Here is a 519,494-nt window from a genome sequence, read left to right on the forward strand (position 1 = left end):
TTTCAGACACACTCCTGCTGCCAAGATGAGAGGTAGACATGGCTCATTCTCTTACCCTGGTGTCTCTGAAAATTCTTTCCCACGTATCTCGGGGCTGCCTGTGCTGACAAGAGGAATAGTATATCATTCTCCGGTGACGAGCCAGCTACCCCTCTGTTAGGGGCCAGGGAATCTCAGAGCACAGAGCATGAAACACGCCAAGGTTCTGTGGTAGAAACCCCAGACAGCTGTTGTCAGAGGGCATTGCATAAGCACACTAATGGGGGCTAACCTGAAATCGCACGCTTATGCGGAGCCCGCCCAACTCTCTGATAACATCAATGCGTGGGTCTTGGCTAATCAATTCTCATTTGGGAGACAATTTTGCTAGAAGATGTTCAGACATGGGGAATCCCAATAGGCCTTTGGTCAACATGATTTTATGGTTTGTTTAAAAATGGTTAAACAGCTATTAAGCTTCTCTTTCTGGCCTGTGTCCCTGCCTTCATATAAGTCATGCATGCATTTTCTCCCTCCCTCTAAAACTCTCAGACACATAAACACACACACTCTCTGTGGTTTGAGTGCTCCGTTATGGGGAAGCAACATCGTGATTTTTCCACCTCTGTTGAATGCTAAGGATTCAGTCCCAACCACGAACATGAGCTCTCAGGCCTCCCGTTACAGGCTCGGTCACTTAAATGAGCCACAGGACCTCTGTCTGCACTGACATGTGGCCAACGTTGGGGGTGGGGAATCCTTTTTGGATCCATTCTTTATTTCAAACAGCTCAATAACATTGATAGAATTAGAAAGCTTTCTTTTCCCGGTGATAGCTCAACCTATTCTGTTTTATTTCTGCTGGGTTGGCAATAACTTGCCAGCCAGGTTGTTAACCAAGTTTATTACTCACAGTCCAGGGAGTGTGAGTAAACACAGCCCCGAGAAGGCACCCCAAGCCCTCAGTGCCTGCTGTCTTGGGACCCTCTGGTTCGGACAGGAAGTCTCTTCCGGGAGCATATTTCAGTAGTTGCCTCCTGGATGGCCATTTTGATCAGGGGCCAGGCCCCGGTTCTCTGCTAATGTCACCCTTGGGGGAGGTTCAGCAGCCATAAAATCTCTCCTGAGACACTGTCATCCAACCGTTACAAAGAACATGGTTTTGCCTGACAAGCCTGAAACAGCACATGGCATTTCTCCCAAATTCTTTATCTATGCATCTCAAGAAGGTCTCGGTTGGGCTAGAGCTATATTTTATGCCATGCAGCATATTGGAAATTCTCTTCTTCTGTAACATGTGATTTAGAATAATAGTACATAAGGACCTGGAGTTAATACAGTAACAAAATTCAGTCTTTGCATGAACTAGGGAGAAAGCAGAGAGACTAGGAGATTTAGACAGCCCACTCTATTGAAACATGCAAACTCCGGGATGCCAGATTTTGACCTTTTGATTCATGGAGCAAATCTTTATTAACTGAACCCATCATACAAAAAGGGTGGTGGTCTCAGCAGTTTAAAAATATAATCTGGAATTCAGAATTCTATTCACTAATTTCTTCACTCGCTGAAACTGGAGGAAAGAAAGGGTTTCATCCACCTCTTGGAGAACATAAAGCTATGTAATTCCTTCTTATTCACATCTATTCATCGTGGAAAAAAAGGATCCATTTCGCCAAGCGTGGGAGATGTCAGTGCTTATCCTGCTGGCAGGACTCCTGCAGGGACTGGCAGGAAAAAAGAGAAAAGAGAGACACAGAAGAGCAGCAGAAGCAAGCGGAAGAAGAAAAGACCTGGAGTCTCCAGGAAGCTACTGGCTAAACACGTTAGTCTCTGCTAGAAAATTCTTCTCACCCTAAGTTTTTGCCCATTTATTCGGAGGACACACCATTCTAAGTGCAAGAGACAGAAACATCTAGAGGTATAAAGGGAATGCCGAAAAGGCAGATCTGCCCCTCCAAAAAAAAGCGCACACAGCTCCCCCACCGAAGCCTGATGATCCAGCGTCACCAATCTGGAGGCTCTACCCCATTTTGGACATGTGCTGTGGCTAGAATCCAGGGAGCGAGGCTGGGAGCATAGGAGGCACTTCTATGGCAGTGGGTAGAGGTACCCCTTTCTCCTGGCACACTCAGCCCCACAGCAGGGCAACCCAACTTGGTGATCAGCTCCCACTTTCCTCCTTAGCCAAGCTCCTTTGTGGGGTGCACAGGTGCACACAGTATACAAAGAGACAGAAGAGAAAAAAACCTTTGGGCCTTTTGGCATTCCCCATTGTCATTATTAGCTGAATCCATGCTCCTAGGAAGTTTCCTTCACTTTGGATCTAAGTATCCCGTGGGCTGTCTTCTATTCTCTAATGGCTGAGAAACTAGGGTACACACTCACTATAACTATCTCAGAATATTCTCTATGCATTTTCTTTCTCTGTACCTGGAATCTCCCATTCTTTCCCATCTCTGTCTCCTAATGGTTTTCCTGTTCCTCTGACATAAATGAGGAACAAGATGGCAGATGGGTTTGTGACATTGCTAGACTATCACCAAAGACACAGCTCATGAGCCCTGACCATTCTAGACCTAGAAAGACTCTTTGCCTACATCTTCAAAACTCTGGCAGTCCCAGAGTCTATTTCACATATAAATCTCTACATCTACTTCCACTCAGCGAGGGCAAAATCAGATATGCCAGGGGAATACACAAGTAGGAAGTGGTAGAACTGGGAATTTGACTCCAGATTCCCAGTGTTCGTGACCCCGATGCCAGTACCACCTTCCAATGAGAATGTGGTGGAGCTACAGGGTCAGGGGAATTCTCCTCCAGGTTTAGATTTTGCCTTGCCGATTTGGCCTCTGATTTCTTGACTCTGAGAAAGTCACTTCAGAGCCGTACACCCCAGTAACCTATCTTCCAAGTGTAGATCATGCCAATGAGCAACCATGGAGGGTCAAAGTAGTAAGATCCTGGGTACAGTAAGAGTAGCCACTGCCATTCAACCAAGACCAAATGTTACTGAACAAATAGGCTTAACTACAGGCAACTGAGTTGGCCAGAGGCTCCTGCAGGACTGGCTTCACACTTCATGGCCAAAAGGATAAGCTCTCAGGATAAGGAGGACACATTTAAGCAGCTTACTGGGTTGCCTTGCTAAGCATGATAACTACAGACTGGGAGAAGGGACAAGGAATGTCGTATACTTTCTCCATTGTCCGTAGGGGCTACCTAGTAAGTATTTTCAGTTGATCAAAGCAATATAAAGTAAGCCTCAAGTCACTGTTGTTATGCTTGGAAATATTGTTCATGGATAAGAAATGCTTGGAAAATTCTTATAGGTTTAAAGAAGTTTCTCCCAAGTCTCAGCAAACTTTTTAAATAAAGAGAAAGAACATTAGAATGACCAATATAATTCACCTCCAAGTCATGGTCTCATATTTGATTTTCCTCTTCTACATCATTAAATGAATACCCCAAATTCTTCTCCTTAGTTTAAATAAAGGATATATTTTCCAGATTAGGTGATACTTTTTATCATATGTATACATTTTGATGTGTATATATGATATATATTTTTATATCTTTGAGCTGAATATTCAGCTCCAATTTATGGAAAATGTCTCCCATGAATGTTTTTCCCATGGAAAAAATCAAACCTTATTTTTTCAAACCAACAAAATCAAACTTACTTAAGTCAGAAAAAGCCTAATTTCACTTCATTAATTCAAGCACATGTGTTAATACAAGTACCCATGACAATTTCCTTTATTCTGAGTTCTAATTCTAAAACAGATGGATTGGTGGGTGGATGGATGGATAGATGGATAGATGGATGGATGGATGGATGGATGGATGGATGGATGGATCAGAGCCTATAAGTTTGTCATTTGGATGAAATAAGATGTCATCTCCTTCAATATTTCTTAAAGAGGCTCTTTTTTGCATTGGTCTCATGGGATCCTGCCCCCAACAACAATGCATTATTAAATTGTCCCTTTTAAGGGTGCCCTCAGAGTATTCTCTCTCTGAGGAAAAGTGCCAGAGTGGAATCCAAGATTGATGAGAGGAATTGTTTTCTTTTGTAGTGTGGGAAAAGGGTGATTAGGAAAGGAAAGTCAAGGAGAACCTGGCAGACAATAGACAGTTTAACACAAGGTACACGTGGAAGTTGAAGCTCCTAAAATCTGTTTCCTTATATCTACTCACGTCCCTGTAAAGTTTTTTCCTGTACTCTCAGAGGCATACATATCACAATTTTAAGACAGCTTATCGTGTCACACAATCCCTGGGACCTTTACAAATTCCACAAATGTTAGATTTCAATCCAGTCTCTGAGAAGCACATTACTATATACACACCCACGTCCTCTGCCCACTTCCTCTGCGCCCCCCCCCACCAAAAAAAAACCAGTAAGTAAAAAGACTGGCCCATGATCAGGTAACAGGTGCAATGAAAAATTAAAATACACTGAACTAGAGGAAATAAATGTATTTGAACCTCCTAGGCCAGGGAAGTGCCCATTCCCTGCTCCTTGCATGTCCTATTAATGATGATGACCACTTAATCACATCCCCAGGTGATGGGAAAAATGTCGTGTTCCCATTCATTTGGTCAAAATAATTTTTTTGTTCACCCAAAGTGCTTGGGACAAGGTTCAGTGCATAAGGTCACTGACAGCACTGCAAATTGAAATTCTATCTGGGCCAGGCGCGGTGGCTCACGCCTATAATCCCAGCACTTCAGGAGCCCGAGGCAGGAGGATCACTTGAGGTCAGGAGTTTGAGACCAGCCTAGCCAACATGGTGAAACCCCATCTCTACTAAAAATACAAAAATTAGCCGGACATGGTGGCATGCACCTGTAATCCCAGCTGCTTGGGAGGGTGAAGTGGGAGGATCACTTGAACCCAGGAGGCAGAAGTTGCAGTGAGCTGGGATCACACCACTGCATTCCAGCCTGGGCAACAGAGTGTGACTGTCTCAAAAAAAAAAAAAAAAAAGAAGAAAGAAAGAAGGAAAGAAATCCCATTTGAAGCATTGCACCTACATAATGGAGATGTGCCACATCATCTCATGCCTCTCATAATGTCTTCTTCTGCTCCTGTCCTGCAGTCTTGTACCTCAGGCACCAGAAATTCTGTTTTCTGAAGGGTTTGGACTACTCAGCCATTGTATGCCACAGTGGAAAATTAAACATTTATTGAATGCATGAATATAGGTGTGCATGAATGAATGGATGGATGAATGAACAAATAAATAAATGAATAAGAACATAGGGTCAAAAAGGGTTTGAGTCTCTGGTCCCAGAAAAGGTCAGAATTCAAAATGAAAATACTCCTCAAACTTTCCCTTTTGTTGAGTGCAGCCATGATTTGGTTGACACTAATTAAGTCAGCAGGAGCTAATGAACTGTTGAATGAAACTAACCAACCTTATATCCTGACCTCAGCAAAGGTCAAATGATTCAATGACTAACTCCACAGCCAGGTAGCAAAGTCCTGAGAGTTTTGACACGATGGCTATGCCACACACCTCCTCTGGGCTTCAGACTCATCTTGGGTCTGAAACTTGGGTTTCTTGCATTCCTGCCTTGTGGATAGACATGCATATCTGTTTTCCAAACCAAATGCTTCATGTGATCCCTAATCAGTTTGATCAATTGAGCCTTCACTGAGGGTCCTTCCACTCTGCTAGTTTCCCTCCCTCTGCTTGAAGAAACACCCAATGTCCCCATACTCTGGCCTCCAAACAATACTCTGATTCACTGATTTTGACAATTAATTACTTCCCTAAAAAGAAAAAGCACTACCCAGACACCAATGAGAAATAAACATGGCAAAACTTTCCATAAATCACTGGGAACCACAACTCTCTTATAGAGAAGAAAGTTTTGTATATTCTACTTCTGTCCCTGAATGTGAAACTGCATCATTTATTACCTTTATCTTGGGATACAACCTAAGTAAGCAAGTCATTTTGGAGTCAATCAACTTTCAGCAGACTTTGAAATGTTGATTGCATCTGGAGATTGCACAAGTTTAGTTATTTTTTAGCACTTTGGCCTGTCATAAAAACATTCTCTCAAATCCCAGTATTTCTCCTCCACTGGCATAAAAACTTGGAAATGTATTATTGCTGAGAGACTCCATTCTCTCTGCCAGCAAGTCCCCAGAGGGAAGCACTAGCAGAAGAAAGAAGTTTTTACAGTCACTTCATAAGAGAAAGTCATTCATCCACTGGACCTAATCAAGTCTTCCAAGACGTGGCCCATAGCTGACACCCAGAGCTCCACTCTTTGTATTTGTGCTCTTTCCTTTAAAAAGAAATGGCAAAAACCTATGCTTTTTCCTCCATAGCAAAACATAATGGGCAAAACAAGGGACCACTATTATGAGAGTGCTAATAGCAATTCTAGCCTGCAAGTAAAGAAGACTTACCAGGACCAGAGGACTAATTAACAGGTCAGCCAGATAATGCATGAACACAGGAGGAAATGTGTATTTAAGAAGCAGGGCTGAGTGTGCACGGCAGGCTGCTGCTGGTTTGCAGCTGCTCTTTTGGCCCCGTGGAAGAGCACAAGTGTGGGGTAGGGAACGGGGGTGACCTCAGTTCCAGCCCCAATTAATGTCTCCCTTTCTCCTCCATGAATCATGGGTTATATATTAAAGTGAGACCTTCAGAGGCCTGCATTTGGAAACAAATGCAGTTTGTTTGACAGTTTGATGAGCAGTTTAATAAGCATATCTGATGCTTGGTAGCAGAGTCCGAGAGACACAGAAGATGATGGTCTTGCCTTCCCACAGCTTCTAGTCCAAGGAAAGGGGCACAATGTCCACCTTCTCTCTGTGTTCATCTCTATGGCATGGGAGGTTGAATCTGTAGCATGCATGTTGATTCATCTGGCAACTCTTCAAACAGAAACCTCTGTGAGCTGGCAGGCTTGCCTAGTGGCTATCAATGTTCTTAATGGGGATCCAGGGACACCTAGGATCTGCCAATGCCTTCTAAATTAGCAAAGAAATATCACCTATGGGGTTGCTTTAGTGTTGTGTATTGTATTAAAGCTTAAAACATCTGAGAACCCACTCATTCTTCAAAGACTTTACTGTGAGCAGGTATGTAAATAACTGATGTCAACATTCTCTGGGATGGCCCTGAGCAAAACAGTCAAAGTATGTGTATTAGTTTTCTTTTACAACTATAACAAATTACCACAAACATAGTGCTTTAAAACAATAAAAATCTATTCTCTTGCACTTCTGGAGATCAGAAGTCTGCAACGGGTCTCACTGGGCTACAACACTAAGGTGTCAGCAGGGCTGCATTCCTTTCTGGAGGCTCTAGGGGAGAACCCATTTTCTCATCTTTTCTAGCTTTTAGAGGCTGCCCACATTCCCTGGCTCCTGCCCCTTCCTCCATCTTCAAAGCCAGTAGTGTTGCATCTGGAAATCTTTCTTACTCTACATGCAGCCTCCTTCTTCCACGTGTAAGGACCTCTGTGATTATTACCCTGTGCTCATCTGATAATCCAGGATACTCCCCCTATTTTACAGTCAACTCATCAGCAACCTCAATTCCATCTGTAACCTTAATTTCCCCTTGCCATGTAACATAATATTTACACAGGTTCCAGGGACTAGGATGCTGACATCTTCAGGGGCCATTATTCTGCCAACCACAGTGTGTCTTTGATGGCCCCTTTCTTCCCCTTATCCCCCACTCAATAGCATTTCCTCCTGCACTCGGCCATCTAAGCAGCAGAAGTCCTTTTATCTGACATGATCAGGATGGCTGATGAATTGAAAATGCAGGTTAAAGTTGCCAAGTTAAAAAATAAAACGTAGGCTGGGCGCAGTGACTTACACCTATAATCCCAGCACTTTGGGAGGCTGAGGCAGGAGGATCGCTTGAGCCCAGAAGTTCAAGACCAGCCTGGGCAACATGGCAAAACCCCATCACTACAAATGAATTCAAAAATTATCTCAGCGTGGTGGTATGTGTCTGTGTTCCCAGCTACTCAAGGGGCTGAGGTGGGAGGATCACTTGAGATCAGGGGCTCAAAGCTGCAGTGAGCCATGATCACACCACTGCACTCCAGCCTGGGTGACAAAGTGAGACTGTCTCAATAAGCAAATACATAAATAAATAAATAAAATAAAACCTAGACCAGGCATAACAGCTCACATCTGTAATCCCAGCACTTTAGGAGGCTGAGGCAGGAGGATAACATGAGCCCAGGATTCGAGACGAGCCTGAGCAACATAGTGAGACGCCATCTCTGCAAAAAGTAATAAAATAAATTAGCTGGGCATGGTGGTGCATGCCTGGGTCCCAGCTACTTGGGAGGCTGAGACAGGCGGCTGAGGCAGGAGGATCCCTTGAGCCTGGGAGGTCAAGGCTGCAGTGAGCTGTGATCATGCCACTCTACCTCAGCCTGAGACTCTGTCTCAAAAACAGAAAATAAAATTAAATAAAATAAAACCTGGGGGAAAGAGGATGAGTAGGCAGAGGACAGAGGGTTTTTAGAGCAGTTAGGCTACTCTGTGTGATACTACATGGTGGATTCATGTCCATTGCATGTTTGTCCAAACCCAGAGAATGTACACCACCGAGAGAGGGCCCTAATGGAAACTAGGGACTTTGGGTGATGATGATGTGTCAATGTAGGGTCATCAGTTGTAACAAATGTACCACTCTCATGGGGGATGTGGATAAGGGAGAGATTAGATGTGTGGGGAAATGGGGGATATATGGGAACTCTCCTGTACTTCTTCTTAATTTTGCTGTGAACCTAAAACTACTCTTTAAAATATACACACACATACACACACACACACATATATATATACACACACACATACACACATACATATATATTTTTAGACAGGGTCTCACTCTGTCACCCAGGCTAGAGTGCAGTTGTATGATCTCGGCTCACTGCAACCTCCACCTCCTGGGCTCAAGCGAACCTCCCACCCCAGCCTCCCAAGTAGCTGGGACTACAGGCGTGCACCACCCTGCTCTGCTAATTTTTGTATTTTTTGCAGAGACGAGGTTTCACCATGTTGCCCAAGCTGGTCTCAAACTCCTGACCTAAAGTGATCTGCCTGCTCCAGCCTCCCAAAGTGCTGGAATTACAGGTGTGACCCACTGCACCTGGCCAAAAAAATGTTTAAAAAAAAGATACCTAAATAGCTTATGCTAGATCTTCTCAAACTTTATTGTACATATGAGTCATGTAGGGAACTAGTTAAAATGCAGATTTGGATTCAGTAGGTCTAGGCTATAGCCAGAGATTCTGTGTTTTCCAAAAAAGCATCCAGGTGAGGCCAATGCCACAGGTACCACATTTTGGGGAGCAAGAACTTAAACAAAGACCTAGCATACATTCATTTGCCATTTTTTTGTAGAGCCTTCTATGGATCCACTGGGGTGAGCCTGTGATATATTTTTTCATAAGCCATGCCCAAAATACATCTTCCATGATTTCCTGCTTTTTTCTAAAATAGATCTGAAACTGAAAGCCACCCATGAAGCAATCTGAGCTCAGAGCCTGCCTAGAGTTTGATTATTTTTTCTAATATAAATCTCTTACAGGTATATCACCCACACTTAAATCAATAGAAATTTTTCAAAAACATTAAACTTGGTTTTTACATAACAAAATGGTTCACTTTTTTGCATGCCTATATAAGTAATATTTATTTAAACCATGTCATTACAATAACAAGTCCAAGTGGTAGAAGATTTGCAACAGACATAAGAGGCCCTTGGTGAAGAGGCAACACAGTTGGAACCAGTGAGGGAGGAAACCAGAGAGCAGAATCCTCACCATGTGCTATGGACATAGTAGATACAGCTCACCAAGGAAATGGATTCTGTTAGGGAGAAGCCAGGAAAGACAGCCTCTATTCCATATTCATACCCTTTCCCTCTACCGGTAACCTCGTAAAACTTGGCTGGGGAAAGACCAGGACTCATTCATACAAAGATACAAACAATCAACAAAGTGTAAAGTGTAAACCCTTCCATGGGAATTTTCATTTTAACTCCTAAAGGAAGCCTCAAGTTATAGGAATGACTCCCTAATATGTAAATTTTAGGCATTGTTCAGTGAAGGAGGTACTATGTCACCCCCTTAAACAACCCTAAAATCACACCAGCAATTCTAAAGGACAAACTTAGAGACATACAATGCATTTTCTTATTAAAGCTTCAATAAAAATTCTTGGCAATAATAAATATTGGTATTTCGTGAATTCAGGACAGGCTTTTTGGGGAAAGTCAACCGAAGACAGATCTGAATTAGGAGAAGGAGTGAATGTGTGCTGGGAATGCAAGGATTCACTCTGTAGATCTGACACAGTCAGTGACCTAGACTGAAATCCAGCCATCATTTCAGACAGTGTGCCCTCATCCACTCCATTGAGGAACACAGCTCCAGGGGCCAGGGGACCTCTCTTTGGAAGGTCCTTTCTGAGTACACAGTTTAGTGCTCCATGGATTCCATGTGATATGATTTGGCTTTGTGTCCCCACCCAAATCTCATTTTGACATAATCTCCACGTGTTGAGGGAGGGAGGTGATTGGATCATGGGGGTGGTTTCGCCCATGCTGTTCTTCTGATAGTGAGTGAGTTCTCATGAGATCTGATGGTTTTATAAGAGGCTCTTCCCACTTTGCTTTCTCTTCTCTCTCCTGCCACCTTGTGAAGAAGGTGCCTGCTTCCCTTTTCGCCTTGATTGTAAGTTTTCTGAGGCCTCCCCAGCCATGCAGAACTGTGAGTTAAACTTCTTTCCTTTATAAATTACCCAGTCTCAGGGAAGTTCTTTATAGCCGTGCGAAAACAGAATAATACACCATGAAAGAAGTCAAAAAGTTAGGAGCAAAAAACGGTCTAAAAAACAGTTAAGCTGAGGGGCTTTTCCTCTCGGAAGTCCCCTCTCTCTCACTAGAGAGAGGGCTCTACTCCTTTCTCTTTCTTCTGCATATTAAACCTCTGCTCCTAAACTCCTCATGTGTGTCCGTGTCCTAAATTTTCTTGGTACGAGACAACGAACCCCAGGTATTTACCCTAGACAACCTAGCTGCTTCATATTGAGAACCTCGTCCAGGATACCAAGGTACAACATTCATCAAAATGGTGAGTAGAGGAGTGGACGCCAACTCTGTCCTTCCATTTCGGGGCCCTCAGCCTCCATTTTAGAACCAAATCAAATCAATAACGGGTATCCTTCAGCCATTAAGAATATGATTAGTGTGGCTGCCGTTCTTAAAAACTTGGATGTGAGGCTTGCTGGGGAGAACATGGAGAATCCCCCAGTACCCACGGGTTGCTGGGCATATTGGCCATGTTTGAACCAGCTTCCTTTCACGGAGGACTTAGCCACCTCATGGGGCTGGAAGAGGTCCTGAAGCAACTGAGGAATTTTGGCTGGGGCTACCCCTGGTGTTATCCAAAGGCTTCTGGACTGACCCCAGCCTCCAACCCTCTGGGTTATCCAAAGGCTTCCGGACTGACACCCAATGGGGTGTCGGCAACAGGATCTTCAACTTTCCTATCGTAATTTCCTCCTTTCCTATCTGCGACAGCCATGTCTCCTATCCTCTCTGTGTATGTAATGCATGGGAAGTTTTACCGTTCAGGAAAGTAATTCCTAGGTAAATCAGACATCGCCTCCTCAAGCCTGACTATAAAATCAGCACATCTGCCGTCAGCCGGGCTTTTCCTCTTGAAAGTCCCTTCTCTCTCACTAGAGAGAGATGGATGTTCTCATTTCTCTTTCTTCTACCTATTAAACCTCAACACCTAAACTCCTAAAGAGAAAGAAAGAAAGAAAGAAAGAAAGAAAGAAAGAAAGAAAGAAAGAAAGGAGAAAGAAAGAAAGTTCAGCTGATAAAATGGATGGTAGAATGAAAAGGCAAACATGTGGTAAATGGAATCTCCACTAAAGACAGAAAGAGGATGACGGAGGAGGCGTCAGGAGCACTGTATGTAACCATCACGTTATAAATCTGTGCTACCCAAATGAGAATCACTAGCACCTCATAAAATAGACAAGGCAGACACCCAGAATAACCTTACCAGGGTGATGGACAGGGGCTACCATTTTGCAAATTGTCACTACCTTTAGCTCCCTCCAACACAACAGTAGACACCCTCACGCATGACAACCAGGCACAGTGGTTAAGAGCTTTGGCAGTCAGACCTATCTGGGTCTAAACCCCAGCTCTAACACTGAGTATGTTATTTAACCCCTCAGTACCTATTTCCTCAACTGAAAAATGGTGATAAAAATCATACCCTCTTCATAGTACATTGTAAGGCTTAAATGATATTGTTGGTATAAAAATCCTAGCACAGTGGCTCATAGCAAGGACTGGAGAGATGTCAGTTCTTTCAATATTATCATTCCAGGGCATTTGAAGGACTCATGGTTACTTTTAATCACAGCAACACAGGTTGGCTAGAGGTAAGGTGAGATAACCTTAACAGCAACTTCTAGATTCATAGACTTAGAAGGCATGAAAAGTCACCTGCCGTGTTCTGAGAATAGCTAGAAGGGGACACACTTAGAAATCACTCACAAACCCCAGTGGCCCCTAACTCACTACCCACGAGTGGTCTCCAAGCTCAGAGCTGTGCCAAAAATCCCAACGAGAACCACTGTCCCTAGATCAATTCACCTCCACGCTTCCCTAAGGCACACTCTTGCTTCTCTGGCAAGAAATATGTAGCATCTTTGATAGTGATAGTGATAGGTGAATGTTGGTGGACAAGTCAGCTCTCAATAATCCTTTTCACAAATCATGGGTCCCCAGACATGTTATCTAAACTGATATTATTTTTACCAATACCAATAATAGCTTTGGGCTGGACTCAACCGGCTACAGGATAATCCATTCAAGTCAAATAGTCCACTTTCATCCAGACCTGGGTCTGCTACAGATACCAGTTTACCTAAGACATGAATCTTCCACAGGAAAGGGTGGTGGCATCTAAAGCCCCTTCTTAAGACATGCCTTCAAAGTGCTTGAAACTCTCACAGCCCCGCTGCCAAAACCCAGCCACCAGGCATCTTGGGAATGCAATTCATGGTGGAGATGTTCGCAAAGACATTATTTTGTTGAGACTAAGGGCATTTTCCTCATCAGTAAACTGGAAACAGCAGCCCTGCCCTGGTGATGGTGGAGATGAAATGTGATGTTGCATGAAACAGCTCAGCACAGAGTCCACACCTGTTGCCACTGCTGCTGTTGTCCAGCCACCATCCAGGAGAAAAGGAGGATGTGACAGAGCTGAGAGAAGAAACAAGCAGCTATTTCTACAGCTTTTCCTTAGTCTTTTAAGTGGAGTGTGCACTAAATACCCACTCTTATGGACATCATCTCATTGAACCTTTCCAACCACCATTTTCACGGACCAGGAACAAGGCCAGGGGACGTTCTGTAACTTGCCGAGGCTGCAAAGGAAGTCAGGGGCAGAGCTAGGGCTCTTGACTCTAACTTCTGAGTTTCTTTCTCCTTGAAGAACATCAGTCCCCTCCCAGAACAGAAATCAGACGCCTCTCTGGGCCTCCCCAGCATTGCCATTTTTATATCAAGTAAATGTTAGTGAGAAGGATCTTTGAAACGTGCAAAGTGCTCTGCTAAGCACAGTACCTGCAATGTCACATGAAATACTCCCAAACACCCAATGAAATGTCAACTGCACATCACAGATGAAGAACTTGATGCCCCGGGAAGTTATTCATCTGTGAAGTTAAGCAAGTGGCTCAAGATCACACAGCCAGTAAAAAGAAGAGTCCTAGGATTCCAACCCAGGTCAGCCCAATTTCAAGTAACCATACATTTAGATCAACTGGGCTGAAGATAAAAAGGAACACCCCTAAGAGTTTGCTTTTGCTACACTCACAAAAATCCAGCATGTAAAGGATTCAGGAAGGCACTCTAAGAAAAGGACTTGAAATTGCAGAAGACCTAAGTGTGGAGGAGAATCAAGGCCAGAGAGGGACTCTAAAGGCTATGATATTTAGACATGAACCAGCACTTGTTCAGGCAATTTAACTTGTGAGGTTTTTGAGACAGGGCCTCACTCTGTTGAGTGAGGCTGGAGTGCAGTGGTGTGATCTTGGCTCACTGCAACCTCTACCTCCCAGGTTCAAGCAATTCTCCCACCTCAACCTCCCTAGTAGCTGGGACTACAGGTGTGTGCCACCATGCTCTGCTAATTTTTCTATTTTTTGGTAGAGAGAGGGTTTCACCATGTTGGCCAGGCTGATCTTGAACTCCTGACCTCAGGTGATCTGCCCACCTCAGCCTCCCAAAGTGCTGGGATTACGGGCATGAGCCACTGCACCTGGCCATAACCTGTTTAATTTTTAAACAGAAAAAAAAAATGAAAAGAGAGAGAGACAGTTAAGGTCTTTTTTTTTCTTTTGAACAGCAAAGTACTCAACCAGGGAATGCTCTCTGCCCCCACATCATCCATCATATGATGCTGCACGTTTTCTGAGACCACCAACTGTGTATGAGTGTGGAATTTTTCCCTCAAGGAAAGTGGCTGAAACTCAGTCACATGAGACTCCTATAACTGTGCTGGACAGAGCTGAGGAAAGATGGAAAGACACTCTGGGGAATGCTCTGCCTGGTGGGAGGGAAGGCGAGATGACCCAAGGGTGCTGAGCTCTTCAAGCCTCACATCTCTGATTCCATACACAGCATCCTGGAAGGGACACATCTCACCCAGCAGGTACACCATGGAAGGCATCCAAGGTCCCATGGGCCTTGGGGACCGGGCACCACTTTAAGGCATGTCTGGCTCCTCACCAGCATGGCGGGCCCTGCTGACTGAGGCATAGGGAGGCCACACGGGCTTCTGCCTGGCACAGCCAGGACCACCCTAGGCACCAGGATGCTCAGAGCCCACCCCTTGGCATGCTGCCCAAGCTGATGGATTGCATCCTGTCAGGATATTGATCCTGATGAACTAGGAGACCCTTGGCTATGATTAAATGAACCTGAGCATAAAAAAAGTCATGAGCTATAGATGATACCCTGCCACTTGGGAGACATTGCCAGAAAATCAACTCCAAACAGCTCTAATGGAATGTGATCGAGACTTTAAGCATCTAGGGAGCGGGGTGAGAGGAAGTTCTTCACAGCCAGAGATGCCTTCCAGAGTCTGGAAGGCCCATTCACTCGGCCTGCAAACCCTGAGTCTGTGTGCCTACGGGCAGTGCTTGAGTCCTTCCAGACCCAAGGCTGAGCCCGAAGAAACGGAAGGGCCCCTCAATAGCTTCCAGCCATGGGAAAGACTTGTGCAGAAGTGGATAGGGAGGTGGATAATGTGGCATGGCTCTTCGGTGGGATCTGAAAACCTGAATGAAGCTGCATCAATGCAGTTTTCAGGATGTGTCTTCACTGAGGGCAGGTTCTGCGTCTAACTCACCTTTCTCTTCCCCACATCAGATATTCCACCCGACAACACGCTTCCATTCTCACTGAACCCAGTGAAGCTAGTGGGCAGAGTCCAGTGCCCTCAGTCACTCAGTGTGCCTCCAGCTGACACCCCTGAGCATGTACTGTGTGCCAGGAAGACCTCGGAGCTCTGCCCTATGGAGCCCCCATGCTGGGAGGAAGAACAGGGAAAACACAGCGAGGCCACGGCTAGGAAAGTTACAATGCAGCGTGATGGACACAACGACAGAAGAGCCCCACTCCACACCCAGGCAGGGAGAGAGGTCAGCTGAGGAAGATTCTTGGGGGCCCAGTTGTGATTCTAGGAGAAGAGAGCGAGCTCCTGGGCCTGGGGGAGCGGGATGACAGCCACAGGGGTTAGAGCTTATAAGACTTGTGATTGGTTTTCTTCACAAAAATCACAACAGGATGAGAAGCAGAGGAGTGACACCATCACATCCACATTTAGCAAGTTCTTTTTTTTTTTTTTTAGATTGAGTCTTGCTCTGTCACCCAGACTGGAGTGCAGTGGTGTGATCTCTTCTCACTGCAACTTCTGCCTCCCAGCTCAAGTGATTCTCCTGCCCCAGCCTCCCGAGTAGCTGGGATTACAGGTGCATGCCACCACACCCAGCTGATTTAGCAAGTTCTTTCTGACTGCATTTGGGGACGGGATGGAAGGATGGCAGAGGGAGGAGCCTGGAGGCAAGGAAAGCAGGTGGGGGGTGCCCACCTGGGGGGCTGTGGGGAGGTGGGGAAGGGGTACAGATGGAAAGCTCTGTATTGACTGTATTCCCTACTGGCTGTGAGGAATAAAGGAGGAGAAGGAGGCAAGGGTGGCGCCCTGGGTCTGCCTTGGAAGCCTGGTAGCAAATGGTATCATGGGTGAGGTAGGAAATTCAGGAGCAGGGCAATGGAGAAGAAAACTGCACCAACTCAGGTCAGAGCATGCTGAGCTTGAAATACTCCCGGGAGGACTCTGTGGAATGGCGCCGTGGGCGGCTGACCTCTGGATCCAGAGCCCTGGACAGAGGCGGGAAGTGGGCCGGGATCTAGGAACCAGCAGGGGAAGCTGACACCTGGTAGTCAATGTTCTCCAGAGAAAGCACACGGGGTTATTTAAAACAAGCACCACAGCAAAAGAATAAATTGGTATGGCTAAAACCCAGGAAACACCCACGTTTAAGAAAAAGTAGAAAGGGAAAAAAAATCCACAAAGGAGACGTTTTAAAAGCCTGAGAAAGAGAATAAAAACCAGGAGAGACTGATGGCATGAAAACAAAGGGGGCCGGGCGCGGTGGCTCACGCCTGTAATCCTAGCACTTTGGGAGCCCGAGGCGAACGGATCGCTTGAGCCCAGGAGTTTGAGATCAGCCTGTGCAACATGATGAAACCCCATCTCTACCAAAAATACAAAAATTTGCTAGTTGGTAGGCCACTTGGGAGGCTGAGGTGGGACGATCGCTGGAGCCCAGGAGGTCAAGGCTGCAGTGAGCCGTGATCACACCACTGCACTCCAGCCTGGGCGGCAGAATGTAAGACCCTGTTGAAAAGAGAGAGAGACCTCAAGGACATTGAGTCTGATTTGATCTTCACAGCAGCGTTATCGTTCCCATTTTACAGAGAAAAGCTGAGGTCCAGAGAGCCAAGGAGATTAAGCAACCTGCACACTCTCTTACTTTAGAAAACAGGCTCACGTCATCTTCCCATAGCTGCCTCCCACGGGCTCTTAAGTAAGTCCCTTCCTTCCCTTCCTTCCTTCCCTTCCTTCCCTTTCTTTCTTTCTTTCATAGAAACCTCCTCTTCGTGGTAAAAATAAGTAACCGGGATAGAGTATTCCACACTAATGTTAAGAAATGAACTGAAGAGATTTCAGGCCTTGGGGGAAGACCAACATTTGTTTAAATCCTTCAGGCCAGCCCCAGCCCATGCCCTCCACAATCCTGGAGGCTCATCCCTGACAGGTCTACAGGGGTGAGAGTCTGAGAGAAGGGTGGAAACACGGTAGCCCGAGAGACACCCAGAGGGCTGTGTGGGCTACGCGACTTCCCGCGTGGGTGGAGGGGTCGGGCAGGGTCCCTCCCGGTCCGGGGCCGCTTCTCGAGACAGCCGGGCATCCTCCCTCCCGTGAGCGAGCCTGGAGCGCCACCTAGTGCCCGCCAGCAACATGAACACACGCCAAGGAGCGCTGCCAGCGACAGGAGCTGGGCTCCCGGTGTTTGCTCCGTGGTGCTTCTGTCCGAGAGACCCTGGAACATTCTCAAGTTGTGCGTCTCTCAAATCTTCAGTCTAGTGTGGCCAGTTCCGATGATCTGAAAGGTTTTCCAAAGAGATCTTCTGTGGCCTGAGCACCGGGAATGAGGACAACAGCGGGGAAAAATAACAACTACAAGAGTGACCAAAACCCTTAAAAGGCTGAGACAGATGGACAGCCCTGGAAGAGAAACCCAGTGTCTCAGGGAGAGCTAATAAAAAACTTAAAGAGAAGCAAACATCAACCTTGAAAGCAGCCGCCTTAAGCATTAATACCAGACATGCTGAGTGATATATCCGATGGACAAAATTATTTTCCCATGAAAAAAGGGAGAAGCGAGAGGAAAGGAAAGGGAAAAGACATATGCATGTCCATGAGGGAGTTTTTAAAGGGTAATAACAATACAGAAAGAGAAAAGTGCATGGTCCTTTGTAGAAATGGGGATGGGGCTGCTTGATTTAGGATTCACCTGATGTGGGAATGATGGAATTTCGCTCTGCACCCGGCATAAGAGTAAATCAGTCCTGAAATGTACCAGAGAAACCAACAAACACAACATTACCTTCTCCTGCATCTCTCATGGAAAGTGTCCCGAAGAGGCTCAGCAGAATGGAATTGAGCTGAGCTGCGATGAGAAGGCATATACACTATAAAGAAACATTCTATATAGAAGCAATCAATCCAAGGTGATTCATGCAATCAGCCAGTCAGAGGTGTAAATCCCACGGGGTGCATGAGGTATGCCACAGCCTGGATGCCTATTTTCTGGGGGCAATGAATGAATGGATTTCTCCCTCCTTCCCAGGCTCCAGTGCTTTTAGCAATTGGCACTGTGGCAGGATTTATACCATGGTTCTTGTAAATTGTACCTTCTCTCTCTCCTTTTCAAAGATTTCTTTCAATAAAATGCAGATGGAATTGTTGGAGAGCTGCTTTTCATGTGTTTATAGGTTACTTCTGCTCGGTTGCTTGTGCAGGTGCGTGTCTCTAGGCCTCTTTGTTTTTTATTTTCTCTGCCTATTAGGGAAATGGAAACATATGGATTCCTTGTTTGGGCCCAGCGGACCTTATAGAATAGGATCCCTGTTGCCTTCCTCACACATCTTCCTGTAATCACATGTCTCTGAATTAGCCTCTTAATCTCCCAGTGGAAAAGCCGTAATACAGGGAAATACAATAAAATGCATATGCATTCTGAATGCCAAAGCATTTACAAAGTAGATGGGAATGTGGTCATTTATACAACTGTGTAAGGACAGTCTTAGCTGGCATTGGTTACAATATGAATAAAGAAGTAGACATTCAAAATGGCAGACATATCTGGTGGTCCAGCAAGCTAATATTTTCAAGTCTAGCTAGGAGAAAAGAAAAAATAGTACTGAAGTGCAAAGAAACTGGAGGCTTGGATTTGGATCTGAAACTCCAACATAATCATTTCCAGGTTACATGAGCAGTTTAATGCAGAGATTTCATGACTTTTCTTCACCTGGAAGATGAAGAATCTAGAAACATATGTGGAGTGTTCTCAGAAATGCATAGAAACAAATGGTGAAGGCCTGCTATAGGTAATATCCCCATGTTTTAATTCCCATTGTAAATAAAGATCCCATTTACTGAAGGCGGCATATGTTTTATTAATATGCCCCACTACGGCCCTTTAGGAAGAGGCAATAAGCAAATGTTCACCCAAGAGGCTGTCCACCATCCCCAGCAGAGTGCTTATTAAGACTAATAGGAACATACAGCATCTATGTTGCGAAAATTTCAGGAAAAGAAAAGCCCTCAGCTAGAGATGGTTGTTTTGCAGTCCTTCTTCCAAATCACTATAAGGACAGCCTGGCCTCATCAGGAAGGTGAGGAGGTAAAGCGCACAGACGACCATCTCCACCATGCCTGGACAAAAAGACAGATGTATCCTGTGAGGTCTCAAGCTGGCAGTGTTATGCGATTGGGAAGCCCCAAATGATGTACAGAGGTTCAGACCAAGATGCGGCTCAGTCCCCCTGTGCTTCTCTGAACCTTTTGGAAACACTGCCAAAGTGGCAGGTGATGAAGTCACACTCTGGAGCCCTGACAACAATGGCCCCTGACCATCTTCCTGATACGATGGGTGGGAAACCTGCTCTTCTTGATGGATAGATGAGACTCGGGTGGGGCAGTGACTTTCAGACCCTCACAACCCCTTCCCTAGACTGAACCTAGGATAGGAAGGTAGGAACCCCTCAGGAAGAATCTGAAGAGATTCATTGTGTGTAATGAATGATATTACTGCATCTGAAGACTGGAGAATCATTGTATGTAATGAATGATATGACTGATGGCACCTTTTTCTCAGACGAACAAAGAGCAAACAGGGAAAAGAACCACCCACAGTGTCTGCATGGAAAACTCTTACAAGTGACCCACATGACTTGAACTTGATTCTTCTCCTCTCCAATTCATGAATCCAATTCTATACTAGCTCCTTCTCTAAAGAGAGTAAACACCATTGTCGAGCAGTGAGGTCCTGACCAATGGATTGACCTGCTCCAGTTGTAGCCCGAGCTCAGCTTTGAATGCATAACCTCAGGCAGATTGTGTGACATTTTGAGCCTGTTTCCAAATCTGCAAAATGAGATGGTTGAGCAAGGTGATTTCTAAAATTGTTTTCAGTCTTAACATGTAGGACTCTACGTATTTTGTTGTTTTGATTTTTTAATTTATATATTTTTTATTTTCACAGACAGGGTCTCACTATGTTGCCCAGGCTGGTCTTGAACTCCAGGACTAAAGTGATCTGCCCACCCTGGCTTCCCAAAGTGCTGGGATTACAGGCGTGAGCCACCGTGCCTAGCCTTGGACTCTACGCATTAACAGTTAAATATTAACATTAACTCTTAGGATGTGCTGCCTGTGCCAGGCAAATAGGATACCCATGACTTAGGTGAGCCCAGAGGTGGTTTCCCGACAGAGCAGGGTTTGTCCCCCCACCCTTGTGTGGATTCCCCTTCTGACCCCTCAGCCCTCATTCAAGAGGTGGCTGGCCAGAAAAAAAAGGATTGCATGTGTTTTGTCGTGGAAGCATTTTCTCATTTGGTCTCTTATTGCCAGTAGGAAGATATAATAAATACTAATTAAAATAACTTGATGCAGCATTTTTCATCTTGACAAATAGCTTGTCCCCCATCTTTACACAAACAAATTAGAAAAAGCATATGAGGATATATGGCTCTAGACAGAGTAAAAGAACAGGAGCTATACCATGCACTTAGTATATGCCACCAGTTGTACAGTGAGCCTGTGACTGCAGCTATTTCAAATGTAATTACCTCAGTCACCCCCCACTGGGCAGGGACTCTTAAGGTCTGCTCAGCTTCTAGTGCATGGCTGGTGCTCAATAAATGACAAATGCAATTATAATAATTAATAATTCATATATTAATAATGCAATCCCTTTCCCGCGCTCAGTAATTGCCGCCAACAAGCCATGCACACACAGGAACTGGCACTGCCAGGCGCCCGGGAATTTCTCCACACTTCCATAAACCTGTGTCCAAAGGTCACCTTGAAGAGGCAATCACAGCCGCCTGTTAGTCTAACAAAGATGGCTGGTTTAAATGCTTCATTTTTTTCCTATCGCCTTCCCGTTTCAAATATTTACAGCTCTCTTCGAGACCCAGCCTTGAGAAATAAATGCCCTGTTGACACAGTTGATAGCAGTTGATAGCTGTGGAAGATCCTCCTTGTACTCCCAGGAGGCACTGCAGTCACCTCCTTTATCCCAAAACTGCAGAAAGTTCAAGGAATTGAAAGGTACACCCAGACTTGAGAGCCTTGAGGTGTAGACAGAGCCACTTATCTGGGGTGAATTGGTGAACTCGATTTGGCACATCCTCATCCCACAGTGAACAGATCGTTCATTTTGGAGACAGTCACAAAAATCAAAAGCTCAAGCAGGTTATTAATACCCTAGCAAGTCTTCCCAGAAGAGGGCTAATGCTGATTTATTTATCTCATCTGTGCTTTCTTTTTTCCTGGCATTCTTTGATTTTTCACAACGCAGGTAATTCTACTCTGATCAGAACTCACTCAAGTTGCCCAATGAATTTCAATTGCCAGTTTTAGTTTTCCAACTGGCCTCTCCTCCCCGGACATCCATGCGATTTCCAAACTGAGATTAAACCTCAGTGTTTCTGACTCCCCACAACCCCATCCCCCAAATCCATCTGCTCTTCCCCCAGTCCTTCCCGTTTTCTGTAGTAATAAGGCCATGGTCAGCAGGAAGGAAAGAGGCTGATGTCATCAGACAATCCTCTAATCCTTCTGGAGCCCAGAAATGACTGACCTTTTGTTATGCATAAAATCCACTCCTACATCCTAACTTAGAGGGACCGGAAGGCAAAGGAGTCCTTTAAACTGATTGTCTTGCTTCTTACAAATCATTTTTTCACATTATTTTGTCAGCTCTACTTTCTTTCAGGTTCCCAGTAAAACCAACTAAAATAACAGCTTCTGACTTCACCTTCAGAGGATAAAGTATATATAAAACCAACTTTCAGACGTAATTTTCTGGGTGTTGATTAGAGCACATTCATCAAGATAATGTTTAATTGGAGAGCTCTGCTAAGCATATCATTGGCACAGAATCGCCCTAAATAGCTGCTGGTAATAAGCTGAGTTCTCAGTTTCCACATGTGCAGGAATATGTCTCCATTCTGTCTTCAGGCCTCCTGGAGGAAGTACTCTGTTTATGTTTTTGGTACATTTTATGCCTCATCGGGAGCTAGAAATGAAACCCTTTGAATATGAGGTTTTCTCTCTCCCATGCTACAAGTTCAGAGCCAGCGTCAAAGGTATCTGTCTCTGTGTTAGCACTCTTTCCAGAACCCTTATAAACATCTTTGCCTTTGGTTCAGTTCTTCGTTTTAATGAATGTGAGATTTCTCGTTAAATACATTGCTCATCTGTAGACAGATGCATAAGAGAAGCTCAATGTAACAAACTCATCTTTCCCTGTAAATTGCTCTTCCTCTCATATGCATTATACTAATTCGGGAATGCCAGCATTCCGCTAGTCCGAGTTGGCCAACTTTTCCTGTAAAGGGCCAGAAAATAAATATTTTGGGCTTTGGGGCCTCTGTCACAGCTACTCATCTGTGCTGTTGTAGTGTTGTTACTGGTGGAGGGTCTCCAGGTTCTTGGCATCTTGAACAAAGAGTTGGACAAAACCCACAAAGCAAGGAAACAATGAAGCAACAAAAGCAGAGATTTCTTGAAAATGAAAGTACACTCCACAGGGTGGGAGCAGGCAGAAGCAAGTGGCTCAAGGGCCCAGTTACAGAATTTTCTAGGGTTTAAATACCCTCTAGAGGTTTTCCATTGGTTACTTGGTGTACAAGTATGTAAATGAAGTAGTGGCCTATGATCAGTCTGATTGGTTGCAGGAAGGAACCAATCAGAGACTGAAGCAAAGTTATAAAGTTACCCCTTATGCAAATGTATGATTGGTTGCAGAAAGTGACCAATCAGAGGCTGAAGTGAAGTTACAAAGTTATACTCCTATGCAAATGAAGACTTGGCCCGCAACCAGCCTTACTGGTTGCAGGAGGGGACCAATCAGAGGTACCTTCAATTTCTCATCTGCCACACAGAAAAAGGTGGGGGCGGGGGTAGGGGAGTGGTTGCGAAGGGAGTAGCCGCTGGTCCTTTTGTTACTTGGGTGTGGAAAATTGGGGTTTTCCTTTTGATTTACTTCTAGGAAGTCAGCGTGAATTGGCCTTAGGTTCCCTGCCTCCAGACCCTATTCTCCTGCCTCAGTGTCAGAGGCGTTCAAACCAGAGCAACTCCACAAGGTATGGGTCATAAAGGCCTTACTGATAAAACAGGGTGCAGTAAAGATGCTGGCCAAATCCCACCAAAACTAAGATGGTGATGAGAGTGATCTCTGGTCATCCTCACTGCTCATTATATGTTAATTATAATAACATTAGCATGCTAAAAGATACTCCCACCAGCGCCATGACAGTTTACAAATGTCATGGCAATGTCCCTATATACTCTAAAAAGGGGAGGAACCCGTGGTTCTGGGAATTGCTTGCCCTTTTGTGGAAAACTCATGAATAATCCATTCCTTGTGTAGCATATAATCAAGAAATAACCATAAAAATAGCCAACCAGCAGCTCTTGAAGCTGCTCTGTCTATGCAGTAGTCATTCTTTTGTTTCGTGGGTTTTTATTTTTATTTTGGGTTTTTGTTTTTGTTTTTTTTTTTGAGACAGGGTCTTACTCTGACTCCCAGGCTAGAGTGCAGTGACAGTGATGTGCTGCAACCTCCACCTCCCAGGCTCAAGCAATCCTCCTGCCTCAGCCTCCCGGAGTAGCTGGGACTACGGGTGTTTGCCACCATGCCCGGCTAAGTTTTGTGTTCTTAGTAGAGACAGAGTTTCCCCTTGTTGCTTAGGCTGGTCTCGAACTCCTGAGCTCAAGTGATCCACCCGCCTCAGCTTCCCAAAGTGCTGGGATTACAGGCATGAGCAAATCTTTAGTTTCTTTACTTCTCTAATAAACTTGCTTTCACTTTACTCTGTGGACTCACCTTGAATTCTTTCTTGGGCAAGATCCAAAAACCCTCTCTTGGGGTTTGGATTGGGACCCCTTTCTGCTAACAGTAGTGTGAAAGCAATGATAGACAATACATAAACGAATGGTGTAGTAGTGATCCAATAAAATTTCATTTACAAAAGCAGGTGTGAGATGGGCTGAATGTTTATGTCCTCCCAAAATTCCTATGTTGAAATCCTAACCCCCAAGGTGAAGGTGTTAGGAGGTAGGGCCTTTGGGGGGTGATTGGGTCATGAGGGTTGGATTAGTGTCCCTATTAAAAGAGATCCCTCATCCCTTCTATCATATGAGGACACAGCAAGAACGCACAGTCTATGAAACAGGAAGCAGGCCTTTACCAGGAACCAAATCTATGGGTGTCTTCATCTCAGACTTCCCAGCATCCAGAACTATGAGAAATAAAGTTCTGTTGTTTATAAACCACCCAGTCTGTGGTCTTTTTTTACAGCAGCCTGAATGGACTAAGATAAGTTAGTTACCCAGAGTTGGCCCTGGGTTTATAGTTTGCCAACCCTTGTGATCGGAAGCCTGGGAGCCATCCATATTTCCTTCCCTCTTTCACCTGACACATCCAATTAATAGATAAGTCTGCCAATCTTACCTCCCAAGTATTTCTGAAATCTGCTCTTGTTTGCCATCTTTAAGTTCTTACTTCACTTTAAAGAAATTGCACGTGCAAATTATAGAAGAAGCAAGAAAGACAAAGGGGAATGCCAACCAGTGTTCAAAGAAAATTGCTCCTGCATCAAAAGATTGGAGAAAAAAATGCTTACCGTATTTCATCAAATCTGAGAAACCATTGATTTTAAAATGTACATTATTTTATGCATGCCACCAAGAAGGAATAACTGCAGCCAAAATGATAATCAAAGATTTCTTATCACTTAAAATTTTTATTTTATACTTCTCGGAAGAATTGTTTTAGACAAAGAAAATATAGATTTTTGTGATAAATCAGTATGTAACATATATATACATACATACATATATGTTACACACTTTCTAAACTTCTCTTGTTTCTTGCCACACCCCTCTTCCCTAGCATAAGGAGGGGCTCTCTCTGGAATGTCCTTATCTGACTGAGGAAACTTCTTTCAGAAGAAATGCAATTGTCTTAAAACCTGTTCCTAGGAATCTCATCAAATAACCAGGAAACAGCAGAGAAGAGAAAAGACTAAAAGTCATCGCCAGGCCCAGATAGACTTTTCCTCTATTCTTCTGAGGGCAGCTCCCAGATATTACCTGTGAAACTCTCTCCATAACAAGACAACCTTTGTTAACAGTGAAGTGTTGCCCCTCACCTTCCCATAATTTGTCACCACCTCCCCCAGAGCTCAGAAGAATTTTGTCTCAGGCCACTGTCTGGGAGCTGAAGATCATTTATTACCAGTCAAAATCGCCTCCATTACCCTATCTCCCACTCCTCTATGAAGAGGGTGCTATTTAGGCTTCAGCTGTTTGGCCTTTCTTTGAGTCTCCTAGTTTTTATGATTCCCATTCCTACACATGTGAATAAATTTGGATACCTTTCCTCCTGTTAATCTATCATCAGCTCATTTCAGCAGGGGAGGGAAAATTCATAGAGGGAGGAAAAATTCTCCCCAACCCTACCATACATCATTTTCCTTCTGGAGTCACAGAGGCCTTTCAACTTGATATCCTCCCCTGAGCCATCGAGGGTGATAGCAATGCAGCATTTCTTCAAAGAGCACTCCACAATTGTTTCTAAGAATTCTCTGTAGCCCCTTGGAAACCCATTCAGCATGTTTTAATGCTGTCATGTTCTTGATCTTGCTGGAAGGTGTCAAGGGAATGTTTTCCAACAACAGTCAGGACTCATATTCCTTCCTCAAAGAGTCCTTTAATGGTTGGAGGCTAAAACATTGAGGAGTTGCAGTTGACCAGTTGTGCCACCAGGAAGAGCTAACTAACAGGTCGAAGGCTGGCAATGACAACCACATCTTGAATTTGTCTGTGATTACAAAACAATGTCAATTTCAGAGATGTTTATATATATATATATATATATTTTTTTTTAAGTGTGTCTTAGCATCCATGAAATTGATATATAGTTTAAGTTACCACAAATGTTTATGGCATGTATGTAATCTTTTTTATGTTTTCCATACTGCAATCAGCTTTTTTGATTAACTAACTGCTAGTCACTCTTATCTATAAAAAAAAAAAAAGAAGCCAGGCACAGTGGTTCACGTCTGTAATCCCAGCACTTTAGGAGGCCGAGGTGGGCAGATCACCTGAGGTCAGGAGTTCGAGACCAGCCTGGCCAATGTGGTGAAATAGTGTCTCCACTAAAAATACAAAAATTAGCCAGGCATGGTGGCGGGCGCCTGTAGTCCCAGCTACTCAGGAGGCTGAGGCAGGAGAATCGCTGGAACCCAGGAGGTGGAGGCTGCGGTGAGCCAAAGTTGTGCCATTGTACTCTAGCCTGGGCGACAAGAGCGAAACTCAATCTCCAAAAATAAAAAAGTAAAAATAAGAGCACTTCCACTGTACTGTATATGCTAATGCCAAACAGGAATTTGATGAGCTCTGTCTCTACCAGAGGTGAGGTTTAGAGCTTAAGGCCTTTCTTTGGATGAGTATGTTACTAGCAGTTAGGCTATCTCACTGTGGCAAATAAAGCGGAAAAAAAAAAAGAAATTTGTTTTTTTCCCAAAACCCCCCCACTGGGCTTGAAAATTCTTGTTCCACTATTGATTTGGTTTTAAAACACACAGCCATGAAGACAGGATGAGCATTAACATTCTTAGGCCCAATTTTTCTAGTCCAAAGATTACACCATTACTTCAAATTAGTGAAGTTTTGAGGGACTCACGAGTCTCAAAAGGGAAGCATTGTCTCCTAGACAAAGCCCTCAGGTCCTATGAGGTTGGAACATTCTTCTAGATACACCCCTAGGAGGGCACCTGCACCCAGGGAGGAAAGCACCTGGGGCACTGAGGCTTATGCAGAACTCAGTTCCCCATCAGAAGCTTGCACTGGTGGCTGGGAGAGGTGGCTCATGCCTGTAATCCCAGCACTTTGGGAGGCCACGGCGGGTGGATAGCTTGAGGCCAGGAGTTCGAGACCAGCCTAGCCAACATGGCAAAACCCCATCCTCTCTACTAAAAATACAAAAATTAGCTGGGTGTGGTGGCACACACCTATAATCCCAGCCACTTGGGAAGCTGAAGCAGGAGAATTGCTTGAACCCGGGAGGCAGAGGTTGCAGTGAGCCAAGATATCACACCACTGCACTCCAGTCTGGGTGACAGAGTAAGACTCTGTCTCAAAAAAAAAAAAAAAAAAAAAAAAAAAAAGAGCTTGCACTGTCTCCAACTTCCTTCTAGAATTAATTGCTAGTTCAGCTACTGAATGCAGACACAGGGCCACTATATAACAGTAAAGCTAGAAGGAACCTCAGAGAGCCAAACCCCAAAAGCTCTAGTTGGGAAGATGGGAGAAAAGTGAATTTGCCTGTGGGATCACTCCTGGTCACAGGTAGAGTGTCCAGTCCCTAAGCTGGTGTCTTACTCCCCACATCTTGTGACTGGTGGTAGCAAAATTCTTTCATTCTTCAGTAAGACAATGTTTTGGCTGTTAAAATAAAAGGCCCCCCCCAAGCCTAAACTCTAGAATAGGAAATAATCTTTTTTTTCCCTTTGAAATGTGGATGAGAGTAGCGCTGCCAAAAATTCTCCAAGACCTCTTCTTTTAAGCTTTAAATGGAATTAATTAAATCACCTGAAAAATAAATACAATCATCTGATTTTCTTGTGTTACTAAAAGATTTTCGAAAGAAAGGCAGCACAGCTAGCCCAGGCAATGGCTGGATGAAGTCACAGAGCTTCCAGTTCTAACGCTCTGCATCGGAACTGCTGCTGATACAATGAAACAAAGTTAATGGTGAGCTCATTCCTGCCTTTTTCACAAGAGCCGAAATAATCCTGAGCTGACTTGTGTGTGCCCAGGCCACTTGCCGATCGGTGTGAAGGGATGCTGGGGGCCGGAGGGAAAGAGGAAGGCGGGGGTCACTTTTCTCTGTCTTACTTCAGCTGTAAATTTTCTGGGCTATACGACCGTGACAACTGATTTATTTTTCATTTAATACAGATTTATTCTGTGAAGCTTTGAACACTCACTGACTCAGAATGGAGAATTTTCAGTTTAACAAAGCAAACACTCAATAAATATTATTGGATATGAAATTTGTTAATCTGCACTTCCCCTGTTTGGAGATAACCATATTTTCTGCTGCCCCATTTGACAGAACTCCAACCTCTAGCATTTCAATGTTAATCTGAAAGGGTAAGTGATCGGAGCTCATAACCTATTTTCTTTTCAGACAAGACTGACGTTAAAAAAAAAAAAATCATATTCTTAAAATCGCCCAAAGAACAAGCCAGGAATGCCTGGGGAATCTAATCAGATCTATTATGCTAACTATAAAGACATCCCTGCCCCCAACTCCTCAAGAAAAGATCTTAAGAAAGTTGAAATCAAATTGCCAAGCCTAATGGATTCCCTGTGTGACTAAATCATTGTATTATTTCTCATGTTTGAAGAGATACACAAATTTCATGGACAGGCTTAGATACTCCTGCTTGAACAGCTGTTGCCCTATCACTGTGTCTAAGGTCAGGTTCATCAATGGTGGGGCCCAGCAGTTCTTACTCAAGTGGACTGAATGCATGAAAGAGTTTTCTGTTGACATTATTCTGATGCTTCTAGGAAACCCCTCCTCACCCTGTCCCAGGGAAGATTCCACCCCTTCATGATGGGCGGTGAAGGGGATTAAAGGAATGGGGTGGATGAAAGCTCTTTCATCTGAGAGTCTGAATAGCACAGAATGGTTTTCAAGGTCATCCAGAAGTACCAAATCTGCCCTGCCCCACCAACATGGCTTCCAACCCTCACCTTTATTTCCAACAATTTGCTGCTTCTTGGTCACCATTTTTTATGCCAACTCCAAAGAGAATACTAAATAAGCAGTCTTAAATCCTTTTGGGGAGAGAGTGGGATAAATACCTTCAACAAATAACACTAACAAGCTTTTGATCTTCCACTTTTCTTTTCTGGTATCTCACATTGACCATCCTCACCTCCCAGCTGCACCCTCAGAAGCAAAACCTCAAGTGGCCCTTAAGTCCCTGGGCATAAGATTAAGTTCCTTTACTCTTTAATTCCACTTACTACATTTTAATGTTTAAAATATATATCATTTAATAAATATTAGATAATGAAACAAATATGATTATACAGTTTCCTAATTGTAAACCTTTATATGTGCCACGTGCATCCGTGTGAAGAGACCACCAAACAGGCTTTGTGTGAGCAACAAGGCTGTTTATTTCACCTGGGTGCAGGCAGGCTGAGTCCGAAAAGAGAGTCAGCAAAGGGTGGTGGGATTATCATTAGTTCTTATAGGTTTTGGGATAGGCGGTGGAGTTAGGAGCAATGTTTTGTGGGCAGGGGGTGGATCTCACAAAGTACATTCTCAAGGGTGGGGAGAATTGCAAAGAACCTTCTTAAGGGTGGGGGAGATTATAAAGAACCTTCTTAAGGGTGGGGGAGATCACAAAGTACATTGATCAGTTAGGGTGGGGCAGAAACAAATCACAATGGTGGAATGTCATCAGTTAAGGCTATTTTCACTTCTTTTGTGGAGCTTCAGTTGCTTCAGGCCATCTGGATGTGTACGTGCAGGTCACAGGGGATATGATGGCTTAGCTTGGGCTCAGAGGCCTGACAATATGTACAATCTTAATAGTACAATATGGAATTCAATTTTTTCACATGGGTTCTAACTAGGGTTAATACACTTCTTGGCTATAGAGGGGACCTCTTTATTGGAACTCAGACAGGGATCAAATCCTCTCTTTCCTTTTTATGAACCCTAAGTAAACACTAATTATAATGTGATGCCCAAAGCTTAAAATTAGCTACTCAGGGAGGCCTTTGTTCTGACCATTTTTACCTGTTTCTATCAAATTATTTCCATTCTCCAACATCAGTTTTAGTTCTATTTAAGTAGGAATTACCCAAAAAATTATATCTACTTATTAGAGAATGAAATCAGAAAGTACCCTGACTACATCTCCAACTCTTCCTTTTTCTATCAGGTTGTCATTTGAAATGGACAAAGGAAAGAAAAGACAGTTCGGAGTTGAAAAGGAGAAGTGCGGCAGCCTGGGAGGGTTTGTTATGCTTGGCAATGAGGAGATGATCAGAAGGTCGGAAGCCTGGCCTCCGTCTGTGCAGAGAGCGCGGGCCCAGCATACAGATGGCAGGTCGGTGTCTGAGAGCCCAGCCTCAGCCTGGAGCCCGTGGGCAAGGAGAGGGCACCAAATGAAGAACTGACGCAGCTCCAATGAGTGGAGGAACACCAGGTTCTTAGTCTCCAGTCGAATTAGATAAAATGACACAGACACACGTGGAGTGGTTTTGAGAGACAGGACTAGCTGGATTTCCTAGGCCGACTAAGAATCCCTAAGCCTAGCTGTGAAGGTGACGGCTTCCACCTTTAAACACGGGGCTTGCAACTTAGCTCACACCCAGCCAATCAGATAGTAAAGACAGCTCACTAAAATGCTAATTAGGCAAAAACAGGAGGTAAAGAAATAGCCAATCATCCATCACCTGAGAGCACAGCGGGAGGGAGAATGATCAGGATATAAACTCAGGCATTCGAGCCAGCAACGGCTACCCTCTTTGGGTCCCCTCCCTTTGTATGGGAGCTCTGTTTTCACTCTATTAAATCTTGCAACTGCACTCTCTTCTGGTCCGTGTTTGCTACAGCTAGAGCTGAGCTTTGGCTCACCGTCCACCACTGCTATTTGCCACCACCGCAGAACCCCGCTGACTTCCATCCCTCCGGATCCAGCAGGGTGTCCGCTGTTCTCCTGATCCAGCGAGGCGCCCATTGCCGCTCCCGATCGCGCTAAAGGCTTGCCATTGTTCCTGCACGGCTAAGTGCCTGGGTTCATCCTAATCGAGCTGAACACTAGTCACTGGGTTCCATGGTTCTCTTCCATGACCCACGGCTTCTAATAGAGCTGTAACACTCATCGCATGGACCAAGATTCCATTCCTTGGCATCCGTGAGGCCAAGAACCCCGGATCAGAGAACATAAGGCTTGCCACCATCTTGGAAGCGCCCACCGCCGTCTTGGGAGCTCTGGGAGCAAGGACCCCCTGGTAACAGCTTTAAGGAGCAGAGAGTTTAATACACAAGAAAGAACAGAGAAGGCAGAAGGAAGCAGCTCCCCGTACAGAGACGAGGGGTGGGGGCCCAAAGCCAAGAGAGGGAACCCCACCTTCCACCTATACCAACCAGGTATATATACAGAGGCTGGAGGAAGCAGTGTCTCAGGGGATTGGTTTGACTAGGCATGTCATTCACGTAGCCCATGAAAAAGCTGGCCCTCCCACCCTAGCCTTTTAATATGCAAATGCAGGGCACTATGATGTTCTACACACGTGGGGATATGGCCATGTTGCCAGGCACATGTGGGGCAATGGCAAAAAGAAGAGGGTGGGAATCGCCATGTTGGGCGGACCCAGTTTCTAATGGCCGGCGCTTGCATAGCTCTAAGAGCTGGGGCTTTACAGGAAACTTTTCCAGAGATGCTTTAAATAATGAAAACTTTGGCCGGGTGCGGTGGCTCACGCCTGTAATCCCAGCACTTTGGGAGGCCGAGGCGGGCAGATCACGAGGTCAGGAGATCGAGACCATCCTGGCTAACACGGTGAAACCCCGTCTCTACTAAAAATACAAAAAATTAGCCGGGCGTCGCGGCGGGCGCCTGTAGTCCCAGCTACTCGGGAGGCTGAGGCAGGAGAATGGCGTGAACCCGGGAGGAGGAGCTTGCAGTGAGCCAAGATTGCGGCACTGCACTCCAGCCTGGGCGACAGAGTGAGACTCCGTCTCAAAAAAAAAAAAGAAAAGAGAAAAAAGAAAACTTCCCAAGGACCCCTTTTCCTCTCTATCTGCCTAAAACAATTTATTAATAAGTTATATCACAGAAATTGGAAGGAAAAGGGAAGAGAGTGGTTTCTGACACTCACACATGCATTTAGAACAAGGTTCGAGGGTGTGCCTAACTAAGTATGGAAAGAGCTTCAGACTCCAGGAAGTTGCCCAGGACCCAGTCTTCCCTCTGCCACCGTGTGAGCTTGCTGTTGCCACCTGTGTTGGTCTGCTCAGCTGCCGTCACAAAACACCACAGGCTAGGGGGCAAAAAACAATAGACATGTATTTTTCACACTTCTGGAGTCTGCACATCCAAGGTGAGCATGGTCAGTTTCTGGTGCAGACCCTCTTCCTGGCTTGCAGACAGCGCTTCCTTCTCCCTGTGTCCTCACATGGCCCCTACTGATGTTAGAGAATGCAAGTAAGAGAGACTGAGCTCTCTGGTGTCTCTTCTTAAAAAGACACTAATCCCCTCAGACCAGGGGGCACTCCCCTCCTGACCTCTTCTAACCCTAATTGTCCCCAAAGGCCCCATCTCCAAATACCATCACATTAGGGGTTAGGACTTTCATATGGTTTGGCTATATCCCCAACCAAATCTCATCTTGAATTCCCACATGTTGTGGAAGGGACCCAATGGGAGGTAATTGAATCATGGGGGCAGGTCTTTCCTGTGCTGTTCTCATGACAGTGAATAATTCTCACGAGATCCGATGGTTTTATAATGGGGAGTTTTTCTGCACAAGCTCTCTTCTCTTGTCTGCCGCCATGTGAGATGTGCCTTTCACCTTCCACCATGATTGTGGGGCCTCCCCAACCACGTGGAACTATGAGTCCATTAAACTTCTTTTATAAATTCCCTAGTGTCAGGTATGTCCTTATCAGCACTGTGAAAATGAACTAGTACAGACTTCACCATATGAATTTTGGGAGGGATACAGCATTTAGTCCATAACACAATCATGTGCCATAAAATAACCAGTCACAAAGCCTCAGTGCCAAATAATAGCAAACTTTTTTTTTTTTTTTTTTTTTTGAGACAGGGTCTCACTCTGTCACCCAGGCTGGAGGACAGTGGTACAACCTTGGCTCACTGCAAACCCTGCCTCCCCGGGCTCAAAGAATCCTCCCACCTCAGCCTCCCAAGCAGCTGGAATTACAGGTTCATGCCACCAGGCTTGGCTAATTTTTTAAATTTTTTGTAGAAATAAGGTCTCACTACATTGCCTAGGCTAACATTCATTTCTCCCATACCTATAAGGTTCACTGATCTCATCTGGACTCCCTTATGCATTTGGGGTCCAACCAGGGCCGAGCTCATCTGGACTGGCTCAGCTGGGGCAGCTTAGCTCTGTGGCCCACACCTCTCTCCTCTGGCCTAGCCTTGTTCTTCTCATGGTGGTGGCAGAGGAGCAAGAGAGAAAGTCCTTTTCAAGTAGCTGGGTGTGTCCCATTTGTTAACATCTTATTGGCCAAAGCCAGTTCATACGTCTGAGCTCAGAATCAGATGGGAGGGCTATAAAGTCACGCATCACACGTGCGACGCAAGTATGAGTGAAGAACTGGAGCCATCCTACTCATCCATGCCAGCCCAGATAGTGCTCAGATGACACCACCTCTCTGTAGCAGCTCTCTGAGGAGCACTGGAAAATCTAATACTCTTGCCAGATTCTGTGATGACTGTCTCAATATAATATTTAATGTATCATTTCATCCTACTGATGAAATAGTTTCAAAGTTTTGACTGGGCACTGTGGCTCACACCTGTAATCTCAGCACTTTGGGAGGCCACGGTGGGTGGATCACAAGGTCAGGAGTTCAAGACCAGACTAGCCAACAATAGTGAAACTCTGTCTCTACTAAAAATACAAAAATTAGCTGGGCATGGTGGCGCACACCTGTAATCCCAGCTACTCAGGAGGCTGAGGCAGGAGAATTGCTTGAACCCAGGACCTGGGAAGCGGAGGTTGCAGCAAGCCGAGATCATGCCACTGCACTCCAGCCTGGGCTAAAGAGCAATACTCCGTCTCCAAAAAAAAAGAGTTTTTTAACCCTAGTTAAATAGTATTTTAAGCAATATTTTTGACACATTTGGGAGGAGGGAGATTTTAAATCTATAGTGTTCAATCAAGTCAAATCAAGACTTTTAAAAAAAGAGCTACCCAGGGCCAAACACAGTGGCTCATGCCTGTAATCCCAGCACTTTGAGAGGCCGAGGCAGGTGGATCACTTAAGGCCAGGAGTTCAAGACCAGCCTGGCCAACATGGTGAAACCCCGTCTCTACTAAAAACACAAAAATTAGTTGGGCGTGGTGGCGCACCTCTGTAATTCCAGCTACTCAGGAGGCTGAGGCAGGAGAATCACTTGAACCCAGGAGGCGGAAGTTGCAGGGAGCTGAGATCGCACCACTGCACTCCAGCCTGGGTGACAGAGTGAGACTCTGTCTCAAAAAAATAAAAATAAAAAGAGCTAGCCAGAAAGTAATGCTCCCTGGGTTTTCCCTTTCCTTTCCACCATTCACTGTATAGTCTTTTCCTCTGAAGAGGGCTGGGGCTTAGGCTTAGGCAAAATGAAGTAACCAACAGAGCCTCTTTGCAGTAAATTCCAGTTCTCATGAGAAAGATAACACCACATCCTGAAAAGTTACAAGGTGCAGGGAAAGAAAAAGACAAAGGGCAATTGTACAGACATCCTGAAGAATTTAAAATGTTTTCAAAACCCTAGATGGAGATTTAAACAGAAAATCTAGGACTATGAGCTCCTGAGTTGTCAGGATAATTGAGAACAGGCAATTTCCTAAATGATAATGAAGTAATGCAGAAGAAACGTACTTTTTCAGGTTGTACCAAAATAACAAATTTAGAGAGGTCCCAGAGAGACGGTTTGACACACTTGACACACGTCATTCTGGGAGTGAAAAACGGCATCCAACCCTGCAAAGGTGAGCACATTGATGCCTTTGAGCTCAGCTTTGCAATCCCATCCCTCGACATCTGGGCTCACCTTACCAGTGACAGGTAAAAGCAGGCAGCAGATACCAGTTGTCAAAACCAGCCAGCCGTTTCTGCAAGAGGAGCTCAGAGTCAGCCCAGAAGTGGCCCTGGGTGGCAAAGGGCAAACAAACCCTTGCCCGAGAATAGCCAAGCATATGCAGTTTTGTTGCTGGGAAAGATGTACTTCATGGCACCATCCCGAGTCCCCACAAGTGTGAGCCTAAGGCAAGCCTAGGCCCTGCGTTAACGATTGGCAAACCCTAGGACCTCAAGAAATACCCTATCTCCATTTCTCCATCTGTAAAACAGTTCTGGTCGGCCAGGCATGGTGGCTCAAACCTGTAATCCCAGCACTTTGGGAGGCCGAGGCAGGTGGATCACTTGAGGCCAGGAGTTCAAGACCAGCCTGGCCAACATGATGAAACCATGTCTCTACTAAAAATACAAAAATTAGCCAGGCATGGTGATGCATGCCTGTAGTCCCAACTGCTCAGGAGGCTGAGGCAGGAGAATCGCTTGAACCTGGGAGGCGGAGGCTGCAGTGAGCTGAGATCACGCCACTGCATTCCAACCTGGGCGACAGAGTGAGACTCTGTCTCAAAACAAAACAAACAAAAAAAACACCACACACACACACACACACACACACACAAACACCACAGAGGGCAGGCTGTTAGGGCCAGAAATCATGGGCTGGCATTTTTGTGCTGCATTCTTCCCCTCTGCCAGGTGCTGGGCTAGCCCCTGTCTACCCACCAGCTTTCGTGACTGCACGTCACATTCTAGGAGAGCGGGTTCCCCAAATGCAGACATGCAAGCTGGGGAGAACTCTCAGGCAGAAGCCCAGCCATGGGAAAGAAGAGAAAATATGGTCAGCAGACTCAGCGCTGGGTGCTTAGGTGTCCTGTGGGTCCTGGTCCTGAAGGTGGGGCAGGGTGACCCGCCCATCCCCAGCCTCATCACATGCTCCTGCCCTCTGTGGCAGGATGAGGCCCATGCCTGGCCTGGCGGGAGTGGATGTGAGGGAGTGGATGTCGCACTCTACATCCAGCCTGCAGAGTGACTCACAGACACCCACAGCCAAGGCTGCCACGCTTGTCACTCACCCTGAGTGACACGGTGAAGCACCTCCCAGCACCCAAGGTAACACAGCTATACCAATAGTAGATAAAGTGCTGGAGAAGAGGAATTTGAGAGACACGAGGAAGCTGGACTGGGAGATGAAGCAACTACTGTGAAATCTCTTCCCGTTGAGACAGCACAGGAAGTTACACTGAAAATAGGCTATGAGCTGACATGCATGCACAATTTGATTCCACACCTGGATTTCTGAATAAAACTAGGAAGAAATGAGGGTTTTATCCAAAAGCACCAAACAAAGCTGTTTTGATGCTGTTAGTTCTGTGCTCTTTTCTTGTCATTTACTTGATCATTAACCCAAGGTGACGCCAAAAAAAAAAAAAATGAAATGTAGGAGACATCCTTCAGCTAGATTAGAAAATCACCCAACCTATAGAAAAACATAAACGCGGCCAGGCATGGTGGCTCATGCCTGTAATCCCAGCACTTTGGGTGGCCAAGGCGGGCAGATCACAAGGTCAAGAGTTCAAGACCAGCCTGACCAATATGGTGAAACCCCATCTCTACTAAAAACACAAAAATTAGATGGGCGTGGTGGCGTGTGCCTATAGTCCCAGCTACTTGGGAGGCTGAGGCAGGAGAATTGCTTGAACCTGGGAAGTGGAGATTGCAGTGAGCCGAGATCGTGCCACTGCACTCCAGCCTGGGTGACAGAGCGAGACTCTGTCTCTAAAGGAAAAAAAAAAAAAAAGAAAGACAAACATAAACACAAAAAGGAAGCAAAGAAGGAAATGAGAGATTTGGGAGTGGCCTTGACTTGGAATGTGATGATGCCACCACCCCCAACCAGCTTGGCCCATTCTCTTCCTACCAGCCTCTGCCTCTCAGCCCCCACTCAGTGTATTCTATCTGCAGATAGGCGTTACACTGAATACTACAAAATAGGCTACTTTTATACTAGAAGGAATTCAATAAAAGTGAAATACATAAAAGCCCAGCGCTTATAGATTTTTATTATGATTCTTTCAACTAAGCTTTTAAAAATTCTCTGATGTTGGGAGAAGTATAACCAAGGTATCTTGCAGGACCAGACAAGGTGTCAGGAAGCAAAGTGGGTATGTCTACACAAAGACAAACGCCGGGGAAAAGAAAAACCCCATCTTTCCCGGGAGCCATGTTCGAGCTCAACACTCACCCCGATGTGCTTTTGGGGACAGCTTGCTTTATGCCAGTCCCCTTGAGGGTGTGGGGTCCCAGTGAGGTGGCTCCCACCAGTTGCATCTTTTTATAATCTTTCATGAAAGCGTTTCTTTTGTCTTAAACAGTGGTAATCTGTTTGATGTTCATAGAGATTGATGAGCGGCCTTGGGTGCCAGCAGAGAATCAGACAGATGGCAATAGTGACAATAAATAATTGTCATGTTTTTCACTTTTGTGGCCTCTACAATTCAAGGGTCTCAAAACACAGCGGAAATTTAGAATGATAGGAAAGGAAAAGACCTTGGGAAAGGGCATCTCGTCCATCCTTCCAACATCTCACCCCAGGGCTCATACTAAACAAGATGCTCTCATGCGCCCTTGGCCCCTGACTGCAGTGGGGATGGCTGTGTTCCCAGTGAGAACACAGGCACAGCCCCTAAGTTACAGGATGTGGCTTCTTCGTTGCCCCCAGGGGGATGGAAACTTGAAGACTCAAGGGCAGACAATACAGTGAACTCCGGGGCCCTCCCAGTGAGATGGGGAAGCTAAAGACAAGCTGAGGGCAGGTTTGGTGCAGGAGGTGGCAGCGGCCCCTCCGAGCACCATCCTGGCAGGGAAGGGCCACTTCTGGGAGCTGGAAGGGGCAGATGCTGGGAACATGCCCCAGACTCAAACCACACTGACACAGACCATCACACCATGGACAGCCCTGGCCGCCCTGTTCTTTCCTAGAATAACATGCTCAGTGGCATGCCTGCTGGAGCCCAAGCCAGGACTTCTTACATGCCGATTCCTCCCCACGGGCTGTTCTTTAGATGTTAAGAGAGGACATGGCAGGAGGTGGTGAACAAGCACTCATCTCACCTTCCAGCCGCTATCACAGAGCACCTAATGAACCGCAGTGTGCTAGAATTTCCACATGTGGGTAGAGAGAAAAAGAGGACAGTCTTCACCCAAATCTCAGTGCTGGGCACAGGGATAGAAGGATGGTGAGAAGAAATGAAGATCTGTTCTTCCTTCATTTGTCTTCCCATTTCCAATCCTCAAGAACCAGTTTGAGGAGAATGTCTGCCAAACCAGCTGCAAACATACTACTATTTAAATTTTCTTCATTTCAAAGGGTTTTAGAGGCCAGGCACAGTGGCTCACGCCTGTAATCCCAGCACTTTGGGAGGCTGGAGTGGGAGGATTGCTTAAGCCCAGGAGTTCCAGACCAGCCTTGGCAACATGGCAAAACCCTATCTCTACAAAAAAATAGAAAAATTAGCTGGGCGTGGTGGTTCACGTCTGTGGTCCCAGCTACTCAGGAGGCTGAGGTGGGAGGATCACCTGAGCCCAGAAGGTTGAGGCTGGGTTGAGCCATGTTCATGCCACTGCACTCCAGCCTGGGTGACAGAGTGCAACCCTACCTCAAAAAAAAGCTTGGGGGGGTGGGGGTCAGGCCTCTTCAGAACTGCGTGCCTCCTCGTAGGTCCATAATAAGAAGTTCCCCAGCCAAACCACCCAGGGGAGATTACTGTTTGCTGTCCTGGCCCCTCTTCCTTCCCTCGGGGCCCTATCTCTCCTGAATCTTACTTGTATCTTCATCCTCACCTCCTTCGCAAAAGAGGATCTTGCCTTGGACTAGAAAAGCAGAAATCATCCCGCATCCATACAGATCTTTAATCACATCCTTGTTCTTGAGATCCGAATTTAAAACATAGAGGTGTTGTCAGGCCCTTTAGGGCTTTGCACAGTGTCAAAGCGAGCAATCTGAATGGAAGGAGTTTTAATTTTTCAAAAATTAGCCAGCAGTGGTGGTGCACGTCTGCAGTCCCAGCTACTTGGGAGGATCATGTTTGAGAACAGGAGGTTGAGATTACAATGAGCTATGATCACGCCACTGCCTGGGCAACAGAATGAGACCCTGTACCCAAACATAAAATCTGACAAATTTCTTCACTTACTCTTTCCAACTAAAAAAAAAAAAAAATTTACTTGTTATGCAATCAGAAAACTGACCTCCAAACAGCAAATGTCAGCAAGTCAGTAGCAGGAGCCGACAACTCATTCAGGAAAAATGAAGCACTTTTTATAAAAGTCCTGTTTCTGGCTCAGTTATACTGTCCTAAGAACTGACATAGTAAGAAATAAGTCCAGGAATCATTAAAACAAGATAGAATCCAATGTCCTACGTGTTCCAAGAACACAGCTGTTGCTCAGAGGCTCAAGGCTTCGGCTACTCCTGTGTCAGCGCGCAACATAAACCCACCACAGAGAAAACCCAAGCACGAAGCACGACCGTGCTCTGCCATCTGGTGGCCAAAAGTGAAATGGCCCTGAAGGCGCAAAAGATTGAAAATAGATGTTTCCTAAACTGTAGTCATCAATAGCGAAACTTTCTCAAGTCGGCTACCAATAAGCAGTGGATGTTAGAATGCTGAAAAAAACAAATCCAATGTTGAAGAACCTCCTTTCTTTGGCCCTCCAGGCATGAATGAAAAGCTCTTAAATTGCTTGCCTAAATGAGCCCATCTGTTTACTAAACAGGGGTACATGAAAACATCAGTTACTAAGTATGCAGACTCTTTTGATCCTATGAAAGCACTGACCATCTATCCATGCTATGCAGATCTCTGTTGGTGATATAATTACAAGATGGGAAAGGGAAGTGTGACCGGGACACTCTGAGAGCCACTTGTAGTCTAAATGAGACACCCCGCAAAAGCAGTCACGTGAGCTTGGAAACTCAAACCCTGCTTTCCTAGCACACTGAAGCCTCAGAAGGCCATGCACACCTGTAATCCCAGCACTTTGGGAGTCCAAAGCAGGTGGATCACTTGAGTCCAGGAGTTTGAGACCAGCCTGGGTAACACAGACAGACGCCCGTCTCTACAAAAAATACAAAAATTAGCTGGCACATGCTTGTAGTCCCAGCGACTCAAGAGGCTGAGGTGGGAGAATCACTTGTGCCTAGGAGGTTGAAGCTGCAATGAGCCATGGTCACGCTGCCCTTGCACTCCAGCCTGAGCAACTAAGCAAGACCCTATCTCAAAAAAAAAAGGCCTCCAAAAAGTCTGAGTAAAAAAAAGTTGTGCTTTGCAGACACTGCTGCCGCCACCAGGAGCCCCATACTACCAGCCATGATCAACCCCATCGTGTGTTTCAACATCATTGTCAACGGCAAGCCCTTGGGCCACATCCCCTTCGAGCTGTTTGCAGACAAGATTCCAAAGACGGCAGAAAACTTTCACTCCTGAGCACTGGAGAGAAAGGATTTGGTTGTAAGGGTTCCTTTTCTCACTGAATTATTCCAGGGTTTATGTGTCAGGGTGGTAACTTCACAAGCCATAATGGCACTGGTGGCAAGTCCATCTATGGGGAGAAATTTGATGAGGAAAACTTCATCCTGAGGCATAGAGTTCCTGGCATCCTGTCCATGGCAAATGCTGGACCCAACAAAAATGGTTCCATTTATCATCTACACTGCCAAGACTGAATGGTTGTATGTGGCCCGGCACGGTGGCTCACGCCTATAATCCCAGCACTTTGGGAGCCCAAGGCGGGAGGATCCTGAGATCACGAGTTCAAGACCAGCCTGGCCAACATGGCGAAACCCCGTCTCTACTAAAAATACGAAAAATTAGCCGGGCATGGTGACGCATGCCTGTAGTCCCAGCTACTCGGGAGGCTGAGGCAGGAGAATCCCCAGACCTCCCCATGGCCTAGGTCAGGAGCCCAGAAGTGCCACATGGCTGAGGGAGCGCCATTTCCTGGGGGGATGGGGGATAAGAAGGTACCCTACAGGAGAAGCCAGGAGGGGCCGCCTGCCCCTGGGGTTGGGGCCTGGCCGAGGCAGGTGTCGGGCCTGAGAGCCTGGCTGGCTGAGCTCGGAGGGCCCCCAGGGAAGCCTGGCCCAGGGAGCAGTCGTGACTCTGCAGGGGAAGCCCAGCGAGGGAGCCCGGGAGGCAGAGGTTGCAGTGAAGTGAGATCACACCACTGCACTCCAGCCTGGTGACAGAGATAGGCTCTTTCTCAAAAAAAAAAAAAAAAAAAAAAAAGAATGAGTGGTTGGATGGCAAGCATGTGGTCTTTGGCAAGGTGAAAGAAGACATGGATATTGTGGAGGCCATGGAGCGCTTTGGGTCCAGGAACGGCGGGACCAGCAAGAAGATCACCACTGCTGACTGTGGACAACTCTAAGTATGACTTCTGTTTTATCTAAACTACCAGACCATTCCTTCTGTAGCTCAGGAGAGCACCCTCCACCCCATTTACTTGCAGTATCCTAGAATCTTTGTGTTCTCGCTGCAGTTCCCTTTGGGTCTATGTTTTCCTTATTCCCTTCCATGCCTAGCTGGATTGCAGAGTTCAGTTTACAATTATGAAATAAAAACAAAGGAAGGAAGGGAGGGAGGGAAAAGGAAAGAAAGAGTTGTTGGCTGGGTGCGGTGGCTCACACCTGTAATCCCAGCACTTTGGGAGTCTGAGGCAGGTGGATCACTTGAGCCCCAGAGTTTGAGACTAGCCTGGGCAATATGGTGAAACCCCATCTCTACTAAAAATACAAAAATTAGCCAGGCGAGGTGGCATGTGCCTCTAGTCCCAGCTACTCAGGAGGCTGAGGTGGGAGGATTGCTTGAATCCAGGAGGCAGACATTGCAGTGATCCAAGATTGTGCCACCACACTCTAGCCGGGGCAACAGAGTGAGACCTCATCTCAAAAAAAAAAAAAAGTAAGTTGTTTAACTTTGCTTAACTTAGCTTCCCAAATTCCTTTGACCTCTGAATAGGTTGTTGTTTTTTAGGTAGTTGTTTTTTAAATTGTTGTTTGTTGGATTGTTTTCTTTTCTGTTTTGTTTTTAGAGATGGGGTCTCCCTATGTTATTCAAGCTGGTCTTGAACTCCTGGGCTCAAGCAATCATTTCCCCTCAGCCTCCCGAGTAGCTGGGATTACAGGCTTGAGCCATCACATAGGGCTCTGTTGGATTTCTTTCAGTATATCCCAAAGAATTTGTAAAACACAAGTTGAAATGCAAATGCAGTCTCAGCTCTGCAGCTAGCTGAGCGATGTTTTGGAAAGTTATCTAACCTCCATGTGCTTTTATTTCTTCCAAAATAAATCAAGAGCAGAAAAAAGGTAAAAAGAGAAAATATTTTACTTCAGCCATTCCTAAGCTCTGCCATCGTTTTCTTATACCAATTTTCAACAACCTTGCACTGTAGATCATCTGGACTACTACTCAAAAATAGCCAACTGGTGACACGCATCTATCCCCTTCCTCTTTTCAAACCCAACTAGGCAGTGAACGGATAATAAAAGGCTATTCACTCATAAGGACAACAAAAAAAGCAGCACCCAGAGATATTGAACTTCAAGAAATGTTTGAAGACAAAGTGGGTGGAGAAATAGCAACCAGCTGAACAGAATAGAGGGTGTTACAATGTGGGGCACATTGTATTTTTCAAAGACATCTGAGATACTTCCTCCCACCTACATTCTTCTGCAATGTGACTTTGCCACTCTTCCATCAAAAAGGACAGTCTGATTCCCCTCCCCTTAAATCTGGGTTAGCCTTAGTGACTCTTCTATAACCCATAGAGGCCTTGTAGTTAGTTCTGTGGAAACCTTGCTCTCAGAACATTCCCTCTTAGATCCCAGCTGCCATGCTGTGAGGAAGCCCAAGCCACATGAGTCCTCCCAGCCCAGGTGGCAGACATGAGAGTAAAGAAGCCTCAGACAGAGACATCTTCTCTGAACACTTTATTGAAAACAACACCTTCTTTCCTGACAGTGGTCAAAAAAAAAAAAAAAAAAAACACTTTCGCCTGCCTAATTTTTATTCATAGCCATAATATAATTCATTTGTTTATTATTTTCCCTAGCTAGACTATAACCTTCATAAAGACAGAGAACCTTATCTTACTATTATATCCTCAACAACTAGAACAATACCTGGCACATAAAAGGAACTCAATAAATATTTGATTGATAAGTAAATGAATAAAGCAATCAGAAAAAAAAGAACAGGGAGAAACACAATCAATGGATGGAACAGATTAAAACTTCTACAAGGTATTAACATATATATGCACACATATATATGTATATATGTATATACACACACACATGTGTGTGTGTGTTTATATAGAGAGACAGATGTGGGAAGCCACTGAGGGAGCAGTTCAGATAAGAACAAACAGGGTAAAAGAAAGAACTCTTACAAAGTAAAAATGTGGCAGCTGAAATTTAAAAATTCAATAGAATGCTTATCAGATAAGGCTGACAAAATCTTCCGGATTATATCTCAAGGAAGAAATGTTAATAAAAAAAAAAATCTTCCAGAAAGTTGTACCAAGAGAAGGTGAGATGGAAAATGTGGGGAGGGGGAGTTAGGGGATCAGTCCAGGAGGTCTCCTGTCTAATGCAAGTTCCAGAAAACAAGAACAGAGAAAAATGGAACATAGATGAACAATGAAGTGAAATCCCAGGAAGCCACATGTGCACCAGCAGAGAACCCCGCCCAGCTGGAGCAGAACACAGGGGTTGGGGCCTGGGCATCTGGGAAGCATGGGACTGAGGCGGTGTGATCTGAGCATTTGGAAAAACCATTACAGGATATTTTGTTGGAAAGATCTGTTGAAGTATTTAGGAACCAAAAAATCCTTGTGTAGTGGTAGATCCATAGAAAACTACAAAAGTTAAAAAAAAAGATATAATTATTGCCTGCAGGAAAAGTAAAATATTGTACAATTTGGCCAGGCAACAGTGAGGCCTGAGTATCCTTTAACCCCCAGCTGTGATATCACCATGTTGGAAGGATGCAGTGGGGAGAGAAGGGCAGAGAGGACAAGGGAGTGGTATGAGGGAGGTGAGCCCTCAAGTACCACAGGAAACCAAAAGATTGCACCCGAGATGGATAACTAAGAACATAATAATATAAGCTTATTATTTAGAAATATGGACAACATACAGAAGAAAGAACCACAGCATCCTAGACTATCGGGGAACCTGCCCTGATAGTCACATAGGTTCTTTTCTATTTTCCCTAAGCGTCGGCCAGTTTGAGAAATAAATGGACAGAGTACAAAAGAGAGAAATTTTAAAGCTGGGCGTCCAGGGGAGACATCACATGTTGGTAGGTTCCGTGATGCCCCACAAGCTGCAAAACCAGCAAGTTTTTATTAGGGACTTTCAAAAGGGGAGGGAGTGTACGAATAGGTGTGGGTCACAGAGATCACGTGCTTCACAGGGTAATAGAATATCACAAGGCAAATGGAGGCAGGGCGAGATCACAGGACCACAGGACCAGGGCAAAATTAAAATTGCTAATGAAGTTTCTGGCACCATTGTCATTGATAACATCTTATCAGGAGACAGGGTTTTGAGAGCAACCAGTCTGACCAAAATTTATTAGGCAGGGAATTTCCTCTTCCTAATAAGCCTGGGAGTGCTATGGGAGACTGGGGTCTATTTCACCCCTACAGTTTCGACCATAGAAGACGGCCACACCCAAGGGGGCTGTCTATAAACCCACCCCCAGGCACGTATTCTCTTTCCCAGGGATGTTCTTTTCTGAGAAAAAGAATTCAGCAATATTTCTCCCATTTGCTTTTGAAAGAAGAGAAATACGGCTCTGTTCCGCCCGGCTCACCTGTGGTCAGAGTTTAAGGTTATCTCTCTTGTTCCCTGAACATTGCTGTTATCCTGCTCTTTTTTCAAGGTGCCCAGATTTCATATTGTTCAAACACACATGCTCTACAATTTGTGCAGTTAATGCAATTATCACAGGGTCCTGAGGCGACATACATCCTCCTCAACTGACAGGATGAAGAGAGTAAAGTAAAGACAGGCACAGGAAATCACAAGGTTATTGATTGGTGAAGTGATAAGTGTCCATGAAGTCTTCACAATTTATGTTCAGAGATTGCAGTAAAGACAGGCATAAGAAATTATAAAAGTATTAATTTGGGGAACTAATAAATGTCCATGAAATCTTCACAATCCACGTTCTTCTGCCATGGCTTCAGCTGGTCCCTCCGTTTGGGGTCCCTGACTTCCCACAACACTAGACAGGGGCCTTCTGGGAAGCAGAATGAAGAATAGAGAGAAATGGGAAAGGGGATTAATGTTTTTATTTATTTATTTGAGATGAAGTCTTGCTCTTGTCGCCCAGGCTAGAGTGCAATGGCATGATCTTGGCTCACTGCAAACTCCGCCTCCCGGGTTCAAGCGATTCTCCTGCCTCAGCCTCCTGAGTAGCTGGGATTACAGGCATACACCACCACACTGGCTAATTTTTGTATTTTTAGTAGAGACGGGGTTTTACCATGTTGGCCAGGCTGGTCTCGAACTCCTGACCTCAGGCGATCCACCCCCTCAGCCTCCCAAAGTGCTGAGATTACAGGCATGAGCCACTGCACTCAGCATCATGTTTGTCTTTATAAGCCTTTTGGTATTCATTGATTTTTCAGCCATGTGCATGTAGGTCTTTGATTTAAAAAAAAAAAAAATTTAAAAAGGAAAGGAAATAGACTAGAATGAAAGAGACACATGAGAAGACACTGTGGCAGTCTTGGGTAGTGAGGTCCTGGGCTTTGTTTTGCCTGACTTTTCCTTTTTTGTGTTTTCCAAATTTTCTGTAATAAGGATGTAATATATTTGTACTAGAAAAGTTCAAAATAAACATTTTTAACAAACATGCTTACAAATACTTAAACCAAGAGAAGGTGATATGGAAAATGTGGCGAGGGGGAGTTAGGGGATCAGTCCAGGAGGTCTCCTGTCTAATGCAAGTTCCAGAAAACAAGAACAGAAAAAATGGAACATAGATGAGCAGTGAAGTGAAATCCCAGGAAGCCACGTGTGCACCAGCAGAGAACCCTACCCAGCTGGGGCAGAACACAGGGGGCGGGGCCTGGGAGTCTCAGGGAAGCCCCACTGTAAGTTTCCTGCAGTTGAAGCCATGGGCCCAAAGTGTTGATATGCATAAGAATCACCCGGTTCCTTTGTTAGCTCGTTTATGGGGGGAAGAAAGGAATCACATGGTGACCAGCACAGTAGCTCATGCCTGTAACCCCAGGACTTTGGGAGACTGAGGTACAAGCATCGTCTGAGTCCAGGAGTTCAAGACCAACTGGGTGACATTGTGAGACCCCTGTCTCTACAAAAAAATTTTTTAATTAGCCAGGCATGGTGGTACCAGCCTGTAGTCCAAGCTACACAGGAGGCTGAGGCAGGAGGATTGCTTGAAGCCAGGAGTTCAAGACCAGCCTGGGCAACATAGCGAAACCTCATCTCTATTAAAAATTAAAAAAAAAAATTAGTCAGTCTTGGTGGCGCATGCCTGTAGTCCTAGCTACTTAAGAGGCTAAGGTGGGAGAATGACTTGAGCCCAGGGGGTTGAGGGTGCAGTGAGCCTGCAGTGAGCCTGCAGTGGAGCTATGATTGTGCCACTGCACTCCAGCCTGGGCAACAGTTGAGAATAGGTCTCAAAAAAAAAAAAAAAAGAAAGAAAGAAATCAACTGGGGAGTTACTGAAAATGCAGAACCCCAGGCCCGCCTCAGAGATGTGGACCTTTCTAGAGGCCCTACTATATGCTATAGTATTCTCATATAATTCAAAATGTAAAGCAATACCAAACCAGGAAATTATTTTTGATTTTTTATTTTTGAGACAGTCTCTCGCTCTATTGCCCAAGCTGGGGTACAGTGGTGTGATCTCGGCTCACTGCAACCTCTGCTCCCAAGTGATTCTCACGCCTCAGCTTCCCGAGTAGCTGGGATTACAGGTGTGCGTCACCACGCCTGGGTAATTTTTTGTATTTGTGGTCTATGTTGCCCAGGCTGATCTCAAACTCCTGACCTCAAGTGATCTGTCCACCTCAGCCTCCCAAAGTGCTGGGATTACAGGCGTGAGCCACCACACCTGGCCAGGAAATGATTTTTCTAATGTCCTAAGTTATCCAATACATGATACGCATACAGTGGATATGGAGTTTGAATAGCTGTCTTTCCGCAATGGACCATTTTCTAGCGTGTGTGCATAAGCATGCCCACATGTGCCTCTGCACTACTAATGCTTCAAGCAGGTGCCAGGCCTGCCTAGCAGCTCATCCAGCCCTGGTCAGAGCTGGGGGACCGAGATTTGTAACCGCATCCCCAGGTGACAGGGGAAACCTGGCTCCAGGACTCCATCCCACAGGGCAGAGCTCTCCCACTTTAATCCCTGTACCATTCAGTGCCGGCTAGATCCAGTTCTTTCCCCTGCTCACAACTCTGGGGCCACTCCAACCACAGGGGCAAGAGAGATCCTAGGGGCTGCAGCAGCTAGTACTAGCAACTCAACTGCAGAAAAGTTACAATGAAACAAGTTCTCCCAGGCAGAGGGAGTCAGAGCTCCTGCGGAGGTGTCCACACACCGTTCATTAATGCCTCACCCCTACCACCAAGGGACTGCCAGGTAGGGGGCTTTCCACACGCAGGACGTGGCTGGATTGCAAGGTTCCTATGACCCTAGAAATCCTGGTTGCCCAGAAAGATTTTGCCACCACAACCACCACTTCCCCCTCATCCCCCAGGGAGTTTAGCAATGTTTAGGGACATTCTTGTTTTAACGGAGGACTGGAGGAGTGGGGTGCCACTGGCATCTAGTAGGCAGAGGCCGGGCATGCGCTAAAAATCCCACATACGCAAGACAGCTTTCCCATCGCCCAACTCCAATAAAAAATTATCTGACCCAAAATGTTAATGGTGCCAAGCTTGACATGTGCTAGAGCCTGTGATACAATTATTCAAATAAGATAAAAATATTAGCTCTTCACTTCTTTTACCACAATAAAGCTCTATTATCTATAAACACTCGGCTCAATGGAATGAGTTCCCGGCTGTGTACAGAAGCTGGGACCATTTATAGACAGGTGCATTTGCAAGAACACCAGTCAATCCTTCCCAAGTTAAATCAAAATACAGACCATTGCCACCTCTCCTTAGAAGGCACAGATGTAGTCTCATAAAAGATGCTTTGCATATGATTTTTTTTAAGTCTTAGTTCCCACCAGAAGTTGGAGATGGTAAAAAATAAAATCCATATACAAAACTAGTGAGAAAAACAATTTGACAAGTGATATCCAATGCTAAAAATAAAGTGTTAGTTTCCTAGTATTCAGGAAAATATAAGCTACTGTAAGGCAAGTTCCAGATATCAGCACAGGGCACTGGGCTTCTGGCCTCTGTGCTCCACCACCTGGCAAGCAGCAGGAGACAAAACACCTTAAGGTCCCCAGCCCAGCCCTGCAGGTGTGTGTGTGTGGGGAGGAGTGGGGGGGCCTGGGGACAGCCATTGACCATGGAGTGGGTATCCCAGTGGGGTCCCCTGAAGGGCAGCAGGCACAGAAGAGCAGCTTGAGGCTGTCCCAGGGCGGTGGCTGTGTGAGTCTAGTTTTTGCTTTACCAAGTGTACAGAAATCACAATTACTTTTCTCTGATGCTCCCTTGAAGTCATAGAATTTAGGAGCTTTTTTAAAAAGGAAAAGAAAAACACAACCCCAAAAATAAAAGATATCAGCACAACATTTGTTGGGATGAATGAATGTACAATTGTGACGTCACACCAGCAATCAAAGCTCTGGCAGTGTGTGAGGGCGAGGTGTCTTATTAACTTTTGTTGTTTGGGTGTGGTAAGGCCACCAGATCAGGAGAGGGTTGTCATTGAAAAGAGAGTTGGTTATTCACAGCCCCAAGAGGAGGGGGCGAGCTACACTATAAAAGGGCCATGCGGGGAAGCCCAGGGTGGTTTAAGAGGCCGTGAGAGAGGGAAAAGTGGGGGCAAGGGAGAGAACACAGTCTTGGGACTGGTGAGTTGGAATAATTTGGGTGGGTTCTGGGACATACGGGCTGTCCCTCATCGTCTGGTACCTGACTCTAGGATGATTAGGGCAGGTAGACCGTAGCCTACAGTGTGAGACCGCAGCCTAGAGTGTGAGACCACAGCCTAGAGTGAGAGCCTTCAAAGGAAGTGGTGGAGTCGTGGGCTCTGGGTTGGTTGGTTTGCATTTGAAAAGCACACTGGAGAGCCAGCTGTCTACTGCTTCTAGGAACTGGCTAACCTACCAGAGGGTCAGCAAGGCCCAGACATCAAAGCGTTAAAATACAGAAAAAAAAGATGTGACTGGGCACAGTGCTCACACCTGTAATCCCAGCACTTTGGGAGGCTGAGGCGGGTGGATCACCTGAGGTCAGGAGTTTGAGACCAGCCTGACCAACATGGAGGGACCCCGTCTCTACTAAAAATAAAAAATTAGCCGGGCATGGTAGTGCATGCCTGTAATCCCAGCTACTCGGGAGGCTGAGGCAGGAGAATTGCTTGAACCTAGGAGGCGGAGGTCGCGGTGATGAGATCACGCCATTGTACTCCAGCCTGGGCAACAAGAGTAAAGCTCCATCTCAAAAAAAAAAAAAGAGAGAGAGAGATGTGGTTAATACACAAGGGGAATGTCAGAGTCAATAACAAAATATGTGACATAATAAGCTGATGCTTGCTGTGTACGCATAGGTCCATGAAAAGGAGATATATATTCAAGGTGAATGGAGCCTGACTGGGTAGCTTCTTTTTCCCCCTGCAGATTAGATTTTATTTAAATGGCCGGGTCAATTTCAGAGAACGGAAATCTCTAAGGTAAGTCAATCATGGGGGCAGAAAATATTTCTTCACCAAAGAATGTAAGAGAATATAAAGAATTTTCAAATCCCCCCACCCCGTAAAATAACCACACAAATGGCTGGGTCAAAAAAACAGACCAATAAAATCATACATACACCCAAATGTCCCTCAACAGATGAATGAATGAATAAAATGCAGTCTACTCATACAATGGAATATTATTCAGCAGTAAAAAGGAGTGGAGTACTGATGCATGCTACAACATGGATGACCCTTGAAAACATCATGCTATGTGGAAGAAGCCAAACAGTCGTCACATATTGTACGATTCCATTTATGTTAAATGTCCAGAATAGGCAAACCCATAGAGACAAAAAGTAGACTCGTGTTGCCAGGGACCTCATGAGGGGAAGAGGGACTGGGGAGTGACTGCTAATGAGTTTCTTTTGGGGGTGATGAAAATGTTCTAAAATTAGTGGTGGTAGCTGCAAACTATGAATACACTTTTTTTTTTGAGACAGAGTCTCACTCTGTCACCCAGGCTGGAGTACAGTGGCACAATCTCAGCTCACTACAACCTCTACCTCCCAGGTTCAAGCAATTCTCCTGCCTCAGCCTCCCAAGTAGCTGGAATTACAGGCACACACCACCATGCCTGGCTAATTTTTTATATTTTTAGTAGAAACAGGGTTTTGCCACATTGATCGGGCTGGTCTTGAATTCCTGACCTCAGTGGTCTGCCCACCTTGGCCTCCCAAAGTGCTGGAATTACAGGCATGAGCCACCGCGCCCGGCCTGAATATACTTTTTAAAGATGTACTGAATTGTGTACTTTAAAAGAGTGAACTTTATGGTATGTGAATTATATCACAATAAAGCTGTTATTTAAAAAAAACAAAAATACTTAAACCATAGCAATAATCAAGTGTTCCCTATTAACACGCAAATACTCCTGAGAGAGTTATAAAATAGTCATCTCTCCTGGTTGTGGAAATCTCGCAGGAGAAGAAGCTGCTGGCCCTATGCGTTCAAATATTAGTGCAGTTCTTGTAAAAGCCACTGTGAGACTCAGCACAGCCTTCAGCCTTGCGTGCATGTGTGCACGTGAGATGCCAGCTGGGAGCTGGCGAAAGATGGAGGACAGGAGGGAGGGGAGGGATGTGAAAGTAGGGAATGAATAGGGCTCATCTGCAAGGCACTGGAGGCAAAAATAGAGAGTGGCAGAGACAAGCCTACACACCTCGCCCTGAGGTCCCCAGGCTCTCTTCTTCATGCTGCACTCCCTGATGTGACAGTGCAGCCACCCGCGTCAGGATAGGACCAGCACACAGATCGGGAAAAGACCCGTGAAGTTTAAGGTGAAAATAGGGCAGGACATGATGTGAAAGAAACTGGCAGGCATGCATCACAGGCCAAGAGGCAAGTGAGGGCCCAGGTGGTCCACACACCCCACAGGGAGAGGACACTAAGGACCAGGGAGGTGGTACCAGGAAAAAAGCGATGAGCTGAGTCTCTCTTCACCTTGGTTTTACACAAACTGAACATAAAGGATGTAAATACCATGGCCAGCCCTCACTTTCCTCAGTAGATGGAGTTTGCACTAAGCCACATGTTCGCAATCCATGAATTGCCATTCCTTTGTATCAACAAACATTACTGAGTGGCCAGACATGGTGGCTCATGCCTGTAATTTCAGCACTTTGGTAGGCCAAGGTGGGCAGATCACTTGAGCTCAGAAGTCTGAGACCAGCCTAAGCAACATGGTGAAACCCTGTCTCTACAAAAAATACAAAAATTAGCCGGTCATGGTGGAACACGTCTGTAGTCTCAGCTACTCAGGAGGCTGAGGTAGGAGGATCACCTGAGCCTGGGGAGCTTGAGGCTGCAGTGAGCCAAGATCACACCACTGCACTCTATCTAGCCTGGGCGACAGAATAAGACCTGACACAGGCCCTATACTGAACACTGAGCTTGTGAGGAAATTAAGATTTGGTCCCTGAATGATATGGGGGGGATAATTACATCCAGAATCAGAAAGAAAGCAGGAGACGCTCATCCTCAGGAGGCTCTAGGTCCCTGCCGAGAGAGACATTCTCCTTTTAGACTCAATTGAGCAGCGTTAATTCAGAGACAGCCAGGAGCCTGGGAGGCCAGGGCATAAACAGCATAAATGTTGTCACCCACCCCTATTTTGTGAGAAGATATATCGGGCAGCCCTGGGGAAATGGGATGCAGGATAGGAGAAGAAAGGCATGTCTGGGGAAGCTGCTGTATGGAAAAGTAGGAAAGTCATCCTATACCAGCAGTTCTCAAACTTGAGCACACAGCAGAATCACCGAGGGACCTCTTAAAACACACATTGGTGGGCCCACCAGCAGTGCCACTCAGTCAGCGAGTCAGGGTGGAATCTGGTACCTGCCCTAGTTCTAACGAGCTCCCAGGCAATATGCATGCAGACGCTGCCAGTCAGGCAGCCAGATTTTTAGAACGCTTACCAAAACTATTTCACCTGTTTTCCCAGGTCACCTGCGCAGATGGGTCCCGTGAAGGATACACACAGAAAAAGGGCCGAAAGGAAGGGCTCAGGATCGAGCAGAGAATCCTGCCTAGGAGAGAAACATGGAAAGAGATTCCACAGGAAAACACAGGTAGTAGAAGAACAGCAGCCAGCATTTATGGATTGAGCACTTACTATGTGCAGAGCCCCCTCTAAGTGCTTCATGATTGATTTCATTTAAGCCACACAATACACCTATGGAGTTAGGACTATTAGCCTCCCCAGCTCATATCAGTAGGGAAACAGCAGCACAGGGAAGATAAGTAACTAGATGGTGCCAAGATGCAAGTCTAGCTCAAGTGCCCACCATTAACTGCTGTGCCCTGCTGCTGGCAGAGGAAGCCAAACTGGAAACAAAGAAACGAGAACTTTCTTCCCCTCATGAATCCTCCTGCCAGGCCTTCAGATAAGCACCTCCATTTTGCAAGCTAGTCTGTTTGGGAAAGAAGGAGATGAAAGGGAAGTGTGTAGTGCGTTAGTTTGCTAGGGCTGGCATAATCAAGTACCACAAACTGATTGGCTTACACAACAAATTATTTCGCAGTTCTGGAGGCCAGAAGTCCAAGAACAAGGTACCTGCATGGTTCATTCCTCCTGCACGGTTCATTCATCGGCTGGGAAGGAGAATCTGCTCCATGCCTCTCCAAGCTTCTGGTGGTTTGCTGGCTAACTTTGGTGTTCCTTGGCTTGGGGACACATTGCCCCAATCTCTCCCTTCCTGTTCACGGGGTGTTCTCTGACGAACACAAAGTTTGCTTGGCCAAACTTTAGACAGGCCCCTGATCCTTCTCCTAGGCCCGTCTGTGCACTTTCGTGTAAGATTCAGCTTCAGCAATGAACACGACTAAGCTAGTTTAGCAAGAACCCCCCTCAACATCTGATCACCGTAGATATCTGATTGGGCTCCTCCTTCTCCACCGACCCCCAGGTGTGTCCCATCACCCTGGCCTGTTTTGAGCAAGAATCCTATTAGGTCAGTTTAACCAGAATCTCCTCACCCGTGATGTTTCCTCTTAGTAATTTTCCATCCACTGACTGGCCACCCTGCTCCTGGGCTATAAATTCCCACCTGCCCCTGCTGCTTTCGGAGTTGAACCCAGTCTCTCTGACTGCACGACCTGGTTGCAGTGGTCCCTGTACCTATCACGATGGTGCTGAATATAGTCTTCCTTACCATGCCTTACCAAGTGTCATTGAATAATATTTTTCTGTTTTTGAGACAGAATCTTGTACTGTTGCCCAGGCGGGAGTGCAGTGGCGTGATTTCGGCTCACTGCAACCACTGCCTCCATGGTTCCAGCGATTCTCATGCCTCAGCCTCCTGAGTAGCCAGCACCACAGTTGCACGCCACCACACCTGGCTAATTTTTGTAGTTTTGGTAGAGACAGATTTCACCATGGTGGCCAGGCTGGTCTTGAACTTCTTGGCCTCAAATGATCCGCCCACCTCGGCCTCCCAGAGTGCTGGGATTCCAGGCATGAGCCACCACACCCAGCCTAATAAATTTTTTTAACATCTCTCGTGTGTATGTCTGCTCTGTATCCAAGTCTCCCCTTTTTACAGGGACATCAGTCTATTGGATTAGGGGACCACTCTAGTTCAGTATGACTTCATCTTAACTAATTACATCTTCAATGACCCTATATCCAGCTAGGGTCACATTCTGAGGCACTGGGGGTTAGGACTTCAACATATGAATTTGGTGGGTATTAGGTGGGGAGGTGGGGCAAAGGAGACACAATGCAACCCTTAACAGGAAGAAAAAAATGTTCTTGGAACAAACTTCAAAAGCTTAGATGCTAAAGACATTAGACATACTTCCCTGTGTATGGTGGTGCATGCCTGTAGTCCTAGGTACTTGTAAGGCTAAGGCAGAAGGATTGCTTGAGCCCAGGAGTTCAAGGCTGCACTGAGCTATCATCGCGCCACTGCACTCAACCTGGACGACAGAGCAAGACCCGTCTCTAAAAAAATAAAATAAAAAACAAAAATACTTCCCTGAGCAGGGCCAACCCACCATATTGTATACACTAAGTAAGAAGCTCCATTTTCATTTACGATTTTAGACGCCATCACCTAGGATGTTGAATCAATTATGGACAAGTCGGAATACGTTAAGGAAGTTGTTATAATGAGAATTCTTTTCCCTAAGACTTCACTTCAACTTTAATGTTTCTCTTTCAGATTTATCTACCATCCAATTATAAAACAGAAGTGCAGCAAGTCGGGTGGAAATGGTCTTGGTACCTGACACTAGCCAGCGTGTGAACTTCTCCCCTCTGAATAGCATTTGAATAAAAGCTGTGCTCATTTTTGGAGCGCAAGGTCAAATTAGAGAAGATGGATGTGAAGATTTCTCTGAACAAAGGTCTAAGAAGTAAAGGGAGCCAGTGTTCTGTATCAAAGTTCCTGGGAAAGACATTCTACTGATTTCGTTACTACAGATTCTTCCACTTCTCTCCATCACTCAGCGTGGGATGGGCCAGACATAGAAAGATGCAGTATCTGAATCCTGTAAGAAGTTCCTAGGGATGGGAAGAAGAACCTTTCTTTGGGTATAGAATGCAATGTCCTAATTAGCTCGAGGGAGCAGTGAGGACATCCTTGAGAAAGCCAATTCACATCCAACGCAGAATTCAATTTGGTGTAATGGATATCATACTTGTTTAGGAAGGGGATGATAAAGAGACTTGGATTTCGACCTTAGTTATAAATACCTCATTTATTCTTTATTTTATTCACTGTCTACTGGACTCCTATGATGTGACAAGTATCGGGAAAGCCATGAGTCAGGAAGTCAGATTTGCCATGCCCCTCTCTTCATGGAGCTCCGGGGCCTGGAACAAGCGCTCTTCTTTATGTGTTATTTCTCAGTCAGTAATGGGAAAATAGATAACTGAGTTTCCCTGAAGAATCCCATTCAACTCAACCAATGTCTACCCAGCCCTTAGCTTGATGGCAGCCAGTGTGTTTGAGGCTAGATAGCTGGAAAGCAAAAAAGGAATCTAATGGTGAATGAGATGGGACCCCCTACCTTAGAAAAAGTGCAATAAGCCAGGGAAGGCAGACGTGTAAATGACTGAGATCAGCACTCAGCAGAGGCACAGGCCTCAAACAAAGGAGGGATTTCCCTGAGTGCTGTGCAAGAGCAGAAAGAAACCCCAAAGTGTGATGTGCCCCATTTACCCTGGGCCTTGAAGGAAGAATGACTTCTCCAGTAAAGAACCGAGGAAGAACAGTCCAGTCTGAGTGTACAGAGTGAGCAAAGGGCAAAGGTCCAGAGCATGAAAGCGCCAGACCCTTAAAAAGTATAGTCCTCCCCAGTCATACCACTCCCAGCTCATTCTCATTCATCCTAGACGCGGGAACCCAAACACGCAGCTCAGACAGGAGTCAGGAAACAGCTGGACTCGAAGAGCCATCAGAACAATTCAGATAAGTCAACAATTGGAAACAATAATATTGGCATGGGTCAAGGGTGGTGACAAAGAGCACGTCATCTAAAGGGGACAGCACTGTTCAGCTTGGCTTGATTGTTGCCTCCCAGGAAAGTCACAGAAGCCAGATCTTGGAGATTTTTCAGAGAAGCTAGAAATATATATATACATAAATATATATATATGCACACACATACATATATAATATATATATATACACACACACACACACATATCACATATATAATATGTATTAGAGGGAGAGAGAAAGGATAGGTAACTTACACAAGGCCGAGATTTGGTAGAGAGGCGGGGTTTAAATCTTGTTTTTTTGTTTTTGTTTTTTGAGAAAGGGTCTTGCTCTGTCACCCAGGCAGGAGTGCAGTGGCATGATCTCAGCTCCCTGCAGCCTCGACCTCCTGGGCTCAAGTGATCCTCCCACTTCAGTCTCCTGAGTAATTGGAACTACAGGTGCATGCCACAACACCTGGGTAATTTTTATATTTTTTGTAGAGAGAGGGGTCTTGCTATGCCACTCAGGCTGGTCTTTAACTCCTGGGCTCAAGTGATCCTCCTACCCAGGCCTCCCAATGTGCTAGGATTATAGGGATGAGACACTGCACCAAAACTAGGTTCAAATCTTGAACTGTCAGATTCCAAAGTTGAGCTTCTGGAACGGCTGGGTAGGAAACATGGAAATTATTCAGGCCATGGAGGTGGAAGTTCTGGAAGGAAGAGGAACGGAAGCCAGGAAGGCACAAACAGGGAAGGCCAGTAATCTAGGGATAAGACATCCTAGCAGAAGAATCTTTTCTAATGATTAGGAAAGTCAAAACACACACATGCACTCACATCTGAAGAGTGGCAAGAGGAATTAGCAAGATTTAAAAGATTTAAAACACTAAAGCTTTGGCACCAAAAGCAGCCAGAAAATAGAAAAAGGCAAAAATACTTGGAACCACCCCAACTTCCTGCTGATATTAAATTTTAATGGATTAGGACTCAAGAATGGCTTCAAATAATAAAATGAAAATTTGTTACCAATTAAAGGAAAACATCAACCTGACCAAAATAAATCTGAAATGAGACGCTGAATCCTGGACTCCCCAGCCCTTCCTACCAGCCACAATTTCTTTCGATCAATAATTGAAACATCCTCCAGGCATATTAAAGAACCCAGAAGTCACACCCTGCCCTGCAGGGCTCCACAGGTGAACATTTGCATATGTCAAAGGAAAGGGCATTTCCACCAGCCTCCCTTGCTCTCCAGAGAGAACCCCGGGGCCTTGCAAGTCTCGGCAGATTTCCCTGACCTTGCGTGCCAAGGCAGAAGGTGAGATGGCAAACAGATGCGCGCTTCCACTGAGAGCGTGCATGTGTGTGCGTGTATGTGAGTGCGTGCATGTGTGTGCGTGCGTGTATGTGTGTGCGTGCGTGTGAGTGCACATGTGCGTGCAGGTGCCTGTGACCGCTGCTGTGGTGGGGGAACTGTGGGGAGAAGAGAAAGAAAGGGAGTGTTAAGAGAAAGGAAGATGGAGGGATGTTTACATTTAATCGTCACCTTTCGATTACATTTATTTTGGCCAAAGCCATCTAGCTATTGAATGACACAGCTATTCTTGGGTTCCATCTTAAGACTTTTTTTTTTTAATTGAAATGTATATTCTTTTTAAGAATCAAGGGGAAAGCCATTTAGATGCCTGGTATAAAGCCATTAAGGCTAAAGACGCAGCAGGATCCGCCTTACTGGGTATGAATGTGCCCATGAAAACCTTGTCCTTGTCAAGCCTTTATAATAATTATACACACCCTTAGTGATTTCAGTGGAAACGACGCTCTGAGGGGTTCTTGGGGAAGATTCACAAAAGCCACATAGCAAATCTCTTTGACTCAGTCTGGTAAACATCAGGTAGTAAGGGGCTTTCCCGGCTTAATTCATGGGAAATAATATGGAAAATAAATTCATCTTCAGTATTTATGAAAGTCGAGACTGAAAAATCTGCGAAGACTCCACAGGCGACAGTCACACAGGTTTCCCTCCCTTCCACAAATGATCAGCTCCAAACACTGAGCTGTAGGAAATGTAAAAAGCAACAATCCTTCACTCAAAGCAGGTCTCTGGAGGGGAGAGGCTGGAGGGTAAGAAGGAATGGAGCATATTTGACCCAGATGAAAAACCCATGCCCTGGCAGCCCCAAGACCACTATTCCAGAGCTTTCCCAGCTGAGGGCAGGCACACAGATGCCTAGTTCGCCTCTAAGATTTCAAGGGGGTGTTCTTTTGTCTCACTTTCTTGAAACTTTTTTTAAACTGGTATCTGTTTATAAAGCGTTTCTTTCTCTCTTTCTTTCTTCTTTCTTTCTTTCTTTCTTTTCTTTCCTTTTTTTTTTTTTTTTTTTTGAGTTGCTCTGTCATCCAAGCTGAAGTGCAGTGGCGCAATCATGGCTCACTGCAGCCTCAACCTCCTGTGCTCAAGCAATTCTCCCGCCTCAGCCTTCCAAGTAGCTGCTGGGACTACAGGCACACACAACCGTGTCCGGCTAATTTTCAAAATTTTTTGTAGAGACAGAGTCTTGCTATGTTGCTCAGGCTGGTCTCGAACTCCTGAGCTGAAGTGATCCTACCACCTTGATCTCCCAAAGTGCTGGGATTACAGACGTTGAGCCACCAGTCCCAGCTGTTTTTTCTTTTTTCCTATACACTGTGTGCTTGAGTCGAAAAGTTCATTCAGTTCATCTTCCAAACACCTCCGTGATGCACCTGTTTAGTACCTGACACAGGTGCTGGGCATTGGGCTGTGAACCTGCCCAAACATACTTAGCAAAAGTGAGCAGCAAAGATGGCATGGTGAGCAATGGATCCTGAAGGAAAAAGGACCAGCACGTGCAAGGCCAGGGATGTGGAACCTCACAGGACTCCCAGCATCTGCAGTCCAGACACTTGACCCACACTGAGTCAGAGAAGCCTCAGTCTTACTGACCTCGCTTCCCTCTTTTCTTTTTGCCTAGTGGCTTATGAAAGAGACTAAAAGTCCTGTTGAGAAACAACAGAGGGGCAGAACAGGAAATGTTTTCTAGCAAAGAAGAGAATGCACTCACAAATAAAAATGAAATGATCATTTGCATCCATCAAACATGTGTTTCTCGATTGTGTTATGAAGAAATTCAGAGTAGGAGATGAAACAGTGTTAATAGTCACATTGCATTTTCAGTTTGAGGAGCTTGCTGGGCATGCCCGAGTGTGGGTCTGCTACTTCGTTATTCATTTCGCCATTTACATTTCTGGTTTTTATCACATGTATGAGACAAAGTAGCCAATGTAAGAAGCCATGTCTGTTCATGTCTGCTTGCCAGCATAGTTTCACAAAGCCCCTGACTCTGTGATGACATGTAGCTCTCTCCAAAGATGCTTTGAAGACAAAACAGCAAGCCGGGCATAGTGGCTCATGCCTGTAATGCCAGCACTTTGGGAGGCCGAGGCAGGTAGATCACTTGAGGTCAGCAGTTCAAGACCACCCTGACCAACATGGCAAAACCCCATCTCTACTAAAAATACAAAAAAAAAAAAATTAATTGGGTGTGGTGGTGGGTGCCTGTAATCCCAGCTACTCAGGAGGCTGAGGCAGGAGAATCGCTTGAAACTAGGAGGCAGAGGTTGCAGTGAGCCGAAATCATGCCACTACACTCCAGCCTGGGTGACAAGAGCGAAATCTATCTCCAAAAAAAAAAAAAGAATAGTGCACTGGGCACCCCATGTCTCTTGCCTGAATCGCTATATTCCTTGAAAGATAAATGACCCTAGTCCTTTTGCTACAGAGAAGATCATGTCTGGCGGGATTAGTGTTATGCTTCTGGAAACTATAACCAGATGTGCTCTTGTACCCAAACTTACATGTGATTTTGCATGTTCTGAATTTTCACCACCTGTATATATACAGTGAACTGAAATTCTGTGTTGGAGCAGTCCTCAGAATTGTTCCCAGAATATAGGCCGTGATCTATAGTCTTCAGTAAAACTTTAAATAAACCTTCTTTTTTTTTTTTTTTGAGATGGAGTTGCATGATCTCAGCTCACTGCAGCCTCTGCCTCCCGGGTTCAAGCGATTCTCCTGCGTCAGCCTCCCGAGCAGCTGGGACTACAGATGTGCGCCACCACGCCCAGCTAAATTTTGCATTTGCAGTAGAGACAGGGTTTCACCATATTGGCCAGGCTGGTCTCGAACTCCTGACCTCATGATCCACCTGCCTTGGCCTCCTAAAATGCTGGGATTACAGGTGTGAGCCACCGCTCCCAGCCAACTAATCTTAATTCTTAAAATCTTGACTCTTTCTTTAGTTGACATATGCATATTTATTTTCCTTATGAAAATCAGAAATGTTATACACAGCAAAATATCCATGTTTAGTTCTCCTTCAGGTCTCTTAATTCTTTTTTCTGAATATTGAAAAATATATTTATCAGGAAAAATTGAATATATTTGTTTATGTCAACCTAAAAGGAAGAGGCTGAAGCACAAAAAATAATTTAAAGAGTGTACTAGAGCCAAAGTGAGGACAGCTGCTCGGAAAACTGAGACCTAGTAACCTTCAGTATGAGCTCTGGGTGGCCTTTGTTACAAGCAGATTTTTTTTTTTCTTTTAACAGAGTCTTGCTCTGTCACCCAGGCTGGAGAACAGCAGCACGATCACAGCTCACTGCAACCTCTGCTGCCTAGGTTCAAGCAATTCTCATGTCTCAACCTCCAGAGTAGCTGGGATTACAAGCGTGCACCAACACACCTGGCTAATTTTTTTTTTTTTTGAAACAGAGCCTCGCTCTGTTGCCCAGGCTGGAGTGCAGTGGCACGATCTTGGCTCACTGCAACCTCCTCCTCCCGGGTTCAAGAGATTCTCCTGCCTGAGCCTCTCAAGTAGCTGGGATTACAGGTGCCTGCCACTAAGCCCAGCTAATTTTTGTACTTTTAATAGAGACAGGGTTTTTCTATGTTGGCCAGGCTGGTCTCGAACTCCTAACCTCAGGTGATCCACCAGCGTTGGCCTCCCAAAGTGCTGGGATTACAGGCATGAGCCGCCGTGCCCAGCTGGCTATACATTGTTAAACTATAGGGTATGAGCTATAATGTCTGGTGCAGCATTATTAGGTTAATTTGTAGTTACTGTGGCAATAGCAAGCAGTTTCAAGAGATGAGTACATAGCTCAAAAGAGGGGAAGTGAGATGTGACTGCTGTCTCATTGTAATATCTCTCTCAACCTGATAATTTAAAAGGACTCACATTCCTCAGATAAAAGTTCTTTTCTCCATTTATTGGATTAAAAAATCATTTTCCAAGTGCAAAATGAATTATAGTATAAAATAATTATTTGAACAAATAGAATGAGGCCAGGTGCAGTGGCTCATGCCTGTAATCCCAGCTCTTTGGAAGGTTGAGGCGGGAGGATCACTTTAGGCCAGTAGTTTAAGAGCAGCCTGAGCAACATAGCAAGACACCATCTCTACTAAAAAATAAAGTAGCCAGGCATGCTGGCGTGTGCCTATAGTCCTAGCTACTTGGGAAGCTGGCGTAAGATTGCTTGAGCCCAGGAATTTGAGGCTGCAGTGAGCTATAATTGTGCACCCTAGCCTGGGCAATAGAGTGAGACCCTGTCGCTTAACAAGAAAGAAAGAAAACCAGAATGATCAAATCTAGATTTGTGCAATAAAGGAAACCAAAAATATTTCACCTCAAAATATACTTCTTTGAGGTATTTCAAGATGGCTATTCAAAGGCTGGAAACAAAATTGCTCAAAATCTGCCTTGTATGGGCGGGATTTGTATTCATAAAGAAAATCTGCATTGATGAAATAAACAGCCACCCTTTCTCTGCCTCACCCAGACCTTGTCGGGATCGAGGAGACTGGCTCACAGGAGAGACTGAGAGTCTGATGGGGGTCTAACAAAAACTTACTCTTTCTGAGCACCACTACCTGTGAGGTGTCATCTGCATAACAAGACCGTGTTTGCTAGCCAGGCCCGTCCTCTTCTCTCTTTCTCATAACTGGTCTTACCATACTCCAAGCCCCTATACTTTCTGTAACCTCAAGATGATATAAAGCATCAATCAGCAGATCCTTTCTTTGAGAGTTTTCATATTTTGTATGACTCCTGTGCCCATTTGCACATTAATAAGTTTGTATGCTTTTTTTCCCTGTTAATTTGTCTGTTATCAGTTTGGTTTTTGACTCAGCTTATCAAACCTTCTGGGGAAAAATTTAAGCTTTCCTTTCAGTTCGGTATTGTGAGCAGGACAACAAATTGCTCTGTTGGCTCCAGAACTTCAGGATGGGATCTTGGGTCAATTGATGAAAAGCCAGTGAAGAAAGCTAAGAAATTTTTACCAAGTCAGTTCTCCTGGGTCTCTGTGGTGCCCAGTTGAATGAGGAAGAGTCTTTCTTGGTCTTCTTCCATTTCTAAATTTGGATTAACAGGAAAAAATGTGTACGTAAATTAGTTTTGTGTTGGTTTAAATAGCTTTTGAAATAAAACGCTATTTAGTTGGCAACATTTTATTTTATTTTAGTCATTTTTTTAGAGACAAAGTTGTCCAGGCTACAGTATAATGGCACCATCATAGCTCCCTGTAACCTCGAATTCCCAGGCTCAAGCGCCCCTCCTGCCCCAGCCTCCTGGGTAGCTGGGATTACAGGCACATGCCATGCCACCATATTCAGCTATTTTTTTAATTTTTTCTATTTTTTAACAGAGACAGGGTCTCAAACTTCAAGCAATCCTCCTGCCTTGCCCTCACAAAGTGTTGGGATTGCAGGCATGAGCCACTGCACTCAGCCAAAATTTTTGCTTAAAAAAAAAAAAAAGTAAAATTGTGTTGGTCTTTTTGGGGAGCTGCAGACCTCTCCAGACTGGCTCCTCTGGGACTCATTCTTCCTTCAGCTTCTGCCCCGCCTTTTGCCCCCTTTGATATTCCCTCCAGTTGTCTGATATGGTTTATCTCAAGCCCCTTCTCCTCTATTTGGTGGTCAGTGGATGAAAAATTACAGAGAAAAAACATCAGAGTTCTAGTTATCACATAAAGGGATCTAAAAGAAATTTCTATCAACTGCGAGACCCCTTGAAGAACACAGTTAAGGCACCACTGACCCCCCTCTTTTGAGGTCCCCTGTATTCCTCATGGAACCCCAAGAGTTGTGAATGGGTTCCTTTCAGGTCTAAAGCTCTGCTCTCTTTTGTATTAAACTCCCTAATCTCTATGACTTTTGGATACATACATGTGTACATGTGTGTTGTGTGTTGTATCTACATGTATGTATGTGTCTATACATGTATTTGTATGTTGTCTACAGGATACCAAACTGACGTATAAATAAATGAGTACTCATAAATAACTAGCCAAAATGCTTTTCAAGTTCACATGTAATTTTTGGTAAGTAAAGCTAGCTTTAAATTTTTGAGTAAAATAAAAATGTCTTCAAAATTTAATGTAGACATTTTTGCCTGAGTCTACTGATTAAACAAATTTATGCTGTCTCTGCTAGGTGTTTTAAGGTCAAAAAACTTGCTTCTGTGATACTTTTGATACTTGCTTAACTTGTCTTTGAGCTAACACTGCAGGCTGGCTGTGTTCCACCAAAGCCTTGCAAACATCCTGCTGTGGGGTTTATGACTTTGGTTTTAAGCTTTGGATTCTGTAGTCTAGACAGTTGGCCATGGTGAGGCCTGGAGACATATGTATGTCCACAGTACCTGGGCCACCAGCTGCAGGGAAGAACCAAGCCCAATATGGCTCCATTCTCTCTGGCCCAGCTTGCCTCCTAGCCATGCTATGAAGGATCAGATCCTCCAGATACGGTCTTTACAGCTCTCTCCTTGTCCTGGGCTCTGCACCTGGTACATAACAATGAAAATTGCTTATGCCTGTAATCCCAGCACTTTGTGAGGCCGAGGTGGGTGGCTCACTTGAGGCCAGGAGTTTCAGAGGAGCCTGGTCAACACAGCAAGACCCCATCTCTGTGTTTAAAAATATATATATATTTTAAAATTAAAAGAAAAAATAAAATAAAATTGCTTATTTCAGCCAGGTATGGTGGCTCATGCCTGTAAATCCTAGCAATTTGGGAGGCCAAGGTAGGAGGATTGCTTGAGCCCAGGAGTTCAAGACCAGCCTGAGCAACATAGTGAAACCCTGTCTCTACAAATAATTTTTTTTTTTTTTTTGGAATGGAATCTCGCTCTGTTGCCCAGGCTGGAGTACAATGGCGCAATCTCGGCTCACTACAACCTCTGCCTGCCAGCAGTTCAAGTAAGTCTCCTGCCTCAGCCTCCCTAGCAGCCTGGACTAGAAGCACCCACCACCATGCCCAGCTAATTTGTGTATTTTTAGTAGAGACGGGGTTTCACCATGTTGGCCAGGCTGGTCTCAAACTCCTGGCCTCAAGTGATCTGCCCACCTCAGCCTCCCAAAGTTCTGAGATTACAGGCGTGAGCCACTGCGCCTGGCCCTACAAATAATAACTTTAAAAAAATTAGTCAAATGTTGTGTCATGCACCTGTGGTCCCAGCTACTCTGCCTTTAGCCCAGGCAGTCAAGGCTGCAGTGAGCCACGATCACATCACTGCTCCCCAGGCTGGGCAGCAGAGTGAGACCCTATCTCAAAATAAAATAAAACAAGATAGGCTGGGCACAGTGACTCACACCTGTAATCCCAGCAGTTTGGGAGGCTGAGGTGGGCGGATCACCTGAGGCCAGGAGTTTGAGGCCAGCCTGGCTAACATGGTGAAACCCCGTCTCTACTAAAAATACAAAAAAATCAGCTGGGTGTGGTGGCACATGCCTGTAGGTCTAGCTGCTTGGGAGACTGAGGCAGGAGAATCACTTGAATTCAGGAGAGGGAGGTTGCAGTGAGCCGAGATCATGCCACTACACTCCAGCCTGGGCAACAGAGTGAGACTCCGTCTCAAAAATAAAATAAAACAGCTTTTTTTTTTTTTTTTTTTTTTGAGACAGGGTCTCGCTCTGCCACCTAGGCTGGAGTGCAGTGGAACAATCTTGGCTCACCACAACCTCCACCTCCCAGGCTCAAGCAATCCTCCTGCCTCTGCTCCCTGAGTAGCTGGGACTGCTGGTGCATGCCACCACGCTTGGCTAATTTTTAAATATTTTGTAGAGACAAGGTCTCACTATATTGCCCAAGCTGGTCTCAAACTCCAAAGCTCAAGCAATCCTCCCACCTCGGCCTCCCGGAAGTGCTGGAATTACAGGTGTGAGCCACTGTGCCCCACCAAAATTGCTTATTTCTATGTTTTTCATTGAAAATTAAGGTTACTAAGAGTTAAAATTGTAATTAATATATGAAATTAAAACTACTAGATATAAAACGCACAATTCCTGCATACAGAATGTGTAAGAAGGCCAGGCACAGTGGCTCACACCTATAATCCAAGCACTTTGGGAGACTGAGGTGGGAGAATTGCTTGAGCCCAGGAGTTTGAGACCGGACTGGGTAACACAGGGAAACCTTGACTGTAATATATATATATATATATATATATATATATATTTTTTTTTTTTTTTTTTTTTTTAAGTAGCTGGGATGGTAGCACACACCTGTAGTCCTAGCTACTCAGGAGGCTGAGTTGGGAGGAGCACCTTGAGCCCAGGAGTTCCAGACCAGCCTGGGCGAAGGAGCGAGATCACATTTCAAAAAAAAAAAATTGAATGTGATTTTGGTTAAAGAAAAGTTTATAGCCGGGCGCGGTGGCTCACGCCTGTAATCCCAGCACTTTGGGAGGCCGAGGCGGGCAGATCAGGAGATCAGGAGATCGAGACCATCCTGGCTAACACGGTGAAACCCCGTCTCTACTAAAAACACAAAAAATTAGCCGGGCGTGGTCTCAGGCGCCTGTAGTCCCAGCTACTCGGGAGGCTGAGGCAGGAGAATGGTGTGAACCCAGGGGGCGGAGCCTGCAGTGAGCCGAGATCGCGCCACTGCACTCCAGCCTGGGTGACAGAGCGAGACTCCGTCTCAAAAAGAAAAGAAAAGAAAAGAAAAGTTTATAAAGAAGACATAAAGATGTGGTTTCTGCAAAGGAAAAGTAATTTTGTCCAGTTTAGAGGTTATTTAAAGTTTGTTTCAAAATGAAGGTATAAAGGAATAAAATATACACAGCAACACATCTATTACAGTTTACTTCAAAGAGAGATACGGAATGTGGGAGGACATCTCATTAGCTGGAAAATTCTCTGGGAAAATATTTTCTTGCTCTGAAAGAATTTTGAAAAAGGGCATTTCAGTTATGATTGAATCACATTGTAGGTCAAAAACAGTTAAACATCCACAATTTCATATGATTCAATCTGATCCAAGAGGACTGAGAAAAGTGTCATTACTTTTCTACTTGTTTATAATAAAAATTCTGTTATAAATTGTGCACTTAAAATGAGTGAATTTTATGGCATGTAAACTATAGCTCAATAGTGCTATTAAACATTCTACTTGAGTCATTTATTCATTCCCGTTTTCAAAACACAAATTCCTAATTCAGAGGTGGGATATCTCACTGAGGTTTCATGTGGCTAAATGACTTGTTTATTCATCCAGAGCAGAGCAGAAAACCAGACCACAAAGGAAAAGCCCAGACCTTTCCCTACTTGGCTCAGTCCCCTAGTTCACGAGACTTGGGTATAAAATGGCCCAATGTATTCCCAACAGCTGCAATTCTTCAAGACAGGAGGATAATCAAACTAAGTCCACATATTTTTTCAGAAAAAGAACCAGAAACTAAAGTCCACCCTCTCAACCACTTCTTTCTCCAAGGTAAAGTTAAACATTAACTGGAGTGCACAAACAAGGACTTTGTCTTGTTCTCTGTACTTCCTCCTCTCCTGTGACACACCCTGTTTCTCCCCAACCCCATCTCCCAACCCAATGTGTTCAATGTTATCAAACACCAGTCTCTCTCTGGAAGTTCAACTTGACCCAAACAGTCCATACTGGGAGACAGGAAAACAATAACAGTTTCAGCAGCAATATATTGACAGCCTTGTACGTGCTGCTTAGCATGCCACAGTGCAGTAGCCATTCTAGAATGCATTCCTGGTAGCAGATGGATATGCTAAACCTACAGGAAGGCCTCTATGGTGGCAGAGGGAGAGGCACTTCTCATACTTGCATTGCACCTGAAACCCTGGGCATCTGGTTAAAATGCAGATTTTGATCCTTTAGGTCTGGGGTGGGCACTGACACGCTGCATCTCTAACAAGCTGTCAGGAAATGCTGCTGCTATTGCTGCTGCCGCTGCTGGTGGTACAGGGACCACACTTTAAAGTAGCAAGATATTAAGGCATCACTGTTCAACAGAAACATAAAGCAAGGCAAAAATGCAAGCCCCTGTACATAATTTTAACTATTCTGGTAGCTGCACTAAAAAGTTAAGAAACAGGTAAAATTCATTTTAATAATATATTATTTAACTTAATAACTTAAAATGTTATCATTGCAATATGAAACCAATAGAAAATTTTATTTATGAGGTGTTTTACATTCTTTTTTTCATACGAAGTATTCGAAAGCTGGCAGGTATTTACCCTTAAGGAACCTCTTATTCCAGCTAACCAGGCTTCAAGGGCTCAGTAGTCCCATAAGGGCAGTGGCTATGTACAAGACAGCATGGCCCCTGGGGCTCCTCAGTGGTTCTGGACTCCCTAAGCAGCCATGCCGCGAAGCAGCCAACACTACGGGGAATTATTCTACTCTATTGGCTCCTATTGAGAGTCTTCTAAGAGGTCATAGAGACTCAGAAACGGAGTCTCAGAAACGGAGAAGAGAAACATCATGTCTTTTGAGGTCTGCTTATCAAAAACAAGAAGGGCCATGGTTCCAGGAGGGGAAGGAGGGCTTTTGCAGTTCGGAGCCCTCCAACAGAGAATCTAGCAAGCACGTTGCGAAGTAAGGTGGCCAAGACTGGTGGGTGGGAGGCATCCCAAGGGAGAAGCCCTAGAGCTCCTCAACTACTTCCCATGCCTGCTTCCTCACCGCCCTTCCTTGACTGGGTGCTGCTGAGATCCAGGTTCCGGACCCTCAGGCCACAGCCAAGCTCACCAATCCTGTGGCCTGAATTTAGTATCAAAAATGAAGTCATGGGGCGTGGTGGCTCACGCCTGTAATCACAGAACTTCGGGAGGCCGAGGCGGGCGGATCACCTGAGGTCCGGAGTTTGAGACCAGCCTGACCAACATGGAGAAACCCCGTGTCTACTAAAAATACAAAATTATCAGGGCGTGGTGGCGCGTGCCTGTAATCCCAGCTACTCAGGAGGCTGAGGCAGGAGAATCGCTGGAACCCGGGAGGTGGAGGTTGCAGTGAGCTGAGATTGTGCCATTGCACTCCAGCCTGGGCAACAAGGGTGAAACTCCGACTCGGGGAAAAAAAAAAAAAAAAAGAAGTCAAAGAGGGAAAGAGAGAGGTGACAGCATGCTGGCAGCCCTCGCACGCTCTCGGCGCCTCCTCGGCCTTGGCGCTCACTCTGGCCGCGCTTGAGGAGCCCTTCAGTCCACCGCTGCACTGTGGGAGCACCTTTCTGGGCTGGCCAAGGCCGGAGCCGGCTCCCTCAGCTCGCGGGGAGGTGTGGAGGGAGAGGCGCGGGCGGGAACCGGGGCTGCGCGCAGCGCTTGCAGGCCAGCGTGAGTTCCCAGTGGGCATGGGCTCGGCAAGCCCCACACTGGGAGCCGGCAGGCCCGCAAGCCCTGGGCAGTGAGGGGCTTAGCACCTGGGCCAGCAGCTGCTGTGCTCGATTTCTGGCTGGGCCTTAGCTGCCTCCCTGCAGGGCAGGGCTGGGGACCTGCAGCCCACCATGCCTGAGCCTCCCCCGACCTGCTGTGGGCTCCTGTGCAGCCCGAGCCTCCCTGACGAGCACTGCTCCCTGCTCCACGGCGCCCAGTCCCATCCACGGCCCAAGGGCTGAGGAGTGCTGGCGCATGGTGCGGGACTGGCAGGCAGCTTCACCTGCGGCCCCTGTGCGGGATCCACTGGGTGAAGCCAGCTGGGCTCCTGAGTCTGGCGGGGACTTGGAGAACATTTATGTCTAGCTAAGGGATTGTGAATGCACCAATCGGCACTCTATCTAGTTAGTCTGGTGGGGACTTGGAGAATCTTTATGTCTAGCTAAAGGTTTGTAAATGCACCAATCAGCACTCTGTGTCTAGCTCAGGGTTTGTAAATACACCAATCGACACTCTGTATCTAGCTAACCTAGTGGGGACATGGAGAACTTTTGTGTCTCACTCAGGGATTGTAAACGCACCAATCAGCACCCTGTCAAAATGGACCAATCAGCTCTCTGTAAAATGGACCAATTAGCAGGATGTGGGTGGGGCCAGATAAGAGAATAAAAGCAGGCTGCCCGAGCTAGCAGTGGCAACCCACTCGGTCCAGTTACACGCTGTGGAAGCTTTGTTCTTTCGCTCTTTGTGATAAATGTTGCTACTGCTCACTCTGGGTCCACGCTGCCTTTATGAACTGTAACACTCACCGTGACAGTCTGCAGCTTCACACCTGAAGCCAGCGAGACCACAAACCCACCAGGAGGAACGAACAACTCCAGGCAGGTAGCCTTAAGAACTGTAACACTCACTGCGAAGGTCTGCAGCTTCACTCCTGAGCCAGCGAGACCATGAACCCACTAAAAGGAAGAAACTCCGAACACATCCGAACATCAGAAGGAGCAAACAAACTCCGGACACGCCACCTTTAAGAACTGTAACACTCACCGCGAGGGTCTGCGGCTTCGTTCTTGAAGTCAGTGAGACCAAGAACCCACCAATTCCGGACACAAAAGGAAGAAAATAAAGGAGAAAATAAGAAGGAAAAAGGAAAGTAAGTAAATATAAAGAGAAAAAAGGAAAGAGTTCTAAGCTCTTAACCTCTATTTGCCTTCTTGCTTCTTTACTCTTGGTTCCCAGGTTATACACAAGAAGATGAATTCTGGAGTTTAATGTCCCTGCCTTAGCTTAGAGATAGGAGCAGGCTTGAAACCACAGTCTTTACTCAGGTAAAGCCAGCATGAGAGGATCACTTCTGACTTGCCCACAGGATTTGTTTATGGAAGTCATAGATCTATAGGACTTCACCCCGATGATATGGTTTGGCTGTGTCCCCACCCAAATCTCATCTTGAATTCCCATGTGTTGTGGGAGGAACCCAGTGGGAGGCAATCAAATCATGAGGGCAGGTCTTTCCCATGCTGTTCTCATGATAGTGAATAAGTCTGATGAGATCTGATGGTTTTATAAGGGGGAGTTTCCTTACACAAGCTCTTTCTTTTTTTGCCTGCTGCCATCCATGTAAGATGTGACTTGCCCCTCCTTGCCTTCTGCCATGATTGTGAGGCCTCCCCAGCCACATAGAACTGTGAGTCCATTAAACCTCTTTTTCTTCCTAGTCTTGGGTATGTCTTTATCAGCAGCATGAAAACGGACTAATACACCTATCAAAGCAGGAATTCCTCTGAAACAAGGACAGCCAGACTTTCCTTGAAAATTTCCAGAAAGAATTCACTACCCGAATAAGACATCCTCTCCAATTTTTAAGAAATATTACAAAGTTATTGCTATGAAGTTGAAATTTACCTTCATTTAATGTTCAGCCACTAATCCATGTACTATTTTCCAGAACTTCATGAAATACATGTAATCCCTATTCTTTAAATACTTGAAGACAGTTGTCCTGGGTACCTGTCCTAGATCCCTTCCTGTCCAAATCTGCCAACACCTTTCTATCAATATGTATATATATGTTTCAAGTTGATATATATACACACATATGTATATGTGTGTGTGTATATATATACACACTGTGTTATTGGTTTTAGTTTTAAAATGTGAAACATAATAATAGCATGTTTGTATGTAAATGGAAATGATCCTTTAGATAGGGAAACACTTACAATAGAGGAGAGAAGGGAGAATTACTAGAGCAGCATGTCTCAGTCCATTTGGACTATTATAACAAATTCCATAACTGGGGGCTTATAAACAAAAGAAGTTTATTTCTCACAACTCTGGAGGCTAAAAGTCCAAGATCAGGAAGCTGGAAAATCCAGCCTGGGAAGGGCCCACTTTCTGGTTCATAGTTGGGACCTTCTTGCCCTAGCCTTACCTGGTGGAAGGAGTACAGGAGCTCCCTTGCACCTCTTCCATAAGGGCACCTATCCTATCAGGAGGGCTCCACCCTCATGACCTAATCATCTCCCAAAGCCCAACCTCCTGATATCACCACCCTGGGGGTTAGGAGTTCAACATAGGAATTTGGGGAGGACATCGCCATTCAGGCCATAGCAAGGTGTCTTTGATGAATGAAAGGGTGTGGGATCCATGTCCGAGTGGAAGGGCAGGCCCTTGCTAGGAGCACAGACCCATCATCCATGGAAACAAGAAGGCGGAGTGAACAGGAACAGATGTCTCTTCCAGTGTGTAGTGGGAGAATGTAGAACTTTTCTTTGATTTCTTAAATTTTCTGAGTGAAATAGGAAACAACGATATCTGCTAAAGGTGAGGACAAGGTATGAGTTGAGGTCTGAGAAAAGAGGAAAAAGTATGAATGTATCGTCTAGGAGAGGGAGAAGAGTGAAGGGACACTTTCACTTTGCCAGACAGCATTAAGGGTATACTTGAATTTAGTGACCATAAAATCATCTCTCAGACCATATCTCAGACCCTTTATAATTCTTTTTTTTTTTTTTTTTTTTTTGAGACAGGTTCTTGCTCTGTTGCCCAGGCTGGAGTGCAGTGGTACTGTCTCAGGTAACTGCAACCTCTGCCTCCCAAGCTCAAGCAATCCTCCCACCTCAGCCTCCTGAATAGCTGGGACTACAGGGTGCATGTCACCACACCTACTAATTTTTGTACTTTTTGTAGAGATGAGGTTTCGCCATGTTGCCCTGGCTGGCCTCAAACTCAGGCTCAAGCAATCCTCCTGCCTCAGCCTCCCAAAGTGCTGAAATTACAGCCATGAGCCACTGTGTTCAGCCTATAATTCAATTTTTAAGGAATAACCTGAAATCAATAAATGGAAACACTGACTTGACTATACTAAAATCTAAGGACCCTAGACTTTTAGAACTAGAAGATACTGGGCCGGGCACGGTGGCTCACGCCTGTAATGCCAGCACTTTGGGAGGCCAATGCAGGTGGATCACCTGAGGTCAGGAGTTCGAGACCAGCCTGGCCAACATGGTGAAACCCCATCTCTACTAAAAATACAAAAATTAGCCAAGTGTGGTGGCACACACCTGTAATCCCAGCTACTCAGGAGGCTGAGGCAGTAGAATCGCTTGAACCCAGGAGGTGGAGGTTGCAGTGAGCCAAGATCACATCATTGCACTCCAGCCTGGGCGACAACAGTGAAACTCCATCTCAAAAAAAAAAAAAAAAAAAAAACCTACAAGATACTTTAAATACTATTATTCAACTTCTTTCTTTCACAGAGAAAGAAATGGAAGGCCGGAGAAGTTAAAACATTTGTTAAACAAGTCTATGGCAGAACCCAGATCTTTATTGTGGGGAAGAAAAGTAATACTCGATATGTGACCCCCAAATGCAGAATACACACCAATGGCTGGAATTTCTAGATTTCATCTAAGTATAATATGTTCTTAATAGAGATATCCAGTAATGGGATGGGCTACTTGAGAGGGAGTAAAGATAGAAGACTTAGCCAGGTGCAGTGGCTCATGCCTGTAATTCCAGCACTTTGGGAGTCCAAGGCAGGCGGATCACAAGGTCTGGAGTTCGAGACCAGCCTGGCTAATATGGTGAAACCCTGTCTCTACTAAAAATACAAAAATTAGCCGGGTGTGGTGGCACTGGGACTAGTAGCCTGTAGTCCCAGCTACTCAGGAGGCTGAGGCAGGAGAATCGCTTGAACCCGGGTGGTGGAGGTTGCAGTGAGCCGAGATCACACCACTGCACTCTGGCCTGGGTGTCAGAGTGAGACTCCATCTAAAAAAAAAAAAAAAATTAGAAAACTTCACACGTGAAGGATGGTTCTTGCATTACGGGAGTTAGTCTAAATTAACCTTCCAGCTCTGATATTCCACACTTCAAATAGAGATAAACGTTTAAGAATATTGTGCACTGTTTATTAATACCGAGGCAACGTTAGGACTACTAGAATAACTAAATCCCACTAGTTCCTTAAAAAGCCTCCCAGGGGGTGGGGATGTAAAAAAAAAAAAAAAGAAAAAAAAAGATCTTTTAAATAAAAAGCCTCCTACCCCTAAATTATTCAATTACAACTTTTGAAGCATCAGTACTGACTGAAGTTCCTTATTTCCCCTACTCACATGTGCTTATACAGCATAAAATGTCTGTAAGACAAGCAGTCAGTGGAGTAGTTAGGAGAGCAGAGAAGCTAGGGTAATAAACAGAACAGATAATTAGTCCTTGAATAACTGATGAACTTAGGCTCCAAGGTCATTATTCCACAACATTCTTTTTTTTTTTTTTTTTGAGATGGAGTCTCGCTCTGTTGCCCAGGCTGGAGTGCAGTGGCGCAATCTCAGCTCACTGCGAGCTCCGCCTCCCTGGTTCATGCCATTCTCCTGCCTCAGCCTCCTGAGTAGCTGGGACTACAGGCACCCACCACCACGCCCAGCTAATTGTTTTTGTATTTTTAATATAGACGGGGTTTCACCATGTTAGCCAGGATGGTCTCGATCTCCTGACCTCCTGATCCGCCCACCTCGGCCTCCCGAAGTGCTGGGATTACAGGCGTGAGCCACCGCGCCCGGCCCCAAACATTCTTAATGGTACTGAAACTACTCCAAACATTTTCGTGACACCAACCAGTGACTGGGTTACAAGTTTGCTCCAGAGGAAACACTTTTCAGAAAGGATGAGTAAGTTGCTTCCAATAATGAGGAATGGCCACAGCTGAGAAGATGCCTTTAAAATACAATCTGGGAAAGTACTCTCCGATCTAATTTGTTTCATAGCATGTTAGTACTTTTAAAATTTTTCTGCAGCATACTTGGAAAAAAATTGGAAGAGTGGCAGGGACAGATATAACATGTCCACTGATAACTGCCATGTGTCCAGCAAGGCTGGCAGATTTGTCCAGTAGAGAAACAACAAGACTTATACCCTGTTGAACTTAGTTTATTGCTTAGACATCAAACAACAACAGCAACCCCAAAAACAAAAAACAAAGAGGCCAGTTCCTCATGTCCTTTGTCCCATAAGGCAACACTGAAACAAAAGTGGCCAGATGACAGCATGGATGATAGCACACTCTAGCTGAGAAGCCTGTGGCATGCTGCAACTAAGCAATTTTATAGCCTGCAGCTATTCCCTAAGGGTAAAGACAAGGCCTCATACCTCAATCAGAACCCAAGAAACAATGAGAGTGTCCCATGACGGCCTCCATGGAAGATGGGGAGGTGAGTGGGAAATGGCCTTAGGGCATCTCCTCATGTTCTGGGACAATCACAGGGCACTATTCCAAGACTTAGATCAGTTGCGGTTAAGCTTTGCCTATGTGGCCTATGTGGAGACTTGCACAGATGACGAGGACATCATGGTGGAGTCATTACCCTAGGCCATGGTGGAATTAAAGAGTCTCTTGGGAAAGATTATGAAAGAGAGGGAAGAGTGACATGCAGACGTCCGTAAAAATAGTCAAAAGGGCTCTGATTAGCAAGCTGAGTCCCCACAAGGGAAAGAGGTCACATGGGCAGTATTGGTTCATTAAGACGGGAATCTACCATGGGCAAAGGGCTAGTGAAAGCCCATTGGACACAGCATAACAGGACACTTTAGACCATTCCTAACACAGGGATCTGGAAATGCTACTTGACATTGTGAGAAAAAAACTCACCTGTCCACACCCAAAGAATGGACTCAAGAGACCGGGAGAACCGTGAAAGTGAGACTTTTAATGATGGTCTTGCAAGATTGGGTGTCTGATGAATGGGAACACCCAGCACAGTTTCAACAAGCAATTTGTCCCCTAGTGCGCAGGTCCCTTCCCCAGTTCCTCATAGGCTGAGGACGATGGGGTCACAATCTTCCCAGACATCGCCTATGATTGTTGGGTAGGGGATTTAGATGGTTTCTTTAGGGTTGTCTTGCTGCATTTTTTTTTTTGCAGCCCACAATGCATTGCAATCCTAGTTAGCTCAGGGGCTCTTCGGGTATTTGACTTAGGACCTAAGTAGCTGGGCAGGCTGATAAGAATAGACAAAGCGAGCTATCTTGCAGACTAGTAAACTTTCATCTTAGACTAAACTTTGGTTCGGGTAAAGGCAACTAAGGGGGTTGGAGGGGGAGGGGGGAGGCCGACAAGCAGGTGTTGGCTATCCAAGCAGAGGCCTAGTATATGCTGTTTCTTCTGTAGTTTGCTGACCTAAGCTGATTCAAGGCACTTTGTCTTGGAAATAGACCACTGTATATATCATTTCCTTTAACAGCAAAAAAACCACATGGGCCGGGCACAGTGGCTAACGCCTATGATCCCAGCACTTTGGAAGGCCGAGGTGGGTGGATCACTTGAGGTCAGGAGTTCGAGACCAGCCTGGCCAACATGGCAAAACTCCGTCTCTACTAAAAATACAAAAAAATTAGCCGGGCCTGGCGATGCGTGCCTGTAATCCCAGCTACTCAGGAGGCTGAGGCAGGAGAATCGCTTGAACCCGGGAGGCGGAGGTTGTAGTGAGCCGAGATCCTACCACTGCACTCCAGCCTGGGCAACACAGGGACGGACACACTGTCTCAAAAAAAAAAAAAAAAAAGAAAAAGAAAGAAAGAAAAAAGAAACTACTAATCTGGCCTAATTCTCTTAGTTTACAGATGAGGAACCGAAGGTCCAGAAAGGTGAGATGATTTTCCGAGGTTACACTTCTACTTTGGAGAAACAGCTTGAGCTCAACCATTTCCTCACGGTCCAAGGCTGCTTCTAGTGGACTACCCACTTCTAAATTGCGACGCAAGTTTTCGCTTTTACCAAAACAAAACTGCACCAGTTAGAAATTGTTCCAAAGCAAAACTGAAACTTCTACTGAGAATGCTACTATTCTGAAGCTGAAATTATGCCTTTAAAAAAACACTTTTTTTTTTTACCAGACTAGTTCAGTGGCATCAAGAATTGCTAAAATCTTAGTAATTTATTTTTTAAAGCATTGTTTTATCCAGATACTTAAGAAGATGTGATTTTAATACTTCATTATTCCATTGCATTTTAAAGCAAGGTTTTAATTTAGTCTCACAACCAAAACACTTTCCAAAAAAAGCATCTCTAATTTGGTAATTTGTGTCAATAAGAAAATATGACTAATTAATATAAATCAGATTTACTGCCAACTTTTCAGGAATACATTTATTTTGTCAAGTAACCTGTTAATTAAACAGGAGTATGATAAGAGAAACAAGTGATAATAATACAAGTAAACAGAGCTTCAAGCTTATCATTTTCAGAGGGAAATGTAGGTAATATCCACAAGCAGGACATCACATTATACTTTTGATACCAAAATTCAAATACAATTTTGGCACTGCTATTCTATCTGTATATAAAAATTAAATAAAACAAAAAAGGCGCTAGATGCATGTTCTTAATGATTAATATTCTGTGCATACTTTTTTCTGCACACAATTTTTAGGGGAGACAGAACACGGATTAATGAAATGCTGACAATCTAACATATTCTGTGACAAATTGGAGTTATAGAAAAAATTGCCAATTTTGAATACCAAGATATATTTGAAGGTTCCTTATTCTCCCTCACTCAAAAAAAAATCAAATATATTATTTGGCGTCTTCTAGCATCATAATGGGCAACAATTTATCCAGGTTCTGCTATATGCATTGAACCATTATCTCCAGCAATAAGGATTTTTATTTTTATTATTTTTATTTTCTTTGAGACAAGGTCTTGCTCTGTCTCCCAGGCTGGAGTGCAGTGGTGTGATCTCGGCTCACTGCAACCTCCGGAGGGTTATCTGTTAGGAAATGATTGCATGAGTTTGGTCAGCAAGTGAGGAAAACCTGCAACACTGGGAGAAATCAAGATGACTACGGATACTGGTGTGAGTTGGGAGTCTTCATATTTGTTCAAAGAATGAATAATTAAAAGAGCAAGTGAATAAAGGCAAAAGTTCACAGTGAGAGCTGGTCAAAAAGGAAAAGATGTTAACTTTGGATTTAGACAAGCTAAATTTAGAATGATGGCTGGATATCAAGGTGGGAGTCCTCAGGAAGGAGCAGGAGATGTGAGGCCAAAGTTTGAGAGTAATCAGAGCAGTAGGTACAATTTTCAAGTTAATCTCCAGGGAGGTCAATGTTTAAGCCAGGGCATAGAAGGATCCTAAACTGGGAGCTCATGTACAGAGTAAGAACAAAAGAGAAGGCTGAGGAGTGATGATGAAGAATTGGAACTGACAAAGAGCCCAGAAAAAGCATCATATGGGAATAAAGTGGAGAAAAGAAACAATGCAATGTTATCAGTCTTGACTGGTTCAAGAGAGGCTAAATAGAATGACATCAAAGGGCATGGATGGCCTCAGAAAGAATAGTTGCAGGCAAATAACAAGGTGAAAGCTAAACTGCAATGGGTTAAGGAGTGACAGTCAGTGGAAAGAGCAGGTATAATGTTGACCAGTACAAAGAAAGGACTGCAATTAAAGGAATAAGGGGAGGGAAGATTTTAGTCTTCAAGAATAGACATTGGTACTGAGAGTAATAAGCATTGTGGGACAGTATATTTGGCCTCTATGTACTGTGGAGGTGACATATGGTCTAGCTTCTTAGATTTCTACTTTTTATTTATTTAGTGTTTTTTGAGATAGAGTCTCACTCCGTCATCCAGGCTGGAGTGCAGTGGCGCGATGTCGGCTCAGTACAGCTTCCGCCTCCTGGGTTCAAGCGATTCTCATGCCTCAGCCTCCAGAGTAGCTGGAATTACGGCGCCCCCCACCATGCCCAGCTAATTTTTGTAATTTTAGTAGAGATGGGGTTTCACCATGTTGGCCAGGCTGGTCTCAAACTCCTGACCTCAAGTGATCCACCTGCCTCAGCCTCCAGAAGTGCTGGGATTACAGGTGTGAGCCTCTGCGCCCATCCTCTACTTTTTAGTTTAGCAAAAGTATCTTGAATTTGATGGAGCTTATGTTGAAAAATAGTTTATATTTTTTATCATTTTTTATTTATTTTTGAGACACAGTCTCACTCTGTCACCCAGGCTGGAGTGCAGTGGCGCAATCTTGGCTCACTGCAACCTCTGCCTCCCAGGTTCAAGCGATTCTCTTGCCTCAGCCTCCCCAGTAGCTGGGTCTACAGTGGGACATGCACATCTTCTGATAAAGGACCAGAGTCTACTAATTCTTTATACTTATAGTCATATTTTCTTTTCTTTTAGACATGGGGTCTTGCTATGTTTCCCATGTTGGCCTCAAACTCCTGGGCTCAAAGGGTCCTTCTGCTTCTGCCTCTGAGTAGCTGCGAATACAGGTGTGCACCACTGCACCCAGCTCTATATTTTCTTTTCTTTCTTTTTTTCTTGAGACAGAATTGCCCAGGCTGGAGTGGAATGGCACAATCTCGGCTCACTCCAACCTCTGCCTCCTGGGTTCAAGCGATTCTCCTGCTTCTGCCTCCTAAGTAGCTGGGATTACAGGCATGCGCCACCACACCTGGCTAATTTTTTGGATGTAGTAGGGATGGGGTTTCACCATATTGGTTAGAGTGGTCTCGAACTCCTGACCTGAGGTGATCCACCCACCTTGGCCTCCCAAAGTGCTGGGATTACAGGCGTGAGCCACTGCGCCTGGCCTATATTTTATTTTCTTAAGTAGTTTCTATCCCAAAGTATCTTCTTTAAGTCAGGATACCATGATATATTTTCTTCCATTAAATGATGCTTTGTAGTATGTAAGATAAAATGTAGGAGAATTTTTTGAAGTTTCAAAGCAAAGGTAAATTTATATTTTTCTCTTTTTTTTTTTTTTTTTGAGACGGAGTTTTGCTCTTGCCCAAGCTGGAGTGCAGTGGCACAATCTCGGCTCACTGCAACCTCTGCCTCCCGGGTTCAAGTGATTCTCCTGCCTCAGCCTCCTGAGTAGCTGGGATTACAGGTGTGCACCACCACGTCTGGCTAATTTTTGCATTTTTAGTAGAGACAGGGTTTCACGGTGTTAGCTAGGATGGTCTCGATCGCCTGACCTCGTGATCCGCCCACCTCAGCCTCCCAAAGAGCTGGGATTACAGGCATGAGCCACCATGCCCGGCCTTATATTTTCAACTAACAGGATTCCCATAACTGAATGCATCCTCGAATATTTGGAAACTTGGTTGGGTAAGAGTAACCACATATGCTGGTTACCTATATCCTCTTGTATTTAAAAAATCAGCAGCAGACATTCCTTATGATCAGAAATTTCTTCCCAAGCTCTCAGCCTATCTCCATCTTCCTCATTTGCAGCTAACCTCTGTTCTCTTGTTCATTTCCCCAGGACACTTCCTTCTGGAAATAGCCTATGTTGTTTATCTTCAGTCTTTCCTTCTAGTTATAAAAGAAGCCTAACTAAAATTTACTAAGTACTTAGTATATGCCAAGGACTATTCTAAGTGCTTTACATAGGTTCTGTTCTGCAATCCTCTCAATGCAAAAATGCATTTTACAGATGAGGAAACTGAAGGAGAGAGAGGATAAATGACCTGCCTAAGATCACACAGCTTGGAGTCAAGATTAGAACCTAGGAAGTCTGGCTCCCAAAGCCACAGCCTTAACCAACTGCTATACTGCTTCTCACTAGACCCCCTCAGTCTCTTTGGAGTACTAACTTCATTCAGTAATATTTACTATGTGCTGACACTGGGAAGCAGGCTGTGCTAGGGACTGAGCTTTTTGGAATTAAGGAAGTAGATACGGGAGCATACCTTCCAGAAGGGGACACAAACAAGTCATTACAATGAGCATGACGGGGAGGCAAGTGCACATGCTCAGGCCCTCACAACGCCAGGGTTGGGGAAGGGGCTGACTTTCCCCTTCAGAGAGCGTCGGGGAGGAGAGCTAGCCCGATAGCACTGGAATACCAGCTCCATAATTTGCTAGCTGGGAGACTCTGGAAACATGATTTAAGGTCTCTTTTTGGGCCTGTAACTAAAATAAAATAAAATAAATAAAATAAAATAAAATAATAAAATAAAATAAAATAAAATAAAATAAAATAAAATAAAATAAATAAAATAAATAAAATAAAATAAATAAAATAAATAAAATAAATAAAATAAATAAAATAAAATAAAATAAAATAAAATAAAATAAAATAAAAAAATAAAATAAAATAAAATAAAATAAAATAAAATAAAATACAAATAGATAACAGCTGTTCCCCCAAATATGTTCTTAGCTTTCTTCCTTGATCATTTACAGCTGGCTTCAACATTCAATTCTATGCCCACAGCCTCCCCATCTGTACCTCCGGCTTGGGCCTCTCTTCTGAGTGCTAGCGGAAGGGGAGCTGGCCATCTCCCCCTGGCCCCTGATCCCAGCTCAAACTATGTGTACTCAGAACCCACTGGCCCTCTCCAAACTGTAGAGTGTTCACAGCCATGCTGCCCACTTCCGTCACTGGCACCACCACTCTTCCAGAAACCCAGGGGTGAAACATCTTTGGCTCTCTCCTCTCCCCTGCCGCTCACATCTTATCACTCTGTTTCCAAGTTGTTTTGATCTCCCCTTTCCTTCCATTTTTACTTCCACAAGTAAGTGCGACTTCATTATCTAGCCTGACTACTGCAGTAGCCCCCTCCCAAATCATCTCACTGCAATCTTACCTCGATCGAGAGGAAAAATTAGATTTCCTGAGTCCCCGCTGATCATCACTCCCATTCCAGCCTTCCACATTCCTTATGCTCAGTCACCCATTAGCTTCTCTGCTCCTCACCCCTCTCCCTCACGTTAGACTCCAGACAAGCTCAACTGCTCAGTGTCCTTACACAAACTACGAGGTATCCCAACTGCTCATGCTGCTTGCTTCTCCTGGAACACCTTCTCCATTTCTGAATGTCCAAACACCGCCCATCTGTGGATGCTCTGTTCAGATCACTCTACTCAGGGAGGGGCACAGTGGCTCTCGCCTGTAATCCCAGCACTTCGGAGGCTGAGGTGGGTGGATCACTTGACATCAGGAGTTCGAAATTGCTCTCCTCTAGAAAATTTGCTCTATCCTTTGGTTGCAAATTATGTCTTCCTGACTTGAGCTTACACAGCATTTTATCATTCTACTAGGCAGTTGACAGTGTCTTTCTTGTTTGCACAGATGGTTATGCAACACTCTCCTACTAGGTGGCAAAATCCTTTGGGTGTAGAATCCAGTTGTGATTCATTCTCATGTGTCTCACTGTCCCCAACACAAACTGCCCAAAAATATAACTAAATGTATAAAAATGAATGCAAGGTCAGAAAGACAGAAAACTGGAAAGATGGGAGAAACAGCAATAGCATACTACCATGAGGTTGACTGAAACTTCAGGGTGCTAAGTGATGAGCATCATCTTTCCATCACAGGGATTTGAAGTCGGAAAAATAACTGACTATAGTCACAACATGTTAAAGAGGACTTTTCCAAAAGACATTTCTGTGAAAGGAACAAAATAACATCACTGATATGGTCTGATGTGTCTCAAATTCATGTGCTGGAAATGTAATCCCCAGTGCAAATGTTGAGAGGTGGGGCATTTTAAGAGATGTTTAGGTCATGAGGGCTGTGCCCTGATCAATGGATTAATGCCACTGTAGAAGAGTTTGATGAGGAAGTTTGTCTCTCTTTGCCCTTCCGCCCTCTGCCAGGTGAGAACACAGTATTACCCCTCTATGGAGGACACAGTGTCTCAGCAGCAGCCCTCACCAGATGCTGGTGCCTTGATCTTGGTCTTCCCAGCCTCTGTAACTGTCAGAAATAAATTTTGGTTCTTTATAAATTAATCAGTCTCTGGTATTGTGATAGCAGCACAAAACAGGCTAAGAAAATCACCTTAATGTTTAGACCCACATATTGCTGGAAGGTACAAATTAATGCAAATAAGGTCTTTAAACAATACAGGGTTAAAAAAAAAGAGAAACAGGTTTCACTTTGTTGCCCAGGATGGTCTTGAACTCCTGTGCTTAAGCAATTCTCCTGCCTCAGCCTCCCAAATGTGCTAGGATTACAGGTGTGAGCCACCATGCCCAGCCAATACAGGCTTTTTAAAGAACTATTGTTAGGCCAGGCACAGTGGCTCACGCCTGTATTCCCAGCACTTTGGGAGGCCACGGGCAGATCACCTGAGGTCATGAGTTTGAGACCAGCCTGGCCAACATGGCAAAACCCCATCTCTACTAAAAATACAAAAAAATTAGCTGGGCATGGTGGCGCATGCCTGTAGTCCCAGCTACTCGGGAGACTAAGGCAGGAGAATTGCTTGAACCCAGGAGGCAGAGGTTACAGTGAGCTGAGATCATGCCAACTGCACTGCACCCTAGCCTGGGCGACAGAGCAAGACTCTGTCTCAAAAAAAAAAATTATCGTTACCTCTTAATGAGGCAGAAGAAAGAACAAATAGGTGGAGGTATACTAAAGGGGAATTAATAAAAATATATTATCTTCTAAACTCCAATTTTTGCTTCCACTCACAATCCACAGGATCTCAGCACTACCGCTTTAAAGATGTTGCCTCAACTCAAATATTACACTAACAGGCTTGTCTCCTAAGGCTACTATTTTTTTCTTAGTCAAGAACTTAGCCAGCACAATCTCAAAAGTTTGTGCAGAGACTTAGGAAGCAACCTTAAGTAGAAAATAACAGAAGAGCTTAAAATCAGCTACCATATAACCGAAGAAACAGAACAATCCATTTCAAGCATTATCCTCCATACCTTGTCAATCTCCAATGCAGAGAAATGGAAAAAGTTCTGTTATTGTGGCCATTTTACTAGTACTGTGGCCATCTGCTTCTAGCCTCAAAATGTTAACTTCTTTTAGAGAAACAAAGGACAATTTTAGAATGTACCTTAAACATGCCTGGGTTAGAGACCAAGGAAAACAAGTTCAACTGCTCCACAAAAATAAAAAAAAAAATTGGCTGGGCATGGTGGCTCATGCTTGTAATCCCAGAAATTTGGGAGCCCAAGGCAGGCAGATCCCTTGAACCTAGTTGTTTGAGACCAGCCTGGGCAACATGGTGAAACTCTGTCTCTACAAAAAAAATACAAAAACTAGCTGGGGATGGTGGCACATACCTATGGTCCCAGCTACTTGGGAGGCTGAGATGGGAGGATCACCTGAGCCTGGGAGGTCGAGGCTGAAGTGAGCCAAGATGGCACCACTGCACTCACCTAGTGACAGGGCGAGATCCTGTCTCCAAAAAAAAATTTTTTTTAAGCGAAACTCTCTAAAGAACATGTGATCATAAGAATAGCTTGAGCCTGGGAGGTGAAGGTTGCAGTGAGCAGTGATCACACTATTGCACTCCATCCTGGGCTACAGAACGAGACTCTGTCTCAAAAAAAAAAAAAAAGGTTACTAATTTTTGTATGTGAATTTTTGCCTCTATGTGTACAACAAAACCACTTACACTAGAGCTTCCCTCAGCAACAAAAGATAGCATTAGAAAGTTGAAAAACAATTCCAAGTAAATAGTTGTTAGTATCTGCATTAGGCTGTTCTTGCACTGCTATAAAGAAATACCTGAAGCTAGGGGTGGCAGCTCACGCCTATAATCCCAGCACTTTGGGAAGCAGAGGCAGGAGGATTGCTTGAGCCCAGGAGTTCAAGACCAACCTGGGCAACACAGGGAGACTCCGTCTCTACAAAAAACAAACAAAATTAGTCAGGTATGGTGGCATGCGCCTGTAGTCCCAGCTACTCAGGAGGCTGAGATGGGAGGATCGCTTGAGCCCAAGAGATCAAGGCTGCAGTAAGCCAGGATGGTGGCTACTGCACTCCAGCCTGGGCAAGAGAGTAAGACCAGAAGACGGAAGGTAAAGGGGGAGCAGGCACATCACATGGCAGGAGCAAGAGCAAAAGAGAGGGGTGGATGGTGGGGTGGGTGGGGGATGGTTGGGTGTGCCACACACTCTTAAACAGTCAGATCTCATGAGAACTCAACTATCGGTAGGACAGCACCGAGACATGAGGAATCTGCCCCCATGACCCAAACACTTCCCACCAGGTCTCACCTCCAACACTGTGGATTACATTTCAACTTGAGATTTGGGTGAAAATATTCAAACTATATCAATGCCTTAAAGAACAAAAGTGTCCCAGCACTTTGGGAGGCCAAGGTGGGAGGATTGCTTGAGCCCAAGAGTTCAAGACCAGTCTGGGCAACATGGTGAGACCCCCATCTCTACAAAAAAATAGAAAATTAAGGGCTGGGCATGGTGGCTTATGCCTATAATACCTACACTTTGGGAGGCTGAGGCAGGAGGACTGCTTGAGCCCAGGAGTTCAAGACCAGCCTGGGCAACATGGCAAGACCCTATCTCTAAAAAACAAATAATTAAAAAATATATATATCCAGGCGGGGTGGCACATGCCTGTGGTCCCAGCTACTTAGGAGGCTGAGGTGGGAGGACTGCTCAAGCCAGGGAGGTTGAGGCTGCAGTGAGCCGTGATTGTACCACTGCACTCCAGCCTGAGAAACAGAACAAGATGCTGTTTCAAAAAAAAAAAAAGTTTCTTCGAGTTTTGTATTGTTTTTTTAATTTTGGCTATAAAACATGAAGTTGTTCTTATATTTGTGAAACTATGAAAATGAAGACAGAAGAGGCTTCTGATTTAAAGAAACAGAAATTGGCTTGTAAGACTTCCATTATAGCATATAACAATTTCAAATGCAAATTCTAGTTGAACAAAGGCTGGTTACCATATCAAAAATCACTTTGGATAGAATTTGATTGATCCACGGCTATTACAAATATTAATTATTGTTAGTTCAACCATAAAAATCATGAATATATCTGCCTAGAGTTATTGGTGAAACACAAGATATTAAAAAATACTGTATTCAAATAAAGGTAGAAAAATACTTACCCTGGATTAGCAGCTTCCATCAATATCCCAGTATAGAAAATTAAACTAAAAACAAGGCTACTTCACAGCAAGATTTATTAATACATCCAAAAGAAAGAAAGAAAAATGATTTTGTCACACTATATACAGATAATACATACAGTGTTTCATACACATATTACATCAGTTTTTACACAAGAAAAATATACATAAAAATGTAAACTTTTGTATACAAAAACCCTTAAACAAATTAAACAAGGACCAGATAACAAAAGGAGACCAATTCATTATTATTTCATCAAATTTTTAAAACAGTAATACAGTACATTCATTGAGATATATATGGAAAATGTGAGCCATCTCTTCTTGTTTAAAGGGAAATTACAAACCAAAAGTCAATCGCCTCCCAAGACGTGGTCCTCCCAGCAATGCCGCACCCAATGCCACAAGTATGCCTGTCCACCAGAACTGGGGGCTCTTACCAAAACCTGCCCATCTCCTCATCTTGCTCCTACAGTCTGTGCAGAAACAAGTGGCTCCTAACTTTTGTGCATATAATTAAACTCCCAGCCACTATGAACACAAATACAGAGGAGAGATTGTCAGTTTGTAAGTTCCCTTTAAGCGGCTTTTATATTTTTGTATTTATTTTTAATGCATGGCCTGTTAAACATACTTGGGTGCCAAGGTGAATGAGAACACTGAAAAAGAAGGGCTTTGAGAACCGCTAGTCCTTGCTACCGTGCAGTTTCTTTGTTAGAAGAGATTTTAAAACTGTCCAACCTGTCTCATTTGCTGGTTTCAAATAAGCTACCTCACCTTTGATTTCCCACTGCAACTTGGTTTCAACTTACACTTCAGTACTCTAGTTGTTAGTACCATACAATTGCCAAGAGGCTTTTTGTTAAAGGCTACTTCTGATATCAGGTTCCAGCTAAGCTACTCAGTAAAATGGCTCAAACCCCAGCCTCTCTATTTTAGTCTTCAGGAGTACTCTTACTTCACTGTTTTTTGTAACATCTTACAATTTAGGATTGTCCATCTACCTTCCTCTCTCTGCAAGTTCTTGAGATGTAATCTGCTGCCAACTCTTCACAAAATAAAATAATATTTAATCGTTCTTCCTTAATAGTCTTGCATTCAGTGTGTCAAATTGATGTACTAATGAAAAATACCTAAACTGTGGGGAATAAGAATTAAATCTATTTCAAGCACATGCAACTTGGAACTCGCAAAAAAAAAAAAAAAAGAAAGAAAGAAAGAAAGAAAAAAGAGTTTGGGAGGGCCCTTAACTAAAATGTGCTTAAGACAGCTTCATGAGAGAGCTGCCTTCTTTCAAATTTGAATTTTGAACAAGGCAAAATAACAATTAGGTGATATATTTCCCTGCAGCATGGGAGTAGTTAACTTCCCCCAGGCAAAATGATCTCAATAATCATTATTTATTAATGAAAGGAGGAGGCAAATTGGTGAATTAAGTTGATCTAGGAGATGGTGGCTGACATACACTAACGGAAATATTAGGATTGCTTTATAAGTGAAATAAACAGTCTGGTCTGTGGAACATCTCCACTTCAGAGAGAGGAAAAATGCACAAAGCTCCTCAAGTGAATCTCCAGCTCTTTCTTACTCTCATGGGACAGATGGCATTTTTAAAATGACAGTCTCCCTTTCAGTTAAGAAAAACACAACAATAAAAGGAAAAGGAAGATAAATAAATAGTGTGTGGATGTCTTTAGATGAGACTTTAAATGTTCTTTAAATAACTTTTGATAATGTATTTTAAATCATTACATACAACTGCCACTGCAGTGACAATATTCCAGTAGGGGCAGCATTTTGCTAAATGTAAAAGATTGCCATTTAAAACTCATACATATACATGTGTATATACAGTTATATCAACACTATTTATATACATATATATCTGGAGAGCAATATTTCATTGCCTTTGAATATCTATATATCTACTCCCACAATATATACTAGAGACATACTGTGTGAGTACATACGAAAGCATATGTACACATGCTCTGACATGTATATATACACTTTTGTCTGTGTGTGCATAAGAGCTTTAAAGGCACAATATATAGGGATGCAAGTTTTCTAGAGAGCTGCAGCAAAGTTAATACAGAATGTCACAAACTGAGAAAAGTCAAAAGGAAATATAGCAGAATTCATCACACAGGAATTCATCAAAGCAGTTTCATCATGAGAAAAATGAGTTAGTTACAGAATTCAAGAGGCTAACATGTGACCTTGTATGCTTTCCATTAAAATGTAAATGGTGAAGTTATGATTAAACTACAAAGCAAATAAAAATATGTAAATGACAAATTAATGACAGTAAGTGTGGAAATAAACCTAACACTAATATCGATCATAAAATCATAATTATGTTCTTTTGTAATTTAAGTAAAATGTCCCCAAATTATTGAGCTAAAACTTTCAAATTTGTTTTATTTGAAGGTTGGCTTTCTGTTTGTTTTTGAGACAAAGATGAATGCCCAAGTCTCAAAATTCCTATTGATAATATTACCAAAACTTGTATCTTCTGGGAAAATTTCAGAGATAAAGATCTTTAAAAGAAATAACAGAGAAGTTGATGAAATATGCTTAAGCCAGATGCTTCTGGCTAGAAGAGACAGAATTAAGGGGGAAAAAAACCACAATGATGTGTGATTTTTTTTTTTTTTTTAAGTGATGAAAGACTGACCAGTAGAAGGTGGTGAAGATGAAGAATAGTGGAACTGGCAAGTAAGAACTGTTCAGACAAGCATTCATTGTGTAATATCCATAAACAAAACTATAATCCAAAGGACTTCCATTTTAGTATGTTCTGATGATGTACTCTAGACTGTCACCTCCTCTGGCTTACAGAATAATCCAGAACTTTCCATAGACATTAATCTTGCTTAACAAAGGCTGTTTACCTATTATACACACACATTTTTAAGGGAAATATATGTATATAGCTTTATCTATACACACACATATACATACGTGTATATATAGATTTATACAAATGTATAAATAAACATAATACTTTTCAATCTTTCCATTGACAAGGCAAGTTCACATTCAGCAAAGTGCCACCACATCCCATATACACATCTCTGTACAGATATACACATAAGGGTCTGTTTTCACCCTTCAACCGGGAGAATTTTTTCTAGCAAATCCCATTAACCAGCAACTGAAGGGAGAAATGGCACCAGTACAAACTCCCTTCTTTCATTTGCATGCATATGTACAAGAAATATGCAGATCTAAAAAAAAATCCCAAAACAAGAGTGAATGAAACCAGGAGATGCTGCAAAAATACAACTGTAGAAAAGAACAGCATATAGAGCTTTCCTAGATCTTCACTATATCTAAGATGAAGTAAATGATGCTCAAGAGACAACTACAAATTCAGGTATATTATCAGAAGTTGCTTTGACATATTTCAAAGTACATGATTTTTTAAGTATTAAAAATAAATGTCATTGGAACATTTAATACCAACTCTACTTTTGACTATTTCAGACCACCAGATACTCCAGTAATAAATGTATAGCAAAATAACAACTTAAAACTCAAAATAAAGGGATGTATTTTTTTTTAATTCCATATGAATCAGGGGTAGCACAATTTTCCTATAGCTGAAATATGGGGATGGGAGCACTCTTAAGTTAATAAATAACAGCAGAACTGAGTAAAAGTTTTTTGAAAAATTTTGGAAATAAATGAAATCACCCCAGCTTTGAAATATGCACGGTGAAATGATCCCACCAACTCCTTAAACAAAGCAGCCCCTTCCAAAAATTGTTTATGAAAGGCCTATACTTTTTCTTAACTTCACCAAGAAAAGATGATCAACAATATTTTCTTACTCGAATATAAAGAAATCTATAATTAACATAAAAAAGATTCAATAGATCTGTGGTCCCATCACCACAATAGATAAACACAGCTCATGTCTGGGGCTGTCTGTCTCCCTCTCTTATTTTTATGCTCGAAAGTGAGAGGCTGATCTTAGAACCTCCTGTTTCTCATGTCATTTTATGAACATAGCATAATATAAGTTAATCCAAAGGTTAACATAAAATGCACATGATATCAGAGCTAGCCTTTTAACATAAGATAACATAATGATTAATTTGGTGTATTTATACAACAGAGACAATGAGAAAGTAACTCCAATACCCTCAACTAAATAAATCATGTTTCTACAATACATTCGGTTACCTTTATCTATTTTTATATAAGCACACATTCATATCTCTCACACACGTGCCCCCAATGTATATTTTTGCATGTGTGTAAAAAATACAGACATATACATGCACACAAGTAATTTAGTTCTATTTTAAAGTCACAGTGGGAATTCCTTAGTGAGGAGGGATAAAAAGTTCCTGAATAAGACACTGAGAACATCTAGATTTATTATTTTCTCTATTTTACTTCCCAACTTACAGAATAAACTGTAAATTAAAGAATAACTCCATAGGAAATAAAAGAGGTCTTACAAACTTAGTTTACAAATTCCAGCTACAGTAGTTGGAGTTTTACTTGATCTATGTATTTCTATGTACCCTGTAACTAAGCTTCTAGCCATCTTAAGTGTAAACCACAGATCATTTACTAAAGAACATGATTCTCAACAGTTCTAGGAACAGTTATAAATGGTCTAAAGGTGTTCTACATTTTGAGGCCCCAGGATATCCTTTTATTTTATATATCTGCAAGGTAGCAAAGGATAGCTATACACCTTGACACGGCAGAGATCCAGTGTAAAAAGGTGCTTCACTAGTTTGTTTTGTCAAAAAAAAAAAAAAAAAAAAAAGCTCATATATATTTAGCTATTAAACACATAGGCAACATAATTCATTACACTCGATACAGCTTTAGTATAAAACTTATAATTTATGAGGTGATGTTAATAGCATAAATTAATATACCTTTTCTCTTAAAATCTACAATAAGTATTCTGAAAGCTCATTGGGGAAGGAAATTTTTAAATAAAAGTTTTAAAGCTGTGCGTGATGGGAAAGGATTCTGTATTCTGAAGCTGAGATGAGAGCCTGGAGGAGAAAGGAAAAAGTCCTATGCAAGACACTGTGGGCTACAAAACCAAATGTTTCCTCTTTCTTCCGCTCTCTTCAATGATGAGTCACCTTTAGTTTCTTTTAAAACTATTTTCTTATTTTAAAAACTGCCCTAATTTCCACAAGGAATCCCTGAGACATACTCAATACTATACAGTGAAAAGAACTATCACTGTTGAGAGGAACAGATTCAACCCTTCCAAACAGATGAAGACAATGTCAACAAGTGTCAGACTTCCCATCATTTCAGCACTAATCCACTGGAGCCAACTGTACCTTAATGATGCAGGTTGGAGTCATTTTAGGGCAAATCAGTCTATTCCCCCAGGTAGAACCAATGGTGTGGCATTTAGCTGCACTGGAGCCTTCTGCACTGCGTGTTGAAAATTTTTCCAAGGGGAACTTTGGGTGCATACAGAGCTTACTTCAGTGGTCCCCAGCTTAAAAAACAAACAAACAAAAACAAACAAACGAAGAAAAAAGAAACAAGTGAAAGAAGAGGATTCTATGACTCTTCGGGCGGGATGGGTACAGATCATATGTGCGTGTGCATTCTTCGGGACTGTGGTGGGCAGACGCAAGAAGGCGAAAGAGAAGATGGAAAGCTGTGCTGCCCTATGGAGCTCACTGAGAGTTAGATTTTTCTCTTATACGAGTATTGATCTAAACTTTAGATCACTAAAAACTGCTGTTCAAAGTAGCCAAACATCCCCAGTATTGGGGAACATAGGGTAAAAAAGTCATACCCAATTTGCTTGCTCTCTCTCTGAAACGTCACATTTCCTCTTATTAGCTCTGTATCACAGTGCAGAGAAAAACTAACAAAAAAAAATAAGGGCTGAAGTGAAAACAGAATTTTTGCTATTTAGAAATAAGGCTCCCTAAGTTTGACCCACAACTGCAGCATTAATGACACTGTTTATTAGAAGAGACATAACTATTCATTTATGTTTTATGTTTTCTTTCCTAATTCATTAGTCAGGGAAAAATGCTTAACAGATATCCAAACATGTCCTTCACTGGTATTTTATTACAAATTATTGGAAAGGTAGTATTTAAAATGTTACTTTAATCTACTAAACATGATTCTGGTTTCCTCCAGAATATAGGAAAATGTATAAAGATGTTAAGACATTATTAAACTGTTTTAACTTTTCTACAGAATGCCAGTGAAGATTCAGTTAATGTATTGGGCGGGGGGAAACATCTATGTTCTTTCATATATATATATAAAAAACTCTCCACTCCCGAGAAATATATTTTTTGTCAGGAAAAAAATCCTTGGAACAATGTAAATACTGGTAACAAAAGAGATACAAATGAGGACTGTTCAGTATGATGAAATTTTCTTTCAAGGAATCCTCTAAATTGCCTCATTAAACTGGAGAGTTCTGTTGACCATTTAGAAGACCATAATATTAGATTTCTATATATACCAGATTAAGAACAGTATTTTTAAAGAAGTCTGAAAAGAAAGATGAAGAAACTGAAAACTAATTTTTAATGAATTTCAAACCTCTTAATAAGTTTAGTGTTCATATACTCATCTTTTTGCAATACCAACCCATAGCGACCTTCTGAACTAACCTGGAGGAGAGGAGATTGCCTTACACGTGCACTGCTGACCGATGATGCCCACTGACCATCACCAGCACCCCTAGGATGCCAAGGCACGGCAAAGACGGCGGGCAAGCATCAGCGGACTGACCACACGGCATTTACTAGATATGCTCAAATTCTAATCCCACTTTATAAAAACAGAATGGTATAGGTCAACAGAAAGGTCAATTCTTTCATGTAAGAAGAAAACCGTATGGACAGGGCACCTCTGTGCATCCCAAACATGGTTTCCTTCCTAATCAAAGAGTTGTCTTTGCCACTGTGGACTGTGATCACAGATTGAGAACAAGCTCTGATAAGGAAGAGCTTTAGTGTCAGTCACAGAAAATGATGATTCTTAACTGCAGGTGAGAGATTGGGCTTATTTAAAAATAAATCTTATAAATAATTATTTGGCAAAGATAAAGTATCAGCTTTCTTTAGCCTCAAGCCACTAAAGACAGTAACACCAATTTTAAGGAAAAAAAATAATAACCTCACTTTCCAACTTGCTCCCCATGCCTACTATTTGTTTCTGATTAAATTATAGTCTTCTCATAGAGGGGCACTAGACACACCACACTGCCTGCCAACATGAAATTGCTCAGGAAGTCATTTATAAAGCAGTTATATCACACATGGTAGGTCACCAGAGAAAATAATCCTTTGCTGTCTAAGCTATGTGACGATAATTAGAAAATTTTTCCATTGCATAGTCTGTCACTTGGTGGGTTAAGTATAATTGCTACTTACTATTGAGTTGTTTACTAGCTACATAACCTACCCAGATGTGCAAATTGCTAAGCCATTTTTACAGAAGAAAAAACAATGTCTTAAGTACTTTAATTAAAATAATATTAATAATTATGTAGAGAGAGTAAAGGAGAAAAAGCCCATCTTTTCTTCAGATACTACTGATCATAGCCAGTGAATATCACACATTAGAATGGAATTCAGATTCTCAGAGCACAGAATGTATCCATTAACTGCAGCAACTTTGTAAATTAAATCACAGTAACACAATCTAACTGGCCTTTATAAATAGTCCCAAAGAACTGCAGAAACAGAGTGAAACTTCTTTGCCACTATTTCTCCTGGGTTCAACACTAGAATAAAAGCTAGTTTCTACCTATTTAGGACCTTATATAAGATTTGTTTTTCATTCCAGTATTGCCTTGTGATAGCATAAGTGCTATTTTAAAAGATACTAATTTTCATATTTCTGGAGTAAAAGCCACTTCATTCCTTTCTATACATATTAATAGCAAAGTTCCTACTAATAGACGAGAATGGCTCTATTAAGTAAAAGAAAAACACAGATCTCTCTGGGCTTATAGATGTTCTCCTCTCTTCCAAAAAGGGACTCATAAGAAACAGCAAGAGCAAAGCAAATTGCAAACTTTGATATCTGTTTTGAACTAGATAAAATAAGAGGAAAAGTTTGTTGTTGATAATTCCTCAACCACTTTCCTCAGCTTTCATCATGGGCATCCAAACGAAAATGTATTTACTCAAAGTTTTTGGTGTGAAGCTGTAACTAGCAACATTCCTGATAATTTCATGCCTCCTTACTAGAAAGCAGAGAAGGGCTTTTAAATGCACATAAAACAGAAAATTGCAAACAATAAAATGTGCAACTTACTGCAAACTCAGCTTTGTATCATAACTGAAGAATTTCAAGCAGCTAACATGAGGGGACAAGTAGACAGAAAAAGTTCAAATCGACTACCCACGACTTTCCCTTCCTTGTCAAAGGGCTGATGAGGAAGTCAATGTGCTGCTCTGCGACAACCTTTAAATACACAATGGAGACTAAACTGAACTGCTGGGAATGGACAGTTATCTAGTTATGCTTATGATGGTTGTGAAAATAGTTTAACAAACTAAATGACATTTTTGAGCCGAGGTAACTACTCGTGACCACTTCATTACAGTACATTAAAATAAAAAAGCTTACTAATATAGACTCACAGGTGAGAAATATTCAAATTATCTGTTCTCACCATTCAGAATAGAAATTTATGGTGATACCAAATATAATTTTGCTTTATGACATAAGTTATAATTTAGAAATTTTGCACTCTGCAAAAAAGGCAAAGCTATTAAAAATAAATCTTCCAATCAATTACCATGATTTTAAAAAAACTAAATATATTACAAACATATTTTTGGCCCACAAAAAGAAACATCAATAAATACAAAATAGGGCATATAATGATTTCATACAGTCATGTGACATTTCCCCTCCATAACCTCAGGCACGTGGTATCTGCATAATGCCTGCTGATCACCATCATTCCTTTAAAAAGCAGAGAAAGAAAAGCTTTCAAAAGAAGGGACTGGTTAGAACTAGCATGGCATAAAGAGATTACATACAGGAAGTAGGAAAATACATCCAATCACTACCTATTAGAAAGGAATTAAGATCAAATATTCCCTGACAAATGAATTATTGAACCACATCAATAGGTATGTTCTCTCAACTTTTAAAATATATATATATGTGAATTAGACTAGACTCAGGTATAAATAGCCAATGGTATCTCAAGGGACAGTGAAACTACTCAGCAAAAGCAGAGTAGAGATGCCTTTAAAATCTAGTTCCACCCTTCTCTGGGGGGGAAAAAAGGTAGGCAAGAAACCTCACAAATTCATCTCATAGTCACAAACTTCCTAAACTACCCCATATGATCTTTAACCCCTAAAATCCTGGCATTTTAAAAACATTTCCCAAAGCTATTTTCAAATTTACTTAAACCCAAGTACTTGAATTATTTTAAAAGGACCAAAGGGCGAATAAAATTTATATCTAATTTCCATATTCTGCTTTGAAAGAAACTTTAAAATGTGTATCCTTCAGATATTACACATCACTTCACAACTGGTACACTGATTCTACAAGTGTCTTAACATTTTACAAATCTTACCAAAGAATCACTACTGTAAACATGAAAAATTCAAAAGCAAAAGATGGATCAAGGAGTTGACAGATCCCATCTTTTCAAATCTATCTGACCTATCCTGCTTTTTCACATCAAAATATTTTCTTTAATTACATCTTGCAAATGTATTCCATGAGAGAGGGATTTAGAAACAAACAAATGTCTGAAAAGACAAAGTGACCATCAGGCCCCAGAACCCCGGCAGCCTGCAGTCATCCCAGGCAAGCTTTTTAGGACATCCCTACCTCACTGACGGGAATCCAAGCTTTCTATGTTCTGTTTCTTCTTGGGCTAACTTTTAGCAGAAAAAGGTTGTGCTACTCACACGACCAGTCCACCACCCTCCCTATTCAGGAAACTTGAGGAAAAGAAGGACCAACCTTATTAGGACTGTGAGATGTAGGACAGGAGAAAAGTAAGAGTTTTATACTCATTAAGTAGGGGGAAGGGGAGAACAAAAAAAAATCAAACTAATGGGACAGCTGCTTCCTGCACTGCACAAAAACACACGCGTGGGCACACGCATACTCACAGGCAGTCAAAAGACACATTTTTTTCTTTTAGTTAAACATGATCACAATTACGAATGGAATCCTGGCCTCACTGTGGTGTTTAGCAGTTGGTGCTAGGTCAGAATCTTGACCTGCCACACACCATTTGCTGTCTCTTATACAGGAACTCAATTAATAAGATCATTCTATCTAGAACCACCTATGTAAAAACCTGGCAACAGAATGGAAAGCACTGATCTGAATACTAGGAAATAGTAAAGGGCACTGGTATTCTGAGGTATCTTCCACTTCTAGGACTTGCTGCTAAAAATCAATCCTATCCAGTCACTGTGCTGAACCACTAAGGAAACCACTGGGGCGGAGTGGGCCTGCCAGGAGGGAATGAGCACCAGTGCTAAGGAGCACATGTGAACACTGTAGCGAGGTCCACTGCAGGGCCACTCATTGAACTGGGAAGGGGGGTGCCCCTCTGATCCCCATCTGTTATATCTTCTTTAGGAAAAGGGGAGAGGGGTGCTAAAGAGGAAACAAAGATAGAAAACACTGGGTTCCCCACCTGCCTGCAAACACACAGACACCCTCAGTTAGGGGAGGGAAAGGGAGAAGATGCATTATTGGTACTTGTAGCTGTGGCACCTGTTACTGTGAAGCCTGTAGGAGGGGCTATAGAGCTGTGGCTGGGCTGCAGGTCCTTAGGAATGCCACTGTGAGAACTCAGCTGGTGGCCAAAGGCTGCGCTGAACTGAGGGAGTTGCTGCTTGGGAGAGGTGGAGGCCATTAGTTCAGCAGAAGGCCCCATGCCACTGAAGCTGGTCTGTGGTAACCCCGGAAGCACACTGGAGCTGCTGGGGGTCACGGTGGCGAAGGCAGGCTGTGTGGTCTCTGAGTTCGAAGTGGTGGGTGGCGTGGATAGGGAAGTGGAAAGAAGATGTCCATCTGCGCCGAGAAGGTTGCTAAATGGAGAGGGGTCTCCAAGGTTGACAGGGAGATTGCCCCAGTGAGTTCTGGGGTTTACCACGCCTCCAAGTGGCACCTCAAGTTGGGTTGGGAGCAAGTGCTGCGCCATGATGGGCATCTCTGCTGAAAAGGTAGCTGCCATATTATCACCAGAGTACGATGTTGTGTGGGGAGAGGTGATATGGTCACTGTAGGGAGACGGCACATGCTCACTATCATAATGGCTTCCATGGGGTGAGGAGTGTGAGTGATCACTGCTGTATTGCTGTCGTGAGGTGATTAGGTCATCTGCCTTGCTCAGCAGCTGGGCAGGATGTGGCCTCTGGGAGGCATGGCTGCCGTCATGAAGTCCATGAAACTGTCCTGGGAAGGCTCTCTCCCCAAGTGCACTCTGGCTGATCAGAGTGGCAGAAGTAAGGCCAACGTTGGCTGGGGCAGAGAACTGCCCCTGGATCTGCCCTGCCAGGGGTGTAGGTGGGTTTGACAAGGTAGCAGAACGGAGCAGGTTCTCATCCAGCTCTAGACTAGAAAAATTATCATGTACTATACGCCCATTCAATAGCTCCCCTAGGTCTGTGTTCACCTCTCGGCTCAAGGATTGTATTCCTGAAGCTCCAGTACCTGTGGAGAACACCCCTATTCCTCTATCTGACAACTCCTGGACTGGCACACCATCTGACTGGGCAAGGACCCCAATGGTACTCAGGCACTCGAGAGAAGTTACAGCCTGCAAGGCCCGTTCAAGCTCCTCAGCCTCTTCGGTAGTTGGGAGGAGGTCTCCATTCTTCCCTGAGTCAACAAAAGCCATCGACAATCAGTAGAGCTTTTACCAGTTCTACATCACAAAAATCACACATTTGAATTATTTTAAACAATATTCGATTTAAAGAGTCCCTCTTGAAAAGAAAAGTTTCCAAGATTTTGATTGGAGGGAAAAAGTGAAATAATGGTCTGCAGGACAGGGTCTGTAACGTCAGCTACCTAGGAATTTGAATCACCATCTTCAGTTGATTTACTGAATACCATCTCAAAAACCATCTTATCAAAGTACTAAATTCTTAGGAATTCTAAGGATTACAAATTTAAAGCTCATGGTGACTATGTGATTATACGTGTTTTTAACCTAAAATAATATTATCATCATTAACATAGAAAACATATATCAACTTGGATTTGAGAGAAAAGGCTGTGTAGAACAGGTCCACCTTGCCTGTTCTACTCCTGACTCTCCCAGCTGGAGGGCAGCTGTGGAAGGTTAAAACACAGAAATTCATACATCTATTTGAGCACAACACTAAGCTCTCAGTTCATTTCACGGGTTATCTTTCAAAATGCTTTTGCTTTACTCTCTAATCCTTTCCCCTCATCCTCTTCCCATTTCTTACTAATTTTCATAAAATGGAAGCCCATGGACCTACTTTGATTTCATTTCTAATATTTAAAAAATCTATTGTTAGGAACTTGATTAATCACCATGGAAATATTCGATTTTTAATGGTGAAAGAAACATTCTAAAAGTATAAAATATTTCCCCTGAAAGCATGGGGGAATTGGCAGGATTAAGCAAACTTCGTTTTGGAAAAGTGCACTTCAGTTGAAGTACAGGGTGGGGTATAAAACTAGGGCAAGTTCTAAAAGACTTCAAAACTCATGTTCGGCTGGGCGCGGTGGCTCGTGCTTGTAATCCCAGCACGTTGGGAGGCCAAGGCAGGTGGATCACCTGAGGTTGAGAGTTCGAGACCAGCCTGACCAACATGGTGAAACCCCGCCTCTACTAAAAATAGAAAAATTAGCTGGGCATGGTGGCAGACACCTGTAATCCCAGCTACTCGGGAGGCTGAGGCAGGAGAATCGCTGGAACATGGGAGGCAGAGGTTGCAATGAGCCAAAATGGCGCCACTACATTCCAGTCTGAGCGACAGAGCGAGACTCCATCTCAAAAAAAAAAAAAAAAAGTCATATTCGAGATGTCTTTGTTCAAAAATAAAGCAAAAGTATTCACTTTAAAGAAACAACGTTGGGCCAGGTGTGGTGGCTCATGCCTGTAATCCCAGCACTTTGGGAGGCCAAGGCGGGTGGATCACTTGGGGCCAGGAGTTCAAGACCAGCCTGGCCCACACTGCGAAACCCCACCTCTACTAGAAGTACAAAAATTAGCCAGGCGTGGTGGCACATGCCTGAAATCCCAGCTACTCGGGAGGCCGAGGCGAAAGAATCGCTTGAACCCGGAGGCAGAAGCTGCAGTGAGCCAAGATCGTGCCACTGCACTCCAGCCTGGGCGACAGAGTGAGACTCTGTCTCCAAAGAAAAAAGAAACAAGTTATAAACCTAGTCAGCAAATTATGAGATGGTTAAACAAACTGCACATTCCTTATCTTCTGAAAGGGTTAAAATAGCTGCAGTGGCATTATATTTCCTATCTACAGTGAAAGACATTACATGTGAGGAGGAATATGATAAACACATCTCAAAACACTATTTCTTTTCTTATAAACTCATTTTTAAAACCAGTTTCCTTGAGTCAAAATATTGACTATACCTTCAAAAAAATCAAAATCTTGTAAGTCATCAGGTAGCCGTGGCAGGACATCTGAAAAGTCCTCCTGGTTCAATTCCAAGTCATGTGGAATGTCAGTGATCTCATTGGCAATGTCATCCGGCAACTCATCAGCACTCAGCTCTGGCGTGGATGGGCTCCTGGGAAAGAGGACACTGTTGGTCCCATAACTCCCCCATTATCTTCACATCAATACCACCAAGCCAAGTTCATTCAACATGAAAAGAAGCTAACGTCAGGCAGGGCACAGTGGCTCACACCTGTAATCCCAGCACTTTGGGAGGCCAAGGTGAGAGGATCACTTGAGGGCACGAGTTCGAGATCAGCCTGGTCAACATGGCAAAACCTTGTCTCTACTAAGAATACAAAAATTAGCTGGGCATGGTGGTGCACACTTGTAATCCCAGCTACTCAGAAGGCTAAGGCATGAGAATCACTTGAAACTAGGAGGCGGAGGTTGCAGTGAGCTGACATCACACTACTGCACTCCAGCCTGGGCAACAGGTCGAGACTCTGTCTCAAAAAAAAAAACAACCAAAATCAAAAAACAAGCTAATAATGTCTTTTAGGTTTTTTATTTAAAGGTCAGAAAGCCCCGGCAGGTCTTGAACCCAAGCACAGGGATTAGACAGATGGAAAGTAAGGAAGTAACCACCTGAGCTAAAGCCAATCCTAATGTCTTCTAGGTTTTTTTTTTTAGACAGAGTTTCACTCTTGTTGCCCAAGTTGGAGTGCAATGGCGCAATCTCGGCTCACTGCAACCTCCACCTCCTGAGTTCAAGAGATTCTCCTTTCTCAGCCTTCAGAGTAGCTGGGATTACAAGCGCCCACCACTATGCCAAGCTAATTTTTGTTTGTTTTTAGTAGAGACGGGGTTTACCCATGCTGGCCAGGCTGGTCTCGAACTCCTGACCTCAGGTGATCCACCCACCTTGGCCTCCCAAAGTGTTGGGATTACAGGCATGAGCCACCATGCCTTGCTTTTTTTTTTTTTTTTGAGATGGAGTCTTGCTCTGTCGCCCAGGCTAGAGTGCAGTGGCATGATCTCGGCTCACTGCAACCTCCACCTCCCGTGTTCCAGCGATTCTTCTGCCTCAGCCTCCTGAGTAGCTGGGATTACAGGTGCTCGCCACCACACCCGGCTAATTTTTGTATTTTTGGTAGAGATAGGGTTTCACCATCTTGGCCAGGCTGGTCTCGAACTCCTGACATCATGATCCACCCACCTCGGCCTCCCAAAGTGCTGGGATTACAGGCATGAGCCACCGCACCTGGTCCTAGGTTTTTTATATTCAACAGAAACATGAGAAACCCTAACTTACAGTGTCTCCTCCCCTATTTTAAAAGAAGGAAATCTGAAAGTAGAGTCACTGCAAAAATACATGCCTCACCATATGCAGTCATATTTCTGCAACCTTCACCCATGTATTAAGAGGCAACAACAACTACTAGGTAATACTTTTACTTCAAATTTGTACAATGAATCACAATTTGGTGTATCAAGTGTGTCTTAATGCTTTTTAGTAGAATTTCAAATCTGGTTGAAATAATAATTTTAGAAATGAAATTAACAACAGGTAAAATTGAAATGCTTAGCTAAAACAAAAGCTTCATTCTTCTGGTCAAAATGTTTAACCCTGCCAAAATAAATAATGCCTCATATTTCTGATGGAATACTTCTGTTGGAACATATATGGAATTTCTGCAAAAGTTTTAAAAGTTAAGAGACTAGGTATAGTGGTTCATGCCTGTATTCCCAGCACTTTGGGAGGCCGAGGCAGGTGGATCACTTGAGGTCAAGAGTTCCAGACTAGCCTGGCCAACATGGTGAAACCCCGTCTCTACTAAAAATACAAAAATCAGCTGGGCGTGATGGCACATGCCTGTAATCCCAGACTAGGGTGGCTGAGGCAGAAGAATCGCTTGAACCCTGGAGGCAGAGGTTGCAGGGAGCCGAGATTGCGCCACTGCACTTGGCCTGGGAGACAGAGCAAGACTTGGTCTCAAGAAAAAAAAAATGTTTTTTAAGTTGAGAGTATACAATTAAAGTCAGTTTCGCGTCTGTTCTCTTTATTGTAAGCAAAAGCTTAATTTTAGATCAAATACAGCCAGATATAGGTAAAATTTGCACCAAAAACTATTTAAAAAATCTAGGCTGATATACTAAATGGTTTCTGTAGCCTAGTGACAACTTTACAATAACCACATGAAGCTAGATGTTCTGAGAAGAATCCCAAAATGTAAAGAAAAATTAGGTGCCAGTGGCACCACTGACCGGATGTGAGAGGCCTCCACTGGCAGTGAGACGCTGGCGGGCATGCTGAGGTTCCCTTGGGGGACTGCAGGTGGAATGGGTTTTTGGGGTCGACGAGGTCCACGCCTTCTCTTCTTCTTGTGTTTTTTGGTTAGTGCAGGAGGCTTGGTTTTTTTCCTGGGTTTCCTCTGCTGCTGGTGCTGAACTTTACGGGAGTTATCTCCTCTCAAGAAATTATCCTTTGGAATGAATAAATAGGCTTTTAAATTGAGATTATCTGGGATAAACCTGACAGCTACCTAAAAAATACTTACATCCCTTAATATTCTATATAATGCCTAAAACATACTGGATGCCCAAAACTATGTATAACAATAATGAAGACATCAAACTTCATCAATTCCAAGATCTACATTTTAATATCTCTGCAATTGGGAAGCATTTTAAATTGGTGGCATTTTACCATTGCGGTCAGCCTGCTGATGGTCATTATAGTTGACACTGTCTACACACACACACACACACACACACGCACACACACGGTTCCAGTTCTTTGTACTGGCATCGTTTCTGAATTAAGGTTTGTACACTGTTGGTACTACGTGTGGAGGAAAATTTTTTGTGAATGTAGAAAGGCACAAAGAGCAGCAGGGCATAAAATTAATATTAGTGGAGCACATATTCATTACTGAAGAACCGACCACAATTCTTTTTTTTTTTTTTCCCTGTAAGGCAACAACCAAGTGAAAAAGGAAAATAACCACAAAGTAGATGAAGTTGTTCTATTGCTGAAGTACGTAGAAAATACTGCCTTTCACATGTCAAGCAGTACAGCCAAAACCAGGAACAGTATATAAAAATCTATGTCTAAATAAGTCTTTTAAAAGCTCTTTAATAAGTTGAAAACAAAAATTCTAAGTGATAAGAAAGTACCGCATCACTGGCAACATTTTTTTTCTTTCTTATTGGCACATAAAACAGTGGGATTTGCAATTGATGTCACCTTTAATTAATTCCCTAATAACTCTTGTAGCTAAATAAAGATTGTAGACCATAGTATTTTAAGACTAATAACTATCACTAGCATCAAAAAATTGAAAACAAGAAAGAATAAAATTAAAGCATAAATTCAGGAAATCTAAAACAGGTTTAATCCTACTCAAATGCTTGAATGTAAACAATTACAGATTAAGTCACAAATACATAAATTTAAAACAAACCAAAAAAAAGAGGCTACCTCTGGCCAGACGCAGTGGCTCACACCTGTAATCCCAGCACTTTGGGAGCCGAGGTGGGTGGATCACCTGAGGTCAGGAGTTCGAGACCAGCCTGGCCAACATGGCGAAACTCCATCTCTAATAAAAATACAAAAATTAGCCAGGCCTGGTGACACGTGCATGTAATCCTAGCTACTTGGGAGGCTGAGGCAACGGAATTGCTTGAACCCGGGAGGCAGAGGTTGCAGTGAGCTGAGATTATGCCATTGCACTTCAGCCTGGGCAACAAAAGCGAAACTCAGTCTCAAAAAAAAAAAAAAAAAAGGCTACTTCTCAGACTCTGTAGTTCTTTTTGTCTCAACACTTGAGGTCTACTTGTATTATGTCCACTATTTAACTCAACAAATGGTGAATGCGCAAGGGCCAGTACCCGAACATTGTGCTCAGCATCCATTCCAGGCTTTCCCTCCAGCACCAGTGCTGATCTCAGGAGGAAGTTAGGGGGCTCTCACCCAAGAGAAAATAAGTCCTATCTGTAAGGCTCCCAATGATCACCTGGGTCAGATTCCTGCCTGATTCTCCTAAGCTTGTGTGCAGTGGCCTTGTGGCACTCTTGGTACTATGCCAGATACTTCACACAGAACAGCCTGTGACTGATACCTGCCTTGCTCGCCTCCAGAGAGCTAGAGCCCCCACCCCCTGAGGCTTTCCTAATGCCAGCTGTTCTTTTACCTAGCTTCAGTGCACAGTGAAATACTATTCACTCCCAACTTTTGTCTGATTCTACCTCTATGTCAAGGCAATGCACTCACCATCTGTCATAGGATCTTACAAAGGTGGAATCCCATGTTCTGCCTGACAGCCGGGACTTCCTGCAGCTGGAGTCTCTTACCAATGGCTGTCACATCCTAGTTCTGAATCTTAACCCCTTCCATTGGTATGCCTAACCATTAATGTATTCAACAATTACTTACTGAGCATCTCTGTTCTAAGTGCTAGGGATACAGTAGTAACAAAAAAATGGTCCTGCCCTTGTGAGGTTTACATTCTAGTAGGAGAATACAGAAAATAAACAAACTAATGAATAACTGTTAGGCAGACAAATGTTAGGAAGAAAAATGAGGTAGAGTATGAGGATAAAACCTGACAGGGTAACAGGCAGGTGGAAGACTTGTGTGATGAGACAACACATGGTAACAAACCTGAATGAAAGGAAGGAGTGAGCAATGCGGAAACTTGGGAAAAGGCCAAGTGTGGTGGCTCATGCCTATAATCCCAACACTTTGGGAGGCAGTGGCAGGAGGATGTGATGGGAAGCCATTAGCAGGTTTTGATTTTATGGAGCTAATATGATCAGATGTATAGTCTAAAGGGCCTGCTCTAAAGGCTACTTACTACAGAATTCCCTTTCTATGACATTCTGGAAAATACAGAAGTATAGGGGCAGAAAATAGATCAGTGGGGATGGAGTAAAGGGATGACCACAAAGGGAGTAGTGTAAGAGAATCTGGGGAGCAGTTCTGTATCTTGATTTAGGTGGTGGTTATACAACTGTATGCGTCTACAAAACTCCTGAGAGTGTACACTCAAAAGTGAATTCAATTCAAAGAAAGTAGAACATAGACACACCCAGCCTACTCTGGCTGCTATGTAAACAACATACCCCCTATGGCAGGGGGATATGGCAAGAAGGGAGATCAATTAGGAGACTATTACAATAATCCAGGCAAAGATAATGGTAGCCTCAACTAGAATGGTAGCAGTGAAATTTATAAAATGTGTTTGGATTCAGAATATAATATGAAAATAGAGGCTTGGCACAGTGGCTCAGGCCTGTAAGATCCCAGCACTTTGGGAGGCCAAGGTGGGCAGATTACTTGAGGTCAGGAGCTCAAGACCAACCTGGCCAACATGGTAAAACCCCATGTCTACCAAAAAATACAAAAATTAACTGGGCACGGTGGCACACGCCTGCAGTCCCAGCTACTTGGGAGGCTACTGTGGGAGAATTCCTTGAACCTGAGAGACAGAGGTTGCAGTGAGCCGAGATTGCACCACTGCACTCAAACCTGGGTGACAAAGAGAGACTTGTCTCAAAAAAAAAAAAAAAAAAAACCAGAGCCTAGATTTGCACATACTTTTCATCTCCCAGTGTCAGTCTCTCATAGGAGCACTGATGGGGTACAAGTGCTTCTTATAGTCTCTTATGTAATTTTTAACCTAAAACAAAAATAGCTCAAACTACTGCCAGATTCTAACTGTCTTCAGAGAGAAAACCATTTTCAAAAATTTGTATTTTAAATACTTGAAAAAAATTTGATTAGTATAATTTTGATTGTTATATAAAATATATATTATTTTATGACTAATTTACATTATACTAATTCAGTCTTAGGTTTGCCTCATTGAATTTGCCTAAGTAGGAAAGTTTAACTAGCTGAAAAGAATAAAACTGCATTCAATTTCTCTAAAAGCATTCACATAATAATGGTTATAGGAGGCCAGGCGCGGTGGCTTACGCCTGTAATCCCAGCACTTTGGGAGGCCAAGGTGGGCGGATCATGAGGTCAGGAGATCGAGATCTTCCTGGCTAACATGGTGAAACCTCATCTCTACTAAAAATACAAAAATTAGCCAGGCGTGGTGGCAGGCACCTGTAGTCCCAGTTACTTGGGAGGCTGAGACAGAAGAATGGCGTGAACCCGGGAGGTGGAGCTTGCAGTGAGCCGAGATCTCACCACTGCACTCCAGCCTGGGTGATAAAGCAAGACTCCATCTCAAAAAAAAAAAAAAAATTGTTATAGGAACCAAAAATTCATTCATAATAAGTTCCTAAAGCAGACACTGAAGTACAGTTTTTTCTACTTAACAGTATCTTCCTCAGTATCTTAGAAGTATGCCGGAATGGTGGAACTTTAAAATGAAAATATGCAGCTGGGATCATTTATTTCGTGATTTGAAAGCTACAGGGCCCACATTACCATGGGTCTGTGAAATCATCAATGAAGGTCCACAAAAGTGGTTCAAAAAGCATATAGAAATTATTCCTTAGCTATGACAAAGCCTGAGTAAGCTTAAAAAAAAAAAAAAAAAAAGCCTATATTCGCTGGGCATGGTGGCTCATGCCTGTAATCCCAGCACTTTGGGAGACCAAGCCGGGTGGATCACCTGAGGTCAGGAGTTCAAGACCAGCCTGGCCAACATGGAAAAACGCTTTCTCTACTAAAAAAAACAAAAATTAGGCAGCATGGTGGCATGCGCCTGTAATCCAGCTACTCGGGAGGTTGAGGTGCAAGAATCACTTGAACCCAGGAGGCGGAGGTTGCAGTGAGCCAAGATTGCACCACTGCACTCCAGCCTGGGTGACAGAGTAAAACTCCATCTCAAAAAAAAAAAAAAAAACAACCTATATTTTAAATGTTTTTATATTAAAGTGGGAAAATAATTATTCAACATTTGTAATATGTAATTGTAATATGTAGTTTAGTATACAAATTTTTCAAAACATATTGTCTGTAAAAGAAACCTAAAAAATAAAACAAGTTCTTGGTGAAGAAGCCAGTTGATCTGGTTTGGTTCTGTGTCCCCACCCAAATTTCATCTTGTAGCTCCCATAATTCCCACGTGTTGTGGGAGGGAGACAGTGGGAGATGACTGAACTATGGGGGCAGGTCTTTCCCCTGTTGTTCTCGTAATAGTGAATGGGTCTCACAGATCTGATGGCTTTAAAAATGGGAGTTGCCCTGCACGAGCTCTTTTTGCCTGCCACCATCCATGTGAGATGTGACTTGTCCCTCCTTGCCTTCTGCCGTGATTGTGAGGCCTCCCCAGCCACGTGGAACTGTGAATCCAATTAAACCTCTTTTTTTTTTTAAATTGCCCAGTCTCAGGTATGTCTTTATCAGCAGCACAAAAACAGACTAATATAGCAAATTGGTACCAGTAGAGTGGGGTGCTGCTGAAAAGATACCCAAAAATGTGGAACCAACTTTGGAGCTGGGTAACAGGCAGAGGCTGGAACAGTTTGGAGGGCTCAGAAGAAGACAGAAAAATGTGGGAAAGTTTGGAACTCACTGGACACTTGTTGAATGGCTTTGACAAAAATGCTGATAGTGATATGGACAATGAAATCCAGGCTGAGGTGGTCTCAGAAGGAGATGAGGAACTTGTTGAGAACTGGAGCAAAGGTGACTCTTGTTATGTTTTAGCAAAGAGACTGGCAACATTTTGCCCCTGCCCTAAAGACTTATGGAACTTTGAACTTGAGAGAGATGATCTAGGGTATCTGGCAGAAGAAATTTCTAAGCAGCAAAGCATTCAAGAGGTGACTTGGGTGCTATTAGAAGCATTCAGTTTTAAAAGGGAAATATAGAATAAAAGTTTGGAAAATTTGCAGCCTGACAATGCAGTAGAAAAGAAAATCCCACTTTCTGAGCAGAAATTCAATCCAGCTGCAGAAATTTGCATAATTAACAAGGAGCTGAATGTTAATCCCCAAGACAATGGGGAAAATGTCTCCAGGGCACGTCAGATGTCTTCTCGGCAGCCCCTCCCATCATAGGCCTGGAGGCCTAGGAGGAAAAGATGGTTTCATGGGCCAAACCCAGGGCTCCCGTGCTCTGTGCAGCCTAAGGACTTGGTACCCTGCATTCCAACCACTCCAGCCATGGCTAAAAGGGAGCAAGGTAGAGCTCAGGCTGTTGTTTCAGAGGGTGGAAGCCCCAAGCCTTGGCAGCTTCTACATAGTGTTCAGCCTGCAAGTGCACAGAAGTCAAGAATTGAGGCTTGGGAACCTCCGCCTAGAATACAGAAGATGTATAGAAACAGTCTGTCTGGGCATGGTGGCTCACGCCTGTAATCTCAGCACTATGGGAGGCTGAGGCGGGCAGATCACCTGAGGTCAGGAGTTTGAGACCACCCTGGCCAACATGGTGAAACCCTGTCTCTGCTAAAAATACACACAAATTAGCCAAGCGTGGTGGCACACGCCTGTAATCCCAGCTACTTGGGAGGCTGAGGCACAAGAATTGCTTAAACCTTGAAAGCAGAGGTTGCAGTGAGCCAAGATCAAACCACTGCACTGCAGCCTGGGTGACAGAGTGAGACTCTGTCTCCAAAAAAAAAAAATGTATAGAAATGCCTGGATGCCCAGGCAGAAGTTTGCTGTAGGAGTGGGGCCCTCCAGGGGAACCTCTGCTAGAATAGTGCAGAAGGAAAATGTGGGTGGGAGCCTCCACACAGAGTCCCTACTGGGACACCACCTAGTGGAGCTGTGAGAAGAGGGCCACCATCCTCCAGACCCCAGAATGGTAGATCTACTGACAGCTTGCACCATGCACCTGGAAAAGCAGCAGATACTCAATGCCAGCCCATGAAAACAGCCAGGAGAGGGGCTATACCCTGCAAAGTCACAGGGGCAGACCTGCCCAAGATTATGGGAACCTATGTTTTGCATGAGCTTGACCTGGATGTGAGACATGAAGTCAAAGGAGATGATTTTGGAGCTTTTCGATTTGATTGTCCACTGGATTTCAGACTTGCATGGAGCCTGTAGCCCCTTTGTTTTGGCCAATTTCTCCCATTTGGAACAGCTGTATTTACCCAATGGCTGTACCCCCATTGTATCTAGGAAGTAACTAACTTGCTTTTGATTTTACAGGCTCATAGGCAGAAGAGACTTGCCTTGTCTCAGATGAGACTTTGGACTGTGGACTTTTGAGTTAATGCTGAAACTTTTGAGTTAATGCTGAAATGAGCTGAGACTTTGGAGGACTGTTGGGAAGGCATGATTACAATGTGAAGGTATTACAATGTGAAGATATGCTATTTGGGATGTGCCAGGGCAGAATGATACGGTTTGACTCTGTGTCCCCACCCAAATCTCATCTTGTAGCTCCCATAATTCCCACGTGTTGTGGGAGGGACCTGGTGGGAGACGACTGAATTATGGGGCAGGTCTTTCCTGTTGTCTTTCCTGTTGTTCTTGTAATAGTGAATGGGTCTCATGTGATCTGATGGTTTTATAAATGGGAGTCGCCCTACACAAACTCTATTTTTGCCTGCCTCCATCCATGTAAGATATGACTTACTCCTCCTTGCCTTCCACCATGATTTTGAGGCCTCCCCAGCCACATAGAACTGTGAGTCCAATTAAACCTCTTTCTTTTGTAAACTGCCCAGTCTCAGGTATGTCTTTCCCAGAGGCATGAAAACGGACTAATACACCAGTGAATCACACACATTGAGACTGAGGTCCAAAAAGGCTGAATCCTTAGCCCCTAGTTATATACCAAGCTGGTGGCAAAGCCAGGATCACAGGTTCCAACTATTAAGTCCTGGTCTAATACCCATTCCCTCACCCTGAGAATCCCTGAAAACTATAACATGTTTATAGAGGGCAGGAAGTATCTCACTTTCTAGTACATAAGGTACCTAGGAAAGTATCTTGCAGTAACTGCTTGATGGATGAAAACAATAAAAATGAACTTCCTTTAAATGATTATATAATTTAGATATTCCTCAAATTCAAATCTGTCTCTCCTCCAAATTATTCTGAATTAATTAGGATTTATGATAACTAGCATTAACTAAAGCAATAATTACATTCAATAGATTTCTAGAAAGGCTGGGCCTTCGATTGAAGTTTCATCAACTATTCATGACATTTGTAGAATTGTATATAAGAAAGCAAAAACTTAGAGACATAGGAACAAAGAGAGTATTTAGAAATTCTGCTATGTATAAGATACATATCTTAAGGTAATAAAATGTATCTTAAGGGAATAAAAATCCTCTCTCAAAACTTGTTTCAGTGATTTATATACATACATAGTTTGTGCTAAGTTATAAAATACTTCCTACAGTGGATAGCTACAAAAAGTTTGAAAGCCTCTGTTGCAGAACTTACCATTTTTTTGGCATGTTCTTCACACAGAGGTGTCTGATGTGTAATGTCAAAAACTGGCACAGAGCACTGCTGTCCATCTGCAAACTTGGCTGTGCAACTTGAGAAGAGCTGCTGAGAGTGGTTCAAGAGGATATCTGGGTTTTTTTAAGTTAGGAGTAAAATACACTGAAACTCTAATTTTTCAATTTCTATATAAAATTTGCTTGTTCCCTTACATTTCATAAGTACAAGCTTTATTATCCATAATATAAATATTACCCATATCAGTACTAGCTCAACTACTGATATGGGAAAATAATAGAATTTATCAGATGACAACTCTGAAGGACTCTATTTTGCTAATGAGACCCTGGCACCAGTCTCCTTAATGACCATTCTGAACCAAATTGTGTTATTTGGAAAAGCAGGGCCATTTCCTTCTTAACATGTGAACTCCACTTAAAGTTCCACTTCATGTTTTTTTTGTTTTGTTTTTTGTTTTGAGATGAAGTCACTCTGTTGCCCAGGCTGGAGTGCAATGGCACGATCTCAGCTCACTGCCACCTCGGCCTCCCGGGTTCAAGCAAGTGATTCTCCTGTCTCAGCCTCCCGAGTAACTGGGATTACAGGCATCTGTCACCACATCCAGATAATTTATTGTATTTTTAGTAGAGACAGGGTTTCACCATATTGGCCAGGCTGGTCTCGAACTCCTGACCTCAAGTGATCTAGCCGCCTCAGCCTCCCAAAGCGTTGAGATTATAGGCATAAGCCACTGCACCTGGCCAATGGTTTTCTTTTTTTAAACAGCTCTTAAAAGGAAAATTTTCTGCCTATGATACTTACCAAGAATAAAAATTTAAAGATATAGTTATTAGAAACTCATCTTTCCAAATTTGAATATTTTGCTTCACACTTCCAGCAACAAACTCAAACTCACAACCCATGAAAAATTACTTTTAAATCAAAACTTCACTATTGGCCAGGCACAGTGGCTCACACCTATACTCCCAGCACTGTGGGAGGCTAAGGTGGGTTGATTTATTGAGCCTCAGAAGTTCAGGATCAGCCTGGGCAACAAAAAAGTACAAAAATTAGTCAGGCATGGTGGTGCATGCCTGTAGTCCCAGGTACTCAGGAGGCTGTGATGCAAAGATCACCTGAGCCCAGGGAGGTCGAGGCTGCAGTGAGCTGTGATCGTGCCACTGCACTTCAGCCGGGGTGACAGAGTGAGATCCTGCCTCTAAACAAACAAACATGAGCTTTACATCATCAATATTTTTAAGCACTCATACTTTTAGCTACTACATTTCCTTAACACTTACCTTATATCTATTAAGTGCCTTTGTGTTTTTCCTTTATGGTTTTTAGGTAAAACTATAAAGCCTTTATTACATAGAAAGTGCTGCTGAACAAGCTGTTCCAAGAACAGAAAGGAGGGCAACAATTAAATAGATGGTAAAGATAAGTAATTGCTGCTATTTTTACATGCTACCTGATTTTAAATACTCAATAAAAGTCACAGCAATAAGATTTCATCACCAACCTAAAGCTCTTTAACATAGGTTTTCTTCAAGTATACTTTAAAAGAGATCTTCTTTCCTAGGCAGTGATGTTTGTTACCTTTCATTCATTTCAAATCAGCACTGTACTCATTAAAAAGAGTAAACTAATCTTACAGGAAAAAGTTCTGTAAAACTGTGTAACTGTCTTAGAAGACTAAAAACAGATTTTAAATAATGTGATTTGATTTTTTCCATTAATGAGTGTTATAGCTCCTTCTTACAAGCTACTAGGAACCACCTGAGGGACCAGAATTCTATTAACAAAATATAATTAAGTGACAGACACTGGAGGAACCTGCTATTTGCTATCAATTTTGCTTATTTTTTGTGATTTTTGAGTAAAACAAGAAAAATTATTCAGAGGACATCATGAAAATTATGTTCGATAAAATTATTTTAAACATTAAACAGTTATGGTTTCAAAAGTCATTCACTTGAATTAAAAATGAAATATACAGCCCCAAATTAGGTAGTACTTTTTCAATGCACATTCCATTTAGTTGAAAGGATACGTTGGAAACAATGTCTGGTGAATGGAAGGGCTTTGTTAGCGCACTGTTCACCCTTCACGGTTCCACTGCATGCTGCTGGTTCCACCTCCCTCAGCTTGGTCCGGCTTATGCTAAGGAAAGAAAAACAGAGAATTAATTTTTTTTTAATGCTTTAAGAATCCAGGGTAATTTTTCAACATGATGTCACAACTCTGTAACACTCTCATTATAATATATATAACATCTACAGTCACTAAATAAAATGCAAATGTGATTTAAAGAAAGACGGTATTACAATTACCAATTGTGTTATTTCCCTAATCTTCTGACATTCAAAGCTGATAATTACATCAGAATATGTTTCAAGTATGTCTGTTTTTTTTTTTAAGTGATGTTTTATTTCCCTTTTCTTCACAAAGAGACAGTAGAGAAAAGTGATGAAGAACATGAGAGAAGAATCAGATGGACCTGGTTTTGAATCTCAGCTCTCCCTCTTACTAGCTGTGTGACTATGGGCATGTTGCTCAGCCTCATTTAAACCCCAATTTTCTCACCTGTAAAGTAGAGACAATAAGGTACCTTGAGCTGGCAGGGTTGTTGGGAGCATAAAAGGATTAATCACATCTAAACCACTTATATACAGTATATAGTATTACACAGTAAACAGTCAGTGGTTGTTAGTCATGACTATGATTATCGCCACCATTAGGAATTGATTGCCTCATGCTACTAAACCCATAAATCTGCAAAAAAACTCTTCATCTCATACATGGGGAAGAGGATACTGATACGCAGAAATGGCTGAGTGGCTTTTATCCTCCAAAGTGAACTCACTTTAGATCTATTTTTTAAACTTTCTATTATATGTGCAATCCATGTTTCATTATTTAAATTTTTTTTTATCTCCACTTTGTACACTTAATGTTTAAATATTTTAACTCATTTAAAATCTTATGAATAAGCAATGCATTCACATGGATCCATAAAAAAATGAAAGAATGCTAGGCAGTGAAGAATCGACTTCTTGCCCTTGCCCCCTAATTTGCCAGCCCCCACTCCCTCTATAATACGTATTCATTTTATTAGTCTGCAGATCCTTCCAGTTTCTTTACACAAACATATAAAAACACAAATAAATAACATTTAAATTCTTAGAAGTGGGCCAGGTGCAGTGGTTCATGACTGTAATCCCAGCACTTTGGGAGGCAGAGGAGGGCTCCCAAAATCAAAAAGGATCGCTTGAGCCCAGGAGTTTGAGACCAGTCTGGGCAACATAGGGAGATCCCCATCTCTATTGAAAAAAAGAAAAAGAAAAAGAAAAAAGACAATTCTTACAAGTACAAAACCTATCCCATCTACGTGACTCTATAAAGCATCACAAACCATTAGGCCTTTACAAGTCTGAGTATGAGGAAAAAAATCTACTTAACATACTGAGTTCAAGTCAGATATCACAAACAAAAAATCTTTTGAGTTGTTTGTTTCTAGTATCTTTCTCAGGGTTTCAATGGAATTATTGACACTAATTAGGTAAGGCCACACAGAATCTAAATTACATATGAATTTACACAAAATATAAATACTTCTACCGTAGTTATTAATTTCATATAAACTGTAAACACTGTTTATATGTCCATGGTGTTGCCTTAAAACCTGCCTTAACTAAGATGTCTACAAGATTTGTCACGATTATAAGAATAGGGAAGTGGATCATCATAGAACTAAACAGTTTATTCCTAATAGTTTATCCATTGTTTCTTTAAAAAATTGTTTACATTAAATTTAGCCCTATAAAAGGAATATATAATTTCAAATAAATAAACCTTTACTATTCTGGCAGCTAAGCTCAAATTCTCTTGGTCTAGATTTAAATAGAAAGGTCTCCATATTAAAGGGATACTTCTCTTTTTTTATTTTGAGACGGAGTTTTGCTTGTTGCCCAGGCTGGAGTGCAATGGTGCGATCTCGACTCACTGCAACCCTCACCTCCCGGGTTCAGGTGATTCCCCTGCCTCAGCCTCCCAAGTAGCTGGGATTACAGGCACCTGCCACCATGCCTTGTTAATTTTTTATATTTTTAGTAGAGACGTGGTTTCACCATGTTGGCTGGGCTGGTCTTGAACTCCTGACCTCAGGTGATCCACCTGCCTCAGCCTCCCAAAGTGCTGGGATTACTGGCATGAGTCACCACACCCTGCCTGAATGGATAATTTTCATTAAACACTCTAATAAACCGCTCAGCTATCTTCAAAGACTAGTGTACAATACATTCCCTCATTTTCTTTATTCCAAACTTACAAAATAACTATTGGTTTCATTTTTTAAACTTGCCTTGTTTCAATAACCCCATGGACAAATTAAGGTAAAAATGGCCAGACACAGTGGCTCACCCAGTAATCCCAGCACTTTGGGAGGCTGAGGCAGGCGGATCACAAGGTCAGGAGTTCGAGACCAGCCTGGCCAACACAGTGAAACCCCGTCTCTACTAAAAATACAAAAAAAATTAGCTGGGCATGGTGGCGGGCACCTGTAATCCCAGCTACTCGGGAGGCTGAGGTAGGAGAATCACTTGAACCCAGGAGGTGGAGGTTGCAGTGAGCCGAGATCACACCATTGCACTCCAGCCTGGGCAACAGAGCAGAACTCTGTCTCAAAAAATAAAAAATAAAAAAAAATTAATGTGAAAATGCTTGATGTAATGTTAGATATATTTTATTATCCAAATAAGCCCAACAAACAAAGGGAATTACCAAAACTTTTTCATGTTTTTCATATTTAAAAAATCTACTACAGGATTCCCTTTGACATGCCCTATTGCACCCCCCATAAATAATGATGTTTCCATACAAACATTAGTCACTGTATGATTGTGGGCTGCAAGATACTTAATTTGGGTTCACATATTTGAAGCTATTTCAATGGCTTATTCCACTTACTCATCAATAAATACGACAAAGTTATTTGATAGGAAAGACTAACATTATTTAGCTTGTATACAAACTATATTTTATTTTATTGAGAAGGAGTCTCCCTCTGTCACCCAGGCTGGAGTGCAATGGTGCAATCTCAGCTCACTGCAAGTTCTGCCTCCCGGGTTCAAGCAATTCTCCCACAGCAGCCTCCCAAGTAGCTGAGACTACAGGCGCATGCCACCACACCCAGCCACCATGCCTGGCCAACGAACTCTATTTTAAAGGATCCAGGCCGGGCGCAGTGGCTCATGTTTGTAATCCCAGCACTTTGGGAGGCCAAGGCAGGCAGAGTACCTGAGGTCAGGAGTTCGAGACCAGCTTGGCCAACATGGTGAAATCCTGTCTCTACAAAAAATACAAAACAATTAGCCAGACGTGGTAAAGGGTGCCTGTAATCCCAGCTACTTGGGAGGTTGAGGCAGGAGAACCACTTGAATCCGGGAGGCGGAGCTTGCAGGGAGCCAAGACAGCGCCATTGCACTCCAGCCTGGGCAACAAGAGTGACACTCCATCTCAAAAAACTAAAAAATTAATAAAGGGTCCACATTAGAAGGTAGCCATTAAACTTTTAATTTCTAAAATATGTAATGTCAAACTTTTATGTATCTTTTTTTGAAACTAGGACTTTAATACCGAAAATATCAAATAGAGGGCAGCATGCAACTAAAAGTTGACTTTTGTGAACCTAGAATATAATGTAATATAAAAAGCTGCCGGCTGGGCGCAGTGGCTCATGCCTGTAATCCTACCACTTTGGGAGGCCGGGGGAGGCAGATCACGAGGTCAGGAGTTCATGACCAGCCTAGCCAACATAGTGAAACCCCGTCTCCACTAAAAATACAAAAAATTAGCCGGGCATAGTGGCGCATGCCTGTAGTCCCAGCTACTTGGGAGGCTGAGGGAGAAGAATTGCTTGAACCCAGGAGGTGGAGGTTGTGGTGAGCCAAGACTGTGTCACCACACTCCAGCCTGGGCAACAGAGTGAGACTCATCTAAAAAAAAAAAAAAAAAAAAAAGTTGCCAATCACCAAAGAATGATTATGATACATTGTTACATGATTATCAGCGATGCACTGGGCCATAAACTTTTCACTAATCATGGGTGACACAACTGAATATCATCAAATCAATCTGAAAACTATAACAGGGTCCATCTTGCTGTTTGTTTGTTGTGGCAGTTATCATTAATGTTTTTTAAATATCACTGATGTCAGTTAGGAAGATGTTCTGAAAACAACCAGTTAAGAATCATAGATATATACAGTTTTCCACACAAATACCAAATTTTCCCAAACTCATTGTATAGTCTTTTATATCTTTGACAAGATCAGAATAATATATTGGACTCAGCATATACATTTACATACAAATTGGTTCATGCTGGACAATTCTACTAAAAGTATACACTTGAAAGCATTATATCATATAAATGTTAGTTATCATTATTTTATAACCTGTGTCAAACTGAGTAAATTCCTTCAACAAATAGAGAACAGACCTTCATTTATTCAATTTTGTTCACTCGTTCATCAATACTGGAGATTTAGGAACAAACTTTTTCCTGTTCTCATGGAAATTACTGTCTAGCATGAGAGACAAGTTAATATAGGTATAAAATTGTACAATGAAACAGAGTACAGAGCACAGTAGGCATACACAGTAGAGGGAACCTAACATAGTCCAGGGAATCAGGGAATGTATCTCTAAGAACATAAGTCTCTGAGTAAGCTGAGACCTGAAGGATGTTCTAGAACAGATACTAGATCCAGAGGACTGAGAGGTCTAGGAGTCAGGCAAGGTGATTTGGGTGTAAGGGAAGAGTAGGCTGCAGCCATTACATATGGTATATTAGATACTTCAAACAACTCTAACCTGTTCTACTTCTAGAAAACTCTTAAGGGCACAGTGCATCCATGTGAGATATGCAACTGAAAATTAGGTCACTTTATTACAACAAATGAAAAGCAAAATACACAACACTAAAATAAAATATCAAAAAACAGGTATATAAGTAATATGACCAACAGCTACAAAATAAAGGTTATATTTTAACACTTTGTTTTATTTATTTATCTTTTTTTTTGTTTGAGACGGAGTCTCACTCTGTCGCCTAGCCTGGAATGCAGTGGCACAATCTCGGCTCACTGCAACCTCTGCCTCCTGGGTTCAAGCAATTCTCCTGCCTCAGCCTCCCGAGTAGCTGGGACTACAGGTGCCCACCACCACACCCAGCTAATTTTTGTGTTTTTAGTAGAGACAAGGCTTCACTATGTTGGCCAGGCTGGTCTCGAACTCCTGACCTCATGATCCGCCCACCTCGGCCTCCCAAATCATGCTGGGATTACAGGCATGAGCCATCGCACCCGGCCAACACTTTGTTTTAAAACCCTTTTTTTCCCTCAAGTGACTTATGATCATTACATAAAAATGAGACTGTACAAACTAAGAATTTTTTCATTTTATCAATAATCCCACCACCTAGAGATATTCTGGTACATAAATTCCTAAATTTTTTCTCTATATATGTACTAAAAGTTGTCATATGAAAATATAATAACTGGCCACGCATGGTAGCTCACGCCTGTAATCCCAGCACTTTGGGAGGCCGAGGTGGGTGGATCACCTGAGGTCAGGAATTCCAGACCAGGCTGGCCAACATGGCGAAACTCCATTTCTACTAAAAATACAAAAATTAGCCAAGCGTGGTGGCGGGTGCCTGTAGTCCAAGCTACTCAGGAGGCTGAGGCAGGAGAATTGCTTGAACCCGGGAGGCAGAGGTTGTAGTGAGCCGAGATCGCACCATTGCACTCCAGCCTACACAAGAAGAGTGAAACTCCATCTCAAAAAAAAAAAAAAATATATATATATATATATATATATATAAAATAACTAAAAAGTGTGAAATAGGCTGGTCCATATGCAGTGGTTTTACAAGTAATTTATCACAACCAGTTAGTTACAGATTTCTTTGCTCCTTCTCCACTCCCACTGCTTCACTTGACTAGCCTTAAAGGAAAAGAAATTTTTTAAATGTGTGAAATAATAAATAATAAACTCAATAAAGAAGCTGGCCTTCTATCAGGAGGCTGAGGCTGTAGTGACCCGTGATTACGCCACTGAATTCCAGCCTGGGCGACAGACTGAGACCTTGTCTGAACGACAACAAAAAGAATCAGAATTTGAACTCTATTTCCTTAAAGTAAGATAATGTTTTGAAATTTTTTTTTTTGGAAGGCAGTCCCACTCTGTCGCCCAGGCTAGAGCACAATGGTGTGATCTCTGCTCACTGCAACCTCCTACTCCCAGGCTAAAGCCATCCTCCCACCTCAACGTTCCTAGTAGCTAGGACTACAGGTGCACGCCACCACACCTGGCTAATTTTTGTATTTTTTAGTAGAGATGGGGTCTCATCACGTTGTCCAGGCTAATCTCGAATTCGTGACCTCAAGTGATCTACCCACCTCAGCCTACCAAAGTGCTGGGATTACAGGTGTGAGCCACTGCACCCAGCCATGTTTTGAAATTTTAAAATTCAATTTAGTGCTTTAAATGTGTATTTCAGTTAAAAGTAATAACCAGGCAGGGGCAGTGGCTCATGCCTGTGATCCCAGGACTTTGGGAGGCCAAGGTGGGCAGATCACTTGAGGTCAGGAGTTCAAGACCAGCCTGGCCAACATGGTGAAACCCCATCTTTACTAAAAATACAAAAATTGGCTTGGCATGATGGCGGGCACCTGTAATCCCAGCTACTTGGGAGGCTGAGACAGAAGAATTGCTTGAACCAGGGAGGCAGAGGTTGCCATGAGCCAAGATCGTGCCACTTCACTCCAGCCTGGGTGACAGGGCAAGGCTCCGTCTCAAAAAAAAATTAAAAAAAAGAAAAATAGCCATAATTAAAATATATATAAAAAACAAAATTGTGTTAAATATGTATTTATATATACACAACAGATATTATATATATTTTATATATAACAGATATTTTATATTTATATATATAACAGAATTCCATAATCAGTTTAGAAAATATAACTTTGTATTTTTTAAAAATTTTATAGGTATAAACAAAGGTATTACTGTACTAAGGTTTTCACCATTACCACCAAAATGGTAATATGCCAAATTTCTAAAATATCAGATAACTCTACATTTCTGATATACAGATTTTCACGAATGGAATATTATGTAAACATTATAAATCCTGTTTTCAAAAGAATCTTGAAGAACATAGGGAAATGGCTATGGTATACTTTTGAGGGAAAACTAGAAAACTCAAATTATTGTCATGAGAATGTCATTAATTAATAATTAAGAATTAATCTCATGAGAAAGTGGTCATAATTCAGTGATAAAAGGAAAAGAGCATTTACGGAAATAAATGAAAATAATACAGATAACATGATTTCAATTTTGCTTTTTAATATAAACACATGGCTCACTGGAAAATTTACACACGCACGCGCGCACGCGCACACACACACACACACACACAGAGAAAGACTAGAAGGAAACAGAATCAAAATGTTAACAGTGCTCATTCTCTCTCTCATGAATGGTAACAAGAAGATTTTTCCCTTCTCATTTGTGTATTTTTAAAATTTTCCACAATAAACAAGTATTTGCATTATAAACAGAAGGAATTTTTTTCTTAAAAAAAATTCAATGTAATAAAATACTTGCACAAATAATCTGTGAGGTAATGTAAATATTAATAGAAAACACACTGAAAAGGCCAGCTACAGTGGCTAACACCTCTAATCCCAACACTTTGGGAGGTAAAGGTGGGAGGATCGCTTCAGGCCAGGAGTTTGAGACCAGCTTGGGCAATACAGCGAGACCCTCACCTCTACAAAAAAAAATTTTTTTAATTAGCTGGGTATGGTTTCACATGCCTATAGTCCCAGCTACTCAGGAGGCTGAGGTGGGAGGGTCATTTGAGCCCAGGAGTTTGAGGCTGCAGTGATCTATGATCACACCACTGCACTCCAGCCTGGGCGACAGAGCAAGACCCTGTCTCTAAAAACAAAAAAATGAAAACCAACACTGAAAAGAAACTAAAATAACACATGTAAATAAACATAAAATACTACTTTTGTAGTTAAAAATCTATAAATGTTACTTTTAAATAACATGAAATTTCTAAGCATTCTATTTTTTTAAAGCCAGGTAACATTCTCAAATCTTCAATGAATAAATTCTAATCAAACTTCAGCAAAATTTTAGTAATGGTTTAATTTTACTGTTAGCTCATGGCAGTATTATTTTGCCACCTGTAGCACTTTAATAAAGCAAGAAAACCAAAACATAATGCTTAAACGTTTAGGACTTAGTGGTCATCTCCCACTGTGCCTCAACTATCCTCTCACAAAATAAAGAAAGCAAACTGAGATGAGTCCCTTAAGAATAGGTTGCTGTGGCTCTAACCTGGTTCGACTGCATGCAGCTCTCCGCAGTTCTTGTATTAACTGACCAGTGCATTCTGGTTCTTTACTGGCCGCCTGCAGCAAAGCTTTCCTAAACGTATGCCGGCATTTCTTTTGACGAGATTCTGCCCGCTCCAGGCGGCAGAGGTGCTTATATTTCTGCTGAAAGTAAGTGCAAAGTTGAGTCACCCTGGAGCTCCTACTCTCCGCATCATCATCATCTGACCTGGAAAGTGCAGGGAGAGAAAGGAAAAACTGATTACACATTAGGCTCATTTTAGACAGGGTAAACGAGAATTAGGAAATGTAGCTGAATGCACAGGTTTAAAACTTTTGTGGCATGTGAGCACATACTTCACACAATTAGAGTAAGAGAATTCCAACAGAGCTGAACTAAGTACAGTATTTCAACAGTAAGGACAGAGTTAATCCAGTGTTTTCAAAAACAGCCTTCTTAGCATGGCATCAGTAGACACTTAATATACCAGTGTCTTCTAAATTTTAAGTGACTAGAGACCCCTGAGGAAAAAAATTCATTTCTTTACCTTTACTTACTAAAAAGTCTGAGTAAATGACATGACAGTTATGAGGAAACACATAGCATAATTTCATAAAAGATAGGTCATACCAGAAATAGGGCAGCGAATTCTAACAGTTTATTATCTAAGAGCTGCCCTTTTAACCATTCTGGTTTTTAACCACCTTTTTCTTGCTAACCACCTAAAGAAATTTGGTTGTAGGGATCGCATTAATTCTACCATGTATTTTTGTTTTGTTTTTTTGTTTTTTTTTTTTGGAGACAGAGTCTCACTCTGTCGCCCAGGCTGGAGTGCAGTGATGCGATCTCAGCTCACTGCAAGCTCCATCTCCTGGGTTCACGCCATTCTCCTGCCTCAGCCTCATGAGTAGCTGGGACTACAGGTGTCTGCCACCACGCCTGGCTAATTTTTTTGTATTTTTAATAGAGACGGGGTTTCACCATGTTAGCTAGGATGGTCTCGATCTCCTGACCTTGTCATCCACCTGTCTCGGCCTCCCAAAGTGCTGGGATTACAGGCATGAGCCACCGAGCCCGGCCTTCTACCATGTATTTTTTTAACTATGGAAGTATCCTAAACAGCATTTGATAAGTCAGGGATTACATAAAGGATTTTCCATCACATGCTAATAATGTGATTAATTGGTGTCCTGGCTGAAATGCTATGTGGAAGTGATGCTGAAGGAACATCTAAGCTCAACAAGAAAGAGTGCCTTTTTAGCAATGGCTACCACCAGCAAGGTTTAAAAGGCCACTTTTTTATGGAACAAATGTGATCTTACTTTTTACCGTTAGGAATAATGCCCACTGGACTTGAAAACTGACCTGTTATTTTAGCTTCTTTCTCTGCTATCATAAGTAAATACCACACATGACACCATGGACTATATATTCTCTTACTAATCTTCTACTATTCATTGCTGGGTTTCTCTTAAGTGATATTATTCTTCTTTCCTTCAGCATAGTCTATAACAGGCTACTCTATAAACTTCTACTTAGTACCTCTCCTAAGAAGCACATTCTCGTCAGTATACTTTTTACTACAGATCTACAAATTGAAGGACTTTACTTCAATCTTTTCATTTATTCAACATTCAACATTCACTGTGTATCTATTATGCTCAGCACTACAGAAGAGAGACCAACATTTCAAAGAGTTTGCAATGCAATTTGGACAAGATAAACACTTCCCAAAAAGTTAAAACAATTCAAAAAAGAATAAAAACAGTAACAAAAACAGTGGGGCAAAAAGGCCAATGATTCAAATATCTGACCACAAATCAGAAAAATCTGTGAGCACTTAAAAGTTTCAGACTCCTACAAACTACCCCAAATCTACTGAACCAGAATCTCCATGGTATAGGGCCCAGGATTCTTCATTTTGAATTTTTCCCTGACCTCTGACAGCAGGTCTACACTTGGGAGTTCTCGTAGAGCTAGCAAATGTGATAAATATCTTTCACACAAGACAGAAAACAGTAAAGTACCACAACAGAGGTCAGGGTAAGGTGTTACTGAAGTTCACTGGAAAGACAGCTGGAAGGCCTGGGTACGATGGCTCACATCTGTAATCCCTGCAATTTTGGGAGGCCAAGGTGGGCAGATCACCTGAGGTCAAGAGTTTGACCAACAACGCAAAACCCTGTCTCTACTAAAAATACAAAAAGTACTCAGGTGTAGTGGTGTATTCCTGTAATCCCAGTCACTCAGGAGACTGAGGCAGGAGAATCATTTGAACCTGGGAGGTGGAGGTTGCAGGAAACTGAGACCACAGCAGTGCACTCCATCCTGGGTGACAGAGCAAGACTTTGTCTCAAAAAAAAAAAAGACTGCTGGAAGTAAAGAAAGGCTTTGCAGAGGAGGTGACAGCAGAAATGAACCCTGAAGAAAGAGGACCTCACACAAATACAACACGTAAGCCAAGACACACAAGACACAGAGATAGACAGGATGGTGAACAGCAAGAATGTAAGTAGCTTGGTGTGGCTAAGGTAAGGGGTCTGTAAGGGAATAATGATAGGTAAGGTTAGCTTTCTAGACTTAAATGTCAAATTAAAGAGTTTAACCTTTATTCCACAGGTAAAGCAGAAGACTTGTAATTTTTTAAATTTTGCACTCCTAACTGCTAAGCTTTGTAACTGTTAAGAAAATACAGTAACAGAGGTGTGCCATGACAATGATTACAGTCAGCAGCAGATATAAAATAAACAGAAGAAGAGAGAGAAGAAGGCAGTTAAAAAATTACTGTAAATCTCCAGCAAAGAGATAACAAGGATCCATGCTAGGATGGAAGGAGCAGGACTGGAGAGCATGAGGCAATCTGCATGTATAAAGACAAGCTTTGTCAGCTGGCAAGGACCAGAGAAGGGACAATAAGCAGGCAGCAGTTTCCACCAACAAAGAATGGGAAGGACAGTAACATCATGTATAAAACAAGGAACTAAAAATACAAAAAAAATAGCTTGGTATGGTGGTGCATCCCTGTAGTCCCAGCTACTTGGGAGGCTGAGGCAGGAGAATCACTTGAACCCAGGAGGCAGAGGTTGCAGTGAGCCAAGATCACGCCAGTGCACTCCAGCCTGGGTGACAGAGCAAGACTCCATCTCGAAAAAAAAGAAAAAAAAAAAAGACATATAAGGGCCATTATCATAAGTGAACTAACTCACTTTGGTGACTCAATATGAAAGATTAGAAAGTCAATGACTCAATGACTTAGAATATGCATAACTAGGAAAACAGAAGTCTCATTCATAGAAAAAGGAAATGGAGAGGAAAGGCAGATCTTAAAGGGAAGGTAAAGCTTGGGTCGATAATCAGTTGCCAAAACTGTTATTTTAAAAAGATGCACCTGCGCCCCTGCCACCGCTATCACCACCTCAGTGTCCCTTGGCTCCAGTCCCACTCTTAGGACAGCACCGCCACTGCTGCATGGCCCTGCCTGCCTCCTGTGCTGCGCAGCACTTGCGGGTGCCCCAGATGGCACTTTACCCCTAGGACTGGCTTAAAATAGTGGAGTGATCATCATGGCCGATGAGAGGCAGGACTGGATTGCAGCTCCAACTCGGACAGACAGAGCAGAGTGCCGAGGCTTGCATAGTGAATTTTATCTCCAGAACAACTGCAAGAACAAACCAGGAATCCCGAGAGGACCTACAGACCCTCTGAAGGAAGTGGACTGCTCCTGCAGGATCCGGAGACACTCCAAATACCGTGAGTGCCCAAACTGCGGAAGTAGGAAAGGGAGATTCTCCGTTTCGAACACACACCGCTGCTGGGGAAACTGAAGGTCTAGTTTGCAGGAGAAGTTTCCGACCTTACCTGGAGCTGAGTCAATTTAGAGAGCTGAGCAAAATAACAGGGGTAGAGAAAGCAGCAGGAAACGCTCTGGGAGCTCACTGGGTCCCCAAGCAGGTCATTCCTGCCTGGCATCACAGAGATCTTTCGGGAGGGCAGCCAGAGGCATGGGGAAAATGCCACAGGGAGAAGGAAATCTCCAGCTGAACTTTGTAACAATTTGAACCTGGCGAGAAGCCTCCTGGCCAGAATGTGGGGAAGGCCACAAATCGTCTGTGCAGACTCCACAGGTGGGGAAAGAACCAAAGCCCCTCTCTTTTGCAGCTGGGAGGCAGGTAGCCTCGGACAAGTTCTCAAGCCCTGCTCACCCACTGCCTGGAAACAGACTGGGGCTATTAGGTGGGGCATGGTGGGAGTGAAACCAGCCCCTCAGATTGTGTGGGAGCTGGGTGAGGCCTATGACTGCCGGATTTCCCCCACTTCTCTGACAACCTGTGTGATTCAGCAGAGGCAGCCATAATCCTCCTAAATACACAACTCCATTGATCTGGGAGCCTTTGCCTAGACACATTGTCATTAGGTTATCCAAAGTTAAGACGAAGGAAAGAATCTTAAGAGCTGTGAGACAGAAGCACCAGATAACCTATAAAGAAAACCTGTGAGATTAACAGCAGATTTCTCAAGAGAAACCCTACAAGCTAGAAGGGATTGGGGCCCTATCTTCAGCCTCCTTAAACAAAACAATTATCAGCCAAGAATTTTGTATCAAGCAAAACTAAGCATCATATATGAAGGAAAGATACAGTCGTTTTTCAGACAAACAAATGCTGAGAGAATTCACCATGACCAAACCACCACTACAAGAACTGCTAAAAGGAGCTCTAAATCTTGAAACAAATCCAGGAAACACATCAAAACAGAATCTTTTTAAAGCATAAATTATACAGGACCTATAAAACAAAAATACAAGTTAGAAAGTGAAACAAAAAACAAAAGTACACAGGCAACAAAGAGCACAATGAAAGCAACGGTACCTCATATTTCAATACTAACATTGAATGTAAATGACCTAAATGCTCCACTTAAAAGATACAGAACCACAGAATGGATAAGAACCCACCAACCAACTATCTGCTGCCTTCAGGAGACTCACCTAACATATAAGGACTCACATAAACTTAAAGGCACAGAAAAAGGCATTCCATGCAAATGGACACCAAAAGCAAGTAGGGGTAGCTATTCTTATATCAGACAAAACAAACTTTAAAGTAACAGCAGTTAAAACAGACAAAGAGGGATATTATATAATAGTAAAAGGCCTTGTCCAGCAACCACAGAATAAACACTCTATTCAACAGTGCATGGAACTTTCTCCAAGATAGACCATATGCTAGACCACAAAATGAGCCTCAATAAATTTAGGAAAATTGAAATTATATCAAGTATCTCTCAGACTACAGTGGAATAAAACTGGGAATCAACTCCAAAACAAACCTTCAAAACCATCCAAATACATGGAAATTAAATAACCTGCCCCTGAAAGAGCTTTGGGTCAAAAACACAATCAAGATGGAAAATTAAAAATTCTTCAGATTGAATGACAATAATGACACAACCTATGAAAACCTCTTGGATACAGCAAAGGCAGTGCTAAGAGGAAAGTTCATAGCCCTAAACGCCTACATCAAAAAGACTGAAAAAGCACAAACTGACATTCTAAGGTCACACCTCAAGGAAGTAGAGAAACAAGAAGAAACTAAACCCAAACCCAGCAGAAGAAAGGAAATAACCAATATCAGAGTAGAACTAAATGAAATTGAAACAAACAAACAAAAAAATACAAAAGATAAATGAAACAAAAAGCTGGTTCTTTGAAAAGACACATACAATTGATAGGCCATTAGCAAGATTAACCAAGAAAAGAAGAGAGAAAATCCAAATAACCTCAATAAGAAACAAAACAGGAGATGTTACAACTGATACTACTGAAATACAAAAGATCATTCAAGGCTACTATGAACACCTTTATGTACATAAACTGGAAAACCTAGAAGAGATGGATAAATGGATAAATTCCTGGAAAAATATAACCCTCCTAGCTTAAATCAAGAATTAGATAACCTGAACAGACCAACAACAAGCAGCATGATTGAAATGGTAATTTAAAAATTACCAACAAAAATCAGTCCAGGATCAGACTTATTCACAGCAGAATTCTACCAGACATTCAAAGAAGAATTGATACCAATCCTTTTGACACTATTCCACAAGATAGAGAAAGAAGGAATCCTCCCTACTTCATTCTATGAAGCCAGCATCACCCTAATACCAAAACCAGGACATAACCAAAAAAGAAAACCACAGACCGATATCCCTGATGAACATAGATGGTAAAACCCTTAACAAAATATTACCTAACCGAATCCAACAACTTATCAAAAAGATAATTCACCATGATCAAGTGGGTTTCATACCAGGGATGCAGAGATGGTTTAACATAAGCAAGTCAAGAAATGCAATATACCACATAAACAGAATCAAAAATAAAAATCACATGATCATCTCAATAGATGCAGAAAAAGCATTTGACAAAATCCAGCACCTCTTTATGATTAAAACTTTCAGCAAAATTGGCATACAAGGGACATACCTCAATATAATAAAAGCCATCTATAACAAACCCACAGCCAACATAATACTGAATGGGGAAAAGTTGAAAGCATTCCCTCTGAGAACTGGAACAAGACAAGGATGCCCACTCTCACCACTCCTCTTCAACATAGTACTGGAAGTCCTAGCCAGAGCAATTAGATAAGAGAAAGAAATAAAGGGCATCCAAATCAGTAAAGAGGAAGTCAAACTGTCACTGTTTGCTGATGATCTGATCGTTTACCCTTGAAAACCATTAAGACTCCAGAAAGCTCCTAGAACTGATAAAAGAATTCAGTAAAGTGTCCGGATACAAGGTTAATATACACCAATCAGTAGCTCTTCTATACACCAACAGCAACCAAAATCAAGAACTCAATCCCTTTTACAATAGCTGCAAAAGAAAAATAATAATAATAAAATACTTAGGAATATACCTAACAAAGGAGGCGAAAGACCTCTACAAGGAAAACTACAAAACACTGCTGAAAGAAATCATGGATGACACGAACAAATGGAAACACATCCCATGCTCATGGACAGGTAGAATCAATATTGTGAAAATGACCATACTGCCAAAAGTAATCTACAAGTTCAACATAATCCCCATCAAAATACCACCTCATTCTTCACAAAATTAGAAAAAACAATTCTAAAATTCATAAGGAACCAAAAAGCAGCCCACATAGCCAACACAAGACTAAGCAAAAAGAACAAATCTGGAGGCAACACACTACCTGATTTCAAACTATACTATAAGGCCACAGTCACCAAAAAAGCATGGTATTGGTATAAAAATGGGCACACAGACCAACGGGACAGAATAGAGAACCCAGAAATAAACTCAAATACTTACATCCAACTAATCTTTGACAAAGCAAACAAAAACAAAGTGGAAAAAGAACACCCTTTCAACAAATGGTGCTGGGATAATTGGCTAGCCACATGTAGGAGAATGAAACCGGATCCTCTCACCTTATACAAAAATCAACTCAAGGTCAATTAAGGACTTAAATCTAACACCTGAAACTATAAAAATTCTAATACTGGAAAAACCTTCCTAGACATTGGCTTAGGCAAGGAGTTCATGACCAAGAACCCAAAAGCAAATGCAGTAAAAACAAAGATAAATAGCTGGGACGTAATTAAACTAAAGAGCTTTTGCACAGCAAAAGGAACAGTCAGCAGAGTAAACAGACAACCCACAGAGTGGGAGAAACTCTTCACAATCTATTCATCTGACAAACGACTAATATCCAGAATCCACAACGAACCCAGACAAATCAGTAAGAAGAAAACAAACAATCCCAATAAAAAGTGGGCTACGGACATGAATAGACAATTCCCAAAAGAAGATAAACAAATGGGCAACAAACATATGAAAAAATGCTCAACATCACTAATTGCAAATTTGATTTGCAGGGAAATGCAAATCAAAACCACAATGCAATACCATCTTACTCCTGCAAGAATGGCCATAATCAAAAAATCAAAAATCAGTAGATGTTGGCATGGATGTGGTGATCAGGGAACACTTCTACACTGCTGGTGGGAATGTAAACTAGTACAGCCACTATGGAAAACAGTGTGGAGATTCCTTAAAGAACTAAAAGTAGAACTACCATTTGATCCAGCAATCCCACTACCGGGTACCCACCCAGAGGAAAAGAAGTCATTATGCAAAAAAGATACTTGCACACACATTTATAGTAGCACAATTCGCAACTGCAAAATCATGGAACCAACCCAAATGCCCATCAGTCAACGAGTGGATAAAGAAACTGTGGTATATGATGGAATACTACTCAGCCATAAAAAGGAATGAATTAATGGCATTTGCAGTGACCTGGATGAGATTGGAGACTATTATTCTAAGTGAAGTAACTCAGAAATGGAAAACCAAACATCCTATGTTCTCACTGATATGTGGGAGCTAAGCTATGAGGACCCAAAGGCATAAGCAAGATACACTGGACTTTGGGGACTTGGGGGGAAGGGTGGAAGGGGAGCAAGGGATAAAAGACTACAAATAGGGTGCAGTGAATACTGATCTCACAAATCACCACTGAAGAGCTTATTCATGTAACCAAATACCACCTGTACCCCAATAACCTATGGAAAACTGAAAAAATAAAAAAGATGCTATTACTGCAGAATGGAAGGACTAAATCAGTGCTTCTCAAGTTAAGTGTGGAAAGACGCACTTGGATGCTGAGGCACGTTACATGATTATACGATTTTCTAAAGCTTATTCATAATTTCCATACTTATTTTATCACAGACCAGTAACAAGCAGTTTGCAGACTGACACAGGTCCACAGACCATCCCTTGCAAGGACATAATTTAGAACATCTTCAGGATGCTTCCCACTTCTAAGATCAAGGACATTAATATTTCAAACCTGGTTGCTGATGAAGAGTAGAGAATTGAGAAGAGAAAGGCCAGTTTCCCTTCATTTAGCAGTGACAAAACCTGGCACCTAGTGCATTCTCAGTTTGTGTTTGTTTCCTTCCTTCTTTCTTTCCATATCTGTGAAATGAGAGATACACCTGGCCTACCTCCCAAGGTTGTTTACAAAAAAGGAAAGAAATGATACCTGTGAAGTAACAATATAAATACAGATATTGTTATTACTAAGATGCTATTAATAACCCAAATACAGAGCAGCAAATTCTACACTTGATATTCTAAGATTCCAGGCTTGTCCATAATCTCAAGGCATGCCATGAACTTCTCCAAGGGAAATTCATTTTAATTTACTTTATTAAGACAACCAAACAGCAAAATGGTAATACCTCTAATAAAAACAGGAGAATCAGAAAGAGGCATACATATTAAGAAAAATAATGAGTTTAGTTTTAGAAATGCTGAATTTAAGGTATTGACCAAATACGTGATGAGAAATATCCAACGAGCAATTCAAACTCAAAAGAATCATTAGACATGAGTAAAAGATTTGGGAGTCATTCACAAAAAGATAACAAGTAAACCCAGTTAGAATGGCTATCATTAAAAAGACACTGTTGGTGGGAATGTAATTAGTACAGCCTCTATGGAAAACAGTATAAAGATTTCTCAAAGAAGTAAAAATAGAACTATAGAACTTCCATTCAACCCAGCAATCCCATTACCAGGTATCTACTTAAAGGAAAGTAAGTCAATGTATCAAAATGATACCGGCACTCATATGTTGATAACAGCACTATTCAGAATAACAAAGAATGGAATCAACCTAAGTGTCCATCAGTGGACAAATGGATAAAGAAAATGTGTTGTATGTATACATAATGGAATGCTATTTAGCCAAAATAAAAAAAGAATAAAATCATGTCTTTTGCAGCAACATGTATAGAATTAGGGGCTTATTATAAGTGAAACAAGCCAGGCACAGAAAGACAAGTATCACATGTTCTCACTCATAAGTGGGTACTAAAAAACATGTTCACATAGACGTAGAGAATGGAGTGATAGACGATGAAGACTCAGAAGGGTGACGGGGTGGAAGAGCGGAGGATAATGAGAAATTGGTTAACAGGCACAATGTATGTCATTCATGTGATTGGTACCCTAAAAGCCCTGACTTGATCACTACACAATCTATGCATAACAAAACTGCATGTGTACCCCATAAATGTGTACAAATAATATGGAAATAAAATTACTAGTCATCTGTTGTATTCTATTTTGATCTGTGTATTAGAATATTTGTGGTATAAAGATGAATAAATTGTGTTCTTTGACCTTGAGGGTAAAAAGAGGTACCTGATAAAACTTTTAAAAGAAACACTTAACAGCATATGGTAGTTTAGATACTCTAACAGAACTTGTTGCCATTCTAAAGCAACAATATACTAGGTAAAATATATGAATGCATTGTTGGTCCCAATAGGAAGTAGAGGAGATCTCTTCCCCTAACTGCTCATCAAAAAGTAAATAAACAATAAATAGAAAAAACTTGGGCCAGGCACAGTGGCTCACGCTTGTAATCCTAACACTTTGGGAGACCGAGGTGGGAGGATAGCTTAAACCCAGGAGTTCGAAAGTGGCCTGGGCAACATGGTGAAACCCATCTCTACAACAAAATGCAAAAATATAGCCAGGCGTGCTGGTACACGCCTGTAATCCCAGCTACTCGGGAGGCTGAGGTTGCAGGATGGCTTGAGCCTGGAAGGTCATTCCAGCCTGGGTGACAGAGTGAGACCCTGTCTCAGAAAACAAACAAACAAATGAACTCAAAACTGAAGCTAAAGTTAGAAGCAGAGAAAAAAAGAGAGGAGGTAGGCTGATTTCAGAGTACTTGCTGATATAAAGTATCATCCAAACAAGATAATGTAGCTAAATTTGAGTTTCCAGGGTAAGTCCAGAACCTATAAAACCAAAGATTACCATGCAAATGAGTAGGTAAGCCACTTTGTGTGACAAAAAGAAAAAACACATTAAATGATAGACTCATACTTACAAAGACCCCGAAGGTGGGACTTACGACATACAGAATATAAAAGTTGTGTAAGAAAGGTATAAAGGGGCTGGGGGCGGTACCTCACCCCGGTAATCCCAGCACTTTGGGAGGCCAAGGCGGGCAGATCACCTGAGGTCGGGAGTTCAAGACCATCCTGACCAACATGGAAAAACCCCGTCTCTACTAAAAATACGAAATTAGCCAGGCGTGGTGGCGCATGCCTGTAATCCCACCTACTCGGGAGGCTGAGGCAAGAGAATCACTTGAACCCAGGAGGCAGACATTGCGGTGAGCCGAGATTGCGCCATTGTACTCCGGCCTGGGCAACAAAAGCAAAACGAAAGTCCATCTCAAAAACAAAACAAAAAAGAAACATATAAACGATGTTCCTGCTATAGCTTAGGCTCTTGGTTCTGGGCTTAGTGGCATGGTTCCAGAATTTTATTTAATAAATAAACTCTTACAAATAAAAAATTATTTGCTGGGTGCAGTGGCTCACGCCTATAATCGCAGCACTTTGGGAGGCTGAGGTGGGGGATCACCTGAGGTTGGGAGTTCGAGACCAGCCTGACCAACATGTAGAAAGCCCCTCTCTACTAAAAATACAAAATTAGCTGGGCGTGGTGGCGCATGCCTGTAATCCCAGCTACTCGGGAGGCTGAGGCAGAAGAATCACTTGAACCCAGGAGGTGGAGGTTGCAGTGAGCCGAGATTGCACCACTACACTCCAGCCTGGGCAACAGAGTGAGCCTCTGTCTCCAAAAAAAAAAAAAAAAAAGAAAGAAAGAAAGAAAAAATATTATAATGGAATGTTATTTTTAAAAACTGTATGCCAAAAACTTAGATAAAAAATGGACAAGTTCCTAGAGAGGCACAAGCTTCTGAATCTAACTCAAGAAAAAACATGAATAAACATACGACAAAGAGTAATCACAAAACTTCCCACAAAAAAAAGCCCAGGCCCAGGCGCGGTGACTCACACCTGTAATCCCAGCACTTTGGGAGGCCAAGGTAGGCAGATTACTTGAGGTCAGGAGTTGAAGACCAGCCTGGCCAACATGGTAAAACCTCATTTCTACTAAAAATACAAAAATTAGCCGGGCGTAGTGGTGCATGCCTGTAATCCCAGCTACTCAGGAAACTGACACAGGAGAATTGCTTGAACTCAGGAGGTTTAGTGAGCCTAAATCTCACCACTGCACTCCAGCCTGGGTGACAGAGTGCGACTCTGTCTCAAAAAAAAAAAAAAAAAAAGCCCAAGACCAGATGGCTTCACTAGTGAATTATACTAAAACATTTAAAGAATAACTAACATGTTAGACGTAAATGCAATAATAGCCTTCCTTCCTTTTTGTTGTAGCCCTCGGTGGTTGCTGTCAAAATGGGCAAGTGCATGAAACCTGGGAAAGTGGTGCTGGTCCTGGCCAGCAGTATTCTGGCTGAACACAAAGCTGTCATCGTAAAGAACATTAATGATGGCACCTCAGACTGCCCCTACATCCAAGCTCTCGTGGTTGGAATTGATCGCTATCCCTGCAAAGTGACAGCTGCCATGGGCAAAAAGAAGATTACCAGGAGGTCAAAGATCGAGTCTTTTGTGAAGGTTTATAACTACAATCATCTTACGCCTACAGTGCACTCTGTGGATATCCTCTTACACAAAACTGTCATCCACAAGGATGTCTTCAGAGATCCTGCTCTTAAACACAAGTCCCAATGGGAGGCCAAGGTCAAGCTCAAAGAGAGATACAAAACGGGCAAGAACAAGCAGTTCTTCCAGAAGCTACAGTTTTAGATGTTTTGTTTCCATCTTAAAAATTAAATAAATAAATGCAGTAATATAAATAATAACATTAAATTCAAATGGTCTAAACACTCCAAATAAAAAGCAGACACTGTCAGAGTAGATAAATGAAATGAGTAGGAATGAAAGGACACTGTTATACGTTCTTATGCGTGAAGTGGTTTAACACTTGAAGGTAGACTGTGGTAATTAAAGATGTATGATATAAACCCTACAACAGCTACTACAAAAACAAAGCATATGAGTACAGCTAATAAGCTATGAAAAGAGATAAAATACAACCATAATAAAACAGGGAGAAAAGAACAAAGAATAGGTGAGACAAATACAAAAGACAGTAAATTTAAACCCAATAAATATCAATAATCATATTAAATTTAAGTTGTCTAAATACTCCAAATAAAAAGCAGAGATTGTCAGAAGAGATAGAAAAGCAAGACCCAGTAATACATTGCCAGTAAGAAACTCACTTTAAATATAAAGATGCAAATAGGTTAGAAGCAAAAGGACTGAAAAAGATACCAAGCTTTCACTAATCAAAAGAACGATGGAGTGGCTATGTTAATGCCACATAAGGAAAGATCTCAAAGCAAACACTGTTACTGGGATATAGAGGACCATTTTATAATAATAAAAGGCCACTTCATCAAAACAATCTTAAACAATTATGCATCTAATAACAGAAATACAAAGTGTGGGAAATAAACAATGACAGATCCAAAAGGAGAAATAATCAAATTTACAAAGAGATATTTCAAGATCCTTTTCTCAGTAATTGATATAACAAGTTGACAAACATCACCACAGATGTAGAAGACATGAACAACACTATTAACCAACTTGACCTAATTTACATTTATAGAATACTATATTCAAATGTGGTTTGTGATCACAGAATTAAACTAGAAATCAGTATCTGGGAAACCCCAAAATACTCAAAAACTAAGTATCATTTCTAAATAGCCCATAGATCAAACAAGAAATCAAAAGAGATATTACAAAGTATTTTGGGGCTGGGCATGGTGGCTCATGTCTGTAATCATAGCACTTTGGGAGGCCAAGGTGGGAGGATCACTTGAGCCCAGGAGTTTGGGACCCCATCTTTACAAGAAAATAAAAAAATTAAAATTAGCCAGGTGTGGTAGCACACGCCTATGATCTCAGTCACTCAGGAAGCTGACATGGGTGGATCTCTTAAGCCAGGAGGTCAAGGCTGCAGTTGAGCCGTAATCATGCCACTGCACTCCAGCCTGGATGACAGAGTGAAACCTTGTCTCAAAAAAAAGTATTTTTAACTGAATAAAAATGAAAATGTATTAAAATTTGTGGGACACAGCTACAACCAGTGTTTAGAGGGAAGTGTATAACATGAAGAGTCAATATTAGAAAACAATAAAGATCTCAGTCAACTGACTTAAGCTGTCACCTTAAAAACTACAAAAAGACAAGCAAATTGCATTCAAAACAAGCAGAAGGAAATAATGGGAATTAGAACACAAAGCAATGAAATTAAAAACAATAAAGAGAATCAAAGAAACCAAAAGCAATATTAAAAGGTGGCTCACGCCTGTAATCCTAGCACTTTGGGAGGCGGAGGCAGGTGGATCACCTGAGGTCAGGAGTTTGAGACCAGCCTGGCCAACATGGTGAAACCCTGTCTCTACTAAAAATAGAAAAGTTAGCCAGGCGTGGTGGCTGGCGCCTGTAATCCTGCTACTCGGGAGGCTGAGGCTGGAGAATCACTTGAACTCGGGGGGCGGAGGTTGCAGTGAGCCAAAATCGTGCCATTGCACTCCAGCTTGTACGACAGAGCGAGACTTTGTCTCAAAAAAAAAAAAAAGCCTTTAGGGCTGGGTACAGCAGCTCACGCCTGTAATCCCAATACTTCGGAAGGTCAACGCAGGAGGACTCCTTGAAGCAAGGAGTTTGAGACCAGCATTGGCAACATAGTAAGAGCCTATCTCTACAAAAATTTAAAATGGTGGCCTGCACCTGTTGTCCCAGCTACTCAGGAGGCTGAGGCAGGAGGATCACTTGAGCCCAGGAAGTCAAGGCTGCAGTGAACTATGATCTCACCACTGCACTCCCGCCTGGGTGATAGGGTAAGACCCTGACTCAAAACAAACAAACAAACAAATTCCTTATGGCACAATCCTGCATTACCAAAAAATTCACAAAAAGATTCTTTAGGCACAAATTTGGTGGCCAGACAACTGTCAGTTTTCTTTTAAAAACTCAATGAACTTATTGAGGCATTTGGCATGGCAACACCCTCTTGAAGATATAATGAACAGCCTAGGTAGGGCCAATTTTCTTTTCTTTCCTTTTCTTTTTTGAGACAGACTCTCACTCTGTTGCCCAGGCTAGGGTGCAGTGGCACAATCTCGGCTCACTGCAACCTCTGCCTCCCGCGTTCAAGCAATTCTTCTGCCTCAGCCTCCTGAGTAGCTGGGATTACAGGTGTGCACCACCACACCCGATTAATTTTTGTGTTTTTAGTAGAGATGGGGTTTCACCATGTTGGTAAGGCTGGTCTCGAACTCCTGACCTCATGATCCGCCCACTTCGGCCTCCCAAAGTGCTGGGATTACAGGCGTGAACTACCGTGCTCAGCCAGGTAGGGCCAATTTTCATTTCTTTTCCTTTTTTTTGAGATGGAGTCTCGCTCTGTCATCCAGGCTGGAGTGCAGTGGCACGATCTCGGCTCACTGCAAGCTCCGCCTCCCAGGTTCACGCCATTCTCCTGCCTCAGCCTCCCAAGTAGCTGGGACTACAGGCACCCGCCACCAGGCCCAGCTAATTTTTTCTATTTTTAGTAGAGACGGGGTTTCACCGCGTTAGCCAGGATGGTCTCAATCTCCTGACCTTGTGATCCGCCTGCCTCGGCCTCCCAAAGTGCTGGGATTACAGGCGTGACGACTGTGCCTGGCCGAGGTAGGGCCAATTTTCTACAGCTCCCCATTTTCTACTACACTGAAACACAGCAAGGTACAACAAATGACAGGTAGCTGCAACAAGAAATTGGAATAAAGATGGAAGTTTAAAATGCAGGACAGGTCAGGCATGGTCGCTCATGCCTATAATCCTGACACTTTGGGAGGCTAAGGCAGGAAGATCCCTTCAGACCAGGAGTTCCAGACCAGCCTGGGTAAACATAACAGGACCCCATCTCTACAAAAAACTTAAAAATTAGCCAAATGTGGTGGTGCACACCTGTAGTTCCAGCTACTCGGGAGGCTGTGGCAGGAGGATTGTTTGAGCCTGGGAGTTCAAGACTGCAGTGAGCTGTGATCATGCCACTGCACTCTACTGTGGGCAACAGCAAGACTCTCGTCTCAAAGAATTAATTAATTAATTAATTAAAATACAGGACAGAGATTCCTCTTAGAGGGCAGAGTGGCAGATACAAATGTGGAGTTACAGGAATAGATGGGTGGGTAAACCAACATGTTTGCCCAACATTAAAAATATACAGTGCTCCCTGACTGGAGCATAATAGCCCAACAAGAAAGTGCTGAATAAGTAAATGAACAAATGAATGAAAAATGAATGACTGAGTGAAGGAAAAGAATGAAGGGGAAAAGATGGAAACAGCAGCTGGGCAAGAAGTAAGGATAAATACCTGTTAAAAAAAAAAAAAAAAAAAGGAGGAAAACAGAGTAAAGGAAAAGAACCAGGGGAGCAGAGTATCGTAGTAATCAAAGAGGAAGCAAGTTATGAAAGTGGCCAAGAAAGTAACATGCTACAGAGATAAAGAAAAATGAGGATGGCCACAAATCTGAAACAACAAAAGAAGTATTTTGATAACTCTGCAAGAATAGAAGGCAGAATAGAATACACATTGTTCCTAATCAATAGCATATACTCCCTATACTGATGTCAAGGTTACCTTAAGAATTAAATTAAGAATGATAACTACCATTTATTAATAATTTCCCATGTACCAGGTTTTGGCTGGATTTGTAAAATTAACCCAAAATATCACAAGTCAAATTAAGCTGATACGAATTACCATTAGGAAGTATGACTGATGGTATCTATAACTAAAAAGCTTAAGCTCAATTGACTCTATTGTGCTGTATCTGAAAGAACCTGCTAATGGTAAGGTAAGGAAACAGTCTTGAATGACATATAAAATGGAACCTCAGTGTAAGAAAAAAAGGTATAACATTCTCCAATACTATCTAGGGGGTAAGTGAGGAACAACTGGGTGGGAGATAAATCCAAAGAGTGGAATAGATACATCATGCTATTATAATTTAAGACAGTGACCACTAATAAAATCCAACTAACCCTACTTGCTCTAATTCCATGTCCAAATAAGCTTCTGATGATAATTTGCTTCCTGTGTAGTTTTGTTTAGTGACCATTTGTACTATTTGATGATTGTATTTCTCATTATAAGCTGGCATTTTAGTGTACAGATTAGTCTCTAGTGAATCAGTTCCCTAAGCCTAATCACCTCTAGGTATACTAACAAATCACATTTTTAATCCTATAAACTCAAAAACCATCACAGATAGCTGATCTCCCTCTACATTGCTGAATATCTATTCAAACCACAACATTTTAAATAAATGGTTAGCTGAGTAAGTGAGTCATCTTTTGGTAGACAAGGATCTATCTTGGTATTGTCAAACTGTACCAAGTGAATCTGTAGAATGCTAAAAGGAGTCTCCTAAAAAAATTCATTTTCTTACTATCATTGAAGAGGATGTGCATTCAACTTCTACAGATCTTAGACAAACACTTCTTTTCCGAAGACATAACATGGGGAAAAAAACTGAAGAGAGCTGTCAGTATACCCCGACAGCTTTCCAATAAGGAAGGTACAAAGAAAACCCCTCAGGAGATCTAGCCTAAAAAAAAAAAAAATTGTAGCACAGTAGAAATAAAGAATGGATCAATGTTGCAGAAGATAGAGGTGAAGTAAAAAAGCACTATTTCTACTACTGTGGAGATGTACAGCCAAGGAAGATACAGAGAGGCAAGATAGTGGGACTCCACGTAGCCCCCCAAGGGACCACGTGCAAGTTCCTCAACCTATGTGGGCCTTGCTTTCCTCTTCTGTAAAATGAGGAAATTGGATCAATTAATCTCTAAGGTTCTTTTCAATTCTAGGTTCTATTATAATTAATTCCTTTAATGATGAATGGGAAAGGTACAGAAGCAAATTTACCAAGAAAATTTAAGAGTAGCTTTGCTCAAACGATATAGTACATTTACAAACAATATAGTACATTTACTCCCAAGTGGAATCTATTTTACCACCAATTTTTTAGAGTGAAGTCTTTTTTTACCTTTATTTTACAATAAAACTAGATCTAATAACATAAAAGTATCAGCATATATAGTGGGAAATATCAATCTGCTACAGTGGTCATTCAAGAAGGAAACTAGGGCCGGGCGTGGTAGCTCATGCCTGTAATCCTAGCACTTTGGGAGGCCTAGGCGGAGAGATCACTTGAGATCAGGAGTTCAAAACCAGCCTGGCCAACATGGTGAAACCCCATCTCTACTAAAAATACAAAAAAAATTAGTCAGGCTTGGTGGCAGTAAGCTGAGATCACACCACTGCACTCCAGCCTGGGTGACAGAGCGAGACTCCGTCTCAAAAAAAAAAGAATAAAAACAGAACAGAAGACTTACGCATGTCTTTGATATCTGAGGGTTTCCCGGATGGACCATGCAACCTGGTAGGGCGAGGCCTGCTCTGAGTCCTCTGGTTCCTCTCCGCTCTCTTCAGACCAGTCCAAACCTGGGTTAGACAGGAGATATTGCAAATTAGAAAAAGTTTACTTTTATTCAAAATTTAAACTAAAAAGCTACACAAAATAACATAACCCAACATACCTATTGCAAGTACTATCATGGTGTGAATAAATGTCTCCTGATGAATCTCATTTCTATTCTTACAAAGATAATCGGTTTGTTTTTGTTTTTGTTTGACAGAGTCTCACTCTGTCACCCAGGCTGGAGTGCAGTGGCACGATCTTGGCTCACTGCAACCTCTGCCTCCCGGGTTCAGCGATTCTCCTGTCTCGGCCTCCCGAGTAGCCAGGACTACACGCGCCAGCCACCACACCCAGCTAATTTTTGTATTTTTAGTAGAGACAGGGTTTCACCATATTGGCCAGGCTGCTCTTGAACGCCTGACCTCGTGATCCACCCACCTCGGCCTCCCAAAGTGTTGGGATTACAGGCGTGAGCCACCGCCTGGCCACACAATCGGGTTTTTAAAATGACATTACAACAAAAAGGCTAAGCTATATTCCACAGATGAACTTCTTTTGTCAGACACTTCACTAATGGGGTAGAAACAACACAAGTAAAGAGAGATTTCAGGTCACAAAAAGGCAGAATTTCTTTTCTTTTTTTTTGAGACAGGGTCTTGCTCTGTCACCTAGGCTGGAGCACAGTGTGGCATGATCTCGGCTCACTGCAACCTCTGCCTTCCAGGTTCAAGTGATTCTCATGCCTCAGCCTCCCAAGTAGCTGGTATTACAGGTGAGCACCACCACGCCCAGCTAATTTTTGTATTTTTAGTAGAGATGGGGTTTCGCCATGTTGGCCAGGCTGGTCTCAATCTCCTGACCTTAAGTGATCCACCTGCCTCGGCCTCCCAAAGTGCTGGGATTACAGGCGTGAGCCACCACATCTGGCCAGAATTTAAGTATCAAAACTTAATACACTAAAATGATGTCAGAAAAACATAAAATACAAACAAGAGGGTGAGAAAAGAAGCTCGATATATGTTAAGGCAAGAAAAAGGTCAATACCTGCTTCTGAATGGTTTTATGAAAACAACAAAAAAAAAAAATCAAAAAGTGCAGATAGAGTCACTCTACATTTCAACAACGAAGGGCCCTATGATAAAGTGTCAAAGGTAGAAACACTCCATCCCCCTCTCCCAAACCATTCCCTGGCTCTTACCTTCCATGGGAAGATGGAAGGGTAGGATGGTAATGTTCTACTACTAATGAGGTTTCGGATTTCTTTCAATTTTTTTTTTTTGAGACGGAGTCTCGCTCTGTCGCCCAGGCTGGAGTGCAGTGGCGTGATCTCTGCTCATTGCAAGCTCCGCCTCCTGGGTTCACGCCATTCTCCTGCCTCAGCCTCCCGAGTAGCTGGGACTACAGGCACCCGCCACCGCGCCTGGCTAATTTTTTTTTTTGTATTTTTAGTAGAGACGGGGTTTCACCGTGCTAGCCAGGATGGTCTCGATCTCCTGACCTTGTGATCCACCCGCCTTGGCCTCCCAAAGTGCTGGGATTACAGGCGTGAGCCACCGTGCCCAGCCTCTTTCAATTATTTTAAACAAAAAATGTCAGACTTTGTGCTCCATTATCTAAAACAAGGTTAGAAGGAAAAGTGGATACAGTATTTATTAATATTTTGTTAAAGGGTCTCGATCTGTTGCCCAGGTTGGAGTGTAGTGGTGCAATCTCAGCTCACTACAGCCTTGACCTCCCGGGCTCAAGTGATCCTCCCACCTCAGCCTCCAAAGTAGCTGGCACTACAGACAGCACCACCATGCCCAGCTAATCTTTGTACTTTTTGTAGAGACCGGGTTTTGCCATGTTGACCAGGCTGCTCTCGAACTCCTGAGCTCAAATGATCTACCTGCCTTAGCCTCCCAAAGTGCTGCAATTACATGCATGAGCCACTGTGCCCAGCCAAATGCTATAATTTTTAATGACTGAATAATTTTTAGCTCCTGCCATAAAAGTTTTACCCTTTTAAAAGTCTTGTATCTTGGCCAGGTGCACCGGCTCATGCTTGTAATCCCAGCAGTTTGGGACACTGAGCCAAGGGGATCACTTTAGGCAAGAAGTTAGAGACCAGCCTGGGTAACACACCAAGACCCCGACTCTACAACAAACTTAAAAATTAGCCAGGCTGAGTGGTGCATGCCTGCAGTCCCAACTATTCAGGAGACTGAGGCAGGAGGATCGACTGACCCTTGAGCCCAGGAGGTTGAGGCTGCAGTGAGCCATGATCATGTAACTGCATTTCAGCCTGGTGACAGAGCAAGGCCCTGTCTCTAAAAGTTAAGAAAAAAAGTTTTATATCTTGAAGAGGTCTTGATAAAGACTGATGTTGCACAGCCTAAAGTGTAACAGTATGTGGGACTATGTAAGTTTAATATATCCATACCTCTATGAAACTTACTAGACACCTTGATAACTAGTATTTTATTTATGTCTTCCTTCTTGAGAACCTCAAAAATCAAGAGTATCCTCATTAGACAGTTACATTAAAAAGGACTTCATGGATTGCTTCCATAGTTTAAATGAGTTTACATGTGCCAAATAGGGAAATTAAGAAAAGGTTAATTAAAATGCAAATTATGAATGCTTAAGATTAAATAACACATTGCCATTGGCATAAAGAAACTTCAAATCTAATTCTAAGATGACTATCTAAAATGTCAGGTCACCTTTAAAAATGAGTTACTTTCTCAACTGAAATAATTAATAATTTGTAGGGGGAAAAGGTAAAAAAGCAATTAAATGATCACAGCATCAACTTCAGTGTGTTGAAAGGTAAGGTCCTTCAAAGTGACATTTAAGGCACCACTGAAAAACAGAACATGAGTTATCTTTTATTTGTTTCAATAGAATAATTTCTCCTAAGACACCTCTGAGGTGTCTTGACTTTCTCTGAGGAAGTCAAGATCTAAGTCATAAAAACTAAGACGGAAGTGTTTTTCCTGCTGTGAAACTAACTGTCCAATAAAGCAAACCTTTGATCTTGGCTTCATTATCACTAGTTTTAATGTAACTAGCTGACATAACTAGCCCAGACAGGACTATAAAGGCTAATAATAAGACTGAGTTTTTATTTAAATACTCTTTGCTGACATGAATACAGACTACACTCTGTCATAAGATTACAGAGTATATGCATTACTATTTCTGGTTTCCCCAAAGTAACTTTTGCTTTGAAATCTTAGGCCTCTAATATGTTTGCATTTTAAAAAATTTAAAAGGGCGTCCGGGCATGGTGGCTCACGCCTGTAATCCCAGCACTTTGGGAGGCCAAGGCGGGTGGATCACCTGAGGTCAGGAGTTCAAGACCAGCCTGGCCAACGTGGTGAAACCCCATCTCTACTAAAAATACAAAAAATGAGCCAGGCGTGGTGGTATGCACCTGTAATCCTAGCTACTCAGGAGGCTGAGGCAAGAGAATCACTTGAAGCTGGGAGGCAGAGGTTGCAATGAGCTGAGATCACACCACGGCACTCCAGCCTGGGCAACACAGCGAGACTCTATCTCAAAAAAAGAAAAAAAAAATTTAAAAGGCTGAAAACTTTTTCTGTGTGTTTTCATTCTGTTTAAAAATGATTTAAAAATTGCTGGGCACAGTGGCTCATGCCTGTAATCCCAGCACTTTGGGAAGCCGAGGCGGGCAGATCACAAGATTAGGAGTTCAAGACCAGCCTGGCCAATATACTGAAACCCCGTCTCTACTAAAAATGCAAAAAATTAGCTGGATGTGGTAGCATGCGCCTGTAGTCCCAGCTACTCAGGAGGCTGAGGCAGGAGAATCGCTTGAACCCGGGAGGCGGAGGTTGCAGTGAGCCGAGACCTCGCCACTGCATTGCAGCCTGGGTGACAGAGCAGGACTCCGTCTCAAAAGAAAAAAAAAAAAAAAAAAAAAAAAAAAAGATTAAAAAATCAGCCCCTAAGATGACATAATATTTCATCATTTCAAAAGCTAAAAAATTATCAGCATCCAGAAATAAATGAAATTATAAATAAAAATTTAGTAGATGATGCCGGTAAGTGTTGGAATTAGAGGCAAACATTTTTTAAAAATTGTTATATTTCGCCGGGCGCGGTGGCTCACGCCTGTAATCCCAGCACTTTGGGAGGCCGAGGCGGGCGGATCACGAGGTCAGGAGATTGAGACCATCTTGGCTAACACGGTGAAACCCCCGTCTCTACTAAAAACACAAAAAATTAGCTGGGCGTGGTCGCGGGCGCCTGTAGTCCCAACTACTCGGCAGGCTGAAGCAGGAGAATGGCGTGAACCCGGGAGGCGGAGCTTGCAGTGAGCCGAGATCCCGCCACTGCACTACAGCCCGGGTGACAGAGCGAAACTCCGTCTCAACAACAACAACAAAAATTTCTTAGATCTCTGCCTCAAAACTAATGTCTAAATGAGTTCCAGCTAGATAAAATGTAAATAATGAAATGATAAAAGGACTAAAAGAAAATACGGGTGAATATGTTCATATATTCTTGGGATGAAGAGAATCCAAATAAGCAAGCAAACCAAAACCCAGACTCAAAAGAAAGAAATCTTAAAGAAGAGAATACATAAAAATTTTAACTTTTAAATTCCTACAATGGATATTTCTTTTCTTTTCTTTTCTTTTTTTTTTCAGAGACGGGGTCTCAGCTCTGTCGCAGTGGCATGATTATAGCTCACTGCCAGTCATAAGCTCTTGGACTTAAGGGATCCTTCCGCCTCAGCCTCCCAAGTAGCAGAGATTACAAGTTTGCAACTGTGCCTGGCTATAACAGATACCCGGAAGCAAAAAACAAAGGAGAGGAGGGAGAGACTTTCCAACAAATATAATATACATATAAAAAGCTCTTACCAATCAATAGAAAATAAATATATGGATGGAAGAAGTGAAAGGCAAAATAAACAAAATGTCCAAAAATCATATGAACGAATACTCAACTATATTATTAATCCAAAATAGCAGTTCTGAAAGTATGGTCCACAGATCCCCAGAAGTCCTTGAAATATTCTTGGAGTATATAGGTCAACACTATATTCTTTCTAAGAAGTTTTTTTTTTTAATTTAAATTTTAAAAAAGAGAATCTCACTATGTTTCCCAGGCTGGTCCCGAACTCCTGGGCTCACGTGATCCTCCTGTCTTGGCCTCCCAAAGTGGTAAGATTACTGGCATGAGCCACCTCGCCTGGCCTCAAAACTATTTTCAACAAAATAATATTAAAACATTATGTGCCTTTTTCACTGTGTTGACACACTGATGGTATAAAAGCAATGACAGGTAAAACTACAGGCTCCTTAATTACCATGAATCAAGGCAGTGGCATCAGACTTACTAGGAGTCATTGTATTCCTCATGCCATGCCTCGCAGTTGTAAAGGAGTTTTATTTGAGAATATTCTTGTTTGTTAAAGATTATTTATTTTTATTAAATCGATCCCTGAGCACATGTCTTTATACTATTCTGTGTGAGTAAATGTGAATCTGCTGCAAAGGAAGAAAGCATGACAGCTGTCCTGAGGAAGAGGACTTACACAACTGTTTTTATTGCAACCTGACCAAACTGCTTTTTCTCATTCATCATCATTTTTTTGTTTTTGAGATGGAGTCTCACTCTGTAGCCCAGGCTGGAGTCCAGTGGTGCGATCTCGGCTCACTGCAACCTCCGCTTCCCGGGTCCCAGTTCAAGCAATTCTCCTGCCTCAGCCTCCCAAGTTGCTGGGATTACAGGCACGCTCCACCACGCCCAGCTAAGTTTTTGTATTTTTAGTAGAGACGGGGTTTCACCATGTTGGCCAAGCTGGACTTGAACTCCTGATCTCGTGATCCACCCGCCTCAGCCTCCCAAAGTGTTGGGATTACAGGTGTGAGCCACCACACCCAGCCTTCATCATCATTTTTATTTGAAAGAGAATCTGACAGGCCAGGCACAGTGACTTGTGCCTGTAATCCCAGAACTTTGGGAGGCCAAGACAGGAGGATCAGCCTGGGCAACATAGTGAGACCCCATCTCTATCAAAAAATCTGAAAAAAAAATTAGCCAGTTGTGGTAGTGTGTGCCTATGGTCCCAGTGACTTGGGAAGCTGAGGTGGGAGGATCACTTGAGCCCAGCAGGTCAAGGCAGCAGTGAGCCATGATCATGCCACTGCACTCTAGCCTGGGCAACAGAGCAAGAACCTGTCTCAAAAAAAAAAAAAATTATATTTTAAATTTATCAGTTTTAGCTTCTAATACAGTATAAATAGATACAACCCATACATAAGAGCTTTATGGTTTCCTTATTAATTTTTAAGTGTAAAGGATCCTAAAACCAAATATTTGAGAAACACTAATCTAAGATATGTAAATTTAAGCAGATTTTCTATCTAATTTGCAAAGGCAATAATAACAATAATACTACTACCCAGGGCTGATAAAGATTTAGAGAAACTGTTATTTTCACACACTGCTTAAAGAAGATAAGCTGACAAAATAATTCTGAAGGAAAATTTGGCAACATATATCAAAACTTTTTTTTTTTTAAAAGCTAAAGCTTGGAATCGGCAATTCCACTTTTAGTCTGAATTAACAATCTATTTGAAGAAAAAAAGATGTGGCAATAATTGTTTTACTGCAAGGCTATATACATCTACGACAGTTTATAAGGACATAAGCTGGATACAACTTAAATGGAAGACAGAATTCAGCCATGACAAATTACACTGCATATGAAAAATTACCAACTTGAAAATACATTAGTATGAAAAATTTTAAACCAGGTTACAAAACAGCATGTATAGTAAGAGCCCAATTTTATATATTAGAAAGAATATATCAAGGTATTAACAAATGGGTATTAATATGGCTTGGAGTGTTTTAATTTATTATTTTTGTTTATAAATTTTTTAACTTTTGTATTTTAATCACGAAAAGTCACAGATGGTTTAACAACAGGTGAAACAATAAAAAGCTATAAGAAAAGCCACCACTCCCAACTCCTATAAAATATACCCTGTCCAATTCCATCCTCCCTAGGGTAGCTGATGTTAACAGTCTGGAAGTATATATCCTTTTATACTTTTACCTTTGCTCACATCAATCAGGCCAATAGCCATATACTTAATCAATAAATATATTGATATCCCCTGTTTATTTACTTTGTTTATTTTTACCAAAATGGGATAATAATTACCTCTTGATTTCTTTTTTCCACTTTTTAATATACCATGGACACATCCCGGTCAAAAGATACAGAATTTTTTTTTTTTTTGAGATGGAGTTTCGCTCTTGTTGCCCAAGCTGGAGTACAATGGCACAATCTCCGCTCACTGCAACCTCCGCCTCCTGGGTTCAAGCAATTCTCCTGCCTCAGCCTCCCAAGTAGCTGGGATTACAGGCGCACACCACCATGCCTAGCTAATTTTCGTATTTTTAGTAGAGACAGGGTTTTGCCATATTGGCCAGGCTGGTCTCGAACTCCTGACCTCAGGTGATTCACCGGCCTCAGCCTCTCAAAGTGCTGGGATTACAGGCATGAGCCACCACACCTGGCCTCATTCATTCTTTTTAATAGCTATATAATATTTCTTTTCTTTTCTTTTTTTTTTTTTTATACAATAGAGACAAGGTCTTACTGTGTCGCCCAGATTGGTCTTGAACTCCTGAGCTCAAGTGATCCTCCCACCTCGGCCTCCCAAAGTGCTAGGATTATAGGTATGAGCCACTGCACCCAGCCTGCTACATAATATTTCATAAAACTTATATGAACAATAATTTAGTCAAGGTTTCCTATCAGTAATTGTTTCTTTGCAGGTTTTTAATGCTGCAAACAATGTTTCAGTGAACATCCTTGCACATATATCCTTACATTTTGATTTTTTTAATCCACAGGATAGTGTCCCAAAAGTGAGTCTGCTGGCTACAAATATATTTTGTTTGTTTGTCTGAGACAGGGTCTCGCTCTGTCACCCAGGCTGGAGTGCAGTGGCACAATCTCGGCTCACTGCAGCCTCCACCTCCCAGGTTCACGCAATTCTCCCACCTCAGCCTCTCAAATAGCTGGGACTTCAGGTATGCACCACCACACCCGGCTATTTTTTGCATTTTTAGTAGGGACAGGGTTTCACCATGTTGGCCAGGCTAGTCTCCAATTCCTGACCTCAGGTGATCTGCCCACCTCAGCCTCCCAAAGTGCTGGGATTACAGGCGTGAGCTACCACACCCGGCCTATTTTTGTTTTTTTAGAGACAGGATCTCACTATGTTGCCTAAGCTGGTCTCAAACCTCTGGCTTCAAGTGATCCTTCTGCATCAGCCTCTCAAAGTAATGAGATTACAGGCATAAGCCACTAAGCCCAGCCTATACATATATTTTAAATTAGTAGATATTGCTAAATTACTCACCAGCAATGTATGAGATACCATATCCTGACCCTGACCAACAATGGATATCATTTTTCACAATCTGGTAATTCATTGTTGCTTTAATTTGTATTTCCTGCCTGCTGAGAGGATTGAGGTATTCATTTGTTTATTGACTATTCATATCTCTTCACGTTCTATCTTTGCTCATATTTCTATTGCTGTCATATTATGCAAATAATTTTTCCTGAAGTGAAAATCATAGCTCATATTGCATTCGAGAATAAATTTCAACTGAATTAAAGGTTTAAATGATCAAAACCAATCAAACTATTAATAGAAAACATAGAATATCTGTATAAACTTGGAATCGAGGAAGTTTTCTTAAGCAAAACAGGAAATTCAGAAGCAACAAAAGAAAAATAGACATGTGACTACATTAAATTACAAGTTTTCCCTGTATTTTCTCACTCTTAAATCATTAACAGGTATTGCCTTGAGAATTTTTTAAACAGGAAAAAATGTTTTAAAACTGTCAGCAGATATCAACAATGCTATGATCATTCCTAGAATAAGACACACCAAGAACTTCACTAGATGCACAGGTGTTAAACTCATAAAAGCATACAACCAAACACAACTGCCTTTTAATGCTGCTATCACTACAAATAAAAGCTGCGTGTGGAATTCTAAATTCCCAACTCCTATTTCTGTATCCTATTCAGCAAGTGTTACACCCTCCAGTGTTGGCCCTCTGTATCCATGGGATCCACATCTGTGGATTCAGCCAATTGCTGATCAGAAATATTTGAGAAAAAAGATTCCATTTGTACTGAACATATACAGACTTTTTTTCTTGTCATTATTCCCTAAACAATACATTATAACAACTGTTTTCATAGCATTTACATTATATCAGGTATTATACGTAATCTAGAGATGATTTAAAGAATATGGGAGAATGTACATAGGTTATGTGCAAATACTATGCTGTTTTATATCAGGATCTTGAGTATCCTCAAATTTTAGTGCCTGAGGGAAGACCTGGAACCAATCCACCACACATGTAGAGGGACGACTGTGTTTATTTTAAGGTGGTCTACCTAAATACAGAATCTTTCACTGCACCACTCTGCCTCATTGTGATTCCACCCCCATCACATATGGGGTAATTATGAAAGGGAAGCTCCACACAACCGAACACATTTTGTCATATTATGTGTCTATGATACGATAAAATAGATAACTCACCTAAATGGGGAAACAGATCAGTGTCCAACTGATGTTTCTGGGTGCACAGTTTCACCAGTCTCTGCAGTCGGCTTATACATGAGAAGTGTGGAGAGAAGGCTGTGGCTTTCATGAGGATCCGGTCAGTCCTGGGTGGGTCCACAGTGGGAGCCCTACTGGATGGCAGGAGGGGCAGAGGCCTCTTGTGAGACAACTGCCGTGCTTGTGCTATAGTGTGTGTGGTGGGTGCCACTCCCTGCATTGGTAGGCTGGTGTTCTGAGGTTGAGGTGACTTGCAGACTGAACCCTGCGGTGGCGCTGGAGGTTTTAAAGAAGTAGATAAAGGTGACAGGTGGGAGTGCTGCTGCGGAGGCTGCTGCTGTGAAGGTGCAGGAGGGGGACTAAAGTGCTCTTGTCGAACTTTTAAAATCTCTGTCTCTCTCTGGCGCTGCCGATTCTGGGCCAACTTGCTCTGCAACTTCTTTCTCACAGTTGCCCCTTTCTTTAGGTCATCATCTTCCTCATTGAAAGCAAATGGGTCTTCCAATTCGGTTTCCAGGTAGTGGAGAGGGACCCTTGCCCCAGGTGGAGAGAGGGACATTCCATCCAGTCCGTTGGGCATCTTCAAGGCCAACGTGGGCACTGTCAGGCTAAAGGCCATGGTATCCATCTGGTGCCTGACCTTCACCTCATCTATAGGATCATTCTTTTTCTTCCTCTCTTTTTTCGGGATAAAGCCAAGTACCTGCAAGTGGCTGTTGCAGTACCTTTAAAATACACACATACATGGGAAAACAGTCATGATACATATTTTTTAAAAGTAGAACATAAAACTACATGAGAATCCTAATGTTAAAAATTGCGTCACTATAGTGACTCTTGGCAGCCAGCAACTTAACATGCAAACCTCTACTACTTTCAAGCAGTCCTCAAAGTCAGTGTAATTTTGATGAGGCAAATATGTGAACTGTACATGCACAGGGGTGGCCAGACAGAAGCAAGTCATTCAGTTACTGAGTGGCCCTGGATAACTGCTCAGCTACTGCTTCTCACATGGCTTTGTTATTCTCTATTCATAGCATACAAAGTAACTCATCAAGAGTCTAAAAGATCACTTAAAATTCTCTTATGAGAAAAAATATATATATTTTCTAATGCCATTAAAGTATTCGGAGATTCACAAAGCTCTTATGACATAAAACCCTCAAGAATGTCAAGTGTCTACTGTGCTTTAGACACATATACAGAGAGAGACAGAGAAAGAGAGAGAGAATGAAATAAGAAAGTAAAAGATGGTTCGTGGGGTTATAGGTGAAATGCCTTTTTCAATAGCCAGATGTAAGTACATGAATTATCTCCTGTAGTACCTACCTGCAGTAGGCGCTAAAATAATTCCCTTAATGCAGATGAGGAAACTAAGCTTTACAGAAATTGATGAACTTGCCTGAGACTCTTTCCAGCTGGAAAGAGTCAGAGCTAAGACCAACTAAAATCAAAGCTCATGAAGACTCTCATTAGTCTTCAACAATAAGCAAGTATACTGCTTGGGTGATGGTTGCACCAGGATCTCACAAATCACCACTAAAGAACTTGCTCATGTAGCCAAATACCACCTGTACCTCAATAACTTTAAAATAAAATAATAAAAACTAATAATTTTAAAAATGCTTTATAGAATTCACCAGTGATGCCATCTGACATGGACTTTTCCTGTGGAAAGTTTAAAAAAAAAAAAAAAGAGCAAAATTAAATTCAAAACTGCTATTTTGAATTCTCTGTCTGAAAGATCACATATCTCTGTTTTTCCAGAACTGGTCCTTGGTGCCTTATGTATTTCATTTGTTGATGTCATGTTTTCCTGGATGGTCTTGAAGCTTGTGAATTTTCGTCTGTGTGGGCATTGAAAAGTTAGGTATTTATTGTTGTCTTCACACTCTTCATGCTATTTTAAAAACCTATAAAGGCCGGGCACAATGGCTCATGCCTGTAATCCCAGCACTTTGGGAGGCTGAGGCGGCGGACCACAAGGTCAGGAGATCGAGACTATCCTGGCTAATCCGGTGAAACCCCGTCTCTATTAAAAATACAAAAAATTAGCCGGGCGTGGTGGCAGGAGCCTGTAGTCCCAGCTACTCGGGAGGCTGAGGCAGGAGAATGGCGCGAACCCCGGAGGCAGAGCTTGCAGTGAGCCGAGATGGTGCCACTGCACTCCAGCCCAGGTGAGAGTGCCAGACTCTGTCTCAAAAAAAAAAAAAAAAAAAAAAAACCTATAAAAGGGCCGGGCGCAGTGGCTCACGCCTGTAATCCCAGCACTTTGGGAGGCCAAGACAGGTGGATCACCTGAGGCCAGGAGTTCGAGACCAGCTTGGCCAACATGGTGAAACCCCATCTCTACTAAAAATACAAAAATCAGCCAGATATGATGGTAGATGCCTGTAATCCCAGCTACTCAGGAGGCTGAGGTACAAGAATCGCTTGAACCCGGGGGCAGAGGTTGCAGTGAGCTGAGACTGCACCACTGCATTCCAGCCTGAGAGACAGAGCAAGACTCGTCTCAAAAAACAAACAACAAAAAAAAACAGTACTCCATGCTTAAATAAATTTGGAAAATGCTGGCTTAAACAAAATTAAAGAATGATTTTGTTGTTTTTTGTTACTGATGTGCAACTACTCAAAGCACTTTGTGTAACATGCATTATGAAGTTCCAAGAGGAAACTGTACCCATCTGGCAGTGTTTCCCAAAGTTATTTGAAAATGAAACCCAGGGCCAAATGTGGTGGCTCATGTCTGTAATCCCAGCACTTTGGGAGGCTGAGGCAGGAGGATCCCTTGAGGCCAGGAGTTCAAGATCGACCTGAGCAACATAGCAAGACCCTGTCTCAGTTAAAAAAAAAAAAAAAAAAATCAAAGAAAACAGAACCAGCCGGGCAAAGTGGCTCATGCTTGTAATCCCAGCACTTTGGGAGGCCAAGGTGGGTGGATCACCTGAGGTCAGTAGTTTGAGACCAGCCTGGCCAACGTGGTGAAACCCTGTCTCTACTAAAAATACAAAAATTAGCCGGGTGTGGTGGTGTGCGCCTGTAATTCCAGCTACTTGGGAAGCTGAGGCAGCAAAATCCCTTGAACCCATGAGGTAGAGGCTGCAGTGAGCCGAGACTGTGCCACTGCACTCCAGCCTGGGCAACAGAGTGAGACTCAGCCTCAAAAAACAAAAAAAACAAAAAAGAACAGAGAACCTATTTTTACTGTAGCATATAGGTGATAGCTCCAAAAAACATAGTTTGGGAAAAGACCACTGAGGTAAAAAATGTCAATCCTCAAATTCACTGGGCTTCATCATATAAGTGTTTTTCTAGTAATTGCTAAAAATACAGATTCACCAAATAATCAGAAAATCTCAAGCACACACAGAATATGTGTGGGTGTGTTTTGTTGCTTCGTCTTAGAAATAAATCTATCAGAGGCACTCTTTAACGTAGGCCTCTTAAGAAAAAGCTTTCTTTGTCATGTGCAGTCACTGAAAAAGCGAAAAAGGTTTCTAGCCAGCAAAGAGAATCTACACCGTGTGTGTGTGTGTCTGTGTGTCTGTGTGCTTCCCTAGCAGGTTTGAGCTAGGTCCCATATATATCTTAAACAGAACAGATTCACAAAGCAATGGCCAGCAAAGAAAGAGGCGTCTGGGATAACTGCACTAACCAAAAAGTTTCCCAAGAACAAGAAAAAATTTTAATAAAGAATAAATTTGGCCTGGCGTGGTGGCTCATGTCTATAATCCCAACACTTTGGGAGGCCAAGGCAGGGCGATTGCTTGAAGCCTGGAGTTCGAAACAAGCCTGGGCAACCTAGTAAGGATCCATCTCCACAAAAAGTTTTCAAAACTCGGCCAGCCACGTGGCTTGTGCCTGTAGTCCTAGTTACTCGGGAGACTGAGGCAAGAGGATCATTTGAGGCCCAAAGTTCAAGGCTGTAGTGAGCTACGATCATGCCACTGCACTCCAGCCTGGGCAGCAGAATGAGACCCCATCTCAAAGAAAAAAAAGAAAAGAAAGACAAATTTATAACTTAGTACTTATGGCCGGGCGCAGTGGAGCATGCCTGTAATCCCAGCACTTTGGGAGGCAGAGGTAGGAGGATCACTTCAGGTCAGGAGTTCGAGACCAGCCTGGCCAACATGGTGAAACCCCATCTCTACTAAAAATACAAAAATTAGCCGAGCGTGGTAGTGTGCACCTGTAATCCCAGCTACTGGGGAGGCTGGTGCAGGAGAATTGCTTGAATCAGGAGGCAGAGGTTGCAGTGAGCCAAGATCATGCCACTGTACTTCAGCCTAGGCAACAGTTGAGCGAGACTCCGTCAAAAAAAAAAAACAACAACAACAACTTAGTGCTTTTTTTTTTTTTGAGACGGAGTTTCGCTCTTGTTGCCCAGGCTGGAGTGCAATGGCGCGATCTCCGCTCACTGCAACCTCCGCCTCCTGGGTTCAAGCAATTCTCCTGCCTCAGTCTCCCGAGCAGCTGGGATTACAGGCATGTGCCACCACACCCGGCTAATTTTGTATTTTTAGTAGAGACGGGGTTTCTCCATGTTGGTCAGGGTGGTCTCAAACTCTCAACCTCAGGTGATCCACCCACCTCGGCCTCCCAAAGTGCTGGGATTACAGGCGTGAGCCACCGTGCCCGGCAACTTAGTACTTATTAAGCACAGCTTCTCGAGATAGAAACATGAAAGTCCTTTCCCTTATCTTGTTCTCAAAAGAGCAAACTATTTCAAAGACAAAGGTGTATACAGATGCTTCAGAGAATATTTTGAAGAGATTCATAAGGACTCTCACTTGAATTCTTGCCTTTTTTTTTAGATAGGGGGTCTTGTTCAGTTGCCCAAGCTGGAGTATAGTGGCACAATTACTGTTCACTGCAGCCTCGGCCTCCTGGGCTAAATCAATCCTTCCACCTCAGTCCCAATTAGCTGGGACTCTAGGCGTGTACCACTACACCTGGCTAATTTTTGTATTTTTTGTAGAGATGGGGTTTTGTCATGTTGCTCAGGCTGGTCTTGAACTCCTAGGCTCAAGCGATCCACCGCCTTAGCCTCCAAAAGTGCTGGGATTACAGGCGTGAGCCATCACACCCAGTCCTTGCTGCTATTAAGATAATTCTTGCTTTGGCTCAACTGAAAAAAAATCCAACACTGACAACTGTAACCATGATAAGCTAATTTTAAGACAAAATTTTAGAAATGTGTTTACGATGGGGCTTGATGTAAAAAAAAATTAATCCAAGCTCATCCATTCTTCAAGTTAAAAAAAGGCAGGGTAAGAAATTATCATTTTCAGTCTGCTAAAAACTAACTAGACAGATATATTTAGCCTAATACATACATCCCTTTCTCACCTGAGATTAAAATTTTATTCCTTGCCTCACTAAGCAGCTGTTTCTAACTTTCAGGTATTGTAATTTGAAGCCTCAATGCTCATTAGAAATTCTAAGAGAGTATTCCTAAATCCCCATTAAACTATTTGTACTCATTTTGGTGAGATCAGCACCAACACAAATTATTTATTTCATACTGCAAGTGTAAAAAGTATTCATGACACAAAATATCTGATTCCTTTCCAACCAATTTATGCAAGTGACATTTGCTAATGTATAGAAACATGGATGAAGGTTGTGTGTGTGTTTTAAGATAGAAGTGAAAGGTTCAAATTTTCTACCTAGAGATAACAAGTATCTTGAAACTTTTGGAAAACAAGCATGTATCTCTCCATGAAGCCCCACAGTGATCTATATAGTTTCTGGAGAATTGAAGAAAAAGAAGCACAGAGAAGAGATTATATATGAAAGATAGTGTGAATTTTCCTAACAATATGAAAGATGAATAACCAGTATAAGACTCCTTTAAAAACAATTCCACTCTTTTCTAAATTTAGCGAAGCATAAACTCATCATTCTAGTGGCAAAACCGACCCTTAATGTGAAAATAGTGTTTCCAAATTATGGCAAACATACTCTATTTGGAACACTTTTTAACCAAAAAAGGTAAGGTTATAAAACATGCCAAACACTGGTGAGAAGTCTGATAGGAAATAAATCTAACTGATTCAAGTAGTTTTTTAAAATTTTCTTCAGTAAGTATATATCCTTTACTAACTTCTAGGCATAGATTTTAAACTCCAAAATTGCTATCATTAATTATAACACCTAATTAGTTATTTAAATTTCTCTCATTTAGGCAAATGAGAAAACTAGGTAGAAAAGTCAGGAATTACTTTATAAGGCCATAAACCAAACAAATCCGTTTCAAGACTTCAAGCAGCAACTTTGAGGGAAAAAAAATCTTTTAAAAATTCTAGAAGTCCATGAAATCAATTAAATAGAAGACACTCAAACATACTTTAAGTAATTCCCCAAATTTATTACTCTATTTTAAAAAATTGCCATATTTCATCTTTAAAAGTATTCCATAGATTACTTAGATTACCCCCAGAATTCAACATTTATATAGGTGGAGGAAGGGAGGGAGGGAGAAATGAAGGACAGAAGAAAAGAGAAGAAAAAACAAGAAAAGAAAAAATTCCAAGCCTGTTAATGAAATCAAGGATTGATTCTCATGATTAGCCCTTACCTACGATCCTCTGATTTGGGGATGGGGTTGGTGCAGCGTTGGCTGTTATACTTGGCCACATATTCACATTGCTTGAAGGGGGCAGTCTTGTCCTCCAGAACGTGTCTGATACAGAAGGCGTAGCCGTTGAGTCGCCTCTGCTTGCACAGTTTGGGGCTATATGAGCACAAGGGCTTATTGTCAACCTCAGAGAAGTGTATATGTTTCCCTTCATACATCACGTGACTCTATTCCTTGTGAACATCAGCTAAAAGGCCACCACAAAAAAAGAAACCCAAATGATAAATCAGAGAGTATAAGGCAGATTTAAGTTGAGAATTTCACTGAGGGACTTCTGGCCCCACAGCCATACCTGATTTTAAATCTTCTGCACCATAGCAATGTTAAGAGAACCCCCAAGGATACCACAGTTTGGAATGCCGCAGAATCAGGATGAAGCAGATTGTCTATAAAAATATCAAAAGGCCTAGTTAACAAACAGAAATAAGCAAAGCTAGCTCACCCAGGAAGCAAAATACTAAGATATCACCCTTACTAATGCAATGGATTCTTCACTGTAAATCAACATCCCAATAACGAGGTTAAATAAGAAAATAAGAGACATTATAAAACATTAAGTTGGCTGGGCGCCGTGGCTCACGCCTGTAATCCCAGCACCTTGGAGGCGGGTGGATTACTTGAGGTCAGGAGTTTGAGACCAGCCTGGCCAAAATGGCGAAACCCCGTCTCTATTAAAAATACAAAACTGAGCCAGGCATGGTGGCGGGCACCTGTAATCCCAGCCACTTGGGAGGCTGAGGCAGGAGAATCACTTGAACCCGGAAGACAGAGGTTGCAGTGAGCCGAGATCACACCTCTGGACTCCAGCCTGGGTGAGAGTGAAGATCTGTCTCAAAAACAAAACAAAAAAAAAGTAAGTTACCTTATCCCCCCAAATTGAACTAAATAACATTTGCTCTGGTTAAGTTCTATAAATACCTCAAAGCAGCAAAACTCTTCCACCAAATGAATGTCACAGGTAGCAGGTCTCTTTTTCATTACTGATGTTTGCATGCTATACTCATTTTCAGAACCCACATCCCTTTACAATGCCAGCAGAATAAATGGTAGACCTAAAACTTCTCTCAGAAATTCTACTTCTTTTGATATGATGGTAAAATATTTGGCAATTTATAAATTTTTCTATGAAATACAAAATAAATTTTGTATTTAAATTTCTGTCATTAAAAAATGTTCTTTCCCTTATAATATTTCCCCACACCTATCCCATCCAATCACAATAAACTTCTCAGGCCCAAAGACTAGTCAGCTGACCACACTTATATCATTCATTTCAAAGTTCTGCACCACATGGTGCTTCCAGTCACACTAAATAGTAAAATAATCGTGGCTTATGAGTCTTTTCAGAGTCAGTGAGAAAATGGAAGGAGGGAATTACACAATACTCACTACCAATCTACACGCAAAAGGCCCAGTGGTAGGATTTATATATTACAACACCATCTAGTCTATCATGAAACTGAATCTATTTTGCCAAGTCAGGATCTTAGTGAGCTGATGGAGTCTCACCCATCCTCTTCCACACTTCCAGCCATCAAGATGGCTGATGGAACAGCTCAGATATCAGCTACTGAAAAAGTCCAGAAATACTCTCTGTTTTACCAGTAAATGACAAGATACATAAATGCTGGAGGTGTCAGAAGACACGGTTGTTCAAGTCCAAAATCTGCCACTTGCTGTGTTACCTTGAACAAATCATTTAACCTATTTGAATGTCAGTTTTCTCATCTGTAAAACAGGGATAATAATAGTAGCTATGTTATCAGGATACTGGAATGATCAAATGATACAAAGCATCCAACATACTAAGTATCATCCCTAGTATATGGTAAATACTAGAGAAACAAATTACTATTCACAAGTGTTCATTCTTGTAATACAAGACTACATTCCACCTGCCAGTAATGAAAGTAGAGAATTTGTAGTCTTCTCAAGACATACTTCACTTACTGTAGTAGGAAAAAAAAAAACTCAAAATATTAACTTAGTTAATAAAAATCATATTTTCTCTTCTGGAGGGAAAAAAAATCACATTCATTACTAAGTAAATTAATCACACATTAATGTAAAAAATAAGAGCTTTCTCTTTTCACCTTATGAGAATGTAAGAAAAAAAAGTTGGACTAGAAATTTAAATTTAGGTGCTAAGAAACTGGATATCCACATGCAGAAGAATGAAACTAGACCCCCACCTTTCACCCCATACGAAAATCAACTTAAAATGGATCAAAGACCTAATTGTAAGACTTGAAACTATAAAACTATTAGAAGAAAACACAGGGGACACTGATGTGGGGAAAGGGTTTATGAGTTAAGATCTGAAAAGTACAGGGTGGGCACGGTGGCTCATGCCTGTAATCCCAGCACTTTGGGAGGCCGAGGCAGGCGGATCATGAGGTCAGGAGCTCGAGACCAGCCTGACTAACAAGGTGAAACCCTGTCTCTACTAAAAAATACAAAAATCAGCTAGGCATGGTCATGCATGCCTGTAATCCCAGCTACTGGGGAGGCTGAGGCAGGAGAATCACTTGAACCTGGGGGCAGAGGTTGCAGTGAGCCGAGATCACGCCACTGCACTCCAGTCTGGGCAACAGAGTGAGACTCTGTCTCAAAAAAAGAAAAGAAAGAGAGAAAAAAAGATCTGAAAAGTACAGACAATAAGGTAAAAATAAACAAATGGGATTATATTAAACTAAAAAGCTTCTGCACAGCAAAGGAACAACCAACAGCACAAAAAGACAACCTACGGAATGGGAGAAAATATTTGCAAACTATTGAACCAACAAGGGATTAACATCCAGTATATATATAAGAAACAAACATCTCAAAAGAAAAAAATACAACCAATTCAATTTTTAAATGGGCAAATGATTTGAACAGACATTTCTCAAAAGAAGGCATACAAATGGCTAACAAATATTTGGAAAAAATGCTGAACATCACTAATCGTCAGGGAAATACAAATCAAAATTGGGGTAAGGTATCCTCTTACCCCACTTAGGATGGCTATTATCAAACAGACAAAAAATAACAAATGCTGGTGAGGAAGCAGCAAAAAGGGAACTCTTGTACGCTGTTTGGGAATGTGAACCAGTATAGCCACTATAAAGAACAGCATGGGCCGGGCGCAGTGGCTCACGCCTGTAATCCCAGCACTTTGGGAGGCCAGGGCAGGTGGATCACTTGAGGTCAGGAGTTCAGGACCAGCCTGGTCAACATGGCAAAATCCTGTTTCTCCTAAAAATACAAAAATTAGCTGGGCTTGTTGGCATGCGCCTGTAGTCTCAGCTACTCAAGGCTGAGGCAGGAGGATCGCCTGAACCCAGGAGGTCAAGGCTGCAGTGAGCTGAGATCGCAACACTGCACTCCAGCCTGTGATGGAGCGAGACGATGTCTCAAAAAAAAAATAAACAAATAAAATAACAGTATGAAGGTTCCTCAAAGAGCTACAAATAGAACTACCCACTACTAGGCATTTTTCCAAAGAAAAGGAAATAATACATCAAAGAGATATCTGCACTCCCATGTTTATCAAAGCACTATTGATGATACCCAAGATATGGAATCAAACTAGGTGTCCCACAACAGATGAATGGATAAAGAAAATGTGGTATATATACACAATGGAATACTATTCAGCCATTAAAAAGAATGAAATTCTTGGGCACCAGGCGTGGTGGCTCACACCTGTAATCCTAGCACTTTGGGAGGCCAAGGTAGGCAGATTACCTGAGGTCAGGAGTTCAAGACCAACACGGCCAACATGGCAAAACCCTTCTCTACAAAAAATACAAAAATTAGTTCAGTGTGGTGGCACACACCTGTAATCCCAGCTACTCGGGAGGCTGAGGCAGGAGAATCACTTGAAGCCAGGAGGCAGTGGTTGCAGTGAGCCGAGATCGCACTACTGCACTCCAGCCTGGGTGACAGAGCAAGACTCCATCACAAAAAAAAAAAAAAGAAAAAGAAATTCTCTTATTCACAGCAATATGGATAGAACTAGAAGACATTATCTTAAGTGAAATAAATAAGGTATGGAAAATTAAACATACATGTTTTCACTCATGTAGTCACATAAAAAAGTTGATCTCATAGAAGCTAAAAGTAGGCTGGGCGCAGTGGTTCATGCCTATAATCCCAGCACTTTGGGAGGCCAAGGCAGGTGGAACATTTGAGCTTAGGAATTCGAGACCAGCCTGGCCAACATGGTGAAATCCTGTCTCTACTAAAAATACAAAAGTAGCCGGGCATGGTGGTGGGGGCCTGTAATCCCAGCTACTTGGGAGGCTAAGGCAGGAGAATCGCTTCAACCCAGGAGGCGGAGGTTGCAGTGAGCCAAGATCGCACCACTGCACTCCAGCCCGGGCAACAGAGTGCAACCGTCTCCAAAAAAAAAAAAAGAAGTAAAAAGTAGAACAGAGGCTAGAGGCTACAAGACAAAGACTGGGAAAGGTAGGGGAAAGAAGAGAATATGGAGAGATTTGTTAAAGGATACAAAATTATGGCTAGATGGGAGGAATAAGCCCTAGTGTTCTATAGCACTGTAGGATGGCTATAGTTAACAATAATTATTATACAGTTTTGAATAGCTAGAAGGAGGATATTGAATGTTTCCAATACACAAAAAAATGATGCTTGAGATGATGGCTGTTCTAATTACCCTGCTGATTACTATACATTATATGAATCAAAACATCACTATATACCCCACAAATATGTACAATTATTTTGTGTCCATTAAAATTTTTTAATTTGAAAATTATAAAACATAAACATTTAAATTTAGCTGCCCTGGATGTTTGGGACAGGAAATATTTCAAAGCAAATCCATGCCATTTTTCATTTTTCACCATCTTTTCTCTACTCACCCACAAGCCAAACACACACGTATCTTTCACAAATTAGTTCAAAGAAACCTATACGAACATCAAGAAAAAAGAGCAATCTACATGTCTGTAGGTATGAGAGCATTTTACAAATCATAGAAAGAAATCTGAGGGCAGGGATGGAAGGATGTGAAGTTGCAGTGTGCCGAGATCGTGCCACTGCACTCCAGCCTGGGCAACAGAGGGAAACCCTGTTTCAAAAAAAAAATGCAACTCAACTGAGCATTTTGTGATGAATTCAACCTTGTCTTACACAAATATTTGAACTATTGCTTTTTTGGTTTGAATTTATCAATTGAGTCTTTGCCCGTACTTCTGTTCCCAACTTTTGAGGCACTGTGTTGTGTTTTATTTTTATTTATTTTTTATTTTGAGGACAGGGTCTCACTTTGTTGCCAGGCTGGATTGCAGTGGCATGATCATAGCTCACTGCAACCTCAAACTTCTGGGCTCAAAAGATCTTCCTGCCTCAGCCTCCCAAGTAGCTAGGACTACAAGTATGTGCCACCATATCTGGCTAATTTTTTAAATTTTTTGTAGAGACTGGGTCTTGCTGTGCTGCCCAGGCTGGTCTCAAACTCCTGCATTCAAGAGATCCTCCCGCTTTGGCCTTCCAAAGTGCTGGGATTACAGGCATGAGCCACTGTGCCTGGCCACACTACATTTTAGATCTCAGGTCAGCAAACTAAACTATTTCTTACAGGACAAATGTGGCCCACTGTCTGTTTTTGTAAATAAAGTTTTATTGGAACACAGCCATGCTCATTCATTTACATACTGTCCATGCCTACTTTTGTGCTATAATGGTAAAATTTAATAGCTGCAACAGATACTATATGGCCACAAAAATAAAACTATTTACTAACATGTTATTTGTTGATCCCTTTTAGATGCAACTCTTGTTGGGTTTGACTTTTTGCTCCAATCTGAATCATTTTACTTTTGAGCAATTTTTTTTTCTTTTCTTTTTTTTGAGACAGTGTCTCACTCTGTCACCTAGGTTGGAGTGTAGTGGCACAATCACCACTCACTGCACCCTCAACCTCCAGGGCTCAAGCAATCCTCCCACCTCAGCCTCCTGAGTAGCTGCGACTAAAGGCACATACCACTACACAGTGCTAATTTTCTGTATTTTTTGTAGAGACGAGGTTTCACCATGTTGCCTAGGCTGGTCTTGAACTTCCGGTCTCAAGTGATCTCCCTGCCTGGGCCTCCCAAAGTGCTGGGATTACAGGCCTGAGTCACCCTGCCTGGTCCAAGTCATTTTCTTTTAATAAATGAGTTTATCCAATTTATAATTTTGTATTTATGACATATTTCATCTTAATCCTATTATATTTTGTATTGCCTTTAGCCTTTAATTTAATCTTTTCATTATACATTTCACTATATTCAGTACAAAGGTTTGAACTGTGTAGCTCTACTTATACATGGATTTTTTTTCCTCCTCTGCTACCCTGACAGTAAGACCAACCCCTTCTCTTTTTCCTCCATCTATTCAATGTGAAGACTTTTATGATGATCTGCTTCCACTTAATACTAAATATATTTTCCTTATGGTTTTCTTAATAACATTTTCTTTTCTATAGCTTACTGTATTGTAAAAATATAATATATAATACATATACAAAATATGTGTTAATCTGTTCACGTTTTCAGCAAGGCTTCTAGTTAACAGTAGGCTAGTTAACTTTCTTGGGTAGTCAAAAGTTCTAATATGGCCAAGTGTGGTGGCTCATGCCTGTAATCCTAGCACTCTGGGAGGCCAAGGCGAGTGGATCACCTGAGGTCAGGAGTTCTAATGCAGATTCTCAAAAAAAAGTTCTAATGCAGATTCTCAACATGTGGGGTTGGTACCTATACTTTCAAGTTGTTCAAGGGTCAACTGTAGTCTGTTTTCTTAGAAAAACTGTAGTCTGTCTCCTTTAGATAACATTTCTTTACTCCACACTAAGAAAATTAGTATACTTATCAGCATTATTGCAACTGATCCCATGTTATAAACGAGAAAAATTTCCAGACTTACAACTACCTACCCATCCCTAACTCTCAAGGCTTTTTCCTGTTGTTGTTCTTAGTTCTACATTTAAATTTATTCAATGCAAAATGATGCTTTTTTTTAACTTAGTCTTCCATTCACTTCTTGATTCAATAGTTTACAACACAGTCTCCTCTCCTTTCTTTCCCCGAAAAGAGCAGATTTGTGGAAACTATAAGCCACGATTTTTCTATTTGAAAACATACGTTGGCCAGGTATGATGGTGCACGCCTGTAATCCCAGCACTTTGGGAGGCTGAGGCGTGTAGGCTGCTTTGAGCTCAGAAGTTCGAAGCCAGCCTGGGCAACAGAGCGAAACCCTATCTCTACAAAGAATACAAAAATTAGGCCAGGTGCAGTGGCTCACGCCTGTAATCCCAGCACTTTGGGAGGCCGAGGTGAGGTGGGCGGATCACTTGAGGTCAGGAGTTCGAGACCAGCCTGGCCAACATGTTGAAACACCATTTCTACTAAAAACAAAACAACACAAAAATTAGCTGGGTGTGGTGGCATGTGCCTGTAGTCCTGGTTACTTGAGAGGCTGAGGTGAAGGGATTGCTTGAGCCTGAGAGGTCGAGGCTACAGTGTGCCAAAACTGCACCACACCGCACTCCAGCCTGGGCAACAGAATGAGACTCTGTCTCAAAAAAAGAAAAGAGCCAGGCGCGGTGGCTCATGCCTGTAATCCTAGCACTTTGGGAGGCCGAGGTGGGCGGATCATGAGGTCAGGAGATAGAGACCATCCTGACTAACACGGTGAAACCCTGTCTCTACTTAAAATACAAAAAATTAGCCGGGCATGGTGGCATGTGCCTATAGTCCCAGCTACTCAGGAGACTGAGGCAGGAGAATCGCTTGAACCCAGGAGGCAGAGGTTGCAGTTAGGCAAGATCACGCCACTGCACTCCAGGCAACAGAGCAAGACTCCGTCTCAAAAAAAAAGAAAAAAGAAAGAAAAGAAAACATGTCAATTGGTGTTATACTTAAACAACAGCTTGTCTGGAAATAAAATTCTTGGGTTGTGCTTTTTTTTATCTACTGACTTTGTATATATTGTTTCATGCTGAAAAAGCCTGAAGCCAGTCTCTTGATTTTATAGGGGACTTGATTTTTTTTTTTTTTTTTTTGCATGTTGACCTAACAATAAAAGTCTATTTAAAGACTAGAAACTGTTCTAAAATTTTAAATCCTTTTCTTTTCTTTTTCACTCTTGTTGCCCAGGCTGGAGTGCAATGGCACGATCTCAGCTCACTGCAACCTCCACCTCCTGGGTTCAAGCGAATTCTCCTGTCTCAGCCTCCTGAGTAGCGGGGATTACAGGTGCATGCCACCATGCTCAGGTAATTTTAGTATTTTTAGTAGAGATGGGGTTTCATCATATTGGTCAGGCTGGTCTCGAACTTGTGACCTCAGGTGATCCGCCTGCCTCAGCCTCCCAAAGTGCTGGGATTACAGGCATAAGCACCACGCCCGGCCTTTTTTTTTTTTTTTTTTTTTTTTTTTTTTTTTTTTTTTTTTTTTTTTTTTTTTTTTTTTTTAAGAGATGAGGTTGCACTATAATGCCCAAGCTGGATTGAACTCCTGGGCTCAAGCAATCCTCCACCATAGCTGGGACTACAGGTGCATGTCACCACACCTGCCTTCAAATCTTTTATTGTGGGAAACTCTTCCTTAATGTATTGACATTTCTTTCTGCTTGATTTATTCTCCGACAGCTTCAGGGGTATCAATTATTGGCATACTAGATTGACTGTATTCCCTATCTGTCACTCTCTCTCTAGTCTTTCTTCATTTTTATTTGTTCCATTTTGGGTTGCTCAAATTTCTCAAGCTTGCTTCCATTACCCCCAGCTATAGTTGATATTTGCACTTTGAATGTTTCTGCAATGTTACTTTTCTCTTATTTTGTACCCTGATTCCATCAGCTCACTCTTACAATACTTCTGTTGTCTTCTTTTATTTCTCGAGCTTTTATATCTCATCTTTAAACTCTAGTTTCAGAGGAGGTATGTCTCACCCCCACCTTCCACCATAGGAACTATTTTTTCACTTTCCCTTGAGGCTTGACTCCATGCTGGACTATGTTCCCTAACTCACAGGAGCCCACATGGCATAGATTTGGGGGTGGGGTGATAATTTAGGCTTTACTTCTCTTCACATGACCAAGATCAGGAGCTGAAAGGCTGCTTGCTGCCAGTTTCTCCTCCACTCTGAACTTCCTACAAAACTGGTAGGACTGCACAGTTTGCAACTCAGCCCCACCTCTCCTGCCACTCAGGGAGCCCAACATACATATATCCAACTTTGCCATCCATGCATGGGGATTACTGGTTTTGTCCTCGGGGTGTGTCACTTTCTTGAGAGAAAGCTTCTTCCTTTGCTTTGCCTGGTTCTACAGAGGAAATCATCCTCTCTTGGCATCCTCTCTTGCCCTGGTTCAATTTTCACTGCACTTAATAGCACTAATTTATATATTTTGGGTTTTTTGGGAGGGTTTTGTTTGGTTTTTTTTTGAGACAGAGTCTCGCTCTGTCACCCAGGCTGGAGTGAAGTGGTACAATCTCAGCTCAGTGCAACCTCTGCCCCTTGGATCAAGCCATTTTCCTGCCTCAGCCTCCTGAGTAGCTGGGATTATAGGCGCCCGCCACCACGCCCAGCCAATTTTTTTGTATTTTTAGTAGAGACGGGGTTTCAGCATGTTGGCGAGGCTGGTCTCGAATTCCTGTCCTCAGGTGATCCATCCACTTCAGCCTCCCAAAGTGCTAGGATTACAGGCATGAGCCACCGCGCCTGCCGTAATTCATATATTTTGATTACAAGGTTACAGTAATTGTCAAAGTTGCAGTTTAGTTTCTGTTTCTAATTCTCCCTATTTTTAAAGTTGGTTTGGAGAAGGAAGAATAGAGATCTCAGTACTTGCTATCATTAACCACAAATATCTTTTTAAATTTTGAATAAACTATTCCACAATAATATCAAAACCATAAAGCATACTTATTATAGAATTTTTTTACAACAAATGCATTACTTTTGTAATAATTTTATAAAAATCTAACTTTCTTCTCTTTTTTTTTTTTTTAAGAGACAGTCTTGCTCTCTTGTCAAGGCTAGAGTGTACAGTGGCACAATCATAGCAGCCTCAAGCTCCTGGGCTCAATTGATCCTTTTACCTTAGCCTCCCAAGTAGCTGGGACTACAGGCATTAATCACTGTGCCCAACTAATTTTTTAATTTATTGTAGAGATGGAGTCTCACTACATTGCCCAGGCTGGTCTTGAACTCCTAGCCTCAAGTGATCCTCCTGCTTCACCTCCCAAAGTGCTGGGATTACAGGCGTGAGCCACCACAACCAGCCTGAATTTCTTCTAATTGAGTATTATTGTAGTATCAAAATCACTGTTCTGTAAACTGGAAACAGATCAATATCTGGTCTTCTCTACATTAATAAACTTCTCCTTTTTAAATAAAGAAGAAGTTATGACAAACGCACTGAGGCAGTTCTCAGAAAAAATCCTACATATTTTTCACTCTTTACCCCTAGCCTTCCACAGCTGGCGTTTTTTACCCTGATTTTACTAAAGGTGAAGTTCACATCACTTTCACTCTTTGGCATTGAGTGCAAGATATAAATAAGAATGGAAATATACAATATATAAAGCCCACATAATCTTAATCAAATGTCTTTTAGACCCTGATATATAAATACTATCGCATTTTCTTTCTTCCTTTCTTTCCTTTCCCTCTTTTTTCTGAGACAGGGTCTTGCTCTGTGGCCAGGCTGGAGTGCAGTGGTATGATTACGACTTACTGAAGCCTTGACCTCCCCAGCTCAAGTGATCCTTCCACCTCAACCTCCCAAGGAGCTGGGGCCACAAGCACATGCCACCACGCCCAGCTAATTTTTCATATTTTTAGTAGATATGGGGTTTCACCGTGTTGCCCAGGCTGGTCTCGAACCTCTAGGCTCAAGCCATCCACCAGCATCAGCCTCCCAAAGTGCTGGGATTACAGGCCTAAGCCACCATGCTCAGCCTATCACATTTCCTAATCCATGCAAACAAAAGGCTAAAACTAAGCACTATCTTTTTTTGTTTTTGTTTTTGTTTTTAGAAAAGGGGGGTGTCTCACTATGTTGCCCAGCTGGTCTCAAACTCCTAGTCTCAGTGAGCCTCCTGCCTCAGCCTACCAAACTGCTGGGATTACAGGCGTGAACCACCATGCCCAGCCAAACTCTACTTTTTAATACATGATGAATATCACTTTAAAAAGAAAAAAAAACCTTAGCCAAACTAAATTTATTAACAGTTCTAGCAAATACCATCTTCAGCTGTGGAGACAACTTGCTTAGCATATAAACAGACCTATGCTCCCTTAAAGGAGAGAATGCAGGTAATTAAAGCACTTTAGAGCAGCAGCAGAATATACACTGTTATTACCAAAAAATGGAAATAACCATTACTGAGAACAGAAAATACTCAAGTCTCACTTGCTGTAGAAAAAATATTTCAACAGCAAACATAACCATATACTAGAATTCAAGAGTAGGAAATAGCCGGGCACGGAGGGTCACGCCTGTAATCCCAGCACTTTGGGAGGCCAAGACAGGCGGATCACCTGAGGTCAGGAGTTCAAGACCAACCTGGCCAACATGTTGAAACCCCGTCTCTACAAACACACAAAAATTAGCCGGGCATGATTGCGGGTGCCTGTAATCCTAGCTACTCAGGAGGCTGAGGCAGGAGAAACTGCTTGAACCCGGGAGGCGGAGGTTGCAGTGAGCCGAGATCACACCGTTACACTCCAACCTGTCTAAAAACAAAAACAAAAAACAGTAGGAAATATGATTAGGTTTAGGTTTTTAAAAAATCCTCATTGGGGCTGGGCATGGCGGCTCACGCCTGTAATTGCAGCACTCTGGGAGGCTGAGGTGGGAGGATCAACTGAGGTTAGGAGTTCAAGACCAGCCTGACCAACATGGAGAAACCCAGTCTCTACTAAAAATACAAAATTAGCCAGGTGTGGTGGCACATGCCTGTAATCCCAGCTACTCAGGAGGCTGAGGCAGGAGAATCGCTTAAACCCAGGAGGCAGAGGTTGCTGTGAGCCGAGATCGCTCCATTGCACTCCAGCCTGGACGACAAGAGCGAAACTCCATCTCGAGGCAGGAGAATCGCTTAAACCCAGGAGGCAGAGGTTGCTGTGAGCTGAGATCGCTCCACTGCACTCCAGCCTGGATGACAAGAGCGAAACTCCATCTCAAAAAAAAAAAAAAAATTCCTCTTTGATATTATACACCAAGTTTAATAGGAAAATTGAACAATTCATTTCCATTGTTTCTTACTTCTTACAAATACAGAGGAATAAGACATTAGCAAGGAGAAAAGTAAGGAAGATACACTTTTAACAAAAGCAGCCAGCAGCCCTTTCAGTCTTCCAATGATAACCACAAAACAATTTGACAAAAATATGAACATTATTCTCTTTGGGACTACCACTTGATCACCTCCATGTGGAATCTCTATGTCACTGCTGTTCTTTTGATTCTCCTGTTTCAGAAACATGTTCATTTCACTGCCACACCATTTTTCTCTAATTGCCATCTGTAATTTTATATCCTACCACTTTTAAAGAGCCTAGATCTACAACATACCTTATAATTTTTTTTTTTTTTTAAAGACAGAATCTCATTCTGTTGCCCAGGCTGGAGTGCAGTGGCACGATGTTGGCTCACTGCAACCTCTGCTGCCCATTTTCAAGTGATTCTCCTGCCTCAGCTTCCCAAGTGGCTGGATTTACAGGCAAGCACCACCATGCCCCGCTAATTTTTGTATTTTTAGTAGACACGAGGGTTTCACCATGTTGGCCAGGCTGGTCTCAAACTCCTGACATCAAGTGATCCGCCCACCTCGGCCTCCCAAAGTGCTGGGATTACAGGAATGAGCCACCGTGCCCAGTTCATACCTTATAATTTTTTTAAAACTAGCGTGAGATGCCAGGTGCAGTGGCTCATGCCTGTAATCTCAGCACTTTGGGAGGCTGAGGCAGGCGGATCACTTGAGGTCAGGAGTTCGAGACCAGCCCGGCCAATATGGTGAAACCCAGTCTCTACAAAATACAAATATTAGCTGGGCTTGGTGGTGCACACCTGTAATCCCAGGTACTCTGGAGGCTGAGACAGGAAAACTGCTTGTACCCGGGAGGTGGAGGTTGCAGTAAGCCAAGATAGCACCACTGCACTCCAGCCTGGGCAATAGAGTGAGACTCCCTCTCAAAAAAAAAAAAAAAAACCTAGTGTGAGGCTGGGCACAGTGGCTCATACCGTAATACCAGAAGGTTGGGAGGCCACGGCAGAAGGATTACTTGAGCCCAGGAGTTCAACACCAGGCTGGGCAATGTAATGAAACCCTCGACAAAAAATAAAATAAATAAAACTAACATGAGCCTACTAAATTATCAGAATGTTTGTTTTCCAATATACTTAATGCAAATGAAAAGAATATTTACTTATCCCAGAAAGAGTGGATACTGTTAAAATCATATTTAGAGTATCATAAAGTCTTAAAAACGTTTTTCCATGTTATGTACTTTTTAAATGAGTTTTAATTCAACTTGATGAAGCATAAGAATGTAATAAGACACTAAACAGATGACTATATTGATTTTAAGAACCAAACATCTATATTACCTATGTAAAAAATAGTAAAATCAGACTGAGGAATGATGAAAATCTATCAACTGATGTGACTGGAAGAGAAAGAAGCAGTGAGAAAACTGCTTATCACTCGAAAATATAAACAACATTCATTATAATCAAGTTTGAACCAGAATATTTTAAAATAATGCTTATTGAATGTCTAGTATGTGCCATATACTGTACTCAGACAGCACTGTACAAGTAAGTTTGCATTAGGAATTTCAATGAACTTTACACTAGTTCCTTCCCTGCTATATTAGAAAGGTAAGGATAGTTTATGCAGCAGAAAGATCACTCACTGGCTCTGGTAGGTATCAGAGAGGGGGATCAAATCTGGTTTTGCTAATTACTAAGTATAAGACCTTGGGCAAGTTATTTAGGCTTCAGTCTTCTCATCTGTAAAGGGAAGATTGTAATTGTATGTATCTCATTGAGTTGCCTAGGATAATTAAATTAGGTATTTCATGAACTGTAACCCCAGCATATAGTAATCACTTAATATTAACTACCATTAGAAGCCGGGCGCGGTGGCTCACGCCTGTAATCCCAGCACTTTGGGAGGCCAAGGCGGGTGGATCACGAGGTCAGGAGATCGAGACCATCCTGGCTAACATGGTGAAACCCCATCTCTACTAAAAATACAAAAAAAAAATTAGCTGGGCATGGTGGTGGGCGCCTGTAGTCCCAGCTACTCAGGAGGCTGAGGGAGGAGAATGGTGTGAACCCGGGAGTCGGGCGCCTGCAGTCCCAGCTACTCGGGAGGCTGAGGCAGGAAAATGGTGTGAACCCGAAAGGCGGAGCTTGCAGTGAGCCAAGATCGCGCCACTGCACTCCAGCCTGGGCGACACAGCGAGACTCTGTCTCAAAAAAAAAAAAACAAACTACCATTAGAAGCAGTAAGTAGTGGTTTATTTGTATTATCATTTTGATCTAGAATCTGTAGGACTAAAATACATTCTCCAGCTGTTAGTGGTTTTCTGAATAGTTTCCTATAATCATTAAAAATCTAATATCCAAAATATTTCCTACATTCTATAGAGCACTTAAATACTAATGTTCTTGTGATGGAAAACACTAGCAGAATGAGCACTGTTTGACTGATCTGGGTACAGTATTTATTAGTTCCAGTTAATAATCCTTCACAACAAATGCTTTCTAAGTTCCGATCCATGTCACAGTCATTCTCTGTTGTTACAGAAACCCTGCATTACAGGACAAGAGGAAAGAAGAAAAACTAAGTTGTAGCTCTACTCCTCAAAGTTCTTTTGTGCTAAAAATCTGAAACTAATGGCCTCTTTGTTACTGAATTCCACATACACTTTTCCGCCTTCAGCTAACTGGACCTCTCTGCAGCATCTGACACTGCTGACCACTTTCTCTTTCTTGAAAATCTCTCCTTTCTGACCAGTCAGTGAGTTCTTTTCTCTTGACCCCCTTGCTTCCATGCCAATATACTCCAAGGTTCGTTTAATCTTACTTTACAGGGGTGCAAGATGAAATGCCTACATGGGCTGGAAGAGTAGGCCAGGGGCATTCTTTGGCATACTTTGCTCAAATCATTTCCAGCAAGTTGTTGCAATGTTTACAAAAAAAAAAAAAAAAAAAAAAAAAAAGGTTGACCCAGAACTTCCAGCTCTTCCATGTTATTAAAAGAAGATAGGGCCAAGCACAGTGGCTCAGGCCTGTAATCCCAGCACTTTGGGAGACCGAGGCAGGTGCATCACCTGAGGTCAGGAGTTCAAGACCAGCCTGGCCAACATGGCGAAACCCTGTCTCTACTAAAAATACAAAAATTAGCCGGCGTGGTGGCACGCGCCTGTAGTCCCAGCTACTCAGGAGGCTGAGGCAGAAGAATCGCTTGAACCGGGGTGGTGGAGATTGCAGTGAGCTGAGATCGTGCCACTGCACTCCAGCCTGGCAACACAGCGAGACTCCATCTCAAAAAAATAAATAAAAGAAGATAAAAATCCAAATTTCCCCACAAAATACCTTAATTGTTTTCATGTCAGCAGCTCCTTTAAACTTTTGAACATATGAAGGCCGGGGGTGGTGACTCACACCTGTAATTCCAACACTATGGCAGGCTGAGGCAGAAGGATCACTTGAGCCCCTTTGTTTGAGCCCAGCCTGGGGCAACATAGTAAGACCCTGTCTCCATTTAAACAAAAACAACAAAAAAAGAAAAAGACAGCCAGGCGCGGTGGCTCACGCCTGTAATCCCAGCACTTTGGGAGGCCAAGGCAGGTGGATCACGAGATCAGGAGTTCAAGACTAGCCTGGCCAAGATGGTGAAACCCCGTCTCTACTAAAAACACAAAAATTACTGGGTGTGGTGGTGGGCGCCTGTAATCCCAGCTACTCGGGAGGCTGGGGCAGAGAATTGCTTGAACCTGGGAGGCAGAGATTGCAGTGAGCCAATCGCACCACTGCACTCTAGGCTGGGCAACAGAGTGAGACTTTGTCTCAAAAAAGAAAAGAAAAAGACATGTAACCCTAAGTTATTTTATAAATCTGTTTCCTCATGTATGAAAAGGTACTGAAGAAAAATCAGAAACCATCACAAAAAGTGTGGGTCAAACAAAACATTTCTATAGGCTTTATCTTTTTTTTTTTCTGAGTTAAGTTCTCCCTTTGCCACCCAGGCTGAAGTGCAGTGGTGTGATCAAGATTCACTGCAACCTTGACCTCCTGAGTTCAAGCGATCCTCTCACCTCAGCCTCCTGAGTAGCTGGGACTACAAAAATGCACTACCACACCTGGCTAATTTTTGTATTTTTTGTAGAGACAGGGTTTCACCACTTTGCCCAGGCTGGTCTCAAACTCCTGAGCTCAAGTGATCCGCCCACCTTGGCCTCCCAGAGTGCTGGGACTACAGTTGTGAGCCATGGTACCAAGCCTACCCCAGGTTTCAAACCAAATGTATACAACTGCATATGTGGATTTTTCTGGAGAAGTGTCCAAGACTAAGAACCACTGACTAGCCCAAATTTGTCTACTTCTACCATTTCAGCAGCCGTCTGTGAGGATGAGTCCCACATTTACATCCAGTCCACCTATGAGATCGCCTTACCTCCTTAACATGCCTCTGCCACTGCTACCTCCTCTCAATTGCCATTGCCACCACCTTAGTTCAAACCCTCTTCAAATCTCTTGTCAGGAGCTGCCTCACTGGTCTAATTACAGTCTTGTCCTCCTTTTTCCTACTCTGTATAACTCAAATCCTCTAAATCTCAAGTAATTTATGTGGCCAAAGACTTTCAGGGTCTGCTTGTCACGTAAAAGAAATCCAAACTCCTTCCCCTAACACAGAAACTCCTTAGGACCTGGCCAGACTGACCTTTCCCTCTCACTATTTATTCCCCTCCTCCTCCAACTCCTGGGAGGTAACAGAACCACAATTTGCAACACAGGATACTCTTTTGTCCCTAAACTTTGATTCCTACTTACAGGTCACACCTTATGGAATGCCGAACTCCTCCCATTCGCTTAGGACAGAAACTTCCCCTGCAAAGCCCTCACTTTAAAACCTAGCCTGCCCTTTAGGCCAGAATAGAAGAATATTCCTCCAGGCTAAGCTATTACTTAACATTCACATTGGCATTGTAAATGTCAGCTTATTTTTCTTCTCCAATAGACTAAAAACTCCTCAAGGGCAGAGAACGTGTCTCTATTGCAAAGCTCAGAGCTACAACAGAGAAGCTAATCTGTTAAATGAATGAACCAGCAGCTGCTCCTACCAATCAAGTCAGGTAAACATGCCCAGGACTCTAAAGTGAGCCTATCAATTCTACAAACTGCTCAGTGCCTTCAAAACCATGCAACACTACCGTCCACGGGGACTCACAAAAACACTTCAAAACCTGAAAGAGCGGAACGAGGAGTAAAGCAAACCCACCCTGTGCTCCTTTGCCCTCGGTGTACTTACTATACCTTTATATTGGCCAATTCCAAATTCAAACAGCAGAGACTATGCTAACATGAAGCTGCTGAAATGGAATATACTGCACAATTTTTTACTGGCAAAAATATATTTATTTGCCCCATTAAAGTAATTATAATATTCTCTCTGTACTCAAATACTTATTAGTATTATTAATATATACTGAGGCAAGAACTCATTAAAAATTCACATCAAGAATATTAAAAATCTGGCCGGGCGCGGTGGCTCACGCCTGTTATCCCAGCACTTTGGGAGGCCAAGGCGGGCGGATCACGAGGTCAGGAGACCGAGACCATCCTGGCTAACACGGTGAAACCCCGTCTCTACTAAAAATAGAAAAAATTAGCCGGGTGTGCGGGCGCCTGTAGTCCCAGCTACTTGGGAGGCTGAGGCAGGAGAATGGCGTGAACCCGGGAGGTGAAGCTTGCAGTGAGCTGAGATCGTGCCACTGCACTCCAGCCTGGGCGACAGAGTGAGACTCAGTCTCAAAAAAAAAAAAAAAAAAAAAAAAAGAATATTAAAAATCTTTAGAAAAAAATAGAAAAGTTATGCACCAGAAAAAGTTATGCACCAAGAAAATATAAAGGTTATGCTTCAGGAACCATTCTAAAGGCTTTATGTTCAATTCCTCATTTAGTCTTCACAGCAACCCTATGAAGTAGGTACTATTATTACCCCCTTTTACAGACGAAGAAAACTGAGACTTAATCAGATTAAGTAATTGTCATTATCCAAGGTCACACAGTCAGGATGCAAGGCCTATTTGCTCCAGAGCCCAAGCTTTTAACCAATACAAAACGACACAACTACCATTACATGGACAATCCTACCCTTACGTTTTTCCTCTTTGTTTCTGCTGTATGCATACACATAAAGAGAAAAAGCACACGAAAGTGTTAAACAGTGGTTATCCTTTGAGTGGGAAAAACAGGTCTACTCTCCAAATATAGCATAAGCCTACTATAGTATGTATAGTACAGTATTACTTTCAGTTATTTAAAAAAGGAAACAAGAGAAATAGTATTTAGATGTTACTACTAGAAAAGTAAGGTGGAGGCCAGGCCTGGTGGCTCACACCTATAATCCCAGCACTTGGAAAGACTGAGGCAGGCGGATCCCTTGCATCCAGGAGTTTGAGACCAGCCTGGGCAACATGGGGAAACCCTGTCTCTACAAAAAATACAAAAATTAGCCAGGCATGGTGGCAAGCACCTGTAGTCCTGGCTGACTACAGGCACACCTGAGGTGGGAGGATCACTGGAGCCCAGGAGGTTGAGGCTGCAGTGAGCTGTAATCATGCCACTGTACTCCAGGCTCGACAACAGAGTGAGACCCTGTCTCAAAAAAAAAAAAAAAGAAAGAAAGAAAGAAAGAAAGAAAAGTAAAGTGGGCTAGTGGAATTAACATTTAATTAATACTATTATGGGCCAAACACATGGCTATCTCATCTAACCCTTATATCAAAGAATTTTATTCCCATTTTAAGTTAAAGAAACCAAAGACTAAATAACTTGCCCAGCGGAAGGACTGGGATCAGAACTCAAAGCCCAGTCTAAAGGTGTCACTGCAGGAAGTCATGCTACAAATAAAATTTCACCAAAAACTCATCTTTTATTTTTTTTGAGATAGAGTTTTGCTCTGGTTGCCCAGGCTGGAATGCAATGGTGCAATCCTGGCTCACTGCAACCTCCGCCTCCCAGGTTCAAGTGATTCTCCTGCCTCAGCCTCCAGAGTAGCTGGGATTACAGGCATACACCACCACGCCTGGCTAATTTTGTATTTTTAGTAGCGACGGGGTTTCTCCATGTTGGTCAGGCTGGTCTCGAACTCCGGACCTCAGGTGATCCGCCCGCCTCAGCCTCCCAAAGTGCTGGGATTACAGGCGTGAGCCACCACGCCCGGCCTAAAAACTCATCTTAAAAACAAATCACATTCTGTGAAAGGATGAGAACCAAGTAGTCTGTCACCTTACGTGCAAGGAGGGAAAAGAGGGAGGCTTAAGGTTTTAAATTGAGTATTTCCTCAGTATCTCAAACTAGCCAGGAGCATTGTCAAAAATCAGCCTTTACAGTCAGGACTTCTGGGACAAACTCTTGCTTGAAGAAGTGAGGAGACTCTATTGCTGTTTGTTTTGCCTAGCACAGAGCTGCATGTGTAAGTTAAACTGACTTAGCACTGGGGACAATTTGCTGCCTCCAACCCAGTCTCACCTATTCAACCATTGTTTTACCAGTTACCAGGTGTGGGGGAGGGGGAAAGAAAAGTGTCTGAGAATATTGCTCTAACTGTATTCAAATATAAATGACTTTTCATTAGCCATAACCATTGTACCAAACCTGGATAGTGAGAGCTGCTAACCCTCAGAGAACATCTCAGGTATGAATAAATAGTTTAGCATTTTTTTGAAATGTCATTAATTTTGGGTGCTCTCAGAAATGTTTAATTCCTTCTAAACTAAAATTTTTATTTCTCTAAAAATAGTAGCAACATGATTTGCTGAGAAAAAGTTGGAATGGGATATACAAATTTCCTCCTAAAAATCTTCCAGAGGAAAGAAAACTTGATTATTTCAGACTTGTAATTATACTAACCATTTACTTTTTAAACTAACACTTAATAATAAAAAAGCATATTCCCTTAGTAGTTTAAAGTTAATTCAGTATTTGCCCTGAAAATCTTTTATTAATTTCAAATGGAATGTAACTTTTAAAAACATCAAACCTGTCATTCCTTCAGGAAATAAAGTAGCCCATTAGGCGATCAGGTTAGGAAATTAATACATGTTTGAGGTAGGGTGGGAAAAAGTACAAAACTTTTTTGGTATTTGTACACATAGTTTTGGAAAGCTTAGGAATGTGAAGTCAACAATATACCTTTAAAATATCAAATTATAAGGCAATAACAATTTTTTTCAAACCTTAAAATGTTCCAAGAAAAATGACTAAGAATGATTTTTTTCCATCCAGTATATGCTCTAAAAATAAGGACAAACTATAATAGAAGTAACGATTTTTGGTACACATGTTTAAAAAAATGTCCATGTCAATAAACAATTTCAATTAATCAATAAACTTAAAACAACCATTAAATGTAATTTGCATTTTTGTATCAGATCCATACAATCTCAAATATCAAGATTTTCTTAAGCTCAATGCTAAATGACCGGATATCTATCATTGTGGAGAAACAGAGTTTGATCTTAGGCAGACGAAAGGAAAAGAAAGGCACACACCTAGAAGAATCACATGAGTCTCATTTCGAAGCCTCACGGAAGTCAGCACTGAAAGTCGTGGGTGACCCATTGCCCTGCAAGTGGTAGCTTTTCACTAACAACAGTGCTGGGGGTACTGAGTGGGCAGAATGTGGGACATCTCCTGCCAGCAACTCCAGCCTGCTACCAAGCAGGACACCGCACATAAACACAACACTCTGCCCTAAGCTCACCAAAAAAAAAAAAAAAAAGGAAAAAACCAACAATTAAACGATGCAAAATAACCTCTCCAAACACGCCCACACTGGGGACTGGCAGTGGGGGGTGGCAGGGTCTATTAACATTTCAATGTCAACACTCAAGAACAACAAGGAGGTAAGCATAGCCACGGGAAACATCCTGTCCCTGAAAAGCAGAAAATCGAGATTTGGAAATTTATGTTTATCACTTTTTTTTTTTTTAACGTTCAGAGCTCAGGGCACCAAAATATAGCTAAAATTGAATCCATTTAAACAGAAAACATACGTGTGTGTGTATGAATATATATGTGTTTATATATGCATATAAAATATATACATACACATATATTTTTTTTTCGTTTAAATGTTATACATACACACACACACACACACACACACACACACACACCCCAAAACCAAAGTAGTTTTGCTAGGTTCCGAGGGCTCTTCCACAGACCCTTCTGAGTTGTAGCAATAACAAGTTTAGGTTTCCTTAAAATCTCCATTACTCTATTTCTAGGTCGAATACAAGAATGTCACATAAAACTAAACAGTGATTATCAGAATAAATGAACTACTGATCCTTAAACTGTAGACCTTGTTTCGGGAGCTGCCCTGCCCACTTCCTCTCCCTCCTCCCAATCCCGGAGGCTTCCAAGCCATCTGACAACCACGTCTCCCCCTTGGGATCTGTTCCGGTGTTGGTTTTACCGGACAGTGACCAAAAAGGAGGGGAAACTCCTACATCTGGGGACTGCTCCAGAAACCCTGCCTGATCCTGCCCCTCTCACTGACAGTCTCCTCGCTGCTCCCTACATCTTCCTCTCCGCCGGAGCTGTCCAGAAGGGGGATTTTGGACCCAAAGGAATCGGGATGAAAGGGGGTGGGTACTCAAGCTGAAAATAACACCCCCAGTTGGTGGGGTAAGGGCTAAAAAAGGCAATAGGGAAAGATTGTCCGGCAGAAACACCACCTGAGTTTACCTCCTCCTTCCCACCCCAAAAACCCAGTCACTAACTAATAAAGCTAAGAAAAGCCCCTTGCAAACTTTTCCAAACCGGAAGAGAAGGCCCTCTCCCCAACCTGGGGGGCTCTAGGGGGAAGGGGCTGGAGTTAGCAGCCCCGAATGGGCTCGCGGGGAGTTGGGTGGGGCGCGGGCGAGGGGTGCAGGGGCGGAGTACCTTCTTCAATGGACAGGAACTGGCAAAGAGTTTCAAAATAGCCGAGTGCGCTCCCCCACGCCCTGGGGGGTCCCGGGCGCTAGGACCAGGGCTCCCCGGAGAGACAGCGGCCCCCAGTTCGGGCCTAAAAGGAAACTTTCTGGGCCGCGGCTGCACCTGACTCCTCACCGCCCCTCCACCCGACCCCACGCCCGCCAGGCCGCCCGCCCCGCCCCGCCCCGGCCTGGCCGTCCGGAGCGCGGAGGAGGGGGATAAATAAATTCAACTCTTACCGGAATCTGGGGGCCGTCTGCGAGAGACCCGGGGGAAGGGGAGCCGGGCGCCCATTCCCCACTCCCCACTCCTAGGCCCTGACGCCCCTGTCCCGGCAGCCCGGGCCTGCCGCCCCGCGGGAAAGCCTCCGGGCCGGCGCGGGATTCGGCCCAGCAGCGCCGCCGTCCCACCCGGAGACCCCGGGGGACTCGAGGGGGCGCGCGGAGGCCCGGGGTGCGGGGGCAGGGCGCGGCTGCCGTGGGGCCTACCGGCCCGAGGCCTACCGGCGCCCCCCCCTCCCGCCGCACACCCCCACCTGGCCCGCGCAGGCCGCTCCGCTCGCCCCACTCCGGCTCCGGCTGGACCCCTGCCCGCCCGCCGTCGCCGCCCGCGGGCGCCCCGGAGGCCCTCAGGCCCCCGGCCTCCACCACCCGGGCGCCGGCCCCACTCACCCTTTCATTCTCCGCCCGGGGCCTGGCGTGGGCCGGCGAATCCCCGGCCTCACGTAAGCGCGCTCGCCGCCCGCCCAGCCTGCGCGGCCCAGCCCGCCGCCCTACGGGAGCCCGGGGATGTGGGCCGGGCCTGGGGCCGCCTCTGCTTACCTTTCAGCTGCTTTTTTTTTTCTCCTTCCCCCCTGTTCCCTCGGCTGGGCTGACAGATCAGAGTGAGAGGCGCTGGCAATGGACTAGGAAGCTCGGCTGCCGCTGCTACTGCTCCCCCCTGGGCTCCGGCGAGAGCCTTTCCCTGTCAAGCAAGAGGGGTGAGGATCATATTTTTATTTTGGAAACTAAAAAGTGCTCCCAGGGTCGGTGATTATTAAGGGGAAATCCCTGAATATACTCTCCAGCCAAGAAGGCAGGGCTGCCGGGGCTGTACAAGAAGAGGCAGCAGCCTCCTACAGCACCACTACAGGCACTGCGAGGACATAACACCAGAGAGCTGCTCCTCTGCCCTCCGAAACGACAACTTTCCTACCATCTTGGAGGCAGAGCAAAGGGGGGCCAGGGGGAAAAGTGCACCCGCTCCCGATAAAGTACAAATTTTTACTTCTCATCTCTGGAAAAAAGTCCACACCGGCCGTCTACACCCGCGCCTGGGGGAGAAAGCAGGGAAGAAACGGGGGGTGCATGAGAAACGTTTTCATTTGCTCCAGGGGGAAAAATGTTTCTGCATCTTCTGATGGAAAGAAATCTTTACAAGACACAGGTTTTCCGGTGGTTATTGTTTTTTATTTTCTGTTTTTAATTTTTTTCATGTTAGTGACAGTGATATTTTAATATTTTTTTAAGCCAGTAATAATTTTTCTCCATTACAGGGCTAAGTTCTGTGGCTGGTGGTCAGTTTGTAAATTTATACTTAAAGAGACTTAATAGTAACTTCATTTATTTGTCTGGTTATGTTATTGTATATATAAATATTTATGTTTTCATATATTGCATATAAAAATTTGTGTTACATGTTACTCTCAGAACAGATTGCTGTAAGACAATTGTAAAAAAACATGTCTTTCGTCTGTTTCTCAAAGCAATGTAAATAAAACCTATGGACTGTCCAGAAAGGCATGATACAGTGTGTCATTTTCCACAGTGCAGATAAAGGCAGCTATCACTGGGGATTTAAAAACGGCCCCTGTTTCTGGAAATTCTGTTATGCTGCCCATACAGAAAGGATACAGTAAAACTGGAAAGAGATTTTAAAGACAGCCTTAGATTTTTCTTGAGGTAAAATAGCTTATTAAGAATTATATCCGGGCATTTAATTTTTTTATTTATTTAGATTCTTTAAACTCTAGCTAGATCTTTGGTGCATTACACATGTTGCTATCTGCTTTTTGTGTCACAGAATTGAGAAATGTGGCTATTTTTGTTAGTTATGTTAGTTCAGAACTTCCAATGTGCTGCCAGCCTGTATGATAGACTTTTTGTATATTGCAGTGGATGTCATGAATTTACTTTTTTAAATGAGCAAAGCTTACTAGATAAATGGGATCAGAGTTAAACAATGCTGTTAGCACAGAGGTGAGAGGGACAAAGGGTACCCATTTACATCGATTCCAATAGAACGCTTATTGGAGGATAAATTGCAGAGACATTTTTCTATTTTTGTGAAGAAAGAGAAAAATAATAGAAAAAGAACCGACTATCTTTGTATGTTCTACTGGGGATGATGATTTAAATCTTGTATTAAAAGTTATTTTTCTAACACATGTTGACTAACCTGGCAGGAATGAATTTGTTATATTAGTGCCCTGAATCAGTAGAATATTTAATTTCTTTGTAAAATTTATTACACAACATTTAGAAATAACTTCCAAATTTAGAAATTGTCCTGATTTAAAAGTGAGTTCATGTAATGCATATATCGGATATTTATTAGTTTCTAGCTGAACCTTATCTTTATCATATAACTTTGAATATAGTACTTACCTAAATATTCTGGATTTTCTTTTTTTTTTTTTTTTTTTTTTTGAGACGGAGTCTTGCTCTTTCGCCCAGGCTGGAGTGCAGTGGCCCGATCTCAGCTCACTGCAAGCTCCGCCTCCTGGGTTCACGCCATTCTCCTGCCTCAGCCTCCCGAGTAGCTGGGACTACAGGCGCCCGCCACCACGCCCGGCTAATTTTTTCTATTTTTAGTAGAGACGGGGTTTCACTGTGTTAGCTAGGATGGTCTGGATCTCCTGACCTCGTGATCCGCCCGCCTCGGCCTCCCAAAGTGCTGGGATTACAGGTGTGAGCCACCGCGCCCGGCCTATTCTGGATTTTCTTCTGTGGTTTTCTTCCTCTTTGTTTGGTGGAAAAAGTTAAGTAAAATTAACTGATTCTCATCATCTTGGAAACCTCAATTGTGAAGCTATGTTCTATTTACAATATTTTTTTTAAACATTTAGACATCAAACACATTAGTTATCACAAGGAAAATCCCTTAACTAGACCTCTGGCGAAATTGAAAAACATGTTTTCTAACAACTTATTTTTCTTTATATATGACATGACTTTATAGATATGTTTTGAATTTTTCAAGAAATTAAAATGTGATCAGATTCCATGGCTTATGTCTGTGATCCCAGCACTTTGGAAGGCCTAGGTGAGAGTATTGCTTAAGCCCAGGAGTTTGAGACCAGCCTGGGCAACACAGCCAGACCCTTTCTCCAAAAACAAAAATTAAAATAAAATGTGCTTGTTTGCATTAAGCTGGCTGCACCCTTTTTTGCAATGCCCCTTGTGACCAAAGGAACTTGTCTGTCAGTGGATAGGGCTATGCTGCATCAGCTTAGCATTTCAGTGCTTTTCTCTTTATAAAGTTTGACTTCTGCTTAGCTATAGTCTATGATATTTATCCATCAATTGAGCAAAATATTCAAGACTTGAGGCCAGGCACAGTGGCTCACGCCTGTAATCCCAGCACTTTGGGAGGCAGAGGTGGGTGGATCAACTGAGGTCAGGAGTTTGAGACCAGCCTGGCCAACATGGTGAAACCCTGTCTCTACTAAAAATACAAAAATTAGCTGGGTGTGGTGGCAGATGCCTGTAATCCCAGCTACTCTGGAGGCTGAGGCGGGAGAATCACTTCAACTGGAAGGCGGAGGTTGCAGTGAGCTGAGATTGCACCATTGCACTCCAGCCTGGGCGACAAGAGTGAAACGCTGTCGCAAAAAAATTGCTATGTCTGATTCATAGAATCTGCAAATGCTAACAAAACTACTGATATAATTTTTTTTTTTAATTTTTTTTTTGAGACAGAGTGTCACCAGGTTGGCCAGGCTGGTCTTAAACTCCTGACCTCAGGTGATCCGCCTGCGTCTGCCTCCCAAAGTGCTGAGATTACAGGTGTGAGCCACCACACCTGGGCTAAAACTACTGATATAATTTGAGGAAGCTATTTTTTTCCCAATAAAATTTCCACTACTCAAATTTGGCTACATTATTGAGCACTTAATGCATCTTTATGACCTTATTGGATACTTTTCTCTATGTTTTCTTATTTAATTCCTGTAAGAGCTCCAAAAAGTATTACATTTTTCTTTTCTTTTTTAAAAAAAAATAAAGATGGGATAATTGTCTTTCCTGTCAGGGATCATGTACCTTCTCGGCCCAAAAGCTTTCCAATAAGATTCTCAATTCTCCTGGTTTAGAGTGTCCAAGGTGCCTGTCACAATTCTGTGCACTATGCTTGAAGTGCTAGGTTCGTGCTCTATGCTCTTTGCCAAAAACAAACTGAGTAGCCAGCTATTGGAGCCCCCTTCATTCATGGGTGGCAACCAGTGGCTTATTTCACTTTCGTGAAGTCTAGCACCTAATCTATCAGTTGTTTTGAGGAATGCGAATAAATAACAAAAATAAACGCGTTATGATTAACAGAGACTTTGTTCCTGATCCTGAAAATGAGCAGTATATTGTATAAAGCACTAACTTATTCTATTATACCTTCATTTCACAAATAGCTGTTTGGCCGTTAGTTGAAGTAGGAAATGCTTACCTTAATTCTTTTTTTTTTTTAGACAGAGTCTTGCTCTGCCCAGGCTGGAGTGCAGTGGCGCGATCTCGGCTCACTGCAACCTCCGCCTCCTGAGTTCAAGCTATTCTCCTGCCTCAGCCTTCCAAGTAACTGGGATTACAGGTGCCCACCACCACACCCGGCTAATGTTTGTATTTTTAGTAGAGACGGGGTTTCCCCAAGTTGGCCAGGCTGGTCTCAAACTCCTGAGCTTGGCCTCCCAAAGTGTTGGGATTACAGGCGTGAGCCACTGCACTCGGGCAATATTTTTTAAAAATTATTTTTATTATTATTTTTTTTTACATAGAGATGGGGTCTTGCTATTTTGCCCAAGCTAGTCTGAAACTCCTGAGCTCAGGCTATCCTCCTCTCTCTGCCTGCCAAAAGTGCTGAGGTTACAGGCGTGAACCACCTTCCCCAACAACCTTAATAATTTTAGTATCATTAGACTCTTTCATTGATCTACCTTTTGGTATTAATTATTTTAGTTTTCTGTCTTTCTTTTTTTTTTCTGAGACAGAGTCTCACTCTGTTGCCAGGCTGGAGTGCAGTGGTGTGATCGCAGCTCACTGCAACCTATGCATCCCGGGTTCAAGCGATTTTCCTGCCGCACCCTCCTGAGTAGCTGGGACTACAGGCATGCACCACCATGCCCAGCTAAAATTATTAAGAAAATATCAGCCAGGCGCGGTGGCTCATGCCTGTAATCTCAATACTTTGGGAGGCCAAGGCAGGCAGATCACCTGAGGTTAGGAGTTCAAGACCAGCCTGGCCAACATGGTGAAACCCCACCTCTACTAAAAATACAAAAATTAGCCTTTCAGCTACTAGGGAGGCTGAGGCAGAAGAATCACTTAAACCCAGGGGGCGGAGGTTGCAGCGAGCGGAGATCGCGCCACTGCACTCCAGCCTAGGCAACAGACTGGAGTGCAAGACTCTGTCTCAAAAAAATAAAATAAAATAAATAAAATTTAAAAACTCCCAAGGAGGTGAGGGAGTAGAAATAGGGTATGTACATAGCCTGAAAGTTTTCAAAGCCACACTATTATGATGGCCATAGACTCAAATTTTTTTCACTTTAAAGCCTTTCTGTTTTGCAAACATTTGTTGGTAATGTTTCTACCTAAAATAAAGATTTTGGTTTTATTGTGGTTACAAGAAAGTGTTTCTGAGATAAACACTGTATTTGGCAGACAGACATACACATCATAGCTTTAGATTGACTATGAAATTTCTTCAATAAAGATTCAAAGCTGGGCGTGGTGGCTCACACCTGTAATCCCAAAACTTTAGGAGGCTGAGGAGGGAGGATCACTTGAGCCCAGGAGTTGGAGGTCACAGTGATCTGTGATCGCACTACGGCACTCCAGCCTGGGCAACAGAGTGAGAGCCTGTCTCAAAAAAAAAAAAAGGCCGGTATGGTGGCTCACACCTGTAATCCCAACACTTTTAAAGGCCGAGGCGGGTGAATCACGAGGTCAGGAGTTTGAGACCAGCCTGGCCAACATGGTGAAACCGTGTCTGTACTAAAAATACAAAAAATTAGCTGGGCATAGTGGCAGGGGCCTGTAATCCCAGCTACTCTGGAGGCTGAGGGAAGAGAATCGCTTGAACCTGGGACGTGGAGGTTGCAGTGAGCCGAGATCACGCCACTGCACTCTAGCCCGGGCGACAGAGTGAGACTCCATCTCAAAAAAAAAAAAAAAAAAAAAAAAAAAATATATATATATATATATATATATATACACACACACACATATATATGTATATCACATATATGTGTGTATATATATACACATATATATATACACACACACATATATATGTGTATATATAAAAAAATACTATATATATTTATATATTCAGCTGTAGTCAAACATGAGCGTTGATCAGGTAATCTCCCTAATGCTAATATCTAGCCTGGGGCAGTTAGACCTCTGATTTCATACCAGAAACCAAGAAGTGGGTGTTTGGTTTTGTTTTGCCTTTTTTTTTTTTTTTTGAGATGGAGTCTCACTCTGTCACCCAGGCTGGAGTGCAGTGGTGCGATCTCAGCTCACTGCAACCTCCACCTCCCAGGTTCAAGTGATTCTCCTGCCTCAGCCTCCCGAGTAGCTGGGATTGCAGGTGCCTGCCACCACACCCAGCTAATTTGTTGTATTTTTAGTAGAGACGGGTTTTCACTGTGTTGGTCAGGCTGGTCTCAAACTCCTGACTTTGTGATTCGCCTGCCTTGGCCTCACAAAGTGCTGGGATTACAGGTGTGAGTCACCGCGCCTGGCCTGGTTTTGTTTTTAAATCCCCACAAAGGCCAAAAGATACCCTCCAGGAACCAGATGGTCAATTTTGTGCTGCCTTCTCATCATACTAAAGGCAGAAAATGTGACATTCTAGACACTGTATACCATAGGCATTCTTGGGCTATTTTACTGACTCCTAACCTTGGAAAAAGGAAAACAACTCCCCAACTGAAGTCATGTTTTCAGTAATAATTAGTAAAAAGAAACACCCCAAAGCAGTATGAATGATTGGGTGGTGGAATCAGAAGTGATAGTCAGCCTTTTCCATATAATTTTAAAAACTGTCCCAAAAGTGGTGGTTAGCTAAAACATTGAAGTAAGGCGAGAAATCCATTGAGACCTCTGAATAATAGGCAGAGGTTAACACAAAGGTGACAGTGTTCATTTCTGCTGCATTCCTGGCTAAGCAAGCTTTTGTAGACCTGCTGGGAATTTAACCACTATTTCCATGGGAAAACAAATTCCAGGTTCCAAACAACTAATTTACAGTGATGTTCATGGGAACACAGCCCATTAATAAGTTTGGACTTCCTGTGCTATAACATCTTCTCCATGTAGTTGTTATAGACTGCCAGAGTTCGATGATAAGAATGGGAAAATACAGGGAAAATCCTCTCAAACAAAAAAGGAGTAACTATGAAGACAACCTAAATAGCTTGACTTAAACTCAGGTCAAGGGAAAGATTATCAAAGATATTAAATGGTAAAGCCAGTTCTAGTACACCAGGAAGGAAAAAAAGACCTCAATAACTGAAAATTGTACTATTTACTCCATATACATTGAAGTTTGTTGTTGTTGTTTTGAGACAAAGTCTTGCTCTTGTCACCCAGGCTGGAGTGCAATGGCACAATCTCAGCTCACTGCAACCTCCGCCTCCAGGGTTCAAGTGATTCTCCTGCCTCAGCCTCTTGAGTTGCTGAGATTACAGGCGCCTGCCACCACGCGCAGCTAATTTGAAGTTTGTTTATGCATACCTGGGTGCCATATGATAGTATTATAGGTATTTGCATTTTCTTCTATTCTTAAAGAAAAAACAGGTAAGATTCTACTAAAAATTACTAGATCTCATCGTTCTACTAAGTTAATGCTCTTTTGGCACCACACAGCAAGTCATGGCCATTCTTGTTCTCATGCCTCTATTCTTGTTCTGATGCTCTCTGTTTTCAGCTCTGCCAATTAAATCCCACTCTGCTTGATGACTTGCTCACAGTCTTGTCCCTGAAGCCTTCTGAGGCCAAGTTGAGTCTATACTGACCTTATTGTTAATTTAATACCTTGAGTTGTTTTCTAGCTTTTCTTAGTTTTTTGGGTTTTTTTCTACATGTGCAACAGGAGCTGTAGTGATTAATAGCTTCATCTCTGGAGTCAAGGCCATCTGATTTGGAAACTTGGCTCTACCATTTTCCTACTGTGTAACCCTGGGCAAGCTCCTAGTCTAGTCTGTTTTATGCTGCTATAACAGTATGCCATAGACTGAGAAATTTATAAAGAAGAGAAATTTATTTCTTACACTTCTGGAGACAGGAAGTCCAAGAGCATGGCGCTGACATCTGAAGAGGGTCTTTTTGTTGTGTTATCGCATGGCAGAAGGCAGAAGGTCAAGAGAGTACATGTATGAGTGGGGAAAGCGGGGAGGAAGGAAAGGAAGGTGGCAGAACTTATCCTTTTATCAGGAACCCACTCCCACAATAACTAACCTACTTCTGTGATAACAGCATGAATCCATTCAGTAGGGCAGAGCTTTTATGACCTGATCACCTCATAAAGGTCTCACCTCTCAACCTCTTTGCTTTGGGGATTAAGTTTCCAACATATAAACCTTGGGATACACATTCAGACCATAGCACTCCTTACCCTCTCAGTTTCCTCATTTGTAAAACTAGAGATAATAATAGTACCTGCCTCACTGGGGTATTCTGAGGATTAAATGGCATAGTAGATAAAGCACAAGGCTCCAGCACTTTTAGTGGAGATGGGGTTTCACCATGTAAGGATGGTCTCAATCTCCTGACCTCATGATCCGCCTGCCTCAGCCTCCCAAAGTGCTGGGATTACAGGTGTGAGCTGCCGCGCCCAGCCCCAGATATTCTTAAATACCCGGATAATTTTAAGTTTAGCTGAGATTTTGGTGCCCTTCAGAATCAATGAAGGTCTTAAAATATAAAAGGGGGTTCAGAAATAGTACATAGAGAATACACCACAAGCCAGGCACAGTGGCTCATGTTTGCAATCCCAGCACTTTGGGAGGCCGAGGTGGGAGGATCACTTGAGGCCAGGAGTTCGAGACCAGCTTGGCCAACATAGTGAGACCATGTCTCTATAAAAAATTTTAAAAATTAGCCAGCTGGGAGGCCAAAGCAGGCAGATCACCTGAGGTCAGAAGTTCGAGACCAGCCTGGCCAACATGGTGAAACCCCGTCTCTACAAAATAGCCAGGTGTAGTGACGCACGCCTGTGATCCCAGCTGCTCAAGAGGCTGGGGCAGGAGAATCGCTTGAACCTGGGAGGCGGAGGTTGCTGTGGGCGTAGATCACACTACTGCACTCCAGCCTGGGCAATAGAGGAGACTCTACACACACACACACACACACACACACACATATGTATATATGTATGTGTGTATATGTGTATGTGTATATGTGTGTGTGTCTACGTGTGTGTGTGTGTGTGTGTGTGTATATGCCACTTGTGGTGGCATGAGCCTGTAGTCCCAGCTATTTGGGAGGCTGAGGCAGGAGGATCGCTTGAGCTGAAAAGGTTGAAAAAAATTTTTTTAATAATAATAGATACATACATACGTATTCAAGAAGTGTCTATAAATCACTTACAGTGTGCTAGGCACAGGTGGTAAGGATATTGGGGAAACAGCTCCTGCCTGCGAGTGTCTTCAGTCTGGCAAGAGACAAAAGAATTATTGTTTTAGGGTTATTTATTTTTATATAGATCCTCTTGATATGTAAGCTTTTATAAATATAAGCTTTTGAAAATATAAGCTCCACGAAGCCTGGAGATTTTGTCTTTTTTTGTTTTGTTTTTGTCTAGTTTGTTCATTTGGCCTCTTGAACACTGCCTGGGATGAAATATACACCGTAAATATTTGTTGGATTAATGAATATTTGAGATTTTGGATTCTTTACTATTTGATAATTAAGGTATGGCTTTTAGATGGTTAAATGAGAAGGACTCTGAGGAATTGAGCATGGACTTTCTAACCATCTCACTACAAAAGTCCAAGATGATTAGCAAAATATCTGTGTAATTCTAGTTATTTCAGCCACCCTCAAGCATTATATTCCAATTGGCCATACTCTAGTTTAAAAACCTGGGAGTGGTATTAAGTATTCTTTTTCTTTTCTATTGACATATTTCTGTTGTGCATTTCTATTGCCAAAGATACTTAAAACGTGTGCATATCCTAGGTTATTTTAAGATGACTAGCCGTACAGGTCAAAAAATTTAAAAATGGAATATAAGAGAATCACCTGGAGTAAAAAGCAAACATAGAAGATGTAAAAATATATATGGTTGCCATTATAGCCTTTTGTGTGGAAACTCTAGCATATTTGAGCAAACATCTTTGAGTATTCCCTTTTCACATTTTGTAGGACATGATCAGATATACCATCTGCTTCTCTGGGTAACTTGGCAGCTGTTAATTGACTAACATTCCCTGAGTTCTGTTGTCACCATCAGTGGTTCTAGAACATAAGAACAAAAAAAGATTGTAAGAATAGCCTTCATAACCCAAGTTTCCTTTAAATCATAGAGAGAAAAAAAATAAGAACCTATATTGACCAACTGGGAAAAACTAAAGGAATATTTACATAATCATAAGTCATTTTAATTTTCTCTAAGGCTATTACTACAATATATCTAAATATTTTAAATGTATATATAAAGCAAGAGCAATTAAGTAATTTAATACCAACAGAATTTATATTTCAAATGGGGGGAAAATGGATCATCTCATTTTGTGGTAAGATATACAGATGCTTCCTGTTGCCCTGTCCAGAATGATGTTAACATTAACCTCAGAGGAGGCCGTTAAGCCAGCGTTGAGCTAGACAGTAACCATTATGTCTCTCTCTATTGAGGAGGAGGGGAAAAATGATGTTACCTAAATTTATGAGCTGCAAACTGAACACTTCATACAATGATGATCAATGATATGATAAGTTATCATTCAATTTCTACGGTTTGTGTCCTCTCTGAAATGAAGCTAAGAAAAAAAATTGTAGGGAAATAACAGACTGCCGTTTGCATTATTAGAAAGCTCACGTAACTGCACTATGCAGGCCATTTGTCTTTTTTTTTTCCTGTTAGAAGGGAGTTTTTATTTTCTCTGAATCAAACTATTAGAGTAATACATTACTGAGTTCATTTTTGCTTCTATCTCTTTATCTTGACTTGAGTTCAGAAAACTTGGAACATGTGCATTCTTTTAAGCTGTCTGAAAGGATTTTGTGTATTTATGGTTTTACATGCCGAGCTATTTTTCCTCAGAAATTCTGACATCAAATGTGTGAATTTTTTCTCACACCAACCAATTCTCCAACTTTCCGGACACCAACGGGGTATCCTACAATTCAATTCAATTCTAACATTAACGGCCCAGCATTAGCAGCAGACTCCACAGGTTTTAAAGAGTCCTCAATTCCAATGCCATTCGCAAGTATTGGGTCCCCAGGTTACCCACACACACTTCTTGGGTACAAAGTCAGGGAGTTCCCACAACTTTCTCCCCTTCAGCTTGATAATTTGCTACAATGACTCACAGAACTCAGGAGCACTCTTATATTAATATTTACTGGCTCTTTATAAAAGATATAACTTGGGAACAGCCAAACAGAAGAGATGCAGAGAGCAAGATATTGGCAGGGGTGTTGGAAGCCCCGCGCCCTCTCTGGGCACACCACCCTCCTAGCAATTTGATGTGTTCACCAACCCAGAAGCTCACTGAACCTGTCATTAGGGGTTTTTATGGAGGTTTTGTCAAATCAGGATGACCAATTATTAACTCAGTCTTCAGCTCTTCACACTTCCCCACATATTGAGGGGATGGGCTGAAAGTTCCAGGCTTCTCATCAAGGTCTAGTCTTTCTGGTGACCAGGCCCCATCCTGAAGCTATCTAGGGCCCCAGCAAGAAACCTCAGTAGAACAAAAGATGCTTCTATCAACCAGGAAATTCCAAGAGATTAAGGAGCTCTGTGTCGGAAACTGGGGACAGAGACCAAATATTAGAACAAACGACGCTCCTATCATCCCTATCACTCAAGAAATGGCAGTTTTAAGAGCTCTGTGTCAAAAATCAGGGACAAAGTCCAAATAGATAGATAGATAGATACACATATATATACATATCTCTCTCTCTATATATATACACATATATATCTATTTCTTACTATGTCACACATGCTAACTCCTTATTCTGAAATAAAAGCAAAAAGCAAACACCAAACCAATAACAAAAAGCCTCCACAATGTACAGGTGTTATGGGGTCACATCATGATAAACCTATTGCGAATTGGGAATATTCTTAAATAAAAAATGCATTTAATGTACCTAATCCACCAAACATCATAGCTTAGCCTAGCCTACCTTAAATGAGCTTGGAACACTTACAATAGCCTACAACTGGGCAGAATCATTAAACACAAAGTCATTTTACAATGAAGTGTTGGCTGGACGCAGAGGCTCATGCCTATAATCCCATCACTTGGATACTGAGGCAGGAAGATTGGGCCGGGCACGGTGGCTCACGCCTGTAAGCCCAACACTTTTGGGAGACTGAGGCAGGTGGATCACCTGAGGTCAGAAGTTCGACACCAGCCTGGCCAACATGGTGAAACCACGTCTCTACTAAAAATACAAAAATTAGCTGGGCGTGGTGGCAGGCACCTGTAATCTCCTAGCTACTCCGGAGGCTGAACCAGGAGACTTGCTTGAACCCAGGAGGCGGAGGTGGCAGTTAGCCAATATCGTGCCATTGCACTCTAGCCTGGGCGGCAGATCAAGACTGTGTCTCAAAAGAAAAAAAAAAAAAAAAACTGGACGACTTAGTACAGATGGTCCCTGATTTACCATGGTTTGACTTAGGATTTTTCAGCTTTACCATGGTAACCATACAACTATTCTGTCTTTCAGTACAGAACTCAATGAATCGGCCGGGTGCAAGTGCCCGTCTGTAATCCCTGCACTTTGGGAGGCCGAGGCGGACGGATCACGGGGTCAGGAGATCGAGACCATCCTGGCTAACACGGTGAAACCTTGTCTCTACTAAAAGTACAAAAAATTAGCCGCGCGAGGTGGCAGGCGCCTGTAGTCCTAGCTACTCGGGAGGCTGAGGCAGGAGAATGCCGTGAACCTGGGGAGCGGAGCCTGCAGTGAGCCGAGATCGGGCCACTGCACTCCAGCCTGGGAGACAGAGCGAGACTCCGTCTCAAAAAGAAAAAAGAACTCTTTTTTTTTTGACAGAGTCGTGCTCTGTTGTCCAGGCTGGAGTGCAGATCTTGGCTCACTGCAGTCCCGACCTCCCAGGCTCAAGTGATCCTCCCACTTCAGCCTCCTAAGCGGTGAGTAGCTGGGACCACAGGTGCCCCACTATGCATGGCTAATTTTTTTGTTTTTCTTTTTGTAGAGACAGGGTCTCAATACGTTGCCCAGGCTGGTCTCGAGCTCCTGGGCTCAAGCAATCCTGCCAATTAGCTGGGATTATAGACATGTGCCACCATGCCCAGCATATATTTACTTTCATTAATCTATACTACTGCATCAAAATTATTATAATGTTGTGGCATGTTAAGTCTTTTTTTTTTCTAAGACAGAGTTTCACTCTTGTTGCCCAGGCTGGAGCGCAATGGCGCAATCTTGGCTCACCGCAACTTCCGCCTCCTGTGTTCAAGGGATTCTCCTGCCTCAGCCTCCGGAGTAGCTAGGATTACAGGCACGTGCCACCACGCCCGGCTAATTTTGTATTTTTAGTAGAGACGGGGTTTCTTCATGTTGGTCAGGTTGTTCCTGACCTCAAGTGATCCGCCCGCCTCGGCTTCCCAAAGTGCTGGGATTACAGGCGTGAGCCACCTCGCGGACTGCATGTTAAGTCTTTTGAAGCAGGCCGGGCGCGGTGGCTCACGCCTTTAATCCTAGCACTTTGGGAGGCCAAGGTGGCTGGGTTGCCTGAGCTCAGGAGTTCAAGACCAGCCTGGGCAACACGGTGAAATCCCGTCTCTACTAAAATACAAAAAAGTAGCTGGGCGTGGTAGTGTGCGCCTGTAATCCCAGCTACTCGGGAGGCTGAGACAGGAGAAACTCTTGAATCCAGGAGGCGGAGGTTGCAGTGAGCCGAGATTACCCCACTGCACTCCAGCCTGGGCGACAGAGCAAGACTCCGTCAAAAAAAAAAAAAAGGCTCTTGAAGCACACTAACTCTTCCAAAATTAAGCTCCCTTAAAGGAAAATAGAATTATTAAAATGAAAACAGTAAGCAACATAACTGTTACTATTTCAGCTAAGAATCTTAAAGCACATTACAGACACTTTTCATCTTAACAATTGGAAAAAACAAGTACTAGCAAGTGAATTGCTTAAGATTACATAGACTAGCCCAATTCTAGAGAGAAATAATTCAAGTGTATCTTATTGTCATCTTGTTGTTAAGTACAGACATATTCAGATTTCACCAGTTTCCCACTAATGTTCTTTTTCTTTTTTCTTTTCTTTTTTTGAGACAGGTTCTCACTCTGTTGCCAAGCTGGAGTGCAGTGGCACAATCACAGCTCACTGCAGCCTTGAACTCCTAGACACAAGTGATCCTCCTACCTCAGCCTCTCAAGTAATTGGGACTGCTGACTTGAACCACCATGCCTGGCTATTTTTTATTTTTTAGTAGAGATGGAGTCTTGCTGTGTTGCCCAGGCTGCTCTTGAACTCCTTGATTCAAGTGATCCTCTTGCCTCAGCCTCCCAAAGTCCTAGGATTACAGGCATGAGCCACTACATTTGACCTAATGTCCTTTTTCTCTTCCAGAGAGTTAATCTTTCCTTGTCTTTCATGACCTTGACATTTTTGAAGAGTTCTAGTCAGTTACTTGGTATAACTGTCCCTGAGTTTGGGCTTGTCTTATGTTTTCTCATGATTAGATGAGTTAATATATTTTTGGCAAGAATCTCAGACATGATGTCCTATCAGGGAGTACATGATGTCAAAATGTGTTATTACAGACAGTTTATGTAGTTTTGTTTTCTTTCTTTCTTTCTTTCTCCTCTCCTCTTTCTCCTCTTCTCTTTTTCCTTTTTTTTTTTTTTTTTTTTTTTTGAGACTGCGTCTTGTGCTGTTGCCCAGGCTGGAGTGCAGTGGGGCAATGACAGCTCACTGCAACCTCCACCTCCTGGGTTTAAGTGATCCTCCTACCTCAGCCTCTTGAATAGCTGGGACTACAGTCATGCATAACCAACCCTAGCTAATATTTTATTTCTTGTAGAGACAGGTTGCACTATGTTGAACATGCTGAGTTTGAACTCCTGGGCTCAAGCCATCCTGCCGTCTCAGCTTCCCGAGGTGTTGGGATTACAGGTGCGAGCCAGTGGGCCTGGCTACCAGTTGTATAGTTTTATATTGCTGCTGTAACAAATTACCTCAAGCCTAGCAGCTTACAACAACACCCGTTTACTATCTCAAATTAGCATCTTCATAGGTTAGATGCAGATTAATGAGTTTGTTTCCACTTACTGTTCTATCAAGTTACCACATCGAGAGGCTTAAAATAAAACAAATTTTTTTCTTACAATTCAGGATGATAGAAGTCTGAAATGGGTTATAGTGGGTTAAAATTAAGATCTCAAAAGGCCTGCATCCCTTCTGGGGGCTGTGGGAGAATCCATTCCCTTGTTTTTTCCAGCTTCTAGAAGCTACCTGCATTCCTTGGCACATGTTCCCTTTTTCCATCTTTAAAGCCAACAGCATAGAATCTTCTAATCTGCTACCTCTGATCCTCCTGCCTCACTCATACAGATGCTTCTTATTACATTGGGTCCGCACAGATACTCCAGGATCATCTCCCCATTTTAAGATCCTTACTTTAATCACATCTACAGAAATCCGTCTTGCCAGATGAGGTAACATATTCACAGGTTTAGGGAATTAGAACATGGGCACTTTTGGGAGCCATTATTCTGCCTACCACATGAATATATTTAGACTAATAAGACAATCAGTCCATATAAATCAGGCAAAGGTAAAATGTCCTTAAATAACATGTTTCTTTTTACTCTTCCTTCTTATTCCAGTGAGTAGCTTTTTTTTTTTCCAAGACAGAGTCCTCCTATGTCATCTAGGCTGGAGTGCAGTGATGCGATCTCAGCTCACTGCAACCACCGCCAACCAGGTTCAAGCGATTCTCCTGCCTCAGCCTCCCGAGTAGCTGGGATTACAGGCATGAGCCACCGTGCCTGGCTATTTTGTGTGTGTGTATTTTTAGTAGAGATGGGGTTTCACCATGTTGGCCAGGCTAGTCTCGAACTCCAACCTCAGGTGATCTGCCCACCTTGGCCTCCCAAAGTGATAGGATTGCAGGCGTAAGCTACCACGCCTGGCCATGGGTAACTTTTTTTAAATTTGCAATACATTTGCACATTTATCTAGCTCCATAAAAAGTAATGTCATTAATCTTCCATTGGTAGCACATTGGCTTTCATTTGTCCTCCAGCAACAGTGAAGAACTGTTGTTAATCCATCTGTCTGTCAGCTCAGATTTTTACCAGTTATAAAAGCAACGATTATAATTTGCCATGATGCATTACTCTTCTGTCCAGAGAGCTCAGTTTATATGACCTGTATTCAGATCATTGGTTGGAAATTACATTGCCAGACCTAAATGAAAAAAAAAGTAAACATTCTCTTCATATTCTTGGCTATAAGTATGCTTTTACTTTTCATTCATTTATTCATTGAACAAATGTTTATTGAATATCTGTGCAAGGTACTGCAATAGGTATTGGTGCTATAAGGTCATAATTCAAAATATGGGGATATTGCTTTTAGTAGCTTAACCTCAAGTAATAACTCAAGTACTATCTCATATTTATATACTTACTTTCTTTTTTCTTTTTGAGACAGTCTCGCTCTGTTGGCCAGGCTGGAGTGCAGTGGCGTGATCTCAGCTCACTGCAGCCTCCACCTCCTGAGTTCAAGCAATTCTCCTGCTTCAGTCTCCAGAATAGTTGGACACAGGCGTGTGGCACCACACCCAGCTAATTGTTGTATTTTTAGTAGAGATGGGGTGAAACTATGGAGACATAGTTTCACCATGTTGGCCAGGCTGGTCTCAAACTCTTGGCCTCAAGTGATCCACTGGCCTCGGTTTCCCAAAGTGCTGGGATTACAAGTGTGAGCCACCCCAGCCTATATACTTACTTTCTGTCTGGGAGGTAGTTTCTAAAACCAAGGTTTTCTCATTCTTATTACTGTTGACTGACTGGAAATAAAATTTTTGATATAAAGTATTATGTGTAAAAAACAAAATATATTATGTGTAAAAAGTCATTTAATGCTTTATATTTCTAGTACTGAACTATAGATTGGTTGCATACTAATTCACAGGATACTCAGTATTCGCTTTCTTTCTTTCTTTTTTGTTTAGATACAGGGTCTTGCTGCGTTGCCCAGGCTGGTCTCAAAGTGGGCTCAAGTGATCCTCCCGCCTTGGTCTCCCAAAGTGCTGGCATTACAGGTTTAAGGCACTATGTCTGGCCTCATACTTTTTAAAAGATGAAATTCTTAGAAGAATTTTTTTTTTTTAGATGGAGTCTCGCTCTTGTTTCCCAGGCTGAAGTGCAGTAGTGTGATCTCGGCTCACTGCAACCTCCGCCTCCCAGGTTCAGGCGATTCTCTTCCCTTAGCCTCTACAGGTGTGCGCCACCATACCTGGCTAATTTTTGTATTTTTAGTAGAGACGGGGTTTTACCACGTTGGCCGGGCTGGTCTCAAACTCCTGACCTCCGGTGATCTGCCTGCCTCGGCCTCTGAAAGTGCTGGGATTACCAGCATGAGCCACCATGCCTGGCCCAGAAGAATTTTTTTAAGTGTAATACAATAAAAACAATTAACATTTATTAAGCACTTACTCCTGCGCAGAGCTTTACACAGATTATTTAGTCTTTCAAACACCTCTATGAGGTAGGTGTTATTATTATCAACATCCCCATTTCGCAGGTATTAGTAATAGAGATGACGTAGCTGGGGAGTGGTAGAGCCAGAATTTAAATCTGGGGAACTGATCCCATTACTTCCTCCCTTAACGCACACATCAGTGTGTACAGTATCTCATAGTGTTGCCACTCAGTAAATAGTGTAGGATATAATGATTGCTCCAAATCCTGCTCATAGATTGATCATTTTCCCCAATTTTGAAATATCACTGAAAAACTATAACTTCGATGGCTTGTAAAACATGCAGGTATGGAAATTTCAGAAGGAGCCTAAGTGCCACACAGACTTAGTAAATCAAAGTCCTGTTAAACATACATACAATAACTAGCACCCAGGACATTGCTGATTCAAGTTCATCATTGCTGCTGTTGAAATCACCTCTTTAATTTGATGGCATGACTCAGGGAGAATGCAGCTTCAGCACAGTTATTCAGAATAAGGTAACTATATTCTAGTGCCTGTTTTACCATTAGCAATTACTTTCCCATAATTGAGACAGACTGCTGTCAATTTAGTTATTATTTTTCCAGTTCTTAGAAAATTCCTGAAGAAAATACTTAGGTAAATAAATTTTGGCTGCCTAGTGATGATTCTTTTTTTGTTTTTTTTAAGATGGAGTTTCCCTCTTGTCACCCAGGCTGGAGTGCAATGGCATGACCTCAGCTCACTGCAACCTTCGCCTCCCAGATTCAAGCAATTCTCCTGCCTTAGCCTCCCAAGTAGCTGGGATTACAGGTGCCTGCCACCACACCCGGCTAATTTTTTGTATTTTTAGTAGAGACAGGGTGTCACCATGTTGGCCAGGCTGGTCTCAAACACCTGACCTCAGGTGATCCACCCGCCTTGGCCTCCCAAAGTGCTGGGATTACAGGCGTGAGCCACCGTGCCCAGCCACACACTTGGCTAATTTTTAAATTTTTTGTAGAGACAGGGTCTCACTATGTTGCCCAGGCTGGGCTCAAACTCCTAGCCTCAAGTGATCCTCCCACCTTAGCCTCCCAAAGTGTTAGGATTACAGGCGTAAGCCACCATGACTAGTCCTAGATTCTTAAAAGTATATTCAATTCACACCTAATCAGAAAGAATGGTTTTCATGTTTGCTTTATTTCTATATTTGAATACTTAAATATTTCATTCATAGAAACGTGATGTTTTCTAATCCAGGACACTCGAGTTTATAATATTTCCATGATGAAGTTCATGGAGCTTCCCAACCTTACTTAAAAAAAAAAAAAAAAGCCATCCAGGCACAATGGCTTACATCTGTAATCCTAGCACTTTGAGAGGCTGAGGTGGGAGGACTGCTTGCGCTGAGTTCAAGACCAGCCTGGGCAACATGGCAAGATCCTGTCTCTAAAAAAGATACAAAAATTAGCCAAGTGTGGAGGTATGCACCTGTGGTTCCAGCTGCTTGGGAGGCTGAGGTGGGAGAATCACTTGAGCCCAAAATGTTGAGGCTGCAGTGCCCCACTGCACTCCAGCATGGACAACAGAATGAGGCCCTGTCTGTAATAAAAAAGGCTAGCCAGGTGCCGGGGCTCATGCCTATAATCCCAGCACTTTGGGAGGCTTAGGTGGGAGGACTGCTTGAGCCCAGGAGTTCAAGACCAGCCTGGGCAACATAGTGAGACCCTATCTCTATTGTTTTTTTAAAAAGCCAGATAAGTAGGAAAGGAAATTATTTCAATTTACATCCACAATTGTACAAGTGTTTTAAATATGGATACAGTTAACAAGAATGAATATTATTCAAGATAATTAAACATTTTAGAATAAAATAGAAAATAAAATGTAAGAAATGTGAATTATTTAGTCCAGTAAAATACACTGTCTAAAATATATTCAAAATATGTTTATGTTTTTTATAATTTTAAAGTAAGTTTTGTCAGCATATGTATGACTACACGTGACTAATTTCTTTCTTTCTTTTTTGAATCAGAATCTCACTGTGTCATCCAGGCTAGAGTATAGTGGCATGATCTCGGCTCACTGCAACCTCCGCCTCTCAGGTTCAAGTGATTTGCCTGCCTCAGCCTCCAGAGTAGCTGGGATTACAGGCATCCGCCACCATGCCCAGCTGATTTTTGTCTTTTTAGTAGAGATGGGGTTTCAATATGTTGACCAGGCTGGTCTCAGACTCCTGACCTCAGGCGATCCGGCTGCCTCGGCCTCCCAAAGTGCTGAGATTACAGGCATGAGCCACCATGCCCGGCCACATAACTAACTTCTACTGAATTGCTAATCATTTGGAAGAGGTTTTGATAAATTTGGGTCTCCTATCAACAAATTTAAAGAAATAGAAGATAGTGTCCTGAAGAACCAATAAATTGCACAGTATGATAAATGGAAATGGTTACTAGTTGATAACAGAGCAAAAAACCTTATGGGAATCCAAGTGGCTACCAAGCTTACATGAATCACCAGTACTAAGATGGTGAACAAATAGGAATAGTTAATGATTATAGTTGCTTTGCCAGAAGAAGAAAAGTTTAAGGCATGATACAATAATTGCATGTAAGAATATAACTGGACCGAGCACAGTAGCTCACACCTGTAATCCCAGCACTTCGGGAGGCTGAGGCGGGCGGATCACAAGGTCAGGAGTTTGAGACCAGCCTGGCCAACACAGTGAAACCCCGTCTCTACTAAAAATAAAAAAATTACCTGGGCTTGGTGGCTGGTGCCTGTAATCCCAGGTACGCCAGAGGCTGAGACAGGAGAATCGCTTGAACCTGGGAGGTGGAATTTGCAGTGAGCCGAGATCTCACCACTGCACTCCACCCTGCGTGACAGAGCTAGACTCCATCTAAATAAAAAAAAGAATATAGCTGATTATTAATCAAACCTGCTTAGTAAAGGAGTTCTAATTGACAGTGAACTTATCACTTGGATGGGAGAGAAAATGGTGACCAACACCTTTGATGTATTAGTTTGGTGGGAGCGGGGAGTTCAGGGGAAAAAAAGACGCTGAGGGAAAGAACTATGGGCCCAATAGGAAGTTGATATCTGGAATCTTTTTGGTCACTAAATAAGCTAGATTGCATCAGAGACTCTAGCAAAAACAATAATTTCTCAGATGTTTATTGTGTGTGACCATGCTGAGTCAGAGGGTGCGTCAACCCCACTCTGGGAGGAAAGTGCTCACAAGGAGAGAGGAATGATCTCTTCCTGGGTAAGAGGATCTTTTTTTTTTGAGACGGAGTCTTGCTCTGTCGCCCAGGCTGGAGTGCAGTAGTGCGATCTCGGCTCACTGCAAGCTCCGCCTCCTGGGTTCACGCCATTCTCCTGCCTCAGCCTCCCGAGTAGCTGGGACTACAGGCGCCCGCCACCACGCCCGGCTAGTTTTTTGTAAATTTTTTTTTAGTAGAGACGGGCTCTCACCTTGTTAGCCAGGATGGTCTCGATCTCCTGACCTCGTGATCCGCCCGCCTCGGCCTCCCAAAGTGCTGGGATTACAGGCGTGAGCCACCACGCGCCCGGCCTAAGAGGATCTATTTAGTAAAATTCCTTGCCTAGTGCCCTAATCAGTATCTTGATGCCTGGGAAAAATTAACTATTACCCCCAGGAGTGAGCAGTTGACTTCCTTTACTCAACAGTAAGGATGGGGCATAATAATTAGGGTTAACATCAGAAAGTTCACATTTAAGAGCATGTTGAATACTGCCCAGGGTACAATTTCAAGTAGGCACAGTCCTTGCCTAGTAACCTGAATTGTAAAGCTGTGAAGAATTGCAGTCACTGTATTAGAAGCATAAAAGGTTTCTGCCCCTTTTTAGGGTGTTTTTCATTTTCTTTCTGAAAATTGCTATTGTTACACATGTACTTACTGAATTAAACCACAAACATGAATGGAAGAATCAATTCCAACCAAAAAATTAAGTGGAATAAGATGTGGATTCTCAAGACCCACATATATTTTATTTTGTTTTGTTTTGTTTTTTGTGACGGAGTCTTGCTCTGTTGCCCAGGCTGGAATGCAGTGGTGCGATCTCGGCTCACTGCAACCTCCGCCTCCCGGGTTCAAGCAATTCTTCTGCCTCAGCCTCCTGAGTAGCTAGGACTACAGGCGTGTGCCACCACACCCGGCTAATTTTTGTATTTTTTTAGTAGAGATGGGGTTTCACCATGTTGGCTAGGCTGGTCTCGAACTCCTGACCTCAAGCAGTCTGCCTGCCTCAGCCTCCCACAGTGCTGGGATTAGAGGCGTGAGCCACGGTGCCCGGCAAGACCCAAATATATTATTAAAGATAATTTGAAATCTTTTCTGGCACTCAGATTTATATGGGGTACCAATTCTTTACAAGATATTTGTCCTAATACCCCATTTTAATTTTTTAATTTTTTTATTTTTTTTGAGACAGAGTCTCATTCTGTCATCCAGGCTGGAATGCAGTGGCATGATCTCAACTCACTGTAGCTTCCACCTCCTGGGTTCAAGCAATTCTCCTGCCTCATCTTCCTGAGTAGCTGGGATTACAGGTGCCCACCACGACGCCCAGCTAATTTTTGTATTTTTTTTTTTTTTTTAGTAGAGACAGGGTTTTTGCCATGCTGGCCAGGGTGGTCTTGAACCCCTGACCTCAAGTGATCCGCCTGCCTCAGCCTCCCAAAGTGCTGGGGTTACACACGTGAGCCACCATGCCCGGCCTAATATCCTGTTTTTAAATGAGAATTATTTCAGTCTTACCAAAGGGATATATATATATATACATATATATATACACACACATACACACACACACACGTGTGTGTATGTATATATGTGTGTCTGTGTATATATATATATATATATATTTTTTTTTTTTAATTTATTTTTTTTGAGACAGAGTCTCGCTCTTGTTGCCCAGGCTGGAGTGCAATGGTGCGACCTCGGCTCACTGCAACCTCTGTCTCCTGGGTTCAAGTGATTCTCCTGCCTCAGCCTCTCAAGTAGCTGGGATTACAGGCACCTGCCACCATGACCGGCATTTTGTTTTGTTTTGTTTGTATTTTTAGTAGAGATGGGATTTCATCGTGTTGGCCAGGCTGGTCTCAAACTCCTAATGTCAGGTGATTCACCCACCTCAGCCTCCCAAAGTGCTGGGATTGCAGGCATGAGCCACCACGTCTGGCTAGGGCAATATATTTTATAAGTCAAGTCCAAATGAAGGATGTGCAGACAAAGTAAACTTTTAATAGTTGTTTATCACTTCTATAATACACACGATGTCAATGAACCTGTAGAAGATGCACTTCATGTATGACTGGGAATGATGTGAGAGGAAATTATTAGGTAAGCACATTAGAGGAAAACCATCAGAGATATGGGGAGTAAAAGGAGTAAGGAGCCCATCCCATCTCATATGGAACTAAAAGGTTTGAAAAAAGATTGACACATGCACTTGGCTAGGAGAGTGATGGATAAACAAGGAGAGAGTAACGGTCACAGAGGACACACACAGGAGTTACGGAGGAATAACCCCATTTTCCCAAGGGAATGCAGCTGCCCACGCATACACCTTCCCTTACTCCATTTCCCCCAGGTTTGCAGATACAAAATAAGCCCCATCCCATGAAAGGGTGTGGCTGTTTAGTTCCTGCTAAGTACACAATACATTTCCACTTTATGCTTTATGGGAATTGTAGCTGGAGGAGCTACAGAAAGGCATATGTTCTATTATTATTTAACTTTATCCACATAACGATATACCTCAGATCAAGGCTAGGTTGCTCCCAGCCTTTTTTTTTTTTTTTTTGAGGCAGTCTCGATCTGTCACCCAGCCTGGAGTGCAGTGACGCAATCTCGGCTCACTGCAAGCTCTGCCTCCTGGGTTCACACTATTCTCCTGCCTCAGCCTCCCCAGTAGCTGGGACTACAGGTGCCCGCCACCACACCCGGCTAATTGTTTTGTATTTTTAATAGAGACAGGGTTTCACCATGTTGGTCAGGCTGGTGTCTAACTCCTGACCTCGTGATCCACCTGCCTTGGCCTCCCAAAGTGCTGGGATTACAGGCGTGAGCCACCGCGCCTGGCCTTCTCCCAGTCTTAAAAGAAAAAAGAAACAGGCCAGGCATGGTGGCTCATGCCTGTAATCTCAGCACTTTGGGAGGCTGTGGCAGGCAGATCACTTGAGCCCAGGAGTTTGAGACCAGTCTGGGCAACATAATGGGACCCTATCTCTACAAAAAAATACAATAGCCAAGCATGGTGGCATACACCTGTAGTCCCAGCTACTCGGAAGGCTGAGGTAAGAAGGTCACTTGAACTTGGAAGGTTGAAGTTGCAATGAGCTGTGATCGTGCCACTGGACTCCAGCCTGGGTGACAGAGCAAGACCCTGTCTCAAAAAAAAAAAAAAAAATTAAAGATAAAAGAAAAGGTGGGGCACAGTGGCTCATGCCTATAATCCCAGCACTTTGGGAGGCTGAGGCTGGCGGATCACTTAAGGTCAGGAGTTTGAGGCCAGCTTGGCCAACATGGTGAAACTCTGTCTCATTAGTAATAAGAATACAAATATTAGCCAGGCGTGGTGGCCCACGCCTTTAATCCCAGCTGCTCGGGAAGTTAAGGCAGGAGAATTGCCTGAACCTGGGAGGCTGAGGCTGCAGTGAGCTGAGATCGTGCCACTGCACTCCAGCCTGGGCAACAGAGTGAGACTCGAAAGAAGATAGAAAGAAAAGAAAGAAAGAAAAAGAAAGAGAGAAAGAGGGAAGGGTGGGGGAGGGGAGGGGGGAGAGAGAGAGAGAGAGAGAGAGCGAGCAGGCAGGCAGGCAGGCAGGGCGCGGTGGCTCACGCCTGTAATCCCAGCACTTTGGGAGGCCGAGGCAGGCAGATCACGAGGTCAGAAGATCGAGACCATCCTGGCTAACACGGTGAAACCCCGTCTCTACTAAAAATACAAAACAATTAGCCAGGTGTGGTGGCGGGCGCCTGTAGTCCCAGCTACCGGGGAGGCTGAGGCAGGAGAATGGCATGAACCCGGGAGGCGGAGCTTGCAGTGAGCCGAGATTGCACCACCGCACTCCAGCCTGGGCAACAGAGTGAGACTCTGTCTAAAAAAGAAAAGAAAAGAAAAGAAAAGAAAAAAGAAGCCAACAGGCAAACTTGGGAGGGCCTTTATTCTTCTTGGCAGGGAAAATTGAGATTAGTGAAATTCAGTCATGCTTTCTTGTTTCTTTTAGACTTCAACACTATCCCAGGACTTCCCATCAGCAAAGTAGATGCTTTTGTTCTACAACAATGGGGCAAGGTCCCCCTACCCACAGGAACATGAAGAAAATCCCAAAGTCTTGGAAGGGTTTAAAGATCTCAAGAGGCTCAGTTTCTGTCTTAGTTTGCCTTGTGACTTGACACTTTCTTTAATTCAGAAAATAATTTATATTAATAATGTACAGTACATAGTCTGGCAGGGAGGTTACTTATGTTGCTGAAGGATACAGTAAATCTCATAAAGCGGAAATGAAACAGGAGAAACTGTAAAACTAGTTTGGCTTTCACCCCTGTACTCAAACTATAGTACCATTTTACTGAAACTATAATACTAAATATGTTATTTGAGGAATATTACTTCATTTGGGCCTAGTACTTAACTACTCTATAGCAGCAGAGACTGGACAATTATGTGCCAAGGTTCTTGAACTATATTTAAAAGCTTAAAAAGGCCAGGGATGGTGGCTCAGACCTGTAATCCCAGCACTTTGGGAGGCTGAGGTAGGTGTATCACTTGAGCCTAGGAGTTGGAGACCAGTCTGGGTAACATGGTGAAACCCTGTCTCTACAAAAAATACAAAACAGGCTGGAGGCAGTGGCTCACGCCTGTTATCCCAGCACTTTGGGAAGCTGAGGCAGGCAGATCACTTGAGGTCAGGAGTTTGAGACCAGCCTGGCCAACATGGCAAAACCCCATCTCTACTAAAACTATAGAAATTAACTGGGTGTTGTGGTGCACACCTGTAATCCCAGCTACTTGGGAGACTGAGGCAGAAGAATCCCTTGAACCCAGCAGGCGGAGGTTGCAATGAACCAAGATCACACCATTGCACTCCAGCCTGGACAACAGAGTGAGACTCCATCTCAAAAAAAAAAAAAAAGAAAAGAAAAGAAAAAACAAACAACAAATAAACAAACAAAAATATTAGCTGGCCATCATAGTACATGCCTGTAGTCCCAGCCACTTGGGAGGCTGAGGCAGGAGGATCACTTGAGTACAGGAGTTTGAGCCTGCAGTGAGTCATGATCCTGCCACTTCACTCCAGCCTGGGCAGAGCAAGAACCTCACTCAGGAAGATATAATAAAATAAAAGCTTAAATAATTTGAAACGAAGGGAAGGGCCTCAACTCTATCCTAAATACAACAGAAGACTCACCAACTTTATACTGGACACAAGTGCAGTAGAGTTTGGTATGCGGTAAGTGATGAGAAAATAGTTATAGATTGATAAATTACAGAGGTTTCATTTTTAATGTATTATTGTCTGTTTTCTCTTTTTTTTGATGCAAAGTCTCACTGTGTCACTCAGGCTGGAGTGTAGTGGCATCATCAAGGCTCACCACAACCTTGAACTCCCAGGCTCAAACTATCTTCCTGCCTCAGCCTCCCAAGTAGCTGGGACTACAGGCACATGCGACCATGCCTGGCTAATTTTTTAAAAATTTTTTGTAGAGATGAGGTCTCACTACATTGTCCAGACTGGTCTCCAACTCCTGGGCTCAAGCAATCCTCCCACCTTGGCCTCTCAAAATGCTGGGATTACAGGCGTGAGCCATGGTGCCCAGCCTGTTTTCTCTTTTTATGTCCCTCTTTACCACTGTGATACATACTACAGGGCTCTAGCAAGAACTAATATCTATTCTTTCGTTAGGGCAGTTTTAATTCTTTCATACTCCTCTCATCAAGAGGTGAGGTGTATGTTTCCCCCACTTGAATCCTGGTGGGTTCAGAGCCTGGCTTGACCAATAAAATTCAATGGAAGTGATGTCATATAATTTCTGAGGTTAAGTCATAAAAAGTCTCGCAGCTTCCTCTGTGATCTCTAAGAATTACCTTGCCCTTGGAGCCTTGAGCTACCCTATAAGAAGTCCAACTAACCAGAGGCTGACTTGCTGAATAGGCCACAGGAAGATCCTTTCTGGAAGGCAATCCCATCTGATCATGTCATTCCACCATTCCAGCCTAGGAGCTGAACATACGAGTGAAGATGCCATGTGGGAACTGAATCCTCCAGCCAGAACTGTTCAAACTTCTTCAGTCCCTAGTTGTTTGAGTCATCCCTAAATATTCCAGTCATCCAGCTGAGGCCCTGGCCTTGTAGAACAGAGAAGAGTTGCCCCCCTAACTGCTGTGCCCTTTCTGTATTCTGGACCCATGGACTCTCAGGAACCTAACAAAATGGTTGTTTTACATCAGTAAGTTTTGGGGTAGTTTGTTGTGCAGCAATAGGTAAGTGGAACACCTCTCAGAATCTGTGTGTTTTAGTTGGGGAGATAGCTGCCCAGCTAGATACTGCATTTCCCAGCCTCCTCACTTACGGGTGAACGTGGCTGTAAGTCCTGTGTAGGGTATGTGAATGGAAGATGCAATTTCCAAGTCATATCAATAAAATGTTAAGTGCTCATTCTCCGCTTGCATTCCCTCACCGCTTCTTTCTGGCACACCGACCTGGGGTACACAGATATTAAGGACGGCTGTCACAGATTGGATTCCCTAGGAAGCAGACTCAGAGCAGTTTAGCATGCAGAATATTTATTAAGGCGTTCCCTGGGAGTCAACACCTGTGTAAGGGAGGGGACAAAAGCAAGAGCGGGCAAAAGGAAAAGTTGAGCTGCAATGCAGATTCAATGGCAGCCTCAGCCAACCCCACAGAGAGGTCAGGAGCTAAAGTGGTCCTTCAGAATTGTCCCTCATTGGGCTGAGATGGCTAGACCTTTATACCTCCACAGGTATCAGTCATTGGATGGGGGTCATCCTGGCATATGCTTTTGCAAAGTTATAATCAGGATATATTAGTCATCTATTATTGCATAACAAAATAATCCAAAACTTAGTGACTAAAAACATGCATTTATTATCTCACAGTTGCTGTGTGCTAGAAATCCAGAAGCATGAGGTTGGGTGCTTCTGACTGAAGATATTTCAGGTTGCAGTTAAGCTGTCAGCTGGGGCAGCAGTCATCTCAACTCTATTGAGGCCAAAGGATTCAGCTCACTCACGTGGTTGCTGGTAGGCCCCTTCCTTACCACAGGATGCCCCTCTGAGCATGAGAGTATTCCTCAAGACCAAGGAGGAAGCTGCCTATGGGACCTCAGAACATGGAAGGTGGTGATCAAGCGTGGGAGAACCATAGAGAACCCAAAAACGAAACCCAAGAAGAATTAGGTTTTAAAACCTAATCTCAGTAGAATTAGGTTTTAAAACCTAATCTCAGTAGAATTAGGTTTTAAAACCTAATCTCAGTAGCGACATCCTTATTCATTAGAAGTAAGTTCAGCCCACACTCAAGGGTAGCGGATTACCCAAGGTCATCCCAGGAGGCAGGGATCATTGAGGCCATTTTAGAGTCTTCCTACCACACATACCATGCATAAGATTTTGTATACTTATATTTTTACTTTTTTTTTTTTTGAGATAGAGTCTCACTCTGTCATCTAGGCGAGAGTGCAGTGGTGCGATCTTGGCTCACTGCAACCTCCGCCTCCTGGGTTCAAGTGATTCTGCTGTCTCAGCCTCCTGAGTAGCTAGAATTACAGGCGTGTGCCACCATGCTCAGCTAATTTTTGTATTTTTTTGTTTTGTTTTGTTTTGTTTTTTGAGAGAGTCTCACTCTGTCATCCAGGCTGGAGTGCAGTGGTGTGATCTCGGCTCACTGCAACCTCCATCTCCTGGGTTCAAGCAATTCTCCTGCCTCAGCCTCCTGAGTAGTTGGGACTACAGGCGCATGCCACCATGCCCGGCTAATTTTTTGTATTTTTAGTAGAGACAGAGTTTCACCATGTTGGCTATGGCTGGTCTCAAACTCCTGACCTCAGGTGACCCACCTGCCTCGGCCTCCCAAAGTGCTGGGATTACAGGCGTGAGCCACCGTGCCTGGACTACTTTTTATCAACATTTTGTTTTCCTACAGATTCTTCATTTAAACAATTTTTTTTTTGAGATGGAATTTCGCTCTTGTTGCCCAGGCTGGAGTGCAATGGTGTGATCTCAGCTCACCGCAACCTCCACCTCCCAGGTTCAAGCGTTTCTCCTGCCTCAGTCTCCTAAGTAGCTGGGATTACAGGCATGCACCACCACATCTGGCTAATTTTGTATTTTTAGTAGAGATGGGGTTTCTCCATGTTGGTCAGGCTGGTCCCAAACTCTTGACCTCAGGTGATCTGCCCGCCTTGGCCTTTGGGATTACAGGCGTGAGCTACCGCACTTGGCCACAATATGTTGTTTCTAAAAATTATAAAGCAGTATATTGTAAAATTTTTCAAATGTTTGATCAAGGTATAAAATTCATTTCCTTATACTATACCACATGTTAATTGATCCAGGGGTAATCACAATTAAGTTTTTATTGTATCTGCTGAGATACTTTCCATACACACGTAAGCATATACATATATACACACACACACATTATTGTACACTTAATTTATGTCCTTAATACATTCTGAAGCACTTTCCATATCAGCACGTTGAGATCTAGCTCATTGGTTTAAACATCTGCATGTTTCATTTTATGATTATACAAAAAAATTTTTCAGCAGTTCCCTATTGATGGATATTTACATATTTTTGTTTTGTCTGACATGACAAACATTGCAAATGTACATCCTTTGTCTCATGATGAATCATGCCTTGAGTCTCACTCATATCTGATTTAGATGAGACTTTGGACTTTGACTTTAAAGTTGATGCTGGAACAAGTTAAGACTTTTTAGGGGCTATTGGGATGGAATGAATTTATTTTGCATGTGAGGACATGAATCTGGGGAGCCCAAGGTGTGGAATGCTATGTTTTGAATGTGTTGTCTCCACAATTCATGTGTTGGAAACTTAATCCCAATGCAACAGGGTTGGGAGGCGGAGCCTTCTGGGAGATGATTAGGTCACAAGGACTCTGGCCTCATATTTGATTGATGCCATTATAAAAAGGGTTTGCGGGAGCATGTTAGCTCTCCCTTGCCCTTCCATCTTCTGCCATGGGAGGACAGCAAGAAGGCCCTTCCCAGATGCTGGCACCTGATCATGGTCTTCCTGGCCTCCAGAATTGTAAGAAGTAAATTTTTTTTTTTTTTAACGAAGAAGTGAGTATTTTATTATTTTGCTGTACAGCTGTTGCTTCACTATATAAAAACAGCACCAGCAAATGCAGTGTATTGCAAAATTAAGATAGTGTTGTTCTTCATCTGACACTGTACAAGCAACAAAAACTTCTTCACTCCCAGTTATTTCCAATGGAAAGATCATTAAGTATTTCATCCCAAGTCCAGGTATGGACATACACAAGTTACAATATTATATAAGGCTTAAGAATAACAACATTATCTTTGAATTATGTAATTTTTGTAACTAATTTTTACCATGGATAATTTCATGGATAATTTCATGAATACTAGAGCCTAGTCTAAAAATCATAGGATGTTGTGAAAAAGACACATATTATGTTTATCTACAATCATTAGAAAGTTAAAAGGCATCTTCTTTCATTAGCAGTGTTAACAGTAGTTTTTTTTTCCCATGGGTAATGCTAAAAGTTGCTATTCTAAGTCTTCTATCCACCACTAATTTAGGACAACTCTGCTGGGTTGCGTTATTTCATACTAGCTTATTTAGTGGTTCCATTTTCACTCCTCAATAGATTTTATGTATTTCTCATATGCTTCTTCACTCATAAGTTCATCTAGTTATGAAGGGTTACTCAGTGTCATCTTGATCAGCCAACCATCTTCATAACGAGATTTGTTTACAAGTCCTGGATTTTCTGCAAGAGCTTCATTAATTTCGGTTACTTCTCCTGATAAAGGAGAATAGAGTTCACTAGCAGCTTTCACACTCTCCAAAGCACCAAACTCATCTTGTTTGTTCAATTTTGTCCCAACTTCAGGCAGATTACAGTAACCAGACGGCGCCCATCCCAAGCTGCCAGGGCCTCGATAGGCAGGGCGCGGCAGGTGCCAGGACCACGTGCAGGCTGCAGAGCACGGCCCGCACGCTCCGCACCACTCGCAGCGCCATGTTCCCAGGGGTGCGGGGATGGCAGCGCTACGCCTCAGCCACTCGCGCGGGGAGGCGGGGCGGTGTGGGCAGAAGTAAATTTCTTTATAAATTACCCAGTCTGGGCCTGGTGTGTTGGCTCACATGTGTAATTCCAGAACTTTGGGAGGTCAAGGTGGGAGGAGCGCCTGGGCCCAGGGGTTCAAGACGAGCCTGGGCAACATAGTGAGACCTGTCTCTATAAAATATTTTTAAAAATTAGCTGGGCGCGGTGGCTTACGCCTGTAATCCCAGCACTTTGGGAGGCCGAGGTGGGCAGATCATGAGGTCAGGAGTTTGAGACCAGCCTGACCAACATGGTGAAACCCCGTCTCTACTAAAAATACAAAAATTAGCTGGGCATGGTGGCGCACACCTGTAATCCTAGCTAGATCCTAGTAGATTGAGGCAGGAAAACTGAACCCGGGAGGTGGAGGTTGCAGTGAGCTGAGATTGTGCCACTGCACTTCAGCCTGGGCGACAAACTGAGACTCCGTCTCAGAAAAAAAAAATAAATAAATAAAAATTAGTGGGGCATGGTGGCTCACACCTGTAGTTCCAGCTGTTCAGGAGGCTGAGGCAGGAGGATTGCTTGATCCAGGGAGGTTGAGGCTGCAGTGAACTGTGATCATGCCACTGAACCCCAGCCTGGGTGACAGAGTTGCCTCAATCAGTCAATCAATCAACCCATCACCCAGTCTGTGATATTCTGTTTTAACAGCAGAAACAAAGACAACTAGACATGCCCACTGTGTTATGTACTTACCTCTATTAGAATATGTTATGTCATTACTATAATTGATGCCTACATATCTCTTTTAGTATACTGTTAGCTTCTTGAGGACATTAGCTAAATTGTATTTCTCTTTGTAGTCTTGGGTAATGTACTTGACACACAGTAGATACTCTGCAAAAAAATTTTGTTTTTCTTTTTGAGATGGGGTCTCGCTTTGTCGCCCATGCTAGAGCGCAGTGGCGCGATCTGGGATCACTGCAACCTCCGCCTCCCAGGTTTAAGCAATTCTCTGACTCAGCCTCCAGAGTAGCTGGGATTACAGGTGTCTTGCCACCATGCCCGGCTAATTTTTGTATTTTTAGTAGAGATGGGGTTTCACTATCTTGGCCAGGCTGGTCTTGAACTCCTGGCCTTATGAGAGCCACCGCACCCAGCTGATACTCTGCAAATGTTTAATAGATGTTGGAGCTGAATTTCAGGCTTTGTAATGTCACAGAACCAGGCATCAGAAGAGCTGATCCAAACCCAAGATCTGCCCCTAACTTGCCTCTTATTCTTTCTGGCCTCCATTTCCACAATTATAAAATGCAGGTATAATACTAAAATTTTTTTTTGTATAGTCCTTTACAGATCCAAAATTATGATTTTAAGAAGGAAATTAATAAGTTATTCATCTCAGTATCTCTTTAGGTGCCAATACTGTAAATTAATCACCAGTCTCAGATCATATATTTGCCATTTCCAACATATGCTTTTAGTCCAGTCTAATCACCAGTCTCAGACTATACATTGCCATTTTCAACATATGCTTTTAGTGAGTTATTTAAAAATATTAAGATATCAGATGTTTTGAGTATCAGCAATAGGTAAGTCAATCTCTAAACATTTTCAGTAGTGAAAAACACAAAAAACACTTTAAGCAGAGGGTATTTGGTTTTGAGATCCTTGTTCTCTTAAAATCTGTGATCTGAAATCTAGTCAGTTTTCTCATTAACATCCTTGTCCCTTGGGATAAATTAAATCAGCAAACTAAAGTGCTATGTAACTATTAAAATATTTTAAAATATTGGTTATTTAAAACTTATTAGGGGCCGGGTACAGTGGCTCATGCCTGTAATCCCAGCACTTTGGGAGGCTGAGGCAGGTGGATCACTTGAACTCAGGAGTTTAAGACCAGCCTGGGTAACATGGCGAAACCTCGTCTCTACAAAAAATACAAAAATTAGCCAGGTGTGGTGGCGTGTGCCTGTAGTCCCAGCCACTTGGGAGACTGAAGTGGGAGGATGGCTTGAGCCCAGGAGATGGAGGTTGCAGTGTGCTGAGATCATGCCATGCATTGCACTCCAGTCTGGGTAACAGAGCCAGAATCTTATTAGGGAATTCTGACATCTTCATCTTTTTATAAAAGATGGCCAGGCTGGGTGCGCTGGCTCACATCTGGAATCCCAGCACTTTGGGAGGCTGAGGCGGGTGAATCACCTGAGGTCAGGGGTTCAAGACCAGCCTGACCAATATGGTGAAACCTCATCTCTACTAAAAATACAAAAATTGACTGGGCACGGATAGCTCACGCCTGTAATCCCAGCACTCTGGGAGGTTGAGGCGGGTGGATCACCTGAGGTCAGGAGTTTGAGACCATCCTGCCCAACATGGTGAAACCCCGCCTCTACTAAAAACACAAAAATTAGCTGGGCGTGGTGGTGTGCTCCTGTAGTCCCAGCTACTCAGGAGGCTGAGGCAGGAGGATCGCTTGAACCCAGGAGGTGGAGGTTGCAGTGAGCTGAGATTGCGCCACTGCACTCCAGACTGGCAATACAGTGAGACTCAATCTAAGATAAAACAAAGAAACAAAAAGGAATGCACTTCTTAATAAGCTGGAGATTATTTTAGGCATGGCTTTCCCTCATAGTCTATGAAATTTTCCTACAATGATCATCCTCAGTTAGCACATGGGGCATTTAGTATATGTCAGGAAACAGGCCTAAGGTTTTTACAAGCTTTCTGATGTAATCATCAAAACAATTCTATGAGGCTGGAAGTAGGTACAATTTTACAATTTTTATCCTCATTTTACAGATGAAGAAATACTCTTAAAGAAAATGTTAATGTCAACAACAAACAATAAATTGGTACTGGGTATTGTCAAATATATTTTTTAATTTTTACTTTTTTTCAGACAGAGTCTCACTCTGTCACCCAGGCTGGAGTGCAACGGTGCAATCTTGACTCACTGCAACCTCCGTCTCCTGGGTTTAAGTGATTCTCCTGCCTCAGCCTCCTGAGTGAGTAGCTGGGATTACAGGCATATGCCACCATGGCTGGCTAATTTTGTATTTTTAGTAGAGACAGAGTTTCACCATGTCGGACAGGCTGGTCTCGAAAACTCCTGACCTCAGGTGATCCGCCTGCCTCGGCCTCCCAAAGTGCTGGGATTACAGGCTTGAGCTACTGTGCCAGGCCAAGTATATTTTTAATTAATGTATTCATTATAATACAATTTACTACAAATTTGAGGGGGGAGGCTTTCCATATGGAATTCAAGATATTTTTGGATATATATTCAACTTTTTTTTTTAAGAGTTGGGGGTCTTGTTATGTTGCTGATATGGTTTGGATGGCTGTCACTTCCAAATCTCATGTTGAAATGTAACCCCCAATGCTGGAGGTAGGGCCTCGTGGGAGGTATAGAATCATGGGGCAAATCCTTCATGAATGGCTTGGCACCATCACCTTGGTGATGAGTGAGATCTTAGTTCATGTGAAATTTGGTTGTTTAGAGTCTGGGACCTCCTCCTCTCTCTTGCTCCCTCTCTCACCATGTGATATGCTCGCTCCCATTTTGCCTTCTACCATGATTGTAAGCTTCCTGAGGCCCTCATCAGAAGCAGCTGCTGGTGCCATGCTTTGTGTACAGCCTGCAGAAACTGTAAGCCAATTAAATCTCTCTTTTGCAAGAATTACCCAATCTCAGATATTCCTTTACAGTAATGCAAACAGATTAAAACAGATTAGTACTGACAGTGGGGCACTGCTATACATATTGGAAAATGTAGAAACAGCTTTGGAACTGGGTAACAGGCAGAGGTTGGAAGAATCTGGAGGGCTCAGAAGACAGAAAGATGAGGGAAAGTTTGGAACTTAGAGACTAGTTAAGTGGTTGTGACCAAAATGCTGATAGACATATGGTGAAGTCCAGAGTGATGAGGTCTCAGATGGAAATGAGGAAGTTATTGGGAACAGGAATAAAGGTACATCTATGTCATGCTTTAGCAAATAGCTTGGGTGCATTGTGTCCAGGCCCTAGGAATCTGTGGAAGTTTGAACTTAAGAGTGATGACTTAGGGTATCAGGGTATCTGGCAGAAGAAATTTCTAAGCAGCAAAGCATTCAAGATGTGGCCTGGCTGATGCTAGCAGCCTACAATCAGATATGGAAGCAAAGAAATAACTTAAAGTTGGAACATATTTAAAAGGGAAGCAGAGCGTAGAAGTTTGGAAAATTCACAGACTAGTCATGTGGCAGAGAAGGAAAAAGCACTTTGAGGAGAGGAATACAAGCAGGCTGCAGGAATACAGTTGTCCATGCTGGACTCAACTCATTTGCTCAAGCAATCCTTGTGCCTCAGCCTCCCAAGTAGCTGGGGCTATAGCTTGTGCCATCATGCTCAGCTATTCACCTTACATTGCTGTCCAAAATGTTTTCATTTGAGGCAACCTGGGATAGTAAAAGTACTTCTAATTAAACACTCCTGCCATTAGTATCTAGCTGTGTAGCCATAAATAAGTTATTTGATATTTCTTGAGTCTCAATTAATACCTACTATTAGCAGAGATTTTGTGAAGAATAGTCTTAATGTATTTAAAGCTTTAATGGCACTTATTTAGAAGGTCCTCAGGAAATGGTATTATTATTCCAAGGTCTTTCTAGATTGCCTTATTCACCTAAAGAGACTTGATCTTGAGCCTTTGTAGATTTTCTCATTGGTGATTCCTTCACTGCTTAGAATGTCATGATTCCACCAGACAGGTTACTCTCATCTACGTGTATTTTTCTTACATCTTTTTCAGTCTATTTTTCTCTAGCAATTATCTTCAATGTTTATGCTTACAATAACCTTAGTATTTGGCATTACGACACTAATATGTGCCCATGAGACAGACGGAGCACTACTTATCCCAGAGGAGGTATTATTTATTTATTTATTTATTTTTTGAGAGGGAGGCTTGTTTCTTCACCCAGGCTGCAGTGCAATGGTGTGATCTCGGCTTACCGCGACCTCCGCCTTGACTCTCAGTTCAAGCGATTTTCCTGCTTCAGCCTCCCCAGTAGCTGGGATTACAGCCATGTGCCACCATGCCTGGCTAATTTTTGTATTTTTAGTAGAGACAGGGTTTCACCACGTTGGCCAGGCTGGTCTCAAACTCCTGACCTCAATGATCTGCCCGCCTCAGCCTGCCAAAGTGCTGGGATTACAGGTGTGAGCCACCGCGCCCGGTCCAGACAAGGTATTTTTTAGAGATTATGATTGTTCACCACAAGCTGCCTAGCAGGTAGCCCAAGGATCCTGGATCAACTTAGCTATATAGCATCTTTTCTATCTGAATGCAGTATTCTCTTACCCACAACCATATGAAGTCTACACATATTCATTAACAGTATTATATAAAATACAAAATTGGGACTATGTCCCCTCAAGATGAGCACAGTGCTAAGAGGTAAGAGATGGGAAGTTTGTATTAAGTTCAAACACTTTTGGCAAGAATTTATACAATTTCAGGTAACTGGGCATTTTAGGCAAAGCACACAACTTCATGATGTATCACTGAGGAGGATAAGATAAACAGTTCTAAAAGCTGGTACAGGTGACAAATTTTGTGCAATTTTAAGTTTTACATTTTTTTGTACAAATAGGATCTTGCTATGCAGTCCAGGCTGGTCTTGAACTCCTGGCCTCAACTGATCTTCCTGCCTTGAACCCCCAAAATGCTGGGCTTACAGGTGTGAGCCACTGCACCTGCTGTTTTTAAAGATATTGTAACATACTATTATTCTAAAACCTTATCCTTTGTTGTATCAGAAAAACGACATCCTAGACTGGGCGCGGTGGCTCACGCCTGTAATCCCAGCACTTTGGGAGGCCAAGGCAGGTAGATCACCTGAGGTTAGGAGTTCAAGACCAGCCTGGCCAAATTGGTGAAACCCTGTCTCTACTAAAAATACAAAAATTAGCCAGGTGTGGTGGCGTGCGCTTGTAATCCCAGCTACCGGGGAGGCTGAGGCAGGAGAATCGCTTGAATCAGGGAGGTGGTGATTGCAGTGAGCCAAGATCATGCCACTGCATTCCAGCCTTGGGTGACAGAGTAAGACTCCATCTCAAAAAAAAAAAAAAAACAAAGGGAAAAAGGGCATCCTATACTTGGGCTGAGTCTTTAGTGAAAGCAGAAAAGAATAAGGATTACAAAACAAATAAATTGTGAACATAGTTTTGTTTGTTTGTTTGAAACAAAGTCTTGCTCTGTTGCCCAGGCTGGAATGCAGTGGCGCAATCACGGCTCACTGCAGCCTCAACCTCCTGGGTCAGGTGATCCTCCCACCTCAGCCTTCCGAGTAGCTGGGACTATAGGTGTACACCACCACACCCAGCTAATTTTTGTATTTTTTGTAGAGATGGGGTTTCACCATGTTGCCCAGACTGGTCTCCAACTGCCTGGGCTCAAGCGATCCACCCACCTTGGCCCCCCAAGTGTTGGGATTACAGGTGTAAGCCACCACACCCAACCTTAGATTAAAAAAAAAAATTATCTATTTTTAATTATCTCCTAATTGTAAAATTTTTACTTCCTTTTTTATTTTTTTAAATTCTCAGTGATCCTTATTCTGATTCCTTTTGGTTTTGACAATTAAAAATTATGAAAGCTGGTTGTTTTGTCTCCTATTGCTGAAATAATTTAGTTGATTTAACACTACAGATGGTGTTAGGATAATGAATACAGAACATCAATGAGAATCTAAATTATATCTCTTGAGACCTCCCTCATTCCAAGGGAGGTCTCATAAGTATACATGCATACATGTATAACTTATAAAAAAAAAAAAGCCACATAAATCACCATGACATTATAGAAGCAGATTCAAGAGAAAATAGAAAAATGTGTTCACCATTAAACTCAATACTAATTTTTAGAAGTAACAACCTATAGAATCAACATTAATGAGACGAAATAATATGTTGCAGTTAAGAACAACAGGCTTTGGAGTAAATAAGAAGTAGGTTTGAGTTGGTGACTTTTGCTGTGTGGCCTTGGGCAAGCTATTTAATATACCTAGGCTTCAGTCTTCATCAGTAAAATGAGATAATACTACTATCTCACAGGGTTGTAGCAAGAACAAAAGAAGATAATGCATGTAAAACCAGAGTGCTTAGCACATATAATAAAGCTAAATTATCATTAGCCATTGTTACTATGATTATTATTAATTATAATTATCCTAGATACATATCTGAGCATGATTATGTATTTTTCCTATTTACCCAGCTTGACAAGGTGCTTAAATCTTTTCTTTAGCACTAGAAAAAAGTAGGTTTTAATTGAACCTCTTTTCATTTCATCCATTTTACAGACAAATTATTTATGAAGATAAGCCAACAACTCATAATTTAAGGATCTCTTTATGTTCGTCACAAAGGTTATCAATGCTTTTAAGAGCATCTGCATAGTTTTGTTATTTAACCTTTACACACAATACATGTTTTTCAAACTGCAAAGTTGATAACTAATATCATTTTCAAATAGGCATAGTATAACCTTAAATATTACATGATTCAAATTATTATTATTTTTTTTTACAAAGAAATAAACCTGTAAAGGATCACTGCACTACAGTTGTCCATTAATTATCTGCGGCAAAACTGGGATCCTAGTAGAAGCTTCAGCATATGGATGGTTCCTCTACTGCCTGGGCACCCTCTGTGACAGCTTTGACACATTTGGCCATTGTCTGTGAGGCTCTGCTAATTGAATCTGAAAGATATTAAGAAAATGTCATTTTGATAATACAACTTTTTAAAAAGCACATACTAAAACTTTAATGGTGCACATATTCAGGAGGAAAAAAGATTATAAGGCCCTATGCAAGTATATATAATTATATGTAACCAACAGATTCCAACGATAAACCCCTTACTGGCCACATGCTTTCAATAACTATCCCTGGAAACAATCAAATAACTATAGAGCAGCTAGACAGTGCACCAGTATGCAGCCATTAAAAAATTATAGAAAAGTATTAAAAACATAGGAAAGGCCAGGCGCGGTGGCTCACACCTGTAATCCCAGCACTTTGGGAGGCCGAGGCAGGTGGATCACGAGGTCAGGAGATTGAGACCATCCTGGCTAACACAGTGAAACCCCATCTCTACTAAAAATACAAAAAATTAGCCAGGTGTTGTGGCATATGCCTGTAGTCCCAGCTACTCGGGAGTCTGAGGCAGGAGAATCGTGTGAACCTAGGAGGCGGAGCTTGCAGTGAGCCGAGATCACACCACTGCAATCTAGCCTGGGCGACAGAGCAAGACTCTTGTCTCAAAAAAATAAATAAATAAATAAATATAGGAAAAATGTGTACAATACTATTATTGAAAAAGGTTACAAAACAGCATATGTACTAAAATACATTGAATTGTCCACTTCATGAGTAAATTTTAGGGTACATGAATTATATTTCAATAAAGCTATCAACCCCCAAGTGAATAATCTCACTTTTTTTTTTTTAAAGAGACCAGATCTGACTATGTTGCCCAGGCTGGTCTGAAACTCCTGGATTCAAGCCATCTGCCCCCCTCAGCCTCCCAAAATGCTGGAATTACAGGCATGAGCCACTGCACCAGGCCTAATCTCACCTTCTGTTTCACTAAAAAATATATAGGCCAGGGGTGGTGGCTCACATCTGTAGTCCCAGCACTTTGGGAGGCTGAGGTGGGTGGACTGCTTGAGTCCAGGAGTTTGAGATCTGCCTGGGTAACATGGCGAAACCCCATCTCTACAAAAAATACAAAAATTAGCTGGATGTGGTGGTATGCGCCTATAGTCCTAGCTACCGAGGAGGCTGAGGTGGGAGGATCACTTCAGCTCAGGAGGCAGAGGTTGCAGCAAGCCAAGATTGTGCCACTGCACTTCAGCCTGGGTGACAGAGTAAAATCTCATCTCAAAAATTATACACACACACACACACACACACGTACATGTAAACAGTAATAATTACATATAAATAACAATAGTTAATTAATATAATATATATGTGTATAATGCATATGTATGTCCCTGGAGGAAGAGTGACTAAAATGTTAAAAATAATTATAGTTATTTCTTGATAGTGGGAGGGTAGTGATTTTTCTTTTTTTAAAAAAAAAAAAACTTTTAGGTTCAGGGGTACATGTGAAGGCTTTTTACACCAGTAAACTCATGTCACAGGGATTTGTTGTACAGAATACTTCATCACCGAGGAATTAAGCCCAGTACCCAAGACTTATCTTTTCTGCACCTCTCCCTCCTCCCACTCTCCACTCTCAAGTAGACTACAGTGTCTGTTGTTTCCTTCTTTGTGTTCATAAGTTCGCAGATAAATACCATAGAAGTGATTTTTTGTTGTGCTTTTGAGCATAGGTATTATTTTACAATGAAGGTAATCTTTATTATCTAACTAAAATACTTATTTAAAAAATCTTAGATACAAACTATATAAAAAAATTAAGAGTTCTATGTGCTTTTAGATAGAAAATTAGTCAAAATAATCTATCAACTATTAACTACCTCATAACCTAGATGTTGTATCAACTGTTCTAAGAATCTGCAATAAACAAGTTTCAGTTTGTCTGCATTCCTTAAAAACATTCCTAACAATTTACATCAGAAGCACTGTTTAACATGTTTCACATTTAAATGTTTTGATTCTTCCACCTATAATTCTCAGAAAAACCTGCAGTTATTTGCCACTTTGGAAAATTCACCATAAATTGCTACACAGTGACTTTCCTTACAACAGCAAAATTTTATATTTAAAATCTATTAATTGCTTGGATTTTCAAACTTTGCTTACATTTCAGAAACAAAAAAACTAGAGTAGAATCAGAAAATATGCTTACGTTAGTTCCAATGTTTGAAAACCTTCAAAGATTAAGAATTGCAAACACTATCAATCACAAATTGGAATTATAACACCAAATGAGGTGATCTGATTACTTCTTACCTTTCGTATTTGGCAGAGTCATGTTGACAATTACATACCTGTCATGTAGAAGTCTTTTATAGTTAGCTGAGGTGGAACAAGTGGGTCAGCAAGAAGCTGCTGGTTCACTAGCTGCACAAAAAAGAAGAGATCAACAATAATATGGAAAACTAGTACTGTTACACCAGTAGATACAACATTATGAAAACTGCTCATAGGCGAGCTGTTACCTTTGAGAGCTCATTTGCTTGCTGGAAGTAATTAGCCCCTTCAATATCATCATATCGAACAAGATTAGGAGAGACTTCTTCCAATCTGTTCCTTACTTGATCCAGAGTATCATATGGAAGAGTCATTCCAGCAATCTACAACATGTCAGGTCCCCAAAAACAACAAAAAGCTTTAATACTTAAAAATATCAAATAATAGATAATTGTAACTATGGTGAAATAATGCAGCACTACTGAAAAACCTATTGGTGTCCATTAGTAGACATACATTTATGAAGGAAGCAGTTAAGCAGGGAACACAAATATCAAAAATTCTAATTCATTCACAGCTGTCAGTACATTAGTGACTCTATGAAATGAAGAGACAATACTATGCTAAATCCAAATGTTTTTGCTAACCTGTTATTAAAATACATAAAGTTTACAATGTGTTATTATTTTAAAAGTCAGGATGCTTACTTTTACATCAATAAAGAGCTAACAGATGTATTTTCAGGCAAAAGACAAGTCAACAATTTTCAACAATAAAAGCACCAATTTCAGGCCAGGTGCAGTGGCTCACACCTGTAATCCCAGCACTTCGGGAGACCGAGGTGGGAGGACTGCTTGAGGCCCAGGAGTTCAAGACCAGCCTGGCCAACATGGCGAAACCCCATCTCTACTAAAAATATAAAAATTAGCCAGGCTTGGTGGTACATGCGTGTAATCCCAGTTACTCAGGAAGCTTGCGCCCGGGAGGTGGAGGTTGCAGTAAGCTGAGATCACGCCACTGCACTCCAGCCTGGGCAACAGAGAAAAACTCTGTCTCAAAAATAAATAAAATAAAATAAAAGCACCAATTTCAAGTTCCTTTATTTTTTAAGAGACAGGGTCTTGCTCTGTCCCTCAGGCTGGAGTGCAGCGGTGCAATGAGAGCTCACTGTAACCTTGAATTCCTGTTTCTGAATACATGTTTTCTATAGAAATTATTCAAATCATCTCTGCATTTCAGACTGGCATCTTCCTTGACTTTGAAAATCATTCTAACAGGCTAAAATATCAAATATGCCTTTAGTAGCATCACTAAGAAATGACTCAGAAATTATACCTCAGAGAGTGCTCTTATAATTTTCCAGTCTTCTCTTGCCAAGCCAGGAGGTGTCACTGCTACCTTAGTCTGCTGAGCTCTACCCTCAGTGTTGACATATGTAGCAGACTTCTCTGTGTAAGCAGCTCCTGGGAGAATAACATCAGCTATGGGAGCCCCAACATCACCATGATGTCCTGCACAAAGATGGAAAATGGTAAACCAAAATTTTATTAAAAACTGATTTTCTACTGTACATGAAGATAGTATATATCATTTTAAATCCCATTTTGTAAAGTCACAAAAGTTTTTAAAACTAAAATGAAACAGTAGTGAAGTAATAAAAATTAAAGCCCACCTCAACCCTAATTCAACTCCCTTCCCAAAGAAAATTATTATTATTTTTTTGAGATGGAGTCTCGCTCTGTCGCCCAGGCTGGAGTGCAGTGGTGCAATCTTGGCTCACAGCAAGCTCTGCCTCCTGGGTTCATGCCATTCTTCTGTCTCAGCCTCCCAAGTAGCTGGGACTACAGGTGCCTGCCACCACACTCAGCTAATTTTTTGTATTTTTAGTAGAGACAGGGTTTCACCGTGTTTAGCCAGGATGGTCTTGATCTCCTGACCTTGTGATCCACCCGCCTCAGCCTCCCAAAGTGCTGGGATTACAGGCATGAGCCACCGCGCCCGGCCCCAAAGAAAATTATTGTTAAAGCATTTGGGGGCCAGGTGTGGTGGCTCATGCCTGTGATCCCAGCACTTTGGGAGGCCAAGGTGGACAGATGACTTGAGGCCAGGAGTTTGTGTCCAGCCTGGCCAACATGGCAAAACTGCATCTCTACTAAAAATACAAAAAAATTAGCCCAATGTGGTGGTGTGTGCCTGTAATCCCAGCTACTCAAGAGGGCTGAGGCATGAGAATCGTTTGAACCCGTGAGGCTGGGGCTGCAGTGAGCCGAGATCACACCACTGCACTCCAGCCTGGGTGACAGAGTGAGACTCTATCTCAAAAAAAAAAATTTTTTTTTTAAAGAAAAAAAAGTATCTTCTCAGACTATTTTATGCAAATACAAATATGTATAATATAATACACACATATAAAATAGCCAAGTAAGTATACTGATGCTTACAAAGTAGAACTGCTCAGATGTACCAGTTTGTGAAATTTGGTAAAGTAGACTGAAATGGGGGAGGATGCAAAGACAGGAATATGACAGTAATACTGAAAAAGGCATAAACGAAAAACTACAGAAAAATTTGGAAACACTGCCACCCATTAATAACAACTGGCAGAAGAAAAAAGTTATTCAGAAAAGAAGACCTTTAGAAACATCTGAATCAAGTGTAAGAAAATCGTAGAATAATATATAGTTTAATATAATTTGTGCACATTTGTATATGCGTATGAAGATGTTATGAAGTACGCATATCAAAACTCAACAATGATTATTTCTTAAAGGACTAAAAACAGGATTTTAGTTTATTTTGTTTTTAATTTTATTAAAAATAACATTTTTTATTGCTCTGTCACCCAGGCTGGAGTGCAGTGACGTGATCATGGCTCATTGCAGCCTCAAACTCCTGAACTCAAGTGATCCTCCCACCTCAGCCTCCTAAGTAGCTGGGATCACAGACATGCAGCAACACGCCTAGCTAATTTTTAAATTTTTTGTAGAAACAGGGTCTCCCTATGTTGCCCAGACTGGTCTAGAACTCCTAGGCTCAACAAATCCTCCTGCCTCAGCCTCTCAAAGTGGTGGGATTACAGCATGAGCCACGGCACCCAAGGAACAGGATTTAGTTCATATATTTTGGTTTAACTTTTTTTTTTTTTTTGAGAGGGAATGTCACTCTTATTGCCTAGGCTGGAGTACAATGGCATGATCTTGGCTCACTGCAACCTCTGCCTCCCAGGTTCAAGTGATTCTCCTGTCTTAGCCTCCCGAGTAGCTGGGATTACAGGCGCCCGCCACCACGCTCGGCTAATTTTTATGTTTTTAGTACAGACAGGGTTTTACCATGTTGGTCAGGCTGGTCTTGAACTCCTGACCTCAGGTGATCCACCCGCACTGGCCTCCCAAAGTGCTGGGATTACAGGTGTGAGCCACCGCACCCGGCAGGTAATAATTCTTAAAAGCAGTATCAATTATGTAACTAATAACACTTGTGGTTTGTTTAAAAAAAAAGGAGGAGGAGTGGGGGAGGCAAAATTCTCAAATGGAAAACATTCAGTTCACTAAATATATTACTAAATGGTTTCTAACATACATAATGTACTACTCTCTTTTGTTTCTGGTGTCACAGGTGATACTTACCTTGATAAATAATGAAACAATCCTTTGGCAAATCCTGTCGTGTGATACAACCTCCATCTGCTCCCAGGAGAAACAGCACCTTGGGAGGGTTCTTCCGAATTGCTTCCACCCCAGGCTTATAGCCAAGGTCCAAAGCAGCTACTTGACTTGCAATCCTGCAAAGCAATTATGGAATTTTACCATAACTGCAGTATTTTCAATGTAAAAAATTAAATGTGATTTTTGGAATAATTTCCTTTCAACAATGTCAAAAAACCCATTTTATTTTATTTTATTTTTTTCTCGGCGATAGAGTCTCACTTTGTCGCCCAGGCTGGAGCGCAGTGGCGTGATCTCGGCTCACTGTAACCTCTGCCTCCTGGATTCAAGCGATTCTCCTTCTTCAGCCTCCCAAGTAGCTGGGACTACAGGCACATGCCACCACACCCGGCTAATTTTTGTATTTTCAGTAGAGATGGGGTTTCACCATGTTGGCCAGGCTGGTCTTGAACTCTTGACCTCAGGTGATCCACCTGTCTTGGCCTCCCAAAGTGCTGGGATTACGGGTGTGAGCCACCACACCTGGCCAAAAAATCCCATTCTTACCCATTTAAAATAGATGCTAAAACCAGAAACAGCAGTCTTTTACTGTTTTGAGAATGGCAACCAAAGAAATGTCAGATTCTTAGGACGCTCTGTCTCTCCATGACATAGTATTGAATGAAATAATTCTAGAAATTTTATGCCAACTGTAATTGCTTTAAGTCTGATTCTTATTCAATAAAGTAAGACATAAAACATGATAAGTCATATATATTCAAAGAAGAAAAATCAGATTATTTCAAAAATGAAAAGGGAGAAATTGAAAACCACTCATTAAACTGTAATTCAGCAAAAACCATAATGAGAAAACCAAAACCTTATAGAAATTTTTTCTACGAATATATATTACTCTTATAAGCACAAAATAATCTTTTAAAGAAGAGGTCTGGAATAAATATACTTTGAATAGCAGGGTTGTTGTTTTGGTTTAGCTTGGTATTTGTTAACTATCTAGAAATAGTAGCCATTCTGAGGACCTAAAACAAGTTGGAAGCATGCTTCGAAAGGCTCAGAAATGGTTATCCTGTGTGCCCCAATAGTTCTACTTTTAGAAATATATCCTAAGAAGATAATTTCAAGTGCAAAGGTATCTGTGAATCACTGTATTATTTAAGAAGTTAAAAACTACCATCAACATACATGTTAAAAAGAAGAAAATGGCTAAAAAAATTTATAGTATATTCATGATATCAATTAGCCATTAACATTTTTATTTACAAACAATTTCTAGAAAAAAATTTCTGACCATAGTAGGAAATTCTCATTTGGCAATGAAAACCTATTGAAACCAGGACACAAAATTGTATTCACAGTATAATTTCACCTATGTAACTAAAAAATATTACACAGCTGTGAGGTGAAGTGGCTCGTATCTGTAATCCCAGCACTTTGGGAGGCCGAGGGTGGCAGATCACCTGAGGTCAGGAGTTTGAGACCAGCCTGGCGAACATGGTGAAATCCCATCTCTACTAAAAACAAAAAAATTAGGCCGGGCGTGGTGGCTCACACCTGTAATCCCAGCACTTTGGAAGGCTGAGGTGGGCAGATCGCCTGAGGTCAGGAGATCGAGACCATCCTGGCTAACACGGTGAAACCCAGTCTCTACTAAAAATACAAAAAATTAGCCTGGCATAGTGGCACGCGCCTGTAGTCCCAGCTACTCAGGAGGCTGAGGCAGGAGAATTGCTTGAACTTCAGGGATGGAGGTTGCAGTGAGCCGAGATCGTGCCACTGTGCTCCAGCCTGGGTGACAGAGCAATACTTCATCTCAAAAATAATAATAATAATAATAATAAAATAAAAAAATTAGCCAGGTGTGGTGGCACATGCCAATAGTCCCAGCTTACTTGGGAGGCTGAGGCAGGAGGATCGCTTGAACCTGGGAGGGGGAGGCTGCAGTAAGCCAAGATCATGCCACTGTACTTCAGATTGGGCAACAGAGTGAGACTCTGGTCTCAAAAAAATAAAATAAAATATTACGCAGGGTAAAGAAAAAAACTAGAAGAAAATGCATGAAAATAGTAATAATTATCTACACATTGTAGAATAAGGATCAGTTCCATTTCTGCACATATCTGTCTCTTTTCAACTTACCTAAATTAAACCTGCATTATTGATATGGTTTGAAATAAAGGCTAGGTGCAGTGGCTCACGCTTATAATCCCAGCAGTTTGGGAGGCTGAGGCAGAAGTATCGCCTGAGCCCAGGAGTTTGAGATCAACCTGGGCAACATAGTGAGACTTTATCTCTACAAAAACAAAAAATTAGCTGGGCATGTGGCATGCGCCTGTAGCTTCAGCCATTTAATACTTGGGAGGCAGGGGTGGGAGGATCGCTGGAGCTCAGGAAGTCAGGGCTGCAGTGGACTATGATCATGCCACTGTACTGAGACCCTGTCTCAAAACAAAAAGCCAAATAATTAAAAAGAAAAAAAAAGAAAGAAAGAAATCCTTTAGCTGAATTCTCATATTAGCTTACATTTTTATCATTTAATTAAAGAACTTGTTGCAATTTTTGAACCAAGGTGTAACTAATATAACAATTTTTATAGTACTTCACTTTTTTTCTCAACACTCACTGTTATTTCAAATATTTTAAATATTCCTTATCATCTCGGGCTCTTCTCACACAGAGTAAAGGTCTATATTTCACATGTGTAACTGGGATAATGTTGCTAAATGTTGTTTGTAAATTAAATTTAACAGTGTATCAGGAACACATACATATACACAACATTACTTGAATTTATAGTATATAAAGCAATTACTCAACAAACCTATGAAGGATATTCATAACTTTCCAATCACCAGTAACACCACTAGTCATCCGAATCTTTTGTGCAATGCTAGAAACAGCTGCAAGAATTGCTGCTCCATCATTTCTTTGGAGTGCAGAACTGCCTAAAACCACCATTGGTTTTTTAGCTTCCTTTAGGACCTATTTAAAAAAAAAAACAACTTTGATTTTAAAATATTACAAGTAAGCTGAACACCAAACCATATTTGCCTCTATAATATAGGTTGTCCCAAGTCTTAGGTGTAACATGAATGTCTTCAATTTGTTAGCCCAACATACAGACACACATATACAACCAGATTTAGTTTAATCCAAAGCATCTTGCCAATGCTACTGTGAAATATGCCTGAGTATCAGCTAAAACACGTTTTCTAAAAGTAATTATTCAGAATAAAAAGCCTAGCAAATTATCCTGTGGTCAGAATAACTATGGGCAGGTCCCAGAAAAATTGGGGAACTTCTCTCCAGAGATTCAGATGTTAATTAAAGAATAGGAAAAACTATGCTTAAGTATCATGCCTACTATCTTCCATCTACTTACCATGCCACAGATAGGGAGGAGGAGGCAGGGAAAGCAATGATCACCAGATCACAATGTTAAATACCTACAATTTTAAGGCTTTGTTTTAAACCATAGTAACTCTAAATGACAAAAACTAGGAGAATGCATCCCAAGAGTAAAGGAAACTACAAATTTCACAGAAGATGGGCAAATAAGATGTAAAGTTATAGGCTGGGCACGGTGGCTCACGCCTGTAATCCCAACACTTTGGGAGGCTGAGGTGGGTGGATCACTTGAGGACAGGAGTTCGAGACCAGCCTGGCCAACACGGCGAAACCCCGTCTCTACTAAAAATACAAAAAAATTAACCAGGTGCGGTGTTATGTACCTGTAGCCCCAGCTACACAGGAGGCTGAGGCACGAGAATTGCTTGAACCTGGGAGGCGGAGGTTGCAGTGGGCCAAGATTGTGCCACTGCACTCCGTCTGGGCAACAGAGTGAGACTCTGTCTCAAAAACAAAACAAAACAAAACGTGTAAAGTTATAGAATACACGTCTCATTCTCCCACCCATCCTTTGTGTCATTCTTCAATAAATAGCTGGCCACAATCAAAGAATCAGCATGGAAATTATGCTGATATATTATAAAGAGGAATACATTAATCACAAGAGGAATTTGCCAAGGAAATGTGAATAGTTGAGAGAAATAGTTTTTAATAGTCTCAAAGACAATGAAAAATAACACACTCTTTCTCACTTAAAAACTCAAAGAAGCAACACTGTAGAGTATTATATAGTAAGGAGATTTTCATCATTGAATTCAGGATAGAACTGGAAGACAAACAAGTAATAAATACCATTCCAGAAACAATAAAAAACTAAACAGGCCAGGTGCAGTGGCTCAGGCCTGTAATCGCAACACTCTGGGAGGCCGAAGTGGGTGGATGACTTGAGCCCACAGGTTCAAGTACAGCCTGGGCAACGTGGCAAAACCTCGTCTCTACAAAAAATTGGCCAGGCATGGTGGTGTGCACCTGTGGTCCCAGTGGTGGCTGCAGTGAGCCAAGACAGCACCATTGCACTCCAGCATGGGTGACAGAGCCAGACCATCTCAAAAACAAAAAAAAAAGACAGAAAAGAAAGAAAACATGATTAAATACAAGGACAGGAAAGACAGGGTACAGGATACAAAACAAATGGAAAAAGGAAAAAAACACAGATATGAAAAACCAGGCAAGGTTGGCTCATGCTTGTAATCCCAACACTTTAGAAGGCTGAGGTGGGAGAATTGCTTGAGGCCAGGAGTTTGAGGCCAGACTGGGCATCACAATGAGCCCCATCTATACAAAAAAATATAAAAATTAGCTGGGCATGGTGGTGTATGCCTGCAGACCCAGCTACAGGGGAGGCTTAGGTGGGAGGACTGCTTAAGCCCAGGAGTTTGAGGCTACAGTCAGCTACAATTCTGCCATTGCACTGCAGCCTGGGCAACATAGTGAGACCTTAAAAATACATATATAGAAAAGAAGATTCGACAACTGCATTGTCAAGAGTTGTTTTTTTTTCTTTTGAGACAGGGTCTTACTCTGTTGCCCAGGCTGGAGTGCAGTGGCATGATCTCGGCTCACTGTGACCTCCACCTCCCAGGTTCAAGCTATTATCTTGCCTCAGCCTCCCAAGTAGCTGAGATTACTGGCACACGCCACCATGCCAAGCAAATTGGGGTTTTTTTGTATTTTTTAGTAGAGATAGGGTTTCACCATTTTGCCCAGGCTGGTCTTGCTCCTGACCTCAGGTGATTTGCCTGCATTGGCTTCCCAAAGTGCTGGGATTACAGGTGTGAGCCACCACATCAAGAGTTCTTAATGAAGGTAACAGAATTAATGAAAAATGTATTTAAATCTATTATAGAACAAAACGTTCTCAGGCCAGGCACAGTGGCTCACGCCTGTAATCCCAGTACTTTGGGAGGCCGACACGGGCAGATCACGAGGTCAGGAGATTGAGACCATCCTGGCCAACATGGTGAAACCCTGTCTCTACTAAAAATAAAAAAATTAGCTGGGCATGGTGGCGTGCGCCTGTAGTCCCAGGTACTCGGGAGGCTGAGGCAAGAATCGCTTGAACCTGGCAGACTGAGGTTGCAGTGAGCCGAGATCATGCCACCGTACTGCACTCCAGCCTGGGGACACAGCAAGACTCTGTCTCAAAAAAAAAAGAAAAAAGAAAAAAAGAAAAGGAAACGTTCTCTCAAAATAGTAGTCACCTATCACATGGGGATGGGAATTAGAGAGGAGAAAGGAAGACTTTTCACGGAATATTTTTTAATATTTTTGATCTTTTAATCATAATTTTTTTTCTATTCAAAATAAACAAGTTGTGCTTTGCTACTTCATCCTCTTGCACATCACCTTCTTCCCTACACCTGAGACTGTAAGTGAAGCAACCATCTTGGAACCACAAGGAGAAGGACACACACAATCACATGTGAGCAAGCAAATGCACTGACGACAGCAAAGCAGGAAGGCAGGCTCTCTTTGATGATATGCTTGGACAACTGCATCAGCTTTTTTTTTTTTTTCTTTCTTCTTTTTGTTTTTTTGAGATGGAGTCTCACTCTGTCACCCAGGCTGGAGTCCAATGGCGCAATCTCAGCTCACTGCAACCTCTGCCTCCTGGGTTCAAGTGATTCTCTTGCCCCAGCCTCTCAAGTAGCTGGGATTACAGGCCACTACAACCGGCTAATTTTTGTATTTTTTTTTTTTTAAGCAGAAGCGGGGTTTCACCATGGTGGTCAGGCTGGTCTCAAACTCCTGACCTTGTGATCCGCCCGCCTCAGCCTCCCAAAGTACTGGAATTACAGGCATGAGCCACCGCACCCAGCCTGCATCAGCTTTCAATGTGCCTACCTCCAGACCCCCTTGTGTGACAAACAGAAACTCCTTAGTTTTTAGTTGTTGGTTTTTTTTTTGTTTTTTTTTTTTTGAGATGGAGTCTCGCTCTGTCGCCCAGGCTGGAGTGCAGTGGCATGATCTGAGCTCACTGCAACCTCCGTCTTCTGGGTTCAAGCGATTCTCCACCCTCAGGCTCCCGAGTAGCTGGGATTACAGGTGCCCATCACCATACCCAGCTAATTTTTGTATTTTTAGTAGAGACGGGGTTTAACCATGTTGGCCAGGCTGGTCTCGAACTCCTGACCTCAGGTGATCCATACACCTTGGCCTCCCAAAGTGCTGGGATTACAGGTGTGAGCCACTGCACCTGGCCGGAAATTCCTTAGTTTCTTTCTTTTTTTCTTTTTTTTTTGAGACAGGGTTTCACTCCTGTTGCCCAGGCTGGAGTGCAATGGTGCAATCTTGGCTCACCACAACCTCCACCTCTCAGGTTCAAGCGATTCTCCTGCCTCAGCCTCCTGAGTAGCTGGGATTATGCATGCACCACCATGCCCAGCTAATTATGTATTTTTAATAGAGACGGAGTTTCTCCATGTTGGTCAGGCTGGTCTCAAACTCCCGACCTCAGGTGATCCACCCACCTCAGCCTCCCAAAGTGCTGGGATTACAGATGTGAGCCACCATGCCCGGCCAACTCCTTAGTTTTTTAATCACCTCCACCACCACACATATATTCTAAAATAAAGAGAACCTTGTATCTTTAGACTGAAAGTACATTCTGTCCTATAGTCTTATAGTGATGTCTTCACCTTTAAGACATATTTTGGTGAAGTTACTGAATTTCAAGAATGATAATCAGAATCCCAGCACTTTGGGAGGCCAAGGCGAGTGGACCACAAAGTCAGGAGTTGGAGACCAGCCTGGCCAATATGGTGAAACCCCGTCTCTACTAAAAATACAAAAATTAGCCAGGTGTGGTGGTGCGTGCCTGTAGTCCCAGCTACTCGGGAGGCTAAGGCAGGAGAATGAACCCGGGAGGCAGAGGTTGCAATGAGCCAAGATCGTGCCACTGCACTCCAGCCTGGGTGACAGAGCGAGACTTCGTCTCCCCGCCAAGGAAAAAGAAAAAAAAAGATAATCAGGACAGGGTTTGGGGCGGGGCGGAGGAATAAAGTTTACATGCTTCTTCACTAACAAAAGGCAGTGTCTATAAAGCTCAGAAAGGGGGGAAAAAAAAGTCTGACCCTGGAATTTCACATCCTGACAAGCTGTCTCTTCAGGAATAGACATTCTCAAGCAAGCAAGAACTCAAGGAATACAGGCAACCATGAGCCACCTTTGGGGAAAAGCAAAACAATAAAGCCAACAACAAAATGAATTAAAGAAAGAACTCAAATGAAAAAAACATGTACCTCAGAAACAAAAATAGAAGGACTGGTAAAATTTTAAGGAATAACTCCTTTTGTAATAAAGAAAGATTTAAATGAAGTTAAAAGTGCAATTCTTTCAGGTTTACTTTGATTTCTTTTCAGATAATTTCAAGAAAATTAAACTCTGGCAAATAAAAACTGCATGTACAGTATGATCTCATTTTTGTTTGACTATTCATCCATCTTGCTTTGCTCTCTACATAAATGGAGAGATTATGATGTTTTATCAATACCTGTTTTGGGGTGGTGGAATTTTAGGTAATGTTTTACTTTCTTCCTCATGTTCTTTTCTGTATTGGTGTAAGTTTTTTTGGGGGTGGGACAGAGTCTCGCTCTGTTGCCCAGGCTGGAGTGCAGTGGCACAATCTTGGCTCACTGCAACCTCCGCCTCCTGGGTTCAAGCAATTCTCCTGCTTCAGCCTCCCAAGTAGCTGATACTACAGGCGCACGCTAACTTTGGTTTGTATTTTAGTAGAGACAGGGTTTCACCGTGTTGCCCAGTCTGGTCTTGAACTCCTGACCTCAGGTGATCCACCTGCCTCGGACTCCCAAAGTGCTGGGATTACAGGCGTGAGCCACCGCGCCCAACCTGGTGTAAGTTTTAACACTTACATAGGATTATTACAAAAACAGTTAAGTTTAAATAATAATAATTAAAAATCAACAAGAGTAGATACACATAAGTTGAGAGCACCTGGCTAAATGGATGGCTTCCCGAAGCAATGTCTTGAAGAATTTTGGGGGAGTCTCCCAGGTGGTCATATGTGTAAGTGAGGTCCACTGGACTGCCTATAAGGGCCACTTTTAAGTCATTATGCAGCCAGCTGAAATAAAAACAACATTTTAAGAAGTAAATAACTAAGCTAAGCAGTTACTGGTCTCATCAATCCTAAGTGATACATCTATTTACTATTACAAAATGTTAAAAGCACAGACAATACATTTAACAGATATGATTTACTACGTACCTTTCAAAACAGTGTTGCAAAAAGGCATGCCAAGGCAATTCAGTGATTTAATTTGCTGTGTAGAAATGCTATCCAGACCAGGCGCAGTGGCTCACACCTGTAAATCCCAACACTTTAGGAGGCTAAGGCAGGTGGATTAATTGAGGTCAGGAGTTTGAAACCAGCCTGACCAACATGGTGAAACCCCATCTCTTCTAAAAATACAGTATTAGCTGGACATGGTAGCGCATGCCTGTAGTCCCAGCTACTTGGGAGGCTGAGGCAGGAGAATCGCTTGAACCCAGGAGGTAGAGGTTGCAGCGAGCTGAGATCGGGCCACTGCACTCCAGCCTGGGTAACAAGAGCAAAACTCCACCTCAAAATAAAAAATTTAAAAAAAAAAAAAAGAAAGAAATGCTAGTAAGCCAGCTATAAAAGTTATTTATTTATTAATTTATTTATTTTTGAGAGAGAGTCTCACTCTGTCACCCAGGCTGGAGTGCTGTGGCGCAATCTCGACTCACTGCAAGCTCCACCTCCCGGGTTCCAGCAATTTTCCTGCCTCACCCTCCGGAGTAGCTGGGATTACAGGCACCTGCCTCTACGCCCAGCTAATTTTTGTATTTTTAGTAGAAGGCAGGCTTTCACCATGTTGGCCAGACTGGTCTTGAACTCCTGACCTCAGGTGATCCACCCGCCTCAGCCTCCCAGAGTGCTGGGATTATAAGCATGAGCCACTGTGCCCGGCCTAAAAAAATTTTAATTTTAGAATTAATCTGTAATTTTTATTTTGCAGTATTTACATGACAGGGTCAATTATCTCTTAATTATCCATTAAGGATATTTAAACATTTTCATAATTCATGAAAATATACCATGTTATTGACATTTATTCTCCACAGCAGGGAACTATGGCTCCAGTTCCTCCAAAAAGTCATAAGTGCAATGACTATATAGTCTGGTTTGTCTGAGATAATGCTTTTTTTTTTCCCTGTTATCCTGATGTAATTATTAATTCCCTCTTTCACTCCCGTAGTTTAGACAATAAACTATATGGTTACCCTCTTTATAAATCTCTAAGATGTAAATTTAAAAGACAGAAAGCATGCTAGAAAATAACTGGCTTGTGTTCTTAAAAAAAAAAAAAAAAAAAAGTCAAAAAAGGGACCAGAAGAGTCATGAAACTAATTGTAATGTATGACTCCAGAATGGATCCTGAGGAAACAAAAAAATTGCTATAAAAGAAATTATGAAAAAAAAAATCAATGAAATTTAAATATAAACGTAGGCTTATGAAATAATATTGTATCAAAACTAAATTTCTGGCTGGATGCAGTGGCTTATGTCTATTACTCCCAGCACTTTCAGAGGCCAAGGCAGGAGGAACACTTGAGCTCAGGAGTTCAAGACCAGCCTGGGCAACATAGGGAGATCCTGTCTCTACAAAAGGTATTTTAAAAAATTAGCTGGGCATGGTGGTGCATGCCTGCAGTCCCAGCTACTCAGGAGGTTGTGGTGGGAGCATCATTTGAGCCCAGGAGGTCAAGGCTGCAGTGAGGTGTGATCATGCTAATATACCTTAGCCTGTGTGGCAGAGCAAGACCCCTAACACAAAAACTAGCTGGACGTGGTGGCATATGCCTGTATTCCCAGCTACTCAGGCAGCTGAGGCAGGAGAATTGCTTGAACCCAGGAGGCAGAGGATACAGTGACCCGAAACTGAGATCTCAGAAACCAAAAAAACTAAATTTCTTTTTTTTGAGATGGAGTGTTGCTCTTGTTGCCCAGGCTGGAGTACAGTGGCATGATCTTGGCTCACCACAACCTTCGCTTCCCAGGTTCAAGCGATTCTTCTGCCTCAGCCTCCCAAGTAGCTGGGATTACAGGCATGCGCCACCATGCCCGGCTAATTTTGTATTTTTAGTAGAGATGGGTTTCTCCATGTTGGTCAGGCTGGTCTCAAACTCCTGACCTCAGGTGATCCACCTGCCTCAGCCTCCCAAAGTACTGGGACTACAAGCGTGAGCCACCACGCCCAGCCTAAATTTCTTCATTATTTAAGAGAATGCTCCTTGTTCTCAGGAAATCCACGCTGAGAATTTAGGTATAAAAGGGCACCATGTCCACCAGAAACTTCCAAATGATTCAGAAAATTAGATTCACACACACATATATATGTAGTGTGTATATATATATATATATATATACACACACACTGAGAATCATAATACAAATATGGCAAGATGTTAACATCAGTTAATCTATGTGAACAATATACAAAATGGTATACAAAGACCATTTCAAGCATCTTGAATTATTTCAAAATAAAAAGCTAATAAAGTAAATTTAAAAGACTCGCAAGGAGAGGAGAAAACGGACCTATTAGAAATTGTTGCAACTGGGCGTGGCAGTTCATGCCTGTAATCCCAGTACTTTGGGAGGCCAAGGTGGGAGGATGGCCTGAACCCAGGAGCTCGAGACTAGCCTGGCAACATGGCAAGGCTCCATCTCTAAAAAATTAAAAAGGCCGGGCGCGGTGGCTCACACCTGTAATCCCAGCACTTTGGGAGGCTGAGGCGGGCGGATCACAAGGTCAGGAGATCGAGACCACGGTGAAACCCCGTCTCTACTAAAAATACAAAAAATAAGCTGGGTGCAGGGGCGGGCGCCTGTAGTCCCAGCTACTCGGGAGGCTGAGGCAGGAGAATGGCGTGAACCCGGGAGGCGGAGCTTGAAGTGAGCCGAGATCGCACCACTGCAATCCAGCCTGGGCGACAAAGCGAGACTCTGTCTCAAAGACAAAAAAATAAAAAATAAAAATAAAAATAATTTTTTAAAAATCTAAAAAATTAAAAAAATTAAAAAAAAAAAAAGGCTCGGTGCAGTGGCTCACACCTGAAATCCCAGCACTTTGGGAGGCTGAGGCGGGCGGATCACGAGGTCAGGAAATCGAGACCATCCTGGCTAACATGGTGAAACCCCATCTCGAGGCGGAGCTTGCAGAGCCGAGATCCTGCCACTGCACTCCAGCCTGGGTGACAGAGTGAGACTCCGTCCCACCAAAAAAAAAAAAAAAAATTGTCTTCCAGTTATCTTTTGGAGTCTCACTACCACTAACACTATTAGGAAGATGCCATTTTTCACATATAAAACAAAAAAATTACATAAATATTTTTAAACCTTGAATAAATACTATTACCAACCTCTTTCGAATTCTAGCATTAAACAGTGGTGCCTCAAAACGTGGGTTTGTACCAACCAGAAGAACAACATCTGCCTCTTCCACACCAGCAATTGTAGTATTAAGAAGATAATTGGAACGCAAATCTGTGCTAGAAATACAATATATAAAATGCAAATTTACTTTAAAATTAAGACATACAGAGAATCCATGAAATATTCTCCTATCATCAAACCCATTGCCTTCTCAAACAAAAAATTTTATGAAGTATTTCTAAATTAAATGAACATTTCAGATACTTATTTTTTTTCTCAGATAGAGTCTCACTCTGTCTCCCACGCTGGAATGCAGTGGCGTGATCCTGGCTCACTGCAACCTCCACCTCCCAGGTTCAAGCAATTCTCCTGCCTCAGCCTCCCAAGTAGCTGGAATTACAGGCGCACACCACCACGTCTGGCTAATTTTTTTGTATTTTTAGTAGAGACGGGGTTTCGCCATGTTGGCCAGGCTGGTCTCAAACTCCTGCACTTAGGCGATCTGCCTGCCTTGGCCTCCCAGAGTGCTGGGATTACAGGCGTGAGCCACTGTGCCTGAGATACTTAGTGATAAGTGGATTCCTCTATTTCCTACAACTTCTGGTTTGATCTTGGTCTATATATGAAAATAAACTGGGGGATATGTTGGAGAATCCAGGTTGTCACATTTTATACATAACTTGTAACTAAAAAAAGAAAGGAAAGCCTAGATCCTAGCTTCATATTTCTCACCCAGCTCCTGCAGTGGGGAAGACCTCTTCAGTGCATAAGGTGTCAGAGTCCACTCTATTAAGCAAATCTTTGAGAGCTACCAGGGCTTCAGCATCCACCAAGCCACCTGCAATTGCTGCCACATCTTTGCCTTGAAAACTCTGCAACTAGAAACAGATGAAAAGGGCATCACCAAGAAACCTACACGCAGCAAAGACCACAATGAAATGTTCAGAAAATAAAACAGTACTTGTTTTCAAGTACAAAAAAAGTTAACAGACTTCTGATTAAAAGTTTTACAACATGCCCAGGCACACTGGCTCATGCCTGTAATCCCAGTACTTTGGGAGGCAGAAGTGGGCGGATCACCTGCAGTCAGGACTTTAAGACCAGCCTAGCCAACATGGTGAAATCCCATCTCTACTAATAATACAAAAATCAGCTGGGCATGGTGGCATACGCCTGTATCCCCAGCTGCTCGGGAGGATGAGGCAGGAGAACTGCTTGAACCAAGGAGGCAGAGGCTGCAGTGACCCGAGATCGAGATCGCGCCACCGCACTCCAGCCTGGGCGACAACAGCAAAACTCCATCTCAAAAACACAAAAAAAGTTGTACAACAATTATTAATTAATCTAAAAGTGAAAAGCTGCAGAGGTGTTATGTGGGGCCACAGCTAATAACATCAACTTAGAAGGAAGCTGTTTTATATTTAGGAACAAAGGCACTTCAAAATGAGGTCTGGAGAATGAAGTGGAACTATAGTTACCTTAAATGCGACCTCCTCTGAAGTATCTGCCTTTCCCTCTAGTGCTTTATGTTGTCTTTCTCTAACAAGAAAACTATTCCCTCCACTTGTACTCTGGCAAGCTTATATTCATTCTCAGATTCTTCTTTAAGAATCACCTTCTGTAGGAAGGCAGCTTTTTTTTTTTTTGAGATGGAGTCTCGCTGTGTCACCCAGACTGGAGTGCAGTGGTGCGATCTCGGCTCACTGCAACCTCCAAGGAAGGCATCTTGATATGCCTGTCCTAGTTAGGCATTCCTCCTACGTGCTCTCACTCATATTACTCCTTATATAATTACTCATAGCTGCATATAATAATTGCTGAATTGTGCAACTTTCTCTACTACAAGATTGTAGGATGCAGGAATGATGTGTCTCTGGTCTTTATATCCCTTAATAGCATAATATCTAGCATATGTCCTCAGTAGATGTCTGTAAAATGGAAGGAGATTAAATCATAATCTTGGTAAAAGTAAAAAAGGGAAGAAATATACATCCCCCCCTTCATGGCAAAGATGTTTCTTGATAATCACAAACACTATTTAACACTATTTATTTCAAATTTTACCATTCCAGCTACGCGAGAGAGCGCATCCTCCCAAGAAGTATAGGTTAAAAGCCCTTTTTCATTTCTGACCATTGGCTCGGTAAGTCTTTGACGTTTTAGCCCATCATAGGCAAATCTAGAAAACAGAAATTACACCATTGTGGAATCTTGCTAAAGAAGTAACTATAATTTTCAAGTTAAATCAACAAGAAATGTTATTTAAATACAGTACTGGTTAAAGTGTCAAATATCTAAACACCTAGATACAAGTAATTATTCCAGATATTTTTAGAGATGAACTAATAGATTTTATGAACTTCACCTAAAACTAAAATACCATCTGAAAGTTTGATTTCTTCCCTTAAATCATACAAAAAAAAGTTTGATTTCTTATACTTTCAGCTAACTGAACAATCTTAAAATTACAACACAAAAAAATCTGACAGCTAAAAAAGTCAAATCATTTTTATTTACAAAGCATGAGTATCTCTAAATATTTTATCAAAATTATATTGTGCAAACTCTTCTATTCAGCTTCTTTTTCAAGCAATCATCCCACCTCGGCCTTCCAAAGTGCTGGGATTACAGGTGTGAGTCACTGCGCCCAGCCTAGCTTCTTTTCTCTAATGAACAAACTGAAATAAGTTGAGAATGTATCAATCTACTTGAATTTCTCCATGTGGGAGGAAAAAATATCTTTCTCAAAGTAAATACAATATCCAGGGATTGACCTAGGACTATTAAAGTCAGTATTATCACATTATATAAGCAACTCAGATTCCAGTAGTCTATATTCAGTAACTAATTTGCAAATATAAAAGATAATTCTTCAAAATTATTATAAAATTTCCTTTAAATAAACTGTAAAAGTTAAGGAAAACAATATAGCATATACCTGGTTTTATCAGAGATCCACTCTTCATTGATGTCCTCATGCATACGTGGCAAAATCCTCATCACTTCTCCAGTTCTTGTGCTAACCACAATATTACTTCCAACCGCATCCATTACATCAATGGATTCTGTCTTTCTGAGAAACACATACGGTGTTTACTATGGTGCTTTTGGGAATAAAGAAAGTTTCTGTTACCTGGTTTACCAAAAAATTTTTTTTACAATTAATTCCCTTTCTGAATTACTTTAAAAAATGAAGCTTAGAGGAACTGCAATTAAATAAAAGAACCCCCCACCTTTTTTTTTGCCCTGGGGTCTCACTCTGTTGCCCAGGCTACAGTGGCATGATCATAATTCACTGCAGCCTAGAACTCCTGGGCTCAAACTATCCTCTCACCACATTTTAAAAATTTTTTGTAGAGCCGGTGTCTCATTATGCTGACCAGGCTGGTCTTGAACTACTGGTCTCAAGCAATCCTCCCACCTTGGCCTCCTAAAAGCTGGGATTATAGGTGTGAGCCACTGCTCCCGGCACACCCACATTTGAACACATAAATTCCTGGCACAGTAAGGAAGGCTTTAAAACTATTATCTGACACAGAAGCTAGTTTGAAGGGGCTCCAACTAGCCAAATCTGGGACGATTCAACAAGAGGGGCAGGATTTCTGTCTATGGGAGATTAAGGAGCTCAAAAAACCTTCCCACTGAAAAGCAAAAGTAAAGCTGGCCAAAAATGACAAAACCCACCATTTCAGCAGTTTAGAAATCTAAACACATACAATGTGGGAAGCTTTTATGCACTGAAAAACTGGTGGCTGGGCTCAGTGCTCCTCCTATGCTCCTCTCCACCCCCTCAAAATGGAATTTCTTCGAGGCCGGGGCAGGCTGTGAAGATGAGAACTTCTTTGGTACAGATGGAGACAACTCACTTAACTTGGAGCACGAGGCAAACTTGTTTGTGGAGGTGATACTTTGGAGGTCATCGTAGCTGAGGATAGCCAAGATTTTACCAGCCTAAGTTTGTAGTGGTAATTGCGGCAAGCATTCCTAACAGAGGCTGCTACATGTGCAGGTGAAACCAGAGAAAGCTCAACCTATTCATAAACTCCTGGATAACTCTGAGACCCAAAGGGCCCAGTGCAAAGTAATAGCTGGGCAAACTTGAAAACAGCCTCAACTTTGAATATGCTCCTCCATCCACAAACAGATCCATTGGCAAAGAACATAACTCTTATTAGGTCACGGTGTTTGAAGTACAATTATACCTGACTACTAAACTATGCAGACACAGGGGAACTCCTAAGAAGCCTCACTTAAAAATAAAACCAAGAATATTAAAATATGTTGAAAGAACCAAAGAAAATCATATTTAAAAATTGAAGGGGATGTATGACAACCACGAATCAGCAAGTAGAGATTCTCAGTAAGGACACAGAAATTACACAGAAACAAAAAGCCAAATCCCAAGTTGAAAAGTATAAAGTTTAAAATTGGATGATAATTTGTTATGTTTTAAGAACCTTAAAAATAATCACACCTCTTGCATCTATCTACTCCATTTCTTGGTTTAATCAGGAGAATGAGAGATATACACAGAAATGTGTAAACAGCAATATTTTTTACAGATTTGTAATCATAAAGAAATATACAAGCTAAATGTCTATTAGCAGAAACTGGCTAAATGACATTCCTCATAGTTGAAAACTTAATAAACAACAACATGGGAGACTATACATTTAAAATGTCAACACTATTAAACTCTTTGGAAGAACACATGAAAAAAATAATTTTGTGGTTGAGTACTTTAGAATTAATTTCCAAGAAAACTACAGTTAATTTGCACAGGTTCAATCCATTCTAACTACTTACCTTCTATTTAAAGGGTTTTACATAAACAAACAAAGTCAACAGACCAAAACAACTGAAACCCAGGAAGAAAATGAACCTTAATATTTTTTTGAATAGTAATGAATTAAGGACAAAAAAACAAATTGTCATAAAATAAAAGATACCTTGTTTCCCAAGGCCGGGCAGTAAAGGCATAGGGCTTAGAGGTTAGGGCACCTACAGGGCAGATATCAATGATATTCCCAGACAGTTCAGACATGAACATCTTTTCAATGTATGTGCCAACTTGCATATCATTTCCTCTGCCTGTTGTTCCCAAATCATCTACTCCTGCAATCTCACTTGCAAACCTACAAGATAAAAAATGTGTCATCAATGGTCAAGTCCAGCAAAATTATTTCCTTTCTTATTCATGATCACAAAGAGATGATTTTCCAAACACTAAAAAGAAATGAGTATATTTTTAAAGGTGAGCACAGTCCTAGAATAAAAAATAATGAAATGTTTGCATTTAATTGAGGTGTAACACACAGGCAGAAACTTGTACAAATCATATGTGTACAACTCACCAAGTTATGAGTGAAAGCAAATGCTTATAGATTTTAATTTTTAAATCCACCTGAAGTTGGTACTAAATGAAAGTGAACTTATTTTATTCATATATCAGAAACAGCATCCCTCTTCTCCCACCCAAAAAAAGTAGCCATTCTTTCCAATGTTATTATTCATCAAATTGTGACTATTAAGTATACAATTATATTCTATAATAGAAAAAAAAGGAAAAAAAGTTACCTGATGCAGCGAGTACACTGTATACATCTTGTCATGATGGTCTTTACCAATGGCCCAATGTTCTTGTCTTCCACAGCACGCTTCCCCTCTAAAAATCGGCTCCTATCATTTCCAAACATCATGGACTGGTCCTTAAGTAGATTATGAAAGAGTCAATCTCATGCTGCTAATAAAATTAAAATCTGAGACAACCAAAAAGATTGACAGAATTCTACTACATACCTGCAGATCACATTCACCTCCCTGGTCACAAATAGGACAGTCCAATGGGTGATTTGCTAATAAGAACTCCATCACACCTTCCCTGTATGAAAATTGTAACATATAAAATGACTCTCAAATACACACACACTGACATTAACTGCTGGCACTCAAAATGACCTATAGACTTTATTTTTTTTTTTTGAGATGGTGTCTCGCTCTGTTGCTCAGGCTGCAGTGCAGTGGCACAATCTTGGCTCACTGCAGCCTCCTGCCTCCACCTCTCAGGTTCAAGCGATTCTCTTGCCTCAGCCTCCCGAGTATCTAGGATTACAGATGCCCACCACCACACCTGGCTAATTTTTGTATTTTTAGTAGAGGCAGGGTTTCATCATGTTGGTCAGGCTGGTCTCGAACTCCTGACCTCAAGTGATCCTCCCGCCCTGGCGTCCCAAAGTGCTAGAATTACAGGCGTGAGCCACTGTGCCAGGCCCACATATAGGCCATTTAAACAACCTTCATAGATGTATATTTGTTATACAATTAATAGTAATTTTACATTTAATATCAGAAATGCCAATTATCTATCATTGTGGTAATATTTTTTTTAAGAGACGGGGTCTTGCTATGTTGCCCAGGCTGGACTCGAGCTCCTGGGCTCAAGTGATCCTCCCGAGTATCATTCTGGTAGTATTAAACACACAATCTGGAAAATGCTTAGAGGAGCCTAGAATAAAGTATCATTAGAGAACATAGAAAATTATGATTTTTGGTCAGGTTTGGTGGCTCACGTCTGTAATCCCAGAACTATGGGAGGGAGGCTGAGGCAGGATGATCACCTGAGGCCAGGAGTTCAAGCCCAGCCTGGACAACATAGTGAGACCTCGTTTCAAAAAATAAAGAAAATTGTAACTTTTAACAATACCGAATGATCAAAAGTTGCTGAATGGTCCTCAGAAAATATTCACATTAATTCAAAATAAAAACAAACACAATCAATCCCAGTATAGTATAGTAGTAGCTTAGTAAGTCCAGATTCACCCTTCTTCACAAGTTGAGCAAGTTACTAAAGAAGGATTTTTAATGCTGATCCTAAAGCTCAATACCATAAACTCCTGACTTCACCTTCTCTACTATGTAGTACTCACTTCTATTGCTCCTAGAAGCTGAGCACACCAACTTCTTCCGAGTTTGATATTAAATTCTTAATCTATGGGAAGGTCTAAATACCAAAATGTGCAATTTTCTGCTTTATGAAAGGGTACTACATTGAATAACAATAAAGTACCTGGCTTTTTTGGATTTTTCTGAGTTTGTTAGGATATTCCAACCCTTCATTACTGGCATGGCACAAGCAGCTACAACCTGGGATTTCAATGAAAAAAAAAAATGTGTATTTGTATTTATTTGTGATTACAAGCAACTCAATATATAAAAATGTTAAATTATATAAAAACATTAAATTATACATTTGATAACAGGCAAAGAATAGGGTATTTTTTAAAACTGAATTTTGTTAAGTTTTCATATTCATAATACGATGATCTAGTACTTTGCATTTATCTCAGAAATAAAACATCCTGGTTTTTAGGTTTATTCTAATAGTCAATGCAATTTTTTATTCTGCTCTGAAACAGAACACCAAATAACTGCTTTGATTAGCAGGCACTATTGAATAAAAAAATTGCATACACCAAAATGAAATTAAACTACTGAAAGTGAACTTCTTCCCTGCAACCCTTTTCTCTACTAAAAATGGCAGGGCGTCAGCACTTTTAATGTGCTACTTGGCAACTCTACATCCTGGTTATATATTATACAGCCATTTGGAAATACTGACAACTATAAATCACCTTTAATTTCTAGATATGTTACAATTATATGACATGTGTTTGTAAAGCACTTCTATCTATGTGTTTCCAGTTTTGAAATGAAGAGAATCAATTGTACAAAAGAATTAAATTTATAGATAGAAGTAAAGAGGGCTAGGTTCTCCACTACGATATTGATTCTAAATAAAGTTTGCTGCAAGATTTAAAGTTTTCTACCTTCTACAGCATGGTGTAGAATTTTAGGTATCAAGTACCTTAGGGGCTTTCTCAATTTCAACAAGGCACATCCTGCAGTTTCCAGCAACAGACAACCTTTCATGATAACAGAATCGAGGGATCTGCATGCCAACCTTCTCACAAGCCTAGAAGTAAAAAAAAAAAAAAAAAAAAAAAAAGCATTAGAATAACCTGACTTCACTGCTGTTATTGCTGAAACACACACATACAGCATCTTATTACTTCTATCTATCTATCTATCTATCTATCTATCTTAATTCATTCTTATTTCAGTCCCTTTCTTTGCCTTTGATTCTAACCCGTCTCCTCTGAAGCTGCCTCAGAGGATCTCAGGATCCTTGGCGTGACTTCACCTTATGTGGAAGAAACTGGATAAAGTATCCTTCCACTGTGCTGAAGACTTGACTTCCCACATCCATTTTGAACCATTGTCCACAATGTCCCCAGTGGTTTCATACCTGGACTTCTTCTTTGCCTCGCTCCCCTCCTTTGGATTAGAGATTTCACTACACATTATCTAGCTGGCTATCTGTCTTTGGCTCCTATATGCTACCCAGGACTCACCTCCCACTGTGGCTGAAGGTTTTCCCAGTTTCTGTTTGCCCAGTAAGGGGGATTATCCCTGCTCTGCCAATTATCACCTACCCTGCTCTGCAATTTCTTCCTCCTTTTAGTCTATAAACATGTTCAAATTTCCTCTAGAGTTAGTTCCTCATCCTCAGCCTTCATTCTAAAGCAATCTCATCAATTTCCAGTGTTTAAACTATTTAGTTAGCAAAAATGTGTTGAGTCTTTCCTTTGTGCAGGATGCAGGTATAGTAGTGAAAAAGACAGATAGTGTCCCAGCCTTCATCCTAGCTGACATTCCTTATGCTGATTATGTCCAAACCTTAATCTGCAGCCATGTTAGACCTCCACTTCTCCAAGCTTCAGATTTACAGGTATTTGCATGTGTATGTTCCACAGACAGCTTAAATTCAAATGATTTCTCTCCCCTCTATACACTCCAAAATAACCTAACAAATGCAGAAAACCACAAGAATTCCTCCGGTCTCTTTGAGTTCTAAAGAACTATTTGTCTGTGGCTCTACTGAAACTTCTTTTGTGTTTTTTTTTTCTCACTGTTAAAGCAATATTGGGAAGTTCTGTACGACGGGGGAAAAAATCCCTCGGGTCTTCATCATTCCTGAAGGCCTGTCTACATTTCATTCTCCCTTGAATCTACTCTCTTGTTTTCATTCCCATTGACACTATCTATTTTAGGGCTTTTGTAGTATCCTGTCCCAATAATACAAAATGCTTTTTCCTTGTCTCTTATTCCAGTCTTGCTATTCTCCAAATGATCATCCTCTACAGTCGCTGTCACCCTGTTTAAATAGGCAACAAAACTCCTGATGGATCAAAATATAAGCTCTTCTGCATAGCAGATACTGTATTTCATGACTGGACCTTCCCTTCCTCAATAACTTGATTTCCTGTGATCTCATCTTCTACTTATACCTTATGTTTCATCAATATTAAACTATTTGAAGCTTTCAAAATATGACAAGCTATCTGCCTTAACTTTTTCCATAGGAAATGCAAGCATGTCGTTCTTGTTCACAATATGAACACACCTGTTCATCCTTTAACACCTCCTCAGGGATGACCTGAGGCACCCAATACCTCTTTCTACTACCTCCTATCCCTGCCACAACTTTTCACTGTACCTTGAACATACATTTATATCATATTTTGTGCTTTCATGTCTGTGACTGGCAGATAGTCTAGAAATGACTGCTAAAATGAACAAAGAACATTTAGATCTGTGACAACTTACAAATGGAGTGAAGCATGACTTCTCTATGACCAATTTATTATTTCTGGAGGAATATGAAGAAATATTTAGAGCATGAATGTAAGCACATGCTACCCTCCATTTACCTGCTTTGTAGGATATATTCCTATGAATATTACTAACCACAGAAAGGTTATATGAAAATGAAAAGCATTAAGCAGGCCCACAACAAATGGAGGTTATTTTTTCACAAACTTACCTATAGTAACTAATTTAAGTTACTTCAAATTTCTTTTCTTTTTTTTTGAGACAGAGTCTTGCTCTGTTGCCCAGGCTGGAGTGCAGTGGCACAATCTCGGCTCACTGCAACCTCCGCCTCCTGGGTTCAAGCAATTCTCCTGCCTCAGCCTCTCGAGTAGCTGGGATTACAGGTGCGCGCCACGATGCGCAGCTAATTTTTTGTATTTTTAGTAGAGAAGGGGTTTCACAGTGCTGGCCAGGCTGGTCTAGAACTCCTGAATGATCCGCCCGCCTCGGCCTCCCAAAGTGCTGGGATTACAGGCATGAGCCACTGCGCTCGGACTTCAAATTTCTTAATGGGTATTCATTTGGAATGAAAAGTGAAACAAAAGAACTACCATAATTCACTAAAAATGCCACAAACAAATATATGATAGCTCACTTTGAAGTGCCAAGATTTAAAATGAAATAATTTTAATATAACTTTGCTGTGTATAGTTATTTTAAAGAATTATTTACTAATAATCAGTATAAAGGAAATAAATTAGTATTTTTAAAAAAATCAGAACACACACACAAAATAGTTAGAATGTATGCCTACTTGGAGGACGGTCGTTCCCGGTTCCACCATGACAGACTGACCATCAACAAATACTTCAATCAAGTTGCTTGCTGCTGTGGCAGTTGTTCGAACTGACCATCAAAGATATTGAAGCGAAAAACAGATTAACAGTTTATTATAGCAGATGATAATGGATGAATTGACTCTAACTACAAACCTAAAATTTTTCATTCCTTATTATTCCTCTGTATTGCTCTGGATGCAAACTTATGGTTGTCTACTTTTGATAGCAGAGTAGTTTAAACTGAAACTTCTTTCTTCTTCTTTTTTTTTTTTTTTTTTTGAGAGGGAGTCTTGCCCTGTCACCCAGGCTGGAGTGCAGTGGCGCCATCTTGGCTCACTACAACCTCCACCTCCCCGGTTCAAGCGATTCTCCTGCCTCAGCCTTCCGAGTAGCTGGGATTACAGGAACTCACCACCACGCCCGCTAATTTTTGTATTTTTAGTAGAGACAGGGTTTCGCCATATTGGCCAGGATGGTCTCAAACTCCTGACCTCAAGTAATCCTTCTGCCTCGGCCTCCCAAAGTGCTGAGATTACAGGAGTGAGCCACCATACCCAACTTTAAACTGAAACTCTTAATGTCACTGAAAATATGTTCATGGGAAGATCACTTTTCAAAAACAGAATGTGATTTTTCCATTTTGGCATTGATGTGTGTAGTTCCTAATACTTTCTATTCCATGATAATTCCTATAAACTGTTTAAAGTAAAATTATATTTTGAAAATTATTCAACTTAGATCATTTGTTTCTTCTTTTTTTTTTTTTTTCCAAGATGGAGTCTCGATCTATCTCCCAGGCTGGAGTGCAGTGGTACAATCTTGGCTGTATGCAACCTCCACCTCCCGGGTTTAAGCTATTCTTGTGCCTCAGCCTCCTGTGTAGCTGGGATTACAGGTGTGCCCCACCATGCCCAGCTGATTTTTATATTTTTAGTAGTGATGGGGTTTCACTATGATGGCCAGGCTGGTTTTGAATTCCTGGCTTCAAGCAATCCACCTGCCTCAGCCTCTCAAAGTGCTAGGATTACAGGCATGAGCCACCACACCCGGCCGGTTTCTATTTTTATTTTAAAAAATCATGGGTTTAGGGTCTTTGATAAACTATGCCATAGACTTATAAATTTACAAAAATAAGGTCTAATATCCACGAATGCAAATTTAAGAAAATACTCACCACATCCTTTAGGAGACTTAGAAAGGCCTACTAAGGCCTTTCTTACAGGTATCCTTAACATATTGCTAAAAATAAAACAAAGAATTATATTATTGTAGGGAAAAAAACAATCACCAACTGTTTGGTAATGTTTTATGGCTTTAAATTATTTCACATACATTATGTCATTGAACACTCATAGGTTCTGATATTTTCACTTAGTCTGTAGATGAGAATTCTCAGTCTCAGAGATACTGACTTGTACAATGTCAAAGAGCTAAGCAGCAGCAGCTATTGTATACATTTGGACTTTCTAATTCTATGCAGAGAGCAGTTTTGCCATTTAAAAAAAAATGACATAGAAAGGATCAAACTTAAAGCACTACCACACAGTAAAATAAACTGCAAGACTAACAGTGAGCTTATCATTAATGGTTATGTAAAATAAAGTTGTCTTTTCTGCTTTTATTTCCTACCAATACCCATTCTATCATTTCATGTTCTAAGCATAGCTGTCTACTAAATGTTCCTGAGATATTCTGAGATAGCTCACCAGCCCAAGCCTTTGAGGTGTCTTGATTGCTATTTTCTGGTACACTTATCTTACAGATTTCCAATTATGTGTTTATAAGCCCGTTCTGCCCTCACTGCATTAATTCCTTGAATTTTTCTATCTTCAGTACCTATCCACCAGGCTGGCACAGAGTAAGCTCTTAAACAATGGCTCTCAACTGAGGACAATTTTGCTCCCCAGGGAATATTTAGCAATGTCTGAACACACTGTTGTCACAAACAAGGGGAAGTTACTGACATCTAGTGGGTAGAGGACAAGGTGCTGGCTATTCTACAATGTACAGGACAGTCCCCCACAATAAAGATAATTATCCAAAGTGTCAACAGTGCTGAAGTTGAGACACTGCTCTAAAAGGCTTGCTGAATTACTGAAATAAATGGGTGTCGATTATATAAACACCACGACTTAAAGACACACAAAACAGAAAAGTTACCAAAACTTCTTTTTATTTGTTTTTGTTTGTTTGTTTCTGAGATGGAGTCTCGCCCTATCACCCAGACTGGAGTGCACTGGTGCAATCTCGGCTCACTGCAACCTCCACCGCCCGGATTAAAGCAATTCTCCTGCCTCAGCCTCCTGAAGAGCTGGGATTACAGGCACCCGCCACCACACCCGACTAATTTTTTGTATCTTTAGTAGAGACAGGGTTTCACCATGTTGGCCAGGCTGGTCTCGAACTCCTGACTTCATGATCCGCCCACCTTGACCTCCCAAAGTGTTGGGGTTAAGGCGTGAGCCACCGTGCCCGGCCCTTTTTTTTTTTTTTTTTTTTTGAGATAGAGTCTTACTCTGTTGCCCAGGCTGGAGTGAGTGCAGTGGCACGATCTCAGCTCATTGTAACCTCTGCCTCCTGGGTTCAAGCGATTCTCCTGCCTCAGCCTCCAGAGTAGCTGAGACTACAGGCATGCACAACCATGCCAGGCTAATTTTTGTATTTTTATTATTTATTTATTTTATTTATTTATTGAGACGGAGTCCCGCTCTGTTGCCCAGGCTGGAGTGCTGTGGCGCGATCTCAGCTCACTGCAACCTCCGCCTCCCAGGTTCAAGCGATTCTCCTGCCTTGGCTTCCTGAGTAACCGGGACAGGTGTGTACCACCATGCCAGGCTAATTTTTTGTATTTTTAGTAGAGACGGGGTTTCATCGTGTTAGCCATGATGGTCTCCATCTCCTGACCTCATGATCCAGTCAGCTCAGCCTCCCAAAGTGCTGGGATTACAGGAGTGAGCCACTGTGCCCAGCCTATTTATTTATTTTTGAGGCAGGGGTCTTGCTGTCACCCAGTCTCACTCTGTCACCCAGGAGTGCAGTGGCAAGATCTCGGCTCACTGCAACCTCCACCTCCCAGGTTCAAGCAATTCTCAGCCTCCCGAGTAGTTGGGATTACAGGCGCCCATCAACATGCCCGGCAAATTTTTGTATTTTTAGTAGAGACAGGGTTTCGCCACGTTGGCCAAGGTGGTCCTGAAGTCCTGATCTCAGGTGATCCACCTGCCTTGGCCTCCCAAAGTGCTGGGATTACAGGTGTGAGCCAATACGCCTGGCCAATTTTTTTATTTTTTAGTAGAGATGGGGTTTCGCCATGTTGGCCAGGCTGGTCTCAAACTCCGGACCTCAGGTGATCCACCTGCCTTGGCCTCCCAAAGTGCTAGGATTACAGGCGTGAGCCACCACGCCCGGCCAAGTCACCAAAACTTCTAAACTTTTTGAGTTTTTTTTTTTTCCTACTCACTTGATCATATAGGCTAAGCACTGAACTTTCCTTCTATTCACTTGATCATATAGGTTGAGCATCCAAAATCATTTGGAACTTTTAAAGGTATTAAAAATGCCTGTAATCCCAGCACTTTGGGAGGCTGAGGCAGGTGGATCACGAGGTCAAGAGATCGAAACCATCCTGGCCAACATGGTGAAACCCCTTCTCTACTAAAAATACAAAAAAATAGCCGGGCGTGGTGGCAGGCGCCTGTAGTCCCAGCTACTGGGGAGGCTGAGGCAGGAGAATGGCGTGAACCCGGGAGGCGGAGCTTGCAGTGAGCCAAGATCACGCCACTGCACTCCAGCCTGGGCGACAGAGCAACACTCTGTCTCAAAAAAAAAAAAAAAAAAAATGCAAATTGGACAGGAGAGGTGGCTCACGCCTGTAGTCTCAACACTTTGGGAGGCCATCACAGGAAGATGGCTTGGGTCTAACAGTTAGAGGCCAGCCTGGGCAACACAGCATGATCCCATCTCTACCAAAAAAAAAAAAAAATTAGCTGGGTGTGGTGGCATGCGCCTGTGGTCCCAGCTTCACAGGAGGCTGACCTGGGAGCATGGCTTGAGCCCAGGTGTTCAAGGTTACAGTGAGCTACAATCATGCCACTGCACTCCAGCCTGGGTGACAGAATAAGACCCTGTCTCAAAAAAAAAAGAAAAAAGGCAAATTATGTGATTAGAACGTATTAAAAAATTTCAACATTAAAGTTTCAATAGTTGCAATAGTATTATTGAATAATAGTACATATACATAGGTTTTAAGCACAAAATTCTGCATACTTATCATAGATGATGTACAACAGGAAATTTCATTCATAAATTTCATTAATTAAGAATATGTGATACTGAAATTGCAAATATCCAATCTGTTTCCTGCTAGTGAGTAATGTTGGGTAAATGAGTTTCTGGTTCTTTACTTATAGAGCAGGAGGAAAACAATACTTCCTAGACAATGAGCTATTAGTAGGGGCTCAACAAATGCCAGTTAAAGCTGAATTCAACTTAGGCAATACTGGCCACTGACAATCAGTATGTGTGTGTGTTTTGAGACAGAGTCTCACTCTGTCACCCAGGTTGTAGTGCAATGGTGTGATCTTGACTCACTGCAACCTCCGCCTCCCAAGTTCAAGCAATTCTCTTGCCTCCCAAGTAGCTGGGATTACAGGCACCTGTCATCACGCCCGGCTAATTTTTGTATTTTCAGTAGAGAAGGGGTTTCGCCATGTTGGCCAGGCTGGTCTCAAACTCCTGACCTCAGTGATCCACCCGCGTCGACCTCCCAACGTGTTGGGATTACAGACGTGAGTCACCGCGCCTGGCAGACAACCAATTTTAAAGCACTCTTTCTTTGAGCTCTTTTTCTTTAGTACCAGTACACACTGTGTAGATATTTTTGTTTTACTTACTAAACTGTAGGTTAGTAATCAATTTTAGTACCTACCAGACTGTAAGCTCCTTGAGGACAAGGAATTTGGACATTTCCCTTTTTTGAAGACCTAGCACAGGACCCTTATGAAAATAACCACCAAACAGTCTTATCACCAAGTTCTAGAACTAGAGTAGCATCTGTCCTATTAAAAACTACTGATGGCATAAATATAAACCTAAACTTACTCCATTAGAGCACTGACAGATTTGAAATCAACAATCAGTATTTCATACAATTTTAAAACTTTAATACTTTTTTATCTCCAATGCAATATAAAAATAGTACTCACTTTGGATAGGAAATCAACTAGAACTAGACTGTTGACATCCAGCAACAAAGCATAGCCCAACATAAGAAATACAGATTTGCAACACTTCGATATGTGCTTTGAACATTGATATGCCAAGTAGCAATAGAAATAATTATCTCTTTGGATGGAAAATGTTAATGACTAATCATTTCTTAAACTAGACTGGATACTTTTCCATATAGGGACTATGCTATTCCACGTTCTCCAACATGGATCCATCCATTTACTTCTTGCCTTCCAAGGTACCACCCTATCCCAATCCACCATCACTCCTTGCCTGGAGTATTTCAATAGCTTTTTTTTTTTTTTTTTTGAGACAGAGTCTCGCTCTGTCGCCCAGGCTGGAGTGCAGCGGAGCGATCTCGGCTCACTGCAAGCCCCGCCACCCGGGTTCACGCCAGCCTCCTGCCTCAGCCTCCCAAGTAGCTGGACTACAGGCGCCCGCCACCACGCCCAGCTAATTTTTTGTATTTTTAGTAGAGACAGGGTTTCACCGTGTTAGCCAGGATGGTCTCGATCTCCTGGCCTCGTGATCCGCCCGCCTCGGCCTCCCAAAGTGGTGGGATTACAGGAGTGAGCCACCGCCTCCGGCCTTCAATAGCTTAACAGGTCACCAAGCTTCCACACTATTCCCACACAGCCTCTCCCCTCTTGCCACCGGCTGTGACCTCAGACTGAAATGCTCTTCCCTGGCCCCTCCTTATCCTTCAAATCTTGGCTTAAAAGCCTTTTCTCAGTTTCATTGACCAGGCTATCTAACATTTACGATTCCCCCAGCATATCATCCATTTTATTCTTCTTTACGGACTCATTTCTGGCTCGTAGTAAATGTTCAATAACGGTTAAGTGAACTGAATCTCTAATTTCTGGTCGTTAATTTGTAGAGACCACTTTCCCGGATTTAAAAAGTGCAGGTGCTCTGGCAGCCTTAAGTCGGTGAAAACAAGAATATTCCGCAAAACAAAAATAACTTGTTTATTCATCAAAAACAGTTAACGTTACACTTCTATACCGTCAATTCGTGTGTGAACAGAGTTGTGTCTGATCCAAGACCTTACAGTTCAAGCACTGGATCCCAATAACCTGTAAACAACGTTTTGTTATTTGCAATGCAATCCTGGGCTAACTTTTCAAAAGTCGTTTTTCTCAATTTCCCGTTAGTTAAAGGAATAAAAAAATGCTGTCCAACGTGGTCAATGGACCAAACAAACAAGGACAACAAACAGAAGCGTGAGCCATTGCTAACACAACAGCGACCAAACAATCATGCACTGTATCAGGCGTGTAAAAATCTGGGGGGAAAGGCTTAGTCTTAAGGCCTAAGTCATCGGACACTGGTCCTCTCCCGGGGAATAAAACGGCCTCCTCCTCTGAGAGGGAAATGTCCTGAATTTTCCCTGCAGAGGGAAGGTCACCTGCAAGCCTACATTCGTGACAGCGTTCCCGAGGACCCCCTGATCCTCATCTTCTTTTCTGCTTCATCAGACCAGAGACCGTGGCTAAAAGCCCCCCATCTGCCGGCTCTCAGGGGCTTCCGAGGCGGCGGGGCGGGAGGCGGCGCCCAGTCAAGGACAACAGAAGACTACGTCGCGTGGGCCAAAGGAAACAGTCCCGTCAATAAATAAGCCTCTGGCCGACGCACCTCACCCTTCCCATCCATACAAGACCTCACCTTCTCCCCGGAGCCGCGGAGGCTGTTCTGCTAAACTGTCTGGACCACGACGACCCCCTAGGAGGCCGGGTCGCTTATTCAATATGGCGGCCTCGGCTAACTCTGTCAGCCGGGCCTGGAGAACGGAAAGCCCGGAGGGACTAGAATCCTTGCATTCGACAAGTTTGTCGGCAATTTCCGTCAGCCGACCAGAGGGCGGAGCTGAGGTCGGCCCAGCCCGGAGGCGGGAAGGACAACTTGGACCCGCAGTTCCGCCGGAAGTGGCCCCAGCCTCGAGGCCGGGCGTCTTCGGTCATCTCCGGCGCTTCTAGGGCTGGTTCCCGTCATCTTCGGGAGCCGTGGAGGTACGAACTTAAGACATGCCTATTTTATTAATTTACTTCCAAACGCAACGAAAGGTCCATGGACAATTTGTGGGCCATTTAATTCAGGGCCCCCAATTCGTACGTGGAGAAGTGGGAATGCAAAAGTACTTTGACCTTTAACCTTCGGTCCGGCGCGGTGGAGGGAAACGCCTCCGTCTCTATATAAGGAATTTTCCGGTCTCTTCGGGTCCTTTTTCCTCTCTTCAGCGTGGGGCGCCCACAATTTGCGCGCTCTCTTTCTGCTGCTCCCCAGCTCTCGGATACAGCCGACACCATGGGTTTCGGAGACCTGAAAAGCCCTGCCGGCCTCCAGGTGCTCAACGATTACCTGGCGGACAAGAGCTACATCGAGGGGTGAGCGGACGGGCTGAGTCGGGGTGGCGGGGAGGTTTCTCCGCCCGGGGCCGGGGCCACGTGGCGCAGCGTGTCGGCTGCCGCGGGAGGGAGGGAGGCCGGGCCCGGGGCCCTTTCGAGAGGGAGGGGAAAGCGCCCCGTTGCCGTCTCCCAAGGCCCTCGTGTGGGGCGAGCCCGGCCTCCGGGGAGCGGTTCACGAGCAAGGAAAGGTTAAAATGTGCTTTATTTACACTTAATTCAGCCAGGTGTTTCCGCATCGCTGCCCAGTTAATACATGTTAAGCTGTAGATAGAGCAACGCCAGACATTGCAGTATTTGAGGTCTACTTAGTGGCAGACATTTCTCAGGATAGCGCGGTGACCCAAACATATGGTTTGATTTGAAGGAGCTAATAAGAAAAGAAAAGCATTAAAGCAACCCTGCTGGGGTTAGTGCCCACTAATTAATGTGATGCATACGGTATTTATTATTTATTCGCTGGCGTTTGTTTTTCAAAGGTGTGTGTGAATGTTTCTGTGTCCTTGGCAGGTATGTGCCATCACAAGCAGATGTGGCAGTATTTGAAGCCGTGTCCAGCCCACCGCCTGCCGACTTGTGTCATGCCCTACGTTGGTATAATCACATCAAGTCTTACGAAAAGGAAAAGGCCAGGTAAAATCATCTTTGTATAGAGCTGAAGAATAAGACTGCTCTCGAAGTTTATCAGGATGTTCACATGACAAAACTGGACCCAGGCTACTTTAGTTTTGTTGGGATATTGTAAGCTAAATTTTTCTGTAACCTTAGAAGGCCAAGAGACTGAAGCCCTCCATTTTTTCACAGAACAGGTAGAACATGGACAGCAGCAATTCAACTTTTCCCCACACTGCCCTGCCAATGTGCCTCGACCTTGACCTGGGGGGCCCACCTCTGGGGTGAGAGGGTGGCTCATTCATTCAGTCCTTGGCCATTCTTCTGAAACTGCCAACAAGGGTGGAAGTTTGGGGAAGTGGACTCCAGTTCACTAAGAATGGAACTGAGCATACTTAATGAAATCTCAAACAGAAATGTTCATACTGAAAGAGTAAATCATAGTGAGTATTGAAAATAATGTCTCACATGGTACTAATGCTTGTCGGGTGAGGAGTTGAACATATGACAGTGTTTACCTGGGCGCATGTGAAAGGGTAAATTATGATTGCAAAAGGGATCTAGTGATAAGTAGTGATTAAAACAAGTTATTTTGTATTTTCTGGAAAAGGATGTTATACTAGCTCAATAGTGGTTGAATTTAAATGTTTTTCAAGCCTGCCAGGAGTGAAGAAAGCTTTGGGCAAATATGGTCCTGCCGATGTGGAAGACACTACAGGAAGTGGAGCTACAGATAGTAAAGATGATGATGACATTGACCTCTTTGGATCTGATGATGAGGAGGTATGGCGTCTTCTATAAAGAACATATCGGCCAGGCGCAGTGGCTCATGCCTGTAATCCCAGCATGTTGGGAGGCTGAGGCGGGTGGATCACGAGGTCAGGAGTTGAAGACCAGCCTGGCCAAGATGGTGAAACCCTGTCTGTACTAAAAATACAAAAAAATGTGGCAGGCATCTGTAATCCCAGCTACTCAGGCGGCTAAGGCAGAGAATTGCTTGAACCTAGGAAGCGGAGGTTGCAGTGAGCCAAGATCGTGCCACTGCATCCAGCCTGGGCGACAGAGCGAGACTCCGTCCCAAAAAAAAAAAAAAAGAATACATCGATCAGCAATTGTATCAATGTGGTTAAGCCAAATTGCCTGGATTTGAATCCTGGCTTTAATTTATATGCCTTTTTCAAATTCTGACTGGTTGCATGATGAATAAAATCAAATCACCATCTTTCGGCTGAGTTCGTGATGGATTTGCTTTTTTCTGATTAAGCCAGTCTTTTTTGTGATGACCCCACTAGCTTTAAGCAGAGGAACAACCAGCTTTCTGAAGTGGATTAATTTTTTTTCTTTACAGGAAAGTGAAGAAGCAAAGAGGCTAAGGGAAGAACGTCTTGCACAATATGAATCAAAGAAAGCCAAAAGTAGGTCATTTGTTTTTAACTTCATTTCATGTTAATGTAAGTAATCTTTTTCAAAGCTTGACCTTGAAGTAATTTCCTCCACATTCCTTGAATAGGTCAATATTTTAAAACCTGTACAGGTTCTTCCACAGCTACTGGTCTGCAGCTGTTCTTATGGTAGCAGTTGTGGCATTCCTCTGTGGGAAAGAAACTGTTAACACAAACACCTCTTTCTTAGCAAAACAGAAAGTGGGTATATATGTGTGACAGACACAAGATGTATCTGTAGTTTTGTTTGGCTAAGGAGATAGTCTCAAAACAAATTGAGATGGATTTGTTTGTGTCTTGGAGTAGGGTGAAAAAAATACAATTCATTATTTGAATAATGCTGTTTATTGTTTTTAGAACCTGCACTTGTTGCCAAGTCTTCCATCTTACTAGATGTGAAACCTTGGGATGATGAGACAGATATGGCGAAATTAGAGGAGTGCGTCAGAAGCATTCAAGCAGACGGCTTAGTCTGGGGCTCATGTGAGTTTAGGCTTTGCCTTTTTTTTTTTGAAACTAACATCTGGAATTTGCCTACAGTTTCAACCTTTCCTACAAGACTTTTCTAACTAGGATTTTTCTTAATGCTCTTTTTAGCTAAACTAGTTCCAGTGGGATACGGAATTAAGAAACTTCAAATACAGTGTGTAGTTGAAGATGATAAAGTTGGAACAGATATGCTGGAGGAGCAGATCACTGCTTTTGAGGACTATGTGCAGTCCATGGATGTGGCTGCTTTCAACAAGATCTAAAATCCATCCTGGATCATGGCATTTAAATAAAAGATTGAAAGATTACCTTTGGCTCTTGAGTATGTTACATAGGAGGGTGGTGTATATATTCCTTTCATTTTGGGGGAAGGAATTAAATGAATATGTGATTCCTAAATACCCCAAATTTGGTTTGGCATTGTTGTTAGAAAATTGCAGTGCAGGCCAGGTGTGGTGGTTCATGCCTGTAATCCCAGCAGTTTGGGAGGCTGAAGTGGCTGGATCGAGACCAGGAGGCTGATACCAGCCTGGGCAATGGGGAGAGATCCTGTCTCTACAAAAAATATAAAAATTAGCTGGACATGGTAGTGCACCCCTGTATTCCCAGCTATTTGGGAGACTGAGGTGGGAGGATTTCTTGAACCCAGGAGGTTGAAACTGCAGTGAGCCAAGGTTGTGCGACTGCACTCCAGCCTGGGTGCCAGAGCAAGGTCCTGTCAAAAGAAAAAAAATTGTAGTGCAACTTTACCCACTTGTGATGTCCTTAGCAGTGCCTGATGATGTGATTTGTTGTAACCTAGCATCTTTGCACTGGGAACTTGATGTGAGATGTGTGACACTGCTAGAAGACACCTAACCCAGAGGAGGGAGGGCTTCCCAGAATTTGGCATGACTTACAACTACTTAACAGGTTACAAATTTAAAATAATGACTCATGATGTAAAGAAACCATCTTTTAAGTGTTGGGAATGTGATTTGGAGTAGCACTGTGTCCTGGGAGGGGGATTATATAGGTAACTGGTTCCCAGGCTTCCCAGAAAAACTTGACTTTGCTGTGAAGATTCATAGGTGCTGGGTTGTAGAGGCGGAATATTTTACTTGGATTTGGAAATCTGATTGGTTCTCATGCTGCAGGTAAATACTGGGATGAGGGTAGTATGTTGAGTGAAGAGATGGTCAAGTATTGGAAACCGTTTAATCTTAACAGGGAATTTGGGGTCTGGCTAACATTTGATACATTTTTTTAAATAGTAGTTTTACAAAAGCAGTGCTTGGGAATTGCTGATCTCAAATGATCAAAAAATTTTAGGTCAATTTTTTTTTTTTTTTTTTTTTTGAGATGGAGTCTCACTCTGTTGCCTGGGCTAGAGTGCAGTGGTGTGATCTCAGCTCACTGCAACCTCGGCCTCCCAGGTTCAAGCAATTCTCCTGCCTCAGCCCCCTGAGTAGCTGGGATTACAGGCATGCGCCACCATGCCTGGCTAATTTTTCTATTTTTAGTACATACGGGGCTTCACCATTTTGGTCAGGCTGGTCTCGAGCTCCTGACCTCAGGTGATCCACCCACCTTGGCCTCCCAAAGTGCTGGGATTATAGGCATAAGCCACAATGCCCAGCCCCTAGGTCAATTTTTTAATAGAACTATACAGTGCTATTTCTTCTCCATCTGATTTTATGTTGTGACTGCCTTGACTGTGGGAAACTATATTATAAGGAAGATTTATTTAACAGATAGATACATTGAATAATATCTCTAAGCAATGTTTATAATCCAACAGCCTAAAAGTCATGGGAGACATTTTCAGGTTGTCATTATCATAAGAGCCAGCAGAGGGCAGCACTACATTTTCTGGAAAACCAGAGAGTTTGGGAATAATGAAAATGCCAAAAGAAACACAAAAAACAAAAAACCAAAACCATGAATAAACTTCGGTGAATGGTAATAAAAATTTGCAATTATTGACATGGTGAAGGGGTTGAGTTCCAAATAGCTTGGCCAAAATGTTAACTATCAGCAGAAGTTTATGATGAGAAAACTAATGATTAATAATTAGTTTAAAGGTGGTCAAAAATTTAGAATGGTCAATTCAAACCACAGATGTCTTCAGAATCCTACAGTGATGAATGATGAGGCATACCATTTTGAAATCTTGATTCTACACCCTTGAATAAAAAATATTTTGATGGTATCTTTTAACTTCATATTTTAAAAAACACATGGCCGGATGTGGTGTCTCACACCTGTATTCCCAGCACTTTGGGAGGCCGAGGCAGCTGGATCATGAGGTCAGGCGATCTAGACCATCCTGGCTAACACAGTGAAACCCTGTCTCTACTAAAAATACAAAAAATTAGCCAGGTGTGGTGGCATGCGCCTGTAGTCCCAGCTACTTGGGAGGCTGAGGCAGGAGAATTGCTTGAACCCGGGAGGCAGAGGTTGCAGTGAGCTGAGATCACGCCACTGCACTCCAGCCTGGGCGACAAAAGTGAGACTCCATCTCAAAAGAAAAAAAAAAAGATAATATACCAACAGTTCAAAACTCAAGAGTATGTACAATGAAGTCTCTCCTGTCCCCTAGGCCTCCAGTTCCGCTCCATCAAAGCAGTGTTAACAGGTTCTTAGGTCTTTGCAGAGCCACTGTAAGCTTATGCATAGACTAATTGTAACACACCACATAGACTTTTGCACCTTGCATTTTCCTTTTGAAAATGAACACCTTGGGGCCGGGTGTGGTGGCTCACGCCTGTAATCCCAACACTTTGGGAGGCCTAGGTGGGCAGATCACAAGGTCAAGAGATCCAGACAATCCTGGCCAACATGGTGAAACCCTGTGTCTATTAAAAATACAAAAATTAGCTGGCCGTGGTGGCGCACGACTGTAGTCCCAGCCACTTGGGAGGCTGAGGCAGGAGAATCGCCTGAACCCGGGAGGCGGAGATTGCAGTGAGCTGAGATTGTACCACTGCATTCTGTCTCAAAAAAAAAAAAAAAAGAGCCAGGCGCGGTGGCTCATACCTGTAATCCCAGAGGTGGGGGATCACGAGGTCAGGAGTTTGAGACCAGCCTGGCCAACATGGTGAAACCCTGTCTCTACTAAAAATACAAAAAAAAAAAAAAAAAATGAACACCTTGGAGATTATGCCTTGGATATCCCATTATTAGTACATCCTTATTTAATAGATGCATAATTCATGTTCTCATTTCATAATTCATTTTCTCATAGTTCATTTAGACAGTCTCCTGTTGACTGGATTCTTAGGTTGCTTTTAATGTTTTGTTATTATGGGCAGTGCTGCAGTAGAAAACCCTGGTACTCATTTTCTTGAGAGCCAATATATTGAATGAACTGGTTTGTTTTGTTTTGTTTTGTTTTTTTGAGGTGGAGTCTCACTCTGTTGCCTGGGCTGGAGTGCAGTGGTGCGATCTCAGCTCCCTGCAACCTCTGCCTCCCGGGTTCAAGCGATTCTCCTGCCTCAGCCTCCCAAGTAGCTGGGATTACAGGTGCCTGCCGCTATGCCCAGCTAATTTTTTGTATTTTTAGTTTGATGGGGTTTCACCATGTTGGCCAGGCTGGTCTCAAACTCCTGACCTTGTGATACCCCCTCCTCAGCCTCCCAAAGTGCTGGGATTACAGGCGTGAGCTGCTGCGCCTGGCTCATGAACTTGTTTTAAACAAATAGTCTCAGAAGGCACTGGTTTCCAAAGAGATTTTTTTTTTTCCTGTTTCTGGCTTTAGAGTAGAAGGAAGCAAAGATAAAAAAGAGCCCACTTTTTTTTTTTTTGCATGCCCCATAAATGATTATAATGACTATGAAAGTTTTTCTTTTCTTTTTTTTTTTTTTTTTGAGACAGGGTCTCAATCTATCATCCAGGCTGGAGTGCAGTGGCATGATCACGGCTCACTGCAGCCTTGAACTCCTAGGCTTAAGCAATTCTACCTCAGCCTACTGAGTAGCTGGGACTACAGGCATGTGCCACCATACCCAGCTAATTTAAAAAAATTTTTTTAGAGATGGGGTCTTGCTATGATGCCCAGGCTTTGAACTCCTGGACTCAAGTGATCCTTCCACCTTGGCCTTCCAAGGTACTGGGATTACAGGTATGAGCCAACGTGTCCAGCCTGAAACAATATTTTTCATGTTCGGCATCCCTAGCAGAGGGCTGGGCAGTGTGGGAACTCAAAACTGATTCCTTCCGTATCACTTTGTTAGATGAAACAAAAAAACACAGAAGAAGAGAAAATTAGTATAGGGAGGCAATTCAAACATAAAATTGTTAAAAATAAAAGTCATTGGTTTGGGGATTAAGCAAATAATCTAAAAGTTCAGAAGGTCAGAGACGGCTAGAATTGATGACAAGTTTTTTGGAAGAATCAGATATAAAGATTTGGGAAGCAATTAGACAAATTCGTGAGATTTTGCAGTGTGTGTTTGGAATCTTAGATAGGATGGGGCCAGCCTGTAGACATATTTGAATTACAGGCTGGCACATTATATGAGGTTTCCAAACCAGAGAATATTAATGTTAAGACAGCTTTGATCTGGAGGTGATACGAATGAAAGCAAGGAGATCAGATGACTTATAATCCTCACAGATGGAAATGTCTAAATTATGGCATATGTATTCAATGAAATGTTTTATAAACTTTATTTATTTTTTTGAGATGGAGTCTCGCTCTATTGCCCAGGCTGGCGTGCCGTGGTGCGATGTTGGCTCATTGCAACCTCCACCTCCCAGGTTCAAGCGATTCCCCTGCCTCAGCCTCCCAAGTAGCTGGGATTACTTGTGTGCGCCACAATGCCCGGCTAATTTTTGTATTTTTAGTAGAGATGAAGTTTTGCCATGTTGGCCAGGCTGGTCTTGAACTCCTAACCTCAAGTGATCTGCCCATCTCGGCCTCCCAAAGTGCTGGGATTACAGGCGTGAGCCACCACGCCCAGCCTAAACTTTGTTTTTAAAAGTAAGTCTATAGCAACATTGAGAAATGCTTGATATTTCATGGACTATTACTATGAAAAGATATGCTTATTTGTCCATGATTATTCAGTAAATATACTAAGTCACTAGTAAGTGACAGAGGAGGAACACAAGCCAGGGTCTTCATAGGCCAGTTGATGTGTTGGTAACAGAATACGGAAGGTTCTTCATCCCTGCTTTTAGACAGTTTAATCCTATTTCATCAGTGTAATCCTTGCTTCATATTCTCATGAATATGATGAGGTGAGGTGAGGTGATAAGAAAATATGGTGAGGGATAAGAAAATATCACATAAGGGTAAATTTTACCTTGTGTAAATTGAGACTTAAACACTAAAACACTGTTCTAGGCAGAGGTTCTCAAACCTCAATTCTTGATGTCTGTCCACTCACAGGCTCAACACTACATGGAAGCTGCCAAGGCTTGAGGCTTGAACCCTCTGAAGCCATGGCCCAAGCTCTACGCTGGACCCTTTCAACCATGGCTGGAGTGGCTGGGATGCAGTGCACCAAGTCCCTAGGTTGCACACAGCACGGGGACCCTGGGCCCGGCCCATGAAACCACTTTTTCCTCCCAGGCCTTTGGGCCTGTGATAGGAGGGGCTGCTGCAAAGGTTTTTTTGACATGTCCTAGAGACATTTTTCACCATTGTCTTGGTGATTAATATTTGGTTCCTCATTACTTATGCAAATTTCTGCAGCCAGCTTGGATTTCTCCTCAGAAAATGAGATTTTCTTTTCTATTGCATTGTCAGGCTGCAAATTTTCCAAACTGTTATGCGCTGCGTCCTTATAAAACTGAATGCCATTAACAGCACCCAAGTCACCCCTTGCATGCTTTGCTGCTTAGAAATTTCTTCTGCCATGATATGGTTTGGCTGTGTCCCCACCCAAATCTCATCTTGAATTTCCACGTGTTGTGGGGAGGGACCTGGCAGGAGGCAATAGAATCATGGGGGCAGGTCTTTCTTGTGCTGTTCTCGTGATACCCAGTCATGGATATGTTTTACCCATGATTTAGGGTATCTGGTGGGATAAATTTCTAAGCAGCAAAGCATTCAAGAGGTGACTTGGGTGCTGTTAAAGGCGTTCAGTTTTATAAGGGAAGCAGAGCATAAAAGTTTGGAAAATTTGCAGCCTGACAATGCAATAAAAAAGAAAATCTCATTTTCTGAGGAGAAAGTCAAGTCAGCTGTAGAAATTTGCATAAGTAACAGGGAGCCAAATGTTAATCACCAAGACAAGGGGAAAATGTCTCCAGGGTACATCAGAGGTCTTCATGGCAGCCCTTCCCATCACAAGCCTGGAGGCCTAGAAAGAAAAAGTGGTTTCGTGTGCTGGGCCCAGGGTCCCTGTGCTGTGTGCAGCCTAGGAACTTGGTGCCCTGTGTCCCAGCTGCTCCAGCCATGGCTGAAGGGCCAATGTAGAGCTCGGGCCATGGCTTCAGACAGAGGGTGCAAGCCCCAAGCCTTGGCAGCTTCCATGTGGTGTTGAGCCTTCAAGTGCATAGATATCAAGAATTGAAGTTTGGGAACCTCTGCCTAGATTTCAGATGTATGGAAACACCAGAATGCCCAGGCAGAGGGGCAGGTCCTCATGGAGAACCTCTGTCAGGGTAGTGCAGAAGGGAAATGTGGGGTGGGAGCCCCCACACAGAGTTTCTACTGGGGCACTGCCTAGTGGAGCTGTGAGAAGAGAGCCATTGTCCTCCAGACCCCAGAATGGTAGATCCACTGACAGCTTACACCGTTCGCCTAGAAGAGCTTCAGGCACTCAATGTCAGCCTGTGAAGGCAGCCAGAAGGGAAGCTGTACCCTGCAAAGCCACAGGGGCGGAGCTTCCCAAGACTATGGGAACCTACTACCTCTTGATCAGCATGACCTGGATGTGAGACATGGAGTCAAAGGAGATCATTTTGGAGCATGTGCCACCACACCCTGCTAATTTTGTATTTATAGTAGAGACGGGGTTTCTCCATGTTGGTCAGGTTGGTCTCGAACTCCTGACCACAGGTGATCCACCCACCTCGGCCTCCCAAAGTGCTGGGATTATAGGTGTGAGCCACTGCACCCGGCCTGGACTCTGGACTTCTGAGTTAATGCTGAAATGAGACTTTGGAGGACTGTTGGGAAGGCGTGATTGGGTTTGAAATGTGAGGACATGAGATTTGGGAGGGGCTGGGGTGGAATGATATGGTTTGGCTATGTCCCCACCCAAATCTCATCTTGAATTTTCATGTGTTGTGGGAGGGACCCAATAGGAGGTAATTGAACCATGGGGCAGGTCTTTCCTGTGCTATTCTCGTGATAGCGAGTAAGTCTCATAAGATCTGACGGTTTTAAAAAGGGGAGTTTCCCTGTGCAAGCTCTCTTCTCTTGTCTGCCCTATGTGAGACATGCCTTTCGCCTTCCACCATGATTGTGAGGCCTCCCCAGTCAAGTGGAACTGTAAGTCCATTAAACCTCTTTCTTTTGTAAAACGCCCAGTCATGGGTATGTTTATCAGCAGCCTGAAAACGGACTGCTGCAAGTCAGATACCCTAAATCATCTCTCTCAAGTTCAAAGTTCCACAAATCTCTAGGGCAGGGGCAAAATGCCACCAGTCTCTTTGCTAAAACATAACAAGAGTGACCTTTGCTCAAGTTTCCAACAAGTTCCTCATCTCCGAGACCACCTTAGCCTGGACCTTATTGTTCGTATCACTATCAGCATTTTTGTCAAAGCCATTCAACAAGTCTCTAAGAAGTTACAAGCTTTCCCGCATTCTCCTATCTTCTTCTGAGCCCTCCAAATTGTTCCAACCTCTGCCTGTTACCCAGTTCCAATGTCACTTCCACATTTTCAGGTACCTTTTCAACAGTGACCCACTCTACTGGTGCCAATTTGCTGTATTTGTCTGTTTTCGCGCTGCTGATAAAGACATACCTGAGACTGGGCAATTTACAAAAGAAAGAGGTTGAGTTGGACTCACAGTTCCACATAGCTGCGGAGGCCTCACAATCATGGTGGAAGTTAAGGAGGAGCAAGCCACATCTTCTGTGGATGGTGGCAGGCAAAAAGACTGCTCCCTTCATAATTTTCAAAAGAAAATTGAGAAATTATAGAAATGGAAATATGTTTTTAAACTTGTAGTGAGTAGCAGAGTCAGATAAGACAAAGACTCTAGCAGAGACAGGGATAAGAGGCGGATCTTCAGAAGAGACTGGGATAAGGGGTGGATCTTTGGGAAACCCCAAAGACAAAGATACAGATTTCCAGTGTTTCTTCACCTCCACAGTTGGATGGAATCTCTTTCCTCTGAACAATCTGCACTTCTCCTTGGCTCTCTTATGACACTTATTATTTTCTACCTTATTTTAGGATTTTAAAAAAAAAATTTTTTTTTTAATTTTATTTTTTTTTAATTGATCATTCTTGGGTGTTTCTCACAGAGGGGGATTTGGCAGGGTCATAGGACACTAGTGGAGGGAAGGTCAGCAGACAAACAAGTGAACAAAGGTCTCTGGTTTTCCTAGGCAGAGTGTGTGTGTCCCTGGGTACTTGAGATTAGGGAATGGTGATGACTCTTAATGAGCATGCTGCCTTCAAGCATCTGTTTAACAAAGCACATCTTGCACCGCCCTTAATCCATTTAACCCTGAGTGGACACAGCACATGTTTCAGAGAGCACAGGGTTGGGGGTAAGGTCATAGATCAACAGGATCCCAAGGCAGAAGAATTTTTCTTAGTACAGAACAAAATGAAAAGTCTCCCATGTCTACTTCTTTCTACACAGACACGGCAACCATCCGATTTCTCAATCTTTTCCCCACCTTGCCCCCTTTTCTATTCCAGAAAACCGCCGTCGTCATCATGGCCCATTCTCAATGAGCTGTTGGGTACACCTCCCAGACGGGGTGGTGGCCGGGCAGAGGGGCTCCTCACTTCCCAGTAGGGGTGGCCGGGCAGAGGCGCCCCTCAGCTCCCAGACCGGGTGGCTGGCCAGGCGGGGGGCTGACCCCCCCACCTCCCTCCCGGACGGGGCGGCTGGCTGGGCAGAGGGGCTCCTGGCTGGGCAGAGGGGCTCCTCACTTCCCAGTAGGGGCGGCCGGGCAGAGGTGCCCCTCACCTCCCGGATGGGGCGGCTGGCCGGGCGGGGGGCTGACCCCCACCTCCCTCCCGGACGGGGTGGCTGCCGGGCGGAGACGCTCCTCACTTCCCAGACAGGGTGGCAGCCAGGCGGAGGGGCTCCTCACTTCTCAGACAGGGCGGTTGCCAGGAGGAGGGTCTCCTCACTTCTCAGACGGGGCGGCCGGGCAGAGACGCTCCTCACCTCCCAGACGGGGTCGCGGCCGGGCCGAGGCGCTCCTCACATCCCAGACGGGGCGGCAGGGCAGAGGCGCTCCCCACATCTCAGAGGATGGGCTGCGGGGCAGAGACGCTCCTCACTTCCTAGATGGGATGGCGGCCGGGACGAGGCGCTCCTCACTTCCCAGGTGGGATGGCGGCCGGGCAGAGACGCTCCTCACTTTCCAGACTGGCAGCCAGGCAGAGGGGCTCCTCACATCCCAGACGATGGGCAGCCAGGCAGAGAGGCTCCTCACTTCCCAGACGGGGTGGCGGCCGGGCAGAGGCTGCAATCTCCGCACTTTGCAGGGCCAAGGCAGGCGGCTGGGAGGTGGAGGCCGTAGCGAGCCGAGATCACGCCACTGCACTCCAGCCTGGGCACCATTGAGCACTGAGTGAATGAGACTCCGTCTGCAATCCCGGCACCTCGGGAGGCCGAGGCTGGCGGATCACTCGCGGCTAGGAGCTGGAGACCAGTCCGGCCAACACAGCGAAACCCCGTCCCCACCAAAAAAACACGAAAACCAGTCAGGCGTGGCGGCGCGCGCCTGCAATCGCAGGCACTCGGCAGGCTGAGGCAGGAGAATCAGGCAGGGAGGCTGCAGCGAGCCGAGATGGCAGCAGTACAGTCCAGCTTTGGCCCAGCATGAGAGGGAGACTGTGGAAAGGAGAGGGAGAGGGAGACGGGAGAGGGAGAGGGAGACGGGAGAGGGAGAGGGAGACGGGAGAGGGAGAGGGAGACGGGAGAGGGAGAGGGAGACGGGAGAGGGAGAGGGAGACGGGAGAGGGAGAGGGAGACGGGAGAGGGAGAGGGAGAGGGAGAGGGAGAGGGAGACGGGAGAGGGAGAGGGAGAGGGAGAGGGAGAGGGAGACGGGAGAGGGAGAGGGAGAGGGAGACGGGAGAGGGAGAGGGAGACGGGAGAGGGAGAGGGAGAGGGAGACGGGAGAGGGAGAGGGAGAGGGAGACGGGAGAGGGAGAGGGAGAGGGAGACGGGAGAGGGAGAGGGAGAGGGAGACGGGAGAGGGAGAGGGAGAGGGAGACGGGAGAGGGAGAGGGAGACGGGAGAGGGAGAGGGAGACGGGAGAGGGAGACGGGAGAGGGAGAGGGAGACGGGAGAGGGAGACGGGAGAGGGAGAGGGAGACGGGAGAGGGAGAGGGAGACGGGAGAGGGAGAGGGAGACGGGAGAGGGAGAGGGAGACGGGAGAGGGAGAGGGAGAGGGAGACGGGAGAGGGCTATTTTAGGATTTTTAATGCAGGTTTAATCTCACTTTCTAAACCCATTCCATGCTGTGCAGTTTCCTCAACCATCAAAGTCTGAGGAAGCTGAGAGGCTAAAGAGGCTGACATACCCAGTTTCTTGGAAAGAAACATTTGATAGAGACTTACGAACAGAAGCCATATCTGTGTCTTGGACAGTGGTGAGACAAGACGGTGGATCCCCGCACCATTACCTGCAAGACCCAGGGCTTATATACCTTAGGGAAAGAGTGATTTGGAAGGGATGTGTAGTCTAAAATTCAACAGATTTGCACCATGAAGAGGTCACTGACCTAAAGGTATGCTTTATTGATCTTACACTGGTGTCTATATAAATATAGGAATAGAAGGTGGAAATATATCAATATGTCCATGATTTTTCTGAAATCATTCTGAAATTAGACTGGTCTGTTTGCCATCTGAATGTCAGTGTTTTCATATATACCCTTAGTTTATACACGTTTACATAGCCATTTCCTTTTTTTTTAAATTTCAACTTTTATTTTAGTTAGTGGGGGTACATGTGCAGATTCATTACGTGGGAATATTGTGTGATGCTGAGGTTTAAAGTATGAATCCTCTCACCCTGGTAGTGAGCACAGTACCCCAACAGGTGGTTGTTTTTTTTTTTTGAGACCAAGTCTCGCTCTGTTGCCCAGGCTGGAGTGCAGTGGCTCAATCTCAGCTCACTGCAACCTCTACCTCCTGGGTTCAAGTGATTCTTCTGCCTCAGCCTCCTGAGTAGCTGGGATTACAGGCACATGCCACCACGCCCAGCTAATTTTTTGGATTTTTAGTAGAGATGGGGTTTCACCATGTTGGTCAGGCTGGTCTCGAATTCCTGACCTTGTGATCCACCCCTCCTCGGCCTCCCAAAGTGCTGGAATTACAAGTGTGAGCCACTGAACCCAGCCGCCCAGGCTTTTTTTTTTTTTTTTTTTTTTTTTTTTTTTTTTTGAGACAGTCTTACTCTGTTGCCCAGGCTAGAGTGCAGTGGCGCAATCTCGGTTCACTGCAACCTCCGCCTCCCAGGTTCAAGTGATTCTCTTGCCTCAGCCTCCCGAGTAGCTGGGACTACAGGTGCGTGCCACCACACCTGGCTAATTTTTGTATTTTTAGTAGAGACGGGGTTTCACCTTGTTGACCAGGCTGGTCTTGAACTCCTGACTTCAGGTGACCCGCCTATCTTGGCCTCCCAAAGTGCGGGGATTACAGGCATTAGCCACCGAGCCCAGCCTCAGCTCCCACTTACAAGTGAGAACATGCAGTATTTGGTTTTCTGTCCTGCACTAATTTACTTAGGATAATGGCCTCCAGTTCCATCCATGTTGCTGCAAAGGACACGATTTCATTCTTTTTTATGGCTGTGCAGTAGTCCATGATGTATATGTACCACACTTTGTTTATCCAATCTACCATTGATAGGTACCTGATACCCAGAATTTTCTAAAAGCATTTCTGTTTATAATGATACCGTAGAGGATTAAAGATTGGTGCAATTTTTTTTGACATTCTTTCCGTTGAGAGATGGGGATCTGTGTCTCTTCCCCTTGAACATGAGCTGGTCTATGCCTGCTTTGACCAATACAATACAATAGAAGTGATACTGTACCTGTGCCAGTCATAGCCTTTAACAGGACTAGAAATTTCCACCTTGGCCTCTTGGAGCCCTGAGTTGCCACATTAGAAGTCTGGCGACCCTGAAATGCCATGGTGGAATAGCTGTGTTGGGAGGGGAGAGGGAGGGAGGGAAGGGGATGTCTTAGGCAGCTTCCAGCTTCGATTTGCATCATCTCAGTCCAGCTGATGCTCCAGATATTGCAAAGCAGAGAGAGATGAACCTCTTTTCTGACTTCTTTGAATTCCTGACCCTCAGAATTGTGAGAATTATATCAAAAGTATAAACTGTTTTAAGAACTAGGTTTAGGAGGAGTTTATTAAGCATCATTAGTTAACTGGGTTTTTGGAGTGTGGCGACGGTATTTGTGGACACTGTCCCAGGAACATGAGCTGTCATATCCCCTCCTCTTCCACTTCCCATTGCAACCAATAAAGGCTGTTCCTACTATAAAAAACAGAGAGAGTGGGAGAAAGAAGAAAAAATCTCCCAAATCATTAACTAGAACAGATGTTTTAAGATAACCAACAATTACTTTAATTCATAAATGTATATACATAGATTACATAAAGAAATTAAGTACACATGTTGCATTTTAAAAATGTGTCTAGCAGGTTATTGTACAAAATTAAAATGAATTTAAGAATACATTTTAACATTTTTAAAATTAGTTAATCATATATTTATTTATCTATTTTATTTATTTATTTTTGAGACAGAGTTTTACTCTTGTTGCCCAGGCTGGAGTGCAATGGTGTGATGTTGGCTCACCACAACCTCTGCCTCCCAGGTTCAAGTGATTCTCCTGCTTCAGCCTCCCGAGTAGCTGGGTTTGCAGACATGCACCACCATGACCGGCTAATTTTGTATTTTTAGTAGAGACGGGGTTTCTCCATGTTGGTCAGGCTGGTCTCGAATTCCTGACCTCGGGTAATCCCCCCACCTTGGCCTCCCAAAGTGCTGGGATTACAGGTGTCAGCCACCGTGCCTGGCTAATCATATATTTAATATTAAGACTTAAGGCTTTAGAAAAGTTATTATTCAAAAAATAACTGATATTGCTTCAAAAGTGATTAATTCACCATGGTATAATTAACAAGAATGATGCATTTCATTTAAGTTGCAGAAAAAAATTATGCGGATCCTTCCTAAGTATTTTCAGTTTTTTAAAAAAAATTTATTGCCACATCACAAGGAGTCAAGAGGATCCTTCCTAAGTTTCATATCCACACAAAAATGTGATGCCTATATAGTGACCAGAAACAATAACTATGAAAGTGGAGTCGGCTCTCTATCTTGGAAACAATTTTAATCTGAAAGCATCAGTCAGAGGACCCACATAAAAAGCCATATACTGATTTGTGGAAAAGTAATAACTTATTGAGCTGTTTCCAGGAGACACAGATTCTTGGTTTCTGAGTTCCTGAGCTGTTCACTCACTGTGCCAGAACAGCTGACTTCCCACAGTGTGTACTTGAGTATCTCAGCAACTGAGGACCGGAAGCGAGCTTGGAACTTCTTACTAATTAGGACATAAAGGATGGGGTTCAAGCAACTATTGAGGAATGCCAAACCAGTGGAGAGGGGGATTCCAGCCTGCATCACATGGTGGGAATAGCTATTGTGGTGAATGGTGAGCTCCCAAATGCTAAACAGGTGATAAGGAGTCCAGCAAACCACAAAGGCCACAACCACAACCAGAATTGTCCAGAAATGCCTACTGGAGATCAGGATGCTTCGCTTCTTCACCTTGAAGATGAGACACAAGTAGCAAATACTCATTGTTAGCAAAGGGAAGAGATAGCCAATGATAAATTTCACCCAAGTCAGAACATGGTGCCTGATCAAAGTGAGGTCAGGATCATGCTTCTGAAAATTGTTATAGCAAAGAGTATGATTATTGAACTCCACAGTGTCCCGGAAGTACAGGGCAGGACCGCCAATTAGAGAAGCCAAAAGCCAGATGAATATAATGACAATCAGAGAGTTCTTGAGGGTTCGATGCCGATGAGATAAGACAGGATGGATCAAGTGGATATAGTGGTCCAGGCTGATCACTGTCAGGAAAAAAACACTGGCAAACATGTTCAACTGGGCAGTGAAGGAATTGGCTTTGCACAGCCAGATGCCAAAGGGCCAGTGGAAATTCATGGCCACATAGGAGATGTACAGGGGCAGAAAGAGAAGAAAAATGAAATCCGCAATGGCTAGATTGAGGAACCACAGAGTGGTGACTGTCTTCTTCCACTTGAACCCCGTGAACCAAATGACGATGGCATTTCCTGGAATTCCCAGAACAAAAGCCAAACAATATAACACCAGGGAGACCCAGTGAACAACTCCCAGCTGGACTTTCTCCTCCAAATCAGACTCCAGAGAGTAATAGTCTAGGTCATAGGAATAGTTTTCAAATTCTTCAAATAATGTTTCCTCCAAATCTTCCATGACCTTGCTAAATGGAGAATGAAGAAATCTGTAGAAGCAAATTTAAAAAGAAAGAAAAAATTTTAAAAGAAAAATAAAAGTTCAGTGAATGATAAGGAACGTGAAGATAAAAATATTTCAGGTTATGGACCAGACATAGTATTATTTTTTCTTTTTTTTGAGACAGGGTCTCACTCTGTTGCCCAAGCTGGAGTGCAATGGCATGCTTTTGGCTCACTGCAGCCTTGACCTCCTAGGCTCAAGTGCCTCCTACCTCAGCCACCCCAATAACTAGGACCACAGGTGCTCATGACCATGCCCAGCTAATTTTTAAATTTTTTGTAGAGATGAGGTCTCACTATGTTGCCCAGGCTGGTCTTGAACTCCTGGGCTCAAGTGATCCTCCTACCTCAGCCTCCCAAAGTGCTGGGATTATAGGCATGAGCAACTATACCCAGCAAATATAGTATATTTTTTGATAGGACTTGTGGTTATACTCCATATGTTCAAGTCTTGGTGAGCCTCAGTTTCACTCTGATTATCATTCTCCCAGCATGAGAGTTCCTTTCTGTAAAGTATTTAGTACTTGCTAAATTAAAATGAATGACTCTACGGTTATAATTCTTCAGTTCGTAATGCTTGTAGGGCTGACTAGAGAGAATTCAACAAGCATTTATTAGATTCCTACTATGCATTATTATTTTATGGCAGATGCAAAAGAAAACGGATTAATACTTACAGAGTGATAGCTTCAAAATCTGTATTTCAGCCAGACACAGTGGCTCACACCTGTAATCCCAGCACTTTGGGAGGCTGAGACAGGGAGATTGCTTGAGACCAGCCTGGGAAATATAGCAAAAACCTGTCTCTACAAAAAATAAATTTTTAAAATAGCCAGATCTAGTGGCTCATGCTGTAGTCCCAACTACTCAGGAGGCCAAGGCAAGAGGATTGCATGAGCCCAGGAGTTTGAGGCTGCAGCGAGCTATGATCAAGCCACTGCACTCCAGCCTGGGCAACAGAGCAGGACCCCACCTCAAAACAAATTTTTTCCTGAAAAATCTGGATTTGTTGTTGCCCTGACTTCTTAAACTCTAGATAAAGAGTTCCTACTATTTCCTAGACCAATCCATCTGGATGTCACTGGAGATTTTGACCTGAGATTTTGCATCCAAGGATGTTTTGAGTCCATGTTTATGAAAGCAAACATAGTAATCAGAATTATATCAATATGGATGGCTTCTCATCCAAAAGGTAGCTTTTGGATTAAATTTGATTATGACCACTTAATTTCTATATTAATTTCCTACAGAATGCAATTAAGCTTTATTTAAATTTTTATCTTATTGAAATAATTCTTTTCCATAATAATTTATGACAAAGATTAGATTTTTTTTTGAGACAGCCTTCTATTTTTGTTTTGTTTGTTTGTTTGTTTGTTTTTTTGAGACAACCTCCCGTTACAGAGGCTGGAATGCATGGCACGATCTCGGCTCACTGTAGCCTTTGCTTCCTGGGCTCAAGCAATTCTCCTGTTTGAGCCTCCTGAGTAGTTGGGATTACAGATGCTGGCTACCACTCCTGGCTAATTTTTGTATTTTTAGTAGAGACAGGGTTTCACCATGTTGACCAGGCTGGTCTCAAACTCCTGATCTCAAGTGATCCACCCATCTCAGCCTCCCAAAGTGCTGGGATTACAGGTGTAAGCCAGAGTGCCTGGCCAAAGATTGGATTTATTAATCAGTTTTACTTTATTTTTGCCCATACCAAATTTTGTCTCTTATAATTTCTACCAAAGTAAGTTTTATTTTGTGCCCGCTCCCTGTCCCTTTTTTTTTTTTTTTTTTTTTTTTTTTTTTTTTTTTTGAGACAGAATTTTGCTCTTGTTGACCAGGCTGGAGTGCAATGGTGTGATCTTGGCTCACCTCAACCTCACCTCCCGGGTTCAAGCAATTCTCCTGCCTCAGCCTCCCGAGTAGCTGGAATTACAGGCATGTGCCACTACGCCCAGCTAATTTTTGTGTTTTTAGTAGAGACAGGGTTTCTCCATGTTGGTCAGGGTGGTCTCGAACTCCCGACTTCCGGTGATTCGCCCACCTTGGCCTCCCAAAGTGCTGGGATTACAGGCATGAGCCACCGCACCCAGCCTTTTTTTTTTTTTTTTTTTTTTGAGACGGAGTCTTGCTTGTTACCAGGCTGGAGTGCAGTGGCGCCATCTCGGCTCATTGCAACCTCCACCTCCCGGGTTCAAGTGATTCTCCTGCCTCAGCCTCCAGGTATTTTTAGTAGAGACAGGGTTTCACCATGTTGGCCAGGATGGTCTCGATCTCTTGACCTCGTGATCCACCCACCTGGGCCTCCCAAAGTGCTGGGATTACAGGAATAAGCCACCGCGCCCTGCCCCTCTGCCTTTTTTCTTATCAAGACCAGTTTTTCTGGGTTAAGAAGACTTGAATGTCAGTTTTTCAATCAGCACAAAAGTATACTGTGTGTAACTCTGTCTTCTTCCATTTTATTTTGTGCTATTTCTATCTGTAGTATTGAATGAAGATCAAGCAGAAAAAAGATTAATAGTTATATTCATTTCATGGAGTTACAATCATACATGAGGCAAGTATGTAAAATTTTAGATTATAGTAGGGTTAGAATAAAGAGGTCAAAACATCCTGTGTTGCTCACAGGCATCTCAAATTCAATTTGACTATCGCTGAATTCATCATCCTACCTAAAACCTTCTGAGAAATCCGGCAGGGCAAAAAACAGAAGCAATTTATTCCCTTCCTCCCAACCCTAGCCCAGCAACTTTTTTGTTCTTCAATATTCAATTCAAATGCCACCTTTCTTAGAAACATTTTCTGACTTACCTTCCTGCAGATAATTATAATAATTATTATTGTTATTATTAAAACAATTTATAATAAAATGATAGTCAATGTTATTGAGAATTTACTAGATGCCAGACATGTATGATCTAATTTGATCCTCATAAGAATCTTACATACACTTGTAATCCCAGTGCTTTGGGAGGCCAAGGCAGGAGGATTGCTTGAGCCTAAGAGTTTGAGACAAGCCTGGACAACAAAGTGAGAAACTGTCTCTTAAAAAAAAAAAAAAGATCTTACATTGTGGGTAAGTACAGGTGACCCTTGAAAAACATGGGGGGTGCCTAGAGGCGCTGACCCCACACACAGTAAAAAAAATTTACATAAAACTTTTCGTTGTTATTGAGACATAGTCTGCCACTGTCACCCAGGTCAGAACGCAGTGGCACAATCATAGCTCACTGCAGCCTCAAACTCCTAGGCTCAAGTCATTCTCCCACCTCCACCTCCCAAGTAGCTGGGACTACAGAAGTACATCACCATGCCTGGCTGATATTTTTATTTTTGTAGAGATGGGGTCTTGTTATGTTGCCCAGGCTGGTCTTGAACTCTTGGCCTTAAGTGATTCTCTTGCCTCAGCCTCCCAGAGTGCTGGAATTACAGGAGTGAGTAACTGTGCCCAGCCCATTATTATTATTATTATTATTATTATTATTATTATTTTGAGACAGAGTCTTGCCCTGTTGCCCAAGCTGGAGTGCAGTGGTACAATCTCGTCTCACTGTAACCTCCGCCTCCCGGGTTCAAGTGATTCTCCTGCCTCAGCCTCCCTAATAGCTGGGATTACAGGTGTCTGTCACCACGCCTTGCTAATTTTTATATTTATAGTAGAGATGGTGTTTCACTTTGTTGGCCAGGCTGGTCTTGAACTCCTGACGTCAGGTGATCCGCCCACCTTGGCCTCCCAAAGTGTTGTATTGGGATTTTAGGCATAAGCTACCATGCCCGGACTTATTATTATTATTGAGACCAACTCTCTCACTCTGATGCCCAGGCTGGAGTGCAGTGGTGCGATCTCGGCTCACTGCAACCTCTGCCTCCTAGGTTCAAGTGATTCTCCTCCCTCAGCCTCCCAAGTACCTGGGACTACAGGCTTTTGCCACCATGCTGGCTAATTTTTGTATTTTTAGTAGAGACAGAGTTTCACCATGTTGGCCAGGCTGGCTGTCTTGATCTCCTGACCTCAAGTAATCTGCCCATCTCAGTCTCCCAAAGTGCTGGGATTACAGGTGTGAGCCACCATGCCTGGCCCTATTATTTTTTTTTTTAGAAACGAGTATCACTATGTTGCCCAGGCTGGATTCAAATTCCTGAGCTCAAGGATTCCTCCCAACTCAGCCTCCTAAGTAGCTGAGACTACAGGAACATACCACCAAACTTGACTTGCATATAACTTTTGACTCCCCCAAAACTTAACTATTAATAGCCTTCTGTTGATCAAAAGCCTTACTAATGACATAAAGTATCAATTAACACATATTTTGTATGTTTTATGTATTATATACGTATTCTTGCAATAAAGTAAGCCAGTGAAAAGAAAATGTTATTAGGAAATCATAAGGGGCTGAGAGCAGTGGCTCACGCCTATAATCCCAGCACTTCGGGAGGCCGAGGTGGGTGAATCATCTAAGGTCAGGAATTCGAGACCAGCCTGACTGACATGGTGAAACCCTGTCTCTACTAAAAATACAAAATTAGCCGGGTATGGTGGTGCATGCCTGTAATCCCAGCTGCTTGGGAGGCTGAGACAGGAGAATTGCCTGAACTGGGAGGTGGAGGTTTTAGTGAGCCAAGATCATACCACTGCACTCCAGCCTGGGTAACAAGAGCAAAACTCCACCTCAAAAAAAAAAAAAAAAAAAAAAGGAAACCATAAGGAAGAAAACATGTATTTACTAGCCATTAAGTGGAAGTGGACCATCATAAAGGGCTTCATCCTCATCATCTTTACAATAAGTAGGTTGTGGAGGGGGAAGAAGATGGGTGAGTCTTGCTGTCTCGGGGTGGTAGGGGCAGAGGGAGAAAATCTATGCCTAAGTGAATCTGCACAGTTGAAACCCATGTTGTTCAAGGATCAACTGTACTATTATTGGTCTCATTTTTAACAAACAACACTGAAGCTTATAGAAGCTTAGTAACTTACTCAAGATCACACAACCTGCAATTGCAGAGTCAGGATCTAAAGTCAGATCTGTTGGACCCATGGCCTGAGCTCTTAACCACTACAGCATTCCCCCTTCTGTCATACTTGTCTTATCACACTTAACACGTTATGTTGTCATTAATTTATTTTTAATTTCTTCTCTATTAGACTGTGAACTCTTTGAGAATAAGGACTGTCATGGCTGTACCCCCAGTGCCTTGTACACCTTAATATATCACAGGTGATTAACAGATGCTTAAGAAATGATTGGCTCCCATTCCAAACCAAAGATAATTTTAAAACTTCAGGTGAGATTTTGTGAGTTCACCCCTAAGTCAGGGTCACTGCCAGACTCTCTCCAACCTTGACCCACAGTTCCTTTTTTTTTTGGATGGAGTCTCACTTTGTCACCCAGGCTGGAGTGCAGTGGCGTGATCTCGGCTCATGCAACCTTTGTCCCCCGAGTTCAAGTGATTCTCCTGCCTCAGCCTCCAGAATAGTTGGGATTACAACTGCCACCATGCCCCGCTAATTTTTTTTGTATTTTTAGTAGAAACAAGGTTTCACCTTCTTGGCCAGGCTGGTCTTGAACTCCTGACCTCGTGATCCACCCGTCTCAGCCTCCCAAAGTGCTGCGATTACAGGAGTGAGCCACCGCACCTGGCTGACCCACAGTTCTATCATCAGGATCTTGGCTTATTCCTGGACACCAAATCCCTTCCTTCGTGTGTCCTATTCCAGTGAGCAAGAATTGGCTCCTGTCATGCTGCCCCATTCTTTCAGGCCTGGGATCTCACTCTGCCCTCTCACTTACTCCTTCTGGTGGCTGACTCTCCCCAGTGTCAGATCCTTCCCAGCTTAGTCTAAAACTTTGTCTTTTCTGTGTACTAGGACATCCTTACCTTACAGGTGCCTATGATCTGTTCCTTTAGGCTGTTAGCAATTCAGAAGCCATATGGCCCATGGGGTGGTCTGAATCACCTTATAAAACCCTAAACAGAATCTCATTCCCCAAACAAAGAAAAGCCCATGGAAGACCCCTAATAGCTTCTAACCACTATCCTCACCAAAAGTCAGGAGCCTCCCCTTCCAATGTCATTATTGACCCTGCTGGGACAGTGTGATCATCGCAGGGCCTGTTGAAGGCAACCGTCTTCTTCCGCATTCTGTTGGGGCAGGGGATTGGAGGGTGGGATACTGGTATGTTTACGTGTGTGTGTGTATGCCTTGAGGATGAGTGATCTATCTGAATAGAACACCTTCAAACAGAAAGCCCTGCACCAGAGAGGTTCCTAATCTTCCAGGAAGCAGATGAACACATTAGATTTAAGGTGTAGTTCAGCCTTGGAGAAAAAGCTTCAAGAACAGCTGGTTGATGCTCACCTGAATCCTTTATGGGAAATAGGAGCTTAGGAATTCCCCTAAGACTTACAGCAGATGTTTTTGTTTGATGATGATGGTGAGGGGTAGGGATAGAGTGGAGAAAAGAGAAACGGCAGAACTTAGCAACTGTCCTACTGAGTCCTTGAGTAGACACAGTTAACTTTTGAAGACATACTCTTGTTTACCTATTATAACTTGTTTGGCCACTGCTTTACAGTTTTCAGGTACTTCCAGATCTAAGTAAGTTTCCAGACCTCATTTAAACCTTCCCAAATATCTAGAGACTAAATGTATTCATTTCCTAGGGCTGCTGTAACAAAGCAACAGAAACTGGTTGGCCTAAGACAACAGAAATGTATTGTCTCACAGTCTGGAGACTAAGTCTGAAATCAAGGTTGTTTCCTTCTGAGGGCTGTCCTGGAACATCTTTTCCATGGCTCTTGCCTAGCTTCTTGTGGTTTGCTGGCAAACTTTGGCCTTCCTTGGCTTGTACATGTGTTACGCTGATCTCTGCCTACATCTTCACATAGCATTCTCCCTGTGTGACTGTCTAAATTTCCCCTTTATATAAACACACCAGTCATTTTGAATTAGGGCCCACCCTAATACCTCATTCTATTTTCTATTCTATTGCCTCTGTAAAAACCCCATTTCTCTCTCTCTCTCTTTTTTTTTTTTTTAAGACAGGTTTCGCTCTTGTTGCCTAGGCTTGAGTGCAGTGGCATGATCTCGGTTCACTGCAACCTCCGTCTCCCGGTTTCAAGCGATTCTTCTGCCTCAGCCTCCTGAGTAGCTGGGACTACAGATGTGCGCCACCACATACGGCTAATTTTTTTATTTTTAGTAAAGACGGGGTTTCACTATATTGGCCAGGCTGGTCTCAAACTCCTGACCTCGTGATCCAGCCGCCTCGGCCTCCCAAAGTGCTGGGATTACAGGTGTGAGCCACCGTGCCCAACCTAGACCCCATTTCAAATAAGGTCACAGTCTGAGGTAATGGGGGTTAGGACTTCAACATATCTTTTTTTTGGTGGGGGAGGAGGGTTACCATCCAACCCATAAGACTAACTCAGGAGTGGCAACCACCATTTCTGAATCCCGATCACTCATTCATTCAGCCAATATTTGTTAATTGCTCACATTGTTCAGGCACTATTCTAGCTGATTGAGATACTTCACTAAATAAGACAGACAACTATTTCTTCCCTCTTAGATTTTATATTTACCAGGCAGGGATAGATAGTAAAAAAGTAATATTATAAAATTACATTGTATATTAAAAGATGGTAAGTACTACAGAAAGATGAAAAAATTGAAAAGGATAAAGGGAATAGAAGGTGGTTTTTAACTTTCTTTCTTTCTTTCTTTTCTTTAAGACAGTCTTGCTTTGTTGCCTAGGCTGGAGTGCAGTGGCATGATCTCGACTCACTGCAACCTTCACATCCTGGGTTCCAGCGATTCTCCTGCCTCAGCCTCCAAGTAGCTGGGATTACAGGCGTGAGCCACCACAGCCAGCTAATTTTCATATTTTTAGTACAGATGGGGTTTCACCATGTTGGCCAGGCTAGTCTCAAACTTCTGACCTCAAGTGATCTGCCCACCTCAGCATCCCAAATGCTAGGATTACAGGCTTAAGCCACTGCACCCAGCCTGGTTTTAGCTTTCAATAAGGTGGTCTGAGAAAGACTCGTTGAAAAAATAACTGCAAAGGCTTGACAGAGGTGAGGGAATTAGTCGTGGATATTTCCAGCAAGAGTGTTCCAGGCACCACTGCTATGGCAGAAGTATGTCTAACATATTCTAGAAGCAATAAGGATGCCAGTATGTCTAGGGCAGGATGAGAAAACCGAGCAAGAGGAAGAAAAGAAGGAAAAAAATTCAACAAGAATGTAGGAGGTTACATCATATAGATGCTTTTCAGCCTTTGAATGATTTTCGCAAAGGGGAAAAGCAATCTGATTTTTGTTATAGAAAGATCCCTCTTTCTGCTGTGTTGAGAATAGACTGTTAGGTATAATGGTGGGGCAAACAAGTAAGAAATGGGCAGACCAGATAGAAAATTATTGCAATAATCCTGGCCAGAGATGACGGTGGCTTGGATTAGGTGGTAGCAGTGAAGGTGATGGGAAATGATTAGATTCTAGGTATATTTTGTAGACAGAACCAACAGTTTTCTTAATGAAGTCCAATATAACCCCCAGACTTTGGAGCCTTCTGTACCAGAGTCCAAGGCCTTATACATCCCCTTTCCTCCTCTTCTCATGGGCTAGAATATAGATGCAGTGATGAGCCACCTTGCACCAAGTAAATGAAGAAAACATGGTTTTTCACAAAAAGAAGTTTGGACCCCTGGGTGACCTCGTGGAACAGAGCTGCCCTACTTTTCTGGACCACCTCCTTTGGATTACTAAGTGAAAATATTCTCCTGGAATCCTTTTGGGCTATTTTTTTCTCACAAAACCGTGTGGGTCTGTGGAATGGGCTTTTTTTTTTTTTTGATGGAGTCTCACACTGTCACCCAGGCTGGAGTGCAGTGGCGCAATCTTGGCTCACTGCAAGCTCTGTCTCCCAGGTTCATGCCATTCTCTTGCCTCAGCCTCCTGAGTAGCTGGGACTACAGGTGCCCACCACCATGCCTGGCTAATTTTTTGTGTTTTTAGTAGGGATGAGGTTTCACCGTGTTAGCCAGGATGGTCTCGATCTCCTGACCTTGTGATCCGCCTGCCTCGGCCTCTCAAAGTGCTGAGATTACAGGTGTGAGCCACCGCGCCCGGCCGGAATGGGCTTTTGTTAAAGCAGCTGAACATGTATCCTAACTAATATAACTTCTCTAGGCCCTACCTTTGAGCACTGTGGTGGAGCCCTGGCAGTGCTCACCTCCTGTGACAAGATGTTATAAGAAGTCTTTGAGGTAGGAGCTATTTCTCACAATGGTTATGGCTTCAGAAGCTCACTGGAGGAGGGAGAGGGGAGCTTCCCTTAGAGGGGACAGAAAGGGAAAGAAGCTGGCCTTTTGAGGAGGAACTCTTACCCCAGCAATGGTTAGGGAGCTATTTAGGAAATCCCCTTTTTAGCCATGAAGACTTAACATGAAGGAGGTTTTGCAGTTGACTATGGTGGGTTAAAGAGGTGCTGCTGGTAAGACTCTGCTGCCTTTTTTTTTTTTTTTTTTTAAGACAGGGGTTTTGCTCTGTCACCCAGGCTGGAGAGCAGTGGCAGAATCATAGCTCACTAGGCAGTAACCCAGTTACCCTGATTAGATAATGAAGTAGGCCAGGCACAGGGGCCCACACCTGTAATCCCAGCACTTTTGGAGGCTGAGGCGAGGGGACTGCTTGAGCCCAGGAGTTCAAGACCACCCTGGGCAACACAGTGAAGACCCTGCCTCTATGAAAATAAGAATACATTTTTTTCCAAAAAAGAGAATGAAGGCCAGGCCCAGTAGCTCATGCCTGTAATCTCAACATTTTGGGAGGCCAAGACGGGCAGATCACTTGAGGTAAGGAGTTCGAGACCAGCCTGGCCAACATGGGAAAACCCCATCTCTACTAAAAACACAAAAATTAGCCAGGCGCAGTAAGGCGGAGGTTGCAGTGAGCTGAGATCACACCACTGCACTCCAGTCTGGCAACAGAATGAGACTCCATCTCAAAAAATAAAATAAAAAAAAGAATGAAGTAGAAGTGGGTCAGGTGTCTGCTAAGTTATACTTTGAACTAGAAACATGGTTGAGCGCAACTTTGGGGCAGAGCACAGCTTACAGGTAGGAATTGACAGACCCAATCTGTGGAGATTAGATCGTGAAAATGAACTGTGTGATAATGCAATCTCAAAGTAATATCGGTGCTCTCAAAGGAAAAATGTGTTTACAAAGAAAGCTTACTACCTTGAGCATTTCTGCCGACTTAAATTTAAGGGCCTATAGAGATGTTTCTTTAAATTATTAAAAAGTGGTATTACACTGTATAATCAATCATGTTGTGTTGTATTTCTCTGTTTATTTTTGGTGGGATAAGAAAGAAAGGACAAAAAGAGACACAAAAAGAAAATGGGGGAAATTTTTCCTCAACTTAGCCGTGTGAAGATAAACATAGATACATGCACACACATATATACATATGCATATATACAAGTAGTTTTTGAGAGATGATGGGAGGATGTGAATGAAGGATCAGAGGTGAATAGGAGGGATGTCTGGGCAATAGAAAGAAGCTGTGGTGGGCAGTAACCAAAAATGAAGACAGATAGTAGGTGGATATTAGGTCTCTTTTTTTAATTTTTGAGACAGAGTCTCTTTCTGTCATTCAGGCTGGAGTGGAGTGGCGCAATCTTGGGTCACTGCAACCTCCACCTCCCAGATTCAAGCAATTCTCACTCGAGAATCAAGTATGAAAAATCAAGTGCTCTTTGTGCCTCAGCCTCCCAAGTAGCTGGGATTACAGGCGTGTGCCACCACACCTGGCTAATTTTTGTATTTTTAGTAGAGACAAGGTTTTGCCACGTTGGACAGGCTGGCCTTGAACTCCTGACCTCAAGTGCTCCATCCCCTTTGACCTCCCAAAATGCTGGGATTACAGGTGTGAGCCACCACACCCAGCAGCATTAGGTCTTTAAATCCAGGTTTAAAATAAAGAGGATCATTAAACACGCAGGATCAAGTGGTCTTGGATGGCAGTGACTTTCCATTGAGATGTCCATGTAGTTTTCTCAGTTTGGAAGAGCACAATAACAATGCCAGGATAAGGCTTTTCGACTTGACAGAAAAGAAGAAATAGCTACTGTATTTGTCTTAAACCATATGTGCTGCTGAAAGGCAAATAAATAATTCTGACTGAAATGAAGACTAATAAAGGTCTCTATGATCATAAAAAGTTTGTGTAGCCACTTAACCTCCAAGCTGTATTGTGAACAGGGATATATGTAGGGCCACCCAAGTCTCTTAAAAATGTGTGAAAAATGCTTGGTGTGAAGCAAAGTTCAGAGAACCTCTATGAAGTCTCTGGTTTATGTTCCAAAGAAAGTGAAGGGACATATTTACTGCAGGGATTCAGCTGCTTGGAGGACCCACGTTATCACATTCCTGGGTTACTTCCACCTAGATACTCAAATGGCAAATCATGTGGTTGTGGAGCATAGAACTACCTATTGAATTAAACAATCTAGTGTCTGATCTATTCAGGTGTAATAGATGGCAAAGCTGAAACTCTTTTCTGAATAAATAAATTTTACTGCAAGAGTTCTGGCAGAAAGTGTAATAATAAACAGTCTATAAAATCCAGATGATTTTGGGGAAGGACACCTGGTAGAACTGTGTAACATTAAACTTTAAAATGTGGCTTTAGATGAGGTTTGGCTATAGAGGGAAACATTTTGTTCATCTACCTGGACAAAACACAAAGATTCCTTCTGGCAGAACATTTGGCGAATGAAGAGAGGTTTAATTTTGTTCTGTATTGTTGAGTTAGATAGGTTTTTCATGGATCACTGCAAAAATGTACACCTCACAGAATCTTAAGGCAGTTTAGGCTCTAAGCTGATTTGAACAGAGAGAAGGACTTGATATTGTGAACTCTGTCTACGTAGGTTGCCTGTGTAGAGTTCCTCACACACTCTGGTAAAAAGAACTCAAGCTCTGAATGTGTCTCCTGTTAACACCACAGGGGCCCTTGGGGGAACATGTATTTTGCTTCTGACCGGATAACAGGGAGGAATAGAAAAGGCAGGGAGCGGTGGCTCACGCCTATAATCCCAGCACTTTGAGAGGCTGAGGCAGGCAGATCACTTGAGGTCAGGAGTTCAAGACCAGCCTGGCCAACATGGTGAAACCCCATCTCTACTAAAAATAGAAAAATTAGGTGGGTGTGGTTGTGCGTGCCTGTAGTCCCAGCTACTCAGGAGGCTGAGGGAGGAGAATTGCTTGAACTCAGGAGGTGGAGGTTGCAATGAGCAAAGATGGTGCCACTGCACTCCAGCCTGGGCAATAGAGTGAGACTTCATCTAAAAAGAAAAAAAAAAAAGAAAAGAAAAGAATGAATAGAAAGAATTGATGGACACAAGAGAGAAATTCTCCAGTAAAAACCACAGATCCATGACCTAGCAAACATATGGTCAGCAAGCTGTTTTTCAAGGGCTGTCTTCTTAGGGAAGAAAGATTTTTTGAAACATGTATATGTGTGTGTTGCCCCAGGGGGTGGTATTTGGGACATTGCTCAGTATTTTCCACTGTCAAACATAAACTATACTACACCCCAGAATGTACTCAAGATGTTTGGCATCAGTAGAGTATTTTGTTGCCATTCAGATGAACGATCTCTGCTTGGAAGGCGTTGAGGCACAGCAACACGTTAAAAAGAGACCCTGTTTATTCACCCAAGGGAAGCAAAGGGAGGTTAGATGGAAATTGAAGGTTGGGTGGTGATATTGTTGCTGCTGCCAGTTGGGAGGTGGTAGAACAACCCTCACACTCCAACCCCTGGCATAGCTTATCCTGTAATAGAGATGCAGCTTGCCTAGCTGTAGTTCCCATGTCATTTATTACTTAATGCCAGGCATTAAGACAAATGACAATATTCTTTGGTGTATTAGGAAGAATGAAAGTATTCTGATTTGGCTCGAGAAGGGACAACATAAATGGGAGTGTTCTGATGACAAAGGCCTTTGAATGTCATGCTTAAGGGTTTGGATTTTATTCCATTGCTCCCAAAGCATGTAAAAATGTTTGTAGCAAGGAGTGATGTGACAGAATATTTGTTTTTGTAAAGATCATCTGGTAGCAGTTTGCAAGATGGTTTGGAAAAGAATTTGAATGGAAGTAAGACAATCATTCAGGAGCCTGTTACCACAATGGAAGTCGAAGATGGAAGGTCCTTAGACAGTGAGAGAATTGAGATGAGGGAGATGTATTTGAAAGACATTGATTTGAGAAATGAATAGAATCTTTCAGGAAGCTTAGCTGAATTGCATATAATCTTCACAATAACGTTTTTCTTGAGTTGGCATTGAAAACCTTGAACAGAAAAGCGAACTAATTTTAGGGATACAAATGTTTTTATCAGTTTTAAAGGCAGCGAGATTGGGAGAAAGAAAGAAAGTTTTTCCTTTTCAAAGAATAATTGAATCAAATGGAAATTAATGATACCTATTTTCACGATGCTGAGATCGAATTCTTGTCATAAAAGGCATTTGCAGCCTGATCTGCATGTCAGCCCCCATGCTTCACTTTGACAGTTTGAAAAGAGAACACAGCACATGTACCGGAAGTCAACGCCTACTTATGTACCTGTTGTTTTAATGCTCCACCCAGAAATTAGTGTTCTAACTTGTATAATCTGTATGGCTCTGTTGATTGCTGGGGGTGAATGATTATCCTTAGGTTAGGAAGAAACTTTTAGGCTTAATTCCTTTGCAAGACTTTAAGATAATTAACACAGATGTATAATGTAAATATCAGGCAATATCGTGGTCTATGGGTTGTAGAATTAGACTGCCTGCTCTCAAATCCCAGTCCTTCCTGTTTCTGGCTGTGGGATCATGGACAAATTACCTGCTACCAAGAAATCTGTTTCCTTACTTGTTAAAATGGGAATAGTAATAGCACCTAACTCATGGGGTTGCTGTAATGTTCACATGGGGAAATCCTTAAAAAGTGGTTAGCTCAGTGCCTGGCACACAAAGCATGCTCGATAATTGTAGGTATTGATCATTACCTACAAGTTTTAGCTTAGGACTTTTAAAAGCAGTAGAGAATAAAGGGGAAGGCAGAGAGAGAGAGTGGGACTTCTTTGAGTTACTTCATGAGAAGGGTGAGAAGATTTTAAGTAGAGATTCAAAAACATGTTTTGTTTTGTGGACTTTGTTAAAAAAAATACTGAATCTGCATGGAGTTCACACATTATTATATGTCTGCCTTCTGAAGGCATCTGAGTTGGGGACCCCTGTGTCTAGCCCCAAAATGCCATGTTTATCACCATATCTGGTTAAGAGTGGTGAGAAAATATTATACTGTATAGTACTATATTTCTCTTACTTCTCTTTCTTTTTTTTTTTTTTTTTAGACAGGGTCTGGCTGTGTCACCTAGGCTGTAGTGTAGTGGTGTGATGTTGGCTCACTGCAGCCTTGACCTCCCAGGGCTCAAGCAATCCTCTACCTCAGCCACCCGCAGCAGCTGGGACCACAGAGGCATGTGCCACCATGCCCAACTAATTTTTTTTTTTTTTTTTTTTTGATACAGAGTCTCGCTCTGTCACCCAGGCTGGAGTGCAATGGCGCGATCTCGGTTCACTGCAACCTCTGCCTCCCGGGTTCACACTATTCTCCTGCCTCAGCCTCCTGAGTAGCTGGGATTACAGGCGCACACCACCACACCTGGCTAATTTTTTGTATTTTTTTTAGTAGAGATGGAGTTTCACTATGTTGGCCAGGCTGGTCTTGAACTTCTGACCTCGTGATTTTCCCACCTCGGCCTCCCAAAGTGCTGGGATTACAGGCATGAGCCACTGCGCCAGGCCTACTTTTTGTATTTTTTAGTAGAGATGGGGTTTTACCATGTTGCCCAGGCTGGTCTCGAACTCCTGATTTCAAGTGATCTGCCCACCTCAACCTCCCAGTGTACTAGGATTGCAAAAATGAGCTACCGGGACTGGCGTTCTCTTTAAAAAAAAAAATTTATTTATTTTTTTTTTATTTTTTATTTTATTATTTTATTTTATAAAATAAATTTTATTTGAATTTTGATTCAATTATATTTTATTATTTTTTATTTTTATTTTTATTTTTCTGTTTATTTGGTTGGACATGGTGGCTCATGTTTGAAATCCTAGCATTTTGGGAGGCTGAGGTGGGAGGATTGCTTGAGGTCAGGGCTTCAAGACCATAGTGAGAACCCTGTCTCTTAAACAACAACAACAAAACACAACAAAGCAAAACAAAAACTCCTTGTTTACCTTTGCTATAAGGATACAGTCTAGGTCTTTATCTCATGCTCTACCACTTTTTTTTTTTTCTATTTCATAAACTGAAACAAGTGGTAACTTCTTCCCAAACTTTATCTCAAGTCTTGGAAAGAATCACAATGTAACGATGTAATGTAATCAGCAATGTAATGTTTGAAAATCTTGATCATAGTAGAGAGAAATCTCCAAATTAGTACAGTTATCCTTCAGTATCCACAGGACATTGGTTTCAGGACCTCCCACACATACCAAAATCCAAGGATGCTCAAGTCCCTGATATAAAATAGTATAGTATTTGCATATAACCTATGCACATCATTCCATATACTTTAAATCCTCTTTAGAGTAGTTATAACATCTAATACAATGTAAATGCTATAAAAATAGTTGTTGTATTGTTTAGGGGATAACAATAAGAAAAAAAGCCTGGGCATGTTTAGTACAAATACAGCCATTGATTTTTTTTCTTCTGAATATTTTTCGTCTGTGAAACTCAGATATGGAGGGCCAACTGTGTTTTCTTTTTTTTTGAAACCAAGTCTTGCTCTGTCACCCAGGCTGGAATGCAATGGCACGATCTTGGCCCACTGCAACCTCCACCTCCTGGGTTCAAGTGATTCTCTTGCCTCAGCCTCCTGAGTAGCTAGGATTACAGGTATCCGCCACCATGCCCAGTTAGCTTTTGTATTTTTCATAGAGACGGGGTTTCACCATGTTGGCCAGGCTGGCCTTGAAATCCTGACCTCAGGTGATCCACCTGGCTCAGCTTTTCAAGGTGCTGGGATTACATCACACCTGGCCCCAGCTGTGTTTTCTTAAAAAGAGATTTCTGTGTATACAAGTAACTTTTTATCAGGAAGAATATGGGCACTGAATTTGGAAACCTTGATGGCACAGGACTTCTGTAACTTTACATTTGTAGGGCATGTGACTGGACAACTGTTAGAGATCTGAAATGTTTAGTTTATGTTGCAGATATGTTCATCCATATAAAGAGTCAGAACTAAAGCTTGCATCCTCTTTAGTGTCTTCTGGGCAATGTTATGTATCGTAACGTAACAAAGGACTGATTTTGGAAGCAAGCATCATAGCAGGGTACCTACCAGATTATAAAACTTCTCATAAATAGATATTACCCATGGTTTAAATATTTTTTAAAGGCTAAAAATGACTATGTCTGAGACTAGAATATTTAATCATGACCTGAATTCTCTGCAGGCCAAGATAGCCTTCCAAAATTTCCACTGGGGAACATGGTGGAAATTTGTACTCCTGTATCTCTGCTTTCTATTTCATCATTATTTGGCACTGAAGATGTTTTGGTTCTCAATCACTCATTGTCAGTGACATTGATAGAAGTCCAGGGAGAATATCCAGTTTAGGGTGGAAACTGAATTGGTGGTCAATGTATTCTTATTTTAATTTACATCAAGATACTTCCTCTCTTAAAGAAAGAGAAGGCTTTCTCCTAAAGGGGAGGGAACAGTAATCAGGGACCTTGCAGAATATATTGAGATTGCAGCCACTTCACAAAACAATACTGTTCATTATCCGGAGAGGTAATACATGAACTCAATGAAGGGGAGGGAAGGGAAACTTGTTTTTGTAGCAACAGTAATGCTGTTTCAACACAGCAGCAAAAGGAGGGGGAGGAGGACAATTCTAGAACTTCCTTTCATTCGTACAGATTATGCTTGAAAATATTTGTGCCTTTTTTTCTCCTAGGAGGAGATACAAAGGAGTATAGGATAAGATGTAGACATAAAAGATAAAGCACAGGTTAAAAGACTTGCTCGTTGACCACAACTAAACAATGTGGGTGCCAGATTCATTATTATGATGATTTAATGGTTTAAGACATTCGTTATGGGCTTTTTTTTTTTTTTTTTGGTGACAGAATATCGCTCTGTCACCCAGGCTGGAGTGCAGTGGCGTAATATGGCTCACTGCAACCTCTACCTCCCAGGTCCAAGCAGTTCTCATGCCTCAGTCTCCCAAGTAGCCACGCCCGGCTAATTTTTGTATTTTTAGTAGAGACAGGGTTTCACCATGTCGGCCAGGCTGATCTTGAACCCCTGGCCTCAAGTGATCTGTCCGCCTCAGGCTCCCAAAGTGTTGGGATTACAGGCATGAGCCACCACACTGGGCCATCATAGACTTTTTTTTTTTTTTTTTTTTTTTTTTTGAGACGGAGTCTCGCTCTATCGCCCAGGCTGAAGTGCAGTGGCACAATCTCGGCTCACTGCAAGCTCTGCCTCCCAGGTTCACGCCGTTCTCCTGCCTCAGGCTCCCAAGTAGCTGGGACTACAGGCACCAGCCACAAAGCCTGGCTAATTTTTTTTTGTATTTTTAGTAGACACGGAGTTTCACTGTGTTAGCCAAGATGGTCTCGATCTCCTGACCTCGTGATCTGCCCGCCTCAGCCTCCCAAAGTGCTGGGATTACAGGCATGAGCCACCATGCCCGACGCATCATAGACATTTTAAATTATTTTATGGTAATGAAAACAAAGGTAGCAACTGCAACACTATTTTCTCATGGCCAATCTATATTTGGAACAGTTTGTTGAGTTCTGCAAAATGGACATTGGAGAGACCACTGGAAAACAAAAGCAGTGCAAAAGAAAGAACTCTGCAGGGTGATGGAGGGGACTTGAAATTAGTCTTTGTTGGAATGCTTAAGGAACCAGTGAGAAAGGAGGACTTAAGGAGTTTCATGACTATCTTCAGATACTTGAAGATGCTAGGGCAGAAAATGTTGGCATAATAGTCAAGAAAATTTTGACTTAGAAGCAAGACGTTGCATCTGTTTAATATCCAGAAAGTTAAAAGTCTACCAAGAAAGCAAGCAAGCAAGCAGAATGCATTGCATTGGGTGGGCACTAAGGGAGTTTGATCACAGCCTGGATGCTGCTGGCTGGGGATACTCCAGAAGGCACTGACTCATGCACTAAGTGGACTTTTCACATCATCCTTCAAGGGCAAGACTCTATGATAATGGATATCGTTTTTGAGCTCTTATTCTCTATTTACAGATTAGGAAGCTGAAAATCAAGAAAATTAAAGAATTTATAAAAACTCTTCAGAGGCCAGGCGCAGTGGCTCACGCCTGTAATCCCAGCACTTTGGGAGGCCGAGGCAGGCAGATCACCTGAGGTTGGGAGTTCGAGACCAGCCTGACCAACATAGGGAAACTCCATCTCTACTAAAAATACAAAATTAGCTGGGAGCAGTGGCGCATGCCTGTAATCCCAGCTACTCGGGAGGCTGAGGCAGAAGAATCCCTTGAACCTGGGAGGCGGAGGTTGCAGTGAGCCGAGATCACACCATTGCAATACAGCCTGGGGAACAGGAGTGAAACTCCATCTCAAAAACAAACAAACAAACAAAACCCCAAAAACTATTCAGTGGCATGATTAGCATTCTTATCTAAATTGGTAAATGCCTATGTTCTTAACCACCAGGCATTTGGGGCACAAGAATCCTTCTTCAAAAGTGCTTAAACCAGGCCAGGCGTGGTGGCTCATGCCTGTAATCCCAGCACTTTGGGAGGCTGAGGTGGGCAGATCACTTGAGTTCAGGAGTTTGAGACCAGCCTGGCAAACGCAGTGAAACCCTATCTCTACTAAAAATACAAAAATTAGCTGAGCGTGGTGGCACACGCCTGTAATCCGAGCTACTTGGAGGTCGAGGCAGGAGAATCGCTGGAACCCTGGAGGCACAGGTTGCAGTGAGCCAAGATCATACCACTGCATTCCAGCCTAGGCGACAGTGAGACTCTGTCTCAAAAAAATAAATAAAAATAAAAATAAATAAATAAATAAATAGTGTTTAAACCAGGAGAGAGCGATGCTGAATTTAGAGAATAAATCTACATTCCTTTTCTAGAGCTGCACCTGTGGCTGAATGAAAAAACAAAACAAAACACAAAATAAACCATTCTTCCCTGCAGAGGAGGATGACTTGATAGGAGGAAGCCCAGAACGATGCATGGAAAAGAAAGCGACTTTGATTCTTTCTCAGACTCTTCCTCACCACTCCCCTCTTCTCACCTCCACCTCCAGGCCCAGTGGAGCAGCCAGTTTGTAAGAACAGTTTTTAATTTTGAGCTTTTATCATAGCTTTATTTTAGTACTACGTCAGAAGTCCACATTTGCCCAGAGTCTGCTCTGTTCCTCGGGCTGGTTCTGACTCTGTTGTTAAAGTCACTGCAGGATGACTTTACAAGAACCAAATTGCCAGATGTAAACCAACTCTCATCCAGCCTCTGGCAGCTGGATTCTGAGGAATAAATGAAGAGAGGACACTCAGGAAAAGCATATTCTTTTTTTGTTTGTTTTTTAGACCAAGTCTTGCTCTGTTGCCTTGGCTGGAGTGCAGTGGCGTGATCTCGGCGCACTGCAACCTCCACCTCCTGGGTTCAAGTGATTTCTACTGCCTCAGCCTTCCGAGTAGCTGGGACTACAGGTGCGCACCACCACGCCCAGCTAATTTTTGTATTTTTAGTAGAGACGGGGTTTCACCATATTGGCCAGGCTGGTCTCAATCTCTTGACCTCGTGATCTGCCTGCGTCGGCCTCCCAAAGTGCTGGGATTACAGGCGTGAGCCACTGCGCCCGGCCCAAATGCATATTCTTTACTGCTCCAGAGCTGGTTAAGTCCCACATGCCCTTTCAGTCTCTCTTGGTGACCTATAGGACTCCTATGTGAACCTGTAGGACTGCATTTGTCCAAGGGCCTGTCCTTTCTTCTGGGACCCAGTGTGATTGCTTCTAGGTTTTTTTCTTCTGGGTTTTCTAAGGGCAAGGGTACTTTCAAATGGTGCAAATCCAGGTGCTGGTTAACACTTCAGGCACAGGACATGGATGAGAGAGAAGAAAATTAAACAGGGAAAGAAAAATTTTAACCCAGTATCTTGCTGTAATCAAAGCCCTCCAACTAAACCCCTTTGTAGGGTTCTGGGGATTCCATTTTGTGCTCTGCCTAGCAGTGCTCTTGAATGGAATGGGGTTCATTATGGGAGCAGTGCCCTGTAGAGGTTATGACCCACTATCACATCTTGAGTTTCCCCTTTACTCTTCAGCTTCATTTAAAAAATTTCATTGTAATTATAAAATTTTTTTTGTAGAGATGGTGTCTTGCTATGTTGCCCAGGCTGGTCTAGAACTCTTGAGCTCAAGCAATCCTTCCACCTCGGCCTCCCAAAGTGCTGGGATTACAGGTGTGAGCCACCATGCTCAACCCAGTCTCACTTTCTTTTTGTAGTTTTACCCTCAAAACTGCCATCACTTTTTAATTAAAACAAATGACAGCCATTTTCTCTCAATACACTGTTGTGCACAAAGGTTTGTGATCCATCTTCGAACACCTGGACAGCTCACTCTACACATCTAGGGATTCCAGCCAGTGGAATATTTTCCATGTTGGTTTTCCCCCTTGATCCACCCAAAAGTTCAGATTGTATGATGGAGGGTTGACGTTAGGGTGAGACAGGCGAAGCTGGGTTATGGAAGAGCAGCGTAGGACCTTGTCTTTGTTTAAAAATTTGATATTTTGTTAATCATGGATTATTTTCCATTAATTTTAATTACTGAGGCTTTTGGTGCCCTGTTAAATTTTGCCTCAATTGCCTTATCCTAGTTCTGACCTGCCGTAACACTTGATCCTGTTTAAGTCCGTGGATATTTGGCAGTCCTGTGTGCTGAAAAAGCACTGGAACTTAGGAGAGATGGTTCTAAAATGTAGCTCTGAATATCACTAACTATGTAACTTTGGGTGGGTCAGTGGCCCAATTGGGACCCCAGGTGTCTCATGTGGAAAATACAGGTGACATCTAATTCTAAACTTTTATGATTCTGCCCCTGGTGTTTCCTAACTGAGAAGCTCAAAGATGGCAGCACCGTATATTCTAGCTCTTTTATTACTCTCCATGCCTCAAACTAGCACCAAATCCGGTCCCTTGCACAGAGTGGACATTCAAACAATGTCTTCCAGTAAATGGTTTTTTGCACATTGGAACAAAAATATAGATCAAGGTCCAAACCAAAAAGCCTATACAAATTAAAAACATTCTGCAAATGAAAACAAAACCTTCCCAAACAAGAATATTGTACCTCCCTCATTCCTCCCACAGAAAAGAAAAATTATTAGTGTTTCTGATTCGTGAAAGTATGGCAAAGTCTTACTGCTTTCTTTTCCCCCCAGGAAATATTCTATTCAAATATTTCAGGTTTTGAGTGAAGCAGACTTATGTAATCATCCTGCCTTTGGGGATTTCTGTCCATCTAAAGATGCTAGAACCACCCTAATGAGTCACAGTTCATAAAATGTAACATCTGTGAGGGAAGGTTATAAACATCAGCAGTGCCCAGAACAGCTGTAGAATTTTAGAAGAAATAGAATTTCCACTTCCCAACTAGTTCTTCATATTTAAGTTCACATAACTAGAATGTAGGGAGAGAGAGAGCATTTGTGCATATAGCCCAAACCCCCTTTTCTTTTCTCCTCTTTTTTCCTTGAGAGAGAGGGAGGCTGGGTGCAATGGCTCACACCTGTAATCCCAGCACTTTGGGAGGCCCAGGTGGGCAGATTACTTGAGACCAGGAGTTCGAGACCAGCCTGGCCAACATGGTGAAACCCCATCTCCACTAAAAATACAAAAAATTAGCTGGGCGTGGTGGCACATGCCTACTATAATCCCAGCTACTCGGAGGCTGAGGCAAGAGAATTGCTTGAGCCTCGGAGGTGGAGGTTGCAGTGAGCCAAGATCGCACTACTGCACTCCAGCCTGGGCAACAGAGTGAGACTGTCTCATTTAAAGAGAGAGAAAGAAGACAGAGAGAGTGAGCATGAGTGCGAGCACATGCGCAAGAAAGAATGCCGGGAGGGAAAGAGGCAAAGGAGGGAAGGGAAAAGATCCTGGTTCAATGGTAAAATACATGACCTTCAAATAGAAAACATATTTTAAGCACTCTTTTCTTTATTCTTAGCCTATTTTGTATTACGGCATTTTTTTTTTTTTCCCCCGAAATGGAGCCTCTTGCTCTGTCTCCCAGGCTGGAGTGCAGTGGCTCAATCTCAGCTCACTGCAACCTCTGCCTCCTGGGTTCAAGCAATTCTCCTGCCTCACCCTCCCAAGTAGCCAGGATTACAGGCACCCACCACCACACCTGGCTAATTTTTGTATTTTTAGTAGAGATGGGGTTTTGTCATGTTGGCCAGGCTGGTCTCAGGTGATCCACCTGCCTCGCCCTCCCAAAGTGCTGGGATTACAGGCGTGAGACACCGTGCCCGGCCCTATGACATCTTTTCCACATACCTATTCTCTAACCAGTGGTAGAAATGAGAGGGCAAGAACCACTGTAGAGACACTTCTTGACATATTGTAAATTGCTTCTGGACATGAAGAGTATATACCAATAGCTGTATAGTAAGTCATTTTAATTTACTTAATCTTTCTTTCATAGTTGATATTAATCACCCTGTCCCAGAAACAAAGGTCTTGTACTTGAGGGAAATGAAAGTGACCTTCTAAAGGCCATTAAGAATGGTGGGTCGGCCGGACGCAGTGGCTCATGCCTGTAATCCCAGCACTTTGGGAGGCTGAGGCGGGCGGATCACCTGAGGTCAGAAGTTCGAGATCAGCCTGGGCAACACAGTGAAACCCCATCTCTACTAAAAATACAAAATTAGCTGGGCCTGGTGACACATGCCTGTAATCCCAGCTGCTCGGGAGGCTGAGACAGGAGAATCACTTGAACCTGGGAGGCGGAGGATGCGGTGAGCCGAGATGGCGCCATTGCACTCCAGCCTGGGCAACAAGAGTAAATCTCCGTCTCACCAAAGAAAGAAAAAGAATGGTGGGTCATACAAAGGATGGATATAGGCACATATCTGCACTGTCTATGGTCTCAATACTTTAGACAATTCAAAAGCCAAGTACATCTCCAGGTATTCAAATTCAAGAAAACAGTCACAAAATGTCTTGACACTTATACCAGTAATACAATATACCTTCACTGAAACATAACACAAGCACTTTTCCTTTTTATTTATTTTTATAGAGATGGGATCTTGCTATGTTGCCCAGGCTGCACTAGCACTCCTGGCCCCAAGAGATCCTCCCTTTCAGCCTCTGGAGTAGCTGGGATTACAGGCATGTGCCATCGTACCTAATAGGCAGTTTATTTCTGACAAGGAACTTGGAAGGAACACAGTAAAAAACCATCTGATACAAGAAAATTTTGTTTTAAAAATTCTACTTTTAGAATAATTTCTGTATCTTTTGTTCTCATCACAGATTTTCTCTAACAAGGCAAAATCAGACAAAGCATGTTTTTTCCTTTTCTTTCTTCCTTGCGTTTTATTTTTACTGTTATTTTTTAGCGGTAGGGTCTCACTCTTTCTCCCATGTTGGAGTGTAGGGGCACAATCATAGCTAACTGCAACTTCAAACTCCTGGACTCAAGGGATCTTCCCACTGTAGCCTCCTGAGTAACTGAGATTACAGGCACCCACCACCACTCCTGGCTAATTTTTGTATTTTTTGCAGCGATGGGGTTTTACCATGTTGGCCAGTCTGATCTCAAACTTCTGACCTCAAGTAATCCTCCCAGAGTGCTGGGATTATAGGTGTGAGCCACCCTGCCTGGTCAGCATTCACTTGTTAAGCAACACCTGCCCTGAACTTTATGCCAGTTGCCATGCAAAGCAAATAATCTTCTCCAACAGGTTTTCCTAGCAGATAATGTGTCTAGGCAGAAATTGCAGGCCCTGAATTATTTCCTTAAAATGGATTTCATAATTCTACATTAAAGAGATACGTAATATTGACTAATGGCTTATTTAGTGCCTTTTCACCATGAAAAGGAAGTAAATGTAGTGTACCCCAGCGGGGTCCCACACAACCACTTTTCATATACATTTCCTTTGAACCATTCACCAAGGGCATCACAATTAGTGCCCTGTGAAGACCTGGTCTGTGATTTAAACAACCTAAATTTCTGCCCAAACACAACCTTTCTCCTTGACCTTGAGCTCCATGTGAGTCAACAACGGGATGAGACAGCTAAAAAAAAAAAAAAGTAACTTTGCCCTTGGGCTGTCTTAATAGAATTGGGGGAGTGTTTATCCAATTCTACTTGAACTGATCAGACAGCACCTAGGGGTACTGTGTTCTTTTCTGGGAATTACAGTTTAAGAGAAACAATGATAAACTGAAATATGTCCAGAGGAGAGGGAACCGGATGGAGAGAAACTATATCATGTGAGGAGCATTGAGCAAACTGGTGGAAGCTATTTATCCTGGAAAAGAAAGAGCAGGGTAACAATTTTTTCAAATGCCCAAGGGCTGGCATTTGGAAGAGGGAACTATTCAAACTGGCTTCAAAAAATTGAGGGGCGCTAATGTTAGCTCAATGTAAGGCAGAATTTCCTAAAGATTATAGTTGTTAAACATTTAAAAACTAAATTAAATGAATTATTTATTCAGCACCTACTATGTATTCTAGGCCCTGGAGAGAGAGTAGGACACAGAACTTATGGAGATTTCATTCTACTGTAAAGCTATGTCAGAGGGTGGTACATTTCTCATACTTGGAGATGTTTAATGATGCAACCTTAAAGTGAGGGGTTTTAAGCAGGAAATCAGACATTACACGTGATTGGACTTGTTGATGTCTAAAATTCAGTAAGCGCTGAAACCCTAAGGTTCTGTTAGGTTCTACTAAGTTTTTTGAAGGGATGGGGTGACATGGAGGCTATAGAGAGAAGACGGTATGAAATATATTTTTTAAAATAATCTTTAGACTGTTTGAAACGGGGTGGAGTCAGATTGGCTAAAGATCATAGGATCACAGCCTTGGTTTTGTGTGTGTTTTTTCCCTTTGTTTTTAAAAGACAGGTCTGGCTCAGTTGCCCAGACTGGAGTGCAGTGGCGCAATAATGGTTCACTGCAGTTTCAACCTCCTGGGCTCAAGCAATTCTCCTGCTTCAGCCTCTTGAGTAGCTGGGGCTGCAGGCGCGCCACCACGTTCCGCACTAACCTGGTTAAGGCTGGATGGCGTCATAGCTATTCGCCCAGGGCGCCCGCCTCATTCGGGTGGGGATGGGGGAGGTGGGTGGTGGCAGCGGCGGGGGGCTGGGTTTCAAGCCATCCAGGTCAGGCGGCCGGCTTACCTTACTACAAAAGAGGAGAACTCTGCTCCTCTCAGTGTCTCGGTACACGTGGCACTGTGGACCTCAGCTGCTGCCAGCCCCTCAAAGCCTGTCACCCCTCCATCCACTGTACCCACTCCAGCGCGTTTCCTTTCCTATTGCGGACACCTCCCAAACTCACCTTCCACCCTAGTTCTTTCTTGCTACCAGATCGACCTCCTCCCTCCTAGATAACCCTGTTTTGGCCCCCTTTGTAGGCACAAACTTGAACCTTGCTCCGTTTGAAAGAGCCCAGGCCGGGCACGGTGGCTCACACCTGTAATCCCAGCATTTGGGAGGCCGAGGCGGGCAGATCATTTGAGGTCAGGAGTTCAAGACCAGCCTGACCAACATGGTGAAACCCAGTCTCTTCTAAAACTACAAAAAAAAAAAAAAAAATTAGCCGGGCATGGTGGCGCATGCCTGTAATCCCAGCTACTCGGGAGGCTGAGGCAGGAGAACTCCTTGAATCCGGGAGGTGGAGGTTTGCAGTGAGCCAAGATCGCGCCATTGCACTCCAGCCTGGGCGAAAAGCGCGAGACTCTGTCTCAAAAAAAAAAAAAAAAAAAAAAAAAGCAGCCCAACACCGGTGTCTTGCATTCATTACAAATCGTGTCCACAGCCCGCTTCCCAGCTTCCAACTTCCACCTCCAGGGGAGGACTGGGGGCTGGAGATTGCATTAATTTCCAATGGCCAGTGGTTTAATCAATCATGACTAAGTAATGAGCCTCCGTAAAAACCAGAGCTTCCGGTCTGGTGAACACACGGAGGTCCTGGAAATGGTGGCGCGCCCAGAGGGCATGGAAGCTCCGCGCCCCTTCCCACAGACCTTGTCCCGTGCATCGCTTCCATCCGGCTCTTCCTGAGTTCTGGCCCTTGTAGTAAACCTGCAGTCTTGTAAGTACGCCATTTTCCCGAGTTCTCCGATCTGATCTAGCGAACTAATGAATGTGAGGGGCGGTCGTGGGAAGCCTCAGCCTCCCAAGTAGCTGGGACTCCAGGCATGTGCCACCATGCCCAGCTTACTTCCTGTTTTCTTATTTGTAGGTACTGCTTTGCATGTTTTTCTCAGCCCAGCATAGATACTAAATCAAATACATTGATCAAGCTTACCATATAAGTGTTTTGGTACAATCAGCTCCTGTTCCTTCATCGATGATATAGGGAACTGGGGAAGAAACCATGAGTAAACTGTTCTAGGTTTATTGTATGAATGACAAAAGATAATATATGTTAGGGCATAGCTCAGTGTCTGGATCATAGTAAGAGCTCAATAAATGTGCAATATCAGGCCGGGCGCAGTGGCTCACGCCTGTAATCCCAGCACTTTGGGAGTCCGAGGCGGGCGGATCACGAGGTCAGGAGATCGAGACCATCCTGGCTAACATGGTGAAACCCCGTCTTTACTAAAAATACAAAAAATTAGCCGGGCGTGGTGGCGGGCATCTTTGTAGTCCCAGCTACTCGGGAGGCTGAGGCAGGAGAATGGTGTGAACCCGGGAGGCGGAGCTTACAGTGAGCCGAGATCGCACCACTGCACTCCAGCCTGGGCGACAGAGCGAGACTCCATCTCAAAAAAAAAAAAAAAAAAAAAGTGCAATATCATTGTTATGACTTTACTTGATTCTTTCATTACATTGTATTATGAAATATTTCACATGACTTACATGACTTTGCTGAAACATAGCAAATTCTCGGGCTTCTAGCTAATTTAATGATCAATGGCTCTAATCAGAGAGCTCATTTGTGGTTACTGTTTTCCGTTTTTGTTTTTTGTTTTTGTTTTTGTTTTTTTTGAGACAGAGTCTCGCTCTGTCGCCCAGGCCAGAGTGCAGTGGCATGATCTCGGCTCAATGCAACCTCAACCTCCCGGGTTCAAGCAATTCCTCTGCCCTCAGCCTCCTGAGTAGCGGGGATTACAGGCATGAGCCACCGCACCCGGTTTGTGGGTACTTTTGATGGCATTTTGGATCTGGGTTTCATCCTGAGAGAAAACATCAACTGAAAGACTGCTGTGAGCCACAAAATAATGGTTTCCTGCTGTTACAGTAAAGCTACGCTGTGTTCATTCCATCCTTGACAAAGTGGCATATTCTGATCTTGTGATAATGTTCCACCAAAGGAGTTTATTTATTTTGCAGCAAAAGATTTGTGTAGATTAGTTCATTTCTTGTGATGAATATCAGTACAACATAATCAGGCTACTTGCTATGATCTCACTGACCTGCTGTAATCCAACTGGCTAAAGAAGCAATCAGTTGTTTTTCTTAGGAAGAGATACATTTTGTTTACTCTCTTAAGTTTGATGAATATATCATTTACTGATTGCTTGAGAAATAACTAAAAAGAAGTGGTCATAATGTGGGAAATTAGTAAAGAGCATCCAGTGATTCTGAGCAGATTCCACTTACCATACCTAGAAAACAGGTCTCTATTTTCAAAAATCAATCTTTTATTTATTTAAGGCTGAAAGATGTGTGCATATTCTTGTAAATGTTCAAATAACAAGTTAAAATAGCTAAACTTTTTTTTAACTTACTGCATTTTGGGAAATCTAACATATTTCTGAGGAAGTCTCGAAATACGACTTTATTTCTTTCTTTTTTGGAAACAGAGTCTGTCTCCAGGCTAGAGTGCACTAGCACAATCATAGCTCACTGCAGCCTCGAACTCCTGGGTTCAAGTGGTCCTCCCACCTCAGCCTTCCCAGTAGCTGGGACTACAGGTGCTCACCACCACACCCGGCTAATTTTTTTTTTTTTTAAATTTGGGGTAGAGACAGGGTCTTATTATGTTGCTCAGGCTGGTCTTGAACTCCTGGGCTCAAGTGATCTTCTTGCCTTGGCCTCCCAAAGTGGTGGGATTTTAGGTGTGAGGTGAAAATGCCACTTTTACACAGTGTTCGGTGTATTATTATTATTATTATTATTATTTTTGAGATGGAGTTTCGCTCTTGTTGCCCAGGCTGGAGTGCAATGGCGTGATCTCGGCTCCCCGCAACCTCCACCTCCCAGGTTCAAGCGATTCTCCTGCCTCAGCCTCCCTACTAGCTGGGATTACAGGCATATGCCACCATGCCCGGCTAATTTTGTATTTTTAGTAGAGATGGGGTTTCTCCATGTTGGTCAGGCTGGTCTCGAACTCCTGACCTCTGGTGATCTGCCCGCCTCGGCCTCCTAAAGTGCTGGGATTACAGGCATGAGCCACTGCGCCTGGCCTGTTTGGTGTATTATAATCCTTCCTACAAGACAAGCAGTTTTCAGTGTGTGCTGAAATACACCCTTCCCCATTCAACTACCAAAAACCCAAAAGGAAGATCATAGAGAAACACCATATTTATCTGTGAAATACCATTCCAGAACAAGGAGTCTCTCCCAGACAAGAAAGAAACCATTTCATTTTACCATCTAAATTTTTCCCAACTTGTTTGTTGTATGTAAAGAACTGTAATTAAGTATGCATTTGTATGTGTGTGTTAATAGGGATAAAATCATTCTAAAGGTGGATGGTTTTATTTTGAATACAGTTAATAAAATGAGAGTCACATTGGGGGACAATAACAAATGGAAAGGCCATGTTTAATGTTATCAATACAGCTGGGTGATAGAACAAATAATTTATATCAACATGGCATTTTCCATATAGTAACCAAAAATTTATTTGACTAAGCTTTTATCTCCTAAACTTGCTGGTGGTTTTGGAATTAAAGAGAAAATCGCGAGCTCTTCTAAAAGGTAAGCGGTACTTTTAGATGTTACTTCCCTAAATGAACTCTTCCCTGCCTCCAAAAACCTATGCCCTAGCCTAAATCAGGGCCCCTGCTCTAAGCTCCTCACTTAGAGCAACTGTTACTACATATGTGGAGGCTTATTTCAAGAATGTCTGTCTCCGCCACCAACCTGTGGTTTTGCTTACCTTCATACTCCCAGAGCCTAGCACAGTGCCTGGCAAACTGTAGGGCTCAATAGTATTTATTGAAGGAAAGACTATTCAGTAGGTTTTGATAAAGGCATTCACGTGCCCGGGCATCTTGGAAATAACTATTTTGTCTGAGAAGACAAACGTGAACTGGAGAAGAGAATTTGAGTTCTTGATTATCATCAAATCCATTAGTTCCTGTTTCAGTCCCCCTGCCCCTTTTTTTTTTTTTTTTTTAATCAAAAGCATTAAAAGAATGTTGAGGACGTAGAAAAGCCAGCCTCACTCCTGAGAGGTGTGTTCAATCTGTTCAGCCACTTCCTTGGACCAGCACTTCTGACTGACAACAGTTGCCATTTCTAGGAAAAGATGATGAGATTTTTCTCTAAACTGGTATGAGGAGCAAACAAGTTCACTATAAACCATTGTCACTGTCATGTGTTGCTTATAATTTTTTTTTTTTTTTTTGAGACAGAGTCTCTTGCTCTGTTGCCCAGGCTGGAGTGCAGTGGCATGATCTTGGTTCACTGCAACAGGGTTCAAGTGATTCTCCTGCCTCAGCCTCTGGAGTAGCTGGGACAACAAGCATGTGCCACCCCACTTGGCTAATTTTGTATTTTTAGTAGAGACAGGGTTTCGCCATGTTGGCCAGGCTGGTCTCGAACTCCTGACCTTAGGTGATCCACCTGCCTTGGCCTCCCAGAGTGCTGGGATTACAGGTATGAGACACCATGCCTGGCCTGTTGCTTATAATTAAAACCAGTTGACCTAATTCCACTCAAAGGAAGCAAGTACCAACCACATCTAATTATGTAAATAGCACTTAACACATATAGTAATACTCAGCATTTCCTGAGTACTTGTTAAGTATGGTACAATGCTAAGCAACTTCACATGCATTGTCACATTTAACTCTCACAAGAATCCTGGGAGGTACTGTTATTATTCCTACAAGGCTAAGAGAGCTTTGGCACTTAGCAAAAGTGGTGAAGAACAGACTAAACATCTGGGTCTGTCTGACCTCAGGGCCTTTTTTTTTTTTTTTTTTTTTTTTTTTTTTTGAGATGGAGTTTTGCCGTTGTTGCCTGGGCTAGAGTACAATGGCGTGTTCTCGGCTCACCGCAACCTCTGGCTCCTGGGTTCCAGCGATTCTTCTGCCTCAGTATCCCAAGTAGCTGAGATTACAGGCATGTGCCACCATGCTCAGCTAATTTTGTATTTTTAGTAGAGACAGTTTCTCCATGTTGGTCAGGCTGGTCTCGAACTCCTGACCTCAGGTGATCTACTCACTTCGGCCCCTCAAAGTGCTGGGATTACAGACGTAAGCCACCACACCCAGGCAGGGCCTTCCTTCTTAATACCTGCACACACAGTCTCTCTGAGTAATAATCTGTTAAGGTGCTCATCTCCCTTACTAAACTAAGAACATCAAGGGCAAGGAATAACTTTTACTCATCCTTATATCTCAGCAAGGAGCAGAGTGCTCAGTAGGTGCTCAATGAATGTCTCGTGAAAGAAGAAGGAAGTGCTTCCTCAATCAACAAAACTATGTTATGTTTAGGCTGGGTGTGGTGGCTCATGCCTGTAATCCCTGCCTTTTGGGAGGCAGAGATGGGAGGATTGCTTGAGGCCAGGAGTTTGAAACCAGCCTGGGAAACATAATGAGACCTCCGTCTCTACAAAATCGAAAAAGTAGCCAGGCATGGTGGTATATGCCTGAGAGTCCTAGCTACTCAGAAGTGGGAGGATTACTTGGGCCCAGAAGGTCGAGGTTACAGTGAACTGTGATAGTACTACTGCACTCCAGCCTGGGCAACAGAGAGAGCCATGTTTCAAAAATAAACAAACAAATGTTATGCTTACTATGGTTTTAATGTGTAGAAATACACAAAACAAATATTTATATAAAATGAGACAAATATTTACATATATAAATATATGTAACTTTTTTTTTTTTTCCAGGCAGGGTCTCACTCTGTCATTCAGGCTAGAATGCAGTGGCATGATCACATCTCATTGCAGCCTCCACCTTCCAGGCTCCAACAATCCTCCTGCCTCAGCTTCCTAAGTAACTAGGACCTCCTGCCTCAGCTCCCTAAGTAGCTGGGACTACAGGCATGCACTACCATGCCTGGCTAATTCTTAAATTTTTGGTAGAAACAAGGACTCACTACGGTGCCCAGGCTGGTCTCGAACTCTTGGGCTCAAGCAATCCTCCCATCTTGGCCACCCAAAGTGTTGGGACTACAGGTGTGGGCCATTAGGCCCAGCCTTCTATTTTTATTACATTTTGATCCATTTTTATGTCAAAGCATAAGAAACTGCCATTTTGTTAGATCAAAAATGGTCAAGGTCACAGCCAGGCTCGGTGACTCACACCTGTAATCTGAACACTTTGGGAGGCTGACGTGGTTGGATAACTTGAGGCCAGGAGTCGGAGACCAGCCTGGCCAACATGGTGAAACTCCGTTTCTACTAAAAATACAAAAATTAGCCAGGCATGGTGGTACACGCCTGTAATCCCAGCTACTCTAATGGCTGAAGTGTGAGAATCGCTTGAACCTAGGAGGTAGAGGTTGCAGTGAGCTGAGATCGCAGCCACTGCACTTCAGCCTGGGTGACAGAGTAAGACTCTGTCTCCAAAAAAAAAAAAAGCACTTTTTTGTTGTTGTTTGTTTTTTCAACTTTTATTTTAAGTTCTGGGATACAAGTGCAGGATGTACAGGTTTGTTACATAGGTAAATGTGTGTCAGGGTGGTTTGCTGCACGAATCAACCCATCACCTAGGTATTAAGCCCAGCATCCGTTAGCTATTCTTTCTGATGCTCTCTTTCCCCTAGCCCTCCCACATGCCCCCAGTGTGTTGTTACCCCCACGTGTCCATGTGTTCTCATCATTCAGTTCTTACTTATAAGTGAGAACATGCCGTGTTTGGTTTTCTTTTCTTTCTTTTTTTTTTTTTTTTTTTGAGACGGAGTCTTGCTGTGTTGCCCAGGCTGGAGTGCAGTGGCATGATCTCGGCTCACTGCAAGCTCCGCCTCCCGGGTTCACGCCATTCTCCTGCCTCAGCCTCCCGAGTAGCTGGGACTACAGGCGCCCGCCACGATGCCCGGCTAATTTTTTGTATTTTTAGTAGAGACGGAGTTTCACTGTGTTAGCCAGGATGGTCTCGATTTCCTGACCTCATGATCCACCCGCCTCGGCCTCCCAAAGTGCTGGGATTACAGGCGTGAGCCACTGCGCCCGGCCCTTTTCTTTCTTTTCTTTCTTTTTTTTTTTTTCAGAGACAGAGTCTCACTCTGTCACCCAGACTGGAGGGCAGTGGCATAATCTCGGCTCACTGCAACCTCTGCCTCCCAGGTTCAAGCAATTCTCGTGCCTCAGCCTCCCAAGTAGCTGGGACTACAGGTGTGCGCCACCATGACTGGCTAATTTTTGTATTTTTAGTAGAGACGGGGTTTCACCATGTCGGCCAGGCTCAGGTGATCTGCCTGCTCAGCCTCCCAAAGTGCTGGGATTACAGGCCTAAGCCACCATGCCTGGCCCTGTGTTTCGTTTTCTGTTCCTGTATTAGTCTGCTGAGGATAATGGCTTCCAGCTCCATCCATGTCCCTGCAAAGGACATGATCTAATTCCTTTTCATGGCTGCACAGTATTCCATGGTGTATATGAGCCACACTTTCTTTATCCAGTCTATTATTGATGGGCAGTTAGGTTGATTCCAGGTCTTTGCTATTGTGAATAGCAAATAGCATTTTTACTCTTTTTTTTTTTTTTGAGACAGAGTTTCACTCTTATTGCCCAGGCTGGAGTGCAATGGCACAATCTTGGCTTACTGCAACCTCCGCCTTCCAGGTTCAAGCGATTCTCCTGCCTCAGCTTCCCAAGTAGCTGGGGTTACAGGCATGTGCCACCACACTGGGCTAATTTTTTTGTATTGTTAGTAGAGACGGGGTTTCTCCATGTTGGTCAGGCTGGTCTCAAACTCCCGAACTCAGGTGATCAGTCTGCCTCAGCCTCCCAAAATGCTCGGATTACACGCATGAGCCACCGTGCCCGGCCTGCAAATAGCATTTTTATATGGCACAACTGAATAAAGAAAAAGCTCTGTCAACTCTCACTTATACAATTAAGTAAAATGTTTCATTGCCAGATTTTTCCACTCAATTAGAGGTTTATCATTATAAACCGTTAAAGAGAAAGTTTTGTGAAAAATTAAGGATATCATATCTATATGCTATTTTTTTCTAGGTTCAATGATTTAACGTCAATTCAACTTTGTATTTTATTATTTTTCATGCCTAGGGACAATTTGGTCCTAATGAAAATTCAAGCAGGCACATATATATTCCTGCTTGGATTCTCCACCTTTTTCAAGCTGCCAGGTTGTCTACCTCCTTTCAAACTCATTCTCCATGAAGGCTTTTCTTTTCCTTTCTTTTTCAGATTAACTCTGCCTTTATCCCATGCCTGACCCACCCACGAGTGTTCCTCAAGCACTTTCATAATGATGATAGTTTATGTGTTTATAGCGATCACTTTTGGTTGAATATTGGTCTCCACTGTATCCAGTTACGTAAAGCACTTAACATGGAGGAACTATACCCAATTCATTCAGTTATTTTTTGTTTTGTTTTGTGTTTTGAGACGGAGTCTTGCTCTGTCTCCCAGGCTAGAGTGCAGTGGCACGATCTTAGCTCACCGCAGCCTCCGCCTCCCGGGTTCAAGCAATTTTCCTGTCTTAGCCTCCCAAATAGCTGGGACTACAGGCACATGCCACCACTTCTGGCTAATTTTTGTATTTTTAGTAGAGACAGAGTCTCTACTAAAGGCTGGTCTCGAACTCCTGGCCATATCTTATCACCAGAGATGAGAAGTCTCCACACCATGCCTGAACAGTTACTGTCACTAAAACTATCATATCACCAGTCTGTTCTCCTAAGGACCCATTTATGTTTCCAAAAATCACTTGTTTTCCCGTAAGTGCCCTTCTCTTCCATTTCTCCTATTCTCCTATTAAGATGGCATATATAAAACAAAACAAAAAACAAAAAAACACACACATTAAAAAAAGAAAAAGAAAAAAAGATGGCATATAAGCCCTAAATTCTAACTACCCATCTGAGTCACTTTTTTTTTTTTTTTTTTTTAAGCTAGGGTTAGGTTCTGGTTGCCCAGGCTGGAATGCAGTGGCACAATCATAGCTCACTCAGCAACCTCTGAGTCACATTTACTTGGGAACGCCCATATCTACATACATAAAATTAAATTTTGTTTTCTCTTGCTAATCTTTCTTCTGTCAATTTCATTTGCTGGTGCCTGATAACAAATCTAAGAGGGAACAGGAGAAGTTTTTTCTCCCTGACACATCTATAATCTCACCATCAGAGTAACACATCTATTATCAGTTTTGCATATTCAATCTTTTCTACTTCATTTATTTTTTACATGATTATCATTCTGGTTAACATGATCTGTTATTAAATATTTATCTCAGGGACATGACAATTAGCAGTCAAGTAACAGAAAATGTATGACCTTTTATAAACTAAATGACTTAAATCAGATAAAATCATAAAATAGGCCATGAAAAACATAATAATCTAGTGTCTGGAAGATGTACAAATATGATGAGAATTATTCACTAAGAATAATTACTTATAACTTGAGACCCAGGAAAGGTCCCTTGGCCTTTTTTTTTTTAACAAGACAAAATTACCATCGGATTAATTTAACAACAGGTTTGTGGATTCTTGGGTGAATGAGTCTGCCTTAAGTGAAAAAGGCAATTTAAGAGCATTATTGCCAGTGAAAGTCCTGTTATCAAACTTGATTTGGTTTTCATCAGCTTTCTTTTGGAGGAAAAGATAAAAGACAATTGGTGCTCACAGTTTCTGACTAGAAAAGGAATAATTGAATAGCTGAACCCTTGTCTCCCACAGTCTTCCCTGCATTTAGCCATCTACCCCTTGTTGGGAGAGCCCAGATACCAATTATTCTAACAAGAAATTGATAGCGAGATTCAAAAAGGCAACAACAACAAACAAATGGGAAGGCCCAACAAACCACAAGCCTTTCATCGTAAAAATGGGGAGCCAGTGGCGGGGAGCTGCATTACAACTCAATTTATAACTTTTTTCCCACCTTGTAATCTAAAGAGGGCAATATCAGCTTTCATCTCGGAGTACCATTTTTTTCTACTAGTTTCTCAACAGTGAGCCTTCCACAAATGATGTTTGACTATTTCTAGATCACAACTCCTTAAAAGACAGATTTATGAGCTGTAATTATGTAGGTAAAAGCTGAGAAAATTACTGAAAGTTCTTTGTCCGCCCACCCCAGCAACATGCTCATTTTCTCTCTTGCAGTGTTTTAGGATTAATCAGCAGCTGTAGCGAACCCTGTAGGATCGTCCCTAAACACTTTTGCCAAGACCAAAAATATGAATCTGCAGACAGAGCATTTTGTAAACGATCAGGAGTCCTTTTCCTTTTTTGCCAGCTGGTAGTTAGTCAAATGCTGTTTTGTAAATAAATCATCTGCAGGAATCCTCATCAGGTCCACTGTAAATGTGTCAGTTTGAGGAAAACAAACAGGAAAGCACTTACCAGTTAAATTTCTGTGAGGAGAGAAGCTATTGTCATGCCTGGGTGTACCTTCCCGGTTCCAGAATGAAATGGAGGGTGGTGTTCAGAACGGCTGCATTCCTCATTCCACTTTTATCTGGCTTTTGAAATGACAGTGTAGAGAAGAATGATGTTGGGTTTTGAATGTGGTTCTTCCCTTCCCCCACCCCCCTCCATAAAAATTCATCATGCAATCCTGGAGAAAAGTAAGCAATGAACATACTGTACAAATTAATTCTTTCGACCAGCCTATGTTTGTGTAAGAAGTTTGTTTTTTGAATGGAAACCACTGCTACTAGCTGTTCTGCTGCAGACTGAAAATCGGTAATGGATGGGGGTCACCCAGCCCTCCTTTGTCTGGGTAGGCTTTTGCTTATGAAAAGGCAAGTTAAATTAGCAGAGATGGAATGTTCTTCGAATGCATGGTATAAGGCTCATCAGGAGATTTTACTTTCTGTGATTCAGTGTGTCCTGATAGTGAAGAGATGGAATCACATATTGGTTAAGTGTGAATTTTAACGTTTATTTATTTTTATTTATTTTTTTTGAGTCGGAGTCTCGCTCTGTCGCCCAGGCTGGAGTGCAATGGCACAATCTCGGCTCACTGCAACCTCCGCCTCCCAGGTTCAAGTGATTCTCCTGCCTCAGCCTCTGGAGTAGCTGAGACTACAGGCACCTACCACCACGCCCGGTTAATTTTTGTATTTTTAGTAGATACGGGGTTTCACCACGTTGGCCCGGCTAGTCTTGAATTCCTGACCTCAGGTGATCCACCCGCCTCAGTCTCCCAAAGTGCTGGGATTACAGGCATGAACCACCACGCCTGGCCTTAAAGACTTGATTTTTTTTTTTTTTTTTTTTTTTTTTGAGACGGAGTCTCGCTGTTGCCCAGGCTGGAGTGCAGTGGTGTGATCACGGTTCACTGCAACCTCCGCCTCCCGTGTTCAAGGAATTATCCTGCGTCAGCCTCCCAAGTAGCTGGGATTACAGGCATGCGCCACCATGCCCAGCTAATTTTTCTGTATTTTTATTAGAGACGGGGTTTCACCACATTGGCCAGGCTGGTCTCGAATTTCTGACCCACCTCGGTCTCCCAAAGTGCCCGGCCTAAAGGTTTGATTTTTATCCCTGGTCACCATTTGTGGGCCTGGCAGATGTGGGCACATCTGTGTACCTGAGGCAGGACTCAGAATTCATAAATTCAAGGGATGAGAAGCATGGAGCTTGAAGGTAGGCATGCCTTGATGTGGTGAGCTTACCTCTGACGGCTAGCTATCTTTATTTTTTTAATTTTATTTTTTATTATTATTTTTTTTTGAGACGGAGTCTCGCTCTGTTGCCCAGGATGGAGTGCAGTGGCACGATCTCGGCTCACTGCAAGCTCCGCCTTCTGGGTTAACGCCATTCTCCTGCCTTAGCCTCCCGAGTAGCTGGGACTGCAGGCGCCCGCCACCACGCCCGGCTAATTTTTTTTTGTATTTTAGTAGAGACGGGGTTTCACCATGTTAGCCAGGATGGTCTCGATCTCCTGACCTCGTGATCCGCCCGCCTCGGCCTCCCAAAGTGCTGGGATTACAGGTGTGAGCCACCACACCTGGCCGCTATCTTTATTTTTGTATGGTCTAACTTCAGCTCAACCATGTGATACCTGAAATTGCACATTGTTAGGCCATGAAAGGTCAGCTGCCAGAGAAGCACAGGATTTTGTTTTTTTCCGCTGTTAAAGACCAAGTCTAGGAAATCTAAAGCAGGAATTCTCACGGTGGAGGTCGGGGGTAGGGGGTGCACTTTTTCAAACTACAAATATCCCTCTGCCCTATAAGAATGTATAGGCTTCCACACCTACCCGCAATCCCTTGATTCAATCTTGGCATATTTTTCAGTGTTTTGTGAGACCGGATGAATAGATGTCGTCAGTGAAGGGGGTACTTAGTAGAGCTCTGCTAGTTTCCATTCCTTTGCGTTAGCAGTATTAGTATTTACTATAGTCTATACTATGTTCTGTAATCCACAAAATCACAATTTCATCTGTAAAAGCCATTATTGAGGAGAATCTCAGGAAGTTTTGGTTACTTTACATGAGTTTATTTTTGGCTATAGAGCAGGAACCATTGAGTAGCAAAGAATATGAAAAGCGACAAGAGAAATGACATTGATCAAGGATTGTCCTATGTGCCACGCATAGTTTAAGCACAGTACACACTGAAACCCAGGAAAGTGTAAGCATTTTTATGTTTTAGCCACCACCTAAAACAATTAAAACATATGCTTGCTTAGCTTTGAAATTAGTCTAAGAAACAATAAATAAAAGGAATAATAAATAAAATATCTCTGCAAATGTGCCTTATAGTTTGAGGTATGTTTGAAGAGCTTCCCTTTGACACCCTAAGGCATGACTTGCAGTTGATCTGTTATGCAAAAGTAGCTGAAGTGCTCAGGTGTACTAGAGATAAGCCACCTGCCACCTCTGAGCATTAAGGGTATAGTAGATACCAGCCAGGCTGTTTGGTGCATTGGTTAAGCTGGTGGGTCAGTTAATTGGAGATCTATTAAGAGAGCCTTTTGTGTAAGTGGCAGAGTTGGGGTTTGGCTCCAGACGTTCTGACTTCAAATACCATTATCTTAAGAAACTTAACCATTGGGCTATCCATCTCCTTATTGGAAGAGATATTTATAGAATTGAGTGTATGAGGGGAAGGGATAGCAAAACTTCTGCCAGGTAGAAGGATTTCTGGACAGTTTTGCCACTTTCTAAAAAACCATTTGCAAATTTTCTGAAGGCTGTTATGGCTAGTATTTCAAGGGGTTTCTTTTCATATTATTTTTATTTTTAAAAATAGAGACAGGAGCTGGGTGCGGTGGCTCATGCCTGTAATCCTAGCACTTTGGGAGGTGGAGGTGGGTGGATCACCTGAGGTCTGGAGTTCAAGACCAGCCTGACCAATATGGTGAAACCCTGTCTCTACTAAAAATACAAAAATTAGCCAGAAGTGGTGGCGTGCACCTGTAGTCCCCAGCTACTTGGGAGGCTGAGGCAGGAGACCTGCTTGAACCAGGAGGTGGAGGTTGCAGTGAGCCAAGATAGTGCCACTGCACTCCAGTCTGGGCGACAGAGCAAGACTCCATCTCGAAATAAAAATAGAGACAGGGTCTCACTGTATTGCGCAGGCAGGTCTTAAACTCCTGGGCTCAAGTAATCCTCCTGCCTCAGCCTCCCAAAATGCCGGGATTACAGGTATGGGCCACCATGCCTGGTCTCAACAGGTTTTTGACAGAAGAATGTGTGCAAGCAGGTCTATAGGGCCAACTGGGCTCAGAGATGGAAGATACACAATGCCGCTATCATATTATTCTGGGGACTAGGATCTCCCATTTCATACAAATAGCATTTCTCCACTAATGCTTGAACTATCACTATTAGAAAACTGTTCTTTTGAAGATATTACATTGTAAAAGAGAAGATTTATATTAATCTAATGAAGCTTTAATAGTGAGAAAGGTTTGGGCGATTTTAAGTGGGTCATCCCCTCCCCTCCCATCAACCCCATGAGAAAAATTGGGGTTGCCAACTTGGCCTTTCATCTTTTGATATCATTAAGGTTAGCATTATTCTTTCTCTTTCTTGCATGACGTTAAATAGCACATTTCTCCCAAACATCTAAAAACTCTGATGATAGAAATTTTAGAAATAGACATTTGGGAGAATATTATATCATCAAGTCATATTAATTTTTGTCAGTGATCATTCTAATCTTTTTGTTGTTGTTTGAAAAAAAAAATCTATCCGGAACAAAAGCATTGGAAGAGAGATATACAAAAGGACACTTTCTTACAAAGAAGCTGATTTATGAAAAACAAAGACACTTCAATTTTTTTCCTCCTGTCATACAGGGTGATGACTATCTTGTGTAAATGCCTTTCTTAGGGCTGGCTCTTCAGGGTAGTCACATTGGAGATTAGACTTAGGAGGCCCTTACTTGGTTAAACTGTGAGGCTGGAGACACACAAAGCTTTTTCCAGAGACTGAAATGGACTCACATGGCAGGCTCAGTAGCCCTGGGGGTCACAGCGAGGAACCATGGCAACCCAGCCATACAGGGACGTTTTCATCCACTTAAAGCAGAGAATTCTTAAAGGCTTCTAAATGAGGACGAAGCCTTGTCTAGATTCTTGCTTCTAATTCTGTTTTGCCCGATGCAGAAAGTGATTCTTGAGGATACTTAGTGGGAAAGTCTGCGGAGGACTTAGTTCTCCATCTTTTCCACTAAGATTTCCGAAGTTCTAATTACCTGTAGAAATGTGGGGAACAGCTTCTGTTTTATCTCTAATTTGAATAAACCTTCACTTTTAATATGCCAAATACGAATTCAAAAGAGATCCAGATACAAAGCATTTTTAGGTTGGTTTTCTTAACTACAATATACTGGCTCAGACACAAGGCATGCGCGGGGTGTGAAGCTTTGGGGGGCAAAGCAAGCACTCACCTCTCTGAAGTTGCCGGTGCCTGTGGCTGCTGCGGGAAAGTGCGTGGCCAAAGTTTTCAGGGCTCTGGGCTCTGTCTGAATCCTTGTGGTTTAATGATTTCTCTGGGAGGACGGGTCACAGCTGCCCTGAGTCTAGGAAGAAGTATTTCCTCTCTTTGCAACAAAGGGAAATACATAATATTTTAAGTTATTGCCCTGGAAAAGGAAATGTGGTTTGCCAGTGGTTAAGTAAATCTGTTGTACATCAGTTAGTCAACAGCATCTGGGTGACACCATTGTTGGCCCTGATTTAAGAGAAAGGGCTGCTGTGGACATTCAGGTCACTCCCAATTACCTACTCTAATTATGCTACTTTTCTCATTAAACTGCAGATAATTGTGGCTATGATGTAAGTGTATCTGGATTTTTCCAAAATGCCACATTTTAGGAAAGGAAAAGGATCAGATAAGACAGCATATTTTCTCAACCTCTTTAAACTTGTTCAGCTGCTACTTTTGCATTTTTCATTAGGAAATTGGTAGCCTGGGGGCTCACTGCAGCTGTGAATGTGTTTTGTTTGTGAAGCAGTGTTTTCTAGAGTTTGAATTAATTTCCAACATTTAGAAGTCAGAAATCTTAGCCATCTAGATTATCGGCTCCTCATGAAAAAATTAGCAGATCTGGGTACACTGGGCCCATGTCCCAACAGGGATACTGTTCGAGGTGTCTGCGTAGTGGCTTACTCCCAGCACCACCTGCCCGCTTTTGGCAGGGCATTGCATCCCAGCTCCACACCTTTCTCCTCTGTCCTCCTCACTCATGGACACTGTCTGGATCCTCCAGCAATTTACACTTTCAATTTTTGTATCTTTTTCTAATTCTTTTCCTATTGAGTTTCTTCCATTTAGGAAAATTGAATATGCAGAATAAGTCACTGGGTGCTTATTTTTACTGCATAAGGAGCTTTAGATTTGTTCATTAAAAGAAAATGAATCCCCAGTGTTTCCCTAGTAAAACCTGAATGCATTATAAAGCATTATGGAATTAACAAAACCAACCTTGCTGAGCTTAACTATGGAATGGAAGTATGACGAAAGGCCGTGTAGTAGGGAGCAGTCCACCTAGGTATAGGCAATAAAGGGACTACTGTCTGTAGGGAATTTAAAAACGATAATAAAACCAACTAAAGCCCTTCTGCTTTTTGTTGGCACCATGTGCCAGCAATTCTCAAGTCAATGATGAAATACTCCTCCCCTCAAGAGACCTCTTGTTGGTTTTGGTTTCAGTTGTGAACAATTACTGTGATTATAATGAGCTGTAGTTTTATGAATATGTATAATCTACTTTTAAATAGACAATGTATTTTACATAAAAGCTAAGTATTCTTATTTTAATTTTTGTTACTTCTCTTTAATAGACAATGTATTTTACATTGAAGATAACTGAAAAAACTCCCAATTATAAAGATGCCCCGATGCCATGTGTTGATTCAGATATGCTTTCTCTTGAGATTAAGTTGATAATGGCTCCAAAACACTGGCACAGCTTGCATTTTCCCATTGTGATCTACATGTGCCTGCATTCAAACAACAGATTTAAAATACATAATGATAGCACAACCATGGCAAAATAAAGAAGCAGAACTTGTCATTTCAACTTCTTTATTCCATATTCTCTCTTGGAATTTTTAGTTTTTTAAAATTTTAAACAGTGAAACAAAAAGTGCTTCAAGGTGTACTATTTTTTTTTCCTTTGGCAATTGTAAATTTTAGTCCATAGATGAAATTTTTGGCTGAATTTGGATATTTTTTACATTAATTTTTTTTTTTTTTGAGACGGAGTCTCACTCTGTCACCCAGACTGGAGTGCAGTGGCATGCTCTCGGCTCACTGCAACTTCCGCCTCCCGGGTTCAAGTGATTCTCCTGCCTCAGCCTCCCCGGTAGCTGGGATTACAGGGATGCATCACCACGCCCAGCTAATTTTTGTATTTTTAGTAGAGACAGGGTCTTGCCATGTTGGCCAGGCTGGTCTTGAACTCCTGATCTCAGATGATTCACCTGCCTCGGCCTCTCAAAGTGCTAGGATTACAGGCATGAGCCATGATGCCTGGCCTAAAAGTTATTTTAAAAAAATGATCACTTTGGGAGCTGAGGCAGGAGGATCACTTGAGCCCAATAGTTCAAGACCAGACTGGACAACATAGTGAGACTGTCTCTACAAAAAAAAAAAAAAAAATTGCTGGGCATGGTGGCTTGTACCTGTAGTCCCAGCTACTTGGGAAGCTGAGGTGGGAGGATCACTTGACCCCGGGACTTTGAGACTGCAGTGAGGTGTGATTATGCCACTGCACTCCGGAGCCTGGGTGACAGAGCAAGACCTTGTCTCAAAAAAAAAAAAAAAAAAGAGGAAGGAAAAAAATTTTTTAAAGTTTTTTTAATGCTCTGTTTTAAAACTACAAACTGAATCAAGAAGTAAAGGCATTATGGCAATGACGTGATTTACTAGTTGCCTGAATTGTACCTTCTGCAGACATTTCAGTTTTATTAAAATTTAGTTATTAATTGCTGGACAATTATTTGCATAAAATATTATTATGTCATACTGTAACCAAGAGCTCTATGGTCAAATTTGTTAGATATAAAAACTGTGAGGAAATCATTGTCCATTTTTTCTTTTTTTGTACTGTGGATATATATTACTCATTTATTTTTAATTTAGTTTCCTGGCACAATTATATATTATGAGGTTCAATTAAAAAAAAATTCTGTGGTAGCTCATGCCTCAGTGTGGTGACTCACACTTGAAATCCCAGCACTTTGGGAGGCTGAGACAGGAGGATTGCTTGAGTGCAGGAGTCCAAGACCAGCCAGGGTAACATAGTGAGACCCTGTCTGTAAAAATTAGCCAGGTGTGGCAGCACATGCATGTAGTCCAAGCTACTTGGGAGGCTGAGATGTGAGACGGAGCCCAGGACATTGAGGCTGCAGTGAACCACAATCATGCCACTGTACTCCAGTCTGGGCAATAGAAGGAGACTCTAAAACAAACAAACAAACAAAAAACACCTCACCATCTGCAGTTTTTGTTTCATTTCATGATATTACTGAAATTATTCTGGTCATATTGAAAAAGAGAGTACTAAAAATTGATCTACTATAGATGCCAGCATAGATACACCACTGCAATGGTACACAGAGACATCAAAGTAATGTAGGGGAGGAAAAAGTTCCTGTGTACCCTCTTAAATTTGGAAGCTGGGGCTTGCAAACTGAACTGACAAAAGACAGATTAACAGGAGAAAAAAGATTTATTTCACGAGCACACAGAGGCTTCACAGAAAAGAATTAAAAACCCAAAGAAGCAGTTCAGAGCTTGTATACCATTTTAACAAAGGGTGATAAATTGTAGAGAAGTGACTAGACAAAGGAAAGTGAGGTGGTTTGGGCTTCTAGGGGCAGTAAATTGTGGGAAGGTGACTAGGAAATGTATAGTAGACAAGGCTTGTTAAGTAAAGTTTGTTATGCAGGATGTGAGGGCGGTCTGGTTGTGACATCTCTCACCCCATTGATTGCCAGGGTTGATTCAGCTGATCTGGATGTCTAGGCGGGTGTCCCCTTCCTCCCTCACCACTCCATGTGCATCCCTCTCGAAGTGCACACTTGGTGGAAGAGGATGACCATCCCCAATAAAGAAGGACTGGTCTTGGTCAAGGGTATAAGAGTAGCTGTGCTCCCCTTTTAGAACCTCCAAATAAGCTCCCAAGTTTGTTATGCAGACTCAATTCAGTGTCATCTCCAGTGATAAGATAGTCTGGTGGTTAAATTTGTTCTCCTCTCCTGGTACTAGAGAGAAACATATCTTTATAAATGGAAACCTGTGTTACCTGTACAAAGGGAAACTTATGCACTGGTTTTAGGCAGAAAGGAAGACAGCAAAAGTTCTTCCTGTGTCCACTATTTCTTAATTGCCTTCAGCTCAAAATATTCCTTATACCAAAGTGGTATATTTGGGGGTGGCATATTCTGATCCCCTTCACAAACTTATCAATGTATGTCCCGGTTCATTGGGTTTCTTCTGTTCTGTTGGAGCCTCTGTACTGAATTTTTAGAAACTTTTCTTTCTAAAAAAAAACTGTGGTAAAAAACACATAAATCTTACTGTCTTAACCATTTTTTAAAAGAGAGGAGGTCTTGCTATTTTGCCTAGACTGAAGTGCAGTGGTTATTCACAGGTGCTATCATAGTACATTATAGTCTCAAACTTCTGGGCTTATGTGATCCTCTTGCCTTAGCCTTCTGGGTAACTGGGAATACAGATACACACCACTGTGCCTGACTTATCTTGACCACTTTTATTTTTATTTACTTCTTATTATTATTATTTTAGACAGGATCTCAGCCTGTCACCCAGGCTGGAGTGCAGTGGCATGATCATGGCTCACTGCAGCCTTGACCTCCTGGGCTTAAGTGATCCTGTCACATCAGACTCCCAAAGTGCTGGGGTTACAGTTGTAAGGCATGTGTCTGGACCTTAACCATTTTTTTTACGGGGGTGGGGATGGAGTCTCGCTCTGTCGCCCAGGCTGGAGTGCAGTGGCACAATCTCGGCTCACTGCAATCTCCACCTCCTGGGTTCAAGTGATTCTCCTGCCTCAGCCTCCTGAGTAGCTAGGACTACAGGCGCGCGCGACCTCACCCAGCTAATTTTTGTATTTTTAGTAGAGACGGGGTTTCACCATGTTGGCCAGGATGGTCTCGATCTCTTGACCTCGTGATCTGCCCACCTTGGCCTCCCGAAGTGCTGGGATTACAGGCGAGAGCCACCAAGCCTGGCCTGGACCTTAACCATTTTTAAGTGTACAGTTCAGTAATTCACTTTTATATTGTCATGAAACAGACCCCTAGAATGTTTTTACCTTGAAAATCTAAAACTTTATACCTATTAAACAACTACTTCCTTGATATTTTTTTCTTTTCTTTTTTTTTTTTAGAGATAGGGTCTCACTCTGTTGCCCAGGCTGGAATACAGTGGTGTGATTATAGCTCCTGGACTCAAGTGATCCTCCCATCTCGGCCTCCTGAGCAGCTAGGACTACAGGCTTGTCACACCACACCTCACTAATTTTTAAATTTTTTGTAGAAGCAGGGTCTTGCTATGTTGCTCTGGCTGGTCTCAAATTCTTGGCCTCAAGTGATCCTCCTGCCTCGGCCTCCCAAAGTGCTGGGATTACAGACATGAGCCACTGTGCCTGGACTACCTCCCTTTTTTTTTTTGAGATGAAGTCTCGCTCTTGTCCCCCAAGCTGGAGTGTGATGGTGCGATCTCGGCTCACTGCAACCTCCACCTGTCGGGTTCAAGCAATTCTCCCGCCCGAGTAGGTGGGATTACAGGCTCCTGCCACTACGCCTGGCTAGTTTTTGTATTTTTTAGTAGAGACAGGGTTTCACCATGTTGGCCAGGCTGGTCTCGAACTCCTGACCTTAGGTGATCCACCCGCCTCAGCCTCCCAAAGTGCTGGGATTACAGGCGTGAGCCATTGCGCCTGGCCCCCTGAATTTTCAAAAGGAGATCTCAACTGATCTTTTCAGCCATCCTGAAGAAGGGAATCAACCTCACAGTGGCAATGTAAATAGAAAGAACAGTCCAAGCAGGTCCTGACAGGACAGACTAATTTGCCTGGAGTGGCAGAGGTACAGGTGGAGTTCCTGGAAGAAGAAGGATAGAAAAGAGCCCAGACCATTGTCTTTACCATAGGCTTTGGAGATGCTTGGTATCTTTGGCATGAAACCATCCATAGAATAAGATGCTAGCAGCTTGTTTAGGCTTTACTGCATTACAGTCAGGGTCACACTGTAGCACCTGCCACTCACTCATTCAAAGGAACTTTTAAAATAGTAACTTTGGTTGAGTGCAGTGGCTCATGCCTGTAATCTTAGCACTTTGGGAGGCTGAGGCTAGCAAATTACTTGAGTCCAGGAGTTAAAGACCAGCCTGGGCAACATGGCGAAACTCCATCTCTACAAAAAATACAAATAAGTAGCCAGGTGTGGTGGTGCACGGCTGTAGTCCCAGCTTCTCGGGAGGCTGAGGTGGGAGGAGTGCTTGAGTCTGGGAGGTTGAGGATGCAGTGAGTTGTATTCATGCCACTGTACTCCAGCCTGGGTAATAGAGCAATACCTTGTCTCATTAAAAAAAAGAAAAAAAAAAAAGAAAGAAAGAAAGAAAAGAAAACCCCCAAACCCCCTAAAACAAAAAACTTTTTTTCTTTTTCTTTTTTTTTTTTTTTAGACAGAGTTTTGCTCTTGTTGCCCAGGCTGGAGTGGAATGGCACGATCTCGGCTCACTGCAACCTCCGCCTCCTGGGTTCAAGCGATTTTCCTGCCTAAGCCTCCCAAGTAGCTGGGATTACAGGCACCTGCCACCAAGCCTGGCTAATTTTTGTATTTTTAGTAGAGACGGGGTTTCGCCACGTTGGCCAGGCTGGTCTCAAACTCCTGACCACAGGTGATCTGCCCACCTCGGCCTCCCAAAGTGCTAGGATTACAGGCATGAGCACTGTGCCCATCCAAAACCTTTTTTTTTCAATTAAAACAGTTGCAGCGAGGCATGGTGGCTCACGCCTATAATCCCAGCACTTTGGGAGGCCGAGGTGGGAGAATCACTTGAGTCCAGGAGTTCAAGACCAGCCTGGGCAACACAAGGAGACCTCATTTTGAAACTGACAAAAATCATTCTCAACCCTCCCCCCGCCATTTAGAGAAACCAGTCTTGACATTTTGGCATATTTTTAATATTTAAAAAATATCTATGTGAGATTAGGTCATACATGGAGTTTTATAGCCTACCCATTTTACTTACATCATGAGCATTTTTTCGTGTCATTACATATTATTCACAAACATGCTTTTAATAGCTGCATAATATCATACTCTACAGAGTTCTTTAAGGCATTTTAAAAAGTGACAACTAAATTTATTGCCACACACAAAAGTTTCAGTGCTGTCAAACCTGTCTTCCAAGCAATTACTGGTTTATCTTATGCTGAAATAAAGTATTATCAAGTTGTATCCTAAAGGATAAGTACATTTTAAGAAATATTAAAGTAAAAGACAAAACCTTAGCACAGGCTGCAATTTAGGCAAAATAAAAAGAGAATCTGGTGTTATCTGTCAACAATTTAGAAAGCTTTTTCCATAAAATTAAATAATGACGTGATATGTCATTCACTGTACTTGTAGCAGCATAATTACAATAATGAGACTTATTTAATATAATGAGACTATATTTTAAAAATGTTATTCCAAGCATGCTACTTCGTGGTGCTTTGCTATTAAGCTACTTAATATTTTCCATTTAAGTTTTTATGAAATCCAGGAAGCAACGTGAGGAGAAATTTTTGTTGAATTATAAAGCATATTGAAATGGAAAAACAAAAGCCTCTCTTGCATCCTCTAGAGTCAGATAGCAACAGAGTTGGAAGCTTATAGCTTTAGCTACAGCCCACAAGCCCTCTGCAATGAATACAAATTTATAGTGCTTTAAAGCATAATAAAAAGAGCATACTTGATATTTTATTTCCTCTCCTGTCATTGTGGCTATCAAAAAGTTGCAGTTAATGTCACCTTTGGAAATTTGTCTGGAAACAAAACCAAAATTATTATGGCACCAATGCACATAAGGGTGATAAATACAAAGAGCAGGACACTCTTGGCCAGAACAGAAAATGGAAATGGCACTGAAATTACTTGCTGGTAGAAAAAGCAGAGTCAAACTGATTAAGTGCTGTTGCACTTGGAGATAAAGGGCCCAGCCCTGAGAAAGGCACTGACCACGCATTTTCGAGGAGAGGTCTTTCCTCTCTAGAATGAGACTCTTCAACTTTCAGTTTTGTGATTAGTCACTTGTTTCAGAGGGAGAGGAGAGCTCATCAAATACTGATGGCAAGATGGTGCGATGAAGGTCTAGAACTGTATTATAGTATGCTAATGTTTGATTAAGACAAAGTGTGTGCATATGTGTCTATATGTGAATATGTGTGTGTATACACATGCGCTCACACACACATCTGTATATACTTATATTAAAATGGTTATCTATAAATAGGGTAGAATAAAAGGTGAAAAAGATAAGGATGAAAGCTGTCCCTATCTGCAATCCATTCCCTTTGCAACAAAAGGTATCTAAAAAGTAACTTGAGCTGGGCATCGTGGCTCATGCCTGTAATCCCAGCTACTTGGGAAGCTGAGGTGGGAGGATCACTTGAGCCCAGGAGTTTGAGCCTGTAATAAGCTATGACTTTGCCACTGTGCTCCAGCCTGAGTGACAGAGCAAGACCTTGTCCCTACAAAAACCAAAAAACATGTATCTCAATATATAATTCTGTTTTTGTAATCATATTTTTTATTTAATTAAATGAATAAAACAGAATCAAATGAAGACAGCAGTCTTTAAAAATGAAAAACAACCTGAAACTAATGAACCTAACTGTATGTCAAGTTGGTAGCATATTCATACAGAGAAAAAAATCATTTCAAGTGACTTTAAAATACAGTATTTTTCCTGTACATCCTTATGAGATATAATTTAAGAACAAAAGAATGGCAAAGAAACTCAAAACTGCAATCAGTATTTATTGATAGTAGAAATATTGGCATTATCTGAAAATATTCTAGATATATTGAAAAGTAAAGTGAAATTAAAACTTACATAAATATAATTTAGAATGAAGATATTCAGTAATCAGTACAAGAGCAGAGAAATAATGTACAAAAATCAAGGAAGTTTATATTCATGGGTAACAAAACCCAAAAGAAATGTATAAATAAATATGAATAAAATAATTTAAAACAATTTAAAAAAAGAAAGAAAAAATATAAAAAAAGATTTAAAGAATCAAGGAGGTTAAGTTAAAACATTGTAATTTTAAATTTGAATTGGAAGTATAAGAATGAACTCAAAATTATATTTTTCTCTTAAAAATGTAATTTTAGCTCTGTTCTCCAAAACACCTAGAAGTAATAAAAAGCAAGTGACGAGCTCCAGTTGTGCCTAGATTACAGTCTCTAAATATCCATTTTCTTTACAAAGCTGCCAGAAGTCTTTGGAAAAATGATAGGAAATGTACACTACCTATATGAGGTTAGTACCTATATGAGCTGGAAAACAAAGAAGTTATAAATTAAGTCAAAATGATAAAACAGCCATCTATTTTTTTGAGATGGAGTCTCACTCTGTCACCCAGGCTGGAGTGTGGTGGCGTGATCTCGGCTCACTGCAACTTCCGCCTCCCGCGTCCAAGTGATTCTCCTGCTTCAGCCTCCTGAGAAGCTGGGACTACAGGCATGCACCACCACGCCTGGCTAATTTTTGTATTTTTGGTAGAGACAGGGTTTCACCATGTTGGCCAGGCTGGTCTTGAACTCCTGACCTCAGGTGATCCTCCTGCCTCGGCCTCTCAAAGTGCTGGGATTGCAGGTGTGAGCGACTGCACCTGGCCATAAAAGAGCCATCTTGAAGGGCCATTCTCTGGTCTCAGAATAGACATTTTGGGCAGAAATCAAGATAAATAATGACTACAGCTCATCAAATATATTAAAAATCTATGAGTTCATAATGACACTGAAGGAAAAACTAATTGGTCACCATTTGGAGGTCATTAGGACATTATAACTCATTTACTGTCATTACCCTGAAAATAAGGAAAGAATTAAGCATTTTCCTGTGTTTCCTGTATATACTATGCCCAGGATAGCCAAACTATTAATAAAGGAAAGTTTTCCTTTACATAAAAAATCCAGCTTATAACTGTAGGTGGAAAAAAAAATGAAAGGATTAGAAAATCACCATTTTGCAACTCCTAAAAATATAATGGATCTAGGCAATCATCTTCAGTGGATGCTAAAATAAGTAGATTAAAAGTTGATGGAGGAACTTTACAAATGAAGAATTAGGCTACTACCTGAACCCAACTGATTGATCTTAACATCACTAAATGTGGGCCAGCCAGACATTCCGTGCGTCTTGATGTGATACAATAGAAAGTGCACAGCATCACCTATGAAGTATTCTTGCCTAAAGTAAATTGAACCAAATAGAATCAAATCTCTAAATCTAACTACCATTTTGCCAGAAATGCCGGGGATGGAGGAAGAGTTAAATGACATTATGAGAAAGCAACCAGCCACATCTAAAATTTGTAACATTCTAAAGGATAAATGATTCTCCAACAAATTTATTGTACGAGAATGAAAGGAGAGATGAGGGACTAATAAAATAAAAGAGATTTAAGGGACTTTATAACCAGATAAAATGTGTAGACCTTGTTTGAAGGCTGGCTGCCTTTGAGACAATCAGGGAAATTTTAACACACACTGGGTATTAGATGAAGTAAGTAAAGGATCCCTTGTTAATTTTGTCAGGTGTGATAATGGAAAGATGATTATGTTTAAAAAAGTTTGTTAGTTAGCAATACATCCTGAAATGCTTATTAATCATATGATATCTGGGTCTTTAAAATATGCTGGTGTCCTAAAATACTAAACAAAAAGATTTAAAGAAAGGTATGGCCATCAGGCAGAAATGTTTCAGAGATGACTGGTAGAATGGGAAAAGTATTCCTTGGTTTAAGCAGTAGGTGAGTCATTGGTGACTTTACAAGAGCATCTACAGATGGGTGGTCGAGGAGCAAGGCAGACCAAATGATTTGGGGAGAGTTAGAGGAAAGGGGGTGGACAAGTGCAGTCAGTGAGAAATTACTTATTTTTTTCTTTTGAGACAGGGGTCTCACTCTATCGCCCAGGCTGCAGTGCAGTGGCACGATCTCAGCTCACTGTAACCTCCACCTCCCAGGTTTAAGCAATTCTCCTGTCTCAGCCTCCTGAGTAGCTGGGATTACAGGCATGCGCCACCACACCTGGCTAATTTTTTGCATTTTTAATAGAGACGGGGTTTCTCCATGTTGGCCAGGCTGGTCTCAAACTCCTGACATCAGGTGATCTGCCGGCCTGGGCCTCCCAAAGTGTTGGGATTACAGGTGTGAGTCATCGCGCCTGGGTGAGAAATTACTTTTAAAAGGCTGGAAAGGGCTGGGTGCGGTGGCTTACGCCTGTAATCCCAGCACTTTGGGAGACTGAAGTGGGCGGATCACCTGAGGTCAGGAATTCAAGACCAGTCTGACCAACATGGAGAAACCCCATCTCTACTAAAAATACAAAAAATTAGCCGGGTGTGGTGGCACATGCCTGTAATCCTAGCTACTCAGGAGGCTGAGGCAGGAGAATCTCTTGAACCCAGGAGGTGGAGGTTGTGGTGAGCCGAGATCGTGCCATTGCACTCCAGCCTGGGAAACAAGAGTGAAACTTCGTCTCGGGAAAAAAAAAAGGTTGGAAAGATATTAATAAAAATAATAATAGTAATAGTAACTAGAGGGGTTTGAGAAAGGTTTGTTTGCTGACCTTTTTTAATGTGAAGAGATTCTATAGAGAGGGAAGGGGGATAATGCCTGCCTTTTTTTTGAACTTTCAGAATTTGGTCTACAACACCATGTTCTCTCTTTTCCTGTGCCAGAGAGACAGGCAATATTCTCGAGAATGTCTTCTCCTTTTCCCCTGAGTCCCAGAGTGAGTAAACTTGGAACAGAGTTTCCAGCCAAGGTATGATGGATGTGTAGGGAGAGTGAGAATAAACCTCTATTGTTTTAAGCAACTGACATTTTGGAAGTGTTTGTTATTGCAGCATAACTTAGCCCATTTGATTTAGGGATACATTTTAACATAATAAAATACAGAAGATGTCTAATGGATTCTGGAGTAGCGTTCAGTCAGACATACACTTGCAATAACACCTTACCAATGTGGCCAAGGGAGAATTTAATGCCACCAACTGTGTGTTCTCCATCTGGGTCTCATAGTAATGGTACCTACATCTGTTTTCTCTGGTAGGACCACAGAGAAGGTTTCTGTGTTTTCAGAGAAGGTTTTTTTCTTATCTTTTCACAAGAATGGAAGTTAAAAATAGATCCCCCTTTGGCAGCATCATGCTACCCAGCCCTTCCTTCCCTGCCAAAATGGGTTGCACTAGCAGAGGGTGGCCCAGTCTATGGGCCCTAAAATCAGAGCAAGAAGAGCTGGGGCTGGGGCTGGGGCTGGGGGGTGAGGCAGGTTGAGACACTTCAAACTTTAGGAAGTCTGTAGAGGACTTGGTAAGTATTCAAAGAACACTGGTAAGGAAAGTAAAATGGTTGGAAACTTTGACCCAGTCTAGGTCTGCAAACTCTGAGGACCAAGCATGGTGGGATATTGGAACTCCTTCCCCATCTTCAGGCAGGATCTGGGATTTGTTGCCTGCCTGAATCCTGGTGCATTTATTGAGGCACTGCAGTTACCCACTTAGCAGCTCTCCCTGGTTTCCCTCAGTGGAGCCCCACTGGGCAGGAATGTGATTAATCTGCCCATGGCCTAAAATCCTAGCTAATGCTTTGGTGGATCAGGCTTTGTCTTAGAAATATTTTCCAGTGGACAGAAAAACAGCTCTTTCTGGCTCACCACAGGGTCTGTCTCTAAGAGTGCTCTCAGAACTGCTGACATAGTGATATATTTCTATGAGGCAGTAATTAGCCAACTGCCCTGGGGCTGATCCCTTCTACACTTGCAGCAGGTTCACAGCAGGGATCCCTGCTGGATAACCTAAGCCCAGTTCATCTTAGGACTCAGACTTGCTTGGGCATGATCTGGAAGGCTGATGTGTCCCAGGGGGTTGGGTTTTTGAATTAAGAGCCTCATGGAAAGGAACCACATAAAGGGAAAAAAATAATTGAAGTTCACAGGTTGGTTTAAAGATAGCAAGAAGCCAAGTACTGGGGACAAGAGAGGGCAGGGTTGTGAGGGTGCTGTGATGGATGTCTGCCACTCCCATGGCCCTCTGTGTCAGCTTGCTGGGCTGCACTCTTGCGTCCTGGAGGAAGGAGAAGGAGCGGCAATAAACATCAAATAAGAATGGAAAGAGTTGCTCTGCTGGTAACCTCAGTAAGACACAAAGGGGACCAGGACACCTTACTGTGAAGCTTCATCTGAGAGCACCCTGATTTTTCAGTTTCCCGTGGCTATCCCCAGGGTCACCTCTGGCTTCTGCTCCCACTGGCCTCTTCACCCCACCCCTCAGCCGGCTTGGCTTTTCTCTTCTTCAGTTACCCACATTAGGAATTCAGGCACTTTCCCAGGATTATTTCTCTCCCCTTCTTCCTTCCTTCCCTCCCTCCCTCCCTTCCTTCCTCTCTCTCTCTCTCTCTCTCTCTCTCTTTCCTTCTTTCTTTCTTTCTCTTTCTGAGAGTCTCACTGTGTCAAACAGCTGAAGTGCAGTCGCTGGAGTGCAGTGGCACAATCTTGGCTCACTGCAACCTCTGCCTCCCTGGTTCAAGCAATTCTTCTGTCTCAGCCTGCCAAGTAGCTGGGATTACAGGCGTGCACCACCATGCCCAGCTAATTTTTGTATTTTTAGTAGAGACGGGGTTTCACCATATTGGTCAGGCTGGTCTTTTTTTTTTTTTTTTTTGAGACCGAGTCTTGCTCTGTTGCCCAGGCCGGAGTGCAGTGGCGCGATCTCGGCTCACTGCAAGCTCCGCCTCCCGGGTTCACGCCATTCTCCTGCCTCAGCCTCCCGAACAGCTGGGACTACAGGCATGTGCCATGATGCCCGGCTAATTTTTTGTATTTTTAGTAGAGACGGGGTTTCACTGTGTTAGCCAGGATGGCCTCGATCTCCTGACCTTGTGATCCGCCTGCCTCGGCCTCCCAAAGTGCTGGGATTACAGGCATGAGCCACCGCGCCCGGCCCTGGTCAGGCTGGTCTTAAACTCCTAACCTCAGGTGATCCACCCGCCTCGGCCTCCCAAAGTGCTGGGATTATAGGCAGAAGCCACCGCACCCAGCCTTTCCTGCTTTCTTTCAAAGACCCCCTTATGGAAGGTGTTTATACATGTGGCAGATTTTATTTAATATTTAGAGTCCAGAAATGGTATCACATCACTGCACTGCTCAACCTCCCCTGGAGAGTCTATCTCACCACAAAGCAATCTGCCCTCTCTGAGGTCACCTGTCAATTTTGGTGGCTGGTTATCAGGCACACTGACTATTCCTCACTTCAGGGCCTTAAGTGCGTCACTGCTTAAGGGCATTCTGAGACACCGGGCCTGCGACAGGGGGGTTTATGCTCTAATACCAACCCAGAGCTGATGGGGAGCATATGTAGGTAGATAAATACCCCAGCTTCCCAGTCTCACAGTGGGGAGATTGTGTAGCATGTTCTACAGAGCTCTGCGGAGAGTCCCAGCACCAGCAGTGTTCTTATTAACATATGCCACTGTAGGGTGGCTATAATTAACAATAATATATTATGTCATTTCAATAGTGAGAAGGAAGATATTGAATGTTCCCAACACAAAGAAATGATAAATGTTTGAGATGATGGATATGCTAATTATCCCGATCTAATCACTCTACATATGTATTGCAACATCACTATGTACCCCATAAATATATACAATTATTATTTGTCAATTAACAAAATAAAATTTAGTTTACAAAAACACAGAAAAACAAAAATCCTTCATGGCTTCTCTCTTTTTCCTGTCTCTCACTTTACCCACCCCCTCACTTCTGTTTCCTAGCAACACCTCCCGGCAACCTGCCTACACCTAAGCCCTTCCTTAGCAGCTGCTTTTTGTAAAACCTAAACCAATACACCTACTCTCTGTATTTCAGTTGCTACTAGTTTAAATTCTCTGCCCTCTCTTAGTTTTTCAGGCCTTTGGTCTTATAGCTGAAGTCTCATGAATATCTCCGTGAAAACAACATGCCATCTACTCTCTGTATCACGCAGTTTAGCAACATAGAGGAGCTGTGTCTTTGACATTTCAGTCTTCCTTTTCCTCTTGCCTCCACCGGTGTCTGTTTGCAGTAGATGGAAGCAGTGAAGAAATTTCTCTGCCCCTTGATATGAATTGTGCATGGACTATGGTCTCTTGCAAGGCAGAAATGACTGCAGTAAGCTTGCTTTTATGCAGTTTTACTTCCATCCAGTGGCAGGATATGTTTCTCCTTGGATGCAGTTGGAGCGGGTGGTGGACACAGGGATTTACGGAGTAAAAGCAGGGAGAATATCAGGTCTTGCAACATTATGGTCGCTTTAGAGGCTCTGGCACCAGATTTAAGTGCTGAGTGAGGTACATGGAAGGTGGCTTCAAGGGTACATTGGAGGCACCCAATAGAGCTAAGTGGCACCATTTGGGAGGAATTTGATGGATGGTTGGATTTCCTACAGCATAAATGAGAATGAAATCAAGGTTATCCTTTTAGGTGATGTCTATTTTGATTATTTTTAACCTCCAGGCTCATGTGGCCTGGAAATATGCATTACATCAAGTGGCTTAATTTTTTTTTTTTTTTTCAGATGGAGTTTTGCTTTGTTGCCCAGGCTGGAGTGCAATGGCGTGATCTCGGCTCACTGCAACCTCCTCCTCCTGGGTTCAAGTGACTCTCCTGCCTCAGCCTCTGAGTAGCTGGGATTACAGGGGTCCACAACCATGCCCAGCTAATTTTTGTATTTTTAGTAGAGACGGGGTTTCACCATGTTGGCCAGGATGGTCTCGAACTCCTGACTTCAGCTGATCCACTTGACTTCAGGTGATCCACCCGCCTCGGCCTCCCAAAGTGCTGGGATTACAGGCATGAGCCACTGTGCCTGGCTTAAGTTGTTTAATTTAACTGAGTGAATGCGCAGTAATATGTTCATGGACAAACCAGGCACAAAGGGATGTTTTCCCATAAAGCAAACACATGATGGCAGATACTGTGTGAGGCTAGAGGTTCTGTCATATTTGAACTTGGGTGGAACCCTGTGAGAATGACACAGTGGTAAGGGCTTCTGATACCCTGAATAATGCCTAGAATTGGGAATGATTTGAACAGATGAATCTGTTAAGAAAAGTTCACTAGGAAGATTGTGTGAACCAGTTCTTTGGAAGAATGAAATTTGTAGCTGCTTTAAGATCATGCAAACGGCCAAGTGTGGTGGCTCACGCCTGTGATCCCAGCACTTTGGGAGGCTGAGGTGGGTGGATCACTTGAGCCCAGGAGTTCAAGACCAGCCTGGGCACATAGCAAAACCCCGTCTCTACAAAAAATAAAAAAATTAGCCCAGTGTTGTGACACATGCACCTCTGGTCCTAGCTACTTGGGAGGCTGATGTGGGAGGATTGCTTGAGCCAGGAGGTTGAGGCTGCAGTGAGCCGTGATCACGACACTGCACGTCAGCCTGGGCAACAGTGAGATTCTGTCTCAAAAAATAAAAAAGATGATACAAATTATTACAACCTTAGGACTCGGTGAAGCTCAATAACATTTATTGAATGTATTATTTACTTGGGTACATAAACTCCTTAAAATTGAGTGTGAACTTTTTCTGGAGAAAAGATTTGTAGTTTCATCAGATTCTCAGTGGTTGGGTTTGTGATCACCGCCCCCGCCATCCCCAAAGATTAAAAGCCATGAGTATACTTAAAAGATAAATACTCTGGGTCACATAAATCTACCAACATTTAACCTCTGTCCTGTTGCTGTACATGCGTGCATTTGTACTTTAATGGTAACAGAAACAACCCCACCACCACCACCTCCATAATGAGCCTGAGGATCGCATTGCCAAGTTGACATCCATGCTTTTGTGTGTATGGAAATGGGTTTTATACTCAGATGGATATAGGTTCGAGTCCCTGTTCTGCTAGTTAATAATTATATGACGCTGATTCAGGAACTTTATCTCCTGTGTTTTATTTTCTCTCCTCTAAAATGAGAGTCCTACCTCCTATGTTGCTGTGAGGATTAGAAAGAATGTATGTGACCTCCTTAGAATTCCTTCTTTACTCTCATAACTCTGTTACAGGACTTAGGTTGCTGTGTTGATTGGGGTTCACTTTTAGAGAACAGAATCTACTCAAGCTATAGAAAAGTTGATTTTTTTTTGAGTTGGAGTCTCGCTCTGTTGCCCAGGCTGGAGTATAGTGGCACAATCAGGGCTCACTGCAACCTCTGCCTCCTGGGTTCAAGCTGTTCTCCTGCCTCTGCCTCTGCCTCCTGAATATCTGGGGTTACAGGTGCCCACCACCATGCCCGGCTAATTTTTGTATTTTCAGTAGAGACAGGATTTCACCGTGTTGACAAGGCCAGTCTTGAACTCCTGACCTCAAATGATCCATCTGCCTCAAGCCTCTCAGAGTGCTGGGATTACAAGCGTGAACCACCATGCCCGGCCGAAAAGTAGAAATTTGAAGGGCTAAAGAAACAAGATTCTAGGCTGAGTATTCAGAAATGATTCTCAAAGCCACACTGCAGAATCAGAACACCAAGGAAGCTGCTGCATATTCTCTTGTCAGGAAGGCATTTGCTGAATGGGGAAGCTGCTGTAACAGTTGTTGGCCATGAAGTCATACCATCACTGATCCAATCAGGAAGCCGTCATGAGTAGAAACCTGTCTCCACAATGACCAGCTTTAGAATGGAGCTGTACCTGCTGTAGCCTGCTCCTTGACAGAGGAGCTAGTGCCTGAATGCTGCTAATCCTACCCTAGAGAAACCACACACCTCTGTGACCATTTTTTAAAAATTATTATTTTGAGACAGAGTCTTGCTCTTTTACTCAGGCTGGAGTTCAATGGCACAATCACAACTCACTGCAGCCTTGAACTCCAGGCTCCAAATTCAGCCTTCCAAGTAGCTGGGACTACAAGTGTGCACAACCATGCCTGGCTAACTCTTTAATTTTTTGTAGAGACAGGGCTTTGCTATGTTGCCCAGGTTGGTCTTGAACTTCTGGGTTTAAGAGATCCATCTGCCTCAGCCTCCCAAAGGGCTGGAATTATAGGGGTGAGCCACCATGCCCAGCCTCTTTGTGACCATTTTTAAAGTGTAAATGTAGAAACAACAAAAAAGGAGGGCTCTTACCTCATAATCTGATTTAAGAAACCTAAATCACACCCAGAGCCCTAGCTGCAAGGGAGTCTGAAATATGTAGAATTTTTTTTCTTTGATCTTTCATCTTCAATATAAGAGAGCACACTAGAAAGAGATTAGGTAGATACTGAATGTTAATCTGCCGTGTGTATTCTAGTAATTTTTATCCAAGTATTATTAGTAGAGACAGAATTTCACCATGTTGACAAGGCTGGTCTTGAACTCCTGACCTTAAGTGATCCATCCACCTCAAGCCTCCCAGAGTGCTGGGAAAACAGGCGTGAGCCACCATGCCTGGCTGAAAAGTAGAAATTTGAAGGGCTAAAGATTATTATTTATTATTTTGTTCAAGTAGTATTTTTATTATTATTTTTTCTGCTCTGGAAGCTTTTTATTGTTGCTCCAAGTTTAAGAATTTTCAGTGATGGTAGAAAACCAATACTTTTAGACAACCTCCCGCATAGCCCTGCTCAGCTTCTGAATCTTGGTCTTAACAGACATGTCAACATATTTCTCTCAAATGCGCACAATCATTCCACCCATGATTGACGGATCAGTCTTACCCTCCAATTTCAATACTTGGCTTTGACTTAGGAAGCTCTTCAGGACTGTTTTTAATTCAGAGAGTGTGGCTTCCTCTAAAGGAGATGCAGTGGTCCCTGTGCAAGGTACCTCTCCACGGTGGACACTCATCATGATAGAAAAAGAAGAAACGACTCCTTGGGTATTGCTTAAGCAACCATATTGAGCAAGCAAATTGATCAGGGTTGGAGAGAGAATGTCTCTTTGGCTGTGATGTCATTTAGGCTTTTCACTTTAATGGAACACTTCACACAGGGATTCAAAATAGAAGCAGCCACTTTGGGTTCCTTTAGGATTTGTGCTATTCTCAACAGCTCCTTTTCTACTTGCTCCAGCTTATTCTGTTTCGATGCAGCAGAATAAAGAGCCATGGCATAGCGACCTTCCATACTGTGTACCTAAACAGGAGGCCTCACAAGCTTGACAATGGTCTGACCACAGATGTACTGAAGCATCACACCTGCCAGGAGAGCCCAGACACTGCTGGGGGGTGGCCATCACCTCCCGGGCACCCTTTTACTATTTTTTAATTATAGAAGTAATACATAGGCCAGGTGTGGTAGCTCATGCTTGTAATCCCAGCACTTTGGGTGGCAGAGGTGGGAGGATTGCTTGAGCCCAGGGGTTCGAGACCAGCCTGGGCACCATAGCAAGATGCTGTCTCTATAAAAAATACAAAAATTAAGGCCAGGTGTGGTGGCTCACGCCTGTAATCCCAGCACTTTGGGAGGAGGAGGTGGGTGGATCACTTGAGGTCAGGAGTTCAAGACCAGCTTGACCAATATGGTGAAACCCAATTTCTACTAAAAATACAAAAATTAGCCAGGAGTGGTGGCATGCGCCTGTAGTCCCAGCTACTCGGGAGGCTGAGACAGGAGAGTTGCTTGAACCTGGGAGGCAGAGGTTGCAGTGAGCCAAGATCATGCCACTGCACTCCAGCCTGGGCAACAGAGTGAAACTCCATCTCAAACAAAAACAAACAAACAAACAAACAAACAAACAAAATATGAAAATTAGCCAGGCACGGTGGTGCACGTCTGTAGTCCCAACTACTCGGGAGGTTGAGGTAGAAGGATTGCTTGAGCCCAGGAGGTCAACGCTGCAGTGAGCTGTGATCGTGCCATTGCACTCCAGCCTGGGTGACAGAATGAGACCCTGTCTCAAAACAAAAACAACAATAACAAACAAAACAAAAAAGTAATACATGAATATATTCTCTTTGTAGAAGACAAGAACAGAACAAATCTGTAGAGTAAAAAGTAAACATCCCGACCCACTTAGTTCCCACATCGCTTCCTAGTGGGAGTCACTGACAGCAGTTTACTGGCTATTGATTCAATCTTTTGTCTGTGCCTGTATATGTACATAGAGGTACATACACATATCTAAGAATTTTTAAAAACATAAATATGCTAATACTAGTCCATAACTTTGCTTAGAAATCTTTCCATGTCTGGTCATAAAGATCTAACAGGGGTCGGGAAACTTTCTGCAAAGGGCCAGATAGTAAAGATTTTAGGCTTCGTGGACCACATATAGCAGTGGTCCCCAACCTTTTTGGCACCAGGGACTGGTTTTGTGAAAGACAATTTTTCCATGGATGAGGGTATGGGGCAGAAGGTTTCAGGGTGAAACGGTTCCACCTCAGATCATCAGGCATTAGATTCTCATAAGAAGTGCACAACCTAGATCCCTTGTATGTGCAGTTCACAACAGAGTTTGTACTCCTATGAGAATCTAATAGATCTGGCAGGAGACGGAGCTCAGGCGGTAATGCTCTCTCGCCTGCCACTTGCCTCCTGCCATGCAGCCTGGTTCCTAACAGGCCACTGATCTGATATACAGTCTCTGTGACATAGTCTTCTGTTTTTTGTTGCTATTTGTTTTTGTTTTTTTTTAAACAACCATTTAAACATGTCAAAAACATTTTTTTTTTTTTGAGATGGAGTCTCGCTCTGTCACCCAGGCTGGAGTGCAGTAGCACGACCTCGGCTCACTGCAACCTCTGCCTCCCAGGTTCCAGTGATTCTCCTGCCTCAGCCTCCCTAGTAGCTGGGACTCCAGTTGCATGCCACCACGCCTGGCTAATTTTTGTATTTTTAGTAGAGACAGGGTTTCACCATGTTGGCCAGGCTGGCCTCGAACTCCTGTCCTCAGGTGATCCATCCACCCCAGCCTCCCAAAGTGCTGGGATTACAGGCGTGAACCACCGCACCTGGCCCCACATTTTTTTTATTCACTCATCCTTCAATGGATATTTAGTTTGTTTCCATAGTCATCTTGGCTATTGTGAATAATGGTGCAATGAACACAGGGGTACAGATATCTCTTTGGGATCCTGATTTCAATTCTTTTGGATATGTACCCACAAGTGGGATTGCTAGATCACATGGTAGTTCTATTTTTAATTTTTTGAGGAAACTCCAAACTGTTTTCTATAGTGGCTGCATCATTTTGCATTCCTACCAACAGTGTACAGGAGTTCCACATCCTTGTCAACACTTTTTATCTTTTTCTTTTTGATAAGCGGGGCTGCTGGGCCAACTCTCTCTTCCCTGGGAGCTGAGAACTGGACGTTTTTTTAATCCACAAGCTCTGTGTTGTGCAAGGGGAAGGGCCAATGGCACCTATCAGCCAGAGACTCCACCTCCATTCTCCCCTCGGTATCCAAACTGTAACTGATCATGAGACTTCCAGGACTGGCAAAATAAAAGCTAGTGTTTGGGGAAGTCCTCTCACAAGAGTTGGGGTGCTGGACACAAAGACCAACCTCTCCCCTCCTCTGGTGGAAGCTTGGGAGTGAGGGGATCTTCTCATGGTCATACAGCATGGGGTTAGGGGCAGGGTCTCCAGTGAGAGAGTGTCCTTAGTCTCCTTACTGGCTTTAGTGAGTCTGATGTAGCATTTTCTGGGGGTGCAGGAGCCTTTCAGGTAGTTTCTGATCTTTTGCAAAGGGATTTTGTCAATGAATTTTTGCTGAATCAGTATGTGGAGGGGAGGGGGGAAGGATAATTCAGGGTTTTTTATACTGCCAAGTTGCTGACATAACCTCTTATTAACACAACTACTTATTTTTGTGAGTCTAGAAAGTTGTTAATCCTTTTTGAACCTCATTTCTTTTAAAAATAACTATAAATTGGAGGTAGCAACACTGAGACTTTATTAGGTTGCAGTAAGCATTAAATGAGATAATGTATGCATTTTGTGTGGATGTTACTGGCCCCTACTCCCAGTGGAGCAGAAGACTGGATCCATTTCATGGACTCACTAGGGGTGGCTTACATTTCCTTAACACCAAACTGGCTAATTAAAAGATGGCTTTAGCCATTTGCTCCCTTTCCTACTCTGGGCTATATTCTCTGAGAGCCACCATTTCTGCCCAGCACTTTTTTTTTTTTTTTTTTTTGAGACAGGGTCTCACTCTGTCACCCAGGCTGGAGTGCAGTGGTGCCATCTCAGCTTACTGTAACCTCCACCTCCCAGGTTCAAGCAATTCTCCTGCCTCAGCCTCCCGAGTAGCTGGGATTACAGGCCCCCACCACCACGCCCGGCTAATTTTTGTATTTTTAGTAGAGACGGGGTTTCACCATGTTGGCCAGGCTGGTCTCGAACTCCTGGCCTCAAGTGATCCACCTGCCCCAGCCTCTCAAAGTGCTGGGATTACAGGTGTGAGCCACTGTGTCCGGCCTCTGTCCAGCACTTCTAACCCTCCTCCAGCAACTACTTCCTCTTGTTCCTCCATGCCTGGGATATGGGCTCTATTCCAGGCACTACTGCTGGTTCCTCCACTAGGATCTGAACCTTCCTGTCACCCATAAACAGGCCCTTTCCTAGGGTCAGAGCAATGCTTTGGTCTGTGGTCCGTCTTGGGGATTGGGGGACTGCTGCCCTCCCACATCCCTGTTAGAGAGACGATAGGAAAGCTGGGCTGCATGTGTACCAGCATCTTCCAGCATTGATATGTAGCCTTGCCCCTTACTGTTTAAAACCAGTTTCCTCTGCTCCTTCCTTCACTCTGAGGACTTTGTAATTGGACAAATGTCAACGTCCCTACTGTTTTCTCCCTTAGGATCAATTTTCTCTCAGGAGGCTCTTCATTGACTCATGCAAACAGATTTCTGGCGGGAACTGCTCCAAGGCCTTCCAGATGTGCACAGGCATGGATGAATCAGAGCAGAAGTGGACAGATGTAGCTCAAATGGAGGGTTCTGCTATGTAAGTAAAGCATCCAGCCTTCCACGTTGGGAGTCACCACTAGTCCCAAGCTTGAGTTGAGTCATCTTTAATTGAGGTACACAGAGTAGGGCAGCTTTGAAGTCATTTACACCTGAAGCTGGACTCCTACCCAGTGTCTTTCTCTCTTTGTGACCTGGAGTTGGCTACTTAACTTTCTGAGTTTCAATTTACTCACAGTTAAAATAGTAATAATAATTTTCATTTTATGGTTTGTTGTATGCATTACTAAATAATATTTAGAAAATATCTGGCAAGTACTAGGTTTGCTTTTTATTTTTTTTCCATTAAGCATCTCTTTTGTGACTTACTAAGGCTGAGTTTTATTTTATTATATTTCTATCATTCTTCTTTTCATGTAGTCTTTTTCTTTCTCTTTTTTCTTCTCTTTTTCTCTTTCTCCCTGCCTGCCTGCCTGCCTACCTTCCTTCTTTTTTTCTTTGCTGTGTTTTTAAAACAGTAGACAAATATTGGAGAACAGGACCCCATCATTAGAACATTGACAAGTTTTTCTAGCAGAAACAGTATTTTGTTCCAACAGTTGTGTAGGCTTAATATATAAGTAACTTCACAATATCCTTAAGAAATTAAACACAGATCGGAGAGTTCTGAAATTATTTAAAAATTTAAAAATGTTAAAAATCAGCTGGGCGCGGTGGCTCACACCTGTAATCCCAGCACTTTGGGAGGCTGAGGTGGGTGGATCACCTGAGGTCGGGAGTTCGAGACCAGCCTGACCAACATGGAGAAACCCTGTCTCTACTGAAAATACAAAATTAGCCAGATGTGGTGGCACATGCCTGTAATCCCAGCTACTTGGGAGGCTGAGGCAGGAGAATCGCTCGAACCCAGGAGGCAGAGGTTGTGGTGAGCCAAGATCGCGCTATTGCACTCCAGTCTCCAGTTTCACAAGAGTGAAACTGCATCTCAAAAAAAAAAGTTAAAAATCACACATAAGCTCACAACTTACATGAACAAAAGAACTTTTATATTTTATATTACTTACCATAAACCAATAGCAAATATCTATTTCTCAAAGGCACAAATTCTGCATAAAATTTAGCAATGCCTTCCCATACCTGTTACCCAAATACAATTCAACAAAATCAGTGACACCAGGGTATTGTGAAGCTTAAACTACAACTGGATGTAAAGTGAGCTTATCTAAGCTGTTGTTATGGTGTTAACTTTATAAAAAATGGATCTGAGAATGGACTTTCTCTTTCTACCTAATCTAAAAGGTAGGACGCTGGAGATAGTAAATTACCCCAAACCACAAATGGGAAACAGATGGCTTTTCAGCCAGGGACAGAACCAATTATTTATAACCTTCTCCTCGTCATCCTTCTTACAAACTAAACCTGGCAAATGGTTGGGAACATGAGCTCACAAGTCAGTAGGACCACAAAATATGCTGACTATACTGTAGGCTAGTTTCTTCCTGAAAGAAGGCACAGTAATGCAGGACGAAAATAGGGGTGATGAAAACAACTTAAGGTTACTTTTGATTTTTAAAAGTAGTAATTCCGGGCTGGGTGCTGTGGCTCATGCCTGTAATCCCAGCACTTTGGGAGGCCAAGGTGGGTGGATCACCTGAGGTTAGGAGTTTGAGACCAGCCTGGCTAACGTGGTGAAAACCCGTTTCTACTAAAAATACAAAAAAATTAGCCAGATGTGGTGGTGCGTGCCTGTAATCCCAGCTACTTGGGAGGCTGAGGCAGGAGAATCGCTTGAACCCGGGAGGCGGAGGTTGCAGTGAGCTGAGATCGCACCATTGTACTCTGGCTTGGGCAATAAGGGTAAAACTCCGTCTCAAAAAAAAAAAAGTAATTCTGGCTGGGTACAGTGGCTCATGCCTGTAATCCCAGCACTTTGGGAGGCTGAGGTGGGTAGATCACCTGAGGTTAGGTGTTTGAGACCAGCCTGACCAACATAGTGAAACCCCCTCTCTAATAAAAATACAAAAATTAGCTCGGCGTGGTGGCAGGTGCCTGTAATCCCAGCTACTCAGGAGGCTGAGGCAGGAGAATTGCTTGAACCCGGGAGGTGGAGGTTGCAGTGAGCCGAGCCATTGCACTCCAGCCTGGGTGACAGAGCGAGACTCCGCCTCCAGAAAAAAAAAGTAATACCATCACAGCTATTGAATGAAATGTTTCCAAGTGTTCTAATATTAATTCTGAAGTAGTCAACATCATGTTTTTAGAAGGATGTTATTGAATCACAACATATTGTCACTTGAAGTCACCTCTAATCTCAGTTCACAAATAAGAAAGTGTGATATACTTATTGGGCAAACACAGTGGGCAATGGACCAGCCAATGAGGACACCCCAATCCTGAGTTACAATTCTAAATGCTACCTCATTTGTACACACTGGGAACAGGGAAAATGTCAGGTTACAAGCAAAATATATTTGCGTAGACCTTTACATTTTTCACTGTGCTATTCTCAACAACACTGTCGATTACTATCCTCTTTGAAATCCACATCTAACTCAGATCAGCAATGAAGGCTCTTGCTTTAATTCTTAAAACCAGTAATGCCAGCGTTGCTGATCTACGTGTAGGATTTCAGAATTTAACCAGGCCAGATAAATACAACTGTGTTCAACTCAACTAGGACCAGGAAGTTCCCAAGTGGACTTTGCATTGAGTGGAGTTTTAAAATTCCACAGAGGCCCACCAGTGGATTAAGTATGTATTCTTGGAACACCAAAAAACAGGAGGCCTTGTTGGTATCACTGGCAATCCCTAGATGACAAAGTTTCGAGTAAGGTGAAATGAAGACAGGGTCTTGCTCTGCCACCCAGGCTGGAGTGCAGTAGTGTGACCTTGGCTCACTGCAGCTTGAATTCTTGGGCTCAAGCAATCCCCTAGCCTCAGCCTACTGAGTAGCTTGGACTACAGGCACATGCCGCCATGCCCAGCTATGTTTCTATAGAGACAGGGTTTCACTATGTTGCCCAGGCTGGTCTTAAGCTCCTGGCCCAAAGCCATCATCCTGCTTTGGCCTCCCAAAGCACTGGGATTACAGGTATGAGCCACTGTGCCTGGCCCAAGAAAGTAATCTGTTTAAAGTTTAGCGCATAAGGAATTCAATAAGGAGAGGTCATAGTGCTCCCTCAGGTATCGTGTAGAAGCAAAGCAGAGCTCACATGTGTTTAAAATGTCATCCAGGGTCACTCTCTGAAGTGCTAATTTTATGTTTGTTTTTACACAAAAAAAGAAAAACAATTAATCTTCCAACTCAACCAGTCAGTCACCTAGTATAATAACTTAATTAGTTGGGTATAGTTCCTCCATTTCAAATGGTTTACATAATTGGATATAATAGAGAGCAGTATTCAACAAAAGGTGATCACTATAAACATGTGAACTATCATCATTATGAAAGTGCTTGAGGAACACTGCGGGTGGGTTAGGGCATGGGATAAAGGTGGAGTTAATCTAAAAAAGAAAAGACTTCATTGAGAAGGAGTTTGAAAGGAGATAGGCAATCTGGCAGCGAAAAAGATGGAGAATCCAAGCCATGTGTAATATATATGTGCCTGCTTGAATTTTCGTTAGTACCACATTGTCCCTAATGGCATGAAAAATAATAAAACACAAAGTTGGATGAAAGTTAGATTATTCAACCTGGAAGAACGTGTTTATAGATATGATATCCTTAATTTTTTATGAAACTTTCTCTTTAACAGTTTATAATGACAAACCTCTAGTTGAGTGGAAAAATCTGGCACTGGAGAATTTTACTTAATTATATAACTGAGAGTTGACAGAGCTTTTAAAAAAAATTAGCTTGTGCCATGTAAAAGTGCTGGTATTTGATCTTGACCATTTTTGACCTAACAAACTGGCAGTGTTTTATGCTTTGACATAAAACATGGATTAATTTAATAAAAATAGTTATATATACCAGGTGCGATGGCATGCCTGTAAGCCCAGCACTTTGTGAGGCCAAGGCAGGAGGATTGCTCACATCCAGAAGTTCAAGACTAGCCTTGACAATATAGCGAGACCTCGTCTCTCCAAAAAATCAGAACCTATCCAGGTATGGTGGTGTGTGCCTGTAGTCCTAGCTACTTGGGAGGCTAAAGTGGGAGGATCACTTGAGCCCAGGAGGTTGAGGCTACAGTGAGCTGTGATCATGCCACTACACTCAGCCTGGACGACAGAGTGAGACCCTGTCTCAAAAAAATAAAAAAATAACTCAAGAAGAGCTATATATATTTATATATGTAATATTTGACTTATTACATACAATTTGTCTTATTTCATATTTTATTTCTATACATAGTATAGTTCAGTATATTTAACATTAAAACCCTACTAAACATAGCATCATTTTGATGATTGAGAAAGCACTTCCTTCCTCATTCACTAGACATTCACTGAGCACCTATTATGTTTCCAGCACTCTGCTCCTAGCTGAGATACAAGGATGAGTAAAATATATGTCTTGCCCTTGACTTTCTCAGTTTAGTAAGGGAGATGAACACCTTAAAAGATGATTACGCAGAGAGACTGTGTGTACAGGGGTTAAGAAGGAAGGCCCTGAGGTCAGACAAACCCAGATGTTTAGTCTGGTCTTCACCACTTTTGCTAAGGGCCAAAGCTCTTTTAGCCTTGTGGAAATAATAACAGTACCTCCCAGGATTCTTGTGAGAGTTAAATGTGACAATGCACATGAAGTTGCTTAGCATTGTACTGTACTTAACAAGTACTCAGGAAATGCTGAGTATTACTGTATGTGTTAAGTGCTATTTACATAATTAGATGTGGTTGGTACTTGCTTCCTTTGAGTGGAGTTAGGTCAACTGGTTTTAATGATAAGCAACACATGACAGTGACAATGGTTTCTAGTGAACTATAGTGAACTCCTCGTAGTAGTTTAGAGAAAAATCTCATCATCTTTCCCTGGAAATGAGACCTGTTATCAATCAAAAGTGCTGGTCTAAGGAAGTGACTGAACAGATTGAACATACCTCTCAGGAGTGGGGCTGGCTTTTCTAGGTACTCAACATTCTTTTAACGCTTTTGATTAAAAAAAAAAAAAAAAAAAAAAAGGGCTGGGCGCTGTGGCTCAGGCCTGTAATCCGGCTCAGGCCTGTAATCCCAGCATTTTGGGAGGCCGAGGCAGGTGAATCATGAGATCAGGGGATCGAGACCATCCTGGCTAACACAGTGAAACCCCGTCTCTACTAAAAATACAAAAAAATTAGCCAGGCGTGGTGGCGGGCAGTTGGCAGGTGCCTGTACTCCCAGCTACTCGGGAGGCTGAGACAGGAGAATGGCATGAACCCAGGAGGCAGAGCTTGCAGTGAGCCGAGATCGCGCCACTGCACTCCAGCCTGGGTGACAGAGTGAGACTCCATCTCAAAAAAAAAAAAAAAAAAAAGAAAAGAGGAACTGAAACAGGAACTAATAGATTTAACAGATTTGATGATAATTAAGACTTAAATTCTTTTCTCCAGTTCACGTTTGTGTTCTCACACAAAGTAGTTATTGCCAAGATGCCCAGGCACATGAATGCCTTTATCCAAACTTACTGAATAGTCTTTCCTTCAATAAATACTATTGAGCCTTACTGTTTGCCAGGCACTGTGCTAGGCTCTGGGAGTATGAAGGTAAGCAAAACCACAGGCTGGTGGCAGAGACAGACATTCATGAAATAAGCCTCCCCATACATAATAATAGTTGCTCTAAGTGAGAAGTTTAGAGCAGGGGCCCTGATTTAGGCTGGGGCATAGGTTTGTAGAGGCAGGGAAGAGTTCATTTAGGGAAGTAACATCTAAAAATACCACTTACCCTTTAGAAGAGCTGGCGATTTTCTCTCTCTTTTTTTTTTTTTTTTTTTTTTTGAGACAGAGTCTTGCTCTGTTGCCCAGGCTAAAGCTCAATGGTGCAATCTCGGCTCAGTACAACCTCCGCCTCCCGGGTTCAAGCCATTCTCCTGCCTCAGCCTCCCAAGTAGCTGGGATTACAGGCGCCCACCACCACGCCCAGCTAATTTTTGTATTTTTTAGTAGAGACAGGGTTTCACCATCTTGGCCAGGCTGGTCTTGAACTCCTGACCTTGTGATCCACACCCCCACCCTTGGCCTCCCAAAGTGCTGGGATTACAGGAGTGAGCCACCGTGCCCGGCTGATTTTCTCTTTAATTCCAAAGCCGCCAGCAAGTTCAGGAGATAAAAGCTTAGTCAAATAAATTTTTGGTTACCATATGGAAAATGTCATGTTGATATAAATTATTTATTCTATCACCCAACTATATTGATAACATTAAACATGGCCTTTCTATCTGTCATTCTGCCCCAATGAGACTTTCATTTCTTTAACATTATACAAAGTAAAATCATCTACCTCTGGAATGATTTTATCATTATTAACACACATATACATGCATACTTATTTATGGTTCTTTATATGCACTAAAGAAGCTGGGAAAATTTTAGAAGATAGTAAAATGAAATGGTTCTTCCTTTCTTGTCTGGGAGGGGCTCCTTGCTCTGGAATGATACTTCATATATAAATACAGTGTTTCTCCGTGGTCTTCCTTTTGGATTTTTGGAGGTTGGATGGGAAGGGCTGAATTTCGGCACACACTGAAAACAGCTTATCTTGTAGGAGGGATTATAATATCCCAAACATTGTATATAAGTGGCATTTTGAGATTTCCTCAGAAATGTATTAAAAACAGAGAGAAAAAAATGATTGTAGCAAGTATTCAGCCATTTTACCTTTTTATTCAAATATTTAGCAATTTCTTGGGCTTCTAGTAATTTAGTGATCAATGGCTCCAATCAGAGAGTTCATTCACAGGAATATTCACACTCATTTGTTTCAGCCTTAAATAAATAAAGGTTGATTTTTTAAAAGAGGCTGTCTTCTAGGTATTGCAAGTGGAATCTGCTCATATTGATTGGGTTGCTCTTCAGTAATTTCCTACAGCATGCACATCTCTTCCTTTTTATGTTTTTCTCAAGCAATCAGTAAATAACGTATTCATCAAACTTAAGAGAGTGTCCCAACAGAATTTCGTTGGAAAAGCTGGGTTTCTTTCTTGCTGAGGTATACAGTTGATGAGTTCTTTAGCCAGTTGGATTATAGCAGCTCAGTGAGATCATAGAAAGTAACCTGGTTATGTTGTACTGATATTCATCACAGGAAATGAACTCATCTCCACAAATTATTTGCTGCAAAATAAATTAACTCCTTTAATAGAAAATTATCACAGGATCAGCACGTCCCACTTGTCAAGGAAGGAATATGAGCACAGTGTAGCTTTACTGTTACAGCAAGAAACCATTATTTTGTTGCTCACGGTACTCTCAACATAAATCTAAAATAATATCATCAAATGAACTCTCTGATTGGAGCCATTGATCACTAAATTACTAGAAGCCCAAGAAATTGCTAAGTTTCGCCGGGCACGGTGGCTCACGCCTGTAATCGCAGCACTTTGGGAGGGCGAGGCGGGCGGATCACCTGAGGTTGGGAGTTTGAGACCAGCCTGACCAACATGGAGAAACCCCGTCTCTACTAAAAATACAAAATTAGCTGGGAGTGGTGGCGCATGTCTGTAACCCCAGCTACTCAGGAGGCTGAGGCAGGAGAATTGCTTGAACCTGGGAGGTGGAAGTTGCGGTGAGCCGAGATGGTGCCATTGCACTCCGGCCTGGGCAACAAGAGCGAAACTCTGTCTCAAAAAAAAAAAAAAAAAAAAAGAGAAAAAAAAAAGAAAGAAAGAAAAAGAAAAAGAAATTGCTAAGTTTCAACAAAGTCATGTTAGTTGTTTGAAATATTTCATAATACATTCTAATAAAAGGATTAATCATGTAAGGTTATTACAATGATATTGTGCACTTTTACTATTGCATAGCTTTTCCTATGAGCCCGACACTATGCTAGGCACTTACATGCATTATCTTGTGTCCTTTGTACAGCAAACCTAGAATGATTTACTCATGGGTTTCTTCCCCAGATCACAGATAAAGAAATGAGAACTGATTGTGCTAAAAAATTTTTCTCGTGCCTGTGATCAGTGTATTATATTTGGAGTATCTATGTTGGGCTGAGAATAAGAAAATAGAAACTAGAAGGACACTAGAAATAGAGGGAAGATAGGGAATTGGAGGGGACTGGAGCTAGAAAAGGAAATTATAGTAATAGATTACTATATGCCAGAGACTGTGTATATGATGGCACAAACAAACTTTTTTTTTTTTTTTTTTTTTTTTTTTGAGACAGAGCCTTGCTCTGTGGCTCAGGTTGGAGTGCAGTGGTACAATCCGGGCTCCCTGCAAACTCTGCCTCCCTGGTTCAAGCAGTTATTGTGCATCAACCTCCCAAGTAGCTGGGATTATAGATGTGTGCCATCATGCCTGGCTAATGTTTGTATTTGTAGTAGAGACGGGGTTTTGCCATGTTGGCCAGGCTGGTCTCGAACACCTGACCTCAAGTAATCTGCCTGCCTCAGCCTCGAAACGTGTTGGGATTACAGGTGTGAGCCATCGTGCCCGGCCACAAACTTTTTTTCTATACTTTCACGGTATTCTTAATATTTCTGCCACAAGATTCAGTTTTTCCTACAGCAAACAATTTTCCAGGTCTCTATGGACATCAAGTAGTGTCCTACGAATCAACTTAATTCTGACTCTATCTCTATCTGGTGATAGTACAGAAACCACAGGTCAAGGGCTCAGTCAAGACTGCCCCCATTTCAGATGCTGGGTTGTAACCTGTTCTTATAGCCAACAGGAATCCAGGGTTCCTATGACTGCTTCTCACATTCGTTCATTTACTAGGTCAGCTTGGAGAACTCAGGAAAATAGTTAACTCCCTATATTTGCAGTTTATTACAAAGGCTAGAACTCAGAGGCAGCCAGATGGGAGTGATGCATAGGACAAGCCACATAGGAAAGTGCACAGAGGTTCTATGCTGTCTCTAGGTGGGATTTTTTTTTTTTTTTTTTTTGAGATAAGGTCTCACTCTGTCACCCAGGCTGCAGTGCAGTGGTGCAATCACTGCTCACTGAAGCCTCGACCTCCCTGGCTCAAGCAATCCCCTCACCTTAGCCTTCTAAGTAGCTGGGACTACAGGCGCACACTACCATGCCCAGTTAATTTTGGACTTTTTGTAGAGATGAAGTCTTGCCATGTTGCCCAGGTGAGTCTCAAACGCTTGGGTTCAAGTGATCTTCCTGCCTCAGCCTCCCAAATGCTGGGATTACAGGCATGGGCCACCCTGCCCCGCGGGCTTTTCTTTTCTTTTCTTTTCTTTTGAGACAGGGTCACCCAGGCTGGAGTGCAGTGGTGCAATCATAGCTCGCTGTAACCTTGAGCTCTTGGGCTCGAGTGATCGTCCTGCCTCATCCTCGAGTTGCTAGGATTAAAGGCACGCACCACCATGCCTAGCTAATTTCCTTTTTTTTTTTTTTTTTGTAGAGACGGGGTCTCGATTTGTTGCCCATGCTGGTCTCAAAACACCTGGACTTTAGCGATCCTCCCACTCGGCCTCTTGGAAGTGCTGGGATTCCAGGCGGGAGCCGCCGAGCACAGCCTGGGGCCTGGATGTTTATGTGAGACAGTAGGCGGCACTCTAAGCATCTCGGAACTGTTGGTGTTCGCTTTTCGGCACTCTATTGTATGTCATACCTTGTGCTGCACTCTACTCACGTTTGACTCTTTGTAGTACACTATGCCTCACTCCTCATCTTGGAATCATTTGCTATACCATACGCCTCAGTCTTTTCGTCTTGGATCTTTTTTTTTTTTTTTTTGAGACGGAGTTTCGTTCTTGTTGCCCGGGTTGGAGTGCAATGGCGCGATCTCGGCTCACTGCAACTTCCGCCTCCTGGGATCAAGCGACTCTTCAGCCTCAGCCTTCCGCGTAGCTGGGATTACAGGCGCATGCCACCATGCCCGGCTAATTTTTGCATTTTTAGTAGAGACAGGGTTTCATCATATTGGTCAGGCTGGTCTCAAATTCCTGACTTCAGGTGATCCGCCCGCCTCGGCCTCCCAAAGTGCTGGAATTACAGGCGTGAGCCACCGCGCCCGGCCTGTCTTGGGATCTTTAGTGGTGCCGGATGCCCTAGGTTTTCATCTTGGGATTCTTTGGAGGCCATACGCCCGAGTTATTTTGTTTTGGAATCATTTGGGAGACCGTATGCTCCGGGTTTTTTTTGTTTTGTTTTTTTGTTTTTGTTTTTGTTTTTGTTTTTTTTTGAGACGGGGTTTCGCTCTCGCCAGGCTGGAGTGCAGTGGCGCGATCTCGGTTCACCGCAACCTCCGCCTCCCGGGTTCAAGCGATTCTCCTGCCTCAGCTTCCCGAGTAGCTGGGATTACAGGCACGCGCCACTATGCCCGGCTGATTTTTGTATTTTTAGTAGAGATGGGGTTTCACCATGTTGGCCAGGATGGTTTCCATCTCCTGACCTCATGATCCGCCCGCCTCGGCCTCCCAAAGTGCTGGGATTACAGGCGTGAGCCACGGCGCTCGACTGTCCCGGTCTGTTTGTCTTGCAATTGTTTGCAGTAGCGTACTCCCTGATTTTTCGTCTTGAAATTCTCTGGGGAACTGCACTCCCAATCTTTTCATCTTGGAATCCTTTAGCGGACCGTATTGCCCTAGTGCTTTTGTCTTGGCACTGTTTGCAGTGCTGTACACCCCAATCTTTTCGTCTTGAAAACCTTTGGGATACTGTACCCTTGGTCTTTTAGTCCTGGAATTCTTTGCGGGATCGTATGCACCCGTTTTTCATCTTGGAATCTTTTGGGAGACCGTATGCCCCAGTCTTTTTGTTGTGGGATTATTTGGGATACTGTATTCACCAGTCTTTCCATCTTGGAATGTTTTGGGAGATTGTATGCTCCAGTTTTTATGGCTTGGAATCGCTTGCAATGCCCTATGCCCTAGTTATTTCACCTTGGAATATTTTGGGATATCAAATGCCCCAGTCTTTTGTCTTGGAGTCATTTGCAGTGTTGTATGCGCTAGTCTTTTTATCTTGGAATTATTTGGTGGACTGTACACCCCAATGTTTTCATCATGAAATCTTTTGGGAAACGCTATGTTCCAGTCTTTTCATCTTGGAATCTTTTGTAGTGCCATACGACCCAGACTTTTTGTCTTGGAATCTTTAGGGGCAGCTTATGCCCCAGTCTTTTCATTTTGGAATTCTTTGGCGACTGTATTCACCAGTTTTTTCATCTCGGAATCTTTTGTGAGATTGTATATCCCAATCTTTTTGTCTTGGAATCGTTTGCAGTGCCATCTGGCCCAATCTTTTCATTTTGGAACTCTTTGGGGGGACTATACACCCCAGTCTTTTAATCTACGAATCTTTTGGGAGTCCGTATGCCCCAATCTTTTTGTCTTACAATTCTTTGTGACATTGTACACCCCAGTCTTTTCATCTTGGAATCTTTTGGGAGACAGTATGCCCCAGTCTTTCTGTCTTAGAATCATTTGCAGTGTCATACACCCCAGTCTTTTAATTTTGGAATCGTTTGCAGTGCGGTATTTCCTAGTTTTTTTTCTCTTGGAATTATTTGGGGGACTATATACCACAGTCTTTTCATCTTGGAATTTTTCAGGGAACCGTATACTCCAGTCTTTTTATCTTGGAATCATTTGCAGTGTTTTACTCCCTAGTCTTTTTTTTTTTTTTTTTTTTTTTAATGGAGTCTGGCTCTGTCGCCCAGGCTGGAGTGCAGTGGCGTGATCTCGGCTCACTGCAACCTCCGCCTCCCGGGTTCAAGCGATTCTTCTGCCTCAGCCTCCTGAGTAGCTAGAACTACAGGCAACTGCTACCATGCCCGGCTAATTTTGTGTATTTTTAGTAGAGATGGGGTTTCATCGTGTTAGCCAGGATGGTCTCCATCTCCTGACCTCGTGTTCCGCCCGCCTAGGCCTCCCAAAGTCCTGGGATTACAGGCGTGAGCCACTGTGCCTAGCCATTCCCTAGCCTTTTCGTCTTGGAATCATTTGTAGTGTCATACGCCCCAGTTCTTTCATCTTGGAATTCTTTAGGGGACCGTGTGCCCCAGTGTTTCCATCTTGGGATCACTTGCAGGGCTGTACTCTTCAAATCTTTGGGGACACTGTATTATGCCCCAGTCTTTCCCATCTTGGAATCTTTCCAGAGACCCTATGCCCAGTCTTTTTGTCTTGGACTTATTTGCAGGGCTATATGCCCCAGGCTTTTCATCCTGGAATCTTTTGAGAGATCGCATGCCCCAGCCTTTCCATCCTGGGATCATTTGCAGTGCTGGACTCCCTAATCTTTTTGTGTCGTAATCGTTTGCGGTGTCATCTTGGAATTATCTTGTCATCTTGGAAGTGTCTTTTCATCTTGGAATTATTTCAGGGACTGTAAGTCCCAGTCATCTGTCTTGGAATTGTTTTCTGGGATGGATGCCCCAATCGTTTCGTTTTGGGGTCTTTGGGGAATCGTATGCCCCAGTGTTATTGTTTCAGGATTGTTTCAGGATTCTTTGCAGTACCGTGCACCGCAGTCTTTTCATCTTAGAATCCTTTGGGGTACTCCCGGTTCATCTTGGAATTATCTGGAAGACCGTATGCCCCTGTTTTTTTCAAAGTACCACAGTTTTAAACATTTATGTTCACCTCTTGAGAGACATCTTGGTTACTTCCAGTTGCCCCAGTTTTTTTGTCTTGGAATCTTTGGAGGTACTGTATTCTCCCTCTTTTTGTCTTGGAATCATTTGCGGTGCTGTACACCCCAGTCTTCTCGTCTTACAATTCTTTAGGGGTAAAATATGCTCCAGTCTTTTCATCTTGGGATTCTTTCAGTGAACGCAGGTCCCAGTTTTTTTGTCTTGGAATTCTTTATGGGACCACACACCCCGGTCTTCCTGTCTTGGAACCGTTCGCAGCACTCTATTGCATGTAATACCGCCGGCGGCACTCTACACGACTTGGAGCCGCCTGCGCTACCGTATGCAGCACTCTCCACGGTAGCTCCCTGGGGACTCAAACTTTTCCAGTTCCCCATCTTTAGGCTGCAACAGCATGGCAATGCCCAATAGAAAACAACGCAAGCAGTAGCCATCACGCTGCCAACACTGGCGGTGCCCTCTTGGGCAGTGGCCACTGTCTGCTGGGCGCATTACTAAGCCCAGAGCACTCTATGAACTCATCATCTCCATCTGGTGTCCCTGTCCTGCTTGCTGCTCTAGTTGCCCTAAAAATATGCCCCAGTCTTGTTTTGAGCAGGAATAATAAGATGCACAGACACGCAAATGATTGCCAACGAACAAGTCATATTTTATTATACTCACAGTCCCCAAGACACGGGAGGGGGGTCACTCCACACAGGGCCACACAGGGAAGTGACAAAGCAGAATGAGCAGGCGTAGAGAGAGGGAAAGCACTGGCAGACTCTTTATTGTGGATTTCTCAGGAAGGAATGGGCAAAGCAAGGTAAGCAAATGGCACAAATTTAGGATTGGATAGTTTGCATTGTTTCAGCAGATTCTGCGCTATAGGGTGCATCCCCAATTGTATAAAGACTGGTTTTGGAGAGTCTGAGTCTTAGTAAATCATGATTTTTTTTTTTTTTTTTTTTTTTTTTTGAGACGGAGTCTCGCTCTGTCGCCCAGGCTGGAGTGCAGTGGCGGGATCTCGGCTCACTGCAAGCTCCGCCTCCTGGGTTCAGGCCATTCTCCTGCCTCAGCCTCCCGAGTAGCTGGGACTACAGGCACCTGCAACCACGCCCGGCTAATTTTTTGTATTTTTAGTAGAGATGGGGTTTCACAGTGTTAGCCAGGACGGTCTTGATCTCCTGACCTCGTGATCCACCCGCCTTGTCCTCCTAAAGTGCTGGGATTACAGGCGTGAGCCACCGCGCCCGGCTAGTAAATCATGAGTTTTAGGGCCTGATGCTCTCTAAGCAAATTGCTGCTTCTCCAAGATAATGAACTGTAGCTTGGAGCCCACAGAGAAGGCCCTAGAAACCAGTCTGTCCGTTGTTCTCCCTCCTCTTTTCAAGATTTTAAAACTTGTAGCAATAAACACATAACATTAAATTTACCATATTTACCATTTTAAGCGTACAGTAATGTAATGTTAAGTATATTCACATTATTATGCAACAAATCCCTGGAACTTTTTCTTCTTGCAAATCTAAAAGTCTGTAAACAGCAAACACTGATTCTCCTTCCCTCTTTCTGGCCTTTGGTAACCTCTTTCTACTGTTTCTGTGATTTTGACTACCTTATTTAGTCTTTCTTTTCTTTCTCTCTCTCTTTTTCTTTTTTTTTTTTTCAGACAGGGTCTCACTCTATTACCCAGGCTGGAGTGCACATGCAGTATTGTGATCATAGCTCACTGCAGCCTCGAACTCTTGGGCTCAAGTGATCCTCCTACATCAGCTTCCCAAGTAGCTGGGACTACAGGCACTCACCACCACATCCTGCTAATTTTTAAATCTTTTATAGAGACAGAGTTCCCCTATGTTGCCATAGCTGGTCTCAAACTCCTGGCCTCAAGGGATCGTCCCTCATGGCTGGGATTACTGGCATGAGCCACTGTGCCTGGCCGTTTTTGTTTTTGTTTGTTTTAGAGACTGGGTCTCACTCTGTCTCCCAGGTTGGAATGCAGTGGTGGGGGTGGGATCACAGCTCATTATAGGCTCCACCTCCTTGGGCTCAATCAATCCTACCATCTCAGCCTTTCAAATAGCTGGATTACAGGTGTGTGCCACAACACCTGGTGATTTGACTCCTTTAGATCCTCCATAGGAGTCCTCTTGTGACTGGCTCATTTTTTTTAAGGGCCCTACATATTGTTTTCCATAATGGCTGTATTATTTTACATTCCTACCAACAGTGCCCAAGGGTCCCAGCTTCTCCATTTTCTGGCCAACACTTGTTATTTTTGTTTCTTTTTTCTTTAGTAGTGGGCATGTTATGGGCTGTGTTGAGGATCAGTACACAAACATTTGTATTTGAATACAATTCTTAACATACTAGAATGAAAATCTCAAAAGCCATGTTGTTGTGGTCTTTTCTAAAACGATTCCAGTGACTTCCCAGCTTAAAAGCTTGGGGCAAATTTTCCTTAAGAGCTGTTAATTTACAATGTAATATCATATAAATTACCTGCCCAAATTTTCAATCTTCCGCGGCATATTAACAAAGTTATTAGGAAATAACTTTGGTTATGGACTACCATAACCAAAGATATTACAGAGTGCACATAATCCTTTTTTTTTTTTTTTTTTTTGAGACAGAATCTCAATAAGTATCCAGGCTGGAGTGCAGTGGCGCGATCTCGGCTCACTGAAACCTCTGCCTCCCAGGTTCAAGCGATTCTCCTGCCTCAGCCTCTCGAATAGCTGGGATTACAGGTGAGTGACACCATGCCTGGTTAGTTTTTGTATTTTCAGTACAGACGGGGTTTCACTATGTTGGCCAGGCTGGTCTTGAACTCCTGACCTCAAATGATCCTCCTGCCTCAGCCTCCCAAAGTGCTGGGATTACAAGCATGAGCTACCACACCCCGGCCGAGTGCATAGAATTCTGACAGGGAGAGTAAAGATTAAGGAGTGGTTTTCTTTTCTTTCTTTTTCTTTTTCTTTTTTTTAGAGACAGGGTCTTGCTTTGTCAGCCAGACTGGAAAACACTGGTGCAATCATAGCTCACTGCGGCTTTGAACTCCTGGGTTCAAGCGATCCTCCCGCCTCAGCCACCCGAGTAGCTGGGACTACAAGCATGAGCCATCACGCCCACCCGCCCCCCGCACCCCCCCAACCCCTTTTGAAAGTAAAATATTTAGAATGGCTTTTATTTCTAGGCAACTACCATTTTTCCCCCTCTGTCTTTTGATGTTCACCTGACAAGCTCCTGGTGGTAGCCGGTAGCTCTGACAGAGAGCAAAAGAAATAAGGTAAGGTCCCAACCTAGTGATCCCAGGTCTGGGCGGTATTTCACCTTTGGTGGTGCCATTGGTTTCCTGTTGTGAGATTATTCCTCCCACTGGGGTTAGGACACATAGGCCAGGGGTTGGGGGGTTGGGTGGGGGGTGCGGTGTAGTAGGAGGTCAGGGGTGGGAGGGGTGAGGGAAGACTCCCTCCTTTGCTATGGGTGTTACTTTCCTGGTTCACTTTAGCATTTAGCCCCACCTTGGGCGGAGATAGCAATCTTGCAATTGTTCCATGCCCTTCAGCTCTCCTTGGCTTGAGGCAGGGAGGACCTGGTCTTTAATCTGTCTTGTCTTTAACCTTAGTCAATCAGGAGCTGCTATGTGGTCTATTCTTGTTAGACCAGAGGCGCCTGGTCGCATGGCTCTTTTTGGGAGGACTTAGGTTGATAATGGCAACCTCATGCTTTAGGGCGGACACGGTGAACAACAGACAACAGAGGGCTTTATGCAGCCCGCATAGCAGCAGCACACCCCTCCAGCAAGCAGTTCTGCTTCCCCACATGGTGCTAGCCATGGGGGAAGAGCCACAGCAAGCCACACGCAGGTCAAAGGCATTTTGTTGTGCCCCTTGTGGTTGTGACCACACACCCTGCTTGCTGTGCCAGTTGTATTTTTCTCTAATTTGATCTTTCCTCTAATTTGCTCCTGAGACAGACAGTAGCTATGAAGTCTAGCCTGTCCTGAAGGGGCTGCCCTGAAGAGGATGCTTATATTGTGTTTTTCACAGAATACTTCTTTATCCTGACCTAATGCCTGATTGTCCAGCCTGTATCCAGGTGTCCCTCTCACAGGAAGCTTGTTTATATGGGCAGGTGCCCTTGTGGCTCTTGTCTGACCTATGTCCAGGTTATTCCGCTGAAGCCGGAATACTCCCTCTAAGAGCCCTGACCGGCAGGAGGGTTCGCTTCCAGTGTTTAGCTCAGGTGAGACACAGCAGAGGTAACACAACGAAACACGTGAAATAACAACAACAACAAAAGCAGTGTGTCACTGACAGATCCCAGAGAGAAGAGGACAGCACGTCTTGCAGGGCCAGCGAGAAGCGGGGAGCCATCTGGGACATGCACGCTTAGGCAGCGGGCGGGGAGCAAGCAAGAGTGTGCAGGGGAACTGTGGGCCAAGCCTTTAGAAGGGTCCAGGGCGTCACCCAAGCAGGCTTCCTGCGGGGAGTTTTTTTTTGTTTTGTTTTGTTTTAACGGGATTTGGCTTTTGTTGCCCAGGCTGGAGTGCAGGGGCATGATCTCGGCTTACTGCAACCTCTGCCTTCCCAGTTCAAGCGACTCTCCTGCCTCAGCCTCCCGAGTAGCTAAGATTACAGGTGGCCCACCACCACGCCTGGCTAATTTTTTGTATTTTTAGTAGAGGTGGGGTTTCACCATGTTGGCCAGGCTGGTCTCGAACACCTTGACCTCAGGTGATCCACCTACCTCGGTCTTTCAAAGTTCTGGGATTACAGGCGTGAGCCACTGCACCTGGTCCCCGTGGGGGGTTTAGAGCAAGCAGGCATGAGTTCCGTGGGGGCACGCATGCTGTGACTGGGAGGGGGGCACTGTGACATATCTGTGCAGTCTATGCAGGGTGTGGGAGCCAGTGGGTGAGTCTAGTAGGTTGTGCCTAGCTGTCCTCTAGGGAGGTGGTCACCAGGAGATGGTGTATGAAGTAGATTGCTGGATCATCTACCTTGAGAAACTGAGAGGAGGTGGAGAGTTGAGAACTGGAAACAGTGTCAAGGGTGACTAAGCCCTGCTTCTGGTATGAGAAAGTCCAATTTTATATTATATTCAATACGACAAAGTCCAACTTATATTCAAAGTGGATGCCAGGCAACATAAAATTGTAAGAATTCCCTACAGCTTTGTATTACAGGATATAAAACTACCCTCTCCACCTACGGTTTGTTAAGTTGACACCCACAACAGTAAAGTGCTCCCATAATTTATATCCCACTGTTTTCTGGTTGTATAAAAAATAAACAGCATATGATTTTGCCTCTTTTTTAAAAAAAGCACTTAGTTGGGAAGCTGAGGCGGGCAGATCACGAGGTCAGGCGATCAAGACCATCCTCACTAACACGGTGAAACCCCGTCTCTACTAAAAATAAAAAAATTAGCTGGGGAATGGTGGCACACGCCTGTAGTCCCAGAGGCAGGAGAATCACTTGAACCTGGGAGGTGGAGATTCCAGTGATTGTGCCACTGCACTCCAGCCTGGGCGACCGAGTGAGACTCTGTCTCAAAAATAAATAAATAAATAAATAAATAAATAAATAAATAAAGCACTTAGGCCAGGTGCAGTGACTCAAGCCTGTAATCCCAGCATTTTAGGAGGCTGAGGTGGGAGGATTGCTTGAGCCCAGGAGTTCAAGACCAGCCTGAGCAACATGGCAAAGCCTGAGCAAAATGGCAAAAAACCCGTTTCTACAAAAAATAAAAAAAATTAGCCGGGCACAGTGGCGCAGGCCTGTAGTCCCAGCTGTTCAGGACCCTGAGGCAGAAGGATTCCTTGATCCCAGGAGGTCAAGGCTGCAGTGAGCCCTGTTCTTGCCACTGCATTCTAGCCTGGGTGACAGAGCAAAAGCCTGTTTCAAAAACAAACAAAAAAAGCATTTACATTTTAAAAATCATAGTTCTTCCTTCTTAAAAATATTCATAGGCTGGATGCAGTGCCTCATGCCTTTAATCTCAGCACATTGGGAGGCCGAGATGGGGGGACTGCTTGAGGCCAGGAGTTCGAGACCAGCCCAGGCAATGTGTTGAGACCCCCATCTCTTTAAACATCAAAAATAAAAATAAATAAATAGCTGGGCATGGTGATTCGTGCCTGCACTCCCAGCTACTTGGGAGGCTGAGGTGGGAAGAGCGCTTGAGCCCAGGAATTAAGGCTGCAGTGAGCTATAATCATGCCATTGCACCCCAGTCTGGGTGACAGCAAAACCCTGTCTCAAAAAAAAAAAATTACAGAGCTACTTGTGCGTTTACAAAATATAGTATTTGATAAAAATATTTCTCAGAATTGCACAAGAAGGAAGACAGGGACCACTGATAAGACAAGGGTGTAGGATATTAACCAGACTTGGCTTCTTTCTCTCCTGCTTCAGCAGAGGCTGGACTCTCCTTATTTTCAGTTTCTCCATTTTCTGCAGGAAAATCTTTACTTTCTGGGGCAGCTACTTTGGCCTGTTTGTCTTATACTTTTCTTTGCATTTTTTCATTTGTTTGTGTGAAGATTTATCCTTTCCTGCTGCCTGTTTTGGATTTGTTTTCACTTTTGTAGGGGCGGTTTTAGCTGATAACCTCACCAGTCTTCACTTCGGCTCTTCCTTCGCTGCCCCTTCAGCTGCGGGGAACTTGCTCTAGGGCATCTTGGCAGGAGGGAGGGCGTCTGAGGGTACTGGTGCCTGCAGACTTCAAGCACGGAGAGACTTCTTGAAGCGGTGCTGCCTGGCCACTTGGAAAAAGGTAGGGAGAAATCCACATGGAAGAAAGTAGGGAGTAATCAGAAAGTCCAAGGTGGGATGTGAAATTACAGAGCCCTTGAGAGCCTGTTTGGAGGTTCTAACAGGGGAGTGCAGCTACTCATATACCCTCCATCGAAGAGTGATCCTCCTCTATCAGAGTAGGTTGTCCTTTTTGACGGAGCTCACAGCTTCAGGAGGAAGGGGACACCTGGCTAGTCAGACAGATCAAAAACAGAGCTCTTAAGGTTCTCAAAAGCATCTTTGGATAGGGGGTCCTGGGCGACCAGGTGGGCATATGGGGCAAGGCAGTTACAGAGAGATCGTGCAGTTTCTGACCCCAAAATCCTCTCTATTGTCTTTTTGTTTCTGGCAGAGTAAACTGTTGAATAGTAGAAGCCCAGTCTGTGGAGATAGTTTTTCCTGTGGCTGAGATATCATGACCCAGATATTGAATGCAGAACTTTGTCTTTAGCCACCTGGTGGCTCTTTATTGCTAATGCCTTAAGGGTTCAGAAGAGCACTGTCATAACGGGCAGGAGATAGAACATCATCCACATATTGAAATAAAGTGGAGTTTCCTGCATATTTTAAGTCCCTTAAATAGGACCCTCAGTAAATCCTTGGGGCATAACTGTCGAGATATATTGTTGTCCAGATATATTGTTGATTGTGAAGGAAAACAAATACTTGGAATCTTAATGAAAAAGGATGCTGAAAAAATCTGAACGCAAATTGATGACAGGTGAAATATTAGATTTTGGAAGGGATCACAGCCAGCATAGTATTAGGGTTGGGCATCAGGGGAAATCTGGGTTTGACAGTTTTATTGAAAGCTCTCAGATCTTGGACTGGCTGAAAATCCTCTTCCGTTTGGCTTTGTAGTGGCCATAATGGGAGTGTTGCCTAGGCTAGAAGTGGGGATTAGCCTTTTTTTGTCTAATAAATCTTGGGTTATTGGGTGGAGCCCTTCAAGTCCCCATGGTTTTAAATGATTTTGGGCAGTTTGGGGAGGAGCGTGGGAAGATCTGTTTCCACCTTAAGGAATTCTGCGGGCCGTGTACCAGTGGAGTTTGTTGCCCACAAAGGAAGGATTTTGTCTAACAGTCGATGTAAGTCCTTAGCAGAGCATTGCTAGGTTGAAGGGGGAAGAGGAACTCAGAGAAGTCAGACAAAGCCATTAGGGGACAGACATGGCGGGGGAGGGTGGAGTTTGAGAGGGGTCCCTTGTGGGCATAGTGAATTTTGATACTCCAATTCCTGAAAAGATCCCTTCTTAACAGATTTACGAGGGTGAGATAATTGAGAAAAAAGGTTGTACTGAGCTTTAAGAGGCCCCCCAAAACATTAAGAGGTTGAGAAAGGCAAATCGTGAGACACATGATCAAAACCTGCTACTGAAAAAGTCTGGTAATGCTGAGGAAGGAGCACAGGAACCGGGGTGGTGGGTGGTGTTAAGGGTAGATGATTGTGCAGTCCAGGTATTGGTATCAATAAGAAACGTGGACCAGGCGCGGTGGCTCACATCTGTAATCCCAGCACTTTGGGAGGCTGAGGCGGGCGGATCACAAGGTCAGGAGTTCGAGACTGGCCTGGCCAAAATGATGAAACCCCGTCTCTGCTAAAAATACAAAAATTAGCCGGCTGTGGTGGCGCGCAACTGTAGTGCCAGCTACTTGGGAGGCTGAGGCAGGAGAATTGCTTGAACCCAGGAGGTGGAGGTTGCAGTGAGCCGAGATCATGCCACTGCACTCCAGTCTGGGAGACAGAACGAGACTCTGTCTCATAAATAAATAAATAAATAAATAAAACATGGTGAAGTGCCTTTCAACTTTGAGTCTGGTGGCAGTTGAAAGTGCTGGACATTTACTTCCTCGGAGGGGAGTCAGTGATTTTCTAAGAGAAGGGCCCTGAAAGTTTTCCCTCCTCTTGAGAGCTGGGCAATTCTGGACCCAGTGTTCTTTTTCTTTACAGTATTGACAAGCTTCCAGATCACTGGGAACCCATGATTTTGGAGCTTGCCCCATGGGTTAAAATCTTAGGGTTTTTCTAATTGTTGTGATTACATTGATTGCATTGCCACAAACCTTTGTGTTTTCCGATTCTTTGGAAATGCTACCTTTATACTGTTGGACTAATGTCTGAAGCTCATACATGTCTGCATTTTTCTAGTTGATATTATTTTTTCTTTTCTTTTCTTTTCTTTTTTTTTTTTTTTTAAGACAGAGTCTCACTCTGTCACCCACGCTGGAGTGCAATGGCACGATGTTGGCTCACTGCAACCTCCCGCTCCTGGGTTCAAGTGATTCTCCTGCCTCAGCCGCCTGAGTAGCTGGGATTACAGGCGTGCACCACCACGCTCAGCTAATTTTTGTATTTTTAGTAGAGATGGGGTTTCACCATGTTGGTCAGGCTGGTCTTGATCTCCTGACCTCATGATCTGCCCACCTCAGCTTCCCAAAGTGCTGGGATTACAGGCTTGAGCCACCGCGACCAGGCATTGATATTATTTTTTTGTGATGTGTGAACTCCACCCTGAGACCATTTATCATGTTCTAGTGGCCAGAGCAGAGGTTTTTTGGGGAAATCAGTACCCACCCTGAATGCTCCTTCCTTGTTTTCTCCAGTCGATGACGATAGTTTGCCACAGTTTCATCCCTTTGTTGTATACAGTTTTGAGTATATGGCTGATTGGTTTTGGTCAGCTACTCAAAACTGTGAAGAGAAAAGGGGATAGAACTGAGGGATGCCTCCCAGTAGTTTCTCTCTTATTTCTTTCAGTCTTCAGAAGGGGTCAGGGATAGGCTGAGAAAAAAGGTCCCCGGAAATGGTGGTCCATTTGGTTTTTTTTAAACCAAAAGGCGGCATCTCCAGGTTCAACCAAGAGCTGGTTACATTGCTATAAGTCAGGGAGAGTATGACCCCAGGACAATTCTGAATTGTTCAGTAAATTTTCCTTTTCCTTTCCTTTCACGGGTGACGGCATATAAATCAGACCAAGACCGAAGTTTAAATTATGTCTCTTTCCTCAGTCTAGCTTGGGAACAGGGGCCTGCTGTACCCTGGCTTCATCTGTAGGAGATCAGGGCCCAATGAATCTTAAGGTTACAGGGAGTTGAGGGGCATTGAGGTTCAGTTGGCAGAGGACATTCTGGGAGAGAAGGATGCAGGAGAGAGCTGGGAGCAGGATATGGAATTGCTATGGGGTTTTCTGGGTTAAAAACATGTTTCTGAAGGCATGATGTAAAAGCCTCAGTGGTTTGAGTGAGGTATGAATTATTTCACTGTTTTTTGGCGTCTTCCTTAAATAAGCAGACCATCATGCATCTGAGAATTTTGTTCCTTTTTGTTCTGGGTGTCCCTTTAGGTGGATTAATTTGGGGATATCCGAGGAGCCCCAGAGGGCCATTGTAATTCAAGATCTTCAGTAAACTTCTGCCGCGGAGAAAGAACCCGGCCAGTATTGGGACCATCGTGGTGACGCAGGATTGGAGGAACAGGGGTTTCGGTTGACTGAGAAGTTCCTGTGAGAGAAACAGGCTCAAATAGAGAGAATAGAAAGATGTCGTGAGGAGCCAGGAAACAAAATTTTCCAGGGGTCAGGGAATGAATTCTAATCAGAACAAGGAGCCAGCAAGAACTTCCAGCCTAGGAGGTACTTTTCAAAAGAAGCCTGGGACTCTAACCCAGCTTCTGAGAGTATACTCAGAATTGTTAAGAATCAGGCAGGGCGCGGCGGCTCATGCCTGTAATCCCAGCACTTTGGGAGGCTGAGGCGGGTGGATCACTTGAGGTCCGGAGTGTGAGATCAGCCTGACTAACAAGATGAAACCCCATCTCTACTAAAAAAATACAAAATTAGCTGGGCGTCGTAGCGCATGCCTGTAATCCCAGCTACTTGGGAGGCTGAGGCAGGAGAATTGCTTGAACCCAGGAGGTGGAGGTTGCAGTGAGCCAAGATCGCGCCCTTGCACTCCAGCCTGGGCAACAAGAGTGAAACTCTGCCTCGGAGGGAAAAAAAAAAAAAAAGAATTGAAAGAATGAAAACCTGTCCTCAATGTGCCTGAATAAATGCTTGTTCAGACACTGGATGTGAAGTCCGATTCTCCACTGGATACCCAAACTGCAGGAGGTAGGTGGTTCCCATCTGGACCCGAGTTGCCTACCAGACCATTGTCAGAAACACAGCTGGACGTGAGTTAAAGTGGTGAAAAAACAGATTTTATTCAGTAACTACTGAAAGTAGGGAAGGAGCTGAGCTTATTCCGATTTCGGCAGAGGTGATTTGGGTGTTTTAAAGAAAGAATGAGGGAGACGGGAATAAAGGAGCTCCGAAGTGTCGGGGAAGTGAAAAAGTGCAAAGGGGAGCTTCCGGATAGCGAAGCACGTGGAGGTTCCTGGAGGGTGTCCTCCCAGAGAGGACGTGGAACCTTCCCGCTCCCACCGCGCACTTGCCCTGTGTATCTCTTCCCTTTGGCTGTTCATCTACATACGTGGTAGTTTCCTTTATAGTAAACTAATAAACGGAAATTTGCAGCAGCTGTGAAAAACTTCAATTTTCTGAATCCACTTTTGATTTTTAGTGGCGATTGCTTAAATGCCTCAGTTTTAAGTATCATAACGAAAGGAAAGCATACGATTCCTATATTAATGAATCGGAAGTACCTTTTGCAGTTTTTGTTTTGCTTTTTCAGACAAGGTCTTATTCTGTCATCCAGGCTGGAGTGCATTGGTGGGAACACAGCTCACTACCTACTCAGCCTCCTGAGCTCAAGCGATCCTCCCACCTCAGCCTCTCAAGTGGCTAGGACCACAGGCACCCACGCACTACACCGCCTAACTAATGTTTTGTTTTATATTATATTATTTTATTTTATAGAGACAGAGGTCTCACCATGTCGACCAGGCTAGTTTTGAACTCCTGGCCTCAAGCAATCCTCCTCCCACCTCAGCCTCCCAAAGTGCTAAAATGATAGGTGTGAGCCACTGCACCCGGTGATTTTGCAGTTTTTGGAAACCACAAGTTTGATTTCGGTGTGAATATTTTGGAAGAATCTATGAAACAAATGCACTTCATCTGATTTCTCAGTAATGTTGATGATAGATTTACTTCTGAACCTCTTGGACGTGTGTATGTTAGAAGTTCTCCACCCAATTGATACGGAATTAAATAGCTGTGAAATTACTGTAAGAAGAACCGAAGCAACGTTGGAAATTTGGTAACTAATGCCACGTTGGAAGCTATTCATGCCAATGTAGCATTGCTTCATACAGGTACTTCCAGATCTAATTGAATACATCCAGTGGGAAATTTCGCTTTGCGTGATTTTTTGGCTATCCTTCTCATAATGGACCCCAGTTTTAGTTGTCAGAGTAACACAGGCACAGCTGCTTGAAGGTCTTGAAAATGAGGTTAACAAATATTCAGCTTTTGGTGGGAGTTTTTCTCAAGTTGTTGGAATAGAATTTGGACTCAATTCAGATGCGGAACTGGGACACTGAATGATAGATAACAGATACTGTGAAAGTTCAAGGACCATACGAAAAAAATTTACCTTCTTGCTGCTATAAACAATATATTGCACATGGGAAAGATAGTTACGTTATGCCTGATAGTTGTTCTTGAATGTTTGACACAGAAACTGTACAAGTACCTTCCACAGTCATCATGAATCACTTTTAATCGATAAAAATTTTGTAGGGAAGGAAGCAGTGTCTTTCAGGCCATTGAATGAATTTGATTACTACTACGAACAAATCATCATTATTAACAGCCTTCGAGGAAGAATCAGATAAGCCATCAGCAGTAATTGCAGTACCTGGCATAGAAGGGTGAATTTGCCATATTTCTCAGCACATGAAAGAACATTTGTACCAACTTAGAGCCGGAGGGGAACAAGGTTTAAGAACTTTTCCCGTTATTAGTGGTAATGCATCTGAAAATTTTGATTCTGATTGAAATACTATATGGGTAATATATAATCAATGCCCAACTGAATGGAGAAAACCTACACTTTTTGCATTGTTAAGCACAGTAATATAATTTTGGCTCTTTGGCATTGTTCTAGAATTAATTTTAATTCTAGGGATATTGCTCTAAATGTGCTTCTTATCACTTTTGACTCTTCAGTGTGTTATCCAGGAAACAATATATATACACTTGTGAACTGTTGTTTGTGATTTAAGCATATATATTGAATAATGTTTCCAGATTAAATGACTTCCAAGCTCCAAAGAAAAGAGTACAAAGCATTGGTCAATATAAACGTGATTAGGTCAGCTGTGTCTGCTAGCAGGCAGTTATCTGAATTAGGGATCTATCCTCCCACAGAGAGTTGGAGACGGAGGCCTTATCCTTCTTGATGATTATATTTTGAAGGAATGGCTCTCAGATCCTTGAGAGAGATGCTCCTGAGTTACAATTGTGAGGACTTTTTGGTAAGTGCCCTAAGAAAGTGTGGTCAAGGAGCTATCATCAGATGTGTGCTGGCTAGAGCACATAGTAGATTTTCCTGGCAGCACTTAGCTTTCTCAGGCAGGCACTATTTAGGGGCCTGGGATCATTCTAGGGACACAGCCTTATGCTGCCAGAAGCCAGACTTGTTTGATCAGGTCTCAGTGCAGGGATTCGGATGGGGTTTTCATGTGCCAAGGGTTCTGCACTCTTCCTTCTCTGCTGCTTGGCACTGTGCATGGTGATCCGTACGGTAATCTACACAGCGTGGTGCTCCTCACCGCAATCTATGGGACAGCTCAGGGAGAACTCAGCTTTTCCAGCCCCCCAGTTTTAGGTTGAAAAATCATGGTAATACCCATTAAAAAACAACACAAGCAGTAGCCAGCAAGCAGCGAGGTGCCAACATTGGGGTGCCCTCTCAGGCAGTGGCTGCCGTCTGCTGGGGCCAGTTACTAAGAACTCTACAGACTCATTGTCTCCATGTGGTGTACACCACCTAGCTTGCTCGCTGTACTAACTGTTCTAAAAATATACCCTGGCCTTGTTTTTGAGCAGGTATAGTAAGGCACATACACCAGACATGCAAATGATCACCAGAAAGGAATACTGTTTTTTCTTTTTCTTTTCTTTTCTTTTTTTTTTTTTTTTTTTTTTTTTTTTGAGATGGAGTCTCGCTCTGTTGCCCAAGCTGGAGTGCAGTGGTGCAATCTAAGCTCCTAGCAACTTCTGCCTCCCGGATTCAAGCAATTCTCCCTGCCTCAGCCTCCCGAGTAGCTGGGATTACAGGCGCGTGCCGCACTCCCGGCTAATTTTTTAGTTTTAGTAGAGACGGGGTTTTGCCATGTTGGCCAGGCTGGTCTCAAACTCCTGACCTCGTGATCTGCCCGCCTCGGCCTCCCAAAGTGGTGGGATTACAGGCATGAGCTACCATGCCCGGCACATTTTTTATTATACCCACAATTCCCAAGACATGGGAGGCAGGCATACTACACAGGGCCACACAGGAAAGTGACAAATTGGGGTGAGGAAGTGTAGAGAGAGGGGAACTGCTGGCAGAGCCTTTATTATGATATTTTCAGGAAAGAATGGGCAAAACAAAGTAAGCAAGTGGTGCAAATTTAGGATTAGATAGTTTGCATGGTTTCAGCGAATTCTGAGTTATAGGGTGGGTCCCTGGTGGTCTAGTACCTGGCGCTATAGTAAATAGGACAGGGGATAGTGTCCCAGGCTGTAGAGTTCTGATAAAAGGAGATGGCTAGGGGTGGTGGACAGGTGATTCGTTGGTTTGCATAGCAAAGGCGTGCTGGCAGGCAAGCTGTTTGTTATCTCTGGGAATGAGTTAAACCTGAGAGAGGTGGTTTCCCAGGTCCGAAAGGCCCTAATTGCATCAATAATACAGAAAATAAGAACATACAGTTAATCCAATTTGACTTGTAGTGCTCTAGCATAACAACATTTTCTGGAGTCCTTACCATATCCTAATATTTGAACACTACCAATTAATTTTAAAAAATAGTATCTGTGGAATTCACAGCCTCTAAATTCTTCCTTATAGAGTTATTCTATTTGAATATAAATTGCTTTATTGTTGCAAGTTAACTGCTGAAAATGTCTGAGTTTAAATAGAACAGCTCAATAATATAGTTTTCTTTTTTTTTTCTTTTGAGACGGTGTTTTGCTCTTGTTGCCAAGGGTGGAGTGCAGTGGCGCGATCTCGGTTCACAGCAACCTCTGCCTCCCAGGTTCAAGCGATTCTCCTGCCTCAGCCTCTCGAGTAGCTGGGATTACAGGCATGCACCACCACGCCCGGCTAATTTTGTATTTTTAGTAGAGACGGGGTTTCTCCATGTTGGTCAGGCTGGTCTTGAACTCCCGACCTCAGGTGATTCGCCCGCCTCAGCCTCCCAAAGTACTGGGATTACAGGTGTGAGACACTGCGCTCGGCCAGTAATATCGTTTTCATATTGATGACCTCGTTGTCTAAAAGGCAATAGTAATTCTTTCTTTAAAGTTAAATCTCTAGAGGACATAAACTTTGGATGATTTTTGAATTTAAGAAAGAAACAAGTGTGACGTTCATAGCATTTTCAGCCCCAATTATCAACAGATGTTAAAAGCACTCTTTGAGGGCTACCGATTGTGTTTCTATTAGCAGGAAAAGAGAAAGGAGGAGAAAAAAACGTGTGAGTAAAAAACAAAGAGGAGCAATAGAGAAAGAAAAAAGAGAAAGGAGTAGAATATGGCAACAATTGGTAGAGAATTATTGGAAACAAACACCCCAGCTATGCCTGTATGAAGGAGGTGTATTACAAATGTTTCCATACAACGTAAAGTGGAAAAGACTAGAATGAAGGAAGAATACAATGTAAAGACTACAGCTGAGAAGTTAAAAATCACACTATGCATAATTTTAAATTCATGTGGGGGAAAATGTTATCATGATTTTATACTTGTAGTTTCTTACCCCTGCAACTCCTTTGCCCACATTTACTCCTGATAAGCAGAAGCAACTATTTTTAAAATTTTACTTTGAACTGGGTGTGGTGTGGCTCATACCTGTAATCCCAGTGCTTTGGAAGGCCGAGGTGGGAGGATCCTTTGAGGCCACGAGTTTGAGACCAGCCTTAGCCACATAGCAAGACCCCATCTCTAAAGAAAAAAAAAATCGGCCTGATGTGGTGGTGTGCACCTGTAGTCCCAACTACTTGGGAGTCTGAGGCAGGATGATCGCTTGAGCCCAGGTTGTAGGCTGCAGTGAATTACATGCCACTGCATTCCAGCCTGGTGACAGAGTGGGACTCGGTCTCTATTTAAAAAAATTATTTTGTCCTAGGTGGATCATCTGTATGTTTATATTAAAAAAGGCTTATATTGCTATTCAGTGATTTGCTGGCTGTAGACATTATATAATATATTAAATTCCTACATGACAGATGAGGAGTTATTAATAACTCATTTGCACGATTTCCCCTTGTACTCTTCTCCCCACACTTAGTTATACTGCCATTCCGCAACTGCCTACTGTATACTTCTGCAACTTAAAGCCATATACTTTAACATGCATTGTTTCTTTTTCTTTCTTTCTTTCTTTCTTTCTTTTTTTTTTTTTTTTTTTGACGGAGTCTTGCTCTGTCGCTCAGGCTGGAGTGCAGTGGCAAGATCTTGGCTCACTGCAGCCTCCGCCTCCACCTCCTGGGTTCAAGCGATTCTCCTGCCTCAGCCTCCCGAGTAGCTGGGATTACAGGTGCGTGCCACCAAGCCCGGCTAATTTTTTTGTATTTTTTAGTAGAGACGGGGTTTCACCATGTTGGTCAGGCTGGTCCCAAACTCCTGACCTCAAATGATCCGCCTGCCTCAGCCTCCCAAAGTGCTAGGATTACAGGCATGAGCTACCGCGCCCTCCCCTCCCCTCCCCTCCCCTTCCCTTCCTCCTTTCCTTTCTCTCTCTCTTTTTTCTTTCTTTCTTTCTTTCTTTTTTTTTTTTTTGACAGTCTCACTCTGTTGCCCAGGTTGGAGTGCAGTGATGCAATCTCAGATCACTGTAGCCTTGACCTCCTGGGCTCAAGCAATCCTCCCACCTCAGCCTCCTGAGTAACTGGGACTGTAGTCATGAGCGTCTGCACCCAGCCTGCCTTTTTTTTTTTTTCTTGAGACGGATTCTCACTCTGTCTTCAGGCTGGAGTGCAGGAGCACCATCTCGGCTCACTGCAACCTCTGCCTCCCAGGTTCAAGCAATTCTTCTGCCTTAGCCTCCCGAGTAGCTGGGACTACAGGCACACGCCACCACACCCAGCTAATTTTTGTATTTTTAGTAGAGAGGGGGTTTCACCGTGTTAGCCAGGATGGTCTCGATCTCTTGACCTCGTGATCCACCCGCCTTGGCCTCTCAAAGTTCTGGGATTACAGGCGTGAGCTACTGCGCCCGGCCTGCATTTTCTTCAACAACATTTTTGTTCCAACAACCAGGAAGATGAGGACATTTAACACTACCATCTTTCCCTCTACCTTGCAAATGAAACTTTTATCTGTTTTACAGGGAGGAATCAACATGACAAAATGAAGATATTTTCTGACCATTCACAGTAATTTAATTTGATTTTATTATTTATTTATTTTTTGGGATGGAGTCTTCACTCTGTCTTCCAGGTTGGAGTGCAGTGGTGTGATCTCGGCTGCCTGCAACCTCCACCTCCCGGGTTCAAACGATTCTCCTGCCTCAGCCTCCTGAGTAGCTGAGACTACAGGTGCAAGCCGCCATGCCCAGCCAAATTTTTATTTTTAGAAGAGATGGGGTTTCACCATGTTGGTCAAGCTTGTCTTGAACTCCTGAGCTCAAATGATCCGCCCGCCTCAGCCTCCCAACGTGCTGGGATTACAGGTGTGAGCCACGGTGCCCGGCCCACAATTATTTTAAAATAATGATTTGGATGGGGCATGTGCATGAATCCCTTTATGCTTAAAGAAAACATTTTACTTTTTAAAGACCTAACATGCCAGGCTTCGGGGTAAAAGCTTTATAATGACCTCACCTGACTGTAAATAGGTAGAATGAAGCACACAGTAATAGAATTTGGGAAAAGACATAGTCCACACTCTAAATTGGTGAAATCTCAATTCTTTTATGACCCAGCTATGAGATCTTGTTTTTTCCAAATAGCCTTTCCTTAAGACATTAGCCTAATATTAGCTTAAATGGCTTACAAAATGTAGACATTATTGGAGTGCTTTCTAGACACAAAAGAGCAGGTTTTGGTGTTCCTTAAAAGAAGGAAGCATGTGAAATAACACATACTCAGCACTTTTTTCTCCCTGGACCAAATATGTTGGGGGAGGAAATGAAGTACATACAAACCCAATCCTGATCTCTAAGGTCCTTTAAATATGTTTAGATGTGTAATGTGTTTAGATCTGTAATGGGTTAATAAAGAATTGAGGGGGAAATTACAACTTTTGGAGCTTAACCTTATAGATAACTAAGCTCTCCCACAAAACGTGCCCATTGCCAGTAGACGGAAATCTGGTTTGTGCGGACTGCTGATCTGATGCAGAATGGCACTCCCTTTGATGTTTTATGATAGTATCATGTTGGAAGAAAAATTTTGCCAACTAAACTATAACACAATTTCTTGTAATTTAGTGTTTTTCTTTTTTTCTTTTCTTTTTTCTCTTTGAGACAGGGTTTTACACTGTTGTCCAGGCTGGAATGCAGTGGTGCGATCACGGCTCGCTGCAGCCTCTACATCCCGGGCTCAGGTGATTCCCCCGCTTCAGCCTCCTGAGTAGCTGGGACTACAGGCATGCACCACCATGCCTGGCTGATTTTTTTGTAGTTTTTGTAGAGATGAGGTCTCGCTGTTTCCCAAGTTGGTCTTGAACTCCTGGGATCAAGCGATCCTCCCGCCTTAGCCTCCCAAATTGCTGGGACTACAGGTGCGAGCCACCATACCTGGCCTATTTTTATTTCATACTCAGTAAAAGAGCACTCTCAGACTTTGACACATTTATTATGCATTGATCTTGTGAATGCATAAAAAGAGACATATAAGTAAAATTGGTTTAGGTATTTCAGAAACTTCATATTCGGAACTCAACTTTCATTTTATTTATTTTTTTAATTAATTAATTTATTTATTTATTTTGAGACGAAGTCTCACTCTGTTACCCAGGCTGGAGTGCAGTGGCACGGTCTCAGCTCACTGCAACCTCCGCCTCCCAAGTTCAAGTGATTCTCCTGCCTCAGCCTCCCCAGTAGCTGGGATTACAGGCATGTACCACCATGCCTGGCTAATTTTTGTGTTTTTTTTTAGTAGAGATGGAGTTTCGCCATGTTGGCCAGGCTGGTCTCAAACTCCTGACCTCAGGTGATCCGCCCACCTCGCGCTCCCAAAGTGCTGGGATTACAGGCGTGAGCCACCGCGCCAAGCCCAGAGCTCAACTTTTATGAATCACTTTTTGAATCAGTTGTCCATGGCTGTAGCTTTCCACCAAAAGTGTTGGTGATGCATCTAACTTTAAGAATGCTCCAGCTGGGCACAGTTACAGCTCATATCTGTAATCTCAGCACTTTGGGAGGTGAATGTGGGAGGATCCCTTGAAGCCAGGAGTTCGAGACCAGCCTGGGCAAAAAAGTGAGAACCCCCATCTCTACAAAAAGTAAAAAAATTAGCCAGGCATGGTGGCACACGCCTGTGGTCCCAGCCACTTTGGAGACTAAGGCAAGAAGATCGCTTGAGCTTGGGAGGTCAAGGCTGCAGTGAGCCGTGTTTGCGCCACTGAACTCCAGCCTGGGTGACAGAAGGAGACCCTGTCTCAAAACAAAAACAAAAACAAAAACAAAAAACAGAGAGGGAGAGAAAGGAAGGAAGAATGCTGCACTATTGTATGCAGGATTTTCTTCCAAGCAGCTGATCTTATTCTGCAAGTTTTGATGCTGGCACCTTCTTGATCTCACCTGAATATGTCAATTTTGTGTTTTCACGCAAAACATTCAGGACTTGTTTTCCTCCTTCAATGGTGTTATTGAATAAAAGCTGTAGGGGTTGTAACTGACTAATCAGGCTATCAAGAATAATATCGAAGTTATTTCATTTTTGGGGGGTGCAAGTAGGCTTAGTATTTAACTGTTCATATATGGGTTCCCAAAATCCATCAAGAATGAATGTACTTGGTAAGTAACTCAGGGCTCCCAGAAGACTACTAGTTCTTAGCCAGTCCCATCTCTTTCTTTTCTAAATGCTGGGGAAATCTCTTTTTGGTCCTAGGAAAATCTTCTCCAGGCAAATCTTCCCTCTTTCCCTAGGAAAATCTCTCTCCAAGTTTGAGTGACTTTTGTCTGTTAATTCCCTTCCTCCTAGGGTTATGGGTTTTATTAAACAATGCACTTATCTCAGTTGAAATGAGGACAACCTGCACAGCAACATCCACGTTGTAATACGTGGAGGTAATGACAACCAGGTCTGTACTGCCACCCGGTCAACGAGAGTTTATAAGATGCATCTTGATTTCACAGATGTTAAAATGTGGGGAAAAACATGGCTTAGCATCTGTGAAATACATAATGTCATGGTGCTTCGATCAATGTATAGTGGATTTTCTATAATTCCAAAGTTGGGATGTGGAAAAAACTTGCCTTAAAAGAAATCCGTACTTTTTGGTATGTTAAATCTAAGGGAGGTTATAAATCGAACAGTTGCAGGAGCCCAACTTTAAAGTGAGAGAAAGATGTAGTGGGGGAAGAAGGAGCTGAGAAATACAGAAAGAATAAAAACAATGGACGCAAAAGCAATAGGCAAGTTTTTTTGTTGTTGTTCTTTAAAGGGACAAAATCACAAGCTTACTAAAAAGGGTAACGACAATTACAGCTACAGCCAAAGAGCAAAGTAGCTCATTTTAAGATTATTTTTACATTAGACATAAGCTTTGCAACAGGGCCTCTCTCCATTTTAGTAAAATTGGTTTAGGTGTTTCAGAACCTTCTTATCGCAGATTATAATTTCATATTCAGTAGTGTGATTCATTTAGGTTTGTGATCTCCGTTACACTTAAACTGTTTTTGCTCACAACTATATTCGTAATGGGGTAGCGCAGTGAATATAATTGCATGACCTAATGTTGTTTGTTAATATTTGTAACCCTTTAATGTGCAGGATAGATCTTTGAATACCTAACTTCCTTAAGCCTCAGTTTTCTCAATTTGTCAAAGGGGGACAATAATAGGATTCATTCAGAGTTACTCTGAAATGAAATGCAATAATGTATAGAAACCTTAAACGGTGCCTAGCACAGAGCAAGCGCTCATTGAACAGCAGCTTTTGTGAGATGCACCTCACTATGAAATAGGCATGGAAACGGAAACGACTAGCTCTCTTAGCCCCGTTTTCTTTTCTACATTCATACGTTGCTTTGAATTGGCAAGCAGTTTTTATTTGGACCCTCAAACGCTAAAACCTTGGTCTCTACTTCGCGTCCCAACTGTGCTTATGAGTCTAGTCATTTTTGTTGGAACGCGATAGATTTCCCAAGCTCCGGAGTGGGGCCCTGACCAGGGAGGAAGTGTCCGCTTTAAGAGCTTCTGGAGGGGAGGAAGGGGCTCCTCCGCCCGGGTGGGAGAGTGAGTGAGTGGGTGGGCGGGCAGGGGGCGGTCCCGCCGCTCCTGCGTCAGAAGGGGTCTGGTTTTCGCACCTTCCCTGACGTCAAACCTCCATCAGGGTTGCAACGCCACGTTGCCTTGGATGCCTGCGTGAGTGGAGTCGCGACTCGGGGCCCGCGTCCTGAGAGACGCGCTCCCGCGCCGCTTCTCGCCTCCGGACCGCAGGGGCCGAAGTCGCCTATTTCTGGCTCCGCGGGCAGCGGGGCCGTGGCGCTCGGACGGTCTGGGATTCGGGCGCCGCCGCGGAACCGGAATAAGAAGGGAGAGCGCCCGGCTCGGTCCTCGGTCTCCACCGCGGCCCGGAAGGAATCCGGGCAGCCTCCGCGGAGGTGAGTGCCGCGGCGGGGGCGGGGCGCGGCCGGGGCGACGCCCGCGGGCGGGGCCTGCTCGCCGGGCGCCCGGGGCGCCTTCTTCCCGAGGGACGCCAGGACCGCTCGCTGGGCTCCCGCGGCCGCCTCGCAGGTCCTCGGCTTCCCCCCACCCCGCGTCCCTTTCTGCCCCTGCTGCGTGAGAGGTGTCGGCGGCTCCGGGCCGGGATCGAGGTGGCGGGGCGAGGGAAGGAGGTGGGGCGCAGGCTGCATTGCGCTTCTGTCCGGGGCCCTGGGTCAGAGGGGCCGGCGGACGAGGCCTCGGGTCCGGGCTTGGGGAGGGGGCGGTCTGCGGGGTCGGATTGAGGGCCGGGAACCCGCGGAGTCTTGCCCCTGGGCACCTGTGGGGCCGAGATCCCGAGCCACCTGTCCACACACCCCCTTCCCCCAGTGCCCTGCGTTGGGTCCAGCTGGCCCCAGACCTAGGCCTTTCCCAGCCTCGGGCGATTATAGTTTATTTGAAAACGTTTGATTTTTGTGTTAATGATTCTTTTACTACCGCCGTGCAACAGTTGTGTAAATGTGGTCGTGTTACGCCATCGTTTTTACTTGCTCCTAAGAAGGGCCTTACCAGCTCCTGCGATTATCTCACGCGATGATTCTTGGTAGCTCGTGAAAAAAATGCATAACAAGATACTGGTTCTCAAGGGACCAAAACCCCACCCCCACCTAAAGGAAATAGCTTGTTTTTGTTTTTCTTTTTTACAGCAATATGCTACGTGTGGGGAGGGGGAGGGACGATGGAGGCAGCCTGTAGCGATCTCATCCTCGAGAGAATCTGCTAACAATTTGGGGGGTATCTTTCCTTCCTTTTTAATTAATACACAAACATATATACGTGTGTTACATAAGGGGTGTTTATTTGCTTTTTTCACTTAATACGTGGAAGACCTTTTCTCTATCGTTTGAACCTAAAGCCTAGAAGGCAAGAAAGCAACTCGTTAGAGAGTTGATAAAGTATCACTGCAGTGGCCAGTGATTTGGATAGAAATAAGCTGAATTCAGGGTAAGAACTGGTTTCTATAAAATATGGTTTACTCTGCATAATAATTGGAGGCAGTGTTTTTTCAAACTGAGTTTTTTCAGCCGGTTCGTGAATGGTGAAATTAATTTAGTCATGACTAGCATTTAAAAAAAAATAAGATCGCATAAAAAAATCAGAATGCATTATATGTAATGAGAGTATTGTTTTGTGAAAAATATTTTAACTGTGCGCGTGTGCATTGTGAAATTTAGTGGGTCGTGACTAGCATTAAAAAAAGTAAGATCGCATAGAAAATATCAGACTGCATTACATGTAATGAGAGTATTGTTTTGTGAAAAATCTTTTAAGTGTGCGTATGTGCCTGTGCGTGTGTGCTCGGTTGTAATTAAAAATTTATTGGTTCCTGTGTGTCATGTTAAATAATCTTGAGAGTCGCTAATCCAAGGTACTGTCAGCACTCAAATGAGCAAGATGCAATTAAACTAGACATTAGTTTTATTTTTTCTTTGGAATAGTGGTGATGTTGATTGCAGCAAATAAGAGTCCTAATTATTTGTTTTCACCTAATATTAAAACAAGTAGTATTCCTAAAAATACAGAGAGGAAGTGTCTAAGTCGTTAAGAGGTTAAAGCATAAACTACTCAAATTGACCAGTGATCACATCTCAGTTACGCTGGTTATTGGTGTGAGACCTGCAACAAGATACCTCTTTTCTCTCAACCTCAGTTCCCTGATTTGTTAAATGGGAATTAATCATGGCAGCTACCTTATAAAGCTGTTTGTTATTTAGATGAGATAATGCACAGGAAGCTGTTGACAGAGCGCCTGGCTCAGATTAAGTACTAAGTATTAGCTATTATTATTTTATTAAGACTGAATAGAGGTGTCTAGGATAATGCTTGTCACCAGAGGAAAGCCAGCATAGCGTGGATAATCCAGAAAAGGGGAAAATTGAAAATTAGTAGTGTTGTGTGGAGGAACTGACACTGAATTAGTGTGGTCTTTTTATGCATTCGGCCATTGTTTTGTCATTGCTCCTCAATTGTTTCCCTACTGCTGGACGGAAAATTTAGATTGTCTTATTCAGAAAACCAAATGCCTTTCTATTGTCTTTCCTTATTATTATTATTTTTCAAATTAAGTTGATGTCTCTTTTGTCAGGCAGTTGAAAAATATGTTTTATGAGGATTGTGGGTTTTGTTAGTTCTTACCACACTGCCACGCCACACTCAGTTTGAGAAATACACACACGACAACTCCAGACTCATTTCAGAAATATTTTTATCCATGTTTACCTCTGCAGCTGGTGCAGATCTCAGGTGTGCAAGAAATATTTCTTTAAAAAAAAAAAAACCAAAAACAAAATGCTGTTTTATTTGTATTTTAAGACATTTCTGCCTAAGTCATCTGGGTAGCTCAGAAATCTCTGTTCACTGCCTGGGATAGGTTTATGCAATTTTAAATGTTACATAAATGAATGAAATAAGAAGGTGAACATAGTCATTTTTTAAAAATAGCATTATTATTTTTATGAAAAATAAATAGAATGCTTTGGATTCATAAAAAGGCTATATTTGCAAAGTACTTAACTGGGTATGACATTGGGGAAAAATGTTTAACATTGATGATAATTCTGCTCTCAGATTTGAAACTGCCTTCAGATTTTTGTTCTGCTTTAGAGGAACAAAAATGGAAACTCGGGTGAATTACGATGTTGTTTGTGAAAAGACATGTCTCGAAACTCTAGCTAATCTGTCCAAAAAAAAAAAAAAAAGCAACAGTCCCCATACTAAAAATACCAATGAAACAAAAAAGCCCCATTTGATCTTAAACATATATACATTTAGAAGTTTTAAGTTAAATATTAAGGTTATGTGTGCATTTAAAAAATTATCTTACTGATTGACTTTAAGAAGTTAACCCACCAACTACTGGTTCTTGTCTTGACAGGGCTTTTATCTACACTGACAAAATGAAATACTATGCAATCATTAAACATTCTATTTTATTTTACTCTATTTTCTCCTATTTTATGATAGCATTTTATAATGGTATATGAAGGTGCTCATTATATGTGGTTCAGTGAGAGAGGGTGGCTATAGAATAGAATGTACTGTACCTTCCCATTTTTGTAAAAATATGTTTAGAACAAAGACGAATACGATACATGTTAATGGTGGGTAGATTATGGCTGATTTTTATGCTCTTTATTTTTATAATTGTACTATTATAAATGCTTTACTTTTGTAATAAAAATTAATAAAAGTCATTTTTTAAAGAAAAATTAAATGTGTATTTTCTTATTTTGTAAGCATACATGACTATGCTTTAAGGGATACTGACTCTTAACTTGGAGATTTCGGGAATTAAGTAATTCTCCAGTATTTTAGGAAATGGTGCTGAGTAGTTAATAGTTATATCCCTTACGCTTTGAAAAGCTCCTTTGAGTAGGAGAGAATCATTTTTCCAGAATTTTCTTAAAGCACCCTCAAGAATACCTCTTTCCAAAAAAACTTCCACAGTGCCTAAAGATACGGTCTAAATTCTTTAGTATGCTTTTGAATACTACCATGTCAAAATCCAATCTACTTGCCCTGGTTTATTGCCCCTTAAATTCTCAAATGAAACCTTAGATTCAGCTGAATTTATTAATTTACTATCTCCAAATGTACTTTGTATTTTCTTACTTTCGTACCTTTGCTTGTTGTATCATTTCCCAACCTTTGAGTGAGTAAATCCTACCCATTTTCCAGTATCTGGTTAAAAAACCGTATCCACAGTGGCATCCCTCGCCGCTCTAGCTAAAACTGAACTTTGCGTTGAACTCATTAGCATTTATTATTTTTGCTGAGGCATTTCTTAGGCAGCACCTCATTCTTTGGCTTTAATTTCCCAATTTCATTTTAAATTTTTTGAGGGTAAGAAAACTTGTCTCATATTTGTCTCTATCCCTTAAAGTTTCTAGCATGGAACTCTGTGCTGAGTGGGTGCTTAATAGTTATTCTTTGATTATACCGTGGTGTCACTGGCTCTCTTGAGCCTATGTGTTGGAATTTTTTCTTAACCAGTGATCCTGGATAAGGAGCAGCACTTTGCCTACAACAATGCGGAGGAATAAAAAACATGCTTCTGCTTAATAGTGTATTGATATAGATAGGTGTTAAAAGAATTGACAGTATTTTTCATTAAAGCTAACGTGGTACCTGAGCCTCGGGAAGTTTCTCATGAAGCTCATTTTGGGTTTGACAGCATTTTTGCTCTCAACTTTACCAGAGGCACAATTGAGCCTTATAGTCTTTTACAGCTACTGTTCCAGGAACCTAGAGACCTGCAGTGTTTGATGGTGGGTTAGATGGGCCATCACAGTCACTGCGCCAGAACTTTAGGAGGTCATGTGTGAGATTCAGTGAGTCATAGTATGTAAAGTGCTTTGTACTCCAAAGTTAATATTTTTTCTTATATTATTGGAAACATGTCACCGTTCACAATATATCTGGATGTATTTATTTGGTCAATGGTAGACACTTATGGGACCTCTTCTAAAAAATGATTTTATTTTAATTTACAGATACTTGCCAGAACTAATACAGCTGATGAAATACCTGACCTTTTCTGCTCCAGGTAAATAATTTTTTACTTTATAAAAATATCAGGTTCTAGGAGAATTCAGAGTTTGTATAAAAATACCTATTTAGGCATGCAAAGTAATATAAATCCAGACCCTAAAGAAATGATCCCTTTAATAAATAAGTTTTATTAGTTTATAAAAAATAATGACTTATGTTATTGAGTCAACTTACAGCAGAATCACCTTGAGCATTTTATTTTATTCTATTTTATTTTATTTTTTCGAGACAAAGCCTCGCTCTGTCACCCAGGCTGGAGTGCAGTGGTGTGACCTCGGCATGCTGCAGCCTCCACCTCCTGGGTTCAAACGATTCTATTGCCTCAGCCTCCCGAGTAGCTGGGACTATAGGCATCTGCCACCACACCCAGCTAGTTTTTGTATTTTTAGTAGTGACAGGTTTTTGCCATGTTGGCCAGGCTGTTCTCAAACTCCTAACCGCAGGCGATCCACCTGCCTCGGCCTCCCAAAGTGCTGGGATTACAGGCATGAGCCACCATGCCCAGCTGCCTTGAGCATTTTAAATATGCTTTATAACGTATGTCCTGGGTTCCCTTGACCACTGGGATTTTGATTTGCTAAGTTTCTGATGGGGTCCTGGCATGTTAATTTTTAAAAATGCCAACACATGCTTCTGGTTTATTGTAACTCACTGTCATTAAGGCACTAGAGATGACGGAAGTGGCAGGTGATAATGCCACAGGAGTTAAGGGCCATAGGGTTAAAGACCAAAAATATTTAAGTATTTACATTTTGTGTGTATGTGATATTAGATTAATGGTTTACTTTTGTCCTTTATTCAATGAATGTTTTAATTATATTTTCAATCCCCCAAAAGTTTATTTTAGGATTTTTCAAAGTTTACATTTAAGCTCTAGGTTCTCTCAGCTTGAAATTTGCCTTATGTGTAAGTACAATTTAAAATAAAAGTTTGTTCTGTTTTATTGCTGTAGGTTAATAAGTGAAGTAAATTAGTGGAAAAGAGACCAAATTTTAAGTAAGTAATGTCTTACATGTTTTTTGTGTCAGAGGCTGGTTTAATTGATTAATTTTCCTCATAAATGTGAGAAGTCAGAAAATCAATTTCTCATAATAAGAAGTAATAGGTAAGTAAATATTATGCTAGCATTTTGACTTAATGAAGCTTTTTTCCCCTCATCTTATGGTTTTAAGGCTGTGATTTCATTTTTCAGTTATTGATTTTAATGATTAAATTTTTTCCATTGCAGAAATTCTCATAACATGTTATAGAATGATTGTTATATATTTTCCAACAGATAAGAATGCTTAAATTAATTGAAATACAAAATTATTTGTAATTCTGTTTTCGGCTTAACAAAGCAGCAAATAAACTGCATTAAATTTTTTACTTAAAATAATCATAAATTATATGTACATTGTGTCAGTTAATACATTGGTAGGGCATGAAAATTACTGGGGGAATTTTAAAAATTCTGAATCCTAGGCTCACCCTAGCTCTACTAAAATTTTGGGTATTCAGCCTGGTTTGGGAACCATGCAGTATGTAATGTTGAAGGATTATACTTTTAGGTGAGTGGAAACTGGAAAACTATTTATTTGTAGAGAAATCTAAACAGTAATAGGAAAAAAATCCCTCCTATTTATCTGGCTTACATAATTGTCAGAAGAAAAGTGTTTTGTGTTTCAGAGGCTAAATTAGTTGTTCTGATTTTTAGCAACTGTGTTGGATAAATTATTTAAAAACCTGCCTCTCTATGAGCTGAGCAGAAAATGCCATGTGGTGTCTTTACACTCATGATAACAGAGAATGAGACGTTGTCAAATAATCTGGGGTTTGATATGGAAACATGATGGGGAAATTAATGAGCTCCATTAGAGTATAGTAAATATACCATAACAATATCTTAGAAGTAATTGGTCTTCGCAAATTGAATATTGTATTCTTTGTTACTAAATCAATATCTAATATCTCTAATAAGTTATTAGAAAAACTAAATATTCAGTCATCTAGTCTTCAAACATTGGCAACAAACTGCTCTTTCATAAGATACATAGTTCTTGTCTCTGCTCCAGGTTCACTTATTTATTCAGTGGCTCATGGCAGCCTTGTATATTTTCCTAATTATTAGAAGTGAATTTCTGTTTTCTGCTAATTATCATAGCCATTTTCCTCATAAGAGTAAGGAATTATGATTTTTACCATTTTTCTTTTTGTTTTTCAGCTTGAGTATTCAAAGACAGTAGCCATCTGACTTCAGTTATTTATTCAAGATGCAGAAAAGACAAGGATATTGCAGTTATTGCCGTGTGCAGTATAATAACCTGGAACAGGTGAGCGGTTTCTATTAATATGATAATATCTCAAAGGACCTAGTTGTGACTTTCTCTTACATTTTATTAAATTAATTTATTTATTCATTGAACAGATCATATTGGGAATCTATTAGTTGGCAGACACTGTTTAAGGTTCTAGGGATATGACCATGAACAAAAACCAAGCCTCTTTTTTCATGAAGCTTATATTCTAGTATAGTAAGACAGAAGATAAATAATATATAAATTTAGTACATAATGCGTGAGATTGTGATAAATGTTATGAGGAAAACAAAATAGGGAAGGGGTAGGGTGGCCAGGTAAGGCCTTTTTAAGGAAGTGACATTGAGTTGAGATTTGGAGTTTGGGTCTCAGGTTTGCATTTATCTGGGGAAAGATTTTCTAGGTAGAGGGAAGAGACAGAGACCCTGAGGGTACAGAGTGGTTGGCACACTAACGAAGAGCCAGGAGGCCGGTGGCTGCATGGATGTGGGGAGGTGGGTGAGAAGTAATAGGCAAAGAATTCAGACAAATCAATTCTGTATTTTAGATTCAGGGGGTATATGGGCTTGTTTGTTACATGGGTATATTGCATACCTGCTGGGGATTGGGCTTCTAGTATACCCATTACCCAAATCGGAGAAGTCGATTCTTTAAGACATTGTAGGCTAAGGTAAGGACTTTGAATTTTATTTCAAGTGAGATGGGAGAGCATCTCAAAGTTTGAGCATAGGAGTTAAATCGTCTACTTTGTGTTTTAAAAGGTTCATTCTGGCTGCTGAGGGAAAAATAGTTGGTATAGAGATTTAAAAATTTTGTTATTGTGATATAACTCATACACCATAAACTTGACCCTTTAAGGTGTATAATTCAGTGATGTTTTATTATGTTCACAAAGTGGTACAACCATTGTCTAATTCCAGAACATTTTAATCACCCTAAAAGGAAACCCTGTACGCACTGAGCAGTAACTCACTCCTCCCTTCTGTCACCAGCCCCTGGCAACCGCTAGTGTATTTCCTGTCTGTATAGATTTGCTTATTCTGGATATTGCGTGTAAATGGAATCAAACGTTGTGTGGCCTTTTGTGTCTGGCTTCTTTAATGTAGCGTAATATTTTCACGGTTCATCCAGGCTGTAACATGCATCACGACCTCGTTCCTTTTTATGGCTGACAATGTTCCATTGCATGGATATATCACATTTTGTTTATTCATTGAGCAATTTATGGATATTTGGGTTGTTTTTACTTTTTGACTGTTATGAATAGTGCTGCTATGGATATATGTGTACAAGTTTTTGTGTGGACGTATGCTTTCACTTTTCTTAGGTTTACATGTAGAGTGGAATTGTTGGGTCATGTGGTAATTGTGTTTAACTTTTTTGAGAGGGTGCCTCACCGTTTGTCAAAGTGGCTGTACCTTACCACCAGCAATGTATGAGGGTTCCAGTTTCTCCACGTTCTTGTCAGCACTTGTTGTTGTCTGTTTTGTTTTTTGTTGTTGTTGTTGTTGTTGTTATAGCCATCTTTGTGGATGTGAGATGGTATCTCATTTTGGCTTTGATTTGCATTTCCCTAATGACATATAGTGTCTTTTCATTGGGCATTTGTATATCTTGTTTAGAGGAATGCCTCTTCATATCCTTTTCCTATTTTTAATTGTGTTGTCTTTTTATTGTTGAGTTGTAGAAGTCTTTATATATTTTGGATAATTGACCTTTATCAGATGTATGATTTACAAATACTTTCTCCATTCTGTGGGTTGTCTTATTACTTACTCTTTTTTTTTGAGACAGGGTCTTGCATTATTGCCCAGGCTGGAGGGCAGTAGTGCGATCATGGCACACTGTAGCCTCTGCCTCCTGGGCTCAAGCAGTTCTCCTGCCTCAGCCTCCCAAGTACCTGGGACTACTGGTGTGCACCACCGTACCCAGCTAATATTTTATTTTTTGTAGAGATGGGGTCTCACTATATTTCCCAGGCTGGTCTCAAACTCCTGGGCCCAAGTGATTCTCCTGCTTTGGCCCCTGAAAATTTTGGGATTACAGGTGTGAGCCACCACAACTGGCCTTCTTTTTACTTTCATGATGCTATGTTTTGATGCACAAAAGTTTTAAATTTTGCTGTTTTGCTTATGTTTTTTGGTGTCAGAAGGGTTGCCTAATCTCAGGATGGAAGATTTATGCCTATGTTTTCTTCTAAGAGTTTTACAGTTACTCTTACATTTAGGTCTTTTATCTGTTTGAGTTCATTTTTGTATAGGGTGTGAGATAGGGCTATACTTTTTTTTTTGAGTCTGTAAAATTAAATCTGTTTCATAGAAATCATGTTAAAATTCATGCGCATCAGAGCTCTCCCTGTGCTACCCATAGTGGATGTATGTATGTATGTATGTATTTATATTGATTTGTTTACTTTTATTATTTTTATAATTATACATATGTATGGGGTACAGTGTGATATTTTGATACATGTGTATAATGTGTAATAATCAAATTGGTAATTAGCATACTCATCACCTCAAACTTTTATCATTTCTTTGTGTTGGAAACATTTAAAATCCTCTCTTCAACTGTTTGGAAATTTACAATCAATTATTATTAACTATAGTCATCCTACAGTGTTGTATAGGACTTTAGAACAACTAGAACATATTTCTCCTATCTAGCTTTAATTTTGTATTCATTAATTATCCTCTCCCAATTTCTCTTCCCTGACTTCTTCCCAGCTTCTAGTAATCAGCATTCTATTCTCTAGTTTTACGAGCACAACTTTGATGACAAGATTTTCTTCTTTTATGGCTGAATCGTATTCTACTGTGTATATATACCACATTTCCTTTTTGTGTGTGTGTGAGATGGAGTCTTGCTCTGTCACCTAGGCTGGAGTGCAGTGGCATGATCTTGGCTCACTGCAACCTTCGCCTCTTGGGTTCAAGCAATTCTCCTGCCTCAGCTTCCCGAGTAGCTGGGATTACAAGAGTGCACCAACACACCTGGCTGATTTTTGTATTTTTAGTAGAGATGGGGTTTCACCATGTTGGCCAGGCTGGTCTCGAACTCCTGACCTCAGGTGATCCACCTGCCTCAGCCTCCCAAAGTGTTGGGATTACAGGCGTGAGCCACTGCGCCTGGCCCCTTTTTTCTTTTATCTGTTGATGGACACTTAGATTGATTCTATATCTTAGCTATTGTGAACAGTGCTGTAGTAATAAACATGGGGATGCAGATATCTCCTTGATATACTGATTTCCTTTCCTTTGGATAAATACCTAATCAGTAGGATTGCTGGACCATATGGTAGTTATATTTTTAGGTTTTTGAGAACATTTATACTCTTTTCCATAATGACTATAATAATTTGTATTCCCACCAACAGTGTGTAAGAATTCCCTTCTCTGCATCCTTGCCAGTGTGTTATTTTTTGTCTTTTCGATAATAGCTATTCTAATTGAAGTGAGATGATATCTCATTGTGGTTTTGATTTACACTTCCTTGATGATTAGTGATGTTGAACATTTTTTAATATACTTGTTGGCCATTTATATGACTTTTTGAGAGATGTCTTTTCAGCTTATTTGCCCATTTTTAAGTTGGATTATTTCCTTTTGTTGTCATTGAGTTGTTTGAGTATTCCATATTCCAGGTATTAATCATCTTTTGGATGAATGGTTTGCAAATATTTTCTCCCATTCTTCAGTCTGTTGAAGTCTCTCTTCACTCTGTTGATTGTCCTTTGCTGTGCAAAAGCTTCAGTTTGATATTATCCAGTTTGTCTATTTTTGCTTTGTTCCCTGTCCTTTCGAGGTCTTTTCCGTAAAATCTTTGCCCAGACCACTGTCCCAAAGCATTTCCCCTGTGTTTTCGTCTAGTAGTGTCATAGTTTTGGGGCTTACATATATGTCTTTAATACATTTTGAGTTGATTTTTGTGTATGGTGAGAGATAGGGGTCTAGTTTCACTTTTCTGCATATAGATATCCAGTTTTCTCAGCTTCATTTATTAAAGAAGCTGTTCTTTCCCCCAACTTATGGTATTGGTGCCTTTGTCAAAAATCAGTTGGCTGCAAATACATAGATTTATTTCTGGGTTTTCTGTTTTGTTTCATATCTGTACATTTTCAGAAGTTCCTCTTGTTACTGATTTCTAGTTTATGCTATTGTGGTCAGAAAAGATACTTGATATAATTTCAATTCTTTTGTATTTGGAGACCTCTTTGTGGCCTAATATGTGGCCTATCCTGGAAAATGTTGCATGTGCTGATGAAGCAAATGTGTATTCTGTAGCTGTTGGTTGAAATCTTCTGTAAATATCTGGTAGGCCTATTTGGTCTAAAATGCAGTTTAAATCAAGTGTTTCTTTGCTGATTTTCTATCTAGATGATCTGTCCAATTCTGAGAGTGTGATAATCAAGTCCTCAGCCAGTCTAATAGTATTTGCTTTATTTATCTAGGTGCTCTGGTATTGAGTACATATATATTTATAGTTGTTTTATCTTCTTGCTGAGTTGATCCCTTTATCATTATATGATGGCCCTCTTTGTCTCTTTTTACAGTTTTTGACTTAAAGTCTGTTTTATCTATCATAAATGTAGCTACTCCTCCTCACTTTTGGTTTCCAGTGCATGGAATATCTTTTTCCATCCCTTTGCTTTCAGTCTATATGTGTCTTAAAAAAAAAAAAATAAAAGAGATGGAGTCTTACCATGTTGTCCTTGCTGGCCTTGAATTCTGTGCTCAAGATATCCTTCTGCCTCAGCCTCGTTAGTAGCAGGGACTACAGGTGCATGCCATTGTTCCCAGCCATCTATATGTGTCTTTACAGGTGAAGTTAGTTTCTTGTAGGCGGTGTATTGTTAGGTCATGATTTTTAAAATCGATTCAGCCCAACTGTATCTTTTAAGTGGGGAATTTAATCCATTTAAATTCAAAATGATTATTGATATGCGAGGAATTGCTTCTGTTATTTTGTTAATTGCTTTCCGGTTGTTTTATGTGTGCTTTATTTTTTCTTTCTGTCTTATCGTTGCAGTTTGGTGGTTTTCTGTAGTAAGTAGGTAGTAGATCCCTCTTGGTGTTAGGTCTGACATGGCCTATAAGCAGCTTTAGTAGCACTGTGTTCCAGTTGCAGGTGCTTGGAGTGGCTGTGGGACCAGGGTCCTAGGCTCATAGGCTTATGAACCTATTGTTGCACCTGGATCTTGGGGTACAGATTTGCTCTTTGGTGGGGTTGGATGTCTTTTCTCTTTCTCCTTTGCATGTCTGTTCTACCAGTGAGTTTTTATACTTTTGGATGTTTTTGTGAAAGTAACTATTGTCTTTTTTGCTTGCCAGATGTAGGACTCCTTTGAGCATTTCTTGTGAGCCTGGCCTAGCGGTGATGAATTCCTTCAGTTTTTGTTTCTCTGGGAAAGACTTGATTTTTCTCTCATGTCTGAAGGATAGCTTTGCTGGGTATAGTATTGTTTGGCTGTTGGAGTAGTTTTAGCACTTTCAATATATCATCCCATTCTTTGCTGGCCTGTAAAGTTTCTGCAGAGAAAGCTGCTGTTAGTCTAACGATGATTCCCTTATATGTGACTTGATGCTTTTGCTGTTTTTCAGATTCCATCTTTGGTCTTTGACCTTTGACAGTTTATAATGTGCCTCAAGGAGGACCTTTTTGGGTTGAATGTATTTGGGATTCTTTGAGGTTCTCATATCTGGATATCCATAGACTTGGGAAGTTTTTGGCTATTATTTCATTAAATAGGTTTTCTATGCCTTTCTTCTTGTCTTCCCCATCTGGATTCCTATAACACAAATATTTGTTCACTCAGTGGTGTCCCATAAGTCTTGTAGGTTTTTTTCACCTCTTTTTCATTATTTCTTTTTTTCCCTGTGACTGGGTAATTTCAAATGACTGATCTAAAAATTCAGAGATTTCTTTCTTCAATTTTATCAAATCTGCTATTGAATCTCTGTATTGTATTTTTTATTTTGTTCATGGAATTCTTTAGCTGTAGGATTTCTGTTTGGTTCTTTTTTATGATTTTTATCTGTGTTGAATTTTTGTTCATATTGTGAATGGTTTTTCTGATTTTGTTGAATTGTCTATATATATTTTCTTGTCTCTCATTGAGTTTCCTTAAGATCTTTATTTTGAATTCTTTTTCAGAAATTAGTTTATTTTCATTGGGTTATTTTTATGAGGAAGTTATGTTCCTTTGGTGATGTTATATTTCTTTGCTTTTTTATGTTTCTTATGTCCCTGCATTGATGTCTCTGCATCTGGTGGAACAGTTACTTCTTCCATACTTTCTGGAGTGGCTTTCATATTGAATAACTTTTATAACTTTTACCTGCAGTTGGGCTTTAATGTTCTAGTTGGGAGAGTGTGGTTACTCTGTTGCTAGATAGATGCAGTGGTATATAGTCTTCATTCAGTTTCTTCAGCTGTGTTCACCATCAGCAATAACTGTGGGCACTTCAGTGGCCTACACTGTAGAAGTTTGTGGCAGTGGCAGCAGCATAGGCTGTGAATGTCCTTGATGTCAAGGGCTTCTGGGATCCACCTGTTCTTGTTTTCATTACGATGGGGAGACTTAACTGAGTAGATCCCTCTTGGTGTTAGGTGTGACGTGGCCTATAAGCAAGCAGCTTTAGTAGCACTGTGTTCCGGTTGCAGGTGCTTGGAGTGGTTGTGGGACCAGGGTCCTAGGCTCATAGGCTTATGAACCTATTGTTGCACTTGGATCTTGGGGTACAGATTTGCTCTTTGGTGGGGTTGGATGTAGGTTGCCCACAGAGCCAGGACCTGTAACTTTTAGGCACCCCCTAGTAGCTGGGGCCCAGGGCATCAGGTCGTAGCTGAGATTCTACCCCTGAAGGGCAGGGCACAGCACTGACCTGACTCCAGGGAAAAATAGTTGCTCTGGAGGTTTGATCCTGGGGAGCAGGGTGTGGCTGCAGTTCAGAGCTCAGTGGCAACTTAGGTCTCAGGGGATGAGGCATTGTGTAGTAGTGACTCTAGACACTGGGATGGTGGGACTCAGCAGCAGCAGATACACAGCTGTTGTTTAGACCCAGGGTAGGGCAGGGAACAGTACAACAATGACTCCATTCCCCAGGTAAATGAATGTCTCAGCAGCTCAGACTCTAGGGGTCTAGTCTGGTCTAGGAAAGCAGAGTACTAGAGTTGTTTGGCTAGTAGGATGAGGTGTCTAAGCGTAGCCACTGCTCTGTTTCCCTGGGACATGAGGTACTCAGCCCTGGGGTGCACAGCTGCTCAGCTTGGCCAGGACACTATTTCCCCAGGGGGCAATGTGCTGCTTCAGTTCAGGTTTGGGCGGGGTTGGGGGACAGTGGCGTGAGTGTTCCTGGCGGCCATTTCTCTGGGATGCAAGGTGCCACTTCAGCTTAGGTATTGGGGTGTGTGACTACTCTGAATATGTAAGGCAGTTTCCTGCAATTCAGGATGCTACTTCAACCTAGGCACTGGGGACGCATGACTTCTTTGAGCCGCTGAGGTACTATTTTTCTGGGAGGCAGGGTACCACTTCAGCTCCAGCCTGATGGGGTGAGAGGAGAGGTGGGTGAAGTGGCTTCACTTCTTCTTGGTTCTATGAGGAAGGGTTTAACCACTGTTTGTAGCTTGGCCTGGGGATGTGAGGCCACCGGGCTGGGATGATTCAGCAGTGGCTTAGCCTCAGGGACAAAAGGGAGCCATGGCTACTTGCCAATGGAGCAAAACACGTTTCAGCCATAGTTCCACTTGCAAGATGGTGTAGCCACATGGGTCACAGGGGTCAGGGCACAGTATTGGCTTCTTCTCTCAGGGGAACACAGTGGTGTTGACCCCAGACGGCTCCCTCAGCTGGTCTTTGTCCCTGTGGGGACTGCAGGGGTGAGGTCTGTAGGTGTCCAAGGTGTTAATGGGGGTTGGTTGTTGGGATCCTCTTGCTTGCCTCCTTGCTATAGAGAGAAGTTCTTCCTGGTTCCCAGCTGATCCCAGTTGGGAATGGGGTGGTGGAGGCCTGGCATTCCCTTCTGCTCTCTGTGTTGCCATTCTGAGTTCTATGCTCACCCTGGTTTCTGTTTCTCCTCTGATGCACTCCATTGCCCTTCTTCAGTTGTTTTTGTTAAAATATAGTTGTTTGTTCATTGTGCTGGCCATCTTTTTCCAAGTTTATTCTTTTGCATGTGATATACAGTAGTATCAGCACCATTTGTTGAAGACTATCCTTTCCACATTCAATTGCCTTGACATCCTTGTTGAAAATCAGTTGACCATAAATATAAGGTTTACTTCTAGACTTTCAGTTCCATTTTATTTATCTATATATCTTCTCTGATGCCAGCACCACATAGTCTTGATTACTGTAGCTTTGTAGCAAAATTTGGAATCAGGACATTTGAGTCCTCCAACTTTGTTCCTCTTTTTCAAGATTGTTTTGGCTATTCTTGGTTCCTTGTATTTCCATGTGAATTTAAAGATCACTTTGTTAGTTTCTGCAGAAAAGCAGCTGGAATTCTGATAGGGATTGTGTTGAATCTGTAGATACATTCATGGGGAATGTATATCTTAATATTAAGTCTTCCAATCCATGAATAGAGGTATGTATTTCCATTTACGCAGAGCTTTAAAATCTTTCAGTGGTGTTTTGTAATTTTCAATGTGCAAGTTTCACACTTCTTATGCTAAATTTATTCGTAAGCATTTTATTCTTTTTGATGCTATTGTAAATGGAATTGTTTTCTTAAGTTCATTTTGGATTGTTTATTGCAAGTGTATGGAGAGCTTCAATAGATTTTTAAATATTGATCTTGTATCATACAACCTTGCTGACCTTGTTTATTAATGCTAATAATTTTTTTTGTAGATTCCTTAGGATTTTCTATGTACTACATTATGTTCTCTCCAAATAGTTTTACTACTTTTTTCCCCAATCTGGATGCCATTATTTCTTTTTCTTGCCTAATTGCTCTTGCTAGAATTTCTAGTATGATGAGTGTTAAAGTAGTGAGAATGGATATCCTTGGTTTTTTTTGGATCTTGGGAGAAAACTTTCAGTCTTTCATCATTAAGTTTGATGTTAGTTGTGGGTTTTAGCCTAATTTGCTAAGTGTTTAATCATGAAAGGGTATAGGCTTTTGTCAAATGCTTTTCTGCAACTATTAGATGTATGTGTTTTTTTCCTTTAGTCTATTAATGTAATATATTACAGTATTCATCAGCTCAGGCTGCCATAATAAAATACGATAGACTAGGTAGCTTAAATCAGCGGTCCTCAACCTTTTTGGCACCAGGGACTGGTTTCGTGGAAGACAATTTTTCCACAGATGGGGTGGAGGGGTGGTTTTGGGATTTAACTGTTCCACCTCAGATCATCAGGCATTAGATTCTCAAAAGGAGCACGCAACCTAGATCCCTTGCATGCACAGTTCACAATAGAGTTTACGCTCCTATGAGGATCTAATGCCTCCACTGATCTGACAGGAGGTGAAGCTCAGGTGGAAACGCTTGCTTGCCTGCCGCTCACCTCCTGCTCTGTGGCCCAGTTCCTAGCAGGCCACAGACCAATACCTAACAGCCCTTCTCACTGTGTCCTCCTGTAGCAGAGGGAGACGGCGATTTCTCTTCCTATTTTATAAGGCCGCCAATCCTATTGAAGATGTCGCTACTGTTAGGACTTCATTTAACCTAAATTACCTCCTAAAAGCCCTGTCTCCAAATATTAGGGGTTAGAACCTTAACATGTGAATTTTGGGGGGATGTAGTTCAACCTATAGCAGTTAGATTGATTGGTTTTCAGATGTTAAACTTATTTTGCATCTGTGGGATAAATCCCACTTGGTCATGGTGTATAATCCTTTTTATATGTTGCTGGATTTGGTTTGCTATTAATAATATTTTGTTGACAATGTTTGCAGCCTTGTATTTCAAGGCTTTGGAGAACTGTAAAAGCAGTGAAGTAATATGGGGCCCATATCTAGTGAAGTATTTAACAGAAACAATGGAAGCCAAAAGAAAGAAAACAACTGCCACCTAGAATTCTCTACTCAATACGTATATCTTTTAATAAGGAAGGTGAAATAAAACTATTTTCAGGAAATAAAAATTAAGGGAATTTGTCACCAGCAGACTCTCACTAAAGGAAAAACTAAAAAGGAGTTCTTCAGGCAGAAGGAAAATGATTCCCGATGGAAGCTCAGAGATACAGGAAGTAATGAAGAACAGTGGAAAGGTAAATATGTAGGCAATCAATCTAAGTGAATACTGTCTTGTGGGATGAACAACAATGGCATATAAATTGGGAGGGGAGTAAATGATGTTAATTTCTAAGGACTTTGCATTGTTTATAAAGAGAATAAAAGTAACAAGTAATTTTAGGCGTTGACAGTTCAGGGTTGCTCATTGTAATCTCTTACCAAAATAGACTATGAAAAGTCTGTAACTAACTACAGAGTTAACAGAAAAGGAAAAATTGAAATGATGAAACGTAGTCCACAAGAAGACAAGAAAGGAGAGGAAAAGGGATAGTTGTATAGGCAAGAGTAACAGATTGAAAAAGTTAAATACAACTCTATCAGTAATACATTAAGTGAAAATAGGTTTGATGCTTGAATTACAACTGTATTCAATATTTTGTCAGAGGTCCTAGTCAAAGAAATAAGGAAAGAAAAATAAAAATGATAAAGATTGGATAAGAAGAAATAAAACTATTATTTATACACAACATGATGGTGGACATAAAAACTAAAAAGATATCTAGATAAACCATTAGAATCAATAAGTGATTTTAAAAGGTTGTTACACTAATGTAAAAAGAAAGTGTATTTTTATATACAGATACCATGCAGAAAATGAGATAAAAAATCATTTACAATAGCATCAAAGAACATCAAAATCTAGGGAATAAACATAAGAAAATGTAAGATCTTTAAACTAGAAACTATAAACCTTGAAAGAAATTTTCATGTTCATGGATTGAAGAATCAATATTGTAAACATGTCAGTTCTGCCTAGATTGTTATATTTATCCAATGTAATTTCAATCAAAATCTCAGAGAAGTATTTTTTTTTAATGAAAAGCCAATTCCAAAAATAAATGTGGGAAAGTAAAAGGCTCAGAAGAACTAGGATAATCTTAAGAACAAAGTGAATAGATGTCCTCTATCAGATACTAAAACTTATGAAACTTTAGTCTTTAGTCTTTAAAATAGTGCAGTTTTGCTGCAGAGTTAGAAAGACCATGGAAAAAAACCAGGAATTCCAGAAACAGACACATTTATGGATGTCTGATTTGTGACAAAGGTGCTGCACAGCAGTGAGGACAGGACTTTCTTCAATAAATGATACTGGGTCAATTGAATATTCATATGGAGAGGAAAATGAAACTTTATTGCCGAATCACCCTGCATATAAAAATCAGTTAGAAGTAGACTATGATTTGGCTACATGTTGTAGCCAAAATAGTAAAGCTTCTAGAAACAGGAGAAAATCTCTATGACTTTGATGGTAAAGAGAGATTTCTGGCCACAAAAAGCACTGACAAAGAAAAAAAGATAAAACCGGACTGCAATAAAGTTAAACAATGGAAGATGATTAAGAAAGTGAAAAGAAGCTGCAGAGAGGAAGATGGTACTTGAAACACATATAATTGAGCAAAGAACTGGTGTCCTGAATAGGGAATTTCTACAAGTCCATAAGGAAGAGACAGAACATCCATTTGAAAAACAGAGAGACTTGAACAGACCCAATGTAAAAGAGGATATCCAGATGGCTAGTAAATATGAAAAGCTATTGCAAAAATTACAGATTAAGGCCACAGTGATATAACAATAAACATCCTTACAATAGCTAAAATTAAAGAGACTGACAATAGCAAGTGTTGATAAGGAGATAGGAATACTGCTGGTAGGGAATATAAATTTGTACAGCCACTTTGGAAGACTGGTCGGTAGGGAGTACTAAAGCTGAACATATGCAAATTTTATGACCCCGAAGTTTCACTCCTAATAATGCACTCAACAAAAATGCATGCACATTGGCACCAAAAGACACATACAAGAAGGTTCTTCATAGTATTATTAGTAATAGCCAAAAGCTAGAAACAACACAAATGTCCATCAAGAGTAGAATGAATAAATAAGATATGGCATATTCATACAATGAATATGCAGAAAAGAAAATGAACAGATTCAGCCAATATGTATGAATATCACATATATAATATTGAGTAAAATAAGCTGAATGCAATAGCATACATATTATATGACTCCATTTATATACATTTCAGAAAATTTCAAAACTATAGTATTAAAAGTTAGGTAATAGTTACTTTTGGGGAAAAGGGAAGGGATTGGGATGGGGCATTACAGGGATTTCTGGATGCTTGTCAACTTTTTATGGATAGATGGTAAGGATGTGTCTACTTTGTGATAGTTGATTGAGCTGTATGCATATGATTTGTGTACTTTATGTTATACATCAATTCAAAAAATCTAAAGGAACGGATACCTTATAGGATGTAAATGAAGTTTTCTATTCACATTGCTTTTTTCTTTTTGCCTTGGCAGAGAGAGGACAAGGTTGGATTTTAGTATTTATTTTTGTAATTTCAGCTTTTATTTTAGATTCGGGGGGACACATGTCCAGGCTTGTTACGTGGGTATGTTGTGTGATGCTGAGGTTTGGGGTACAAATGATCCCATCACCCAGCTAGTGAGCATAGTACCTGATAGGTAGTTTTTCGAGCCCTTTCCCCCTGCCCTGTCTCTCCTGACCCAGTGTCTCCCAGTGCCTTTTATTCCCATCTTTATGTCCACATGTACCTAATGTTTAGCTCCCACTTAAAAGTGAGAATATGTGGTATTTGGTTTTCTGTTCCTGTGTAAATTTGCTTAGGATGATGGCCTCCAGCTGTATCCATGTTGCTGCAAATGACATGATCTCATTTTTTATGGCTGTGTAGTATTCCATGATGTATATGTACCACATATTCTTTATTCAGTAACGTTGAATTTTAACTGAATATTTATTTGTTTCCTTGTGCATTTGTCCCCTTTAATCACCAGGCAGTCTAACTCTGGTGATGGGTCCTGGACAGTGGAGAGTTTCGTAGCAGGATTTTGAAAGCATCATAATTTAGATTGTTCCTGGGGCTAGGAGCACTAGCATGGACCTCTGAAGTCAACATGGAAGAAAATAATTCCAAGAGTTGTAACACAGTGGTCAGGAGCTAGCAACCTGATTTAAGTTCTTTAACACCTTTACCGTGATATTTTAAAATGTCTTTTCTAAGTATTGTTAAATTAAAATGCACTATTAAATTATAAATAACATGTTAGAAATATGCCATTTGCTATTTGCTAGCATAATACAATGAAAGAGGATAAGCTTCAGAGTTAGATTCAAATCCTGGCCTTGCTGTTTGCTCATTATAAAACTTTGGGCAGTTTACTCTAATTCTTTTTTTTTCTTTTCTTTTCTTTTTTTTTTTTTTTTTTGAGACAGAGCCTCACTCTGTCACCCAGGTTGGAGTGCAGTGATGCAGTCTCGGCTTACTGCAACCTCCGCCTCCAGGGTTCAAGCAATTCTCCTGCCTCAGCCTCCCAAGTAGCTAGGACTACAGGCGCGCAGCACCACCATGCCTGGGTAATTTTTATTTTTTTATTTTTTAGTAGAGACAGGGTTTCGTCTTGTTGGCCAGGCTGGTCTTAAACTCCTGACCTCAGGTGATCTGCCCACTGTAGACTCCCAAAGTGCTGGGATTACAGGCCTGAGCCACTGCGCCCAGCCCAGTTTACTCTAATTTTTTGTGCCTTAGTCTTTTCGTGCTAAATGGGGACGATATTCTTACTCAGTGAAAAGTCAATGAAGATTACTGTGTAAATGGAATAGCACTGTGTTTGGTACATCATAGGTGCCCCATAGGTAGACTTTTTCCCATTCTGCTTGCTACTCCACTAAATAATATTAGTAAAGAAAGAATCTTTCTAACTGTAGAGAGAGTTACAAGACTGAAAAATTTAGTGTATTTATTTTAATTTTGTGTTTAAGTTGGGATTTTTAATTTCTGAAAGAAAATAAAGGTACCTTTTTTGTCAATCTTTGACCTCTTTTAATACAATAATCCAACCCTGTTCTCTCTCTTAACAGATTTTCATTTTAAAAAACATTTACTCATTGAAAAATATAAGAATTTATAAGAAAAATTGAAAAATTACCCATAACTGCACCACACTGATATCTGTACTAGTAAGGTTTGGTGTACACTAGTCCCCCCTTATCTGTGGTTGGTTTCAGTTACAGCCAGATGTGGCTCGAAAATATTAAATGGAAAATTCCAGAAATAAATGGGCAAATAAATTGCATGTTATTCTGAGTAGCTTGATGAAATCCTTCGCTGCCACTCATTGTCCCACTCAGGACATGAATCATCCATTTGTCCAGCGTATTCCTGCTGTCTGCCCATTAGTCACTCAGTAGCTGTCTTGGTTATTAGATCAACTGTTGGATATCACAGTGCTTGTGTTCAAGTAACCCTTATTTTACTTTTATTACAGTATATTGTTATAATTGTTTTATTTCATTATCAGTTATTGTCATTAATCCCTTACTGTGTGTAGTTTATAAATTAATCTTTATCATAGGTATGTAAGGAAAAACATATATAGGTTTGGTACTATCCACCGTTTCAGGCATCCACTGGGGGTCTTGGAACAAATTCCCTGCGGATAATAGGGGACTACTGTAATTTCTTCCATTTACTTGTCTGTATGTTTTTAAACTGTAGTTTGACATGAAACCATACGTGTGGTTTTTGCATTCCTCATTTTTTTCTAAATCCAGCGCCATAGACTGCTCGGCCACACCACACTCATTTTTTCTTAATATGTAACGTTTCCCCATGTTATTAAAAATTTTCTAAATCCAGCACCTTAGACCACTCGGCCACACTACCACACTCATTTTTTCTTAATATGTAACGTTTCCCATGTTACTTAAAATTCTTTGTATTATTTTAGATAGCTGCATAGTATTACATCTTAGAGCCTATTATAATTGAAGTCTTTTACTGTTAGAAACTTAGGAGGTTTCCAGTTTTTTGTTATGCTATGATAATGGCATCTTTTTTGCATGAATCATTTACCTTTAAGACTATTTCCTTAGGCTGTACTTAGGGAAATCTCATTATTTTACCTAAGGGAAAGTAGTTTTATGGTTTTTAGATGCAAATTTCAGAATTGCTTTATAGAAAAGCTTTCAATTCATAATTTTACCAAGAGTATAGAAATGAATCCATTTTGTCGAACTCTCACTACTGAATACTGTCCATTTAAAAATATTCCATTTCTTTTTTCTTTATAGCATTTGTTCAGTGCTCAGCACAGGAGTTTGACCAGACAGAGTAGACGTCAAATATGTACCAGTAGTTTGATGGAACGTTTCTTACAGGATGTACTGCAGCACCACCCATATCATTGTCAAGAGAGCAGGTAAAGTAGTTGATTGGAATAATATTTATACGTAGTTATATGTTACAGTAGGTGTTTGTGTTCATGTCCCAATCAATACTTTAAGTGAATCTTTGAGTCAAGGAATATAAAGTAAAATTTTAGTAACTTTCATTTGCAATTTAAAATTTTTCTTAGCTGAAGTAAGAAATTTCACTACAGAAGATATGGACTACACTATGTTTTTTTCTAAATAAAAGTCTTAGGCTAATAATTATATATCATTAAGATGTTTTATAAGTATGTTATAGGATTAAGCAGGGGGAAAAGGAGGAAGAGATAGTTTTTTTTGTTTGTTTGTTTTTGAGATGGAGTTTCGCTCTTGTTGCCCAGGGTAGAGAGCAATGGCACGATCTCAGCTCACCGCAACCTCCACCACCCAGGTTCAAGCGATTCTCCTGCCTCAGCCTCCCGAGTAGCTGGGATTACAGGCATGTGTCACCACGCCTGGCTAATTTTTTGTATTTTTATTAGAGTTGAGGTTTCGCCATGTTGGTCAGGCTGGTCTCGAATTCCCGACCTCAGGTGATCCACCCGCCTTGGCCTCCCAAAGTGCTGAGATTACAGGCGTGAGCTACCACACCTGGCAAAATGGTTTTTAAAAGGTTAGCAACAGAAAAACTGGTGACAATAGCAGAGTAAGGACAATCAAGTCAAAACTGAGTCAAATCCACATTAATAGAACTCTTTGCTAATTCTGAGGAAAAGAGGTAGCCAAAAGAATTGGGTTTTTAAATCTGTCTGTATTTTGATAGCTTTTCTTGTATCCATTTGTTTTAGTTGTTTTTAATAAAAATAATTATTTTGATAACATTTAAGAGTTAATGCCCTATGTTAAAGAAAAACATTGGTAGAAAATCAGATTAAATATTATAATATGTTTGTAGCTCCCGCTGTACAAGATAAGGTAAAAATCGATCATTAGCACATCTGTGCAGTTAACTGAGATGTGCACCAGTTAGTAGAAAAAGGGATAAACTTCTTTGCCTTGCAAATCACTAACATAGACCTTAGAAATGGCAAAAATATTTTAATGGGGAAAAGTTAGAGGAAAACAAGATGGTTTCTTAGCTGGTGGGAAGATAGAATTAGCCTATCCTGGGGTCAGTATAAATTTCCAGGTTTTTTTTGTTTTTGTTTTTGTTTTTTGAGACGGAGTCTTGCTGTGTCACCCAGGCTGGACTGCAGTGACATGATCTCAACTCACTGCAACCCCCACCTCCCTGGTTCAAGCAATTCTCCCTGCCTTAGCCTCCCAAGTAGCTGGGATTACAGGCACCCGTCACCATGCCTGGCTAATTGTTTTGTATATTTAGTAGAGACTGGGTTTTGCCATGTTGGCCAGGCTGGTCTTGAACTCCTGACCCCAAGTGATCTGCCCACCTTGGCTTCCCAAAGTACTGGGATTACAGGAATGAGTCACCGTGCCCAGCTCCAATGTATAACTCTCATAAGCAGTGCTTCAGCAAACATGTTTTTACATGAATTTTTTTTTTCTTTTTTTTTTGAGACAGAGTCTCGGTCTGTTGGCCAGGCTGTAGTGCTATGGCACAATCTTGGCTCACTGCAACCTCCATCTCCGAGGCTCAAGCAATTCTCCTGCCTCAGCCTCTCGAGTGGCTGGGATTACAGGCATATGCCACCATGCCTGGCTAATTTTTGTATTTTTAGTAGAGACAGGGTTTCACCATGTTGGCCAGGCTGGTCTCGAACTCCCGACCTCAGGTAATCTGCCTGCCTCGCCCTCCCAAAGTGCTGGGATTACAGGCGTGAGCCAACACGCCCGGCCACATGCAACTATTTCTATGGTATAGCTTGCTAGAATTTGAAGTTCTGGGTCAGAGTTTACGGACCTTAAAAATTTTTTATTTTTATTTTTTATCTTTCCTTTCTGGAATAATTTCAGGCTAACAAAAATGTTGTAAAACTGGTACAAGAAATTCTTGGATCACCTTCCCCTGGCTTTCTCAAATATTAAATCCAAAATAACCACAGAGGGCCAGGTGCGGTGGCTCACGCCTGTAATCCCAGCACTTTGGGAGGCCAAGGTGGGCTGATGGCTTGAGGTCAGGAGTTCAAGACCAGCCTGGCCAACATGGTGAAACCCCTGTCTCTACTAAAAATACAAAAATTAGCTAGGCATGTTGGCACACACCCGTAGTCCCAGCTACTCGGGAGGCTGAGGCAGAAGAATTCCTTGAACTGCACTCCAGCCTGGGTGACAGAGCTAGACTCCTTCTTAAAAAAAGATTTTAAAAAACCACAGTACAATGATAAAAACTAGGAAACTACAAATGCAGTAGGAGGATCACTTGACTACAGGAGTTGGAGGCTGCAGTGTACTTTGACCTCCCCCCCGCCCGTGAATAGATGCATCCGGCCTGGGCAACATAGTGAGGCCTGTCTTGGCCTCTAAAAAAAAAAACAAGCCCCAAGCTGGACGCAGTGGCTCACGCCTGTAATCCTACCACTTTGGGAGGCCGAGGCGGGCGGATCACCTGAGGTCGGGAGTTTGAGACCAGCCTGACCAACATGGAGAAACCCTGCCTTTACTAAAAATACAAAAAATTAGCCGGGCATGGTGGTGCATGCCTGTAATCCCAGCTAGTAGGGAGGCTGAGGCAGGAGAATTGCTTGAACCCTGGAGGCGGAGGTTGCGGTGAGCTGAGATTGTGCCATTGCACTCCAGCCTGGGCAACAAGAGCGAAACTTGGTCTCAAAACAAACAAACAAACAAACCCAAAGCAAAAAATTCCCTGAACCCTGCTCAGAGGGAGCCAGTTTTAAAAACACAAAAACCAAAAACCAAGAAATTACATTGATACCATACTAACAGCTAATCTGTAGACCTTGTTTAAATTTTGTTGGTTGTCTTAACTCATGTCCATTTCTTGGACCAGGAACCAGTCCACAATCACACGTTGCATTTCGTTGTCAGCATCTCCTTAGTTTTCCTTTATCTTAAATAGTTCCTCAGTTTGTCTTTGTTTTTAAGACCATGATACTTTATTTATAGAGTACTGGCCAGTTAATTTATAGGATAGCCTTCAATTTGTGTCTGCCTGATATTTTCTTATGATTAAACTTCGGTTATGCATTTTGGGCGTGAATATCTTAGAATCGATGTGCCCTTCTCAGTGTGTAGCATCAGGAGACACATAATGTTGCCGTGTCATTTTGGGTGATGTTAGCTTGAGCCACTTGATTAAGGTACTACTGTCTGCCAAGTTACTCCACTGTGAAGTTACTGTTTTTCCTAATTAATAAGGATCGTATGGGGAAGAACTTTGAGACTATGTAAATACCTTGTTTCTTATCTTACTTTTGCCCACTGATTTTATGCAACCATTAATGATTCTTTGATCAAAATTCTACCATAAAGGAGATCTTCACTTGTTCTTTCACTTATTCAAGTATTTAATACTTATTTATATCATTATAGACTCATGGATATTTCCTTTATTCTATGGGTTTTAATTTGTTACTATTTATTATTTATTTTGTTGCTCAAATTGTGTATGAACATTTGAAGTCCTTGCTAGACACTTCCTAGAAGGCTATACCAATTTATACTCACACCAGCAGCATAAGAGAATGCTCGTTTCCTGTCACTGTTGCTAACACTGGGATTATCAGCTTCTTTTTTCCCTCCCAACCTAATAGGCCAAAAATGTGTAGATATACATACTGATAATCCCATATTATCTATTTTCAGGTAGAACTTTTTTGTATACTGATTGGCCATATTTTATTCTATGATATGTTTGTTAATATACTTTGCCCATTTTTCTATGGAGTTCTTTGTATATTTTGGCTTTGTAAGAAATATTTGAGTATGAGTAATATCCTTTGTATTTTAAATGTGTTACAGATTTTTTTCAGAACCTAATTGTTTGTCTTTTAACTGTATATGTTATTCTTTATTATACAGAAATTAAAATTTTTGATTTAATCAGATGTAAGGAGAATTTTTCTTTATGGCTTCTTTTATGCCTTTTTCTTCATGCCTTTGTTTTTTCTTTTAAATATTTATAACCATCTTGGAGTTTGTTTTTATATGTGGTGTGAGGCAGGACTTCTTGTATCTCTAATTATCCTTGCTGATATAAAATGTCACCACCTGTGTCATAACCCGAGTTCTTGTATTTGTGTATATGTGTGTGTGTATATCTCATTTTGAATACCATTTTGTTTCCTTGATTTAAAAAAAATCCCATGCCAATAGTACATTATTTTATTATGTATGTATAAACTTTCTAACTTATAGGATTTATGATTTTAAAACATTTCCTTTCTGTTTCCCCCTTGTCTAGACATTGTAAATTTTTCTATTTTAGCTCTCCTGAAAATCAGTTCTTGCTTTATTTTTGTTTCATCTTCATTAATTTTTTCCTTTTCTTCATGTATTTCGTCTACCTTTTTATGGGGGCAATTTGGTTGTTATCTTTTTCGTCTTAAATTGGGTGCCCAGTTGTATTTATGAATTCTTTTCTTAATGGAAGTATTTAAAAATATGATGTTTTTATTTTGGCCATATCTCATAGTTTTTATTTCTTTTAGATAATTTAAAAAATGTTTTTTTTTTTTAGCTCAAGAGTTTTTCTTTTTAGCTCAAGAGTTTAGCTGTTTTTTGTTCGTTTGTAGGTCTCACTCTGTGGCCCAGGCTGGAGTGCAGGGTGTGATTATAGCTCACTGTAGTCTCAAAGTCCTGGGCTCAAGTGATCCTCCTGCTTCAGCCTCTTGAGTATCTGGGACTATAGACATGTACCACCATGCCTGGCTTATTTTTTAAATTTTTTGTAGAAACAGGATCTCATTATGTTGCCAAGGCTGGTCTCAAACTCTTGGCCTCAAGTGATCCTCTCACTTGAGTCTTCCAAAGTGGGGGGATTACAGGCATGAACCACCACACCTGGCCAAAAGAGTGGTTTTTAATCTTTAATGGTTAGATTTTTAGAGAGCTTTTTTTGTTGTTGTGTGGTTACAAATGATGAGTTAAATGTGGATTATGATTTAATTGTTAAGCATATTATACACACACAAATACAGATGCAGATCAAAGCATCCAGATGGCAGTTCATGACCTTCTTGGGATTTTACCAGCTGTATGATTTTATGATTATACCTTCTTTTCTTTTTTCCCTTTTCTTTCTTTTCTTAGCTACATATTGCACAATTGGTTTTATTTTGAGAATGTTGTGATAGTCCTTAAGACAAATGAAGATAGTTTAGGGTTCTGAAAAACTAGAGTGAAGTGATTGTTGCACTGCAGTGTCATTGTTGAGAAGTATGAAAAATTAGAATTGTTTTTTGCTGCATCACAATACTTTTGATGCAGGGTTAACTTTATTTTCTAAATTCAAAATTAATATTAAGGTAATAAATTTATATGGGATAGTAATACTTAGGCTAAAATGAAATTGCATATGGCTGACACATGTATGCATGTTCTCTTAGACAAATGACATCTCAAATTGGAAAAATTCAATAAATTTTTAGGTGTTTATTTTTAATTGTTATAGGCTATTTTTATAAACAAACAGTTTTAGATTAATGGAAACAATGAGGAAATAGTACAGAGTGTGCCTATAATACTCTCTCACACAATTTCTCTATTATTAACATTAATGTGATATATTTGTTATAAGTAATGAACTGATATTAGTACAGTCCATGGTTTATTCAGACTTCTTAGTTTCTACTTAAACTAAGTTTTCTTAAACTAAGATTTCCTTAGTTTTACTACTTTTTCTGTTTCAGAATCACATCCAGGATACCACATTACATTAACTTGTAATGTCTCTTTAGGTCCCTCTTGGCTGTGACAGTTTAATCTTTTTTTTTTTTTTTTTAAACAGGTCTAGATGTGATGATACTTATCTCTTTGAATTGTTATTATTTTTTATGTGTCTGCCTTCTGCAGCTACTTGAATGGTCTTTAAAAGGCAGCTTAACTTTTTTTGAATTTGCCTTAGTACCTAGCATAGTGCCTGTAATGCAGTAGTAAGTCCTTAGTAGATGGTTGTTACATGAATGAATGTTTGCCCGACTTTAAGAATTCAGGCCATGGCAATATCATTAGGTCAGTTGGTTTTATGTACATGAAAGAACAGTCCCTGAAATGCTTTGGTCAAACATGTTGTCTTGATACTGGTAGAAGAGATTCATAGACTGATTTTAGATATGAAAGTTTTGGGTCTTTTTAAAAATAATGGAATTTAAATTTTGAATGGGAAATACATATACATAGACATAATTCACAGTGCACGTTCAAAAGTAAGTCTTCTTAAATTGCTGCCATCCTGTAGTCACTTCCCTAGAGGTAACACTTGACACCTCTAGACTTCTACAGTTGTATGTGCCATTCTCCAGATATTCTAAGTGCATTATTTTTTTCCCTTCTATTTTACATAAATGGTAGCTTTCTGTGTACCCTTGCTTTTCACTAACAATGTTTATAGTAATTGGTTTTTATTTGTATATATAGAGCCGCTTTATTATTTTTAAAAACCACATTGTATTCCATTAAATACCATTAATTATTTAACCAGTACCCAGTTACTGAGTATTCAGGTTGATTCTAGTCATTTGCTATTACCCCTCCCTCCGCTCAAAAGTAGCAGTAACTATTCTTGTACGTGTTCATTAAACACATGAGAAAACCAAAAGTGGAATTAGAGGTCAAAGGGTATGTACATTCTTAATTTTAATAGACATTGCCAAATTGCTGTTTGTAGAGGTTACAAATCTACATAGAGGTTAACCAGTAACTGTTAACTGATCTATATTCCTATGAACAATGTATTAAAGTGCCTTTGTCCTTACACCCGCACCAAAACAATGTGTTAAGATAATAATAGCTAACATTTGTGAATGCTTACTGTGTGCCAAGCTGTTTCTTTGTTTTAATGCTCTTTACATGTAACAATTAATTTACTCATCAAAACAATCTCATGAGGGAAAATAGTGTAAGATTCCCTTTTTTTGGAGGCAGAAACTGAAGCATACAAAGTTAAGTAACATATGTCAAACTTTTTGCTATTTACTACTCTGATAACTGAAAAATAATATATGATTTTATTTGTTTAGTTTTTCATGTTTAGGGGCCATTTGTATTTAAGTAGCAATTGGTGGAGCCACCTCCACCTTCTGCAGTAATTCCCCCTCTGTGGTCCATGCAGTGTTCAGCCTGGGGTGACTGCCTGGATTCCTTGTCCTTTAAGGATAGTCCAGAACAGAAAGCAAATAACATTTATTATGCCTCTATTTTAATATTTTAAACAGACATTAGAATATGTTTATGAGTTTCCCCCCTTTCGTTTTAGTTCAACACAAGATGAGACACATGTGAATACTGGGTCATCGTCTGAAGTGGTGCATTTGGATGATGCTTTTTCTGAAGAAGAGGAAGAGGATGAGGATAAGGTTGAGGATGAGGATGCTACCGAAGAGAGACCATCCGAGGTTTCAGAACCTATTGAAGAGTTACATTCCAGACCTCATAAATCTCAGGAAGGCACGCAGGAGGTTTCAGTTCGACCATCAGTTATTCAAAAACTGGAGAAGGGACAGCAGCAGCCCTTGGAGTTTGTTCATAAAATTGGGGCCAGTGTGAGAAAATGTAACCTAGTAGATATTGGTCAGGCTACAAATAATAGAAGCAACTTGGTACGCCCCCCAGTGATTTGTAATGCTCCTGCTAGTTGTTTACCTGAAAGCTCTAACGATAGACCAGTTACAGCTAATACAACTAGTTTACCACCAGCAGCTCATTTGGATTCAGTTAGCAAATGTGACCCAAACAAAGTTGAGAAATATCTTGAACAGCCAGATGGGGCCTCTAGAAATCCTGTGCCATCATCCCATGTAGAAACTACTTCATTTTCGTATCAGAAACATAAAGAATCAAATAGGAAATCTTTACGCATGAATTCAGATAAGTTGGTTTTGTGGAAAGATGTAAAATCTCAGGGTAAAACTTTATCAGCTGGCTTGAAATTCCATGAACGCATGGGTACTAAGGGCTCCTTAAGAGTTAAATCTCCTTCCAAATTAGCAGTAAACCCGAATAAAACTGACATGCCTTCTAATAAAGGAATCTTTGAAGATACTATTGCAAAGAACCATGAGGAATTCTTTTCTAACATGGATTGTACCCAAGAAGAAAAGCATTTGGTTTTTAACAAGACAGCCTTTTGGGAACAGAAGTGCTCAGTGAGTTCTGAAATGAAGTTTGATTGTATCTCTCTTCAGTCAGCATCTGATCAGCCCCAAGAGACTGCACAAGACTTAAGTCTTTGGAAGGAGGAGCAAATTGACCAAGAAGATAACTATGAGTCTAGAGGTTCAGAAATGAGTTTTGATTGCAGTTCCTCTTTTCATTCACTGACTGACCAATCTAAAGTGAGTGCCAAAGAAGTAAACCTTTCCAAGGAAGTACGTACTGATGTACAGTATAAGAATAATAAATCTTATGTTTCTAAAATAAGTTCTGATTGTGATGACATTCTTCACTTGGTTACCAACCAATCCCAAATGATTGTTAAAGAAATAAGTCTTCAGAATGCAAGGCATATTAGCCTGGTTGACCAAAGCTATGAATCTAGTAGTTCTGAAACGAATTTTGATTGTGATGCTTCACCTCAGTCCACTAGTGACTACCCCCAACAATCTGTAACAGAAGTAAACCTTCCTAAGGAAGTGCACATTGGTTTGGTTGATAAGAACTATGGTTCCAGTAGCTCTGAAGTAAGTGCTGATTCTGTTTTCCCACTGCAGTCAGTGGTTGACAGACCCCCAGTGGCTGTCACAGAAACAAAACTTCGGAAGAAGGCTCATACCAGCTTGGTTGATAACTATGGATCGAGTTGTTCTGAAACAAGTTTTGATTGTGATGTTTCTCTTGAGTCAGTAGTTGATCATCCCCAACTGACTGTCAAAGGAAGAAACCTGAAAGGTAGACAAGTCCACCTAAAACATAAGAAGCGTAAACCCAGTAGTGCTAAAGCACATCTTGATTGTGATGTCTCACTTGGGACAGTTGCAGATGAATCCCAGAGGGCTGTTGAAAAGATAAATCTTCTGAAGGAGAAGAATGCTGACCTTATGGATATGAACTGTGAATCCCATGGTCCTGAAATGGGTTTTCAGGCTGATGCTCAATTAGCTGACCAGTCTCAAGTAGCCGAAATAGAGCGTCAGAAAGTGGATGTTGACCTTGAGAATAAGAGTGTTCAGTCTAGCCGTTCTTCTCTGAGTTCTGATTCTCCGGCTTCTCTTTATCATTCAGCTCATGATGAGCCTCAAGAAGCTTTGGATGAAGTAAATCTTAAAGAGTTAAATATTGACATGGAAGTTAGGAGCTATGATTGCTCCAGCTCTGAGTTGACTTTTGATTCTGACCCGCCTCTTCTGTCAGTTACTGAGCAGTCTCATCTGGATGCTGAAGGAAAAGAACGGCACATTGACCTGGAAGATGAGAGCTGTGAGTCAGATAGTTCTGAAATAACTTTTGATTCTGATATTCCTCTTTATTCAGTAATTGACCAACCTGAAGTAGCTGTTTATGAGGAAGAAACTGTTGATCTGGAAAGTAAAAGTAATGAATCTTGTGTCTCTGAAATAACTTTTGATTCTGATATTCCTCTTCATTCAGGAAATGATCACCCTGAAGTAGCTGTTAAAGAAGTAATTCAGAAAGAAGAGTACATTCACTTAGAAAGGAAGAATGATGAACCCAGTGGTTCTGAAATAAGTTCGGATTCCCATGCCCCTCTTCATTCAGTGACTAATTCTCCCGAAGTAGCTGTTAAAAAGCTAAATCCTCAAAAAGAAGAGCAGGTACACTTAGAAAATAAGGAAAATGAACCTATTGATTCTGAAGTAAGTTTGGATTATAATATCATTTTTCATTCAGTGACTGGACGTTCTGAAGATCCCATTAAAGAAATAAGCCTTCACACAAAAGAGCACATGTACTTAGAAAATAAGAGTGTTTTTGAAACAAGTTTGGATTCTGATGTCCCTCTTCAGGCAGCGACTCACAAACCTGAAGTAATTGTCAAAGAAACATGGCTTCAAAGAGAAAAGCACGCTGAATTCCAAGGTAGAAGTACTGAATTCAGTGGTTCAAAAACAAGTTTAGATTCTGGTGTCCCTCATTATTCAGTAACTGAACCTCAAGTAGCTGTTAACAAAATAAACAGAAAGAAGCAATATGTTCTAGAAAACAAGAATGATAAATGTAGTGGTTCTGAAATAATTTTGGATTCTAATGTTCCACCTCAGTCAATGACTGACCAACCTCAACTAGCTTTTTTGAAGGAAAAACATGTTAATCTGAAGGACAAAAACAGTAAATCAGGTGATTCTAAAATAACTTTTGATTCTGAACAACTTCAGGAAGCGGTTAAAAAAATAGACCAATGGAAGGAAGAGGTTATTGGCCTGAAAAATAAGATTAATGAACCTAGTACTTATAAATTAATACATCATCCTGATGTTTCTGTCCAATCTGTGGCTGATCAACCCAAAGTAGCTATTAAACATGTGAACCTTGGGAATGAAAACCATATGTACTTGGAAGTTAAGAACAGCCAATATAGTTGTTCAGAAATGAATTTGGATTCTGGTTTCTTGGGTCAGTCAATAGTCAATCGACCTCAAATAACTATTTTGGAGCAGGAGCACATTGAACTAGAAGGTAAGCACAATCAATGTTGTGGTTCTGAAGTAAGTTTTGATTCTGATGACCCTCTTCAGTCAGTGGCTGACCGGCTGAGAGAAACCGTTAAAGAAATAAGCCTTTGGAAGGATGAAGAAGTTGACACGGAAGATAGGAGAAATGAAGCTAAGGGTTTTGAAATTATGTATGATTCTGATGTTCTTCAGCCAGTGGCTGGCCAACCTGAAGAAGTAGTTAAGGAGGTCAGTCTTTGGAAAGAGCATGTTGACTTGGAAAATAAGATTGTCAAACCTACAGATTCCAGAATAAATTTTGATTCTCATGAACCCCTTCAGTCCGTAACTAATAAAATTCCAGGGGCGAATAAAGAAATAAATCTTTTGAGGGAGGAACATGTTTGTCTGGATGATAAGGGCTATGTGCCCAGTGATTCTGAAATAATTTATGTTTCAAATATCCCTCTTCAGTCAGTGATAAAACAACCACACATTTTGGAAGAGGAGCATGCCAGTCTGGAAGATAAGAGCAGTAATTCTTATAGTCCTGAAGAAAGTTCTGATTCCAATGACTCTTTTCAGGCAGCAGCAGATGAGCTTCAAAAACCTGTCAAAGAAATAAATCTTTGGAAGGAAGACCATATTTACCTGGAAGATAAGAGCTATAAATTAGGTGATTTTGATGTAAGTTATGCTTCTCATATTCCTGTTCAGTTTGTGACTGATCAATCTTCTGTACCTGTCAAAGAAATAAACTTGCAAAAGAAGGATCATAATGATCTAGAAAATAAGAACTGTGAAGTCTGTGGTTCTGAAATAAAATGTCATTCTTGTGTTCATCTTCAGTCAGAAGTTGACCAACCTCAAGTGTCTTACAAAGAGGCAGACCTTCAGAAGGAAGAGCATGTTGTCATGGAAGAAAAGACCGATCAACCTAGTGATTCAGAAATGATGTATGATTCTGATGTTCCTTTTCAAATAGTAGTTAACCAATTTCCAGGATCAGTCAAAGAAACCCACCTTCCAAAGGTGGTACTTGTGGATCTGGTGCCCGGTGATAGTGATTATGAAGTAATTTCAGATGATATTCCCCTTCAGTTAGTGACTGACCCACCTCAGTTGACTGTCAAAGATATCAGCTGTATAAATACAGAATGTATTGATATAGAAGATAAGAGCTGTGACTTTTTTGGTTCTGAAGTCAGATGTAATTGTAAAGCCTCTACTCCCTCAATGACAAACCAATGCAAAGAGACTTTCAAAATAATAAACCGGAAGAAGGACTATATTATTCTGGGAGAGCCAAGTTGTCAATCTTGTGGTTCTGAAATGAATTTTAATGTTGATGCCTCTGATCAGTCCATGACTTACGAGTCACAAGGACCTGATGAGAAAATGGTGAAATATATTGATTCAGAAGATAAGAGCTGTGGATATAATGGTTCTAAAGGAAAATTTAATTTGGAAGACACTTCTCATCGAACGACTCACCGACTGCAGAAAGCTCACAAAGAAGCCAGTCTTCGGAAGGATCCAAGAAATGCTGGCCTAAAAGGTAAGAGCTGTCAGTCTAGTGCTTCTGCAGTGGATTTTGGTGCCTCTTCCAAGTCAGCGCTCCATCGAAGGGCTGATAAAAAAAAACGTTCGAAGCTAAAACATAGAGATCTAGAAGTGAGCTGTGAACCGGATGGTTTTGAGATGAATTTTCAGTGTGCTCCCCCTCTTCCATCTGATACTGATCAGCCTCAAGAAACTGTTAAGAAAAGACACCCTTGTAAGAAGGTATCTTCTGACTTGAAAGAAAAGAACCATGATTCCCAGTCAAGCTCTGTTCTCAAGGTTGATTCTGTAAGGAACCTGAAAAAAGCAAAGGATGTCATAGAGGATAATCCTGATGAACCAGTTCTTGAAGCCTTGCCTCATGTACCTCCTTCATTTGTGGGGAAAACATGGTCTCAGATAATGAGAGAAGATGACATAAAAATTAATGCTCTGGTGAAGGAGTTTAGGGAAGGTCGTTTCCACTGTTACTTTGATGATGACTGTGAGACCAAAAAAGTTTCTTCGAAGGGGAAAAAAAAGGTTACCTGGGCTGACTTGCAAGGTAAGGAGGACACTGCACCAACTCAAGCTGTGTCAGAGAGTGATGATATTGTCTGTGGTATTTCAGATATTGATGACTTGTCAGTGGCCTTAGATAAACCATGCCATCGTCATCCTCCAGCAGAGAGGCCTCCTAAGCAAAAGGGGCGTGTGGCTTCTCAATGCCAGACAGCGAAAATCAGCCATAGTACTCAGACCAGTTGTAAGAATTACCCAGTGATGAAAAGAAAAATAATTAGACAAGAGGAAGACCCACCAAAAAGTAAGTGTTCACGTTTACAGGATGACAGAAAAACCAAAAAGAAAGTCAAAATTGGGACAGTTGAATTTCCTGCATCATGTACTAAAGTTTTGAAGCCTATGCAACCCAAAGCCTTAGTCTGTGTTCTTTCTTCTTTAAATATTAAACTGAAAGAGGGTGAAGGCCTTCCTTTCCCTAAAATGAGGCACCATAGTTGGGATAATGATATTCGGTTTATATGCAAATATAAACGGAATATCTTTGATTATTATGAGCCCTTGATTAAGCAAATTGTAATTAGTCCTCCCCTGAGTGTAATAGTACCAGAGTTTGAGAGGCGTAACTGGGTTAAAATTCATTTTAATAGGAGCAACCAAAACTCCAGTGCAGGAGATAATGATGCTGATGGACAAGGCTCTGCTTCAGCGCCTTTAATGGCAGTGCCGGCAAGATATGGATTTAATTCACATCAGGGAACCAGTGACTCTTCTCTGTTTCTGGAAGAATCAAAGGTTCTGCATGCTCGTGAGCTTCCAAAGAAAAGAAATTTCCAGCTAACATTTTTAAATCATGATGTTGTCAAAATCTCTCCAAAATCAGTTAGAAATAAGCTTTTGGAAAGTCAAAGTAAAAAGAAAATTCATGGAAAGAGGGTGACAACTAGTAGTAATAAGCTAGGTTTTCCCAAAAAGGTTTATAAACCAATTATTCTCCAGCAAAAACCCAGAAAAGCTTCAGAGAAACAGTCAATTTGGATTCGGACCAAACCAAGTGATATCATTAGAAAGTATATTTCGAAATACTCTGTCTTTTTACGTCATAGATATCAGTCCAGGAGCGCTTTTCTTGGAAGGTATCTGAAGAAGAAAAAATCTGTTGTCAGTAGGCTAAAGAAGGCGAAGAGAACAGCTAAAGTGCTTTTGAACTCTTCAGTTCCACCAGCTGGTGCCGAAGAGCTGTCAAGCGCTATGGCAAATCCTCCTCCAAAGCGACCTGTGCGGGCTTCTTGCCGCGTTGCAAGAAGGAGGAAGAAGACTGATGAAAGCTACCATGGCCGACAGAAAGGTCCTTCTACACCTGTGAGAGCATATGATCTGAGAAGCTCATCTTGTTTACAACAACGTGAGAGAATGATGACTCGGCTAGCAAACAAACTGAGAGGTAATGAGGTAAAATAGAAGTTGGTTTTGTGTTCAGGCTAGTTGAGGATTCAGTACTTCAGTTGAAATATATTTGGTACTTTGTGCACACAGCTTTCCCAGCTTTGGTGAGAAAACTAATCTTGAACTATTTTGCTATAAATATTATTTTTCAGAATTTTTATATTCATTTAAAATTAGTGTTTAGAGTCCTTTCATTTTAAGATTCAGAAACAGCCTTTGTCCAACATTTTCTGTAGAAGAACTTCATCTTAATTTATGTCACAAAATAATTTAGCACCGTATATAGAATTTTGTTCCTCAAATCATATCCCTCTTATTTTTTATGATTATCTCTCTCATGCCAGCAAATTTAACATTGTGAGAATGAATATAGCAAACTTATTAAAAAGAAGGAATTATAATGAATTATGTCAACTTTTGAATGGGGTTGACTTAAATGAATACAAACAAAATATAAGTTTTCTTTCTTTTTAAAGCATTCCAGAAAATGAGATTCCATAATCTTTAATACAGTTTTTAAAAACTGGTGATTTTTTTTATGCATAGCACAAACTCCTCCTGCTTCATTTAAATTGGATCTGCAAGTCTCTAACTTTTATCATTTGGACACATGCACACATACAGTCTCTAGGTTTTTTGGGTTAGCCTTATTAGATCTTAAAGGGGAAAATAATTTTGCCCATGTGTTTAGGCATTCCCCCCCTTTTTTTTAACCACCTTTACTCTCTTCTACATGAAGAGTTGGTGGCTTAATATGAAAATCCAGGTTATTTTGTGGCCTTATCCCCTAAAAATATTTTAGGCATTACCATATCAGTTTTTATTTTTATGTTTATTTATTATTATTATTTTTTGAGACAGAGTCTCACTGTCTTGCCCAGGCTGGAGTGCAGTGGCCTGAACTTAGCTCACCGCAACCTCCACCTCCCGGGTTCAAGCAATTCTCCTGCCTAAGCCTCTCGAGTAGCTGGGACTACAGGCGTGCGCCACCATGCCCGGCTAATTTTTGTATTTTTAGTAGAGTTGGGGGTTTCACTATGTTGGCCAGGCTGGTCTCAAACTCCTGACCTTGTGGTCCACCCGCCTCAGCCTCCCAAAGTGCTGGGATTACAGTCATGAGCCACCATGCCCAGCCTACCATATCAGTTTTTAATAACTTGAACTGAAATTATTGGCTTGGTAATATTTGGGCAGGCCATTAATTCTCATTAGAAAATTACTTAATATTTCAAAAAATTGAATAAAACTGGTAATCTTTGTGGAGGCCCATTTTGCAAGTGGAAACCTGTATTTATACATTAGTTTGTCTTTAACTATTTGTTAACAGATTTTAACAGTTCAAATGAAAGATGTTAACGAGATGCAGTTTGAGTCTGGGATACTCAGAATAGATCCAGAACCTTTATTCAGGGACACTGGTTGAGTTGGTACAGATGCATTCAGTTGTCATTCATTCGTGTTAAGCCAAGATCCTGGATCTTCTATCATTAATGTTAAGAGGAAACATGAATTACAACTATATTGTATGACTGCCATATTTTATTGAAACTAAGGTCAATGTTGAACCATATCTTGATTTCAGAATTTAAAATGTGTTACCTTAGAAATAATGAAATATAGTGTAACAGTTGGTTTCTAAATGTGGTTTTATTTCAGGGGCCATTATTTAACCTGTGTGTATGCTATGATGGAGTTCTTTTGTGATTTCTTTACTTCTAAATTTAAATAGTAATTATGTTTAAAAACAAATGTTTTTGTCTTTAGTTGCAAAGCAGCATATATCTCATTTCCTTCAACCTTGCCTCCTCATACACAAATATATTTTCATTTCTTAAAAGATCACTGGGCCAGTAGTTCAAAATAATCCTCCAATTTTAATTTAGGAACAAAGCTTTGTCCTACTGACTAGGAAGTAAACAAACAGCTGATATATAAGATATTTGTGGGTATTGGTGTCTTTTTTCCCTATGGAATAGACACATAGTTCCCTTAAATATTATTAATAGACATTCTACAGTCTTTCAGTGTAAGTTTAAAAGCAAGAGATCAAATGAAAATGTGTACTATGTACCTATGATGTGTCATATCGTGATTACATCATGCAGAGAGAACAGTTCCTGTAATTCAAGTAATTAAAATTTCAAGTTGTAAAAATGTTACCATTTTCACATTGGAAGCCCTTCTAAGTACCATTTTCATTGGGGGCAGGGAGAAGGTTTATATTTAAATTTTATATTACCAGACATAAAAGTACAGTGCAGTACTGATGATTTTGTTTAAAGTTTTTGAAATGTTTTGTTTACTAAGTTCTTGTAATCATTATTTTAGACAAGCTTGAAAACTTGAAATTGTTGAAACTTATAATTTAAATTAAATTGGAAATTACTTTCAGAATTTGGTAGTATACAAGATGTGCCCCTTTGTCTAAATAAATGTTGGCTTAATTTGCAGAATAGATAAAACAATTGATGTTTTTGTGTGTTCAAGAATGCATTAAATTCTTTTAATAGTAAAAAGTCAAATTACGACCATAATGAGTATTTTAATCTTGTTCTTGTTCAGTATTTTGCGTAGATTTTTATTGTAATTGTCCTGAGTTCTACAGTATGTGAACAATATCGTGTGAAGTGTGTTTTTGCATTTGTGCATTTAAATTATTTATGTAACTAGGGCTGTGAGTAACACTTTTTTTTTTTTTTTTTGGTTAAAGAAAAGCTATATTTAAATATTCAAATAATTATATATTTCCATGTAAAACTAATGTGAAGACTAATGTATTTTTTATATTGCAGTGTAAAAGCTAAACTTGTTTTTGATGTTATCAAGATAAAATTTATTAAACCTTGAAATTTGTCTGTTCTCTCTTCATGTTAGAAACTTTTTCTGGGAATACTTGAAGAATAAGAGAATAATGGCCTGAGAGATAATAAATGAGAGAATGTAAATGTTGATGCCAGTGAGAAAGTAGTTTAACCAAAGATATACAGATTATATTCGATGCAGTAGTTATTTCAAAGGATTAAAATTAAACCATTTATTTGTCTGGTGGAGTGGTGGATTAGCAGCTTTTCACTTTGTGTACCTGTATTGAAAGGGCCCGTGAACAAGACTGAGTTCATGAGGCTGTATCTATATCACTGTTTGACACCTACTGGGGAGGGAGAACTTGGGAGCCTCCACTACCACAGCAAGTATTATAAAATACAAGAAAACATGAGAAAGTGTATGTGTGTCAGTGAGGTAGGTGCCTTTGGCACCAGTAGTACTGACTTCCAGAGTTTGTTGGCCTAGATGTTATTGCCAGGATAAACAACATCCTAATCTTTTTTTTTTTTTCCTTTCTTGAGGCAGAGCCTCTCTTTGTCGCCCAGGCTGGAGTGCAGTGGTGCAATCTCAGCTCACTGCAACCTCCGCCTTCCAGGTTCAAGTGATTCTCCTGTCTCAGCCTCCTGAGTAGCTGGGATTACAGGCATGCGCCACCACACCCAGCTAATTTTTGTATTTTTAGTAGAGACGGGGTTTTACCATGTTGGCCAGGCTGGTCTCGAACTCCTGACCTCAGGTGATCCACCCACCTTGGCCTCCCAAAGTGCTGGGATTACAGGCATGAGCCATGACGCCCGGCCCCTAATCTTTATAATAAAAAATCATGGTCGGGCGCAGTGGCTCACGCCTGTAATCCCAGCACTTTGGGAGGCTGAGGCAGGCGGATCACGAGGTCAGGAGATCAAGACCATCCTGGCTAACATGGTGAAACTCCGTCTCTACTAAACAAAATACAAAAAATTAACCGGGCGTGGTGGCAGGTGCCTGTAGTCCCAGCTACTCGGGAGGGTGAGGCAGGAGAATGGTGTGAACCTGGGAGGCGGAGCTTGCAGTGAGCCGAGATCGTGCCACTGCACTCCAGCCTGGGCGACAGAGCGAGACTCTGTCTCAAAAAAAAAACAAAAAAAACAAAAAATTACTACAGTGAAAATGTAAAATGGAAGTCCATTTTCAGCAAAGGGCTTCTATGTAAAGAAAATATAGTTTGTTGTTGAATCTTTAAGTAATATAAACTTAAAATTTTCTGTGTTTATAATTTATTACATGAATGTTGTAATTTATTTCCAGGTTTAATTATTTTAAGGTTAAAAGGTGTGTGTGAGTGAACATCTTGAGCCCTTGCTGAGTGCCAGAGATTGTTCTAAGCTTTTAACCTGTTATCTCATTTGGTCTTCAAAGGACCTTTATGAGTTAGATACTGTAATTTTCGCAATATATTAAATGAGAAAATTGTGGCATATTGTAGTTTATAGTTAATCATCATTCCCACCCCCCAGTTCCAAGCCAGCACTAATCTACTTTCTGTCTTTATAGTATATCCTTTTCTGGATAGTTCATATGAATGGAGTAGTAAAATATGTGGCCTTTTTGTTGGCTTCTTTCATTTACCCCGATGTTTTGTCATTGTGTTGTAGCATGGATCAGTATTTTGTTCCTTTTTATTGCAGAATAATACTTACAGTTCGTTTTTAATGAAAATAATAACACAGACCTGGTCTCCTGGTAGCAAATATGAGAAAACCACTAGGTTTGGGCCTAGCTGTTCCCTTTATGCCTCTCCTATGTGTTATCCTTGGTAACTGCCCAGACCCAAGACCAGACAGGACCATTGCCTTCTAGAGTTCTCTTATTCCATACCTGGATGCTTGTGCTTCCTCCCTTGGACTTTTTGTCCCTTTACTACCCTTCCTGGCATTCTTTTCACTGTTCTGTGAATTCTCATTTTCAGTGTCAACACATTACCCTGTGTTCTCAGTGCTTTCACAGTGGGTTGCTGGCAGGTAATTGGAATCTGAGAATTTTATCCAAGTTGCCCATTATTCTAATCTCCATAAGCCACAGAGCCAGGAACTGCTGATGGTGTACTGGTTGTGGCGAACACTCTTTTTTGAAAATTACTCTCTTACATAACCACAGCACATGCCATCAAAATCAGGAAATCAGCGTTGATCTGATAAAACCATCTACTCCACAGACCTTGTTCGGGTTTGGGGGATTATTCCAGAATGTTCTCTCCTGGTCCAGGATTTGATCCAGGATCTACTGGCATGACTCTAATTTTCTTCAGTATGGAGCAGTTCCTCAGCCTTTCTTTGCATTTCATAGCAAACTTACTGAAGATAACTAGTTTTTTTTTTTTTTTTTTTTTTTTTTGGTGGAAACTCAGTTTAATGTTTCTTTATAATCTGCTTTTGTAGGGGAGGAGCAAAAATTCTGTATTCTTAGTGTTTTGTAACTGGAGCCGTGTGATGTCAATTTGAGTAAATATGATAGAAGATATCCAGTGTTGGTCCTTAGGGAAAAAGGTTTTCATAATCACAGAAGTGGGGGCTCTCACTGAGGTTGAGTTATCAACAAATAGTTACATTTTCTGGCAGCATTGATGGTGAATTTTATCTAATTATCTTTTAACTCATAGATAAGACAATCACTTATTCATACATTTACTACCCCTACTACGTGCTTACCCATGTGTGGGTGCCGGGGATCCAGGCATCAACCAAACAGGCCTCTGGTTGCTCACCCTCATTCACTGATATGTGTGAGAGGGAATTTCAGTAGTGGTAAGTCAGTGGTCTTGCAACGTAATTCTTGTGCTTTCAAAGATCATTCATAGACTCATATAGCTAACACTCACAGGATACTGCTCTTTGGCATTGACCAGTCCCTCCACTTTCTTCCCTGAGACCCATTGCAAGCTGTTTCTGATCATTGTCAGGAAAGATTGTTTTCCTGTGTTTGTGTTATTTTGAAAAGGCTCTCTGTGTTGGTTTGGTGCACCAGGATAGTGTTGTACAGACTCACTTGCCACAGCAAAAAAATGACATCCTAAGGAGAAGTTAGTATATTCATCAGATGTTAAGTTTTTGAGTTGAGATTTTGTCAGCTTTTTTGACCTGGAAAAATAGAAGGTTTATTTATTTATTTTTTTTCAAGAGTTGTCACTGGTCACAGATAATGAAATAAGTAAAGTGAGTGGTGTTTATCATCCATTGAGCTAGACCTATTTTACTAGCTGATTGACTACCTGAAAATCTGAGTTTGAATGTGGTTATTTCACTGTGTCAAATGGTAGCCTAGTAACTGATTATTACTGCTGTTTTAAACAGTGACCTTCTTATGTTTAGGATATATTTAGGTGAGTTAGTGAGGTAGCTTTGATGCCTTAATAGAACCAGAGAAACCACTTGGCCATAATAACTGATAGTTTTCAGGTTTTCATACTGTGCTTACTACTTAACACATCTGTAACCTAGCAGAGCTCCAACGTTCTTCTTTTTGTTCCTACAGAGAAAGGATCTCAAGTCTAACTTAGAATGTGGCATAATAATGTGTGACAGTCTTTTGAGGAACAAATCACAGTAACCCCAAATTGCCCAGGGTAATCAATAGCAACTGCCAGATTGCATTTGGAGCCAGGACATTTCTTTGGCTACACTGGATGACCATGTGAGATCTGAGAGAACATGAGGATGGTTATAAGTGGCTGGATAAAAACAAAACGAAAATATGTGAGTTCCTTTTGAGCTAAAGATGTTGATGAGAATTATTCTGAAGAAAAATGGCCACTACATTTTAAGTGCTAATTTAAGAATGGCTGCTGCTTCTTAGAGATTGTTGAGTATACTGATTCTAAATTATGTAGTTTAAGTTGTGTAAATTTAAATTCTGGAGTAGGTTTTTTTTTATATCATATCCATCATAAAACAGCTGTTTTCACTTGCCATAGGTGAAACTATGGGTAAACATTTCTTTTATGTGCAGGTGTGTTGTAGCAATAGAACTTGTTAACAGTGTAAGTGCTTAAGGAATTTTTAGTGCAGATTCTGTGAGTTAAAATTACAGTATGGAATGGTCATGAAGCCTGATTTCCTTCCTCAGCCCCACTGTCCAGTAGAAAAATGATCCAGATTTAGTCTTCAATATGTAATCTATCTTCTTCTTGGATGTGCAGAAGGGTTTGTATTATATTGTATTTAAGGCTTAACATCTCATGCCAAGTAATTTTTTCTTCTGAATCACAGTAAAACTGTGTGGAAATCAGTTCAAGAAAAATTTGCTTGATGGTAGTGCATGATGGTAAGTGGGGCATTGGGAGTTCATCCTGAGTAAAGGAAGAGAGCCTGTTTCTCAAGCAGAGTCCATTCTGCTAGTGAATTGCCCACTTCTCCAAATGAACATAATGCAGTTAGGTCAGGGAGAATGACACAGGAGGCTCAGCATCATTTCTGTCTCCTCACTTTTCTTGGCACCATATCCTAACACAAAGGTTTATTGAATATTTACCTAAAATTTCTCCCACATTGGTTATTTTCACTTCTGTGGTTTGACACTGTGATACCAGATGGGACAAACAAGAGCCTGGTCAAAACTTGAAAAAAAAATCTGGGGAACAAGCAGTCCACAGGGTCTTTGAAAAGCTCTGATACATTCCTGGGGACCTAAAAGGTTGCATAAATGTGAAAAGCTGTGTGCATGCCTGGGAAAGACCTGAGAGGGCCCTACTCTTTCACCTCTGGCTGATTGGAGTTTCTGTGCAAGTAGGAAGTGAAGGCTAAGGCAGAGTTCTAAGCTGCCTGAATGTTGAGGGCATGTCTTAACACACATGGATACATCTAGAGCTTCTCAGCAAAGAATGGAATATTTATTGATTCACAGAATTTAAGGAAATGTCTGTCGAATCATTAGCTGACCACTAAGTTAACTGAGCAGAGACTTTAGTGGTTGTACAGTACAGGGAATAAAGACTATTGAATTAGTCCTGGAAGGTCACTATGCTAACAAATAGCAGCAGCAGAAACAACAAAACAGCAATTACAACAGACCCTAAGGGTGGGGGATATCTGATTTCCAGAGTTTTTACATTATATTATCTAAAATACTTAGTTTTCAATTAAAAATATTGAAATATGCAAAGAAATAGGAAAGCATGACCTATACACAGGAAAAGAACTGTCAATAGAAACTATCCCTGAGAGGTCTAATTGTTGGTCTTACAAATACTTTAAACCAGCTATTAAATATACGTTATTTATAGGATAAATATAAAAATATTGTAGACTAGGTGCAGTGACTCATGCCTGTAATCCCAGTACTTTGGGAGGCTGAGGTGGGTGGATTGCTTTGAGCCTAGGAGTTCAAGACCAGCCTGGGCAACATGGTGAAACCCCATCATGCATGCCTGTGGTCCCAGGTACTCTGCTGGCTGAGGTGGGAGGATCGTTTGAGCCTAGGAAGTTGAGGCTGCAGTGAGCTGTGATTGCACCACTGCACTCCAACCTGCACAACAGAGTGAGATCCTCTCTCAAAAAAATTATAAATATTAATATATACATAAAAATAAAGTCTAAAGGAAACCAGGTCTAAAGAATTAAAATATGAGAACAATGCTTAACCAAATAGATAATATCAATAAAGAAAAACTGGAAAAAAGACCCCGCATATCTACAACTATCTGATCTTTGACAAACCTGAGAAAAACAAGCAATGGGGAAAGGATTCCCTATTTAATAAATGGTGCTGGGAAAACTGGCTACCCATATGTAGAAAGCTGAAACTGGATCCCTTCCTTACACCTTATACAAAAATCAATTAAAGATGGATTAAAGACTTAAACGTTAGACCTAAAACCATAAAAACCCTAGAAGAAAACCTAGGCATTACCATTCAGGACATAGGCACGGGCAAGGACTTCATGTCTAAAACACCAAAAGCAATGGCAACAAAAGCCAAAATTGACAAATGGGATCTAATTAAACTAAAGAGCTTCTGCACAGCAAAAGAAACTACCATCAGAGTGAACAGGCAACCTACAAAATGGGAGAAAATTTTCGCAACCTACTCATCTGACAAAGGGCTAATATCCAGAATCTACAATGAACTCAAACCGATTTACAAGAAAAAAACAACCCCATCAAAAAGTGGGCGAAGGACATGAACAGACACTTCTCAAAAGAAGACATTTATGCAGCCAAAAAACACATGAAAAAATGCTCACCATCACTGGCCATCAGAGGAATGCAAATCAAAACCACAATGAGATATCATCTCACATCAGTTAGAATGGCAATCATTAAAAAGTCAGGAAACAACAGGTGCTGGAGAGGATGTGGAGAAATAGGAACACTTTTACACTGTTGGTGGGACTGTAAACTAGTTCAACCATTGTGGAAGTTAGTGTGGCGATTCCTCAGGGATCTAGAACTAGAAATACCGTTTGACCCAGCCATCCCATTACTGGGTATATACCCAAAGGACTATAAATCATGCTGCTATAAAGACACATGCACACGTATGTTTATTGTGGCACTATTCACAATAGCAAAGACTTGGAACCAACCCAAATGTCCAACAATGATAGACTGGATTAAGAAAATGTGGCACATATACACCATGGAATACTATGCAGCCATAAAAAATGATGAGTTCATGTCATTTGTAGGGACATGGATGAAATTGGAAATCATCATTCTCAGTAAACTATGGCAAGAACAAAAAAACCAAACACCGCATATTCTCACTCATAGGTGGGAATTGAACAATGAGAACACATGGACACAGGAAGGGGAACATCAGACTCTGGGGACTGTTGTGGGGTGGGGGGAGGGGGGAGGGATAGCATTGGGAGATATACCTAATGCTAGACGACGAGTTAGTGGGTGCAGCGCACCAGCATGTCACATGTATACATATGTAACTAACCTGCACATTGAGCCCATGTACCCTAAAACTTAGAGTATAATAATAAAAAAGAAAAAATAAAATAAAAATTATAAAGTTGAAAAGCTTTTTAAAATATATTTCTTAATAAAAATGTGTAAACCTTGTCCACTAGGTTATGTAGACTCCTTAAAGGTGTTAATAGTTATTGTGTACATTACATTTTTGTGTCTGTCAATATGCCTACTGAAATAAATGGTTTTCCTTCTTTCCACTTAGCATCACTTGTGTATATATATTTATTGTGTGCCTGTCTTCCCTACTAGCATAGAGACTTCATGAGAATGGTGCCTTGTTTACTCACCAATTTCTACCCAGCATGTGTGTATTAGTCCATTTTCACACTGCTGTAAAGACACACTTGAGACTGGGTTGTTTATAAAGAAAAGAGATTTAATTGACTCATAGTTCTTCATGGCTGGGGAGGCCCCAGGAAACTTACAATCATGGTGGAAGGGGAAGCAGGCACATCTTACATAGTGGCAGGTGAGAGAGCATGCAAGAGCAGGGAAAACTGCCTTATAAAACCATCAGATCTCGTAAGAACTCACTATCACAAGAACAGCATGGGGGAAACCACCCCCATGATCCAATCACCTCTCTCCCTCGACACATGGGGATTACAATTTGAGATGAGATTTGGGTGGGGATACAGAGGCAAACCATATCAGTGTGATTCAATATCTGGCTGATAGTAAGTTTTCAAAACATATATGTGGAATCAGTAAACTGCCAACAAAATAAATATGGTATAAAATATTGAAAATATGGTATAAAATATAAAAAATAGTACACCTGTATAGGGCATTTAGCATAAATGGAACTTGCAGTTTAGACATTGCTCTGGGTGAGTGAGTGAGTGATGAGTGAATGTGAAGGCCTATGACATTACTGTTTACTACTGTAGACTTTTATAAACACCCTACATTTAGCTACACTAAATTTATGAAAAAATATTTTTCTTTGATAATAACCTTAGCTTACCGTAATGTTTTTACTTTCTAAGCTTTTCAATTTTTTAACCTTTTTGATGTTATAATCACACTTATTAAATACTTTGTATAGCTGTACAAAAATATTTTCTTTTTTATATTCATACTCTATAAGTTTTTTTCTATTTCCTTTTTTTTTAACTTTTAACTTTTTTTGGTAAAAACTAAGTCACAAACACACACATTAGCCTGGGCCTACACAGGGTCAGGATCTTCAGTATCACTGTCTGCCACCTCCACATCTTGCCCAATGGAAGGTCTTCGGGGCAGTAACAGGCATGGAGCTGTCATCCCTGTGATAAAAATGCCTTCTTCTTAAACACCTTCTAAAGAACTTGTCTGAGGCTGTTTTATAGTTAACCTTTTAACAAATAAAAGGAGCCAGGTGCCGTGGCTCAAGCCTGTAATCCCAGCACTTTGGGAGGCTGAGGCGGGCAGATTGCTTGAGGTCAGGAGTTTGAGACCAGCCTGGCCAACATGGTGAAACCCTGCCTCTACTAAAAACACAAAAATTAGCTGGGTGTGGTGGTGTGCACCCGTAATCCCAGCTACTCAGGAGGCTGAGGCAGGAGAATCTCTTGAACCCAGGAGGCAGAGGTTACAGTGAACCAAGATCACTCCACTGCATTCTAGCCTGGGTGACAGAGTGAGACAACGTCTCGAAAAAAACAAAAACAAAAAAAAACCTAAGTAAAAGGAGTACATTCTATTAAAATAACAATAAAAAGTATAGCACAGTAAATACATAAACCAGTAGCATAGTCGCTTATTACCACTATCAGGTGTTATGTACTGTGCATAATTGTATGTGCTATAGTTTTATGTGACTGGCAGCATGATGAGTTTTACATGAGCATCATCACAAACACAAAATGTAATGTCGCATTACAACATTGAGATGGCTATGACGTCACTAGGTGATAGGAATTTTTCAGCTCCATCATAATCTTATGGGACCACCATCATATATGCAGTCTGTTCTTGACCAAAACATTGTTTTGTGGCACATGACTGTATTATTAGGTGTCATTATTCCTATAGCCCAGGCACTAATTTCCTTGTCTTGGAAGTGGGAAAGAATATTAATTAAACTGGTACTATGTGCAGTTTAACAATCATATGACCTCTAGATCAGGAATTCTTAGCCTCCCTGGCTGTCCCTACTGAGTATGATTGGTTGAACAATCGGTGTCCTCCTGTCCTTTGCAAGAAAGCACACACAGAACTCCAGAAGTTTATTGTCTTTACATGAGATTCCTAATGAGAGGCTCCCTGTGGGGTCACTAGGGGAATGGCTCCAGTATGGCACATTGGGCGACCTTGGATATATCCACATAGGCTCTGCAGGCAAAGGCTGGAACTACAGCTAACCTGAGTCTTGGCAGAAGCACCTTATTCTCCCAGCACATGACAGAAAGCGAGGCCCGTGATTAGTGGCTCCAAGGCCATCTCTTTGGAGTCTTTCATGGCCTCCTGGGTTCTGGTGAGGTATGAAGTAGTCTGCCTTAGATTACAGCTGCAGACTATAAAACTTCCTACCTTAAGTTTAGAATTAGCTTCTCAGCAATGTGATGTCCCACAGCTCACGTGGCAATCATATGGCCCCCTTTGTTTTGGGTCATCCTTTTTGTTGTATGAGACAAGGATCACAGGGAGCTGGAACTTTTGGCTACCTTCTCTCTAGGTAAGAAATACATTGTCTAAGTCTAAAAAGGGCTCGTGTGTCTCCTCTGATTGAATCTGTCCACCAGGCCTTGGTCTTGGCCCTGCTTGCTGCTCTGTGCTTTATGGGGCCCTGATCCCAGTGTGGGAGGCCTCTCAACCCAGACCTGGGGGGGCCACTCTCTCACCTGGCTGGTCTCCCCTCCTCTGTGGGATTAGCCCACAGACTTTTAAGTCCAGATCCTGGTTCTTAGATAGCTTTTAATTTTCCATACTTTGTTGTAGGGTATGAGTTTTGTTTTGTTGCTTTTTCCCCTAATTTTCAAAGTTGGACAGAAGAAGTTCCTGAGATTCACTGAGGGCCATAGACTTGGTGTGGCAGCTTACTTCTTTTTTCTTTATAATTGGCCTTGAAAAAAAAATTATACATAAATAAAATTATGTATATAATTGACATATATTAAAATTCAAATACCTAACACTGAAGGATTCTGGAAGGGTTAATTTCTCTCATGCTACAACATGAATGAACCTTGAAAACATGATGCTAAGTTAAAGAAACCAGACCAAAAAGCAATATTTTGTATGATTGCATTTCTATGAATGGTTCAGAGCAGGCAAATTCAAGACATAGAGCAGTGATTGCTAGGAAACAGGAAAAGGGAGATGGACAGTGACTGCTAATGGGTTTTTTTGGGGGGTTGATAAAAATATTCTGGAATTAGATAGTGGTAATGGTTGTACAACTTGTAACTACATTAAAAATTACTTATACCATTTAAAAGGGTGAATTTTATATGTAAATTATGTCTGAGTTTTTTAAATTACATAAGATAAATTATAAACTTGGTATATTAGTTTCCATGGCTGCTGTAACAACCAACCATCAACTTGGAACTTGTGGTGTAAAACAACAGAAATTTACCCTCTCACAATTCTGAGGCCAAATATCTGAAATCAAGTTGTCGGCGGGCCTCTTCTCCCTCTGGAAGCTCTATGAGAGAGTCTGTTCCTTGCCTGACAGCTTTGGTGGCTGCTGGCATGCCTCGGCCACATTACTCCAATCTCTGCCTCTGTCCTCACATTGCCTTCTCGTGTGTGTGTGCGTGTGTGTGTGTGTGTGTCCTCTCCCTCTGACTCTGTGGTGTCAATTCCCACACAGCTTTTGGCTTCTTATTATGCAGAAGACAGTTTGTTTTTCCTCCTTCATTGAATTTCATTTAAAAATACTCTCTAATAACTTTCCATTTTAGTCATTCTACCGAAAAAAAATGCAACAGAGATTGTACATATGGTTGTTTCTTCTATTTGTTCATAATAAAAAGCTGAGGCTGATGTTTGCACTGTCATACTGTGAAAGGCAAATCCATTGAGGAATAAAAAGCGATATGCATCTTTTCCATCTTTCTGCTGGTCTTTTTTTTTTTTTTTTTTTTTTTTGAGACTGGGTCTCACTCTGTCGCCCAGGCTGAAATCCAGTGGCGCCATCATAGCTCACTGCAGCCTGGATCTCCCAGGCTCAAGCAATCCTCCCACCTCAGCCTCCCGAGTGACTAGCACTAGGGGTACCCACCACCATGCCTGGCTAATTTTTTTTACTTTTTATAGAGAAGGGGTCTCCTTATGTTGCCCAGGCTCTTCCTGAACTCCTGGACGCAAGTGATCTTCCCGCCTCGGCCTCCCAAAGTGCTGGGATTTCAGGCATGAGCTACCGCATTCAGCCTGGTCTATCTTTTTAATTGTCTGTCTGCCTGTGTGTCTCATTAGAATGTAAGTTTCATGAAGAGAAGAACTTTTTTGTGTTTTAGTTCCTGTTGTATTCCCATTGCGTACCAGAGTATCTAGAATAGAGTAGATACTTCATAAATAATTGTTGAATGAATGAATTAGTGACTTTAGGCCTATTGCAGGTATTGTAGCTAACAGTACAAATTGAGATCCTTAATGAGTACTTCATTGTGTGTTGTTATATAGAAGCCCATTGGTGGGGTGATGGTGAAGTAAGAAATATAAGTTAATTTTATTAGATTGGCTGGTAAGAAAAATCGATCACGTGTCAGTTTAGGCCCTCCAGGAAGGAGACACTGGGATGGGTTAGACATGCAAGAGCTGTATTGTGAAAGACACCTGTCAAAACTGCCTGGGAACTAGAAAGAAGGAGGAACGAGAGGAGGCAGAGGAAGTCTTCAGATGCAGTGCAAGTCTGATGCCTATGAAAGGAGATGGGGGAAAGAAAGAGGGTTGTGTGGGAAGAGCCACAGACTATGGTGCCTGTCTGAGAAAGTCTCAGCCAGCCCACCAGAAAGCTCCGGTATAAAGATTTCCCATAGATGAGTTCCATCTCGGGCAGCAATGGCTCAGTCATTAGCTGGGGGCTATCCAGGAGGATCATGGGCTGAGCCCTTATACTTCAAGTTCTTGAAGGGAGATCCACGAGGTGCACTTCGTGGTTACCACAGTCCTCCGATGCCAAGCAGATCCACTTCTCCACACACATATCGGGAGCAGCTTCTTCAGGGTTTGCTACAGTGTTGCCCCTCAGCTTGGGTCTTGGCAGGTCATCTCACCAGCCAGCCAGCTCTAGCAGCCTGGTTGCATTTTGGATGGCATTGTGTCTGGTATGACCAGAGGATCCCATGGTCATGGACCCACTACTCTACTTCCTTTGCTATAAAGTAGGTTGGACGCTATGTTGTGCGTGATTTCATGCCTGCAGATTAGCTTCTGTAAGCCCCCAGATCATGGTGCTGGCAGGAAAGGTGTAGGCAGGAAAGACAAGCCCTTATTTGAAGTAAGTGTTTATTCCTGAGAGAACAAATCAATGGTCCTTCCATGACATAAGAGGTCCAATGTAGTCAGTTTGGCCAGAAATGGCTAGTTGGTCCCCTCGAGGAACAGTGCCATCTCATGGGTTCAATATTGGTGTCTATTGTTGGCAGATTAGACATTCAGTGATAACAGTACCTAGATGAGCGCTGGCGAGTAAATGCTGTTGTCTATGCTGTTGGGTCCATATGTTTCCCCATCTTTGCCAGGGTAACTACTCCATTTGCATGCCAGTCGTTTCAGTTGTATTTTATTTTATTTTTTGAGATGGAGTCTCACTTTGTCACTCAGGCTAGAGTGCAGTGGCCTGATCTTGGCTCACTGCAACCTCCACCTCTGGGTTCAAGTGATTCCCCTGCCTCAGCTTCCTGATGAGCTGGGACTACAGGCATGTGCCACCATGCCTGGCTAATTTTTGTACTTTTAGTAGAGATGGGATTTCACCTTGTTAGTCAGGCTGTTCTCGAACTTCTGACCTCAGGTGATCTGCCTACCTTGGCCTCCCAAAGTGCTGGGATTACAGGCGTGAACCACCGCACCCAGCCCTTTCCAGTTCTTAAGTGATGGATAATGAAGGCTGGCTAATGTCAACTGGCTGAGCCATTTTATCTACTTGGTTGCTTGTTGCCTCTTCTCTGGTACATGCTTTCTGGTGGGCATTAATGTGTGATACAACAATTTACACTTTGTGCTCATCTCCATACGTCCACCCACTTGCCCCTACTCCAGAATTCTTTGCATCAGTCTCTCAGAATTTGCTTTCTAGGCCCTTGACCAGCCTCCTGCGCCATTAATTACTGCCCATGATTCCATATGTATTCTTATGTCAGATCACCTCTCTTTCCACACAAAGTGAATGACCAAGTGTACCTGGTGAAGCTTCTGTCATTGGAAAGATTGTCTCTCCCTACTCTTTTTCAAGGGCAGTCCTGAAGGGGATTGTAAAGCAGCCTCATTTATTTTCAGCTTTTACACACAAACAGAGCCAACACATTTACAAATGAAGCTCAGGCTGTCTCTTCTGACTTCAGCTGGTCATGTGGGACCCTCTGTATGACCAGTAGGTATAAGCTAAAGAAGGAAGTGGGAGCCTGCGCTACCGCCTCAGGCAGGTCACACGTGCTACTTGTTCTGCCTGGGCTGATCCCAGGTGTACCCTTTTCTATCCTTATGGCGGACTTCTGCTGGGCAGTTTTCTACCACCACCTGGCCTGTACTATTTCAGGGACTCATTGTCACCACTGCTATTAGCAAGCTACTCTCTGAGATTGCTTCTCCTTTTGTCAGCCCTGGACTGTGGAAGAGGATCACCACTGAATTCCTTAGTGATGCTGGTACTTCTCTAACCACTGCATTTCTGATGGCCTCTGTGAATGAGGTGTCTTCTAGGTTCTCCTATGAAGCATAATCCTCTGATTGGTCTTCTGGCCCTACATAATACATACATTCCACCATGCCTATTTCCCTGCATTGTCATTATTTCGCCCCTGCTTGTTATAGCAATTCATGCATTGCAAGTCCACTCAGCATGGGCCATCACTTTCTCCAGGTTTTTAAAACCACTCTTAGGCCAGGTGTGATGGCTCACGCCTGTAATCCCAGCACTTTGGGAGGCCAAGGCGGGTGGATCACCTGAGGTCAGGAGTTCGAGACCAGCCTGGCCAATATGGTGAAAATTAGCTGGGCATGGTGGTGCATGCCTGTTATCCCAGATACTCAGGAGGCTGAGGCAGAAGAATCTCTTGAACCCGGGAGGCAGAGATTGCAGTGAGTCGAGATTGCACCATTGCACTCCAGCCTGGGCGACTAAAGTGAAACTCCATCTCAAAAAATAAAATAAAACCACCGTTTCAGTTAGTTTGTCCCATTCCCTTGCTAGGGTGTTAAGTCCCATGTTCTGAGAAAGTGCTCCTAAGTCAATAAACTCTTAAACAAACAGCAGTTGATCAGGCATACTCAAAATCCAATTCAATGGTTTCTGCTAGTATATCCTAGCTAATCCTTGCAGCTCCTTTAGGATGTAATATGTCTTATCATTGCCAGTATGTGCCAGTTGTTTTAGTTGAGATTTAACCCTAGTTATCAATCTGGAAGCCAGGTGAGAAGTGGGGTCAGCTTCTGAAGGGAGATCAGTTGTCTTGCAGGGGAGGGGTCTTTTCACATAGGGGAAATGCTAACTCAAAATAGGGCCTCGTGGAAGAATCACTAACTCTTAATAGGGAGGGGTAGGGAACCTCAGCAGGTTCTGAGAGCCAAAGTCTTTGAGGATTCATTCACATCCCATGATTCAGGGTCCCATAGTTTCTAAACAAAGCCCTGATCTTAGCATAACAGACTTGCCTTGGCTGAGTTTTCATTGTCTTTGAAGTTTGGCTACCCTGAATTTGCTCCACAGCTGTGTCTGTTCTCTCACTGCAGGAGATAAAGGCCTCTTTGTAAGCTGCCAGAGAGGTCCTTTGGCTCTCATACTTAGTTTTTAAATGTTTGTTAACTGCCTTCAATTTCTCATTGTCCTATTGTATGGCATCAATACAAATTAATAACAACCAGCCAATTCCATTGTCCTTGTATGCATCGTCCACCCTCAACTGCCTGAATTATTGCACTGGCCAGAGAAGTTGCCTCCACCGGAATACTGTCCTGAGTCACCATTGGTAAAAGTTTAGCAAACAGACCTCTACCTTCTACCAGAGACTAGTCATGCCACTGGGGCATGGGGTCATCATTTCTAGTGAGGAAGTGAGTTACCTAATCCCCGAGGTCCATCTTGCTATCTGCTGTCTGGGACCACTCTCAGTTATCAATGATTAAGTCTGGTTTCTCTAAGGGAGAAGATGCCAAGTCCAAGTTGGCAATGCAAGAGATTCATGAGAGTAACCTGGTGAAATATAAAAGGGAGAAGAAATAAGAATAGGCAGGTAAGGAGAAGGAGAAGAGAGGTAGATTAAGGAGGAAGAGCTAAATCTCAGCCAAGCCAATGGGGAGCTCTGGCGTAAAGACTGCCAGGAGATGAATTCCATGCTGGGTGAATGACTAGCTTCTCATATATCTGCCAGACTCAGTTACTGGCTTGGGACTGCTTGAGAAGAATGCGGCTTCAGCTCAAATGATGTGGCATATCCTGAAGGTGATATAGCTGGAGGCTGCCATCTAATATACAGCTTCATGCTGATTGGCAAGTTCGTTTTTTGTTTTTGTTGTTTTTTTCCTTTTTTATTTTACTTTAAGTTTTGGGATACGTGTACAGATTGTGCAGGTTTGTAACATAGATACACATGTGCCATGGTGGTTTGTTGCACCTATCAGTCATCTAGGTTTTAAGCTCCGCATGCATTAAGTATTTGTCCTAATGCTCTCCCCTACCTTGCCCCCAACCCCCCGACAAGCCCCAGTATGTGATGTTCCCCTCCCTGTGTCCGTGTGTTCTCATTGTTCAACTCCCACTTGTGAGTGAGAGGCAAGTTATTTCTTGAAGGAAAATCCAAGTGGCACGCATGGATGGCTGCCATACCACATCAGTTATTTATCTCTAAACCCAGGTGTGGTAGGTTGATAATGACTCTCAAAGATATGTCCACCTCAGAATCACTAGAACCTGTGAATATTTGGAAAATGGGTCTTTGCAGATATGATTCAGTTGAGGACCTTGAGATGAGATGATCTTGATGGTCCCTAAATGCTACAAGTGTCTTTACTAGAAAGAGGCAGAGGCGGCCAGGTGCGGTGGCTCATGCCTGTAATCCCAGAACTTCGGGAGGCTGAGGCGGGCGGATCACGAGGTCAGGAGATGGAGACCATCCTGGCTAACACGGTGAAACCCCGTCTCTACTAAAAATACGAAAAATTAGCTGGGCGTGGTGGCGGGCGCCTGTGGTCCCAGCTACTCGGGAGGCTGAGGCAGGAGAATGGCGTGAACCCGGGAGGCGGAGCTTGCAGTGAGCCGAGATCGCGCCACTGCACTCCAGCCTGGGCGACAGAGCAAGACTCCGTCTCAAAAAAAAAAAAAAGAAAAAGAAAAAGAAAGAGGCAGAGACAAAGGGGACACACACACACACACACACACACACGCACGCACGCACGCACGCACGCACAAGAAGGCAATGTGAGGACAGAGGCAGAGATTGGAGTAATGTGACTAAGGAATGCCAGCAGCCACCAAAGCTGTCAGGCAAGGAATAGAATCTCTCATAGAGCTTCCAGAGGGAGTGGAGCTCTGCTGACACCTCGATTTCAGACTTTTGGCCTCAGAACTGTGAGAGAATACATTTCTGTTGTTTTAAGCCACAGGTTACACCTTTATAGTTGTTTGTTACAGCAGCCATGGAAACTAGTACACCGAGTTTATAATTTATTTTATGTAATTTTAAAAGCTCAGACATTATTTACATATTATAAAATTCACCACTTTAAAGTGTATAATTGATTTTTAATGTAGTCACAAGTTGTACAACCATTACCACTATCTAATTCCAGAACATTTTCATCATCCCTAAAAGAAACCCCATCCCCCACAGCAGTCGCTCAGCATCTCCTCTCACTCTGCTTCCTAGCAATCACAAGTCCATGTTAAGTCTCTATGAATTTGCCTGTTCTGACCTTTCATATAAAGGCAATTTGCTGGGTGCGGTGGCTCATGCCTGTAATCCCAGCACTTTGGGAGGCTGAGGCAGGTGGATCACCTGAGGTCAGGAGTTTGAGACCAGCCTGACCAATGTGGTGAAACCCCATCTCTACTAAAAATACAAAAATAGCCAGGTGTGGTGGTGGGCACCTTTAATCCCAGCTACTAGGAAGGCTGAGGCAGGAGAATCACTTGAATCTGGGAGGTGGAGGTTGCAGTGAGCCAAAATTGCACCACTGCACTCCAGCCTGAGCAACAGAGTGAGATTCCATCTCGACAGATAAATAAATAAATAAAAGCAATCATAAAATATGTTGCTCTTTGGCCCAGTTTCTTTCACGTATCATTATGTTCTCAAGGTTCATCCATGAATGTTGTGGCATGAATCAGTACTTCATTCTTTTTCATGGTCAAATAATATTGCAATGTGCAGCTATACCCCCTTTGGTTTGTCCATCAGTGATGGACTTTTGGGTATAATTTCTTGAAATCAAATTTCTATAGGTAAAAAATTTTTATTTGAACAATGTGTTACCCAGATGTCAATTTGAATCATTGTTCCTCTTAATATTTTGAATAGATCTCAATTCTGAATCTGGTAGAAAGTCCAAAATGCCCTCAATATATTTCCAGCAAGTCCAAGTCTGTTCTGCCTGTGAGTAGTAAATCAATCACTGTGACATGAGTTTTACAAAAGAGAAAAGACTTATTTGCAAGGGCACTGATTGAAGAGACAGGAGAACAGCTCTCAAATCCACCTCCCCAAATATAAGGCTTAGGGATGTTTATGCATTAGGGAAGTGGGTGGTCTAAGGTGTGGAGAAAGGTGATTGGTAGTGGGGAAAAATGAAGCAACAGGTTTATTCTGTACAAATGTAGCTGAAGTTCATGGCATTTTGTAGGACATATGTACAGAAAATGGTGGTGTTACCATAATCTAAGGGTGAAGTTTTCGGCCTTCTGATGTCAAAAAACCACCCCTCAGGCACTTGCACAGGCCCAGTTGAGGGGCTGGTGGTCTCCACTAGTTTGAACTGGACAGGAGCTGGCCCAAGTTTCTGAAAAACAGCTGAAGCGGCCATTCCTATGGTGATCTATGAATGTTACCTCTAAAGTAGCCAGTGAAGGTTAAGTTTTGACATTCAGTGGCAAGGCCTCCAGCTTCGTGGAAAAAGAAAACAAAAAACAAACAAAAAAACACCCAAAACACAAAAAGCAAGTGAACACAAGCAAGAAGGGCAGGCAGACCTGATCAAATTGACCTCTTGGTTTCCAGTGTTTTTATAGATCCTTGAGTTGGGAGAGCAAGGAAGGCTTAAATTATCACAATCACCTCTGGTTCCTATATTTTGCGTTCACTGAATTCTTGTTGTTTGTTCTGAATATTGAGGCTGATTCTTTATCTTGGCATTGGAATGTTCCTAAACTTGGAACTCAGCTCCTTTCCTCTTCCCCTATATCAGTTCTGACTTTTGTTGCAAATGGCAAAAAACAGACTCAAACTGGCTTGGGCAAAATAAGTACATTAGCATCTCAAGTAGAAGTTCTCAAGCTTTCTGAGCTCAGGATGTCTCACACTCTTCAAAATTACTAAGGATCCCAAAGAACTTTTGGGTTACATCTATTGATATGTATTGCATTAGAAATTAAAACTAAGAAAGGTTTAACATTTTTACTTATTAATTCAATTAAAAACAGCAACAATAATCCTAGTATATGCTAACACAAATAACACATTTTAAATAAAAGAGAATTATATTTTCCAAAACAAAAAATTAGTGGGAAGAGTGACATTGTTTGACATTAAAAAAAAATTCTAGTGTTCGATTTAATAGAAGACTGTTGGATTCTTATATCTTCCTCTGCATTCAATCTGTTGTAAAATGTGGCTTCTATATAACTATAAAGAAAATTTGGCTTCATAGAGATATAAATTAGAATGAACAAGGAGTATTTTAATAGCTTGTCAGATAATTATTGATCTTGTTCTTTGAAATTTCACCAAAATTTGGTAAGTGGTAGTTTCTTAAAGATTAGTTGCAATGTGGAATGTAAAACCATACCAGTGATCTTTTTTTTTTTTTTTTTTTTTTGAGATGCAGTCTTGCTCTGCTGCCCAGGCTAGAGTGCAGTGGTGTGATCTCGTCTCACTGTAACCTCCACCTTCCAGGTTCAAGCAATTCTCCTGCCTCAGCCTCCCGAGTAGCCAGGATTATGGGTGCTCGCCACCATGCCCAGCTAATTTTTGTCTTTTTAGTAAAGATGGGGTTTCACCATGTTGGCCCGGCTGGTCTCGAACTCCTGACCTCAGGTGATCCACCTGCCTCGGCCTCCCAAAGTGCTGGGATTACAGGCATGAGCCACTGCACCTGGCCCCATGCTAGTGATCTTTTTATACTTTCTTACATTCAAATCCATTGGTCTAATTTGCACTTTGAATGGATCTTTTACCCATGCATGATTTTGTAACATTATGCATTAGTTGTCTGGAAAGTACCCTTTCCCTGAGTTGTGCAGATCTTTCAAATGTTGGCACATTTCATTATACAATATCAAAAAAGCACATTTGTTATATTATTACCAATTTAATCATAAAAGTCTTTAAGTATGGGTAAACTGTTATGTACTTAGTGTCGGATACAAGTTTTCCAAAATCTTAGTGTTTACTTTAAAGCCAGCATTTTATCATTAGTAACAAAATTGTCAGCTGTTTTCCTTGAAGTTGAAGTCTCACTGTGTTCATTTTCAATAAAATGTCTGCCAAATACCCAAATCTGAATTAGCATTGTGCCTGTCAGTTGTTCTTTCTAGTAAAAATAGTGTTATGTGAAAAAGCAGCTAGTTCAGCTCGCGAATCAACTGCACAAATGCTCTTCCTAGAGACAAAACTATTTTATTTTAGCATGCAGTAGAAGTTCCTTCTGCGTATTTTCCATTTCATCTTACAGAATATTTTAAAAGACATGTTCCCAACAGTTCAGATTTAACAAAATTAACAATTTTTTTTTTGCTTTTATCAAGGGCACTATTAAGTGAAACTGACCTTTTCCCCCTCCAGTAAGTACATGTTGGTAAAGAATATGAGGACCACTAGCATAGTTTGGTGCCACTATCTTGAGATGTACTGAGGGGCAGCAGTTTTATTCGCTATTGCTTTGTGATATCAATAGAAGTGTTAACATGGTGGGAGGCGGAAGCAGAACCCCCAAATTATGTCTTAGTAATATTATAAAATTAATTTTTTATCTCATGGACTCCCTGAAAGGGTCTTCCAGATTCCCAACAGTCCACAGGTCATCCTTTGAGAGCTGCTGACTTGCAGCATGTTGTTCTCCTAGGAGCTTAAGCCTTCATCATCTCAGTCAAGGAACCCTGAGGAGGTTGGGAGCTGCAAACATCACAATTTTTCATTGAAATTAGGCTTGGACAAAGAGTATTTGAATTGTTTAATCTACCAATTATCTGTTTATCATGTGGCTTGTTTACTTATTTACTTATATCACTTAGTTCATATGGTTTATCTTACAAGCTAGAGCAACAAATTCATCAGTGGAATTTTATAAATATTTTATAGTTGGTAAGAAATAGGTTGATGAGATAAAACATAATCTTTCAGCTTGAAAAATGAAGTTATTCAGCTTCTATAGAACTGTAGAAGTTCCAAGGATATAAGTCACCTATAAGAACAGAGAAAAAGGCAGAAATCAATTATGGTATTTCATACTGGGAAAGTGCATTTTCACATTCCAAAATTAATCATTATTATATTGGAATCTAAAAGGAGAGCATTTTCAATATGAATTCTGTTTCTATTACTTGCTATTGGAAATGGGTAACATTTATTGATAAGCAACTATATATATATATATATATATAACTATATAATTTTTTTTTTTTTGAGAGGGAGTCTTGCTCTGTTGCCCAGGCTGGAGTGTAGTGGTGTGATCTCATCTCAGTGCAACCTCCGGCTCCCGGGTTCAAGCCATTCTCCTGCCTCAGCCTCCTAAGTAGCTGGGATTACAGGTGCATGCCACCACGCCTGACTAATTTTTAATTTTTAGTAGAGACGGGATTTCACCATGTTGGTCAGGGTGGTCTCGAACTCCTGATCTCGTCATCCACCTGTGTCGGCCTCCCAAAGTGCTGGGATTACAGATGTGAGCCACCGCGCCTGGCGAAGTTCTATATTTTTTAAGGACACATTTTGATTGAGGCCAGTTTCAGTTTAAGCAAGAACAAGATTAAGAAGTTGTTATGTGAGTGGAGAGTTATACTAAAAAGGTTTTTAAAATCGTCATGAGGATATGCAAAAAGAGAATTCCAGTGTGTCTTCAGGTGATAGTGAAGGACTCGCTTTATGTGTTAGTAGTAGCCAGTGAGAAAAAATAGATATCCATAGATACTACTGCTTTGAGGGAACCAAGATATGCAGTTGTCTTGCTGTGAAGAATAATTGGGAAGTTTGATCAAATCTCTGCTAAGAAAAAGTGCTATGATCCTAAGAACTTAAAAGCTTCTTGTCAGGGAAGTTATCTGATGCAGTGACCTTCAACATGGTGACACATCTTGCTTGTTCAGACAACACTTTTTAAAAATAAATTTGAGGGTCTGCTCTATTCAAAGCACAGAATAATTGCTCTGAGAAAAAATTGTAAATACGTGTCAAATCTGTGTGTTGGAATTAACCAAAAGCTTAACAGTAGTTTAGCAACATAGTGATAATGATACAAGAAAATGGAAACATGGCACAAGATTGGATGCACATATATACAGTCCTCCATCCCTTATTCATCTACTTTCATTCTGACCAACTTGCGCTTTATCCTTTCCTAGTCTTTAATCCTCTGAGTGAGTCCCAGGCATTACCCTCCTGCTTCCTTCTCTCTTCATTCATTTATTCAGCAAATATTTATTGATCATTGCTTATGTGCCAGGCTCCCTGCTAAGCACAAAAGATACAGCCACGCACAAGGCACATAGGTCCATTTGACACTTGCAGTCTCGTTGAGAAGACAAAAATTAAACAAATAATGACATAACCAATACTTACAGCGTGATAAGTCCTACCCAGGAAAAATAGAGAGGGCCACGAAAATGTAAAGCAGATCTGACCTAGACTTGTGGGTTTGGACTGAGAGTCAGCCCTGTGTACAGGTCAGATAGCCAGAGTCATAAGGCCAGTAACTAATTTTGTAAGCCCAAGGGACTAGGGGACATATAAAGCTACAGTAGGGTGACCAATCGGACTAGGGGCTTCCAGGGCCATGGGACTATTAGTGCTAAAATTAGGGAGGTCCTGGGTAAACTGATATGAGTTGATCACCTAGGACTATATTCATCCCAGAAAATTTTTTATACAGTGACAGGCTCTAAGCACCTTTGAAACTGATGAATTTTAAAGAGGCACCTGGTAGTGATACAGAATTTCCCCACCTTGCCATATAAAGGGATTGGTTGTGAAATGTATGAACTGGATCACAGGAGGTGATACCCAAGGGCAGGTCTCTGCCACTGCAGAACATTGTTCAGTGTGGCATTGGAGATTCCTGGCGGCCCCAAGCCCATTCATTCAGACTGCTTCATTTACAGAGGGAGCGGTGATTAAGTGGCTTTACTATGGTCAACATCACTAGTTGACAATAGAAGTGATGCAGGTCTGGTTTCCCTGGAAACAGACTCTGAGATGGAGATTCTATTGCAAATGATTTATTAAGGCTTGTTCTTGGGAGTGAGGGAAGCAGGATTGGGCAGAGAAATTGAACTCTGATGCAGCCTTAGCCTGGCAGCTAAAGGTGGAGGAATCTTCAGAGATGTGCAGATAAAGATGAGGGGGCTGAGCCCCCCAGTCATTGCATGCAGGCTGACTCCTGGGAGAGGCATAACCTTTTGGCTGAGGTCCCTTTTATTCAGCTGAGGCCATGAGTACTTAGTCTTGAAGAGAGGACCTGGGTGGCACACAATCTCACACACTAGGTCTTCCAATTTCAGGTCAATGTTTCCATTTTATCGTGTGTCGACATTTACCAAGAATTGCCCAGAGACATCTTTCAGCTCTTGATTTAACATATAGTTAAATAAATGTCCTGGCTTCAGAAAGATACTGATCAATAATGTAAAATCATAAAGCTGTTAATAATGAATTAATCTGTAGATAAAATGGGATATAATTGCTGTATAATGCTTTCACTGAAAAGACACCGATTATTTCAGGTGGAAGCTGACTTACAATATAAACTATGATATGCCTATGACCAAAGAACCAGACATTTCTAGAATGCCAGCATTTGCCAAGATAAAATGTGAGATGACATTTCTCTGATAGCTTAGAAAGTATTTCATGGACCTCTGAGAAGTTTCAACACAAAGTTAACAGAGTTGTTAAAATATATCTAAAAACATAATTTTCAAATATTTACATTAATCAATTATTTTAAAAAACTGTCAGTGAAGCCAAGATTTCAGACCTTGATTTAATAGACTTTGGGCTTTTCCTCAATATTAACATAGTGTCATATAAAAGCATAACCAAAAGTCTATATTTCATCATATAAAATTAGTACTTCTGGGATTGAGTCAGTTATAAACAAAAAATAGATAATCACATTTTTGCCTCTAAATCTGATATGATGAAATTGCAGAATAACAGCCTTCAACGCAGGCTGCATATTAGAATTGCCAAAGGAACATAAGAAAATGCTCAGGCCCCACTCATTCTAGATATTTTGAGTTAGAATATTGATGTGGGTCCCAGAGTTTGGATTTTAGCCAAGCTCCCAAAATAATTCCCAAACAGCTAGCCAGGCACTAGTCTAGTGTCCTCATTTACTTTTGTGAACTGCTGGCATAGAGTACAGCTTCTTTTCCAGGGCCATGCTTTGTTGTAGTTGCCTTTTTTAAAAAAAAAAAGTGGTAAAATATGCATAACATAAAATTTACTGGCCAGGCATGGTGGCTCATGCCTATAATCCCAGCACTTTGGGAGGCCGAGGCAGCAGGACTGCTTGAGCCCAAGGGCTTGAGACCAGCCTGGACAACATGGCAAAACTCTGTTTCTACAGAAAATTAGCTGGGCATGGTGGTGCACGCCTGTGGTCCCAGCTACTCAGGAGGCTGAGGTATGTGGGTTGCTTAAGCCTGGAGGCTGGAGATCAAGGCTGCAATGAGCCGTGATTGTGCCACTGCACTCCAGTCCGGGTGACAGAGCAAGACCCCATCTCACCCCCCAAAAATCTATATATCTATACCATTTGAACCATTTTTAAGTTTACAGTTCAGTAGCATTAAGTACATTCCGTACATAACTACATTGTTGCATAGCCATCACCACTATCCATCACCAAAACTTTATCGTCTTCCCTAACTGAAAATTTGTACCCATTAAACAATCATTCTCCATTCTCTGCCTCTTCCCAGGATCTAGTAATCACCATTCTATTTTCTTTGTGCATTTGACTTTCCAAGTTTCCTTATATAAGTGGTACTATACAGCATTTGTCCCTCTGGGACTGGCTTATTTCACTTAGCATAACATCCTGAAGTTTCGTCTATGTTGTAGCATGTCTCAGAATTTCCTTCCTTGTTAAGGCTGAATACTATGCCTTCTCATCACATTGTAGATGGACACTTTTCTTGCCTCCACCTTTTGGCTATTGTGAATAATACTGTGACAAACATAGGAATATAAATATCTGTTCAAGTCCCTGCTTTCCTCTCTCCTGGGTACATACCAGAAGTGGAGTTGCTTGATCAGATGGTAATTCCATTTTTAATTTTTAAAGAAATTAACACAGCATTTCTCACAGCAGCTCCACCATTTTATCCACCAACAATGCACAGGGTTCCAATTTCTCCATATCCTCACCTATGATAACCATTTTGTTTTTTAAAAAATAGTAGCCATCCTAAACGATATGAGGTATCTCACTGTGGTTTTGATTTACATTTCCCTAATGATTAGTGATGTTGAACATCCTTTTTGTGCTTGTTGGCCATTTGTATATCTTCTTTGGAGAAATATCCATTCAAACCCTTCACTCATTTTAAAAAGCACGGTTTTTTGTTGTTGTTGAGTTGCAGGGGTTCTTCATTTATTATGGATATCAACTCCTTATCAGATATGTCAGTTGCAGATATTTCCTCTTATTCTGTGGTTTGCCTTTTAACTCTGTTAATCATGTCCTTTGATGCACAGAAGTTTTATATGTACAGTCCAACTTAATCTGGTTTTGTTGTTGTTGCCTGAATTTTTGTCATCATATCCAAGAAATCATTTCCAAAATCAATGACACAAAATTTTCTTCTATGAGTTTTATAACTTTAGCTCTTACATTTAAGTCTTTGATCTAGTTTGAGATAATTTTTACATATGGTCTAAAGTAAGAGTCCAACTTCATTTTTTTTTTAATTTTTGCATGTGAATATCTGGTTTTCCCAGCAGCATTTAGTTGAAAAGACTGTCTTTTCCCCATTGAATGATCTTGGCATCCTTGTTGAAAATCATTTGACTATATATGCAAGGGTTTATTTCTGGGATCTCTTTTCTATTCCATTGGTCTATATGTCTATCTTTATGCTAGTACCACACTGCTTTGCTTACTGTAGTTTTGTAGTAAGTTCTGAAATCAGAAAGTGTGAGATCTCAAACTTTGTTTTTCTTTTTAAAGATTTGTTTTGGTTATTTGTGACCTCTTGAGATTCCATGTATGAAATTGACTTAACAATTGCTTCTTTTAAAAATGATTTTAGATGAAATATATTACATATAAAGAAAAGTACAGGCCAGGCTCACACCTGTAGTCCCAGCACTTTGGGAGGCCAAGGTGGGCAGATTGCTTGAGCTCAGGAGTTTGAGACCAGCCTGGGCAACATGGCGAAACCCCATCTCTACAAAAAAATACAAAAATTTGCCAAGCATCATGGTGCATGCCTGTAGTCCCAGCTACTCAGGAGGCTGAGATGGGAGAATCACTTTTAGCTCGAGAGGTCGAGGCTGCAGTGAACCATGATTGTGCCACTGCACTCTAGCCAAGGCGACAGAGCAAGAACCTATCTCAAAAAAGGGGGGAGAGGGAGACAGACAGAGAGAGAGAGAGAAAGTACATGAAGCGAAAATGAATTATCAGTCAATTGTAACACAGTAAATACCTAGATAACTATGACTTGGTTCAATAAATAGAACATTGCCAGGACACCAGAAGCCCCTTTTGTCTCATCCCAATTTACATTTCTTTACCCGCACCCCCCGCCCAAATTTGACCTTCTAATGCTATAGTTTAGTTTTGCCCATTTCTGAAGTTTATATTAATGGAATTGTACAGTTGTACTCTTTTTATTTCTGGCTTCTTTTGTACATTTGTTTGTGGGAGTCATCTATGTTTTTACATATAGTTGTAGTTTCTTCATTTTCATTCCTGCAAGATTTGATTATTCACAAACAGTCTTACCTTTAATTTTTAAAAGAGCTAGGAGGACTGGGAACCTGTTTTACTTATCTCTGTCAGGAGTCACATATTTAACAATATGCATACTATTTTGTCTTAGTCATTTGCAGACCAGCCAGGATCTGTAGGCTTTACAAATGCATAAAGTTATCTTGGACAACTGGGAAAGATTCAGTAGTGCTCTGTAGAAGGATATCTAGGCAGTAGGCAACAAGGTGGTCTGGTAGTAGGTACTAGGCAGAAGTACTAATATTTACATTTTTCCAGAGACTTTTTGGAGAATGATATAATTTAATGGAAGGGTTATTATAGTGAGAATGTCAGACCCTATGTCAAGCTGGAAATGCAAACATTTAGGGGCAAATGGACCTTCCAGTATCTTTAAAATCACAGCATATAGATAAATGACTGCTAATTTTGCATTTATAAACAACTGGTTCCAAATCTGAACAAGCAACGACTTGCTGGGAGTTAGAGGTACTTCTTACTTTATGAGGCACATTGAATTGAGGCTATGTCGAAGAGTCCATGGTGCTGAAGTAATGCCAGTGAAATGGCATGTGAATAGAATTCTACTTCCCATCCACGGGCCCTGGCCTTTCTCTCAACTAATCTCTCCTCCCTTCCTCCTTTACCCCCGTCCGTAATTGCTTTCACATCTGCTGGAACTATTTTCAGAATTCATTATTCAGGCCAATTCATTTTGACATAACTGGCAGGTTAATCATGTGACTGATTAAATTAATCATGGGTTAGAAATCTGTCATTATGGTACTATATTGGAGCTATCATAACTCAAGTGTCTTTTGAACTAATTTTCCTCCCCCTTTCCTCAGCTTAACATCTAATTTCCTTTTTAAATGAGAGCTCCTTGAAACTGTCTTGCTCACTATTCTGATTTAATTCAATATCTTCATTGCTGACCTAATGAGAGTTGGAATGTTATTTCTTCTATTTTGGAAGGGACACACAAAATGGCTGGAATGTAATTCGGAATTAAATAAGTTTCGACAGGGTGTACCTGTTTTACAGTAAATGCAATTATTGTAATCATCCTTGTGCATATAAACTGTTCAGAGCATGATTGGGTCACACGTATTCAGAGCTCAAAGGAAAGAGTCAGTTATAATTTAGCTAAGGGACTGGCCTGCTATAGAGTATAGTAATTTGGTCACATTGGAGAGCATTTTAGTAGCTATTTATCAGCTACACTCTTTTTGTTGTTGTTGTTGTTGAGACAGGGTCTCACTCTGTTGCCCAGACTGGAGTGCAGTGGCGTGATCTCGGCTCACTGCAACCTCTGCCTCCTGGGTTCAAATGATTCTCCTGCCTCAGTCTCCCAAGTAGTTGGGACTACAGGTGCATGCCACTACCGCCCAGCTAATTCTTGTATTTTTAGTAGAGATGGGATTTCACCATGCTGGTCAGGCTGGTCTCAAACTCCTGACCTCAAATGATCCACCCGCCTTGGCTTCCCAAAGTGCTGGGATTACAGGCATGAGCCACAGTGCCCAGCCGCAGCTACACTCTAATATGAGAATAAAACAAAATGAAAAGGGATGGATATGTAATATATGGTTCTTAAAACTGGGATCTAGGTTTGTTCATGTTTGAATGCCTAGTAAGTGTTTACCATATATATGGCTAAAGGCATTTCCCTTATTAACCTCCCTTTATTTATCTACCATCTGTGTATGTGGTATAATTTAAGAGATACTGAAAGATCCATTTGCCCTCCAATTTTTGCCATTCTAGTTTGATATGAGACTTGAAATCCTCACCATGACAGCCGTTCCTCACCATGATAGCCATCCCATTCAATTAAGTCATCCTGTTGAAGGTCCCCAGGACTAGGCGAATATTAATACTTTTGCCAGGTACCTACTGTCATTCATCTCCATAGTAAAACTGCTCACTTTATTTTTAAAAGACAGTGTCTCACTCTGTCATCCAGGTTGCAACCTCAAACTCCTGGGCTCAAGAAATCCTCCTGCCTCAGCCTCCCAAGTAACTGGAATTAAATGTGAGCCACCACACTTAGCTAATTAAAAACTTTTTTTTTTTTTTTTTTTTTTTTTAGAGATAGGACCTTGCTATGTTGCTCAGGCTGGTCTTGAACTCCTGGCCTCAAGCAATCCTTCTGCCTCAGCCTCCTAAATAGCTGAAATTATGGGCATGACCCACACTCACTATTTTTGATGATATTCTCACTTTACCCATTCCAACCTTCCTTACCTCCTTCCTGAGAATTTCCCTAACTCCTTATATATTTAACCAATTAGTGGCTGTAGGAAAACAGCCTGTTGTATGGCAAGAGTGATGCCATCTTGAAGTGAAACCGCCGTGATGATTGATGTTTGACCCCACATACCAAAGTGTTCTTTAAACAATGCCTGTAGCATGGATAACCCCTCATAAGGATGTTTGCCTAACCTGCCCAGCGGTCACGAATTTCACAAGGAAGTCTGAGGCATAACTAGCTGCACATGTTTTACCCTAAAAGCTTGCTATATAAAGAATACTTTCTGCAGGATGGGTGTGGGGATCCACCATCTTGTGGCCACCAGAGAAATGGCTCCCACTGGTAAGTCCCTATTAAATATTTCTTTCTGAGAAACTAAATTTGTCTGCTTCTTTCTTTGGCCTCTCAGCACCCTTGGCCTTTGGGGGTAGGTTTGCATAGACCTGCTTACCACAGAACAGCAGTTGTCTCTGCCCCTGTCATGGTCCCCACCAATCTTGAAGTAGGATTTACTGAGTCTTTGCATTTCCGCAAATATAGTACATACCTGCTATAATGCAGGTATGTACAACCCCTTATGTGTACAGATAAGGGGTTCTCTGTCTTTCTTCCATCTGCTGGCTGAATCCCATACTGTTACTGGACTTTCTGTCAGCCCTCATGGGCACTGCTTTTCTCTCATGGATCTGTGAGTAATAAAATGCTTTGGTTATTTCATGTGTTTTGGTGTGCCCACTTCCTCTATGTCTCACCTGACCAACACACCTGAACCTAACTCTCCTTATAGTCGGAGCTCTCCTAGAGAGTGGCTCTCTTGGTAAGAATAAACTGGACACAGGTCAGACACAAGCCACAAGGGTATCTGCCAGTGTAAACAAGCTTCCTGTGAGAGGTACACCTGGTCACAGGTTGGAAATGTAGGCATTAGGCCAGGATAGATAAAGAAGTATTCTGTGAAGCATACTGTAAACATCCACAACCACCTCCCTGGAGCCCTGTCAGGGCAGGGCTAGACTTTATAGCTACTCTCCTGGGAAAGATCTTTTTCAGGACCAAATCCCACAAAAAGATCAAATGAGAGGAAAGTACTATTGGTACAGTGAGTAGGGTGTGTGGTCACAACTGTGAGGGACACAGCAACATAGCTTTAGCCTGCTCTTGGCTTACTAACTGGCTCTCCCGTGTGGCTGACACCATGTGGGAAGACCCCCTATTGCTGTGTGCTGCTGCCTGCCGTCTTAGTTGAGTGCTGCCAAAACTCCCCTCCCTATGTTGGATGGGTCCTAGAAAGTCCACGTCCTCCCTGGGAACCATAAATTGCCAACCTTAGTAGGGTAAGAGGGGTGACCATGGTCATTATCACTCCCCAGAATAGGAACTACTGGTCAGACTGAAATGGACTATATTCCAAGGCCTTGGATGTCTCATTATTACTCATTACTTACAGGCAGGAGCAGGTGACATGGCTCGGATGTTTGTCCCCTCAAATCTCATGTTGAAATGTAATCCCCAATGTTGGAAAAGGGGCCTAGTGGGAGGTGTTGAATCACAGGGGTGAATCCCTCATAAATGGCTTAGTGACATTCTCATGATAATGAGTGAGTTCTTGAGATACCTGGTTGTTTAAGAGAGTGTGACACCTCCCCCATCCCCTTGTTCCCTCTCTTGCCACGTGACATGTCTGCTCCTGCTTAGCCTTCTGCCACAATTGTAAGCTCCCTGGGACCTCACCAGAAGCTGAGCAGATGCCAGCGTCATTCTTCTTGTACAGCCCACAAAACTGTGAGTCAATTAAACCTCTTTTCTTTATAAATTACCCAGTCTCAGGTACTTCTTTATAGCAACCCCAAATGGACTAAACAGAAAATTGATACCAAGAGTGGGGTGTTGCTATAAAGATGCCTGAAGATGTGGAAGTGGCTTTGGAACTGGGTAATGGGCAGAGATTGAAGGAGTTTGGAGGGCTCAGAAGAAGATAGGAAGATGATAGAGAGTTTGAAACTTCTTAGAGACTGTGAGATGGTTGTGACCAACATGCTGATAGAAATATCAGCAGTGAAGGCCAGGCTGACAAGGTCTCAGAGGGAAATGTGGAGTTATTGGGAATTGAGTAAAGTCACCTGTGTTATGCCCTAGCAAAGGGCTGGGCTGCATTGTGTCCGTGTCCAAGTGTTACTGGAAAGGGGTCCTGATCCAGATCCCGAGAGGGTTCTTGGGTCTCACACAAGAAAGAATTCAGGGGGCTGGGTGCGGTGGCTCACACCTGTAATCCTAGCACTTTGGGAGGCTGAGGCAGGTGGATCACCTGAGGTCGGAAGTTTGAGCCCAGACTGACCAACGTGGTGAAACCCTGTCTCTACTAAAAATACAAAAATTAGCCCAGTGTAGTGACAGGCACCTGTAGTCCCAGCTACTTGGGAGGCTGAGGCAGGAGAATTGCTTGAACTTGGGAGGCAGAGGTTGCAGTGAGCTGAGATCACACCATTGCACTCCAGCCTGGGTGACAGAGCGAGACTGCATCTCAAAAAAAAAAAAAAAAAAAAAAAGATGTCTTAGTTCTACATCTTAAGGCCCATTGAAATTATCTCATAAAAATCATAGTCTGACAGATATTTTATGACAAAGTATGCTTCACAGTTTTTATCTCTGATCAGACATTAGAAGCCCGTGGGAGGCTGCTTGTCAAAGCCTGTGAATCTCCCTTTTTATTCCCAAGGAAACGCTTAATTCTGAAAAGCACTGTTAAAAATGAGTCTGGCCACTGAATATAAAGTACTATTGTGAATAAATGATATTCTCTACTTCCTGGAGTCCTAAGTAGAGTTCACTTTGGTCTCAAAATTTCTGCTACTGACAAGTCTGATTCCATATAAACTTTTTTCAGTTGCTGTGTGAGCAGCACCATCGTGCATTACAGGAAAAAAAGCTTCTCTGCTCTCTACTTTGTACACCTGCTTGAACTGATGTGGGCTTCAGAATTTGCCATGTTTGGTTGGAACAGTAGCTTACTAGAGGATTTGGGCCTCTGGATAAATCAATGAAAGCACCAAAACCAATAGTAATAAGACCACCATTTAGTAGAATGGTGTATATCTGCGCCTGAAAGGAATTTTTGTTTTGGGTGGAAGTTTAAGTTTGAACAGGCCCCATATCTGATAAGCAGCGGCCTGGCCTGCAGGATAATCTATAGTGAATGAGTTCCAGGACAAGAGTGCCCTACTGCTGGCCTCCAGCCCTTAGAGGATGGGGGTGAGATTGAAAATTTGTAAAGATAAGGCCAGGAGCAGTGGCTCACGCCTGTGATCCCACCACTTTGAGAGGCTGAGGCAGGCAGATCGCCTGAGGTCAGGAGTTTGAGACCAGCCTGGCCAACATGGCGAAACCCCATTTCTACTAAAAATACAAAAATTAGTTAGACATGGTGGCACGTGCCTGTAATCTCAGCTACTCAGGAGGCTGAGGCAGGAGAATCACTTGAACCCAGGAGGTGGAGGCTGCAGTGAGTTGAGAACACACCACTGCACTCCAGCCTGGGTGACAGAGCAAGTCTCCATCTCAACAAAAAAAAAAGAAAAAAAGAAAATTTATAAAGATAAGCTAAGATCTAGGGAAAATTGGAAATTTATTTGGGGGTTTATTTGTTGAACTGGAATTTGAAAGGAGTTGTTTGAGGTCATTATGTCTTTCAGTTAAACTGGTTATCAGACACCTATCAGGGACATGAAAGTTCTAGTGAATTTCTTTTTCAAGAGCCCAGCAGTGTGTATTTTAAAGAGTGAAGTGTGTGTCTTGGTATTATCAGTAATGTCTGTAACTCGAAGGGGAATAAGGAGTGTTCTGGCCTGTGCTTGTAGTGTGGCCTTAGTGTATGTGGAGACCTATATGATTTTGATTTATATTTTGGGTGTGTGCAAGGCAAGAAATTCTGAGAGTTTGTTTTTTTTTTTTGTTTTTTTTTTTTACTTTATAGGGGACAATTTTTAGGTTATGGCCCAATAATTTATAATAAGTGTGAAGATAGGGCCATTTGTTGACCTGGGTGTCCAGTGCTAAGAGGCCTGCCAGAAGTTTGGCCAAGTGTGTTGTTTCTGGGTCCTGTCCTTTATTAGGGACATCTTGGCTAAGGGATGAAGGCAGCAACATCCCACCAAGCTCCATCACATATGAAGGTTGGCAGCGCCATCTGCGTAGCCTACAAACTCCCATTACTTGTCACCCAGGTAATCCCAAAGGGCTTTCTATGTAGTCAAGGAGTCTGAGGATGGGGTGACCTCCTCTAGCAACCTGGCATCTTGCAAGAGACTGAGAACAGGGGAAGCCACTGCCTCCTGCAAGTGGAATATGCCAGAGGCTCCAGGTTTGGATCTATCTGGTCTTACAGAGGCCTTGGTAGCCATGCTGTGTTTGTGGGTGCTGTTTCATGACCCAAAGCAAAACAGGCAGCTGAATATGGAGGGTCACAGGCTCAGGTTCTGTGAGAGCCTCTATTTCTAGGACATCCCAGCAGGTAGTTAGGCATTTGTTATTCTCATGGTGTATAGAATGAGGCTGAAAATGGCAGTCTTTTTGCATCCGAAACCCTGGGGCAGCTAATGGCCATCATAAGTGGTCCAGAGATTCTAGGAGGCCTAAGAAGAGATTGCCTAAGCCTATACAATGAAGGAGTCATTTGAAGGCACTAGCAGGAGTGCCTGTTGATTATAATTTGTAAGTATAATTTGCAAATGCAGTGTCTGTTGCCCCCAGGACCTACAAAGGGATAAAAGACTTATATGTCCTTATTGAGTGTGGCAAATTAATCTCCTTGAAAGAGGATGTTATCAATGTAACGTTTTACTTGTGCTCCTGGAGAAAGGTGGATGTCATCAAGATCTTATCTGAAACGATTGCATGTGACAAAAAAGCTGCTAGGGTACCCCATGGATAGCCTGAAAAGGCATATTGTGTCCCTTTGGAGGTAGAGGAAAACTGTAGCTGAGAGATTGTTTAAATAAGCACTGAACAGAACATCTTAGCCAATCTATAACAGAAAACTACTTACCAGTTGTTGATTGGATAGAATCAGTAATCTTAATAATATTGGATATTGGGTCTAGGGCCTTGATGCATGAGAGCACAGCATTAAGTTTACAGCAATCCATCACGAACTCTCCCACCACCTTTTTAAAGGTTTAAGAACAAAGTAAAATTGAGCTGTTGTATTAGTCTGTTTTCACACTGCTATAAAGAACTCCCTAAGACAGGTAATTTATAAAGGAAAGAGTTTTAATTGACTCACAGTTCTGCATGGCTGAGGAGGCCTCAGGAAACTTAGAATGATGGTGGAAGGCAAAGGAGAAGAAAGTGCCCTTTTCACAAGGCAGCAGGAGACAGAAAGAGCACAGGGGAAACTGCCACTTTTAAACCATCAGATATGATGAGAACTCCCTCCCTCTCACTAGAACAGCATGGGAGAAACTGTCCCCATGATCCAATCACTCATCAGGTCCCTCCCTTGACGTGTGGGGATTACAATTTGAGATAAGATTTGGGTGGGAACACAGAGCCAAATCATATTATTCTGTCCCTGGCCCCTCCCAAATCTCATGTCCTCTTCACATTTCAAAAATCATGCCTTCCCAACAGTCCCCCAAAGTCTTAACTCATTCCACCATTAGCCCAAAATTCTAAATCCAGCATCTGAGACAAGGCAAGCCCCTTCCACCAATGAGCCTATAAAACAAAAAACAAGTTAGGTACTTCCAAGATACAATGGGGATACAGGCATTGGGTAACTGTTCCCGTTCCAAATTGGAGAAATCAGCCAAAACAAAGGGTTCCACAGCTCTATGCAAGTCCAAAAGCCAGTGGGGCAGTCATGAAATCTTAAGCTGTGAAATGATCTCACATCCAGGACATGCTGATGCAAGAGGTGGGCTTCCACAGCTCTGCCCCTGTGGCTCTGCAGGGTACAGCCCCTGTGGCTGTTTTCATGGGCTCATGTTGAGTGCCTGTGGCTTTTTAGGTGCATGGTGCAAGCTGTCAATGGATCTACCATTCTGGGGTCTGGAGGACAGTGGCCCTCTTCTCACAGTTCCACTAAGCAGTGCCCAGTGGGGACTCTGTGTGGGGGCTTCAACCCCACATTTCCCTCTGCATTGCCCTAGTAGGCATTCCCCATGAGGGTTCTGCCCCTGCAGCAGACTTCTGCATGGACATCCAGGCAGTTCCATACATCCTCTAAAATCTAGGTGGAGGCTCCCAAAGCTCAACTTTTGTCTTCTGTGCACCCACATGCACAGTGCCACATGGAAGCTGCCAAGGCTTGGAGCTTGCACCCTCTGACGCAATGGCTCAGTCAATGGCAAATGGCTTGGCCCTTTTTAGCCACGGTTGAAGCTAGAGTGGCTGTGATATAGGGCACCAACTCTTGGGGATGCACAGAGCAGTGGTGCCCTGGGCCTGGCCCACAAAACCATTTTTTCCTCCTACACCTCTGGGCCTGCCTGTAACTGGGGAGGCTGCTGCAAAGATCTCTGACATGCCCTGCAGACATTTTCCCCGTTATCTTGGCTATTAACATTTGGTTCCTTTTTACTTATGCAAATTTCTGCAGCCAGCTTGAATTTCTCCCTAGAAAATGGGTTTTTCTTTTCTACCTCATCATCAGGCTGCAAATTTTCCTAAGTTTTATACTCTGCTTTCCTTTTAAATAAAAGTTCCAGTTTTAGATAATCTGTTTGTGAATGCATATGACTGAATGCTTTCAGAAACAGCCAGGACACTTCGTGAACACTTTGCTGCTTAGAAATTTCTTCCCCAGATACCCTAAATCATCTCTCTCAAGTTCAAAGTCCCACAGATCTCTAGGGCAGGGGTAAAATGCTGCCAGTCTCTTTGCTAAAGGATAGCATGAGTGACCTTTACTCCAGTTCCCATTAAGTTCCTCATTTCCATCTGAGACCACCTCAGCCTGGACTTCATTGTCCATATCACTATCAGCAGTTTGGTCAAAATCATTCAACAAGTCTCTAGGAAGTTCCAAACTTTCCCATATCTTCCTGCCTTCTTTCTGTTCTTTTTTAATACATAAGGGATTTTTTTTCTTCAACTTTTATTTTAAGTTGCAGGATACGTGTGCAGGATGTGCAGAATTGTTACATAGGTAGATGTGTGCCATGGTGGTTTGCTGTACACATCATCCCATCACCCAGGTATTAAGCCCAGTGTCCATGATCTATTCTTCCTGATGCTTTCCCTCCCACTACCCCTCCATTTTCTTCTGAGTCCTCCAAACTGTCTCAACCTCTGCCTGTTACCCAGTTCCAAAGTCATTTCCACATTTTCAGGTTATCTTTATAGCAGTGCCCCTCTCCCGGTACCAATTCTCTGTATTAGTCTGTTTTCACACACTATAAAGAACTGCCTGAGACTGGGTAATTTATAAAGGCAGGAGGTTTAATCGACTCACAGTTTTGCATGGCTGGGAGGCCTCAGGAAACTTAAAATCATGGTGGAAGGTGAAGGAGAAGGAAGTACCCTCTTCACAAGACAGCAAGAGAGAGAGCGTACAGGGGAAACTGCCACTTTTAAACCATCGGATCTAGTGAGAACTCCCTCACTATCAAAGAACAGCATGGCGGAAACCTCCCCACAATTCAATCACTTCCCACCAGGCCCCTCCCTCGATACGTGGGGATTACAATTCAAGAGGAGATTTGGGTAGGGACACAGAGCCAAACCATATCAGTTCTCAAATGTAGAAGTAATGGGGACCCTTTATTAACTGGATTTTCTCTATATATATATACATAATACATTTTAATTCTTGAAGGCCCAGTTTTAACTTGTTGGGCCATATTAACTATTTTAACTGGGGGTTCACAGTGTCACATTTTATCAAGGCAGTTTGTAACCACTATAAACTTATTTTAATTTTAATTTATCAGAGTATATATGCCCAATATAAACAGCAATGGATACTCTGACTATGGGAAATTTAGGCAAGGCTATAGTTAAAGTGAGACATACCCATTTTTTTCTTTATATTATATTTAGTTACCTTCTCAAGATCATAGGGAAGCACAGTGTTTAAATTTCATGTGATTCCCATGAATGACTATAATTTGAGCCCAGTGTTGATTAAATCCATGAAGTTTTGTCAACTGGTGTATTGTAACAAATGCTAAAGTTAAGTTAAAACCTGTGTTGTAGAAGCACAAAAGCCAACCAGACCTTTTAAAATCTTTTTGTTATATAAATTCTTTAGTATATAAGTTTTGGATTTCTAATTGGGTCAAAATATGGAACTTTGTTTACATTTAGTTATATATTATGATAGATAGATAGATAGATAGATAGATAGATAGATAGATGATAGATATGAGGTATCTATTTATTATATTCCCTCCCTCCCTTCCTCCCTTCTTCCTTTCCTCTTTTCCTCTCTCCCATCCCTTCCTTCTTCCCTTCCTTGTAGTGCCTGAGCCTCCAATTGTTTTCCCTCATTGCCAGTGAAGTGCCTTCCTGATACTTGACACTTTAAAAGTTTGGTTGAAAACCTTACTTCTTAATGTAATAAAAACTAGAACTGGGCTGGGCGGCTTATGCTTGTAATCCCAGGGAATCAGAAGGCTGATATGGGAGGCTTGCTTGAGCCTAGGAATTGGAAGCTGCAGCAAGCTATGATCATGCCACTGCACTTCAGCCTGGGTGATAGAATGAGACCCCATCTCTTAAAATACACACACACACGCACAGGCTGTAACTATTTCTTCTAGTATGTGATCACTTTGGTAGTAGTATAAATGCAATACTATAGATATATTATGGGGGTAAATAGATTTATGCAGGCTTGCTGGGGCTAACCACTATTTTTGAACAAAAGTGTGATTTTGTCGGTTAAAAAAACTGGAGTTGGTAGTAGAGGAAAGCCAGTTATAATCTGCGGAAAATCAGCTGATGAAATTACTTCTGTTCTTGAAGGTGCTGGACACTCTGTAGCTTTTGGTTTATCCTTAAATGAGACTTACTGTATGAAGCATGTGGAGCAGATTCTGCAGTAGCAGGGACAAGGCAAGAATGAGGGAGCTGGTTGTAAAAATAGTAATTTCCAATTTTTGTGGAAGTATCACATATGAAGGAACCAACTTAGACAGATACATAGAGATGAAGAAGAAGTGCATTAAAATTTATTGTGATGAAATATTATTCCATGTTTCCCTTATAGACAGATTTAATTTTTTAATCTCTAAGCAAATTTCCATGGAAGTGAAGGATAAACCAAACAAATTAGGTAAAACTACATGAAATAAGCATTTTTCTTCCTCTTCATCTTTCTTTTTCTTCCCTTCCCCTTCCTCCTCCTCTCGCCATCCTCCTCTTCTTTTTCTTCTTGGATGATTTTATCCCATTTAGTTGAGTAAATTGCTGCTGCAGTTGACAATTAGAGTTAATATAGCCAAGAGTCAGGGTTTAGGTCAATACTCTTTGTGTATTTAGGTTTATAAGGCAAGCTTAAGAACTTTAAAATAGAGATTTAAGTTCTAGTTAGTTGTAAATGGACAATTTAAAGTGATTTATAAAGATTACCTTTCTTACTCAAGGAAAAGGTAACTCTAACACTATAGCTATTTTTAGGCTCTAAAATGGTCTTGAGGGAAATTTATTCTGAGGCTGTAGGACTATCAAAAAGACGTTAAAGCTCTCTAGGATGTGAGAGAAGCAGCATGACAATTCCAAGTAGGAAAGTGAGCATGGCTTATTTTTGCAATAAGAAATGAAGTAAGGAAAGCATTTTGTTTTTTAAAAAAGAAAGCTTGAATGTAAAAAATATCTGAGCCTTTCTGTGCTTCTTTCTACTTTAATATGACATGACATATTTATGACCTTTCTGCATCATGTGTCTTTATGTGAACAGAAAACATCCTCAAGGATCCTCAGATGCTGCAGTAACCTTCAAGCAAACACAGCAGACAATATGTGATGTCTTAACTGTGGAATAGATACGTGGCAATTTAAAGGCCTTTCTTCTTTGCTGGTTGTCTGGTGACTAAGCCTACTTAAAGAAGCCTTACTTCCAGTTTTGTTTTTGTTTTTTTGTTTTGTTTTGTTTTGTTTTTTGAGATGGAGTCTTGCTTTGTTGCCCAGGCTAGAGTGCTGTGGTGTGATCTCTGCTCACTGCAACCTCTGCCTCCTGGGTTCAAGTGATTCTCCTGCCTCAGCCTCTCAAGTAGCTGGGATTACAGGTGCCCACCACCACACCTGGGGCTAATTTTTGTATTTTTAGTAGTGATGAGGTTTCACCATGTTGGCCAGGCTGGTCTCAAACTTCTGACCTCAAGTGATCTGCCCGCCTTAGCCTCCCAATGTGCTGGGATTACAGGCGTGAGCCACTGCGCCCAGCACCTTCCCTCTAGTTCTTACCAGGCCCTCACCATCTGTACCTGGACTACCATAACCCCCCACCATCTAATTAGGCCCAGACATGAAGTCAGACATAACCTTTTAAAAATCTGATCATGTCATTTTTTTGGTTTTAAAATCACCCACATCCAGTCTCATATGTTTCTGGTAAAGGTCTAAATGTACACATGTCTTTCAGAGAAAAGTGTTTGCCAATATTTATCAAGAATTTAGAAAACAAAGCCAGGCCCAGTGACACGTGACTATAGTCCCAGGTACTTGGGAGGCTGGGGCCAGAGGATCACTTGTGGCTAGGAATTGGAGCCCAGCCTGAGCAACATGATGAGATCCCATCTCAAAAACAAAACAAAACAAACCCCTACTGGTCAAAAGGTATATATATTTGTGAGACAGAATCTTACTATGTTGCTCAAGCTGGTCTCAAGCTGCTGGGCACAAGGGATCCTCTTGACTCAGCCTCCCAAACAGCTGGGATTACAGGCACATGCTACAGCACCAGTTTAGTTGTTCTACTTTTATTTGTTTATTTATTTTTATTTAAACTGATTTTATTTATTTATTTATTTGTTTTTTGAGATAGGATCTTGCTTGTTGCTCAGGCTGGAGTGCAGTAGCACAATCTTGGCTCACTTTAACCTCCATCTCCAGGGTTCAAGGGATTCTCATGCCTCAGCCACCTGAGTAGCTGGGAATACAGGAGCACGCCATCACACCCGGCTAATTTTTTAAAAAAATTATTTTTAGTAGAGATGGGGTTTCACCATATTGCCCAGGCTGGTTTCGATTTCCTGGCCTCGTGTGATCTGCCTTTGTCTGCCTCCCAAAGTGCTGAGATTACAGGCGTGAGCCACTGAGCCTGGCCTAGCAGTTCTACTTTTAAGCATCCATCCTCAGCAAGTAGCTGTAAGGAAAGTGCTGTATATGAGAGACGTTTATTGCAGCCTTATTTAAGATAATGAAAAATTGGAGGGAAACCTAATGTACACATAGAGAAATAGTTAAGTAGTCATTGTATATCTATTCAATGAAATATTCTGTAGCTACTAAAAATACTATTTTATAGCATGGGAAAGTGTTTACGCTATAATGCTAAGTAAATATATTAAAATATAAAACTGTGTTAAAATTCAAAATCACAACATACAGAAGAAGAGTTGAAGCCTTCATTTTTCTCCTCTCATCTCCATCACTTTACCCTCAGGCGAGGTAGAGAAGTAGCCTAGATGGGAGGATAATACATCCTCATATTGCCTTCTACTACTGACAAAAGCTAGTCTTTGAAATGCCCTAAGAAAATGATTTACTGTAACAGGAAAGAAAGAAGTGCTTTCAATGCTTTGATATTTCTTTAACTTTTTTTTTTTTTGACAGTCTTGCTCTGTCTCGCAGGCTGGAGTGCAGTGGAGCAATCTCAGCTCCCTGCAACCTCTGCCTCTCAGGTTCAAGTGATTCTTCTGCCTCAGCCTCCCGAGTAGCTGGTATTACAGGCGCCTGCCACAACACCAACTAGTTTTTGTATTTTTAGTAGAGACAGGCTTTCACTATGTTTGCTAGGCTGGTCTTGAACTCCTGACCTCAAGTGATCCGCCTGTTTCAGCCTCCCAAAGTGCTGGGATTACAGGCGTGAGCCACTGTGTCTGGCCTAAAAATTATTATTTTTTAATCAACATGTAATAATTGTACATATTTATGGGGACAGTGTAATATTTTGATACACATTGTGTATCATATTGATATATACAATATGTTATGATCAATTCAGGGTAATTAACATATCCGTCACCTCAAACAGTTATCATTTATTTGTATTGGAAACCATTAAAAATCCTCTTCTAGCTGTTTAAAAATATACAATAAATTGTTGTTAACTATATTCACCCTACAGTGTTATAGACTACTAGAACTTATTCCTCCTATCTAGCTGTAATATGGTATCCATTAACCAACCTCTTTTATCCTTCCTCCCTCTCTTCTTCCTAGCCTCTAGTAACCACTATTCTACTCTATACTTACACGAGAACAACTTTTTTTTTTTTTTTTTTTTTTTTTTTTTTTTTTATTGATCATTCTTGGGTGTTTCTCGCAGAGGGGGATTTGGCAGGGTCATAGGACAATAGTGGAGGGAAGGTCAGCAGATAAACAAGTGAACAAAGGTCTCTGGTTTTCCTAGGCAGAGTGTGTGTGTCCCTGGGTACTTGAGATTAGGGAATGGTGATGACTCTTAATGAGCATGCTGCCTTCAAGCATCTGTTTAACAAAGCACATCTTGCACCGCCCTTAATCCATTTAACCCTGAGTGGACACAGCACATGTTTCAGAGAGCACAGGGTTGGGGGTAAGGTCATAGATCAACAGGATCCCAAGGCAGAAGAATTTTTCTTAGTACAGAACAAAATGAAAAGTCTCCCATGTCTACTTCTTTCTACACAGACACGGCAACCATCCGATTTCTCAATCTTTTCCCCACCTTTCCCCCTTTTCTATTCCACAAAACCGCCATTGTCATCATGGCCCGTTCTCAATGAGCTGTTGGGTACACCTCCCAGACGGGGTGGTGGCCGGGCAGAGGGGCTCCTCACTTCCCAGTAGGGGCGGCCGGGCAGAGGCGCCCCTCACCTCCCGGACGGGGCGGCTGGCCGGGCAGGGGGCTGACCCCCCACCTCCCTCCCGGACGGGGCGTCTCGCCGGGTGGGGGGCTGACCCCCCCACCTCCCTCCCGGACGGGGCGGCTGGCCAGGCGGGGGGCTGACCCCCCCCACCTCCCTCCCGGACGGGGCGGCTGGCCGGGCGGGGGGCTGACTCCCCCACCTCCCTCCCGGACGGGGCGGCTGGCCGGGCAGAGGGGCTCCTCACTTCCCAGTAGGGGCGGCGGGGCAGAGGTGCCCGTCACCTCCCGGACGGGGTGGCTGGCTGGGTGGGGGGCTGACCCCCCACCTCCCTCCCGGACGGGGCGGCTGGCCGGGCCGGGGGCTGACTCCCCCACCTCCCTCCAGGACGGGGCGGCTGGCCGGGCCGGGGGCTGACCCCCCCACCTCCCTCCCGGACGGGGCGGCTGGCCGGGCAGAGGGGCTCCTCACTTCCCAGTAGGGGCGGCCGGGCAGAGGCGCCCCTCACCTCCTGGACGGGGCGGCTGGCCGGGCAGGGGGCTGACCCCCCACCTCCCTCCCGGACGGGGCGTCTCGCCGGGCGGGGGGCTGACCCCCCCACCTCCCTCCCGGACGGGGCGGCTGGCCGGGCAGAGGGGCTCCTCACTTCCCAGTAGGGGCGGCGGGGCAGAGGTGCCCCTCACCTCCCGGACGGGGTGGCTGGCTGGGTGGGGGGCTGACCCCCCACCTCCCTCCCGGACGGGGCGGCTGGCCGGGCCGGGGGCTGACTCCCCCACCTCCCTCCCGGACGGGGCGGCCGGCCGGGCTGAGGGGCTCCTCACTTCCCAGTAGGGGCGGCGGGGCAGAGGCGCCCCTCACCTCCCGGACGGGGTGGCTGCCGGGCAGAGACGCTCCTCAGTTCCCAGACAGGGTGGCAGCCGGGCGGAGGGGCTCCTCACTTCTCAGATGGGGTGGTTGCCAGGCCGAGGGTCTCCTCACTTCTCAGACGGGCGGCCGGGCAGAGACGCTCCTCACCTCCCAGATGGGGCGGCGGGGCAGAGGTGCTCCCCACATCTCAGACGATGGGCGGCAGGGCAGAGACGCTCCTCACTTCCTAGGTGGGATGGCGGCCGGGCAGAGACGCTCCTCACTTTCCAGACTGGGCAGCCAGGCAGAGGGGCTCCTCACATCCCAGACGATGGGCGGCCAGACAGAGACGCACCTCACTTCCCAGACGGGGTGGCGGCCGGGCAGAGGCTGCAATCTCGGCACTTTGGGGGGCCAAGGCAGGCGGCTGGGAGGTGGAGGTTGTAGCCGAGATCACGCCACTGCACTCCAGCCTGGGCACCATTGAGCACTGAGTTAACGAGACTCCGTCTGCAATCCCGGCACCTCGGGAGGCCGAGGCTGGCGGATCACCCGTGGTTAGGAGCTGGAGACCAGCCCGGCCAACACAGTGAAACCCCGTCTCCACCAAAAAAATACGAAAACCCGTCAGGCGTGGCGGCGCGCGCCTGCAATGGCAGGCACTTGGCAGGCTGAGGCAGGAGAATCAGGCAGGGAGGTTGCAGTGAGCCGAGATGGCAGCAGGACAGTTCAGAGGGAGACTGGGAGAGGGAGAGGGAGAGGGAGCTAATTTTTGTATTTTTAGTAGTGACAGGATTTTGCCATGTTGGTCAGGCTGGTCTCGAACTCCTGACCTCAAGTGATCCACCTGCCTTGGCCTCTCAAAGTGCTGGGATTACAGGCGTGAACTACCGCACCCGGCCTCTCATGGGGAATTTAAAAGGTTCAGTGGCTTTCCCAAAGTCACAAAGCTTGGTGACTTTGGTGACCATGGTGAAGCATGGACTTGGGAACCTGGGCAGTGTGGCTCCGGAATCCATTTCACTGCCAAGCCATATAACCACTTCTCAGCTGTCACGAGCACAACTTTTTAAGGTCCTACATATGGGTGAGAACAACTTTTTTAGCTCTTGTATATGAGTGAAGACATGTGGTATTTGTCTGTCTATGCGTGATTTATTTCCCTTAACAGAATGTCCTCCCAGATCATTCGTGTTGCTACAAATGATAGGCTTTTATTCTTTTTTATGGCTGAATAGTATTCCATTGTGTATATATACCATTTTTTTATCCATTTATCTGTTGATGGACACAGGTTGATTCCACATCTTGTCTATTGTAAATGTTGCAGTAAACATGGGGGTGCATAGATCCCTTCAATATACTGATTTCGTTTTCTTTGGATAAATACCCAATAGTGGGATTGCTGGATCCTATGGTAGTTCTATTTTTAGCTTTTTAAGGAATCTCCATACTGTTTTCTGTAATGACTCTCATAATTTAGGTTCCCACTAGTAGTGTAAAAAGTCTCCCAATCAAGAAAAGCCTAGGACCAGGTGACTTCACGCTGACTTCTACCAAATCTTTAAAGAAGAACTAACACCAATTTTTCTCAAAGTATTCCAAAAAATTGAAAAGGAGGGAATTATTCTAAACCCCCTGATCTATGAGACCAGCATTACCCTGATACCAAAACCAGACATGGACATGACAAAAAAAGAAAACAACTGGCCAATATCCCTGATGAACATAGATGTAAAAAATCCTCAACAAAATGCCAGCAAATGCAATCCAACAGCACATCAACAAGATAATACGTGAGGATAAGTGGGATTTATCCCAGGGATGCAAGGATGGTTCAATATATGCAAATCAATAAACATGATACCTCACATAAACAGAATTAAGGACAAAATCCACATGAGCATCTCAATAGACACAGCAAAAGCATTAGATAAAATTCAGCATCACTTCATGATAAAAGTCCTCAACAAACTGGGCATAGAAGGAACATACCTAAACATAATAAAGTCCATATATGACAAACCTATAGCTAACATCATACTGAATGGGGAAAAACTGAAGTCTTTTTCTTTAGGAAATGGAACAAGACAAGAATACCCAATTTCACCACTCTCATTCAACACACTACTGGAAATCCTAGCTGGAGCAAGAGAAAGAAACAAAGGACATCCAAATGGGAAAAGAGAAAGTCAAATTGTCCCCACTACAAAAATTTTACCTAGGAATAAGTTTAACCAAGGATGCAAAAGATCTCTACAATGAAAACTACAAAACACTGATGAAAGATATTGAAAAAGCCACACAAAAAATGGAAATACATCCTATGTTCATGGACTAGAAGTGTTAATATTTTTGAAATGACCATACTACCAAAAGCAATCTACAGATTCAACACAGTCCCTATCAAAATACTGATGACATTTTTCATAGAAATAGAAAAAACAATTCTCAAATTTGTGTGGAACCACAAAAGACCCCAAGTAGCCAAAGAAACCCTGAGTAAAAAGAACAAAGATGGAGGCATCACACTATCTAACATCAAAATCTATAATACTACAAAGCTATAGTAACCATAACAGCATAGTATTGGTAGAAAAACATACACATAGACCAGTGGAACAGAATAAAGAACTCTGAAATAAATCCACATATTTACAGCCAACCAGTTTTTGACAAAGGTGCTGATAATATACACTGGGGAAAGGATAGCCTCTTCAATAAATGGAGTTGGGAAAATTGGATATCCATATGCAGAAGAATAAAACTAGACCTCTATCTCTCATCATATAGAAAAACTACCTCAAAATGGATGAAAGATTTAAAGGTAGGACCTCAAACTATAAAACTACTAGAAGAAAACAAAAGGGAAATCCTTCAGGACATTGGACTGGGTAGATTTTATGAATGTTTTGCTATTTCTTTGTGGCACCCAAAGCATGGCCATTGAGGCATGTGGCTGTGATGCTTTAAAAAGATGCATAAACGGGACAATTAAACACTAACAGGCCTCTAGGAAGGATTTCTAAGCAGGAGTTTAAGTAATAGCTGTGGGGTGGCCAGGCTGAAGTTACTGGAATAATAAAGTAAAAGATCATCTTCAATATATATGGGAGCTATGTTAACGCACACTGAGGAAAATGTTTCTCTACATCCATGATATGTGCTTTATCTGTGAATTTCTCTCTCTTTCTCTATCTCTTTCTCTCCCTCTCTCTCTCTCTCTGTGCATGCGCGCGTGTGTGTGTGTGTGTGCATTTGATTCAGTGGTTACCTGCTGAACTGTCAGGAAGAAAAACAGAAGTATATCTTTATCTCACAATGGTAGAGAGATCCCTTTCCATTGTTTATGGAATGTTATTCTAGACTCAGAAACTCATATTTTGGGAAACATCCTACTAAGGGCGTGTCCTATGGATTGATAAGGACTGAAGAGGGCAGGAGGCAGGGGTCTGGGTGAACATTTTTTGGGTGGTGGTGGTGATTTTTCCTTAGACGATTGAAGCAATCACTTTTGGTGCCTGATTGGCAGTTTTCATTTTGCTCTGCAGTCTCCTTTCATTGCCTCCAATCTCCCAGTAAAGCCTGCTATTCTCTTCCAGCCTTGTGGGACACTGTTGTGAGGAGACTAAGAGGTGAGTTAGTAAAGGCACTGTAGGGCCTTTCCTACCTCACCCTTCTACCAGATCAGTGGCACAAATGGCAGCATTGCCCTGGGAAGGACAGTAGGCCTGAGTTCCAGGCACTGACAAGAAGAAGAAAGAGCTATGGCAAGAACAGAGCAGGGAGTGGGGGAGAAGGACACCATAGGGAGACGGGGAGCAGGACACTATAGGGAGAGGGGGCTGCCAAATGGATGACTCCAAAGTGCACTGAGACCAGGGGCTTCCTTTCCAAATAGATTAAACAGAGATTTGACCTCAGGTTGTTCATTAGAACAATCTGGAGCTCTTAAATGCAGCTAATGCCTGGGACCAGCCTTGTAACAATTGAATCTGAATGTCTGTGGATGGGGTCTGGGCATCAATGTTTTCTATTTATTTATTTATTTATTTATTTATTTATTTATTTATTTATTTATTTTTGAGATGGAGTCTCGCTCTGTTGCCCAGGCTGGAGTGCAATGGCGTGATCTTGGCTCACTGCAACCTCTGCCTCCCGGATTCAAGCGATTCTCCTGCCTCAGCTTCCTGAGTAGCTGGGATTACAGGCGCCTGTCACCATCCCTGGCTAATTTTTGTATTTTTAGTACAGACAGGGTTTCACCATGCTGGCCAGGCTGGTCTTGAACTCCCAACCTCAGGTGATCCACCCACCTTGGCCTCCCAAAGTGCTGGGATTACAGGCGTGAGCTACCATGCCTGGCTGGCATCAATGTTTTCTAAAGCTTCCCAGGTGACTCTAATGTGCAGCCAGGTTGAAACCACCACACTAGAGGAAGATGATCATGAGTGGGAGAAGCTAACCTTATAAATGCATCATATAAATCTCAACAGCAACATTGCAAAAAATTTACACATATTAAAAAGTCTAGAAGGAAATATGGTTGATTCTCATGATGATAGTTATGTTCCATAAAGTCTGTGAACACTGAATTAGTGAATACTGAGTCATTGTTTCTATATGAGTCATGCGTGTTTCTATATATCTCACATAGATATACACACACACATATATCACATATCTCACATAGATTATAATCTTAAATCCTAAAAACAAGTCATCTTGGTAGATTTTATTTTCTTTATTTTACAAAGAAAAAAAATGAGGTTCAAAAGTGTTAAGAGACTTGCCTAAGGCTGTTGCAATAAATGTCAGCATGGGCTGCCCCTGTCCTACTGGCCCCAGAGCTAGAGCTTCTTGAACTACTCTGCCCCACCCCACTACCTTCTGCATCCTCTGATCACATCTATATGGGAGCTGAAACAAGAAGGCAGAGCAGGACCTTCTTTGATATCAGTTAGGAGCATCCGCAGGTTGGGGAGATGACTCAAACTTTTCATTGCTGTCTGCATGTCCATGAATGACCACAAATTTTGATTTTTGGGTTACAAATAAATTTTAGGGGTAGGCAGAATTTGCAAATATAGAATCTGCATTTGCAGATCCTCTGCATGGTGAGGATCAATTCTATTTCATAATACTGGCAGTAATTGTATTTGGATAGAATTAAGTGACTTTTTCTTCCCTATTTCTCTATTGTCCTAAAAATGTCTTAAATGAGCATGTATTACTTTTATTTAAAAATGTAAAAAAACAAAAAATCTTTTCCATGGCTATCTCTGTCTATAGCCTAATTTCTTCTCAAAGTGTAGGCTTGACATAGTTACATCGGAATTACTTGAAGAGTTAGTAGAAAAGGTAGATTCCTGGCCCCTTCCTTCCAAAACTACTAAAATAGAACTCAAAGGGACCTGAGAAACTGCATTTAACAAACTTCCCCAGATTATTTTTGTGCATACTAAAGTTTTAAAAACGTTTGCTATAATGGTCTCCAAAGAGTGAGGATGAAATAAGGGTGTTTTAGATGAAGTAGCTGAAATAATTTACCAATTACAGGCCATTGCTGAAAGAACTATTAAAGGATATACTTCAATACAAGAAAGAGATTAAACCTAGAAAGAAGGATTGGGATGCATGAAGTAATGATGAGTAAAACATTTGGTAAGCATGGGGTGAATCTGAATAATTGTTTTTTAGCAAAAACAAAACAAAACAATTTAAAAAATGAATAAAAGGGGAGGGAAATAAAATGAGGTAAAATTAAAATAAAAGACAACAATATATAAACCAAAAAATAAAATTCTAAGCTCCCCATCCAACTAAATGGACCCCTCCTCTCAGCCAGGGAGGTTTTGAAAGAAACATAAAGAAACAAAAAACAAAACAAAAAACACAATTTCAGGTCATAATGGTAAGAGTGTTCTGGACAGGCCTCATCACAACTCTCCTCCCTCTGGAATTCAGGCACAACTGATCAGCATTAACATTAAAACAGAGATCTTAAGACAAAATAGATTATTTGTAGCAATAAGATATCAAATTCCAACCTGACTCTAGTAAAGCATCACATGACAGGGAGCAGGCCCTGAAAGTATCTAAGTATTTTACATCAAAATATATTTCTTTTTTTTTTTTTGAGACGGAGTCTTGCTCTGTCACCCAGGCTGGAGTGCAGTGGAATATATTTCTTTGAAGTATTTTGAAATGGCCCTGCAAAGCTGCCTGTTGTGGGGGAAATTTATATTCTGTAAAGAATCCTCTTCCCTTTTCAGGTCTTTTTCTGAGCCAGAAGAGATTTAACCAAGAATCTGGCATCTTTTAAGGTCTGATGAGAGACATTTACTATCTATTCTCTCTGAAGCCTTCTACTTGCAGGCTTCCTCTACATTACCAAGAACCTTGGTCTCTACAACCCCTTATCTTAACCCAGACACTCCTATCTATCGAATCTGGGTCTTCAGATAATAACTCTTTCCACCAATTGCCAATCAGAAAATCTTTGAATCCACCAATGACCTGTAAGCCCCACTGCTTCTAATTGTCCCACCTTTGCAGACCAAACCTATGTGTACTTTACACTTATTGGTTGATGTCTTAGGTCTCCCTAAAACACGTAAAACCAAGCACTGTAACTTAACCACAATGGGGACATGTTCTTAGGACCTCTTGGGCCATGGTCACTTATATTTTGCTAAGAATAAACTTCTTTAGATATTTTACAGAGTTTGATTCTTTTCACTGACAATAGATAACATGGAAAAAGTGGACATATGATTTGTGTTAAAGCATTCTGACGTCTTTGTAGTTTGAGAGAAGTAAGGAGATACTAATGAAACTTTTCAGAGGGAAACCTATGCATAACCTAAGGGTGATTCATCTGAGAATAAATATATAAAGTATAATTTTGAAGTCAGTAGGAAACAAATGGATTTAAACACTATATTATCCATAAAAGAAAGTAAAAAAAGAAGTCACAAAGAAGCAAAGACTGGAGAAAACGTATTTCAAGCTAAGGGAATTGTGGGCAGTGTAATAGAAGGGAGGAAAATGCTCCATTGTTGAGTCTAAGATTTATCTTTAATCTACTTACACCCTATTTACGGAGTTTGTTATGGTTTCATGGATGTTGGCAGAAGATATGAGACTCCTGGGTAAGTTACAAAGGGCTATATTATCTATATCATGGCAAGCAACATGCGCATTGTCAGAGAGAGAAAAATTTTCCTCTATCCTCTTAATTTCTTTAAATGAGGGCCTGCAAGTTAATCTGACAAAAGACAGATTAACAGGAGGAAAAAGGGTTTTATTTGTATGCATATGGGAATTAACCAAAAAAGTAGCTAGCTTCATTAAGTGGTTAAAGTTAGAGGTGCATATACCTAACTTAAAGAAAAGGAGGGAGGAGAAAGGGCTTCCATGGTAAAAACAGATTGGTTTCTGGGCAACAAATTGGGAGATAAGAAAGCTGGTGATAAAGTTTGTTTATGTGGGTGCTAGTGGTCTTTTCCATCTTCTCCATGGCCATATAACTCCTGTGGAAAGAGTACTTATGGTAGATTTGCTCTTGGCCTTTTTTTCTGGTGGTAAGACCCACCCCGAAGAGGGAGTTTATGGTAGCCTCATTTCCTAGAAGTTGCTGCTTTTAGTCAGATAAGGGACATTCCAACAAGGCTTTCTGCATCTATTGAATCTCTAATGTTTTCAACTTAAAATAATCTTTATACCAACTCCAGGGTTCTGAGTGGGGCCCCACATCCTTGCTCTTTGTCCCAGAGGGAGACATTGCCTCATCCCTGAAGGCTGCTTGCTTCAGACATAGCCCTGAGAAATGGCCCTGGTAAAGATTAGTCAAGGCCTTGAATTCTTGGTACACCCAGCAAAACATGTAGGAGCACAAGAGACACACATAACTAAGAACCCGTGAGTAAATTGGTTTCCTGGGCCATATGCTGCCTTGGGTTGGGGAAGAGAAAAAGGAGTGGAAAAGGAGGTGAGAGAAGTAGGGTAATTGAAAGCCCTGTTGCTGAAGGCCTTGTATGGGTGACATGCTACGGCATTTGATCTTTACCCTGTATATCAATCTCCAGCACAAATTTGAATTGCTGCATTCCTAACAACAAACGCTTTTTGTCATTTAATGCCAACATATGTATGTTTATTTATAAATCATATACCTACACCACTACATTAATCTATCATGTACACTTTAAAACATACATAAAAGTATATTTAAGAAAGGTAAGTTAAAATGCATAAATATATATTAAATATTAGGTGTAATATTTTCTTGGTGATTATAACCTAATTTGGGGACCATTGCAGTTTAGCATAGATAATCTTTGGAAATGTATTCATGACATCACAATTTATTTTCTATGACCCACTTACCAGTAATTGGGGTTTCTTACCAAAAATTGCTACAGTGAACACCCTAGAGCAGCTATTCTTGTTTAACTATGTCCATAGAAGACATTTTTTTGTTATAGAAATGTTCAGTCAAATGGTATGTGCTTTTTACATTTTGGTAAATAATCTTAAATGGCCCTACAAAAAAGCTGCACTAATTTACTTTCCAAATTATAGTCTATAAAGACCCCTTTTTCCACTCTCTCCAAGACTAGGTATCAATCTTAAAAATTTTGTCCAAACCAATAGGTAAGAAATAATACCATGTCAGGCCAGGTGCCGTGGCTCCTGCCTGTAATCCCAGCACTTTGGAAGGCGAGGTGTGTGGATTATTTGAGGTCAGGAGTTTGAGACCAGCTTGGCCAACATGGTGAAACCCCATCTCTACTAAAAATACAAAAATTAGCCAGCTGTGGTGGTGCATACCTGTAATCCCAGCTACTCGGGAGGATGAGAAAGGAGAATCGATTAAACCCGGGAGGTGGAGGTTGCAGTTAGCGGAGATCACACCACTGCACTCCAGCCTGGGTGACAGAGTGAAACTCCGTCTCAAAATAAAAAGTAAAAAATTTAAACCACCTTCCCGCCCTTTCTTTCTTTCTTTCTCTTTCTTTCTTTCTCTTTCTTTCTTTCTTTCTTTCTTTCTTTCTTTCTTTCTTTCTTTCTTTCTTCTTTCTTTCTTTTTCTTTCTTTCTTTCTTCTTTCTGCCTTTCTTTCTTTCTCCCTCTCTTTCTTTTCCTTCCTCCCTCCCTTCCTCCCTTCCTCCCATTCTCTCTTTTTCTCTCTCTTTCCCTCTTCTCTTTCTTTCCCTCCTTTCCCTCCCTCCCTTCCTTCCTTCCTCCCTTTCTTTTTCTTTCTCTTCCTTTCTTCTCTTTCTTTCTCTCTTTCTTTCTTCTTTCTTTCCCTCCCTTCCTTCCCTCCCTCCCTCCCTCCCTCCCTTCCTTCCTTCCATCCTTTTTGAGACAGGGTCTTGCTGTGTTGCCCAGGGTGGCTTACTGCAGCCTCAACCTCCTGAGCCCGAGTGATCCTCCCATCTCAGTCTCCCAAGTAGCTTGGACCACAGGTGCACACTGCTGTGCCAGGCTAATTTTTAAGTATTTTGTAGAGATGGAGACTCACTAAGTCGCCCAGGCTGGTCTCGAACTCCTGGACTCTAGTGATTCTCCTGCCTTGGCCTTCCAAAGTGCTGGAATTGCAGGTGTAAGCCATCATGCCCAGCCTGGTATTTCTTCAACTATGATTAAGTTCAAACGTTTTTCATTGGCTTTAAGCCTCTAAATTGCCTGTTTTCCCTCCTATGTCACTTTTTTTTTTTTTTTGAGATGGAGTCTCGCTCTGTCACCCAGGCTGGAGTGAAATGGGTTCAAGCGATTCTCCCGTGTCAGCCTCCTGAGTAGCTGGGATTACAGGCGTGCATCACTATGCTGGGCTAATTTTTATATTTTTAGTAGAGACAGGGGTTTCACCATGTTAGCCAGGCTGGTCTCAAACTCCTGACCTCAGGTGATCCACCCCCCTTGGCCTCCCAAAGTGCTAGGGTTACAGGTGTGAGCCACTGTGCCTGGCCAACATTTTTTTTAATGTAATCAAATGTATCAGTGACTTTTCTGTAGGTACTTATGTCTGGAGTGGCATGAGGTGGATGTCTCAGCATCCATAGCCTTGAATGACAGATTAGGAGTCAGTGTGGACAAAGTAACAAAGTAGACTTTATTGTTTGTGGTGTGGGGATGGGGCAAAACAAAGACCAGCAACAGGGAGGCAAGGTAGGAAGCTCTTAGGATAGCCAGGTAGTTAGATCACATGGTGAATATGAGTATGGGCTCTGAAGTCAGACTCTGGGGTGCAAATCCCAAGAGTAATATTTATAGAGTGACTTTGGGAAGTGGGGCAGGTGACTGACCTTCCTGTGCCTCAGTTTCTTCATGTAGAAATTATTAGTATTTCATTGAAAGCTTAAATGAGATAAGATATCATGGTGCCTGGCATGCAGCGATTGCTTTCTAGAAAAATAAAGGGAACTTGAGCTAGGTTGTAGGAGAAATGGAAAGGAATAGACACACTGAAAGATAGAGTCCTTAGGACTGGGAGACTACTCGAATGTAGATAAGGGAGACTGAGATGAGTGAACAGCACCTTTCTGTGATTAAAATCAGGACCATATTAATGAAAGCAACAACCAAACACAGTGACCCTGTGGTACAGAGGTTCAACAAAGAGATCCTGGAACCAGACAGCTTGTCCAAATTCCATCTGTACACACCCTTACTAGCTTTCTAACATTGGACAAATCAATGTCTTGATTTTGTTTTTTGGGGGTGGCAGGGGGGTGGTGTGGACAGAGTCTCACTGTGTCATCCAGGCTGGAGTGCAGTGGCAGGATCTTGGCTCACTGCAAGCTCTGCCTCCAGGGTCCAAGTGATCCTTGTGCCTCAGCCTCCCAAGTAACTGGGATTACACGTGTGGGCCACCACGTCCAATTAATTTTTATATTTAGTAGAGACAGGGTTTTGCCATGCCGGCCAGGCTTGTCTAGAACTCCTGACCTCAAGCGATCCACCTGCCTCAGCCTCCCAAAGTGCTGTGATTACAGGCATGAGCTGCCGCGCCCGGCCGTAATCAATAAATGTCTCTCTACCTTGGCTTCTTCACCTGAAAGTGACGAATAATTATGTCTATCTCATATGAAAAAACGAAAAGTGAAGAAATACATGCAAAGCACCCAGACCACTATCTGGCATAGAGTAGGTACTTTAAAATATTAGCTGTTATTTGGGTACGGACCTGTAGTCTCAGCTACTCGGGAGGCTGAGGCAGGAGGAATGCTTGAGCCTAAGAGTTCAAGGTTGTAGTGCGCTATGATTATGTCTGTGAATAGCCATTGCATTCTAGCCTGGACCGCATAGGGGGACCCCATCTCTGTAAAAAAAATTAGCTGTTATTATTAATCTTTTTTTTTGTGCTATAACAGGTCCTTTTTTACTCTCATCTTATTTTAGTTTTCTGAGATCCTTGTTTCTTTCAGTATGCATCCACCTATTGCCAAAATGCTATTCTTGTTTTCACTGGGTCCTAAATTTGGGGGCTTTCTTAAGCCTGCCCTTCTATATTCTAGATCTTTCTTATTCTCTGCTAAGCTAATAATATTCTATGTTATTAATAGGCATTGATAGCTTCAATTTATCCCTCCCAGATGACATTTGCATTTTAACAAGAATTTTCAAGGCCTTGACTCAAAGGAGTGAGTAATGTGGTTATTTTAGGTATCCTGGCAGAGGGAAATAGTCCTTGGGCTGGGAGAGCTTTCCTAAACTCTAAATTTATATCACACCAGCAGCTGCCTACTCTGCTCACTCAGAATATAATGTGAGGGCTGTATTGGTGGTCAGGGAATAAATTAAATCAATTAACTAATATTTTTATCACCAGGAACTGTATTAGGTAGTGTGGGGAAGAAAATGAAGATTAATAATCTTTGTTTCAAGAAATACACAATCTTAGTTGAAGAAATCAAGAGGTATAAACATTTTTTAAAAATCTATTCTCATGGCCAAGGTCAAGACAGACCTGAGAAGGTAGCCTACTGGTCAGTATACTGGTGTGAGGTCCAGGGGGCCAGATCAAACCAGGGGGAAGATTACCTAGAAAGCTGTTCATAAGATTACATCACCACAGAGCTGAAGCAAGAGCAACTGCTTAGAAATGGAGCAGGCTCTGCAGTCAGAGCACACTGAAGAGGGAGATCCTGCACTGTTACGCATCAGATGCAGGGGCTGCATGAAGAATTAACAGAAACTGAGAGCCTGGTGCAGGGCAGGTGAAAGGCAGGGGGAATCCATGTAACCTGGAGGAGGATTTCTTTCAAATGAATTCTAATATGTCTTGCTTAGGTGGGGATGGGCTTCTTAAAGGAATCAAATTGGGATGAACAAATCACAAGATCTGTTTCCTCATTTGTGAAATGAGGAAGGATGAAATACATCAGCACTAAAGTGAAACTAAGGGCTAAGCTGATTAAGCCCAGCAACACTAACCTGCTTTGCTTGCTTTTAATCACTTACTTCTAGTTGATCTTAAAACTCCCACTAGCTTCCTTACAGATAACATCTCTGACTGTGGGTCATTATAGTAACGGGTGTTTAACGTTGTTTTTCAGGAACTATGGGGCAGCTCTTGTTCAGTTGAAGCTGGTTGAGACCACTGACCCTTCAGCTGGGCCTGTGCAGGTGCCTATAGAGTGACATTTTGATGTCAGAGGGCCAAAACTTTCACCTCAGATCAATATAATGCCACCATTTTCTGCACATGTATCCTGTGAAAAGCATGTAGCTCAATTACATTTGCACAGAAACCCCAATTACCTCACCTTTACTACCTGTCAATCACCTTTACCCATACATTGGACTACCCAGATTTCTATCCCATAAGAACCCTCAAGCCCTATTTTTGGGGAAGTAGATTTGAGACCTCTTTTCCTGCCTCCTTGCTTAGCTGCCTTGTAAATAAACTCTTTCTCTTTTGCAAAACTCTTCTTCTCAGTGATTGACTTGCTGTGCATGGGCAGAACAAACCTGGCTGATAACCAAGTTTCTCCCAGCTCTAGGGACCTATAAGTCAGTCATCCTAAAACCAGACAAGAAGGCAGTAATGAATAGCATTTAAATAAGCCATATAGACCCATGGTTTATGATTTGGTTTCCCAAACCATAGTCCACCAGGATTCTTTCATGCACCTGCTGTGAAATCTTTTAATGTTCTTACACTGTCACTTGAATCTGTTAAGAAAATTAGATATTTTAGTTTTCCAAAACATAAGTTGTCTATTTTACAATTTCTTGCAAGGCAGGAGGAAGGAAAAAAAACAAATTTAGCCCAGTGCAATGATTTAAATCATCTTTTGGGTCTTTGGTCTTTCAGTTTTTACCCTTCTTCTCCTCCCCTATGATCATCTAAATGGATGCAGAAAGAGCATTTGACAAAATATGTCTCTTCGTGTATTTGCTTATATAACCTTGTAGCATCGAGAGGAGGGGAGTCCTTGGTTCATACAGTGCCTTCTGGCTCCTTACTGTACCTCGTTCATGCCAGGCCTGAAAGCATTCAAAGCTAAAGCTATTGCCTAGTGTGATTTGACATTGTGTAAACTCCTTGAGATTTGGTTATGACTTCCATTTACCCCGGCCCAAGAACCCTCCTCCCCATACAGCTTCTTCCCTGACTAGCACTTTCTCTTGTAACCACCAGCCAAGCCTTCAACTATAACTGAATCTCATCCAGGTCACATTTCCCAAACTATGCTCACCACTTGATTTACTTTGAGGAGCTTGTGTCCCTGATGGATGGTGGGCAATTGACCAGGTGGTGGCATTCCAGATGTTCAGCATGAAGCAGAACAAAAGCTTCCTTCTTGCTCACGAAGGTCCCCAACCTATCTGTGTTTCTATGTTTCCCTAGCTTCTTCATCCATTCAATGAATATACACTGAGAACCTACCATGTGCTAGGCTCTCTGCTAGGTGATGGTGACATAATGGTGAACAAGACAGATAGTGTCCTTGCCCTCATGGAGTGTATAGCATAATGGGGGAAACACATGATAAAGAGGTCAGCAAACAAGTTCATGCGTACAAATTTTTAAGTGCTTTGGAATATACAAATAGGATTCTGTGGTTGAAAATAATAAAGGAGACCTATTTTAGAAGTGGTTTGGTGAAGGTTTTTCTGAGAAGACACTTGATTTGAGAAGGAGGAGAGGCAGCCAACTACGTGAAGAGGTGAAGAGTAATTCAGACTTAAAGACAAGCAAGTGCAAAGGTCCTAGATGGGAAAAAGTCTCCAGATGGATTGGAAAAGGATCGATAGATGTAAGATTTTCCTCCCATTCTCATAAGCAAATGACATAATCTTCAGGTATGACTAAGACTACTACATAGTCATGCTGAGTATTAAATAAGACCCAGGCTGGGGTCAAGCAAGTGAGGCACTCATCCTGAATCCAAAATATAAGGGAGCACGAAAAAACTCATTACTCAAAAGAAATCGTACTTTAATGCAGTATTTTAAAAATAAAAATGAATGCAAACATCCAATGACAAACAAAGCATCAAATTTTAAAATAAAAATAGGATCAGTATCACTGACTTTTCTTTTTGTCACAGGCTCCAGTATGGCTTAGCATAGTACTGATATTAAGGATTACTATCATCTGTGGATGAAGATAATTTGACTTCTTGCTTTCCAATTTAGATGCTTTTTATTTCTTTTTCTTGCTTAATTACTATGGCTAGAACTTCCAGTACTAGATGTATTCCTCCTGTCTAACTGAAACATTATATCCTTTGACCAACACCTCCCTTTCCTCTGGCACCCCTCCCCTCAGCCTCTGGCAACCACCATTCTACTCTCTGCTCCTATGAGTTAAACTCTTTTAGATTCCACATATAAGTGAGATCATGGAGTATTTGTCTATGCTTGGCTTATTTCACTTAGCCTAAGCCAGGTTCATCTATATTGTAGCAAATGACAAGATTTCCTTCTCTTTTAAAGTCTGAATAGTATTCTATCATATATGCACACACATATACATACATACACACATATATGTACACACATATATGTACATATGCATACATACACATGTGTACATATACATATATACACATGTACATATACATATATGTACGTATACATATATATGTGCGCATATACGTATATACACATATATGCACATATACATATATACATATATGTACATATACATGTATACGTATACATGTACATGTACATATACATGTATACGTATACATGTACATGTACATATACATGTATACGTATACATGTACATGTACATATACATGTATACGTATATATGTACATGTACATATACATATATAGGCATACACACACACAAACACACACATACCCAACATATTTTCGTGACCCATTCATCTGTTGACAAACAACAGTTGTTTCTATATTTTGGCTATTGTAAAGAATAAATGCTGCAATGAAGATGGCAGTGCAGATAACTGTATGAGATGAGGCTTTTGTTTGCCTTGGATGTATTATATTTCCCTAACTTGGATTGACGAACCATATGGTAATTCTATTTTTAATTTCTTCTTTTTTTTTGAGACAGAGTCTCACTCTGTTGCCCAGGTTGGAGTGCAGTGGTGACATCTCAGCTCACTGCAACTTCCGCCTCCCAGGTTCAAGTGATTCTCTTGGCTCAGCCTCCTGAGTAGCTGGGATTACAGGCGCCTGCCACCATGCCTGGCTAATTTTTGTATTTTTAGTAGAGATGGGGTTTCACCATGTTGCCCAGGCTGGCCTCAAACTCCTGACCTCAAGAAACCTGCCCTCCTCATCTTCCCAAAGTGCTGGGATTACAGGCCACTGGGCCTGGCTTCTATTTTTTATTTTTTTGAGAAAACTCCATTCTGTTTTCCATAATGGCTATACTAATTTACATTCCCATTAACAGTGTACAAGGGTTCCTTTCCCTCCACATCCTCACCAACACTTGTTATCTTTTGTCTTTTTGATCATAGCCATTCTAACAGGTGTGAGACGATATCTCATTGTGATTTTAATTTGCATTTCCCTCATGACTTATGATGTTAAGCATTTTCTTCAAATACATTTGGCAATTTTTATGTCTTATTTTGAGAAATGTCTATTAAGGTCCTTTGCCCATTTCAAAATTGGGTTTTATTTATTTATTTGCTGTTGAGTTGTTTGAGTTCCTTATATATTTCGGATATTAACCCCTTATCAAATGTATGGCTTGCAAATACTTTCTCTCATTCTGTAGGTTGTCCCTTCATCTACTGATTGTATTCCTTGCTGTGTAGAAGACTTTAAGTGAAAATGTAACCCCATTTGTCTATTTTTTTCTTTTGTTGCTTCTTTTGTTGCCTGTCATTTTGGGGTCATATCCAAAAAAAAATCATTGCTCAGACCAATTTCAAGAAGCTTTCCCCCTATGTTTTCTTTTAGTAGTTTTACAGTTTCAGGTATTAAGTTTAAGTCCTTAATCCATTTTGACTTGATTCTTGTATAAGGTATGAGATATGGGTCCAGTTTCACTCTTCTGCATGCAGATATACAATTTTCCAACACCATTTATTCAAGAGCCTGTTCTTCCCCCATTGTGTGTTCCTAGCATCCTTGTTGAAGATCTGTTGACCATAAATGTATGGATTTATTTCTGGGCTCTCTCTTCTGTTCTGTTGGTTTTTATTTCTGTTTTTTGCACCAGTACAATGTTGTTTTGATTACTGTAGCTATGTAGTATATTTCAAAATTACGTAGTGTGATGCCTGGAGTTTTGTTCTTGCTCGAGATTGATTTGGCTATTCAGGGTTTTTTTTGTGGTTCCATACAAATTTTTGAATTGTTTTATCTATTTTTGCAAAAAATGTCATTGGAATTTTAATAGGGATTGCATTAAATCTATAGGTTGCTCTGGGTAGCATGGACTTTTTAAGAATATTAATTCTTCCAATGCATGAACATGAGATATCTTTCCATTTATTTTTGTCTTCAATTTATTTCATCAATGTTCAACTCTGTCAATTTTTACTTCATATGTTTTGGTGGTCTTAGTTATGTAGCTGTTTATAATTGTTATCTTTTGCTGTATCGAACCTTTTATTATAATATCCTTCTTTGTCTCTTGTAAACTTTTTTTTATTTAAAGTCTATTTTGTATGTTATTAGCATAACCTCCATTGCCCTCCTCTGGTTACTATTTTCATGGAATATTATTTTCTATCCTTCCATTTTCAACCTGTTTGTGTCTTTGGATCTAAAATGAGTATCTTGTAGATAGCACATAGTTGGATCTTTTTTTAAGTGCATTCTTTCAATCTGTCTTTGGAGAGTATAATCCATTTACATTTAAAGTAATTACTGACGAGAAGGGTCTGACATCTATCAATTAGCTATTTGTTTTCCATTTGTCTTATACATTTTTGTTCCTCATATCTTCTTTTGTGTTTAGTTGACTGTTTGTAGTGAAGTGTTTAAATTTCTTTCTCTTTTTATTTTGTGTATATTCTATAGCTATTTCCTTTTGGTTATCAAGGGTTACATTTAACATCTTCAAGGCATATCACTCAAATTTGAATATTCCAGTTTAACCCCAATAACATACAAAATTTTTGCTCCTTTATATCTGTATCCTTATTCTTTTTGTTGTTGATGTCACAAAATTATATCTTTATACATTGTATTATAAAAACACTTATAATACATCGTATTATAAAAACACTTATAATACATCGTATTATAAAAACACTTATAATACATCGTATTATAAAAACACTTATAATACATCGTATTATAAAAACACTTATAATACATCGTATTATAAAAACACTTATAATACATCGTATTATAAAAACACTTATAATACATCGTATTATAAAAACACTTATAATACATCGTATTATAAAAACACTTATAATACATCGTATTATAAAAACACTTATAATACATCGTATTATAAAAACACTTATAATACATCGTATTATAAAAACACTTATAATACATCGTATTATAAAAACACTTATAATACATCGTATTATAAAAACACTTATAATACATCGTATTATAAAAACACTTATAATACATCGTATTATAAAAACACTTATAATACATCGTATTATAAAAACACTTATAATACATCGTATTATAAAAACACTTATAATACATCGTATTATAAAAACACTTATAATACATCGTATTATAAAAACACTTATAATACATCGTATTATAAAAACACTTATAATACATCGTATTATAAAAACACTTATAATACATCGTATTATAAAAACACTTATAATACATCGTATTATAAAAACACTTATAATACATCGTATTATAAAAACACTTATAATACATCGTATTATAAAAACACTTATAATACATCGTATTATAAAAACACTTATAATACATCGTATTATAAAAACACTTATAATACATCGTATTATAAAAACACTTATAATACATCGTATTATAAAAACACTTATAATACATCGTATTATAAAAACACATAATACATCGTATTATATAAACAATTATAATACAATTATAATGCATTGTAATATAAAAAACAAATACTTTAAAAAATGCATGTCTTAAATTATGTAGAAAACAAAATGTGGAGTTTCAAACCAAAGTTACAATAATTACAGGTTTTAGATTAATAATTGCTTTTAAAATGTATTAATCTCTTAAGTCATACAGAAAACAAAAAGTGGAATTACAAGCCATTGTTACAATAATACTAGCTTCTATAATGCTCACGTACTTACCTCAACTAAGACCTTTATTTCTTCATATGACTTCAAGTTACCATCTAGTGTCCCTTCATTTCATCCTGCAGGACTCCCTGGAGCATTTCTTGTAGGGCAGCTCTAGTGGTAATAAACTCCTTCTGTTTTTGTTTATCTGAAATGTCTTAATTTCTTCCTCACTTTTGAAGGACAGTTTTGCCAGATACAAGATTCTTGGTTGACAGGTTTTTTTCTTTCAGCACTTAAAATATATCATCCCACTTCTGCTGGCCTCCAGACTTTCTCATGAGAAATCTGCTGAAAATCTTATTGAGGATTCCTTGTGTATAACAAGTTGCTTCTCTCTTGCTGCTTTCTGTCTTTTTTTGGTTTTCAACAGTTTGATTGTAATGTGTCTCAATATGGGTCTCTTTGAGTTAATCCTACTTGGAGTTAGTTTACCTTCTTGAATGTTTATATTTATGTCTTTCATTACTTTTGAGAAGTTCTTGGCCATTATTTTTCAAATAGCCTCTCTTCTCCTTCTCTCTGTTCTCCTTCTGTGACCCATGCAATGCATATATTGGTTAGCTTGATTATATCACACAGGTCCATTAGGCTCTGTTAATTTTTCCTCACTCTTATTTCTTTGTGTTACTCAAGTCAGTACTTTCCATTATCCTATCTTCAAGTTTGTTGAGTTTGTTGATCCTTTCTTCTGTCTGCTCAAATACTCAAATCTGCATTTGAATCTTTCTAGTGAATGTTTCATTTCAGTTATTGTACTCTTCAGTTCCAGAATTTCTTTGCAGTTTGTGTTTAGGTTTTCTATCACATTGTTGATATTTCCATTTTGTTTATATACCATTTTCTTGACTTTCTCCATGTCTTCCTTTACTTCTTTGAGCATCTTTAAGACAGTTGTTTTAAAGCCTTTGTCTAGTAGATCTGCCATCAGGTGTTTTCTAAGAACAGTTTCTGTCAGTTTAGTTTTTTCTTTTGAATGAGCCATGCATTCCTGTTTCTTTATATGCCTTGTGATTTTTTGTGGAAATCTGACATTTTAATCTAATGGTATGTTAACTCTAGAAATCAGATTCTCTCCCTTCCTCAAAGTTTGCTGGTTTTTTTTTTATTTTGTTTTTGTTTGTTGTTTGTTGAACACTATCTCTGTGCCAAGGATCAGACTGAAGCATGAACTTAAGGGTATTCTTAGGCCCTTTCTGAGCCTGGGCTTTCCCTGAGCTTGTACAGTGATGTTCTAATGTCCCTCATACATCCAGCTGCTTTTGAATGTGCTAGTCTTCAGTGCCTGGCTCCTAAAAAAAGGAAAAAAAGAAAAATAAAGTGGTGGTGGTGTTGTTAAAATGGCAGCCCCTTAAGTGCCCTGGAAGTCACTTCAGTCATGGGAGACAGGATTGCAATAATGCGGGGGGGAGGTGCAAAAACAATGGCCACCTGCCACTTTCTCTGCATCTCTGTGATCAGAAGCAGCAATCAGCAATTAGAGCACAGACTCATGATATTTGGAAGACATGATCCTTTTTGCTCATCCTGGCTTCTGCAGTTTACATGCAGGCTCTCCAGGACATGTACACAGCTGTCTGCTGTGGGACTACATGGTGGGGGATGGGTAGCTGTTGCTGTTATAAGAGCTGAAATTGACCAAAATTAACCTCAATTTACCATCCGTGCCTTTTCCTAGAAGTTACAAGCCTTTAATAGATGCCAGAGTTCAAAAAATCTTATATCAGACAGATTTTGCCAGTGCAATTGTTACTAGTTGAGGAGACAGATTTATGGTGCTTCCTACTATGCTGTCTTCCCAGAATCTTCTCTCCTCTTAAGAATTACTACAAATTTGGCTGGGTGCGGTGGCTCACGCCTGTAATCCCAGCACTTTGGGAGGCTGAGGTGGGTGGATTATGAGGTCAGGAGATCGAGACCATCCTGGCTAACACAGTGAAACCCTGTCTCTACTAAAAAATACAAAAAAAATTAGCCAGGCGTGCCAGCAGCCGCCTGTAGTCCCAGCTACTTGGGAGGGTGAGGCAGGAGAATGGTGTGAACCAGGGAGGTGGAGCTTGCGGTGAGCAGAGATTGCACCACTGCACTCCAGCCTGGGCGGCAGAATGAGACTCCGTCTCAAAAAAAAAAAATTATTCAAATTTATAAAAGCAGAGCAAACATGGTGGCACGTGCCTGTAATTCTCATTAGGCTGAGGTGGAAGGGTTGCTTGAGCCCAGAAGTTCAAGACTAGCCCAGGCAACATAGTGAAACTGTTTCAAACAAAACAAAACGAAAAAACCAAATTAATAAAAGCAAGTCGAGCATGGTGGCTCACATCTGTAATCCCAGCATTCTGGGAGACCAAGGCAGGTGGATCATTTGAGGTCAGGAGTTTGAGACCAGCCTGGCCAACATGGTGAAACCCCGTCTCTGCTAAAAATAGAAAAATTGGCTGGGCATCACGACGCATGCCTATAATTCCAGCTAGTCAGGAGCCTGAGGCAGGAGAATCGCTTAAGCCCAGGAGGCAGAGGTTGCAGTGAGCTGAGATCTCAGTATTGCACTCCAGCCTGGGTGACAGAGGGAAACTGTTCCCCCCACCAAAAAAAAAAAAAAAAAAAAAAAAGAACAACTCAAAAAACCCCAAAAGTCATAAAAGCAGATTACAATGTTCTTTTTTAACTTTATTTTTTTATTTTGGGCCTTACTATGTTGCCCAGACTTGTCTTGAACTTCTGGCCTCAAGTGATTCTCCTGCCTTGGATTCCCAAGGTGTTGGGATTACAGCATAAGCCATCACACCCAACTATCAGTGTTCACTTGAATTGGTAATGGCTTTTATTGTTATGCTCGTATTCATTCATATAATAATATTTATTAACGTATGAAAAAATCATCATTAGGTTTTTCATTTGTTCGATTTTTTTCTTGTATCGTTGTAATCTTGATTATTCTTCTCAAATTCTGTTTTCTGCTGAAAATTAGAATGAGTGGGATAGATGGATTGCTGTAAAAATGTTTGATAAGTGCCAATATAGCCCATAAATCAATGGCTGGATTGATATGGAAAAGCTTTATGGGGATATAGGGTAGAAAAATCATATAGAGGTTTAAGCTGCTATTTGAGTCTCCCACCACTTGGGAGAAGGCTAATCTGGCAAGAACTGTGGTTCCTGGGACTAGAGATGGAATAGGGACTCCGAACCCAATTCAGTGGTAAGTTTGAAATCAGAGAAGTGCGTGAAGTTGAAAACAGTTGTACAGTAGTACTGAGATTGAAGGAGTTGTAAGGCAGGCTCTAGGGGCAGCTGAAGGGAGCTGGAGGCAGCAAGGACAGCCAGTTTTGAAACAGGAGTCATAGCTTCTGTGGTCTCACATTCTTTGGGTAGCAGTCAGAAGCTTTGGCTAGGCTGGATGCTGTGAGTATATTAAGACTAGAACCAGACAGTATCACTCGTTTCTTATTGCAATCAGACTAGCTGACAGAAGGGCAGGTAGACTTCCTTGTGTGTTCTTTGCTAACCTCACAATCTGACAGTCGGCATGCTGTCAGCTCTCCATTATCTGGACTGCTGAACCACCGCCACTGAGCAATCATAAATCTTGAAATATCCCCATAGAGTAAGACTTTGGATATCCTGGTCAACCTCTGGAGAAGCAAGACTCAAGACAGGCCACTCCCTTGATCCTGGGTGTCCATATGCAACTGTATTTAGCATAGAAAGTCTTGGAGTTTGCTAGTTTTCTCCTGGAAACACAGCTGCAGTCTCTCCACTCTTAATTTTGAATGTTGTGCTTAGAGCAGAACCACCTGTCTCTGTATCTGTATTTTCTTTCCAAAGAGCTGAGTGATTGCCTAGAACAGCTGTGGGTATTTGTGTTTTATTTTTATAAGCCCTAAGCAACTGAGTGAAAAGCAAAGCCGATTATGTCATTGAGTCCTTTAATATGTATGAACAGGAAAGCAGAAAACTGAGTTAGCCATAGCAAATACAAGGTTTACATAGAAGAAGAAACACTGAATTTTGCTGGGGAATCAATGAACAAAGAGGCAAAATGTTTGCATTTTGGGGGAAAGACTTATTTTATGTTCATTCAGATAAATGATCTTTACACGACGTCTTTTTAAATACTGCAAACACTGAATTTATATCCACAAGATGTAAGAGAAGCATAGTGGAGAACATGCTACATATAAGTCTGGCAAAGACAGTCAGGTTTTTGTGTGCACCAACCCCTACACATTTGTTAGTTCTTCCTTGCTCTGTTTAAAATAACTTCCTCTTTGTCTTTGAATTGTATAGCGTTTAAATGCCACCGGAAGTTAAGCCTCCACTCTGAAAACTTATTTGTGCTATCAAAACATTGTCAAGAATCTAGATAGCTAGAGCCAGATTTCTGGCATTCATGCCAGATGCCAGAAGATCTTTAGCTACTGACTATCACTGGAGAGTCTTTAGGTCAGTATAAGTGAGAAGATAATCTTATTTAGTATTGTGTAGCAACTTATTTGGAATTACAAGTCTCTTGGATCCTTGAGGGCTACATTTTGGCGGTGGTGGTGGTGGTAACATTTCAATAAGTCAACCAAGTGGAATTTCTAATCTTAATATGACAACCCATAGAATCCTTCTACCTAAAAAATTGTCACAAAATTTAGGGTATTTTATTCTCTTCTTCTCCTTATTTCCCTTCTTATTTTAAGGTGGATCCAGTTTATCTCAGTTGCATTTTTTTCTCCTTCAATATAAAAATGCTATAAAATTATTATTTCTAAAACTTTGGAAAATATAGAAAAACTAAAAATAAGAACAATCCTATTCCCAAGGGCAAGTGTTGTTAGTGTCTCTCTCAGTCCTGGCCCAGGTTTGTTTTTATTTTTGTTTTGTTTCATAATTGTGACCATATTGTATGTATGATTTTGTTTTTGTAAACATTAGCACTGTCATAAGCTTTCTCCAATGCTAGTAAAATTATGTAAACAATTCTTATTCTTCCTCTTTCATTTCTTCTCTTCCCTTCCATTGTCTTCTTTAAAAGTGTTTATCGTCTTCCCTCTTTCCTTATCAAATACCATTAAGGAGACTTCTGCTTTTGGACAAGACAGAATAATAAGAACCGGGTTTTTCATCTAGTGTATTAGGAGGGGGTAGTGTGAGTTCAAGCACATCATGGCTATTAGAGTTCATGAGACATAATACCAAAGAAGAGAGGCCTGCACAGAGAGAAGGCTCTGGAGATCTGAAGAGCATCCCCTTTGAGTTTTCATCTAAGTACTGAACAGCATGTGTGTGTGTGAAGAAACTATTCAAGTTTTCTAGGAGGAAAAACCATTGGGATTCACATAGGGCTTGGAAGAGTTTGTATTCCCACATGCCAGAGTGGATAGAACTCATAATTTGTGGATGTAAGATAGTGTATTCAGAAGGATAATGTCCCAACAGTGGGATGAAATTAATCCTAGGTTAAAAGCTGCTCTGATCCTGTATAAAACAAGTATGAAAGCAGGTCTCAAAGGATCAAACTGTTTCCAAGTAATTTAATTCCAAGAACAAAGCTCAAGAATATTTACAAAAATATAGAAAAAAAAAATCCAGTACCTAACGAGATAAAATTAATGATGTCTGGGATCCAATAAAAATATTACCAAATATGCTAAGAAGCAGGAAATATGAGCCATAATGAAAAAAGTAATCAATAGAAAGAGACTCAGTAGTAATACAGATGACAGAATTAAAGGACATTAAAACAGATATTGTAATTATATTTCTTATGGTCAAGAAGGTAGATTATAGCCTGAGTATGTTAAAAAGGGACATGAAAGATATTTTTTAACTGTAAATCAAACTTCTAGAGATAAAACTACAATGCCTGAAAGAAAAAATACATTGGATGGAATTAACAGCAGATTAGTCACTTCAGAAGGAAAGATTAATGAACTTAAGGCAGAGCAATAGAAACTATTCAAAAGGAAACAAATTAAAAAGACCAATAAAAGTGAATACAGCTTCAGGGAGTTTAGGGCAAGTTTAAGCAGCCTAATACACACATAATGGGAGTTCCCAAAGGAAGTAAGTGGGAACAGAAAAAAAAAATCAAAGAAATAATGGCTAAAACTTTCCCAAGTTTAATGAAACCTCTAAACCACACAGATTCAAGAAGCTTAGTAAATGCCAAGTATAAGAGGCATGATGCTAAGTCACATCACAATCAAATTAGTAATAAAGAGAAAAATAATAAAGCAACCAGAGAAAAAAGACACATATGGAAAAAAGAATGAAGATTAGAATTATCACAGACTACTAACTGGAAACAATGCATGTTAGAAGACAGTGTAGAAACAACTTTAAAACACTTAAAGAAAAAAACTGTCAACTTAGCATTCTCCAGCCAGCAAAAATATTTGTCATACAGTGGAGGTGTATTGAACATAGAGTTACCATGACGTATCAATTTTATTCCTAGGTTTATGTTCACACAAAACTTGTATACAAATGTTCATAGCATTCCTAATGATTAAAAAGTGAAAATAATTCAAATATTCATCATGTGATAAATGAATAAGTAAAATATGATATACGCATACAATGGAAAGTTACTTGGCAATAATAAGAAATGAAGTACTGATACAAGCAACAACATGCATGAACCCTGAAAATGTTACGGCAAGTGAAAAAAACAGTAAAAGGTGATTGGATATTTTATGATTCCACTTATGTGAAATATCCAGAATAGGCAAGTCTGTAGTGACAGAAAGTGGACTAATAGTTGCTTAGGGCTGGAAGTGGGAGGAGAAAATGGAAAGTGACAGATAAAGCAAGTTAGGATTTCTTTAGGGAGAACAGAAATGTGGCAATGGATGCATAATCTTGTGTATATCCTAAAAATATTGAAATATACATTTTAAAAGGGAGAATTGTATGGTATTTGAATTATATCTCAATAAAACCATTGAAATCATGATAAAGGTGAAATATTTTTTTCAGATATAAAAAGCTGAAAGCTTAATCAGCAAAAGACCTGAGCTAAAATATTAAAGGAAGTTTTCAGGTAGAAGGAATATGATATCACAGGGAAATCTGAATCTACACAATGGGATAAAGAACACCAGAAATGATAAATAATGTGGGTAAATATAAATCCTTTTCTTTTTTCTTTTTTGGAAGACAGGGTCTCACTTTGTCACCTAGGCTGGAGTGCAGTGGCGAGGTATCAGCTAACTGCAACCTCTGCCTCCTGGGCTCAAGTAATCCTCCCACCTTAGCCTCCCAAGTAGCTGGGACTATAGGCATGCACTATCACATCTAGCTAATTTTTGTAATTTTTTTGTAGAAATAGGGTTTTGCCATGTTGCCCAGGCTGGTCTCAAACTCTTGAGCTCAAGCAATCAGCCCACCTCGGCCTTCCTAAGTGCTGGGGTTACAGGCGTGAGCCACTGCACCCGGCCTCCTTTTCTTTTTATTTAAAAATTTCTTTTTCTTTTTCTTCTTTTTAAAATTTTGAGATGGAGTTTCACTCTTGTTGCCCAGGCTGGAGTGCAATGGTGCAATCTCGGCTCACCGCAACCTCCGCCTCCCAGATTCAAGTGATTCTCCTGCCTCAGCCTCCTGAGTAGCTGGGATTACAGGCATGCACCACCATACCCAGCTAATTGTGTATTTTTAGTAGAGCCAGGGTTTCTCCATGTTGGTCAGGCTGGTCTCAAACTCCCAACCTCAGGTGATCTTCCCACCTTGGCCTCACGAAGTGCTGGGATTACAAGCATGAGCCACCACGCCTGGCTTTAAAATATTTCTTTAAAATATTACTGACTAAAGCAAAAAAAAGTATGATGGACTTTATAACAATAAAAAAGTAAAACGTGTAAAAACAAGACCAAGACCAGAATGGGAAGAGCTGGAACTTTACTGTCGTAGCATTTTAATATTATACATAACATGGTATAATATTAGATGTGTAATATAAAATCTAAAGCAACTACTACAAAAACAATACTAGAAGTTATAGCTACTAAGCCAACAAAGGATAAAAAATAGAATCAAAATTAATTAATCCAAAAGAAGGAAGTAAAAGGGAACAAAGAATAGGTGGGACTACTAGAAAAGAAACAAAGAAGGTAGATTTAAACACAATCATATCAACAATCACATTAAATGTAAATGTTCTAAATTCTCTAATTAAATGTAGTCAGACTGCATTTTTTTTTTAAAAAAAAGCAAGACCAAACTACAGTCATGCATTGCTTAACAACAAGGATGCATTCTAAGAAACGCCTAATTAGGTGATTTCCTCATTGTGTGAACATCATCGTGTGTACTTACACAAACCTAGACAGTATAGCCTTCTATGTACCTAGGCTATATGATATAGCCTATTGCTCCTAGGCTACAAACCTGTATAACATGTTACTGTACTGAATACTATAGGCAAGTGTAGCACAATGATAATTATTTGTGTATTTAAACATAGAAAAGGTATAGTAAAAATGCAGTTTTATAATCTTATGGAACGACCATTGGTTCCATATATAGCCCATCATTAACTGAAACATTACTATTTGATACATGACCGTATATGCTGGCTACAAGAAACTCACTTTCAATATAAAGACACAAGTAGGTTTGTGATGGCCTCTTATTGGGTTGACGTAGATTGACTGAACTAAATTTCTTGTAGTTCCCCTTCCTGTATATACCCTATTAGAGTAGACCACAGGAGAGATTCTTATGGGCTATTTGAAGTGCAGAAGAAAAACAGCAGCCATTTGGTTGCTCACATACATTGTCTCTTATCTGCTAACTCACCACATTTATCCTGAAGCAGGGCTTCACCTGCAATTGCTCTGCATTCTCCTGAATCATTCAGCTTCTCTGATTTCTTGGCCAGCTCTGTGATGAAGAACCTAGCTTCTGCAGGACATCCATACCATCAAGAAACTTCAGAAACCAGTAAAAGAAGAGCAAACTATACAAAAAGGAAGCAGGAGAAAGGAAATAATAAGAAAATAAATGAAATAGAAAATAGGCAAATTGTATAGAAATATCAGTGAAACTAAAAGCTTGTTCTATAAGAATATTAATAAAGTAAATAAATCTCAATCCCAACTGATCAGAAGAAAATAGAGAAGACATAAATTACCATAAGCATGGGTGAGAGAGGTGACATCACTATAGGTCCTACAGATAAAAGAATAATATATAAATATTATGAATAACTTTATGACAATAAATTCCACTTAGATGAAATAGACAAATTCCTTGATCAACTCAAACTAGCCAAACTCACTCATGAAGAAATAGATAACCAGAGTAGTCCTCTATCCATTAAAGAAATTGAATTTGTGGTTAAAAGCCTTGCTATAAAGAAAACTGCAGTGTTAGCTGCTTTATTAGTCAAGTCCACTAAGCTTCGAAGAAAGAAATAATACTAATTCTTCATGAACTCTTCCAGAAAACTGTAGAGGAGGAACTATGTCACAACTGATTCTGAGGCCAACATTACTCTGACACCAAAATTAGACAAAGACCTTGCAAGAAAAGAAAAGTTCAGACAAATATACCTCATGAACATAGATGCAAAAATTCTTAACAAATTTTAGTAAATTGATTCCAACAATATATGAAAGGACAATATGTCATAATGAAGTGGGACTTATCCATAGAATGGAAGGTTTGCTGAATGGTTTAAAAAAAAAAGTTATTTATCTTATTAACAGACTAAAAAAGAAAAACCATAGATCATCTCAACTGACAATAAAATGTGTTTGGCAATATCCATCATCCATTCCTGATTTTTTAAAAAACTGTCAGCAAACTCAGAACAGAAGGGAATTTACTCAACCTACAGGTTATTTCCAAAAACCTACAGCTAACATCATACTTAATGGTAAAAGACCGGATACTTTTTCCCTAAGATGAGGATCAAGTAAAAAATATATGTTCTTACCACTTGTATTCAATGTTATAGTAGATATTCTACTTGCCAGTGAAATAAGGCAAGAAAAGGAGCTAAATTTGCCTTTATTCACAGAAGAAATGATCCTTTATGTAGACAAAAAGTACAGAATATATTTTGAAAGCTATTTAAACTAGTATGTGAGTTTAGTAAGATCAATACATAATATTATACGACAAAATCATTTGTTTTTCTGTATACCAATAATGAATAATCAGACACTGAAATTTAAGAATACCACTTATAATAGCAATTAAATATATGAAATGCTTAGTGATAAATTTAACCAAGGATGTGCATTGATTGTACACTGAAAATTATAAAGCATTACAGAGAGAAATTCAAGGAGATTTAGCTAAATGGGGACCTATGCCATGTTCATTAATTAAAAGACTAAGTACTGTTAAGATGCCAAGTTTCCCTAAGTTGTAATCTCAACCAGAATTCCAAGATTTTTTAAAAAGTAATTGATAATCTAACTTTCAAATTTATATGGAAATACAAAGAACCTGAAATAACCAAAAACTTTGTAAAATAAGGAGAAAGTTTAGGGGCTGATTTCAAGACTTATTATAAAGATACAGTAATCCAGGCAGTGTAGTATCAGCATAAAGTGAAAAAACTAAACCAATGAAACAATATAGACAGTCTAGAAACAGACCCATACGTATATATGGTCAATTGATTTTTGACAAATTTGCCAAGGCAATTCAGTGGGGGAAAGGAGAGTCTTTCAACAAAATGGCACTAGAAAAATTATATAAGGTAGGGCATGGTGGCTCATGCCTGTAATCCCAGCACTTTGGGAGGCTGAGGCAGGCAAATCACTTGGGCTTAAGAGTTCAAGACCAGCCTGAGCAACATGGTGAAAACCCATCTCTACGAAAAAATACAAAAATTAGCTGAGCATGGTGGCACACGCCTGTAGTCCCAGCCACTTGGAAGGCTGAGGTGGAAGGATCAATTGAGCTCCGGAGGTAGAGGTTGCATTGAGCTAAGATCGTGCCACTGCACTCCAGCCTGGGTGACAGAGCAAGTACCTGTCTCAAAAAAAAAAAAAAAAAAATACATGGATACCAAAATAAACCTTATCCCTTATGTCATATCATACAGGAAAATAAAGTTGAAATTGATCATATCCCTAAATAAAACAATAACACTTTTAGAATAAAACATAAGAGAAAACCTTGGTGATCTGTTTTTGTTGAAGTTTTTAAAACAGCATACAAAGAAAGGAATAAAAAAGGAAAGTCAATTATTTGGACTTCACCACAAAATGAAAATACTTTGTGCATCATAGACATGGTAAGAATGTGAAAGGGCAAACCACAGAATGAGAGAATATCTTTTTGAAAGATATTTGACAAAAGATTACAGTATAAAAAGAACCGTTACAACTCCAGGATCCTAAGACCAAAAAAATAAAAAATAAAAAAACTTGTGAAAAATGGGCCAAACTTGCATAAAAGTTGATATAAGAATGGCAGATAGGCCCATGGAAAGATGCTTCATAGCCTTACTCACTAGGGAAATGCAAATGAAAACCACCTCACACCCACTAGAATGGCTAATGTTATAAAACCTGTTAAAATTACAAAGTACTGGTAGGGATGTGGATTAACTGGAACTCTCATATATTGCTGATGTAAAATGGCACGATGTACTGGGGAGACATTTTGTTGGTTTCTTAAGAATTTAAGCCTATACCTACCATACAACCCAGTTGTTGTCCTCTATGCATTGATCCAAGACAAAATAAACTTATTTGTTCACAAAATAAAGCCTATGTAGTGAATGTTCATAGCAGCTTTATTTACAATAGACAAAAACTACAAACAATGGCCGGGCACAGTGGCTCACGCCTGTAATCCCACCACTTTGGGAGGCTGAGGCGGGTGGATCATCTGAGGTCGGGGTTCAAGACCAACCTAGCCAACATGGTGAAATCCCGTCTCTACTACAAATACAAAATTAGCCGGGCATGGTGGCGCATGCCTGTAATCCCAGCTACTCAGGAGGCCGAGGTGGGAGAATCGCTTGAAACCGGGAGGAGAAGGTTGCAGTGAGCCGAGATCACACCATTGCACTCCAGCCTGGGTGATAAGAGCGAAACTCCATTTCAAAATAAACAAACAAACAAACAACAACAACAAAAACCTACAAACAACCCAAATGCCCTTCAGTGGGTGAATAGATCAACATGCTGTGATTTATCCATGCAATGGAATACTTTTCAGCAATAAAAAGGGATGGACTATTGTATTGATCCATGTAACGGAATGGATGACTCTCAAAATAATTATGCTGCGTGAAAGAAGCCAAAGATGAGTGCATGCTGTGTGATCCCATTATATAAAATGCAAACTAATCTATAGTGACAGATAGTAGATCAGCTGTTGCCTGGGAACACAGAGGATTATTGTGGAGGAGGGGCAGGAAGGAGAGATTATAAAAGGGCATAGGAAGCTATTTGAGGTGGATGATATATTAATTATCTTGATGGTGGTTATGATTTTATGGGCATATACATATGTCAAAACTCAACGTATTGTGCACTTAAATATGTATAGTTCACTGTATATCCATTATACCTCCATAAAGCTGTAAAACAAAAAGCCATTAGGCAGATCCAAACAAGTTAGGCAGCGTATAGAGGCAGGTTCAAATTAGAGTTTTGGGTGAGAGAAGGAGGGGGTTGCAGAAAGCCTGGCCATTTACAGGATGATTCATATAAGAGGAGCCAGGCTTTTCACTGTTGGAGTTACAATTACAGAAAAATAAAAGGAAACCAGAATGAACTTTGTGTTGTTAGACTTTGTGGTATCAGTGTGAATCTTATGGTTTTTATGTGTGCAGACACACAAATACAGAGAGATTTGATGTGTGTATACATTCATATACATCCTACCTCTATTCACAGAAAGGGCCTGGGAATAGTCATGCCCCAGCTATAACAAGCACATCTAGCATCTAGATTTTGACTTGTTAATATCACTTTTCAATGAAAGGAAGCAGGGCTTCTTGGAGAAACATCAGATTCCAGGGCTGAGGCAGGGAATGTACAAGATGAACCTGAATATCCTTCTGTGCTAGGAAGCAAAGAAATTCTCAAACAATAATGAGGAGATAACAAAAATTCTCAGAAGCCAGTTTAAAGAGGCTTTCATTGGCCACATCTGGTGATTTGAGCATCAAGATAAATAATGACAGTTACAGATTCTAATCTACTGAATAAAACACAAATATGTGGCTCCACACTGCTAAAAGAAATAAATGAATAAATGAATAAACAAATGGGAAGGCAAGAGAAGTCTCCCTTACAGTAGAAAGCCAACTAATAAATGTAGAAGGATTGATGATATCAGAAGGTCTCCATTTGACAACTATCACAGTAATAATTAACATTAATGGACACCCAAACTGGTGGGTGAAAGTAGGGTTTAAATGAAATTTTACATAGTCTCAAATTATCTCTCCAGAAAATATCTATTGATTACAAAAGGGGAAAAACATGACTTTCTAGTTGTAGAAGCCTGGCAGACACTGTCTTGACCAAGAAAAGTTAACACCACCAGTAATGAGACTTTTATAGGTGCAAGATGGACCACCCCTCACCTCCAAAATTGGTTTAGATTTGAGACTGATGATGACACACACACACACACACACACACACACATACACACACCCCAAGAGGATAAAAAGAGATTTATTTATTACTCATATATTGAGGCTTTCTGGGAAGAGTAGGGCAGGCTCCCAAACAGGTCTGGAAATGGCTGAGAAAGCACAGAGGGTGACTGGCTTTGATTTTTTATTGTGGTTAATGGGCTCCGGCTGGGGTGAGGGTTACCAGTTATGGGACAGGGCTCACGTGCTTTGAACCTCCCACCAGCATCAAACAAGGAATCACCCAGGCTTTCTTATCAGCTTGCCAAGATGTAGGGCAGAAGAGGAAGAAAGAGGAGTGGGCCTTGAAAGCTGTTAGCAGTCACACATGAAAAATAGAATCAGACTAGAAACAAACAGATGCCATGCTCCATCCAATAGTTGCAATGAAAAGAATACAACATCTGTGATATTCCAGCCAAAAATATATTACCTGGGTCTAATTATGAGAAACATCAAACAAATCCACTGTGTAGATGAGAATTAACATAGCAGGCCTGGGGCTGCTATCCTTAGAAAGGCCTGCTTGCAAGGTTGCCCATGATTGGTATCTGGGAACTTGGATTTAAGGAGTGTTCCCATCACACAGTGAGTGGCTCGCTCTGCCCAAACTGCTTGTACAAAGAATGAGGATTGTGTTGAATTCTGCTTTCCTTTGGGGAGTCTGGAATTTTGGTACTTGCTGGACAGAGAGTGTCTATGTGACCAGTCACAATAAAACCCTTGAGCACTGAATTTCTAATAAGCTTCCTGGTAGGTAACATTTCACATGTGTTATCAGAGCTCATTGCTGGGGAAATTAACACATCCTGTATGATTCTACTGGGGAGAAGTCTTGGGAGCTTGCCTGGTTTTCTCTGGATTTTGCCCATTGTGCCTTTTCCCTTTGCTAATTTTCCTTTTTATTCTTTGGCTTTAATAAATCATAGCGACGACTGTGGCCATCTGCTGAGTCCTGTGAGTCCTCCTAGCAAATCATCAAACCTGGAGTGATCCTGAGGAACCCAACACACCCACATTGAAAAATATTCTAAGTGATTGTCCTATAATCTTTAAAGAATGTTGAGGTCATGAAAAATAGTCATAACAGCTGTGAACAATGTTGAGATCTTGAACTGCATTCTTTTCTGTAAAGGATGTTTCTGGGACAGTTGGCCAAACTTGAATGGCATCTCTAGATGATGGGTCCATGAAAGTTCTTTATGCCAACCTTGCAAGTTTTTGGTAAGTTTAGAACTGTTTCAAAATAAAATATGTATTTTTTTTTCTTTTCTGTTGTCAAGACGGGGTCTCATTCTTTCACCCAGGCTGGAGTGCAGTGGCAAGATCTCAGCTCACTGCAGCCTCAACCTCCCTGGTTCAAGCAATCCTTCCACCTCAGCCTCCTGAGTAAGTAGCTAGGACTACAGGTGTACGCCACCATGCCAGGCTTTTTTTTTTTTTCTTTTTTTGTAGAGACAAGGTGCTGTGTGGCCCAGACCGGTCTTGTACTCCTGAACTCAAGCAATCCACCCACCTCGGCCTCCCAAAGTGCTGGGATTACAGGCATGAACCATCATGCCCAGCCCTAAAGTATGTATTTTTTCAAAACTCTGGAAGCATTTTTTATTGGCTGCATAATATTCTACTGCACAATTATCTATCATAGTTTCTTCAGCCTAGTGGTTTTCAACCCTGGCTACACATGAAAGCCACTCAGAGACTTTTTATACATATATGCCTAGGTCTCAGTCCTAGAGATTTTGATTCAGTTGTTCTGATATGAAGATTAGGAATCATTATTGTAAAAATATAGCAAACCAAGTGATTTTAATGTGGAACCAGAAATGAAAATCAGTAGGCTAAGAAAAACTATAATAGTAACCAATCCCTTAATGTTGATTATTTAGGTTGTTTCTAGCCATAGTATGTCAATAAAAATATTTGTGCATAAAGCTTTTCCCTTATTTTGTATTATGTTCTTAATATTAACCCCAGAGATCAAAGGGTATGAATATTTTTAAGGCTGCTCTTGGTATTTTTCCAAATCGATTTTAAAAGCAAATTATCTGGTGTCTGTTCTACTGTATGTAGATAGAACATTCTCCATTTTAAATGTCTTTGTTAGTATAATAGAAAAAAGGTGCTATATTATTCTAATTTGTATTTTTAAACTTTCTCTAGAGGGTTAAGCATTTCCAAATTTTGTTGTGCATCAGCGTTTCCTCTCTGGGAAATAATTGTTATATTCTTTTATGTATTAGGAAGGTAGTCTTTCTCAGATAGTTTTATGTAAGTGCTTTATCATATATAAGTGCAATATTTCCCCAGTTTGTGGTTTGACTTTTAATTTTTGTCATTTTACTCTTTAAGAGAAAGAATATTTTCTTGGGAATGAGAAAATATGCTGCAGTAGCAAGAAGAGCTGGCAAATTCAAGGCTTATTCTATATCTGGAAGGAGTTCCTAAGACAGAGGAGGAAAAAATACTGCAAGCTGTGGCCAAGAAGTTCTGTGTTTTGTATTACCAAGGTGTTTTGAGGGTTGAAGAATATGTATCAAACCCAATAGGGTTTATTTTATTCTTATTCATAGGACTATGTGCCCTATTTTAAGTACCACCTTAGAGAGAACAACACATGCTAGAGTTATTTTTCTCCTTCGTCATAGAATGTTTGGAAAATCAGATACTAAATTAGTTGTAACACGGCCCTGAAAATAAAAACTTGCTAAAAAAAATGAGTTCACACAAAAAGTGTAGTGTGGGTTGGCAAAAACAGATAGAAATAAACAGATCATTCTGTCTATTATGGAGAAGATATTCTGGGCTAATCCCACTCACAATCACTGCAGTATTCAGTGTAATAGGGCAAGAAGTCTTATCACAAGATGTTATTTCAGAAAATGCTATAAAAAACTTATATCCCAAGAAGATAAGTGAATTGCACATAGACCTGAGAAATCTAGGCTAGTCTGAAAAAATCCATTCACCCCCTTCAGGGTTAATGGAAGGCTTCTGCCACGTGGGGGAGCTCAAATCTCACTTCCCTCAGCTATTACTCCACCCACAAAGTAGTTGATTACTAATATTGGATTGGTCAAGTCCAGGAACACGGTTTAGGTCACTATGCTTGGGCCTGGAACTTTCTCTTTGCTAAAGGAAAGGTTAAATATGGTTCCTGGTGGCAAAATTTCTTTTATAGCTCATTTTGTAGTTTTTTTTCCCCCCTTGATTGGCTTTTTAGGAAAACTGATTTCCTATTCAACTGGGTGATGAAACAGTTTGAGGGCTTTACTGAGACCTTTGTGCCCTGCTGCCCCCTGGAAGGTCTTGGGGGGCAATGGATGGTTTCTAAGAAGAAGAAAAACTTTTCATTATTTCCTTGCTTTAATTGCAATTTGATTGGAATTGCCTTTTCTTTCCATTATAGACAAACAATAAGGATGACTGTGGGCCAGGTAACATCCTCTGGGTGATGAGACAGAACTGATTGTAGTAGGTTAGGAATTAATTTCAAGGGCAAAGGAAGGCTTGTCTCAAAACAGACAAAACTTCACTGTAGACAATTTTGGACTGGTGGTGCTGGCATTGATGGACAGGAGGAACAACCCCAGGGATTTGTTTACCTTCTTATCTCCTTTTGTTCCCCCTGGGCTGAGATGAATCCTGATAATGGCAGGGATTTTTGAGCACTAAAATTATTCAATAAATCAGAGTTATGAAATTCATCACTAGACAAATGAAGATCCGTAAAAGCCATTTTCTTTCTTTCTTCTCTTTCTTCCTTTCTTTTTGTTCATTCATGCCTCTTTTCCTTTTGGAGGTGGTTGCATTTAAGATTTATCAATAATTGCTTTTCCTATTTAAAATTGATTTTTAACTATATAAATGATTTCCAAATACCTTCTTCTTCCAAAAAACTGGAAGCCTACAGCTAAAGCTGCCATTAAGTCATCTTTGAGCACTATCCAACGACCCTGATGCCATATCCCAGGCATTACAATAGAGTAGTAAGGAAGGGCTGGAGCCAGATTGCTTAGGTTCAAATTAAACTAATTAACTGGCTGTGCAACTTTATGCAAGTTACTTAACCTGACTATGCCTGATTTTCTTATCTGGAGGATGGATATTAATGCCTAACTCATAGGGTGATTTTAAGGATTAAATGTAATAATATTTGTAAAGCACTTAAACACCATATGGCATGTAGAAGCACTTAATAAATGTTAGCTATTGTTCTTCTACTTACTACTTGTGATATGTATTTCTTCCCATAGATCATGCAATGAGCTATGATCGCACCACTGCAGTCCAGCCTGGGCAAGAGAATGAGCTGCTGTTCCCTCCCCACCCCCCCAAAAAAAAGAGAGAGAGAGTGATATGTTTTGGCTGTGTCCCCACCCAAATCTCATCTTGAATTCCCACGTATTGTGGGAGGGACTGGGTGGGAGGTAAGTGAATCATGGGGGTAGGTCTTTCCCATGCTGTTCTCATGATAGTGAATAAGTTTCATGAGATCTGATGGTTTTATAAGGGAGAGTTTCCCTGCACAAGCTCTCTCTCCCTTTGCCTGCTGCCATCTATGTAAGATGTAATTTGCTATTCCTTGCCTTCTGTCATGATTGTAAGGCCTCCCTAGCCATGTGGAAATGTAAGTTCATTAAACCTCCCTTTTCTGTATAAATTACCCAGTCTTGTGTATGTCTTTATCAGCAACATGAGAAGAGACTAATACAGTAAATTGGTACCAGGAGTGGGGCTGTACCCTGCAAAGCCACAGGGGCAGAGCTGCCTAAGACCATGAGAACCCACCTCTTGCATCAGTCTGACCTGGATGTGAGACATGGAGTCAAAGGAGATCATCTTGCAGGTTTAAGATTTGAGGCCAAGCACGGTGGGTCACGCCTGTAATCCCAGCACTTTGGAAGGTCTAGGTGGGTGGATAACTGGAGGTCAGGAGCTCGAAACCAGCCTGGCCAACATGGTGAAACCCCGTCTCAACTAAAAATACAGAATTATCCAGGTGTGGTGGCACACACCTGTAATCCCAGCTTCTTGGAAGGCGGAGACAGGAGAATTGCTTGAACCCAGGGGGCAGAGGCTGCAGTGAGCTGAAACCATTCCACTGCACTCCAGCCTGGGCAAGACAGAGTGACACACTCTGTCTCAAAACAAAACAAAACAAAAAAAAGATTTGACTGCCCTGCTGGGTTTTGGACTTGCATGGGGTCTGTAGCCCCTTTGTTTTGGCCAATTTCTCCCATTTGGAATGGCTTCATTTACCCAATGCCTGTACCCCATTGTATGTAGGAAGTAACTAACTTGCTTTTGATTTTACAGGCTCATAGGTGGAAGATACTTGCTTTGTCTCAGATGAGACTTTGGACTATGGACTTCTGAGTTAATGCTGAAATGAGTTAAGAGTTTGGAAGGCATGATTGGTTTTGAAATGATTTTATAAGGGAGAGTTTCCCTGCACAAGCTCTCTCTCTCTTTGCCTGATGCCATCCATATAAGATGTGACTCACTCCTCCTCAACTTCCATCATGATTGTGAGGCCTCCCCAGCCACGTGGAACTGTGAGTCTATTAAGCCTCTTTTTCTGTATAAATTACCCAGTCTTGGGTATTTTTTATCAGCAGTGTGAGAGCAGACTAATACAGAGAGAGTGAGAGAGATAGGGAATCCTTAGGGGGAAATGGATATGGAACAACAGGAGTAAAGCATTAGATTGTGTTGCTGTAGAAAAAGAGGTCAAGAGGTAACCAGTATTATGAGTTTTCAGAATATCATTTTAGTATCATCAGTATGTGTGTGTTTGACAAAATGGTGTCATATGCATTTTATTCTACAGCTTGCCTTTTTCAATTAGCAGTGATGTTTGAGATTTATCCATGTTGATACAAATAGATCTAGTATATTCCTTTTAACTGTTATTGCTACTAATACTTGTCTGTTACAAACAGTGCTGCCTGGAACCTTTGAATAAGTGTCTACAAAGTGAATATGTGCCAGAGTTTCTCTCAAATAGAAATCTATATGTGGAACTGCTGGGTTCTAGGCTATGTGCAAATTACTTGAACCAATTTATATTCCCACAGCAGTATCTGAGAGTACCCAGTTCCTGAAAACCTTGTAAAAATTCATAAATAAAATTAAACCTTTGTGCCAATCTAAGGGAGAGAAACAGTATGTCATTGTTTTACTTTGCATTTCCCTGGTTTCTAGTGAGATTGAGCATCTTTTCATGTTTATTGGCCATTTGCATTTTCTCTTTCGTGAATCATCTGTTTATAATCTCTATTCAGATTTCTATTACATTGTCTGATTTTTTCTTATTAATCTATGAGATGATCTTTTGTTAAGTATGCTGCATATACTTTCTCCTAATCAGCTTTGCTTAGCTTTCAGCTTTTTTCATGGAGTCTTTGGTCATACAGGCCTAAATGTTAGTGCAATCAAGTTGATCGGCTTAGTTTCTCATTTTGGGGGGCTTGTTTTTCATTTTGCTTTTTGATTCTTGTTTAAGAAATCCTCTTTACCACATATTTGTAAGAATATTCATTTATATTGATCTAAATATATCTCTTTCTATACACACACACACATACATATTTTAAGTAGACCCTTTCTATACATGAATTTGTCATCTTGGAAAATATAAAGGCCTCTGGTGCCAGAACACTCTGGCTATAGATATTATGTTTGCTCAGAGGCAGAAGAAAAACTATAGATGAAGAAGAAAGATTCAAAATTTGATAGAGGATCAGAAAAGTATTGCTTGGGCTTTGGAAGTGGTGAATCTGAAACATGAAGGGAAACAGGACTAGCTTTAAGAATAGACTTTTTTCCTTGAGGTTAAGTGGGAAGAGAATATACTGGGAAGGATGACATCGATTAGACAAATGGTATAAGCTTACATGTTGTAGAGAAGGAATGACATTACATTAGGAATAGATGAAGTTTGGGAAAATATGTGAATCTACCCGAAAGAGATAGGGAATCTTAAATCAACTGGGAGTGGTGGTGTGTGCCTGTAGTCCTAGCTACTCAGGTGGCTAAGCAGGGAGGATTGCTTGACCCCAGGAGTTAGAGGCTGCAATGAGCCGTGACTGCTCCAGTCTGGGCGACAGAGCGAGAACGTGTGAGAGAGAAAGAGAGATAGGGCATCCTTGGGGGAGGGGCGGAAAAGATATGGAACAATAGGAGTAAAGAGGTTGTGCTGCTGCAGAAAAAGAGGTCAAGATACCTAATGCTAAATGACAAGTTAATGGGTGCAGCACACCAACATGGCACATGTATACATATGTAACAAACCTGCACGTTGTGCACATGTACCCTAAAACTTAAAGTATAACAATAATAAAATAATAAATAAATGAGGTCAGGAAAGCACTATTTCTGTTGGTCTGAACAGAAGCTAGAAAACACATAGAAGAAGACATGTTGTTTTTTCCTGCACCACTAAAGACTTGAGAAACATCACCAACAATAACTCCACTTCAGAAATGTGTTGATGGGAGGATTCTCCAGCTGACATAAGCGTGGAGGCAGAGGGAAAATCTAACCTAGGGAGGAGGACTGTTAGGATGAAACATTTCCAAAGTATAAAACAGTAGCATCTTCAGCATAAACGACATCATCAGACTTAAAACAAACCAACAAACCATCCACCCAGCCAACCATGGTATCTGGTGGGAGTTAGAGAAATAGAGAGAAGCAGGAAATTGGGTCTAGGGGAAATATAAGGCCAAGAACATAGGGTGTTTGGAGATGCCTCTTGTAAATAGGCAGAGCACTGTTGCAAGAAGGCAGAGCCTGCTCTCTTGGGGCTCCAGCTCAGTTTATATGTTGTGCTGCATTTGGGCACCAAGAATATGAAGATAAATATAAAAGCAAATGAAGAAGTTTTTAAAATGCAGAATGAACACAAATAGGAAGAAAAGAACCTAAGAAATTCCTGGGGATTGGTGAGAGCCTCAGTGCAAATTTCTGAATTGTGCAAGAAGCAGCACCAGTGTGTATAGGAGTGATGGACTTTTCAATGAAATTTGGAATTTAGTATCACAATTAATCTCCTGATCACGTTCCTTCTAACTGGGTTTAAGGTCATGAGAGTTGACAAGCAGGGACCCTGGACAACTGCATGGATTGATTGACATCCTGGCAATTCCGTTTTGTCTCCTTCCTCCTCTTCTTTGAATGTCTGTGTATTAGAATCTTACAGTGAATATGCGTTTGGGCATCATTCATTCCTCAGCTGACATACCTGCTACCTTTGATTAGATTATTTTTGTGTCTTTGAAAGCGGGGCCGTCCTTAAGCAAAACTGTGATGTTCTTCAATTTCTGATCCCTGATCTACAGATTTGTCTATAGCTGCACCCTTCTTTGTCTTCTTTCCATACTTCCCCATCAAGTGGTGTTGTGTGTATATCTTTAAAATTTTCTTCTCTGCTCCAAACTTAATAGACATAGCTGTGGAAAAACCCCCAAAGCTCAACATTTTCATGGGCCAGAAATGGAAACACTCAGTGGTAAGCTGGACTGCAGTATAGGCCTGCTGGGCTGTAGGTCCAGAAATAGGCAGAGTGAGGAGGGTGACTCCTGCAGGGCAATGAAAACCAAAGTGGCCCACATGTGGTGGGGCACCAGAGCCAGCATCACTGTGTAAAACCAAAGGCTAGGTGGGCCTGCCTGACCATGAAAGGAGGTTGAAACCACTCTGATCACTGCTTGAAGCTGCGGCTTTATAAAGCTGAATCTCTGTAGGGAACGGGAGGAAATAGAGCAAGCCAAGCAGCAGGATCTATTTGGCTCAGTAACTAGATCTACAATAGTCCCATCACTCTGGGCTAGGAGCAGCATACTTCCAAACAAGACCTGGTTCTGAATTTGCATGCTAAAGTTCTCCCTGGGGGCTGAGTGGAGGCAACTGCAAAACTTATACACAGGGAGAGGTGACCAGAGATCACGTAAACAACCCAAACAAAACTACAACACAAACAGCTCCACCCAAGATGAGTCTACCAACCCAAATATAAATAGTTTCCATTAGGAAAACTACCACTAAAAAAGACAGTAACAAAATCATCAATCAGGAGAAGAATCCGCTCCTAATGAAATACAAAATAATATAAAACTATCAAGTGATTTAAAAATTATGTTTTCAGGTCTTTAAGGGGATAAAGAAGAACAAGAAGTGATTATTTGGACCTAGCAACAAAAGTTATATGTCAATGAATAATACTAAAAAAATTTACTGGGGAAATGGAAAAAACTGAAGTCTCTCAAGCCCTTTTTGTATACTTAGATTTGACCGGCTAATTCTCATTCATTCAGTCAATCAATTCTACTTGAGATGTGTAATGTGCCGAGTGCTGTTCTAGGTGTTTGGCATACATCAGTGAAAAACACAAAGAATCTCATGGCTCTTGAGCTTATATTCTAGCGAGGGCACATAGTGAACAAAAATAAATAATTAAATCATCTAGTGTTTCTAAAAGTGATGGTGCTTTTGGGGAAAAAAAGAAAAGAAACAGGGTAAGAGAAGTGGGGAGCTCTGGAGTGGGCGGGTTGCAAATAAAAGTCTTATTTTATTCATTTAAACAGGTCATTTAAATGAATAAAAACTCTTATTTTATGCATTTAAACACACACTGGAACCTGTCAGGAGGGTGGGGAGGGAGAGTATCAGGAAAAAGAGCTAATGCATGCTGGGCTTAATATCTAGGTGATAGGTTGATAGGTGCAGCAAATCACCATGACACACGTTTACCCATGTAACAAATCTGCACATCCTACACATGTACCCCTGAACTTAAAATTAAAAAAAAAAACAGATTCTAAAGAACCTATATCTGATAAAATGTTAAGCCTGATTTAAGTTACTATATATAAAAGGAAAACATTTCATTTAAAAATGAATTCCATATTTTCATTCATCATGTAGGCTGTATTTAGCCTGAATTAGTGTCATTTTCATGTTTTTCTGCTTTTCAGTTGAGAGGAAGTTCATTGAAATCGTTTTTGCTTTCAGAAGAATATGTGTGTGGCTCACTAATATACACTTGTGTTTTCCTTAGCTCGGTAGATTCATAGCAAGGCGGGACTTGCCAGGCGAGCCATAGTGCTTGGAGCTGAAGGGAACCAATCACCACAAGACAGTGTCCTAAGAAATGGCCATCAAAGCTGGAAGTCCACCCGAGCCAGCAATCTGAGGAGACAGGGTAGGGAGCGAAGGTCCACATGGAAGCCCCAGGATGGGCAAAAAACATCAAGAAATTTGGAAATAGAGAATGGAAATGTCAACGAACAGTTCAGCTCTTCGTTGTGACCAGTGGTCTGTGACACAGCCCCCAGGAGATCCTGAGAACATGTGCCCAAGGTGGTCAGGCTACAGCTTGGTTTTTCACATTTTAGGGAGATATAAGACATCGATCAACATATGTAAGACGTACATTGGTTCAGTCCCAAAAGGCAGGATAACTCAAAGCAGGGGCTTCCAGGTCATAGGTAGATTAAAAGATTTTCTGATTGGCAATTGGTTGGAAGAGTTATATTATTGTCTGAAGACTTAGAATCAATGGAAGGCAATGTCTGGGTTAAGATAAAGCATTGTGGAGACCAGGGTTCCCATTATGCAGATAGCATCAATAGAAGGGAATAGATTGTAAATGTTTCTTATCAGACTTAAAGAGTCTGTTCTGTCAGTCTTTTTTTTTTTTTTTTTTTTAATTTATTTTTTTATTGATAATTCTTGGGTGTTTCTCACAGAGGGGGATTTGGCAGGGTCATGGGACAATAGTGGAGGGAAGGTCAGCAGATAAACAAGTGAACAAAGGTCTCTGGTTTTCCTAGGCAGAGGACCCTGCGGCCTTCCACAGTGTTTGTGTCCCTGATTACTTGAGATTAGGGATTGGTGATGACTCTTAAGGAGCATGCTGCCTTCAAGCATCTGTTTAACAAAGCACATCTTGCACCGCCCTTAATCCATTTAACCCTGAGTGGACACAGCACATGTTTCAGAGAGCACAGGGTTGGGGGTAAGGTCACAGATCAACAGGATCCCAAGGCAGAAGAATTTTTCTTAGTGCAGAACAAAATGAAAAGTCTCCCATGTCTACTTCTTTCTACACAGACACGGCAACCATCCGATTTCTCAATCTTTTCCCCACCTTTCCCGCCTTTCTATTCCACAAAGCAGCCATTGTCATCCTGGCCCGTTCTCAATGAGCTGTTGGGCACACTTCCCAGACGGGGTGGTGGCCGGGCAGAGGGGCTCCTCACTTCCCAGTAGGGGCGGCCGGGCAGAGGCGCCCCTCACCTCCCGGACGAGGCGGCTGTCCGGGCGGGGGGCTGACCCCCCCCACCTCCCTCCCGGACGGGGCGGCTGGCCGGGCGGGGGGGCTGACCCCCCCCACCTCCCTCCCGGACGGGGCGGCTGGCCGGGCGGGGGGCTGACCCCCCCACCTCCCTCCCGGATGGGGCGGCTGGCCGGGCAGAGGGGCTCCTCACTTCCCAGTAGGGGCGGCCGGGCAGAGGCGCCCCTCACCTCCCAGACGGGGCGGCTGGCCGGGCGGAGGCTGACCCCCCCACCTCCCTCCCAGACGGGGCGGCTGGCCAGGTGGGGGGCTGACCCCCCCACCTCCCTCCCGGACGGGGCGGCTGGCCGGGCAGAGGGGCTCCTCACTTCCCAGTAGGGGCGGCCGGGCAGAGGCGCCCCTCACCTCCCAGACGGGGCGGCTGGCCGGGCGGAGGCTGACCCCCCCACCTCCCTTCCAGACGGGGCGGCTGGCCGGGTCGGGGGGCTGACCCCCCCATCTCCCTCCCGGACGGGGTGGCTGGCCGGGCTGAGGGGCTCCTCACTTCCCAGTAGGGGCGGCCGGGCAGAGGCGCCCCTCACCTCCCGGACGGGGCGGCTGGCCGGGCGGGGGGCTGACCCCCCCACCTCCCTCCCGGATGGCACGGCTGGCCAGGCGGGGGGCTGAACCCCCCACCTCCCTCCCGGATGGCATGGCTGGCCGGGCGGGGGGGCTGACCCCCCACCTCCCTCCCGGATGGGGCGGCTGGCCGGGCGGGGGGCTGACCCGCCCCACCTCCCTCCCGGACGGGGTGGCTGCCGGGCGGAGATGCTCCTCACTTCCCAGATGGGGTGGCTGCCGGGCGGAGAGGCTCCTCACTTCTCAGACGGGGCAGCTGCCGGGTGGAGGGGCTCCTCACTTCTCAGACGGGGTGGTTGCCAGGCAGAGGGTCTCCTCACTTCTCAGATGGGGCGGCCGGGCAGAGACGCTCCTCACCTCCCAGACGGGGTCTCGGCCGGGCAGAGGCGCTCCTCACGTCCCAGAGGGGGCGGCGGGGCAGAGGCGCTCCCCACATCTCAGACGATGGGCGGCCGGGCAGAGACACTCCTCACTTCCTAGATGTCTGTTCTGTCAGTCTTAAGGTCTCTGTGTTGATGTTAATGCTGGTCAGCTATGCCTGAATTCCAAAAGAGAGGAGAGTATAATGAGGCATGTCTGACCCCCACTTCCCATTATGGCCTGAACTGGTTTTTTAGGTTAACTTTGGAATGACCTTAGCTGAGAGGAGGGGTCCATTTAGATGGTTTGGGGGCTTAGAATTTTATTTTAGATTTACAGAAGCCAGAAAGTGGGAGAGAGAAACAGAGAGAGCCATCTGTGGCTGCTATTTAGAGGGTCCTGTGGCCTGGGGTTTTGGTAGGGAAAAAAAGAGCTTTGCCCTGGCATGGACATGTATATTTCCTTCTTGTTTTTAAAAAAAATACATAATAGTCTTTCTGATGCAACTTGAAAGCAAGAATTTTTTAAAAAATCTGCAAAATGATTGTTCTAAGTATGGTCAGAAAAAGATGAATTCTACAAGGAAGGTGGATGCTTCAATTCTCTTGAGGCTGCTGCTTCTCCTGCTAGATCTTGATCAATAATGTTACCTGATGGGCAAAGGTAGGGCCAGTGGAATATACACATACTTCTAGATATGATTTGAGGAGCAGGCACTTGAATGGCATCTCTGTCCCCAAATTGCATCTCTGTCACTTTCCATCTTGCCTGAAATTCCAATTCATGTAGATTAAGATGTTTTCTTTAGAATATCCACATTAAAATGCAATTGTGTCACATAAGAATTCATCTACAAATTAATTTGGCAAACAAAGAACAGAATCTGGAGATCAAGACATTGAACAAGAAAAAAATGGGGAAAGAGAGTGGAAAAAAGAGACAAAAGTAAAACCAGAGAGAGCAGCCCAGAAGATGTCCCCTCCTGGGGAATTGTGATGAAGACTTTCAGAACGCCAGGAGGATGTAGAAAATTATCCAAAGGGGGCATATAGGGAAATTTTACTAATAATTTGCTTTATTTCTGGACCAAGCATTTATAGATAGCTTGTTTTAAAATTTGGCATCAATTTATAAACATTATTTTATTTTGTAATTTCTAGGGATTAAAAATATCTACTATGGAAATAAAGATAGAGTAGACCTTAGAGATCCAGGAAGGACTATTGTATATAACTTTACAAACTGCAAGAGAAGGTGCCAAGATCTTTGTTAGCGTAACTTTAATTCCAGCTGGTCATAGAATGTTCCACGGCTTGGAAGTATTTCTGGGACAGATTCGGCATTCAAATAAAAGGAAATTTACAGATCAGATAATCACTAGGGGATATAGATGTTGGGAGGTTGGGAGTGATCAGGGAATGGGGATGATCAGTTTTTTTCTGAGATTTTAGACTGAAGTGCCCAGTAGCCAGTTTGGAAGCCCTCAGCCTCAGGTAGAACCATGAGTCAGCAAAACATATAAATAGTAGACCAGTTAGGAATCAGATGATGGCCATTTCCTAAGGAATGATAGATGCTTTAGTGTACTTTCAGATAACGCATTCTTTGGAGTTCACAAAGTGGTGAAATGTCAACTTAAGAAATTGTTTAAGTAAATATCCATAAGTACTTGAAAATCATTAACTTTTTTTTTTTTTTTTTTTTTTTTTAGACAAGGTCTCCCTCTGTTGCCCAGGCTAGAGTGCAGTGATGCAATCATGGCTCACTGCAACCTCTGCTTCCCGGGCTCAAGAGATCCTCCTGCCTCAGCTTCCTGAGTAGCTGGGACTACAGGCGTGTGCCACCACACCTGGCTAATTTTTGTATTTTTTGTAGCGATGGAGTCTCACTATGTTGCTCAGCCTGACCTAGAACGCTTGGGCTCAAGCAATCCACCCACCTTGGCCTCCCAAAGTGCTGGGATTACAGATGCGAGCCATCATGCCTGGCCACATTTTTTTAATGTAAAAATTACTACTCTTTTTTTTTGTTTTTAAATGGCATGTTTCTTTGACTTGGTCTGCTTATTGTCCGTTACCCTGATTAAAGGTGGCTATGCAGGTGGAACTGGGAACTGGGTACCCAGAGTTGGCAGCTCATGGATACCTCAGCATTTATCCTCTTCCTTTTGTCTTTGTCAGGAGGAAAAGACTTTTCCTCTACCCTTTTATGTTCAATAACAGGGGGCCTGTAAATTAAACCGACAAAAGACAGACAAACAAGAGGAAAAGGCTTGTTATTCATAGGCATATAGAACTAACAAAAGAAGTAGCTAGCCTGATAAATAATTTTAATAAGTTTATATACCTACCCCTTTAGGAAAAAGGGAGGCGGTAGAAAAGACTTCTATGGGAAGAACAAATAGATTTCTTTAGGAAAGAAAAATGGGTTTTAGGAGAACAAGTAGGAGATAAGAAAGTTTATGATCACGTTTGTTTATGCAGGAACTCTCAGTCTTTTTGTCTTCTTCATGGCCATGAAACTCCTCCAGAGAGGAGATTTATGGTACATGTACTCTCAGTTTTCTTCTTGGGAGTAGACTTGCTCTAAAGAAGGAGTATATGGAAGCCTCTTTTCCCACAAGTTGCTGCTTTTAGTCATGTGAGGGAAGCTCCTAAAAGTCTTCTTTCCATGTCTGTTAAATCTCAAATATCTTCAGCTTAAAATAATTTTCATACCAACTGTAGGGTTCCAAGTGGGTCCCCATATCCCTTTTATATCTTAGACTAATCCATAGCCACATTGACATTCCTCCGTGTCTTAAAATTTTTTAAATGTCTTTATGTCAGAAAACTTTCAGTTTTAATCATAGAAAACCCAACTCAAATATATTTTAAGTATGAGGGAGAATTTCTTGATTCACCTACCTGGAAAGTTCAAGAGTAGATGTTACCAAGCTCTCTTTCTTCAGCTATCAGCTTTGCTTTCTTCTATATTGGCTTTTTTCTCAAGCAAACTCCCTCTTATGGTGGGAAGGTGGGAAGGAAGCCCCTCTCCCAGTTGCTCTAGCAAATGTGTAGAATTAGCTCAGTGAGCTTAAGTGAATAATAGACCCATCAATGGACCAATTACTGTGGCCAGTGTGGTTCCAACTAGCTAAGCCCAGGTTATATGCCCACCCCTGGACCATGCTGTGGGCTCAACTTTTCTGAAGCTCACATATTGAAAGTAGGTGAAAGACGAGTTCTGAAAAATTTCACTTACCAGAAGAAGGTAAAATGGATTTTAGTGGCCAACACCAAGAGATGTTCTTTATCTTTTTTTGTTTTAATGTTTGGTGTATAGTTAAATAGTGTCCTTAGGATTTATGTAAAGTTAGTATTTATTGGATGTTGGAGATGCAATATGATTCAGGCTGTGCGAGGATATAGACCTGTCTGGGAGTTTCTCCACAGCTAATGGGTAGGTACAAGGGTCTCCCAAAAGAAAACAATGGATAAGACTCCACAAGATGAACAAAACTGAATTGAAGGAAAATAAGTTCCATACGTCTAATACACAGCATGGTGACTAGGTGACTACAGTTAAAAATACTGTTATTTTATACTTGAAGTTTGTTTAGGAGTAGATCTTAATTAAATGTTCTCACTACAAACAAAAAATATATGTGAAGTGATGAGCATGTTAATTAGCCTGATTGTGGTAGTCATTTCACAATTAGACACATATCAAAACATCGCGTGTACTGTAAATATATGTATATATATAATTTTTATTTGTTATACTTCAGTATAACTGGAAAAAAAAGATGTGTTCCCTGAACACCTACCCCCCCATCCAAAAAAAAAAAAAAACCCAAACTGAATTGAAGGAAATTATATTTGCAGTCTCTCCTGACAATAGTCTTCCTAATTATTATTGGGTGTGGTTTGAATGATGACAGTGTTACTGGAAAGGGGTCCGGATGCAGACCTCAGTAGAGGGTTCTTGGATTTCACGCAAGAAAGAATTCAGGGCAAGTTGATAGAGTAAAGTGAAAGCAAGTTTATTGGGAAAGCAAAGAAAGCAAAGGAATAAAAGAATAGCTACTCCATAGACAGAGCAGTCCCGAGAGCTGCTGGTTGCCTTTTTTTTTTTTTTTTTTTTGAGACGGAGTCTCACTCTGTCGCCCAGGCTGGAGTGCAGCGGCTCGATCTCGGCTCACTGCGAACTCTGCCTCTCGGGTTCACCCCATTCTTCTGCCTCAGCTTCCCGAGTAGCTGGGACTACAGGCACGTGCCACCAGGCCCGGCTAATTTTTTTTTTTTTTTTTTTTTTTTTTTTTTAGTAGAGACGGGGTTTCACCGTGTTAGTCAGGATGGTCTCAATCTCCTGACCTTGTGATCCACCCACCTCGGCCTCCCAAAGTGCTGGGATTATAGGCGTGAGCCGCTGCGTCCGGCCCTGGTTGCCCATTTTTATGGTTGTTTCTTGATGATATGCTAAACATGGTCCTAAATTGGGCCTCTAACCCAATCTCATCATTTACCCGGGTACCCCACCACTTACCCCAAATCGGCCAATCAGTGCTGCAGTCTATTTCCTTTGGGTGGGGGTGGGGGTGGGGGTTGGGGGTTTCCTTCAGTATCATCCCTAACATGGTTCGCCATAAAGACGTTACCAGACCCCCCCCCACTTATCCAAAGTGAGCCTTTGGGTCGGGGATTTCCGCACTATAGTCCCTTCAGTGGTTCACCAGAAAGAGGTTACTGGACCCCCCCACTCACCCAAGTTAGCCTTTCGGTCGGGGGTTTCCTTAGTATTGTTGCTTCATGTCCATACCGACCCATGGGGTCCGGCAACATCTTTCTGGCGACCAGGAAGCGACAATACTAAGGAAAACCCCGACCCAAAGGCTAACTTGGGTGAGTGGTGGGGTCTGGTAACAATAGGAGGGAGAAACTGAACTGGGCAGGAATTGTGAAAAGTACTGTGCCATGGACAGGGACATACTAGGTTGCTGCAAAAGTAATTGTGTGGGTTTTTTTCTCCCCATTCAAACTAATGGCAAAAACCGCAACTACTTTTGCACCAATCTAATACTTCATATAACCTTTATCAAAGTTGAGTCCTGGAGCTTGGTATCATGAAATCAATAAAGTTTCCTGAGTATCCATTAGTCAGACTAGGCTCCGACTTCCTCATGTTATCCTAGTAACCTCAGGGTGTTTATTAAGGAAGGTATCAGGAGAAGTAACATAATTAACAGGACCTTTCTATACTGTGTAAACTGGTTCTCAATAAGTGTGTGTGCTTTGTCTTGATCTGTCACTTTCTTAAGGAGATGGTATTATTCCCCTTAGCTTTCTGCACATGGAAGGTGATTGATGAGACAAATGGATTCCTATAATAGTAAAAAGACTCATTATCACACCTCTCTCCCATCACCGATTGACTATATTTCTGGACATCCCCCATTTTGGTTGAGTTATAGCCAATATCAATTGGGATGACTCATATTTTACTCTTAGTATTTACCAGTGACTTTTCCACCTGACATACTGCAATCATAGTTTGACTTAAACACAAAGGGCCATTCCAAATAACAGATGAATCCATAATGCATATTTGACTCCAGTTCAGGTCATTATAACTTTTTCATTTCTTTCTTTTTTTTATTATTATACTTTAAGTTCTAGGGTACATGTGCACAACGTGCAGGTTTGTTACATATGTATACATGTGCCATGTTGGTTTGCTGCACCCATTAACTCGTCATTTACATTGGGTATTTCTCCTAATGCTATCCCTCCCCCAGCCTCCCACCCCAGGACAGGCCCCAATGTGTGACATTCTCCTCCCTGTGTCCTAGTGTTCTCACTGTTCAATTCCCACCTATGAGTGAGAACATGTGGTGTTTGGTTTTCTGTCCTTGTGATAGTTTGCTCAGAATGATGGTTTCCAGCTTCATCCAAGTCCCTAAAAAGGACATGTACTCATCCTTTTTTATGGCTGCATAGTGTTCCATGGTGTATATGTGCCAAATTTTCTTAATCCAGTCTATCATTGATGGACATTTGGGTTGGTTCCAAGTGTTTGCTATTGTGAATAGTGCCACAATAAACATACATGTGCATGTGTCTTTATAGTAGCATGATTTATAATCCTTTCAGTATATACCCAGTAATGGGATGGCTGGGTCAAATGGTATTTCTAGTTCTAGATCCTTGAGGAATCGCCACACTGTCTTCCACAATGGTTGAACTAATTTACACTCCCACCAACAGTGTAAAAGCGTTCCTACTTCTCCACATCCTCTCCAGCATCTGTTGTTTCCTGACTTTTTAATGATCACCATTCTAACTGGCGTGAGTTGGTATGACATTGTGGTTTTGATTTGCATTTCTCTGATGACCAGTGATGATGAGCTTTTTTTCATATGTCTGTTGGCTGCATAAATGCCTTCTTTTGAAAAGTGTTTCTTCATATCCTTTGCCTACTTTTTGATAGGGCTGTTTGATTTTTTTCTTGTAAATTTGTTTAAGTTCTTTGTAGATTCTGGGTATTAGCCCTTTGTCAGATGGGTAGATTGCAAAAATTTTCTCCCATTCTATAGGTTGCCTGTTCAATCTGATGGTAGTTTCTTTTGCTGTGCAGTAGCTCTTTAGTTTAGTTAGATCCCATTTGTCTATTTTTTTTAAGTTAATAAAATACAATTTATTTCACACACTGGGGTTCCACAAAGATTTCTTACTACAAACAGGATTCTGCTCCTGAACAACCTATACAATTTGATAACCACAGATGTAGCATAAAGTTATTCATTTTTAAACTCTAAATTCAGTTGCTTATTGGGGTTTTCACCTTGGATCTTGTACAAATTCTAACTAGAGTAAGAGTTCCTGGATGTGTCAAAAATCGTCACCTTCCCAACTCTTACATATGTAGGACAGTGACATCACTCCTGCCCACACAAGAACACACCTGTCCTGCCCTCTCTCAACAATGGAATGTTACAAAGCAGGACACACCTGAGTTAAAATGAGTATCCCTGAGGTTGATAATTCCCACCATGCACCTTGAAGACGGTTCTTGAATCTTTCATTCAGCCCGATGAAGAGAAGATTCATTGTAGCCGGTGTCACAGTAGGTGAGAAAAATTCAGAAGGCAACAGATTTGCGCTGCTGCACCAGCGACCCAAACCAGCCCACGAGTGCATAGTTACTGCCAGCACTTGAGAAAAGTGAGCCATTGGATACTCTGGGAAATCCAGAAAGCACCTTCTACTGCAAGAGTGAAGAGCATGATGCCCACAGAAAACACAACAGAAACAAGAAGTGAGACTCTTGAGGGTAATTTCCAGAATAGTACAGCATACTGGAGGCTTCGAATGAGAAAAAGTTTCCAAAAACTTCATGTTTGCTCCAAATTTTGAACCAGAACCCCCACCACAATTGTGAGGAGCCCTTTGGTAAACTTAATGGAGGTCAAGTCTTAAAGATGGTGGGTCTGTGGGAATGTTCATGCCATAAGTCTTCTTCTCTGTGGATTTGAGGCTGCTGAGCTGGGGTGGGAAGGGGAAGCGGAAGTGATGTCAGTGTTTAAAAATTGTGCTCTTCTTCAAGAATGGCCTAAAGTGGAGTGTAGGTTTTGGCAGAGAGGGTTTTACTCATTAGCTGCACGTTTATCTGAAGTCTCTCCATCTCTCCATCTCTCCACAGAGGTAGTAGTAAAAGGATTCGCAGATGCATGTAAAACCTGGGTTAGTTGAGAAATGCAAGTGAAAAACTAGTCTTTTTAGCCACAAGTCCTGTGTGTGTTTCATCTGTTTGGTTTTGTTTAAGGACAATTACCCCAAAGGAAAATCTCTGGCATCTTCCATCACAGAGTCAGAAGGTCTTGTCTGTCAGAGGGTCTGTCTGTCATCAGTAGAGTCCACTCCAAGGGCGCCTGGGAATGGTGGGGTCTGGAGCAGGCCAGCTTTCTCCAGGAAGAGATGCATTGTACAGGGCTGGTTCCCCCAAGGGACTGCTCTGCCATGGCCATTAAGGACACAGCCCAACAAGTCACTGCATCTGGAAGTGATGCTGAGAAAGATGCATCTAGTGTCCCTAAGCCCTCCATTTTCCGTTTTTGGGAAAGGAATAGACACTTTTCCCCTTGCACAGTGGAATCCAGGTAGTCCACAGACACATTAGTGAGGAGGAGGGGATCTTTTTAAAAATTACAGAAAATCCAGAAATCCTAAGGAAAAGATTAACAGATATGACAACATGAAAGTTTAAAACCAGTATGGCACAAAAATATTAACATACTGAAAGACAAATGGGAAACTGCAGGGGGGCAGGGAATATTTGTACCATATGACAAAGCTTAAATCCCTACATACAAAGAACACTAAAGAAATTAAGAGCCCCAGCAAATAGATTTTTGAAAAGATAGCCCACTCCCCAACTATTTGAACTCCCTTGGCTGTCTTCCTAGCAAAGGAAGCCCACTGCATGAGGGGCGATAAGCAGAGAAGCCAGCCACCATCTTGCCATCACGTGGTCTTGACTGATGATTTCTTGTTGGCACACAGGAGGGACACATAGGGGACACCAATGAAGGCCCATTTCTCGCTGGGCCAGAATTTGATGACAGGGCCTTGCTCAGGAATCTCTGAGGCAGCATCAAAGTAGGCAAAGCATACACAGCCCAGGTAGGCAGCAAGGCAGATGAGGATGTGCCACATGCAGTGCAGGTAGGGGAAGTTGAAGGATGACAGCAGCTCGCAGAAAGCTCGGTCACTGATCCAGCAGAACAGGGCCAGGGTCCACCAGAGGCCCGAGAAGAGGCCCAGCTTAAACACACGCATGTTGTCACACCTCTTTAGCTCTGTGATGAGCAGTGCAGCGCAAGGAACTCCCAGGGTCATCAGAGAGATGTTGTTGATGGCAGGCTTGACAAATGCCAGGCACGTCATAACTGCAGACAGGACACAGACCACCACCTTGAACCTACCCTGGTCATTCCGAAAGATCTTTGGTAGATACCTTCTGGGGAACCACATGACCGAAGCACACATCAGAACCCAAAGGACTGCAAGTTCATCAAGCATCTGACCCAGGAAACTAAGGGTTGCATGGAAGTAGACGGATCCAATTCCCGCTACAACCAAGAGTCCAGATTAAGTAGATGCCGCTGTTGAAGCATGTTGCATACTGACGAAACAAGCACATGCAGATGGGCGGTAAAATGAAAAATAAGACATTGCTGATCATGTTATAGAACTCGGCGACAGCAGGCACGATGGTGTAGTTGTCCTCGCGCCAGTCCACCTCCGAGCTGCCAGCCTGCAGCTGGTCCCACCAGTGCGGGGCGCCCATGGCCACTCTGGGGCATTGGAGCAGCTGCTCCTGCAGCTGAGAAGAGCCCAGAGCTGCTGCGGAGGCAAGACGCCGCGACAGCCAGCGGCGAGAGCGGCTTTATGAAGTACCGGGTAACCGCCGGATGGGCGCCTCTCAACCGGCCTCCCGCGCTCCGCCCCACCTCCCCCCCATTTGTCTATTTTGGCTTTTGTTGCCATTGCTTTTGGTGTTTTAGTCATGAAGTCCTTGCCCATGCCTATGTCCTGAATGGTATTGCCTAGGTTTTCTTCTAGGGTTTTTATGGTTTCAGGTCTAACATTTAAGTCTTTAATCCATCTTGAATTAATTTTTTTATTAGGTTTAAGGAAGGGATCCAGTTTCAGCCTTCTACATATGGCTAGCCAGTTTTCCCAGCACTACTTATTAAATAGGGAATTGCTTGTGTGTGTCAGGTTTGTGAAAGATCAGATGGTTGTAGATGTGTGGTGTTATTTCTGAGGCCTCTGTTCTGTTCCATTGGTCTACATCTCTGTTTTGGTACCAGTACCATGCTGTTTTGGTTATTGTTGCCTTGTAGTATAGTTTGAAGTCAGGTAGCATGATACCTCCAGCTTTGTTCTTTTTGCTTAGCATTGTCTCTCCAATGTGGGCTCTTTTTTAGTTCCATATGAACTTTAAAGTAGTTTTTTCCAATTCTGTGAAGAAAGTCTTTGGTAGCTTGATGGGGTGGCATTGAATCTATAAATTACCTTGGGCAGTATGGCCATTTTCATGATATTGACTCTTCCTATCCGTGAGCATGGAATGTTCTTCCATTTGTTTGTGTCCTCTTTTATTTCATTGAGCAGTGGTTTGTAGTTCTCCTTGAAGAGGTCCTTCACATCCCTTGTAAGTTGGATTCCTAGGTATTTTATTCTCTTTGAAGCAATTGTGAATGGGAGTTCACTCATGATTTGGCTCTCTGTCTGTCTGTTATTGGTGTATAAGAATGCTTGTGATTTTTGCACATTGATTTTGTATCCTGAGACTTTGCTGAAGTTGCTTATCAGCTTAAGGAGATTTTGGGCTGAGACGATGGGGTTTTCTAAATATACAATCATGTCATCTGCAAACAGGAACAATTTGACTTCCTCTTTTCCTAATTCAATACCCTTTATTTATTTCTCTTGCCTGATTGCCCTGGCCAGAACTTCCAACTCTATGTTGAATAGGAGTGGTGAGAGAGGGCATCCTTGTCTTGTGCTGGTTTTCAAAGGGAATGCTTCCAGTTTTTGCCCATTCAGTATGATATTGGCTGTGGGTTTGTCATAAATAGCTCTTATTATTTTGAGATACACTCCATCAATACCTAGTTTATTGAGAGTTTTTAGCATGAAAGGCTGTTGAATTTTGTTGAAGACTTTTTCTGCATCTATTGAGATAAACATGTGGTTTCTGTCATTGGTTCTGTTTATGTGAAGGATTAACATTTATTGATTTGTGTATGTTGAACCAGACTTGCATCCCAGGGATGAAGCCAACTTGATCATGGTGGATAAGCTTTCTGATGTGCTGCTGAATTCGGTTTGCCAGTATTTTATTGAGGATTTTTGCATTGATCTTCATCAGGGATATTGGTCTAAAATTCTCTTTTTTTTGTTGTGTCTCTTCCAGACTTTGGTATCAGGATGATGCTGGCCTCATAAAATGAGTTAGGGAAGATTCCCTCTTTTTCTTTTCATTGGAATAGTTTCAGAAGGAATGGTACCAGCTTCTCTTTGTACCTCTGGTAGAATTAGGCTGTGAATCCGTCTGGTCTTGGACTTTTTTTGGTTGGCAGGCTATTAATTATTGGCTCAATTTCAGAGCCTGTTATTGGTCTATTCAGAAATTCCACTTCATCCTGCTTTAGTCTTGGGAGAGTGTATGTGTCCAGGAATTCATCCATTTCTTCTAGATTTTCTAGTTTATTTGCTTAGAGGTGTTTATAGTATTCTCTGATGGTAGTTTGTATTTCCATGGGATTGGTGGTGATATCCCCTTTATAATTTTTTATCGTGTCTATTTGATTCTTCCCTCTTTTCTTCTTCATTAGTCTTGCTAGCGGTCTATCAGTTCTGTTTATCTTTGCAAAAAACCAGCTCCTGGATTCATTGATTTTTTGAAGGTTTTTTTGTGTCTCTATCTCCTTCAGTTCTGCTCTGATCTTAGTTATTTCTTGCCTTCTGCTGGCTTTTGAATTTGTTTGCTCTTGCTTCTCTGGTTCTTTTAATTGTGGTGCTAGGGTATTGATTTTAGATCTTTCCTGCTTTCTCTTGTGGGCATTTAGTGCTATAAATTTCCCTGTACACACTGCTTTAAATGTGTCCCAGAGATTCTGGTACGTTGTGTCTTTTTTCTCATTGGTTTCAAAGAACATCTTTATTTCTGCCTTCATTTCGGTATTTACCCAGTAGTCATTCAGGAGCAGGTTATTCAGTTTCCATGTAGTTGAGCTGTTTTGAGTGAGTTTCTTAATCCTGAGTTCGAATTTGATTGCACTGTGGTCTGAGAGATAGTTTGTTGTGATTTCTATTTTCCATTTGCTGAGGAGTGCTTTACTTCCAACTATGTGGTCAATTTTGGAATAAGTGCAATGTGGTGCTGAGAAGAATGTATATTCTGTTGATTTGGGGTGAAGAGTTCTGTAGATGTCTATTAGGTCCACTTGGTGCAGAGCTGAGTTCAAGTCCTGGGTATCCTTGTTAACCTTCTGTCTCATTGATCTGTCCAATATTGACAGTGGGGTGTTAAAGTCTCCCATTATTATTGTGTGGGAGTCTAAGTCTCTTTGTAGGTCTCCAAGGACTTGCTTTATGAATCTGGGTGCTCCTGTATTGGGTGCATATGTATTTAGGATAGTTAGCTCTTCTTGTTGAATTGATCCCTTTACCATTATGTAATGGCCTTCTTTGTCTCTTTTGATCTTTGTTGGTTTAAAGTCTGTTTCATCAGAGACTAGGATTGCTACCCCTGCTTTTTTTTGTTCTCCATTTGCTTGGTAGATCTTCCTCTATCCCTTTATTTTCAGCCTATGTGTGTCTTTGAGCATGAGATGTGTCTCCTGAATACAGCACACTGATGGGTCTTGACTCTTTATCCAATTTGCCAGTCTGTGTCTTTTAATTGGAGCATTTAGCCCATTTATTTTTAAGGTAAATATTGTTATGTGTGAATTTGATCCTGTCATTATGATGTTAGCTTGTTATTTTGCCCATTAATTGATGTGGTTTCTTCCTAGTATCGATGGTCTTTACAATTTGGCATGTTTTTGCAGTGGCTGGTACAGTTGTTCCTTTCCATGTTTAGTGCTTCCTTCAGGAGCTCTTGTAAGACAGGCCTGGTGGTGACAAAATCTCTCAGCATTTGCTTGTCTGTAAAGGATTTTATTTCTCCTTCACTTACGAAGCTTAGTTTGGCTGGATATGAAATTCTGGGTTAAAAATTCTTTTCTTTAAGAATGTTGAATATTGACCCCACTCTCTTCTGGCTTGTAGAGTTTCTGCCAAGAGATCCACTGTTAGTCTGATGGGCTTCCCTTTGTGGGTAACCTGACCTTTCTCTCTGGCTTCTCTTAACATTTTTTCCTTCATTTCAACCTTGGTGAATCTGACAATTATGTGTCTTGGGGTTGTTCTTCTTGGGGAGTATCTTTGTGGTGTTCTATGTATTTCCTGAATTTGAATATTGGCCTGCATTGCTAGGTTGGGAAAGTTCTCCTGGATAATATCCTGAAGAGTGTTTTCCAACTTGGTTTCATTCTCGTCACTTTCAGGTACATCAATCAAACGTAGATTTGGTCTTTTTACATAGTCGTATATTTCTTGGAGGCTTTGTTCATTTCTTTTTACTCTTTTTTCTCTAAACTTCTTGCTTTATTTCATTAATTTCATCTTCAATCACTGATACCCTTTCTTCCACTTGATTGAATCAGGTATTGAAGCTTGGGCATGTGTCATGTAGTTCTTGTGCCATGGTTTTCAGCTCTATCAGGTCATTTAAAGTCTTCTCTACACTGTTTATTCTAGTTAGCCAATTGTCTAATCTTTTTTCAAGGTTTTTAGCTTCCTTGCGATGGGTTCAAGCATCCTCCTTTAGCTTGGAGAAGTTTGTTATTACCAACCTTCTGAAGCCTACTTCTGTCAACTTGTCAAAGTCATTCTCCATCCAGCTTTGTTCCGTTGCTTGCGAGGAGCTGCGATCCTTTGAAGGAGAAGAGGTGCTCTGGTTTTTAGAATTTTCAGCTTTTCTGTTCTGGTTTCTCCCATCTTTGTGGTTTTATCTACCTTTGGTCTTTGATGTTGGTGCCCTACAGATGGGGTTTTGGTGTGGATGTCCTTTTTGTTGATGTTGATGCTATCCCTTTCTGTTTGTTATTTTTCCTTCTAACAGTCAGGTCCGTTGGCTGCAGGTCTGTTGGAGTTTGCTGGAGATTCATTTCAGACACTGTGTGCCTGGGTATCACCAGTGGAGGCTGTAGAACAGCAAATATTGCGGAACAGCAAATATTGCTGCCTGATCCTTCCTCTGGAAGCTTTGTCACAGAGGGGCACACGGCAGTATGAGGTGTCAGTCAGCCCCTACTGGGAGGTGTCTCCCAGTTAGGCTACATGGGGGTCAGGGACCCACTTGAGGAGGCAGTCTGTCTGTTCTCAGAGCTCAAACACCATGCTGGGAGAACCACTGCTCTCTTCAGAGCTGTCAGACAGGGATGTTTAAGTCTGCAGATGTTTCTCTGCCTTTTGTTCAGCTATGCCTTGCCCCCAGAGATGGAGCCTATAGAGGCAGCAAGCCTTGCTGCGCTGCAGTGGGCTCTGCCCAGTTCGAGCTTCCCAGCCACTTTGTTTACCTACTCAAGCCTCAGCAATGGCGGACGCCCCTCCCCCTGCTGGGCTGCTGCCTCGCAGGCTGATCTCAGACTGCTGTGCTAGCAGTGAGCAAGGCTTTGTGGGCATGGGACCCACTGAACCAGGGGCAGGATATAATCTCCTGGTGTGCCGTTTTCTAAGATGGTTGGAAAAGTGCAGTATTTGAGTGGGAGTGTGCCGTTTTTCCAGGTACAGTTTGTCACGACTTCCCTTGGCTAGGAAAGGGAAATCCCCTGATCCTTCATGCTTCCTGGGTGAGGTGACACCCCGCCCTGCTTCGGCTTGCCCTCTGTGGGCTGCACCCACTGTCCAACCAGAACCAATGAGATGAACCAGGGACCTCAGTTGAAAATGCAGAAATCACCCGTCTTCTGCATTGATCACACTGGGAGCTGCAGACTGAAGCTGTTCCTATTCGGCCATCTTGAAACGGCTCTCTCTTTTTTTTTGAAACAGAGTCTCACTCTGTTGCCCAGGCTGGAGTGCAGTGGCATCATCTTGGCTCACTGCAATCTCTGCTTCCTGGGTTCAAGCAATTCTCCTGCCTCAGCCTGCCAAGTAGCTGGGATTACAGGCCTGCACCACAATGCCTGGCTATTTTTTTTTTTTTTTTTTTTTTGTATTTTTTAGTAGAGATGAAGTTTTGCCATGTTTGCCAGGCTGGTCTCAAACTCCTGACCTCAAGTGATCTGCCCACCTCGGCCTCCCAAAGTGCTGGGACTACAGGTGTGAGCCACCACCCCAAGCCACTTTTTTATTTATTTCTGATTGCCATAATATTTCTAAGCCAATACTGATTGAGACCTACTCTGTACCAGGCATGGTCCTGGGAACTACAGATAGAAAGATGATTAAGAATATGGTATTTGCTCTCTGTGATAAGTTCAATAAAGGATTCACATATGTAACCCAAATGTCCCCAACAAGCTTCTGGCTCCTGGATGAGATGACTTCAACTGTTTTTCCCTATATGTGTGTCAATTAATAGCATCGCTCACCTTACCTTCTCACCTTACCTCAATCTTTCTTCTCTCTGTGAATCTACAAAAATGGGAGTTTGTTTCTCATGTAGTTTATGTCAACATCCTATGTCTGCCAGCCTTCTGTTTTGGCAGCTTCCCTCATTGTCCCTCATTAATTATTAATAACGATTTGTCCACATTGTCCACATTGATGGTGCCTAACCTCTCTATTGGTGTACTTGGAGTGTGTACCCAGGGGAACTAACCTGTTTCCCACCTTTGGTGTTCACTCCTTTCTCTGGCTTGTTGGTTACATTTTTTTTTGCTCCACTCTTCGGTAGGGATTGGGACAAGGGATGAGAGTGAGGTGGAAGAGAAAAAAGGTATCTTTCTGGCAGAATTGCTTAGGCTCATAATGATAAGGTTTTTTTATATAACTTTTTTCTGATAATCTTGCTTTTGCTTTTTAGCCCCATATTATATAGGGAACCGGGTGGTTGGATGAGGGTGGCTTGAGTTGAGCCTCATTTGAACTCAGAACAAATGTTTCCATCTATTAAACACTTATCCTCAGACCTGGCTCACTGTGGCAGACTCCTCTCTGGAGTCTGGCTTATGGTGGCCCTCTTCCCAAGCCCACTGGACATGCCTATATATTTCTGAAACTTGGTTGTACATAGGTTCAAACTCATTGCCATGGAGTCCTCAGGAGTCATGCAAATAAGTATGTTTTGATCATCTTTGCTGTTAACAAGTATCTCTAAAACCTAGTGGCTTAAAATAACCATCGTTTTATTATCTCTCATAGTTTCATGGGTTGACTCAGGTGGGCAGTTCTGCTCGTTTCACTTGGAATTTCTCATATGGTTGCCGTCAGTTGGTGACTGTGGTTAGAGTCATCTGGACTTTACTGCAATCAATGTGCCTGTTCATTCTCTAAGTAGACTCAAGACCTCTTCTGTTCTTTTTTTTTCTTTTTTAATTATACTCAAAGTTTTAGGGTACATGTGCACAACATGCAGGTTAGTTACATATATATACATGTGCCATGTTGGTGTGCTGCACCCAGTAACTCGTCATTTAACATTAGGTATATCTCCAAATGCTATCCCTCCCCCCTCCCCCAACCCCACAGCAGGCCCCATTGTGATGTCCCGCTTCCTGTGTCCATGTGTTCTCATTGTTCAATTCCCACCTATGAGTGAGAACATGTGGTGTTTGGTTTTTTGTCCTTGTGATATCTTGCTGAGAATGATAGTTTCCAGCTTCATCCATGTCCCTACAAAGACGTGAACTCATCCTTTTTTATGGCTGCATAGTATTCCATGGTGTATATGTGCCACATTTTCTTAATCCAGTCTATCATTGGTGGACATTTGAGTTGGAAGACCTCTTCTGTTCTTATGGCCACTCCATGTGGCCTCTGTCACGGGACTTTTTACGTGGCAGCTTAGGGTTTCCCAAAGCCAGCATTCCAAGATGGAGGAAAAAAAAATCAGTCCATCCTTTTAAAGGCTAGGCTTAGAAATAGTGTAGCATCACTTTTGCTGAATTCTACTGGTTAACTCAAGTCACAGGCCAGCCCAGATTCAATGTGGGAGGGTTTTATGCAAGGATATGAATACTGAGTGTCATGGTACAATGGATGGCCATCCTTAGAGACTAGCCACCACAGTCCACCCTCTGTTTCTCAATAATGTATGTCCTTCCTTCATGCAAAATACATTTTTCTCCCTTCCAAGACCATTGAAGTCTACTCATACCATGGCATCAGGTTTGGGCTTTAAATCCAGGATCATGTCATCTGAATCATATCTAGGTGAGCTTAAGGTTTCTTGGGTTCAGCTATCGTCAACCTGAAGACTGATGAAGTAAAAAGACAAATAATCCGCTTCCCACCCAAAACACAAATACAATGGCTAGGCAGTGATGAAAAACTGAAATAGAAATCCCATTCATGAAAGGGAAAACAGGAAGCATAGAGCAGTCACTGGTTCATAGCAATTCTGAAATTAAGTTGAGAAAATTTTGCCAATTCTTTGACCAAAATTCATTTCTACTCCCTAGAGTGGTCCTCTGTGGCTCTTGGTTCCACCATTTAGGCTTTGTTTTCACCCTCTGAGTCATCTTTCCTTTTGCATAAGAAATGGCCTGTATTTACAGCTGAGTAGCTTCCTCAGCTTTCTTTCTATCAATATAAACCTATGGCCCAGCGACTTCTTTTCATTTTTTTTAAAGACATTTATTCAGCATCACGATCAGACTATTACATTTAGCAATCAATAGCATGGGTGCAAAAAAAAATCTACATTTCAAAATCCTTTGTTGGAATGCTTTACACTTTCCACAGAACAGAAACTAAAATAACCTGTTATACAATTAGTCACAAATACAGTCCTCGAGCTTTTTGCCCATACACATGAGTACTTGTCTAAAACATGTCTTCTTTGTAGCAGCTAGGCCATGCCACCACTGTGTTTTGCTGGGTTCACAAATCTGTTGTAACTTGTAGCTTCCCTGTCACTTCTCTGGCTCTCCTATCCTGCTAAGCTTCTGCCACTGCCATAGCTACTGCTGCTACTGGAACAGCCATAGCCACCTTGGTTTCATGGTTTGGCTAAGTATTGGTCTCCACCACCATAGGGGCCAGAGGTTCTGCCTCCAATCCTCCCTTCATGGGTCCAAAATTTGAAGACTGTTGTAATTGCCAAAGTCATTGTAGCTTCCACCACTTCCAAAATTGCTTCCATCATTACCAAATCCATTATAGCCATCCCCACTGCCACCATATCCACCACCACCATGGCTGCCACCAAAGCCACCACGACCACTGAAGTTTCCTCCATGACCAAAGTTGTCATTCCCACCAAAACCACCTCCACGACCACGACCAAAGTTTCCAGAACAACTTCGACCTCTTTGGCTGGACGAAGCATTAGCCATCTCTTGCTTTCACAGGGCTTTCCTAACTTCACAGTTGTGGCCATTCACAGTGTGGTATTTCTGAATGACAATCTTATCCACAGAGTCATGGTTGTCAAAGATTACAAAGGCAAAGCCCCTTTTGTTGCCACTGACTCTGTCAGTCATGATTTCAGTCACTTCAATTTTTCTACACTGCTCAAAATAATCTCTTAGGTGATGTTCTTCAGTGTCTTCTTTAATGCCACCAACAAATATCTTTTTCACAGTTAAGTGGGCACCTGGTCTCTGAGAATCTTCTCTTGAGACAGCTCTCTTTGGTTCCATGACTCTTCCATCCACCTTGTGTGGCCTGGCATTCATGGCTGCATCCCCCTCCTCCACAGTGTCATATATGACAAAACCAAAGCCCGTGGAGCACTTGGTGTTTGGATCTCTCATTACCACACAGTCTGTGAGTGTTCCCCCATTGCTCAAAATGGCTCCTCAGGCTCTCATCGGTTGTTTCAAAGCTCAACCCTCCAATGAAGAGTTTCCTCAGCTGTTCGGGCTCTTTAGGAGACTCTGACTTAGACATGACAGCAGGAAGAAGAGAGACTTTAACTATGCTTCTTTGGCGGCGTCCACGGGGGGAAAGGAGCAAGCTGATGAACATATATCAGACTTCTTTTCATTTTAAACTATGTTTGCATCTTTTAGTCCAAGCTGATGGTACAGTTCTCTTGAACTGTGCCAGTGTCCTATCAACCTTACAGGGTCACTCGATTAGACAGAAGCCACATACACAATTGTTTTTGAGACAGACCCCCTCTACCTTGGCCTGTGAATCAGGGTGCTGTGGGACAATGTCTTAATATTCTTAGAAGCTCTATTGTCTGGGTGAGAGTGTTTATAAGACATACCATTTAAGGTTCTTAGAAGTCTTTCTGTGTAGATAAAAGGGTCTATGAGGAATATCCTCAACACTTCCTAAGGTCTCAACAAATTGGCTACCTCACTGATGCAAAATTACTCCTGGGATCATGTTTTGCCAGAAGAGTCCTGGATTTGATCTTTGCTGTGAGGTCATCTCTTCCAGGATCTTTTGCTGCCTGGAGGAGCTAGAAAAGAGAAAGTTTTATTTTTGAATCCAGAAAGTCCTAAATTCTGTATATTTTCTCCTAATTTTGGTTAAAAACTGAAGAATTACTTTTTTAGTTCATGTTTCTCCTCCTGTATGTTAACACAGGCAGCCAAAAGAAGCCAGTTGGTGCTTTTGATACAGTCGTATGTGTGGGGAATTGGTTCCAGGAACACTGCAGATACCAGAATGCGAGGATGCTCAAGTCCCTTATATAAAATGGTAGAGTATTTGCATATAAACTATGCACATCCTTCCGTATACTTTAAAACATCTCTAGATTACTTATAATATCAGATACAATGTAAATGCTATGTAAATAGTGGTACTACATTTTAAAAATGGGTATTATTTTTATTGCTGTACTATTATTATTTATTTGAGTATTTTCCACCCATGGTTGGTTGAGCCAATGGATGAGGAACCCGTGGAGGCAGAACCCATGGATACAGAGAAGCTGACTGCATTCTGACTGAAAATCTCCTAGCCAGAGCTATCTGTTTACGACATATTCTTCCTGTCTTCCATGCTACAGGGGATAGTTTTGCTAATTGGTCTGCACATAATTCAGGTCACGTTTTCTCCAGTTTCCAATAGCAATTTCTTCGGTGTCCTTCGAGTCTTCACTATTCACCTCCTTAAGGAGCTTTCCAGCTTCTGCCTGCCACTGAATTCCAAAGCCCATGCCATATGTTTTAGGGTTTTGTTATGGCAACACCCTACTTCTATGAATCAAGTCCTGTTTTGGTCGTGTATTGCTTAAACTTAAAACTTATGAGTACTTAAACAATAACCAGTTTATTAGCTCTCATTGTTCTGTGGTTGACTGAGCACAGCCATGAAGTTCTACTGGTTTAACTGGGATCTTTCTTGTGGCTGCAGTAAGATGTTGGCTGTGGTGGGGGTCAACTGGTGGTTGCAACTGGGATCCCGAGACAGCTAGGTCTCTTTCCTTCTCCATATGGCCTCTCTGTGTGGTCTTTCTAGTCATGTAGCTGTACTTCCTTCCTTCTTTTTTGAGACAGAATCTCACTCTGTCACCCAGGCCTAGGCTGGAGTGCAATGGCATGATCTCAGCTCACTGCAACTTCCACCTCCCAGGTTCAAGCGATTCTTGTGCCTCAGCCTCCTGAGTAGCTGGGATTGCAGGCATGTGCCACCACGCCTGGCTAATTTTTGTATTTTTAGTAGAGACATAGTTTCACCATGTTCGCCAGGCTGGTCTCGAACCCCTGACCTCAAGTGATCCACCCGCCTTAGCCTCCCAGAGTGCTGGGATTGCAGGCATGAGCCACTGCGCCCACCCTAATTACATGGCTGTACTTCTTACACTGTGGCTCTGGATTCCACAAATGGAATGTTCCAAGAGGGAGGAAGAAGCAGCAGCCAGTCCTTTTAAAGGCTGAAATTGGTGCCGTGCCACTTTGACCACTTTCGATTGGAAATCTTAAGTCGGTGTAGGAGAGAACCACACGAGGGCATGGATACCACGAGGCGTGAAATTTGGTGTCCATCTTAGGAGACTAGTTACCACATAGTGTATGTGGCTAGATATTTGCAATTTGAAGTCAGCAGGAATGGAGAAGTATTCCTTAATTATGGACACAATTGTATTAGAGGATCTGCTGTGGTTCAGCTAGGAACATACCTACATACATGCAGGTATGTTTATGAACATGTGTGTGTGTAGACAGATATTAAAAATTTTGAAAATGCATGCAGTCATTGCCTAATAACAGACAATTCACAAAACATACTTTGCTATGTGAGTTAATATGGAGGAAAATGGGAAAGACAAGAAATATTAGCCTGGAAGTGAAGGAATTCCTCATCTAAACCAAGGATTGCTACAGTATGGTAGTGTGACCTTGGACAAGTTCCAGCCTCTCTGGCTCTTAGTTTTCTTATCTTAAGAACCCTTTCCTGTTTAAAATTCTTGGACACTAATCACATGTTTTGCTCTTTCTCATATTTCAAGACTGAGTTGAAATGCTACCTCTTCTGTGATGTCTTCCTCCAAATCTAAATCTAATCACATCCTATGCAGAGTGATGTGATGTTCTCAGATTGATGGCCACCAAGTTAGCAAAAACTTTTTAAATGTTTCACCACATCTAGAGAACAAGGGATTTGTGAAATCAAACAGTAATTTGAATTATTTATCTGTGGGCTGAAAACACAAATTTGTCATTTTTTAAGTTTCTGCTTTTCATCATGGATATAACATAGGTGAAGTTCTCTATGTGGATGGCTGTTTCAACAGTTGTTTAAATAGATGTAATTATGGTCGTAAGGTAGACTAACTGCTAAAACAAACAACCCCAACATTTCAGTGGCTTAACATAATAAAAGTTTAGTTTTTGCTCATGTAATAGTTCAATATGAGCATTTGTGGACAAGCAGTTCCTGGGCAGCTCTCCTCTGCTATTTCCTCACAGTTTTTCTTTCCTTTTCTTTTTAATGTCATTGAGGACTTCTCCATTCAACTGGCAGGTGAAGCCAGAGAGACTGGATTGCACATGGAGGTTGTTCTGGTCCAGGTCCAGAAGTGATGTCTCTCTCCTGCCTGCATCCATTGGCCAGAACACAGCCACGTGACTGACTGCTCATAGCTTCAGGGGAGGCTGGGAAATGTAGTTTACCTGTGTGCCCAGGAAAGAGAGCAATTAGATATTGGTGAGCAGCTAGCATCCTCTGCTACAATGTCCTTTCTTCCGTTCTTCATATTTTACTCCACAGCCCTTTGACATTTATTTATCTGTGTACAAATTCTATTTTTCACTTTAATATTAGAGAATTTAGAAAATATAGAAAGGTAAAGAGAAGAAACCAATAATTGCCCATAATAACTCAGTGGTTATTTGGTTATTTTTGGAATATTAATATGTATATATATATATATTTAGAATGGTTGAAATTATAACTTTGCATCACTTTGTAATCTTTTTTTAATCACTTAATAGTGCAAGAGAAGTACTTTCCTATGTCAACAAAACTCTCCATAATTGATGCCTAAAAAGCTTTATAAAATTCCATCTCATGATAATTTACTGTATGAGTAGAAAGAATAGAGAGAAATGTTTGGACAGGTTTCAAAAGACCTAGTGTATCAGCGAATCCCTGTGTTAATGGTAAAGCAGCTCAGTGTTATAGCCTCAGGGTGGGATGAGGGGAAGGAGACTTCTTGCTAAATACTTTCTCTGATATATTGCATGCTCCATTAGAATAAATATCTTAGTTTCAAATTGATAATTCATTATCAGCTAAAATGCTTCTTGAGATTAATTTCTTCTTTTCACTGTCAGCACATTAAAACACAAAGGGATTGGCAGATTATATTCCAAAAACTGGAAGAGATTAATTTTGCCATTTGAATTATTTTGCATTTTGATAGCCTTCTTGGTTTTTTTTCTGTTTCTTTTCACCCGTAAGTAGTCAGAATTGTCATAAACATGGAGCTGCTTATTTTCTAGCCCACTAGAAGTAGTGTTGGACAGTAGCAGGGCTTCCTGATGCTCACACTATCAGATTTATGAAGCGGAAGAAAGATATTCCAGTAACGGGGCAAATTCACTTCCAGGGAGGAAATGCCAAGCAACCTTATTGCTAGTTAATGTCAACATGGATCAGTAGAAAGAAATTCTCCCTGATTATATGCTAAAGGCTGTGTCCTTTTTTGGTAAACTCTCCACATCTGTCATTTCTTGACAAATGAATCTTAGTAAAAACATGTTGAAGATGAAAAAGATAATAAGGAGACATTGTATTTTTATTGTCTTTATGTCTGTTAAACATTGTTTCTTGTTTCCAGAGATGCTTTAAATGTAAAAATTGACATAGCTGTGAGTTGTTGGAATAGAAAGAAAAGTTAGAGTGCAGAAAATGTCAAAGTTTAACTGTTGTTCTCAAGTCTAACAGTGACTGCAGACTAGATTATGAAAATCGAGTTGAATGGGGTCTTTTTCAAGCTACAATGAGACTGTTTTAATCTCACTGACGTTTTTGCCAGAGCTCTTTCTCAAATAATAATTAGGTCCTCCTCCAACTTAGCTTTCCTTAATCTTCTACTTTGAAAATTCTACCAAAATAAGCCTGAGTTAAATTTTGAACTAAAAATCATGAAATTTTATTGCTGTTATCATCATAAGATCAATATATTTTCATTGTTTGAAATTGAAAAATGCAGAAAAGTAGAAAGGAGAATGAGAATTGCTCAATCTTATTACCCAAAAACAACCACAGTTATTATTTTGGAGTTTTCCTTTCTAAATATATATTTTACAAAGGTTAAATGTTGTAGTCATATTATATATACAATTATGCATCTTAATTTGCTTACTGTTATAAGAATTTACCATCTCATTACAGATCCCATAAATATGATTTTACTAAATATTTTATGATTATAAAACTAAGGCAGTATTACTGTAGAAAATTTAGAAAATATAGAAAGGTAGGCCGGGCATGGTGGCTCACGCCTGTAATCCCAGCACTTTGGGAGGCTGAGGTGGGTGGATTACCTGAGGTCAGGAGTTCGAGACCAGCCTGGCCAACATGGTGAAACCCCGTCTCTACTAAAAATACAAAAAAATTAGCTGGGGTGGTGGCAGGTGCCTGTAATGCCAGCTACTTGGGAGGCTGAGGAAGGAGAATCGCTTGAACCTCAGAGATGGAGGTTGCAGTGAGCTGAGGTCTTGCCATTGCACTCCAGCCTGGGAGACAAGGGCAAAACTGTCTCAAAAAAAAAAAAAAAAAGGAAAGTAAGAAAATAAAAGAAAGGTAAAGAGAAGAAACCAAGAAACCAATAATTGTCGATAACCCTATCACTCAGTGATTATTTGGTTATTTTTGGAATATCGATATGTATATATATATTTTTAAATGGTTGAAATTAAAATTTATAAACCACTTTGTATTCTATTTTCAATCACCTAATAGTACAAGAGAAGTACTTTCCTATGTCACCAAAACTCTTCATAAATGATGCCAAAAAACTTCATAAAATTCCATCACATGATAATTTGCCTAATGCCCTATTGTTGTGCAAAATAATGCTGTAATAAATATCTTCAGGTATAAATTTTTATTTTCATTTTTGAATTTTTCCTCTGGAAAAATTCTTAAAAGTCCCAGAGTATGAAAACATTAAGGTTTATGATTCACATTTCCAGAATAGTGGCACCTGTTTGTCTTCCTACCAGCAATGAATGTGTGCCTGTCTGACACTGTCGCCTGCATTTTATTATTTAAAAAAAAATCCATGCAAATGACAGATGAGTATTAACATCAAGTTTCTCTGATCAAGCTGATTCTGAATAGTCAGGACAGTATTCTGAGGACTTCGGCTATTTGAATCTTGCACCTTCCATTCCCTGGGGTTAGAAGGAGCCTGTGTGTTCATGTCTATCTTTCTTTTTTCTTTTGAGACAGAATCTCGCTCTGTCGCCCAGGCTGGAGTGTAGCAATGCGATCTTGGCTCAATCCAACCTCCGCTTCCCGGATTCAAGCAATCCTCCTGCCTCAGCCTCTCGAGTAGCTGGGATTACAGGCGTCCCCCCCACCATGCCTGGCTTGTTTTTTGTGTTTTTAGTAGAGACGAAGTTTCACCATGTTGGCCAGGCTGGTCTCGAACTCCTTGACCTCAGGTGATCCACCCACCTCAGCCTCCCAAAGTGCTGGGATTACAGGCATGAGCCACCGTGCCAGCCCATGTCTATCTTTCAATAAAGATTTTTGAGTGCTAGAACCCTCTGCTAGATTCTAGGGAAATAAAGACAAATAAGCTATGGTCACTGGACTTAAGGCAGAGTTTTTGAGCTGATGTGCATAGGCACATGGTTGTGTTAAGATACTGAGCTTCTTGGCCTTTGGAGCACCTAGATGAGGCCTGAGGTGACTAGAACCACTGGGCTGGTCACTTCTGTCAGACAAGTGAGTGGACTTTGTTGTTGAATCTGATGTGACCAAGGTAGGAAACACTGCCTCCCGATCATCTGGATGTTCTTCTAGGTCTTTGTCTTTCTCAGAACCACAGATTCTTGGGCAAGAACAAATATTTTGTGAGTCAACTAGTCTTTCTTCATTGCCCTCCAACACACACACACATACACACACACACACACACACACACACATATCCCATGCTGCTGATGGTGGGGAGGGCAGAATCACATTCTCTATGACCTACAATATAACCTGGTAAAATACAATATTTCTTACTATGGGCTTAATTAAGCTCTTTGAAAGGCTGCAGGACCACCTTGGGCAAGATTAAAGGCACTACTTTTATTTATTTATTTATTATTATACTTTAAGTTCTAGGGTACATGTGCATAACGTGCAGGTTTGTTACATATGTATACATGTGCCATGTTGGTGTGCTGCACTCATTAACTCGTCATTTACATTAGATATATCTCCTAATGCCATCCCTCCCCCGTCCCCCCACCCCACAACAGGCCCCGGTGTGTGATGTTCCCCATCCTGTGTCCAAGTGTTCTCATTGTTCGATTCCCACCTATGAGTGAGAACATGTGGTGTTTGGTTTTCTGTCCTTGCAATAGTTTGCTGAGAATGATGGTTTCCAGCTTCATCCATGTCCCTACAAAGGACATGAACTCATCCTTTTTTATGGCTGCATAGTATTCCATGGTGTATATGTGCCACATTTTCTTAATGCAGTCTATCATTGATGGACATTTGGGTTGATTCCAAGTCTTTGCTATTGTGAATAGTGCTGCAATAAACATACATGTGCACGTGTCTTTATAGCAGCATGATTTATAATCTTTTGGGTATATACCCAGTAATGGGATGGCTGGGTCAAATGGTATTTCTAGTTCTAGATCCTTGAGGAATCACCACACTGTCGTCCACAATGTTTGAACTAGTTTACAGTCCCACCAACAGTGTAAAAGTGTTCCTATTTCTCCACATCCTCTCCAGCACCTGTTGTTTCCTGACTTTTTAATGATCGCCATTCTAACTGGTGTGAGATGGTATCTCATTGTGGTTTTGATTTGCATTTCTCTGACGGCCAGTGATGATGAGCATTTTTTCATGGGTCTGTTGGCTGCATAAATGTCTTCTTTTGAGAAGTGTCTGTTCATATCTTTCACCCACTTTTTGATGGGGTTGTTTGATTTTTTTCT

The 519,494-nt window shown here is 42.0% G+C and overlaps 5 protein-coding genes, 2 long non-coding RNA genes, 2 other non-coding genes and 9 pseudogenes across 43 annotated transcripts, besides 28 other annotated features; 9 read left to right on the plus strand and 9 right to left on the minus strand.

The window, feature by feature from the left end:
* Positions 36,154-36,654: an enhancer, noted in NCBI's record as "H3K4me1 hESC enhancer chr2:206809315-206809815 (GRCh37/hg19 assembly coordinates)". NCBI's record gives its function as "activates a minimal SCP1, AML or CMV promoter by ChIP-STARR-seq in naive and primed H9 embryonic stem cells {active_cell/tissue: H9 hESC(naive and primed)}" and the evidence as "EXISTENCE:reporter gene assay evidence [ECO:0000049][PMID:30033119]".
* Positions 38,126-38,625: an enhancer, noted in NCBI's record as "H3K27ac hESC enhancer chr2:206811287-206811786 (GRCh37/hg19 assembly coordinates)". NCBI's record gives its function as "activates a minimal SCP1, AML or CMV promoter by ChIP-STARR-seq in naive H9 embryonic stem cells {active_cell/tissue: H9 hESC(naive)}" and the evidence as "EXISTENCE:reporter gene assay evidence [ECO:0000049][PMID:30033119]".
* Positions 40,654-41,708, plus strand: PPIAP68 (peptidylprolyl isomerase A pseudogene 68; annotated as a pseudogene).
* Positions 66,194-66,394: a silencer, noted in NCBI's record as "peak4024 fragment used in MPRA reporter construct". NCBI's record gives its function as "represses an SCP1 promoter by STARR-seq MPRAs in K562 erythroleukemia cells {active_cell/tissue: K562}" and the evidence as "EXISTENCE:reporter gene assay evidence [ECO:0000049][PMID:32103011]".
* On the minus strand, positions 85,284-177,737 carry INO80D (INO80 complex subunit D). 8 transcript variants are annotated; one of them, XM_011511375.3, is made up of 11 exons: positions 177,464-177,737; positions 154,714-154,807; positions 154,362-154,517; positions 147,761-148,506; positions 138,067-138,175; positions 119,674-119,898; positions 111,299-111,408; positions 109,243-109,376; positions 101,140-101,357; positions 98,847-99,004; positions 85,284-97,096 (listed from the first exon to the last, which is right to left on the minus strand). In XM_011511375.3, the coding sequence occupies exons 4-11, from the start codon at positions 148,407-148,409 to the stop codon at positions 95,931-95,933; spliced, it is 2,769 nt and encodes a 922-aa protein (XP_011509677.1). In that variant the 5' UTR covers positions 148,410-148,506; positions 154,362-154,517; positions 154,714-154,807; positions 177,464-177,737; the 3' UTR covers positions 85,284-95,930. The 8 variants fall into 8 exon arrangements, with proteins under 8 accessions (XP_011509677.1, NP_060229.3, XP_011509673.1 ...); NM_017759.5 differs by having other exon boundaries at positions 154,362-154,608; XM_011511371.3 differs by lacking the exon at positions 177,464-177,737 and adding an exon at positions 177,314-177,432 and having other exon boundaries at positions 154,362-154,608.
* Positions 95,727-96,305: an enhancer, noted in NCBI's record as "H3K27ac-H3K4me1 hESC enhancer chr2:206868888-206869466 (GRCh37/hg19 assembly coordinates)". NCBI's record gives its function as "activates a minimal SCP1, AML or CMV promoter by ChIP-STARR-seq in naive H9 embryonic stem cells {active_cell/tissue: H9 hESC(naive)}" and the evidence as "EXISTENCE:reporter gene assay evidence [ECO:0000049][PMID:30033119]".
* RPL27P8 (ribosomal protein L27 pseudogene 8) lies at positions 131,952-132,440 on the plus strand (annotated as a pseudogene).
* Positions 173,548-174,337: an enhancer, noted in NCBI's record as "H3K27ac-H3K4me1 hESC enhancer chr2:206946709-206947498 (GRCh37/hg19 assembly coordinates)". NCBI's record gives its function as "activates a minimal SCP1, AML or CMV promoter by ChIP-STARR-seq in naive and primed H9 embryonic stem cells {active_cell/tissue: H9 hESC(naive and primed)}" and the evidence as "EXISTENCE:reporter gene assay evidence [ECO:0000049][PMID:30033119]".
* Positions 175,034-175,855: an enhancer, noted in NCBI's record as "OCT4-NANOG-H3K27ac hESC enhancer chr2:206948195-206949016 (GRCh37/hg19 assembly coordinates)". NCBI's record gives its function as "activates a minimal SCP1, AML or CMV promoter by ChIP-STARR-seq in primed H9 embryonic stem cells {active_cell/tissue: H9 hESC(primed)}" and the evidence as "EXISTENCE:reporter gene assay evidence [ECO:0000049][PMID:30033119]".
* On the plus strand, positions 176,218-179,067 carry INO80D-AS1 (INO80D antisense RNA 1). The gene is made up of 2 exons (NR_186084.1): positions 176,218-176,311; positions 177,520-179,067. It is a non-coding gene; the product is annotated as an INO80D antisense RNA 1 (long non-coding RNA).
* Positions 176,468-176,762: a silencer, noted in NCBI's record as "tiled region #7917; K562 Repressive non-DNase unmatched - State 1:Tss". NCBI's record gives its function as "represses a minimal TATA promoter and a strong SV40 promoter by Sharpr-MPRA in K562 cells {active_cell/tissue: K562}" and the evidence as "EXISTENCE:reporter gene assay evidence [ECO:0000049][PMID:27701403]".
* Positions 176,664-176,713: a silencer, noted in NCBI's record as "silent region_12262". NCBI's record gives its function as "represses an Ori minimal core promoter by ATAC-STARR-seq in GM12878 lymphoblastoid cells {active_cell/tissue: GM12878}" and the evidence as "EXISTENCE:reporter gene assay evidence [ECO:0000049][PMID:35858748]".
* Positions 176,754-176,953: a silencer, noted in NCBI's record as "silent region_12263". NCBI's record gives its function as "represses an Ori minimal core promoter by ATAC-STARR-seq in GM12878 lymphoblastoid cells {active_cell/tissue: GM12878}" and the evidence as "EXISTENCE:reporter gene assay evidence [ECO:0000049][PMID:35858748]".
* Positions 176,974-177,143: a silencer, noted in NCBI's record as "silent region_12264". NCBI's record gives its function as "represses an Ori minimal core promoter by ATAC-STARR-seq in GM12878 lymphoblastoid cells {active_cell/tissue: GM12878}" and the evidence as "EXISTENCE:reporter gene assay evidence [ECO:0000049][PMID:35858748]".
* Positions 177,224-177,433: a silencer, noted in NCBI's record as "silent region_12265". NCBI's record gives its function as "represses an Ori minimal core promoter by ATAC-STARR-seq in GM12878 lymphoblastoid cells {active_cell/tissue: GM12878}" and the evidence as "EXISTENCE:reporter gene assay evidence [ECO:0000049][PMID:35858748]".
* Positions 177,484-177,773: an enhancer, noted in NCBI's record as "active region_17022". NCBI's record gives its function as "activates an Ori minimal core promoter by ATAC-STARR-seq in GM12878 lymphoblastoid cells {active_cell/tissue: GM12878}" and the evidence as "EXISTENCE:reporter gene assay evidence [ECO:0000049][PMID:35858748]".
* Positions 177,484-178,319: a biological region, named in NCBI's record as "H3K27ac hESC enhancer GRCh37_chr2:206950661-206951480".
* Positions 177,500-178,319: an enhancer, noted in NCBI's record as "H3K27ac hESC enhancer chr2:206950661-206951480 (GRCh37/hg19 assembly coordinates)". NCBI's record gives its function as "activates a minimal SCP1, AML or CMV promoter by ChIP-STARR-seq in primed H9 embryonic stem cells {active_cell/tissue: H9 hESC(primed)}" and the evidence as "EXISTENCE:reporter gene assay evidence [ECO:0000049][PMID:30033119]".
* Positions 177,824-177,873: an enhancer, noted in NCBI's record as "active region_17023". NCBI's record gives its function as "activates an Ori minimal core promoter by ATAC-STARR-seq in GM12878 lymphoblastoid cells {active_cell/tissue: GM12878}" and the evidence as "EXISTENCE:reporter gene assay evidence [ECO:0000049][PMID:35858748]".
* Positions 177,884-177,993: an enhancer, noted in NCBI's record as "active region_17024". NCBI's record gives its function as "activates an Ori minimal core promoter by ATAC-STARR-seq in GM12878 lymphoblastoid cells {active_cell/tissue: GM12878}" and the evidence as "EXISTENCE:reporter gene assay evidence [ECO:0000049][PMID:35858748]".
* On the minus strand, positions 206,380-251,007 carry NDUFS1 (NADH:ubiquinone oxidoreductase core subunit S1). 5 transcript variants are annotated; one of them, NM_005006.7, is made up of 19 exons: positions 250,904-251,007; positions 245,181-245,245; positions 243,982-244,073; positions 241,381-241,488; positions 240,583-240,659; positions 239,316-239,397; positions 239,094-239,224; positions 238,466-238,651; positions 236,455-236,589; positions 235,581-235,695; positions 234,249-234,394; positions 233,504-233,632; positions 230,048-230,177; positions 224,508-224,668; positions 221,651-221,805; positions 219,360-219,535; positions 218,273-218,407; positions 218,102-218,174; positions 206,380-215,839 (listed from the first exon to the last, which is right to left on the minus strand). In NM_005006.7, the coding sequence occupies exons 2-19, from the start codon at positions 245,239-245,241 to the stop codon at positions 215,748-215,750; spliced, it is 2,184 nt and encodes a 727-aa protein (NP_004997.4). In that variant the 5' UTR covers positions 245,242-245,245; positions 250,904-251,007; the 3' UTR covers positions 206,380-215,747. The 5 variants fall into 5 exon arrangements, with proteins under 5 accessions (NP_004997.4, NP_001186913.1, NP_001186912.1 ...); NM_001199984.2 differs by lacking the exon at positions 250,904-251,007 and adding an exon at positions 250,659-250,772; NM_001199983.2 differs by lacking the exon at positions 243,982-244,073.
* Positions 207,136-208,135, minus strand: GCSHP3 (GCSH pseudogene 3; annotated as a pseudogene). Its single transcript, NR_033248.1, has one exon. The product of NR_033248.1 is annotated as a GCSH pseudogene 3 (transcript).
* Positions 250,685-251,094: an enhancer, noted in NCBI's record as "active region_17025". NCBI's record gives its function as "activates an Ori minimal core promoter by ATAC-STARR-seq in GM12878 lymphoblastoid cells {active_cell/tissue: GM12878}" and the evidence as "EXISTENCE:reporter gene assay evidence [ECO:0000049][PMID:35858748]".
* On the plus strand, positions 251,172-254,491 carry EEF1B2 (eukaryotic translation elongation factor 1 beta 2). Of its 3 annotated transcripts, none has more exons than NM_001037663.2 (7): positions 251,172-251,247; positions 251,476-251,622; positions 252,151-252,273; positions 252,909-253,035; positions 253,601-253,667; positions 254,052-254,177; positions 254,292-254,491. In NM_001037663.2, the coding sequence occupies exons 2-7, from the start codon at positions 251,543-251,545 to the stop codon at positions 254,444-254,446; spliced, it is 678 nt and encodes a 225-aa protein (NP_001032752.1). In that variant the 5' UTR covers positions 251,172-251,247; positions 251,476-251,542; the 3' UTR covers positions 254,447-254,491. The 3 variants fall into 3 exon arrangements, with proteins under 3 accessions (NP_001032752.1, NP_066944.1, NP_001950.1); NM_021121.4 differs by having other exon boundaries at positions 251,522-251,622; NM_001959.4 differs by lacking the exon at positions 251,172-251,247 and having other exon boundaries at positions 251,458-251,622.
* Positions 251,205-251,464: an enhancer, noted in NCBI's record as "active region_17026". NCBI's record gives its function as "activates an Ori minimal core promoter by ATAC-STARR-seq in GM12878 lymphoblastoid cells {active_cell/tissue: GM12878}" and the evidence as "EXISTENCE:reporter gene assay evidence [ECO:0000049][PMID:35858748]".
* Positions 251,725-251,794: a silencer, noted in NCBI's record as "silent region_12266". NCBI's record gives its function as "represses an Ori minimal core promoter by ATAC-STARR-seq in GM12878 lymphoblastoid cells {active_cell/tissue: GM12878}" and the evidence as "EXISTENCE:reporter gene assay evidence [ECO:0000049][PMID:35858748]".
* On the plus strand, positions 253,444-253,513 carry SNORD51 (small nucleolar RNA, C/D box 51). Its single transcript, NR_002589.1, has one exon. It is a non-coding gene; the product is annotated as a small nucleolar RNA, C/D box 51 (small nucleolar RNA).
* SNORA41 (small nucleolar RNA, H/ACA box 41) lies at positions 253,791-253,922 on the plus strand. The gene has a single exon (NR_002590.1). It is a non-coding gene; the product is annotated as a small nucleolar RNA, H/ACA box 41 (small nucleolar RNA).
* Positions 266,879-309,475, minus strand: CMKLR2 (chemerin chemokine-like receptor 2). 8 transcript variants are annotated; one of them, XM_047443968.1, is made up of 4 exons: positions 309,372-309,475; positions 304,870-304,988; positions 295,457-295,511; positions 266,879-268,838 (listed from the first exon to the last, which is right to left on the minus strand). In XM_047443968.1, exon 4 carries the CDS (start codon positions 268,808-268,810, stop codon positions 267,743-267,745), a length of 1,068 nt encoding a protein of 355 aa, XP_047299924.1. In that variant the 5' UTR covers positions 268,811-268,838; positions 295,457-295,511; positions 304,870-304,988; positions 309,372-309,475; the 3' UTR covers positions 266,879-267,742. The 8 variants fall into 8 exon arrangements, with proteins under 8 accessions (XP_047299924.1, NP_001248381.1, NP_001248382.1 ...); NM_001261452.2 differs by lacking the exon at positions 295,457-295,511 and adding an exon at positions 308,926-309,176 and having other exon boundaries at positions 304,870-304,984; NM_001261453.2 differs by lacking the exon at positions 295,457-295,511 and adding an exon at positions 308,926-309,176.
* CMKLR2-AS (CMKLR2 antisense RNA) lies at positions 294,939-357,806 on the plus strand. The gene is made up of 6 exons (NR_104359.1): positions 294,939-295,240; positions 332,006-332,151; positions 347,429-347,545; positions 347,992-348,084; positions 351,394-351,578; positions 354,942-357,806. It is a non-coding gene; the product is annotated as a CMKLR2 antisense RNA (long non-coding RNA).
* Positions 312,878-313,120, plus strand: RN7SKP200 (RN7SK pseudogene 200; annotated as a pseudogene).
* On the minus strand, positions 327,729-328,446 carry ATP5POP1 (ATP5PO pseudogene 1; annotated as a pseudogene).
* On the minus strand, positions 351,191-351,481 carry HMGN1P6 (high mobility group nucleosome binding domain 1 pseudogene 6; annotated as a pseudogene).
* On the minus strand, positions 351,629-351,777 carry RN7SKP260 (RN7SK pseudogene 260; annotated as a pseudogene).
* Positions 366,121-366,180: a silencer, noted in NCBI's record as "silent region_12267". NCBI's record gives its function as "represses an Ori minimal core promoter by ATAC-STARR-seq in GM12878 lymphoblastoid cells {active_cell/tissue: GM12878}" and the evidence as "EXISTENCE:reporter gene assay evidence [ECO:0000049][PMID:35858748]".
* Positions 366,226-405,990, plus strand: ZDBF2 (zinc finger DBF-type containing 2). 14 transcript variants are annotated; one of them, XM_017004573.3, is made up of 7 exons: positions 366,226-366,509; positions 371,103-371,155; positions 372,113-372,156; positions 373,364-373,472; positions 383,574-383,679; positions 388,809-388,936; positions 396,280-405,990. In XM_017004573.3, the coding sequence occupies exons 5-7, from the start codon at positions 383,626-383,628 to the stop codon at positions 403,154-403,156; spliced, it is 7,059 nt and encodes a 2,352-aa protein (XP_016860062.1). In that variant the 5' UTR covers positions 366,226-366,509; positions 371,103-371,155; positions 372,113-372,156; positions 373,364-373,472; positions 383,574-383,625; the 3' UTR covers positions 403,157-405,990. The 14 variants fall into 14 exon arrangements, with proteins under 14 accessions (XP_016860062.1, XP_047301256.1, XP_016860064.1 ...); XM_047445300.1 differs by having other exon boundaries at positions 383,577-383,679; XM_017004575.3 differs by lacking the exon at positions 383,574-383,679 and having other exon boundaries at positions 396,280-401,999; positions 402,346-405,990.
* Positions 366,461-366,920: a silencer, noted in NCBI's record as "silent region_12268". NCBI's record gives its function as "represses an Ori minimal core promoter by ATAC-STARR-seq in GM12878 lymphoblastoid cells {active_cell/tissue: GM12878}" and the evidence as "EXISTENCE:reporter gene assay evidence [ECO:0000049][PMID:35858748]".
* Positions 366,461-367,083: a biological region, named in NCBI's record as "H3K27ac hESC enhancer GRCh37_chr2:207139745-207140244".
* Positions 366,584-367,083: an enhancer, noted in NCBI's record as "H3K27ac hESC enhancer chr2:207139745-207140244 (GRCh37/hg19 assembly coordinates)". NCBI's record gives its function as "activates a minimal SCP1, AML or CMV promoter by ChIP-STARR-seq in naive H9 embryonic stem cells {active_cell/tissue: H9 hESC(naive)}" and the evidence as "EXISTENCE:reporter gene assay evidence [ECO:0000049][PMID:30033119]".
* Positions 419,837-420,827: an enhancer, noted in NCBI's record as "OCT4-NANOG-H3K27ac hESC enhancer chr2:207192998-207193988 (GRCh37/hg19 assembly coordinates)". NCBI's record gives its function as "activates a minimal SCP1, AML or CMV promoter by ChIP-STARR-seq in primed H9 embryonic stem cells {active_cell/tissue: H9 hESC(primed)}" and the evidence as "EXISTENCE:reporter gene assay evidence [ECO:0000049][PMID:30033119]".
* Positions 420,828-421,817: an enhancer, noted in NCBI's record as "OCT4-NANOG-H3K27ac hESC enhancer chr2:207193989-207194978 (GRCh37/hg19 assembly coordinates)". NCBI's record gives its function as "activates a minimal SCP1, AML or CMV promoter by ChIP-STARR-seq in primed H9 embryonic stem cells {active_cell/tissue: H9 hESC(primed)}" and the evidence as "EXISTENCE:reporter gene assay evidence [ECO:0000049][PMID:30033119]".
* Positions 459,286-459,483: a silencer, noted in NCBI's record as "fragment chr2:207232447-207232644 (GRCh37/hg19 assembly coordinates)". NCBI's record gives its function as "represses an EF-1alpha promoter that drives an FKBP-Casp9 reporter gene in an ReSE screen in phorbol 12-myristate 13-acetate-treated (for megakaryocytic differentiation) K562 erythroleukemia cells {active_cell/tissue: K562(+PMA)}" and the evidence as "EXISTENCE:reporter gene assay evidence [ECO:0000049][PMID:32094911]".
* Positions 483,748-484,042: an enhancer, noted in NCBI's record as "tiled region #7385; K562 Activating non-DNase unmatched - State 13:Ctcf". NCBI's record gives its function as "activates a minimal TATA promoter and a strong SV40 promoter by Sharpr-MPRA in K562 cells {active_cell/tissue: K562}" and the evidence as "EXISTENCE:reporter gene assay evidence [ECO:0000049][PMID:27701403]".
* On the minus strand, positions 501,450-502,548 carry ACER2P1 (ACER2 pseudogene 1; annotated as a pseudogene).
* Positions 506,905-507,405: an enhancer, noted in NCBI's record as "H3K4me1 hESC enhancer chr2:207280066-207280566 (GRCh37/hg19 assembly coordinates)". NCBI's record gives its function as "activates a minimal SCP1, AML or CMV promoter by ChIP-STARR-seq in primed H9 embryonic stem cells {active_cell/tissue: H9 hESC(primed)}" and the evidence as "EXISTENCE:reporter gene assay evidence [ECO:0000049][PMID:30033119]".
* Positions 510,537-511,881, minus strand: HNRNPA1P51 (heterogeneous nuclear ribonucleoprotein A1 pseudogene 51; annotated as a pseudogene).

This window comes from Homo sapiens, chromosome 2 (genome assembly GCF_000001405.40).
Source record: "Homo sapiens chromosome 2, GRCh38.p14 Primary Assembly".
Classification (NCBI taxonomy): domain Eukaryota; kingdom Metazoa; phylum Chordata; class Mammalia; order Primates; family Hominidae; genus Homo; species Homo sapiens.

Coding starts and splice junctions, on each gene's coding strand:
- INO80D (XM_011511369.4), bottom strand. CDS start 176,936: ATGGGCGCCCGGCTCCCCTTCCCCCGGGTCTCTCGCAGACGGCCCCCA. Junction 154,808..176,881: donor CAGACGGCCCCCAGATTCCG/GTAAGAGTTGAA, acceptor ATATTTTTATAG/ACAATCTGCTTCATCCTGAT. Junction 109,377..111,298: donor CACCAGACATTGTTTCCAAC/GTATCCTTTCAA, acceptor AAAAAAACCCAG/ATATCCTCTTGAACCACTCT.
- NDUFS1 (NM_001199984.2), bottom strand. CDS start 250,696: ATGAGGATCAGGGGGTCCTCGGGAACGCTGTCACGAAT. Junction 238,652..239,093: donor CAGTGTACTCGCTGCATCAG/GTAACTTTTTTT, acceptor TTTATCTTGTAG/GTTTGCAAGTGAGATTGCAG. Junction 230,178..233,503: donor AATGCTAGAATTCGAAAGAG/GTTGGTAATAGT, acceptor TTTTTATTTCAG/CTGGCTGCATAATGACTTAA.
- EEF1B2 (NM_001037663.2), top strand. CDS start 251,543: ATGGGTTTCGGAGACCTGAAAAGCCCTGCCGGCCTCCAGGTGCTCAAC. Junction 253,668..254,051: donor TGAATCAAAGAAAGCCAAAA/GTAGGTCATTTG, acceptor TATTGTTTTTAG/AACCTGCACTTGTTGCCAAG. Junction 254,178..254,291: donor CGGCTTAGTCTGGGGCTCAT/GTGAGTTTAGGC, acceptor TGCTCTTTTTAG/CTAAACTAGTTCCAGTGGGA.
- CMKLR2 (NM_001098199.2), bottom strand. CDS start 268,810: ATGGAAGATTTGGAGGAAACATTATTTGAAGAATTTGAAAACTATTCC.
- ZDBF2 (XM_047445282.1), top strand. CDS start 373,413: ATGCAGAAAAGACAAGGATATTGCAGTTATTGCCGTGTGCAGTATAAT. Junction 373,473..388,808: donor AGTATAATAACCTGGAACAG/GTGAGCGGTTTC, acceptor TTTTCTTTATAG/CATTTGTTCAGTGCTCAGCA. Junction 388,937..396,279: donor TATCATTGTCAAGAGAGCAG/GTAAAGTAGTTG, acceptor CTTTCGTTTTAG/TTCAACACAAGATGAGACAC.